The 576,716-nt window shown below is 41.0% G+C and overlaps 7 protein-coding genes, 1 long non-coding RNA gene and 1 pseudogene across 12 annotated transcripts; 5 read left to right on the forward strand and 4 right to left on the reverse strand.

Moving 5' to 3' along the window:
* The first annotated feature begins 37,654 nt into the window (after positions 1-37,654).
* TEK (TEK receptor tyrosine kinase) lies at positions 37,655-130,137 on the forward strand. Its single transcript, XM_028115236.2, has 23 exons — positions 37,655-37,788; positions 77,583-77,894; positions 86,805-86,915; positions 88,183-88,335; positions 91,070-91,201; positions 91,783-91,923; positions 92,484-92,612; positions 95,355-95,506; positions 97,126-97,270; positions 102,329-102,490; positions 103,857-103,991; positions 108,446-108,733; positions 110,701-111,000; positions 112,830-112,981; positions 114,642-114,852; positions 117,237-117,347; positions 119,404-119,594; positions 120,145-120,258; positions 124,431-124,501; positions 125,504-125,544; positions 126,457-126,553; positions 128,242-128,341; positions 129,143-130,137. Exons 1-23 carry the CDS (start codon positions 37,737-37,739, stop codon positions 129,215-129,217), a joined length of 3,375 nt encoding a protein of 1,124 aa, XP_027971037.2. The 5' UTR covers positions 37,655-37,736; the 3' UTR covers positions 129,218-130,137.
* On the reverse strand, positions 127,859-171,470 carry LOC114218236 (RNA exonuclease 1 homolog). The gene is given in 20 exon segments (XM_088018792.1): positions 127,859-128,391; positions 130,134-131,866; positions 133,373-133,493; positions 136,101-136,239; positions 140,108-140,192; positions 140,195-140,219; positions 141,680-141,787; positions 141,970-142,052; positions 144,792-144,905; positions 146,388-146,537; positions 147,729-147,791; positions 151,053-151,149; positions 163,000-163,152; positions 164,290-164,408; positions 165,042-165,249; positions 167,276-167,365; positions 167,793-167,912; positions 167,914-168,507; positions 168,509-168,957; positions 171,290-171,470. Coding segments are annotated over 19 exon segments (2,982 nt in total). The 3' UTR covers positions 127,859-128,391; positions 130,134-131,783.
* On the forward strand, positions 156,675-157,451 carry LOC114218193 (large ribosomal subunit protein eL8 pseudogene; annotated as a pseudogene).
* Positions 171,471-173,253: 1,783 nt separating the features above from the next.
* Positions 173,254-195,227, reverse strand: EQTN (equatorin). Its single transcript, XM_088018809.1, has 9 exons — positions 195,105-195,227; positions 185,762-185,906; positions 185,418-185,528; positions 181,933-182,019; positions 179,885-179,974; positions 178,246-178,296; positions 176,926-176,988; positions 174,008-174,161; positions 173,254-173,536 (listed from the first exon to the last, which is right to left on the reverse strand). The coding sequence occupies exons 1-9, from the start codon at positions 195,225-195,227 to the stop codon at positions 173,254-173,256; spliced, it is 1,107 nt and encodes a 368-aa protein (XP_087874935.1).
* A 7,071-nt stretch (positions 195,228-202,298) lies between these two features.
* Positions 202,299-389,286, reverse strand: MOB3B (MOB kinase activator 3B). Of its 2 annotated transcripts, none has more exons than XM_028115263.2 (4): positions 389,086-389,286; positions 323,914-324,536; positions 236,795-236,997; positions 202,299-203,761 (listed from the first exon to the last, which is right to left on the reverse strand). In XM_028115263.2, exons 2-4 carry the CDS (start codon positions 324,329-324,331, stop codon positions 203,732-203,734), a joined length of 651 nt encoding a protein of 216 aa, XP_027971064.1. In that variant the 5' UTR covers positions 324,332-324,536; positions 389,086-389,286; the 3' UTR covers positions 202,299-203,731. The 2 variants fall into 2 exon arrangements, with proteins under 2 accessions (XP_027971064.1, XP_087875071.1); XM_088018945.1 differs by lacking the exon at positions 389,086-389,286 and adding an exon at positions 352,460-352,539.
* Positions 383,493-384,243, forward strand: IFNK (interferon kappa). The gene has a single exon (XM_028115264.2). It carries the CDS (start codon positions 383,617-383,619, stop codon positions 384,241-384,243), a length of 627 nt encoding a protein of 208 aa, XP_027971065.1. The 5' UTR covers positions 383,493-383,616.
* LOC148162418 (uncharacterized) lies at positions 388,490-389,482 on the forward strand. The gene is given in 5 exon segments (XM_088019088.1): positions 388,490-388,871; positions 388,874-389,043; positions 389,045-389,109; positions 389,111-389,215; positions 389,251-389,482. Coding segments are annotated over 5 exon segments (954 nt in total).
* An 18,155-nt stretch (positions 389,483-407,637) lies between these two features.
* C9orf72 (C9orf72-SMCR8 complex subunit) lies at positions 407,638-432,684 on the reverse strand. Of its 4 annotated transcripts, none has more exons than XM_028115179.2 (12): positions 432,622-432,672; positions 430,438-430,633; positions 427,004-427,491; positions 425,812-425,871; positions 421,465-421,560; positions 420,639-420,703; positions 418,434-418,506; positions 416,205-416,321; positions 413,660-413,895; positions 410,898-410,955; positions 409,533-409,642; positions 407,638-409,420 (listed from the first exon to the last, which is right to left on the reverse strand). In XM_028115179.2, exons 3-12 carry the CDS (start codon positions 427,445-427,447, stop codon positions 409,234-409,236), a joined length of 1,446 nt encoding a protein of 481 aa, XP_027970980.1. In that variant the 5' UTR covers positions 427,448-427,491; positions 430,438-430,633; positions 432,622-432,672; the 3' UTR covers positions 407,638-409,233. The 4 variants fall into 4 exon arrangements, with proteins under 4 accessions (XP_027970980.1, XP_027970981.1, XP_027970979.1 ...); XM_028115180.2 differs by lacking the exon at positions 432,622-432,672 and adding an exon at positions 431,378-432,566; XM_028115178.2 differs by lacking the exon at positions 432,622-432,672 and adding an exon at positions 431,304-432,566.
* Positions 432,685-432,985: 301 nt separating this feature from the next.
* On the forward strand, positions 432,986-448,275 carry LOC114218142 (uncharacterized). Its single transcript, XR_003611130.2, has 3 exons — positions 432,986-433,144; positions 435,111-435,261; positions 446,096-448,275. It is a non-coding gene; the product is annotated as an uncharacterized LOC114218142 (long non-coding RNA).
* Positions 448,276-576,716: the final 128,441 nt, after the last annotated feature.

Below are 576,716 nucleotides of genomic sequence, written 5' to 3' on the forward strand. Positions count from 1 at the left end.
CACAAACATATTGGTTTCTTTAAAAAGTGGGGGGCTTTATTGAGATATAATTTACATATTATAAATTACCCATACATGTTGCTTTCTTGAAGTAAATATCACCATAAACTCTTCAACTTTAGTATGTGTGAGATTATGTAGACGGGTGAGCATTTTGTTTAACTCCAGATTACTAATATGGCTGAAGATCCTGGACAGTGATACATTCATTAAAGTGGCATTCTAAAAATGTGTTCCTCAAATCTTGAGTTCTTCAGTTTATTAATAGGTGTTATGCTACCAAAGGATTCATGGTCGAAGTTTGGAAAACATGGTTTGTAACAAAGGTAAATTGTTTTCTTCTTGACTGCCAAGAGCCCTTAATATGCTAATATACAATAAGATCAAGAAGAGTATATAGTATTTAAGGGTTTGGGTGTTTTTTTTTTTCCCCCAAGTGGTGGGATTATGGTTGTTTTAATCTTCCTTGGACTTTTTGGTCTAAAAACTTTGGTTCAAAATTATCTATCATGTACATATAATATTTAGAAATGTAACAAAAGTTCAAATAAAGTTCTATATACAGTTAGTACTTCTAACCTGTGGAAAAGAAGTATGGTAGTAAGACAACTCTGCAGTTATTGAACTAGATCTGACCCAATCTTCACCCAGAAAGAAAGTAGGAGGAAGAATGACTTATCTAATAAACATACGTGTTTGCATTATAAGAATGAGAAGCTTGGCAGAAAAAAAAATTTTCTTAAAAAAAAAAAGCAAGGTTTCCAACCTCTGTTTTAAATTACTCATATATGATATTTGCAGAACATAATTGAGCAGGATTTCTTTAAACTAAAACCTGTGTTATCTGAGGGAAATTCTCACTAATGTCTCTTCCTTCCTCTCAGAGCTTTTCAACAAATCCAACAAGAATATTTCTTTGCTAGGATAGAGCTGGAGGCTACTATCTGCATGAACCGGCTCTTCCTCAGTCAGTCACATTGCTCAGTGAGTTCCATTCCTGTTAAAACAACACCTTGTAAGTCATATGGAAAGAAGCTGCAGACTGAACAAACATGCTGAGTAATTTTACTAATGAAAATCAACATGGGAAAGTTAGCAAGTCTTTGTTTTTCCCATCCTTATCCTTCATCAATAAATAAACATGAGTTCTTGAATCTCATTTTCACTAACTGGGGAGTCCTTGATTTTGACCACATTCTGATGGAATAATGCCATTCACACTAGAGATAAAAGACCAGTTAGTAGAAGCTCCCATGGTTCTTGCTATCTCCCTGCCAGGAAATTAGAACATTTAGACTTAAAGTAAGAAGAAACCAAGATGGACTACTAGAGCATTATTGTCATCTATTTTAATAGTAATATATCTTTCATTTTCATTTACCTTTCCAGATAAAAGTAGTTTATGCCTTTAAATTGCAGATTCACAGTTTGAGAACTGATATTGAACATCTTTAAAAAGACAATTTTTAAAATTAAGTTCTGTGCCCAAAATGGGGCTCAAACTCATGACCTCAAGATCAAGATTCACATTTTCCACCAACTGAGCCAGCCAGGTGTGCCTAAAAAGACAATTTTTAATGCAAAGGTAGAAAATTTAGGAAAGACAGGTAACAAAATGAAGAAAATAAATTATTTGTCATGTCCCTAGTCTCTCTAGATGTTCATCTATATATCTGTAACATATTTCTTATTTATGTACTTACGTATTTTTAATTAAGATCATATTCTTAAATTTACTTTTGCTGTTTATCATTTTGCATATATTTGTCCATGATATTATATATTCTTGTACAGCATGTTAAATTGATGCATATTATTCTATTATACAGATATTTTCTAAAAACGAATCCCTCATTCAATGCGGTTTATGGTGTAGGAATTAAGCATAAGTTTTGGATTAGGTAACTGAGTTGGACAATCATGACTCCCTTACTAACTTGTTATATGACCTTGGGAAGTTAGTCTCTGAATTTTAGTTTCTTCATCTGTAAAATAAAACAGTAGGGCTTAATCATAAGATTGGGTCAAAGAGTATGCAGAATTCAAGGCTTTTGACACAAATGGCTTTCAGAAAGGTAACATGATATTAGCAGTGTGCAAGAGTGCTTGTTTCCCTGCCCTCTCACCAACGCAAGTGTTATTCAGGTTGACAATGCACTAACTCATTTGTTTTAGTTTTTTTTTTTAAATAAACATAATTGCCTCCATTATTATAATTAGAAACTTTATTGTGTTTTAATTAATATGCAGGATATGTTTCATACTAAAAAATAAATCTATTAATAAAAATAAATAGAATTTTAAAAATATTCATTATAGCTTTGTAATAATGAAGGTTTAATGCTTGATGCTTATTTTTAAAAGTTAGTAGATTATACTTTGCTGCCTCAATATCTTCTCTCATAATATATCATAATGAATTATTGCTCTGAAAAGCTGACTGTATAACCTTAAGTGGAATAGGAAGAATCTGTGTAGAAATAATCTGCCTGATAATAATCAGGGGTGTTCTGTGATCATTTTCTCTGTCTTCCTCTGTCACAGCAATTACACATAAGGACAAGCTGTGTTAGAGAAGGGACAATAATATCCATAAGAGAGTTCAGTGTACAAGAGTTTGGAGGAAGCATGAGTCCTTAAGAATTCAATGGTCTAGGGCGCCTGGGTGGCTCAGTTGGTTAAGCCACTGCCTTCGGCTCAGGTCATGATCCCGGAGTCCCGGGATCGAGTCCCGCATCGGGCTCCCCCTTCTCTGTGGGGAGCCTGCTTCTCCCTCTGCCTCTGCCTGCCACTCCCCCTGCTTGTGCTCACTCTGTCTCTCTCTCTCTCTCTCTATGTCAAATAAATAAATAAAATATTTAAAAAAAAAAAGAATTCAATGGTCTGCTACCTAAAAGAGGCTTAGGCACACAAGGTAAGTCTCTCACAAGGGAAATACAAAAACTAAAATGAGGGGCGCCTGGGTGGCTCAGTCGTTAAGCGTCTGCCTTCGGCTCAGGTCATGATCCCGGGGTCCTGGGATTGAGCCCCGTATTGGGCTCCCTGCTCCACGGGAGGCCTGCTTCTCCCTCTCCCTCTCCCCCTGCTTGTGTTCCCTCTCTCTCTCTCTCTGTGTGTTTCTGTCAGATAAATAAATAAAATCTTAAAAAAAAAAAACTAAAATGAGATTTTCAAAATTAACTTTTGTTTTATTTCCAAATCTTTCTGTAAAACAGTATTCTTACCCTGATAACAACATGGTGATACCATGGATGAAAGGCAGACTTAATCAGTTAAAATTATATTTGGCACAAGGTCAAGAAAGAACTATTTCTAACCAAATTGAAATATTATCTCATTTTCTGTGTTTTCATTTTCAACAGATAAATTTACCCTATTAGAGGAAGCCCAGACTGACATGAAAGTGAAAATATTTGATATAGTCCATAAGTTCAACCTAGATTTTTATCAAAGGAAACTATAGTTCATTTTTAAAAAGCCTCTATCTTTAATTTGCTTCTTGTTAAAGTGAACTTTACTGGAGATGGGGAGGGCTGCCTTAGAGATTGACCAGCCCCACCCCATCCCCCTGCCAAGGACAAAGCAGGGACCTGTGTCTCAGGATTAGGGGAAATGGTTAAGAAGGAGAGGAAAAGAAAATTGCTTTTCCAGCTTCTCTAACTTCCCATGTAGCCTACAGAGAAAAGCAAGCATCCCTTGGGAGGAAATAACAAAAGTGTTAAACAGTAGATGGATGGATGAAACCTGCATCCCTGCAGTGTACTAGAGCTCTTGCCTTTATAATGTCCCTTGCTTGTAGTTACCAGAAGGCCAAATGGACGTTTACTACCAATTGGCCCTACCCTCCTGGGGGCCTCTACCTTTGAAGATGTTTCTTGGCTCAGTTCCTTTTCCTGCCAGAAATAACAAAGTCAGTAAAGCGAGTCTGGTAAAGCTGTAAAAGTCTGGTTGCCTTGTTTCGTTTTCCAAGGGCACACTTGAGGTATCTGGTTGGACCATAAGAGGTATTCATAAGAGACCTTAAGAGACAGCTAATTGGAAGTAGTGTCAGGTAATAAGAGATAAGTAAGGCTCTTCTTGTAAAACCACCCACAACTACATTATCTCCAAGGTGCCCCATCTCAGCCAAAAAAGAAAGTCCCCCACAAAATACACATTCAAAGGTTCTCTTTTCATTAAGCGTAGATTGGATTTCCTTACCAAACACTCTGATTTGTCAGACTTTTGATTCTTAAAATACTTTAAGACCCTCCTGTGTACTGCCATCCCCCTCCCTCAACAATAACCTCAACAAGCATGGCACGTATTGATGCCATATTTGCTTAATTATCTTCTCAGTAAGAATTAGGGTATGATCTGATGAAAAGAATTTTTAAAAGAATTTATTGGTTTGATTGTCCATACCAAGTAATGCTTTGACATTGTATGATCACACCCTCAGAAATTTTAATATAAACAAAAAGGACATTTCCAAATGATGATGAGAGGAAACTTAGTACTAAACACCCCAGTAAGGAAAGTCCCTGGGATTTCAGCTACCACATGGGTTAGACCCTTTGCCATGTCTTATAATAATCTGACTTTATTTCTATTTCTTTCATTGTGATGAAAGCATCCACGACACAAATATGATTAGACATTTCTTTAAGCCTTCTTCCTTGAAAGAGCTTTGTAAATCTAATTACTGCAAAGATTTCCCTCACCTACTTGAAAAGATCCATTCCTTCATAATACTCAAGCTAGTCACATAGTTCCCATGGCTCTTTCCTTCACCACCTTACTCCTCTGCTGGTACATAATTACTGAAATAACTGAAAGGGCATGGGACATTTGAGTTTGAAGAAGTTCTTCCTATGTAGCTCACCAGCTGAAGGCCTTTGGGCAACTCATTCCAGTCTCCCTGAGCCTATTTGCAGGGTTATTATAAGATTCCTATGCAATTAAGGTGTGTGAAATTGCTTTAATGTATAAAGTGCCATGTAAATAAGGTAGTAGTTACTATATTTCTTTAACTTTTCCCCATCCCCACTGCCTGCATACAAACATCTTCATCAGTATCCATTCTTCCCTATCAGAAGCATACGTGTTCCATCTCAGAAGCAAATGTCCTAGGAGCATAGTTTCTAAGTCATTCTAAAAGAAGGTCCCTCTCTGTGCAAGGCTAACTCCTCCCCTGGTGCTTATCATATCCACAGCAGATTACTTAATGAATCTTTCTTAATCTTCTATCATCCCCTTTCTCCTGTGGCTTTAGCCATTCCTCCATTGATTTTATCCTCTCAGTATAGAAACATATCATCTTCTTCCCATTACTTTCACATTTGTTGTCTGTAAAAGACTGATCTACTTCACACCCCGGTCTCTTCCAAACACTGCTCTCTCTATTGCACTAGAACTGCTTTGTTAACATAACCAATGATACCTTAATTACCAAAATTAATGGACTCCTTTGAGTTGTATTCTAGTAAAATTTCTGTGTAGGTTTTAAAATTATTAACCACTCCTTCCTTAAAACTTTCTCTTCTTTGCATTTTATGACCTCACTTTCACATAATTCCTCTACCTTTTTGTCCACTGTTCAGTCTTGCCTAGGCATCTTTTCTTTTCTGCTTCTACAAGAGGTTTAGAGAATATTAGCTTGCCAAATTAAATAAATTTTTTCCCCTTGGCTACTGGAATCGTCTCAAAGATCCCTATGGTAAGCTAATTTCATACTGTGATAGTGAGTTTGTGGTTGGGATAACTATATAATGAAAACTGGATCATGACTGCTTATTTTCCATATACTTAGAAAATGTCACTAGATGTGGGTAATTTTTAATAACAGCTAACATGAATTCAGTTTAAGTTTCATCTAAAGGTATGAAAAGCTACAGTAGCAGAAATATAAACAATAAAAACCCCATTATTAAACATTTCCCAAATGCTAGTTGGTGTAATTATCAAGTACCAGGGTTACCTGAGCATTTTGTCTTCATCTGGTACTGCTAGACCACAAGTATTTTCTCCTTCCCTCTTTAAGGCAGGTTAGTAAGAATTCTTTATTTCTACTAAACTATGAGGTTTTTCATCACACTGTGGGCTCCCTGTGGACAGGGATGATGTCTTAGTCATCTGTGTCCTCTCTGCCAAGCAGACCACTTGACATATAAGTTCACAGTGAATGCTTATTGAATTGAATTAGTTTGGGTGGGATAGACTAAACCAAATTAAAATGGCATGGGAGATGCTTTGGAAAGCAGTTTGGAAGTTCCTTAAAATTTAAACATAGATTACCATATGACTTAAAAATTCCACTTGTTATTATATACCAGGGAGATGAAACATTCAACCAAAACTTGAACATGGACGTTCATAGCAGCATTATTCATAATAGTCTAAAAGTAGAAATAGTCCAAATGTCCAAATGATGAATGGCTAAATAAAATGTATGTGTACACACACACACACACACACACACACACACACTGGAACATTATTCAGCCATAAAAAGGAGTGAAATACTAATATATGCTGAAAAATGATGAGCCTTGAAAACATGCTGAGTGAAAGAAGCCAATCATAAAAGGCTACAAAATTTTGTATGATTCTATTTTTATGAAATATCCAGAATAGACAAATTAATAGAGACAGAAAGTAGATTAGTGGTTGCCTAGAAATGGGAAGAGTTGAGGGAGTTATAATAAAGGTGCAATATTTATTTGGGGGAGATGAAAATGTTCTAAAATTAACTGAAGTGATGTTTGTACAACTCTGAATATTTAAAAAAATTAATCATACAATATAATGATATGTGAATTACATCTCACTTTAAAAAAGAACACCAAGAGGGCACCTGGGTGGCTCAGTTGGTTAAGCATCTGACTTCAGCTCAGGTCATCATCTTGGGGTTATGGGATCGAGCCCTGCATTGGGCTCCCTGCTCTGCAAGGAGTCGGCTTGTCTCTCTCTGCCTCTGCCCCTCCCCTCACTTGTGTTTGCTTGCTTGCGCGCGCTCTCCCAAATAAATAAATAAATAAATCTTTAAAAATAAATAACACTAAGAAGAGTTAAGGAAACTACATATAAATCATAAATCTAGACTTCAGTTAATGTGGAAGAGACTTTTCATAAAAATTACTAATTTTTTTAAAGATTTTATTTATTTGACAGAGAAAGAGCACAAGCAGGGGGAGTGGCAGGCAGAGGGAGAGGGAGAAGCAGGCTCCCCGCTGAGCAGGGAGCCCGATGCAGGGGCTCAATCCCAGGACCCTGGGATCATGACCTGAGCCAAAGGCAGACACTTAACGACTGAGCCACCCAGGTGCCCCAAAATTACTCATTTTTTTAAAAAGGAAAGGATGTGGGAGTTGTATATAGTTACTCGAGAGCCCTTTGAACATTCTCTTGGATTCTGCTCAGAAACAGAAATGTCTAAAACTCTATTTTTCTTCCCTAGCATCACTACTATAATCCAAAGGGACCTTTCTGAAGTTTATTCAAAGATAGACCAGGTTTCTGTTCCTCTGAGGATGGATGGATAGATAGATACAGGGAGAGCTGATTACACTTGTTGGAGGGAAAAAAAAAAAAAGTACAAAACTTGCCCTCCTGTAAATAAAGTTCAGAAAAGAGTTCTTTTTTGTGGAGTATTGAGATGGTGAGAATTTTGATAGCTTTTCTCTCATAATACTTTTGACATTTACAGCAATTGATTCAGTTTTCCCTTGTCTTTTACTGTGGTTGAGGCAGCCTCTGTTGAAATCCATCATTTAAGCTCCCATTTGCTCCCTAGCTGCTTTTTGAGGGTCAATGATTTGTTATTTCTAAGCAGGATTTTTTTTTTCTTCCAATGGCCAGACTGTTTCTTCCCTAAGAATGTATACAAAGAAAAGTAAGTATGAAGAAGGCCCTGTAATTGTCTGGGTACAGAGTTAGAGCCCCTGTACAGCTCGTACATTTTAACATCATGTCAGTCATTTTATGTCTGTGGAGGTGCATTTGGAAAACGGGGGACCTATCTGTATACTTCTTGAGAGAGAGCTAGGGATTAAATAATGCTTTAAAAATATTTTAAATTAAAGATACTTTAATACATATATATACTATAAGTCATTCACACATGTCTATTCAGGGATAATCTTGTAGAAGGAAATACTGCCCTGCTGATTTAGAACAGTGCTGTCCAATAGAAATACAATATGAAGTATGAATGTGACCCAGATATGTAAATTTTTTAATTTTCTAGTACCCACATTTAAAAAAGGAAAAACAGGTGAAATTCATTTTAATATACTTAATATATTCAAAATACCATGTCAGCATGTAATTAGCAAAACAATTATTGAGATATTTTATGCTTTTTTTCTGTTCTAAATCTTTGAGTTTTTACACTTAATAGCTCAATTTGGACTGGCCACATTTCAAGTTCTCAATAGCAACATATTGAAAGTGGCTACCAATTGGACAACATAGATTTAGAATTTAGAACTTTTTATTCTGATTATAGCAAGGGGATGAGCCATGGGAGGAAGCCAAATGGCAGTTTTGTTAAATAGAGTAAAATTGTTTCATAAGAAAAAAAACACCTTTTCCTATGTGAGATTATAATCTAAAGTAGGACTTTCTGCATTCTTTTTGATTAGTCTTAAGTTACTTTTATAGACCTATTTAATTTGAAAAGTAATCTTAATTGGTCCAATGAAGAAAAAAATATATGTGGTGGTTAGAGATATTTTAGATACTTTCTTCTGAATGGGACCGCTGAAAGAATCTGACTGGTCAGATCTTCTTAATTTCAGGAATCGAAAATATCAGAGGATTTGTGAATTGTGCTTACATTTAATAACTCCAATATTCAAAAACATTGTATAGCCTATATTATATATATTAATTAGTAATATATATTTATTAATATAATATACTTAGTAATATATATTATATATGATATATATTAATTAGTGATATATATTACTATAATATTTTGTATCATTTTATATGATGCCATTATCAATAATATTTTCTTCATTTATCTGTGTATCTAAAGAGTAAACTTTAATTGCCTGATCTGAAAAGCTTTGAATTACAGAGCTGCTCTAAGAAAGCCTCTAAACTGAGACCTCCTTTAGAAGAAAATCAGTACAGGAGAGAGTTTTTCTAGTCTCTCCTCCTATGCCCCCACATCCCTTGTCAAAGATAGCATATTGACAAGTCTGTTTGACTAAGTATACCCTTTTATTTAAAATAATACTACATCGGGGCGCACCTGGGGAGCTCAGTCTGTTGAGCATCCACCTCTTGATCTCAGCTCGGGTCTTGATTTCAGGGTCCTGAGTGCAAGCCCCACATTGGGCCCCATGCTGGGTGTGGGCCCTACTTAAAAAGATAATACTAAAATAAAATAAAATAAAACACATTGGGAACTAATAGAAGTTTAGATGCAGCTACAGACAGTTCTCAACAGGGATTTATTTTAACCTGAATTTTGACACTTAGTGAATTATCAAATATTGTTATGCAACAATGTTTAAAGTAGGCTGGGTCACACAAATAAACTTAAATTGCATTCTGCTACTCGAGCTCTGCATGAAACTCTCCCTGTCCCTTTTCAGCCACACTCCCTCTCCCCAGGCCTTCCTCTCTACCTCACAGATCTCTGGCACTAGTATCTGCAGAGGAAGGAGTGGGGATGAAGGCAAGTGGATTAAAACAATGGGGAAGGGAAGAAGACAGAGTAGGCAAAGTACCTTGTGACCTTAAAATAACGAGCTGTGTTTTCCTGTGTGTCTGGTAAACTGTCTCTAAAGACAATTCCAAAAAAGAAGCTATAAAAAATGTTTAGAATAAAGACAACATCCTTGGGCTAAGAGCCTGCCCTACCAAGTTTGCTACTATGAAGCTCATCATACTTTTGAATATAACTGAAAAGCAGGAAGGTGAGGAATGGGGTTGAGGTGAGGTTAGTCTTGCTATAATCTTTTGAAAGAATTGAAAAGTAATGCTCCCCCTGTTCCTATCTGTTAGAAAAAATAATCAGGACTTCTTGGTTGAGGTAGAAATAACTTTCCAGTTTTGTTGATTCAGGGTGAAACTCTGCCTTGTGCCTCTAAATTTCTCAGATTTTTCACATTGAAGCAACAAATAATGAATGAGCAAAGAGTGAAAATTTCAATGCAATAAGATTTCTAAATAACTGTGGTGCATAGAATATTGCCTCCCAAAGATGTTCACAACCTAAATCCCACAACCTGTGAATATGTACCTTATATGGCAAAAGAGACATTATAATTGTGATTAAATTAAGATCTTGAGATGGGAACATTATTCTGGATTAGCTAGGTGTGCCCAATGTAATCACAAACATCCCTTTAAAAAGGAAGCAAGAGGGTCAAAGCCACGGAGATAAAATGTGAGGAATAGAAGCAAAAGTTAGAATTATGTAATTTGAAGATGGAAGAAGGGCTATGAGCCATGAAATGCAGGCAGCTTCTAAAAGCTGAGAAAAGAAAGGGAACAATCTTCCCTAGAGCCTTTAGAAAGACTTTAACCTCAGATCTCTCAGACTTGTGATTTACAAAACTGTAAAGATAATAAATTTGTGTTGCTTTAGGTCACCAAGTTTGTGTATTTTATTACAGCAGCAATATGTACAACATAAGCCTCAACCCTTTGCAATTAATTTTTATCAACTATAGTTTCTGTCCTTGCATTTATTTATCATAATTTCACTGCCAATAACAGGAACTACTAATGGTGTGAAGTCCATCATGGTGAAAGCAAATCATACCTGTACATATAAAGGCGACCATACCAGCAAGTAATAATAATGGATAATAATAATAAATGGATAATTTCCATTTATCAAATTCCTTCAACTAATATATATTGAATAAAAAAGTGATGAAGACCAACAAAATTCCTGCCCAGAAGGAGCCTACATTCTAATGCAGGAGACAGACAATAATCAAATTATGCTATTTCATATGATGATAACTTTTCTTTGTAAATGCAAATACTGGCTGATTTTGAAAAAGTAAACCAAGTGTCTCTTTGTAAACCCAGCTGCCAGGTTCATGAATCCTTGACTACTATAAGATGTTTTTCCTCGGGCATTCAAGTAAAGCCTCAAGGAGTTCCTCAAGACCTGGCCTCCCATGTGTTTCATACCAGTTTTCTCAAATTTTATGGGATAATCACTTTCTAAAGAAGACATAAATGAGTATTACAGCCTCTGTCCCGATAATCCACCTCTAGACTTAATGCCATGTTCTGGCCAACATCCCAGAATAACCCAGGACTGTTGAGTGTCAAGTTGGCTCCAGAATCTTTATGTAGGAGTGGTTTGGGGATGGTGATTTCATTGCAAGTGTGGTTAGGAGACCTGTATTAAAACTCTGTTTGAATAGAAAGCACACCATTTATTTGGGGAATAGTGATGTTGGTTAGGGGGTGAAATTCAAAGGCTTCCCCTAAGCCATGTGTTGCTACTGCCACTGTGAGACAGGTAACTAGAGAGATAAAGAAGATCTAGTCACTGCCACGGGCAACTTGGGAGGTCTGAATCAAATGACAAGATTGAAGTCAAAGGAATCAAAATCAAGAAGCATGGTTAACTAGAAATGTGGTAGGCACCAACTAAGTTCTGTTAATGTTCTGCTTTTGCGTTACTTGGGAGTAGAGTACCTCCTAACAAGATATGGAAATACAGTATTCCTACCTTTATGCCTGATGTCATTAACCAGTAATTGTTAATTGACTGTAAGTGACATTTAGTGGAACTGCACAGGGAGTTTCATACTATCCATGTTTTTGCCCAATAAGATAAAACGCCAAGCAGGTAGTAAGTCTACATGCAAAAACAGATTGAAGAGACAGCCTTCATTCTTCTCTTTCCCTTACACCTTATATTTGATTCACCATCACCCAATTAATCTATTTTTTCCCATTTCTTTTATTATAATCCTAGTTCAAGCCACCATTGCATTTTTTCTTAGACCTTAACTGATCTCTTGCCTCTCTACAATCCATTCTTTAAGAGCAGCCATGGTAATATTTTTATTTTATTGAAAGATATCATAAGTTGAGTAAATACAAAGAATTTGACCACAAATATCAGTATACTCACCACTCAGAATTAACAAGTTAATATGTTGTCATTACAGATATGAATGGTGTTCAAAATATGATAGAAATAGATATCACAAGAATGGTGATGTCTTTTTCGTTCCTTTCGTCAGTTCCATAATCCAGAACTAATCACCCCCTTAAATTTGGTGTTTATCTTTCAGGCTGTTTTTACGTTTTTATTCCATGTAAGTGTTTATAAACAAAAATATAGAATTGTTTTGTATTCTTAAAAATTTTACATAAAAGTGGGTGCCTGGGTGGCTCAGTTGGTTAAGCGACTGCCTTCAGCTCAGGTCATGATCCTGGAGTCCCAGGATCAAGTCCCTCATCGGCCTCCCTGCTCAGCACGGAGTCTGCTTCTCCTTCTGACCCTCTTCCCTCTCGTGCTCTCTGTCTCTCATTCTCTCTCTCTCAAATAAATAAATAAAATCTTTAAAAAAAAAATTTTACATAAAAGTATTATTCTGGACCTTTTTTTTCCCATAGACATTACTTTATTGAAAGCTATCTCTATTGATTCTTACAGATCTTGTTCATTTTAATTGCTGTGTATTTTATTCTACTCTATGAATAAACTACAATTGACTTTTTTTCAGTTTTCCTACTGATTCACATTTACGTTGCTCTGTAATTTTCTCTATTACAATGCCCCAGGGAACATCCTAGTATGTGACTCTTTGTATGAACGTATATGACTTTCATTAGCTGGATGTAGAATTGCTAGATCATAAGGTATGCACATTTTCAATTAGTTCTTCCCAAAGTGGTCATGCTGATCTCCTGAACTTGGTATTTTTAAACTTGAATTTTTTTTAATTGTTGTGTTAATGGAATTTCCATGATGACTAGTGAGGTTAAGTATCTTTTGTTATACCTATTGGACATCAATTTTTCTTCTATGAATTACCTGTTTATATCTGTTTCCTATTACTGTTTTGGATCCTAATAATTTTTGTTTTATATATACCTTATCTTTCACTTTAATCAAAGTGGTATTTTAAAAACGCAAATTAGATCATAATCCTCCCCAGCTTAAAATCTCCAGTGACTTCTCACTGCTAAATACTTTGCAAGTCAGTTTTTCATGATGTTGGGGATCATGGTCTTGGGGATCTTCTGACCACCCAATCTAGCCCTGTCCCCCTCTATTTACTTTCTCTTTTTTGCACTTATATTTCTAACTCTTCCTGGTATGTTCTTAAGTGTTCGATTAATGTTGCCTCCACCCTCTAGCCTAGAAATTGAGCTCCATAACAGAAGAGACTTGGTCTTTTTTACTATAGTATCCAGCAGTGCCTTGAGCAATGTTAGTAGGCACTTGTTTTTGTTAACAAAAATGAAACGACCTTACTATATAATCCTGTGTTGTTTTTAGTATGTATCGGTATATAATAGAATGTGGACCCATTCATTCTCAATAATGCCTGGAATAATGCTTGGTATGTAGGTACCTGGTAGGTACTCAACAGATATTTTTAAATAAATTAGTGATTATTTTTATCATTGCCATAAAATCCTGTATTGAGAAACTTATGCTTAGTGTTGGATGGTCAAAAAAAAAATGTTGGATAGTCAACAAAACTAGATAAGCAGCACTCATCATAGAATTTTTCTTGATGGTCTTTTCTTTCTAGCTACACTACATAGCAAAGAAGCCCTTTTCAAGAGAAGAAAGGGTTACAATACAGAGGAAATCTGGTTTCAGAACAATGGGGAACTAATATAGAATACTTAAGAGAATGGTTCCTGGAGTCAGACAAATATGAGTTTTAATCCTGCCTGCCACTTGCTGGCTGGGTAACCCTGGACTATCTGCCTTCTCTAATTCTCAGTTCTAGCAACCACAAAGTAAGGAATATAGTGTCTCCCTCATAGCATATGTACGAAGTTAACTAATAAGGTAAAGCATCTGCACAGTGCCTGCCACCAAAGTGTTCAATAAATGGTAGCAGTTAATATCATCAAATGGAAGTTATTATACATTCCCAGATAATCTGTAATGGAAATAGAGAGATTTTAAATTTTAATGGCATTTTAAGATTACAATATGGTTATAATGTACTAAGGAATACTTTTTCATTATGAGAACAAATTGCCTCAGGTGATTTACTTCCTAGCTTTAGTTCTGGTTTCCATTGATGAATTATTACAGATTTGTGCAGATTTCAAGTATTATTGCCCAAGCCTTTTATTTATTAAATATTCATTTCTTTATTAATAAATATATGTATAAAATTTTAGATAATACATAAATATGAACACATACATCTTTAGTAATGACTATTTTTTAAAATATCATCTCCTCTCTTTCCCCACTTCAGCCCCTTTTGTACCCCATTTTCATGGTAGCCCATGTTAACAGCCTAATACGTATCCATCCATTTTTTTTCTCTTGATTTATATAATTCTATGCAGACCTATTCATAATATATATTTATATACATATGAAAATACAGGGTTATTTTGCTCATTAACTTAAAAAGTGGGACCATATTCTCAAATGTGTCACCCAGTAACACCCAGAGGAAATACCTTCAGTTCGTTTGCGTATAACAGGAATTCATACTTCAATAGCAGCGCAATAATCCATAATTTAGACATAACATTATCTAGCATCTCTCCCGTTATTGAGCATTCATTTTTTTTCATTTTTTGGCACTACAAATTATGCTACAGTAAACATCCTTTTTTCAGTATGTGTGCTGCCGAAGCGAGCACTACATTAAACATCCTTATATGCCTTTATCTACTGACGTGTTTATTTTTGGGGCTAGATTCCCAGGAGTAGGAATGGCAGGTTGAAGGAAATGTGCATTTTACATTTTAATAGGTATTGATAAATCTTTCCCACTAGAAGCAAGAAATGTAAAAACATTTTTTGTCACTTTTACCAAAAATGCCACTTCTACGGAACGGTTATGTAGTAATAAATGTGAAACCTTTAAAAAAAAAAAAGAACAATACACTTCTGGTAAGGAAGTTTAAAACAAAGATGCATTCCACTGGGATATGTCCTCCTTTTTAATTACTGTAATTGGGAAGTGGAGTTGAGTAGGAGATGGGGGCAGGAGGCAGGAGACTTTAAAAAGAAAAAAAAAAAGGATACTGAGATAGAAATCTTTCCAAGTTTACTTTCATCAATAGGTGACTTTCCCCTCCATAAGTGTGCTGTTCTAAAACAGGATGTCTGAGCATCCTGGCAATTGGCTTCTTATTTTGGCTACATGTTTTGTGGTGTGCAGCATACTGATTTTTACCACTTAAACATTTTTCACCAATTTTCTGTAGTAAGGAGTGGAGAAAGGGGAGAGAGTTACAAGAACAAAGGCTGCCTTGTGAAAGAAAAGTACAGACATGTTATCAAGTCCTTCAGCAAGTGCAAGTGAAGTCTTAGCAGAGTTAGTTGCTCAGTTCACTAAGTTTACAGTGCATCTTTGTAGGGAGCAGCATAAAATACATGATTTACAAATTGGAATGAAAAAAAATCTTCATAAAACAAAGTTATCAGGCCATTCCTATTAATAGAATACTAATAGAGGCTAGTATGCATTCTAAATGTTTCTCCATTAGTAATTTCTGTTAGGAAATATGAGTTTTGTACATGGTAGATGTATAATAAGAAAGGTTGGCATACTTAATTTGCACATTTACTTTAAAAATATGATAGATGAAAATTGGCTAGAAGGAAACTTCAAAATGGTAAAAAAAAAAAAAAAAAAACACTTTTAAGACCTTTCTCAGGCAGACCAACAGGAAAAGAGCTTGATTAATTCATGGCCAAGTGAAAAAGACAATATGAAGATGACATTTGAAACAAAGATGATATAAGATTTTACATTACTTCAAGAATACATCAAACCCTTCTACAAATATGTTTGAGTAAACAAGAAAATATCGAGAAACTTAGGTGATGAGAATGTTTCCTTAATGTTTCATTTTCTTGCTCCTTGCATCACAATTATTGTGCTTCAGATGAAAGCATTCTGGAAAATATATGTATGTATGTATATTTTTTAACAGAAATTTGTCATCTTTTTAAAAGATGAAATGCTCAATTTTATTATTTTTTAAAAATATAACTTTAATCTAAATTAAGTGGGTAATATATTCCAAAAAGAGATATTCTTCCTCAATTCCTAGGAAAAGAAGCAGGATATATAACACTCTTTTACAGTAACATTGGAATTGTTTTTCTTCATCAGCTGTAGGTTTGGACAAGCTCTAGGCCTGGTGTTTATCAGGCTTTCAAGAACTGAAGAGAAGGGGGTGAAGGTACAGACCAGGCATATCTCCCAGTGTGGGAGTGACTAAGTACTGTATCTCTTCTTTTAAGTCTGAATCTTCAAAGAGAGTAATGATTAGAGGGCAGTTTAAACTATCAAGCCAAAGAAATGCACACACCTAATACCTACCTGTCAAAGAGGTGATTCACAACTTGGTTGCATAACTGGAGGAAAAAAAGAAACTTTTGGAATTAGAATAAGCATACATAAATACAAACACTTGTACAAGATCTGCTGAAACTCCAAGTGGCTCTTCCCATAATTCGGAGAATGCCCTGAAAATCCAAAGCTTATCTAGCAGCAACTCAAATTCAACACAAACCAGACAGTCATCTTTCTCCCTAGCCTCTCTTCTGCTATGGATTTCTTTTCTACATGACTGAGCCTCTTAACTATGTTCTATTTATATTTTGTATTCTGTTATTCTATATGCATTTTTAGAGAAATAACAAGAGGAAAACCCTGCTGAATTTACTCTTTAATAAATACTATGTAATATAACTTTTCCAGACTTAAGTTCCTTGTTTGTAAATGAGGAATCAAACTAATTAGGTAGAAAGCTTACAGACTCGAAAACCAGACATGTCTGTTCATACCCCAACTCTGCCACTTACCATGTATGCTGTCCTGGAAAATTTTAACAACTCATCTGCATCAAAGTCTCCTTGCTCTTACATTCTTTGGCTTAATGATTTATCTGATGTTTCCATATTTCCATATCATACTAAAGAAAATTAAATATTAGCTATAAGAGAGCCATGAAATTAGTGGATGTAGACCGCAGAATTTGTATACATTGCAGTGAAAAATATTACAGTTGGAGGCTCCCAGGAAGTACTTCAGTCCACTTGACTACACAACCATGTTCTTTCCGGCCTGAGTGACTGCCTCCAGCTGCCTCCGTCTGAGCTGTCCTGCTCCTGCCGCCCGTTTACCTGTATTCTAGCCACGCTTCAAAGCCCAACTCAACTCATATTCTCTAACTGAAGCATCCATTTCAGAAACATCCTTCTGAAAATTTCAGTAAAAGTTGAACAGTAATTGAACTTTCTAATTAAATAGTACTTAGGCTTATTATGCATTTCCACCCTTAGCAAAATGTAATATACTGTTTTACATGCATGACCTGCTTAAATTATTCTTTTATTTTCTTTAAATGCTCATCAAAAATTTACCACATACTCTATGATCTGGGACTTTATGTAGTGTTTATAAAATGGAAATGAAAATTCTTATCTGTCAAGGTTGTAGAAGATTAAATAAGATAAGATTAATGAAAGGGCCTGGCCTGTGTTATGGCATAAATGTCTGTTTCTCCTTCTTTTGTAAACAGGTGTTTTCTGGAAATTAAAAAAAAATTAATTCTCAAAAATAAATGATACCCTTTTGAGAAAGCAGGTTTCTTTCTTTGTCACAAGAAACATTATAACTAGACCTGTCATCTTTATTAGAGTATTTCAGTATCTACTTGGAGATGTCACTTGAAAAATTTTCTTTTTTTTTTTAAGATTTTTATTTATTTGAGAGAGAGAGAATGAGAGAGAGAGAGCATGAGAGGGGGGAGGGTCAGAGGGAGAAGCAGACTCCCCGCCGAGCAGGGAGCTCGATGCGGGACTCGATCCCGGGACTCCAGGATCATGACCCGAGCGGAAGGCAGTAGATCGAACAACTGAGCCACCCAGGCGTAATTTTCTAACTCTGCTAACATTAACAGAATTCCATGATCAAGTGTTTAGAATACTGGGATTAAAAAAAAAAGGGGGGGGCGATTCCTTCTTTTTCCTCACCCTTGGAGGGTTGTTTCATACATTTGTAATATAGATAGACTCTTGTTTTGTTACATTCTGTACTACACTCTTTGGCCTTCTAAATAATTTTTTAAAATTTGAATGCATTAAGGTTCACTCTTTGTGCGGTAAAGTTCCATGCGTCTGACAAATGCACAATGTCATATGTCTACCATTACAGTATCATACAGAATACTTCCACTGCTTCTAAAAATCCACTGTGTTCCATCCAATCAATACTACCTCCAAACTCCTGGAAACCATTGATCTTTTGACTCTATAGTTTGCCTTTTCCAGAATGTTATAGGAATCATACAATATCTAGCCTCTTAATGCTGGTTTTTAAAATTCAGAAATATGCATTTAAGTGTTTTTTATCACCAAATAGTATTCCATCGTATGCATATATCTGAATATTTTTTAAATAGCATCCTATTCTTGCTTCATGATACAATATCTTCTATGTTTCTATAATTAATATTCGTCCTTTAAAAAAATTTTTTTAAGATTTTTATTTATTTATTTGACAGAGAGAAAGAGAGAGACAGCAAGAGAGGGAACACAAGCAGGGGGAGAGAGAGAGGGAGAAGCAGGCTCCCGGCCGAGCAGGGAGCCCGATGTGGGGCTCGATCCCATGACCCCAGGATCATGACCTGAGCCAAAGGCAGACTCCCAACGACTGAGCCACCCAGGTGCCCCTTGTCCTTTTAAAATTTTGACATGTCTTCTTCCTTAGTAATCTCTGTTTTCTCCAAGTTGCTTTTCTTCTGGCTGTTTTTGTAGGCCTCTGGTAAAACCAGGCTTTCCTCAGATACCTGGCTGTCTTGGCTGTTTGTTTAAGAACAGGGGAACAATGGGGCGCCTGGGTGGCTCAGTCGTTAAGCGGCTGCCTTCATCTCAGGTCATGATCCCAGGATCCTGGGATCGAGCCCCACATCGGGCTCCCTGCTCCGCGGGAAGCCTGCTTCTCCCTCTCCCACTCCCCCTGCTTGTGTTCCTGCTCTCGCTATGTCTCTCTCTGTCAAATAAATAAATAAAATCTTTAAAAAAAAAAAAAAAGAACAGGGGACCAAGAAGCTAACTGGAAGCTCTGAGCATGAGGTCAGTACGTTGAGTATGAGCTTCTCTGTAGCAAAACTAATGGATCTGCTGATCCTTTTGCCAGTTTTCTGCAAGCAAAAGTGGGGAGAAAGCCCAAGGTTTAAATTCAGTTCAGAACTTTAGCCTATTTCTACTGCCTATAACTGTATGGTCTAAAGAACCTCTCTTTTATACCTCCTTCAGAGAAAAGGACTCCCCACCCCCTGCTCCAGTCTTTTATGTGTAGAAAAACTATGGTTGCTCCACTGTGTGCAGTACAAGAATATGCCTTGAGGGTCTAACTGTTGCATTTTTATTGGAATAGTTTTATTGAGATACAGTCCACAAACCATACAATTCACTCTTTAAAGTACATAATTCAACTATTCACAGAGTTGTGCAACTCACACCACATTGATTTTAGAACATTCTCATCACCTTGCAAGGAAGCCCTGAGTCCCTAGCAGTCACCTGGCCCACCATTCCTCGCATCCTCCACTGCCCCCAACCCTAGCCCTAAACAACACTAATCTGCTTTATGTGTCTATGGATTTGCCTAGTTGGGACATTTCATATAAATCATTCACTTCTTTTTTTTTTTTGCCAAATAATAGCTCATCATGTGGATATACCATATTTTATTTATTCACTTGTCAGTTAATGGTTTTGGGTTGTTTCTACTTTTTGGCTCTTATAAATAATGCTTCTATGAACAATTGTGTACAAGTTTCTCTATGGACATGTTTTTATTTCTCCTGGGTATATAGCTAGGAGGGGAATTGCTGGTAACTCTTTTTTTAACCTTTTGAGGAACTGTTGGTATGTTTTCCAAAGTAGCTCAACCATTTATATTACCACCAACAATGTATGAGTGCTCCAATTCTCCACATCCCAGACAACACTTGTCATTATCTGACTTTTTTATTACACCACTCTAGTGTATATGAAGTGGTATCTCATTTTGTCTAAATGATTTTAAAACATACTTTCAACTACCTTAAGTTTAATTCCCTTTGTCCCCACTTCTAGAAGTATAAGTGGCCACTAATTTATCATTTTTTAGAGGTTCTATAGTGTATGTTGCTTTCTCTACCAATCATTTACCAGTAGCATTTTGGTGCTTGCTATATCAGGTAACTCTGGCCCATCAGTTTTCTAGCTTCTAAAGTTTTGTGGTTTCTGTCTTCCCTATTTTCTTTGTCTGGTTGCTTTATATCCTTAAATAATTCATTTGCTTTATTTTAATGGTTTTGAGAAGGAAAGGTAGTCATGCATATGATTAATTCACCATCTCTAAACTGGAAGTTTATTTTCAATTCTATTTGCATGTTGGAGTTTTTTTGTTTATTTTAAGGAGAATAAAGTTTAACAAAATGTTTCTTCTTTCTAAAAGAGGCAATCAAGGCATAAGCCACATTAGAATAAAATATTACTTTTGGGAATAATTCAAGTAAACACACTTGAATTATTTGTCATGGCTCTTTTCTCTTGTGATCATTTAAAAAATATATGAATTATATGAATACAAATAATAACTCATATTAATTTTTTTCATCTTTTAATCACTGAGATACATTAAACTTCATACAAATGGTGGTTATCAACTTCCTTTTTAAACTTTTAACAATATTAATAGTAATATTTTGTACATACTGTATCCCAGGCACTGTGCTAAGCATTGTTCATATATTATCTCATATAATTTTTCTAACAACTTTGTGAGGCAAGAACTTTCAGACTGCTAGTATAGAGAAGGAAGCTGTGGCTTTCATATCTACTGTAACATGCTAGGAAATGGTGGGCTTAGGCATTTGCTTTTCTGATTCTGAGCCCTGTTCTGTTTTTTTTTAATTTTTTTAAATGTTTTTATTGTTATGTTAATCACCATACATCATTAGTTTTTGATGTAGTGTTCCATGAGTCATTGTTTGTGCATAACACCCAGTGCTCCACACAGAATGTGCCCTCTTTAATACCCATCACCAGGCTAACCCATCCCCCCACCCCCCTCCCCTCTAGAACCCTCAGTTTGTTTTTCAGAGTCCATCGTCTTTCATGGTTCATCTCCCCCTCCGACTTACTCCCCTTCATCCTTCCCCTCCTGCTATCTTCTTCTTTTTCTTTTTTTTAACATATGTTGCATTATTTGTTTCAGAAGTACAGATCTGTGATTCAACAGTCTTGCACTATTCACAACGCTCACCATAGCACATACCTACCCAATGTCTATCACCCAGCCACCCCATCCCTCCCACCCCCCACCACTCCAGCAACACTCAGTTTGTTTCCTGAGATTAAGAATTCCTCGTATCAGTGAGGTCATATGATACATGTCTTTCTCTGATTGACTTATTTCACTCAGCATAACACCCTCCAGTTCCATCCACGTCGTTGCAAATGGCAAGATTTCATTCCTTTTGATGGCTGCATAATATTCCATTGTGTATATATACCACCTCTTCTTTATCCATTCATCTGTCGATGGACATCTTGGCTCTTTCCACAGTTTGGCTATTGTGGACATTGCTGCTATAAACATCGGGGTGCACGTACCCCTTTGGATCCCTACATTTGTATCTTTGTGGTAAATACCTAGTAGTGCAATTGCTGGATCATATGGTAACTCTATTTTCAACTGTTTGAGGAACCTCCATACTGTTTTCTAGAGTGGTTGCACCAGCTTGCATTCCCACCAACAGTGTAGGAGGGTTGCCCTTTCTCCGCATCCCCGCCAACATCTGTCGTTTCCTGACTTGTTAATTTTAGCCATTCAGACTGGTGTGAGGTGGTATCTCATTGAGGTTTTGATTTGGATTTCCCTGATGCCGAGCGATGTTGAGCACTTTTTCATGTGTCTGTTGGCCATTTGGATGTCTTCTTTGGAAAAATGTCTGTTCATGTCTTCTGCCCATTTCCTGATTGGATTATTTGTTCTTTGGGTGTTGAGTTTGATAAGTTCTTTATAGATTTTGGATACTAGCCCTTTATCTGATATGTCATTTGCAAATATTTTCTCCCATTCTGTCAGTTGTCTTTTGGTTTTGTGGACTGTTTCTTGTGCTGTGCAAAAGCTTTTTATCTTGATGAAATCCCAATAGTTCATTTTTGCCCTTGCTTCCCTTGCCTTTGGCGATGTTTCTAGGAAGAAGTTGCTGTGGCTGAGGTCGAAGAGGTTGCTACCTGTGTTCTCCTTTAGGATTTTGATGGACTCCTGTCTCATGTTTAGGTCTTTCAACCATTTGGAGTCTATTTTTGTGTGTGGTGTAAGGAAATGGTCCAGTTTCATTCTTTTGCATGTGGCTGTCCAATTTTCCCAACACCATTTGTTGAAGAGACTGTCTTTTTTCCATTGGACATTCTTTCCTGCTTTGTCAAAGATAAGTTGACCATAGAGTTGAGGGTCCATTTCTGGGCTCTCGATTCTGTTCCATTGATCTCTGTGTCTGTTTTTGTGCCAGTACCATACTGTCTTGATGATGACAGCTTTGTAATAGAGCTGGAAGTCCGGAATTGTGATGCCGCCAGCTTTGCTTTTCTTTTTCAATATTCCTCTGGCTATTCGGGGTCTCTTCTGGTTCCATACAAATTTTAGGATTATTTGTTCCATTTCTTTGGAAAAAGTGGATGGTATTTTGATGGGGATTGCATTGAATGTGTAGATTGTTCTAGGTAGCATTGACATCTTCACAATGTTTGTTCTTCCAATCCATGAGCAATGGAACGTTTTTCCATTTCTTTGTGTCTTCTTCAATTTCTTTCATGAGTATTTTATAGTTTTCTGAGTACAGATCCTTTGCCTCTTTGGTTGAATTTATTCCTAGGTATCTTATGGTTTTGGGTGCAGTTGTAAATGGGATCAACTCCTTGATTTGTCTCTCTTCTGTCTTGTTGTTGGTGTATAGGAATGCCACTGATTTCTGTGCATTGATTTTATATCCTGCTACTTTACTGAATTCCTGTATGAGTTCTAGCAGTTTGGGGGTGGAGTCTTTTGGGTTTTCCACATACAGTATCATATCATCTGCAAAGAGTGAGAGTTTGACTTCTTCTCTGCCAATCTGGATGCCTTTGATGAGGCCTGTTCTCTTAACAATATACTGTATTGTACTGGGGAAGACCTTTGCTTATTCAATTTATAAGCAGCCCAGACTGGTTAAATCTGCCATAGCATAAACTGTGTATCTATGTGTTTAAACACTGTGCTTGGGTCTGTAGGTGTTACTAATATGTATCTACATTTTAAATCAAACACATGTAATTGATTAAATAAATTCTTCCTGCTTATGGATTTTTTGACCTTTAATCCAGGTTAAAGTACAGATAATTATAATCAATTAACATTAACTTAATATGTGGTGCTGGAATGCCAGTTTTTGAAGTCAATTTAAATATGGGCTTTCCCATTTTAAACAATTTGTAGCGCCTGGGTGGCTTAGTCAGTTAAGCATCAGCCTCCACTTCAGGTCATGATCCCAGGGTCCTGGAATCAAGTCCCACACTGGGCTCTTTGCTCATCAGGGAGTCTGCTTCTACCCCTGCTCGCCCACCCCCCCCCCCAGCTCATTCACTTGTGCTCTCTTTCTCTCTCTCTTTCTCACAAAAATAAATAAATAAAATCTTTTTTTAAAAAATTTTGTAGCACAAAGAGACTCCATGTTCCTGCCTTAAAGAGTATTTTGCCAAATGCAGGAGAAAAATAAAAACAAAACAAAACCTTACTTTAAAAAAAATTAGTTTCTATTTTGAGTTGTTTTGTTAAATTCCTCATTACGATTGTTTTTTTGTTTGTTTTAGTATCTCATAAGAAGGATTGATTGCTATCTGAGTGGTTGGGTATGGCTGAAGAGATGATGTACAATCTAACATTCTTTCCAGGTTAATTTGCTTTCTCTATCTCTTCCCCACTTCACTGAAGCAACTAACTGAAAGAGTTTTCAAGATAATGGGAAAACTTATTACAAAGGCCCCAAGGGTCGGGGGGGGAATGTCTTATGGGGCTATGTGTTTAGAATGTTCCAGGAATAGTGAGGAGACCATTGTGCCTAAGTGCAGAGGGCAAGGGGAAGGCAGCTCCTGATAAAGTTGGAGAGGTTTGCAGGATGGCTCCTGTAGGCACTGCAGGCCAAGCCAAGAGTTCACAATACAGAGCTGATGAGTAGCCATGAGTCACAAAGGGCAGGGGCCTTCCATGTGGCCTGGTGTAAGAGAGTACCTCATGACCCCCTACTGTTTTACCTTCAAGAAATCAAAAGGGAGAAATTTGGGGCTGAGTTTCTAGAATTTTTGCAGGCAGTTTTAGAAGTCAAAGAATTACTGTTGAGTTATTTTATAGTGAGATGCCTGACTGGCCTGGCCAAGATACCTTCAATTTCATCTATGGACACATACATGTGGAACTATAAATCTTATGTGCAAGAAAAAAAAATCTTATGTGCCAAAAAGAGCCTCTATTCAGAGAGCTTTTTCTGGACATTTAATCCGTCAGAGCTAATGGCACTGAATTGAGCAAACTCATGCTCATGTAGGAACTAGTTAAACTGCTTTTATTTGGTTTTCCAAAATACTAAAGTTCTCCAAACTGGAATGTCTCCTAAATAGTATTTAAAGGTTTTGTATTTCATGTTTCAACTCTATAACCTTTATAGAAATAGCTGCTGGAAATACATATGACAAGATTCCTGCTCTCAGGGAGCCCACACTCTATCTACTATGAGAGAAAGATGGGCACACCATTTTTCTAACATAAAGCATTGTAGATTCCCCAGTGGAGACCTGATTCAATTTTTGCTATGGTTGTCATAGGTGGATGTTGATACTTTTTATCTGTGAAATGTATGGGTTGTATTTGATGATGATGATGATGATGATGTTGATCCCTATCATAATTATCAGGCATTATGCTGGATGCTTTATACAAATTACATGTTTTCAAAGTAGATGTCTTCCTCCCCCTTCCTTCATTTAGCAGATGAGGAAACTAGGCTTCAGAACTGAATTAGCCCAAGGTAAAATAGCTAGTGAGTGGGGTCCCTGTGATACCCCCATCAGTGATTTTGGAGCTCTGTACTTCTTGCTCTTCTACAGACCAACTCCTTAAAGACTAGTTTCTATGATGTATTTCTGGAATGAATCAGAGGCAATTTGATAACCACTTTATCACCAACCCTCTAAGGACATTTGCACTGATTTTGTTTTGAATGATCAAATTGTTCTCTAAAATGTGGGACCTTCTGTATTCACTTACCAAAACTTCACTGAGTGTCTGTGAGTGAAGCATTGTGCCAATGGAGCTACAAGGATGACTACACCATTGCCCTTGACTCTGAAGAACTCGAAGTCCAGAAAGGACACAGGGAGTTATGATGCAGAGTCACAAATACTCTTAGGGTAATTTAAAAAAGCCCTCTTCCTGCTTCTCAAGTCCTGTCTCTCACACTGCTCTACCCACTCTTCCTTCCTCCCCTTGCCCTCTACTCCTTATGGTAGTAGCTTCTCTGGGGTCCCTCACTTTGCACGCCATCTGAGTGACCTTGTTCATCCCCAAAGCAATGCGCAGATTCTTCTCTTGAACTTCAAACTAAGCATCTATCCAGACTTGGTTATCCAATATCCAACCCAAGCCTAGTATAGATACTAGAATTTTACGCTGAATTTTCGGTATTTCCCCACAAACGGCCTTGATGGACCTTTCACAGTGAGTATTACCATGTACCTATTGTTATACAAAACAGCAACCCTGGACTTACCCCTAGTCTCCTCCCTCCATGTCAACCCCTAACAGTCATTAAGTTAATATTTCTGTCACTTTAACACCTGTCATTTTCTCCACCTCTGATGTAGTAGAGCCTTAGCTCAGACTTTAACGATCTCTAAATGCCACATTGCAATATTCATCTGAGTTTTCCTAGCTGAAATCTCTACAAATTTAACATGTCCATTGCTTCCAGAGTGATCTTCCCAAAATGGATATTTGGTCATGACATCCCTTGACTTAAAACCTTTTATTTCCCATTGTTACAGACCTCAGTAGTGTATACCAAATCTGAACCCAGTTTGATCAAAGCACCTTGTCTCTTGCCAAGCCCTTTCTCACCCTTATTTCTGCTTCTTCAACCAATCACATTTCCCCTAACATGGTATATTATTTCACACCACTGTGTTTTGGCTCAGACTACTGGTCCATTTGTTGAAATGCCTATCCTACCTCCCTCCTGTCCTTGTCATGGTTCACCTGGTAAACAGCTCTGCTTTCAGTACCCTGCTGGAGATTCCCTTAAGTTATATGACCTTTTCTAGGGTGGAGGAATGAATAAATAACCACAAAGAAGAGAGAATAAGCCCGCTATGACAAATTTCAAAAATTACCACAATATCAAAGTAGACTTTAGAACAGGAAATATCAGAAATGAAGAATTAATATTATTTAAAGATGAGTCAATTTACAAAGATACATAATAATTCTAAATATGAATAAACCTAACAAATAACCTTCAAAATACAAGAAGAAAAATTGATAGAATTGAAAGGATAAATACAAATCCATAATTATAGTTGGAAAACTTAATACTCTGCCTTCAGAAACTGATATAACTGGTAGAAAAGAAACAAGTAGGGATATAGAAGACCTAAATAACACTATACTCCAACTGGACCTAACTAATTTTTGGAACACTCAGCCACTGACAGAATGTATATTCTTTTCAAGTACATGTGGAAAATTCACCAGGATACACCTTATTCTGGGCCATAAAACAAACCTAAATGAATTTAAAAGAACTGAAATCATACAAAGCATGTTCTCTGATCATAACAGAATTAAACTATAAATCATTTAAAGAAAGATACCTGTAAAATCCCCTAAATATTTGGGAAGTAAACAACTCATGGATTATAAGGGAAACTAGAAAATATTTTGAACTAAATGAAAATGAAAATTCAACTTATAAAAGTTGTAGGGTACAGCTAAAGCAGTGCTTAGAGGGAAACTTATAGCATAACAGGATTATATCAAAAGAGAAAGGTTTCAATTTAGTGATACAAATTTCTACTTTAAAAAACTAGAATTTAAAGAGCAAATTAAATCCAAAGTAAGCAGAAGGATACAAAGGAACTAGAATAACTAAAACAATTTTGAAATAGAAGAACAAAGTTGGAGGACTTATACTACCTGATATCAAGATTTACTATAAAGCTCTAGGAACCAAGACAGCATAGTATTCACAAAAGAATAGAACAGAGATTAATAACATAGAATGGAGAGTCTAGAAATATATCAATTCATTTGTGGCCAATTGCTTTTTGGCAAAAGTGCAAAGCAAATTCAATGGAGAAAAGATGGTTTTTTCAACAAATGGTGCTGGAATGGTTGGGCATTCACATGCAAGAAAATAGACCTCAACTTTTACCTGACATCTTACACAAAAATTAAAATTAAAATGGATTAGTGAACAAAATAAAAAAATTATAAGACTTTTAGAAGAAAACATAGAAAATAATCTTTGTAACCTTATGTTTGGCACAGAAGAAATATTTGTAAAAGAAGATACAAGAATACAGATACAGAAGCAATGTTTATAAAAGAAAAAGGTGGGGCACCTGGGCACCTGAGACTGGGTGGCTCAGTCATCTAGGCATCTTGACTGGCTCAGGTCATGATCTCAGGGTCTTGGGATCGAGCCCTGCATCAGGCAAACTGCTCAGCAGGGAGTCTGCTTGTCTCTCTCCCTCTTCTTCTGTCCCTCCCCTTGCTTGTGCTCTCTCAAATAAATAAATAAATAAATAAATATCTTAAAAAGATAAATTGCATTTTTTCCAAATTAAAAGTTTTACCTCTGAAAAACACAATGTTAAGAGAATAGAAAGACAAGCCACGGATTAGCAGAAGGTATTTACAAATCACATATTTGACAGGAGTATATAAGACTCCCAAGACTCCTGGAGCACCTGGGTGGCACAGTCAGTTAAGTGTCTGACTCTTGGTTTTGGCTCAGGCCTCAGGTCTGATCTCAGGGTCCTGAGATCCAGCCCCCTGTTGATTCAGACTCTGGCTCAGGAAGGAGTCTGCTTGGGTTTCTCTCTTCTTCTCCCTCTGCCCCTTCCCCCCGTACTCCCCTTCACCCCCACCTCTAAAATAAATAAGTAAATCTTTTAAAAAAGACTCCCAAGACTCCCAAAAAGAAAAGCAACAACTGAATTAAAAAACAGGCAATTTGAACATTTTACTAAAGAAGATAATAGCAAATAAACACGTGAAAAGATGTTCAACATTGTTAGTTATTAAGGAAATTCTAATTAAAATCACAATGAGTTATCTCTATACACCTATTGGTGTATAGCTAGAAAACAAAATTTTTAAAACCTCACATAACCAAGTGCTAGGGCACTTAGGCATATAGGGCATATAGGGCAATTAGAACTCTTAAATGTTGGTAATGGGAATGCAAAATGTTATAACCACAACAGAAAAAGTTCAGCAGTTCCTTATAAAATTAAGTATATAATCCTTAGAATCCACTAATCCCAGTCTCCAGTATTTACCTGAGAAATGAAAAACACATGTTTATAAAAAATACATGTATGCAAATAATATACAGCTTAAGTTATATAGGTGAATAAAGTTATAGGGACATTCCAAATAGTGAATAGATAAATAAACTCTGGTATGTCCATACAATGGCATACTATTCAGGAACAAAAAGGAACAAACTCCTCATATATGCAAATGCATGAATGAATCAGATAAATTATGCCAAATGAAAGAAGCAAGATTCAAAAAACTATATATGATTCCTTTATATGACATTCTGGAAACATCAAAATAATAGAGACAAAACAAGTCTGTGATTGCCTGGGGCTGTTGGTTAGATGAGGGGACTTACTGCAGTGGAGTCCAAGGGAACCTTTGGGGTGATGGAAATTGGGGTGATTGGAGTAGTGATTATACAAAGGCATGCATTTGTCAAAACTCCTAGGACTATGCACTTAAAAATGGATGAATTTTCACTTCACACCCATTAAGATGGCCACCATCTAAGATAATAAGTGTTGACAAGGATGTGGATAAATTGAAACCCTTGTGCATTATTGGTGGGACTGTAAGATGCTGCAGCTGCTATGGAAAACAATATAGAGGTTCCTCAAAATATTAAAAATAGAACTACTGGGGCCCCTGGGTGCCTCAGTTGGTTAAGTGACTGACTTGATTCCGGCTCAAGTCATGATCTCAGAATGGTGAGATGAGCCTCACGTGGGGTTCCACGTGAGTCTGCTTGAAATTCTCTATCTCTCCCTCTACCCCTCCCCCTGCTCATGTGTGCTCTCTCTTTAAAAATAAAGAAAATCTTTAAAAAAATAGAAATATCATATTATCCAGTAATCCCACTTCTGGGTATGTAAATCCAGAAGAGTTGAAAGCAGGATCTCAAAGAGATATTTGTATACCCATGTTCATTGCAGCATTATTCACAATAGCCAACAGGTAGAAGCAACCCAAATGCCCATAAACTGATGAATGTATGTAGAAAATGTAATGTGAAATATTATTCAGCCTTTAAAAAGAATGAAATCCTGTTATATGCCACAACATGGACAAACCTTGGACACTATTTTTTTTTTTAAGATTTATTTATTTATTTATTTGAGAGAGAGAGAATGAGATAGAGAGAGAGAGCATGAGATGGGGGAGGGTCAGAAGGAGAAGCAGACTCCCTGCTGAGCAGGGAGCCCGATGTGGGACTCGATCCTGGGACTCCAGGATCATGACCTGAGCCAAAGGCAGTTGCTTAACCAACTGAGCCACCCAGGCGCCCAAACCTTGAACATTATGATAAGTGAAATAAGCCAGTCACAAAAAGGCAAATAATTTATGATTCTATTTATATGAGATATCTAAAGTAGCTAAACTCATAGAAACAGAAAGTAGAAGTATGGCTGCCAGAAGCTGAGGAGAGGGGTAGGCAGGGAATTGCTTTTCAGTGAGTATAGAATTTCAGTTTTGCAAGATGAAAAAAATCCTAGAGATCTGTTGAATGACAACGTAAGCACAGTTAACACTACTGAAATGTACATGTAATAATGGTTAAAATTTAAATTTTATGTTTTTTATACAATTTTTTTAAAAGGGGAGTAAATCTTACTGCATATAAATTAATATCTCAGCAAATGTAACTTTTTCTTTGGAGACTGAAAAATTTCTGCACTTTACAGACAAAGCAACGACAATCAACTAGCCCAAAACGAACCTCCGAATCCCGTCTCATTGCAGGGCATTCTCCCCTCTCTTGCTGGCTTTAGGATCTCTCCACCATCTCACTGCTTCAGGATCCTGAAGGTCTCCCACAGGAAGGCAGGTCAGGCAGGACGCCCCTGGTATAAGCCTTCTGTACAAGGAAAGCAGGAGAAACATGGTCTGGAGAATTGGTCTGCTTGGGGCAGGAACACGCGGGAATGATGGCAAACAGGAGGAACTCTGTGGGAGATGCTTCTGCACAACTGACAAGACGAAGGTGTCAGTTCTGCCACTTGTGCGCTGGCCATTCTCCAGGCTGCAGCATCTTCTCCATCAAGTTGAAGCAGACTGGTGCTTTGTTCTCATTCCCCACAACGGCGAAGGAGCTGAGAAGGTCCAAGTGGCCCAGGTAGGAGCAGGAGTTGCGGAGCTGGTTTACCAGCCCCTCCCGCTGGTGTGGCCCCTGCTGGAGCCCTTGGATGCAAGTGTTGCTGCTGGCTTTGGAGAGTCTTGAAGCTTTCCCTCTGCTCCTGGGTCAGAGGCCACAGACAAAGAAGGAGCGGCTCTAGATTTTCACGCGGGAGAGGGGCCATGGCACAGAACCCAACAAACTTAACCTTTTTAAAAAAATGACCAAAAGTCTTCGTTTGAAAAATTCTTGTTCTTTGCATTATAACTTTATAACTCTTCATACCAAAAGGTGAAGTCTATGTTTCCACCTTTTGGATCTAGTCTTAGCTGGGTGACTGGTTTGGCGAGTAAAATGTGGCAGGAGTAATGATGTGCCTAGACCTTGTGAAAAGATCCATTGAGCCATATTAAAAATGTTAAGAGTTTATTTGAGCAAAAATTGATTTGAATCAGGCAACACCAGATCAGAAATGGTTAGGGACACTTCCACGCACAGGAGTATAGGGGAGCTGCCGAGGGAGAGGCTTTTATAGAGAAAAGGAGGAAACAAAGTAAGAAAATTGTTGATTTGAGGTAGCTTAAGACCTAGTTGGCTATGACTGGTTGTCCTTAGGGAGGGTTTTGATTTCATAACCTTGAGGTGTTTACAGGCTTAGATTTTGGTTTACTTACATAGGCCTATACAGCTTTAGAGCCATCTCAGTCTAATGGGCTCCTTGTTTAATTAATTTAACGGCTTCAAGAAAACTTGCATCCCTGACTAGAGACAAATGAAGGAGGCCAGGTGAGATCAGAACTGTCCAGGCGAGCCTGAACTGCCTGTCGACCCACAAAATCATGAGCTATGTAAGTATTTGTTGTTTTAAGCCACCAAGTCATGGGGTGGTTTATTAGATACCATTAACAACCAACTGAAAGAAGTTTTTACAGTTGAATTGACATATGAATTGTATTTTAAAGGATGAATAGAAGTTTCTTTTTCTTTTTATTATTTTTGTCTTTTTTGGTAGGTTTTTTTTGGGGGGGGGGTCATGAAAAATACCCCCAGTCTATCCTGTCTGTGGCATATTGGTCTCATAGTGGTTGCAGGAGATCCTTGTTACTCTTTCCCTAAGCCATTGAGAAAATAACACAGGATCACCTGGAATGAACTACAGAGTCCCTGCAACCTCGGGGGATGAAGCAAAGACTCCTAAAAATTTTACTGCCAGTACCACCCTTTGGTATTTAACCACACAATGCCTGATTTTGTTATTTAACTTTTCCTGTTTTGATGCATTGTTGTCATGCTAGGATGGTGTCATTGTGAGGTTCAAAAGCAGAAACTACATCTTCTATATCTGTGTCTCTTCCTACAGCATCAAGCATAGTCCTTGTCCTTTAGATGCTAAAAGAAAAAAAAAGATTTAGAGTAAATAAGGTTCGTGGAGGGTCAGGTATTTTCCATATTTTCTGTAGCCATCAGCTCTGCTCTAGACCAGAGTGGGTGTTGCCACTTTAATTGTGGTGTCCTGGCAGAGGGCCAGGACTTAATTGTTGATGACCCTTCCTTTTCTGCTAGCCACTGTTAAGTACAACGGCTTCACAAAAAAGTTCATGAAAGTCCTTAAGAAGCCAGACGTGATGGCACTGGAGGTTCAGTGACCACAACCCTACAAAAGGCAGGATGATGGCAAGGCTACCCTGTGGGAAGCCAACACCAAAATCTGTTTACTTGCCTCCTGGATGCTGAGCTTCACTTGGATTCTCTTTCATATTTGCCAATGTGTGTTTTAAGGTACATCCTATTGCCCTGAATCAACTGTCTCAAGGATTTCCCCCAGTCTTCTTCATTTGTACATATGTGCTCATTATTTTTTAAAATGTTGAAATTATAGAAAGTTATAAAGAAGAAAATAAATATTATCAGTTTTCCAACAACCCAGAAACAATAGTATTTAACGGTTGGCATATATTTATCATATATATTGGAGCCTCTGTGTGTGTGTGTGTGTGTGTGTGTGTGTGTGTGTGTGTAGGTGTATAAATTTCACTGTTCAAACTTTTATCTCAGTCAACAATATACAATACATATCTTTACATCTTTCATTGTCAGTATGCTTCCACCACATTTTGACATTTGTCTATTTCATTGTATACCATGATTTATATAAATAATCCATTTTTATTGGCTCTTTAGATTGTTTCCACCTTTTGATTATTGTCAATAATGCTTCTATAATGCCTTCATACATACATTTTGGGGCATATCTTTGATTTTTGCTTGGGACATATCATAAAAGTGGATTTTCTCAACTAAAGGATATGCATCTATGGTTTTTGCTACATATCTGTGATGCTGACCTCTAGACATGTGAAACCAGTTCAGAGTAACATTGTATACTCTCCACACCTCTTCACATTTTTTATTGTCCCTTGATAATTTTGTTAATCTGTCTCAAAGATTTGTAATGTTTTCTATAGATTTTTTTTCGTATATTAGGTGCAAAAACCAGAGAATAGAAAAGAACAAATTAGCCAAATGCCTTGTTTGCTTATTTTGTTTGCTCGTTGCTGGTTTGGTTTTCTTTTTTGTTCTGCTATAAGTATGTCTGGAAAAATAAAATTAAACTGAGTAAGCTTGACTCATGAGGAAGCTCCCTTTCATTTCCCTGGAGCAAGGCAGTGGAGTACTCACAGGTCCTGATATTAGCAATTACTATTTTGGAAGCACAATAAGAAGTGACTACATTCCTCAGTGTTATCAAGCTTTTTCCATTATCTCTCAAAAGTTTCATTTCACATACTTTCTTAAGGTCTGGGTATACCCTATTGGTGTTTATGATATTTTTTATATTTCTCTTTATCTACTTTTTAGCATGTTGTAGTCTAAAGATGAACTATGCAAAAAAAAAAAAGTCATGTATTAAACTTGCAAAATTGGAAGCCAGAAGACCAAGATTCTAATACTCCCTCTGCTACCCACAGCTGAGCACAGTACTTAGACTCTGTGGGACCTCATTTCTGCATTGCAAATAGTTCTATATAACAGCCCAGGGGAGGTAGTGGTGGCCATGAATGGGAAAGAATCTGTAGAGTCTTTACTAAATATTACTTGTGCCAGTTTCTGTGTATATATTGCTAAATAGGCATTTTCCCCCCTCATTTTATTTTTTTCTTTTTTTTCTTATGTAGGCTCTGTACCCAGTATGGAGCCCAACATGGGGCTTGAACTCACAACCCTGAGATCAAGACCTGAGCTGAGATCAAGAGTCAGATGCTTAACTGACTGAGCCACCCAGGTACCTCCTGCCCTCATTTTAAAGAGGAATCTGAGGTTCAGAGATGTGAATTGCCCAGGTCATACAGTGAGTCGATTATAGCTATAACACGGAACTAGGTTTGCCTAACTCCAAAGCCTTTTCTAGATATGAGTATATGAGTAATAATGAAAGTGTTTTCGTTTATTAGCTCATGAAGTACTTTTATTTAAGACCTACTATGTGCCAAACACTGTGCTCAGGTCTGAGAATTCAGCGAATAAGTTAGATATCTTCTGCCTTATGAAGATTACAGTCAACTTGGGGTGGGGGGAAGAGGCATTAAAAAGATAAGGACACAAATGTATGATTACCAGTTGTGACCAGCACCACAAACAAAAGGACATAGTGTTGTGAGAGAAGAACAGGGGAGACCAGTCTGGATTGAGGAATCAGGGAAGACATTTCTGAGCGGGAGAAGGTAACAAGGAGTTAGTCAGGCAAGGATGGGAAGATGATTTCAACCTTTCCAGGTGGACCGAGCTGCTAAGGGTGGAGAGCTAATCCAATTGGCCCCCAACAAGGCTCTTCAGGGGATGGAGATGCCCAGATGATGGCCACAGCCAGCTTTCTAGAGAAGTGTTGAGGCATGTCCAAGTATGTGGTATTTCCTTAATACGTTATGTACTGGGGAGAGTCCTGTCCAGACGTGGAAATGGCCTCTCCCTTCCCTTGGAAATTCTGGCATGCCATCCAGTTTTGCAACTTCCCGGGATGTTGCCAGTCAGCTCTGCTGACCTGTTGGCCCCACAGCACCTGGTGAATCTTGTATTATTGTTCCTTGATTGGTTCTTCATGTTCTAATATCCACAGGGCAGAAAGTTAGAGCCGAGCATGTTTGGCCACTTTTGTCCCAGTAATCTTCACTTTACACTGGGAATTTACATGCTAAAGATTCGGACATCCCAGAGAAAAGTTGCTCAGCCTTTTGACTAGTGATGTGATCATAGGCTCAGGAAATCTAGCAGTATTTATTCAATGGGATCAATACTTTGGATGGCATTGGAGAGGACTACATGGAAGAGGAGGTCAAACTACATAGCTCTTTTGGATAATGGAGCAGCATTGCCTTTTCCGAGAGGAGCAGCATTTCTGGGTTACAGAGTGAAAAACCAAACTGAGTCACCTATTCTGGGTAAGGGAAAGAGAGAGGACTTAACAATTCTCAGTAAGGGTAGATCTTTCTGGATAATGGGGGAAAGATGAAACTGATGTGCTTTTCTGAATAACAGAGGGAGGCAACCCAGAAAAGGAAGCGAGGTAGTAGCATCTTTGGCCCACAAGAACTAGCCAACAGGAGGGCATGTGAGCAAAGACTTCCTTGTGTGGCCATCAAGCACAAACAGAGGAAGGTGTGTTTGAGGAGGCAGGGGTCCTGGAGTTTGTTTATTTCCAAGGCTTTCCATTGCTGCTGCGTATGGCCTGGGGCCAGTGGACCTCACAAAGCCTCAGCCGCCATGTTCTTAAAATAGAGCATGTTTGTGCCCTCTCGGTTCCACAGTGACCAAGAGACAAAGCTAGCATCTTCTCTCAACTGCCCAGATGCGAGGACCTAGAAACCCACTTGGAGATGCTGTGAGGGGACAGTTTAGTCATTTAGACTATGAGCTGTTACAACTGGAGGGAAATTAGTCACATCCAGTATAAATCCTTCATTTTACAGTTGAGGAAACTGAGGCCTGAAGGTGGGAAATGACTCGTCCAAGTCCTCACAGGAAGAACAGAGCTGGGACTAGAGCCCAGAATCCCCAACTCCCAGCCTGGTTCTTTACAACACTAAAAGCTGTTTCATAAGATGAGAGAATGGCTTTCTGGAGGAATCGCTTGGGACAGAAATCAGAGACTGAATGGAAAGACTCAAGGAAATGAATACATTAACATTTAATGAAAGCCTTCTATGAATTAGGCACTGTGCCAGCCTCATTTAATCCTCTCAAAAATCCCCAGGTTGGAGATATTTTTTTAAGATTTTATTTATTTATTTGACAGAGAGAGACACAGCGAGAGAGGGAACACAAGCAGGGGGAATGGGAGAGGGAGAAGCAGGCTTCCCACAGAGCAAGGAGTCTGATGACGGGGCTCGGTCCCAGGACCCTGGGATCATGACCTGAGCCACCCAGGTGCTCCCCATGTTGGAGATATTATTGCCGTTTTACAGCTGTTGAAACTGAGACTCAGATTAAGTAAACATGTGGCTGAGTATTTGAACCCAGATCTGCTTGAAAACAGCCTGCGCTTTTCTACCCGAGCAGACTGGAAACATCCATTGGTTCTCAAGATCATCACTGATGCGATAAAACCTGGGGCAGAAATGAGGCAAGGCTAGCAAGCATCTGCCTTTTCCTATGGTGAGCAGGCAAAGGAGGAGCAGATAGCTCTTTCCTCAGTCACGAAGGCAGGGTGATGAACAAGAGCATTGACACTCTGTTCTGAAGTCAGAGTTTGTGTTATGGAGAAATAATCTTCTGGATCAGTTTAGGCTTTCTGATCTCATTTTAGGTATGGTTACTCCAATGGCTATTTTCCTTTTGGCCTATGTACTATCTCTGCTCTTATGAATGCTATTTTTATCCCAGTTGAATCACTTATATTACCTTTTGACACAGGTTATTTTGTAAAGTTTTGTATATAATTTGCTTCTGAAACACCACTGGCCAATAACCATGGAATTCCTTTCATCACTAAAATCCTAGGCTAAGTGCTTTAAGACATGAGATCACCTTCAGATGAATTGTTAATAAAAATTAAAGCTATAGCCAGTGGCATGGGTATTTTGGGCTCTTGGCCAGCAAATAAACCATCTGCGTGAAAGAAAACAGGCTGACCATTTTGGACTCTGGTCTCCGTGGCTGCATTGTGCATTGACCTCACCGGTAATTACCCAAATTAATTGCCTTTGGGTTGTGTTCTCTCATCATGGAAACCTTCCTTTCCCGATTCAAACCATGTGGGTTAAAATGAGAAAACAAAAGCAAAAACTCCTCCCCGCCCCATACCCGAAAGCCCCTCTGTCAGGGATCCCAGGTGGACCCGGGGAGGCGGGGGGGTGGTGTTGCTGTTGGAGGCCGAGAAGGGCTGGTCATCACCGCATACCATCCATAGGTGGAGGTCTGTTATTCTGTTTCCCCCCTATGAGAGGATACCTATTGTTCCTGAAAACGCTGACCAGGACCCACACTTCCAACAAAAATTCCTCTACCCCTACAACAGCAGAAGCAACAGCAATAGAGAAGTGTTTTGATGAATTGCAAGATGGATAGGGCTTGCAGTGGCCCCAGCCCTGCTGATACCAAATGCCTTTAAGATACAGCCTTTCCCATCCTAATCTACAAAGGAAACAGGAAAAAGGAACTTAAAACTCCCTGCGCTCAGACAGAAATGAGACTGTTACAGCCCGCTTCTATGCTGTTCCTTCTTGCCTCTGACTTGTAAACAAGACCTAGTAGAACATGCGAATGGAAAGTCACAAACCTCTGTGTGTTTGAAAGGATCCTTGGGACCTCATGCACATCTGCGGAAACTGGATGGAGAGATTTGGGGAAGCATGGACTCTTTAGCCGGCTTAGTTCTCTATGGAGTCAGCTTGCTCCTTTCTGGTAAGGTTTGGCTTTGTTTTTTTAATTTAGTTTTTTTTTTTTTAACAGAGTTGGTGATTCTGGACTCTCTCACTAGCTGTTAGTGCGGGTTAACAAGGGGCAGCTGTGGCATATAGGCACCGTTTCTCTATGACTTTCCATTTAATCTATGTGGGGATTAAAATGCAATGTCTTTATGGCACTGAACTGATTTTTCTAGAGTTTCACTCCTGCATAATTGTCACCTGTGTTTCCAGACTCTATGAGCACTGATCAGGTCACTTTGTAGAGATTCACTTACTATGATACATTATTTTACTGCTCTTCATTTGGGATTGTTTCCTTATTTAAAAAAAATAAGAAACCCCGTTTTACCTGCTTCAAAAAAAGTTTTTCATAATTTTTTTAAAAATGAAAGTCATGCAGAGAATTATGGGGCCCACTTAATGGCAATGTGCAGATTGTCATTTTTAAATGAGAACAAAAATGCTTTTCTATAAGGATTTCATATCCACATCCTATTTTAATTGAAACAGTCAAAGGCTAGGCTTTTTGTTTTTTTTCTTTTTTCCTTAGAGCTGCGGTCAGGGCTATATAATTTTTGTTAGTTTTTTAAAAATTTTTGTCATGTAGTAATTTATAGTCTTTATTGGCCCAATGGGCTGAAAGTTGGGGCAGTTACCCTGATCCGTAGGCACAGGACAGTATCGAAAGCTGTTGTAGAGCTAAGGAATGGTGGGCTTGGATGTTTTTAGATCTCGTATGTCTGTTGCTCAGGTTCTCCAGATAGTGGCATTCCTCTTATGTTCACTCACCCTGTGGGACACTGGCTGAGAGTGTTACTAAAACCTGAAGTGCAGATCACAACTCTAATTGCCAGCATGCTCTCCCTTTTAGTTTGAAAACATTCTAATTATTGTAACGAAAATAGAATTGATAGTGGAAATCAAATTGGGAAAATGTGCTGAATTCAATGGTGCAGTCTATAATATGTTAGTAGAAATTGACCCGAACATACATAAGTATGTGTTACATTATTTTCATCTTTTTCTGTATGTTTGAAATATTATATTATTCAAAAAATTAATCCAACAAGATAAGAGAATTGCATGTAATTTGTCTATAGCTTTTCAGTTTGTTTTCAACACCCAATTATATTGAGGATTTAATAATATTTTTAAGACTAAGAATGTATAATATAAATTGCTGAAATGGTTTCAATGTTTTGTACAAATTACTTATATTAACATAGAAATGTTGATTTCTCCAGTAATAGGCACTTTTAAAACAAATAATTATCATGATTGCATAATTACTTTGCTTTATTTTCTGTGTGACATATTTATCAGTAACATGAAATCTGGAACTATTCTACACCAGGGATTATAGTCATCAAAGCCCAGGGGGCTACAGTTGCTCTGAGATACTTTATAAATTAAATCACCTGTGTGCACACATGCAAACACACAGTTTTAATTCAGTTTTTTTTTTTCCCTCAAAGTGACTATGTCATGGCACTTTGCAGGATAGGCTTAGACATAAAATCAGGCAAAAAAAAATTATGTGGCTGAAATAGTTGCTCTGTGTTTAGACCTTAGTTCCCTGGAAAAAAAGCCCTGACTTCAACAGGGAGAGGCCCAAGGAGAGGGATTTCATGCTCCTATTGAAAGGAAGGGTGACACTAGCAAGGTTGGTTTCTGGGGTAGGTCTGTTGTATTGGAATCCTAACTTACTTTCCCAGTATAGCTCTTCATGGACATGGATACACAACACTTGGGAATTGCAACAAGAATCCAGCATGATCATGTCTACAAGTATAGGAGCCCATTCTTTACACCAAACTCCACTGGTAGACTACAGTAATGGAGCAAGGGACTTATGGCTTATGCGTTTCTCTCTCTATTCCAGTGGGTTCTTTCTGATTCCTTTTTTCTCTGAACGTATAAGACTGAAACAATATGTCACATTTGCCTCAATAAAAGTGGCTCTGGGTGGCAGATACTGACCCATAAGGAGTTGGAAAACGTATGTAATTTTCAGAAGACTTCCCTAGATTCTGGTACATTCCCCTCCCAATTGAGGGGAATGGCCAAATTACAAACAAGTTCTAATAAACATACTAGCTTTTCCCTACTCTCCCACCCTCACCAAACCAGGCTGTTCTATCTAAAGAATTGTATATGCAGAAATACAAAATAAAACAAATTATTATTTGTGCTTTATCATAGTATGTCCTATATGATCAACACTGACCCAGTGGGAAGTCTCTAGTAGTGTGCTTTCATATCTCTTTCCTGTTTCATTTGACATTTTAAATAACAACCATTATCTCTAATAGTGGATATCTTGTCTGGAAAGACAGTGGAAATTCGGTTCCAAGGTCAGGAAAGTGGTCCCAGATGGAACCTTCTCATTAGGGCTGGTCTTGGAAGGCTGTATCGGGTGTGAGTAATCAAGGGTGGAGGTCCAGAAGGTGGGACCAGAGACACACCTGGGAATTATTCTCACAGGGAGGAGTTTTGCTTTCTCCACAGATGCTCCCTACTAAGCATTGTCTTTGTTAGAAATGTCAGCATTTCCTTTTCAGCTCTATGCTGGGAGAGCTTCCTGCTAGAGTTCTAGTTCTTTTAAGACATCCCTCGAGGAGGGAAGGACTCATCCAAGTCCATTTCAGAAGACTGTGCTATGTCTTCTGGGAGATTCATTGGGTGGGCTCCAAATTTTTCTGACATTATAAATTTGTCTAAAAAGATATGTGTGTGACTGTATAACCTGCTTATTCCCTGTAGATGGCTTATTGGTGAGAGCACAGAGTCTGGCTTCAGATGATTTCTCTAAGGTGGATAAATGGACCAAACCCAAAAGATAGCATTTCAAAATAGATGAATGTGAAGTTATAAGTTTGGTTTCAAAAAATGTATGTATGTTCAGTGTAAGAGAGTCTTGATTTGTTGAAAGTTCTAAGGAATAACACCTACATTTTGGTGATACACACAATTCATAGGTGTCAACATGTGCTCTGCTTACTAAAATGTAATATATAAGCTGCAACAGTTCACTTTTGTAGAAATATAAGGTCCACATTAGAAATGGTAGTCACTTTACTGCTCAGAGAATATCCATTAAACACTGAAGACAGTGAGAAATTTGACAGCAAACACAGTGGGCAAGCAGGAAGGTAAGTACTTTAAGAAAAATATTTAGCCAGGAGAAAAGAGATGAAATTTTTAAGGGTTTCCATAGAGAAAACACCATAGATGGACATTGTATTTTGCCAGATCTAGGATACAGGGATGAAGGTAGTTTGGCTTGATTGATGGAAACCTTCTAAATATTGGATCATCATCCCCATGAAGAGTGAGCTCCCACACTGGAGAGTGTTGAGGCATAGATTGGGTGATCATCTAGCAGGATCACTGAAGAATGTGGAGCGTGATGGTTACTCCACTTCCCTTTTATATCCCTTTCATTTTACTGTCTGTGCCTCCTCCCTGATCACTCAGGTGGAGAAGAATTCAGAAAAAGCATCAACATCTTTGCCCAGTGAAACCACACTGGGTGTGTTTCCTGAATTTTAACTCAATCAACATGCCTTAAGAGAAAAAAAACATAGGTATACATGTGCTATGATGACTTTTCTGAAGCCACTGCTTGAGGGGACTGAGGTGGAGCTAATCAAGAATGCAGGAGAAAGAGTAAAGAGTATGGATTGTGAAATCACAGACCTGGGGTGAAGCTCAAATTAGATGACCATGGGAAAGTTACTTGATTTCTCGAAGCCATTCTTTCCTCATCTTTTATGGATGAGAGGACCCATTTCCCAAAGTCCTTATGAGCATCATGTGAGGCAAGTAGAGAGCTTAGCCAGTAAGAACGTCCTTAATAAATGAAGCTAGTATAATAATAAAAAAAAGAAGTGTTTCTATGAGGACCTCTGTGCTAGTTCAAGACTGGTCTAATATTTTCCAGCAGGTAGGGGAGTCACTGCTCATAGAAGCACTCTCCTTCTAAAAGACCTCAACATAATCTAATTCCATAAATTTTATGTTTGTATCTCTCCATGTGGGCTATTATCCAGTGCTTCCCCTCACCTCCCCATTCATCCTTGCTCTAGGCTCTTTGCATTCAATCAGGCCCATCTCTACAATCTATGCACTCTTTCCTCTTGGCTCTTGTTCATTCTCTTCCATCCATTTGGAAAGGACACTCTCCATGCCTACGCTGCAAACACAGTTCAACTCAACCTGCCTAGGCCAACTTTGCTTCATGATCTTCCCCTAATCCGGAGTTCCCTTACTATATAGGCTGTGTCTTTGTGATTTGGGCACATAGATTTAGCTGCATTAGCCTTTAACACTTTTGACAACAGATACTACTTCTTTTTTATTCTCGATAGTTCATGCATTTGATGTTCAATAATCTTTATTGGATAGAGTTTAATATGGCCTAATAAGAAATTATTAACATGCCCTAGCAGGCCTGAAAGAAAGAGGGAATGTTGTAGAAAGGATTTTAGTCACATTGAAATAATAATAATAATAATGACAAAAATAACAAATAATGTGACAACAGTAAGCAATTTCATATAAACTGCAAGAGGTATTTGCTCAAATCTTATGTTAAATATGTGAATAAGGTCAAAAGAAAATTCCCTTATTCCCTTAGGTGTGAAACATAAAAATACTTATATAAATACATATTTATATAAAAACATAAAAATAGTTCATGAAAATGGGTCTAACCTGGCCTTTACCCAATATTAGATATTGTACTATTGTTGAATATCACCCAAAAGATATATAGGCTTTTTATTCAATAGACTTTTGAGTTATTGCCTGCTTTTTGTTGATTCATTTATTCATTCCTTTAGTCAACTATCATTTTAGTCAGTGAAGACATATTGAGGATTTACTTTAAGCCAAGTACTGTACTGGATACCAGGAACGCAAAAAAGGACGAGTCATTTTTTTCTCCCTTGCTAAATTCACACTATAGTAGGAAAGAGGACTAGAGGCCGATGAGTTATATGATGTTGTGATAAATGATACCATAGGGATACATACAAAATCAAGCTTTTCAAGAGCTACAAAAACTATTAGTGGCTCCAATAGTAAGAAATGAAACTTTGAAATCTAAATTAAATGTCTAAAAACATAGAATGTCAATTTCATTAGTTACTGAATATAGCATGAATAAAATGAATAATATTTGACAACAATCTGTAGGTTAGATTTTCCTCACTTTGCAAGAATTCCTAAATAGATGTGGATATTGCCAATTATTGCCAATTGTAGTTATAAATGGCTCACAGCCAAATGATTTGAAAACTAAGACTATAAAAAGGAAAAGGGAAGAAAGTACTTCCCATTAGAGGGAGCAGGGAGTGTGGAATAACAGGGCAAGTTCGAGGAAGTCAAATAAGGCTGGAATGTACGGTGGATATGGAGAATTAAGGTTGGGGTCAGAAAGGGAAGGACCTTGTAGACCATTTTAAGTAACTTGTACCTCATTCTGTACATGTTGAAATTTAGTATGGTGTTTGTCCTATCATAGGTGATTTATATCTTGGAAAATTCACTGTGACAATAGTATGGAAGATGGGTTGACCTGGCAGGGAGTGTAGGCACAGACTAATAATGAATGTGTCTTTTCAAAACTCCAGGAAGGAAGGCCTGGATGGACAGGGGGGTTGAGAGTGTTCAGGAGGTGAAACTGTAAGTATTGGTAATGGGTTACATATGGGAGATTGAGTGACAGCAGGGTGACTAAGTATTGCTCCATGGTTCTGGTTTGGGTAATGGTGGTGCCATTCATGGTGCTGGGAAATGTGGCAGAAGGAACTGGTTGGAGATGAGCTGAGATGGTGCCAATCATTATTTTGTACATGTTCATGTTGAGGTTCCATGTAAAGGGCTCTCTGGGTCTGAGCTTAGATGAAGGAGATTGGGCAAGGGCTTGAGACATAAGCATCCTTGGTTTATGGGAAGTGAAGCCATGGCCATGGATGTGTATGAAAATTAAGTGAAGGGACAAAAAAGAAGTAGCCAAGGGTTCTATGAAGAAGCAGTCACGGGAATTGGTAGAAGAAGCAAATCCAATCAGATTTTTCTGGAATTCTAGAGAATTGGTGTGGTGGTAGCTAAGGAAGAAGAGCGTTTTCAGAGGAGGAGAGTAGGATGGGGCAGCAGAGCGACAGCCTCTGCGCTTGACATGGGGGCACCAGATTACAGGTGTGTTGTTTTACAGAACACCAGCAGGACTCATTACATTATGGACCAGAACTGGAAGGGATGTCGGAGCATCAGTTGGCATGACTCCCAGCCTTCAGGAAAGGGAATGTCTAAAGATGCCTCCCTTATTTCTGGAATTTTGAACTGATAACCCAATGCCCACCAGTCTGGCCAGACTATTCCTTAACTCCTAGCACACGTGCAGAATATTTTTTAGCTTGAGCCATGCCTGCTTTCCTCTGCATCCTATCCCTCCACTACCGCCTCTTGTCCCTTCAAGAATTTGACCATCCTTCTCTCCGTGTTTCTTTCCCAAGGCTACAGGGGCAGGTGTGGGAACATGGGTCTGCCAGATGGACAGAGTCCTGACTCTTTTCAACACATCCGCTGATTAGAGGGGGTGCGTTCCTTCTGTCCGGTGGTTCCCTGTTAGACATGGTATGGATGTAACAAGGGAGCCGGTCCGGCAGCCAGATGACAGACATTGTGGGTGGCGGCTGTTAGCTTTCTGCTGGCCACTGCCCTTGCTCGGGGCTTGACCAGTGAGGTATATGTGGAGGTCACACCCATCTCAGCAGATCTGTCAGCTTTCCCGCTTTTGTTAGAGGGTGATATCATGCTTCCTGGGGGGAGTGCTGGAAGACAATGCTCGGCCACTTTTCTCCAGATACAATAGGCGGAGTCAGGAAGGCAGTATTGACATTGCTGGGGCTGGGGAGGCACTCACGGCTCTGCGGCCGTCAGATGGTGAACCAGCTTAACCTTGGCACACAGGGCCTGGGTTGTGCAAGGCGTCTGGCTGCGGAGCCAAAGGGGACTCCGCCCTGGGGAGAGGACTGCTTTAGACATCTGGGAATCTGGGATGGGCTTCAAATTCCGATCCCTCTGTCAAAAACAACCACAAAACAATAATAGTACCAGATAACAAAAATTACTACCATAGATTGAATGTCTGTGTGCCAAGTACTTAATAGGGTTTTTAATAACTCACAACAACCTGCACAATAGATAATACTATTTTTTATTTTTTTTAAAGATTTTATTTATTTAAGAGAGAGAAAATGAGAGAGAGCACGAGAGGGAAGAGGGTCAGAGGGAGAAGCAGACTCCCTGCTGAGCAGGGAGCCTGACGTGGGACTCGATCCCAGGACCCCAGGATCATGACCTGAGCCAAAGGCAGTCGCTTAACCAACTGAGCCACGCAGGCGCCCGATAATACTATTTTTTAAATAGATGGTAAAACTGAGGCTCGAAAAGCAACTTGCCCAAGGTTGAAAATTAATAGACATCCATTATTTTGGACTGCCTAGCATCCCTATTTTTCTTTTTTTTTTTCTTTTTTTTCCTTTTCAGTTAGCCACTGTATAGTACATCATTAGTTTTTGATGTAGTGTTCAATGATCCATTAATTGCTTATAACACCCAGTGCTCATCACAACATGTGCCTTCCTTAATATCCATCACCCTATTACACCATCCCCCCACCCCCCTTCCCTTCTGTAACCCTCAGTTTGTTTCCCAGGGTCCATAGACTCTCATGATTCATCTCCTCCTCTGATCTCTCCCGCTGCAGATTTCCCTCCCTTCCCCTATGGTCCTCATTGCTATTCCTTATGTTCCACATATGAGTGAAGCCATATGATAATTGTCTTTCTCTGCTTGACTTATTTCACTTAGCATAATTCCTTCCAGTTCCGTCCATGTCGATGCAAATGGTGGGTATTCATCCTTTCTGATGGCTGAGTAATATTCCATTGTATATATGAACCACATCTTCTTTATCCATTCATCTGTTGAAGGGCATCTCGGCTCCTTTCACAGTTTGGCTATGGTGGACATTGCTGCTATGAACATTGGGGTAGCATCCCTATTTTTCAAGAGCTGTCATTATTTCCCTCCATGTGACCCGGATGGGACTGCCAATCACTGATTGCAGAGTGTACCACTCATCTGACCACCACAGCAGTTGGTTCAGATGGAGGATGCATGACCCAATAGGGCCAGTTAGACTTTTTCTCTGGGAATTCGTGAGCATGAGATTCTTTCTCCAGTGAGGATGCTGAACACCCAGAGCTACCAGCTTCCTTGTACAGTTGAAAGAAGCTGGTCTTGGGCAGGAGAGATGAGTTCATTCGCACAGAGAGAACAGAACCATGACTGGAGCTCTGTGATTTTTAGAGTGGTGAGTCCAGTGGTTTTGTTTTTATTTTTTTTAAAGATTTTATTTATTGACACAGAGAGAGAGATAGCGAAAGCGGGTACATAAGCAGGGAGAGTGGGAAAGGGAGAAGCAGGCCCCCACAAAGCAGGGAGCCCGACGCAAGGCTCGATCCTAGGACTCTAGGATCATTACAGGAGCCGAAGGCAGACGCTTAACGACTGAGCCACCCAGGCGCCCCAAGTCCGGTGGTTTTAGATCAGAGACCCACCCCTGTACCTTCCAGTTATGGGAGACAGTCACCTTCATTTTCTTCCACTATTTTGAATTTGTTTCTGTGTCTTGAAAGTGAATAGTCCTGAGTGACCCCATGGTTTCAGTAGAAAGTGATAGAGACAAGAGTTAAACTGAGATGACCAGACCCCAAATTCTGAGTCTTTTAAACTCTTCGCTGTACAGTCTTCTAATTGTTTCATGGTCACCTCAGGCTGGTTCCTGGAAAATGAGGCTGATGACAATACTTCTTCATGTGGTTTTGGGAAAGATTTGAAAAGAAATATTACTTAAGATACTTAGTACAGTGTTGGTACATGATAAGCACTCCAAAAAATCAGATGCTCTTAAATGTTTGCTTATAAATGAAGCTAGAGATTCTTACATTGCTTTATGCCAGTCTTTTCAAAGCACATCTCCCTGCATGAGGGCAGGCCTCATTTTTGACTAAGATCATTATTGGATTTTTGGACTCATCTAAATTAAGAGTGAGTGTGTGCGTGTGTAGCTCTTCTCCCATTTCACCACTGTCTTCGCTCCAATTACTCCTGCTCTTACTCTTAATTCCTCTTTGTGTCTAGTACCCTCACATCTAGAAAGCACTTTCTCATCTTCCGGGGTTGCTTTAAATGTCCACCTATTTTACTACTCATTGCTGCCTCTTGAGAATCAGAGGGCAGGGTGATAGGAGCTGTCGGTTATAATCAACGCCTTTTCAGGAGCCCGTCTTTGCTTACTTCACCAGACTCTTGGAATTCTCAGTCCCTCATGCTATATTGGAGGTGTATTTCAGCCATACCAGACTCTTTGTGGTTTCTAAAGATACACTTTCAAGCCTCCGTGCCTTTGTGTATGCTCTTTCTTTTGCCCAGAATGCCCTCTTCGCATTCCCTTCTTCATCTGACTTACTCATGCTTCAAGGTTTATCTCCGGTGTCATGTCTTCAAAGAAGTCTTCTTTAACCTTCTTGCATGGGTTTGGGCCTGCCTTTGCCTGAGAGTCCATCAGAAATGTGGCCTGAGGCAAAGGCACATGTGTAGGTAGATTATTTGGGAAGTGACCTGAGGGAGCAGTGAGGGACTAGGGGAATAGAAATGTACTAGACTATGTTATCATGCTGGCCACTGCTATGGACGCCGGACCCTGCAGACATCCTGAGGAGCCTTATATAAGACATACAGGCACCCTTATGCCTGCCTCTGTCATGGTACTTAGAACATTAAATCACGATTAACAGTTTCATTGTTGCTTTTGTCTACAAGGCTGGGAGCTGTGTTTGGCCTTTCAATATTCTCAGCACCAGACATAGTATACTGGCTGGCAGAGAAACACTTTAATAAATGGTTTTGCAGGGCGCCTGGGTGGCTCAGATGGTTAAGCGTCTGCCTTCGGCTCAGGTCATGATCCCAGGGTCCTGGGATCGAGTCCCACATCAGGCTCCCTGCTCCTTGGGAGCCTGCTTCTCCCTCTGCTTCCCTCTCTCTCTCTCTCTCTCTCTCTCCCTCCCTCTCCCCCCCCCACTCTGTCTCTCATGAATAAATAAATAAATAAAATCTTTAAAAAAAAATAAAAATAAATAAATGGTTTTGCATTGGGTTAAGTGTTCCAGCCATTGCTTCCCTAAGTGTAGTGTATATATTACTGCTGGCCTGAAAAAATGATTTGATGCGGTTCTTGGAAGCATATTTTAGAATTATCTATTTATTTTTATATGTAAGTATAAATAGATGCATGTATATGTATAGCAATCATATAATTTCTTGAATATTCTTAATACGAAGCTAAGAAAACATGAGTTAAAGAGAATGGTTAATAGAATAATTGTACAAGCAGCATGTACAGTCAGCAAGAATCATGACTATGATACATAACTTATACAGTTTGGGAGACACTGCTCTAACTGAATGAGTTAGCTAATCCTTTTTAGAACTCGGTGTGTCCAAGTAAAAAATAGAAAAGTAACTTGGTGTATAATTAATACTATCCTAGTGAGATGAACAAAGTGAAAGGGTCTATGGTGATCAACCTGTCTCAAAGGACTATCTAGGACTCTAATCTTTTCCCAGTAAACCTGGAAAATGGACATTTGTTAATAAATCACAGACACCTAGTTTACCCCCTTGGGCATACTGGGCATCCATCAAAATAGGCCCAGCAGTCAGCCAACAAGCCAGTAGGCATCGTCAACCAGGGGAGGAATGGGTAGGTCAGTTATTTCCACTCATTCAAGCTAGCTTTTTCTGAGCCCTTTCCATGTCCTGGGAATCTGCTAGGCATTGCAGTTAGAAAGATGGTTAAGAGAGGCACATGACCTCCACTGCCCTGTGGTCTGCTGGGTGAAAAGCTCTGCTTTATTGGAGGCCGACATTGGGAGCATGGAAAATGGGGGGGGGATGGTCTCCTCAAGAAGGTGACATTTGAGAAGGATGAATAGGATTATGCTTTGTGGAAAATCAGGAGTGGTAGTGAGGAGTAGAGAATTCCAGGCAGAGAAAAAAGCATGAAAATGGGGAATAGAATGTTTGAAGAAACATTGGCGCAGTGGTCCTACCAAGTGGTCTACCAAGTCCAGGAGAATCCTAGAATCCCTTATTTTTATTTTTTGAGTATCATATGGAGCTAACATTTGGTACCTTAAGAAATACTGATTTGATTCAACTTTCCCATTTTACAGATGCCAACACTGAGGCTCAGCACTTTGCTCAAACCCACTCAGCTCATTAGAGGCTAAGTTTCTTCCTTTAAACAGAGAATGTGGAAGGCAATAGAAATTAGAGCTTAAATGCATGTACTGTAGAGTCGAACTACCTATGCAGTTTAAGTTAGAGCCCCCACTTAAAAATTCTTTTGTCTTTTAAATGCTCAGTGGACCCAGCTGTAAGGCCCCTGGCAGGGTTGGCTTGCTTTGCGCCACCCGGCCCTCCCTGCCCCCTTCCCCTGTGTAACTCACACCCAGAGTCAGCAGTGCTTTTCACACAAATAGTCTGCCAAGAGGTGTGGAACTGGAGCCAGAAACACACAACAGCTGCAGAAGCTCAGCCACATCTAGAGGCTTGCAGTAATCTCCAGCAGGCCTGGACACAGCCCTGACCACTGAGTGACTCTAGAGTACATAAGCCATCAGCAAAGTGTGATTCCAACATAAGTAATACATGCATTCTGCCAGATGCTTCTGGAATCAAACAAACAAACAAAACAGTGTTGTTGCCAGCCAGGGAGAAAAAAAAATCACCATTAATTGCATCACTGTCTTCCCATTAAGGCTGGGGAGAGCCGAACTTCTGTTAGAGAACCTCTTTTCCTCTCCTAGAGATCATTTTCTGATGGAACTCATGGCTTATCACACCTGCCAAGCCCACATTTTCACCCTACCCAGGTGGTTATGAGCACAGACTATGGGGCAGATGGATCTGGGCTGGAGCCCTGCTCAATGGGACAGCTGTGTGACCTTGGACAAGTCTTTTCTCCTTTCTGCAGAATGGAGACCATGACACCCTCTCTAAAGAGTAGTGAGGATTACATGATATAAGTAGATTAAATGCTTAGCAAGTGTAGGTTCATAAAAAAAAAACTCAATAAACATCAGCTATCATTATTATTTCTTATGTTTTCCTATGTTCCTAAGAGCACCCTTTTGCTAAGAACCTGTGTAAATGTTACTCTATTCCATTCCATCCCATTTCAACATCTCATTCCTTCCCAGCCTATTCTATTCTATGAACATTTCTTGAGCTCCTTCTCTGTGCCCCACCCTGGGTCAGCAGATGTAAAAATAAATAAAATGAAGTCTCTACTGCTAAGAAGGCTGCTGGTGGGGTGTGACTTGCAGATGGACTTGCGGTAGATTCTCACTATTCATGGTGAGTTAGATTCAGGCAAGAGTTAGATTCAGGTAAGTTGCAACATTTTTTTAAAAAAGATTTTATTTATTTATTTGACAGAGAGACACAGTGAGAGGGAACACAAGCAGGGGGGTGGGAGAGGGAGAAGCAGGCTTCCCACGGAGCAGGGAGTCTAATGCGGGGCTCCATCCCAGGAGCCTGGGACCATGACCTGAGCTGAAGGCAGACGCTTAACGACTGAGCCACCCAGGCGCCCCAAGTCGCAAGATTTTTGTCAACCAACGGATACACCTAGTTTTTTGTGTGTTTCTATTTAAAGGCAAATCATTTAGTGCATATGGCTGATTGATTAGCATGGAAGTCATGGCCAACAGCACTAAGGACTGCCTCAACAGAGCTTCCCTAACACACGGATTTTCTCCTGGGGCACATCACCGCTTTCTCATGCTTCGGAACGCTGGACAGCACTTCGACACTAAACTTGGGGCCATTTCATTTTTTCAATCTTTTGGGTTTGTCTTAAAAAATTTTTTTTGAGGGGCGCCTGGATGGCTCAGTCATTGGGTGTCTGCCTTTGGCTCGGGTCATGATCCCAGGGTCCTGGGATCGAGCCCCACGTTGGGCTGGCTCCCCACTCTGCGGGAGGCCTGCTTCTCCCTCTCCCACTCGCCCTGCTTGTGTTTCCTCTCTCACTGTCTCTCTCTGTCAAGTAAGTAAAATCTTAAAAAAAAAAAAATTTTTTTTTTTTTGAGTACAATTGGCACACAATGTTACATTAGTTTCAGGTGTAGGACATAGTGATGTGACATACTAATACATTATGTTGTGTTCATCACAAGTACAACTGCCATCCATCCTATTACATCACTATTCTAATATCATTGACTGTATTATGATGTGCTTTTGATTTGTTTGGGGTCATTTTTTAAAAGAGATTTTATTTATTTGTGAGAGAGAGAGCACAGGCAGGGGGAGGGGCAGAGGGAGACGCAGGCTCCCGGCTGAGCAGGGAGCCTGACATGGGACACTATCCCAGGACCCCAGGATCATGACCTGAGCTGAAGGCAGATGCTTGAGCCACCCAGGATCCCCTAGGGGTCATTTTAAATGGTGAAATAACCAATTAAAACCACAAAAAATGTGAAAAAATAGCACTAAATATACCGTAAGGAGGATACTGATTTACAGTTGGCAACATGTGCATCTGAGGACTCGGCATTTTCCTGCTCTGCCATGCGTTCTCATGACTGGGAAGCCACCACGGGGATTGATTTTGAAGTTATAAATAAACTGTAGGCACATTGACAGGTACAGAATCAACAAATAAGGAGGATAGACTGTTGATACAATTGACTAAACTCAGGTGGTAATAAAGTATCCATAGATGTAGAGGACAAGCACAGGAGAGAGAGAAATGGGTTCCTTCTGGGACGGTCCGCTCCACTGATGGGAATGGGGCTTTCAGAAAGGCATTTCTGATGAGCAGACATGGAAACATGGTGGGATAACAGTACGGCTACCAGGTTGTGGCTCCAGGGTGGAGGGCTTTCTGCCTCCAGCACTGTACCGTGCAGTCTGACTTGACAGGATGTCCTTCAGCAGTCCTCTTTTCGCCCACATTCATCTAGAGGCAAGACCCAGCACTCTGAGACACCAAACACACATGAAACAATCTGACTCCATAGTGTTAGTAAGACTTTTCAGTGGGTGGAAGGGAAAGATGCTTTGTATTGTACAGTGTGCAGAGCGTACTAAGTTCACAAGTAGACATCTCTCTCTTTCTCTGGCAAAGTTCATCTCCAGCTCCCAGTCTCCTGATTTCTCCTCCCTTCCTCCACTGTACCGTTCCAGGCCATTCCATTTTCAGTCCCGCTTGCACATACCACTCAGCAAATGAAAGGCCAGCTAGTTATCCAGCCCCCTCTCCTCTGGAATCTTAGCAGGAGCCCTGTATTGTGACTCCAGCATGGCTTTGGGGAATTTTTACTCTATGCTTCATTCTCCACGTATCCAAATATTCACTCCGTAAAATATTTTCTGCATATTTTGGCATAAGCAATAAAGATGTACGAGGTCCCAGATGAGTTACCACTCCCTATTACTGCCACTTACCCCTGATATTTTCTCATCTTGGACACATGACCCATGGTTGCTACAGTTTTGTTTTGGTTTTTTTTAAAGATTTTATTTATTTATTTGACAGAGAGACACAGCAAGAGAGGGAACACAAGCAGGGGGAGTGGGAGTCCCACAGAGCAGGGAGCCTGATGCGGGACTCGATCCCAGCACTCTGGAATCTTGACCTGAGCAGAAGGCAGACGCTTAACAACCGAGCCACCCAGGCACCCCAGTCGCTACAGTTTTTCAAGAGCCTAGTCCGGGCCCTAGCCACATTAGATATTTAATAAATGAATAGATTTCCACTAAACTGATAATTTGGGGAAAGGAGACATTTTTGTAATGTTTTCCTCCTCAAAAGTGATAGGTAATTTTACTTATTGTCATTTTCTTACACCTTTCACAGCAAGGTTTTGTAATTCTCAACACATTAAGTTCTGAACATTTCTTCCTAATAATTCTCATCAAAATTTCCAATGATACTATTTTTGAAACTTAAAATGTGAATTTTATCTCAAGGAATAAGCAGAAGGAGCAGCTGAGAAAATTCTGGGGAAAAAATAATTTTGGGGAATAACTCTATTGGATCTTAAGGCAGAGTACAATACTTATAGTAACAGTGGAGTACAGTACGAGAGTCTGGAGACACAGATTAACAGACTAAAAAAGCCAGAACCAGACATAAGTTTGTATAAAATTTTATTATCTGTAAAGGATACAAATCAGTGGGGAAAGGAATAACAGTCCTGGGAAAATTAGTTTTCTGTTTAGAAAAAAGAACTGTTTTAAAAAATCCATCTGTTACCACACACCAAAATAAATTCCAAATGGGCTAAAGAGTAAATGTAAGAAATCAAGCCATCAAAAGAAGATGGAAGTGGATATTTACTGACATTTCATATGGAGAAAGACTTCTTAAGTTTAAAAACAGTGGAAGAAGCCACAAAAATAAAAATCAATACACTTAGCTATATAAATATTTAAACTCTTAATTTAACAATAAGCAAAATTAAAAGGCAAAGAAAAAATGACAAAAATACTTGAAACAAATATGGCATATAAGAGACTAAAGTATTTTCATAAAAGAAGCTCATTGAAATCAATAGAAAAAATCAAAAACATCAACAGAAAAAGAGGAACAAATAATTCACGGAGGAGGAAATATAAATGGCTAATAGGCTTGTGAAAAAGTTCACTCTCTAAATTAAAGTAAAATCAAAGGGCATCTGGGTGGCTCAGTCGGTTAAGCATCTGCCTTCGGCTCAGGTCATGATCCCTGGGTCCTGGGAATGAGCCCCGCATCAGGCTCCTTGCTCAGCGGGAAGTCTACTTCTTCCTCTCCCTCTACCTGCAGCTCCCTCTGCCTGCAGCTCCCCCTGCTTGTGTTCTCTTTCTCTCTCTCCCTCCCTCCCTCTGTGTCAAATAAAATCTTAAAAAAATAAAGTAAAATCAAAATAAGATACTATTTTTCTATATCAAACTGGCAAAGATTAAAAACCAAGTGGGAATATTCAAGACTACATGGCGGGGGTTGGTGAGATGAGTATGTTTTCATACACTGTAGCTCTTTAGATAGAAACTTAGCAATGTAAAGCAAATTGTTAGAAAATTTAAAATGTTGTAAGATTAAGTAAAAATTTAGGATATGAAAGTGTTCTGTTTTAACCTAGGAAAGAACTGTATATGTTGGTTTCTGCAGTTCCTTTTTGTATGTTCTCTGGGGGAAAAATAAAGGATATACATCAAAATGTATTCCCTGCTCTGCGGGAAGTCTGCTTCCCCCTCTCCCACTCCCCTGCTGTGTTCCTGCTCTTGCTGTCTCTCTCTCTCTGTCAAAGAAAGAAATAAAATCTTACCAAAAAAATGTTGACAAAAATAATTCATGTTCCTTTTGAAAAATTTGGATATGCAGAAAAACATTTTAATATATAAAACAATTGTATACTCTTTTAATATACAAATATATTAAATACATTTTAATATATAAATAATATAAAATAACATAAATATATAAATAACATATTTACAAAGAGATCAAGAGAGAATTGTTAAGAGACAGACTGAGAGGCAGACAGAGAAATACAGATTTGATTATTTGGTTTTAAACATCTGTTAATTATTGTCTTAAAGCATAAACCCAGTTTTGCAGGCTCCCTTTTATGATGGGAACTGAGAGAGGGTAAAAAGGGGACTCAACCACAGAATCATTGACCATAAACCAGAAGGGCCATACAAAGTGAAGGAACAGAGCTAAGCCAGGTCGTCGTCTTCTTCTTTTTTTAAGATTTTTATTTATTTATTTGAGAAAGGAAGAGAGAGGACCATTGGGGAGAGGGAGAATCTCCTCAGCAGAGAGCCTGATGCAGGGCTCTATCCCAGGACCCTGAGATCATGATCTGAGCCGAAGACAAATGCTTAATGGATTGAGCCACCCAGGAGCTCTTAAGCCAGGTCTTTGGATGCTGCCGTATTATAATCAACCAAGCCCTGGAACAAATACTTTCCTCTTACCCCTGGACTGCCTCTCATCATTTAGGCTTAACCCTGAGGGATGAAGTGAGAATTCAGAGAAGTGTGAAGGATGAAGGTAAATATCAGAAATGGAGTTGGGATGTCATATACACATTATTTGTTCATAAAGAAGAGGTATTGCTATTAATGAAGAAGAGGGTCATGGCTTGTTTTAGGGTCACAAAAGACTTGAGAATGTCAAGAACACCTGGTGTCAAAGGGCATCTTTCAAAATGCTGTGTCCTTCTGGCTCTGTGTCTTTTGCTTTCCATGTCACTATCTCCTTTGTAAACCGGAGGGGCCACAGTCAGCTGAGTTGGAGTAAGGTGAGGACGGTAGCCCCCAGTGCCCTCTGCAATCTTGCCCCTTTGCCGCCTTTGTTATTACAATGGCCCTGTGATGTGGCCAAACCCAAAAGCCGGTGTCCTCAGCTTACTGCTGTCCCTTAGTATTTGTATCCAAACTAATTACCAGAGCATGTCTGATCTTTCTACAGATCTCCCATTAGTGGCTCTCATATTTGGTTTATGGGGCTCTGGGGTTGCCAGGAGCACCTGTGTGGCTGGCACAGATGGCCAAGGCGAGCCGATGCCTGTTGGTCTCGGGCCCTACTTTACCAACTTCAATCAGGGTAACTATACTTTTATGTAGTTAACATCATCTTCTATATAATATTTCACTTGGTAAAAGGATGCCTTTGCTTAAACAAAAGCGGGTGGGCGAACTGCTGATATAAGTTACAAGATACGCTTGGGCAAAGATAGCCCTGAGCTGGGCTTAGTAGACATGTATCCCACATGAGGACTTATTGGCTCAGCCAGTACTGGCTAGAAGTACAGGTTTTGAAACTGAAATATGAAAGCTGATCAGTGTCTTCCATTTACTGGAAACTAGAAACCAGGTCATCACGTCTGTCTGTAAAGGCTAATAAAGTGTTGATTGAAGGTTTGAGAGATTCTTCTAGGAGTAAAGGGCATGTATTTTAAGCCATGAACTTGATAACACTGATTTTTGTTAGTGTTCGGGGAAAGCTTGTTTGTAAAACAGAGTTTTGGGTGGATGAACTGTTACTGTATTGATAATCATATTTCATATACTTGAATTGGGAGTTAACATCATCTCATATACTCTGTGAGATCTGCCAACAGCCCTGAAGTTGAATAGGTCCTTGGGAAATCTATTGAATATGTACAGGCATTCCCTTTTAAATTGACGTTTGAGTGTTGATCCTTTCACACATTAAAATTTGGAAATAAGTCACACAGACCTCAGCAGTCAAGTTTTAATTTCAAGCACACAAAATAGAGCCAAATTGTTATCTTCCTTTGAATACATTTTACATCATACAATCTAAGAACTAAAGTCAATTTGATCTAGTTTTTAACTCCTTTAGGAACCACCCTTAGGAGTATGAGAAATTCTGTTTGAAATCTAGGGCTCTGGCTGATGAGTCATATTTTAAAATTCAGAATCCAGGGATTTTGAACTTACATTCCTAAAGCAGATGGTAAGTCTTGTTTTCCAGTGGTGACCTTAGACTATAAATGTTTGTCATTCTTAGATAGAGTCAGATTTCGTCATTAAAGAAACCACAGATTAAAACTTCATGGCCCCTACTAGAAGTTAAGTCCATTTGAAGATCTAACCCATTAAGAGAATGGAGGCTTGAGCAACAGCCCAGAAAGCCAGGCTGTAGAAGGACCGAATTTTCAGAAGCTGATAGGCTGAGGGAGGCTCATTTCTTGCCTCTGTTTGTGCTGCTTCTCTGGGCTGTTACTACATGGAAAAAAAAACACCGAAAGGGTGTGAAATAAATTTTAAAAAGGATCTTTGTCCTAGTGCACCGTTATTGTGCTGGATGGTATTTGACAGCTCACTCTCTGGACCCTGTTTTCTCTGGCTGTAAGATAAAAATGCTACTATAAACTTGAGCTTTTCCCTGTGATTGGCTCTGCAGGCAGGATCGCTCCTCAGGAGGGTGGAGTTGTGCCTATTTTACAGGGGAGTGGACCCTATTTTCTCTTCATTGGTCTCACAGCTTTAGGGAATCCTGAGTCCCCATCATCATCATCATCATCACCATCATCGCTGTTTATTGACTATTGCACTATTGTCACACACTCTTAACACATCATTCATAGAATTTACAAAAATTGTTTCATATGGGGATACCTGGGTGGCTCAGTCGGTTAAAGCATCTGCCTTTGGCTCAGGTCATGATCCCAGGGTCCTGGGATCGAGTCCCGCATCGGGCCCCTTGCTCAGTGGGGAATCTGTTTTTCCCTCTGCCCGCCGCTCCCCCTGCTTGTGCTCTCTCTCTGACAAATAAATAAAATCTTTTAAAAAAATTGTTTCATATGATATAGGTCTATACATTTAGCCATCCTCGGCAAAATGCTAAGAGGTTGGGATCATCCCCTCCATTTTACAGATGACCAAGCGGAGGCACAGAAGGCTCAGTCACTTGTGGATGGCTCTGTGTTACATGAGTAATATACGGCAGATCTGGGATTCAAACACAGGCTGGCTTGATTCCCTAGCTTCTGACCACATACTGCATGGCTCTGCTTCTCAGCAAGGCTTACCTCCCTGGCTGTTCACTGTGGTGGGATCTACTTTGAGATAGGCTTAGCCCTGTGCAGGGCACCTGGAGGCTGAAGTAGACACACCACAGTGAGAGGCATGACTGTAAATCCAAAGCTTGGCGTGCAGAGCACAGCCATTTGCTTTCCTTCCAATGAATTTATTTAAAAATGTTTATCTTTTTATTGTGTGTACAGTACCACCATCCAGAGATAGCCACTGTTAACATTTTCCAGATAAGATTGAATTTTATATCCCTCCCTGTGGAATTCACATGTCTCCTACCAGGTTTCCCCTGTGAATTCCCAGGGCACTTACATTCTCATGGTTCCCTCCTACACGAAGTTTGTCTTCAGTTGTAGTTTAATTTATGCACCCCTCCCTTCCTTGCTCCATCCTGCTGCTATAGTCTCTGTTCAACTTGGTGTCAGGCTAGACATGCCGCTCAGCCTTTTATCTCAATTAAAAATAAGAAAGGCAAGAATGAAGGGGGGGGAAACCGGAGGGGGAGACGAACCATGAGAGACGATGGACTCTGAAAAACAAACTGAGGGTTCTAGAGGGGAGGGAGGTGGGGGGACGGGTTAGCCTGGTGATGGGTATTAAAGAGGGCACGTTCTGCATGGAGCACTGGGTGTTATATGCAAACAATGAATCATGGAACACTACATCAAAAACTAATGATGTAATGTATGGGGATTAACATAACATAATAAAAAAATAAATAAAATCTTTAAAAAAATAAAATAGTAAAATAAATATTTTTAAAAGATAAAAAAATAAAGGCGACAATTTTTCAACACATAGACACACAGGTACTGATAGATGCAATCATAAACGAAGAGACACACAGACAGATAATGCATTTGTGAGTATAACGTACCTGACAAGTTGAAACAGAGGTGGGGTTTGCCCCATCCCAGACATGGGCAACGCAACCACACCTACTTCCTGAAGTCCTTCTGCTGCCCATTGTATTGCTTGTACCTTCTCTTTTTTTCTCCTCTTTCCTTTTGTGCCACCCATTGGGATTATCTTAAATTTATGAATTAATTTAGGAAGACTTACCTTTCCACTTCAGAACACAGAACACTTCTCCGTGTCTTTAGAGCTTTTTTATCTTTTGGTAAAATTTTATAGAAACTTTCATAAAGGTCCCACACGTTTCATGTTGGGCTATTAATACAACTGTGATGAGCAACACCATTCTTCCTGCTTGTAGTCCATAGAAGTACTTACAGAAAATGAATCCTTTAATAAGTGCTGAAGTGATTTGCTCATATCTGATTTGGGGTTTTTGCTTTTTCATAAGTGAGATGAGGAGTAATTTTTGTTAGCTATTTATTTGAGATTGGATAACAGGATTATACTACCTTAAAAGAATTGGTAGATTTCTATTTTTTAAAACATGTTTTTGTATTACATAAACTCATCAGCAAAATCAGTTAGCCCTGTGAATTTTTGATGAGCTAATTCAGGCGTTGTATTTTTGGAGTTTAACTTTAGGAATTTATATTTCCTAATAAAATCACTGAATATATTTTTTTCAAATCTATCAGTTGAGAATTATACGTGGGATTTTCTTGTGATTTAAAGCATCTTTTCACAAGCTATTTTACCTTGTGTTTTATTGACAATTTTAGTTTCTAAATAGATTTCAGAGACTTGCTATTGTGAGTTCTACCCACACCATAAACCAGCTCTTGGAATTCTCATTTTTCTATTTTTAAGTTTATTAATATCTGTATTTAGCTTTATTTTTCCTTTCTCCCTGCCTTTCTTAAATTTTTTAAAAATTTTATTATCTATTTAGAGAGAGAGAGAGAGAGTGTGCAAGTAGGGGGAGGGGCAAAGGGAGAGGAGAATCTTAAGCAGGCACATGCTCAGCAAGGAGCCAACGTGGGGTTGGATCCTGAGATCAGGGACCTGAGGTCCCTGAGATCATGACCTGAGCTAAAATCAAGAGTCGGACACTCAACCAACTGAGCCACCCAGGAGCCCCTCTCCCTGCCTTTCTTAAGTCTTATTAGCTCTTTTACACATGTTTCCTCAGTAGAGTTCTTGGTTTATTTATATTCATTAGTAAGCAAAGTATTTAAAGCTATACATTTGTCTCTGAAAGCAGTTTTGGACTCATTGTGTGGTTTTGAAAGTAAGATGATTATCTTTTATTTTCTAGAAATCTTGTCTTTTTAGTTATGGTCTTTTCTGATAATTATTTACAAGACTGCTTTATGATTTTTAAGAGTTGGGTTGTCTTTTCTTGTTCATTGATTGTTAAACTTGATTTATAATGCTGTGTATGGGATCATTAGGTTGTGTTTGGGGAATATTGCATGGGTGGTTTGTCTTTGTTGGACTTCACTGAGTCGAGTGTGTGTGTGTGTGTGTGTGTGTGTGTGTGTGCGTGCGCGCGCGCACGCGCTGCATGAGTTATAACAGGGCTACTATTCCACTGTTTTGTACTGGTTCATCTGTACTGATTGTTACAAGAGTGAAATAATTCTGTGCCGTCTGATAAATGCTGCTTGCTCCTCCTGAATGCGCCCCGTCCTGCCACTTTGTGCTGCCTAGTCCCTCTAGACTTCCCAACCATCCAGCGACTAAAAGGTAATATCTGGCCTATCAGAGTCTTTCAGAACCTTTTCTGGCACTCAGATCAATGTGCATTTTAATCTGCTTGGCCCTGGTTGTTAAATATTTTGAATATTATCTCTGAGCCGAACCAAATTTAAATTGCAACTAGATATGCTTGGTCTAAACAACATACAAACAGTGCAGATAATTTCACGTGCCCTCCCTCTTCCACTGAGCTTGGTCTTTGTTCGACTCCTTCCCATGCTCTGGTTGTGAGCCCTCTCTGTGGAGGTACATGGTTTTTGTGCCACCTGGTTCCTAAATACCAGCCAGCTCCTTATCTGGTTCTCAGCCAAAGCTGCAGTGATCTGTTCAGGTGCTGGAAGAAAACCTACATGTTACATTTGTGGATTAATGACACACTTCCACATTATCTTTTATGGATGAGTTAAAGGATGGTCAAGAGTAATTTTGTCTATATACAGTTTTACCTTACACACTGATCTTACTAAATGTGTTGCTCTGATGGGTGTACTCAATTTTGGTAAATACTGTTTGGATGATTGGGGAAAAAAACAAGCTGAATTCCTTGTTTTAAGATATAGAATTATATATACCTGAAAGATACATATATATGTGTTTGTGTATGTTTGTGTGTGTGTGTATATATATATATAATTTATAATAATTTATAAATATACATAAATAATTTATAATAATTAAATAATTTATAATTGTATGTTTGATTTTTAGTCTACTGCATCAGTCAAAATTTGAGAGAGATGTGATGCTGTCTCCCAAAACTACTGTACTTTACTCATATTCTTTTTGCTTTTACCTGTTTTTTCTTTATATATTTGCTTCTATATGATTTAGAGCACAACAATTCATAACCACTATGCTTTCATTGTGGACTTCATTTTCCATCAACATAATATAGACTTAGTTCCATTTCCATTTCATGCCTTCTATCTTGAATTCCCCTTTGTCTGAAACTAATATTATGATCTCTGGTTTCTTTTTTCTTTATTTTTTATCCTTTTTTCTTGTCATTTCTTGATAAATTCTTTGCCCATCTCTTTGTTTTTAAGATTGTGTGAGTTCAAGTGAGTCTCTTATAAGCATTATCTAGGAAGATTTAATTTTTTCTGAGAGTATTTGTCGATAGGTGATTGTAAACACTTATCTTTAAATCATAATATGTTTAATCTTAACTTCTGACATCCTGTTTTATGTTTCTGTTTTTTATACTTCCCTGGTGTTTCCTTTTAGGGTTTTTTTTCTGTCCTTTGCTTATTTGACTTGTATTTTGTTTACATTTATCTTCTCTAGTCATTTTTTGATATATACATCCTGTTTTTTAATTTTATTAGTGGTTACTCTTGAGTTTGTCAAAAACATTCTTTAACCTATACTTCCCTATTTATAATAGTAAATAGTGAAACCACATCTTGAATATCCACATATCAATGAGGAACACAGCACATTTAAACTTTGTCCCATCCTTCATTCTCCCTTCTCAATCTTTGCTTACTTAATAAGGAATTTGAGATCTAAGTTACACATTTTTAATTTTAAGAGGTACTTTTGACACTAAAAATATTTCAATAATAAAAGCAAATACATTTCTCAGTCCAATTTTATTGACCTTTGTGGTTATTAGATGCTGATAATAGGCTGATACTGTAGCTACAATTCATTTTTTTCTTGTCTTTAGTGAAAAGTTAAGAGAAGCTACACCAAAGGCACTAGTCAGATGACACTTTAAATCTGAGATCCTCAGCTCAAGTGTATATTGATAGATGAATGGATAAAGAAGAGGGGATACACACACACACACACACACACACACACACACACACACACACACAATGGAATGTTACTCAGTCATCAAAAAGAATGAAATCTTGCCATTTGCAATGCTGTGGATGGAGCTAGAGTATATTATGCTAAGCAAAATAAGTCAGAGAAATGGTATATAATTCTGCAGTATTTGAAGTGAGAAAGAATGAAGGCATGAAAAGGAGTTGAATGTGAGAGACAGAGCTGAGCTAGAATGCTCAGAATACAATGATTGGCTCTAAACAGTGAGGGAAAGAGAGTTGTCAACAATAACACGGAGTTTTCAGGCATCTGTGTTAGGAAAGCTGGAGGCTTAAGAGACTGTATGAGAGGGAAGGTTAAGGCAAGAGAAGATGCCGAGTTCATTATAGTCTAGTACATTTGAGATGCCTATTGAGGGGCCTGTAGGCATTTTTATAACCTGTGTTTGTAGCTGGGAAGAGGTTAGAAATGGAGACCCAGATTTGGAACAAGTGATAACTGAAGCCTTGGGAGTTGGTGAGATCACTGTGAACACGGAAATGGGGTCTTCTGTAGCACTGGTCAGGCCGTAATCTCGGGGCTAAGGCCACAGCCACTTGCTGAGTTTTGGCAAGGAGGGTGAATGGGAAATGAGATCCAAGGGAAATCTGCTATTTTAGATGCACAGTGTTACACATAGAGTACTCCCGTACCTCTGGTGGGATGACCCGGTACTAAGATATATGGCTACTGAAACAATGCACACAGAGAACCTCCTGTGCCAAGCTTTCCGTCAGGGAAAAGGAAGAGTTGCGGATGTTTTACATTTAAGATCCCATGTAGTCATCACGGGTTGCTTGGCTCATCTAAATCACTTTCGTCACCAGTGGTATACGGAGATATAAATGACAGATACAGTTGTTGAGAGAATTATGTAAAACAATGCACTTAAAGTTCTGAATGATAGTAGGTACTTGCTAAGTGGTAGCTATTGTATTACTAGCAATTTTAGTAATTGTTCCTGTGTAATTGATACAATGCTATTGAAACACCAAACTGGCAAATACTTGATAATACTGATTTGCAAATGGTGCTGCTTAAACAAATGGCTCTAGGGAGGTGCCTGAGGGACTGCTTCAAGGTTGGGGGAGTAGGGACAATGCTGGGCTCTGATTTTCCTGCCAAGGCACAGGAAGCACAGTTTTATCTGTTTTAGTTATCAGGCATCAGCACAAAACTGTGTTTACATAAAGGACTCAACTGAAAAATGAGAGTGGTTTGAAATGAGCACAGACCTGAAGGCACAAGGGAAAGGAACCATTATTGAACCCAGATGGAGCAGTGGCAACATAGGACAGTCCACCAGAGCCGTGACTTCTGTGGATGGCTCAGCACCAGGGGAGCTGGGAGAACAGACGCCCTAGCTACATACTCCTTCCACCCTCCAGTCTCCTTCTGGGGCTTCCTACTAGCGGAACCCAATCGAACACAGGGGGCCTCCATGGAACCAGCGCTGGCTGGGTGGAGGAGGTAGGAGAGGGGCTGGTGGGCACACCTTGTCAAAATAGAACTGGGGAACAGCCTGGCCCTAGCAGGAGAGACTCTCACACTATGACTTCACATTTGTGCACTAAAGTTGACTTAAAAATGGACCCAGCCTATCTATGCCCAGAGTATCTGACTTGAACATTTAATGAGATCGCTTCTCTGGCTTTCCTGCTTTTGGACTGCTTTCCCTCAAGTGACTGCCCAGACAGGCTCTGTCTCCTTGCTGCCAGAACAATCTAAGTATATCCCACATGGTCTAATTGGGAAGATAAAGGAATTGTTCTCCTAAACCATTAACAGTGATTAACTGCCCAGCAGCTGGAGGATCTGTAGGATCACAGCCTCTCACACGGCCATACCTATTAGGTACCACATCTGTGCACCTGCCCTGTGGCACCTGGGAGTCTTCCCAGGGTATGCGAGAGCATTAGCCAAGCCTTGTGGGCTAAGCAAGAGTTAGCCAGTTGAACGTGGACATAAAAGCACTGGAGGGGGCATTACAGGCAAGGAGTGTGGCTCATGCAAAGAGATTCCAAAGATGAGTCCTTAGGAAGAGCCGACATGTTTGAAATGATGTCATTGTCACTGGAATAAATGTGGGGCTTGGCAAGGGCCCCCGGGGATTACACTAACTCGGACACCCAGGGCTTCTCAGGAACCCTCTCTTAGGGAGACACACAGCCTAGTACCTCTTGAGACATTCAGGCCTGCAGTGTGATAGGGAAAAACCTGCCAAAGTTTAGTTGGTATTCCACCTGGCAAATGTGTCCCTAATTTGGAAGTACAAAGGATTTTTTTTTTTAAGGAAGGGGAGGGAATGTGACCAGATACGCTGCTTTGCTTCCAGAAATCGGTGACTTCCTTCACAGAAATAATTCATGTAAGGCCCAGAAGACAACAGATTCCAGAATTGTCATAAAGGAATTTCTAAACTAAACAATACAAGGGCAGAGGGCCCCGAGCCCTCTTCTACTATGAGTTAGGATCATGACCCCATTGGTTAGCCAGAGTGTTCTATGCTTCTAGAAGGCAGAGTTACTGTCCTGTTTAAGAGTAAAGAGTAGCAAAGTATAGGAGCTATACTTTCAAGAGGCGGTGCACAGACTCACTTTTAAAGACAATGAAGAAAATGTCAGAGTGGGTGCTCCGGCCCAGGGACAAACACAGTGGGGGGTGGGTTAGGTGAGTGGTTTCCCTGAGGCAAAGCAAAGGCTCATGGAGCGACTGCTTATGTTATCTTCACGTTGCCCCCCCCCCCCCCCCCCCCCCCGCCCCGGCAACGCTGTCCCCATGTCAGCAAGCTGGTTGTGAGACTGCTTTCCTAGAATCACTTGCATGTGCTGAGAATTGGTTTCCTGTTAAGGTCAGTCCCGTAAGAAAGGGGACAAGAATCAAAGTACTTTTGAAGGAAACAAAGGGAATCTTCATTAGCTCAGGATCAGCCTGTTTCCTGCTCCTGCGGGTTTGAAGTGTGTGGGAGGGTAGGCACACAGCAGGACACAAAGCCCTTAGCAGTTCTTCCTTCTGTGGGTGCTTGAGTTCCAAGATGACTTAAAAAAAAAAACAAAACCCAACCTTCCCCTAAGGCTAACGCACACCATGATTGGATAGAGATTCACGTGATCAAACTGGCTTTGTGCCAGGCTGACACAACTAGTCCTTGACCCAGAAGTCAGTGATTTAGATGTCATTCTCCCACTTTACAGTTGAGTAAAATGAGACAAAATTTCAAGACCAAAGCTTTTAGCTACTCTACCATTCTGTTGATGGTGCTGGCAATTAGTAATTCACAAAAAAAGTCACCTATGTTTAAGAAGTATTACTTTCAATTACTGTGGAATTCTTCCCATTCATCTTAAGCATACTGAGAATACACGCAGTCTGTCAAACATAGTGCTTGGTGCTGGAGAGTTGAGGATGAACAAAGTGGTTCTTTTCTTCAGGGAGCTCACTGTCTAAGGATGGAAACAGACATGTCAGTTATTAATTAGAACACTGCCATTAGATTATTTGTGTATACTTTTCTGTAAATAAAAATATTTATTTTAAAACTACGAAAGAAATATGACACTAAGTATGTGAAGCAATAAGTGAACGTCTTCCATCTTCCTCACCCCAACCTTGATTTCTAAGCCTGACAATTTCATTATCCAAAGGTACCACTGTTATTAAATCGGTGTATGGCTTCTAGGCTTTTCTCTATATTTGGCAAAGATGAGATCATGTATAATTGTTCTGTGTCTTTATTTTATTTTTTATTTTATTTTTTACATCTTGTTTTCTTAATGTATCAGGGACATAAATCCATGCAAGCTTCTAATATTCCATTGTATGTAAGAACCATCATTTATTTAGCTATGCTCCTATTCATGAATTTCGTGGTGTTTCCAATTTGTAGCCATAAGCTGTGATGAATATCCTTGCCATGTCTTTGCATATTTTTACCAGTAATTATGGAAGATACATTTTTATAGTAATTAAAAAAATTAATATACAACATAATTGACTTTGTGTGTGTGTACAGCCCTATGAGTTTTAATGTTTTAGAGACTGCCACCACGATCAGAATACAGAACCATTCCATCACCCCAGAAGTCTTATTGGACTGACCCTTTGTAGTCAAATCTCTCCCACTCCTAATCCCAGGCAACCACTCATCAGCTCTTCATCCTTAAAAGGCTTTCCTTTTCCAGAATGTCATACAGTATGTAGCCTTCTGATGCTGCCTTATTTTACTCGGCATGATACCATGTTGTTGCAAGTACCAACAGTTTGTTCCTTTCTGTTTTTGAGTAGTATTCCATTGTGTGGATGTTGATGCATTCATCTACTGAAGGTCATTTGGATATTTCCAGTTTTGAGTGATTATAAATAAGTAGAGCTGCTATAAACATTCATTGCATAAACAAAAATTTTCATTTCTCTAGGGTAAATACCAGGAGTAGCCTTGCTGGGTGATATGATAAATATAAGTTTGACTTTATAAAAAAAATGTTGAAGCATTTTCACACAATTTCCCATTCATTTTACATTATGACCAACAACAAATGAGAGGTACAGTTGCTGTGCATTCTAGCTAGCACTTAGTATTATCAGGGTTTTTTGATTGACAGTTTTGTTTTTAGCTGTTCCAATAGATGCATAGTAGTATCTCATTGTAGTTTTAATGAGCATTTCCCTAATGGCTAATGAAATGGGACATCTTTCTGTATGCATTTTTGCCATCCATAAGCCTTCTTTGGTGAAATGTCTCAAGTCTTTTGCCCATTACAAAAAATGAATTGTTTTCTTATTGTTGAGTTTTGAGAGCGTTTTTATTTATTTATTTATTTATTTATTTATTTATTTATTTGAGAGAGAGAATGAGAGAGAGAGAGAGCATGAGAAAGGGGAGGGTCAGAGGGAAAAGCAGACTCCCCGCCGAGCAGGGAGGCCGATGCGGGACTCGATCCCGGGACTCCAGGATCATGACCTGAGCCGAAGGCAGTTGCTTAACCAACTGAACCACCCAGGCGCCCTTGAGAGCGTTTTTTAATACCTTCTGGATATGAGTGGTTTGTCAGATATGTGACTTGCAAATATCCTCTGCCAGTCTGTAGTTTGTCTTCTTCACACTGTTGTTTGTAGACCAAAGTTTTAAATGTTGATAAAATCTAATTTGTTCATTTTTTTCCTTTATGGATCCACTTGGTGTCATAGCTAACAACTCACAGCCTAACCACAACATCATGAAGATTTTTCTTCCATATCGCCAACTTTTTATATTTTAACATTTTACAGGATTCATTTTCAGTTAATTTTTAAGGTTTGAGATTTTTGTTCAGGGCTCAGTTATTTTTGCATATGGATGTCCAATTGTTCCAACACTATTTCTTGAAAAGACCAACCTGTTACTGAATTGTGAAACATTTTTTATGTGAAATGGTGTAATATGAGTTTAGTTTAATTGTTAATGGGTCTTGAAGCCAGTCTGCTTAAGTTTGAATCTCAGTTCTACCACTAATTACCTGTGTGACCATGACCAAGTACTTAACCTCCCTTTGCCTTAGTCTCCTTTTCTGTAAAACAGAGAGTTGCAGTGCCTACTCCATAAGATTGCTATGATGATGATTATGTGTAATACACTTGAAGCAGCACCTGACATGTAGTAAGTGATGAATTAGGGTTAGCTTATATGTAACTTTACAATTACTGTAGGTATCGCAAGCATGTCCTATTAAGTGCATTTCCAAGAAAGTATTGCAACCATTTCTTCTTCAACCTACTAGTTGGCTATTTGTGTTTCTAAATGTGTGAATTAACACTAATTTATTTATATATTATATGTATTAACACTTTAAGTTTTATATATAACATATATATATGTACATACATATATATAAGTTTTTCCATTAGAGAGTTGGAACTTAAAGTTTTGGGGAAGGGAAGGAGCTGGAGATTGAATCAGCCAATGGCCAATAACTAAGTTATGAGTCAATGAGTGAAGCCTCCATAAAAACCCAAAAGGACTGGTTCAGAGAGCTTCCAGGTTGGTGAGCCCAGAGCCGGGGATTCAGGGACAGTGGTACTCCTGGTGAGGGCACGGAAGCTCCCAGACCTCTCTCCATACCTTGCCCTCAGTACCTCTTCATCTGGCTTTTGATTTGTATCCTTTATAATATCATTTAATGAACTGGTAAACCTGTTTCTCTGAGTTCTTTGAGCCCCTCTAGCAAATTAAAAGAAGCCACTCTAACAAACCTCCTAAGGAGGAGGTCCCGGGAACCTCTGCTTTATAGCTGGTCAGTCAGAAGTACAAGGAACACCCTGTCCTTGCAGCTGGCATTGAAGTCCAAGGAAGAAGGTTTGGGAACCTCCAATCTGTAGCCCAGTAGAGAAGCACAGATAACAGCCTGGACTTGTGACTGGTGTCTGAAACAGGGTGGGGGTGGGCAGTGGGCAGTCTTACAAGACTGAGTGAGCCCTTACTCTGTGGAATCTGATGCCATCTCTGGGTACGTAATGTCAGAATTGGGTGGAATTCTCAGACACCTTGCTGGTGTCTAAGAATTGCTTGGTGTGGGATGTTGGGGAGCTCCCACATTGGAATTGGGTCCAGGAACCCAAAAAGAGTTGGTGTCAGTAGACCTATAAAATAGAATATAAATACCTTTCTTCACTATTATTATAAGAATTCCGGTGTACAGTGTTTGTGAAGCACCCAGCACAGTACCCATTAAGTAGTGTATGATAAAGAGTGCTAGCTTTTGTCCTTAGAGGGTATAATCTGAGGCCTGCTGGCAAGGCTACCCCTCTTCCTTTGTCACTCTCCTCATAGCAACTATCATGATCCTAAACTTTTTCCATTACTTTTGTTTGTTCTTCTTCTTTTTGTTTGTTCTCAGTGTGTGGTCACTTTAGGCTATTCTTGATTATTCTCTTTTTTGTGCAAGCAAACCAATCCAGTTGGCTTCTCTATCAGTAACTGGAGATCAGGGCACAGAGGAGTTAAAGAGTTTTGTTTAATTCTGTCTAGGAGGATATAGATATTAGGTTGTAGAAGTAGACATGCACACCTTTGGGCAGCCTAAGGGTGGAGGGGAACTTGGCAGGTGATTGAATCAGGAGAAGAGCCCAGAAAGAATAGGTGGCCTGGCACCAAATGTGGATTCCTCTCACACCTGATACATTTCCTGGTGCAAATGAATGTGGTCCAATTAGGGAACAGTCTTCTCTCAGGATGAAGTGGACAGGAAAGATTGTAAGGCAGCATTGCAAGGCTTGGGGAAATTTGCCAGGTGGGCGGACTTCATTTCTGGGTGTTCCCAATCTCTCTGTCCTGTACCCTTTCCGGATTTTTGGCTGCCTCTCCTCAAGGTCTTTCCTCCCTTGCCTCAGCTTCTACCAAGCTCCAGGATTCTCCAGGTACCATCCTGCCAGATCTGTAAACATTCCAAATTCCCTCACATTAAATATCTGTCCATTTACACTCCTACCCCTGGTGACAGCAAGGGCCCTGGAGAGAAATCAGCATTTGGGGACTGGCTTTACCATTGCCTTTCATGTGATCACTGATCAGTCTCTTGTCTATAGGCCTCAATTTACCTTTTATACATTGTGAGGCTTACACCAGGCAGTCTCTCAAGTCCCCTTCAGTTTAAACAAGGCTTGATGTGATGGTACCATGCTACCTCCACCCCCACCATATGGAGCAGAGCTTGCAAGTAAGCGTACATGTGTGCTTGATACTCAGTGAAGTCTCACAGTGTGGACGTCCTGCCTATTCCCTGGAAATAAAAAGTTTCCTGCTAACTGACTTATGCTAATTCTAACTAGAACATGTGTTACTTATCCTGGATGGAAAATTTCTGGTGTTCTAAGGTGGGGAGAGGGTGCCATTTCCTCCAGGAGACAGAAAAGGACCCTATTTGGCTGGGAGGCAGGGATGGGAAACAGGCATGCCCTTTGGGCAAACTGGCTTGGCACAACTCCTGGTGAGAACAGTTTGTTAGAGAGGCAAGGCCTAGTCACATCAAGGATGTCCTTGTCTAACTCCAAACTCCCAGTTATACAATAAAAAAGTTAGCAACTTCCTTTAGTTATTTCTAGTCTTGTACGTTTTGGTATCTTCTTGTTAATGGCCCAATACCTTCTTGGAAGGAACCTTGAGGATAACGTTATTGCTCAGAGACTTAACTACATACATAAAAGGATCATGGAGAACAAAAAGAGATTAAAGTGTTGGAAGCATGCCCGGGAACTGGATTTCTTCAGAGGAGGCAAGAAAGGAGAGAAGATACTAAAAATACTTTAACCTAGACACATAGAAATGGCTCTAGTAGTTCTTAGGATCCAATAAGAAGAAACTAATGACAACTTTAGGATAGATTTAAGAAAGAACATTCTAGAAGTGAGTCCTATTAAATACTTAATCATTCTTAAAATCCAGCTTCATAGTTAGCCTTTTGGGGAAAACTGTTCTGTCTTTTCATATCCCTTTTGCTTTACCTGAGTAAGTCCATTTCTCCTTCAGGCCAAATATCACTTCCTGAGGGAGCTTTACCTGACCCACAAACCCTTCCCGCACTCCAGCCAAGTCTGATTAAGTTCACCATTATGCTATCCCATAGTAACTTGTCATTCTTTCTCATAGTATTTATCATGGTTCCAGGGTTACATTTATTTATGTATTAGTTTCTCACATCTGTCTTTCCCATTTGCCTGTAAGCTACATGAGGGTTGAGATCATCAGCTTTATTCATTGTTGTGTCTCCAAGATGGAGTACAGTCCCTGGTACAAGGGAGGTACTCAGGAAATTTGTTTAGTAGATGGATGGACATATAAATGACTTCATGAGAGGTTTTTAAACTATAGATAATTTTCCTTTTCTGGGCAGTAAATTAAAAAAAATAACTATTCCGCCAAATATCCTGGATAGTTTGGGGGTTGTCTTGGCTTCTTTGGCTTTTTGCCAATTCCCTCATTCCAGAAATGCTTTGGCTAAGATAGTGTTCATTGACATTTTAAATATTTGGAAGTTTAAGATACCTACTGCTGTTACAAAGGCGAGACATCCAAGAACACCTTGGAAAGAAAGGTTTTAAATGTGGTCAATATCAAATTTCCAAGAAATCATTCATACAGTTGTTCTGAAGACATCTTACTCTAAACACATATCAATGAAACTTTACCAATACTACAATTCTAAGGAGAGAAGAAGCATAAAGAAATGGGCTCAGTATGCAATAATTTAACCTGCTTTTTCTACTTAGCCTGCCAGTGCTTTGAAGACCGGGGAGCTGGGTTAATCACAACTTCACTATTTGCTGCAGTCCCGAACTTGAATGTGGGAAGAGAGGGACAGCAGGCTAATGAGAATAAGCATGTTGTGTTGCATTGGAATGTATTTTCATTGATAATCACATTTAACCTTTCAGTTTTTTCATCTGTAAAAAGAAAAGTAGTTAAAAGTGATGATCTTTGAGGTTTTATATGTTTTTATTAAGCAAAATAATTTTTTTGCCAAATGAAAGCTTACATGAAGTATAAATATAAAAAAAAACAGATAGAAGTTGAGTGGCTCCTTGAGAGCACGTATGTGTGATAATTTCACCCCTACAGTCTTGGAAACTTCTGGAACAACATTTTTGAAAACGAGAAATAACTCCTTGAAATACAGTTTGAAAAATGGCTCAATCTCTAATTTCTAAATCAATTAAGTTCTACTATATGGGTGTTGATTTAGGCCCACAATCCTTTCTATAAAAATTTTTAAAAATATTTTTATTAAAAAAAATTTAACTACAGTGTAGTTAACATTCAGTGTTATATTAGTTTCAGGTGTACAATATAATGATTCAGCAATTCCATATATTACTCTGTGCTCATCGAGATAAGTGTATTCTTGGGGCACCTGGGTGGCTCAGTCCTTTAAGCGTCTGACTCTTGATCTCAGCTCAGGTCATGATCTCAGCGTGGTGAGATTCAGCCCCATGTTGAGCTCTGCCCTCAGCGAAGAGTCTGCTTCACATTCTCTCTTTTCCTCTCCCTCCACCCCTCCCACTGCTCCTGCGCGCTCTCACTCTCTCAAATAAATAAATAAATCTTAAAAAAAAATTTAAGCGTATTCTTAATCCCCTTTATCCTATTTCCCCCATCCTGCCACCCGCCTCCCCTCTGGTGACCCTCTGTTTGTTTCCTACAGTGAAGAAACAGTTTTTTTGGGAAACAGTTTTTTGGTCTGTCTCTTTTGTTCCCCTCTATTCATTTGTTTTGTTTCTTAAATTCCACATATGAGTGCAATCATATGGTATTTGTCTTTCTCTGACTGACTCATTTCACTTAGTCTCATACTCTCTAGCTCCACCCATGTTGTGAATGGCAATTCAGTCTTTCTTATGGCTGAGTACTATGTTATTATGTATGTGTATGCTTCCATACACATACACTGCTTCCATAATTGGGCTATTGTAAATAATGCCGTTATAAACATCAGGAGCATATATCCCTTTGATTTCGTGTTTTTGTATTCTTAGCATAAATACCCAGTAGTGCAATTACTGAATCATAGGGTAGTTCTTGTTTAAATTTTTTGAGGAACCTCCGTACTGTTTTTCACAGTGGCTGCACCAGTTTGCATTCCTACCAAAGGTGTGCAAGAGTTCCTTTTCTCCACATTCTTACCAACACTTGTTGTTTCTTGAGTTTTTGATTTGTAGCCATTCTGACAGGCATGAGTTGGTATCTCATTGTGGTTTTGATTTGCATTTCCCTGACGATGAGTGATGTTGCGCATCTTTCCATGTGTCTGTTGTCTGTCTGTATGTCTTCTTAGGAGAAAGGTCTGTTCATGTCTTCTGCCCATTTTTAAATTGGATTATTATTATTATTGGCATTGAGTTGTATAAGTTCTTTATATATATTTGGATACTAACCCTTTACTGGATATGTCGTTTGCAAATATCTTTTCCCATTCAGTAGGTTGTCTTTTAGTTTGTTGGTTATTTCCTTTGTTGTGCAGAGCTTTTTATTTTAATACAGTCCCAATAGTTTATCTTTGCTTTTGTTTCCCTTGCCTCAGGAGACATATCTAAAAAGATGCTGTTATCGCTAATATCAGAAAATTACTGCCTATGCTCTCTTCTTGGATTTTTATGGTTTGTCTCACATTTAGGTCCTTAATGCATTTTGAATTTCTTTTTGTGTACAGTGTAAGAAAGTGGTTCAGTTTCATTCATGAATGTAGCTGTTTAGTTTTTCCAACACCATTTGTTGAAGAGATTGTTTTTTTCCCATTGCATATTCATACTTCCTTTGTTGAAGATTAATTGACCATATACTTGTGAGTTTATTTCTGGCCTTTCTGTTCTGTTCCATTGATCTATGTGTCTATTTTTCTATGGCTATTTTTGTTTGTTTCAAGTTTTTATTTAAATTCTAGTTAGTTAACATATAGGGTAATATTGGTTTCAGGAGTAGAATTTAGTGATTGATCACTTACATATAACATCCAGTGCTCATCACAAGTGCACTCCTTAATCCCCATCACCCATTTAAGCCCATCCTCCATTTAGCCCATCCCCCACCCACCACCCTCCATCAACCCTCAGTTTGTTCTCTAGCATTAAGAGTCTCTTATGGTTTGCTTCCCTCTTTTCCCCCCTTCCTCTATGTTCATCTGTTTTGTTTCTTAAATTCCACATATGAGTGAAATCATGTGGTATTTGTCTTTCTCTGAGTAACTTATTTCACTTAGCATAATACACTCTAGCTCCATCCACATCTATGACTATTTTTAGAGAAAAGTATTTCTTTGTCTTAGTTAATGAGTCATTATTCAGAGCAACATTGAATACAAGAAAATCTAAGTGCAAAAACAATAAACATTTTGAGTGTACCACAATGCAATTTAATAAGCAAAAGTTACTGTGAAAGATTAGATGATGTGCTGTATAGCCCACAAATGACAGAGTGAGCAAAGTAACATTTTAGGATATTATGCTTCAACTGTGTTGGACAATCATTTGTTAACTTGGCAGATGCCATGTCATGATGGAAAGCATTTCCTTACAAATAAGACACATTTTAGGCAAATATTGAAAAGTGTGTGCAAGGTCTTTGATAAAGAAAAATAATATCAATCCCCAAAGCATAAAAGATGTATGAAATTCAATATGCGTCTTACTTACTCATTTGGCAAACGGAGCCATGATGCTGGGCATGTCAAGAACTAAGCACTGGATTTGACCAGAGCCCTTCAGACCATGCTTGAGGTGAAACAACTGCACGCCTGTCCCCAGCGGGACTTGGGGAAGACAGCGCTATAATGTAGGAAAAGGTGTTGGGCACAGGGGCTGATACGGTGTGAGCCCAGATAGGGTCTGTCTTTGGCAATTTTTCTGAGGCACACGTCCCCAGTAGCAGATTCCTCTGTGGCACCTGCTATGCACCTGCAGTCACACCTTTCGCAGTGTCAGTGGCTGAACACTTTCAAGAAGCCACAGGCCACAGCTGTACCTATTGTGTTAGGCTCCTTTACACTCTTTGAGAAGCCAAGTGTGGCTACCCTTCTTCTCCCTGTTGGCAAAGGTTTGTTTGTTTGTATTTAACCCATGTGTTTTTCCCCAGCATTGTGGAATTGTATCATGTTTCCTATTAGTCCAAAGAAGAGAGAAAGAGAAAAATGTATTACTTGGAAGCAATCCAAAGAGATTTGGATGTAAGGACAAATGATGAGAGATGCATATATTCCTCTGGTTCTTGATTCCCTTCCTAATGCATCTTTTTAAGGGAAGAGCGATAACATTTAGTTTTTACATTTAATTTTTATGTGTAGGTATTATTCAAATGGTTCAAAAGCCAGCATATATAAGTATACGGTGGAAAACCTCCCTCATCATGTCCCCCAGCTACCCTGCTCTCCCCTAATGGGTCACTCTCATTCTCTTTCATGTCTCACCTTCCAGAATTTCTTTAGGCATATATGGGCAAGTACAAATACATACTCTCATTTCAGGAAAACTAAGTAGATGATTTTTAAGATCCATCCCAGGATCTGATAGGTATTTCTTCTCCTCTCCAAAGCTCACATATAAAATCCTTCTGATACTTCACTGTAAATGGCATTACAAAGGACAGACAACTCACTGGTGGGAGAGGGCTTCCTGTAAGTGGCTTGCTGAATAAGGGGAGGAAAGCGTAGTCCAGTCTGGACCCTCGGAAGTACACGATTTCCCTTTCTGTCACAGAGAATAAAGGGAGAGAACTGGGAGGAACAAAAGGAAAAAGAAACCAGATCCATACCTAGAAACAATGTACAGATGAAGTGTGGCTGTCTTTTCAAATCAGCTGCATTTTCTATTATTTCCTAAAGTCATTAAACAAACCAGAGCCAGTGCCAGAGCAAGTTCAGTGAGTTCAGAGCAGATCCCTTGGTTTTGGCAAGTCACTCACCTGGTCCTAGAAATGAGGCTGGATTGACCCGGAGCTGAAAGAATTACGGCGTTTCCTTCCTCTGATGACTCTCTCTGGGAACATGCCTGGAATGAGTGAATGTGGGAGACAAGGTGCTGTTCACTCCGAGGCACAGCTGGACCCACATATGGAGGCGAGCTGGGCTCCAGTGTTATTTTTGGAGGCCCTAGTTCCACTGCTAGTTTTCCTCACTTACCCTCTCTTACAACATTTTTCTTATCCCAACCCCTGTCTCTTCTCTGGAGATTGTGAAGTTACCATTGAGGCTTGGAGCCAGATAGATGCTTCAGGGTCAGATAAACCCATTGAAGGCAAGGTTTTCTCCCTCAATCCCATGTATTGAGTTAACATTACAAGAAAAAAAAATAGCTCACATTCCCATTTACATTAAGACTTGACTTTGACATTCTTCTTAATTAATCAGATAAAAATGTAACTCCTAATAGTGTCATTCTCAAAACATCACTGTATACATCCAACACTGGTAGTTGCCATTTAAAAAAATTGTATGAGGACTTCATGGCAGGCATAATGCTTAACATAAACAGAGGCTCAAAAAAGATCTGGTAAATGAATACCAGTCAATCCTAAATACTTAGCAACCATTGATCATCTTTCTGTGGCATTTTATAAAAACCATAACATTTGCTTTTTTTTCTTTAAACACAGTAATTCTCAAAACAGCCTTTTAAATATGGGCAAGGAAGTCAGTTTAGATTCAGAAGAACACTTTCACTTTTAACCTCATTATTCTGGAAGTGGGAATGGTGAACTTGAATCAAGCAGATCTGGAATAAAATTTGCCCATCTGTCCATCACCCACCCACCCACCCATCCAACAAATATTTATTAAGTCCTTCATATGTGGAGACTAGGCAGGGTATTCCTCTGTATGTCAGTATGAGCAAAAGAGCTTCAATCCTTGTCTTCATGGAACTTGCCATCCATTGTGCTTGACCTGTCCATTGTATGTAGACTTGGGGATCAACCATCACCTGAGCCAGAGAACATCCTCCATCCCTAGTATTCCACACTTGACAGGAGCAGAGAATAGGCACAGATTTCATTTGTTCATCTTAGAAACTTTGGAAATCAGGAGAGAGGGGAGGGAGGTAAGAGAGGGGGAGAACGTGAAAAGAAGGGATATTCTTTTCTAGAATGCGCTTCATCATTTATGGGATGACTTTTAAAGGCCAGGTAGAATTTCGTTTTTACATTTGGGGAGGGTTGAGGTTTGGGACTAGGTGTTCAGGAAACAGAATAAAGAGAACCGAAATAATGGTCATTGTTGACCCCATATATAGCTGACACAGTGCTTAGGAAGTTAGGTACTTTATCTCATTTAATCTTTACAAGAATCCTGCAAGATGGGTCTTGTTAGCCTCATTTTTTTTAAAGGAGGCTTTGTTTTTTTAAAAGATTTTATTGATTTATTTAAAAGAGAGTGAGCGAGAGAGAGAGAGCAGGAGAAGGAGAGGGAGAGGGAGAAGCAGATTCTTCTGCTGAGCAGGGAACAAGGCACAGGGCTGGATCCCAGGACCCCAGGATCATGAACTGAGCTGAAGGCAGACACTTAACAACTGAGCCACCCAGGCACCCTTGTTAGCCTCATTTTAAGATGAGGCAAATGAAGCTCAGAAGGAAATGTGGACTTCAGTCCCTCTCTAGTGGAATTCTTTGATAACAATGAGAGTGTATAAAGTTAGCATACAGTGTATATAGTTGATATATTTCTTGAGACTACTTTACTGTGGCAGTAAAGTAGTTGATATATTTCTTGAGACTATATAGTTGATATATTTCTTGAGACTACTTTACTGTGGCAGTACCACATTATCATTAATTTTTAATAATTAGAATTATTTTCATTAATAATGACAATAATGCTATTGTGAATTTAACTCAACAAGCATTTGCTGAACACCTAACTAATGTCACAGACACTATAGTGCATAGAGATAGAATGCACAGCTTTGCTTTGGGGAATGGAAAATAACTGAGAGTCCACAGCAGCTACGGTGTGCAGTGGGGCAGGAGGGGTTAGTAGGGTCTAGGTGATGCCATGGTAAAGAGTTTTGGATCTTGTCCTATGGAACAGTAGCATTTTAGGAAGACGGCTCCCAAACTATTTTTAGCCAGGACTTGGTAAGCACCCATTTATCCTGTGGAGCCATGTTAATAACCTTCCTCATAGACGACACATCTTCTTTCTTTTTTAGGAACAGTGGACAGTGCCATGGACCTGATCCTGATCAATTCCCTACCTCTCGTTTCTGACGCGGAAACATCCCTCACCTGCATCGCCTCTGGATGGCGCCCCCATGAGCCCATCACTATAGGAAGGGACTTTGAAGCCTTAATGAACCAGCACCAGGATCCCCTGGAAGTTACTCAAGATGTGACCAGAGAATGGGCTAAAAAAGTCGTTTGGAAGAGAGAAAAGGCTAGCAAAATCAACGGTGCATATTTCTGTGAAGGGCGCGTTCGAGGAGAAGCAATAAGGATCCGGACCATGAAGATGCGGCAGCAAGGTAACATGCCCCTTAGTCGGGGCCGTGAGGTTGGCTGAGACTCACACACAGCTCTTGTGTTGGCAGCCACTCAGTCGGAGACTGGGCCTGGGCTGTGTGAGTGTGGGACTTGGAGACCTTGTCTTCTGCTTGTGTCTAGTACACACATGGTGTTCAGGAGAGAAGAGCCCAACCAGTCCACCTCACTCACATTCAGCCCCTTCGCTAGACATTGTGCCTAGTTCATGAGATGAAATGAAATGTATGACATATTGTACTAAGAGCTCCGTGGCCTTTAGGGAGATATGAATGTGTTACATGTATGTAATATGGAAATCACAGCGATGAAGACAAGAGTCCGTGCCAAAATATTAGCTGTTTTGAGCTTTCTCATTGATTTTTCATTTGATTCTTTGTTTTGCTTGCCCCTGAGTATTCTTAACAGAAGTTACTGTTTTCAGGGGACAATGTGGTAGAAATAAAAAACTTAAAAGGGAAACACCTATCAATAACTTAAGTGGTTACTTAGTGTATCGGTTATCTGTGGCCAAAGAGTTATGCCTTTCTGCTGACGTTTCCACATTCTGAATGAAGATAACCTGAGATTTGTGCGCCATTGGCTCCTGTGTACCACGCATCCGCGAACCACAGGGGCACACAGCAGTGAGCATTCATAGTTTGTGAGTATAAGTCAGCTGAGCTGACTGGGGGGCCCTGCCATTCCGGACTGGGCTTTCTCCCACATGGATGTTGGCCGACCGTAGGCGTACTCTGCCGGCCTCGGCTGTGCCAGCCTGGCTCTGTTCCCTGCGTCTGTTTTCCTTTCACAGCCTAGCCTAGGCATATTCTCACGGAGATGGCAGAAGTGCAAGAGGCCAAGTGGAAACACACAAGGCTTCCTGAAAGCTGGCCTCAGGATTGCACGCTCTCACTCCTGTCTCATTTTATTGTCCAAGAAAGTCAGAGAGCTGAGCCTAAAGTGGAAGCGGATGGGCATCCCACAATTAAATGGCAAAGAGACAGGGAGGGATGAAGAATCGGGGCCCTTGTTGCAGGCTACCATTCTCGGAAAGAGACCACGGTTTCATTTTAGAACTTGAGTGGCCACACTTAGCTCACAGAGCACTGGAACTTTGAAGGGAGATGTTGAGGGGCTTCTGCAAAGCGGCATATTATTCTTTGCTACCGCCTCACAAGGCAGTGATGGGATGGAACTTTTCTCCCAAAATATAAGTGACTCTAAGCTAGATCTTTAGGCGAGGCCACCAAACTGATGACAGTTGGAGAAGGCAATGTTGTGCATATTATTTAATGGTTCTATTTTGCCCTCAGGCTCCCAGGCCTGGACAGGCAGGTAGATTCCTGGTATCTTGATGCTGCTTACTGGGAGGAAGGCACAGAATTCCAGCAGAGATGACCCCTCCTTGTTCTGACTGGAATGATCTGGCCACTCACACATCAGCCCTTTTTTCTGGGCTGGTCATCCCTATAGCGAAGGAGTCCTTTCCAGATCCATGCCATCATAACCAGAGGGACTGTGGCCTGAGAATGTGTCATTTCATGAGATAATGACATTGTGAACTCGTCAGGGTTTGATTTTTCATTGCTAAACTGATCCACATAAATAACACACCTCTACACATGTCTCTGATTGACAGTTTTTTAGATAGGAGTCTGCATTTTTTTAGACCAGTGTTTCTCAAAGTTAAATGTGCTTATAGATCCCCCGTGGGTCTTGGTAAAATGCAGACTCTGATTCAGTAGGTCCTTGAGGAGAGTTCTGAGATTGTGCATTTCTCACAAGGTCCCAGGTGATAAGGTGCCTCTGGGCTGTGGACCACATTAGAGTCAGCCCCTCGCTGGGGTCCACCTGAAAAGATTTCTTTGAATTTGCTAATGTTGGTAATTAAAAGATTTGAAGGCAGCAAGCTCATTTTAAAGTCAAAAGTGATAAAACCACTCTTCATTACAAATGAAGGAAAAGGTTTTCTTAGCAAAACTGTACTGGTCACCTTTAAATGACACTAGGGTGAGTGGGAAAAGTGCACAACAGACGTTCCCAGGAATGCTGCTCTCCGGTGAGGGAAGAGAGCTTGAACAAAGGGATGTGAGGTGTGCCAAAGCTATCATGGCTAAAAAGTCAGCCCTATTATTTTTCACACATGTCATTCAGGATTTGACTCGTATAAAGAGTTATGCCTTTCTGCTGATGTTTCCACATTCTGAATGAGGATAACCTGAGATTTGTGCCCCATTGGCTTCATAGGCATGAAATGTGAGGTGCCACTGTGCCCTTTTCAGGCTGGCCTGGTTCTGTCCTTGACAGTGTGGAAATAAGAACCTGTAGAGTATATTAAACTAGAATTTTGGGAGTCGAGGACCAACAGTAATAACGGCTCCAAACTGAAAGTCTAGGCCAGCGCAGGTAACAGAGAGCTTAAATTCAGTTAAATGAGGTAAAGGCAGGCTTGCTAGTGAGAAAGCGTGGAGAGAAGATGGCTTTTAGACTCCTGTTCACCTGAGTTTTAATTCTGTCTCCACCATTTACCAGCTCTGGGGCCCTGGGCAAGTTCCTTAACATCCGTTGGTCTCATTTTTCATCATCTGTGAAATGAGTATAACAGTGCCTTCAAAATCATCTTAAGTTTTAAATAAGATGGTATATACCAAAACCAGTTCCCATAGTGAATTTACATGAAAATTTGATGGATACAGTAGATGTTTTGCTAAAAGCTGGCGTGAAATGAGATATTGCAGAGTAAGTTACAGAGTAACAATAGCGGTTCGTAAATGGTGGGAATGGGGATTTGATGCCAAGTGACCTGACTGCAGAGCCTGTGTGGATGACCATTACCATACGCTTGGCACATCCCTCCCACTTACTGTTAACCACCCTCCCCCATTCTGAGCGCTTGGTTTATAAAGTAGAGCATCTCCAATGGAAAGCCTGCAGAGCCACCCAGGCACAGTGTAGAGACATGGGTTTGAGCCTCGCTCTGAACTGAATCATAGGATGCAGGGCAAACTACTTGATTGAAATCATTTTTCTTGGGGCGCCTGGCTGGCTCAGTCGTTAAGCGTCTGCCTTCGGCTCAGGTCATGATCCCAGGGTCCTGGGATCGAGTCCCGCATCGGGCTCCGTGCTCAGCGGGGAACCTGCTTCTCCCTCTCCCGCTCCCCCTGCTTGTGTTCCCTCTCTCGCTGTGTCTCTCTCTGCCAAACAAATAAATAAAATCTTAAGAAAAAAAGAAATCATTTTTCTCATTTGAAAAAAATAGCGGAGGTAGGGATTTTACCCCAGACGTTTGAGAATCAAATGAGACCACCAATATATCTGGCTCATAGTAAGTCTTCAATAATCATCATAGTGCCTTGGAATAAGCAATCATTTAGTAAGACTATTTTTCTATTCATTTGTGAAAAAAAGCAATACCATCCGTTAACATAATTGTGGAAATTTATACAGAATAGAACAAGAGGTAGTGCTTTCTCTCCTGCATTTTAATAACAACGTCTCAGGCTGTTGAACTGATTCCGTTTCTTTCGCTGACTATCCGGTAGCTGAAATACAGTGGGAGGAAAGTGATATCCTTTATGGTGAATCAGGAAAACCTCCACAACGATGTCTTCGTGACACTATTAATTCCCTAGCAAAACACTATGGATATCAGAGGTGCCTACCCAGGGACATAGCAGGATAAGATAAACAGTGATGTATCCCTGCTTGCTGCTGACTCGTGCATCTGGGGAGGAAGTGGAAAATCCATTTGAGATGTGCCAAAGCACGCTTACCTTGGCTCGCACACTCCAAATGGCCAAACTGTTTTTATCAATGGCATCATGCAAAAAAAGAAAAAAAAATCAAAAGCAATTTGTTCCAACCTCACTGGTGATTTCATTTGGCGGTAGGGAGGTATAAATGAAGTTTGAAACCTTTTCACATCTAAACGGCTGTCTCAGAGTGTCCATCAGGAAACATAGGTTATTTTCTTCCTAGTTTCATTTGAGAAAGAGCTTTACTTTAAGGACATCAAACCTTGCAAAGAGGGTTTGTGAAGTTGTTAGGGAGGAGCCATTTATATCTAAATAACACAAAGGAGGGCGCCTGGGTGGCTCAGTTGGTTAGGCGACTGCCTTCGGCTCAGGTCATGATCCTGGAGTCCCGGGATCGAGTCCCACATCGGGCTCCCTGCTGAGCAGGGAGTCTGCTTCTCCCTCTGACCCTCTTCCCTCTTGTGCTCTCTCTCATTCTCTCTCTCTCTCAAATAAATAAATAAAAAATCTTTAAAAATAAATGAATAACACAAAGGAATGTGTTAAAAGCATAAAGAGGAAAACTTGAGATCTGACTCATCCATATATTCTTTCATTCCTCAAGTACTCTTAGGCCTCTTTTTGTGTCACACATGGGAGCTGCAGTGACGGCAACATTTCCTGAATACTTACGTGCCTGACATTCCCCTAGCCATTTTATATAGGTTACTGTATAATTTAGTCTTTACCAAATGTCTCTCTGGTGAGGGCTGTTAGGACTGGTTTTAATAGATGAGGCTTATACCTATTGCAACTTAGGTGCATTCACACACCTGGTTTCCATTGTTGGACCTGGAAGGGTTCACGCAGGCTGATCCCAGAAGCCAGGCCCTAACCAACACCCTGTGCTGCCTTTCAAAACAGACATGAACTTGTGTCTTGGTGGTTCAGTCTAGCAGGGGCGCTATGCTGTGCAGGGCCTGGCGTGGGGACATGCAAGGGCATTTGGAGAACAGCCTTGGGGCGCTTATCCTGGATCCCAGGGGATGTGTAAGGTTTCTGGAGAAAGGGACATCTACATGGAGACTGAGGATGAGTGGGACTTGGTGAGACATATGGGAAAGGAAGGAGCAGAGGAGAAGGAAGTTCGTGACTTGAGTGGGAGTGATCCCGTGGTCCATTTGCAGAACTGAATATAGTTCAGAATGGCTGCCGTTGAGAGCTGAGGCACGGGGCCTGGAGGGAGATGGGTCTGGAGAGCTAGTGTTGTTGAGCAAGTGTGGGCATCTTGAGTTTGTGTCTCAGCTTTCACACGGATTCACAGTCAGGAGGCCTCGGGTAAGGGATCACCCTTAACTCCATCTGCCACATGGGTAGATAGTGGATAGCACACTCGTGAGACTGTACAAAATAATAATGGACATAAAACTACATCATTACGCTTAGTCTTTGTCATTAAAGGAGACACCCAAAATTGAACTCAATTATTTTACATCGATGAGAAATATCTTTGTTTATAACTGTTACTACCATCTCTTCTCTTCACCAGCCCTTAAAGAATAAATGAATCATGTCCTTAGTTAAGTTCTGTCGATGAATTAGCCCATCCAAATGACCTTGAACAAGTCACCTTCAGATTCAGGCCCTAGCAATCTCATTTATAAACGAGGTACTAGGACTTTAAAGCCTTTTGAGTGCTAACATTATATAACCTCTGAAAGGCTTCCAAAGCCAAGTAACCTAGCACAAATCCTGACCCTCCCATGAACTTGCTGTGTGACTTTGGACAAGTTACTTTACCTCTCTGTATCTTAATTTCCTCATTTGTAAAATTAGGATAATTGTAGGATCTATCTGATAGAGACATTGTGAAAATTAAATCTGTTTAAAGTGCTTAGAAAAAGTAGTGCCTGATAGTAGGCACTATTGAAAGGTGCTTATTGTTTTCATCATCCAGTCAAGTCACATGACATTAATCTATGTGTACTGTGTCCAAGTGGGGCTCCTTTGTCATCAAAGCACAGCATGAAGGTTGTAGACCCCTTTATTAATACTCAGCAGAGAACAGTCAACCTAGAGCCCCTAATACAGGAGGTGGCAGACTGGATAGCAGTGGACTCTGCTGTGACCATGTTTCCACCTAAGAAAAAAGGGAGCTTATGGGACGCCTGGGTGGCTCAGTCTATTAAACGTCTGCCTTCAGCCTAGGTCATGATCCCAGGGTCCTGGGATCGAGTCCCATATCGGGCTCCTTGCTCAGCGGGGACCCTGCTTCTCCCTCTCCCCCTGCTGCTCCCCCTGGTTGTGCTTTCTCTCTCTCTCTCTCTCTCTCTGACAAATAAATAAATAAAATCTTAAGAAAAAAAAAGAAAGAAAGAAAACAGGGAACTTAAAAGCCACCAAATCTGAAAAAATAAAGAGCCACAGAGTGGGGGAAAAAGAAAAGCCCCACTGGAGTCAGAGTCAAGCCTAGTGGGGAATGTCAGTTCCTTTTCAGGATACAAAGCTGAGTGAGAAGTTCCATGGTCAGATCTTCACACAAAGGGGCAGAAAACCAAAACAAACCACAGAGAAAGGAACAACCGTATAAAATGGTCAAAAAGATTCTCACAGGAGCCCAGGATCATGCCACAGAGAGCAGGAGCTGAACGCGTTAGTTTTGCTCGAGGAAGCCCCTTGTCACTGCGAGCAGGAGCCCCATTAGGTCTCCCTGCTGCTCGTGCGTGCCTTCCCTGCATGCTTGATCCATCTTAGAACTGTGAGAAAGCTGCCGCGGTTCTCCATATTACAAATGTCAGCTCAGCAGTGTTGCCATTTGTTGTTATTTGGAAAGGATACTGACCTCTTCTAAGTACCTGGGGGCTTGGAATATATCATTTCATATTCCCAACAACCTTTCAAAGTGAATACTTTTACTTCTAAATTGGAGACGAAGAAGCTGAGATGTTCAGAGGTTAAGTAACTCATTCAGAGAGGTCCAGTAAGTGGTGGGGAGTGGCTTCAAGCCCAGGACTGTCTTCTTTGAGTGCTCACACTGCCCTTGGATCTATCCCATTTTCTCTCTAGATGTGCCACATGTCACCAAACACATTGATGGGGCTGTCCTGGCAGGGCACCATGTGTTCTCTGTGCAGGCACAGAGAACAGGCAGAAGAACCTAAAGCTGAGTACTTCTGAATGTAGTTCAAGGCATCTTCTGCCCCCAGGGTAGCCCTCTAAGCCCATGGTGTGCACGTACCTAATCAGCCTCTCTCAAGCCACCAGTCTGAGAGCCACAGAGGAGCCAGGAAGGAAGGCTGATTCACCCCGTGGTCTGCAGCAGGCTTGCTTGCTCTTAGGCTGAAACGCCATAGGGATCCAAACCTTAGGGCACAGGGTGCTTTGCTACTGATTTCTAATTTAGGTGCTTCTGGTCAGAGAACTTGTTCTACAGGATATTGATTCTATGTTATTTATAGAGATGTGCTTTGTGGCTTAATAAAGGAGGCAATATTCTTGAACACATGTTCTTATAACTGGGTACAGGGATCCGTGAATAGCCAACAGATCTTTATTGCATTACTCAGGTTTTCTTTATTTGTCCTTAGTTATTTTTGGTCCGTGATGCATCAATTTCTGCAAGTTTCCACAATGCTTGTGGATTTGTCAGTTTCTTCCTTTAATTGGGTCAGTTTCTGTTTCGTGGGTTTTGAAGCTGTTGTTAGATGCATATATAAGTTCATGATTACTAGATCTTCCATTTTTTATATCATCATGTAAAGACCATCTTTATCCCTAAAATTTTGTTTTGGCTTTGGAATAAATTATTTTTTCTGACATAAATATTACAATACAAGCTTCTTTCAGTTAGTGAGTCTGGCATACATTTTTCTCTCCCTCAGTCTTATGTGTTACTATGTTTAATGTGTAGGTCGTGAAAAAGGGCACATATATATGTATATATATACATATATATGTGTGTGTGTATTTTTTAAAAATTCGTTCTAGGATTCTCTGGCTTTTGACATACATTTGGCAGAATCTATCTTTTCTGTATGCTGTGATTTTTATTTGGGCTTTTTTCTCTCCTTATGTCTCTCCTGCCCTCCATGTTTAGGAAAATCATATATTCTGATTCTCTTCTTTTAGTGGTGATCCTTAAATTTTAAAAATTGGCTTAACCTGTATGTCAATTATATCTCAATAAGGCTGAAATTTTTAAAAATTGGCTTACCTCAATAAAGCCTAAAGTTAATCCTCTCTTATTCTTGTAATTGTGGCTCTCTGTAGATTATGGTGTAAATTAAGGGAATTCAATTGTGGCTGGAAGAATGCTAGAAGATTTTATTCATACATCTTGTCCAACAAACCAAAGGACTCTGGCAATGTTGTGTTCCAAGACTGACACAAAGAAAGATGTTTCCAAAAGGGTTTTATAAAGCCAAATATACAATAGCTTCCCTAGGGTCTTCCCAGTACTGCCCAGTTTGATTTTTATGTCAGTATGTGTGTATGTCTATATATTTAATTATATATTTATATTATATAATGTATATTTATATATATAATTCAGAGGAAGATACTGGATCTCCTCTTTGCCTTATTGTCCAATAGTCCAATATTTACACCATTGGTAAAAAGTCCAGCATTGTGCTGATTCCATTCGAGAAATGCTTGTAGCATTCCAAAGCAATTAGAATTAGTTGGATCAATACAACCCAAAAGGACCATGACCCAAAAGGGAAGAGCCATTTGGCAAATATCTAACCATTTCTATTATTTTCCACTGTGAGAAAACTTGGTAGGGATTGGAGAAGGGTGTTTGATTCATTGTTACTATAGTTTATAGCTAATATCAGGTCTTAGTTTGATATCAGATATTAATCAACATAAAGTCCTTATCTCCCCAACTAGTTGTATGGAAAAAAATGTGTATATGTATAGTGTGTGTATATATATATATATATATATATATATATTTATTTACCTTTTTACGGAGAGAATGACTATTCCTTTCATCACATTTTTCAAAACCTTAACGAAGTTTAAAACCCATTAGCTGCCATTATTTTTCCTGTTACAAATCAGCTGACTTCTGGCAAGTGCCAGCCCCCATCTTCTGAAGTTCAAAGTTCAGTTGCTCCTGGAGAAAATGTGTGACCTCATTTTCTTATTTGTTTTCTTTCTCTCTTTTAAAAGCTTCCTTCCTACCAGCTACTTTAACCATGACTGTGGACAGGGGAGATAATGTGAACATATCTTTCAAAAAGGTGTTGACTAAAGAAGAAGATGCAGTGATTTACAAAAATGGTGAGTATGTGTTTCGTTTCCTGCCAGCACCATGGTGTGAGACATGAGATCGCACGAAACATATTGGGTCATTATCCTGGTATAGTCTTGGGGGCAGATGTTGGAAGCAAAGCTGTTATAATGCAAACCAGTAGAATCTTATTAAAGAAGCTCTATTAGGCAATGTGGTCGGTTGCTTAATCAAGTGAAATAGAGATTTATATACATATATGAATGTACGTACATTCTATATTTATGAATATATAATATGAAATTGTGAATGTACAATAAACTCCCATGATGTGATAAGTGAGGTCCCAAATTCAGCCATGTGAAATGAGGGTTGCTTGATTGCAAGGTTAAGGAAATTACCAGATGGAGCCTGGGAAGCCAGCTGGTGGTAGGTCTGGGAGTCCAAATGTGTCTTACACATCTGTCCAGTTCCCATTGGGGAAGATATATGCTACAGTGAGCGCTGTGAATTGTGTAAGACTGTTGAATCACAGATCTGTACTTCTGAAACAAATAACGCAACATATTTTAAGAAAAAAGAAAAAGAAGAAGATAGCAGGAGAGGAAGAATGAAGGGGAGTAAGTCAGAGGGGGGGACGAACCAGGAGAGATGATGGACTCTGAAAAACAAACTGAGGTTTCTGGAGGGGAGGAGGGTGGGGGATGGGTTAGCCTGGTGAGGGGTATTGAGGAGGGCACATTCTGCATGAAGCACTGGGTGTTATGAACAAACAATGAATCATGGAACAGTACACCAAAACAAATTATGTAATATATGGTGATTAACATAACAATAAAAAATCTAAAAAAAAAAAAGAATGAGCAAATCTGTCCAGTTCCACCTGTGGTTTGGCACCACCTGGTGGCAGTCACCTCATCCAGCTGAAATATTGATGGGGCCTCTTCTGGGTTCTGTGGGTGGTTAGGACTTCCATATTGGACTAGTGATTCTAGGTATCTCCTGGTTAATAGATTAGTGGCAGGGATGCCTTTGCCTGTTCATCTCTTCCTGCAGAAGATAAGCACTTTAGCCTTACCTCTATGTTCATACCTTTGCTGGTAGATTGTGTAGACTAGCCTATCTGCTCTAGCACCGTAACTTTTTCAATTTGGGGGAGAGCATTGCATGGCTCAGCCTTTTCATTCTTCTACATCCAATATGCTAGAGCACATTTTCTGTATCCAGTCAGGGAGAGCTGATGAAGTGGAGAGACCAGATAGGGAAACAGGAGTGTCTGCGTGTGACCCACTGTTCTCCACTCTTCTCCCTTATAAGGTTCCTTCATCCACTCAGTGCCCCGGCACGAAGTACCTGATATTTTAGAAGTGCATCTGCCTCACGCTCAGCCCCAGGATGCTGGAGTGTACTCAGCCAGGTACATAGGAGGAAACCTCTTCACCTCGGCCTTCACCAGACTGATAGTCCGGAGTAAGTGACTGAGAGGCCAAAATCTGTGATGATTTGTTTGTTAGGATTTTTAGCTGCAAATAACAGAAACTGACTCTGGCTACTTAAGCAAAAACCGGGGATTGGTTGGAAGTATACTAAGGACTCTAGAAAATTGGTGGAACAGCTGACAGAAAAGATAGGCCCCAGGGAAGATCTGGGGCTCAGCATGGATGGGGGTGGATGGACTTTCTCTGTAGGAGGCTACTCTTACCCTAACTGTGCTTCAGCAATGTTTCTTTTACTTACTAAATTTGAATTCCCAGGACAAAGAATCAGATTGGCCTAATATATGTCAGATGTCTCCTGGCCTAGACCAGTGAGCCATAGTCAAGTGTGGAGCTGCATACCACAGTGCTCTCTAGGACTTCACACTTGAATAGCAGCTTCCTTCCCATTAAAAGGGGGCATACAGTGAACTGGGCAGTCTCCCTTAAAGGTATCTGATACATGGGGATAAGTTGGGCCTTCTGGATTGGTCTAATATTTAGTTAAACATTAAGTCTCCTGTGAGGCGCTTGGGTGGCTCCGTCAGTTAAGCCCCTGACTGCTGATTTCAGCTCAGGTCATGATCTCAGGGTCATCAGATCAAGCCCCTCGTTGGGCTTTGCACTCAGCACGGAGCCCACTTAAGATTCTTCCCCCCCCCGACCCCCGCTCTTCCCTAACCCCTCGTGCTCTCTCTCAAATAAATAAATAAATAAATAACATCTAACATTCACTAGTTAGAACTAGTATAAACACTCTGCCCCCCCCTTACAACTATCAAAGTGGGGAGTAACTATCAACCATTAGTTTTTATAAGAAATTGATTTATAGAAAGAAAAACCTGCCTTGGCTTTTCCTCGCTATACCAAGTGTTCATGATATTAAACAACTCAGGTCTAAGTATTTGGGCTGTTCTGTCATTCTTCTAATGATTGGAATCTCTAACTCATGAACAGTTATTCTTTTTCTTTGCATTATATTCATTCGTTTGTTCATTCAACAAATATATATTGAACATAACTCTGTGCCCAGCTTTGTGTTGGTATGAAAATACAAGGATAAGAAGTTTCTTAAACAACCAATGAGTTTATAGGATTTCTCTCCGTATTCACGAATATTTGGTTTCCTAAAATATAAAAACTCAGGGCTTTTGATGAAAATCGCAGAAGCCTGATCACATCTTGTTGCTTATCAACAAACTCTTTTCCTAGCTTCTCTATCCCCAGGAGGTCACTCCAGTTTTCCCCTCAAGCTTTATTCTTTTGTCTTTCCCAGGCTGAGGGGAGAAGCTGGGAAAGGTCTATAGATAAGTAGAGAGCTAGAGACAGTTTAATGTAACAGGACGCCCATTTTCTTCTCCATGAACTGCCATCATTAGTTTTCAACACGTGCAAATAACCTGTGGTCTGGCTCTTAAGAAATCACTAATTGTGCAGAAGTATTTTTCCCTTTATATATTAAGGCATGTAAATATTAACTTTTAGACATTTTGTAGCTTTATCTATTAAATGGAAGTCTGTAAGAAAGGGTCTGTGTAGACAGTCTTCCTGATTATTTTAGAGAAAATACTGATAACCAGGGGTTCTTGCCAAAGAAATTATAAAGTTACATCAGCTGTAGGCACAGGTCCAAGCTTACCACCGTGAGACTAACATTCAGGGACAAAGACATTAGTTCCTTTCAGATGTGAAATTTAAATCCCTGACCACAAAAGGTCATGCCAACCCCCTTGCGTTTTTTCCTTATATCAGAAGGTGTTTTTGGACCCAAAAAAACATCTAAAATCACAAAATGTTAGAAAGGAGTATCTAGGAAATAAGAATCTAGAAGCCTTTTACCATTCTTGTACTTTAGGTCTTAGTTATATTCTTTCACCTCCTGTATGTTTTTTACCTGAAAACAGGTGGATGCTACTAGCTTCTGAGCTGAATCTTGTCTCTACAGACTGCAGACCAGAGGTTCTCACACTCTGGCATGCATCACAATTATCTGGAGGACTTGGTAAGCATAGATTGCTAGGCCACCTCCGATTCAGATGCAGTTTGAGATTGGAGATTTGCATCTCTAGCAGATTCCCAGGTAATGGAGAAGCTATTGGTCAGGGATCACACTTGGAAAACCATTGTTCTAGCTCTGATTGTACCTGCAGCTCTGGAAAAATGCCAGGCTCTCCTTCCCTGCCTCCCCTTTGCTTGGAACACACTCTGCAGCCTATCTTCTTTGTTGATTATGTGGTCATGCAGAGTCCTCTCTCACATACCACCTCCTCCGGGAAAGCCTTCGTTTATACCCTCTTCTATCCCCAAGACGGGATTAGGTACTCCTTGTCTTTTTTTTTTTTTTTTTAAGATTTTATTTATTTATTTGAGAGAGAGAGACAGAGATAGCGACAGAGAGCACAAGCAAGGTGGAGAGGGAAAAGCAGGCTCCCCGCCAAGCAGGGAGTCCGATGCGGGGCTCGATCCCAGGACCGTGGAAACATGACCCAAGTGGAAGGCAGATGCCTAACTGACTGAGCCACCCAGGTGCCCCTCCTTGTCTTTGTTTCTATCGTTATTACCTGTTTCCATGTCTGTTTCCCACAGAAGGCTGTTAGCTTTTAAGAGATTGTATTTTGTTTCTCTTCATTTACTAGTGTCCGCTAAAATGACTGCCATGTTGTAGGTGCTCAGTAAAGGTTTGGGGAGTGAGTGTGCTCTACTCACCAGAACCTTGTTTTCCTTAAAAGGATGTGAAGCTCAGAAGTGGGGACCTGAATGTAACCGTGTCTGCACTGAGTGTAAGAACAATGGTGTCTGCCACGAAGATACAGGAGAATGCATTTGCCCACCTGGGTTCATGGGGAAGACCTGTGAGAAGGGTAAGTCAAGAGTGCTTGATGAGTAAGTTGTGGATGAAGCGGGGGGGGGGGGCGGAAATTGGAGGGGGAGACAAACCATGAGAGACTATGGACACCGAGAAACAAACTGGGGGTTTCGGAGGGGCGGGGGGTGGGGGGGAGGGGTTAGCCTGGTGATGGGTATTAAAGAGGGCATGTTCTGCATGGGGCACTGGGTGTTATACACAAACAATGAATCATGGAACACTACGTCAAAAACTAATGATGTACTGTATGGTGACTAGCATGACATAATAAAATAAAATTTAAAAAAATAAAAAGCCATCATTGCTGGATGTAGAATTTTAACTCTGTACACCACTGGGAACAGAAACTAAATGGCCCGTGTTAGGTCCTGTGGGACCTTGGTGTGAACTGGAAAAAGGTACCCTTTCCTAAAGGTTCTTTATTGCCAATCACTGTAAGGCTGTCCATACCACAGCTGAGATTGTATTATTTTCCATCTTCACTAGTCTAGGGGAGACCCGTAAAAGAAGATGCATACATTTCAAGGGGTTGAATATTTGACGCTGAATCATCTTTTTCTCCCCCCACCCCCAAAGCTTGTGAGCTGCACACATTTGGCAGAACCTGTAAAGAAAGGTGTAGTGGAGCAGAGGGATGCAAGTCCTATGTGTTCTGTCTCCCAGACCCCTATGGGTGCTCCTGTGCCACAGGTTGGCAGGGTCTGCAATGCAATGAAGGTATGTGCCAATCACACCCTTGAACAAAAAACGTTCTAGCAGGTATACCAAGGAGATCCAGCTTGCTGGAGATAATAGCGTGGGAGGTACCTGGACTGTTGACTCAGCTGTCCAGGGCTGAGCTACAGCGTTTTGAATCACAGATGTTTTCATCCCAAGTTAACGATGCTTTCATAATTAAGACTCTGGACCTTATAGAGAGTGCTTCTCAAGCACATCATCTGGGGTTCTTATTAAAACACAGACTCTGATTCCATAGGTGGTGGACTGGCTCCTGAAGCCTGCGTTTCCCAAAACTCCCAGATGGTGCTCACGCTGCTGGTTTTGAGACCACACTTTGAGTTGGAAGGCCATAGAGATTTGTTTTTTGTTTTCAGTGGGCTGTAGATAGCAGAGCTCTGAGGTCCGATCCAGACAGGATTTGGGATTTGAAAATAGAGGAAGATCTTTTCTTCTGTGGGCCTTATGGAGGCAGTACTAACTTCACCTCCTAGCCACCCACAGCCTTAGTTTTCTCCCTTCGTCTCTGTTAACAATGGTTCTGGTGTCTTGGTTCACAGCTTGCCAGCCGGGTTATTACGGGCCAGACTGTAAGCTTAGTTGCAGGTGCACCCATGGGGAGCTGTGTGATCGGTTCCAAGGATGTCTCTGCTCTCCAGAACGCCAAGGGCTCCAGTGTGAGAATGAAGGTAAAGCAAGGTAACACTGTAGTTAGGGCCACGTTTAGCATGTCTGAACTGAGCTTTGCTGGTTGTAATTCTTGCCCCAGCAGCCCAAATTCCTCAAACCCCTTCTGTTTCCATCCAGAAGTTGGGAAGAATATATCCCAAGTCCTAAAGGACAACATTCTTATTTTTTACTACAGGCCCTCCTACTGGCCTTCATGTCTCCTTCCACTGGGAATAAACCATGTGCTCTTTGTGGCACAGAGAGTGACACTGGCTAGCTGGGGGCTCTGCCTACCTCATCTGCTCCCTTCCCCAGGAACGATCTTTTCCCAGGATACATACAACAGGGAAGAACTACTTTGGAGGGATATGGACAAAGGATATTTTTGAAAAGAAAGATTAAAAAAAAAGAAGCAAAAAGAGAAAAGATGAAGCCTCAAAACGAAATTTTAAGTAATTCTAGTTCAGAAATTACTGTAGAGCCAGGGGTCCACAAACTCTGACCCACAGATCAAATCCAGTCTGCTATTTTTTTTAACAGCTTTATTGAGATACCATTTTTATACCATGAAGTTCATTCCTTTTAAATGTACAATAGAATGATTTTTAGTATATTTACAGTGTCGTGCAACCATTACCGCAATCTAATTTTAGAATGTTTCTGCCATACCAAAAAAAAGCTTGTACCTATTAGTCATAACTCCCATTCTCCTCTCCTCCCACCCCTGGCAACCATGAATTTACTTTTTATCTCTATAGGTTAACTTATTCTTGACACTTCATAAACTGTGAATGGGATCACACATGATGTCTTTTGTGGCTGGCTTCTTTCACTGACCATACAGTTTTTGAGGTTTAACTGTATTGTAGCATTTATCCTTTTTATTTCCCTACTGTCTGTTGTTAATTTGATTGGCACGTAGCCACACTAATTTATTTAGAATTTATAATCTATGGCTGCTTGCACATGACATCAGGGTTGAGTAGTTAGTTACCAGAGAACTTTCAGCCTGCAAAGCTGAAAATATTTTCTGTCTAGTCCTTTACATAAAAAGTTTGCTCATTCCTGCCCTAGAATATACTTTTTAAAATTAAAAGAAACACATTTTTACATATTTTCAAAATGTAAAAATAATGAACATATATTACTTTTCCAATCCTACAAATCTAAATGTTACAGAAAGGAATCTACACTCAGCAGCAAGACCAAGACCTTTACGGCTTTTTCTCTGTTCATTTTTAAAATCGAACAAATATGGGAGGAAAATACCAACAATTGTTTTCTCAAAGGCTTTGGCTTAGTTTTACGTATTCACTTTCTTCCCCCAGTGTTCGGAGTTTTGGCCGCAGGGCAGGAACCTGGGAGGGTCTAGGAAGGGAAGGAAAGGCCTTGGGGCTGCTGGAGGATTGGGTTGAAAATAGGCAGTTAGCAAACTGAAGGATTTGAATTTTCAATTTCATGCCTGCTTTTCTTTTCTGAGCCTGAAGTTGCAAAAGGGGTGAGCACCTCAGACCTAGATCCAGGCCCCTGGCTTTCAGAGAGCAGCCCCGCACCACCCCCCCACCCCCCCACCCCCGCCCGCTTCTGCTCCATCTCCACCTGTGCACCCACCTTCACCTCCGGGGGACTGCAGGAAATGCAAGGCGACAGTGCAGGAAAGACTTAACTGCCTTCAAAGTGTCAAAGCCCTTTTTAAAGTTCCTACGCAAATAATTTCTTAAGCCAAAAAATCTGGTAGATTCTAATCACTGTCCCTTCAAGTCTACAGACAGGTCAAGGAATTACCCTTGTAGTTCTTAGACCTCTTCCCTTCCTGCTCCATACCCTTTACTCATTGTGTTCTAGGCCCGGGAAATAGGACATCAATATAAAATATGAATGTTGTGTTTACCGTGGCCCCGCCTACCCTCACCGCCCCCCCCCCCAAGTGTCCAACAGCTTGTAAGTCCCTGCTGCTCTTGGGGGGCATTTCCAATAACCCCAGTCTTCACTAAGTGCTGGACTGTTTTCTACTGTGTCTCACATGTAGTTACAAAGGGATGAGGTTCTCTAAGACCCTACAATTCAGAATAAAATTGTTATATTTCAGGATTATTCATTCTCTACAATGTAGGTATTAGGCAAGGAGTCCTGATACCCTTGTTGATATCAGAGACGTCTTTCAGTATTGGCGGCAACACTTGTGATTGGGCTGTTGCCTAGAAGCAGTTTGGGGGAGTAGTTCTATTCCACTTCACTTCTTGCATGTAAGTGTGAATGTTTTTCATCACTTGCTACTTGCAGATTCAATGCGCTGTGTCTTGTATACCAAAATGGAGGATCATGTTGGTCAGCAATATTGTGGGATTGTTTGCGGAGTCCAAGAGGACCTAGTTTTTGTTTTTGCTTTTGTTTTTGTTAACATTCTCTTAAAACGTAAAAAGGAGCTGAAAAGTAAGGCCAGGGAAGATGTGGTCATGATGATCATTTTAATATAAGACTGTCCATCCCAGATCCACTGAGGGGAGCACAGCATTAAGGCAGAGTGAGGACTCTGGATTCATACAGATCTGAGCTTGATTCTGGACTTTGAGCCTCAGTGTCCTCATCTGTAAAATGGGGACCACAGTAGCGTTCCCCCACAAATTTATTATGTGATGATAAAACAATATAATACTTGCAAGTTTCTTACCTGGGATGTGACTTGCCAAATGGTAGCTGCTTTTATTACTGTCACTGCTGTGTCAAAGATTAGATTTCACAGAGCTGTTTTTCTCATGCAGGCACGCCAAGGATGATCCCAAAGATAGAGGATTTGCCGGATCACATAGAAGTAAACAGTGGTAAATTTAACCCCATCTGCAAAGCGTCTGGCTGGCCACTACCTGCCAATGAAGAAATGACTCTCGTGAAGCCAGATGGGACAGTGCTCCATGTAAGAGTTATTCTTAATCTGGCTCCTGACACCACTAGATGCTTTCAATGGGTAATCCCCTTGCTACAGGCTGGATCCAACCCCGGGGCTTGCATCCTCCGAAGCCAGAGTGTTGTTATCTTGGGCCAAATGCCGTGTCCCTGGGGAGGTAGAGCGGAGTCACTGCAGCCTGGCCAGTACCACAGGGCAAGGTTGGAAAGAGACCACCACAGTGGAATTGAGGAAGCTGAGTGCCACCGATCGCACTCATCCTGCAGAACTTTCCAACTGTGTGTGTTGAGAGGTATACGTCAGTCTATGCAGGCTCTGCTCCTCACAGTATATCCCCATGTTCTAACTTCTCATATCGGGAAGAATGAGGTGGTCTTGTGGCCACCACCAAAGGGTGTGGCAAGGTGTGGCACCATGAATCAGCAGGAGATTCTCATGTTACCTACCACGTGCTATCAAGAAATGGAACTCTGATGACTGGTCTACTTCTCTTGTGTTCTTTGGAACAAAAATTAGAGTATAAAAGAGGGGAGTTCAGCCTAATTTGGTTGATTCTATATAGATCTGCTCTCACACTTCCCATTCAGAAACCATAAACCATGGAATCCCCTAGATCTGAATACATTCCTTGGGCCCCCGACCTCTTCACTCTGCCCTTGTTGCTGGTGCTCAGCACTGATTAGGTTGTTGTCCAAGCAGTTCTTCTTTGCTGGAAAGGACTAAGCAACTTTTCAATATGTTCCCCTTCTCTCTCCCAACAGTCTCAAATGCAGCACAGATAGTTCCCCAAAATTCTCTGTGTCACCAGAGATCCTCAGGAAGTTGATGTATTTTCTTATCTAAGCATTTTGAAATGGTTATCTTTTTTTTTTTTTCCTCTCAAAGATGACTGAAAATCAACCTGACAAGAGGGTAGATGCCAGTGGTCTCCTGGGAGCGGGATATGTAGAATGTGCCATTACTGGTTTCTACACATCAGATGTTCCTGATTCCACTCAACTCATTAGGTAGTGAAGCCAACTGACAGCTTTTTAAAATCTTGTTGGCCTTTTCCTGAGTTAATGGAAGTAACAGCTACCATCTAGTGAGGGTCAACCGTGCTGTATTCATGCTGCTTAATATTCCCTGTCCTCTTTCTATAGAAGTGGAAATTGGCTGGCTGAATTTGAGTAAGGGATTGGTCAAGAGTGGCAGAGTAGGGATGTGAATTGAGGTCCATGTGTCTTCAGAGCCCTGATTTTTCCCACGATACTCCACTCGATAGCTCCTCAATTATTTTGGGAAGCCATTTTGTCCTCTCACCCAGCCATCTCTGTACTAAACAGGGAAGGGACAAATGTTTACCAGAGCAGTTTAAAGGAATTAGATTCCTAGCCTGTAAGTGTTTACCCCACACTCCCAAACACACAAACACAACAGCAGGATCTGAGAGGGCATTAATCCAATATAAACTTTCAGGGCTACTACAATAGCTTTGGAAATAAGCCAGTGATTATACTAGTGTTGCATTTGGCTTCTTAATCTCTCCTAGAAAACTTCTTATCAAACAATGAGATGGGGTCAGTGTTATGGACCTTTCGTGTGTTTATGCCTCCCTAGAAGCTTTTATTTGTATTTGACCCTTCCAGCCAAAAGACTTCAACCTTACGAGTCATCTGTCAGTGGCCACATTCACTATCCACCGCATCCTCCCCCCTGACTCAGGAGTCTGGGTCTGCAGTGTGAACACTGTGGCTGGGATGGTGGAAAAGCCTTTCAACATTTCTGTTAAAGGTAAGCTCCATTTTGTAGAGGAAGAGCTTGCATCCTCGATGCACTGTGTTTATGTATCATTGGGTGCTGCTCCCAGATAGAAATGTTATCTGAACACTAAAATGACTTTTTGGATATTTTCTAGGATACTACACCTTAAATTTTTTTTTTTTATATATGCATGAAAATGGAAAGGAGGGATTAAGTAGATGACCTTTGGAGTCATATAGCCTGGGCTTTGGTTTTTGTCCCTAATAGCTAGAAACCTTGTGTATAGCCCTGAGCAAATGAGTTTAATCTCTCTGAGCCTTTCCTTATTTGACAATGAAGTTTAGTTCATCTACCTCTCAGGGTTACTGTGAAGATTTGTTAAATATGCAAAACACCTGGAATTGTGTCTGGCACAACATGTCTAGTAGTGTTTTAGTACATGAAAAGTTTGACTTCATCATTGTTGTGACTTCCTATTCATTATTGTACAAAATAAGTTGGAAAATACTTTGAGAATTACTCACTTATTTTGAAGCCCAGGCTATGCTATATAATGAACATGAATAATTTTTTTTTCACATATTCAGCATTGTAAGTATTCTTCCTGCTATGAATTAGTATTTCAAAATGCACATTAATCTAAGTAGGTGGCTATACATTTGTGGCTTGATGGGGAGAAGGAACATGGAGGTAAATCTGAGTTAGCTTGGCTGGTACACATAGATACCACAAGGAATGTTAAATTTGGAAGTTTCTTATGAGCCCATTTAGACAAAAACAGCTAACAGCTCTTGGACATATTTTGTAGAAAGGCACTGGGCTAAGTACCTCACATACTTCCTCTTATTTAATTATTATAAGAACTGTATGCAACAGATACTGTTATCACCACTTTACCAGTCAGAAAACAGGTTCAGAGGGTTTAGTTAACTTGTATAAGGGAGCACATCTGTTAAGGAGTAAATCTTAGTTTTGAACCTGGGTCTCCTGGCTCCAAATACTGCACCATTTGTCTAGACCATTTCATTTTCTGAGTCTCCTGTGTTAAAGTTTAGGAAGCAAGATAACCAATACAGACTTGTATTTTACACATATTGTTACTTGATGAGGAATCTTTGGGCTATCTGAGAGGTGATTTCCATAAATGAAGTAAGGCAAATGTCCAGAACATAATCTTTTTTAAGAGACCAATAACATTAGCCTAAATACAGCCTTGTAGACTGGGATTCTCTACCCTGAGCATCCACATAAACTGCCACAGAATCTTTAGTATTTTTTGGAATTACTGGAAAAAACCCTGATCTGTTTTATTCAGTAGAACATTCACATGATGAAAACAATTTCTTATATCTTGCATGTTCTTGAAAGGAAGGAAATGATGTGCAGACAAGACAAATTACCGTATTTTTAAGCTTCTTGGAATGTTTGCTGCCCATGGAAAATAAATAAGTCAAAAATAAACCATGTTGCTAAGATTCAGAAGAGTCAGTGGTTCTAATTTTTATTTTTTAGTGGAAGACACAGTACACAACATCAACGCATAGAAGCATCTGTAATACTAAGTAATTGATACCTCTTCATGTCATATTTACTGATAGATATAAAATCAAAATCGCCATTAGGTAAATTAACCAATATCTTTAATCATAGTATTAAAAAAAAAAAAGATGCAAGACTTTACTACCAGAATACAAGTTGGTACAACCCCCCTTTGGAAAACTGAAAATATATGCTAAAGTTAAGCATACACATACCTATGACCTGGCAATTCTCTTAAGTATAAGCTCAAAAGAAATGAGTGTATAAGTTCAAAAAGATATCTTCAATGTTCAGAGCAGTTTTATTCATAATAGCCCCAAACTAAAATTAACCCAATTATCCATCCACATTATAAGGGATACATAAATTGTGTATTCATACCTAATGGGTTGCTAGGGCTGCCATACAAATTTCCACAGACGAGGTGGCTTAAACAACAGAAATTTATTTTCTCATGTTCTGGAGGCTAGGTAAGTGATCAAAGTGTCAGCAGAGTTGATTTCTCCTGAGGCCTCACTCCTTGGCTCATAAATGGCTGTCTTTTCCCCGTACTTTCACACGATTTTCCCATTGTGTGTGTGTCCTAATTTAATCTTCTTATAAGGACAATAGTTGCCTTGGATTAGGAACCACCCTAATGACCTCATTTTGACTTCATTACCTTCTTAAAGACCCTCTCTCCAAATAGAGTTACCTTCTGAGGTACAGGGGATTAAGACTTCCACATAAGAATTTTGGGGTAACACAGTTCAGCCTGTAACATCATACAGTCAATATTAAAGAGCAATAAGAGAGAATTCCTGCAATAGTATGGATATCGTAGACATAATAGCACACGAAAATACATGCTTTATGATTCCATCTATACAAAGTTAGAGATCAGGCAAAACTAAATGATAGTGACAAAAGCCAGGATAATATTTCCCCATTGACAGAGAAGGGGCACAAGGGTGCTTTCCAGGGGGCTGGAAACGTTCCCTGTCTCAATCTGGGTAATGGTTACATGGGTTTGTGCACAGGTAAAGTCCCTCAAGCTAAATGCACTTAAGATTTTTGCACTTTATAGTATGTATATCTCAATACAAATTACTAAAAGATAACAAATAAAATGATAAATTACTAAGAGGAAGCTTTTGGAGCAGTTTGTTTCATGCTTACAAAAGTATCATTTTTACAAGATCCTGGCATTAATAGCTACAATAAAATAAGTATTTGCTGGTTTAAGCAAACAGGTGGTCTTATTTGATCATACAAGGGAAGCATGACTTAACAAATGAATTTACTCACAGAAGTGCACTCTTCTCAGGAACTGCCCTAAAGTAAAAACACTGGCAGAATCTGAAAGATTCTATGTTATGTAGCATACATCCTTGGGGAGAAAAAAAAAACAGGTATGCATTTTTAAGAAGGATGGGCTGATGGAGCTATAGAACTCACTAGAAATTCAATTGACCAACACTTATACAGCACCTGTAAACCTACATGGTCTTTTACCTAATGGAATTTAGAGTCCATTGCAGTGTTTTACCACATTTTGATCATTATCACCTCACCAAGGAAACCCTTTAGAAATTTATTCCCAAACTCTCCTCCCCTCACCATAAAATGTTAATATCATGAATGTACTGCTTATCTGTTTATGTACTGTGGCTCTTTGGAAGGCCATTGTAATATCGGAGGCTTTTTCAATCCTGCAAGAATTAATTTTAACCTACATGGGGGTGTTATGTTATCCTATTAAGAATACATGGTCTTTGACATGGGGAGATTATTCTGGATTATCTGGGTGGACCCACTCTAATCAGATGAGTCCTTAAAAGCAGAGAATTTTACTTACCTATCATCAGAAAGCGATCACAGTGGAAGAAGGGTTCAAGATACACGATGTTGTTGACTTTAAAGATGGAGGAAGGGGCCACAAGCCAAGGAATGCAGGTGGTTTCTAGATGTTGGAAAGAACAAGGAAACAGAGTCTCCCTTTGAGCTCCCTTACAGCCCTACTAACACCTTGATCTTAGCCCAGTGAGACCCATGTCTGACTTCTGACCTCTGGAACTGTAAGAATAAATTTGTGTTGCTCTAAGCCAAAAAAAGAAAGGAAGGAAGAAAGCAAGGAAAGAAAGGAAAGAAAGGAAAAGATAGAGAGAACATGCATGGTCTAGAGGAAGAACAATATTAAATGTTCACACAAAATCTCTAAGACTAATAAATTCTGAAAATTGCAATGGAGGAAAAGATTAAGTTCTTTGAAGCCTAACTGGGGGGTATAGCCTCTGTGAAGAAATCACATCAGAGCTGATTGCTGAATGATCAGTTAAGAGGTAACAGAGAATGGTGGGAGATCTGGTGCATTGCTTTCAGGAGAACAACATTTACAAAGAACCTGAAACAGAAAGGAGCTTGTTGCATTGTTGGAGAAATTAAAAGTTCAGGGGCTGGGTGATGGGCATTAAGGAGGCACGTGATGTGATGAGCACTGCAACTGATGAATCATTGAACACTACATCCGAAAGTAATGATGTACTCTATGTTGGCTTATTGAATTTAAAATTAAAAAAAATAAATACACAATAAAATAAAAAGAAAGGTCAGTGGCACTGGAGGTTATTGGGTGAGGGGAAGAGGAGGCAGGGGCTCAATCGTGCAAGGCCTGACAGGTCATGTTATGAATTTTAGATTTTATTCTAAACATGATGGGAATCCATGGTAAGGTCTTGAGCAGAGGAGTGATCGTATTTTAAGAAGTACTTTGTGGATAGTGGGTTAGAGGGGCAAGAACAAAGCCAGGAGATCACAGTGCAGGCGACTGCATTGAATCTGAACAGAGAACTGAGTGATACTGGAGACGGGTAGTTCTCGAGCCCTGACACCTCAACCACCAGCCAGTGCCACGTCCTTGACTTCCTCATGAGAAAGAATTCAAGGAGTCAGAGTATAGCAGAAGTTTTATTGCAAAGCCAAAGTACACACTGAAAGGGGATGGGCAGAGTGCAGGTACACTCAGATACAGGATCTGAGCTGCCCTGGGTAGACGTAGGGGAGTTCTGCTGTTTATAGGTGGTCATAACGAGTGGGTGATATAGTCATGAAAGGTTCTGGGAATAGGCGGGAACTTCTAAAAACTCTGAATATCATTACGCATGCTTTGTGGCAGCTACTAAGCACAGGCACAGTCCAATTTTTCTCTTACAAATACTCCATGATCAAGATGGATGAGGAGTACTCTAGCACCCCCAGTAGAGGAGTCATTCTTTGTCATTTGCAGGCTAACTGGGTCTGTGTGCGTGGGCGCCATGGGCTTGAGCAACAACGGGAAGCTTATGGCCCTGAGAAACCACAGAGCTATCACAGGGTTTACTCAGTTGTCACAGTCTGTCAGGTGTCAGACTCCGTTCCCTGTCTTTTGTTCCATCTGCTGTTAACCAGTGTTTCCCTATGTACCTGCCTCTAGAGGGTTTTGTTGGAAATGTAAGGTTACCCCTCCTCTATCCTCACCAAAGTACGATAATCAAACTCGAGACTAATCTGATTGTTGAAAATTTTGTTTAGTTCTTCCAAAGCCCCTGAATGCCCCAAACGTGATCGACACTGGACATAATTTTGCTGTCATCAACATCAGCTCTGAGCCTTACTTTGGGGATGGACCAATCAAATCCAAGAAGCTTCTATACAAACCTGTTAATCATTATGAAGCTTGGCGGCATATTCAAGGTAAGGTTTGAACAGGAAGACTCCAGCTAAAGAAGTGGCACCAGGAGAAAAAAAATTCCTCACATATAGAAATAGAGAAATCCTCTCTCCCACTCTCATTCCTCTGCCCCAGGGTAGTAGTGGCTGTAGCCAAGGATTCCATTTCAGAGTTAATTACCTACCAATTCTTTAGTCTCACTATGCCCGTGATTTCCTAAAAAGGACCCTCTATGCATTGTTATGTAGATAATTGAGGAAGTTACAAAAAGGAGAACAAAAGGAGGTTTTAGTTTAGTATTAATCCAGCTGACCTGGATATGTGGAATTAAGTCATGGCACTGTTACCGAGCCCTTCACATTCTATTGTAGACTCAGCCAAAATTCAGAATCCTAGTGACATAAGGCTGATATGCTAAGTTGCTGTTGACAATATCAAAGGCTAGGTTTTATTAAAAAGCAGCTTTTTTTTCATACGGTGGTAATAATCCATCGTCACTTTCTGCAAGCGGACATCCACAAAATGTTCTTTTTTTTTTTTTTTTAAAGATTTTATTTATTTGAGAGAGAGAGAATGAGAGAGAGAGCACATGAGAGGGGGGAGGGTCAGAGGGAGAAGCAGACTCCCCGCCGAGCAGGGAGCCCGATGCGGGACTCCAGGATCATGACCTGAGCCGAAGGCAGTCGCTCAACCGACTGAGCCACCCAGGCGCCCCACAAAATGTTCTAAGAACTCTTGAACACAGCCCAGTTTTTTTTCTTACCAGCTGCAAATTTATCATATGGTAAGGCGGTACTTTTGCAATACCTGCGGAGAACAGAGCCTGGCTAAAGCAAATAGCTAAGGAGAAAAGATGCATATACTATTTGTTTAGGAGATCTATTTTCAATGACTTCAGAGCCCTCCATTTGTAAATGGTATGACTATTACAAATGTGCTCTCTGGTCTTTGTAAGCAAACCCTCAAAGAATCTCTTCTGTTGATAGCCTGATTGCAATCACTATGTATTTAAAAACGGTGGCAATTAAATTACATTATTTTAATTGAGATTCCCCACCCCCCCTTAAATCTAATTGTTATTCCATATGGTTGAAGATTTGTGTGGTTTTACTCTACAAATGAAAAGACAAAAGCCCTAGAGCAGGCGTGATTAAGTGGCTCAGAGAGACTTGCATTAGTTTGTACATAGTAACCTGGAAACTTCCTTAAAAAAGCCTCATTTTCCTTGTGTTAGGAATGGTGAGGCCCTGAAGGGGGGGATTGCCTGTTTCCCTTAGACATTGTATTTTTGAAAAACCAAACACTAGTTCACATCACAATAACAGCATTCCACTTTAAACAATGTACAAGAATGCCAACTTAAGTTTCCTGGACTTTCCCTCTTTGCAGTGACAAGTGAGATTGTTACACTCAGCTATTTGGAACCTCGCACAGAATACGAGCTCTGCGTGCAGCTGGTCCGGCGTGGAGAGGGTGGGGAAGGGCATCCGGGACCCGTGAGACGGTTCACAACTGCTTCTATCGGTCAGTGGAAGCAAACAGCATTTCTTCCTGCACTGGGTGGGAGGGGGGAGGACGGGGAAAAAGGAAGGAAGACCAGGAAGGGTGGTGGTGGGCGAGTGGGTGGGTGGGGATGCAGGGGGAAGGAGTTTGCTTTTGAATGGGTGGGAAAGTGACAGGAAGGTGGGCAGCTTGGAGCCAAATAGTTCTTTTCTTTGGGCTGCACTCCTGGTCTATGTCCCTGGGGGAGGGTGTCTGCGGCAGTACGGGGACAGAGGAGGAAGCAGATGAGCCTTCAGGAAGTCAGGGCCATCCCTTAGGAGTTGGGATTTACTTAGCAGCAACTGCTTGGCTCCTGAGTTTTACCAACAGCTTCCTGTTTCCATCTTAAGGGCCTAAGCCAGACTCTTGGCACATACATACTTCAGAAATCCCAGTTTATTTATTTTTGAAACTAATTTCTCATTTTCCAAAGTAATTCGTGCACAGAGTTAAAACATCAAATAGGATGAGAAGCTTTTATCTGAAGAACAGCAGACCCCTGTTCCACCTCCCCACCCCCCAAGCTGCCTCCTATAGGCAGCCCGATTTACCTCCTTAAACTACTTCTTTTTTTTTTTTAAGATTAGATTTACCTCCTTAAGCTACTTCTTTCTTTTTTTTTAAGATTATTTATTTATTTGTCAGAGAGAGCACGCACTCCTGCACAAGCAGGGGGAGTGGCAGAGAAAGAGAGAGGAGCAGGCTCCCCACTGAGCAGGGAGCCCAACGCGGGGCTCAATCCCAGGACCCTGGGATCATGACCTGAGCTGAAGGCAGATGCTTAACCAACTGAGCCACCCAGGCGTCCCCCTTAAGCTACTTCTTATTGGATATATGCCTCCATGTTTCTAAATCAGTGGTTCTCAAACATTAGTATTCATAAGAATTACCTGGAGAGCTCGTTAAAACAGATTTCTGCCCCCCACCCCGAGTTTCTAATTCAGTAGGTTTGGGGTCAGGGTTGGGCTCATGATTTTGCAGCTCTAAGAAGCTGGCAAGTTGTACTTGATGTTGTTGATCCTTGATCCATACATTCTAAGTAATATATGTAGCGATATTTGATTGATCAATGTTAGTATCGATTGCCCTTCTATTGTGTTAATTGAGGGTCCCTTGAATTTGTGAAGTTTCCTTGACACTAACCTAGGCTCCAGCTTTCTGCTACCCAGGTACCCCTCTCTGAAACAAGGGAGTGATCCCTTGTAAAGTTTGCTTTTCTAGTGTTCACTGTGTCTTATCATTTGTTACTGTCTGTGGTCAGCCCTGTATAGTTTGAAGTTCACATATATTTCATTCATATAACCTTAAAGGGTAAGAATTATCTTCCCCATTTTATAGATTGACAAGTAGCATCTCAGAGTGGTTCATACATTGATCTTCAGAGTTCACATCCTTTTATTTCTCCAATTATTATTATTATTATTTTACCTAGGATCCCAAAGATACCATTCCTTTATCCGAATTGGTAAATTTTCCTGTTTTTAGTCTACTTCATAAAGGCAGAAGGATCCAGAATGAGTGTGCTCTCCTGCAGGGGAGTTGCATCCCTAACAGAGACTCCCCCCTTCATTCCCCCCCACCTCCAAATTTCCATCTCACCAGCAGCATCCTTTAAGAACCAAATGGAACTCAAGAGCTACTCTGGTCCTTGGAGAAGCAGTGTACAAATAAGGGATGGTTTCCTGGGACCTCACCAGGTAGCAAATACAAAAAATAACACCAGAAACTCTATATAAGTTAGAAGACGAAGAGATCAAAGGGGCCTCTGCTCTGTGGTCAGGTTGCTGCTAAAAGGCAAATGGTAGTTAATTCTCTCTCTGGCCAGTGTTGATGAATCCAAGGCGAAGGTCATAATCTGACTCAGATGGAAAGTATTTATGGAACAGATCATAAAACACTTCACAGACCCACACGATACTGTCTTCAGTACTCAGAGTATGTTCCAGCCAGGATGTATTTAGAAGTCTCTCGGAATATTTCAAAGTAGTTCTCAGGGGTAGGTAGGGAGGGAATTTTTTTTTTTTTTAAATTTTATTTATTTTGACAGAGAGACACAGAGAGAGAGGGAACACAAGCAGGGGGAGTGGGAGAGGGAGAAGCAGGCTCCCCGCTGAGCAGAGAGCCCGATGTGGGGCTTGATCCCAGGACCCTGGGACCATGACCTGAGCTGAATGTAGATGCTTAACGACTAAGCCATCCAGGCGCCCCGGTGGGAGGGAATTCTTGAAGGTTCTTCTTTTCCCATCATTTGAATTTTGCTGATGTTTGTTTTTTAATTCATCTGGCAGTTGCACTATTTATAAGTATGTTGATTTAATGGTGAAGACCAGGAGGCCAGGAGCGGAGGGAAGAGATTCCACTCTGAACACAGGCAGAAAGAGGGCAGGTAGGGAGGGGTGAAGGGTAAGTCATGTTCCTGAAGGAAAGGAAAAGGGAAATGACCATTTATCGAGTGACTCTTCTGTACCAGGCCTAGGCTTAGGAGATTTGCATCTGTGCTCCAAAACATCAACTCTGTTCTGCTTTGTCATTAGAAGTTTGCCTGCCTCCTCTGGGCGCCTTCTTTTGGAACTTAAACTTCAGAGATAAGCAAAAGGAGTTATCATCACCTCTTTCAACTTGTAAAGGTTATAGAGAATAATAGTTATTTAGAGTAATACATGTATTAATATTAAATAGTTAAAATAATGATTTTATTTACAAAGGCTACAGAGACTAATTATTTCTTTAGCATAATGCCAAGCAAATTGTGAGACCTGATCGCTGGTTCTCCCTAGGGTAACACGGGTCAGAACTGGCCGGTGGGAGTCACTGGCTTGGTGTATGGAAACAGACCCTTTCTCTCACTTCTGACCGAAAAGAGCAGTTTTCCAACCTTTTCTCCCTCTTCCCCTCTCTCCCCGCCCTCACCTTCCTCCTCCTTCAATTACTGCCCCCTTTAGATACCTGTGTCCTTAGGACAAAATGTCTCTTTTGTCCTAATGTCTCCCCTGCCATGAATTTTAATACCATAGATATATTTATAAACTGTGGCCCTACATAAGCAATTGTAATATCTAAAATGTTCCCGTATCCCACGAACCAGTTTTTGCCCCCTTTAGGGGCAATAGTGTCCCCACTGAGAATGCATGAGTTAGAGGATCCCTATTCTATGTTTTGAAATATATGTTTTGAAATATCTGGAAGTGAAAAGTCAATTTACAATTATAACTGAAAATACAGAGTCCTTCTGTGCCCATTGACGCAAGATAAGACAGGAAGGGAGAAGGGAGGGAGGAAGGAATGAAGGAAGGAGGGAGAGTAGGTTATGTAAGAGTCCCTGACTCCTTCTATTTTCACATCCATTATCTCATGTGCTTCTCTTGAGTCTGAAAGATAATTATTTCCATTTTGTGTTACATGTGAACTTGGAGAGCTTATGAATTTTCTCAAGGCCTCAAAACTAGGCAGGCTCCTATCTCTTTCATTTCAAAACCCATGTTGTTTGCATTCAGGTGCCTGTCTGGTAGCCCAGGTTCTTGGCCAGGGCAGGGGTGGTCATAGCCAGCACCTTGCTGGGATCAGAGCAGGGCGAGCCCAGGCCCTGCCACCACAGCCGTTCCAGGGCTTGAAATTCTTGCTACAGGGAAGTAACCCTGAAATTGCGTTAAAATATATTGCTCAGAATTGTAACTAAAACACTGGATAGTTACCAACCCCTCCTATCCCACAACCTTGGAAAATCCACTGTTTTATCAGTTTCCTCCCTACCCTTCAGCAATTGTAGCCATGACTTTTACCAAATTGCAACTAGAGTTTTTTCTCATGCATTAGAAATATTTTTTTTGGCCTCCCATACTACTCCCAAAGATCTATTTTAATCCATTGGATGGTTATATCATAATTTATTAAAGCACTTTCCTATTTTGAGCATTTAGGTTTCTTCTGATTGTTTGCTATTATTAAATAATGCCATAATGAATGTCTTCATGCACTTTGGTTTTTCTCTGCCTCTGGATTATTTCTTCAGCATAAATCCCTGGTGCAGTCAGGGCCAAAGCAGACGTTCATTTCTAGGGCTCTTGAAAAATACTTCCAAGTTGTTCTCTAAAGGAGTTCCTCTACTATAGTTACTCAAACTACAAATTAGAATTGTTATAAATATTTGCAATTTTGATAGAAAAAAAAGTATGACATGGCTGTTAGCTTGTGTTTCTTTGATGGTCTGTGAAGTTGTCTATTATTCTAGAAGCCAAGGTTCTTCTGTAAAGCTGCCCTTTGGGGCTGTTGTGCTTCACCCGATGCAAAAATCATGATCTAGGGGCACCTGGCTGGTACAGTTGGTAGAGCATGTGACTCTTGACCTTGGGATTGTGAGTTCAAGCCCCACAGTGGGTATAGAGCTTACTTAAAAATATCTTTAAAAAAAAAAACATGATCTTTCTGATTTCTCCCAGGTCTGCCTCCTCCAGGAGGTCTCATTCTCCTACCAAAAAGTCAGACCACTCTAAATTTGACCTGGCAACCAATATTTCCAAGCTCAGAAGATGATTTCTATGTTGAAGTGGAGAGAAGGTCTGTGCAAATGAATAGTGACCAGCAGAATATCAAAGTTCCAGGCAACCTGACTTCAGTGCTACTTAACAATTTACACCCCAGGGAGCAGTACATAGTCCGAGCCAGAGTCAACACCAAGGCCCAGGGGGAATGGAGTGAAGATCTCATCGCTTGGACGCTTAGCGACAGTAAGTAACTCACATGGCCCCAACCTTGCCTGAATGACATTTGACTACTGCTGCTTGGACTTAGCTGCCATCAAGTCAAGACTGCTAGACATCATAAAAGGCGGTTAAGGATGGAAGCTAATTAGTGCCCCCACCCCAACACACCAAACCATTTAAATAACCATTTAATATGTAAGAAAGGCAGGACTGTGCTAAAATTTACCTTTCCTTGGTATGCAGTTATTTATTAAGTAAATTAATAACATGAATAAGGTTTTCTGGGGTATGTTTAATTTGTTATAGGACAGTTTTCAAGATTGTTCTGTTTCTTCAGCCCCCCAGATGCTGACTAATTAGATAGGTCTTTCCTAATCTTAAAAGCTAAATGACTCTGCTTGAAAATCTTCATAGTAGATAATTCTTAGGGTTATAAAATATATTTGAGAGCAATAAAACCTTTTTTCTTTCAGAATATTCTGCAACTCAGGCTTTTCTCTATTTCAGATTGGTCATTTAAAATTAGTTGGAACTTCTTGGGTTTCTTGGTAGTATTGAAAGTTTTTCATCATTAAGCAAAGAGTTCTGTTTAGATTCACTGCATTAGAACTGTGTCTGTGTATTTTGGAGTCCTTGGAAAGATAAAATATGTCTTGGCCACACTGACTACTGCTTAGGTTAGGATCACGGGGTCCCTTGCCAACACCCGATGTCTCAGGCTCTCTTCTGCAGCTACCTCTCCACTTGCTCAATACCAGGTGTAGAAAATGGCTCCGTGTTCCTTCAGCCACTCTCTTGTATCAGTGACATGTGGAAGTCTCACCTGCTATGTCAGCGTTCAGGGATTCTTCATCACTTTTTAAAAATTCTATGAAATTTAAAAATTACAGAATAGTGCAGAGAACAATACAACAAACACCCACATTCCTACTACCCAGAATTAACAACTGTTAATATTTTGTCATATTTGTTTTCAGCCCTTTTGTTGATTTGTGGAAGTAAAAACACAATACAGATCACAAGCCCCTTGGACCGTCATCCCTACTCTCATTCTATGGCTGGCTCCCCAGAGACAACCCCATTATGAGTTTGCTGTGTATCCTTCCATTCAAGGTTGAATTGGCTCAGTGTGTTAGATTCATCCACAAGTGCACATATGCATACATACCATTCTTGCTTTTTGGAATAAACACTATGATTCCTATCTTACCCATGTTCATTGTTTAGTTCTGACATACACTTTTTTAACTTCTGCATAATATTCTGTTATGACTATATCATCTTATTTATCCATTCCCTTTGAGGTGGACATTTTTTTTTTAACTATCCCAAACAAAATGACATTTGATTTTTTTTTTTAACTATCCCAAACAAAAATGCAATGACCATCCTTATGCAATGTCTCCAGGTGCGTAGGTGTGAGAGCTTTCCTAGGGAATATGTCCAGAAGTAGAACTGATAGGCAATGTTTCTCGTTCAATGTGTACGATGTTCAGGAGTATGTGAGAGTACCATTTTCCCTATATCAATCTCTGTACATATATCCTTTCCCTATATCTATATCACTTGATGTTGGACACCTTTTTATTTTTCATAATCTCAAAGGTAAAAAATTGTACCCCATTGTTATTTCAATTTTCATTTTCTTGATAACTAGCGATATTGAGTATCTTTTCTTGAACAGTGGGATTTCTGCTTTTTGATGAATTTGTTGGTACACTTTGCCCAATTTCTACTGGTTGTAACAATTTGATGTCTTAATTTAATGCAAGGGTGAGAAAATATGTGATAATATATGTGTTGTCATTTTCCTGTCTTGTGCCATTTTGTCAAGTATGCATGGAGTCCACTTCCAATTGATTGGAATCACAACCCAAGAAAACACCTATTTGCCATTCTTGGTTTATGAGCTGACAGTAAGTATCCCTTAAAAGCATAATAATCTAAGAGATGGTAGTGTAACTTAAGTGAATTTTTTTTTTAATTTCTAGTTCTCCCTCCTCAACCAGAAAATATCAAGATTTCTAACATCACAGACTCCTCAGCCATGATCTCTTGGACAATCTTGGATGGCTATTCTATTTCTTCTATTATCATCCGTTACAAGGTTCAGGGCAAGAACGAAGACCAGCACATTGATGTGAAGATAAAGAATACCACCATTACCCAGTATCAGCTCAAGGGCCTAGAGCCTGAAACAGCTTACCAGGTGGACATTTTTGCAGAGAACAACATAGGGTCAAGCAACCCAACCATTTCTCATGAACTGATGACCCTTTCTAAATCTCAAGGTTGGTAGAGTGGACAGGTATTTACTTAGGATTATTTCTGGAGAGTATCAGAAAAGCCCCACTATCTTAATTAAGATATTTACCTCATGTGTATGTCATGTGACATAATTCATTTGTCTACATAAGCTTCACCATCTCAAATAGGTTCTTAAAATGAAAATGCCCCTGAGAGGGATACCATGTTGATCCATTTTCTTTTGTTAAGTCTTAGACTAAATTAGCCCATTTAGTCTGCACTCCCCATTAAGCAATGGAAGCTCTGAGGAATGTGAATTCGATTCCATGGAAAAAGAATGTAGAACCTGCTTAGTGAAGGCAGGCCTATGAGGGTGCTTCAGTGGGAGGCTCCAAGAACCAACTCCATTCTTTCTCAAATGAACTCCTCTTTTAGCTTGGATGACACCATGCAATTCTAAATTGTTGTTTTTGTTTTTCCCATTTTTTTTGTTTTGTTTTGTTTTTTGTTTATTTGTTTGTTTTTTACTTTTTGGATCCAAGTTATGATGTCTCCATGTCCACCACTAACCCCCACTCCAGTGAGAGTAAGCTTTTTGAGATAGATGTAGGTCCCTCAGAGTGCCAAGCACACGATGCCCAGTGTTTGTGACTGATAATACCAGTCAAATGTAGTTAAGTGAACAAGGGACCAGGATGGGTGGGACTGCAGCTCCTGGAGCACCTTCCCTTTGAAGTCTGTCTGCAGTGGCACCTGCCAGCCCTCTGCAATGTGTGACATTAGATGGAAAGTTTTGCAGATTTATAATCTGGGCTAGAGTTTATTTTTACAGAAAATCTTATAGTAGTAAAAACTTCTTGGCTTTCAAGGGCTACCTAGGGCTTAAGAAATAAAATGAAACATGCTATATTTTCAGGGCTGATTCTTTGGAATATTTTTGAAATGTCCAAGGAATGATGAGTCTGCCAATTATAGAGAGTTGGAGTTTTCAGTTGACACCCTTAATAAATACATTATTTTTACAATTATTTGTGTTTTGGTAAAATGTATACAGGCCCTAAATCCAAGCTATACATAAAAACAAATAGAAAAATTAAAAACAAGGCATAACAAAACAACAAAATCCTCACCATTCTGTTCCAGATGTGTCTTTATGTACCCATGCTTAGAGACAGAAAGAAGAAAAGAGAGATAATCACAAAACAATTCTTATAAGAAGATGGGGTCATGCTCTAAGTACTGTTTTTCATAAAAATATATTGCATTTAGTTTTGAGTTTAAATTAGGGAAAGAAATGGATTAGACCATAATCTTTAATAGTTCATTTTGACTTGAGCCCTAAATTTAATGGTTTTCCTCTTCTGTCTTTCCCTCCTTCCCCTCCTCCTTTACTTCATTCTGTCAATGGTATTCTCAGGTTTTCTCCATCAGCTTTTTAAACAAGAAAAAAAAAATCTTATAGACTCTAAGCTCAGCATCTTAGAACTTGAGAACTTTCCTAGGTGGGGAAATTGTGCAGGGCGGTTTAGCCACTTTCCCAAAGTCCTATATCTAGTTAGTCATTCTCCCTGCTACTTGATAATGTGTTGCTGCTTTGGCCTCTACTTGGAAGTAAAAGTGGGACAAATGGTAACAACTAATAATTAGCACTTTTCCTTTTTTTTTTTTTTTTAGGTCTTATAACAACCCTGTGAGTCAGACTCCTCTCCACTGAGTTTCAGAACATATAAATGAGGAGCTCAAGGTCCCGTAGCAATTAGGTGGCAGAGCCAGGGCTGCCATTACATATCCATTGTACTTCAATGTCACCCATAGATGGTCTTGGCTTATCTCTCCTAAACTAACCCTGCTGCTTCTCCTGTGTTCTGCGCAGCACCAGCGGACCTTGGAGGTGGGAAGATGCTGCTTATAGCCATCCTTGGCTCGGCGGGAATGACCTGCCTGACGGTGCTGTTGGCCTTCCTGATCATGTTGCAATTGAAGAGGGCAAATGTCCAAAGGAGAATGGCCCAAGCTTTCCAAAACGTGGTAGTGCCTCATCTTTCTACTAGCTAATAAGTACAAGTCTGCATGTATGCAGAATCTTCGCTTTAAAGATGTGGACCAGGAAGGGTGCCTGGGTGGCTCAGTTGGTTGAGCATCGACTCTTGATTTCAGCTCAGGTCCTAATCTCAGGGTCGTGAGTTCAAGCCCCACTTTGGGCTCCACTCTGGATGTGGAGCCTACTTAAAAAAAAAAAAAGATGTGGACCAGGAAATTTACTTGTAAGACAAATATTTCCTTTAGGCAGGTCTCATCTTCTCTTTGATTTCCATTATGAAATGGGAGATAAACCGCATGACTATGTAATTTGTTGTCCAAACTGGAATGATTTTGAGAGTGGAAAGGTTGCTCTTAATAATTATTTAGGAAGCCAGGGCTAAAACAGAACTATTGCCCTGCCAAAATGAGATGTATGGTCATCCTAGTGATGAGTCACCAGGGAGACCAATCTTGCAACATGAATTGAATGCTTTCAGTAAGGAAGGACATGAGCATAACCAGACCTCAGTGTGATGGGTAATGATGTATTGTGCTAGACAAGTTTTCCCCACATTTCCTATTTCTAGTTCCTATTTTATACTTCTAATTTCTCCCACAGTCTTATTATCCCTCATATATATTATATATGTAATATATATGAATTTCAGATACATGTGTGTCTCTCCATTCCTTTGTACCCATCAGTCTGCAGTCATAGTTCATAATACCTGGCACTGCCTTATTCTTTCATCTAGAAATTTTGACTAGTAACCAAGGTTTACAAAATCATACCTGACCAATATACACCCTGTTTGAGTTCTTTGGTGTGCTATAGACTGAACGTTTATCTAGTTTGTGGTTCCAAGCTCTGTAAGATAAATTTGTACCCAATTTATCAATTCCATGTATAAAACATTGAGTACAATTACACATTCCAGAGGAGGTGCAGCTTCATGTCCACAAATCCCTGAGATTCCCCTCCTTGGAGGACAAGGGGAGCTTTGTTATCTGACTCTATATCAGAGCTGACTCAACTCAGGCTGTCGTTGGAGAGGAAAGACCAGCAAGGGGGCTGGGTGTACTGGAGCTTTGTCATGATATGTCAGCACCCTCTCAAACTCAGGAGAAAAGGTGATGCTATGTTGGGTTTGACTATAAGCCTCTGTCATCCTGGGGCCAGAGTCTGCTGCAGAGTGGGCTTGAAAGGTTCTAAGGTTTAGGATAAGTCAGAGTAAGAGTCAAGAATAGGCCAAGACAATGCAAGGAGAGCTCTTAGTGAGGCACTGCCTGTTACTGCCCCAGACAGGATCTCTGAGTTCTTTTCCAAATCAGAACTGAATACCTGCTCATTCCACAGCTCAGTAGAAACTCAAGTGTGACTAACTTGGGGATGTGCCATCCTGTGGCATACCTGCTGTTGTTCTCCTATGCCTTGCACTCTGCAGACATTGCTAATCAATTGCAGCATGCCTTCCACCTGAGGCCTGGAATTAGTTCATGCAGCCCTATAGACAGCCTGTTAGATGAAACCTATTTCCATCTGCATTCTAGAATTAGACAGACAATTTGTTTTACCTGGTATGGGATACAAGCCAGGAGTATTTATGCACATTAGAATTATGAAAAATCCTGACACAAAACCATGAAAAAATTATTTCTCCAGAGGGAAGAACCAGCTGTGCAGTTCAACTCAGGAACTCTGGCCCTGAACAGGAAGGCCAAAAACAACCCGGATCCTACAATTTATCCAGTGCTTGACTGGAATGACATCAAATTTCAAGATGTGATCGGGGAGGGTAATTTTGGCCAGGTTCTTAAGGCACGCATCAAGAAGGATGGGTTACGGATGGATGCTGCCATCAAGAGGATGAAAGGTCAGTGCTTGACCAGATCAAGTCAGCATTTCACTAGGGTGGGGAGAAAACTTGACTTCCTGTCGAATCTTTCCGCTATGGTCTTACATTATTTAAACAAAAAATTGGCATGATGTCAAATACAGCTGTTCTCTGCAATGGCAGGTGATAGTTCCTTTGAGGTCAGCCAGTGATAGGGTCGGGACATACATATGAAGGCATGAGCTGTTTAAATGCCAATGTCTTGACTCACTGGGATGTGAGAATATAGATTCTCTGTCATACACTTCTAACTTTAGGGTAGCGCTGTTGTTTCTCTTGATGCAGTTGGTTCTCAATATTGAGTGTGTATCAGAATCACCTGGAAGCCTTGTTAAAAACAGACTGTTGGGGTCCACCCTGGTTTCTGATTCAGCAAGTCTGGGGCAGGGCCAGAGGATTTGCATTTCTAATTAGTTCACAGGTGATGCTGACGCTGAGGGTTTGGGGACCACACTTTGCAAACCACTGTCTTCATGGATTATCTGCATCAAATCTCCTGGAGACATTGTTAGAAATGCATCTGCTTGGCCTCTCCCTTTGTCGGGTCCAGTGTACGTGAATTTCTGGGGGGACACGTGAGAATCTGTGTTCTTACCAAGTGTGCTCTGTGATTCTTCTGTATGCTCAAGTTTGAAAACTACCGATCTAAGGTCAGAAGATCTAAATCTTTTCCAGTTGTGTTCATCTCAGAACTGCTTGGTGCCTACCCACTTACCAAGTTGGCTAATAAACATCATCTGAGAAAGCAGAGTGACTAGCTCACTGGCGGTCCTGGCTGTGTTCTCTTTTGTGTGAAGGAGAAGTTTATGTGTGGCTTGACTATGAAGCTGCAGTGTTGCTTGTATAGCATGAGGGCTTGAAAAGCCATGTGTTAGAGCAGGAAATTTCATTAACTCCTGTTGTTGGTTAGCTTCACAATGCAGGCTCTGTAAGGTTGCTGATAGGTTTTCCTTTTTGACGGCAATATTGAGCCTAAAGTTGGAATTAACCCTAAATCTAATTAAATCATTGCTGCTTATTGCAGTGTTAACAGAAAAGAAATAAAATAAAACAAATAAAATAGTGTCTGTGTTTAGAGATAGTAGTATGCTTCAAACACACACACACACACACGAACACACACAATTTTGCTTAATATCCATAAGTCTCTTTTCTGTTTTGCTACATTAGTCACGAGGAATTTGGGGGAACAGTAAGGATAGTATGAGGGAACAGGGTATAGAATCTTGTAAAACCAGGACTTTTAAAATCTGACCTGAGCCTGATTGTCTCATGCCCATGTGAAGAGGTGAAATAGCTTAAATGGGGCATCAGGGCAGAAACTGTCTATAGGGAGAGTGATGCATTCAAAGGAGGACCATTACTGAAGTAGGAGGACAACCTCCTTAAAAAGAACTTCATTTTAAAAATGCTCCCAAGGCATTGACCCTCGGGCTTCCTGTGGTATGAATAGGGTATCTGACCTGGGATTGCCTACTAGCTAGTTTTATGGGTGCCCTTAACCCTTATGAAACATTTCTCTAATTTCCAAGCACATTCAGGCATGCCCAGGGCCACCAGCACCCAACTGTCCCCCTCTCCCACCTTTCCTACACAATGTTATTTTTCAAAAAACAGTAAGAGTGCTCTGTCAGTGATCAAGGCTGATCAGTTTGTGCATCAACCAGAGAGAGCCTTCCCTTCAGCCTGGTTGGTACCTGATGGGTCTTCCTCTGCTCCAAGTGCTAATGGAGAGACAGGATGAAAAGAACAGAAACAAACACAATTCAGTTTCCTGACCACCAAGCACTTCCATAAAAATGCTGTTGGATTTGAGTTTCTATTTTAGCAGGACTGGTTTGTGGAAAAGCAAGTTAAAATTATTGTAAGAAAGCAAGTTGTGTGCATTTCTTGTGTTGTTGCACTGAAACTTTGGTTCTCTTGCTCAGCATATTTATTGCTGGACAGCGGCTTCAGCTAGAATAGGTAGAGTCTCTATCAAGTCATTTCACGGGGTATTTGAGAGCTTAAACAAGGAAAAGTTTAAAGCAGTGGTTCTCAACCAGGGATGGTTTTGCCCCTTGGGCGGACATTCAGCAGCATCTGGATCCATTTTGGTTGGGCTGCTGGTACCTAGCAGGAGAAGCCAGAGATGCTGCCGTACATTCTGCTGTGCACAGGACAGCTCCCAACAACAAAGAAGCGTCAGCCCAAAGTGTCATCAGTTCAAGTCCTCTTCCTAGAGTAATCTCTGACTTCTATACAGTTTTCCAGAACTGACTGTGACTCAGTGCCCTGAAGGTCCTCCAAAGGGAGCAGGAGAGCACAGTTGTTTCTAAAGAGGCCTAACAGAGAGGGATCACAACTCTTGACTTTCTTCCCAGAATACGCCTCCAAAGATGACCACAGGGACTTCGCTGGGGAACTGGAGGTTCTCTGTAAACTTGGCCACCACCCAAACATCATCAATCTCTTGGGAGCGTGTGAACATCGTGGTAAGATGCTCTTTTCCTATCATTCCTGCCAGATTTTTTTTTTTTTTGAAACAGGGACATTCCATGTTAAAATCAGTAAAGATAATAATCTTAAGAATGTTACCTATTTTTTTTAAGTTGCAGTTTCAATCCGAATGTCTAGTCCCATTTATAAATTGTGCTGAGGTTTGGCATCTTTTTCAAGGTAGGTCTCGAGGTTGGATCTTTTGCCCTCTGATGTGGTTCATCATTACTGCTCAAAGGTACCCATGGTTGCTGCACACTCCCATCCTTGCTGATCCAGAGGTTTCCTCAGCTACTATTGCTTAGGTAGATTGGGGGAGCCTTCAGCATCAGGAAGAGAGAACTGCATTGGCTCTTCTTAATTGCTTATCTTTTTCCCTCCAAAGTCAAGACACTGATAGTCTGAATGTTAAATCCATGAATGCCAACAATCAACTGAGATGTGGAAGCATTGGTGATGATTAGGGTAAAATAAGAACAATAATAAGCTTATATCAGATTGAACTTTATTTTTTTTCTAAAACCATTACTGGTACAATTACGGTGGAGCTTTACAACTATCCTATGTTGCACATACTCTTAAAGTTCAAGTTATATTATTAATTCAGATATTATTGAGTACTTCTATGAGTTCACTTCTCCAGGCTACCTGGGTTTATTGTTCTGCAGCAATGCTTACACTTAATTTCTCATGGAAAAGTTCACTCCCACAAAAAAAGCTCCACACAGCAATTATTTACAAACTTGACAACCTCTTGTTGACTTTGTAGCACAAACAGCAACAATAGAAAAGAGACTACTTCCTTTTCCTCAGTTTATCAAACTAAAAATACTGGGGCTTCAAACAATATATCATTCTGTGATCCAATAAGGGTGTAATTCTGAAAGCCAGATTATGTCCCTTAGGTTAAATAATGAAGTAATAACATTTATTTTTGAGCTATTTCCTGAAAAGAGTAATCAGCATGGGACAGCAGTAAATGAAAGTTAACAACAACAATAAAAAAGTAACCACCACCAACAGAAAAATATGTCTTTTAAATTTTTACTGTCACCACCTTAGCATGTAATTGGTTCGCTCTTAAAATTTATAGTTCAGTAAGGAAGTGAGAAAACACTGAGATGTATCTTGCCTTACAGTGCAACACGGTACAGTGCTAGATTTTTTTTTTTTTTGCCAGAATTTCAATGTCTCAGAATGCCATTGAAGTTCAAAATAATTTGACATTTTAAATTCAAAAAATGATATACCAAAAAAATTTAACTTTAAAAGACCGTAAAAGCACTCTACTTTTCATTGACTCTAGAAATCAATGTTTTTATGAAAGTAATTTTATTTAAAAAAAACAATTTGGAATAAAACCAAGACAATGGACCATAATGTTTTTGAGGAACCCATTGTTTCATTTGTCTTTCTAAAAGTTTGTGCTTTCTGTTTTCTCTAAGGAAAATGCAATCTCTGACATTAGACTCTGCTGACCGGCAAGCTAATCAGCAATACGGTGACTTAGTAGAGTTTTCAGGGAGGAGTAGAAGCAGGAGAGAGAAAGTTACCTGGTGTGGGTCCTTCTGCCATGGATACTCAGTCTTTTTTTTTTTTTTTTTTTTTTTTAAATAACCTCAGGAAAAGCTGGAGACAGACTGGAAGAACATGCCTAGCTCATATTAGTTCTCAGTCAATATTGAATAAAAATAAAAGGTGATGGAGACCAGCTGTCCTAGATCATCTGGAGGCAAACACGTTGATTTCATTCTACTCTTATTACTGAGTAGCTGAAAGCATTCAGGAAGGCTCCATGTTAGTCCACAGGTGCTGGGAGGGAGGGCAGTGGGAAAGAGGAGACCCTGGGTTCAAGCATGGGGCCCTTTAAGCATGGCAGGAGCATGGAACTTCTCTCCCTCCTGTCGCCAGCCTTCCCAAGGTTGGTACTGCTAGACATGTTGCTTTTAGACACCGAGCTTTATGAGCAGTTCCCAGGACCATGGTACATCTCAGAAATTTCACAGCTGTTGAGGGCTACTGACAAGGTGGTGTCTCTCCCTTTCCCCACAGGCTACCTGTACTTGGCCATCGAATACGCCCCCCATGGAAACCTCCTGGACTTCCTGCGCAAGAGCCGAGTACTGGAGACCGATCCGGCCTTCGCCATCGCCAACAGCACCGCCTCCACGCTGTCCTCCCAGCAGCTCCTCCATTTCGCAGCCGACGTGGCCCGGGGTATGGACTACTTGAGCCAAAAACAGGTTTGTTGTGAGGACCTTGCTGTGGCCATTTTTCCTTTGAAATTCTTTCCAGAATCAGAGTTGAGTTAAATCTACACATTTTTCAAGTCCTCCTACCCTGTAATTCCTCTTAGTATCTCCCTAATCTTCATCTCTTTGTTACCGTTCTATTCATATAGAAGTTAAGGCCAAACACCAACAATCCCTGTATTTAGTGAATCTCAGCATATGTATTTGGTGAGGTGCCTCAACCCATCTTAGCTGCATCTGGGTCCCAATGATGCGTAATAGCTGATGACTTACATGGCAACAGGAAGATTTAGTGACCCGGGCTTCTTTTTTTTTTTCTTTTCTTTCTATTTTTTTTTTTTTTTTCCTGAAATGCTTCTCCCAAGACATGGCGGGTCATTTGGCAGAATCCACTGAAAATTCTGGAGAGGAACTTTAAGGGACTTAGATTCATTCCTTTCTTCTCTATTTCCCAAAGTTCTTGCCCCAGTGGCTTTGTGACAGAAGAATGAAGTGAACAAGCAAAAGTGATGAAAATACATGATGTTTTTTAAAATTTCAGTTTATCCACAGGGATCTGGCTGCCAGGAACATTTTAGTTGGTGAAAACTATGTAGCCAAAATAGCAGATTTTGGATTGTCCCGAGGTCAAGAAGTATATGTGAAAAAGACGATGGTAAGTTCAGAGCGCAGACACTGAGAACATCCTCCCCAGGGCCCCTCCCTCTCCCGATGGCCCTTCTCTTGGAATACCACTGTTCTTTGGTGACTTAGGGACCTGACTCTTTACCCCAGGAGATAGTACCCAGGCCCAGCAAACATCCTTTCAGAGTTTTGATTCCTAAAATGACTGAGGGCTCCACATTTACCAGTGAAAAGCCACCATCACATGTGGCCAAGGGATGCTACATGCAAGCCTCATGTTGCAGGTGCTCTGGTCTGCATCCAGTTCGGACCCCTAAGTGTCTGACCCAGAAACCTCTGAGGAGCTCCTTCAATCCCCCTTCATGCACAGCAAGCATAGGAGGGGCAAAAAAAGACATTTAACATACTTTCCAAATATAAAGGAAATAAATTAATGAGGTTCCTAAATCACAAGGAGGCCCTGGAGAGAAATTTGTAACTTCTGAAGCCCACGGAAGAGTTCTTTCTTCACCAAAAGTTTTCCACTGTCTCTCCAAGCCCACATCAAAGCCACCTTCACCTGATGATACCTCCTCTCCCAAACAGTGATATTTAATCTTCAAGTACAAGATCCCAGGAGAACGTCACTACAGTTGGAGGGAAGCTGGACTCATTCTGCTTTTGTTGCCCAGCGGAAATCATAAAGCCCCAGAAATGCCCCTTCCAGGGATTTGAGAGCCCTGCTGACAACATGGCGCCACCCTCTGCTTTCCCTGCGTGGGTGGGCAACTGCAGAGCCTTGGGGCTGACAATTCCTGTGGTAGTCTTATGTGTTTGGTGGCTCTACCCCAGTGGCATGGCTCCCCTTTCCTGGGTCTGACGGATGTTGCTCAGGCTCAGGTTTCCTGGGACTACTGCAGTTTTCACATGGTCCCTTTATGTTTGTGGGTAACAAAGTGCCTCAGCCAGGCTCAGGCTTCTGTGTTTATCCTCTTATTCAGGGTTTGTTTTTCTTTTTTTCCAATATACTTATTTTAGTTACTGACAAGATAACACAAATAATATTCAAGAATGTTTTGAAAACCAAATGACCCCATAGTTCACCCCCTTGACACATTCTATTTTTCCTTTACTTATTGCCTTCCACAAACATACATATTTTTATATATTTCCTATGCCAGTGAACATAACCATTTTGGATCTTTCCAGTCCCTTTTTGGATAAGGGGTTGAAGTGGGGCCCCTTTGGCCCTTAGAGACCATCACACACATCCAGTGGGGCCCCAGATACTTATCCATGTCAATGCTTTCAGATGCTGTAGGCGTCTCTTCAAGGGCCAGCTTCCACGCAGTAGTTTTTTTCATTTGTTTTTATCAGCTTTTCTGAATTTGCCTGACCCAAAGCAGGCAATGTTTCTCTGCAGAGGGGCTGGGCTTGTCTTAAAGAAGCAGGACCCACCACTCACCTATTTACTCCCACTCTCCCTGTTTATCCTGGGCCATCTGAGGCTTGCGCTCTCCTTCACAGAGACCCTTTCCTTCTCTCTGGCATTTAGGGGCTGGGGTGCTCTGGGTGACAGGGTGGAGGCACTGACACAGTTTAGCCCCACAACCTACACATTTTATTTGGATGCTGTCCTCAGATCCCCAAGGAAAATGCTAGTTTGCTTGGCATTTCATAAGGGGCAGGGATTTCGGCAGTCTTGGAGAGTTTGGGGAAAATGCTTAGAGGGGCAGAGCACTTAGACGGGTCAGAACTTAATTCCTTCTGCTAGCAGCTGGGTGAAGTGTTCTGTGGCAGCACAGAGGGTCTGGGAGGAAAGGCAAAGGGCCAGCCAAGGTGGAGGAAAGGTGAGGGAATGGAGAGAAGCAAGCTCCCTGCAAGAAGGGTGCAGTGAGGCCAGGTACCACCAGAGGGCAGAGCGGCTACCTTCTCTGGCCTCCTGTTTAAACCAGCCATTTTTTACTCTCTTTGCACTTCAGAATCATCTGGGACGCTTTCAAAAAGTACCAATGCTGAGTCCTACAGCTGAGATACTATGATTCAGTCATTTTGGGGTGGGGCTCCTACATCAGTTTCTGTTTGTTTTTTAAGCCCCCCAGGTGATGCTAATATTGGAAGTGTTGCAAACTAACATACTGATTTGGGGCTTTATTATCATGACAGATCCAGCCCCTCATCATTGATTTATTTATGACTAGAGTGTTTCATGCTTGTGCTAGGTTTTGGGGTAACATAAATTGAGACAGTTTCCACTTTTAAAGAGCTCGGACACACAATGTACAATTGTTAACAGTTGGTGAGTGCTGAGGGCCAGGAGAGCACAGAGGAGGAATGCACACTGAACTGAGCCTGTGGGCAGTCCTGAGGGCTCCCTGGAGGAGGCCAACTCCTGGGTTTTACAAATGCTACATAGATATTGGAGATACAGGAATGAATTGGATGACCTGGAGGGTACAGTATATATAAAGACCTAGAGGCAAACATTTGGGGGTCAAGTAATTCAGTGTGTCTGGAGTGTAATGCAGAAAAGAGGGAGGGTTAAAATTCAAGGTGGGAGGATGCAGGGGTTATAGGTCTTCTTGAAGATTCTTGAATTCCAGCAAAAAAATTCTGGATTCAGTTAAGGACTTGAGATCTTGGAACAATAAGGAACATTGAAGAACTTTAAGAAAAGGAACCACGTGGCTGGACTTGCCATTTCGAGTGATCAGTCTGGCTATGGTGAGGAGGACTGATCCTGAGGGAGTGAAGCTCTGGAGCAGGCAGATCAGTTAAGAGGTGACCCTCAGGTAAGAGGCGATGGTGGCCTGAACTTCGGTGGGAGAGCAAGGGGGGCAGGTGGAAGTGGACAGACCAAAAAGACGTCGAATGAGAAAAATAAAAAAGCGAACATGGAACTTCGTAGTTGGGAGGCGTGAGGTCAGAAGCTAGCGGGGACATAAAAGCGAGGACAAGGCAGAAAGTGTCGATGACTCTGCATTCCTGTGGAGGAGAGGCAGCAGCCAGGGTAACAGGTGGGCGGTTGGAAGGGGTGGGCATGGAGTGGAGGGAGGCAAATGTTGAGGACACACTGAAGAAGCAGGTTTGAGAAGAGAGAGTTTTATGACTGAACCGTAAAGTGCCAATCAGACTTAAAATCAGAAAGAGCTTCAGAATATCACTACTTCACAAAGACCTAGGAGCCAAGGGCATGTTCAGGAGCAGTTCTGGGGTCCAGGGCAGGGCTGGTCTCAGGATGGGTGGCCTGGGAGAATGCCTGCTCCTGTTTCAGGGGGGCTGAGAAGATCCCCCCCATAGTCCTGATGTTGCCCCACCTCTTGGTTAAGGTGGGCTGAAACACCACTGTCGGAGCTTGGACAAATCCCTGGGAGGGAGGCAGCCATCTCTCAGGAGGGCCCATGTGATTCCTGGGGTGGGTCGTTAGGGAGGGAGCCCCAAATCACCGTGAAACTAAGACTAAAACATAGAAGTCAAACTTCCCAGTGTCCAGTCCACATTCCTTTTTCCCAGGTTGGACTTAAAGAAATGGGGACAACCCGGACGGAGTCAGGGCCAGGCCCCCAAAGGATGAGTGAGTGTCTCTCATGCCATCTCCAAACCCATTGTGAACTGCATCAACGGGAAGTGATTTCCCCCTCCACTGATGTGTACGCACACAGTTCCCTTTGGGCTGAGCTCTCCTCCCCCCCCCCGAGTCACCTGATGACACCTACACATCTTACAGGACCCAGCTCCGAGGTCCCCTTGTCTGAAAGCCTTCCCCATCTCCTCCAACCGCAGGTGGTCACCTGACATGGCCTGAGCCTCTCCCACATTACAGTTTAATTCTTGGTTTTTCTGCCTCCCTCCCCTTTCAAACCTCTGAGGGCCTCTGAGAACCACAAAGTGAATAAATGAAATGCCTACCAAGAAGAAGGCCCACAGCCATCCACATGCACACACACCCACACTTACTACACTTGTTATTTTTCTTTATATAAAACTGCTGTAGGGCCTCCTTGAAGCAAGCAGGGCTTATCCTTTGCATGTCTTTGATTCTGAAAACACTCTTGTGCGTGGCACGTACACGAACAGCAGTTCCTGAGTCCGCCATACCTTGTGTCTGGGGAACTGCAAGTGGAGCTCCCCGTGGGCTCGGGTGAAGCAGAGCTCCAGGCAAGCTGCGTGCCCCGGGCAGCGTCCCTGTCTTGCCTAAGTGGCCTCTCACTTTGCTCTCTCCAGGGAAGGCTCCCGGTGCGCTGGATGGCAATCGAGTCACTAAATTACAGTGTGTATACAACCAACAGTGACGTGTGAGTAAGCCTTTTATTTTGAGGGATTCCCCCTAAGCATTTGACAGAGGTCTTAAAGAGAAGCATGACTACGATGTCCCTCTGTGGAATAAAGCTAGTCAGTAAGCCCAGGAAATAAATTCATAGTCTACAAAAGGAAGCCTCAGAGCAGACTGTTTCCAAGGCCATTGGTAGCAGGCTGTGGGTTTCCTTCCACCGGTCAAGAAGAAGTGGTGGATTCTCTGTAGAGAGGCAAGGGGCATATGGGGCTTCCTATGGCTCCGTGACCCAGACCGACCTCAGCATACAGGACCCAGAGCGTGGAGGGAGCCCGGACTAGCTGCTGGGGGTCCGAGGTGGCACCGACAGAAGGCAGGCCAGAGCAAGAGTGCGTCTCAGCTGGCAGCCTGCAGGGACAAAGCGTCAGGCTGCCGGTGGAAGGGAGGGTTGCGAGTGAGACCTAGGCTATGTGGCTCACACCTTTACTGACGGGGGAAAACGGAGGCCTTGAGGGTTGAGGTGACTTGTCCAGGGAGTTTAGCTTCTGCCTGGGGAAGGGCAGGGGGCTGGCGAGTAGTCAGATCCTCACTGCATGCAACGTGCCTTTTGTATGTTCTCTCACATCCTCTCTGCATAGCTTAGAGGCAGCAGCTGGTGTTCCCACTTTCAGAACACACTAAGAGGCCTCAAGAGGTTCAGTAACTTGTCCCAGGTCACACGAGTACCAAGGTGGCAGAGCTGGGTTTTAACCCTAATCTCTCAGCTTAGAGTTGCACCTGCTGTCCCCAGCGCCGTCCCATGTTCTCCGCCTAAAGCGAGCGGGGGCTCTAATGCTGTTTCCCTGGTAGAATCCTTCATTGGCCCAAGAGAAGGTAAACACATGCCACGCCAGGGCCCTGTCCTAGGGAGCACCCACATTTGACATTTCCTTTTCTGGCAAAGCGTCCGTCACCCTGACTTTTGAGGCAGAAAATTGGTCAACTTGTTTGCTGATTACTGGTTTCCCTGTCGTGTCCCCTGCAGATGGTCCTACGGAGTGCTACTGTGGGAGATCGTTAGCTTAGGTGAGTATCCATGTTTATCTAGCAGGTGAGACTTCAGGCGACGGGAGTGGGCCCCTCCTGTGCTCCCTCACTGTGTCATTCCACAGCCATTTTTATGTTTTGATGTGGCACCACCAGATGGGACTGGGAAATAGAACTTGATAGGTTTCTGTGTCCGAGTGTGTGTGTTCCCATGTTTCTTTTTTGAGAGCCCTGTATCTAATGTCATGCTTCATAGTAACAACCTGGTAGCTGGGAGATTCATTAGAGGTTGTCTCTGAGCAGGGATGTCATAGAACTATTGCAAGTTTGCCTCTACAACTTGAAGATGGTATGTTACACAGCCATGAAAAGTCATTTCTGAAGGCCATTTAATAGCATGTGGAAACATGCATGTCAAAATCCAGAAATTTCCTTATGCTAGAATCCCAGTTTTATAAATACTACCCATGAAAAACCTGGAAGGAGTACACAGAAGTGTAATACAAACTATTGCTTGCTTTCTTAACTGTTTTGTATTTTCCAAGTTTTCTATAGTAAGCATGTTTTATAATTAAAATTGGGCAGTAACTATTATAGATCAAATAGGAAGTGGATAACCTAACTGCAGACTCCCAAGTAGGAAAAGGTACATCTCACTGGTACACTAGATGAGCTGCGCAGGCTGACTTTGGGGAAGAGAAATAGCACAGTGAGTAAGGAGCCCCGTGCTGGATCTTTCCACCGAGGGGATGGCCACCCTGCAGTGTGGTTGGAGGCCTACGTGCAGCGGGGCTGTGCGGTGGGTTTGCTCAGACAGGAAGATCACACTGGGTGGGCACCCTCCCTTGACCCTCCCTTTCTCCCAGTCTCTCGGCTTGAGAGGCTTGGGGCAGGAGACACTGAGTTCCACACTAGCAGGGGCTTAGGGCAACGTGGTTGTCTGTCTTCCAGGTGGCACCCCCTACTGCGGGATGACATGTGCAGAACTGTACGAGAAGCTGCCCCAGGGCTACAGACTGGAGAAGCCCCTCAACTGTGACGACGAGGTGTAAGTCAGGCCACACCCTAGGGCTGTTTCATCTTGACCTTCCCCTCGTGTTCCTGGGACAGACAGACTCTAGTGAAGGAGTTATCTCATTCACACACACATCGCCCTCCCAAATAGCCAAAATAAAGGAAGGTTGGGGGGGGGGGCTCCTTAAACTAAGACCATTTTGCAGTGGGCAGGGAGTTAAGAGCTTTATCCGCATAGAAATCCAGCAGGAATTGAAGGTGATGAGATCCGGAAGGTGGACATGAGGAAAGGCAACAAATGGAGAAAACATCTGAAATTCATGAATAAATGTATGAAACCTTGAGGCTCACTTTGGGGATAGAGATTTCAGAGCTGTGACATGAGGAAGATGGATCTTTTTTAAATCACAGAATCTTGATTCTTCAAGGATAATTTTCCAGCACTAAGAATTAATCCCCAGGGAAGGATGATCAGCTTTCGTGAAACCACTCTTCCCAGAACTACCTACAGTCGCTGCTGCCTGACGGGCATGATATGAAAGAGCAAGGCTCTAGGTTCAGCCAAAGATTTATTGTCCACACGGAGTCACTTCTAAGAAAGCATGGTATTAATTAGGTCACGGGTACAAGAGGCAGGAACCTAGACCCTGCTACGTTGGTAGCCTTTGGGGCACATAAGTTTCCCAATGTGAAATTTTGAGCCCTACCCCAGGACCCTGCTTCTATAGGTCTAGGGTGGATCCCAGGAATATGCATTTTATTTTTTTAAAGATTTTGAGAGAGAATGAGATAGAGCATGAGAGGGGGGTGGGTCAGAGGGAGAAGCAGACTCTCTGCTGAGCAGGGACCCCCCCCCCCCCCGATGCAGGACTTGATCCCGGGACTCTAGGATCATGACCTGAGCCGAAGGCAGTTGCCTAACCAACTGAGCCACCCAGGTGCCCTAAAAAGGTTTTATTTATTTGACAGAGAGAGAGAGTATAAGCACCAGGAGTGGCAGGCAGAGGGAGAAGCAGGCTCCCTGTGAGCTTCCTGTGGAGCTCCATCCCAGGACCCTGAGATCATGACCTGAGCCGAAGGCAGTTGCTTAACCAACTGAGCCACCCAGGTGCCCCAGGAATATGCATTTTAATGCAAGTGGTTCTGACCACATTTGGGGGAGTACTGCCTTAGACCAGTGCTTCCCCCACTATGTTCCTGGGATATGCAAGATGCAAATAGATGATACAAGGTGGAAGGAGCTCTGTGGTCACTTAGAGGGGACAAGTTCCAGGTTAAGTCAGGTCACACAGGTTTTTTGTTTGTACTCTGCTAATCCCTAAGAAGGAGATACAATAGGTGGATCTTGCAAATTTATTAGAGCATGGAACCCTTTTTAAAAAAAAACAAATTACTAACATTTTGAGAGATGGAGTATTCCCAGGGAGATGCTGCCCTAGACACATGAGTCAGCTCTTTCCAGATCATCAGAAGAGCTGAGACCAAGATCCCGCAGGAACGGTACTGGGGGTACAGACTAGTTTTACTGACAGAAGAAAGGGGGATGTGTGTGTGGGGGGAGGCCAGAGAGAAACTCGGTGCTCTACTTTTGTGCTGTTAAGCGCAGATGCCCATGTGTGAAATGGCTACATTCCCTTCTCTCGTTTCTGTACCCCACACCGGGCCATGCCCAGGACTGAAGCCGAGTCACAGAGTTCACGGCTTAACTCTTTGTTTTCAAAGGTATGACCTCATGAGACAGTGCTGGCGGGAGAAGCCTTATGAGAGGCCCTCATTTGCCCAGATCCTGGTGTCCTTAAACAGGATGTTAGAAGAACGCAAGGTGAGCATGGAGTTCGGAGCAGGCTCTTGAGTCACGATTCGTCATGCACCCTGTATGGTTAAAAAAAAAAAAAACTGATACAATTCAACAAGCTGTTCTGGGCATAGCCCGAGGCAAGAGAGGGACGTAAAAGACATGGCCCCCAACTTTGAGGATGTTACAATGTCCGAGTTAATAAGATTTCTATAAAAGAGTCACACATGGTACAACAGAGAGAATTAGCCTCTGAGCTAGAAGGACCCTCCTCAGTAATCAAGCCTGACTCTCAAATTTTACAGAAGAAATCTACACAAAGAGGTGAGAGTGACGTGTCCAAGGACACACAGCCGATAGATGGTATAGCCTGGTCTGCAGGTTCCTAGGGGGAGGGTCAGGAATTCCTTAAAAAGGTCTAGCAGGTAGTTGGCCTTACAGATTTGAGGTTGAAAAGACAAATTTAGGTTAGGGAAATAGATGGAAAGTCACCACTGGAGGGGTAATTAAACCAGAGACGTGGGTGAGATCACACAGAGGGAAATGGGGACTGAGAAGTGATCGTGACCAGTCTGGGACATTTCCGGAGAGGGAAGAAAGAATGGCCTAGAGACTGAGTAAGAGGATGAAGTCTTAGGTGTAGAAGGCAAGGGATGCATTTCAGGAAGAAAGCTCTCAAATGCAAGATGGGGACTGAGGACAGAAAAACGTCCCCCAGGTACCTAGTATTTGAATTGAAATAAGTTAAGCAAATTAGGGTCTATTCCTGCCCCTGGCAGTGGCAGGACGGAGGGAGCCCGTGTCTCTGAACTGCTCTTGCTCTCGTAGACCTATGTGAATACTACACTTTATGAGAAGTTTGCCTACGCTGGGATCGACTGCTCTGCTGAAGAAGCAGCCTAGAAGAACCCACATCCATCTGTACATAATGTTGCCCCTTCCCTGGCATGTCAGACCCTTGATGCCAAGAAAGCCAGCAAGACTCTGCCAAGAGAGGTGACGCAGAATATAAAAATGTATATATATTGCTGTATGTCTGGGACGTGACCACAGAAACCCCTGTGTGTGAATCTATAGGACACTTTGACTCTACTAGGACTGTATATACTGTTTTGAGTAAGAATGTGCTGAACTCAGAATGCCTGTTTATGGTTTCATATGCAATAATATATTTTTCTAAAAATATGGATTTTACAGGAAGGTGTGTGAGTACAATTACTATGATGCCTAACTCATTATCACCCTGGATATTTTTGATATTTACCTTCACAGTGAATGCTATAAAATGTTTTGCTGTATAGAACAAAGATGTTGTTAATAAACCTCACACCCACCCTGACAGCACCGGTGAGGAAAGTGGGGGAACTACGTTAGATTATCGGGACATAGGTGAACATCTGAAAGGGATTCTTCTATCCATCCCTAAACTTTCTCCCCCACCTGTAGAAGCCATTTCAATTTCACTTGGTCATTGGATACCTCCGTCATGTGTTTCCAGAGCCCATGAGTCAATCCATCTAGAAGGGGACTTAACTCTCTTTCCATAGAAGTCTAAGGATCTTTAGAAAAGTACAAGCTTGATAAATTAATGGGATTTAGTTTTAGTTTCTCTGGTGACACTGATTTGTGTATTTTAAGAAATCGAGTAGGAACCCTGGGATTCTATTTGGGAGACATGTGACATTTGTACCAATAGGACATCCCTTCACATACTACACATTGTAAAGTTTCCATGCTGATCAGTTGTGAGTTTACAGTTTATAACATAGGCACATGTTGCCCTGAGATCGTACAGTAAGTGAATAAATGTCTTGCCTACCTGTTTTTCGTCTGGGAATGTTTCTCCTAGGTCTTTCCAGATGTCTTTCAAGTTACCGTCCTCCAGCTCCGTCGGTAAGATGCCCGTAGCGCAGTGGGTGTGGTACTCTACCAGACATGCTCGTTCCAGCTCGCAGGACTGGAAACATAGAGAAGTGTTCTGTCTAGTCCACTTTCTGTGCCTCCAGTAGTGTTCCAGTGTCAACTGAGGGCTTAGAACTGGAATCTCTCTTAAATGGGACAGTGTGAAATCAGTCAACATACAGCATAAAGTTCCCTATTCCTGCCCCTTAATCCACCTCACATATTCAGAAGTGATAGCAGGGCCCTTTGTTCACAGCAGCATATTCAGGTAGACACAGCACAAGCAAGACTGCTAGCATACCCTGAATCAACAGCTGGAAACCCAATGAAGAGCCCTTGAACACAGGCCCAGATACCTGTAATAGCTCCCTTGGCTTTTTACCCACATGCTGTAGACATACTCCTGACCGTGCTTAGTTTCAAAGTACATGGAACTGAACAAAGATGACCTGAAAATGCCAAGAATACCTTCAAATTTTGCATATGACTTTGGAACAGACGTTGGGTTTTTTCCCTATAAGAGTCTGACCTTCTTAATTATATATTACTTAAATCCATAATGATCTAAATTTGAATTATTTTACTTCACCTCAAGTACATGACAAGAGACCTGGCTGAGAAGTACGTGCGACAGCAAGAAAAAGATGTTCGGGGATCATTAAGTTACTTGTAAGTGACAATATGAAGGCAGACAAACTGATGTACGTTTGAGGGCATATCCGCACAAGCAACTGTCAGAAGGTGACTGGTGTACTTCCGGCCCAGAGGCCCTCCTATTGATTACACTGACTCACCTGTTCTACTGGCAGTAAAACCTTTGTAATTTTGTAGCATGTCAGCAACAATATTGAAGAGTCATACTTAAGGGTAATCAAACAGAATAAAGTCATGTAGTTTCCACATTTTGAGAAAGCAAGAAAGATGGCGCTAACTCCTCAAAAGAATGAGACAATTCAGGTATTGGGAATGCAGGTTAGGGTGTTTAGAAGATCCAGAGGCTACTGCCTTAAAAAAAATGAGTTGTTATGAATTAAAATCCAGTCACAGTACACCAGTTAGAATAAAAACACATTACACAATAGCCAAATGACCAAAATCTTTATGTTAACAGAGTGCACTAAAAAGTTTACATTTACTTTGTGAGGAAAATCTATTTATATAGGAGACCTAAAAAAAATTCTGTTAGGTCAAGATGGTTTTCGGCAGTTGGAGAGAAAAAGAAATGTACGTAACTGGAGACATGATCCTGATGGAGGACACGGGCCCACTGCTTCAACTGTAAACCGAGATCCATTGTCACAAGCGATCCATGAGGAAGAGTCGAAAATTCAAACCAACTTAATCCTCCCAACTAACCACCCCCTACCCCACTCACAACTTCTGAAATAAACTGTGGAAACTTAACCTTGAACATGTAATAAATAAACCTCAGCAGCACTTTTCTTTCTCCTCTTTGAAGAAAAAGGTCAAGAAACTTCCTACCATCATAGACCCAACTCTACTATCAGCAGGAGAGACGTCACCGAAACAACACTGCAGGGATTTTAGATCTGCTCAGGCAAAGTGATTACTTCTTCCCTTTCAGGTCTTCTTTTACCTTCCAGAGAACCAGTTCCATGCAGGCGGCAGCACTTTCACTTGAACTGTGACCTCCAAACGGTACAGAATATAAAACAACGTGTTAGACCTACAATGACTTCATCCGTGATACTACCCACGGCGGTTCACAAAACGAAGCCTTGAGTTCATGTGTCTAAAAAATTAACACTGGGCACTTACCAAAATATGATTCTGATTGCTTTGTAGAGATTATACATAAGTCTAGATTAGCAAACATCTCCCTTTTCCTATGTAGCCTGTCCTCACATTGTCACCTTCTCCATATACCTCTTTTGCACAGAACAACAAAGCAGCAGGTATTAGTAAAAGATCTGGCAAAAAGCCAAAAATAGAGAGTGCTAGAAAAAGTACAGGTCTCTACACCAAGAATGGCCTTAGATACAAGTGCATGAAATTTACCCAAAATATAAAGCCTACAGTTCTGGTGAGAATAATAAATGATGTCTGAGATTAAATGAGAAAAATCACATGATCAGCATGTCTAAAATGGTATGGTATTTTTCATTTGTGTTATTCTGGAAAAAATGGGGTATTAGATGTTTGTATAAGCTGTTTTTTGTGAAGTGAAATATTTTCCTAAGGTTCAAGATGGTTTTCAACAGAACACATTACATTTTATAATAGAATTTTGTAGGAATTTTTTTGAGATGTATTTTTAGCAAAACAGATGAAGACCCACCGAGACAGCAGCAGTGTCTAACAGACAAAGAGTGAAAGAATAAAGACCATACGGTACAGTTGGTATTTTGATCAGAGGGCCTTCCCATATCTTAGGTATCTTTAGAAACACAGCACTGTAACATAAATTTTAACATACACAGAATTGATTTTCTTAGACTTCTATGTTGTGCAAAAGAGGAGCCCACACGGGCACACATGAACGTAGAGAGTAACTCACCTCCATTCCAAGGCGGACACTGCTCAACTGTGCATAGGGCAATGCCACTAATGGGGTGGCTGGTAGCTATTCTTGCTGTACCTGATTAACTTGTTTAATTTGGGTGTGTTTCATCAGAAAAAACAGATGTTCTGAGAGCAAGATACACACAACCAGTATAAATCAAGTGCACATATGATGAATCTATGGAATTTGAACTATTCTTTTTCTAACACAACACACACAATTTACTCTGGGTGAGATGACCCAAACCCAGTGAATTCTGGAATCTCATTTGATGCAAAGCTCGTATGAAAAGGGGTACCCAGCTAAATTTAGACTGGAATTAGTTCTCCACACCCACAGAAGTTTTATACATGAACTCAAAGGCCAGGCAATTTGCCGAACAAACATCTGGCCACCATTCTCTATAATGGTTATTCTGATGCCTGTGGAAGATCCAGGATGACACCAGGCAGAGGGCATTTCAGTGCTTTTTACATAACGAGATGCTTTAGGGTTCTCCACCCTAGGAGAGAATCCATACAGAAAAACCTACCTTAAGCCCTTCAGGGAGCAGATCTTCTACCATGAATCCCATGGTTTACTCAAGTCAGACTTAGGATCCTGATATTAATCAGGAGCAAACAGGCTCTTACCATTGTCCTGAATGATCCTCTGCAGGTGGTCAGCCACTAGACTCTTGAGGGATCTTTTGTGAGGCAAGCCTAGCCAATGAGGAAACAGAACTGTCGTGTCCACAACTGAAGTATGAATTAGCTGTCAAATGAAAGAGAAAATCCTCTCAGAAGCTCTCCCCAAAGAATAACAAAACCGATCACAGCAACAATCATTGTAGAGGGAGAACTATACTCCATGGGCAAGGAATGTGACGCAGCTAAGACGTTATCAGTCACTAAGCCCTCCACATGGATTAATCATTACAACTTGCAGACTAACCTAATGAGGTAGATATTTTATTGTCCCTTTTATGATACTGGCCCTTTTTGCAGCCAAGGGAACTGCAGCTCTGAGAGATGAAGAACGGAGTTAGGAGAGTACCTGGAAATCAAATCTAAGCAGTCTGACTTGTGAATCCACTTTCCTCCTGTGAGCACCACCAGGGGGCAGCATGTGCAGACAGGTTCCAACCAAGACTGGGGTAGATGCAGAGCCACACTCCCACCTTGGGACTCCGCTGAGCGGGGTACACCTCAACTTAGCACATGTCCTACCACATATGAGTGGTTTACTTGTGTGTGTCTGGGGAGGGGGCATGGACAAGGACCCTGTCGCATCTATGTCCAAATTTCCTGTGCTTATACATGAAAGATGATGCATAAACTTCCACTGAAGTTTCATACAGCAGAAATTAAGAGAGATAAAAAGAAGAGCAGTCAGATAACTGAGAGCCTAGAAAGTTAGGTACCAGTTTGCATTCTTGAGGAGGGGAGCTGTATTTTGAAAGGAGGATGGAAGAAGATTAGCTTCAAGAGTAATTTAAAGACTCATTGAAAAATGAGGAGTTGGAAAGTTAACATTTAGCCCCAGTATGCCATGTTTAGAAGCACTTTAAATTCTCCTTTAATGTGTCAACTACCAACCAGACACCAGCTCCTGGCTGCAGGGTACTGAGTAAATCAAAGAAGACACTGGTAGAAATAGAGAAAAATAGGAAAATCCAGGAGTTGTCTGGACAGAAGAAACAGACTGATTACAATGATGAATTGTGATGGTTTAGGATTTTCTGGTCTAGGAGACAAGTGGAATAGAATGGTTCCTGAAAAAAGGAGAGACAGAGTCATGGTGAGAAGTTCAGTTTGAGACATGAGGTCTCTGAGGCGACAGAAGGACATCCCTGGAAGAACTTTCTCAAAGAAAACTTAGGTCTGTCCCCACCTCTCTTTTCGCAAAGTTTGGTAGGTCTGGGTAGAAGCACATGCCAGGCTTATCTGTCACAGGCAAACACAACACTGCTATTGGAAACAAATCTATACTTTGAATAGCAGGTGCTTTACAGAAAACAAGGCTGACATTCACCTATGAAATTTAAATGGCTTTATTTGTATTCTTGTACTAAAGAAGAACTGGCCCTTCTCTGCATGAAGGTAAGTCCTCGGGGTGGCTAAAGCAAAGAAACAGTTCCAGAGCTGTGCTGTCCAAGTGGTAAGCCACCAGCCGCATGTGGCTGTTTAAATTTAATATAAAAAAATGAAAGAGAAGGGGCGCCTGGGTGGCTTAGATGGTTAAGTGTCTGCTTTCGGCTCAGGTCATGATCCCAGGGTCATGGAATCAAGCCCCACATCGGGCTCCTGGCTTAGCGAGGAGCCTGCTTCTCCCTCTGCCTCTCTCTCTGCTCATGCTTTCTCTCTCTGTATCTCTGTGTCTCGAATGAATAAATAAAATCTTTAAAAAAAATGAATCATTTTCTCAGTCACATTAGACATATTGTAAATGTTCAATAACAAATGTGGGGCGCCTGGGTGGCTCAGATGGTTAAGCGTCTGCCTTCAGCTCAGGTCATGATCCCAGGACCCTGGGATCGAGTCCCGCATTGGTCTCCCTGCTCCTTGGGAGCCTGCTTCTCCCTCTGCCTCTCTCTCTCTCTTTGTCTCTCATGAATAAATAAATAAAAAATCTTTAAAAAAAAATAACAAATGTGGCTAGTGCCTACCATGGTGTATAGTGAAAATATAGAAAGTTCTATCGGATACTCGTGTTCTAGAATGGAGGTGGTCAACAAACTCTTAAAAATGCCAAGCTGTAAATATTTTGGGCTTGCAGACCACACAGTCTCTGCCGTAACTATTTAACAATGCTGTTGTAGCATGGAAGCAGCCACAGAAAATACAGAAGTGAATGGGGGCAGTGGGTCTAACAAAAATATTTGCAAAAATACGTGGCCAGCACCGGCCACAGTGTTCTGACTCCTGTTCTAGAGCAAGGAACAGATAATTTTAACCTGAAGTATATTAAGGGGTAGATTTTCAAGTCTATCATGCCAAGAAAAATGAACATGACATCTGCTTTTGAGCCTACCTGTAAGACCTACCTGACTTAATATGAAAAAGTATCTCCAAGTAGGTGAATAAAATAACCTGTTAGATAAACTTAGTCTTACCCATTTGAATATTAAAGACAATGTCAAACAATGATTTTGGTTTTATCCTATCTAATGGATTTTCTTTTTGATCTGGAAGAGCCAAATGACTTTAGCTGTCTTATACTGCTTTTGGTTTATGATGGTTGGACTTTATTATCAATATGGACAGCAATTCTTTTCTTCTTAGTTAACAGGGCAAATCAACAATCAATGATAATGCAATAATAAGGACTACCACCTTAACACATACTGTTTTGTGAAAGTACAAGGCTGTAATTCTTTACCTTAAGAGCATAGAGACTATGTTCAAAGCTATGTCCAATTAGTACAGTGTCAGCACTGAACAGGTTCAACAGGATGGCTTGGACATCACGGATTGATGTTTTGGTGTTCTTCAGGTCATCTTCGACCACACCAGAAAACCTGCCCCAGTCAGACACACAAGGCAAGAAGGTAACTCACTGGATTTCATCCGTTAGAGTTAGAACACATCACTGACCCAGTGTGACAAACACTCTCGGAACAAAACAAAGTCTTACTTACGACCATCAGCTATCCTTTACTAGCTTAATTTGTAAAATGTAATGTGGATTAATTAATGTAAATCTGGGAGCGGGGAGACATGAGGAGTTCACAGAGTTCCTTTGAACTCTCTTTGTATAGTCTGAGTTTTATCTCCCATTAAAGTAAGCCTAAAATAGCCACAAATCAAGGAGGTAAAAGACCTGTACACTGAAAATTAAGACACTGATGAAAGAAATTGAAGGGGACATCAGTAAATGCAAAGATATTCCATGCTTATGGATTGGAAAAACACTATTAATATTACCGTATCACCCAAAGAAGTGTACACATCCAATGCAATCCGTATCAAAATTCCAATGGCATTTTTCACAGAAATAGAACAACTGTAAAATTTGTATGGAACCACAAAAGATCCTGAATAGCTAAAGCAATCTTGAAAAAGAACAACAAAGTTGGAGGCGTCACATTTCCTGATTTCAAACAATATTACAAAGCTATGGTAGTCAAAACAGTATGGTACAGGCATACAGACAATGCAGAGATCAATGGAACAGAATAGAGAGCCCAGAAATAAACCCATGCATATATGGTCAATTAATCTAGGACAAAGAAGGAATGAATACACAATGGAGAAAGGATAGTCTCTTCAATAAGTGATGTTGGAAAAACTGGACAGCCACATGCAAAAGAATGAAAGTGGACTACTTATACCATACTCAAAAATTAACTCAAAAAGAATTAAAGACTTGAATCTAAGACCAGAAACCACAAAACTCCTAGAACAGGCAAAACGCTCCTCGACATTGGTTTTAATCTTTTTTTTTTTTTTTTTGGATCTGACTCCAAAGGCAATGGCAACAAAAGCAAAAATAAACAAATGGGACTACCTTAAACTAAAAAGCTTCTGCACCGTTAAAGATACCATCAACAAAATAACTCATGGAATGGGAGAAGGTATTTGCAAATCATTTATCCAATGAGAGGTTAATATTCAAAGTATATAAAGAACTCCTACAACTCAACAAAAAAATCCCAAACAATCTGATTAAAAAATGGGCAGAGGATCTAAATAGACATTTTTGCAAAGATACAGAGATGGCCAACAGGCACATGAAAAGATGCTCGATATTGCTCGATATCACTCATCATCAGGGAAATGCAAATCAAAACCACAATGAGATACCACCTCACACCTGTTATATGGCTACTGTCAACAAAATAAGAAATAACAAGTGTTGGCGAGGATGCAGAGCAAAGGGAACCTTCGTGCACTGTTGGTGGTAATATAAATTGATGTAGCCAACATACTGCCAGTATACAGTATATATGGTACATAACCATATACTATGAAAAACATGGAGCTTCCTCAAACAATTAAAAACAGAACTACCATATGATCCACTAATTATACTTCTGGGTATTTATCTGAAGAATATGAAGGCACTAATTTGAAAAGACATATGTACTCCAGTGTCAGTTATTTTCAATAGCCAAGATATGGAAATAACCTAAGTATTCATTGATGGATGAATGGATAAGAAGATGCAGCATAATATCTACAAAGAAATACCACTTAGCTCTAAGAAAGAAATCTTGCCATTTGTGACAACGTGGATGAACCTTGAGGGTATTAGGCTAAGTGAAATAAATCAGAGAAAGACAAACACCTTATGATTTCACTTATATGTGGAATCTAAAAAACAAAATAAATGAACAAACAAAATAAAACTCACAGATACAGAGATCAGAATGGTGGTTTCCAGAGGGGAAGGCAGTTGGGGGTAGGAAAAAATGGGTTAAAGAGACCAAGAGGTACAAATTTCCACTGGTAAGTCAAGTGGATGTAATGTACAGCATGGGGACTCTAATCATTAATACTGTACTGTAAATTTGAAAGTTATTTAAAAAGGAAATCTTAAAAGTTCTCACAAGAAAAAGGTTTTTAAACTTTGTACGGTGACAGATGGTAACTAGTCTTACTGTGATCATTTCACATGCAAATGACAAATCATTATATTGTACACCTGAAACTGACAATGTATGTCAATTATACTTGAATAGTTAAAAAAAAAAAGATACCTGGCTCCATCATCAAGCTTAGGGAATTTGATAAATAGTTAATCAACTATTTGGATTAAGAGGAAATTATCATGGAGTACTTGGGCTTACTTTCATTTTTAAAAAATTCAGTGCACTGAATGCATTTGAAGTTTTTTTGAGACTCAAAATTGTTTATAATGCAAGCCCTTCAGTTATCATTTTGTCACTATGAATATCAATAATTACCAAATATTTCCAAAAAGCAGTTAGGAAAGATTCCATTAAAACCATGAAAGAATAAGTACCACTAGTCCAGTAATGTTAAGTATGTTACAGTTCTGTTTGTCAATATACCCCAATAAAGCTGGAAAAAAACCCAATAAAATACGGTTATTCAAATGTGGCAAAAATGAGTAGGAAAAAAAATCCAAATAGGTCAGGAGAAAGATTAGTATACAAAATGTATTTTCTGATAATAGCAACCTTTACTGATTTTTATGCATATAACCATTTTTATGAACTGTGAGGGAATTTAGGTTTAAAAATGCTTATCAGAATTCTCTATAAATATTCTCAATATTTATCATCAAAATAACTTTTAATTTACACGACCACTTTGTTTTACTGTGTTCCAAAATTATGGACATATACACATTATATATGATACATATACTCTATATACAATATTACATAAGGTATTATATATACTACACTGTATTATGTATACTATGTACATTATATATACTATATATGTGTATGTGTATATACAAGTCATATTTATATGTGTAAACAAATCATATATATACACACACATATATAAATGAGTAATTTTAAGTACTTTTGGAGAATATGTTAAAGAAAATTGAACAGTAAATACAATAACATCAATAACAAACACTTCTTATTCTAAAGTGAAAATTTAGATCCTTGCCATTTTATATTTGAGGAAATATATAAATAGGTCATGTTATATGGCTTATAAGCCTTTAGGAAACCCAAATTCAATCGATCAGTGATATCACTGGTGTTTCATACAAGGTTATTAAATTAATAACCTTGTATGAATATACATACATATAATAATATAAAATTAAAGGCACATCTATATTGTACCATTTCAAAGTTAGCACTGAGTTTGGGTCAGAAATATGTCATATTTTAATAATAATGATTCACAGAATAGAATCTGCACTGAACCATTACTTTGCATGCCATATCAAAGCCATGTATACTCAGGAACATGTCTACAAGATTGCAGAAATTTTTATCTAATGGGTATTTTTACCTAATGGAAATGGCTAATATGGTATTTTCAAAAGGAACTGATTAATGGTGGAATAATCTATTCAATATTTTTACCTTTCTAGCCTCCTACCTACCACTCCAACATGTCAACACCATGAGGGCTGAAGCCTTGTCTCTTATTTAGAGAGACAGGTAATGCTAGGATAACACATACCTTTAATGTACACTGTAGTTAGATTCAGTTCCCATAGTTTTGACCTGGGGTCTAACACAGTGTAACCTGAGGTCTAACACAGTGTCTGTCTGCATAATTTTAACAAGGTACTCAATAAAATATGAATGTTTTTGAACAAATGAATGAACTAAAGGAAAATAGTATAACTCATGCTGTAATATTGACTCAATAAAAGTACTAAGCTAAAACTCACCTAAACTACATGTTGAATATACTACATTCTCAAAAGCCAACCCTTTTATATACCTGGTGTTATAGTCAATGACTTCTTCATCTGGTTTCACAAATGTATCATAGACCACCTGGAGGCTGGGATCAACCACGGTCACTTAAGTTCCAAACCTTTGGCTGTATAGCACTATAAAGGGGGGGGGGGAACATATTAAACTTACATAGTATATCGAGTAAACATTTTAACATCTTAGATATCCTAAAGGAATATTTCTAACTAGAATATATAATTTAATCATATTATTTGGATTTGCTAACAAAAGCCAGTCAGTGGATCTGACGGTCTTGTAAAAGATGTTCCAAGCTTTAAATTTTTTTTAATGTTAGTAGTATTTCTGCTAATATAATCATTCCATTTTCCTGGCTTAGTCTTTACAATTATTTTTATTAGACATTAGTGCTATCCAGTAGAACATTCCATGATGATAAAATGTTTTATTTCTATGCTGTCTAGTATGGCAGCCACTAGCCACTAGTATGAGGGGTGCCTGGGTGGCTCAGTCAGTTAAGCATCTGACTCTTGATTTTGGCTCAGGTCAGGATGTCAGGGTTGTGAGATTGAGCCCTGCATTGGGCTCTGCACTGGGCATGGAGCCTGCTTGAGGTTCTCCCTCCCCCTCTTCTTCTGCCTCTCCCCCGCTTGCATGTGTACATGCTCTCTCTCTCTCTCTCAAAAAAAAGTGAAATATGGCTAGTGTGACTGAGGAACTGTTACCTATTGGATAATGCGGTTATAGATTTTGTTGAATTACAAAAGAAAATCCTTACAATACATAAACATGTCACTGTAGAGGACAACATGGAAAGGATACTTGATTTCAAAGCCTGAAGCAGCCTTGTTTCCAGTTAAAGACCTAAGCTTCAAACTGAACAACGCCCTTCTCTATTTATCATTATTAAATTCCACTAAGCTGCTCTCCAAATATACTATAGGGAATAAAAATCTTAGGTTTCGGCAGAGACAACTGTTCACATGATGTTTGACATGTCCAATGTACTTTCTCCTATTTTAGTATATCTGATTCTCACAGTAACCGTGGAGTGATTAACCCCATACTTTACAGATTAGAGCATCCAGGAGACTTGCTTGGGGGGTGACCGTGGGTAAGGGGTGGGGCTTCCCAGGTCATAGGATTCCAAGTTCTCTTTGTTCCCTGCTTTTTCATATTGATTCTCATATGAAGAAAAATCCCTAAAAATATTTTACTGTCTCTATAAACAAGAGGTTTTGAAAAATTTATTCAAGTTTTTATGTTGATTCGGGGGTAACGGTACTATTTGTAACATTTTCCACCCATGTAAGTTCAGCAATTTGAGGAGTAGAACCAACGTTGGTGATACATAAAAAAAATTAAATAAAAAGAGGACCAAGGACCAATTCCTGGCTCTATCCTTTACTAGGTATGGGAATTCCTCCAAGTCACCTCTCTTCAGCTTCAGTTGCTTCTGAAAGTATGTGAACTACACTGCAGAGCTTTGTGGGATGGGGATAAAGTCCAGTGAAGTGCTGTCAAACAATGGAGAGTGTGCCACAATAATTCGCTTGTAATTACTCCAAGAAGGGTGGAAGAGAAAACACTGACATACCACCTCACAATTCACAGCAAATACACCGGGATTACCATCGGCGGGTGGGCACTTGACGAAAGTCTTCATGAAGCCCTCTATGTTTTCTTTCCAGCCATGAACGTGAAGCTGAAATAAATGTTGCCAAATAAATTACTGTTTATTTCTGCAGAAGCAATTACACTCATAAAAATTTTCTCAATTAAAAATTAGCTAATGAATTCTTTCAAATGCTTCTTGGTCTCTGGAGGCAACACCTCTGGCCCTGACATGAGCAGTGGTCTGACCGTAGGGTCATGGAGGGTCATGACAAGCCCTACCTTGGCAACCTGACAGCCGGCAGACCCAAGGACACCTTCACAACAGCTGTACCGTCTCTCTAAGCCACCGAGGACTGCAAACAAACAAAAAATACAAATCAAAACAGGCAAATTCTATAAAGCAGAAGTGGCTCACTCCCAGAGCACGTGTCTTACCTTACCCTCAAAGATCTTTAAGGACACTGCCGGGCACATGATCTCATGTTACCACTCCACATAGTCCTAGTTTTGGATATTACATAATGAACAGGAAAAATCAACTCCTGGAAGCAGAGTTCTTATGGCTCACACTTTGAAGGTGAATTACAGTTACCAATGTCCTGAACACCTTCAGTCCCCTTCCTTCCTCTTTCCCTGATTTTGCCCTGGTCCCTCAGCAATCCTCTGGCATTTTTTTTTTTAAGATTTTATTTATTTATTTATTTAGAGAGACAACGGGCACATGACAGTGGGGGGAGGGGCATAGGGAGAGGGAGAAAGAATCTCAAGCTGACTCCACACTGAGTGGGAGGTCCACAAGGGGCTTGATCCCAGAACCCTGAGATCATGACCAGAGTCAAAATCTTTTCAACCTTCCCTACTCCTTGACCTTTTTTCTCTACTGGAGCCCTCTGGTTGAGGGGTTCCAACTACCACCTTCTCCCTTCCTGTGTCTGAGCTGTTGATCTGACCCAAGAAACCACCCAGTTATGGAGGCTGAGACCACAACACAGATGGCACCTCCAGCCTTGGCTGGACCTACCAAATCCTGATGCCCTCTCCTTCTGCCATCTTTGACCAGGCACTTTGCACATTTCACAGCAATAATCCCAAGCCTTCATAACTCTTTTCTTATCCCACTCCCATATTCCAGCTCATCTGTTCCCTTATTCACCTTAGCCCTTCTTCCCTCTGGCCAAGGTAACGTTCTCTCAACTGTTTCCTATTAAATCCTTCTGCCTCCAGTGGTTTCTGCACCAGTTTTCCTTTAAATGTGGTTAAGACCGATTTTCCTGAAGCACACATTCATTCTATCACTTTCCTCAAGTTGTTCCCTTGTACGTTACTGATCAAATGCCAATTTCTCAGGCTGGCACTGAAGGCTCGTGCTTAACCAGCCTTACGTTACTCATCCAATCTTGACATCCCACAGCTTTATCTTACTTTGTCCTGTGATGAGAAAGGGAGACAGAGAACCGGTATTAACGCAGCATCTGTCAGAAGCCAGGACTTTGACATGTCACCTCACAGAACTGTCACCTAAAGCTCGTTCTATGAAGGTGGAAACAAAAGCTCAGGGAGCTGACGTAGCTTGCCCAAGGTCTCAGATAAAGTAGGTGGCAAAAAAGCCCCAAATCCCGGGTCTGCTGGCTCCGGAGTCCTTGCTCTGTTCATTACGCTGTATTGTCTGGTTAGCGCAACCGGCCTGCCTGCTACACTTACCCTTCCTTCAGCGTCTTCCCTCTTTGTTCTCCTCCTTTTGGAATTCACAGTCCCTCCTCCCTATGAAACTAAGCCTTCCATGCTCTAAACACTCAGGCCAAACCTGCCTGATTTACTTTATTCTGTATCCACGTATCTTTTCTGTCATTCAATCAAGCCCATTGTTCTTTTCTATTTCCTTTTCCTTGCGTTATCTTCTTCATAGCATTTAGTACAATCTCATTCATATTCATGCCCATCTCTACATGAATAATTCCTGTGTCCATGCACCCACCCAAAGATTTATGGATGGTCCATATGCATTAGGTACCATGTTAAGTGCTGGGGAGACAATGAGGCGAGAAAACAAGGACGGATGGTGGTCCCTCCCAAAGTTTACAGTCTTTTGGAGATGGCAGATAAGTGACTAGATCATTATAAAATGTGGTTAAGTGCTCAGAAAGGAAGAGGCAGTGTGCAGGGATGGAAGAGAGCAGGCCTCGTTCAGACGGTGAGGCTGAGAAAGGACCTCGTGGATGGACAAGTTAAGCAGAGGCCCAGAGGATGAGGAGGGTCGAGCCACGGCAAAAGCAGAGAGAACAACAGGCAAGGAGGCTCTGGACAGGGGGCCAGAAGGGAACTGTGAAGGGAACAAGGGACAGGGTGGAAGATGGGGGCACAGGCCGAATCAGGCAGGGTCAGCAAAGTAACCGAAGGCTTTTCATCAAAGCAGGGCAGAGACAGGACTAGATGTAAAAAAGTTATTCTGGGGGCTTGGGAGTGAAAAATAGATTTGGGGGGTTGGTGGAAGCAGGGAGACTGAGCAGGACGACGGTGCAACAACTGGGGACAGAGATGGGGGTGGCCTGGACCTGGGCAGGGGCAGGAGAGGTGGAGACAGCACAGGCTCAGGCTATATTCCTGAGGGAGAGCCAATGAGACATGTGCACTGCTGAGACGAAAACGTGCACAACAGGGAGACTAATGATGGCACCCAGGTTTTCGGTTTGTGTAGGCAAAACACCCAGCTGAGTGGACTGTAGCCAACTACCACGTTGCAGGGAAGATGGGGACTGGCGGGGGAAGGAATCAAGAGTTCATCTTCACTCAGTGCCGGGGCGGGGTGGCAAAGAAACTATTCTAACCCTGGCAGGCGCAAAGCAGGTGAAGTCCGGGGAGAGCTGACCGCCTGGAGGTCCTTCTGCACAACTGTCACAGCCTGGGCGTTCCTGAGCCTGCAGGCCGCAAGGGTAGGAAGCGGTGGTCAGAGGTTCAAACTTCAGGGGTTACAGTCTCTCTTTCCGGGACGGCATTTAATACATACAGCGAAGGGAATACTTTATTCCACTTTTCTCTCAACAACTTGGGCACTGGCTGATCAACTAAGTGCAAGAGAGCTACCAAATACTTGCCTTTATGACTCAGCACGGGGCCCAAGTGGTAGTTACATTCTTCTACTCTGCTGTGTTTGCCTGTGGGCGTCACACCACGTATCTTCCCACAACGACAACATATCTTCCTGGAAGCTAAAACAAAGTAGGAAGTGAAATTATTCATGAATCTATGGAGAGAAAAGAAAAATGGATCGAAGTGCAGGGAATGAAGTGCTTGTGCATTCTTGATCATGCATGGATCACACACCCAGGGCTGACCATGAAGTCACAGGAGAAGTCACAGGGCTCATCAGAGGAATACTTGCGGGTGGCCTGCTCACGGCCCCAGGGCCCCCTCCTCAAACAGGCATCCCCTGTCTGTCCCCAGAGTCAGCCTAACACCAGATAATTGTGGCATTAGCACCACAGTCTGACTGTACCCAACTTGATTATCTGTTAGTACACAGTAGCTCCTGAAATAAGCAAGTCTTATTATTTTATCCCTTTTAGACATACAGTGACCTGTATATATTAAGTCGCTGAGCGTATATCTGAGCTTTTCACTAGACCCATTTATGAATAATATTCCTCAAACTGGCTCCGATGATGAAAGCAACTCTTATCTGAATGTCTACTGTGAGCTTCTGAGGCTCGCACTGTGCCAAGCATTTAACATGCATTCCCGGGATAGAGTCTCACAACAAGCTGATGGGGTAACTACTATTATCCAGAACTGGGAAAACCAAAGCTGGGAGAGGTTAAATGACTTATCCACATCCAACCAGCATCCAAACCCAGATCTGCCTTCCTCCTTCGGAGCCCATGTTCTTAACTGGGGTAAGGGTTTAGGAAAAACAAACAAACAAAAAAGGTATCACAAATGGTGAAGATAATCCTGAGAAAAATTCTAAAGATACCAAAGATAAATATTTTGTAGTCACTGAAAAATATTCCTGCAACTGCATTGCAAACTTGAATGGACCTAAGATTTGACAGTTGTGGTGTTAAGTATCCTGTATTTTCTTTTTTTGGCGGGGGAGGTAACCATACCTAGCATTTAGAGAAAACGTGTAATAATAATACCAACTGTAAATCTTCTTTTTTAAAAAGATTTTATTTATTTAACAGAGAGAGAGACAGCAAGAGAGGGAACACAAACAGGGAGAGTGGGAGAGGGAGAAGCAGGCTTCCCGCGGAGCAAGGAGCCTAATGCGGGGCTCGATCCCAGGACCCTGGGATCATGACCTGAGCCGAAGGCAGATGCTTAACGACTGAGCCACCCAGGCGCCCCCTCAATTGTAAATCTTTTGATAAGAATTCCTAATGAAAGGATACAAAGTATTCAAAACATGACACTGCATATATGTATGAATAGTTAGGAGTAAGGACTCTAGAATCAGAGTCCTTGGGTTCAAATCCTGGCTCTACCATTTATTTTCAGAGGGATCTTTGACAAGTCATTTGACCTGTGAATGGACGTAATGCTCATACTTACCTGAAATGATTAAGATTTAATAAAATAAATTATGAAAATAAGATATACTACTTAGATACTTGAAGTGGAAAGGGAAATAATCCTTTCAGTGTTCCAACCTTAGTAAGTAGCGAGGATCATTTTCGGTCCCACATACTTACTGTCATTTACAAGTGCTTTTGTCATGCCTGAGGTGAAAAGAATACTTCCTGGTTTGTCAGGGTTGGGCTGGGGATAGTTATTTTCATGTAACTGTTCTTCAGTTAGAAGGTAGTCTTTCAGATGTCTGTAGAGAATAATTCCTGTGAGTACTAAGAAAAAAAAAGGACTGTTCAATAAAATTTAAATAGCATGTTTTAAATAAGGAGTGGTAAGGTTAGAGTCTACTAACCCTTCCAGACATGAAAAGCCAGGATGCTGATTAACATTCGGTAAGAGAGTAGCCTAAAAGAATCCGAGTCTCCATATCCTCTGACCAAAATAAATACATACACACACACACACACACACACACACACACACACACATATATAGACATCATCTGATGTCCTATACTTTGGATAAGAGAAGGGAAAGTAAGAATCAGATCAGTAATAGCTAGTGCATATGCCAAACTATCCTAATGACTTTGATTTAAACTTTATATTAACCCAGAAGGGCAAACATATTGACCTCATTTTTATAGACGAGGCTCTAGAGAAATGAGGACACATGACCAAGGGTACACAGCACAGCTGATATACAAACTCAGATCCTCTGGTTCCAAATCATGCTTATTGATTCTTAATAGTCACAGAGATAAGAAGAGTGCAAAAGTTTACAAGCAGCAAACATGGTGTCTTTCACACAGGCAAAATCCATGAGTTCAAGGATCTCTTCCCAACATCACTAACCCTTAAATCCCCTCATACTAATGGATTCTTAAAATTTCTCCTATTATTTAAAACTGGCAGAATTTGCTAGACCACCTTTGGCAGACCCTTTTGTAAAAGGAAGAATTCTCCTGTGTGAGAAGTATTAGGAGATTCTAGAAGACCCTACTTTGTTTCAGACAAGTACTTGGAGGACAAGTACTACCACTGGTTTTATTGAAAACACAACCAAATTCAAGTAACACCTTTTCTCTAGCTTCTTGCTCCTGGAAGTTTGTTATAAATTCAGACTTTGAGGCTGTTCCCAGACCCGTTGAAGCAGAATCTGTATTTTAACAAGATTCCCAGGCAATTATATGCAAGTTAAGTTTGAGAAGCACGACTCTTGCTGGCTGGATATATGTTAACTCTCACCCTCTCAAAAAAAAAAAAAAAGAGGTTGAGAATTCAAATGCTGCCTAAGTAGAGCCCATTTTTTTCATGTATTTATACTAATTTTTTAAAAGGATATCAAGTATGCACGGTCTGCAGGTGATCCTTCATAAACAACAGTTTAATAATTGCATTATGCTGCAATTAGTTCTCCTTTAAGGTGATAACAGACAAGGGTCTGTCATCATTACACCTAGCTTACCACTTTTCTTCTCATTTTCAATCCAGTTGTTTTGTTGCTGTTACTGCTTCCAGACACATCTAGAACATACAAGAACTTTTCTCCTGAGACCATGAATTATTATTGTCTGCTTCATAAAAAAATACAGAACACACAAAAAAGGTGTATAGCATAGTCAAGACTTTATTTTTACCTTAAAACAAGCACCCAACAAGTGAGACCAAATACCTTCATAACCAATTCCAACTTGAGAAAAAAGTTAAATTTACTGAACTACTAAAAAGGTCAGGGCTTGGGCGCCTGGGTGGCTCGGATGGTTGCCTTTGGCTCAGGTCATGATCCCAGGGTCCAGGGATTGAGTCCCACATCGGGCCTCCCTGCTCCTTGGGAGCCTGCTTCTCCCTCTGCTTCTCTCTCTCTCCCTCTGTCATGAATAAAAAAATCTTTTAAAAAAAAAAAAAGTCAAGGCTTCATAGTTTCCAAAGCTAATATATTTTGTATATTGGCTAGAGTATGTCTAAATGTGAGTCAATGAGTTTTCATCATATTGACTACAACTCTAACAATTTGCAAATCATTTCTATTTCCATTGCAAATATACAAAATATGTACTTAGACCTCTATGTTCAATTTCTGTGTGCTACATTTAATATGAAAAGAAGGGGGGAAGTTAAAATACTATAAAAATACTAACCTAAGCGACCTTGTATATTTTTTTAAATTTTTTAAAAAAATTTTTAAATTTTATTTTATTAAGTTTTTTAATTCCAGTATAGTTAGCATACAGTATTATATCAGTTTCAGGTGATTAAACACTTGCATACATCACCCTGTGCTCATCACAGGTGTACTCCTTAGTCCCCATCATCTATTTCCCTCATTCCCCCACCCACCACCTCTCTGGTAACCATCAGTTTTCCTCTCTATAGTTAAGAGTCTGTTCTTTGGTTTGTCTCTTTTTTTCCGTAGTTCATTTGTTTTGTTTCTTAAATTCCACATACAAGTGAAATCATATGGTGTCTATTTTTGACTTACTTTGCTTAGCATAATATACTCTAGATCCTTCCTTGTTGTTGCAAACAGCCAAGATTTCATCCTTTTATATGGCTGAGTAATATTCCATTGTGTGTATATATGTATGCGTACATATATGTGTGTATATAAAATATAGTGTATGTATATATCTTCTTTATCCATTCATTTATCGACACTTAGACTGCTTCCATTATTCGGCTATTATAAATAATACTGCATTAAACATATATGTGCATATATTCTTTTGAATTAGTGTTTTCTTACTCTTTGGGTAAATACCCAGTAGTGTGATTACTGGGTCATAGGGTAATTCTATTTTTAATTTTTTTAAGGAACCTCCATACTATTTTCCACAGTGGCTGCACCAGTTTGCATTCCCACCAACAGTGCACGAGGGCTCCTTTTCCTCCACATCCTCAACAACACTTGCTGTTTCTTGTGTTTTTGATTTTAGCCCTTCTGACAGGTGTGAGGTGATATCTCATTTGATTTATATTTCCCTGATGATGAGTGATGTTGAGCATCTTTTCACGTGTCTTTTGGCTATCTGTATGTCTTCTTTCAAGAAATGTCTGTTCATGACACCTTGTATATTTTAATGCACGTTTAAGTCTACTTCAAGTGCGGTATGTTTTTTAAATGCCATAAAGAAATTATAAAGTTTTTATATTCTTGAAATTAGAACAGCCTTTGTAAGCATAACACAAAACCCAGAAACCAAAAAGGAAAATACCTTCTATATTATTAAAAACTTAATAAGGCTGAAGTATAAGCAGCAAACTGAGGAAAACATCTGCAGCGCATTTAAAGGAGATATGCAAAAAGTTGTTGCAGATGATGGGCCAATAACAAAAGGGGGCAGAAGGATGCAAAAAGGAATTTCAAAAGAGAGAGGAAAAGGAAGGTCTTCATAGTAATAAAAAAAGACTAAAAGAACTTCATTTCTGGCCTATTCTTTCACACTCTGAAAGAGGATAAATGATTAACTTTTGCAAGGTGTGAAGACAAATACATATACTCCTACCTTATTAGTGGGGGATGTAAAGGGCAAACATTTTCTGGAGGCAGCAATATTTACCAATTTTAAACATGCAGACCCTTTCTGCTAGCTACTCTGTGCAAGGAATTTATGCTAAGGCTATATCTGCTCTAGTATGAGGAAATGTCAGAGTTCACACTCCATTAATCACAGAACTTATGGTAGAAAAAACATGTAATCAACTTAATACTCAGATCATTTGTTTCATCTGTATTACACATTCCACACAATGGAATATCAGTACTATAGGTTCTATACAATCGACTATCAAGTAGTCATTAAAAAGCATGATACAGATCTAGATGTTAACACAGATTCTAGGTTGACTAGAGACTTCTATGATACCTTATTCAGTGAAAAAAGTCAGACCATACATAAAATGACTGTATTCATTTAAATCATTAAAATATATATTTCTGTATTCATTATATAAGGGTCTATATAGGAGATTTCGAAGAAGGTTGGCTGTGTTTTGGGTTTTTTTTTTTTTTTTTTTTAAGAGACAGAGCATGCGTGAGAGTAGGGGAGGGGCAGAAGGAGAGGGAGAGAGAGCATCTTAAGCAGGCTCCACACCTAGCATGGACCCCAAAATGGGGCTCAATCTCACCACCTGAGATCATAACCTGAGCTGAGATCATAACCTGAGCCGAAATCAAGAATTGGATGCTTAAACAACTGGCCAACCATGTGCTCCTAGCTGGTTGTTTTTTTTTTAATGCTTTTCTGTATTATTTGAATTCATGCTATGTATTCTCAGTGAGGGTGGTACTGCCCCTGAGCAAACAAAATTGGCTCTTGTGGAATAAAAAAAAAAAACCATAGCTATTAAAATGGTATGTGGCTCTCCAAAACTCAACCTTACCCAACAAAATATTATCCCTTAATACTTAATCTTACTGGGGATTGGGGGTGGGGGTGGTAGAAAAAACAATGTCTAAAAAGAGGCCTGAGGGGGAACAATAATGAAAAAAAAACCAAACTAAGAAATACTCTTCCATGTGGAATGAGTTACTTTTATAATAAAAATCAAGTTTAAATATCTTTGTGATAACCACTCTTGAGGAGGCTATATTCCTTTGTCTAATTTCAAATCTAATTTGTTATTTTCAATCAAATATCCCACTTGCACATTCTACTCAAGAGAGTATTTTAAAAATACATTGCACTGGATATCTAAAAACAACCCTGCTAATGAAAACACACGTTCAGTGTCAGGTATTCATCACAAGTTTTTATCTTACCACTTGATTAATTAAGAAGAAATTACCTTGATGTCTCAGCTTCTTAAGAGTATTTATTGCTATGTTCACATACATATTTCTACTGCCACAGTGTTCATAAATGGCCTTTTCTTCTATTTTAGCCTAGAACATGAAGTGAATAATAAAAAATATCAAATCTAAAGTCTATGGATAATAAATGTCATTTATGATATAATGGAATAAATATGGCAAACATTTAACTCAAGGGATGGGGGCAAATGGCACAAATAAAAACGCATTTTTGGGCTTATGGTTTTTGAGAGAAAAGAAAAAAATAAACTTATCCCATATATCAAATCCAAGAACTAGATACTGATTGTCACAAACTAAAACCACAGTCTAGAGTGCACAGTGCAAAAAGCCTACAGTGTATATAAATTCATTTGATTCTCAAAGGGAGCCCCTAATGTATCAAAGGCATATACCATTATTCTCATAAAAAGGTGAGGAAACTAGGCTCAAATTGCTAAAAACTTTGCTTAAGATCATACAGCAAAGGGAAGACAGGATCCTCTTTTCATTACCTTTATTTTGTACGTTACTTCTCTAAAACTATAATTATTATTTTTATACCAGGACTCATTAACACAGGTCAGTAAAAGAAAAAAATGATTTATGACAGAAACAAGTAAAAGGAATAAAATAATAATAAATAGTGTATTCTATTAATACTTTATTGAGCACCGAGTATGTGCAAGTTTGGTATCAGCTCATTAACTATTTTCTCGATCTTCATTGTGATTCTGTGAGCATGGGTGTCATCACCACTGATATATGAGGCTCAAGAAAAAGTAAATATCTTATTGTTGCAGAGCTAGTAACTGAATCCTGGTGTGCCCAAACACAAAAGAAAGACTCTTCTCACTACACTAAACCTCATAGAGAGAGAGCCATGGGTAGGGTTGGGGGGTGAGTTGGCGAGGATAGAAAAGAAAAGGTAACATTTCTGTGTAAGAGACTCCTTTTTTGTTTGTCTTTGCTTTTCCATTATTCTTTAACCAATATAGAATCCTAGAAGAGACAGACTTCCGGAATGGCAGAACAAGAACCTTCATGAACTCACCGTCCCATTAAAATAATAAGAATACTGGCAAAACAACCCAAAGTGACCATTTCAAAACTCTGAAAATTAACCAAAGTCACAGAACAAACTGAAAATGATCTAAGAGAAGCTCCTGAACCTCGGTAAGACAGTGGGGTCTATACCATCTTAGCTTCAGGCTTTTCCCACCCCCTACTCCCCACCCCCCAGCTTACTGGCATAGCGGTAAAAAGTTGGCAGCCTGGTAGCCAACAGAGGACAGATTTCTCTTATAGCTACACAATCAGCATCATCCCCAGAGCACAGTCAATATTTTGTCTGAAGGAACAGATCCCTGGAAAGTCTCTATTCCCAAGGTGTTGCTGGTATTTGACCTGACTCAAAACTCAGCTCATGGGGGGAAAACCCCTATTCCCAGGGTGCTACTAAAACAATTAGCAATTGGGTGGCAATATGGCAGCTACCTAAGATTATGATTCCCCTTTGCCATTGGGCAAAGGGGAACTTGGTCAGGAATTTTTTTAAAATCGTGGAGACCTATATGACCATAAAGAACTTTGAAGAGCTCTAACATATTCCTGGGGTTTAAAAGGTGGCCCAGGAAAGACCTGAGAAAAGAGAAGGCCTTATAAGGCTGTTCTTGAGGCCCTGGCACAAGCAGGAAGTAAAAGTTAAGGCTATCGACAAACTGCCCTAAGTTTTAGGGCATGTCTTTTCACACAGAGCCCCTTGGCAAAGGGAGGAAGACATACAGACAAGGCACTGAAGAAAATTTTCTAACCAATCATTGGCTGACCAGTAGGTTATGCTGACAGAGGGTGACCCCACTGAAGCCAGCCTTAAAAAATAAAAGCAAGAACTTAAAAAACAATGCTACTAGAGAACTTAGTGGCCATATACTGAAAGGAATACAGAACCTACAGAATTAGTCCAGGCGCCTGGGTGGCTCAGTTGGTTAAGCGACTGCCTTCGGCTCAGGTCATGATCCTGGAGTCCCAGGATCGAGTCCCGCATCGGGCTCCCTGCTCAGCAGGGAGTCTGCTTCTCCCTCTGACCCTCTTCCTTCTCGTGCTTTCTATCTCTCATTCTCTCTCTCTCTCAAATAAATAAATAAATAAATAAATAAATAAATAATTAGTCCAGTAAAGTCACTAAATAAGTAGGTAGCAACAAGGAAAACACAAAAATCTAGCAACAATAACAAAATATATCTGACACCAGGGTTATCACAATGTTCTATTTAACCATACAGTTTTCAACAAAAAAATTATGAGTCATGTAAAGAAAAAAGTATACCTCATATAGAAAAAAAAAAAAAGACAAGAGAAAATGTCACTGAGGAAGTCCAGATTTTGGACGTAGTAGGTAATAGGCAGACTCTGTAAATATGTTTTAAAAATGAAGGAAACCATGTTTAAAGAATGAAAGAAAATGGTGTCTAACCACACAGAGAACAGGAATAAAGAGAAATTTAAAAAATAAAAAAAAATTAGAAGTTCTGTAGTTAAAAAGTGTAAAAATTGATATGAACAATTCACTGTCAGGGCTCAACAGGTACACTAGATCGTTATTTGAATCCACATGAGAAGTAAAGAATATTGGCAAATATAACTTTATAGGAAAATATAAAAGAATAAATGTGTTTATAATCCTTTTCTACTTTAACAATAGAATAGAGCAATAATTATAAAATTGTGTCAATAAGCTTATAATATATAATGTTGCAAACTGTATGGTAATAATGTATAAAGGAGGGGGTAGGAAACACACTGGGAATTTTTGTATATTATTGAAATGAAGGTAGTTTTAATCTGAACTAGATTGTTATAAATTAAGATGGTAACTGTAATCCTCAGGGCAAAAACTAAGACAGTAACTAAAAATACATAGCCAAAGAAATGACATGGACATTTAAATGGTACACTGGTCTACTTAACACAAAGCATTAATTATAGAGAAAATAAAAAGACACAAGACATACAGAAAACAAATAGCAAAACAGATTATGTAAATCCTCTTGCTGGCCATTAGTTATTAAATGTAAATTGATTAAATACTCTAATTAAAAGACAGAGACTAGAAGAATTGGGAAAAATACACTTAACTGAATACTGTCTATAAGATAGACACTTTAGATTTTTTTTTTTTTAAGTAAACTCTACACCCAACAAGGGGCTCGGACTCATGACCCTGAGATCAAGAGTTGCATGCTTTACCAACTGAGCCATCCAGGCACCCCAAGATAGACTCTTTAGATTCAAAGAACAAACTGGTTGGAAGTAAAAGAAAAAAGAAGTACTTTATAAGTAGTAAAAGATATTTGGAGTGGCTATACTAATATCAAAGTAGATTAAAAAAATTTTTTTTAATTTAAATTTTAGTTAGTGAACATACAGTGCAATATTGGTTTCTGGAGTAGAATTCAATGATTCATCCCTTACATACAACACCCATTGCTCATCACAAAAAGCTCCCTCTTTAATACCCATCTAGCCCATTCTCCACCCACTGCCCTCCATCAACCCTCAGTTTGTTCTCTATCATTAAGTCTCTTATAGTTTGTTTCCCTCTCTCCTTTTTTCTTTTCCCCCTTCAAATATGTTCATCTGTTTTCTTAAATTCCACATGAGTAAGATAATATGGTATTTGTCTTTCTCTGACTGACTTATTTTACTTAGCATAATATATTCTAGCTCCACTCACATCATGGCAAATGGCAAGATTTCATTTTTTTTTTTGATGGCTGAGTAATATCCCATTGTGTATATATACCACATCTTTATCCATACATCAGCTGATGGACTTTTGGGCTCTCTCCATAGTTTGGTTATTGTTGATAATGCTACTATAAACATCAGAGTGCATGTACTCCTTTGAATCTGTATTTTTGTATTCTTTGGGTAAATACCTAGTAGTTCAATTTCTGGATGGTATGGTAGTTCTATTTTAAACTTTTTGAGGAACCTCCATACTATTCTCCAGAGTGGCTGCACCAGTTTGCATTCCCACAACAGTGCAAGAGGGTTTCCCTGTCTCTGCATCCTCACCAACACCTGCTGTTTCTTGTGTTGTTAATTTTAGCCATTCTGACAGATGTGAGGTAGTATCTCATCATGGTTTTGATTTGTATTTCCCTGATGATGAGTGATGTTGAACATCTTTTCATGTGTCTGTTGGCCATCTGGGTGTCTCTTTGGAAAGTGTCTATTCATGTCTTCAGCCCATTTCTTAACTGGATTACTTGTTTTTTGGGGTGTTGAGTTTGATAAGTTCTTTCTATACTTTGGATACCAACCCTTTATCAGATAGGTCATTTGCAAGTATCTTCTCAGCCCATTCTGTAGGCTGAGCTCTTTTAGTTTTGCGGATTGTTTCCTTTGCTGTGCAAAACCTTTTTATCTTTTTTTTTTTTAAAGATTTATTTATTTATTTGAGAGAGCGAGAATGAGAGAGAGAGTACACGAGAGGGGTGAGGGCCAGAGGGAGAAGCAGGCTCCTCGCCGAGCAGGGAGCCCGATGTGGGACTCGGCAGGGAGCCCGATGTGGGACTCAATCCCGGGACTCCGGGATCATGACCTGAGCCGAAGGCAGTTGCTTAACCAACTGAACCACCCAGGCGCCCAAACCTTTTTATCTTGATGAAGTCCCAATAGTTCATTTTTTGCTTTTGTTTCCCTTGCCTGAGGAGACATATCTAGTAAAAAGTTGCTACAGTCAAGGTCAAAAGAGTTTCTGCCTGTGTTCTCCTCCAGGACTTTGATGGTTTCCTGTCTTGCATTTGGATCTTTCATTTGTTTTGAATTTACTTTTGTGTATGGTATAAGAAAGTGGTCCAGTTTCATTCTTCTGCATGTTGCTGTCCAGTTTTCCCAAAACTGCTTGTTTAAGAAAGTATCTTTCTGCCATTGGATATTCTTTCCTGCTTTGTTGAAGATTAGTTAACCATACAGTTATGGGTCCGTTTCTGGGTTCTTTATTCTGTTCCACTGATCTATGTATCTGTTTTTGTGCCAGTACCATACTGTCTTGATCACTACTGTAATGTAGCTTGAAATCCAGAATCGTGATGCCTCCAGTGTTGTTTTTCTTTTTCAGAATTGCTTTGGCTATTCAAGGTTTTTTTTTCTGGTTCCATACACATTTTAGGATTCCTTGTTCTGGCTCTGTGAAAAATGCTGTTGTATTTTGATAGGGATTGCATTATATGCGTAGATTGCTTTGGGTACTATAGACATTTTAACAATGTTTGTTCCTCCAATCCATGAGCATGGAATGCTTTTCCATTTTTTTGTGTCCTCTTCAATTTCTTTTATAAGTGTTCTATAGTTTTTGGCATACAGATATTTAACCTCTTTAGTTAGGTTTATTCCCAGGTATCTTGAGACAAAATAATTTTTAAATAAAAGCTGTTACTAGAGACAAGAGAGTCATTCCATCAGGGAGACATAGTAATTATAAACAAATATGCCTCTAATAACAGAGCACCAAAATATAGAAAGCAAAAGTGGACAGAACTCAAGTGAGAAATAACAATTCAACATTAAGAATGGAGATCTCAAGTTTCTCTCTCCTCCAGCCACCCAAGATGCCAAAAGGGAAGAAGGCGGCCCTGGCCCCTGCTATTGTGAAGAAGCAGGAGGCCAAGATGGTGGTCAGTGCCTGTTTGAGAAAAGGCCCAAGAACTCTGGCATCAGACAGGAGATCCAGCCCAAAAGGGACCTCACCCACTTGTCAAGTGGCCCTACTACATTCAGCTGCAGTGGCAAAGGGCTACTCTGTATAAATGTTTAAAAGTGTCTCCTGCGATTAATCAGTTCACGCAGGCCTTGGACCACCAAACAGCTACTCAACTGCTTAAGCTGGCCCATAGACCAGAGACAAAGCAAGAGAAGCAGCAGAAATTGTTGGCCCAGGCTGAGAAGAATGCTCCCAGCAAAGGGAATGTCCCCACTAAGAGGCCTCCTATCCTTCCAGCTGGAGTTAATACTGTCACCACGTTGGTAGAAGACAAGAAGGATCAGCTCATAGTGATCCCACATGATGTGGGTCCAATTGAGCTGGGTGTCTTCCTGACTGTCCTGTGTTGTAAGATGGGGATTCTCTACTGCACTAACAAGGGCAAGGCCAGGCTGGGGCATCTGGTCCACAGGAAGACCTGAACCATTGTTGCCTTCACATAGGTTAACTTGGAAGACAAAGGAGCTCTAGCTAAGCTGGTGGAAGCCATCAGAACAAATTACAGTGACAAATATGATGAGATCTACCACTCTGGGGAGGCAACATTGTGGGTCCAAAGTTGGTGGCTCACAACGCCAAGTTGGAAAAGGCAAAGGCTAAAGAACTGGCCACCAAACTGGGTTAAGTGCACACTGTTGAATTATCTGTACATAAAATAAAAAGTTCTTTTTCAGCCAGTGTCAAGGAAAAAAAAAAAAGAGAGAGAGACACTTCAATACTCTATTTCAATAATGGAAACAAGTCAGATGGTGAAGAAAATAGAATATTTCAACAACACTATGAATCAACTACCCCTAGTGGACATCTATAGAACACTCCATGCAACAACAGAATATATATTCTTCTCAAGCACACATGGAACATTTTCCAGAATTGATCTTGTGTTGGGCATAAAAAAAATCCTCAATAAATTTAAAAGGATTTAAATCATACAAAGTGTGTTCTCTGACCACAATGGTATTATATTACCAGCCAACAATAGGAAATTTGGGAAATTCACAAATATATGGTAATTAAATTATATGACAGGGCAAAGAAGAAATCACAATGTAGAGTTAAAAACTGAGATGCATATAAATGGAAACACAACATAGCAAACCTGTTGGGATACAGCTAAAGCAGTGATTAGAGAACAATTACTATTGCAAATGGCTTTACTAAAAAGATCTCAAATAAATAACCTTGCCTTCCATCTTAAACTATAATTTTAATAGCAAACCAAACCCAAAGAAAGTAGTAGGAAGGAAATAATAAAGAGTGGAAATAAATGAAATAAAGAATTTCCTAAAAGAGAGAGAACTAACAAAACCAAAAGTTGATTCTTTGAAAAGATCAACAAAATTGACAAAACTTTGGCTAGGCTGACCAAGAAAAAAAAGAAAGAAAGCTCAGATTACTAAAATCAATAATGAGAGAGGAGGCATCAGTACAGAACTTACAAAAATAAAAAGAATTATAATACTATGAACAACTATATACCAACATATTAGAAAATTTAGATGAAATGGGAAATTCTAGAAAAAATAAAACCTCCTGAAATTGACTCAAGTATACACCAAGAGATGAATTATTAAAAAGAAATTCCTACAAGCCCAGACCTCACTGATGAATTCTCCCAAATATTTAAAGAATTTTTTAAGAAGGAATTAATAGCAACCATTCATAAAATCTTCCAAAAAATAAAAGAGGGAACACTTTCCATCTCATTCTATGAGGCCATTATAACCCTGAGACCCAAAAAAAGAAAGTTACCACAAAGAAAACTATAATGTCCATCAATAGAGGAAGAAAATGTGGTATCACATGTAATAAAATATTATTCAGCTTTCAAAAAGAATGAAATTCTGATATGTGCTACAACATGAGTCAACTTTGAAAACATTATACTAAGCCAACAAAGCCAGACACAAAAGGACAAATACTGCATGAGTCCACTTAGATGAGGTACCTGGAGTAAGCAAATTCACAGAGACAGAAAGTAAAACAGAAGTTACCTGGAGCTGGGGGCAGAGAATGACAAGTTATTCTTTAATAGATACAGAGTTTATGTTTGGGATAAAGAAAAAACTCTGGAAATAGTGATGATGGTTAAACAACACTGTGAATGTACCTAACACCACTGAATTGTGCACCTAAAATGGTTAAAATGGGAAATCTTACGTCACGCATATTTTATCACAATAAAAACAACAGTAATATTTTAAAAAGAAAATTACAGACTGGTGTCTGTTAGATCTGATTAATATTGACATGAAAATCCTCAATAAAATTCTAGCACACTGAATCCAGCAACATAAAAAAGGATTATACACCATGACCAAGGGGGTTTATCCAAGAAATGCATTAGTTTAAGATAAAAACAACACACACACACACACACACCCAAAACCAAAACCAAAAACCAACCCACAACAATATAATATACTACATTAATCGAATACAGGACAAAAACTGTATGACATCTCAAGAGATAAGAAAAATGTATTTAAGAAAACTCAACATGGGGGCGCCTGGGTGGCTCAGTTGGTTAAGCGACTGCCTTCAGCTCAGGTCATGATCCTAGAGTCCCGGGATCAAGTCCCACATCGGGCTTCCTGCTCAGCGGGGAGTCTGCTTCTCCCTCTGACCCTCTTCCCTCTCGTGTTCTCTATCTCTCATTCTCTCTCTCTCAAATAAATAAAATCTTAAAAAAAAAAAAAAGAAAACTCAACATGATAAGACACTTAACCTAGGAATAGAAGGGAATTTTCTCAACCTGATAAAGGACATGTAAAAATAAAACATCCCACAGTTACTACTGTACTTAATGGACAAAGACTGAAAGCTTTCCCTTTAAGGAAAAGGAACAAGACAAGGATGCCCCCTCTTACCACCTCTCCTCAATATTCTACTGGAAATATGTGCTAGGGAAATTAGGTAAGAAAATGAAATAAAATGTATCCAGATAGGAAAGGAAGAAGACTATCTCTATTTGCAGATGATATGATCTTGTATAAAGAAAATCCCAAGGAATTCACTAAAAAATAATACGATAAACAGGTACTGCAAACTTTCAAGATACAAGATAAAAATTATCAATTGTTATTTTTATATGCCAGCTATGAACAATCTGAAAATAAAATTATAAAAATAATTCCATTTATAATAGTACTAAAAAGACTGTAACACCTAAGAATAAATTTAACAAAAAAGTTCAAGACTTGTCTGAAAACTATAAAACACTGTTGGAAGGAATTAAAAGACCTAAATGGGAAGACATTCCATGTTCATGGTTCACAAGACTTAATATTGTTAAATGGCAATCCTTCACAAACTGATCTGCAGATTCAAGGCAATCAAAATTGTAACTCAGTATTTTTATAGAAAATATAAGCTGAACCTAAAAGCTATACGTAAATGTCAGGGACCAAAACAGTTTGAAAAATTTAACAAATTTGGAGGCGTCATGGTTCCAACTTCAATACTTACTACAAAACTACAGTAATGAAGATTGTGTGGTACCGGCACAGGGTAGAAATAAGACCAATGGAATAGAATCTGAGTCCAGAATTTATGGCCATTTATATTTAATATTTATGATCAACTGATTTTTGACAAAGATGACAAGAAGATAAAGGGGGGAAGAATAGTCTTTTCAACTATGTGCTATGACAACTGAATATCTGTTGCAAAAATCATCTAAAAAATGGATCATATACCTAAATGTAATAACTAAAACTGTAAAACTCTGAGAAAAAAAATAGGAATAAATCTTTGTGATTTTGGTTTCTTAGATAGGATACCAAAAGCACAAGGAACAAAGAAAAACAAATGAATTGGAATACATCAATATAAAGAACTTTTTTACTGCAAATAATACCATCAAAAATTGAGAATACAATGCAAAGAAAAAATATTTCCAAATGGTGTATCTAAGAGACTTGCATCCAGAATATATAAAGATCTCTTAAAACTCAATAAAAAGACAAACAATTCAAAATATGTGCAAAGGAGCTCAACAGAAATATCCAAGAAGATATCTAAATGGCCAATAAGCACATGAAAATATGTTCAATATCATTAGTCATTAGGGAAATGCAAATCGAAATCACAATCAGATACCATTTCATGCCCACTAAAATCAGGCTACACAAAAAGACAGATAATAACAAGCACTGGTGAGGATGTGGAGAAACTGGAATCCTTCACATTGCTGATGGGCATATACAACACTGCAGCACTCTAGAAAATAGCTTGGCAGTTCCTCTAGAAGTTAAATATGGAATTGACATATGACTCAATAATTCCACTCCTAGATCTATCAAGAGAAATGTAGTCATTTGTCCATGCAAAATCTTATAATGTCCATTTACATACAAATGTTCATTATTAATAGCCAATAAGAGGAAATAACCCAAATGTCCATCTACTGATGGATGGATAGGTATATACATAAAACAGTATTATTCAGCAAGAAGAAATTAAGTAATGATAACATGCTACAAAACGGATGACCCTTGAAAACAATATGCTAAGTGAAAACATTAAGCTGGTCACAACAGAACCCCATATTATATGACTCCTTCCTCTAGAAATGTTCAGAATAGCAAATTATAGACAAAGTAAATGAGTGGCTGCCTAGAGCTAGGAGATATGGAGGGCTGGGGAAGTGACAGCTAAATGGCACAGGGGATCTTTCTGGGGTGGTGGAAATGTTTTAAAATTGCTTGTAGTGGTTGTACAAGTGCCTGACTTGACAAGTATATTAAAAGTCACTGGAATGTGCACATTAATTGGGTGAATTAATAGGGTATGTGAATTATATCTCAACAGAGCTGCTAATAAAAAGAATTCTCGAGTTCTTCCTCACTCTTAATACAAGAGCCTGTTAAGATGACAACTTCACTTACATCCCAAATATCTCTAGCACCTGGCAGCTCCCTGCTTTGTGAAGCAGCAATTTTATGGGCAGCCTATCAGTTATAAAGGTCTTCCTCCTAAGTGATGTGAAATCGGGCTCTTGTTGCATTCACTCATGGTCCATTTTATAACCTCCTAGAGCTGGGGCACCTGGGTGGCTCAGTCAGTTAGGCAACTGCCTTTGGTCAGGTCATGATCTCAGGGTCATTGTATTGAGCCCTGCGTCAGGCTCCCTGCTCAGCAGGGAGTCTATTTCTCCCTCTGCCTCTGCCCCTCTCCATCCCCCCGCTCATGCTCTCTCTATCTTTAAAAAAAAATTCAAAATACAACCTCCCAGAGCAATGGGAATTAGCCTCAATCAGAAGCCTGATGGCACCAAGTCCAATTCTAGTGCTCAGACATGTGTTTGTCTAATAGTATTTAAAAGAGATTTTAACAGAACAGTGCTTGAAAGATTAGAATTCCGTAAATATTGGGCTTGAATTGCCAAACTGCAATAATCAGATGGAGCTAAGTAGTGTCTCTCCCCTTCAGACTGCACTCATTCTGTGTAGTGAGCCATAGTTCCCTGACTCATTACTCACACAGTCCACACTGGTTTTTGAAGATGCACATGGGGACAGGAACTATAGTTCTTGCTACTGATTTGAAAGGTTTCATTTTGGAAAAAAGGTTTTGAGTAGGATTTGCAAACACAAATGCCTCCAAGAGACCGGGCCTGGCCCTTAAATAGGAGTAAATAGATGTATATAATAGGGAGTAGTGGGGACTGTGGTTCACTCAACAGTATATGCGCTATATAAAGGAGGGGAGACACTACTCAGATTAATATACTATTGGCCTTGATAAGAAAAGTATGGGACTAGGCCAGTTTTTATCACTAGAGTCACCAGGATACTCTTCACAACTTAAAAAAAGGGGCGCCTGGGTGGCTCAGTTGGTTAAGCGACTGCCTTTGGCTTGGGTCGTGATCCTGGAGTCCTGGGATCGAGTCCCACATCGGGCTCCCTGCTCAGCAGGGAGCCTGCTTCTCCCTCTGACCCTCTTCCCTCTCGTGCTATCTCTCATTCTCTCTCAAATAAATAAATAAAATCTTTAAAAAAAGAAGACCAGTAAAGTCCTCCAGGAACTGGTCCCACAGCCTGGTTTTGAAAAAGAAGTGAAAAGAAAATTAATGAAGTTGTTTGCTAATTGTGCCCCGTGAGTTTTTTTATTCAATGTAATAGTCACAAAGTATGTGTATCTTCAGATATACTTTACTATTCAGTACTGACCTTCTTAAGAGCCTCATCCTCTGTTTTATAAACTCGCAAATACTTCTCAACAAAGAGGCTGACATAGCATTGTCTTACTTCCTCAGGGACTTTGGAAGAGGCTTCTGGTGTGACCAAAGCCCGCTTCCGATGAGCCACCTTGTATTTCGGCATCTTGTTAAATACAGAATTGTTGGTGGGAGAAAAGAAAAACATGTATTTGGTTTAACATTCTTACTATATGTATGAAAGAAGTAAAACTCTCTCAGGTAAGTTCTATAGCAGTTAGATTAAAAAATAATTTCAAGTTTCAAATTCATTAAAAATAGAATGATACAAGGCATAAAATGGCCTGCACTCACAAAAGTCTGCCATGAGACTGTGGAGTCAGGGCTGCACCCTGTGTGTACCCCACTGTAGCTGACCTGAGCACTCAATTCCTCTCTCGACTTCCCACACCTGGAATCTTCGAGCTCTGATGTGGTCCTCCACTCAGCAAATAGGAATGTTTGTCACTTACCCATTCTTAAAACCAATACAGGCCCCAATGTCAGTTACCATTTCACAAAGAAAAATGCTCAGACTTAAATAAAATTTATGAAGGATTTGTGCCTACTCAATATTAACATGATGCCAGCTATCAAAAATTTTAGCATGCCTTTTGAAGAACTTATAAAGACGATGAGAGCTCTAAAATCAGTTAATCTGCCTGACTTTGGGAAGGGGGAAGCCAATGTTACACTTCTCTGGAGTTGTTGATGTTTCTCTGGAGGGAGAAAGCCTTAAAATTGACAGGTAGTTTTCTGCTGAAGAATACTTTAGTAAACAGAAAAAAAAAGTAATTTCCACAAATAGGAGAAAAATAACTAAAGAGGGAAGGTTATACTACCGTATCACTGATAGCATTATTTACTGAAGGTCTGCCTGCTTCCCCCACCCCTTCATATACATACACATGGACATCCCTCACTGGATGTTTCTTGAAAGGTATATTCCAATGTGAAACTTTCCTTTGAAAAAACTGTAGGAGTCTTAAATTCGTCCAAGCCACAGAGGTTTTACATCTAAAAATATGCCTAATATTTCTAAGAACAGGATCAACAAAATAGCTGAATGTGACACGCAGACACAAATCCCATCATAAAATGAAAATAACTGGAAGCTGAAACTTCTCTCTGGGGTCTGGCATTTATCTGAAGAAGGGATCTCCAGAAAAAAATAATAGAAGCACTCTCCTAGGGGCTCTATGTATATACAGGAAAGCTGGTTATTAGAAATAAAATTCTGGTCTTCAGACTTAGTTTATAATACCTTTATAGGAAAAGTAGCAATATTTTTCATAGGAATGTGTGATCTGCTTGGCTTTGCAGTTGGCTTTTCCCTTGATAGAACCACATCCAGATGAAGGCTGTTTGATGTAAGTGAATTTTCTAAGAAGTTTTAATGAACAAGGGAAAAAAAAAGGTAAGTTTTAATGGCATTAGCCTCAGATGATTAGAGTTTATTTTAATGATCAATTCAAGGTTTCATAATACTTCCTTTACAGACTATTCTTTTCTTGAAACAAAATGTAAACACAAAAAAAATCCCAATAGATAATCCCAATAGAATCTAGAACAAATTTAGACAATTTATAAAGCTATTCACTCCACATAGACATGCTTGCAAAATATTACCTCTATGACTTAGCACTCAGGGATAAATAGCATAAACAATTTAATTATCATGCTAATCATATTATTTCACATAAAGTTCCGTGTCAGCGACTCAACTATAATCGGTAATATGTGGACTTCATAGGAAAGGTTTTTTAAAATAAGGTAAAATTCCGGGGCGCCTGGGTGGCTCAGTCGTTAAGGATCTGCCTTCAGCTCAGGTCATGATTCTAGGTCCTGGGATGGAGCCCCACATCGGGCTCCCTGTTCAGCGGGAAGCCTGCTTCTCCCTCTCCCACTCCCATTGCTTGTATTCCCTCTCTTGCTGTGTCTCTCTCTGTCAAATAAATAAAATCTTTAAAAAAAAAAAAATAAGGTAAAATTCCATTTAACTGATTTTTCTCATACCTTCTGAGGCTTTCCTATGGGTCTGAGAGATCGGACACACAAATATCATTTTCTTTTGTTCTGAAGGGGCAGCAAGAAAAGCCTGCCCACTCTTTATGTCAGCCATTATCTGCACTGCCTCTTGTTGGGCCCGAAGGATTGCAGGGTGACTAATTAGTGGGGGAACGGTCTCCCTCAATGGGCTAATGATCTCTTTACTGGTTGGAACCTAGAAAGCATCAACAGAAAACACAGAGAAATGATTTTAAAATTTGAGAAGACTCATCATTTCACTTTCCCTTTCTGCACAGAGGCTTTTGAAATGGACTACATTTATAATACCCCATGTAATACAACACACATGTAAATGGAGTATTCCCAGAAATAAACTGAGAAGAAAATTGAACCTTTTAAGCATATAATACAAGAAAATTTTCTTGAAATAAGAGAACACATTAATTCTCCTATGAAAATGACACTTAACTTTGTATGCAGGCAAAAATGTGAATAAAACAGCGAAGAGGAAGACCTATCCTACCAAAGGTCCTGGAATTGAAGGAAGGAGTTCTTTAGGTCACCAGGCAAAAGTATCAGTGACGCATAAAGGGAGAAACAGCAGGCTAGCCTCAGACTTTTCTACAGCAACATCCAGTACGAGAGAAAACAACGCCAGAAAGGATGTTCAGCTTGATTAGTAACAAAAGAAATGTCATACAAAACAAGGAAATAAAATTTCACCCAGACTGACAGTTTTTTTTTTTAAATAACACCCATTTTTGGTGATTTGGAGAACAGGAACCCTGAAACCCCTATAGGACTGTACCTCGTTACAACTCTTCTGGAAGGTAATATGGCAACATACTTTTAAAATGTTAAAACTCTATCTTCCTTTGTCCTGTTATTTCCATTTCTGAGAATTTAAGCAGGAAAAAAAATTTTAAGGGGGAAAAGTGAAAATATTAGCTTCCAAAAATTTTTTCCTAAGAGAAGGGGAAAGAAACTACTTAAGTAGGTACCTATATATCTGACTCCATACTCCGTATCTCCATTCCACAGATAAAGAAAATGAAGCTCAGAGAAATTAAATAACTTGCCCAAGGACATCTAACTATTCTGCAAAGAACCAGAATCCAGGTTCTTATTTGGGACTTGGAAGCACAAACTCTATTTATGCCAAGCAGAAGTCCAAGTAATACAGAGAATACAGTAATACAGAGAATAGAGCCGAGAAATAGGGTTGGTTAAATGGCACTTTTTAACCCAAAAGTGATAAAGGAATACTTCTCACAGCACTGCCTCCTTAACTTCCTTACATGGAATGTCAAAGAACTTCAGCACATACAATGTTACAAGAGGTTTAAAGGACTTTGAAAATCTACAGTTCGTTCCCCTTATTCACAGCACTTGCTGTTCTACGGAGTCCCACTAACAACGAATCGGGAAATACTGAACCATGGCTCCTAGGGCAAACACAGAGTTAGGTTCAAGAGAGTCTCCTGTCCCATTCCAGTCAATAACCTAACCTTGTTTTATGTGTGTTTCTGTTTAAAGACTCTTTACTTAGTATATATTGCTGACTCATGAACATTGAACTCCTGGTCAACAGCACTGTAACTCATGCCTACACAGAGCTTATCCAACTCATCGCCATTGTGAGGCACATCACAGGCTTCTCGATCTCAGGAACACTAGACAACCCTATACTTGGGGGCCACTTGAACCAGCAAAATCACCAACAAACACCACAAAAATGCAAAGAACGTGGCACTAAATAGATTGAGAAAAGGACATATGTTAGCAGTAGGACAGCTGAAACAAGAAGGTGGTATTACCTTGTTCAACCTTAGCTGGGAATGTGCATGTGAGGCAAATTTTTTTTTTTTTTTTTTTGGCCATTATGCTGGCTGACAAAAGACCACATAAACACAAGTCTTGATTTTAAGGTTACAAATTAACTTCAATAGGTGAATTCGCAAATACAGAATCTGGAAATAATGAGGATCGACCATAGCAATTTATAGTTAAAAAGCTATGCATTAACAACATACCTGCTTTTAATGAAAATGTTATATAATGGGGAGAAAATGAAGGATGCAGAAAATGCTTACAAGTAGGAATCAACTTATTGAGTGTCCACTTGTGCCCCCAGGTGGATAACAAGACAGTAAGTAATGGAACATACTTAAAGCTCAAAATGACAAGGCATGCACTTTATAAAATAATGTGCCCCACAAGGGAGGAACTAAATAACTCACATCAAACTTGGCAACGTGTGCAATTCTCTTTTTTGGTCCAGAAATGTTTTGATAATACAACACCTCAAATTCCATTTGCTTTCCTGAAGCCTAGTGGGAAAAAGATAAGAATTATCCAATTTCAGCAGAATAAAGGCAAATCTAGCATTTTTCCTGAAAAGCCACAGGAATTCAAGCTACAAATACGGGGCAACTTATTAAGAAATAATTCACAAAAAAATAATTTGAATCACTTGACATGCATAAACTACTATAGAAGACTTCTCTAAGTTGGGAAATCAACTATAAATTGCTGTTTGTACTACTATGGCCTCTGGAATCTGTCAAGTCTACAAAACACTATATCCAGCCAATTATCAAGGTTTTTCCCTTGTCATTCCAATATATTACTGATCACAAGTATTAGAATATATATCATATAAATGTTATATAATTAATATTTCTAGAGTTCAGAATAGAGTATGTATTTAAGGGAAACTCCTTTAAATTTAGGAAAAGGATTAAAAAAAAAACTGACCTGTTTAGTAGTCTCTCTACAAGCTTTACTTTCTGTGAACTCAGTGAAAATTCGAAGACATTCCTTCATAGTGTCATCTGAATCAGAGGGAGTGTCCTCTTCAGTATGCTCCTTATCAAAAATCAAATTCAACTAATTTGCTGTCTTCAAAAGTAGTGAACTCCTGACTATTGTCTTGTCTTTTCAGCACTTTGTCTTCTGCACACTCATCTGAGTAAGAGATTTGGGGCTGGGTTGAATACCAACATTCATTTTCCTCATTTTGAGCAACATAAATTGTTTTTACGTATTTTTTGCTCCGTGGATAACTCTCATTACAAATTCTGTTCTGTATTTCTTTGTCACTGAGAGGTGCACAAGGTATGCTTTCTTCTGAAACACGGACATAGTTTTTCTCACCACCAAAGCTTCCCGTCTTAGAAATGTGGTTTTTAACACCATACAAGTTTATGTTACTTTTAATATCTAGTGAGCCTTGCATGAGCCATTTTGGTGGTACTAATTTGTTACCATCATCTATTTGTGTGGTTAGTTGGGTTTTCTCTAGTTTTTCCACTTCTGTGCCACTAATTTGAAGATTTCTCTCCTCTGAGGACATTATATGTAACCTTTTGTCCATATTCTGATATTTGAAACCTCTCAAAGGTTTAGACTTTTTAGAAATAGGCATGACTGGAGGTACATCCATTACAAGGTCATCTTCATCAGATTCTTGGAAGATTTATCGTAATTCTTATTGGTGAAACATAAGGTCTTTGGCTCTCCTGGGACTTGTGGCAATTTTCCCCCACAGATTTTTTCAAGTGGCAGAGGTGCTGTCTATCATTCTCATCCTGCCTGGCTTTCGATGTGCCAAGCAGCCCTGCAGAATAATTGAGCAAGGGATCATATTCAAGATCTGTTACTGGACATTTGTGGTCCAGCACATACTTTCTAGGCTGACTCTCTTTGTTCTTTGATGGTTCATTCCACTTTTCCTTTGGAAGAAGGCTATTATATTCAAGAAAATCTTGCCTCAAATTTGTGTCACTCGAGGCAATGTGGCTTCGTGGTAGTTCTTCAAGCGTTAAAGTAAACTTGGAGAGCCTCTTTTGCTTTTCTTCAACCTCAGTCTTGACAGATTCAATTTCTTTGTTGAGCCTCTCCAGTTCTTCCATAGTTGTGCCTAGTTTTGTCAATGGAAGATGAGTTCTATCTTTAAAAATCACCTCAGGTGAAATGCAGACTCCAGAATATCCTGGACAGGTAGTTTACTATCAATAGGACATTAACTCCTCCAAACCCAGCCATTAGCACACAAGTGGTTCTTAGAATCAGAATGAGAAGTCAAGGACTAGCTCTCTGTAAGTTTTTCAAATGTCAAGCCCATCTCCATGACTGATTAAATAACATCCGTGCCTCATTACTAGAGTGATCATATATCAGTGGGGCAGGCCAGGTTTACACAAAATTATTAAACTGTGTCAAATGTGATACAGTTTGGATATACCCCATTCACCTTATTATTTACCACCCAGTGACAATTTGAAGAGTTCAAATAGCTGAATGCGACTTACACAGAACTGCACATAGTTTCATACACCAATACATCTTGGTTACAAGAAAAAGTTAATTAAAGCACCAGTCTCTCCTAAATTCAATGGGCCTCAAAATTCTCATTGAGGTCCCTGGTAATTTACCGATTGCCTCAAACATAAAACACCCCCTCCCCAACATACATTATAAAAGAAATCTTAAAAAAAAAAATTCAGTCAATAGAACAAAACTCCAGAGCAGTTTTGGATTCACGCTCCTGAGGAAAAACCAGGACAGTAACAAGAGAGAAGCCTTGCAGTAATGACTGTTCACAGCACCTGGCCGCTCCTTCCTGACTTTTAACTAAAGAAATCACAAGTTTCTTCCCTCTTTTCAAGATACACTTTCCTCTGTCATTTATGGGATAATTTACACACCTCTCTCTTAAGAGATTTCAGATTTCAGATGGGTCCCAATTTTTGAAACTCTGAATTTTTTAGATAAGCCCCATGTTTTGGTAACACACACATGCTTCTTCTTAACACAATGAGCACTGTCTTGGCTCAACAGCCTTTCGTTTTCTATTAAGAAATTAACTCTGCTGAAATCTAAAACAATGTGTTACAGAAGTGTGTGGCATTTGAGTGGAGGAGGGAGGGAGAAGGCAAAAGGCAAGCACAAGAATGAGAATTATCCTAGGATCCAAACAAACGCCTGGATCAAATTTCCCTTTAAATACACTTGGGCAGGCGACTAACCTCTGGATAACCAGCCAGAATTGCATTTTAGCATAAGCTGGGTTTTATTTGGTTGCCTTGATTCCGGAAAGGCTGTTTAGGCACTGCTTTGGTGGCGCTATTGAAAAAAAATAGGGAGATTATACTTTCTCTCCATGTCACCAGTTAAAAAAAACCTTTTTTCTCATCAGAAGCTACATTTAGGGAGCTGATTTTGAAGTTTGAAGGCACACGTTAACAATCTTCGCTCAGGTTAGAAGTGACTGAGAGGAGTTCCTCTGGATTGTAAATACTTTCTGCTCCAAAGGCGGTGCTACCCTATCTCCTTTCACCAGAGCATACAAAACCCCTATAGTAACTCCACAATGGGGATGGGTGGCAAGGAGGGAGGAGAAGACCACACAAGTCCATCTCACAGCCAGCAAACCTGTGCACGCCTTTCTAGGATCCCGCGCTCCAAGAGCTGGCATCTGCCAGCTCACAGCAAGGAGACCGCTTGCTCAGCGCCCGGCTCGCCGATCCTCTGACCACGTGACTTTGGTCCCGCCCCGCGCGCAGCTGCGGGCGGAGCCACTCACGTAGAGGGGGGCGGGTGCGCACAGCGCTTGGTTACTGTGGCGGAGGTGCTCCCTTCTCCCGACCCCGGGAAGAGAGGTTCTTAAGACAGCCAGCCCACTCCATCTTCCCAAACATTACTGCCCCACCTCCCCCAGGTTCCGGGAATCTTGCGACCACCCAAAAGGCCTGAGAAAAACGCTCCCAGTTAGAACCCCCATAGCACCCTTTCTGTTTGGCAGATCTCAGGACATACTTAACACGGGAGAAAGCATAAAGGTTGGCACTTAAGGCTCCTGATCCTGGGGGTGTGATGGGGGGAGATTTAGTCTTGGGGACTCTGGGACAACTTGGTTCCTCAACCACCCCCCCCCCACCATAACTTGACTGCACGTTACATGGTATCTGCCAGCTATCTCCACTGATGAGAAGACAATTTCTAAAAATATGGTTAACATCTCTTTGGGCCAGTTTAGCCATAGTAATGCTATAGTGATTAACTTTCTCACTCTATAATACTTTTTTAAGTACTGGAGAGAAGTTGGGTGATTGAAATGTGACTTACACCTATTTCTGATCAAGGAAATTCTCGACACCTCTCAAGGGTGGGTGGAGAAAACAGGTGGGAATGGTTGGTAGTCAATCCCTCCTCAAGCCCACCTGACGTTCTTTCCACGAGCTCTTTCTCACCCGTGGATTCAACAAGGCTCCTCCGCACCTCGAGTACTCCCAAGCAGCTGCAACCACCTGCCTCACTCCGTTCCCACCGCTTGTCCTGGTGTCTGAACTGGCAAAACAAACGCTGGCACAGACCCCCGGTGCCGTCAAAAGGGCACGGAAAATGGCAAAAGTAACCCGCAGAGGGTAGCATGGGCCACTGCTCAAGATCACCCCCACTGGCTCAGGAACTCTGCCCACTACCAGCTAGATCTGAGGTGAGCTGCCGGGTCACTTCTTTTCCCTCAAGGGTCAGTCTTATATAGTCCATAGCTACTCAAAGGCGGAGCTTCCGAGCTTTTGCAACCAATGGTGAGACTGGGGCTGGAGTCAGGGCGGAAATCAGAGACGGAGCAAATGACTCTGAGAATGGTTGGTAGGGGACCTGGCAGGTGAGTGTAGAGAGTCCGTCTGTCCTCCGTGGGGAAGGTTTATAGAGACCTAAGCTAGAAGTAGGGAAAGCAATTTCCCAAGAGCTAAAAGGACCCTTAAGGAATCTCCTGCCCTATGTGAGGCCTACCTTGCTCCTGACAACCTCCTTTGACTTTTGTTATATTTGACTAGTAACCTTCATGGATCACAGAGAGAACCTTGCTTTGGAAGCACATCTTAGCTTTGCCCCTCTCCAGCAGGTGATCTTAGGCAGAGTATCTGATTTACCTGATTTTTCATTTCTTGATCTGTGAAAGAAACGTGCCTTTCAGTGTGATGTGATGTACCAAACCGCCTAGCATAAAGTAGGTGAGGATTTACGAAGGCGATAAAACCTATGTTCTCTACCCCCACCCCCAGCTCCACACATATCCACAAACGATCTGACGCATATTCCCAAAATCCTTCCAGTTGAAACTAATTCCTCAAAGGGAAACAATATTCATATTCCATTGGTCTTTGAAACTGAAATACTCCTGGGATGGATGGCCTCATAAGTGACTGATAACTCGATGACTTTTAAACAAGAATGCTAGGAGTCTTGTAGGGATCTGAAAGGGCACCTGCACCCCAGTGTTTATAGCAGTAATGTCCACAATAGCCAAATGATGGCAAGAGCTCAGATGTCTATTGACAGATGAATAAAGAAGATGTATGTACACACACACAATGGAATATTACTTAGCCATCAAAAAAAATGAAATCACTTGCAAGGGTATTATGCTAAGCAAATACATCAAAGACAATTATATGATTTCATTCATATGTGGAATTAAAAAAACAAAACATGGAATCATAGGGGAAGGGAGAGAAAAATAAAATAAGACAAAATCAGAGAGGGAGACAAACCATAAGAGACTTAACTATAAGAAAAAAACAGGGTTGCTGAAGGGATGGTGGGTGGAGGGATGGGGAAGTGGGTGATGGGCATTAAGGAGGGCATGTGATGTAATGAGCCCTGGGTATTATGTGCAACTGATGAATCACTGAACTGTACCTCTATGATACACTATATGTTAATTAATTGAATATAAGTAAAATACAAATTTAAAAAGTAAAAATTAAAAGAAAAGAATGCTAGGAGTCTCTAGTACTAATTTAGTTTCATTTCTTCATAGGGCATAACTATTTCGCCAGTAAAACACAAAGAAGTGTGTTCTTTTTGCTTTGGTGAGGGGGTGTAGGTAGTGGTGATTACCCTGAAAGTCCCCAAAATGCCCCCCCATAAGATAGATATCTAAATGTCCTCATTTTAATGTTAACCGGCCTACAGTGAATAATTTTCATAAGTCACTGTCCAGGATTATTTTTACTGGATGAGTTTTCCACACCTTAAATTATTTTCTTGTATTTTTTCCATGATAGAATTTTTATGGCTGAGATAATTTTATTGAATATGTCCTCCTTTTCAGGCACCGGAAAATTTAAGTTTCTCAGCAGTTTCCAAATCATGACCTTAATGGAGTCACAAAGAAACTTCTTTTCTGACAAAAACTTAAAGTCATCTATTCATCAGTGGGTGTTTCTTCGCTTGGTTCCTCACTCTGAATTAAATCTGACTCCTCATTCCCACCTGTATCATCTGAGGCTATGGAAACAATGTCCGTCATTCTAGATTTTGACTGTGTGTCTGTTTTTCTCACTTCTGAAGAAGTGGTGCCCCAAAACGTGCTGCTCTCAGCACTCTTAGAAAAAGATGTGTCTGATATGCCTTCTGATGGATGAAAATAAGACAGAGTCGCCAGCTCTGGGTTGACGGTGTATTCAGTCTGATGTCTACTTTTATAACTGAAAAAGAAAACATGTATCAAGAATTGTTTTTAATTACATACATTTGCAGCTCAACTCAATTTAGAAAAGCATCACAAAAATTAAAATAACATATTAATTCTGTCCAATTACTTGGTACAACACCATATAAATAAATGAAAAATGTTAGACCCTAAGCAGATGTGCTGTTTAGAACAGAGTTCATAGCCCTTTTGATCCAAGGCTAGCAAAAAAGAATGCATACCTAGATTCTCTATATCCTTTCCAATTGATGAGTGTTACTTTTATCTCTAGATGACTATTTAATATGCTAGGGAAAAATTCTCCCTGAGAGACAGCCCCATGCTCCTTTCTGAATAGGAGAAATGGAGCCCAGCGCGAGATCTTAAAGATTTGGGAGCCACACTGCCTAAACAATCTACCAAAGAAAGGAGGGGGAGAGCTTCACATCATGCATTTTCCAAAGACTCCGGAGGTTTGCGGACTTACTTAAGTGTCTTCACTTTGTACAGCATGGCACTACAGACTGCCAAGAGGATAACAAAAAGGAAGAGGGTCATCAACGAGATGCCCAGCATTAATTTTAACTTGATTTCCTGTAGCTTGATCAGGGTGTCTTCATTTGTAGCATTCAAATCAGAGTCTGAGAAGAAACAAAGAAAATGCAATGGAAAAGAGTAACTGTTTCCAGCATGTTTTCCTGGATGAGTAAAGAGAGCTAAGCAATGAAGAGAAGCCTTCAGCATCCAGGGTATTCACTGTGCACCCTCATTTGTCTCATGCAATGCAAGGAAGACTATAGGCTACTCCCTGGGACTAAGTACTCTTTGCTTGTTTTGTTGAACTACCACAATAGTCCTGGAGGAGCTGTTCTTAGCTCCATTTCACAGGATCACAGAAGTTTATAAATTCGCCCATGGCACATAGCGAGGAAGTGGCAAAATCTGGTTTCAAAATCAGGTTACCAGATGCTCAAATGTGTCTACAGCAATCTTCCTGCCTGACTAATAAAGACCATTTCAAGACTCTGAAGAGATGACTATTAAAAATGTGACGAACTTACATACCAGGGCCTCATCTTTCAGAAGAGAAAGATACCCTTTTACTGTTGGGACCTGCATTGATTTTTCTCTGATGCTAAAAGGATGGTGTACCAGATGATTTCTCCATGAAGTTTAAGAACTGCATCTGTTATTTTGTTACTGAGATCACCCTAGTGTATTTGATGTTAAAAAAGAAATGAGAATCTACTTCTTTCTAAAGTTAGATAATAAAAATCATGTCCAGATCCAGAGATGTCGAAGGTCTTTTTACTAAATCTATTAATGAAAATACATCTTTACTGCCACATTTTACATTTTCCTGAATTTCTTTCTGGCTTAATAGACATTTACTTAATGGTGACTTGAAATGACCATGTTCATATTTCTCTCTTCCCCCAACTTTCTCCCACCCAAAAGTTCCAAAGGTTTTCATTATTTTCTAGGTCATGGTGTTTTGGTGGTAAGCAGTGGCGAGCTCACATATGTGTATTCCCTGATTCTGTAATTGTCAAAGTGCGATCTTAGACCATGAAGAGTGAAATGTATACAGCTATCAGTGACTGTTATCTTGACTTTGAGGCAGATTCTCTGGGGAATAATCAAACAAATTATGTTAAGAGGGTCTGTGCTCCTGAATTGCTCTGCTACTCCTTAAAAGGATTTTTGTAAAGAGATGTGCTTATAGTACATTTTGTTTTTCAAGGTGATGGTCAAAACTAGAGAAGGGTTTGGAATTCCCCACCACTAGAAATCATGAGAAAGCTAATTACAAGCTTGGACAGGTTTCTAAGCCTCAGTTCCCTCCCTCATCTGTAAAATGGAGATAATCCCAACTTCATGGAGTTGCTGTGAGGACTGACATAATAATGTATATAAAGGACCTGGCATGTAATATGTGCTCCATACATGATAAAAAATTAATCATGTTCAATTTAATTACTTGGAAAGACAAAATACTTCTAAAGTAACACAGTATTAGTCATTCCTATATATAATTTTTCTAAACAAAGACTCACTCGATTTTCTTAAAACCCTGCAAGGCAAATGGCTGTATTTGTCAAATAATCCAATGCAGAACAGAGATGTCAGGCCTTAGATGTATCACCAGATGCTATTTTTTTTTCCCAATAGTTTATTTTTAGGACAGAGGTTTGGGGTAAATTAATATATTGCCTTGTCGTGAAATTTTCTGTTGAAATCAGGAGTTCTTTTACTCATATAAATATAACTAATCCATGAATGAAAATTGCAATAAAACCTGCATTCAGCAGCAGGAATTCTCTCATTCATTGCTGGTGGGAATACAAAATGGTATAGCTACTTTAGAAGTCAGTTTGGTAATTTCTTACAAAGCTAAACATAGTTTTACCACACAATCCAGCAATCACAATTCTTGATATTTACCCAGAAGAGTTGAAAACTTATGTCCATACAAAGACCTACACATGAATATTTATAGCAGCTTTATTCATTATTGCCAAAAATTGGAAGTAATCAAGATGTGCTTCAGTAGGTAAATGGATAAATCGGTATATCCACACAAGGAAATGTTATTCAGTGATAAAAAGAAATGAGCCATCAAGCCACAAAAATACATGGAGGAATCTTAAATGCATAGCAAAAGAAGCCAGGGTGAAAGTCTACATACTTTATATTTCCAACTATATAACATTCTTTAAAAGACGAAACTATCATGATGGTGGAAAGATCAGTGGTTGCCAGGGATTAGGGACAAAGGGGTGGATAGGTGGAGCACAGGGGATTTTTAGGGCAGTGAAATTACTCTATGATTGTGATGGTGGACACATGACATTATGTATTTGTCAAAACACACAGACCTGTGCAACACAAGGAGTGGACCCTAATGTAAACTATGGACTTTAGTTAATACTAACATATGGATACTGGCTCCTACATGTAAAACCCGTACCAAACCAACGCAAGATGAGAATGATAGGAGAAACTGAGTTGGGGAGATATAGGAGAACTCTCTGTACTTTCTGCTCATTTTTTTCTGTAAGCCTAAAACTGCTCTGAAAATAGAGTCTATCAATTAAAAACACTGCGTTATAGATACGATTCACTTGCCTACTCCTGTTTGGTTTATCTGTTTTAGGAATAGAAGTCACAAAACCAGAAAATGAAAACATCCCTCTGCATATGTGGCAACTGGAGAATAATGTTTAGGGACAATCGCTTTTTAAAACAGCAAATGTCCTCTCTGAAATGACGTTAGCCACCACGCTACCCTTTTATATACATTCCACATTACTAGGGAAAACAGTATCGTCACGCTGTGAAGTCACACATTGAAATGTGTGCCAGCACTTATGCATCCATTTAACTGAAGTATTTTGTTCTTACTTGGAATTGGGCGAAATAATTGATCTTTTTCTTCAATCTCCTCAGCTGTTGTTGCATTTAAAGCTGTTAAGACAATAAATTGGGGTTATGGTAAACAAAATTCACTTACAGAAATTACTGTGTGTGTGTCTTTAATATAGAGAGTTTATTCTCATTATTCATGACAGTTATGCTCCGTAAAGTCACCGCGCAGGAACACTGACTTCGTGAATACTGAATTGTTGCTCCTGGGGGAAATGCAAGCTTAGGTTCTTGAGAACCTCTGGTCACAATGTTTTCATCAACCAATCAATACATAACTTGCTTGATGTGTGTTTCTATTTAAAGATACTTTATTTAATGTATATTGCTGCTTCATTAACATTGAATTCATGATTAATGGCATTATCGCTCAAGCCTAAACAAAGTTTATCTGACACATATTTTTCTCCATAAGGTATATCACTGCCTTCTCGTGCTCAGGAACACTAACCAGCACCTTAATACTACACTCGGGGGCCATTTTAATTAGCAAAATCACTGACTGAAAGCACAAAAATGCAAAACACATAGCACTAAATAGACAACAAAAAGGACGCTAATTACAGTCTAAGAGCTGCAGAAGAAAGGCAGAGTGTTGCCTCGTTCTACCTCCACTCGAACATGAGTGTCAGGCAATTAAAATTTTTTGCTGCTCTGTGCATGTCTGCAAATGACCATGAAAGTGATTTGGGAGGTTACAAATATATTTTAAATGTAGGTAAATTCAGAAATACAAACCCTGCAAATAATGGGAATCAACTGGACATGGTATATATTTTGTGTTTACAAGCGTGCATATATGTGTGCTACATGAATTACATTTATACATGTGTGCATCTACATATACATTTATGTGCATATATAAGACATGCACATTACATCTACACATGTATGCTTATATGTTTACGATATATGCATTACTTTATACATGCATATATTTTGATATATACTTTGCATTTATTCACGTATCTCCATGTGCTTACATGCATACTGCTCCAAACACAAAAAGGGACTACACTGAGTAAGAGCCTTATTTAAAATTTTTAATCATAAATAAATTGAATGACAAGATTGCAACATTTATAGGAGAGTAAACTTTCGGGGGAGAGAACAGGAAAGCGTGCAACACAATCAGTTTTGTGGGTTTGTTTTGCATTTGCTATTACACGTGATAACGGCAGCAGAATGTTGATTTATTAATTCTTAATATTAGAAGTATTTATACTGATCTTGGCTTTCTTACATAAGACTTTAGAAAACCAAAACATTTTCCCAGCTACCTAACTACTATGAGTTTACCTTTAGCTAACATTGTCCAAAATGCAGGCTCATTTGGACCCTTGGTTGGTTCTGTTTAAAAAACAAAATAGAACAGGATAACTAAGTAAGGTAAGTTCACTTTAGTAAATTTGTGATAGAGAATTTATTCACTTGTTAGTTTAGTCATATAACAGTTATACCTTGAGCTTCTACCATGTGCCAGACGCTGTGGTTGGCATTAAAGTTCAGAAATGAAGAAGACGCAGCCCTTATGCTGACGGAACACACTCTCAGTTTGGGAGGCAGACAAGAATCACTATTAATTATGATGCAGGATAACGGAGGGGAGGGCGGCAGGGGCAATAGAAACGCACAAGTGGTATGCACAGAGAGCCCTAACTCTAGTTGCAAAGGCCAGAAACCCTTCGAAAGGGAGATGATGCTCCAGTATAGGCTTAGAGGACTAGAAATTGCTTGCCAGGCAAACAAGGCAAGAGTGAAATCATTCCACTGAGTCATGAGCAGATTTGGTGAGTTCTGAGAACCTCAGGTAGACTGGAGTGAAGATAATGGATGGAGAATGTGACCAGAAATGAAACTTGAACATTTCTCAATGGTCAGATTATTTCAGATTTAAATGCCTGGTTAAGAAATTGGAACATAAAAAAAATACATAAATAAATTTAAAAAAAGAAATTAGAACATGACCCAGGCCTAGCAGTAAATTACTAGATATTTTAGAAAGGAATACCACCAGCATGTTGAGATCTCTATTTTTAAATATATCAAAAAAAAAGTGACTAAGATTTTTATTTGTTTTAGCAGTGTTAAAGATGCAAACTAATTCACAGTAACCATATGAGAAACATACTTGGATGCTTCATGTAATGACAGGTCCATTGTCTTCAATTAGACCACTCATTCAAGGCCTTAGAGGAGAGCCATCCTGGGTTGTTATGGTTATACAAATATTTTAGAAGGAACAATATTCTTTGCAGGAAAGTAAAATGATGATTTTGATTTTGAAACCTGTCATTACAAACCCCCGGTTATTTTAAATTAAAACTGAGTCACTAAAAATTGACTCTAATTAGAGATAAATTTATTCCTCAAGCAGATAGAAATTTTTACATTATTATTTAAAAATAACATTAAAATGTATTAAAATACACTTATATATCTCATATAAATATAAATGTAAGACATTTTATTAAAATAAATTTTATTTTAAAAAGAGCTCACGGGGCGCCTGGGTGGCTCAGTTGGTTAAGCAACTGCCTTCGGCTTGGGTCATGATCCTGGAGTCCCGGGGTCGAGTCCCACATCGGGCTCCCTGCTCAGCAGGGAGTCTGCTTCTCCCTCTGACCCTCTTCCCTCTCATGCTCTCTATCTCTCATTCTCTCTCTCTCAAATAAATAAATAAAATCTTTAAAAAAATAAAAATAAAAAATAAAAATAAATAAAAATAAAAAGAGCTCACATCCTATCCCCATCAGATAAATCTAAAAATTGACTCAGATTTTCACTGTTTAAAAGATTTTAGAGTGACTTCAAATTGTAGCTGTATAAATTCTTTAAGCATGCTATTACTTTATGAAACACCCAGAGTAGTGAAACATAAATTAAATCATATAGTGATATGCTGCAAGTATGACTACAGTTCAGAAATTTTTAATACTTTGATTTTTTTTCCCATAGGGTTCTGTAGAATTTTCTTCACTACTGCTTTTTCCAGTATGAGATATAGTTGTTTCATTGATGAGTTTATCTGCAAAAAGGGATAACAGATTATCAGCATATAGAAAGATTGAGAGCATCTGTGATTAGGCATTTTTTAAGCTAAATAATGGAACAAAGAAAAAGAAAAAAGAGAAAGATGTTGACATTTTCCTGAGATATTATAAAGGAAGGGAAAGAAGAAGGCATTGAAGAATGAAGTTTTGGGATAATGGGTTGCCTGAGAGGGGATTAATACCCCTATAATTTGTAAAAGAGAGGAAAAGCTGGGATGGGGGTGTTGGGGGTGGTTGTGGTGGTGGTTATAAGCTTTCTTTAGAGGTAAAAGAGATGTATTGGATGAGAACACTGGCTTCAGATGTTTCCCTGAACAGGACTTGAAGTGATCCTATCAGCCCCGGATAGCTTGGCTGCCAGTCAGGGTTAGAACACAGAAGAGGAAGGCGCATCAGTATCCTTGTAAGTCGGAAACATTTGCGTGTTAACTAGTCAAAACAGAGTTTTGGGTACAATGATTTGGGGCTACAAATCAAGGGTTTTCAGGCCTGATTTAGTATATATCTCAGTCTATAATGTGTCCATCTTCTGGAGGAACGTCAGTAAGAGTGTATTTGGAGTGTGACTGGGGGACATTTTCCACACACACCACCCCCCCTTGTTGGCCATTTCAGTTAATTTTGTTTAATATGGGAGTCAATGAAGTTCCGCACGAAGTACAGGCAATCTCTCTATAGAAGAAGTTCTACAGAGAGGCAGAATGGATTCAGACTGAGCCTACCAACAGCACCATGACAGGTGCCTTGTTGGCAAGAAAGCTATGGAAAAGAGCCTGTTATCAGAGTTGACATGATTCAGGCAGGACTCCAACAAAATTGGTAAGTAATCCTTCAACCCTGCTATGCATCCCTCATACTTGGAGAAAAGTGTGTGGATTTTCCCATCACAGTTCTGGGGACTAAAAGAATTGTTAGTCAAAATTATTCTGGAGAATTCCACCTCCTTGAGGGGCTTGCTCCTCTAGAACGTCCCTACCATGTTAGTATATCTCCTTCTGCCAGAGCCTGCATTTAAAAGGGCAACAATTTCTTATCCCAATCCAGCTTTCTTTGACAATACTTTGAGGACCTGAATTTTGGGAATAGAAATTAGGGTTTTAGAATTTCTTCCATTGGTCCTATGGTCCTCAATAATCCATCTCCTAAGGGAATTCGAGCTCCTCAGTCTGTTGGAGACCTGGCTCTCTGTTTCTTGTCCCAAACAACTCAAGATGATGTTTGCTGTGTACAAGCAAAATTCCCATGAGTGATTCGTTTAATGAACATATGCCCTTGAAATGTCCCTCACTTCTGTCCCAAGGTTTAGAATTACTCAAAATGTTCCATTATTGTCAAATAACTTTATTAATAATTAGGTATTACTGAGTCTGGCTTTTCCCAATATTGAAGCTGCTAGAGCCAGAAACATTCTCTCTTCCCTGTTTACTTGTATCCTCTTTTCTTTGTCTTCTGTTTTATGCTCATGGGTTTCACAGAGATGAGCTGTTGATATTTCGTGGTGAAAGATATGGATATGTCCTTCAGAGAATTTTAATGGCCTCCGAAGTCACATGATGGCAACAGTTTTACCTAGCAAATTAACTACACTTGGTAGAAAGATGCAACAAGGAAATAAGAACATTTGAAGTTGAAGGTATAAGTAGAAAGGAATAAAAATGTGGGTTTAAGACAGACGTACAATTTCCTAGAACCCTAAATCTACTCATTATTTTTCTTTCCATGAAAACCAAAAATATGAGGCTAAGGTATGTAAGAACCTCCTTGACTTCTGACTTTATCAGTGCAAGGGACATGGAGTCTCCTTATTTAGGAACTAAGATTCCCTGACCCTTGCTCCACTAAGACATTTTTCCTACGTGATACTTTCTATTGCTGTTTGGGAATCTTGCTTTAACAGCTTTTCATATTTGCAATGGTCACTTTCAGTACTTACAGTTTCTTAGAGCAAATTGCAAATCAGTTGTTGCTTTCACAGATATTTCAGACTGGCTGCCATTTGCATTTTGCGTTGTGAACACATCTGGAAATACAAGATCAAATGTTTTCAGCAACTAAGTTACTTCTTGTTCCTTTAAATTTTTCCTCACCTGATTTTTTTTTCTTAAAACATAAGCACTGACTAATTCCGAGAAAAGAACAATAAAGATTTGGGACATTCTTCAGCTATAAATTAAGGAAATGGGGCAAGGTTTAAAAATAAAATTCATGGGGCACCTGGGTGGCTCAGTCAGTTAAGCTTGCCTTTGGCTCAAGTCATGATCCCAGGGTCCTGGGATGAAGCCCCACATTGGGCTCCCTGCTCAGCGGGGAGCCTGCTTTTCCCTCTCCCTCTGCTGCTCCCCCTGCTTGTGCTCTCTCTCTCTCTCAAATAAATAAATAAAATCTTAAAAAAATAATAAATAAATAAAGTAAAAATAAAATTCATGGAGAAAAAGCCAAATTGGTATCCTTATGCTAAATAACATTCTGAGGGTGCCTGGGTGGCTCAGTTGTTACGCATCTGCCTTCAGCTCAGGTCATGATCCCAGGGTCCTGGGAAGGAGCCCCACAGGCTCCCTGCTCAGCGGGAAGCCTGCTTCTCCCGCTCTCACTCCCCCTGCTTGTGTTCTTGCTCTCACTGTGTCTCTCTCGGTCAAATAAATAATAAATAAATAAATAAATAAATAAATAACATTCCAAGAAGAAATTATTGAGGGTTGGTTGTAATTCAAAACTAATGGATATATCCACCCAACCAGAGTCAAAGTAAATTGGATCAAGATGGCACACTGACATATTGACATATGAATATATACATGTCTCCTCTTTCCAAAATCTCGTGAAATGACAGAAAATTTTATACATACATGACTGCATATGTGTGTTTAATACATACATATATATTCAATCATCTTCCCATGCAGGCACGTGCACACACACACAGTGTCATTAATGTATCATGTTTTTTGAGGAATTTCTGAACTAGATCTATGGGGAAATATAACAAAAGGAAACCAAAGCCCAACATGCATGTTATGAGTTACAAAACTATAAAAATTAAAACACTTTGGTATTTTTACAAGGAAGAACAGATCAAAGAAACAATAAAAAGGTTGCAACTGACACAATTTCAAATGAGAATTTAGATTATATTAAATGGGTTTCACATGAGTAGGGAATTGGTGTTAGACATTTGGCGAACCTCCTTGAAAAATATAAAGTTTTGTGCCTAATTTATTTCATATGTAAAGATAACAATATAAGATCTAAGAGTTAAAAATAAAAATATGAAATTATTTTAAAAAATAGGAAAACAATTTAATTTGAATTTAAATTGAATAAGAACTATCTAACCAAAATATAAAGTGCAGAAATTATTAAAAAATCAATCAACAATTGATTTTAGAAAATTACAATTTTTCTCTGTGATTAAGATACCAAAACATTTATTTTTTAATTTTTAATTTTTTTCCAAAACAGGTTTAAAAGTAAGCAACAGTCTGGGAAAAAAATACTTGTTAACTTTTAACCAACTGAGCCACCCAGGCGCCCCACTTGTTAACTTTTACTATAGGAAAAAGATTAATATACTAAACATAGAAAGAGCTCCTACAAATAAATGAAAATACACCCTGATAGAAAAAGGGGCTATGGATAGGAATAGGCAAATCACAGAAGTAGAAATAAAAATACCCAATAAATATAGAGAAAAATACTCACCTTCATAAGTAATCAGAATGCAAATGAAAACATTAATGGAAATTTCTCACTTATATTCACAAAATATGATTAACAATATTCATTGTAGGTGAGATTGTGGGGCATTCTTAGAGGATGTAAATTGGTAGATACTTTTGGGAGGGCAATTTGCTGGTATCAATATTTTTGAAGATTTACTTTTTATTAAGCAATGCCCATTACCTGGTATCTATCCAAAGAGAGATACACCCAACTGTATATGAAAAGAATGTAAAAGGGAAAAACTGCACATCATCTAATTCTTTAAAAAATAGTGGATAAATTATGGGACATGATTTATGGAATACTAGGTATCCACTAAAAATAATGAGGCAGATGTGAAAAGAGCTCCGGAGTTGTTAAATGAGAAAAGTAAGTCATAACACAATTTCTTAGGAAGATCCCACTTATGTTTTGTATATATTGTGTGTGTAAGAAAGATTTTTTTTCTTTAATCAAAGTAGTCATCAGGCTCTTGGTTTATTTACCCTCTGGATATTTTAAAACAGAGGTACATCCTGAAAGGGAAATGACTGCACCATTTGCACACCATAGGCAGAAGGCTGGTGGTGATAGTGGTGATAGATTAGGTAACACTCCTGACCCTGGCTTTGGTAGTATGAAATCTGGCAATTGACCTAAGAATCAGGTGTTTCTTTTCACCTACAAAGGAAGGACATTGATTCACCAAAGAGAAAAGAGAAATACAACTTATGCATTATTATTATCAAAGTACTTGAGTGTATATATATCTTGATTGTATTCCTATTTTTCCTTTGATGAATGTTAATAAGGATCCCAAGATAACTAGATTTAATCTTAATTTGCTTTTATTTTAACAAGAGTTTCTTACGAGTGGTGGGCCTTATAAGGACACAGAAAGAAAGCCCATATGAGTAATGATGAATAAACTAAAGTGTGATGGACCCTTCAAACATCTTAAAGTCATCTTGTTAATGGGTTGCGTTTCGTGTCCCGCCCCCAAGAAAAGACATGTTTAAGTCGTAATCCCCAGAATCTCAGAATGCACCCTAGTTTCGAAATAGGGTCATTGAAGATATAATTAGTCAAGATGGAGTCACACTGGAGTGTGGTGGGCTCCTAATCGGATATGAATGGTGTCCTTATAAGAAGAGGGAGATGGACACAGAGGCACAGCAGGAATGCCATGTGAGGATGGAGACAGAGACTAGAATTGTGCTACCAGCCAAGGAATGCCTGGCGCTACAAGAGGCTGGAGGAAGCAAGGAATGATCCTCCCTAGAGGCTTTGTAGAGAGCATGGCATGATCAAAACTTTGATTTTGGATTTCTGACTTCCAGAACTGTGAGAGAATAGATTTCTGTTGCTTTGAGCCACTAAGTTTGTGGTACTTTGTTTCTACAGCCCTAGGAAACTGATACCCACCTCCAAATAAATTTTGGTTAACTCACCATAGAATTAGATCAATTGCAAATCACCATAATGCCATGATGAACTCTGTTATTTATAGGAAATTACCAAAAGAACCTTGTTAAAACGTCATAGCATCTCATGAAAAAAAGCTGTAGAAAATAAGAATTTCATTTAACACACTGAAACATTTATAAGATACATGAGAATTTAAGAAGTAGGAAATAAATTATAGAGTTTTTTAAATGTTAAATCAAACCAGTATAACCAGCTTTTGTATATGTGCTACTATGAACTTTAAAGACTTACATTGTTTTATATCTTTATAAGAATTGCCATTTTTCTCATTAGTAGGGGTATTCTCCTTAATTTCCGGTTCCTGTTTATATTCTTTTGGAGAGCCAGACAGCCACATCTTATCTGCAAAGTTAATAAGAAATATGTTGAGTTCTTTTACTACTTTCTTTTTTTTCAATTGCATTTTTCTACAAAGGATTTGAGGCAGAGATTTAAAATGTAAATTATGCCGTATTTCCAATAATAAACTTTGTATCATTCTATAGAAAACTGTCACATACCAGTTTTCTAGGAAAATGGGTCATCTTTCTTATCTGCTCTTTCTGTAAAACCTTTAAATGTTTACTCACCACCACTACGATAGGAAGTTGTATTGGGGTACTGTAAGGAAAAAACCCCAGATACAAAAATAAACAATATAAAATTCATAGGGAAAATGATTAATTTATCCAGTAATCTTCTGCTCCTCTTCAGAGTTTCCTTTCTGTTGCCCAGCTGATCCTGTAACTAGCTAGGACATTATGATGTCACTGCCAAATGGAGGTCAGAATGCTGGGGATGAATTTCCAAAAGTTTTGTGACTCAATCTGACATCTATTTTATCTTTGATACTATGACGGTTTTTAAAAATTAACCATTATAAGATTTTCTTTGAAAATTAGGAAATATATTTTCATGAAATAATGTGAATTAATTAGTCATCAGATTTTAAAGAACCACTGATATTGTTGATAGCAAAATGAGAAGTTTTTTGTTTTCAAAGCATTACAATATTGTATGTTCTTTTGAGTAACTGCAAGAAAGCATCTGTTAAAAACTAATCAGAGATACCTAGATTCAAATGCCCTTCAAGTTCTGGTTCATGAGCTATCTTAACTATATAATCCCTTAAGAAAAGTGTTTTGAAACTCATCTTTTCCCTGCTGATGAGTGATGTTGAGCATCTTGTGTCTGTTAGCTATTTGTATGTCTTCTTTGAGAAAAATGTCTATTCATCTCTTCTGTCCATTTCTTAAATGGATTATTTATTTTTTGGGTGCTGAGTTTGATAAGTTCTTTATAGATTTTAGATACTAATCCCTTATCAGATAGGTCATTTGCAAATATCTTCTTCTAATCCATAGGTTGCCTTTTAGTTTTGTTGATTATTTCCTCTGCTGTGCAGAAGCTTTTTATTTTGATGAAGTCTCAATAGTTAATTTTTCTTTTGTTTTCCTTGCGTCAGGAGACATATCCAGTAAAAGGTTGCTATGGCCAAGGTCAAAGAGGTTACTGCCTGTGTTCTTCTCTAGGATTTTGATGGTTTCCTGTCTTACATTTGGTCTTTAATACATTTTGAATCTATTTTTGTGTATGGTATAAGAAAGTGGTCCAGTTTCACTCTTTTGCTGTCCAGTTTTCCCAACACTGCTTGATTGAAGAGACTGTCTTTTTTCCATTAGATAGTCTTTCCTGCTTTGTCAAAGATTAATTGACCATACAGTTATGGGCTCATTTCTGGGTTTCCTATTCTGTTCCACTGATCTATGTGTCTGTTTTTGTGCCAGTACCATACTGTCTTAATCACTACAGCTTTGTAATATAGCTTGAAGTCCGAAATTGTGATGCCTTCAGCTTTGCTTTTCTTTTTCAATGTTACTTTGTTTTTTCCAGGTCTTTTGTAGTTCTATACAAACTTTAGGATTGTTTGTTCTAGCTCTGTGAAAAATGCTATTGGTATTTTGATAGGGATTGCATTGAATGTGTAGATTGCTTTGGGTAGTATAGATATTCTAACAATATTTATTCTTTTAATCCATGAGCATGGAATGTTTTTCCATTTCTTTACATCATCTTCAATTTCTTTCATCAATGTTTATTAGTTTTCGGAGTACAGGTCTTTAATCTCTTGGTTAGGTTTATTTCTAAGTAGCTTATGGTTTTTGGTGCAGTTGTAAATGGGAATAAGATTAAGATTCATTAAAATACTCAAGTATCTTAACGAATGGCTTCAGATAATCAAACCATGTATACAGTGTGATGACCCACAGCATCTGCCTTGCAGTGAAAAATGCCAGGTTCATGGAGATTACCCTTTGGCAGTGGTCTTCCCCCTGTGTTGTTTTGATCTGTTTGCAGTTTTATACCTATGTCCCAAATGCTTATTACCAATACAACTGTTTAATAACTATATAAAAAGTTATATTATCTGAGAATATATTAGGAAATAAATCTTTACTTTTCACAGAAAACTTCAAAGAAAATGGATTAACATAAGATTATTTTGCTATGTTTTCACTATATACAACAAATGTAAGTTTTGTACAATAAATATTTCCTAGGTTAAAAAAAAGTGTCCTTCAAAAACTAATGATGTAATGTATGGTGATTAACAGAACAATAAAAAAAAGAGTCCCTTTAATATTTTTTGCAGGGTTGGTTTAGTGGTCATGAGCACCTTTAGTGTTTGTTTGTCTGGGAAACTATCTCTCTATTCTGAATAATAACCTTGCTGGATAGAGTATTTTTGGCTGTAGATTTTTCCCACTCAGCTTGTTGAATATATCATGCCACTCTCTTCTGGCTTTCAGAGTTTCTGTTGAGAGATCTGTAGCCAGCCTTATGGGTTTTCCCTTGTAAGTTAGGGACTTCTTTTGTCTTGCTGTTTTTAGGATTTTTTTTTTTCTTTATTGCTGTATTTTGCAAATTTAATTACAATATATCTTGATGTTGACCTGCTTTTGTCAGTTTTGATGGGGGTTCTTTGTGCCTCCTGGATCTGGATGTCTGTTTCCTTCCCCAGATTTGGGCAATTTTTAGCTATTATTTCCTCAAATAAATTTTATGCCCCCCTCTTCTTCTTCTGAGACTCCTATGATACAAATGTTATTACCTTTGATGGAGTCATCGAGTTCCCTAAGTCTATTCTCGTCTTGCATAACTCTTCATCCTTTTGTTCAGCTTCATTATTTTCTATTGGTTTGTCTTCTAGTCACTAATTTGTTTCCCTGCTTCTTCCATCCTTGTATTCATTGCATCAAGTCTGTTTTGAATCTTTGTTATTGCATTTTTCATTTCTTTTGTTTTTTTTAAGATTTATTTGACAGAGAGAGACACAGCGAGAGAGGGAACACAAGCAGGGGGAGTGGGAGAGGGAGAAGCAGGTTTCCCGCGGAGCAGAGAGCCTGATGTGGGGCTCCATCCCAGGACCCTGGGATCATGACCTGAGCCGAAGCCAGACGCTTAATGACTGAGCCATCCAAGCACCCCTGCATTTTTTTCATTTCTGACTGATTGTTTTTTAACTCTTTTTTCTCTGTGGTAAGGACCTCCCTGAATTCTTCCATTCTTTTCCTAAGCCCAGAGAGCATCCTTATGATCGTGGCTCTAAATTCTCCATCAGACATATTACTTATATTGGGTTTTGATTCGATCTCTGGCCATGACCTTATCTTGTTCTTTCATTTGGGATTAATTCTTTCATCTGGGATAAATTCCTCCATCTTGGCATTTTTTCGAAGTCTCTGACCTCTAGAAAAGCCTGCTACGCTTTCTGGTCCTGACAGTAATGGCCTTATGAGGAAGGGGTCATATAGTGTCCAAGGCCTGGCACTTACAGGAGTGTCTCCGGTGTGTGCCATGCGCACTCTGCTGCTGTGTTTTGGCTGCTCTGTCCTTCAGGCCAGGCATCTGCCGAGGGTCCCCTTGCCTACTGTGGGCAGTGTTTGGACCTTGGTCAGAGTGTGGGGAGTTTTAACCAGGTGTGCTCTAGTCTGCTTGTTAAATGAGACCTGAAGCTACTTTCACTAGAACTGAAGCCTTGCAGAACTCTCTGTTCAGTAAATGAGGTGTGTACAGGGATTTCTGCTGGTCTTCTGGGGAAGGGGCCTGCTGCCCTGGGACTGAGACACACCTGCTGGAGAAAAGCAGTCCCAGCAGAGCACAGGGGAGTGGCATTTGGTGTAAGGAGCTTAGGCAGCCGGTGTGAGTGCTGTGCTATTTACCTCAGGTGGCTCCACCCCTATGCTGAGGGTGGCAGAGGGAAATGGCGCCCTTGGTTTTTTGTCCCAGGAGATGTGACTCTGCCAACACCATCTCTCACAAATGTGCTCCAACAAAAGCGAACAGTCTCCCCCCATGCACCTTAGGTGATCCTCAGATCGTGCCGTCTGTCCCAGGGTTGCTTGCCTGCCTTTACTCCAGGATTGGGCAGCACCCTCAGGGCTCTATCCCAGCCAAGCCCACTGACCTTTCTAACACCAGTCTTCAAGCCCCGCTAATTGCAAAGTCTCAGGAAAATCAGCCCCTCTTGTTTTCCCAGCCACTGGCTTTAGGGAAGTATTTTCCTTGTGTGATCCCCTATCTGCTTCACTCTCTCTCAACCAGGGCTCCCGCCCCTCCATCGTACCTGCCATCTGTTTCTCCCCCAAACCACATCTCTGCACCTCCTACTTTCTGTGACGTGGCCTCTTCTCTCCCTCTATTGTGGAGTTTGTTCTGTCCGTCCTCAGGTCCATTTCTTGGGTAGTCAGAATGATTCGATAGTTATCTAGCTGTGTTCCAGGGATAAGGTGAGCCTAGGGGTCTCCTTCTATGCCAACAACTAAGCTCCCCTCCTCTAGGTTGCTATTTTAAAACTTCCGCTTAACCCAAGTCATAAGGAGATTGCTAATTAATGGCTCTCCAATCATCTGGGAAAACAGAGTGGATGCATTAGAACAGAGCGACCGGAATGTTGAGGTTGCTAAGAGAAAAGTGGAAGAATAGATTTACAGTGGGGTCTGGGAGTTTCACTTTTTTTTTTTTTTTTTCTTTTGAGAGAGAGAGAGCAATTGTGGCTGGTGGGGAGAGGAACAGAAGCTCCACGTTCCGCACAGAGCCCGACTCAGGGCTCTATCTCACCACCCCATGATCATGACCTGAGCTGAAATCAAGAGTCAGACGCTTAACCTCTTAACCGATGGAGCCACCCAGGTGCCCTGTGTTTAACATTTCAAAGCTGGAAGAGGGCAATATGATAATGAGGTCCAAGGACATGGTTTCAGATTGCTAAATTAGATTGGGGGGAAGAGCGTTGGCATAGGGATGTCAAGTCAACTGAGCAGCCAAGTTGTTGGATGCACTGTCTGTGTGGCCAAGGAAGATCCCTATGAGAAGAATGAGAGGAACAGGGAGAAACTGGTGCCAAAGTCTTCAGTGAATTAGGGCGGCTTTGGAGGATGACTGAAAATGATGAGTGTGGAGGGGGCGGTAAATGTAGGGCTGAATGGTATAAACCTTGAAGGACAGATGGTATTTGAGAGCAGGAGTTAAGATCTTGAAGGAGCAAGAATGCCAACTCCACCTCAAGGCCCCGATAGATGCTGGGATACATGAGGTAGAGCAGAAGGGCTTCTCTTCTAGAAGGCTGCCATGAAGAGCCAGACCCCAGTTAGGACTCGTACTCATACTAGATTGAGATGTGGCATTTATGACTTAACATTATAATATAAGCATCGTCATGAACTTAACATCTCTATGACATCCAGTTTAGTGAATATTCATAACTGGCTTTGGTCATTTGCCCTATTGTTTGTTATTTGGGTTGTTTCCAATTTTCCTTATCATAAACAATGAAGTAATGAGCCTATTTATGACTCAGTTTTTTTCAGCACTTATGAATGTTTCATTCAGATAGTTTCCTAAAAAGGGACTTTCTACCTTAAAGCATATGAACATTTTCCCAGCTCTTGATGCTCATGGTTCCATACTCATCTTGGATTTTCTTTGCTCCAGCCCTGGCACCAAGCATTTCTCCAAGAATTCCTGGTTCCTTTAAGTAGAAATTAGTATTCCCATGTCAAGATCTGGGCACTAGATGTGTTCGTTGAACCGGCATGTCACTGTCATCAGGCCCTCTCGGCGGACAAACACAGAGAATATATCGAGGGCCTGAGTGTCTGTGTATGCAATATAAGTGTACATAAGCGCACACACAGATGCTATTTCTCATCTGTAGGAGTGGTCACAGGAGTCCTGGAGAGTCTGCCTGCCCTCCAGGGGACGTCCTCTTCCAGGTGCAAGCAGGATCACGTGGAGAGTGACCAGGTATGGAAGGGCTGGGCTGCTCAAGCATATCAGGTGCCTCTACTCTAGGCCTTCAGGACTCCCCGGGGAAAACCAACAGCACCGCCCCCAAATGAACTATTTCAAACAGCGGCATTACAACCCAGTTGCCTCAGTCAGTGCTCTGCTGAAGGCGTAGGTTACATACGCACGCTGGGGGAACGTAGCAGAGTGATGTTTATTCATAGATCTATCTACTTTATTCTTTGGGCATTGATATGTCCTTTCTTCTATGAAACAAGGTGATGATAGATGGTAGCATTCCTAAATCACCCTCTATTGTTTAATTTTAAACTTTCTAGTCCACAAAATAAAAAAAAGAAATCTAGGAGGATTGTTGGCCATCCTTTCTAACCTGTGAGAAGCCTGCCTTGGGCCTCACCAAAGAGAGAAGTCTGTTCTGGTGGGAGTGGGCTGCCTCTGAAGGATTCTAGGGGGCACAAGAGAGGGGACATGATCCGGTCTGGAATTTGGGACGGGCACTCCGCAGGCTTCAGTTTGTGAAAAGTGAATGGTGAGAGAAGATCCTAGAGACAGGGAGAGCCCTCTCCTCACTTCTGTAGAGTGATGGGCATGAGCAAGGAGAGCCTGAAGAAATGCAAAGGTCAAAGACAATGGACATGCAGGAAAAGGGACCTCTTTAGCTTTGAGGCTCACTTTCTAAAAAGAGTTTGAGCACATCTTTTCCCTAAACTGCTGGAGCTTATTTGCTATTTTGTTTTTTCCCATAATTTCATTAAAATAAAGAGTTTGCCCTTCAGGACAATCTAAGAATGGTAAAAAAAAGAGTACAGTTTTTTTCCCCTAAAAAATCTTTTCTTCTGCTGCTAGCCAGACGAGTCTATTTTGGCGAGCCTTCCATTGGTAATAGCTGCTTTCTCCATTCTGTATTCATGTATCAACTGTATCTGAACTCTAGTAATAATCAGGTGTCTTCTTTGAAACTTCAGTGTCTCCTATCTGGCCCTAATGTACACCACACCTTAGTAGCTACCTGACATGACTAGAGTAAGAATGAATGGTGAAGATTCATACAGAAGGGAAAAATCATTCTTCCCAAAGGGCTTCTAAACCAAGGGTTGAGAAAAAAACAGACAGATGCATGTAGCCAAAGCGAGAGAGCTGAGGCTTTCGTGCTCCTGCCCCTGTGAAATCCATCTGATGATAGCATCTGTGAGGAGGTTGCGATGCTAAATGAGGACCTACTAAGAGTGTTCAGCCACAGTTAGGATGCAAATGTCTACTGAATCAGCTGGAACTCTCCCCTTTGTCTTTTACTGTATTCCTATTGCCAAATTTGAGGAGACAATCTTTACTTCCCTGTCCTTGGTATATATCAGTCTTTCCTGGAAGACTAAGTCTGGTCAGGAACAAATGGTCTTGTGGGACTATTGGCAGGTGTGCGCTTGGCATCAAAGGGGCAAGAGCTCTCCTGTACCCCTGACTGGTCTTGTCGAGCTGGTGGACACTGAGCTTCCCCAGTTAGTCCTTCTTCCCCAGATGGATGTGGGGCTCGATTCCAGGACCCTGGAATCATGACCTGAGCCAAAGGCAGGCTCTTAACCGACCACGCCCCCCAGGCACCCCCAGACTCACACTTCCTACGCTGGGAAAGAAACATTCAGCTCACCTGGTGTCACTTCCTCATCACAGCTTCCCAAGGGTCCTCTGGGCTTTTCCAGGTCTGCTTATTGCGTGATCCTCAGGTGAAAGCAGCTTTGTCACCAGGATAGCGAGTGAGCAACCTAAAAGGAGGAATGGAGGGGCCTATAACATAATGATTAACAGTGGGGGCTCTGGAGACCAGACTGCCTGGGTTCAAATCCCAGCACCACCTCTGGCCAGCTGCATGACCTTGAAGAAGAGATTTACTCCGCAACCTCAGTTTCCTCGTCTGTAAAATGGGAGTAACAACAATGGTATCCACTTCACAGGATGGTGGTGAGGAATAATTCAGATATTCCAACTCAAACGCCTGGCATGATGCCTAGCACCGGATGAGGGTTAGGACTGTCCCTGTGTGAGCTCATCACTGCTGCCCTGCATGCAGCCGCCCTCCGTCTCACTTCTGGAACGATTGTCACCAATAGCTCCCTGACGAATGGTTGTGAGAGAATGAGGTGGAGAATATACATCAAGTACCAAGAACTGGGCATGGCACAAAGTAGATTAATTCCTAGCCCTTCTCCCCCCAACATGCCTTCCTAATTCCCCTGAAAACTCTCAGCACACCCAGTTCTTTACAACACAGGGCCTCGGGAATCGATGAGCAGCAGAAGAGGTTCAGGCAAAAACCATCTCATTTCTTTTCCCTTCTTCTTTGCAGTCGGGGAGGGCTTTAGTATTTTCCTCTCACATTTCTCTATCCAAGTAGCACAGAGTCTCTTTGCAGTCCCTTAGGAGGGATAATGCAAATTCCAATGAACTGTCATGAGCCCAGGGCAGCACAATCTTTTTTTCTGAATGCAAACAGACCACACGGCAAAAGACCGGCTTATGGCTCTTAGGGACTTTGTGGACTTGCAGTTTTTTATTTCTTTTATTTCAAACCCATAGGCTCACAGTGTTGCGGCAAATTCACTGTCCAGAGAATGCTCTGCCAGTTTGTAATAACAAAACTGTACCTGATGTTATCTGCGCAACCTCAGGAATCTCGTGCCAAGGTCAGAAGTGTGAAATGGGGCTCACCTTTTGAATGACTTTTCTTTAACTTCCATGGTTCAATAGTTGGTGAATCTAATGATTTACTATTTAAAAACAAAAACCAAAAAACACCTCCCCCACTGCCCCTCTGTTGACAAATGCTGCCTCCTTCTATATTCTGTAGTTGAATCATTTTGTGAACAATGTCCATGAAGCCCTAGGAATGGGAACGTACAAGTCATTCATTTCCTCACAGTATATTTATTTCATTCAGCCTTAAAACACGGGCTGGGATTACTTCCTGACATAGTAAAGATCTCCCAGTGGAACCAGGAACTAAAGAACATTTACAGTCTGCATAACTCCTGATGACCTCAAAGGAGTGAGGTGGAATGGAATGGATGCTGCTTTTCAAATGTAATGTGATTCCTATTCATTTCTCAATTAGTCCATGGAATATGTGCATTAAGAAATCTCACAGCCATGTAGTGCTCTCTAGCCTCTTGGTTACATATTTCTTAATTGTTCACATAACCATATATTTTACATTAGAGCTGAAGAATTAATGCCATTTAATTTCTTTAGTAGAGAAAGAAAATCAGCAAAAATTAACTGTGATAGTTCTGCAAACTTCTTTTATTTTTTAAATTAATTTTTTATTTTTTTATTTAATTTTATAATTTTTTAATTAAAAAATTTTTTTTTCAGTTCTGCAAACTTCTTATGGTCAAAGCTAAGATCTGCTTTGGGTGTTTATTAATTTTTAAAAGTCTGCTAGTTTTCCCCTAAGGATGAGTGAAATGTATGCTTTTTTTTTCCATCTCATAGCAGGGAGCAAAACCTAGAAATTTCTTAGGTACTGTTTTAATTGATCATTGAACACCTTGCTCCCATTGTGATTCCTCCTGGACTCATAGATGGTCTTCCTATCTCCTGCCCACTCACAGACCCCATCCTGGCCTCTGGTCTTACCCTCACACCACTCAACACTTTGTGGACTAGCCATTCTGACCTTCTTGGTGTCTCCCTGTTAGATCCATTGTCCCACTTCATGTCAGACTCTGGGTCCACTTTGTGTTTGTGAATGCTGCACATCTTGTGAATAGAAATACTTGATGATCTCAGTTGGACTGGTCATAGAAGCACTAATGCAGTCACACTGACAAATGACCAAAAAGAAACTGAAAGCTGAATTGCTCCACCACACAGAGCATGTGTCCATAGAGGTGAAGATAATCTGAAGAAGACCTCAATGCCTAGAGGGTGAAGGTGTCTCCTGTGGCTAAGAGTGAGGGCTCTGGAGCACACCTGAGGGGGGATTAAATCCTAGCTCCATCACCTTACTTGTAACTTTGGGCAAATTACTTGGGTAACCTTGATTGTAGAGATAAATATGGATAGCCAACCTCACAGGGCATTGAGTAAGATTATCCATGTAAAATGCTTAGAGTATACTTAGTCTATAGTATACACTTAATAAATGTACACTTTCTGGTGTATCATCAACTTAATATTATTATATATTGCTTTTAATTTATTTCTCTTTGATAGCGGACCTTAAATTAGACACCTATCTGCCATGTAATTCCATTCATTCATTCATTCATTCACTTATCAAAGGTATATTAAGTATCTACTGTGTGCCAGACACTCTCTTCTAGGTGACAGAGATAGAGATCCCTGACGTGAAATTTATATTCTAGTGGGGTGGGGGACAGACAAGAAACAATAATAAACCTAATAAATACCATATAATATAAATTATATAATGTATATATATTTATATATTGTGTATATATATATGATTTATATAAACACTACAGGAGAAGGAATATTTGAGCAGAGAAACGGAGCTCAGGAATCCTGGGGAGCCTGGGGGGCAGGTGTGATCGGCAGGGGCCTCAATGAGAAGGTGATGCTCCGGCTAGAACTTGAAGGGGGAGAAGGAATTGGCCGTGAGCCTATGTGGGGGAAGAGCATCCAGCCAGGGGAACACCCGGACAGACGCCATGAGTGTGAGTGTGCCCAGCATGTGCAAGTCCAGGTGGGAGGCCCGGGGTGCAGGAGTGGAGGGAGAAAGGGGGAGCTGAAGCTTTTAAGCAGAGTGCAAAGGGGGGCATTGTAGGGTTTTGAGCAGAGAAGGGGCTAGGTTCTCATCCACCGACAGGGCAGGGGTAGGCAGGCCAGTTCTTTACTTCCAGCCAATGTGAACTTTTCCCACTAGACTTGATCCGGTCTAAAAGGCCTCCACATCTTTACCAAGATTTTGTCTTAACCACAGACTCACATGGGTCAAGTATCTCTGTTGTACCCTTATGTGATTAGACTTCTGATAAGACAAACCCTAGGTAAAATAATTAACTTTTAGATAAATCAACAAGTCACAGTTCATGAATTTTCTGAATGCTGCTGCCTCTTGTGGTTCCGTCCACATGCAGTTTTTAGCAATATCATATACATCATCGTAGAGACCTATATACGCAGTCAGAGCATAGTGACTTGTAACATTGTTTCTGAGTTAATAAACAGAGGATTCTGTTGATACCTTTCCCCCTGTGTTCTACATAGTTCTTGAAAATGCTTAGACTCTCTTTGCTGATCTGATACTATGTGAGATCATGTCTCAATTGTATGATAGGATTTCCTCTGGAGCAGATATTCAGCTTCATCTAGTGCACAATCATAGTTACAAACTCAATCAAGGCTTATTTAGATTGAACCGGATTTCCTCATTTAGTTTTCAATCTATTAAGTACTGGGAATTTGTGCTTGGTTTTGTGTTCATGAAAACTCAGATGAGGAATGCTGCATTAAAACAATGAGAAGTTTCTATTAACACACTGTCTTCTGCTGTAATCTACTTCACAAAGAAAAAGTAGAAAAATAGGATAAAAGATATAATTGTTATAAATGACACTACTACTGCTTTTCAGTGACTTTTTATCATTTTGGTCAATGTAGCATTGAAGTTTGCCTGGAAGCAGAGTTGAAGTTTAAGAATTTAAGATAATTGAAAGATTGGATAGATGTAGTGATCAGCTTAATGTCCACGGGAGTATCAATTTTTGCTGCTATTGGGTGGAGGGACTGAAGGCATCGGATCTGAATTTATTATCTTCTAAAACAATTTACTATTTATTATGAGGAATACAATGTAGGCTACTAGAAAGAACAACGTAATATAGCAGGTAGTCAATATGTATAGGGATCAACTTGAAAATTAAAGGCGTCTCTAGACACCGTGTAGCATGGGCTGCCACCTGAAATGCCTTTAGGGGAGTGGCAGGAAATGGGAAGGAGTGAGGGAAACCTACCAGCCTCAGAGGACAATGGTAACTGACAGCCACGTGTCTGGGACGCAGTAGGGAGTGATGAGGACATTGGTAAATTGGAGAGAACATGCTCCATCTAAATGGGTCCGCCACTTCTCAGCCAATTCCTGCCACATGAAAACAAAAGCCGCTGTTGCCAGATCTTCTGATTTTGGAAGAGGAGCCAGAAATTCTGATTTTTAGGCATCAGATTTCTCAATTTTTAAATGTTGGCAGCTAGTTAAAAAGAAGAAAAACAAACTGTCAGTCTAACAAAACGTGCCTGCAGGCCACATTCCGTCCATAGTCTGCCTCTCTGTCACATCTCTGTGTACATTTCAGACGGTGGAATCGAGAAGTAGAGGGACCCTTTATATTTGTGCTGGGGTTCCAGAAGCCTCATTCCTCACCGCCCTCTGTCTAGAAATCACCTCATCACAAATAGCTTTTGTCAGAGAGAGTATTCGATTGTTGCTATTAGCAACAGTGGCTGTTATTGGAATCACAATTACTCTAAAGTGGCTAGAAATGTACTAATAACATATAAATATATAGAATGTATATATTTGTTTTCCAGATATGTTAATACTTTCATATTATTTGGCAAAAATAATTATAAGTCATATAGGAACAAATCTATAAGCAGTTGAAGTTCAGAAATCTGAGGCACAAAACAATTAAACATACTACTCAGGGTCTCACAAGGAAGGCAGTGGCAAACCTGAGGTTAAAACTCAGGTTGATTTACTCTGATTGATGAGCTATTTCTCTAGTCAAGATTTATTATATTTACACGCAAGGTTGTAATCAAATTTAGTATTAAATCCTACTGCAAGAAAAAATATGCACCACATTCATGTGTGAAGCGGCTAAACTATATGCATGACGTACCCTCCTGGGAAAATCTGAAAAGTGTAAAGGAATTTGTTAGAATACAAATATACACATGTGTGTTCTCAAACACGTTTTGAATTATTTTTTTGTAGAATTAACCGTTTTCTTTTCATTTACCTGCTCCAAGACCACTGCAAGATGAAAAACATAACTGTGAAAGAAATTAATTGAGCACACACAAAAAAGACAGAACAGGTGATGGTTATGTGTCTTTTATTTGTGACATTTGAATTCCTAAGCTCACATGAACTGATTTCATAAATATCCTTTCATTTCCTCTTGCTTTTCTAATTGATGTAATTGTATTAGTTTGTTCTTATAGTCAAACCTTTAATTTAATCACAGATGGAACTAAAATATAGTAAACATTTTTTTCTGATGCAATTAGAAAAGATACAGGAAAATCTTAAAATTAGAACACTAAAAACTAGTATCACAGCTTAAATGTCAGATTAGAAATGGACTCTCCCCTCTAAAAGTTACAAAAATCCTTATTTATTCATCAAAAAATTCCTACCCAGAATTAATAACTTCCCAGAGGAAACAACCTGTTAAAAGTGTTTGGCTGTTGACATACTTTTTAAAGCAGGGGGGAAGAACCTTCTATTTCCAAAACACTTTGTTTGGCTAATTCTAGGAGAGAATCAACTATTTTAAGGACCAAAATGATCCAAACACAAATGACAACAGTATTATCCAAAAGACACATCTGACTCCTTCTTGTGATTTTTGCCTCTATACACATTTCTTGAAGACATGGCTCTACTTGTCCCATATTTCTTTGACTCACAGTGTGATACCCATGGGGTGTGGAAGTGATGGAAGGTCAGAGACCAGAGGGAATGATGTGCTTCTATCAATGACCAGATGACGACTTGGCCTACATCACCACAAAAAGATGAGAGGTGCTCCATCCAAGTCTCTTAACACTTTGCCAATTAAAGAAGGGATTAAAACAAAACAGCATGATCTGATGAGGCCTATTAAAGGTAGAAATGAAGGCAACTCAGGAAGAGAAACCAAAATGCTTGAATATAATATAGATATGGATTTAATGTGGACAAATGGAAAAGAAAATTTATAAAGCAAGTCAGGACTTACCAAAGCCACAATAAAGTTTGGAGAAAGCGTGCGGTAATTTCTTACACATTCACTGTTGGTTACATCCGTAATGCACAGTGACATGGAAAGCCTGGGGAAGGGTTCAAATGGAGGTGCAGAAATGTTAGCAACGGGGCAACAAGTCTTCCAAGAGAATTCTGCCCTCGGGAGAGCGGAAGGGAAAGGAGGCTGAAGGCCATTTGCTAACAGTCTTCAAATACTTAACAGACATGCAAACAAGGCTCTCATTTATTATGCTTCTTCTTATCCTAGATGATCCCTGGGTCTCTCTTAATGTGAGACACTAGGAAAGGTGTGCTGAAACCCAAAGATTTGGCTCAGGTTAAATGGGAGGATTTCAGATGTTGTGAAGTGTTCAGTGAGGTATACCAAAGGATGTTGTGGAATGTCTATGCCTGAGGTCTTCAAGAGGAGAATGGGGTTTTCACTGGGAATGTCACTGATTTGGTTTGGGAGGGTAGAAGGAATGGATTAAGAAATCTCTCGAAGTTGCTTCCACTCATCCTAGTCCTCAGAAATGATAAAACACCCCAGGAAGAGAGAATTAACACCTAAGAAGCAGAATCTGACTCTAGTTGAGTATTTCTCAACCTTCTTTTTTTTCTATTATCATCCTCCTAAGGAGCCCTTTAAGATATTTTATTCTTAATCATCCTCCTGAAATTTTAATACCACATAGAAACTTTATACCTACTATGGCCCTTTAAAGGGCCACAACCCACTGTAATATCTAAGATTCCTCCCCCAACCAAAAAAAAAAAAAAAACCCCACAATTTTTGCACCCTTGAACAATCAACTTCAATGAGAATACATGCTCTCTAAAATAAACCATGGGTCTGAACAGGAAGTCATTAAGGATGGGAGCAAAAAAAAAAAATTATACATATTTCAACTCTGGCTACAGGGACCATACAAATTCTCATTAGCCAGCATACTAATGTAGTGCCCCCTTCCTCCTTCCCCTTCCTTCTGTTAAATGGGAAGTTATGAATCCTTTATCATTGCTATATCATTTAACTGCAATGGTAATAATCTTTTGGAGACCCTGCACCTCTTTGAGAGTATTAAGAAAAGAACACACACTTGCATAGCCTCAAACTCTATATGTGTGCATGCTGAATTTCAGAGCTTCCTAATGAATTATTTACCTTTATAATGAATGGATCAGGCCGACAACACCTGAACCCACTGGTCAAGCTTCCTATCATGAAAAGAGACAACTAGACATTATATGCTTTCTGATAAATGCAATAGGAAGGAAACATCACTTATGTAGTATTTTTCCTTAAAAAATATGTTTAACTGAGTCTAATAAAGAGGAAACAATCAGAAAAAAAAAATCCAGATTGTGGAACATTCTATAGAAAACGAAGCCTGAAATCCTTAATAACGTCAGTGTCATCACACACACACACACACACACACACCCACCCACCCATCACCACCACCACCACACCAAACACATACCTAACAGGAGAACTCTAGCCCATTTATAACTAAAGAGAATGACAGCAAATGCCATGTGTGATTCCTAATTGGATCCTGGATAAACAACCACAACAAAAAGCTATAAACATTTTGGGGGCAATTGAGAAAGTATTTTAAAGTTTTATGATGTCTGCAACGTATTTTGAAATGGTTCAGCAATAAGAATGTATATTTACAGAGAAAGAGAGAAAATATATGGGAAAAGTCAACAATTAAAAAAATGTTAACAATTGATGCATGTAAGTGAAGGGGACGTGGATGTTCACTGTAATCTTTTCTTTTTGAAATTTCCACTTTGAAATGTCTTGAAATAAAAAAGATAGTGGATACATGTATTACCCAACTTAAAAAAAAAATAGTGGGAAATGAAGGAGGAAACAGGAGGTGAGGCTCAGACCCAGAGAGCTGGAGGTGCCTGAGCCATTGCCAAAGAGCTGAGATTGCCCCTCTTTGCAATGAGAGGTACTTAGGATGTCGTCAGGTCAAAGAGATAAAAATTACCTGTAATAATAAAAAAAATTACCTGTAATATTACAGGTAATAATAATTACCTGTAAAATTTCTTTAGAATTTGCCAAACAAAGTTCTGCGGAATAGGAATACTCTAATTAAAAAATAATAGTTTGCCGGCACTGATCCTAGAAGAGTTGATGAATGCAATTAGAAATATAACCAGGAGGAAATTGTGCCAAGAAGCTTAAAAAATATTTGGTCTTTTAAATTGAATGGGAATTTCATATGCACAGTCAACAGAAAAGAACCTTAAAAAGAATTAATAACAAATGTCTTCAGAGTCCAGCATCCTGCTTGATTAGGCATCACTGACATGCAGGAACGTGGTCAACTTAATGCAAAAATCCTGTGGTTTTTCCATGGCGTCAGAATTTCAGAGTTCCTCCCAGGGCCTGGGCTCCACGCTGTCATCTCTCTGTCCCTCTGCTTGACATCCCCATGCAGTACTTACTGCGTATTGCATAGGTTGGGAAGAGGGGGTCTTATTTCTTTTTCTCTGGATCCTTAGGACAGTCAGATATTCTTTCAGCCCAAAATGATGCTGAGAAGAATCTTTGCCTATCTTTTTCTCTCAGAGTTACTTAGGAAGCCAAAAAAGGGGAGAGGGTATGTTTGTTGGTGACCAGAGCACAACACGGTGGAAAGAGGTAGCAGCATTTGGATTCCATGAGACGACTTGGACAAGACGGGAAGCAAAGGTGGCTTTACCGGGTCAGGGCAGGATGCCACAGCGCCCAGCCAGTCAGCCCTTTCTTTGGACAAAGAAAGATTTCACGTTCTCTAGGCTCTTGTGGCAGCCACGGATGGCTTTAACGCATTAAATATAATGAAACGAGATCAGGGTTGTTTAGTTATTCTTTAATCGTTGTTACATTAAAATACACTAATACATTCTTATCTACTTCCCTCCACCAATTGCTACTTTGTCAAATTCAAAGGATCACTGGGAGTATCATCACCCCTTCGTTACAGGCTCTCGGGACCACCACCAGGTTTGTGGATGAAGCAGAGAAGGCAACGTTTCTGCAACTAAGACTCACTTCGGTTTCAAAAGGCAGGTAGCACAGGCTGTGCTATTTTGTTGACTGGAATGGGAAAACCGGGAAGGAATGGAAGAAGAAAGTTAGCTCCAGTTCCACTGTTACCTTGGCAACGGTGGCACAATCATAGGGGCAGAAATTAATTTGTGCCATAGCACAATCCGGCTGGGGTGGGGGGGGCAGGGCGTGTAAAGGAAGAGAGAAAACAGGGGCTGGACGAAGGCGCTCAGAGGGCCAGCTGGGAAGGCTACGAGCCAATGAGCCAGCTGGCTGAGTTATGTGCACCAAATAACCAATTGCACTTCTGTTTTTTTTTTTTTTTCCACTGAAATTTTAGTATTATGTGGAGACAGCCACAACTCCCTCCCCTTTGGTCAAGAAAAACGTTGTACTAATCTGGCTCAGGGGTTCGGCTGATCATTCTTGGTCGTTTACAGTTTCTTTTTCTTCCTCTCTTCTGGGAAACAGGAAGAAAATATCTTGAATAGAAGAGACAAGAAATGGTGTGGTTGTAAAAAAACAAACAAACAAACAAACCACATTCTGTTTGGAGTTAACTGGTAACTCGTCAGCTTTCTGCTCGCGACCGGTCTCCTCCCTGTAGTTAAGGTTTGTTTGGGGTCATGGAGTGGTCCCTGAAAAAAACCTGCCTCTCAGGGAAAAACGTGTTGAGGCTGCGGGGTGGGTCTCAGATCTCTTGTGGTTACACCGCCCTGCGTGAAGTTAAACCACAGAATCAGATCAGGGCGAGAGGTCTGAAAGGAAGGCTTGTTATAGAAAAGCTCGCTGCTCATCTAGAGTTCCAAAATTCACCCAGTACTTAGAAAACACGTGACAGAAAAGTCGGCCAGTTGACAAGACAGAAGTGGAAAAGTACGAGTGTCTCAGTCTCAAAACCTGAATTCCAGTAAAGCTTAGGCGGCAGGTCACAGGCAGAGCTGCGACATGCATGGAAGTGCAGAGGCTTCCTCGGGGTGACTCAGAGCCAGAAGGGGCCAGGGGGCAGTCCTTCTTGTACGCTGTGGTCGGACAGGTCCACAGGTCGTGGCTAGCAGCACTCAGAGGGTTAAGAGCACACGGGGTGAGTGGGGAACGTCTCTCAGGAATCACCGTTGTCTCCACCTCTCCTGCTCCTGGAAGTAGGTGTGCCACGTCAGCCAGGGAGGTCTCCCTGCTCAGCACTCCAGGAGCAAAGAGCTTTCCTCTGTCTTCCAAAGATAAGGTGGGGCGTCAGTGACACATCCTGCTCGTCATCTCTTTCTGGAAAGCAGGGAGAGAAGGATGGTTAGGAGTAACTAGAAGCAATGACTTGCTGAAGGATTCTAAAAATACCCTCAGAACCTCTGGAGCCTTTGACCAAGGAATTGCAAGCACGGTCCATGGATAAGGCTCAGCATGCAAATGTGTTCCATTTGGTCTGCAGGTCTGTTTGTTTTTTTTGTTTTTGTTTTTGTTTTGATCAAGCAATGTTAAAAACAACAACAACAACATCCACCCCAAAACACTTGGCTAACTTGCCGAAACTCCAGGTTGTCTGCTTTTTTGGAAAAATCGCAAGAGTTGGAGCCACTGGACAGCCGGAGTTGAAGAACAGCTGTCCTCTTCAGATGGAGAATGTGCTCTCCAGTTGGCCCCAGCCCCCATTACTCCCAGTTGTCTCCCCAACAGGAGCCAACTATCACTTACTGATTGATATGGTCATTGGATTTAGACTGCTATTTTTCTTATAGATGAGAATAGTTTCTTTTTATCTACGTTTCAAAGATGGAAAAATGAAGGACAGCCTAAGTGGGTATAAGGCAAAGGAAGTGGGAAGGAGGACTTTTCTGAATGGGCATGAAGAATATACCAATGTGTCTGACATGCTCCCACCTGGCCTTTCCCTCAACTCCATCACCTGCCTGGCTCCTGTGAGCATTTGCAGATCCCAAATGTACCATCTTTTCTCTTTCTCCGGACTGCTGCAGAGGTGAGACCCTTGCCTGTGGCCTGCTCCTCCCATATCCTGCCCTCCTGAACTTAACTAATTGCCATTCCTTTTCCCAGCTCAGGCAAGATGACTTGCAAGGTGCCTGGAAGGCCTTCTGCCGCTCCTGCCCCCACCACTGTGGAGTTTGCCACTTCTTCCACCAGTGCTGGCCTGGAGTCCTGCTTACAGTGAGCTGGTTTGTACGTCTGCATGTGTGTGTGTGTGCGTGCACGCATGGACCGAGGGCATGTCTGCAGGCCCTACTGGATGGACGGCTACCGCATGTCAAGAAAAGAAACACTCATGGGCTCACCATATGTGCACTCATCTGTCTCCCCCGCCCCAACACAGTGCCCGGCACAGGACGCCCACTCCACTTTCAGCTCCAAGAACGGCCTGGAGAGCAGGCTGGAAGGAGCCCTGTGCCATGCAGCATCTGGGAGGACACGCTTAACAGCACTCGATGTAGATGAATGAGCTGCTTTCAAGTCCCACCTCCTGCGGAGCTGATGGTAGCTGCCCCCTCTCTCACATGCTCACCCCGGATCACCCCAGCCTAGAGAACAGAAAACATCGGAGTAAAAGGAGTTTGAGAACAGGAGCGCCCAGGTGCTTGGAGACTCTATTAGAAAACCATACCAAGGCGTTGGTTAAAGAAATGACAGAATATACACGGCATATTCTAGGCACTTTTGCATCCTTATGATATTATTAAGCACAGGCAATCACATACAGGTACATATAGTGAAACACGAACTGACCACTTCCTTCTGCTTGTGACTTGTCCTATGTACCAGGTACCTGGGAGATAAGGTTGCTGTTTGTAAGGAGCTACACTCCATCAGAGAGAAAGAAATGTAGATCACACACTAAAAGACAAGGACACAAATGCAAATATTTGGAGGAAGGGAGACCATGAGGCATGGTAGCTCCAAATTCTGGCCACAGTTAGAGCCCAGTTCTGCCCTCACTACCTATCTGTGTGACCGCCTTGAGTCTTTGGGTCTTAGCAGACATGCCTTTTCTTTAGGGATCCCCTCCCTAAACTCTGACATAGGGCATATCCCTCTTTCCTGCCTTTCACAGGACCCTTCTTCACAACTAGAATAGCCTATTATTTCTTTCATTCCTGCCTCCCAGATTCCTCCCATGTCAGATCCTATAATATCCACAAAGGAAGGGGCTGTGTCTGCTCTATTCCTAGTGCCTGGCAACTGATATTCAATAGATGTTTGTTTAATGAAGCAATGAACGGGCCCTCAGTCTCCTCATCTGTAAAATGGAACTGTGAGATGACCTGAGAAGGTGACCGGGAAGGTTAAAAGTATTAAGATATGCCTGGACTTAATACACATTAATTCCTCCTCCTCAAAAGCAAACACATGGCAATAATCATTTCATGCCAGAGCAAGAAAGGGCTTGAAAAGACTTCCCTGATAATGTATCCACTTAGACGGACCCCAAAATTTAAAGGAGGACCCTGATGATGAGGCGGGGAGAAGGGGACTAGATAGCCGGGGTGGGGGGGAAGAGTGGCCGAGGTGGAGCCCTCCGTGGTCTGGTGTTGCTGTGGCTGGAGTAGAGAGGCCAGGCCGGGAGGGCATGGGGGTAGGGAGACAGGTAAATGCACAACTGCCCAAATATGGACCCATGCAACCGGTGTGAGGACTGGAAAGACATGATGACAATCTTAAAATGAATCTGCTGTCCCTTTGATAAGCTTCCAAAAGTTCTTGTGCTTTTGGTTAACCTTTGATGACAAAGATGGGGAAAGTAAGGTGGGAAAGCAAATGTGCACGTGTGTGATCTGAGTTAGCAAGAGAGACAACTGGCAGGGGGGAGATCACAGGCTGAACACAATTTGGCCTTATAACTAATTCTGTCACTATTTGCAGTGGGTTAATACTTTTGGAAAGAAAGGAACTAGCATTTGTGAAGCACCTATGAGGTGCCAGGTGCTTGGTGGGGGCAGGCAGAGGTGTTACGTCATCACATCTGTAAAACTCTATGAGAAGGAACTGTGACCCCATCTGACAGCAGAGGAATCCAGGCTTCAGAGCAGAAGGGATTTGCTCGAGGAGAACAGGGAAGCTGCAGAGCCAGACCAGTAATAGTTACTTCTACCCAACAAAGCGCAGCTCTCCCTTAGTCCCAGGGTCCCTCAAAGCTCTGCAGATATTACATCCCATAACTTTTACACTAACCCTGTGAAACGAGACTGGTTGTGCTTACTGAAACAGGCTCAGAGACAGACAGTGTCTTCTAAAAGTCACACTGTTGAGTAGCAGGGGTGGGACTTAAACTCAGGTCTAACTGAAGGCAAAGGTCAGCTCTTTCCACTTACACCATGTGATTTGTGGTTTAAAAGCCTCTGAGACATTCTTAGGAAGATACACTCTGATGATACTAATTGACATATATTCATTATAAACGGTTGCAGTCATTCCTGGATTTTCAAAATATCGAAGGTATTTTTTCATTACCCAGATGGATGGCACTTGGAATTACAGGTGCCCTGGGTAAATACTAAAACCACTAGAAATATGGAAGAGTTAAACACACACACACACACACACACACACACACACACGGGAATACTTTGATAGAGGACATGGTACTTATCTAAAGTCACTGAGTTAGTCTGTGAAAAGCCAGGACTGGTGGTTTCCTCACTGCAAATACTTTCTTGCCTCCAAATGAAAGAGAAAAACTGTTTACGGGGAGCAGACCAGGAATTCCCAGATCCTTCCCTGAGGAAGAACAACTCAGAGCCACCCTTCAAAGCTGTATTCTAGCACTTTCCCACTGGGTGGTGCAAATGAGCTGGTTAAGAAATAACTGGCCAAACCAAAAAACTGGCCAATATTGGCTTCCAAAGCATTTGTCATCATCAAAGCCCTCCCAAAGGCACCTAGCAGAACCAAACACATTCCTTCCTATTGCGGAGAGGGGCCTGAACAACATCTACTCACGTTGTTCTTTAAGAATGAATTTGCTGGGGCGCCTGGGTGGCTCAGTCGGTTAAGCGACTGCCTTTGGCTCTGGTCATGATCCCAGGGTCCTGGAACGGAGTCCAGCATCGGACTCCCTGCTCCATAGGGAGCCTGCTTCTCCCTCTCCCTCTGCCTGCCACTCCCCCTGCTTGTACTCTCTCTCTGTCAAATAAATAAATAATCTTAAAAAAAAAAAGAATGAATTTGCCATTGTAGGAGTTATCTAAATGCATCGTGCATTAAGGCTGACTGCTAAAGAACTCCAAAAGGTGCTCGAAAAGCTTCTGCAGAGGTGATGAGAATTTTCTGAGAAAGGTTCATAGGCACTGTATTTGGCTTGTCTAGGAAGATGTTTTTAAGCACCTGCATTTAAAAGAAAATCCATCCTCAGGAAAGAGTAAAGCTGGGTTTTGGTTGGCTCGCTCAGTATTCTTTGTTTTAATGTAAGGAAGTAATTGATTTTGTAAAGTCCCTGGTTCCCCACTGTCAACAGAACACATTCCATACTCCAGGGTCTGGCAAACAAAGCTGTTCATAACAGACTCATGCCCTCTGCTCACCTCCTGTTGAACCCCCACCCACCCACTCACACACCACACCCACCAGGCAAACTGGACTCTTTCCCTGTTTCTAACAGGACACGGTCTATCAAAGTTTCTAGTAGTTTTTCTAGCTGTTTCTTCTATCTGGGAAATGCTTTCTGCTCTTCTGTGCCTGGCAAATATTGACATCCTTCAAGATCCAACTGTCAGCTCCCAGAAAGGGTTCATTAGCAAACTGCTTGGTTTCCCCCGTTGCACACACATATCATATCACTTTCTACCAGCAGTGGAATTCATCATTTCATTTTTGCCTGAATATGAGAAGACCCTTACAACTTTGTTGTATATTAGTGTATGACAAGAAATATTTTGGTCAAGTCACTGAATAGTACATATGATTTGATCTAATTATTTGGGGAAAAAATACAAACAAAATATGAGTCCACTGTGATGAGTTTATCTCTGGGTGAATGAAATGATGTATGTATTCTCTTCCTGGCATTTGCCCTTGGCATATCCTCTTGAATTCTGAGATATTTTTAATACACATGTAATTTTTTTTCTAAGAAAATAAGTTCCAGTAATTTAAAAAACAACAAAAATAGAAGTAGACCAAACCTCCAAATTGAAATCATATTTAGTTTTAAAAATAAAGTTAAAATGGGGGCGCCTGGGTGGCTCAGTTGGTTAAGCAACTGCCTTCGGCTCAGGTCATGATCCTGGAGTCCCGGGATCGAGTCCCGCATCGGGCTCCCTGCTCGGCGAGGGGCCTGCTTCTCCCTCTGACCCTCCCCGCTCTCATGTACTCGCTCTCTCTCATTCTCACTCTCTCAAAATAAATAAATAAATCTTAAAAAAAATAAAAAAAATAAAGTTAAAATGACTTTTGGCTACTTTTCTGTAGAATGGGGTGGTGGTTGAAATCAGCATATCTGTATAAGATATTCAAGCTCTTCTGTTCTAATCTCAACACTTTCAAACTGGAATAGAGATATCTCTTAGCCATTGCAACAAGTGTTTGATATCTGTAGGATAAACCTGCATGAACTCTAAAAGTCTAAACTTATTCTTTTCATTTATTTTTTATTATTATGTTATATTAATCACCATACATTACATCATCAGTTTTTGATGTAGTGTTCCATGATTCATTGTTTGCGTGTAACACCCAGTGCTCCATGCAGAACGTGCCCTCTTTAATACCCATCACCAGGTTAACCCATCCCCCCACCCGCCTCCCCTCTAGAACCCTCAGTTTGTTTTTCAGAGTCCATCGTCTCTCATGGTTGGTCTCCCCCTCTGATTTCCCCCCCTTCACTCTTCCCCTCCTGCTATCTTCTTTTTTTTTTCAACATATAATGTATTATTTGTTTCAGAGGTACAGATCTGTGATTCGACAGTCTCGCACAATTCACAGCACTGTTTATCACCCAGCCACATCCCTCCCACCCCCACCTCCAGCAACCCTCAGATTGTTTCCTGAGATTAAGAAATTCCTCATATCAGTGAGGTCATATGATACATGTCTTTCTCTGATTGACTTATTTCGCTCAGCATAACACCCTCCAGTTTCATCCACGTCATTGCAAATAGCAAGATTTCATTCCTTTTGATGGCTGCATAATATTCCATTGTGTATATATACCACATGTTCTTTATCCATTCATCTGTTGATGGACATCTTGGCTCTTTCCACAGTTTGGCTATTGTGGACATTGCTGCTATAAACATCGGGGTGCACGTACCCCTTTGGATACCTACATTTGTATCTTCGGGGTAAATACCCAGTAGTGCAATGGCTGGATCATATGGCAGCTCTATTTTCAACTTTTTGAGGAACCTCCATACTGTTTTCCAGAGTGGCTGCACCAGCTTGCATTCCCACCAACAGTGTAGGAGGGTTCCCCTTTCTCTGCATCCTCACCAACATCTGTGTTTTCCTGACTTGTTAATTTTAGCCATTCTGACTGGTGTGAGGTGGTATCTCTGAGGTTTTGATTTGTATTTGCCGGATGCTGAGTGATGTTTTTTCATGTGTCTGTTAGTCATTTGGATGTCTTCTTTGCAGAAACGTCTGTTCACGTCTTCTGCCCATTTCTTGATTGGATTATTTGTTCTTTGGGTGTTGAGTTTGGTAAGTTCTTTATAGATTTTGGATACTAGCCCTTTATCTGATATGTCATTTGCAAATATCTTCTCCCATTCTGTCAGCTGTCTTTTGGTTTTGTTGACTGTTTCCTTTGCTGTACAAAAGCTTTTTATCTTGATGAGGTCCCAATAGTTCATTTTTGCCCTTGCTTCCCTTGCCTTTGGTGATGTTTCTAGGAAGAAGTTGCTGTGGCTGAGGTCGAAGAGGTTGCTGCCTGTATTCTCCTTTAGGATGTTGATGGACTCCTGTCTCACATTTATGTCTTTCAACCATTTTGAGTCTATTTTTGTGTGTGGTATAAGGAAATGGTCCAGTTTCATTCTTCTGCATGTGGCTGTCCAATTTTCCCAACACCATTTGTTGAAGAAATTGTCTTTTTTCCATTGGACATTCTTTCCTGCTTTGTCGAAGATTAGTTGACCATAGAGTTGAGGGTCCATTTCTGGGATCTCTATTCTGTTCCATTGATCTATGTGTCTGTTTTTGTGCCAGTACCATACTGTCTTGATGATGACAGCTTGGAAATAGAGCTTGAAGTCCGGAATTGTGATGCCACCAGCTTTACTTTTCTTTTTCGACATTCCTCTATTTGGGGTCTTTTCTGGTTCCATACAAATTCTAGGAATATTTGTTCCATTTCTTTGAAAAAAGTGGATGGTATTTTGATGGGGATTTCATTGAACGTGTAGATTGCTCTAGGTAGCATTGACATCTTCACAATATTTGTTCTTCTAATCCATGAGCATGGAACGTTTTTCCATTTCTTTGTGTCTTCCTCAATTTCTTTCATGAGTATTTTATAGTTTTCTGAGTACAGATTCTTTGCCTCTTTGGTTAGATTTATTCCTAGGTATCTTATGGTTTTGGGTGCAATTGTAAATGGGATCGACTCCTTAATTTCTCTTTCTTCTGTCCTGTTGGTGTATAGGAATTCCACTGATTTCTGTGCATTGATTTGATATCCTACCACTTTACTGAATTCCCGAATGAGTTCTAGCAGTTTTGGGGTGGAGTCTTTTGGGTTTTCCACATAAAGTATCATATCACCTGCACAGAGTGAGAGTTTGACTTCTTCTTTGCTGATTTGGATGCCTTTGATTTCTTTTTGTTGTCTGATTGCTGTGGCTAGGACTTCTAATACTATGTTGAATAGCAGTGGTGATGGTGGACATCCCTGCTGCGTTCTAAAAGTCTAAACTTATTCTTATCTGTCAGTTTACCCATTTTTAGAACTGGTAGTGGAGGACAGGGAATAGGTGGACACAAAGAAAAGTAAAATGACTTATTCTAGGTCACACAAGTAATTTCTGACCCAGCCGTGACGACCAGAGTCCAACTGACTCTTAGCTTACTGTATATCCCATCACACACTTTAACGATCTATTTTTCACATAAAATAAAGGGAAAACATTGACGAATACTAGGTGTCAGTCATCATGCTAGCACGGCAATTTTACTAAGTTAACCTCAGAAGCCAGAAAACAAGCTCTAAAAATGGTGGCATGATCACAGAATCACAGCCTACTGTTGAAGCTGGGAGGACACTTGGGTATTGTCTAGTCTAAGACCTTCACCTCAGAGACTGAAAACCCAGATCATGAGAGAGGTGACTAGCCTGAGGTGGCGCAAATAATTAGCCGCAGAGCTATCACCCCTGGCCTGTAGGCTCTGGACACTTGGTGTGGATCTCAGAGAGGCAATCTGTGCAAACAAGGATGTCTCAGAGTTGGCTCAGTGCGCTTCAGGTAAAATCCAGCCTGTGTTACTGGCTTTCCCTAACCGATACTCCTTCAACAGCTCTGTACAGTTTTCAAACTAAGTCCCCAACCCTAGAGTTCAATGCTCTTCTTGATCTGGACCCCCCAACCTCTCTGCCACCCTGTCACTCCCCAGCTCTCCTTCTCTCCTGCTGAACCCACGGCATCCAGAAACCTCTTGTGTATCTGCTTTTGTTCATTCCTCTTTTCCCAGAACACCTTTCTCCCAACTCCAGCATCCTTCAAGGCTCTTGTGCAGTGTGCCCTCTTCTCAGACACCTTCTCCCACATCCTTCCTTACCCCACCCCAAAGAGTCTTCGGTGCTCCTCTTCTGGTTTCCTGTGGTGGCCACCGCACCCTTCACCATTGTTCTGTGACAGTTTATTCCTTCCCTGGCTCCAGCACAGGGCTGCCACTGAAGAGATGAACCACATCTTGGGTCTGTTTGGACCCTGGTGCACTAGCCCTGACACATAGCAGGTGCTGGAAAAATGTTTGTTAATTAGACTAAAATCCAATGAAGAAAAAAAAATGATTAGGTCTACAAACCCAGTGAAATGAGTGGTGGAGTGAAAAATGTGTTGAGTACCTACCATGGTAGAGGCACTTATGTTTATTTTGTGGACTTCTTTTCAAAACTCTGTGAAGTAGGCATTGCTTTTTCTATTATACGGATGAGGAAAAGGAGGCTCAGAGAATTGATGTAACTTGCCCATGTTCACATAGTGAACAAGCGGGAGAATCAGGATTTGCACCCGGGTGGACTCAAGAACAAAAATAAGCCAACAAACTAAAAACACACTGTTTCCATTACTCTGCTGGGGTGAGAAATAAAAGCAGCGAGGCCTTTTGTTTTTCTAGCGTTTTAACGTATATTAGGGCAAGAGGTGCTATAACAACAGCATCCTGAAGCCTATGGTTTTAAATTCCCCAACTCTGCTAATTCTGAGAAACAAGAAGGAGAAAGAGGAGGAAGAAATGTTGAAAATAAAGAAATAACTGAGGAAGAAGAGGAGCACAAAGAGATGAAAGGAAGGTGGGTGTAGAAGCTCCAAAGTGTGGTAAGGAGAGCACACTGGGCTAAAAACTTTCTGGAATGACCTTTATGTATCCCCCCCACAACCCCGGCCCGCCCTCCGTTGGCCACCATTAAAAACCCAATGTCTTAAAACGGGGTGGTTTGAAGTACACAACCTAGTGTCAGATTTGGCCCTAAGAGGGCAGTAAATTGCCTTCAGTTAAGAGCGCTCGGGCACGCGCGCACCCACTCACCCACCCACACCCACACACCCACACACACACACACCCACACACACACTTGCGGGCGCGCGCGCAAGCACACTGGTGCACACACACATGCATACACACACACGCGCGCCCACGGACGCACCTACCCTCTCCAGTAACGGAGTTTCATCGGCACATTTAAAAGGCAATATGTTAAGGTAATAGTTGCTGAAAGAGCACCAAAGAAGAATGGCGAGTCCACGGGGTGAAGCATCTCTGGCGCTCCGTACTGATTATTGCTCGCTGGCCCACCGCCCACCGCCCAACAGCCCGGCCTCAGCCCCCCAGGGCTCCGCCCCGGGCTGGCGCGTAGCTGCGCCCGGCCTCTCATCAGCCCCCAGTCTCCTCTCCGACAGACTTGGTAACGTGGGTTTGAATGCAGCATGAAGTACAAGGACAGTATTTCTGGGTGGACTGGAGGGTGAGGATACAGGGAACATATCGGGAAGAATTTCCTTCCCAACAGCGAGGCTGGGCCTTCTGCGGGTGTTGGCCTGATCAGAAAGCAAGCTTTCTGCTGGGCCTTTCATCCTACAAGTGCCATTTTTTTAGACTTGAAAACCTTGTTGTATCCACATTATCCATTTGTTTCTTCTGTTATTGGCTATTTTTTTCTTCCCCTATGAAGTGGGTGCTTTGAGAATGTTAATCATCTTGAAAATTCTATTTCTCTCAGGAGTCTTGCCCCTTTCCCTCCTCCGTTCCAAACAACTGTGCTGGTGGTGTCTGCGCCAAGATCTCACCAGAACCACCACAATCCCCCTGCCCCTCCAGGGTCCTCAGCTCCTACCAACACCCATTTCCCACAGGTCATGTTGCTACACTGGAGGTCAAGCAGATTATTTGCAATTTCCTTATCTCCAGATCTAACCCTCTGGTAGCAAAAGCAAGTCCCTTTGGGACTGGCAGTTTTCCTGGAGGAACAGGGAGAGTGAGTACCAAAGTCAGCTAGACTGCGTGGGTCAGCCTGAGGTCATTTCTGACTGTAGACAGGGACGAGGACTCAGTGAGGTTTCTTCAGGCACCGTGATGCTATGAGGAAGAATTCCAGGAATGGGCAGGTGTGGCTCTTGGGGCTGTCGATGCACAAGAGGAAGGCGTACTGTGCTAAGGCATTAGAATGTAAGAATCAACATCAGCTGTTGTCTCCGAATCATCCAGTTTGAAGGACTCAGAATCACCTGTGATATGACAGTGTCCTATGATTCCAGTGTGCAGCACACGCTCTAATCCCCGCAGGTATCATCAGCACCGCTGATGCACCGTTGATCTCCAACCAGGTAAAGTCCCAGCAAGTTAAAGAGACTGCACATATCTCAAATCTACCTCCTCCTTCTCTCCTGCCTTGCACACACCTTGCTTCTGGCTGTTTCTGTATCTTTGTACACTTGTTTTTTCTGCACGGAGAGCCCCATGCCCTTCTTCTGCCCAGAACACTCTTGTTGACTCTTTCGTGCTCTGCTTACCAGTCTGTGAGGGTTATACGCTGCCTCAATGGGAGACAGAGTGATTCAGAGAAAGGGACCAGGACTCAGGGAAAGGAAAGAGAGAAAGGATCTGGGAGGCTCTAAAGCTGGTTGCTGAGAATGTGGTCTGGCAGCTAGCTCTCCCTCAGACGGGGGTGCAGTGCAGCTCTGCTCTGAAGGGCAGTGTCAAGGGGGAGCCCAGGAAAAACAGCAGGCTGCTTGCTGAAGGGACATCCCCGGACCAAGAGAGAAGAAAAACAAACAAGCAAATGCAAAATACCCCAATCTATTCTGCCGCCCATCCACTGTGGGAAAGCTGGACTGTTGACAGTGCAAACTGTATACAGGGGGGCAGGGGATGGCAGCTCCTACCTGCCCTCGGGGCACAGGGAGGCTGCGGTGTCTCAGGACCACAGCTCTTGAGCCCACCTTAGAGAATCTCTGTGACACCCTCCCCCTGACCTCTCCTGCTCCAAGCACTTGTTTCATCCAGGGCCTTTGAAGCAGGTGGATGCAGCTTCTCTCCAGGGTCCTGTAGGCAGGGAGCTTGTGTTCAGGAGGGCAGCTTCTGACCAGGGAGTAAAGAGCAGGTGCCTTGCACTACGATCAAGCATTGGGCCTAAACATTTTCTTAAAACTCTTTTTCTTAACATAGTTGTGTCTCTTTAATGGGAACTGGGAGAAAGAATTCCAGTGGGAGACTGACACCAGGCACCTTAAATTATTTTTGGAACAAGTCTTCATACATAATAACTAACTTGAATGAATGAATGAATGAATTAGTGTCAGGTCACAAAAGATGGAGTGAACAAGATGGGGCAATGGTGTTAAGAGCCTCAATGAGTCAATAATATTGTGTTCCTAACAGAGTAGTATCTATCACTTCCTGCACCTTTTCTATGCCGCACGCTGTGTTCAATGTTGGCTGGACACTCATTATTTCATTCAGTCCTTACAGCAGTCTTAGTGGTATTCTCCTAGTCTTACAGATGAGGGAACTGAGGTCAAGTACTTTGGTCAAAGTCACATTGCTAGTAATGAGGGTAGCCAAGGTGGAAACTTGAAAACCTATCTTCCTAACCAGTTACACTACATCACAAGGCCTTGTGCTGAACACATCTTCCTGCATACCTGCAAGTACTTTGAGCTGAGTCTATTTGAGTCAGGGGGCACACAAAGCCAGCACTGACCATGGAACAGGGACGTGGCCTTTGGAACCATTCATGGGAGGCCCACATTCAGGGCCCTGCTAGCATCCCAAAGTCTGAATTCTTGTCAGGGTGGGCAGGCAGGGCTACAGAATTTTAAAAAGAATTCTCCCAGTTCAAAGTATACATGGGATCCAACCAGCACACAGGGATTAAAAATGTTCTTTCTGCTTTCTTTTAGGAATGTGGGTGGCAAATAAGCCAAAAGAAATAAAAATAGAAAGAGGGCCAGACCTCCCTAAACAGGAAAGAACAATATTTATTTGAATAATTCTGTTCCTAAACAGCAGTCCACATTACCAACATGGAGGGCATTCCCAAATGGAGGGATGTGTGTGTGTGTGTGCGTGTGCACATATATGCACGCCTCCAAGTACATGTATACATATGTATGGATAAACACACAGACCTGCCACCCACAGAGAATATTTATTCATATGATACAAGAATCAAACTGCTCTTCTTTTCCCAAATCCTGCAAGCATTAAAAATAAGTCACTTTATGTAAACATACTCAGTCTCTTGATTTATACTGATTCTCATAAAGGCAGAGATGCACATTTTTGAAACTCTCTCATTTAACCACAGGAGATGGGTTATGGACACACTCCATATGGGGAGACAGGCTGCCTTAGCAGGCATCATGAAAGCAAGCACATGAATCAAAATGTTTCATCATCACTGCATTTTTCCAGATCTCCTCACCAAAGCCTTGCAGGGCCCCTTTTTGCTCCTCCATGCATTTGAACATCTTGACTTATTCTGGAGATGGAGCGACCATGTCCTCCCCATGCCATCCTTCTTGCTGGCACACCACGAGCTCCTGACCATGACAGTGTGTGCGTGCATCCAGCCTGACTCCTGCTCAAAGTGATGCCCCCTATAACCCAATAAGGCACAGTCCTGGCCTCTCTGGCTGGCAGTTGCCCCTCCCTCCTCCTTCCCCTCCCTGCCAGCCCACGTCCTCCACAGCCTGGCTTGAGGACCACACTGCTATAAAGGGTCTGACCCCCTCCCTCCCACACCCTGCATGTGTGAGCACAGCTGGACTGATTCCTGGCAGATGCTCCTTGTGCCCCTGGTTTTGGGATGAGCGAAGGGTGGCTGAATGCACCCACTCCCTCAGAGGGCTGTGACAGACTTCAAAATGGCCCAGTGGCCACCTATCAGGTTGCAGCTCTTTGAAGACTGGATGTGGGAGGTGGACAGGGTAAGGAATTCCCTTATTTGCTTCTGTCACTTGGCCTTTTCATGGGGGGAGCGGGGGGAGAGGAGGCACTGGCTGGTGAGGCCCTTCCAGTCTAGGTTAGGCTGCTACAGGCACAGACTCACTAGTTCTGAGGGAAGCTTAGTGGGCCCAACTCTTAAGGACATTCAAGAAACCCTGAAGAAACAGGATTTGTCATTTTGGGTGTGCCCTGAACTTTCAGGGCATGGGGCCCTGGAGAAAGAATTTACCTCCCCCAGGAAAACAAAGAATTCATAGAAGTCACTCAGCTGAGCTGACTTAACCACAGGACAGAGCTTGCCATCACTTAATAAGACATCTATTGTGCGTCTGATGAAAACACAGGGAGATTTTCTTCCTCAGGGAGCCTATAATTTAGGAAGCTTGTAGCGTCTTAGCAGTCCCATTCCTTTGGAAGGAACAAAATATTAGGTTAATGAAATAAATGGACATGAAACAAACCAAATCTTCATTTTAGCAAAATAAGATTGCTTGCTAGGAGTTAGACGAGCACCAGCTGAAACACGGGCTCAAACTCCTGAGAGCTTTAGGGGCTGATCTTGGTGTCTCGACTGCTGTCCCACTTTGTCACTGACTCTCATCTCTATGGGGAGGCCACTATGCTTCCCCCAAAGAGAAACTGAAGCTTGCAGAGGTTGGTGGCCTGCCCATGGTTAATACCTGGCAGAGCGAGTATTTGCCTGACATCTGTCATTTGGATCTCCTCAATGGGCCTCAGAATCCCATTTTTTTCCTTTACATCAGGGAACTGGAAACCACAGCGCACAGGTCAGATCCAGTCCACACCTGTTTTGTATGGCCCATAAACTAAGGATAGTTTTTATATGTTTAAGTAGTTGAAGAAAAAAAGAAGAAGAACATTCCATGACACAGGAACATTCTATGAAGCTCGAATTTCAACGTCCATCAGTAAAGTTGTACTGGGATGACAGAGTCACGCCCATTCATGGCTGCATTGTTTCTAGCTGCTTTCCCGCTCCAAAGGCAGAGGTGAGCAGTTGTGACAGAGACCATTTAAGGCCCAAAGCTAAAATGTTTGGTGTCTGGAGCTTTTCAGAAACAGTTTGCTGCACCCTGATCTGCACCCTGAGGATACCATGGCCTATAGAGTGTGACTCTATAGGATTAAGGCCCATGGGATTATAAATGGGTCCCCAAGCTAGCAGGCTTGTAAAGTTGACCTAGCCATAAACAGTCCGACGTTTCTCCTGCTGTGGGCGAGCAGTGACGCTCCATCAGGAAGAAAACACAGGTAGTAAAGCAAGAATAAACTCTGCACGTGCCTACAGCCTCTTAGAACGGAACTGGTATGGCTTTCGGAGTATGGGAGGAGATAAGCTCCTTTCTTTTTGTAGTCTCCAACTCCCAATTAATGAACCATGAAAACAACATGGATTTTACCTAAAGGGAACGTGCTTCAGAGAGCTAAAGCAATTTTTACGTGGGAGGGCTCCTTCCTCACTCATCTGGCTGATACTTCAGGATGAAGCTGCAATTTTATATGTTTTAGCAACAGAGGTGGTTATCGTTCTACTGTCGGCACATGGTGTTTTGCTCTCAAGATAAGAGGGAAATTGTCTAATGTATTGAAGGTGGGGAGCAGTTCTGCCTCAGTTGAAGAGAAATAAAAGCAGATGCCCCTTTTCTTGGCATACTTTTTGTTCCCTTTCCTGGTCTCAGTTGCACACCCTAAAGACCTGGCTCGTATGTGAAAATAAAAGAAGATAAAATAAAAACTATACCTATCAAGATGAAGAGAGTTCTGGAAATGGATGGTGGTGTGGGTTGCACAACAATGTGAGTGTACTTCCTGCCACGAAACTGCATACTTAAAATAGTTAAGATGGCAAATTTTACATTATGTGTATTTTACCACAATTTAAAACAAAACAACAAAAATCCCATAGCTATCAATTTTGGAAAAAAGCATTTCAAAAGCTTCAAGGAAGAAGATTTTTATATACAATCCCATTAGCAAAGTGGAAAAAAAATCCACAGAGAAGGGGTTTTGAAAGATTTGAAGATTTATTGGAAAAAATGAGCATTGGTGTGTAGTTTCACTTACACTTGTGCATGTGCTTTCAAGAACACTCAGTCCACTCATTAAATCCCCTCTATCATTGCTGTCGGTATTGGAAACAAAAAATGTTTAGAAGAATTCTTCCATCTGGAATCATCTATTCATACAAAATGCCAAGCACCCTTGCACCAGCAACAGAAACCAAAATAAAGAGTAACTGTCTGAGAACCTCTTAGGACTCTTAACATCTTACAGCAGTGACACCAAGGGGAAAACCACATCCGTGAGTACCTAGTAAGATTTCTCTGCAGTAGATGCACAAAGACTGCTGTCACCGTCTAAGAAAGGACGAGTTCCAAATAAAGCGAAAACCACATCAGAAACCTTATATTAAAAATGGAATTTAGATATGAACGGGAGTGCAAACTTTCATGAAAAGTCTGCCTCTTCAATCATGAGGCCATACAACTAAAACCAACCTAGGTGGGATGTGGTCAAATATCTTATTTGACTCCTGTCCATTTGCCGGTGTTTTTCAAAGAGTAGGAAGATAAAATCCCTCGAGTGTGCGCTGCTAGCGCTCGGTACCTTCTGCCAGCTGCCCAGAGCAGGGCTGGTGCGCGGCGGGGTTCCCGAAGGCTCTACTGTTGAGAGTGAATGTATATGATAACAACAGCTGATTTATGGCCCGGGCCTGGCAGCGACGGGGTCAACAATCTAAATGCTAACTGACGATGACACTGGTCGTGTCTGGTGAAGCCAGAGACAAAGGAACAGATGTGCTCTGTGTCTCCTGGTGCCTGAGACACCACAGTCGCTGTGGACCAGCCATGGCGATGGGGCAAGGAGCAGCATGGTGTGAAGCTGACGCCAACGCAACCCAATGACCACTGTCGCGTCGGCTTCATCCGAACTGGGTCCACCCCCCCCCAACGCGCATGCGCACACACACGGCGATGCTGCATTTCGTAAGCTTCGAAATTCTGGGCTTTCAAGATAGAGGAAAATTCTACAAACAACACTTAACGTGCAGGCACTGTAGACGTGTTGCCAGATTGTAATGGGCCAGACCCGGTCCTGCCCACCACAGGCTCCATATAAGGCAAGAGTGCAAAATGATGGCTCTTGGGCAAATTGCACTCCTAGAAAGAATGGGTTAGGCCTGTAGGTTTTAAAAAATGAAGTGAAATGAAATAAATAAAATAAAGTGTAAGAACTGCTCTAATCAGTCGCCACCATTTAAAATTCTGAAGAGTTCCCCTAAAATGTTGGAGTTCCAGTTTCTTTTGATTTGGAAACTCTGGCTCCCAACTCCCCCATTGAAACCATTATCTAGAGTTGCATGGAGGTGGCTCCCAGAGCTTCCTATTTCTTACTACCTGCTTGCTAACTCACATCTGCTACCTGCCTGGCCTCTGTAGGCTTTGGGTTTGGGTCATCTGATCTACAGACATTACATTTCTTGAGGCAGGCAACATGCCTTTTTAGTTGCCCTAGCACTTAGCACCAGCTCTTTACACACTATCATGTTGTTTGAGTCACTAAACAGAGCACATTCCATGTGTTCAGAGAGCTGACGTGATCTAACCAGGGCCTCACTGCCAGATGCTGTTCTGTCCAAGGGTTAGAACCTTAGGAAATCTCCTAGCTGCTACAGATCATCAGAAATCATTTGACTTAGTGTGCCCCTGAGCAAAAATCTGCCCCAGCAGAGGCCACGTCTGGGTTTTGGGGTCAGACTGCCTGTGTTCAAATCCTGACTCCACAGGGCTGTGTGACATTGGACAAATTACTTCACCACCTTGTCTGATTTTCCTCTTCTCTAAAATGGAGATTAAAACAATATTTATCTCATAGAATTATGTGCAGGTTAAATGAGGTAACACATAAACCCATTTCCCACAGTACCTGGTCCACAGCTTTATTAAAAAAATTTCCCTATCCTCAGATTACTATATTCTCAGAAGCTGAACATATCAAATTTTAAAAGTATGTCATTATTACAGGCCATTTAAAGTTCTTCCTATGCTGAAATACTTTAATAAGACATAGACATAAATCTCTACTATAAATCTGTTTCAAAAAATTTACTATTATAAATAAATGAAGGAAAAAAAAAGACAGTGAGCAATCTATGTCATTCTGGATCTACAATGTGGCAGAACTGGAAGGATATCAGAATCTTCCCTAATCCAGTGGATTTACAACTTATTTTAGTAGCAGAAACCATTTCTTCTAATGCAATTTGATACAAAAGCCACTAATGAAAAAATACGGCAGATCTGGTTGAAGAGGAGGTGAGGGCCCAGCCCCCATGGGGTGCTGTTGCTAAGGATGACCAATTTGGGCTAAGCTCCCTCATTTTTTTTTGCCAGTGGGAAAACTAAGACTGTTGGTATCTCCACACGGATAGGAGGGCTCACGTTAAGGACCAAGACTAACCTGTCACTGTATCCCCAGAGCCTAGCCATGTGCCTGGAACACAGGGCCCTGGCAGCTCTGAGGTTTGTGTGATGGGGACTCTGATACATGTGAGGGGCCATGCTGAAGTGGTGGGAATGGGCTTCTAGGGTGTGGTGATGATTGCTGCCAGCAAAGTAATACCATCATGGTTTAGACAGGGTATAGGGTGTAGGGTTGATTCTGGGGGGAAGGGACAGGGTGGAGAGAACTGAGCTTGAACTTAAGCAAATAAAAGTAGTGGGGCTAGATGCCATCTACAAGATCAAGATGAGGGGGCCACTCTTCAGCCTAGGCATCCTGTTGGACTCCAATTCAGCCCAGTAATTGGGGAATAGATGGTATTAGTTTCAAAGTGTGATGCCTGGACCGCTTACATCAACATTACCTGGATGCTTATTAAAAATGCAGATTCATGAGTCCCATCCCAGAACTACTGAGTCAAAAATTCCGGTGGTAGAACCCATGCATTTATCCTCCCCAAGCTCCCCAGATGTTGTGTGGGAAAAGTCTGGGAAGCACCATACTCGATCTCACTGGGGCTCACCAATGGTGTCTCATGAGGGCCATCTAGAGAGCTGTCCTTTGCTTGGAGATTCTGATTTAATAGGCCTGGGACTGGACTGAGGGCTGAGATGCTTTCTGAAATCTCCCCAGGTGATATGCGGCGGAATGGTTTACAACCATTCATAACTGATTGCCAGAGGGAAGGGAGAGCCACCCCTCTCTGTGACATGAATTATTCCTGTTATTATATAACCAATGAAAATGCAGATATCCTAATTGGGCCTTAGGGATAAGTCACTACTTGCCCTTTCAGTTTGTCTTGTTAACCACCCAGGCAGCTGGGAGACAAGAGTTTTCAGCAAAGACCTATCAAATCATTGTTCTTGTGAATACTGAGGTTGTTGTAAAAATGTATTGAATGCATTTACCAAGCATACTTTAAAAATAAAGTTTATTGAGGTATATTTGGTCTTACAAAATGCTTCTACTTAAATGTACAATTTGATGAACTTTGATAGGGATACGCTCCCAGGTAACCACCACGTTAAGATATGGAACATTTCCATCACCTCTGGAAATTCCTTCCTGCCCCTTTGCAATCAATCCCCTATCCCCCACCCTACACCCCGCCCCCGCAACCACCCATCTGCTTTCTGACACTGTTCATTAGTTTATACTGCTCTAGAATTCGATATAAACGGGATCAAACAGTCTGTACTTTTCATGCCTGGTTTCTTTTGCTCAGCACAATGTTTTTAAGGTTTCTCTCTACCATGAATTATATTATTTGTTGTTTCTTCTCTGTTTCAAAGGGAAGCACAGGGATTTGGGGCACTACTTCAGGAGAAAGGGCAAGTTTCAGGAGTGACAGAGGGCAGATTACTGAGACAACGGGCTCGGCTGTCTTCCTCAAGGAGATTGGCTAGGAAGGGGAGGACGGGGCCACCGTTCTGAGGTAATGGTCATGGGAGTTTTCACGGAGGCAGGTGATTTCTGGAGGAATGAGCGCTCTGGGGGAGGCAGCAGACCTGAGCAGCAGGATGTGGGAAATGAAAGAAGAAAGGGAAATGGACAGGCCAAAGGCAAAATCACCCGTTAAAAAAATTGGTCTCTGTAGTGATTTAAAAAAATATATACTAGAAAAGTCTTTGATATTTCTTTCTTTGAGAAATAGAGATTAATTCCCTCTCCTAAGTATGGGCTGGACTGAGTGACTCACTTCTAAGGAACAGAAAATGGTGGAAGGGGTGACTTATCACCTCTGATACTGGTCCTTAACAATATGGTGGCTTCCATCTTGGTTGCCCTCTTTGCTTCAGGGAGCAGTTAGCACGGACCCGGCGTGGTGTAGAGTGAGGGAGGTCTCTTAGAGGAAGGGACAATGAAGCTGCAACTTGCAGGCTGAGCAGGACTCAGGAGGACATGGAGGCTAGGGGCTCACAGGGATCTCTGGGCTGGCAGTGAGAGGACACAGCCCATTCAAGGAACTCTAGGAAGTTCTCTTTGGAGTTGTCTGCGTTTCTCCTTCTTCATCCAGACCTACCTGTATGCCTTTATTTTTATTTATTGGTCCAGGTATATTCAGATTCACAATGTAAATAGGAATCTGTTAGCACTAACAGCATGGCACTAATATTGATTCATATTATGTTCTACTACACTATGGCCTAACTGGCTTTGTTGGTAGCCGATACCTCTGAACTTTATGCATCAAATTATTTCACAGGAAGAGGTGTTCCTAAGACCACACAAGTCCCTAGGATAGGGTTTGCCCATGCTCTTATCCTCATGCTTTTATGTGGTACAACAGGTGGGTGGTGAGAGAAGACATACTGTTATATTTCAATAAATGAAACCTTCCTGCATTCAAATCCCAAAACTCATTTGATATCTTTTGGAGCCAAAGAATCTAGTCTTCTCTGGCTGGGAAATTTGAATTAGTCTAGACCACACATAGCAGCCAAAATCTGGCAGTCTTATCTATGGGCATCAAGCCAGACTGACTATTCCCATTTTCATATAAATGCTCACAGGGATGAATTAAATCCTACTGTGACTGACATTCGGCAGCAATTTCCAATTCAGCAGACACAGTAAAGTGTAATTATGATTTGGTGCCCCAGAGACCAACAGCACTCCTGAGGTACTGAGCTGCTCTCTGACATGGACAGTCTGACATTGGACGTAGGGAGGAACAGTGAACATATGATTTTGAATTTTCTCTGTTTTTCATCTGTAAACCAGGAGAGAAGTGGCCTAACCAGGAGACATGTGGCTTTTGAGCACTTGAAATATGGCTAGGAAGATGAAGAAACTAATTTTTATTTTAATTAATTTTTTAAAGATTTTATTTATTTATTTGACAGAGAGATAGAGAGCACAAGTAGGCAGAGAGGCAGGCAGAGGGAGAGGGAGAAGTAGACTCCCCACTGAGCAGGGAGCCCGATGCAAGACTCGATCCCAGGACCCTGGGATCATGACCTGAGCCGAAGGCAGATGCTTAACCGACTGAGCCACCCAGATGCCCCTATTTTAATTAATTTAACTTGAAGCAGTCACAAGTAGTTAGTGGCTACTGTACTGGATGGTGCAGCTCTAAGTAATGGATCGAAGGGTATGATTCTTTAAAATCATGAGTTTCTTAAAGAATGGAGATGTATCTTACCTACTGTCACTCTAGCACTCAGCACAGTGTCTGCGATACAGGTTTTTAAAAAAGGCTTATTAGTAGACTCAGCAGACAGACGAGAACTGAGCTCATTTTAGAGAAGGTAGATTATATAAGACTGCATAGTTAGTATTTCCCAAAGGGTATTTCAAAGCTTTAGATACACAAAAAGCTCTGTAGAGAAAGGATTCCCTGATCAAATAAATCTGCACGTTGTATGCTTTTCTTGGAGGGTGAGGATGCACGTTAGGGTATTAAAGACACCAGAATAGCTTTATTGACTCACTGTTTCCCCAAATTATTTGAATATGTAACTCCCCTTTCACATAACACCTTTTGACATCCCTTAGAACTAGCACTTTGGGAGATGCTGCAGTAATGACAGGGTAGGAGGGAAACTTCCAATGAATTCCTTGAAAGCAGGGACCCTGATTTTCCGCACATGTTCAGCATGTAATAAATGTTTACCCTGAATGGTCTAGAAATGACTCTCTTCTGTTAAAAATCAGAGGCAGTTGAAAACCATCCCCATTCAATGCTACCTAGAGCAATCTACACATTTAATGCAATCCCTATCAAAATACCATCAACTTTTTTCAAAGAAATGGAACAGATAATCCTAAAATTTGTATGGAACCAGAAAAGACCCCGAATAGCCAGAGGAGCGTTGAAAAAGGAAAGCAAAGCTGGCAGCATCACAATTCCGGACTTCAAGTTCTATTACAAAGCTGTAATCATCAAGACAGTATGCTACTGGCACAAAAACAGACACATAGATCAATGGAACAGAACAGAGAGCCCAGAAATGGACCCTCAACTCTATGGTCAACTAATCTTTGACAAAGCAGGAAAGAACGTCCAATGGAAAAAAGACAGTTTCTTCAACAAATGGTATTGGGAAAATTGGACAGCCACATGGAGAAAAATGATACTGGACCATTTCCTCATACCACAAAAATTGACTCAAAATGGATATAAGACCTAAATGTAAGATAGGAGTCCATCAAAATCATTAAGGAGAACACAGGCGACAACCTCTTTGACCTCACCCACAGCAACTTCTTCCCAGAAACATCACCAAAGGCAAGGGAAGCAAGGGCAAAAATAAACTATTGGGACCCCATCAAGATAAAAAGCTTTTGTAGAGCAAAGGAAACAGTCAACAAAACCAAAAGACAGCTGACAGAATGGGAGAAGATATTTGCAAATGACATATCAGATAGAGGGCTAGTATCCAAAACCTATAAAGAACTTATCAAACTCAACACCCAAAGAACAAATAATCCAATCAAGAAACGGGCAGAAGACGTGAACAGACGTTTCTGCAAAGAAGACATCCAAATGACCAACAGACACGTGAAAAAACATCACTCGGCATCCGGCAAATACAAATCAAAATCTCAGAGATACCACCTCACACCAGTCAGAATGGCTAAAATTAACAAGTCAGGAAAAGACAGATGTTGGTGAGGATGCAGAGAAAGGGGAACCCTCCTACACTGTTGGTGGGACTGCAAGCTGGTGCAGCCACTCTGGAAAACAGTATGGAGGTTCCTCAAAAAGTTGAAAATAGAGCTACCCTACGACCCAGCCATTGCACTACTGGGTATTTACCCCAAAGATACAAATGTAGGGATCCAAAGGGGCACGTGCACCCCAATGTTTATAGCAGCAATGTCCACAATAGCCAAACTATGGAAAGAGCCTAGATGTCTATCAACAGATGAATGGATAGAGAACATGTGGTATATATATACAATGGAATATTATACAGCCATCAAAAAAATGAAATCTTGCCATTTGCAATGACGTGGATGGAACTAGAGGGTATTATGCTAAGTGAAATAAGTCAATCAGAGAAAGACAATTATCACATGATCTCACTGATATGTGGAATTTGAGAAACAAGGCAGAGGATCATAGGGGAAGGGAGAGAAAAATGAAACAAGAAGAAAACAGAGAGGGAGACAAACCATAAGAGACTCTTAATCCCAGGAAACAAAGTAGGTTGCTGGAGTGGAGTTGGGGTGGGAGGGATGGGGTAGCTGGGTGATGGATATTGGGGAGGGTATGTGCTATGGTGAGGACTGTGAATTGTGTATGATGAATCACAGACCTGTACCCCTGAAACAAATAATAAATTATATGTTAATTAAAAAAAAAAAAAACATTCCCACTCAGCCAAGGTGAAGAGAGAAGGCAGAGTGTGACTTGTAAGTGTAGGCATTCTTAGGTTGCCGTAGAGGGCATACCTACAGAAGTGGAAAATAATCTGACATGTAAGCATTACACAGAAGTATGTAATGGCAAACTGGAACAGAAATAATGAGTTATGAAATATACATATATATATACATATATACTAATCTCTATGCACAAAAAAGAGCTCAAACTCACGACCCCAAGATCAAGAGTCACGTGCTCTACTGAGCCAGCAAGGAGCCCCAGGAAATACACTAATAGTGTTTTTAAAACTGTGTACTTTAAAAATTAGACCAAAGGGACACCTGGGTGGCTCAGCCGGTTGAGCATCTGCCTTCGGCTCAGCTCATGATCCCAGGGTCCTGGGATTGAGTCCTGCCATCAGGCTCCCTGCTCAGCGGTGAGCCTGCTTCTCCCTCTGCCTGCCACTCCCCCTGCTTGTGCTCTCTGACAAATAAATAAAATCTAAAAAAAAAAAAAAAAAGTCAAGCCACAACTGGGAATTCATTGTGATTAGAATATCAACCTCCATATAAAGGAATCAATCCAGAGATACAAGGTGGTTTAAAACAGGATGCGGCATGGGTTCCTGGGGATGGAAGAAGAGAATGGTCCTGTCTGAGGAAAAAAAAAAAAAAAGATAATACAAGAATCTGATTGAGACCAGGACACTGTTCGTTACTTAGTTACTTCCTTAGTTACGTCTGCTTTTGGGCTTTGCTAATACCCTAGCAAGAAGGGATTGGAATTAACTCTAGATCCACGTGATAATTTCAGCTGAAAATTATTTGTAGTTATTATACATACACATATGCTTTGGTTTAATAAAGTGTATACAGATCATTCCATGGTCGAGAATAATCTTCTTTTCAATGAATCCCTTTTGTTCTCTTTTAAAACTTGGAAGTTAAAAAAGCTCAATCTTTTCAGATCGAATTGAGTAGAGGAATCCGGGCGGGAAAAACTCCAACCAAAACCTTTCGTCAAGGTCACGGAATCCTTTGCTGTGAGGTGCCTGTCCCCTCAGGGCTGGATATGTTACATGTATATAATCTGCAGACTTCATCATGTGCTTTGGAATCACTGAGATCTGCTCCCCTTAAAACTGAGGCTTCAAAATGAAACATGCATACATATTGTAAAGATAACATCACCTCAGTGTCTACAAAGATGTTTAACTCCCTATTCCAGGAGGAATCACTCCATATCCAGGGAAAGTCCACACTAATTGTGTAATCCACCTTCAACTACAGTCACCAAGCAGTCTGCACCCCCACCAGCTTGCTCCTTCGAGCATTTCTGTCACAGCAGCTCTGCAAAGAGAGAGCAGAGCAAAGAGTACGCTCAGAGCCGTTGGTCCTGGGCACACAGGTCACTGTGAGCAGCTTCGGTCTTTGGTCAGGCCTTTGAAATCCTAAGATCTGATTTTCCTGATTATTATAAAAGTGATACATGTTTGTGATAGAAAGCCTGAAAAACCCCTAAAAGTACAAATATATATATATATATAAAGAAGCATTACCCATTAATTCCACCAAGAGAGAATGGCTCTTGACACTTCTTGCCACATTTCCTTTCTCAACTATGGTTAGATGATTCTAGTGGACATACTAACAGATAGATACATGGTTAGAGTGATTTTCCAATACATTTTTGAATCTTGTTTCTATTTACTCAATATTATCTGCTGACAATTTTCACATGGACATCATCTTCCACTGTAATTGAGCACATTTTAGGCCGTGAAATAAACCAGACCACATCTGATCCCGAACCCAACCAAAACCAAAACCAAAAACGAAAACAAAAGAAACCCAAAAAACTAAAACCAGTCCTTCTCCCAGAAACTGGAAGCAAAAGCTCTCTGGACATCAGGAAATGACAAAGACATGTGGCTGATTTTGCCACATTCCCAGTAACTCAGCACAAGGCAGTTCATTGAAAATAACCCCACATTTCTTTGCTATTTTCTAAATTGACACTTTAGAGCAGGTCTGCCAAGGCTCTTAATGCTGGCACTCTCACTCAGCTGTGGGCATTTGGGTTGCCCTGAGCAACCACTCCCAGCTGATGCCACCCTGGAGACAGACAGACAGACAGACAGACAGACACACACACACACACACACACACACACACACACACACACACACACACACACACACACACACACACGCCATCTAAACTGACAAAGTCCCAGGAAAGCAAACTCCAGCTAGGGTCTGTGCTGGTGTACCCCATCTGCTGGCATGCGGGGCTTTAACTCATGGAGGCCTCACTAAGCAAGAAGCCACCTTGGACCAAAGATGACAAGGCTGGGGACATGCCACGTCAGAGATCATCATCTCAGCACTCAAGCTAGGGGGGACTCCTGATATGGGCTCTTTGACATACAGGAAAACTGAGGCCCACAGACATTACATGCCTTGCTCAGGGCTGGATGACCACTGTGGTGACATAACAGCGGGAGCATCACTGTAGCTAAGGCTGAACTGCGAGACTCACAGGCTGAAGCCCTCTCATCTTCAATGCCTGTGCCCACGTCCGAGACTTTGGGCTGCAAGTCCAGGAAACTGACTGACAAGAAGCATCCCAGAGGACTTTGCACAGATGATTTTTACCAGAAAGGCTTGTACGCCCCCAGTGGCTCTTTTGGGAGCAGCTCTGGCTCATGGGAGAGTCTCTGCTTCTTTTCACGGCCCTGATCCAATCTTGCCATTACAGGCCAACCTTGGCTACCGCACTCACCCGAGCATCTCCAAGGGGAGTGCAAGCAAGACCTGGCCACCTCTTAAGGGAACAGAAGGTCAGCATATGCTTGGGCCTAGATGAGTGTGGTGAGGACTTTATGGAACAAGGCTTTCCAACTCTTTGGTCTCCAAAGTACGCTGGTCCTATGGTATCCGTTGTCAGAGGGGTGGTTTTGGAGCCAAAGCCTAAGCTCATTAGGTGTATGAACCTCAATCGTTAGCCAACTGGGGGAGGAGTGGGAGCTTTGGTGCGACAGAATGGCAGTAATGGCAGGGAAGGATGGAGACGAATGTGGTTTAGATATGGAGAAACTGCCAACCACACTTGTTTGAAGTAAAGGTAACATGCTTGGACATGCTAAGAACTCCGTGATGGGTGTTGGACCATGGAGGAGGACCAAGGAGAATGAAGAGAGTTTCTTTTCTTTCTGTGAGGCCCTCCCCTATGAGGAGTTTCATCTCCTTCTCATCTCCCTCTTTCCATCTTCTCTCTCCCGTCCCCATGCAGCCAGGGTGGGTGTGGCAGGGGCCCAGGTGGAGACATGGAGGGAAACCTCAAAATCTAGGGACATATCACAAAGATGAAGTCTTGCCCCAAGTTTGCTCCATGGATCATGATCTTTATAAGATGTCAATGGATAACCAAAGAAAAGAAGATTTCAGGGGGCCGAATGTGGTTAAATTGGGTGGGCTACACAAAACTGAACCAGTTTCTTCATTTCATTGACTTCTCAAAGTCTCTAATCTGCAAGTATACACTGTGGGTCTTCAGGGCTGGAGATGATGTAGCATTTTATAAATTCTCTTGACCAAGGGAAGGAAGTCTGTTTTCACTGAGCATTACTCAGGACCAACTTTTTTTTTTTTTTTTTGAGTATAGTTGACAGATAATGTCACATTAGTTTCAGGTGTACAACAGTGATTGTCAAGCTTATATGTTATGCTTTGCTCACTCACCTTCCGCACCATACAGCGCTATTATAATACCATTGACTATATTCCCTATGCTGTGCCTTTTATTCCCATGACTTATTCATTCCAGGACTGACATTTTGAGGCATACTCTTCACCAATACTGATGCTTAAGATTTTTCTTCTTTGCTTTACTTCCCCACCTCACTGAGCTAGCTTCCCACCCTAGAGAAGAAGAGATGAAGGGCTAAAAATAGTAATTCTCACATCTGAGAGTAATTGTCATGTAGCATCTTGCCCCTCAGAATGTGGTCTGGGAACCAGCCGCATTGACATCACCTGAGATCAACTTTGCATGCGCAATCCCATTCCAGGTGTACTGAATTGGAATCTACAGTTTGGCAACATGACCAGGTGATTCATACGCACATTATAGTCTGAGATGAAGATGGAGGGTGCTTGGTAGTAGGCAGTAACCTCAATAATTCTGATCTGGCATATCTGTGGTGAGGCCCAGGGAAGCACATTTTAAAATATCACCTCCAGAAGATTCTGATGCAGCTGTGTGTGGACCCCTATTAAGAAACACTGATTTGATCGAAGAGCTTCTACGGCCCAAGTGACCTGCTTATAAGGTAAAAGGGCAGCACTGTGATAACATTTGGTTTCCCAGTGGCACTTCTGCGAGGTAGGTCTACCAATCACCTTCATCGTTAGAAATAAGGAAATGACATCCTGGAGACAGGAGAAGGCCCTGGACCAAGGTCACCCAGGGGTCAGCAGGTGCATGAGGGCAAGCAAGCCCCCTCCTGCCTTTCCTCCCTACCTCCCCCAGCCTTTCTCCTCCTCCCTCATCAGCTCTTTATTCAGCAGCGACTGCACTGCTAACAGCTCTCTCTGAGTCTGCTTTTGTGTTTAGTGAAAGGCCAACAAAACACTGCTGGTTATTTGTGCTTGCTAATGATAATTCTGATTAGCTCAATTCTGTCAGCTGACTCCCAGGCTGCCAGGGGCCCAAAGCAGCCTGTTTATTCAATCAGGGCCTGGCCCATTTTCTAATTACTACCATCATTTGGGCTCGTTTCCTCCAACTGTGAATTTGCTTGAGTTCAACTCATCTTCAGCTGTTGCATTTACATGAGAAATGGCTCATCTGTCACGTCTCTGTCTGTGCTCCAGTCCCCCCCTCCCTGTTGGAGACCAGATGGAATGAGTTCCCAGGCTGCTGCTGACCAGCAGGTCCCAGTGGGAGCCATAAGGCAAGCCCTCATCACTGGGTTGGCCAGAGTGACCTCTTCCCAGCTTCTGAATTCCAAATTGTATTCCCACTCTGAGGCCTGAAAGGGTGACCCACTGTCCCAGTTTGCCAGGGACCGAGAATTTTCCCAGGACATGAGCCTTTTAGTGCCAAATCAGGGGGGGTTAGTCACCTGGACATGGTAGTAAGAGAGCGTTTAACACCCCCCAGGTGATCTAGTTGGAATCTAAAACAGAACTGCCTGGAAGCTGGGGTCCCATTTTTCTGTCAGGCCTAAGACTGATGATGCGTCCCTTCACAGCTCTGTGCCTAATTTTGCTTTTAATTTCTACTGCTAATCCAATAGGATGAAGCTTTATTTCCAACAGTGAATAAATGGAAGCCTGCTGGCATGTTCTAAGATGAGGTGGCTCCAAGGGAGGAATGACTGGTGTGTTATCCCTTCGAATGGAGGCACATCATCCCCAAAGTACTCTTCCTAATTCAAAACACATTAAACATTTAGAATATACTTGGCAACTTGGGCATGCAAGCCTATATCCTGTAAACTCCCAGCCCTCAAAGAGCTGACCATCCCATGAGAGACACCAATACAAATACAATAAACTCTATCTGTTACAAGGCTACCTAGGGGATCACTAAGATGGCAAGAGGTCACGGGAGCTGGGAAGGGAGAATTGGGGTACCTCTGCTTCCTATATGCCAGCTACTTAATATTCATTATCTCATTTAACAGCCAACATTTCTTAAGCACTTACCATGTGACTAATCCATTTAATTTTTATAACAATTCAAGTATTATACCCATTCTATGAATGAGGAAAATGAGGTTTGGAAAAACCAACCATCTTGCTCAAGACTGCAAGTTAGTAAATGAAGAGTTTCAACCCAGAGAGCCTGAGTCTTCTTTTGAAGCATGAAGACTGAATCTCCTACCCTGGTGGTGTGCTGGATTCTCCACACCACCAGGGTGCTAGACACTCAGTCGACATCAGACACTCAGTCGACATCAGAGGGTAGGCGCTGGGAACCGAGGCGGGCGGCTGTGTGTGGAGGAAGCGTGGCAGAGAGAAACAGAAGGTGGCGTGTCTGCGTTCTAAACTCCAAGGCATGATAGCAGGAATGTCCCACTGGAGGTGTGGGAACTTGGGGAATGCTGACATTCTAAAAGAAACTGGCAAGTCACATGCTGCCCTTCTGGCCCTTTGCTGCCTCCAATTCTAAAGAATGAATGCTACAATGTGAAGCCAAATGCCTGACTTCTTTATCATCCTTCCAGGGCAGAAGATGAGTGTGTCATGATTTTACATTTTTTAGACTGCATGTAAATTCTTTTTTTTTTTTTTTATTTGAGAGAGAGACAGAGACAGAGACAGAGGTACAGATAGAGAGCAAGAACGGGGAGGAGAAGGAGAAGCAGACTTCCTGCTAAGCAGGGAGCCTGACGTGGGGCTCGATCCCAAGACCCTGACACCATGACCTGGACTGAAGGCAGACACTTAACTGACTGAGCCACGCAGGCGCCCCTGCATCTGTAAATTCTTGAAAGCAACTTTCTTATGCCTTGGAACATCTGAATAACTTATGTTGCATATATACAGAATTTGATATATGCAAATCAAAGAAAAATGTGTTGATTTGACATACTATGGCTGGTTTTAATATGTTCATTGTTACAGTCAACTTAGAAGTTAGGTATTCTGGGGTGCCTGGGTGGTTCAGGCGGTTAAGTGTCTTGACTCTTGGTTTCAGCTCAGGTCATGATCTCAGGGTCCTGAGATGGAGCCCCACGTCAGGATCTGTGCTCAGCATGGAGTCTCCCTCTGCTCCTCCCCCCTACACTTGCTCTCTCTCTCTCTAAAATAAATAAATCTTAAAAAAGAAGTTAGGTATAGTAGTACTATCAACTACTGAAAGTGCTCATTTCAGTAATAATAATCCACAAATCCAGTATTTTTAATGGACACTGGACTATGCTAAGTATCTAGAGCCTGATATTATATAATTATTGTCCTCAGAAACATCCTCAATCTCTTTGTTACTTCATAGGTTTGGCTTCATAGGTTTGTAAAATGAACACATAATTTCAGACAATTCAGCATGGAAAACATGTTAATATGTAAAAGCATTAAAATTAATCACCCTGCAATTACAATTAAGAAAACAGAAAGGTAGGAAGGATACTGTTTCAAGCCAGACTTAAAGAAATAAAAGGTTCTAGGGGAAAAACTGATACCCTTCTTGCTCACTTCCACTGTTAGTAATTATTGATTAATCCAGTCAGTTTCTCCCCATGCCTCCAAAGAGCCTTTCATCTGGAGTCCTGGGCTGTTCGGGGCCTTTCTGTGACTCTAGTCTTCCAGCCAGCTCCTGGCACTGCTAGGCGTTAGAATCCATGGGGCTCTTCTTGAGTGACAGAAAATAACTGGGAGTGTTTTGATGGCAAAGAAAGGCCTTCTCTACTGGCTTATGCTCAGCTTTGTCTTACAATGGCCTTTATTAAAGCTTCTGGATGTAAAGAAGAAATTGACTTTCAGCTCTATCCATCCGATGTTTCTGCTCCTTTAGCTCGGTGAAACCGAAACAGCGCTTAGGAGAGCCTCTTCCTTCGGGTGGACCCTTGGGGAAGGTAATTCCCCTCATGGTTTCTCCACCCTCTTCATTTCCATGGCCCCTAGTCACTCTTTCCTTTGTCCCTGACATTTTCTAAAATTAGCTTTATCAACTCTTTCCAGTCTTTGAACTCCCTTGAGCTGTTTGCACAACCTTTTCTTCTTGTAGTGACTGTTAACCCACACCTGCCTTTAAACAGGACAGAGTAGGAGAAATCAACTGGGAAGTATTTCAGCTTCTATCCACACTGTTTGTCCAACTGAATTCAGAGACAACTTGGTTCCTGCCCCCCAATAACTTTCTAGAAAGCTGTTGTGAAAGAAAATGAAGAAAACAAGCACTTCCTTAACCAGTGAGATAACTTATTTGCGCCCAGAAAGTCTTGCTTTGTTCCAGAACGCTTAGTGATGCAAACAATTTTTTTTTGCCATGTACTCTCACATAGCACAATAACAGATTTCAAGTTGAGAAACTCTAATGGTAATATATAAATTTCTTTGCCAAGTACAGGTACTGTACCATATTAAACATGTCTTTTCCCTTTTTTTGTATTTTGATTCTTTTTTTTTAAGCATTTGGAGTCAAGCCCTTAGATCTTTTAACCGAATTTCCAATCTTTTTTTTAAAGATATTATTTATTTGTCAGACAGAGAGAGAGGCAGGCAGAGAGAAAAGCAGGCTTCCCACTAAGCAAGAGGGCAGATATGGGGCTTGATCCTGGGACCCTGAGATCATGACCGGAGCCAAAGGCTGACGCTTAACCGACTGAGCCACCCAGGTGTCCCTGTATTTTGATTCTTTAACATCATGACCTTGCTGACCCTGGAGGGACTGCCCCTCCCAGGGCTAGCCAATTCCTAGATGTAGTAAACAACTCACCTCCAAGTGGGGAGTATTAACTCCCCAGTTAATACAAACTAGTCAATCCAGAGCTCACAACTCCAACCACCTCCCCTACGCCTCTCACCCCTAGGGCTACTATTGCCCCCACCATCACCCTAGGTCCAGGTACCACACAATTAAGACAGCCCCTAATCCCCAGAGCTTCTTGAAATGATTCAAATTAGTCAATTCAATTCTAATCCTGCTTAGTTTGACTCACCTGTTCCTTCCCAGAGAAACTACAATAAAGGCTCTTGCCCACATTTTCCCTTCTCCCTCTGCCTCTGACCAGCTCTGGTGGCTCCCCGCGTGCCCCCCTCCCTCTCCATGACATGGTGTGCCCCCTTCTCTTTGGATCTATGAGTATAATAATCATCTTTTCAATGGCAATTGTTTTCCTGATCTGTTGGCCTCACCATATATAAATAACAATAAAACCTAGATTTAAAAAAAACACATACATAAAGAGAAAGGAAGACAGACTAGCAAAAGACCACAGCCTGGCCTCTGCTTTCCTCATTATTCAAATGGACGTGGATGAAAGTTAGTTGCCCTGTCAGCTGTATTTAGCAAAACTGCCACTTTTAGTGTTCCAAGAAAAAAGCATGATTTTAGTATAAAGTACTGTATTATACTGGTTAAGAAAGTACTCGGTAGAGCCGACTAGAAACAGCTGTGATGAGGACATCCACATTAAGCCACTACATGTTACAAAAGATGCTGGGAGTTTTAAGGTTCCTTGGCTTCTAGAGCACAGATTGAGTCCAACTGTAAAAAGACCTTATGAAGCAAATACAAGGAGCCCCCATTCGCCTAAACAATCACGGTAAAGTTTTTTTAAATCAAATATTCTGGATTTTAATATATCCCATTAAAATTGCATCACGGCAGATTTAGTACGAAAAGCAAAGTCCCTGAGATACTGTACTCTCATCTGGGGCTTCCTTCTGTCTCTAGCTCTGGAGTCAAAGCTACTCCAAGGCAGTTTTGCTTGACTTTGCACGCCCAGCAGCGGACACACAGTGGGTGCTAAATATATGTTTCCCGAGTGAAAGAATGTTTCTCATTATCTTTAAACAGATGGTGTAAGAGATCAAAGATGCTCATTTAAGGGATTATGTAAATCAGTGGCTGGTTTTGGAGCTGAGAATGAAAGCTAATCCCTCTGGCCCAAACCATTAAGATCCCACTACATTCTGCCACCGCTCGGAGAGAAATGTAAGACCCTATGTGGTGACAGCAGTGGACATCCTGGCGTCTTCTGACCCTTACACCCACCTCTACCTCCTGGCTAATGGCCCTGCACGAGTGAGCCCTTTGCGTGGGCCTGACAGTGTGCTGTGACCAATGGCTGAGCTCCTGGGGGCCGCGTGGGTGGCAGCCCTGCTCGGCGACACTCACCAAAGGCTCTAGCTCCTTGCGGTCGATGAGGTTCATCTCTGTGACGAAGTAATAGAAGTGCTTGTAGCACGTGTTGACATGGGCCTCCGCACCCATCACAATGACCCGGTCAAAGTGGTGGATGTAGACGTGGACGAAGACGCGGAAAAGGCGGCACAGGATCTTCTTGCAGATCTGAAGGAAGTTCTTTGGGAAGGGAACACCTAAAGAAGTAAAAAAAAGAAGACAGAGAACAAAGCCGTGATGGGAAAGCTCCGGAAGCCCGAGAACGCATGTGCAAGGGTGGAGAACCGTCCTGCACGCCAGCCTCCAGGCCAGCCTGCAGATGCCTGGCTCTGCGTGGGCAGCTGCATCAGACACGCCTAAAAAAAGTGGCTAATGATGCTGTTACGTTTAAATACCAACAATGACCAGGAAGAGACCAAAAAAATTAATGAAGAGGGCCAGGTTTGTTTCTTTGATTATATATATACATATATATATATATTCATATGTATTTGGTTTTATTTACATATAAATATTTGCTTTTATTTATATATAAATATTAAATATTGATTTTTACATAGAAATGTGTGTTCTCCCTTCTTGCTCCCCACCACCCCCTTTATAGAGCACAAGTAGTTTCATTTTCCTCTTACATCTAATCTAAGAGAACTAGAGGGAGACAGGTGTTCCCTGACAGAGTAACAGGGGGCTGCGGGCACTGTAGCAAATCGGAAAGCACCTTCTCCTCAAAGGGAGTAGTGGTGGCAAAACTCCAGCCAACGGTGGCCCGACGGGGACAGAGGCCCAGGGCTCTTAGAACTTCTGATTTTTCAAGATAATTCAGGAATCTGGAGTTCTATGTGAGCTTGCTACATTTTTTTAAACATGAGCAATGAATCTAAAGTTTTACAAAATACCAGTGGTCAAAACAAGACATCTTTCTAGCTTAATGTGGCCTACAGGATGCCCGTGTGCAAATTCTGATCCAAATTCCTCCAGAGCTTCACTGTTTCTGGGGTGGGCAAATGCAACAACCTCCACAGACAGTGGACATTACACTTATCCCCACTTCATCTCCTCGAGGAAGGTAAGAGTGAGTTATGGGGCCAGAGGAGGCACCTTAAGTGATAACATGTTGTAAGTTAAACAGACTTTGAATTCCTGCTCTGCAGCTTTTCCAGCTGTATGACCATGGCCAAGAGATTTAACCTCTGGGAACTTCAGTTCTTCCATATGTAAATAAAAATTCCAACAGTTGGGAGGATTAGACACAGATAAAAATTCCAGTGGTTGTGAGGATTAGAAGTGGTGCCCAGGCAACTGTGGTTTCTCATCTATAAAAGAAGAGTCATAATAAGGCCTTCTTTGCATGAGTAGGAAGGTGTTAACATGAGTAAAATCCCTCGACAGTGCCTCGAACAGAGGAAGAGCTCACCAAATGAGAAGGATCCTCCTCTCTGCACTGTAAGGTCTACAGCATTTAGCTGTTGTTATAAGGAATATATTACCTTTATCAAGAGAAGGTAGACATGGCTACCAGCCTTTCAACAGAATTGCACTGTGTGCTTAGGGTGGGCTCCTGGTCTCTGTCCATCCCTCCGCAGGGTCCCAGTGGCAGCTGTCTGGTGAGATACTCTGTAATGGGATCACCTGGGACCCCCAGGGCACAATGAGAGAGACAGAACATGACGGGCACCTGGCAGGCGCAAGGTCTGCCTCCCTGGGGCCTGGCACCGATACCAGCTTTTCTTTGAACACAAAGTGGGACCTATCAAATGAACCCAGGGAGAGACTCGGGCACAGCGTGGCAGCTGTCTGAGCAACAGATGCTGGGATTTGGGGATGGAGGTGAGGTAAAGCTGGGGAGTGGGCAGCCCCTCGCAGAGATTATAGGTGGTTTTCTATGCTGAGGAGGGGCCAGCAAAAAGCTGCCAGGCTGGGGAAGGGTCTGGAGTCTTCAGAGAAGCCCAAGTACCAGAGGTGATGGAATCCCCTGTGTTCCCATCAGAAGGGGAGCCCCATAACCCACACAGTGACAACACCAAGGGTTGACATGTTTCCTTTACAACCTATCTGCAAAGTGGGCTTTACTACTCATATGTCACAGATGACTAACACTGAAACTCTGAAGCACAGATTAACTTGCCCCAGGCTATTTAGCCAAAAAGGGGCAGGGCTGGGAAGTGGACCAAGTCAGCCTGGTTCTCAACACCAAAAGATCTGGTTATATTTGAAGTATAACACTCTTACTCTGCCAAAGATAGAGGCACAGCTCGATGGCTTAAGTGTAACGAGGCATCCAAAGGTTACTCTTGGTGGTACAGAAATAGAATTTAAAAAAGAAAAGTGGTGGGAAGTGAGAGAAGTCTGAAAAAAGTCTACGTCCTTGGCAGTCAAAGATTCAAGGTGATTAGAGGTCAGCTACTACACTCCACTGCCTTCAAGGAGATATGTGTTTCATGCCTTAGGAAACTGGGACTAATAGAAAAAGCCAACATTTACTGAGCACTTACTATGTTCCAGGGACTAAGCCAAGAGCTTTACGTGGATTAGCTGATTGAATTCTGACAAGGCTTGAAGGCAGGTACTATTATTGTTTCCATTGCAAAGACGGGAAAACAGACTTGGGAAAATTAAGTAGCTGCCCAAGGTCACCCAGCTGGCAAATAGTAGGGGAGGGGCCTGGAGGCAGGTCTGTCCAACTCCAAAGCCCAGGACCACCTTGAAAACCTGAGATGCTGCTCTGGGGCTCTGCACACACCCCCAGCTCTGTGGCCCTTCCTTTATGTGTGGTCTGAGCCCCCGTGGTGGGTTTACCTTTCACTCCCCCTGCCTGCAACTCACCAGCTGTCAGGGAACATGGGGAGTCTCAGCTGTACCACTTCACCTGCTTGATCAGCCCCACACCCCACATGCGGACTGCAGGTAAGGCAGTCTCGGGCACATTGAGGATGCTCATGGCAATTGCTAGGTTCCTCCAGATGGTCCCCCATTTGCATCTTTCCCCCATCCCTGTTCTGCTCAGCTCTGAACTCTTGGCTCTCCCTTCCATCCCGTACCTGGTCTCTGGCCGTGCCTTTGTCCTAGAACTTGGCTTGCCTCTTGTCTCTCCCTTTTGGGCCATGGCTAGAAATGATCATTAGAGTAGTGGAGAGGAGTGGCTTTGAGATTCTGGAAGACCTAGTTTTAAAGTCCTAGTCCTACAATTTATTTGCTGTACAGGCAGATTACTTCATCACTCTTCTGCATTGTAAAATAGATAAAAACCTTGGCTTTGCAGTGTCCTTATACGAGTATCTGTACTGAAACAGGTCCTTAGTGGGAACTCAGACTAAATTCTACTTTTGTTATTTCTCACCTGAACTACTCCGTTAGATAAAACCCAGGCTCGGCATCTCTTGACTCTAGTTGCAAAGTTGGATCAGACTCTTCCACCATTCCCTCTCTTACATGTAATTCATTCTTCAAAAGTGAACATTGCAAATGGTTCGAGTTAGGATGTGCTCAGCATGCACCAGTCACCTCAGGCCAACTCTGGAAGCTGAGAAGTCCTGGGCTGGGAGTTCTAGGGAGCCCAGGAACATCCTGAGAGTTGTCTGAGGAGTTTCCACATGACACAAAATGAAACCTAGTAACGTTCTGGCCAATCCTTTTGGGACCCCTGATGGCACACGAATAACAACCAGAAATGCCCACACTTCCCAGGAACCCCAGCGGGCTCTCGGCTGAACCAGAGAGAAAATCCCAGCTCACAGAGCATGGGGTTGAGAATAAGAAAGCTTGGGGTGCCTGGGTGGCTCTATCGGTTGAGTGTCTGCCTTCGGCTTAGGTCATGATCTCAGGGTCCTGGGATCGAGCCCCATGTCCAGCTTCCTGCTCAGAGGGGAGTCTGCTTCTCCCTCTCCCTCTGCCTGCAGCTCCCCCTACTTGTGCTCTCTCTCTCTCAAATAAATAAATAAAATCTTAAAAAAAGAAAAAAAGAATAAGAAAGCTACATAGCAGTTGGGAAATTCATTCAATATCATCTATGGGTTCAGGGGCCATTTCTATGTATTTTAGCTCTTTTCTCCCCTTCTCTTCTGCCTTCTAGGTGTTCAGATTTGTGTGTGTGTCCATGTGTATATATGTGTGCATGTGTGTATATGTATCTGCATATATGTGTGCATGTGTGTTTTATGTGTATGCATATGTGCATGTGCACACATGTGTGTATGTGTTTGTGTGTATATGTATGTGTATATGTGTGTATGTATATTATGTATATATATGTGTGTGTATATGCATGTGATATGTGTGTTTGTGTGTATATGTATGTGTATATATGTGTGTATGTATATTATGTGTATATATGTGTGTATGTATATTATGTGTATATATGTGTGTGTGTATATGCATGTGTATAGGTGTGCGTGTATATGTGGGTTTGTGTGTATGTATGTGTGTACATATGTGTGTATATGTATGTGTATGTATATGTGTGTACATATGTGTGTTTGTGTATATATGTGTGTTTGTATGTGTATGTGTGTGCATATCTGTATGCATGTTTGTATGTGTATGTGTATGTGTGTGTTGTGTGTGTATGAATGTGTGTACATGTATGCATATGTCTATGTGGCATGTGTGTCTGTGTATGTGTTTTAAATAAACCTTCAGAAGGTGGGAAGTAGAAGAGATCACTCCTTTGGTGGTAAAGAACTGGATGTCCACCCCTTTGGTGGACTCTGGAATTATCTCGCCCTGTGTAACTGGCTTCATGGCAGCAAGATAAGGCAAGACTCGGCCCTGCTGATCCACTCCCTTCCTTGACAGTCCTCAGAGGGACCAGCTCATGAAACTGGATTAGTCTGAGGGTTTTTGTCTCCGTAGTGCTGCTAAGAAGTATCCAATATTCATTAAATAGCCAAAGGAAAGGGAGCCCTGAGTGATGCATGATTTGCAGTGTGTCCCAGAACACTCTGAGCAGCGGTATTATAGTCGCAGTTTTATTTTTTTGTTTTAAGATTTATTTATTTAGAGAGGGAGTGTGCGTGAGCAAGTGGGGGGAGGGGCAGAGAGAGAAATCCTCTAGCAGACTCCCTGCTGGGCATGGAGCCCAATGCAGGGCTCCATCTCAGGACCCTGAGATCCTCACCTGAGCTGAAATCAAGAGTCGGACACCTAATGGACTAAGCCACCCAGGTGCGCTTGGCAGTTTTTTTTTTTTTAAAGTAACTGAGGCTTAGCTGAGTTAAAGTATTTGCCCCTAGCCCCACAGCGAAAGGGAAGTAATGGTTTGGCTCTAAAACTCAGGTTTTTTCTTCTGCATCCTGTTACTATGGGCTCCATGGTGGTAGGGAACAGATCAGCATTTTATGACCTGCACTTAGCCCAGGACCTGGCTTATAGAAGGAGCTTGAAAAATGTGTGTTTGCTGGCTTTAAATGGCTACAGTCCAGCAGAAGGAAGAATGACAGGCTAATGAATCATCACAAATGGATGCTGGGTTTGTTACGATGATGGCCTGCACCTCAGGGAACCATACGCTGGCCGGATCTGGGCAAAGCGCAGTCTGCGTGGACACGCGGCCCCACTGACCCAGCTCAGGACCACATCTAATGTCCTGTCCCCCTCTGCTTCTCTGTGTTTGTGAGATATTATGGACCCTCCACTTCAGTATTTTTAAATGTTATAAAACTCACTAATTTGGGAAAGCCTTGGCTAAAAAAAAAGAGGGTCAGGAGATCAAATGTATTTGCAAAAATTCTGCTTTCATAGAGGTTTACAGTGTATCTCTGCATAGGAAAGGACCTGAGAATTCCTGTAGCAAAAAGTCCTATTTTACTCTGAACCCCTCTTTTCCCCCCTCATAGTATCTATTGGTTTAAAACACAGAGCCTGTAACAAAAGCCTGGCTTTTGTTTCTCTCTCACTCTACCCCTACTCACAATGCAGTCATGTGCAAATGTCAGAACCTCTAAGCCTCAATCCCCCCCCCCCCCCCCGAAAGAAAGGAGGTTGATGTCATCTGTAGCTCCTGAGGTTGTTATAAGGATTAAATAAATGTATAAAAGGCTTTTTTGCCTAATGCCTTGTGGACAGTAAGCACTCTCTTGTGAACTGTTACTTTTAGTATCCCATGGACCCAGTGTTCTTCAGAAAATACTTTGGGATTAAATTCCTCCTGCATATTTACTTTTCAGGAGGGCAGTTTGGGTACTAACACATCAATTCTGAATTTACAAAGAACTCAGAGTGGCTATGTTATTTTCTACAAGGTTCTCATACTTACACCTTGTCTAATTGTAAGTTCCCTGAACAAAGGGATTGTTTTGTATTTTGAGTCTGCCTTTAAAAGTACCTGGCACAGGGCTAGGTGGGGAACAGTCATCCATCAAAATTGAATCATAAAAGAGCAGTGATCTTATTTAGTCAAGATGTGAGTCTATCATCTCCTCTTTGGGGGAGGGAAAAAGCCTAGAGCAGAAATGATAGCCTTTTGCCAGGATCTTGATATGGTCCTGGCATGGGAGGCTGCACACTGCTTTTGGTGAAAAGGAAGGAGAGCCCTGTGATAAGAACATTTTGATCTTACCTACGGGGTGGGAAGAAAAAACCTGAAACTCCTCTTTTCTTATCATTAAAACCTCCCTTCTTTGCCTTTCAGTGTTTTTTTTTTTTTCAGGTGGTGATCGTTAATTTTCAGTTACCGTGCTCAATTAGAAAGTTAATGGCAGACAATATTAACCAGTAGCTCTAACTGAAGTAGACTGCACGTCTGAAGTGTCTGGAGTTAAACTTTGACTAGTCTTATTATAATTGAGACAAACCATGGGACCATAATCCCAGACAGATGTGCACTGATTGATACAGAAAACAACCTTTGATCAGAAGGTCTTCAAGTGATTTGCAATCACTAATTGAGTCTCAGCGCACCCCGAGCCACATCCCATGACTCTCAGATTCAAGCTAGAAAATTTCATACTTTAAGAAGTTGCTCCAAAATGAGAAGATGTGTTCAGAAGAGTGTTCCCCAAAGAGGTGACAGACACACGCACACACACCTTTGGATCTGGATGGTCTTGGGTCATGTGATGGAGCTTGGTCTCTGCAAATGGGTCAGTAATGAAATGCAGTTCGTGAACCTAAAACAGGGCCAGGCTGAGCTCAGATGCCAGTGAGCTGAGGCAAAATGCCTGGGCAAAGGTCAGAATCCCAAACCAATCACTCATGGGTGGTTCTGGCAGGAATTTGCCTAACAATTAGATTCAAAGCAAGGCTAGAGTTTGCTGGATGATCAGGCCAAGGAGGAAGCTAAGCCAGAGAGTTGGGATGAAGGCAGAGGGTGAGGTGAGCCTGCAGGGCCCGAACTCTCCTGAAGGCCTGACAGGCAGTGCCCAGCTCTGCCTCCGCTGTTCAGGAAGACATGGTGCTCGGCAGGGAATCAGCATCTGACAGGGCCCTGCAGAGTTTATGAATGTGCCTAACCACAACCTTCTGATCTTCAAGCCACATTCAGTACCAGAGCTAAATCGAGCATGGAATATAATAATTTCTCTGGGGCCCCATGTGGATTTGCCTTTTATCTCTGACTTAGTAAATCTCCTTTCTCCCAAACAAAATTTAATAAAAAATTCCAGTAATTTCTGAGCTTCAATCCATTTTCTTTCTTCCTTCCTCCTCTTCCCTCCCTTGCACTAGGCAGATGCCCCATTCAATCCTTCCTTTGCGGACACCCCTAAAAGAAAATAAGCTGTCTAAGTGGCTTACGTTTCCTTTTTTACCCTGTTATGGGAGCTGCAAAGGGAAAGAGTCCCTCAGAGAATGCAGAAATGCTTGGGATGATGGGCCCACAGACTGGAGACAAAGGTCCCAAACTCAAACAAGAGCCGCGGCGTAGTTTCTGTGTTCGCTGCAACACATTCCTGTTCTCATCATCTTCTCTCTTTTCTGTTGAAGAGAAGGCCCAATGTCTGGTGCATGATCACACCGGGTCAGACCCGGACCACGGAGGTGGAGAGAGTAAGGGCTAGGAGGTGGTCTCCAGCGACACCAGACAACTGCCCTCAAACATCCCGGGTCCCACAAGTAGTTGGCAGGTGTTCCAGCCTGTCCTTTACCTAGTTAATGCCTCTACTTTCTTAAGAGCTCCACCCAGGTTGTCTGACATCCGCTATCTGCTCCTGAAACTTTCTGAGCACAGAGCCCAGATGGTAATTCCACACAGCTCTGTGGGAATCAGGGCCTGACTTAGGGCCAGCCCCTCTCCTAAACTGTACCCTCCCTGACGGTCCTCATGGCTGACCCTTAGTGCCTACCACAGAGCCTGGAGCAGGCTGGGTGTGTGACCAATGCTTGCCACGTGCTGGATGGAGGGCTGGGCTCTTAGGCCACATGCTGACCCTGAAATCAAAGCTCGGAAAGGCAAGGGGACTGACTGGCCTGGGATTTACAGCGAGTTTGCGATGGAAAGGGACCTGCATTCCCTTTCTCTGATTCCAGAGCCTGTGCTCTTTTCACTCTTGCTAGAATACTCGACAGGCTGTTCTCACGGCTCCTTCCATCTCTCTTCAATCCTACTGGCAGAGCTGGGGAAGCAAAACTTGCTAAAAGACGAAGGTGGAAAAGGGAGGTTTGGCTCTCACTTCCCCAAACGCATGTGTCATCCAGGGTTAAGGAGAGCGGTTAAGCGTCTGGCCCTGGTGTCCATCATACTTGGGTTCACACTCTAGCTGTGGACCGTCCGAGTTGCTTGTTCTGGAGGAAGTGTGCTAACTTCTAAGAGGCTCGTTTCCTGATCCGAGAAATGGGGATAATGATACCAAGGCCTCTGTGAGATGGTGATTTTAAACACAAGCACAGTACCAGGAGGCACCCAGGAGGCACTCAGTTAAGTAACAGCCAACGTTACTGTGGTTAGGAAGTTTGGGCTCTTCCTCATCGAAGCCCAGGGTGGGGAGAAGGGCAAATGAAACTGGAAAGAGCAAGTTACCTTTTCTTCAAAAGGGCAAACTCTTCTGAAAAGTGGATTTGGGGAAACATCCTGAGAGTTGTCCGAGGAGTTTCCACATGACACAAAATGAAACCTAGTAACGTTCTGGCCAATCCTTTTGGGACCCCTGATGGCACACGAATAACAACCAGAAATGCCCACACTTCTCCTTAAAACAGTCGCTCCTGTCTGAGGGCATCTGTGTCGTCCTTTATGCCTTTGGAGTCCGGTAACTGAGGAGAGCACCTATGAAACTCCCAGTACAAGTCATAAATTCACTCATTCTCAATAGTTCATGAATAAAAACAACATCCCACACACATGGGAAAAGAAAACAGACCTCCTCTGGCAGCGTGGCTGAGAACATACCATTTCCAAAACACTTGCAAAACAAAATGCAATTGGATCACGAGGAAAACAATGAAGAAAAAACTCCTAACACAGATCTGTTTCTTAAAAATACACATCTTCCTCCTCTTTGCTGACTCTGCTGCTCATCCCATCCACATTCTCCTGCCTCCTGCAAAATGCATATACATATACATATACATATATATGCCTCATGCTTTCGCTGATGAAAAGTCAGCTGCAGAGGACTGATTCCTCTAAGCAGATGTTCTGTGTTATCTCAGTGCGTTCCTCAAGAAAGTGTCTGTTCGTCATGCCAAGGAAAACAATCCCGTGTAGCAAGACTTTGTTCCTCTGCCTAAAAAAAAAAAAAAAAAAAGCCCCCAAACAAGCTGACAGCTGCAAATGGTTAGAAATAAAGTGGCTACTACTCTGTTCTCCACCTCCCTCTGCCCTTCGCCAGAGCCCGCTGTGTTGCCCTCTGACCTATAATCACAGTGGTGGGGCTGAAGGAAGAGAGACGAGCATGGGATTATCCGTTCTAAACAGACTGTTAATTCTTTCAGACGTGCCATTTGCCGGGCAGAGGAAGTGCTGTTTCAGCCACCCAAAGGAGCAGCTGTAAATACAATGTGTCTGACTGTCTCACTTCCCTCTGCTCCCCAGTGTCACTTCTCTGGGGCTGGAGGCTGTTCCTCATCTGCCCCTCCGTCTGCAGGATGTCTGCCCTCACCCTCTGCCGCCGTGGCACGGAGGAGGAAGGACTGAGAAAGACCCAGCAAAACCCGAAGAAGATACTCATTCACTCTGGATCGGCAATAAGAGCCATAAAAAAAAACAAAAACAAAAACAAACCGTAGCTAGTTCAGACATGCTGAGTTTGCTGAAAAGCACATGGGCCAAATGAGATGGGAGTGAGCCGAGAACAAGATGTTAATGAACTTCGTTAGTGCTGGAGGCAGACTGAAGTGCCTGCCCTTGGATCAGAGCCCCAGTCAGAATCTGAAAATGACTCAACCCCCTTGTCATGGATGATACGTTATGGGTGTCTTCACAAGTAAAACTTTTCTCTAGTCACCGGCAGAATCTTTCTCCCATTATGGGAAGGGCAGTTAATACCAAATCTTGTTGGAATAGTTTCTAGCCTATAATTTTCTCTCCATCCCCACTGCCACTTCCCTAGCTCAAGCCACCATCATCTCCTGCCTGGTGCTGGAGTTTCCCCCCAGCTCTACTCTTGGATTTTTCCAGTCTCCACCTGGCAGGCAGATGATCTTCCTAATACGCAAATGATCTTCCTAATATGCAAATCTAGCCAGCACATCCATCTTTCTGCATTAAACTCTAAAGCAGCTTCCCACTGCTTTAAGGTAAAATCAGAGCTATTTAACACAGCAGGCAAGACTCACTATGGCTTCAACCATGTGCATCTCTCCATCATCATCTCTGAAACCTCCTAATTTATATATGATACTCCAGCCCTCTGAAGCTAAGATCCTCTTGGGCTCACTTCTGGGAGATGCCACATACTGAAGAGTTGGCAGCTGGAAACCCTCTTCCTCAGCTTCCCCTTTTTGTCTGGCTAACTCCCATTTGTTATTCAAGGCTCAACTACGTTTTCACTTCCTCTAGGATATCCTCCTTGGATATCCATGTGTTAGGCACATCATGACACCCTATACATCTCCCATGACAATACTTATTACATTGTATTGTAATTGTCCATTTTTTGATCTCCCACTAGAATGAAAATTTTGTCATATCAGGGAATGTCCTTTTACCTTTCTTGTTCACAGTTATCCCTGGCATCAAATGCATACCAGAACATGGTGGTCTCAATGAGTATCTGTAGAGTGAATACACAAACAAATGACCATATCAAGTGGGGGTGGTGAAGACTTTGCCTGCTTGGGCTGCCCTTGCTTTTCCCATCCCCAAGCAGTGGCCCTGAGTCACAGCCTGAAAACTCTCGTTCTGAGGAAAGTTTCCCCAGGGAATTGCTATAGGCCCATGTTTAACCTTGTCATGCCCAAAGCTATAAGGCTGTAGTGAAAGTTAATACTTTGGGGCGCCTGGGTGGCTAAGGCAGTTAAGCGTCTGCCTTCAACTCAGGTCATGATCTCAGGGTGCCGGGATTGAGCTGAGTCAGGCTCCCTGCTGACTGGGGCGTCTGCTTCTCCCTCTTCCTCTGCCTCTTCCCTGGCTTGTGTGTGCTCTCGCTCTCTCTCTCAAATAAAATAAAATCTTAAAAAAAAAAAAGAAAGTTGATACTTTTATCTCTTCATACTTGGCAGATCTCAGAGAGAAATTAATTTTCTTAACAGGTTTTCACTCATACTGTGAAAGAAGCACCTCCTCAAATCATATTGTCTGTTTGTATTGAAGTGCCTATTTTCATCTAAATAGAAAGGTGTCAGGTAGCTTTCCACCTCAGCACAGTTGGAAATAAGCTAGGAATGACTCACAAATACTCCTGAGATACATGATGGGGGCAGGCAGGGGAGAGGAAAAAGACAGCAAAGTAATGGATCCTTTTTGGAAAGGGCGGCAGATCCAGACAGAATGATGACTGGAACCAATTTGAGGGGTGCTTTTTTGAAGAGCCAAAAGGGAGCAGGGACCAGGAGGAAATTAATCTGAGGCAGGGGTGTAAATGCTGGAGGTATCTTCTCCAGACAGAAAGAATCTAAGAAAAGGAAACTTGCCAAGGAAGTTCAGGGCAGACTCTGCATGCAAAGACCCATGGAGCCTGAAGCTGAGGGAAAAATGGCAGGTGGATGCAAATGACTCATCACACCTGAGCTGGAGGGGTTAGTTAAGGCAGGGACTGAGCAAGAAATGGTGAGTCATTGTATCTGCATGTAAGATCCAATGAGGGTAGAGGTGCCTGGGTGGCTCAGTGGGTTAAGTGTCTGACTTCAGCTCAGGTCATGATCTCGGAGTCCCCCATTGGGCTTTGGGCTCCACACTCAGCAGGAAGTCTGCTTGTCCCTTTCCCTCTCCCCCGACTAGTGCTTTCTCTCTCTCTCAAATAAATAAATAAATAAATAAATAAAATCTTAAAAAAAAAAAAAAAAGACCCAATGAGGGTAACATAGTGACACAGGGATGAAACACAGCTCTAGTATTTGATCTCTGGGATGCAAATTCAGCTAAATTCACAGACTAAGCTGTGCATCTGTAAATTACCTACTTGAATACAATCTGAACCAGGAATCACAAAATCAAATGCCTTCACGGGTCAGAAAGAAGAGTCAAGTCGTCTGGGTGTAATACAGTAGGGAGTGGTGTGTACTGTGACAACCTGAGAGCACTTTCTGCAGGACAGGTAAAGAGCCCCTCTGCCTGGGCTGATCGTTGTTGAGCAGGAAATTGGGTCCAGGATGGCCAGACCTTCTAGTAGTCTAGATTCCAGTCTGAAATCTGTTCAGTTAAATGTTGATGATGAATTAAAAAACACTGGGCGCCTGGGTGGCTCAGATGGTTAAGCATCTGCCTTCAGCTCAGGTCATGATCCCAGGGTCCTGGGATCGAGCCCCACATCGGGCTCCCTGCTCCTTGGGAGCCTGCTTCTCCCTCTGCCTCTCTCTCTGTCTCTCATAAATAAATAAAAATAAAAATAAAAAATCTTAAAAAAAACATTAAAAACGTTCAACATTTTATTTATTAATGTAATTTAGCTTCACATAGTTAACTCAGCTTGGAAAAGCTGACTTTCTATAAGATGACAGCTTAATTTTTAAAAGTTTACATTAAAAAGTTTTAAATGCCCTCATAGCTAACGAGTACACACAACACCCAGATCTTAGTTTCTATTACCATTCTTCAGTAAAAGGAATCAGGGCTTCTGGGAGAAATGGCTGATTCTAGGGTTGGGGCAGGGAATATAAAAGATGGCCTGGCATTCCTTGTAATGCCAGAAAGAAAGGATGTCCTTCAATAAAATCACAATCTTGCAGGGTGGGGGGGCATCCAAGGGACACTGGAGGCAACCTAAAAGAGGTCCTGAACCACCAAAGCTGGAACTGGAGCAACAAAATAAATGGAAGAATACTGGATGATAACTCAAAGTATAAAATAAATACCCATTAAGTCCAGACTGATATAAACAAATGAATGAATAAATAAATGGAAAATGGACAAATGTTGCATGCAGTGGAATTCCAAATAATTTATGTAGACACTTCCCCCAGCAAGAGGTAGAACCCCCTCTCCCACTGTTAACTGGGGGGGTATGCGAGGTGACTTTCTTCCAAAGAGTGAGTACAGTATGGAAAAGGAGGTAGAAAGAACAACTTCATGGAGAAAACTGGCAAGCACTACAGTGGCCAGGTGATCGAGGTTAACGCCAGCAATGGTAAGTCACTGGCATGGTGTACATCTTTGATATGATGTGATGCAAATGTCACTTGACTCCTGTAGTCTTCCTCTCAAGAACACATAACCCCTGTCTAACCAAGAGAAAAACATCAGGCAAGCACAAACTGAGGGACATTCTACAAAATATTTGACAAATACTGCCCAAAATTGTCAAAGTCATCAAAAACAAGAAAAGTTTGAGAAAGCATCATAGCGCAGAGGAGCATGAAGAGATATGATGGCTAAATGTAATGTGGTGTCCTGGATGGAATCCAGGAACAAAAAAGGGGCATTAGGGAAAGTCTCATAACATCTGAATACTGTGTGTTTCGTTGACAGTTGGTACTGATGTGGGTTCCTTAGTTGTGACACGTGTATTATAGACATAAATATAAACGTAATGCAAGACGTTACCAACATGAGGAGCTGTAGGAGGGATAAATGGGTACTCTCTGTATGATCTTTGAAAGTTTTGGGTAAATCTAAAACGCTTCTAGGGGTGCCTGGGTGGCTCAGTCGGTTAAAACGCTTCTAACTAAAAATTTTACTTATATAAAAAATACCACTCTGTGGGCCAAAAATATTTGCTTGGGCCCAGGGACCATGAGTTTTTACCCTTTGGTTCATGCACTGACATTTCTATATTTACTGATGAAACTCTGATCAGAATTGGCTACATAATTTGCAGAGCCCCTTGTTCAAAAATTATTAAGAATTTCAAGATAGTGATAGCAGAGTGTTAAACCAAGCCCAGGGCTCTCCTGAGGGCAGGTTCCATGAGACTGTACATGACCCAGCGGTCTCTGATACACCACATGGTCTCAACAGAGCTGTCCAGTTAGTAGTCAGATAAAACTCCCACATACACTCTTTATTTGTTCACTAACCAATTTACATAACTAACAAACATTTATTTATTTGGGGATGTGCTATAGAGATTCAGCAATGAGCCAGAGTTAAATTCGACTGATAAATCTTAAGGTCACCTTATAGCTACTTGAATCTGGGAATTGACCTCCCCCCAGGCAGACAGCCCTAAGGTTCATCCCCTCATCCTCTTGATTTTCTCCTTTTCTCCCATCTCAACTTCAATTCTACTTACTACAATGGGACTTCTGAAGAGAGTGGATTTTAAAAATTCTAATATTAAATATGAAAAGCATTGAAAAGTTTCAATGACTTTGGCCCCTAAGAGAAACTTACATTTCTTGAGCACCTAAAGGCACCAGGTATTAACATATGGTTAATAGCATTGATTATTCTAAACAAATCAACAAACCCATGAGTTGTTTCCCCCACTTTGCAGATGAGAAAATGGGAAGCTAAGAGAGGTTGAGTCACTTGCCCAAGAGACAAATGATAGGTGGTAGAGCTGGAATTTCAATCCAGATCCATCCCACTCCAAAGCACACACATTTCTCAAATGAGACACCCTCTACCCCTCCAAAACAAAGGCAGTTCCATTAAAATTATATTTTAAATTAACTTCATCTTCCAGAAAATACCTCTTAACAGTTAGTTTTAAAAACCGTCAACTGAAATAAATTACCCTGAGGCCATTAGCCAGTTTCAAGGTCCTTAAGAAAAGACGACTTTTGAGGAGAAGAGTCTGAGAGTTCAGGAAATTTGTCTTTTGGCATTTGGTGGAGGTGGGTGGGAAAGGCAGGAAAAAGACAAAGGGACTCATGCAGTTGCCTCTTTAGGATTTGAGATTCTAAAGCAGAGGTAGAGAAACTGATGCTGCAGGCCAACACCAGCCAGCAGGCATGTTTTCTTTGGACTACACAGTATTTTTGAAATGCTGCCAACATTTAGAAATTGGGAACTATAATACAAAGATCAAGAATTCTGGCTTCTCTCGGAAAAACTCAGAAGACCTGGCATAACCGAACTGAAATTCCCTCGTGGCAGTAAGCTAAGTGCCGTCTGCTTCCTGTAACTGGGAGGTGCTATATTCACCTGCGCAACCCCATTCATTTCATTTATTTATTGTCCCAGCCTGGACCCTTTAAAGAAAACATAGCATGTGGTTGCAAATTTCACTGCAGTAAATGGTAGGCACTTCCGGCTGGGTGCCCTTCCTTGGGACAGGTCTTCTGCCCTTCAGGGAGAAGGGACTCTTTCCACCAAGGGGCCACCTCAGAATGGTGCCCACTGGCTCTGACTTGGGCCACCAGTCCCAGCTCTTGTGGAAGCAGGTGGCTTTGTTTTTTATGGCCAGGTGAGGCTATATCTATTGGCTATATAGGAAAATGATTACCCTAGTGACACTGTCCCTGAGTACATAATATTTTCAGATTCCTTCTTACCGAGCCTCTCTGTAGTGAAACTGCCCTCTTTCTAGTGCCCCATTTGACACATATGGCAGAGGGCGCCATGTGCTAGTTTTTTGAAGGCAACTCCAGGAGGAGCATCAACAGATAGACTCCTAGGTTAATGAAGGCAATGGGCTAGGTGTTTTGCAACACAGGAGTTGCCTCCTCTGTCTTTTCTTTGTTAACATTGATCGGTGGTCCTCAAATTATAGACTTGATTTTCCCACACCTGCATATTTGCATGGTATACATAGACGTTGCTAAACCCCCTTCTTGGCACATTTGGTCTATTCTACATTAACGAACTACAGCGATGCTTTGGTGATGTCACACAGAAGCACTGTCAGCCAGCTTACTCACTGAAGAGGACGAAGTCCTACCCCCACCCCAACCCCATGCTGGAGTCCCATGGCCCCTTGCCCAGCACTCCCTCTCCTAAGTTCTGAATTTCCTGGGCCAAAACACATTAGCACCCTTTGAAATGGTTAGCAATTTTAAATGTTTCCTAGTTTTGTGAAAAAACTTCTGACTTATAACCCTATATTTTATTTATCAGACAGGTATTTGGGAATATATATTTATAAAAGTAGGTCACTGCCTAGATTCTTTTGATCTAATCATAAAAGTAATAATGTTTAAAATTAGAAAATGCTGTCAAGTATAAATATAATTATCACTGATAATCCCACCAAGGAATAACCACTGATAATATTTTGGTGTGTTACCTTTCAGTCTTTTTTCTTTGCATATCTATATGTATGTCTATGTATGTATGTATGTATGTATGTATGCATATGGTATATTTTTTAAAAATAAGATTAAAATATAATACATTGTATCCTTTTTACACTTAACATTTTATCATGAGTACACATTAAATATTCTTTGAGCAATGAATTGTCACAGATTTAACAATTATGAGGACAAAATAATGCTTGGGTGACTCTCCTTGAGTATATCTTCAGCAATTAGTCTCTGACAATTTTCCCTGGTTGGATTCTTAGGAATGGGTTGAATCCCATAGTTTGTATATATTTTTAGTTTACATATATATATTTTGAAAGATTTTATTTATTTATTTGAGAGAGAGTGAGAGAGCACAAGCAGGGGGAGTGGCAGAAGGAGAGGGAGAAGCAGGTTCCACCTGAGCAAGGAGCCGGATGCAGGGCTAGATCGCAGGACCCCAGGATCATGACCTGAGCCAAAGGCAGAAACTTAACTGACTGAGCCACCCAGGCGCCCCTCCCATAATTTATATTAATAGTTCATGCACATTTTGCACTTTAGAGTAGATCCACTTGTTTTATAGAGAATATTAACTTTTCTGTAAATCTTGAAATAAAATTAATGGGCTCTATTTATCCTGCAGTATTGGCATTCCCTGGCACACCAGTGAATTCCTTGGCGGTGTGAACAGCTCAGCTGGAGAAACCCTGACGTAGGACTGAAGAACTAGGGCTGTAGACAGTAATTAATAGTCTTTCTTTGAGTATAGCAGTGGTTCTCTCTACCCTGGCTACACATTAGAATTATTAGAATTATCTGAGAAGCATATTACAAAAAAAAAAAAAAAAAGGTAATGTCCTACACTAGAGCAACTGAATCTGAAATTCTCCAGATGATTCTAATGTGTAGAGCTGGTCTAAAGCAGTGGTTCTCAAAGTGTAGTCTTTGGACCAGCAGTACCTGTGATATCTAGGAACTTAGAAATGCAAATTCCTAGACCCCAATCCACAGGCACTGAATCTCTTTGGGACTAGGGCCCAGCAATCAGTGCATTTTAAGATGCACTCCAGATAATTATGATCCACGTTAAAGTTTAAAGACCACTGGCCTAGAGTATTCCTTGTGCATATTCCTTAACCCAGCAGGAAAGCTTATTAAAGAGTCACAGAATCTGGTGTCAGACAGAGTTCAAGTCTCTTGTCTGCCACTGACTAGCCACACGATCTTGGGCAAGGGAATTAGCCCCTCTAAGGCTCAGTTTCACCATGAAGGACATGGGGATAATTTTACACCTACCTCACTGGGCTATATTGTGAGGATTAAGTGGAAAAAAAAATAATGAAAGGTATTTTGCAAAATAGGTAGAGCTCGATAAATATTTGCTCTTACCATTACCCATCAGAAATACCATTATTAGTGGTCAGGAGGCCGGGAAGGAAGCTTTGGAGGTGGAGGAAGCCAAGTGATCTGGTGGCTGGAACATCCAAAACAGATGTTTGTTCCCTGACTCTTCTCTACTACAGGCTTGGATTTAGATTGCACCTGCCGTTGGCATGAAGAGATGAGTCTCCCAGGATGAGACAATAAAGCATTCTCTCAGGCACTGTCTTCAAACTGTGGAAGTATTGAAAATACATGGCTAGAGACACAGGCTTGGTCATGGGGATGTGAGAACTGTCAGGGGCGGGAGGAAGTGGAGAAGGAGCAGGACGCCTTTATTACTCACCCAATATTCTCAAACAGGGGCCGTAAGAAGCACCTGGAGGGCTCATTAAAACACAGATTGCCGGGGGCGGGGGGAGGAACGCCTGGGTGGCTCAGTTGCTTAAACATCTGCCTTTGGCCCAGGTCATGATCTCGGGGTCCTGGGATCAAGCCCCATGTTAAGCTCCCCGCTCAGTGGGGAGTCTGCTTCTCTGCCCCTCCCCTGTACCCCTCCCCCTGCTTGGGCACACTCTCTTTCTCTCTCAAGTAAATAGATAAAATCTTTAAAAAAAATAAAACACAGACTGCTGGGCTGCACCCCAGCGTTTCTGTGTGTTTGGGGTGGGGTCTGGGTTTTGCACTTCTGTCAAATTTCCAGGTGTTGTTCACGTTGCTGGTCAGACCATACTTCTCATGCTAAATTGAAACTGAAAGGCAACACTGAACTGTGATCTATAAAAGTTTAAGAAAGGAAGAAATGTTCTCCAAGACATTTGCATTTCTTCTCTAAAATCCAAATGCCTTTTGATGTGCTATTTAGATTGGCCTCTGAACAGGACTGGCCAACTTGACAGACGTGCTGATGGTCACGTTTTCATTTGAACCCCAGGTCCTGTGCAGGGTAATGGAGAGGTGGAGTGATGGGCGGTTGCAGCCCTTAGGCTGCTCCCACAGGCGTCAGTGGTGGGGTGGGATACCGATCATTTCCAGTTGCACCTCCTCCTCCCAAGAAGCCAACCCATACCGATCACTTAGTACGTACTCAGCGTTTGTATACACAATGTCATCTAATTCCTCCCACAATCCTATGACGTGGGTATTACTTGTATTCCAATGTTACAGATGAAGAAGCTGAGCTCAAAGAGGTTAAACAAGTGTTCTGAAGACCTGTGGCTAGTAATAAGGATCTTCAGAAATTAGACCTCAAAATCTTTGTTTTTCTCTTTCTGACCCACACAGTGGGTAGAGGGGTCCCAGGCTTGTAGACTGAAAAAACATGTGCATGGCTGAGACAAGGAAGGCATTGTTGGCATATGGTCACCCTGTATCTGAGCCGGGGTGGGGCAGAGATAGTGGGATGGACTCTGCATCTGGGTGTAGGTAAAAGGGGCATGGCCCATATTCCTGTTCACCAGCAAGCTCTGGTCCCACCATCTGGACCAACTGTACAGGACGGAGAGCTGATCTCACCCCATCCAGTTCCCTGATAATCACCCTCAAGGATGTGGCAAGGATGATGACATCCATCCCCAGTCCTGGCCCCAGCCCCAAAGGGACGCAGTCAGGGTTTAGACCCAGAAGCATCAGAACTGGAGGTCAGCCAGGCTGAATGACCATGGGGATGGGGATTTCTGTGGCAGTCTGTTCATGCCTCTGGCTCACTCTTTGGCTTTCAGGTCCAACCACCCAACACCTGCCAGTTCTGCTTTGTTCCCTGACCCAGAACCACACCTGGGCAGCGGGGGAGGGGGCACTATATGTATCTTTGGGTATAATATAACTGGGCAAAGGCAGAGCCTGGACATGTGACTTAAGTGATTAGCAAAATTGAGGTCTTATCACACAGGGAGGCTAAAAGAAGACTGGAAAGATAAGGGTTCAAATACTGAAAGGCTGTCATTTGGAAGACAGAGAGGGAAAAGGAAACAGCAAGCCATTACCCAGGGCCACAAAGCTGATAGGCCCTGGAGTGGAATTCAAGCCCATTTCTTTCTGACTTCAAGTCTGTTCTCTTTCAACTACTCTCTTCCGCCTCCTTAAGGCCAGAGGCAGTCCCTTCCTTGTTTAGGTCAATGCAAAGACAAACTTTTGCCAGAAGTGTCTGAAAGTGGGATGCACTGCTTCAGGTGATGGTGAGCTTCCCACGCAGGGAGGTGTTCAAATAGAGGCCACGTGCTAGTGTTGTTGGCGAGGGAATCCAGGCAAGAGAATATGGTTTCCGGCATTGGCTACGCGTGACCATCACCTCCATTTGTTAATAGGACAAATTCCCAGCCCCACTTCGGATCTGCCCTAAGAATAGGTAATTTTTCAAAGCACATCCAGGGATTCTAAAGAAGCCTTTGGGAACTGTTAGGGTCTCCTTCACCTCTGAGATCCTGACTGTAGAGATTCTGGTGTAAGAGGCCAGTTGTGGGGTGTCGGTGCTGATGTTAACAGTGGCAACAACACTAGTTAACTGCTGAGCGTTCACTCTGGGCCAGGACCTGTGCATGACATCACTGAGTCCTCACAACCACCCCACTGGGCAGCCACCACTGTCATCCCCATTTCACAGATGAGGAATCGGGCAGAGACAGATTAACTTCCCTGCCCAAAGTCACACCGCAAGGAGTTGGAGGAGCCAGGCTGTGAGTCCACGCGGGCTGGCTCTAGATCTTTACTCCTAACCATAGGAGAAGGCACCAAATGTGACCGTCTCCAAAGCCATCCGGCCCAGGGCAGGTTCTGAATGAAACCTACCAGCAGTTAATCGCTCAAGTATCAAAAACTGCAGGGTACAGGAAACATCAGGAGTGAAACAGACTCAGACCTTGAAATGACCATAAGAACAAAGTTGCAAAGCTCTTGAGGTATAAAGTCTAGACCTTTCTTTAGTCTAAATGTATTACATTGGGTTTTTTTAAAATTTAAACTTTTCAACACAGAACAAAGGGCATCCAAGTAATTCCTACTGCTGTTCCTTCACTTGAAAACAAAACAAAACTTGCTCCTTAAAAGTGGTTTTATTGTCATGGAACGTTCAAACACAATGGCATAAATATATTGACACAATGGTTAAAACATAACCCCAGTGAAACTCCTCATGTGTTAATTCAACAGAACCTGCCCATGCCTCTCTGGGAAGAGCTGGGTTACCCCCTGCTTACAGGGTGTGTTCAGATCCTTGCCCCTCCCCGCTCCATGGGTCAAGGGGCCCCCACCAGGAGTGAAGCTTTAGTGCAGAGACTTTCTCAACCAAATATGTTCTTCTTTCCTCTTTTGGGCCAATCCCAAGGTTCAGGAGAGCAGAGTGCAGAAAGAGATGGGAACTCAACCAGGACTTTCCAGGCAAATGCCCTGTGAAACGAATCCGCTCATTAAAGTTGATTCTGGTGCAGATTGTAGGAGGACAGGAGCTGGGTCCTCCGGCTGCCACTCCCTCTCGCCTCTGGCATTGTCAATCACCCTTATTCTTGCTTCCAGCCCAGGGCTCTTAAACTATTCCTGCTATTTAATAATCCTCTCTCTCTCAAAGTTGCTAATCCCTTGCGAGATTAGTTAAAACTCCCAAGAGAGAGTTGGAACGGCCTGAATGGGATCGAGCAGTCAGAGATGTCTGGGCTTTCTCTCCCGCTGCCTAGGGAAAGTTTAATTGAAGCTGGGGGGTGGGAAGAGGTGTAGCCAATGTCACCCCGAAATTATCTGGGGAATACCAGTTCACACCACCTCTCACCAGACTAAGATGTGGGTGACCTTCGGAGGAACTTGATTAAGCTCTGTAGGGTTTCAGGCTCCTCAGCTGACAAACAGGAGGTGTGGTTGAGATCAGCCTGTCTCGAGCTCTTCGCCACTGGCACTGAGGTATTCCCAAGTTGGAGGGAACAAGGGATCTCTTCTTCCACCTACCTAACCCTTTTGATATTCACGTTCTGTGCAGAATTTCACTTGACAAAATTAAAGTTTGAAAATTCCTGGCTTGGGTGATTTCTAAGGTTCCTTCCAGACCTAACATTCTCTAGTTCTGTGATGCAATCGTCCACAGAAACAGGCAGCTGTCTCCTCTGGGTGTTGCCACCTCAACCCATGCTGATCCGGAAATTGTTGAAGGGTTCACACCTCTTCCCTGGAGTCCTCAGGGCTACAAATCTGTCTCTGCCAAATGACTGAGGAGCTGCCTCCATCTTCTGCACATCCTCAGATCAGACGGGACCTTCAGTGTCCCTGGAATTCTGCCAAAGGCTTATGCAAACCAAGCCAGCTGCAGATGGCAGGGGTCTGGGAGGAACGGCCACCTCAGGCATCACACCCAGGCTGGGCCCCTCATGGCACTGCCTGGTTTGTGATGGAATTAAAGACTGCTTCCTTTCAGGTGTTGCTCTGGGATTTCCACGTCCGTGAGAAGGTACTATTAAATTGGCAAGGGGTAGGCATAACCTGATAGGAGCGGGTGTTCTCAGTCTGGAGCCTTGGCGTCCGAAAGCACGGGATTCATAATTCTGACTTCCCTTCATTCTAGCTTATTTCATTCTGCCCTTTCACAGGTCAAACAGGTGATGAAGTGACATCATGTGTGTTGATAGCGCAGCACGGGGCCTGACACTGTAAATGTTATTATCTTTTCTTGCTGCCACTTTACACTAAGTAAACACCTGGATTGTCTTAAAATGTGATGAGTCATAAAAGGAGCCAAAAAAGTGATGGGGCTCAAAGTTACCCAGCTGTGTGGATACCCACTGCTTTAGGTATCAAATCCATTCTCCGTCTACAAGGGCTTCTCTGCCTGAATTCCCAGGTTCCCCATAACACACCAAGCAGATCCAAGTGTTCCTAGTTATTCTCATGCTCTGACTCATTCTTTACACCTAGAAACTGTAAAGTATGTGCACTGTTCAGAAGATCAAGGCCAACCGTCCCCCAACTCCTCCACCCCCCCTCCCAACTCCTCCGCCCCCACTCTCGTGGCTTAGTGCAGAGAAAACCACCTAATAAATCATGCTGATTCACACAAATAGCTCCTTAGCTCCTACCTGGGCTGAGAAAAGACAAGACCAGGAATTCTATGGACCTTGCCTTCCCAGGACATAATAAAAACCTGGTAAGTGTGGACCGTTAGACATGTGGTTCTCTAGCGTACTGTGAGTGATGAAGGATGCTCAGGGGCCACTCAGGATGTTACTCCCTACGGAACAGAACTGGCAGAAACAGGGTGCTTACTGCACTTCTCCCAGGGATGTGAAATTAGCTCTTTCCCTCCCCCATCCTGTTGAAAGCCCCACAGCAATATCATGAACCTCCAACACTTCTATGACCTTTATGTGTAAAACGTATAAACCATTAAATAAGGAAAACCTCATTAAGCAAGAAGGTACTAGGGGAGGGGAGAACAAATTGATTCAGAAGAGAGAACAGATGTGGAGGGAGAAGAAGGTGTTCACCAATATATACCTACCACAGGCCAGGCACTATTCAGGTTCTAAGAAAGGTAGGAAGGTGAAGCAGCGAAAGCATGGATGTGGGACCCAGCCTGCCCGCATTCACATCCTGGCACATGGTCACTTGGACAAGTTAATATAGTCTCTCTGCGTCTTGAAGGTAATAACAAAGCCTTACTCACAGCACTCCCTAAGGATGACACAAATTCCTATGGGTTGGTGCTCTCACAACACAACCTGGTGCAGAGGAAGTGCTAAAGAACCTGCTGTTATCCATAAGGTTCTTCATTTAATCTCTCCAAGTCATTCTGATCTTTGCAAGGCAGGCAAGGTCCAAGTTTTATAGCTGAAGAAACCTGGACACGATTTATCTAGGGTCACATGGGCAGTAAGTGGAAGTTTGGTAATTCAGACTCCGCCTCAAATGATTCCAAGTCAATTAGATAAGTAAACACTGATTCATGAAGGTTCCATGAGAGAGGGCCAAATAACTTGTCAAAGGAGCTGACAGACTACGTTGTGGGGTAGCTCCTGAAGCAAGTCTAGAAGGGCCAGCAGGCTTTTTATATGTGGAGGTGGCTTAGAAGGGTACCTATCTGTGGAAACATATTATTTTCCTTTTGAATCAGGATAGAGCAACTCTGTGAACCCAGTGAGCCTGTGCCTTTAAAGAGTGTCTGGGAAATACATACATACATACATTTTCTGCTAAGGTGCTAGCAGACTGCATTCTCAATTTGTTATTTATACTGTACTCTACCCAGAACCTAGTGGGCATCTAATAAATGGTTGTGATCACCCTTAATGACTATTCTATGTTGGCATGAGGTTAAATTGCATTATCTAGCATTCCTCAAAGTTTGCTGTCATATGGCTAGATGTTCCTTAAAAAAAAATTAAAAGATATCAAAGTTAAGTAAAATGTTGTTTACTGTCGCTCTTTCCAGGAAATTTCCTGGTGTATATATAAGCATCATCAAGGTTCTGAGAAATTCTACAGCAAAGAAACCTGCCTCCTTTTAACGCTGTATTTCCTAAGCCTACCTGGCCACAGAACACTTTTCTATGTAATAGAAACTTCAGGAAATGTTGAAATGACCCGATTAAATTTTGACTTCCCTGCAAGCAAGGGATAATTAACCCCATTTTTGAGGTAAGAAAATAGAAACCCATCCAGTAGGTGGGAGCAGCCACCGCTAGACACCCAAGTCTCTGCCTCCAAAATAAGAACTCTCGCATTTCCAAAACACTGAGCTATAAAAGCTACCATCACAGGCACTATGTCTTTTGCTTTTCATTTTAAAATTTATAGGTGAAACTAAATGTTAGTAGAATTAAGTGACTTGGCCAAACTCACAGAGCTCCTTAGGAGTGCACAAGGGATAAAGCCTAAATTCACTAACTTTTAAAAATCTATGAATGGAGAAACAAGCTACCATGGTTTGTCATGACTGGTCCGAGGGCACACCTGCCTGAGCTAAGACCCAGCCCAACAGCTGACCTCTCCTGGCATTTAGGGTGAGCCGCAGGAATGCAACTGAGGAGATACTGTTATTTCAGAGCTCAAAAGCTCAATCTCAGCCCATTCACATTGGCAATGAGCTGCCACACCCCTCCCTGGACTGATGAAAACAAAAATCTGGCCACTTGGCGATTATAACCACTCTCATTAAAATGACTGTTCAGCAGCAACTCCTATTCTTCCAGAGGAAACAAGGAAACAATAGTGGGGGCGGATGTGCAGTAGGATCGGGACATGCCCGCAGCGGTGCTCTCTCCATCAGGACCTTCCTCTGACAGTTGTCTGGCATAGCTGAGTGTCGGACAGAAGCATCCCCCAGGCTTGCCAAGTGCCTCCCAGCTCAGCCCACCCACTGTTCTGCCAGTTAAGTAGTAGCATCTGATACAGAGGGGAGTCATCCTGGCCACATGGCACCAGCCCGGACCTGGGAAGGTGAGCCTGTTCTCAGCCAGCAGCCCACCCCCACCCCTCTGCCAGGAACCCAGATCATGTCTCACCAATTACAAAGGTTGCTCAGGGAGTCCCTGTAGAAGGGAACTGAGATGAGCATCTGGAGACCATTAAGGCATGGAGATAGGGATCTTACCCTAGAAATCAGCATCAAGCCCAAACTGTAATTCCCGCGGCATAGCCCACCATAGGGCAGGAAACAGGACTACCAGAAGAGAAGGGAGAAAAAGGAGAATCTATAGAGTATGTTTTCCTGAAGACGTTTTTTAGCTGAGTTTGCTCCATGGGGTTTAACATACTCCCCTGGATGCTTACACTCACAGAACATTTTTTAAAGCAAAGCAGGACATACAAAAGAACAGCGACTATGTTTCCCAATTCATATCAACTCAGTAAGAAATGTATTCAGCACTCCCAGAGCATCAGACCCTGTGCTAGGCACTGTGAGACGTTCACAACAGAGTGACAAGAAGATAAAGGAGGTAAAACAGGACCAACCAGTGGTTTTGAAACTGTATTGTGCAGGTGTTAAAATGGTGCCTAAGGGGCTGCAATGGGGTGTGGGGTGGTGACAGGCTGAGAGCGTGGGGTTCTCTCCAGCTCACTGCCCTCTCTCTCATCCACTCTCCCCACCAACCTCCGCAGCTCCACCAAGACCTGCTCTCTAGGTCTCTTTGCAGGGGGAGCTGTTGGGAGACTTAATCTTGATATCTTGAAATCCCTCAGGAATATTTGAAGGTCCTTTCTGCAGGACTGGTCCGGGAACAGAACTCTTACTGAGCATGCAAACACAGAGGCCAATATTGATTGCCCTAATGCGTTCTGGCAAAGGAAACACACTTGGAGCGAACTGTTTGCCGAGAGCTTTACAGCGTGCCCCAGTGCTGGGCAGGCCTGGCACGGCCTCAAGCACCAACTTGCTCCCTCTGACAGTTGGCTGTGGCAGCTGCTGAGATAGGCCCCAGAGCACCCTGAGGTTTGGATGCTTCTGGTGCCAACCACGATTGTGAAGGATGCCTCCAGGCCTCATGCACAGGAATGAAGACATTTCTCAAACACTTTCCCCACGGACATGTTTGGGGAGGCTTTCAACCTCGTAAGCTCTGGACACCTAGATTGCTGCACAGAGATGTGCAAGAAGCCAGGGACAGTCCATCCTGGAACCGTGTCTCCTTAGGCATATGCTGTTCACAGGCAGGAGGCAGCAGGAGAAGATGGTGGGTGCCCCGGATTGTCTGCAAAGTTCAAGTCCTGGTCCCCCCACTGCTTTACTTGTGACCTGGAGCAGGCAAGTGACTCCTCTCTTTAAGTTTGTATTTTCTCATCTGTGAATCGGGGCAGTATGGTTCCTATCTCACAGGCTGGAGGGGTTAAATTAGCCACATGAAGTGGTGAGCATCTTAGGTAGGTACCCTATATATCTCAGTCATTTTTAGTATTTTAACATTATCATTGACACATCTGAGAGGAACAACTCCATAAAGCCCAAGGAAATGTCCTGTTACAGCAATAACCCATTTGATGGTCTGGATCTGGAAGGAAGGCTAGTCAAAAACAAAAAACAAAAACCACACAAAACCCACCAAAAAACACACAACAAACAAACAAAACAACAAAAACCACCACCAACAACAAAACAAAAACAAAAAAACCTAAAGCAGATTGAAGGAACTGCTATGTTGATGGCAATTCTCTATCTTTTCAAGAACAGCATGAAGAAATTTTTTTTTAAGATGCAAAACGCATAAGTGCAAGAAACCTCTCCTTGGAGAAATTCACCAGATGGAAGCTCTTTTCGAAGGAATTTCAAAATCTATAAATGTAGCACAAACAGGGTCAGGTGTAACCCTGTATCGGTTGTCATCACATTCTTGACGTCCCTTAAGGCCCAGTCAGCCCGAGTTCCAGTGATATTTTATTAGCTACAGGAATTGCATTTCAGAACATGTTTTGAAGGAAAATGTCATGAGCTTATCTTTCCAGGGGCCAAGGCAGCAATCAAAGAATCAGCTCATGACTCATGTTATATCCCTCATCCAAGCACATTTCCCACTGCAATCTCCTGGCTGATGGAGGGGTTTGGGGAAAGGTGTGAGCGTTCATCCCTCCTAAATCACGTGAACTCAGCACACCTTTAATTTCACAGCTGTCTGCCGCTGCCACGGCAATGGAAATTTTGTTTGTACTGGCTTTTCCATGCAATCTGGAAATAGCAAAATGTGGCAGAAATTGCAAATTTGGGGTACCAAAAATAATGTTACAAACCCATGAAAATTAATACATATGACTTAACGACATCTGTGGGCTTAATGTATGTTTGCTAAGAAAATGAAACTTAGGTGCCTCCTTTAAACAGAATGAAAGGAGAGAAATGCATGAATAAATGAATGATTGTTTACTTAAAATATGTGTCGTCAATGCAAATCACAATTTTTTTTTTAATTTTTATTTATTTGACAGAGAGAGATCACAAGTAGGGAGGCCGGCAGAGGGAGGAGCAGACTTCCCGCTGAGCAGGGAGACCCACGCGGGGCTCCATCCCAGGACCCTGAGATCATGACCTGAACCGAAGGCAGACGTTTAACCGACTGAGCCACCCAGGCGCCCTGCAAATCACAATTTCTAAGATACTTTCAATTATGGGAATTTGCTACTGAAGAGACTTGAGGATTAAAGGTGCTACATCTTAGCAGGCAGTTCATTTTTTCCTCCTTTGAAAACACAGTGAAGTTAGGAGGATGGAAGTGGGGGGAGGGGCAGATTGCCTGGTTCTGAACCCAGCTGTTACTTAACTGTGTGACCTTAGGTAAGTCTCTACAGCTCCGTTTCCCCATCCGTCAAATGGGGATGATAACACTACCAAAGTCATGGTGTTGCTGTAAGGATTAAGTGAGTTAATATTTTTTAAATATTTAAGCCTGTATTATGGCACATTTCTGTATAAATATTAGCAGCTGCTATTATTATTACTATTACCACCATTATCATCATCATGCTCATCATTCTCCTATTCTTCCTCCTACGGGCTGCCCTAAAGTTCCTTGTATCAGCAACCTTAACAGGAACATTTTAAGGCCAGAGATGTCCTCTCCAGAAAATCATTATAGCATCTCCTTAATCACTGGCCTGTGTTAACATTTCAGACTGATTAAAAGTCACCTTGAAAGGGAGTTCTGAGAGGCTGGGATAGAAAGCAGGAATATTAAATGAGGAGTAGTTTGTCTTGTGGCAAGGGGTACCGTGCAGGGTTAATAAGTTAGGCTATTTTGCTCCCCTGGGGGACATTTGGCAATGGTTGCAGACATTTTGGGTTGTTACAATTAGGAGGGGGAGGGGCTACCGGCATCTGGTAGGTAGATGCTGCTAAACATTTTACAAGGCTCAGGACGGTGGCCCCTGCCTGCTCCCAGCAAAGAATCATCCCACCAAATGTCAGCAGTGCCAAAGGTTAGAAGCCCCATGTTAGGATAGACCTTGGAAAGAAAAGCAGTCTGGCCTCATAGGAGCTTCCACTTTAAGATGGATATAGTGTTAACCGCCAGCTACCCAAGAGCTAATCTAGTTTCCAAAGGTGCCTGGCCTACTTGAAAACAACTTTTGGGGATGCCACTCCCAGAGAAGCAATAGTAATTTATTACCAAGCATGCCCGATTCCCAGAGAGAGAAGACTAAAGAGCTGGTCCCCAAGCACCCATATAGTTTTCCTTTTAGCCCTGAGGAGGTTACTGCCTTCAATATTTCCAATTAATGCCCTGAAGCTTCTGTACATGCTAGTGCTGAGCCTGCAGATGGTGCTTCAAATTTAACATGTCTGAAACATGCCCAACAAATTCCTTTCCTCTTCTTCCTGAACGTGCCCATCTCCCCTACCTCAGTAAATGCCTTGACCATCTTCCCTGCTTCTCAAGCCCCAAACCCAGGCAACGTCCTCCCCTTCTCTTCCCCTCATACTCACATTCAATCCTCAGGCAGGTCCTATTGCTGCCACCAACTAAACAAACCTTGAATGCTTCCTCTTTTTTCCACTGCCACTGCCCTTGCCTGACCACTGTCCATAACTTCTTAAATTGCCCCCCCATTGTTAATCTTGATAATCTCCAATTAATTCTCCACACAATGACCTAAGTCATTATTTAAAAAATAATAATTAAAGGCTATGGCTCTTGACATCCTTTGCTGGATTCTCACTAATGCTTCAAATAAAATTCAAACCCTTTACTATGGCCTGAAAAAGTTTTCTATCAGGGGGTCTCAAAGAGTGGCCCCAGACCCAAAGCATCCGTGTATGCGAATTCCCAGGCCCCACCCCAGACCTACTGGATCTCCAGGTGTGAGGCCCGTCAATCTGGGTGTTAACAAGCTCCCGGGGTGATGGTGATGCACGCTGGTTCAAGAATCAGTGCTTTGTGTGATCTGGCTCTCCTCTTTTCCGATTCCATGCCAGTCAAAGGGGCTTCTTTGCAATTCCCTGACCATGCCAAAGTCTTTTCTACTATTTCAGGTCCTTACATAGTCTGCTCCTGCTGCCTGGAATTTCCCACCTCTCTTCTCATCCCCCTTCTCAGATGCTTCCTCTGACCACTGTCATGTAGATTTCTTTTTTTTTTTTTAAAGATTTTTTTTTTTATTTATTTATTTGAGAGAGAGAGAGAACGAGAGATAGAAAGCAGGAGAGGGAAGGGGGTCAGAGGGAGAAGCAGACTCCCTGCTGAGCAGGAAGCCCGATGTGGGACTCGATCCTGGGACTCCAGGATCATGACCCGAGCCGAAGGCAGTCGCTCAACCAACTGAGCCACCCAGGCGCCCTGTCATGTAGATTTCTGCCTCCACCTTAAATTCTCTGATAGTTTTCTTCCTAGCGCTCTCTATCACTAACTGTTTTCTCTCTTTTTGTTCTGGCTTACTTGTTATTCTCTGGCTCCTCCACTAGTCTGTAACCTCCATGAGCCCAGGGCCATATCTTGTTTGTTACTGTATGTGCAATGAATACTACAGTGCTCGGGACATAGTAGATGATCACTCCAGAGGGCTTGAGGGTATTATCACCCTACGGTAGAGCACAGGGAGATCCAATGTGTGGCACCAGCCCCCACCCCACCATTTGAACGAGGCAGACATAGCCATTTGACCTCCACAGTCCTTCCCCCTTACACCTGGCTATGGCTTCAGACTTTGTCATGACACTTCACTCCAAGCATCCACAAAACAAAACAAAACAAACAGACAAAAAAAATTAAAGTTGTTACTTGCAGTGGACGTGGAAGAAACACGTTCATCAATTTTCTAAATAGTATTTCAGTAATTTAATTGTTAATATTATTTATGTGCCTGACATTGTGCTAATATTTCACAAGCCTTATCTTATTTATAAACCCTATGTAGAATATCTAATAATCCTGCCCACTTACAGGTGACAAAACTGAGTTGCAACATAATGCCACCTGCCCACGTTCCCACGGTAAGTGGCCAAGAGGGGATCTAAACCCAGGGTGGCCTAGTTGTGGCGCCTGAGTTCGTTGCTGAATCTTTTCACTACAGTGAGAATAAGAGGTGGTATGCAGGTCCTCAGTGAGAAGCAATAGCAGAGCACCTTGCCCAGGTGGAGATGCCAGAGGGAATCCTGGAGGAGTTTTGAGGCAAGTCAAAAACACAAAAAAGCAAAGAAGCAGGGAAGCAGAGGCATGAACCCTTTACTCACACCTACTTCTTTCTTTTTTTAATATTTTATTTTATTATTATTTTTTTTTTTAGAGGGAGAGAGAGAGGAGAGGGGAGGGGCAGAGACAGAGAATCTTGTGCAGGCTTCACATCCAGCACGGGGCCCCACTCAGGGCTCCATCTCATGACTCTGAGACCATGATCTGAGCTGAAATCAAGAGTCAGATGCTTAACCGACTGAGCTACCAGGCACCCCCACGCCTACTTCTTTCTTAAGAGAGGTCTCATTTGGGAAGAGGGGAGCTTTGGTAAAATGACGTGTAGCTAAGCAGTATTCTATTTAGAGGTTATACTGCTGGCTGCTCTCATCTTGGGCACTTCTTCAGTGATGATCTTCTTTGTGGATATTGGCAGCATAGCTGATCTCTGTGAAGTTTACTGGTATAAATGAATGCTGGAGTGTAGTGGCAGGGCTGAAAAGATCTCCAGAGAAAGGCCTTTCAAGTTGTACTTAGGCCCCAGCTAATCTGATTCATGTCTCCTGGGCCAGTAATCCCCATATGCGATGAGTTAGGTTATTGTTGGAAGTGTACTGTTCATGTGAAAAATGTGATGGCAGAAAATGTTTGGAAACCATAAATTATTAAAGTATTTTAATAAAAGTATTTATACTAAATATCCTCTCTGACTGTGATCCAAAAGAAGAAAAAGAAGTGTTTCTCAGTTGCTTTGCACTAAAGGGAAATCTGCACGGAGGTGGGAATTATAGCCCAGCCTTCACTTCCACGGCAACTGACTGATGTCACATACAGGATGGAGACCTTCCCGATGGGGTCAGGATTCAGCTGGGAGGTACTCCATCTTGAATCAAGTGTAAAACTGATTTGAAATTTAGGAAATATTTTTTAAGATTAATTTTACTTAAATTGATTTTGGAAGGAAGTGCTTAAAGCAAATCAGAAGGTTGTTTTCTAATATTTTAACCAGAAATGGATGTAGAAATCTCACATAATTCACAAAATTGAGCTTGACATGATGCCATGCCTCCATGGAAAGAACAAAGAATTCTCAATGTGGAGAAGAGATCATCTCATGTGAGATCCAAGGCCTTTATATATGAGAGTTTCTGGAAGTATCATTCCCAGATGAGCAGCAGCAGCATCCCCTCAAAAGGGTCTTAAAAAGCCAGATTTGGGGTCCTGCCCAGAACTACTGAATCAGTCTCTGAGGGCAGGGCTCTGGAATCTGAAGTTTTAGTGTTTCCCAGAGAATTTCTAATTGAAACCATTTTTTTGGTAGAATCTGAACAAAGCAACAAGGAAATGTGCCTTTATCCAATCTAGAAGCAGATAATTCTTGAGCATCATTACAGCTTAACAAAAAATTTAGACCATAATCACATACTAGGCCCGTAGGTTACGAAGAGTATCAGACAGTGCAAACAGGGGCATTTAAGACATTTGCATGTGTTCTGAGGGAAGCAAAACAGTGTCATATAGTAATACTAGATTTCTGGGTTTCAAAATTCAGCACAATTTAAAAAACCGGGCAAAAGGATCAACATAATTTGTCTCCTTTACTTTGCCAACAAGGGCAAATAAAAATGCCTCTCTGGTTCTATCATTTCATAAAAAGAAATGGCCTTTTTTTTTTAAGAAGTGACTTTTTTTTGGTAAAGATTTTATTTATTTCTTTGGCAGAGAGATAGAGAGAAAGCACAAACAGGCAGAGTGGCAGGCAGAGGGAGAGGGAGAAGCAGGCTCCCTGCCGAGCAGGGAGCCGGACGTGGGGCTCGATCCCAGGACCCCAGGATCATGACCTGAGCCAAAGGCAGCCACCCAACTGACTGAGCCACCCAGGCGCCCCAAGAAGTGACATTTTTAACACCAAAAAAGAAATAAGCAGAAAAGAATCTCAGAATAAAAAACAGTCCTCTACACAGAATACACTGGAAAATAAGTACAAATCATTTGATCTGATGTCTGTATTTTTCTCCTTCTCATTTTGTCACAGGGAGCACTGACTCCCAGCACTGATGCCTGGGAACCTTTCACGTAGAGGAGAGACCAGGGTTTTGTAAAATCAAAAGTCAGTTCCACGCTTTGCCCCTTGCTAGCTGTATGCTTTCAGCATCACTTGCACGACTGATTCATCTCAGCTTCTTCATCTATAAAATAAAGGTAATCATCATGGTAACCATTAATGGCCTAACATGGATTGATGAACTGTGACACAGAACGGACTCGAAAGATGTCCTTTTTCCCGGTTTTCCCTTCTTAGGCTTTACAATCTACTAATCTCCTAAGAATCTTGTTGGATGTGAGCTGAAGACTTGCTTCCAACAAAAAGGAGGAAAAGGGGCTGCTTAATTAATGGTCCCCCAGCCTTTTTTTTTTTTTAAGCTTCTTTTCTCTTTCTCTAGATTCTGATGGAGTTTTGCATGAGGCAGATCCTTGGTATCTGCCTGTTGCCAACTCTCTGAAATGGAGGTTCCCTGCCTAGTTTGTCATAAAACAAGGAGTATAAGTAAGTTCCTGCCACACATGTTTAAAATGCTGTCTAGGTTCTTTTTTGCTTTTTGTTATACCTATATATGAGTAACTTGTTTTCTGAAAGTAAGAGTAGGCCAGGTGATTATTTGTAAAGGGTGAAGAGGCTTGGGGGCAGGGGGAAGGAGGGGAGGGGAGCTGCTGTATTGCACAGCTCCAGGATACCACGCACATAGCAGTCTATGTGAATGGGGTCCCGTTGCTAATCATGTCCCAACAAGTCATACAAAATGATGGACCTGGGTGGAGGGAGGTATACAGATATATACTGTTCCATGAACAGAGCCTATGCATGGGCTTCCAAAGAACTTAATAAGATAATTTCATATCTAACACTTTTTGAGTCTTATGTCAAGCATTTTGCTAAGCACTTTCTCTGCATCATCATATTTTCTCCCTCACAATAACCCTACAATTATTATCCCCACTTTCTATACGAGGAAACCAAGAATTAAGTGGTCACTTACTCAAGATCACCCAGCTGGTCAATGGCAGGGGCAGCATTTGAACCTAGGCTGTGGTAACCTACAGCCTAAACTCAATACCCGTTGGCTAAAGTAGAAGAAAGTAGAGAATAGAGATCTTGTTTAACACTTATAAACTTTAAAGGAGGGTTGTCTTCTCTTCTTTCATTCCTCTTAAAAAGGCAGTTGACCAGCTCTGGCTTATGTTTTACCTCTGTAAAGGCAGAAAACAAAATATTTCGGAATAACTCATTCCTCAATTCCTAGAGCAATGATATTTCTGTTTTCCCGGGGGTAGGAGGCTCTCATATTTGAGGCTCTCACCAAATAAGCTGGTTGTTATATTTCCTAAAGGGATGACCTCCCTTTCTTCAAGCAGTAATCACTCATGCCCTGCTGAACTGGACAGAAAGTGGTAGCCAAATATCCTGTCGTCAAGCCTCCTCCAAGGCAACTCTGATGAGTGGTTATTTTGGAAGTGGCTCTAATCTGTCACGTTATGCAGCTTTGCTAAGACTCACTTTATTAGCTACCACCAAGAGCTAATAAAACATGTCAGGAAGTCTCTGTAAGCTGTAAAAACATTTCCAAAGGTCACTGCCGACACTCTGGACTTCAATGACTTTTTAAAGGAAAAGAAAACAGAGGCAGAGGCCCAGAGTTTCAAAAGACAGAACTACCAAAAGCAGTGGCCCCAAATGGGTGGTAAAGGGCGGCAACACAATATTACACCAGCCATTGAATAAACTCTGTCCAGAGGATGTCTAGAAGAAAAGGTCCAAAAGCCACAGAAGGGTGGTGCGAACAGTGGCAAGGAAGAAAAGCAGGACATACCATACTGTCATATGAGGATACTTCATTTTTCTTGATTATTTAAGTTTGGTGTTGGGGGGGGTCTAATAGTCACACTTACAACAGACTCCTTTATAAACAATGGTATAGGTGACAGAGAAGGGATTGATTTTCAATAACCTACAGCACATGAGGCATTTTTTCTTAATACATCACTTTTTTTCCATTTTAAAAGTAAGCACACTTTTTAATAAATAGTAGTAAAACATAAAAAAGGAGAAGCAATCCTGTCACCTTAAAAGCAGGGAACAGAGTTTCAGGTTTTGTGTTTCAGGAGTTGTACTTTATCACGTGGGATGTCTCATGACAAATGACTAGAGCCCGTGGTTCTACTAGCTTGAAACATAATCATTCAGATTTCCATTCACCACTGATCAACAGGTCCAGGCCCAGAAGACGCAATAACATTTTTATCCTGGTTTAGGGTAAAAATTTTAGACTTGAAATCTGAACTTGTAGGGGGAAAAGGTGATCCATGGAGTAAATCAGGATGGTACCTTGTAAAAGCTCAGCTGATAAACTGGTATGCTCCAGACCAAGAGAGGCAAGTTATGTCCTGCTTTGGAGCAGTCCCCAGCCAGCTCTAGTGCAGACAGCACATGGCTGTCCTAAAATTTAAGGGCAGGCTGCAGCAGGGAGTGAGCGGGATTCCATCCCTATGCATTACAATGCTCAGTGAACTAATCACTAACTGGAGATCCTGTAGGGTTGAGCTGAGTCAAATAAATCCCTTTCTTCTTACTGTTTTCTTTTTCCTCTTCTATTTGCTAAGACAGGCAACATAGAGCAGTAACGAGAGCCCTAGACCCTGGAGCTGAACAGAGCAGGGCTGAGTCCCTGCTCTGCCCTGCCTGCTTTCTAACTCCAAGCTAGTTCTCTTGCTCTCTTCTGCAGCATCTCACCAATGAAGATAACAAGAGAACTAGCCCCAGAGAACACTTGGAGGATTAAATCACCTTATAAAGCTCTCAGCAAAAAGCTTCGCACCTAGTGAGCATTCAGTAAGTGAGGAATTCACAACACTGTGTTGCTGGACTGAGAACTCTTTGAGGACAGGGTCATGTCTCCTCCTTCAGATCCCCAGCCAGAGGTGCCTGGGTACCACCCCACGGGGTGGGGGTAGGGGTCTCTATGTATGCCCAAGAATAAATCAGTTTGGTTTGATTTATTTCACTTTCCTTCCCTGGTACATTCTCCCTATTTGTTTTTTCCTCCTTCTCCAAAATAGTAAGCCACATTTTTTTCTTGCTTCAAAAGATGTATCATCGACAGTGGGTTAAGGCTATCCAATTCTCTTCTTACTTTTTTACTTGTTTAGGAATATTTATCTTTCTTGTATTATTTTTGATAGTCAGCTTTCCTTTCCCCCTTCCTCTTTCATCTCTTTCCTCCCTGGGAGAACTGCTTTCCCTTCCATTACTGGGGTTCTGGTAAGTTTGCCAGTCTGTTATCCTCCCTACCCAAACCTACCCACACCAATTCATATATACCCAGAATCCTCACTTGACTCAGAGACCTACTCTGTAATAAACCCCTTTTCCCACCCAGGTTAGTCAGAGTCAGTTTCTGTTGCTTGCAACCAAAGGGCCCTAATTGATCCCTACCTATTTTTTTTTCTTCCTTTCTAGTCATGTTTCCTTCCTACTGCATGGGTCGTTTCCCATATGTCTCCTTGACTATCTACCACCAATCTCCTTCCTCACTGAACATGGCAGGAGTTATTCCATTCTGTGAATAAAGATGAGCCACCCCTCTACTTACAGGTCAGCCTTCCTCTTAACTAGCACAGTGACTTCCATGAAATTCAGTTACCTTCAAGGCAACCTGATATTTTGCTGAACAAAATGTTAATGTCAGCATCCTAAGTGCCCTAAATGGTCAGCATCCTAAGTGCCCTAAGACTTGGCTATCATAGGCTTAAAATGGTAATGCGTGAGGAGAAGTAGCTACCATCTGCTTTAACTCTATTTGTGTGACTGTGGGGACAAAGGAAGAGACTTTTAATGACTTGTGCAAGGCCAAACGGCCAGACAGAGGTCAGATTGGAATGCAGTCTCCTGATACTGGGTAAGGTGTTTTCACCATCTCACTGGGCTGCTTACAAGGAAATACTATTTTGGACCCAATCCAAACAAATTTACTTTGTGAAGTAGAAAAGCCTCTGTCATAGACTGGTAACATCTATAAGACAGTCTCATAATAAAGAGATGTAAGAATTGTTTAAAGTAAAAAGAGGTCAGGGAAGAAAGAAATACATGAAGAAGGGAGAGGGGTGTTAAGGAGAAACGCCGGATATCACTTCATAGGGAGGTGCAGGGATCCTCCAAAACGAAATCGTTCCAAGGCTGTCGCTAGCCAACACATACTGAACGTAACACATATTGAACATAACACATATTGCACATAAAAATGTGCAGTGAACTGTTTTAAATTTGAAGTTTCCCCACACACAAAAAATAAGCATTGGATAACTGACCCAAAGCAATGAACCCATAAAAGAGTTATTTTAAATTCATATAAAAATATTTAATTTTCTTTTATCCCCAAGGAACAAAAAATCATAGTTTCTTAAAACCCCCTGAATGACTGAGTGAAGGCAATGGGAAAGGAGATATACAGGCTTTGGGAATGCATTGCATAATTCATGTATAGTTCTCCAAAACTTTTTGTTAGATAACACTATATAAATATCAGATCCCCAAGTATGAACACCAAAGGCATACGGCAATGATATGTACCTTTAAAATTCTCTGATCTAAAAATCTGCTTTATAGCAGATATTTTCTAGACAGAGATGTTGGTCGTCATAGCACCTGGCATATTACATTAGCTTTAAAAATGAATGAAATTAGATCTGCACACTTGACTTTAACCACATAATTAAACGTGTTTGTAAGGCAGGGGCAATTGACAAAAGGTGGGCAGATACAATTTTCTCATTTTTTTTTTTTTAACAGAGAACTTTTAGATTGAGGGCATTGAGGAACAGTACTTAACTGTTAAACACACAAAGCAGGGTGGTCAAATATATGGCTTACATGTCACCGTGCTCCCACCACGTTTCCAAAGCAGACATGGCTGATTCCCCACAGCGCTCTTTTCAACTTAGGCCAGTCTCAGAATCTTCTCAACTCAATACAACAAACAGCCATAACCAACAGGTAAACACAAAGAAACCCAATTACATTCCTCAATTAAATGATCCTGGTACTCATGCTGCTTATCCAATGACTAGAATTTCCATGATTCTACTAGTTAGCAAGTTCATTAATTATGTGGTTCTCCATAATGAAGAACAGTTCTTGGTTACAAGTAGGTCTAAAAATGTGCAAAATGCATGGGTCATCCATTTTCCCTGGCTCTCAAGAATATATAGATGGGTGCTGAGGATCCCTGTACATTTCAAAGATCTACTCTAGCACTTTCCTTAACATCTCACTCAACTCCACCTCTGTAACTGAAGTAAAAATACCATCAAGTAAGAGACAGTAGTATTTTTTTCACATTTTCCATCTCAAAAAATGGATTTCTTTTCCTCTATTGAAGACATAGGCCCTGACCTCTTCAATTTCATATCCTCCCCCAAAGTAAAAATAAAACCCATAGGCAGGCCTAGGATGAGACTTATGACTATGAGTCTTAGAGAAGTGCCGCCCGACACCATCACTGCAAAAAAGGTCAAATTGATAATATAGTTGATCCTTGAAACACAAGTTTGAACTACACGAGTGCACTAACATGTGGATTGTTTTAGATAAAGACAGTATAGTACTGTAAATGTATTTTCTCTTATGATTTTTTTAAATAACATTTGCTTTTCTCTAGCTTACTTTATTGCAAGAATACAGTATATAATACACATATAAAGTATGCGTTAATTGGCTGTTTATGTTATCAGTAAGGCTTCTGGTCAACACTAGTAGTTAAGTTTTCGGGGAGTCAAAACTTACATGAGAATTTTCTACTGTGTGTGGTGGGGAGGGGTAAGGACAGCGCCCCTCACCCTCACAATGTTCAAGGGTCAAAACTGTATTAACAATCTCATTTAATTCAAGGCTTTTCTTCTATTGAACCACAGCCTTTTTACAGCTAATACTTACATTAGAAAGAATAACCAAATAAATGCAAGTCATTAGGGTCTCCAATGATTATTATATAAAGCAATACACTACAAGGGAATACATCAATAATGCCTCAGTATTTTGAAGTTACTACTTCTGATTACTTCCTCTTCTCGCTCTGATGAGTGTAAGTCTGTGAAATTTGACTATGTATCTTTCCTTATTACAATATTCTTTTTAAAAAGTTTATAAAACACTCAGGTAATAATTAATGATAATAATAATGATAATAACTGAATTCCCTCCTGAGAACTGCTTTTTTGATTAGGTATTTTGTAATTTATAATTATAGTAATTTTTCATGTGCAAAATAAGTGCTTCAAAAATACTTGATAGTTCATGAAATTAACTTGCTCTTTTAGAGCAGATGAACTGTCTTCCCAACAAGTGCACATTAGACCAGAGTTTCTCTACCTGAACACCATTCACATTTGGGCTGGATACTTCTAAGTGAGAGGTTGTCCTATGCATTGTAGGGTATTTAGGAGTATTCACCTGATAGATGCCAGGAGCACCCTCCCACATGTGACAACTAAAAAATGTCTCTACACATTGCCAAATGTCTAGAATCCCTGGGGTACAGAATCACTTCCTGGTTGAAAACTCCTACTTCAGGTCACTCATCTAGTGCTCACTGACCTCTTCCCTCTTCTGATAAATGATGCAAAGATAAATTTTATAGCATACATCCTCCCTATTCAAAAGGTCACCCTTCCAAGCTATCTCAGTAGAAATTAAATCAATTTTGCCTTTAATCACATAGCATCCCTGGGAGGAGCTCATGTGTTATCTTCAATCCACTGTTGAGAAACAGAATCCAATGCCACAGAGTAGAAGAAAGATACAGTGTGTCTCCTGAAATATATCACCTTCTCATCCCTGCTCCCAACCTGGGCGGAGAGATCATCAACTCACCTCTTGTCTTCTTCCCTCAGGGAGATCAACTTTGCACTGGAGGGTTTCAGAGCTCAGAGCAAGAACTAACTAACAGAAAATATCTCCTAGGTAACTCTGGGCAAGTTATGGCATCTCTTAAGAGTCTCAGTTTTCCTATTCATGAAAACCAAGATAATTTCCACTTCAAGTTGTTGCTTGGAATTGAAGAAAATAGTATATACATAAAATATTTAGCACAGAGTCTAGGATACAGAAGATGTGCACAATGAGTATTGTGGGTCTTTCAGTCCCTCTACATGGGGAATCTCAAACCAGGGCCACCGCACAGTCTAATTTGGAAGTCGTGACAGAGACCAGAAGAGCCATGTGGAAAAGCAAGCACATCAGAGAGGCAGAAAACATCTTTGAAACAGAAATATTCACTGTGTAATACTGCCAAGTCTCTCTACAAATACATAGTTACATACAATTAAATACCCTGATGCCTTTTTAAAGTGGTGTATGATCTGAATTGCCAAAAAGAGACACCTGTGACTGGTGTGACAAACTGTGCAGACAGTACATAAAATTTCCCTTGCTTCTACCCCACCATCCACATGCCCTGCTGCCAGTAGGTTGAACCATGTGCAACTGCTGATATTCAACTATTTTTCACCTGCAAAATGGTAATTTCTTGGGGGTCAATCTATCCTTTGGAAGAAAACAGACTCTTTCAAATATCCGAAAGTTTCTCAAGTAGAGGTCAAATAAATTATTCTTAGTTATAGGTGGAAAATTCTGAAGAAGTCAAGCCCATGTGAGATGTGCTCTCATTATGTGTGAAAATTCTGTTTTTTCCCATCTTTTTTTCATAAACTCAAGATGCAAATTTACAGTGCTCCCAAGAGGCTCTAGCAAAAGAGGCAGGTAGGTGCTTGATCCTAAATCCCAGCAGAGCTCTGAATTAATAATCACAGGGAGAAGGAATAACTCATCTGAAACTGCTAATAGGCTATTATTAACTAAAAGAGAGGCATATGTATGCCACATGGGGGCAGGACAAGGGACAAGGACCAGGTAGCACAAAATGGCAGATGGAAATGCAGTGAGGCTATTATATTATAGGTTTGGGCATCCCCCTCCCCCACCCCCAGCTCATCCTGCCTGTTTGCCCTCCTAGGGAGCAGAAAGGACTAGGGAGTGGGAGGTAGAGCTCCGGGGACTTGGCTGAGAGAGACAAGCCACTGGACGGCTGTTTTATTTTTTTTTTAATTTTTAAAAAATTTGTTTTATTTATTCATTTGAGAGAGAGAGAGCACAGGCAGCAGGGAGAGGCAGAGGGAGAAGCACGCTCCCCACTGAGCTGGGAGCCCGATGCCCTGGCCACTCTCCCATTAACACAAATCTTGGAAAATGGTCTTGCACACCTCTCTGAACCCTTCCACTGGTCATAAGGACAGAGTGATCAAAACTCCCAGATCTGTCTTGTCATCCTAATTCTCTTCCCAAGCCTCAGCCTCCCCTCTGACTACCAACAGATCCCCACCTTGATCTCTTATTAGATCTGAAATTGAATATGCTCCCTAAACGAAATCACATCCTCCTGTCCCTTCCTATTCATGAATCGTCTCTCTCAGTGCTGTCACTATTCCCTCCATCTCTAAAAAGGAAACCCTTCCAATCAGGCTCATGGCTCTTTGTCATTCTCCTTCCACATATTTAAATAATTTTGCTTCAGAAGTGTGTCTCAGGCCCAACTTCTCCTATGGGGCCTGCAGCCAGGGCCCTGGATCAGGTACTTGCTTCTCCTGTGGACTTACCACTGCCGACTGCTTGCCTTCCCTGCTCCTCATCTTCCCTCATACCAGTCTCTCCTCCAAATTGCCTCCACAGCCCTCATCCTGAAAAACTAGCTTGAAAACCCTTCCACTGGTTGGACATTGCCCACAGTGCATTTCCTTGGCATTTAACTAAATGAGAACAATACATATAAATGGATTATTTTGGCCCTGGTAGAGAATAAAGAATAACACTTACTGTAATTATGAATTGCATTGTTAATTACATATTCAGCTCTTCAAAATCTGGCTCCAACCTCACCTTATTCCTGCCATTCACCCAAAACACCCACTTTTTCAACTGCACTGACTTTCTCCTGGTTCCATGAACTCCACAGGCCATTTTATTTTATTATTTTTTTTAAGATTTTATTTATTTATTTTACAGAGAGAGACACAGCGAGAGAGGGAACACAAGCAAGTGGAGTGGGAGAGGGAGAAACAGGCTTCCTGTGGAGCAGGGAGCCTGATGCAGGGCTCCATCCCAGGACTCTGGGAGCATGACCTGAGCCAAAGGCAGACGTGTAACGACTGAGCCACACAGGTGCCCCTCCCCCCCAGGCCATTTTATAACTCGCTGCCTTTGCTCATTCTGTTCCCTTTGCCTGGAGTACCTGCCTCCCTCCTTCTCTCCCCAACTGCCAGGCAAACAGTTACTCACCTTTCAAGTCTCTGCTCAAAAATCACCTCCTCAGTGAAACCTTCTCCAATGTACTCAGGTGAAAATAGTAATTTCCTTTTCAGGGACCATTTTTCTATTTCTGCTATTGTAGCTCCCATATTTTATGGTGACTTACTTGTTTGCTGTTCTCTTCATGTTACACTGTGAACACCTCCAGAATAGGTACTATGTCACTCACTTTCATCTACCCAGTACCTAGCACAGAGCCTGAGTTAGAGAAGGCCCAGGGAATGGTGGGTGAAAGGGATGGCCAGTGGCCTGAGCGTAACAATGATTCTAGTGTTACATTAAACATACACAGATAATTACTTACATAGGGCAGTTTTTCTTATATGCTTTCCTTTCTTTTAGCCTTTCTTTAAGGAGACAATAAAATATCTAGCTTAGCCTTCTGTGGAGAGGGCAGAAGTATCTGAGACCCAGAAGCAGGACACCAAGGGGTTCCTCTGTTCCCTTTAGTTGTGCACAAATTGCTTCACGTGCTTTGAGAACTTGTGTTTTGAACTATCCATTGCAAAGAACAGAAGCCCTAAAGAAGCAATATAAATAGGTGAGGGAGTTGCTGTGTTAAGACATGGCACCCAAGAGCAGCCAATGAAGCAAGGCGATGTAGCTGCGTGAGGGAACCCAAGGGTGGGGACCGGTGCTCGTCTTCTCTCACCGGCCATGGAATCTCATATCTCTCCACCTGGAGCTAGTCTCCTGTGAGACTTCACTCTCTCTTCGTTTGACAATGCATGTGAGCCCCAAATGGCAGCCTCAGCCTGGCCCCCATGACTTTTCAACTCAAGAGCTCTGACTAACAATTTTCCTCTGGGCCTTAGTACTGTTCAATCAGTTCAACAAGGAGGCCTTTAGGCTGAGGTGGCTCTAATTCCTTTGAAGCCTATGCAAGCAAACCAAGTCCTAAGCCTGAAATGCCGCAAGGTTAAGAAATCAAAACCTAAGGACAACCCATCACACATAGCCAACTAAGCTTTCCCAAATACAGCAAATGCTTAAGCTATAACCAATCAAATAATGTCCTTGCTTTGCTTCCACCTTTTCTCTATTAAAATCTTTCCCCTAGCTCCTGCCAGTGGAGAGCTTCTAACTACTTCCAATTTGGTGCTGGGCCTGATCCAAATGGAGTTTTACTCAAATAAACTCTTAAAAAAAATCCTAATACGCCTCAGTTTACCTTTAACAGTAAAAAGATCATAAGAGAGGAGCTCTAGTTGGCCCAGCTCCCCTTTTAGGTAGCACACAAGTCACATGGCACAGGTCAACCTATTGGTCCACCCTGGTCACCCGTGTCAAGGAGGGGTGGGATCACTTGAACAGATGCCTTCTCATCTGGGGCTGTGAGCAAGGACTGGTGATGGGAGAAGCATCACAGACAACATAGTCACTTCCAAAGGTATACCTCCCCTTCTAATCCCCCCACACCCGAACACCTGCCAAGAAATTTGCCCTACCCCTTTCCACCTCACCAAATAAAGTTCCTGGCAACTTTGCTAGCCTGCCAACATCAATGCCATTGGACAGGGCACATGTAGATTCCAAAAAGTTAAATCCTCTTAATATAGTAAATGAGGAGTTAAAACCATTAACTCCTCATTAAAGGACCATCAATGCAAGGAAAGCAAAAGAAAAACACACAGGTAAGCCAAAAGCTGGAAACATACGGTGAATTTTGCAATCTATCTCCTATCTGATAGGAGATTTTGAAACACGGCAACCACAATCCCAGAGGCTAAACTTCATTTCATCCATTATTCCACATAACAGGTGAGCCCTCTGCTCCTGTCCACTGGCCTGGCACACAATGCGCAGATGTTTCTGGACCACAGAGAATAGCACACAGAAGCTGGAGTCAGACAGAGTTCTGCCAACTAGTATTTGTGACCAAGAGAATTTCGTCCAACCTGTCTTTATATCATTTCCCATCTATAAAATGGAAATAATAAAAGCTACTTTGCAGGGTTCTTGTGGATGTTAATCGTGATATTTATAAAGCACATCCTCCCATGCCTGCCATATAGGGAGCAATCGATAATCAGCATTAGGTTGTATCATATGAAGTTGACCTCTGGGTAGGTCAAATAATATTATATGCTCCCCTTGTCAGAGAAATTATCACTTTTTATGATTATCTTATATTTATATGTTTCCATCATTAAACTATGAGCTCCCTGAGGCTCTGGACTCTGCCTATCCTGCTTCCCACACAAGGCCTGGCACAGCACTTGGCAGACAGTGGGTGTTTCATCTATATTTTTTGAGTGAATGAATGTTGACAATGGTGGTAATGGTGGCTACCTCTTCTGGAACAATACGGTCCTTGATTCCACTGCCTGGCATACAGTAGGGACACCATTATATCTATTGAAGGAATGAATGAGTGAACAAGTAAATGCATTTCAGGCTTATACCTACAAATTCCCAAGAGACTATCAAGTCAATAAAAACTGCTATGAAGCTGGCTGTTGGTCAGTGTCATCACAAAACATATAGTGGCTTGCTTTCATTTTCACATTTCCAGCAGGCTCTTTGGTATTATGGGAACACTCTCAGCATTCACATGGCCCCATGGGCCTCCCAGGAAAACGAGAAAGGCAAAGTGCTGAACTGCAGCCTGACAAGCCAGGAAAGGTTCGGATTGTTGTGTGCAGCTTCCAGAAGCCTGTTGGCTTTAGTCTGCCCAGAAACAGCCAGCAGCTTGCAATTGTACCATAAGCCTCTGGATGGAAGAAGATCCTCCCAAGACACCGTGTGTGGCTCATGCTACTTAATGCAGCTTTTGTCCAAAGGACCTGTTTAATTGATTCCCTGCATCTCTGATCAAATGTTCGATCTTCCCTAGAGAAAACAGCTTAGAAGGGAGAAGAGTTCCATGGAGGAGGGTGGGGGGAGAAGAAGAAGATCTGGTACCTTGCCATGGTGACCACCAGAACAGGAGAAGGGCTGGATTGATCAAGAAGAAAGAAAGAAAACGCTTCAGCAAAAAAGGAAGACTTGGGGAAGCTAGGTGGTACAACAGATTAAGCCTCCAACTTTTGGTTTCAGCTCAGGTAATGATATCAGGGTCGTGAGGTCAAACCCCACATCAGGCTCCATGCTCAGTGTGGAGTTTGCTTGAGATTCTCTCTGCCCCTCCCACTCATGTGCTCTCTCATTCTTTCTCTAAAATAAATCTTCAAAAGAAAAAGGAAGACTTCACTCAGCCATAGATTTATCTTTAAAACTTTTAATAATGGCCAGTTTATGTCTCTGGATTTTAAAATGAAGTCACTGTTAGAGAAGAGGAATGTTCTTTCTGGTTTTGACAACAAATAAAGGAGAAACAAAGTATAAAAGGTAGAATGTAAATTACATTTAAAAGAAAACCAGTCATTTTCAATTATTTAACCTTCAGGAAACCACAAATATGCAACCATGGGGAGAGGGAAGAAGAAAAGAATGGCTGAAGTTCAAGAGACAAACACACCAATTTTATCCCCAAAGACATCCCATACCGCTTACTGCCTGGCCCCCTCTTTGTGTTATCTGCCAGGTCTGGGAAAGGCGGAAGTGCCCTGCACTTCACCATGTGATTTCAAAAAAGCGCTCAGAGCAGAACATCAGGGAACCATTCCCAGGCAAGGCTGAGGATTGCTGCCATTTCTCACAACGATTCAGGAGCTGGTCTGTTCAACTCAACCTACTGTTTACAGAAGTGTTACCACAGGATTATAATTATAGGTTCTGTTTAGCTATAAAGAGGGTCTGAATCCTCCATCAAAGGATGAGGAAACAACTCACTCAGAGGTGTGGAGTGAATCTTTCACACTCACTGTTGGATGGAATTCCAGTGGTCTGCATGGATTCAGGCCAACGCATGAGCCCTTGAGGTATGGGGAGCTCTGAGCTCATGGTGGGCAAGAAAGCCCCTGCTTTACTCTGCCTTTCCCACTTCCTGGAGAAGTGCTGGAGGTGGGGGAAGCAAGAAAGTCCTATGCTCCCACCAGGCCAGCTCCCACCCAGGTCGACTTCCCTCTGCTCTTAACACTGGTCATTCTCATTTCTCCTGTAAAGCATGAAACCTGAAGCGCCCAGATGCGTGGAGGGGTGCTGTCCTGGCAATGGGAATATGGGGCAAGGTTTCAGGGGCTATCTCTGGCATGGACTCTGAGAAACAAACTGAGGGTTCTAGAGGGGAGGGGGGGATGGGTTAGCCTGGTGATGGGTATTAAAGAGGGCATGGATTGAATGGAGCACTGGGTGTTATATGCAAACAATGAATCACGGAACACTACATCAAAAACTAACGCTGTGAAAAAAAAAAAAAAAGACAATGGGATCCTTGGAATGCCCATTTGCTCCCAATACTGCTTCCGTTCAACTTCTTTGGTCTTTTCTCTCAATTTTGGCCCTGATCCTAAAACTTGGACTTCACATTCTTTGACAACCCATCACATCATTGGCTCTCAACACCTAAGCTCTGGTCCTGCCTACCTCAGGTGGTACCTTCACAGGGTCCTCCCAGGCCTCTTCATTTCTAGAGGCTCTTTCTGTGCACTGAGCCTTGTACCTGGAGCACCTCGTACCTGGAGCTCACCAGAGCCTCAGGGTATCCTGCTGATCTCTGGCCAGGACTTACACAGCAGACTGGAGTCTGATCCTCTGAAAGAATGTGGTATGCACAGAGAGGATCTGTTTACCTTCTACCCCACAAAAGCTGTACAGATTAATATATTGGTGACTCAGCCGCTGGAATAATGCATGTACTACTTCTGAAATGTCCCAGCAGGCTCTGTCGAGTTGATAAAACAGGCAAACCACACTGGGGGTAAAAGTAAAAATTACCCTCCTCCTAAGAGAAATCCGCTTGACACAAGCCAGCATCCATTTACTGGACACATAACAGACCAGACTGGGACTTAGTGTCCAGCCTGCCCGAATTCCCAAGAATCTCCATTTCTGCACCCAGGTGGGAGATGCACTTTCTATCAACACCTGAGCAAGAGAGGAAATCCTTGGCTTTGTCCTCCTTTAGTCTACTTTCTCCTGGACCTTGGGCATTAACATTCCATTAACATTTGGTTACCTGGAGCTTCATTTTCCCAGTGCATTATTACGTATCTTAAAGGAATGTGGTAGTTGTAGCTACAAAACCCACCATCAATCACTGGTCATTAATCTCCATTGACTGTTCCTCCTGCTGGGACCTCTTCTAGTTTAAGTTTCTGCTGGCTGGGCCCACTCAGAGCCTGCCTCCTGGTTCTCCTGCCTCTGCCTCTGGTCCCCCAGTATCCTTGCCAGGGAGGGCATTTGCTCCGGGGAGCTCTGAGCTTTATGGATTTTGCAGCACTTCCCCTTTCTTCCTGTTACAAAGCTCTGGCTTAGCATGAAAGCCACCTGGCAGAGGACACTATCTTTTTTCCCAAATCATGGTTGAGGAAATGGAGACAAGTTATCAACTTAAGCCAGGCCACATAGCTAGTAAGAGCTGGAGCTAGAATTCATCCATTCAGCAGATAGTATTAGGTTCTTATTATGTGCCAGTTACTGTCTTAGGGATTGGGAATTCCATGTTAGTAAACAAAACAGCCTAAAATTCCTTCCCTCATGGAGCTGATTTCCTCCTGAGGTTTAAACTCAAAGCTGTTTGACCTCAGAAGTGGAGTCCAAGAATGGTTAAATTATGGGACACCAGAGGGAGTCACAACCACCCAGAAAGACCTGCTTTCATATGTTTGATCATAACCACAATGAGATACCACTTCACACCCATTAGGATGGCTCGCATCAAAGAACATAAAATAACTGGTGCTGGCAAGTTGTGAAGGAACTGGAACCCTTGCATGCTGTTGGTGGGAATGTAAAAGGATGCCAATCACTGTGGATGAGAGTTGGGCAGTTCCTTAGCAAATTAAACACGGAATTATCATATGACCCTGCAATTCCATTTCTAGGTATCTACCCAAAGGAATTGAAAGCAGGGACGTGAACAGATATTTGTACACAAGTGTTCATGGCAGCGTTAATTTGCAGTAGCCAAAAGGCGGAAATAACCCAAATGCCCATCTGCAGATGAATGGATAAACAAAATGTGGTCTATACATACCAGGGAATATTATTCAGCTTTAAACATTATTTAGAATGAGATTCTGATACTGGCTACAACATAGATAGAACTTGAAAACATTACGCCAGTGAAATAAGCCAGCTACAATAGAATTATTCAATGGAAATTGTATAGTTTTATTTATATGAGGTACCTAAAATAGGCAAACTCATAGAGGCACAAAATAGAAGTTATCAGGGGCTGGGGGGAAAGGAAGGAGGGGTAGTTGTTGTTAATGGGTACACAGTTTATGTTTGGGGTGATTAAAAGTTCTGGAGATGGACAGTGGTGATGGGTGAATAATACTGTGAAAGCACAACATAGTGAATTCACTGAATTCAACACTTAAAAATAGTGAAAATGGTAAATTTTATGTTATGTGTACTTTACCACAATACAAGATATAGTTTGATTTTTTTTTTTTTTAAGTTTGATCATAAAGGAAATCAACCCAAGGACAAGAAGCCAGCAGATAATTACTGAGGGCTCTCAGGGTCTGGAGCTCATGCCTAATCCTTCTGTCATTTGATTTCAAAGTGAAAAAACAAAGTGAACAGTATGAAATCTGTGCCTGGGAAAGAAAGTGTGGGGTTGTAAGGAAGGATACTATTGCAGTAGAGGAATCCAGCTCTCTCCTGGTGCCAGAGAAGGTTCAAAATTTCTAGGAAGGAGCATCTAGATGGTGAATGCTGCCCTCTAATTTTCCATCAAAGGGCTTGCAGATCTGTACCAACCTTTTGGGATTATAGTGTGGGGATCAGAAGCCAGTGTGAGGCCTCGAATGGGCAAGGCAACGGAGGAGCAAGACAGCCTGATATCATCAGAGCAAACACTCTGCCTATTTTTAGACTTTTAAATTGTCTGTGTGTATTTCCTTGTTGATCTTTCTCAGGATTTGGCAGAGCTTGAAAATTTGAAGCAGGCCAATTCTACTAAATGAACAACAAAAGGGGTTTTGATTAACACATGAGGCATGACAAATGTAAATAAGTAAGTAAAGAAATACCAGGGAGTGATGAAATGGCAAAGTGCAGGGGAGGCTTTAGGGCAGTGAAACCATTCCGTAGGTTATAGTGGGTTCATGATATTATGCATTTGTCAAGACCCACAGCATCTTCACTCCAGTTTGTTGCTTTCTTGAGAATAGTTGATTTTTGTTGCTGTTATAATGCCTACATAACGTGTTCTGGTCCTTGGAAACAAAACAGCTCATAGTTGAGTGAGTAATACAGGAACAATAACATAATATTGTAGTCATCTTGCTTCAAGGAATTTAATTAGATAGCCAAATAACGGCTTTGCTGATTACCTTGGTAGGGCTTTTGTCTTACGCTCTGAGCATCATTACGAATGTCTGACATTGAAGCACATTCAGTAGAGCACTTGTTAACTTAATCCTCCTGCATAATGCACTTGTGAAAAATTAAGCTTGTTAGATGTTTGAAGATTATGATCCATGTGCTAGGGCTCATTGAGTTATTTGTAAAATACATATTTAGTTCAAGTTGATACACGGTGAGTTTTTTGGACTATCAGTATCCAAGCCCCTACTCTACTGAAAGTATAATCTTGGCTCTCTCCCTTTAAGTCAGAGGAGATGTAGAATTTAGGATGCTTTGAGACATTACATTGTAAAATAGCTTGTTTTATGTTCCTAAAGCTATCTTGTTCTGTGTTGAAGCTATTAATTGTCTCAATGTAAGTTTTAAATAAACATATTTCTTTAGAGAAAAAAAAAAAAACCCACAGCACCTTAACACAAAGTGACCCCTAACGTAAACTATGGACTTCAGTTAATAATAATGTATCAATTTTGGTCCTTCAATTGTAACAAGTGTGCGCAGGATAAACTATGAGGGGAAAAGGGACATATGAGAAGTCTGCATTATTTGCTTAATTTCCTGTAAGCCTAAAACTGCTCTAAAAAAATAAAGTCTATTAATTTAGAAAAAAAAGAGGATGCTTATTGGCCCCAATTCATTTATTACTGGTGCTGTTTTTATGTAGTCTCACAAAGTAAAATGAAACAATTCAGGTAGTATGTGGCAGGATAATATGGGGCAAAAGTTATAATAAAAAAGTCAGCTTTGCCTTGACATCTGCCCTTATGATAAAAAAATAAAATAAAATAAAAACAAAGAGTAGCAGCATACCTATACATGTCTAACACAGTGGCTGTAGAGGTAACTCAAAATTCCAGGGGGCAGAGGGGTGCAGTCGGTTAAGTGTCCAACTCTTGGTTTCAGCTCAGGTCGTGATCTCAGGGTCATGAGATCGAGACCCATGTTGGGCTCTGAGCTCAGTGCAGAGTTTGCTCCAGATTCTCTCTCTCGCTCCCTCCCCCGCCCAAATAAATAAATAAATAAATCTTTAAAAAAAATTCCAGGGGCACCTGGGTGGTTCAGTCATTAAGCATCTGCCTTCGGCTCAGGTCATGATCTCAGGGTCCTGGGATGGAGCCCCACATCGGGCTCCCTGCTCGGCAGGAAGCCTGCTTCTCCCCTTCCTCCCCACGTGTGCTCTCTCTTACTGTCTCTATCTCCCTCTCTCAAATAAATAAATAAAATCTTTTAAAAATTTTTAAAAAAATTCCAGGGGGCGCAGACAGGCTGCTTAGCGGTTACTTTCCTTACCTGGAGATTCTTTTCCAGAGCAACATCTGAAAAACTCCTAGATGATTTCTAATAAGGGAGGTGGTAGGGTTCCATGATGAAGCCCTCATCCTTTCAGATACAGAGGGGTTACAACTGGGGCGCCTGGCTGGCTCAGTCAAGCATATGCTTCCAGCTTGGGTCATGATCCCAGGATCCTGGGATCCAGCCCCTCATCGGGCTCTCTGCTCAGTGGGGAGTCTCCTTCTCCCTCTCCCACTCCCCCTGCTTGTGTTCCCTCTCTCGCTCTGTCAAATAAATAAATAAAATCTTAAAAAAGGGAGGGGCTACAATCATACAACAACCCACTCTTTTTTTTAAAAAAAGATTTTATTTACTTATTTGACAGAGAGAGACAGCAAGAGAAGGAACACAAGCAGGGGGAGTGGGAGAGGGAGAAGCAGGCTTCCCGCTGAGCAGGGAGCCCGATGTGGGGCTCGATCCCAGGACCCTGGGATCATGACCTGAGCCGAAGGCAGACGCTAAACAACTGAGCCACCCAGGTGCACCAACTACCCACTCTTTTTTTTTTTTTTAAGATTTTATTTGTTTATTTGAGAGAGAGAGAATGAGAGAGAGAGAGCATGAGAGGGAAGAGGGTCAGAGGGAGAAGGAGACTCCCCGCTGAGCAGGGAGCCCGATGTGGGACTCGATCCCAGGACTCCAGGATCATGACCTGAGCCGAAGGCAGTTGCTTAACCAACTGAGCCACCCAGGCGCCCCCAACTACCCACTCTTAACATGTATTCTTTTTCTATACTTCAGTGCCATGAGGAAACATTCAGCACTAAACACCAGAAGCCTGTTTTCTTTTTGTCTCTGTAGTTGTTAGGGAGTTTTTTCTTTTTCCTCCCTTCCCTTTCTTGCCTTCTTTTCTTCAAAATTAAAGTACCAAGTTTGACTTTCCCCACCAAAGCAAGTCTTCTGGATTTACAGCTGTAAATCAAAAAGAAGCCAACATTCTTATTTCTATCATAGGAAGATGATGACAATCAGTGCTGAGGGTTTATGCAGCATGGTCTCAGGGAAGGACCTGAGTGAGGGTTACAGCTTTAGACCAGTTAGCTTAGCTTATTACAGTCAGTCACTAAGTCATCAGTTCATACCTGTCTGTGTCTCAGTTTAATTCTGATAACTCATGCAACATCCCATTGCTGTATACAACCCACGGCAGCCCTATCTATTGAGATATCACCCCCCTCCCAGGGCTATAGCTAATTGGATGATGACTGGACAAAGCTGGACCATCCACTCAGATGGATTCTCCTTTGAAAGGCTTCCTTTAAAGAGTTAGCTTCAGCCATGTGTAGGGCAGGAGAGCACAGAGCCATTTAACCAAGTAGGAAGAGCACAAAACCACCCAACCTTGGTAGAGCCTAGAATAGCAGTCCATAGTGGGGTAAGAAGGAAGTCACAGAACAGGAGTAGAATCCTGCCGTATTTCCCTCGCTCCATTCCCCTGAGGCAAACTGTCCAATGATAAATCTTAGCACCACAAGGAAGTAGGGAGCAGAGGTAGGAGAAAGGAGTCTTCCTTTTGGAATCTTATTATTAACTTGGATTGGATTCATTCTCATTACTGAATTGGAGCTTTAATGTGATTTAAAGTGATGAAGAATTGTTACTACCTAAGAGTGACTAGAAGGACCTGAAAGAATTTTTCTAGGAACAAAGGGAGGACCACCACACTGAAGGCATTTTTTTAAACAGACAGTAGGAGGCAAAGCATAAAGTTACATTCTGGTTGCAACACCAGATATACCCAGTAGTGGACCAGTTATGTACATGGCTAGGTTTGTTTCAAAAACTTCCTCTCGGCTATTTTGAAGAGAATGGATTGGAGAGGGGGCAAGAATAAAGTACAGAAAGTTAAAATTGGGGGTGCTGTGGTAATGGAAAAGAAAGAAATGGAGAAGTCTGACATGCATTAGAGGGTACAAGCAATAGTATTTAAGGCTAGACTGAAAATGTAGGTAAGGAAGAAGGATGCAAGGATTTTTCTAGGTTTCTGGCTTAAGCAATTGAGTAGGAGATCATGGCCGAATTGTGAGCTGGAGAGCCCTGTGGGAGTAGCAGGTTTGGCACATGGAGGGGCCCTGGGGTAGAGGGGAGAGTAATAAATCCAAGCCTTAGCAAGTTCCTGAGGCTATTTTAAAACAGTCTTCCAAAGAGCTCTGGTTTCTTTGAGGTATCTCAATGAACAGAAGGCAAATGCTGGAATCTGAGATGTATTTTGAAAACTGACATATGCATTGGCTGGAGTCAAGCTTTCATTTAGCTTGGGAGCAACAAAGTATCCCATGACATCTCCACACTATGCCTAGCCCTATAAATCTGGAGTGGGTTCTGATGGAGAAATACATATGATCTCTCTCATTGCTGCTTCCCAAGGGAAGGTCTTGCTTTTCAAAGCACCGCCTATTTGCCTACTCTTGTCAACAGATGCCAACTTCTACAGGTACCATTAAATGGCTTCAGAAGACCTTGGAGCATGATGTGAATAACCCCATCCTTGGCAAGAGGCAGCAAAACTGCACATTCATTTCCCAGTGTTCAGAGTAGAAACATCTGTATAAAGCCACAAGGCCTTGGTGGACTCAAGCAGCTGCAGACCCTTGGGGCTCATTCATCTTGACACCAGATTGTTACAGATGTTTGCAGCTGCTGAGAGCCTGTTCCGAAACTCATGGCCTCCATTCAACTAGGGTTGGGCAGCAGGATGACCCTGAGGATTCCCCCCATAAGGCAAGACCCACCTCCTGCCTCAGCAAAGCTAATATGGGGATTAGGTTTAAAATGTCAGAGTCTTGAAAGAAAGGCAGTTTTTCTTGGCTCCTGCTATTGAGGTTATACTCCCTATGGCCCTGGATTTGGTGATAAAGAACCGGTTACACATGGTGTAATTTTCAAAGTGCTGCCTCAACTACTGAAATCAGCAACATAAACATGAAATGACTCGGTCACAAGTTCTTTCCTCCCAGTAAGTCAAACGTATATAGGCCTTCCAAGCAGCTGTTTGTAAGAATTGCTGTTCAGATCTTCAACATTTTTAACCAAAGTGAGGAAGAAATCCTTCAAGAGAGCTTAGCCAAATTGTATGGTTTTAAAGTCTGTTGGAATGAAGGAATTTTTATAAGATGGCTTTATGTGTGCGCACCATGTGTAAAGACAAAATACCATTTTTTTCTCAAATATAAGCTAAAAGCGAAATTTTACTATTTGTGTTCAGAAAAGTCATTAAAAATTATGACTCAACGCCAATTTCCTAGGTTTGAAAATCGTCCTAAGGTTATGTTGATGTTAGGAGAAGTGAGGTGAATGGTATAGGGGAAATCCATGTACTATTTTCTGCAACTTATCTCTAAGTCTAAAATTATTTCAAATTAGAAAATAAAAATTAAAAAAAAAAAGGAACAGGGTTCTATGGTCTCTGGGTTTTCCCATCTATGACTTCTCTCCCCAAAAGCATTATTTCCCATTGATGAAAAAACTTAGCTGATCAATTCTGGATGGGATCATGATAACAATCAACGAGGTGGGTGCTTATATTTTATATCAGTCTAAGCTTTGCAGTAATTGAGCCAACAGGATAGGAATGCAGCAGCTAACTCTGTGAGAAAGATCCTCATTCTTCACTTTCAAATGGAAAAGGTCCTGGCTGATTCAAATGGATTTGGCTCTAGATCTGAAAAACACTGTGTCATCCAGGGATGACCAAACAGATGTCTGTCTACTTTCCTCAAGTGCTGCCTCACTGAGGAAAACACAATTTCATCACATCTGGTTCTATACTGCAACATTAGTGGATTCTATGGCTCATCTAGATTTTAATGTGGGGTTTCATGCACCTACTTCTTTAGCTAACTCATGCAGACAATAGGATTAGATATGCTTTTCATATGCTGTCACCTCTGAGTCATCTGTATTCAAACTCTGACGATATTTGGACTTACAAATATGTGTTTATCCTCTTATTTTATGACAAAAAGGTATTTTGGTTAATACATTATTCTGGTTGATACAAGTATTGTGTAGCATATATTAGTGTTATTGAATTCTGAATAATTAGAATTTAATAAACTATGCTTGCGGGAGACAAAATTAAGTACTCCTTTGAAGGACAAGATTTTACTAAAGGTATGGTTTAACATCAGCTGGAAAGAGCAATCCAGTAAGTAGCATACCGAAAAAACAATTCTTCTTGAATTTGAACATGAGCAAATTTCATGAAATGGCAAGAGTAGAGGGACCTCAGAGAACATCTGGTCTAGTTATGTTTTGGGATTTTAGGAAGTTTAAAATGACTGGTGCTTAATTTGGGGTTGGGGTGGGGTGCTAGCCTACTTCGGCAATCTGATAAAGCTATAGTGATCCTACCTAGAGAATGCATTTTTAACTACTTTAGATATAATTTGAAGGGTTTGATGGAACCCCTGGAGGTTTCTTTTCTTTTTTTTATAAAACAAAACAGAAGAAAGCCACCACCATAGATCTGTAAATGTGATTACAGTTGCTTGAAGAGACAAGGGAAAAACTAAAGAAAGATATACGCTAAACTGTTATCTTTAGTTACATCTGGAGTTTGGAACTGTGGGTGGGTTAGGGGGTGAAAGACTCTTGATTCTATTGTGACTTGGGACACTCAGTATTGCTTAAATTATTAGTGCCAGGATGCATTAAGACAAAAGTCTGAAATAAATGAGAAAGGGAGAGAGGAAGAGAGGGTGAAGGAGAGAGAGACAGAGACCCCTTCTTTAAGTGAAATGATTAAGTTAGGTGTGGGCAACATGATTGCAGCTCCTCTGCTCAGAGCCCCCTGTCCCTGGCTCCAGGAAACAGTAGTTGTCTTCTCTGGGATTTTTTTTTTTAAGATTTTATTTATTTATTTGACACAGAGAGAGACAGCTAGAGAGGGAACACAAGCAGGGGGAGTGGGAGAGGGAGAAGCAGGCTTCCCGCCGAGCAGGGAGCCCAATGCGGGGCTCGATCCCGGGACCCTGGGATCATGACCTGAGCCGAAGGCGGACGCTTAACCGACTGAGCCACCCAGATGCCCCTTCTCTGGGATTTTTAGGAACACAGGCTAAGCCTCTAAACTCCTGCTCAGTGTCCCCAGGGGAGAAGAAAGAAGCCAGTACTTTACACTAGAATAGTGAAGGGATGGTGAAGGGAGTCGATGTTGACTGAGCTCCTGCCAAGCACTTTACATATAGGATCTCTTATGATTCTTGTCCACAACCCCCTGGGGTGAGAAAATAGGAAGGGCAACAATATACATCACCGACCCAGAGCCTGACAACAATAATAATTTTATCTGTACTGTGAGCCTTTAGCATATGGGCAGGATACCTTGCACCCAACTCTTCTTCAGCGGGAAGAGAGGTACTCTCACCCCCATTTTACAGATGAGGGGTGGAGGTTTGCAGTCAAAGAGCTACCTGAGAGTAGCAGACATCAACTCAAAATCTTTTTTTTTTTTTAACTCAAATCTTTTTGCTCACATGAAGTACTCTCAAACCACCAGGTTCTCTAGCACAGCAGCTAGAATGGTTTTCTTAGAAGTCGAGGTAGATTACTTCATGTCTCTGCTCAAAACCCTTCACTGGCTCTCCATTTCCCTCAGAATAAAATCCAAAAACCTGACTGTGGCCTTACAGAATGTGACTACCTTCAATCGTCCCCATTTTCCCACTGCTGCCACATTGGCCAGCTTGCTGTTCCTCGAACATTCCAAACATGGTCCCTCCTCAGGGCCTTGGTATTTGCTCTTTTCCCTGTCTAAAGCGAGCTTTCCCCAGATGTCCAGGGACTCCATCCCTCATGCCATTCAGGTGTTGCCCCGGTGTCACTTTCTCAGAGTAGCTTTTCTGTCCTTGTGGTATGAAACAGCACTCCATCACCCTCCAGTTACTGTTCTTCGCTTATCACCCCCTCACATCTCATACATGTGATTATAGTCTGCTTCCCACTGCCACTCAAATAGAAGCTCAATGAGAGTGAGGACTGGGTCTTTGTTATTCTCTGCTGTATACCCCATAAAAGTCAAAACAGTGCCTGGAACTTGATAGGGGCTCAACACATATTTGCTGAGTGAGTGAACGAGTAAATGCAGGAGTAAGTGAAGGAATGTTGCCTCCCTTCAGGGTACTAAGTTCCAAAAGGAAAATAATGAGGACTAAATATTCAGTTCAGCTTACAAATCTAGGGCTGGGGCACCTGGCGGGCTCAGTCGGTTAAGCGTCCGACTCTTGATTTCGGCTCAGGTCATGATCTCAGGGTGCTGGGATGGAGCCCTGCGTCGGCTCTGTGCTCAGCAGGGACTCCACATGAGAGTCTCTCCCTCTCCCTCTGCCCCTCCCCACTTCTCTCTCTCTCTCTCTCTCTCTCTAAAATAAATAAATAAATCTTTAAAACAAAAACAAAAAACAAAGTCTAGGGCTCATCATGCTTTCTAAAGAGATGGCTGGCTGAGCCATTTACACTTGAGCTTTCATTTCCCAGCATTTCCTGAGTTCATTCATTTAATCTTCCGTGCATTAAAATAAATCAAGCACTGGCCATCTCATGCATAAATTAAATTCAGCCCGACTTTATTACCTACTTTCAGAGGAGACTTTCACAACAGAGGCATTTGGTGATTGTGAAATATGCTGAACACCTATCTTGGTGTCATTTCTTTAATTCTGCTGATGTAGTCTGACCTAGGTTAACATCAGCCCCCCTGAAGAAATGAAAGCTATTAGTGGAATGTAACCAAAGTGTCATATTTAATAAAGACAGCTGAAGACAGATTTTATCGTTCTGTTTTCACGCCTTTGCAATATGTAGTTTTATGCCTTGCCAAAAATTTCAGGGGAGTGATGTACTTCATAAGCTTTTTGTATGAAGATCCTTGTGAGATCAGCTTCTAATGAATATTAATGGCTTTGAAAAGCTCATATCTGGACGAGATAATTCAAGGACTGGTTGAAGCATGTATACCACCAATTCTACTTTGCCTGTAAATTGCAGTTACAGAAACAATTTGTCAGGAAACACTGTATTGTGATTTTTAAAAATTATTAAATGTACTTATAAAATGTTAAAAGATATGCGTTGAAAATCAGTTTTCTATGTCCTGAGTTTGTAGAAAGACAAAAGATGGAGTTGTATAGATGTCAGGTATTGATAGGGTCAGGAAAAAAACACTGTCAATTGTCACCTGCAGAGAAGTAGTATAAGTCATCCTCACAATACTAAAGAAGCATGAAATCTAAAAATACTAGAGTTGAGGTTTTGCTTCTGTTCTGCGTAGAGAACCAGAGAGCATGACCTCGGGAGTCAGGATGCCTGCATACCATGCCATCCAACAAACATCACTGGGGCTGATTGTGTTTCAGGCACTGACCATGCCTGTGACTTGGGGTCATTTTACTACGTTGGGCTTCAGTTTTCTCATCTGTAAATCAGGCATAAATCCTGCCCTGCGGACTTACATCACAGTTAGGAAAAATCAAGGGTGAAGAATAAATGACTAAGCATTACAACTCTTCTGGCTATTATTATTGCAAATAAATGCAAAAATTTCACCTGTTTTGTAGACATCTTTGGCCCCACACATAAGACAGTAAAAGTAATAACTATTGTTAAAAAACTTGTCCATGATTACATCATTGCATGTCCCAAGCAAGCAACTACTGGTGTAACTGTTGTTCTAAGACACCCTCGCCCCTACGTAGACCCTGATCATTGGACAATGTATGAAGTATTCAGTAGGAGTTTTTAAAGAGAAAAGACAATAAAGTTGGATTTATTATTATCTGGTTTCTGTTCCTCTCTTTAGAAAGCACAATGCTTGCACCATCACATGTGTAATAACTTGTTTAGTATCTGTCCTTACCACAAGACTAGAAGATACATGAATTGTTCATCTGTTCAAACACAGTGCCTTCACATGGTAGACACTAAATACCCTCAAGTAAGTATTTGTTTAATGAATAAGAGTCTAAGTCAGACTTGATGCTTGTAACAGAAAAGTATCAAATACTTATCCAGAACTTATTCTATGCCAGGTACTTTCTAAGTGATTTTGCATATATTAACTCATTCAATCCTCAAACCACCGTAGTAAATAGGTGCCAGTACGCTCACTTTACAAGTGAAAAAACAAGGACACAGGGAGGTTGAGCAACTTTCTGAAGGTTATGTAGCTAGTAAATGGTAGAACTAGGGCACGGATCTGGAAGGTTGGCTCTAGAGTCCGTACCCTTTAATCCCTGCCCTAAGGCGGGGTGGATATCTATGTACTGTGTACATGTCCATTGCCCAGCTTCCTGACAGATAATCATCACTCAATTGACTTAGCCTCTTGACATCCCCCAGGCTTGTGTATATGCTGTTAGATAACAAGGAAAATGGGAAAAGGACATCTGCAGATGTTTCTATGGCTTCTTAAAGACACTAAGACTAAAGATAATGCACTTAGAAGAAAAAAGATTTGGCTGCTTTAGAGGCTCATCCCAAATAGTCACGACCAAGTGAAGCCAGGTCCAAGGCCTACTGGCCAGGGAAAGAGAGCTAATGTGGGTGAAGCTCAAACTGAAGGTCCAAAGAAATACTGAGGAACAGGGTAGGTTGCCTCATTTCAAATCAGGATGACTTTTTGCTATCCTTCTCCCATTTTGCTTCATTTCTCCTATATTCTTAGGTAAATCAAACCCCACAACTGTGGGGAAGATCAACTCTGAACGATTCCTGTCACTGTCAAACCCAGTGAAGGAACCCCAGGGGCTGGTCACAAACTACACAGGCACCACTAGGCTTCTCAGTTAACAGGACTGCTGCTCGGAAGCCTGGCAGCTCTGCAGAACCTGAGAGCGGAAGACCACTGTAAAGAGACTCTACAAAAGGAAATTCTGATGACAGGCTAACAGAAAAGTGTGATGTGTGCTGGCCACCAAGCAAGTAATATATCAGACTGGAAAGCCAATCTGTGAATTGACACATACATATCAAATTCCTACCACCTGCCATAGATTGGGGCTCCAGGGTTATAACTGGTACATCAATGGCAGCCATCCTCGTGCCCCTAAGAACCAGAGTTCTAGACCTTCCTAGACCTTCCTAGACCTCCCAGGCCTGCTTCCACCCCCTTCTCAAGGCAGCTTCACTTAGGCCCTGGGCTTCTGTAAGATATGCCTATAATCCTTGAAATAAATTTCTTGCCCACCCCCCCAATTTATTGTTTGTTCACTTAAACGACTTTTATAGTTAGCTTTGGTCAAAGAAAAACCCTATTCAAAGTCATTGGAGACAGATTTAGTGGTAGAATTTAGGACTTTTCGGAATTTAGAATAGCAACATCCTGGTACAGATACTGCTTATTACATAAAACACCCCCAGCAGGGCCAAGGGCAATACCTTGGAATCAAACACATTGATATCTTTGTGGCAAAACCTAAGAATGCTCATATAAAGTTAAATAAGAATATAAGTAACCTCATGCCAGATGAAAACACTTGTAGCTTTTAGACCTTTTCTGGACTCTGGGATGGCTGAAGTCCAAAACAGTGGGCCTTACAAAACTGGATGTGCTTGGGGTGGGGGGATGGAAGACAGAGTTTGGGGGACCCATCAGAAAGCCTGAGGGCCCTTCCAACAGTCCTCTCCTCACTTCATTCCTCTTTTTCCTAGGACCCCCCCCCCCAAGGTATTTCCAAACTTAATGTAAACATACATTTTACCACGCATTCATCAATCAAATCACAAACAGCTCAAAATGTGAAGCTAGAAAAGTCACAGAATTAAGTAAGGAAGACTGGTAACTGGCTTGTCCATTAGACAATACAGTGCTGATTCACGGAGCAGAAGAAGGGCAATCTGCTCCTCTATGAAAAAAAAAATAGAGCACCTGGGTGGCTCAGTCAGTTAAGGGTCTGCCTTTGGCTCAGGTCATGATCTCAGGGTGCTGGGATCAAGCCCCGCATCAGGCTCCCTGCTCAGCGGGGAGTCTGCTTCTCCCTCTACCCACCCCCCCCCCGCCCCCACCCGGCTTGTGCTCTTTCTCTCTCTCGCAAAAATAAATAAAATCTTTAAAAAACAAAAAAAGAAAAAAAATAGTCCAATATTTACTCAATGCTTCCCATAGCAAATGGTGCTAAGCCTTCAAATATAAGGTCTCATTCTTGTCTCTCTGTAAATTTTAGGGGGTAGGTGCTATTATTATCCCCATCTTATCTATGAGGACACAAAGACTTAGTAAGGTTAAGTAACTTGTCAGTAAGTGGCAACAGTGGGATTCCAGCCTCTACTGTGTTGATACCAGAGGGCACACTCTTGATCTGTTTAACTTGGTATAAATAAAGTCATCCACACTGAGTGGTACTCAAACCCAATTTTCTCAGTTATAAGCATCACTTAGGAAGGAAAGAAGGGCGATAGGTTTTGTGGTTGTTTTGTTTTCCTTCTTGCTAGGCATGAAAAGGAGAGGACGGTGCTTGTGTTGAGAGGTGGGGAGCAGTCCTGGAGAGCACAGCTTTTTAAGCCCTTACTGGTTGAGATACCACATATATTGGCCAAGCTCACGCACAAAGAGGTCCAGGCAGGTGCCCAGGCTGCTGTGAAGCGAATCTCTCATTCGGGCACTAATTGCACTCCTGTGGGGATTTGTGAAGCTGACTTGAGAATGTCAGTGCCATCACCTGTCACGGAGCTCTAGTTCATGTCTAGGCAGCAGCTACTGCTGCTTCAAAAGAAGTCCAGGCTCAGATGAATTCTGATCTCAGGGTCCTACGTGACACTCTCGCCCTCCACCACCTCAGAATTCAAGGGGAAAATGAGCTGCTCCAGGTTCCCCAGGACTCATTTTCCCAGCTTGCATGATTTCCTCTTCTGCAGCCTCCTACTGCCCAGACAGGGAGGCCTGGCTTCAATCAGAATCATCTCCCCACCCCCACGAGTGCTTTGAAAGCAAGCGCTCAGAGTTCATTACAAGCACATAGAGGTGGAAGAGAATGGAATGGGCAAGGACACTTGATTTTTCTTGCAGAACCCCATGCCTGTGTAGGCAAGATGGAATTTGCAAGCACACACTGGATTACCCTAGGTGCCAAATTCAGCAGAGGGCAGCCAAGTTTGCTAAGAGCAAAGGCAGAATGAGTGCTATATGCATGCCCCCCTAAAAGCAGATGTAGACATTCCAGGGCAGGGGGTGCAGAAAGCCTCCAAGGCTTGACTTCTTACCCATCTGCAGTGGAGTTCGGGGCCTGATGCAGCCCTAAGACATGGCTGCTTCCATTTTTTTCCCCTACCCCAGATCTAGTGCTAAGCCTCCTTGCTACAATCCATACAGATTATGTTCCACAAAAGGAGAAATTTCAGTAACTGATACGGCACCAACGGGCAAGCATCCCCAAAAGAGTATCTGGTTATCTCCCAGGGAAAAGGAAATGCCAGGGAGCGTGAACCACTTTACCTGCCAGACCATTCCCATGTGGCCAACATCAAACATTCCTTTGGAGTGACCAGTCCGAAAAGAAATGTCTGCACAGACAAGCATAATTTTTTCATAGCCAGCTACCTCTATGCCCCAGTTACTCTATTGGTGACTTAATGTCAACCCAAGTGGTCATGCCTTTATAGTAACTAGGTGTGTAAAAGCTGCCACCGAAATCTCAGATTCCTAACTAACTTGCGATGTGGATTTAATCCAGTTTGTTGGCTCTTCTCTTCTCCCACGCTCAAGTTCAAATGCATAAAAGGAATGAACAGAAGAGTAAAGATTCTGTTCATATTTTTTGCCTCGTCTTTGATTTAGCTGGAATCTACATTTCAAAGTGGGCTGGCAAATGAATGCCACTGGTTCAGTCTACCTGTCCAAACTTATTTCCCATCATATCCTTCAGGAATGCTTACAAGGTTGCCCTACCCACTCCTCTGCTTCTTCGTTTCCCTCCTGGGTAGGCTCTCCTATGGGCTCTCCAACCCAGCCCACCTGGCCCCACCTGGCCTATTAGTCGGTTATCATACCTGTGGGCTTGGCTCCCTAATCTGAGCTGAGTCTACTGTTTCTGGCTCCACTGAGTGGTGTCCCAAACTACCTCCTCCATCTCCAGCTTGGTCCAGTATAGTAGCTCCCAGGGCACAATCCCTCTTCTAATAGCAGCCACTGCAAACTGAATGTTTGGTCTATATCATTATTATGGGCTCTTCATGCATTCAGTAGCTATTTTCTGAGGGGCTGGCATGGAGTAGGCACTGTGAAAGGGAATATGATGGTGAAAAAAATAATGTCCTTGTGATCAAGAAGCTCACCGTCTCATAAGTCTATGCTTCTCACACTCTGACGTGCATATGGGCTACCTGGGGATGTTGTTAAAACAAAGATTCTATTCCAGCAATCTGTTCCTGGGTTGGGTCCGAGATTCTGCATATTTTACAATTTCCCATGCAATCCCATTGTAAATCATACTTGGAGTACAAGGTAGTAAGAAAATGGATGGGCAGGTAGACGGAATGCCCACATGAGCACCTCTAACTTGGTCAGCAATATCACAGCCAAGACCCAGAGGTTGAGTAAGAGTTGGCCAGAAAAAGATGGGTTTGGTCCGTGTGGAAGAATGAGTGGTGCCAGAGGCAAAGGGTAAAATAAAGTAAAAATGTTGAATTTCTATCACTGAAGTCCCAAAGCCTGAACAGAAGGAAGTGTTTCAAGATAATGTATTGATGACTCACTGGTGGGGGAGATGGCAATCCATCAAAGGTGACAGCATTAGGATGAATCTAAAATGTCTAGATGGTAGGTGCGACGGCTCCCCACTCTGCTGAAGATTCCCATGCTCCAAGACTGGCACAAATGCAGCAACTCAAGGGGACCACGTGGGCTGGGAATCTCAGTGATAACCAGTGTAGATAAAGGACTGGCTGAGCTGCCTTTGACACGAGGTCAAGTCCTAGAAGCTTTGCCAAACTCTAAAGAGGGAGAGAAAGCCTCAGCAATGTCCGGGGCTGGGTTTCCCACCACCTGGTAGAAAAAAGACTGTTCTCAGATATAAGTTAAATTAAGGAAAATAAACATGACATTCCATTCTCAGTCAGGTTTGTGTTCTTGATTCATACATACTTCAGAAGCTTAAAGAATCCAAATGGGTTAATCTGGTGGTGACACCCAAAGGGAAACACTCTGGCCTTAGATCCACACTATGGACACCAGGGCACCAAGGGAAAGAACCAGAGCAACAGTCTGAGTGCTTCTCACCAACTCTGGGAACATTGTTGTTATACTCATTTCAAAGAACGGGTCTTGGTTGAGTTTAGGACTTCAGAATAATGTTGTAAGATGGACCACTTGGAAAGCCCAATTAGGTACAGCAGTCAACCCACCCCCACAATGCACAGCCCCACAATGAAGTGTGTGATGTTTGGAAATACCCCCATGGGAGGAGATGGTATATGCAGAATGCGTAATGGTGTCTCACAGCAGACATCAGCTGAGACCTGATCTCCGAAGTCACAGGAAAGGAGAATGGTGGGCGGGGGGGTCTCTCCTAAAAATATTCTAATCCCATTCAGAGCAATTTCTCATAGACCAAGAAACAGGTAAGAGAAAAATATATCTTAAAACTATTCAAATAAGCAAAGGAAATTTCTTGGGAGCTAGAACATGACTCATTTTCTCAGTTTGCTGTGGCAGTTTGTTAGCAGCAAGAAGAGGCTGGACAAGGGACCAGAGAGTCAGGAACCCAAGTAAAGGAGTGCGCAGCTGGATGCTGCGGCTGATGCATGGGTAGGAAGATTGAGCCAGCTTACTGATGGTGGAAGGGTATCCAGTTTCAAGGTGATGTTCAAGGTCATGAGTCTAAAGTTTCATAAGCATGAGTTTCAAGGTTACCATTCAAGGAATAAGCACAATCACCAGGTAAAAGCATATATGACCTCCCTAAAGGTTACTGTGAAAGCAGGTATCAGGGAGAAGTAAGAATGTGTTAAGGCTTGGGGTGCCTGGGTGGCTCAGGCAGTTAAGTGTCTGACCCTTGATCTCAGCTCAGGTCTTGAACTCAGGGTTGTGAGTTCAAGTCCCACATCGGGGACCATGATGGGCATAGAGCCTATTAAAAAAAAAAAAAAAAAAAGGAATGTGTTAAGGCTTAAAGCGTCTAAGATAGTGCCTGAGACAGAAAGATCAGTGTTTACAGCCCAGAAGTGAATGCAACAAAGCTCTCTGGGGCCCCTTTGCTGCAACAGAGTTCCCCGACGGGCCCCACGAATGGCAACTGCTTTGTAGGAGCTTCCCAGGGTATTTCCTTAATCTACACTGCCTGATCAACTTTTCTGAATAAATAAGGAGACATTGCTACTCCCTGACCAGGTACTTTCGCCATCCACCTCTTCGGCCAGACACACCTTCTTGGGGTAAATGGGGAAGGCTGGAGAAGTTGCTGAGACCATGAGGGGCTGGCCCCTGAGCCTCCAACCTCTTCCTCCCTTTTTAAGCAGGCAGGCTCTCTCGGTCTGTGACTCCCTCCTGACTCCCAACAAGAAGAAAGGCAGACCCTCAAGGAAAACTGTGACAAATGCTTATGAAGCAATGGTTTGCAAACTGTGTTCCTTGAAGCTTTAGGGTTCCATTTCATGAGCGAGGCAGGTACTTCACCTTAAGTGGGGGGGGGGTCTCTCAGCCTTTCATCTACCACAGTAGCCAATGCAGATCCAATTTTACTCATTTTGTTTCCAGTTCTATACCATTGTTTGTTTGAAAAACATACAGAAAGGTTTAAAACCAGGAAAATGGTGTGTCTGTACCAAAAACATCATATCGTATTTTTTATAGTTAAAACAACTTGAGAGTTGAAGCCAAAAGCAGAGTGTGGCCAGGTGGGATTCAAAGGAGACAGGAAATTCCTGAGAGAGGTCATCATAAAACACAAAAGCTCATTGGGCCAATTATTAAGTGAGGGTTTCTGTGGTAGTTGTTTTTAAGTATTTTCTGTGAAAGTAGGCACAACAATGCCTGCTTCTTACCACCATGTTAACCTTCTGAACCCTCCCTTTCAGAACATTAACCACATGGATTCTGTTCCACATTTTGTGAAGCTGCCATCCTGCCTGCCAGAAAAAAATTTCCCAGTCAAGGATCAGATTTCACCTGAGATTCTTAAGCCCCAAGAATTTGGCCACTGCTAATTTAGCCATTCCTTAAACAGGTTCCTCCACTTGTAAATCACTGGGATTTTGTGCATTGCTAGAAAAACTGACTTCTGCAATTGGGGGAAAGTTCAACTTTTTCTTTCTTTCTTTTTTTAAGAGAGAAAGTTCCATTTTTAAAAATGGGTTTCCACCCCTGAAAGAACATTCTCTGTATTCCCAAAGGAGGAGATGCACATCACCCTACAATTAAAAAATAAACAAACAAATCCCATGAATCTCAACCAAAGAATCAAAAGTTAAACAAACAACAGTATTTTCCTCACTTCACTAGAGATGTGTGGTTTTACTTTGGTTGTTAAATCTAACTCCCGATCTGCTTTCCAACAGGCCTAGGGACTCAAAAACCACATCTGAAAGGAGATCCAAGAAAGAAAATGGAGACAGGGTATCTTCTTGGCTGCTCCTTCCTCATTCTTCACAGAATTCAGAGGGCACCAAACCTCATCAAGATGAGAGCCTCAAGCACTTTCTAGAAAGACAAGACTTCCCTTGGGAGGGAGAGTTTGACCTCGAGTGGCAACAGGAGCTAACTACTACGGAGAGAACACGAGAACTTGGATGTAAATCTTCCCTGCAAAGCAGAGTACAGCAGGGATGAGTGACAGCCACACAACTCCTGAGTCTCCACTCCCCTTCACCTTCTTTGGCTTCCCTTTCTAATCTGCCTTTAAAGTGGGGGGTCAGGGCGCCTAGGTGGCTCAGGTCATGATCCTGGGGTCCCTGGATAGAGTCCCACATCAGGCTCCCTGCTCGGCAGGGAGTCTGCTTCTCCCTCTGACCCTCCCCCCTCTCATGTGCTCTCTCTCTCAAATAAATAAATAAAATCTTTAAAAAAAAATAAAGTGGGGGGTCAGGGTGATGGGGGAGGTGTGAAGCTGGGAATCTGGTCATTCTCAAATGCAGAACTCCTGAGGCAGCCCCAAGGGAAGAAGAGAAAGAACATTTTTTTTTTTTTCCAAATGACACCAAGCGGCCTTAAGTAAATTTATTTGTTCAGAAAAGGTCGGTAAAGTCGTGCTTTTCCCATTAAAAACTGTACACAACGCATCAACACGAGGCATAAACACAGCTCCATGTACTAAGAGATAAATAAATATGCTAAAAATTCCCCCGAACTCTCCAGAGTACAAGGCTGATATATCACACAGAATAGATGAGTTAAAAGTTTTTGGACATCACAGTGCAGGGCAGTTTAGAGCAGAGCTAAAAAAACTTTTTAGGGCTGGAATGAACTGAGCACCAGCCTGGAAAAAAAAGGTAACATTAGAAAACAGGCCAACATCCATTAGGTAACGCACTTCACAAAAGCAAAAGACATCAGGCAAACAGCTACCATTTTCAGAAAAATAACGCAGCGACTTGCGATGCTAAGAGAGAAACTAATTACAAAGAGGAAGGCAACCTATTATTAAAATGGCCACAGAAAGTAGATGCACGGTTTCACTCCCAGACATTTCTAGAAAACTTATTTTGATCACCCAGCCAGATAGGAGCTTTCCTTCTTTTACTATTCTGGCCATTCTGTAAGAGTTCTTTTCTTTTCCCTTTCTTTCTTTTCTTTTTCTTTCTTTTCCTTCCTTCCTTCCTTCTTTCCTTCCTTCCTTCCTTCTTTCCTTCTTTCCTTCCTTCCTTTCTAGAAACTCAATTTCCTTCCCTGGGTAGTTGGAATAGTAATAACTCCATCATAGGATTATTGCCATGTGAGGTATTAGAATAATCGGTACACTAAAAAGTTCTCTTTTGTGTTGTCATATTGGTAAAGCTTTTATGTTTTAATCTTTCTTCACTTTGAGACGGTAAGCTCAAGGAGTGGGAGCACTTTTTGCTCTTCTTTCTGTGCCATGCAATGCATTACCCCTTGCCCAGTACCTGGCAGATGTGCATTCGCTAAGTCTCTCTTGGTCTGAACTGAATCTCAAGCAGGGTTGCATACTCCTGACACTTGTCATGCCTGTAGCATGGGTTCTGTCATTGACGATCCTTTTCCATAACAGATCGTTAGCACTTGAGAGGACCCTGGAAGTCTTCTAGTTTGATACCTTCCTATCCAAAAACAGTGTTGGGAAAAATGCACAGTTCCCAGCCTGTAAATTAGGGTGGGTTCAACTCTAAGCTATGCATTAACTAGTTAGTGCCCCTAGAGGGTATTCTTTCTCTGCCCCCTTGATTCTACGCCTTCTTATGCAGGGAAAGGGGGTATCAAAGTAAGGTGTCAGGATGAGGTGAGGTAGGAAGAGGAGAAAAAAAGCTCTTTTCCAACTTCAGCTAAAAACACAAAAATATTTCCCAATTACACTGAATACTTGGATTCATCCGGGAACAAGAGAATGATGCTAAAATAATCAGTCCAGGGACATCCTCTTCTCTTCAGAAATATTCTCTTTCCTTTAAGAAAAATCAACATTTTCCTCTGAGGAAAATTTTTTTTAAATGAGGTTTGCTGATTTTCAACTAGGAATCCTCCCCCAAATTTTAAATCAGAATTGCTCCAGTCCCTAGAGCTCCTCTCTTTTTCAGCTCCAAACAAATTTCCACCCACATCTGTCCCATGCCATAGCTCTTACCTTCGCCCACCTTGAGCAGGAAGATGATTTGAGACTAAGAGGCTCCCGTGAATGAAGCCACAAGGAGATGAAATTGCTGTCAGATGCTCGGTGGAAACGGGGGTACAAACCTCACTTACTGTCACACAAATCAGAGACACAAAAAGTCTCCGAGATAAACCAATCTCATGTCTTCTGCCTTAAAAAGACAGGTGTTTCTCTCACTTTTTCAACCTGCCAAGGATACCAAAAATGAGCCTTCAAAGCCCCATCTCCACCCTTCCAGTTAATCAAGTCTGAAAAATTCCTGCAAGTAAAACAACAGAGGGAGGTTGTGCTGTGAATCGTCAAGGACTTTAGAGTCCCTGTGATTTATAGGTGAGAATGAAGCCTTTCCGTGCACGGGGAAGGTGCACAGGATTCGTAATTTACGGTTTAGGAATTGCAGGCTATGGCAGTAAACCTGCTCAGCTACTCAATCACCCGTTAGAGGGTGACCTCTAACGGAGCCTACAAGCAGCCTTTTCTCTGCGGGTCAGGGTTCCTGGCTTACCCAAGGGCCTTTGCACTGAACAAAAGAGAAAACCACTTGAGTGAGCATAGCGAATGCGGGCAATTTGGTGGAAGGGAATGAGGGCAGCAGGGGCAGTGCAGCATCACGAGGGGAGAAATGGAAGTCAAGACACATAGTGTTCATTCACCCTCTCTGGAGACGCAAGGCGGCTTCCTGTCTCTTAACTTCTCCCTCTGCAGGCAGACGTTCTCTGCTTTGGAACTGGGAAGCGGAGCCAGCTAGGCTCTGTTCGGCACTGATGTTGATCAGAATCTCTTTAGGAGAATGGGGGGCTGCTTTAAAAATGTGCTCGCCTCTCCTGGACTGCTGCCTGTCCCTCTCCCTTTATGGACCTGTGAAGTGGGTCTTTTCTGTGCTCATCTTAAACCTCTCAACATGCGACCCTTCGCAGCCCTACTAGCCTCTGCTCTGGTAACACCACTCTCCTGGTTTTCCTTACTCTGAGTTCTCCAACTCCTTTACCAACATACCCCTGACTCTGCCGCCCCACTAACCATGGGGTCCCTACAGCTCTATCCTAGGCCTTTTCTCTTTATACTTTAAACTCCCTCCTTGAGTGAAGCCACTCCTATGGCTTCAATGCCCTTTGCATGGCCCACCTGATTTCCGAGTCCCAGACCCGTATAGCCACTAGCCCGGTGCATATTCTCACTTGGATGTCTCAGAGCACCTCAAAATCAACTCATCCAAACTTCCAGCCCCCCAGACTCCTCCTCTGAGATTCTCAATCTCACTAAGTGGCTCTACTCAAGATGCTCAAGCCAGAAACCTAGGAGTTACCCTTTACTCCTGTTCCCTGCTCTATCCCCGTACATTCCATCACTGATTCTCCGCGCTAAATCTCTCCAATCCACCAAATTCTCTCCACACTTGAGTTAAGGTCGCACCATCTCTTAAATCTGCATCACTGCAGTGGCTCCCAGCTGGTCTCCGTGCATCCATCTTCGCCCCTCCCCGATTTGTGGCCAGGGCAATCCTTTTAACGTTCAAGTCTTACATTGGCTTCTCTGCCATCAGAGGCTTGCTGTGACCGCAGAATAAAGCCCGGAGTTCTCAGGACCTCTGTGTTCTCGTGCATGGCCTCCAAGGCCCCACTACCCCCTGGCACCCCCCCCCACCCCCGCCGCGTGTCACTCCTGCCTCACTCACTATGCAGCACTCACAACTGCCTCCTCTTATCCCTCAGAGATTCCACACTCTTCCCGGCTGGGAGCCTCCACATGGCTCTCTCCTTCCGCCCAGACCGCCTTCCTCCCCCGCCTTCTGGCCCTTGCTGAATCCCACTCGCCATACGTGTGTCACCTTAAAAATCACTTCTGAGCTCCCCCCCTTACAGACTTTGTGTGTGTGTTGTGTGTGTATTTGTGTGTGCGTTTGTGTTTCGTATATTTGGCACACTGTATTTTCTTCTGCTAAACTTCCCAGGTTTGTAATGATTTATTTCATTTGTTCATTTGTCAGCTTACACAGAGCACCTGCTCGTGCCAAGCACTGCTCTAGGCACCGGGGCGGCAGCATCAATGCGCGGGATTCCTGTGCTCACAGTGCTTCCATCCTTTGTAAAGTCTCACTCACTATTTGATTTTAAGTTCCGGGAGGAGAAGGTCATGCTTGTTTGGTTTACCATTGTTATTGCAGGGCTCAGCACACCAGCACCTCTCTGGTGCGTGTGAAATATTCGGTAAATATTTGCTCACTGTCTGACTGGCCTCCCGAAGTTACAGGGCACGCAGTGAGTAAATACGTGTTGAATTAGACACCTTCTTTCAGGCAATCATGTGCATTGAACAAGGTAATTTTTCAGATTCATGATGATGATTTTCATTTATTATTTGATTTTTAGTAAGGAACCACTGGTTCTCTTATCCCTCTTAACTAATATAAATCAGTAAGATAATTTCAGAATGAAAACAGTATTAAGAAAATTGGACAGGATGGTCTACTAGAGACAAACAGAAAGGATCTATGTCATATTATGTCGAATGTTTAGAGAAGTGCTCTCCAAGGAGGGGAAATCTGAGCTGAGACCTGAATGACAAGGAGCCAGTTACACAAAACTCCAGGCGGAGGGTTCTGGACCTGAGAAACAGAAAGTGCGGTGGCTTGGAGGTGGGGAGGAAGAACTAGCAGGGGTGGGGGTGGGGCTGCGAAGCTCCAAGAACACCTGGAGTCCGGTGGGCAGGGCAAATGACGCAAGAGGAGGTCCGAGTAGCTAAGGGCCTGCTTGTGAAGGATGCCGCAGACCAAGGGACGGATTTAGGACTTTTTTCTGGTTGTAGTGGGAAGATACTGGAGCTTTTTAAGCAGAGAATGAACATGATCTGGTTTGTGATTTTCGTTTTTTAAGATTTTATTTACTTGACAGAGACAAAGCAAGAAACGGAACACAAGCAGGGGGAGTGGGAGAGGGAGAGGGAGAAGCAGGCTTCCCCCCCAAGCAGGGAGCCCGATGCGGGGCTCGATCCCAGGACCCTGGGACCATGACCTGAGCCGATGGCAGACACTTAATGACTGAGCCACCCAGGCGCCCCTGATTTGTGATTTTTAATAAAATATCTTTCTGCTATGTGAAAAATGAACTAAAGAGTTGTGCCGCCCTGGGTAGTAAGATCTCCTAGAATACCAAAGACTACTACAGGAAAAAAATAAAAGGTTATTCATTAACCTTACTCCTTTTTGGTGAGTTTCAAGCCCTTGCTGAGAGCAAGGGGATAACTGTCCTATTTTATTGGACATGAGCCAGTTAAGAGGCAATGGCTCTTATCAAATTTGTTTACTTATTTATATGAGATCTATTTATCTACTAATCATTGATGACTCTGATCCATTTGATGGGGGAAAAACAGTAGTCATTTCTGATAAAAAAAAAAAAATCTCCCTTCAGCTACTACAATGTGCATAACACTGTCACCAGAGGCCTTCCTTCTGAAATGCACTGATGTATCCCACATTTGTCAAACTCATTATTTATGAGCAGTGAGCTATGCAATAGAGTGAGAATCATCCTTAGGGAAACATCTGCCTGTCTTAGATCTGAAACTGCTTATTCTCCAAGGAAAAAAGACTTCAGTTTTTTTTTTTTTAAATGTCATTTAAAACAATGTATTGAAGTATTTTTAGTCTGAAGCCTTCTTCTTAAGGCATGGGATAATGACTCTGCTGAATCCTACTGAAAACAAAAACACCTCTAGAAGCTATGGGAGAACAGAAATCACGTTGCTATTTCTTAAATTAAGGAGATGGACTGCTGGACAAGATGAACGGAGCATCTTGATAAGGCCCTCCCATGAAATATGTCCGATGCATTTTTCCTTTTCTTATTTCATTGCAGTACCATTAAGACATTGTGATGCAAGCCGATCTACCTGTTGGAAGCCACATCCTGTCTGTGGAGACAGCAGTAGCAGTAACTGCATAGATAGTTGAGAGCACTGAGAATTCTTGTGAGGAAGGGGCTGTACCACCCGTTACAGTCACTCAGCCTTTTACCACACTTCCGTTTGGGCAGAGGCACAGAGCATTAACCTTAGAAAAAGCCTGAGCAGTAAAGTCAGGGCACTACCACCTAGAGGGGAGCTTGATTCAGAGCCCCGTTCCTGCCCAGCCTGGGAGCCCTCACTTGCTCCCTGCTCAAAGCACGGTGCCCAGCCTGAGGTTGTGGCTGGCTTCTGAGCTTCTGCTAAGTTGGTGGGAGGAGGCCCTCTTAAGTGGCAGGAGGTTTAGGACCTGTGACAGACCCATGAGGATGAGGCAGGTGCTTGGGGCAAATTCACTAGGAGGCAACCAATGGAGCCCCAGCAGATGGCAGAGTGCTATGGCAAGAGGATGAGGAACTGGGCTGGCCGGTGGTCAGCATGGAAGGGACTGGCATCGAGTAGTGTAGACCCTGTTATCAGTCTGGACACCAGAAGTGACTCCAATATGGGCACAACTGGGCAGAGAAGGTGGGATGCCGTCTTAAGTGACTGGGGTACCAGATAGAGTTCCAGGTAAGAATTCCCTTCCTGGTCTTGGAATGTGGGACGTGGGGTTGGCCTATAAATAAGATTAGGAGAGACTAGCCTGTCACTAAAACCTGGGAAGAAAGTCAGAGCCTCTGGTGGGTTAAATGCTCCAACTATGGGAACAGAGGGCTCTCAGGGGTGTGGAGGAGACCCTGAGAGGTAGCCACAAGGACCAGGCAGACCGGTCTTTGTATCCCACTGATCAATACAGTACTTGGAATGTGGAGGGGCTTAATAAGTAGCTGCTAAATTAATAACCCTGAACCTAGTTCTGAAACCTATCCTTACAGATCTATTTAGTGGGTAACTTAAAAGGTTCACTTTGATAATATCCCCTTTCAAACTGTCTTGGAAAAGGCTACTCTATTATATCTGAAAAACTTGAGCCCTGCTCTTGGTTGTCTTTCTCCCGAGCTGACAGAGTGCCCCATGGACCTCTCTCAGAGGCCAGGTGCTGGAGAGCATGGCGGGGAGGCTGGGGAGCCGCGGGGGGTGAACCATACACCTGTGCCATCTGAAACAGCAGTGTGTCCAGTCAGCCCCATGAGTCATCATAGACTGACAAAGGCAGCCAGATTCCAGGGCTTGTTCTAACACTCAATATGTTTTCGGGCTAAAAAAATTTCACGGGCCCACTGTCTGAGGGGTGACTGAGAAACCACGGTTGAGAAAGTCCACCTCTGCAGGAAGTCCGGAAACCTGCCTCTGACCCCGCCTGTCAGGGGGCTTGCAGCCTCTAGGGTTTTTATTTCTGGGAGCCTCAATCACAAACTGGGATGTGCAACTTCTCCTATGGGAGAAAGACCCAACACCTACTTTGCAGAGATACAGTATCGGCAATATCATTAGGAATCATGGTAGTTAATATTTATCGCACATTTTCTACGTGCAAAACCTATGTGTTATCCTAAGACCTCATAGCAACCTCATGACCTAGGTCTTCTAGCATTACAGCAGAGGAAATAGGGTTAACCAACCAAGGAGCAAAAAAGGGGAGGCATAGGGAGGCAAAGGGATTGTACATATGGTCCTGAAAATTGAAGACTGTACTGTATTGGTCTGCCCAGTGATTCGGCGTGAAACCACAGGGCGCTGAAAGTAGCAAGCTGGCATACCCTCATATTCTTTTTTTTTCCTCTTCTTCTTCCTAACCAGTGAGACTTCCAATCTTTACACACACACACACACACAATCAACCCTCACCACACACATGAAAATCACTGAACCACCTGTCTCACCTTATTAATTAATGGGAGGTTTGTCCCATTGACATCAATGTCCCAAATTGCAGGTGACTGTGTCAAAACCCCAGCATTCAAGCATTCAAGGCCATGACTTGAAATACCTTATTTTATCCATGGAGGATTTCTTCTGCAAAGGCCCCATGCCCTGGTATCACAGAGAAGTCAAACGTTTTGCATCTTTGAATTATCCTTTCATTTGTTTCCTCTCTCAGTCTTTGAACATCTTTATGTCTGTGAGTTTACATGAAGGCATGCACACACAGGCCGAGAATGTGCATGTCCCAGTGAAAAAACACGATGGAGTCAAACAGAGCTGCTACAGGCCTCCACAGGCTGTGGGACCCCGTGCCTCTCTGAGACAGTCTCCTTATTTGGAAAACAGGCAAAACACACCTCTCAAAAAGGCTATTCCAAGTAAGTGGACTTTGTAAAGCACCTAACCTATTGTAGATGCTCCGTAAATGGTGCGTATCATTATTACAGCAACTGCATAAAATCAAAGCTAGATAATGACATAATCCACTTAGAAAGGCAGATATGAGATGTACCTCTGACAAAGCAGTAAAACACATTTTATTTGGCATAAGATATTTTTCTAAAGATTTATTTATTTTAGAGAGAGAGAGCATGTGTGAACATGAGTGGGAGGGGCAGAAGGAGAGGGAGAGAGAATCTCAAGTAGATTCCTCACTGAGTGTGGAGCCCAATGTGGGGCTCGCTCTCATGACTCTGAGATCACGACCTGAGCTGAAACCAAGAGTCAGACGCTTAACCGACTGTACCACCCAGGCGCCCCTGGCGTAAGATATTTTAAAAACCCCACTTAAAAACTATTCTATCCATAGAATCTGTCTCATCTCTGTCCATTTGCAGTTTGGAAGCACTATGGTCATGCCTATCTAAAGCTGACTAACGGCTGTCTCCAGCACAGTGTCCTTTGTCATGGGGCTCAGTTAATGCTGAATTTAATTATCTATGCTGATGGAAAGAACAGGTCACACATACTCCAAAAGAGCAAATACTTCCTAGATCATTCATCCAATTTCTTTCCCATAATAGCTTACAAGTATTACTTAGGTATCCACTAATGTTGGTACTCTGTAAGAATATGTACCAGTTGATGGTGAGAAGAAATTCAGGACCATGATTCTGATTCAGACAGAACACTCTCTGATTCAGACAGAACACTCTCTGATTCAGACAGAACACTATCCTGAACTTGAACACCTGTTGCATAATATTTGCAAGGTGAATAACTGGTGGTGGTCAACCAGTCCTCATTGTATGGCACAGTAATTATTTCACAGCAATTCCATTCAAATTTTAGAATGCTGCCTAGATGAACATCAAGAACCACCAATTAAGTGTCTAGTTTGAAGTTGCTCTTTAGGTCGGTATGAACACAGTGCTAAAGAAATCAGAGGGTTTGTTTTTTTCAAGAGAGTATTAGCATCTTTCTTTTGGTGGTCCTACAAAAGTCTGTGAGAGAGAGCCTACATAACTATGAACACAGGGGGAGAAAGGCCATCAGCACTGCTGGGTAAACATCACAACGTTTATGTCCCACTGATCAATGGGACCCTAAGAACAGTGTTGTCTAGCTGGTTTATACTATCATGATGTCACCAATGTCAACACTGCCACAAGGGACAGCAAACCCTCAATGAAATTTTAATTTGTGTTCATTCAACCAAAATGTCAAGTGCCCAGTAGGTGCAAAGGACTGGCCTCCCCATTGCTCTATCTGTATCAGTGGTTTTCAAAGTACTGTATGGAACCCTGGGGGTTCTTTCATGGGGGTCCTGTCGGGTACACAAAGTCATCACATTTCAACTATTTATCTGTGACCCTGGACTTGAATGTAAAACAACATATCACAATACATCAAAATGCAGAAGCAGATAGGGAGAGTCCAATTGTCTTCTAAAGAGACATTAAAGAGATTTACAAAAAATAAATAAATAAATAACAATGCCACTCTTCTTACTCTATTTTTTTGTTTTGGGAAACCATTACTTCTCATGGAAAACGTTATATATGTTAATACGTGGTAAGTTTATTATTTTTTCAATGAATAAATATTTGTAAACTTTCCTACTTGTAATTTCTAATATGGTAATACTGATAGATACAACCCATGTAAACAAAAGGCCTTTGGAATTTTCGATAATTTTTAAGAGTATGAAAGTGTTTTGAGACCAAAAAGAAAGGGGGGGGGAGAAAAGAAAAAAAAATTGAGAACCACTGTTCTACATCTATCTCAAATCTTACAGTATCCCAGATCCCTGTTCCAACTTTAGTTGTCTTCCCAGGACTTATCACTGCCTAAAATTATATCATACATTTATTTGTTATTTTTCTGTATTTTCCACAAGTCAGTCACTTGCCTATTTGTTCTCAGATCCATTCCCCACCCTTTGCAATACAGGTTCCCCAGGCTTCTGTGCCAAAGACAAGGGGGAGCACTGGAAGGAGAACAGAGCAGGGAACAGATGCCCAAGCACTTTTCATCGCCCTCTCTCCTTTGGACTCATCTTCTTGGCTCCAGGGCTTGTGGACCAGGTCTTTGCTCTGTGCTCCCAGCTCCGGCTGAGCAGCCCTGTATCCCAGGACCTGTAATCCCCTACCCTCCCTTTGTCCAATCCTAGGGTCATGGTGGCTCACACCTTTTGTTATTACTTGCTCACTACACCATCCCAGTTTGACTTTCCAGCTCTGCCCATACTTTGGGCAGAGAGTCATCTCAGGTTCCTCATTTAAAATAGGGATAATAATAATAATAATGGTCAACCAAAGCTTCTGTGAGGATTAGAAAAAAATATCCAGAAAGAACAAAGCACGGTGTTTGGCCCAGAATAGGTAATACATGTTCGTTAATATGACTACTACTGTATTTTAAACTTTGGAATTTTACTGCCCTACAGAAAAAATGGAATCTACTGCTTTCAGCTGGTGTTCAAGTTTTGATTCTTAACTGGGATTCTAATGGATGTGGAAATTATTTTTTTTCCAAGATCATTACTATAATTATGAAATGGTCAATAACTTTTCTCAATTTTTATTTCAGTTGGAAAAGGAGCGTGCAGAGAATGCTGCAGGAGAAATTCTCCTCTGTAATCAGGCATTAGAAGCTGCAGTAAATCACAAGTCTCCCCTTTTTATACCACTGCATAAAGGAAATAAAGCTCATATTCAATCAGCACTTAACTCTCTGCCGGGAACTCATGAAGAGCTTCATGTGCAGTATGACACTCAATTCTCATAACCTTACAAAGCAGATATCATCATTACTACCCCCATTTTCCAGATGAGGAAATGGGCTCAGAGAGGTTCAGGGCTTGCCAAGTCACAGAGCCCATAAAGTGAGGAACAGATTTGAACCTGGACTGATGATGAGCCACTCGTCCTACACTACTTTTGGAAAACAGAAATAAAATCATCAGAACACATCCCATGTGTTTTGACAGTTCCTGCCCACAGATAGTTTCCTAGGGACCTTGGTATATGTCATTAACATATTTGCTCACATTTCTCTTCAAAGACATGGGAAGACAGATGCCCTCAGCTATAGGCTTTTTCTTCCCTACTTTGGGACAGCAAAATATAGATGGTTTATATTTGATGAGGGGCCATAACAGGTAAATCCCTAATATTCAGCAACCTCCTTCCCTCTGCTTCTTATAGGATACACGGTAGGACTTCCTGGCTGGGCCCAGCAACCAAGGTGATGTTGAAGGAAGTCAACCACAAGTAATTCTTGGTCGTCCCCAGATGCTGAGGCTTCACTGTGCTGCCTTGCCAAGCGTCAGCGCTCCCTCACTTCAGCCTGTCATTGCTGGCACCTTCCCGGATGACAGGACTCCGGGGTAAGCAACAAAACAAACACTCGGCAGTTGGCTGCAGAGTCTCCCTTAATCACTGCTCTCCACTCTTGGGATCCTGGGCTGAGTGATACAGAAACACCGAAAACCTATCGCTTCTTTTGAAGAATGAGTTCTCCGTTTCCTGTGAGAACACTAACAATTCATTTTGTCTCTCCATGAAGACAAACACTTTCACTTCCAGAGGCATGCCCTGAGAATCAATGAGACACACCATTAAAGAGGTAGTCACATAATAAAAGGATTCTTTGACAAGCTTTCTTTAAATATTGAACTTTCTCTGAGAAATGAAAATGTGAGCCAAGTAACAAAAAATTCCACACCTTCCTACTTTGGGGAATACATTAGTTCTCCAGGTGGCCACTTAGTGCAAAGTGTTCTGCCAAGCACTGCATCCTGTGGCGGAAACAAGAAGGTGGAATCGGCTTGGTGCGGCCCACACAGGATACGCATGTAAAGCATCTTCTGAAGTCCTACTGTGGACCTGCTCCTGGCCCCAGCAGTCAAGGCCAAGCCGGGTTAATCTTATCCCATGCAAGTTTCCCCTTTCTTCCACTGGCTCCAAGAGATGTAGCAAAAGAGGAAGGGAGCATGGATGATCAACTACACAGTCAGATGCTTGATATAATTCGTGGATTTTTATCCGAGGTTCTTTCCCTCTTCACCTCAATTCACCTGACACGTCTACTTCCTCACACTGATACCACGTGATGCTGAGGGAAGCAACGTTTAAAGCATATCCAACACTGAGCTAAGTGTTTGAAATGTAGCATGTTATTTAATACCCTCAACAATCCTATGAAGTAGCTACTGATACACGCATTTTATAGATGAAGAAACAAACTTAGAGAGACTGAAGATTTGCTAGTAAAAGTTGATCACTGGGATTCAAAGTCATGTCTGGCAGACACTAATGCTTTTGTTCCTTTTTACCGCCACCCCACCACCCAGCCGCTCCAAACTGGCTCATTTTCCCAGAGCATCCATTTTACTAGAAGAAGACTTAATGGAAAAGCTGATTATGTGAAGGAAAACATGGATAGAATTAGACTATGAATTTAGCATGAGTTATTAAAGCTAAAATGACAGAAAGGTCCTGTCTGCAGAGACCTTACAGACAACACATGTCCCTAAACCTACAGGTATTTTAAAGGAAATGAATCACTCTCTACACATGGAGATCTAGGGCAGGCCAATAATTGGATCTCCCTTCAAAATGACATTATTTAAGTATCTATATCCTATCTATAGGGAGGCAGAGCCCTGGTCAGGAGGGCAGAGAGGGAAGGCCTCTGGTATCAGGGCTCTGCAGATGAGCCCTGCTTAGATAAATAAACCTGTGCTCTCTGTAGAAGTCAGTTGGGAATTCCAGTACATGCTTAGGGGTCTCATCCTCACTCCAAATGGCGTGTACCACTGTTCCTTCCAACTCCATACTCTGTTCTGGGCAAGAGTTCTAGTTAAGTCACTTTTGTCCATCCCGTTGCACTTCCAGATATATTTCCACATCCCCTACAGGATGGCTCTGAGCTGGCCTGCTTCTCCAGCAGCATTGACCTCCATAGTGTAGCCTTCCCTGGCTAAGGAAGGACGCCATTTCTACACTCACTAACCAAGTTAAAGCAGCAGATGCCCCACCCCCGCCGCATTTCAGCTTTTGTTTTTCATCTCTGTTTTCCACTGAATATCACATATCCCTTTTCCCTTCCCAACTGATGCTGAGAAGTAACAACTTGTCACCTGAGATCTGGCTCATTAAAATTGCATAGCACAGGTAATGGAGAACTCAGTGCAGGTTGGGACAGTAGGTAATTAGCCTTCCCTTACAGGGCAGTCTCTAGGTCCTCTGAGCTCCCTGTATCTACTTCCCTTCTTCTCTGCTTCTTATCACAAGGAGGCACTCACCATTTTTCAGAGGCATCTCTTGGGATTTGTTGAGTGGGGGTGGTTATTTAACACTGTCCTCATTAACAGAGCCACCAAGTCACTGCAGTATTGGGTTAACAAGGCAGGGAATTGTGACCATCCAAAATAGACCATCAATTCTCCAGTAGCCAGTGGGGGTGTGGAAGAGTGGATTCAACTGTGTCTGCAAGTTTTCCATGAATATACAACTGAACAAACGTGGGGTCCCAGGCACCCCAGAGGAAGAAAGTTCTTAAAAAGAGCAGAACCGGGGCACTTGGGTAGCTCAGTTGGTTAAGCGTCCAACTCTTGATTTCAGCTCAGGTCATGATCTCAGGGTCCTAGGAGCAAGCCCCACCTCAGACTCCACACTCAGGGAAGAGTCTGCTTGTTCCTCTCCCTCTCTTCCTCCCCCTGCTCACACACACTCTCTCTCTCAAATAAATAAATAAGATCTTAAAAAAAAAAAAAAAGCAGAACCTTGCAGTTCCCATCAGTAATGACCCACTATAATTTCTATCAGACGCAGGACCCTATCTATTTTCACATTCCTCACTGTGACTGTTGGGTTTGTCTTAGGACTTTTCCCAGAGAGGATTTAACATCTGTAACAAGCAAGGGTAAATCAAGGATGGTATTGGTTCTGGGATAAGAATGTCACAGACCCGAGATGTTGGAGTAGTTGTGACCATGGCTACGGAGTTGGGCCACCTTGGGTCTGAATCCTAGCCCTGCCTGTGAGACCCTGGCCAAGTTACTTAATCTTTCTCATCTGTGAAACTGAAATCACACTATGTGCCTTAGAGGATTGTTTTACATTTTAAATGACATAATATAGGTAAAGTATTTAGGGTAGTACCTGTCCAAAAGATGGCAGCTTTATTATTAGGCCCTCCCAACTAGTAAATTCTTAGAAAGCCAAACAATCTCTTAGATCCCAAAGGCAAATCATGTTTCCAGGGCCTTGGGAAAACTTGCTAGCTCACAAGGCTATCTTGGGAGCTCCATTCCTGGCACTAAGCTACCTGAGAACCCTTTCCCCATCCTCTTAAGAGATCAAATTGAGGTAACCTTGCCCAACACTGATTTTACTGAGTAGCTTGTCCCAGATGTGACCAGTAGGCTGTCTCCCCTCTTCCCCACTGACCTGTACCCACCCTCTGCTGAGGTTAGCTGGTTTAACACTGGACATGGGCAGGTTCAGTACTCAATCTTCTGAAAACCAAGTGAGAAGACCCAACCAAATGGCTTTTCCCCTATAGTTAGGTGTTCATCCCCAAAACTCTAGCTCCTTAAAAAACATTGAAATTTCCCAAAGTCTTTGAGAGATGACAACCTGTAGAGAGATTACAACTCCATGAAAGAGCAATTCAGCGATGAAAACTGCTAACTTTTAAAAATCTTGTTGAGTCTTTTATAATGCATTTTATTGTTCTAGGGATACTGTTCAGAAACTGCCCAGTGGTCTCCATGAATTTGGGTTGGTAGTTATGCAGAAATGTATGCAGAGAGAGAAAAGCAATGAACACATTTGTTTCTCAGCACCACTTAGAGGTGATTATGGCTCTGGCTGGTTGTTTCTACTCACACTGCCTCCTTTAATCCTTACAAAAGTCCTGTGAGATCGAATTACAGTTGTCAGTTTACAAACAGAAACGTGTAAGCTCAGCAATTATGTGTTTACCAACGTCACAGAACACCTCGCGAGGGCAGAGCTCCTTGAATTAATTCAAGTCTCTGCAAGTCCAGGGCCAATTCTACCACATGGTAAATACATTTTGCTGATGTACGTTCTGTCTTACCAGTGTTATACAGATTTATATCAAAACTAAAAAATGAGGGGGACCTACAATAAAAAAAAAAAAGTTAAAGTTTAAAGCCTAATTATAAACCCACTTCCCTGACACCCTCATGTCTGAAAAGTTCTCCCCACGGACATTTTTATAGTCTCATGTTTCCTGCCACAATATTTTGAGAGAGGATGAAACTCAGCTGTAGCCTAATGCCAAAGGGATGCAACTATTTCCACAATGCACTTGACCACTGAACAAACTACTCATTGTAGAAAACCGTACAGAGCAACCAGACATTCTGGACATTCTGGAAGCTGCTCAAAGACATGAGCTCTGCTTTGCTCTCTCAGTGCCTAAAATAGGCCCTGCTTCTGAGCAGGTGCTTGACAAGCAGTCATTGAATGAATGAATGAACGAACGAACGGTAGTAATAGGTCATTAGAGGCTCACAAGTGTTTTCATGAGGCTAAGTCATCCCTTCCCCAATCTTGGAATGTAACATGGAAATAGTTACAGTGCCTGGACACACACTCCAGGCATTTCGGAGGTGATTTTTTAAACAGAAGTAAATAAAAACAAACAAACAAACAAACAAATCACTTCCTTAAAAGTTACAACAAAATCATGTTTTGTAAAATTTTCTCCATCCTAGACAACCTCCTAGAACCACTGATTGAGAAATCTTTAGCCATGTGAAGGAAAATCTGCAAAATAATGATTCATGCTCTGAATGGTAGGGGGGGGACAAAGGCATGGATTTTTCACTACTCTTGAACCCAAACTCTGACTTCTGAATGACTTATTAGCCGTACAACCTTGGGAAAGTCCCTGAGCTTGTTTAAATGTCAGCATCCTCACTGGTAAAATGGAATATTTAATTAATTTAGTTATTGCAAGAATTAAGAAAGATTAACAGCTTGCACTTAGCAAGGTCAAGAGAAGTGAGTCCCTTCCCTTGCCTTTCTCGCTTTCCTTCCCCGCCCTCTCCTTCCCTGACACCCATCTATTCTAAAACCATAAAGGTAGGTGAGATCATGTAATTAATTTTTAAATGTTCTTATTCCTCCTGTTCAGAGACTTTTTAAAAACATGAGTTGGAGGAGCTCTAAGTTTTCCACTCATTTTTTCCTTAGTGTTAGAACTAAGACATTACGTCCTATTATATAACAGAAAAACAGAGAAGCTGAGGGCTAGAACATAAAAGTTATTGTTAACTAGACAGGCAACAGAATAAAGAAGATGTAGCTATTTTTCTGCTGTTATCTCTAAAAGTGGTTGAAGAGATACAATGGAAGAGGAGGAGGCCTCTGCTTCTGAAGTTACTGCTGTCTTAGAAGCTTTCACAGGGACATCTGTTGACTTTTTCACAAGGGAGGTTAAGGGGATCAACGGGGAGTGGAGGAGACTATGGTTCACGAGGGAGCCACATCTGTTTGGTATGCTCCCAACTGAGAACGCTCAACTTCAAAATAGTACGGGTATCCTAGTTAAACTAGGATCCAGGAACAGATGAAAGCTTTTCTTTCCCCCCATGTTTCAATGGCAGAGATCAATAGCTGTTTATATGCTTTAATACCTAAGTGAGGGTGAAGCCTTCACATCTGTCAGTATTTTCTGGTCCTATTTCCTTGGATCACAGTGGGGAGGAGGTGAAGTCTGAACCCCTCCCAATTCCCAGGCAAGAACACAGAAATATGCCTGGGATCCAAAGCCATAATGCTAAGCAGAACTCCCCATTTCTCATCCATCCGGGGTCTGCTGTTTGCAGAGAATTCTTCTTTTACTTTATCCTGACAGACATCTTGATCATTTCCATGATAATGACTCACGGCAGAACAAAGATCAAAAAGATGAAAAGTAGGCTGGAATCAGGGGGAGGAAGAAGAGGAGGAAATGAATTCTAACAGAGAAAGTGGCTCCTAAAGATGTTTTTTTTCAAAAGATAGCAACAATTTAATCCAAGGGCAAATGACAGAGGTGAGCAGGATGCTGATGAAGACCTTTAGGGTAATGGTGGATGGCAGTGGTTTTTACTGACCCCTAACATTTCACGTTGGAAAAATTAAACTCTATGAAGACAAGGTGCAGGATATACTGAGGATGGTGATAAAGGGATTCAGAGGTTCCGTTTAACTTTTGATCACCAGCACTACAGACATGTTCGGACTTTATAAAGATTATTTTTTCCTCCATCCTTCCATCCATCGATCTGTCTATCCATCCATCCATTCAATAACTTGTAAGGCACCAAGACTGGACTTAGTACTGAAATATTTAAATGAATAAAAGACATTCCATAACCTTAAGGGGCTTACATTCTAATGGGTGAAAGCCTTCACAGAGGACATGGTATAAAGGATGCAGGAAAATTCACTAGTTAGAGAAGATGGGGGATTCCAAAAGGAGAAAACCAGACGGATAAAACCAGAGAGGTAAGATACAGACTGTTTTTGGGGGGGAATGAAAAGCATTCTGGGCAGTTAAAGTAAACAGAGGAGTGGCAGGTGCTTAGTACAGGGCAGATTCTTAGGTCTCATCTAAGAGATTTTGATTTAGTTGGGGGAAGGTCAAAGAATTTGCATTTTGAAAAGAAGGCCCACATAAACAAACAAATGCTTGACAACTCTAACTTATATAGATTAACATTTCCCCAAAGATGCTAATGGTGCTTCATCTAAAAAGAAAAAAAAAAGATACAGGTTCAAATTAGGAAATACTACATATTAAAGTATTCCTTTCTCCGAGACTTATAATACACATTAGAATATTAAAAGTCCTGCAGTAAAGGAATTGTTGTCATTCAGCAGTTCCCAACTTATTTTTCATGGACAAAAAAAAAAGCACAGTGCACCTATTAAGATCTCTCAGAACTATGTACTATGGAACAAAGGTTGGGCAGAGCTGAAACAGGATTCTGACCAGGTGATTATGTTCTGCAAGTCCACTGAATGGCTAAGGAAATGTCTGGAAAAAGACAGCAAAGTCAGTGACTCTGGGGGATATGGCGGCATCCACTGATTTCCTCCAAATAAAGTCTAAAACCATCTATGATGTCCTAGTTTCCAAGCCGACTGCCAGAAGCTTCCTTACTCTCAAGTAACACACCATGGCTCTGCGATGTTATTTCTGGTCACCAACTCTATGTGGTAACCACAGCTGCCAGAGACAGCAGCAGTGCCCAGAGTTCAAAGCACCAAGGAGCAGAAACAGAAGGGGAAAGACAAAGAGGACGTATCCTTGCCCACATTTATTTATCTTTATTGCTATCACATGTTCTGCACAGAGCATTGGAAGTTGGCAAAATTCCTCCTAGCAACAAAAGAAGCCTCTGACAGTCAATGAAAGTACAAAAAGATATGAACCGAAGAACTTCCCATCCCCCTGCGGTGCCTGTTATATGGCTGGGGGAGTTCTGGAACCCTGCCTTCTTCCTCCTGTGCTGGTGAGCCAAGGGAGTTTGCCGGAGCGCACACACCACCTCCTTCCTTAGCAAGGAACAGCACAGAGCAAGAGCAGGACAGAGCTGGACAAGCAAGGCAGCAGAGTGGTTCTGAGCAAATTGGTTTGCGTGCTGAATATTTCAAGACGTACATGCAATGTATACACTTTTCTCCCCCCTGGTATTAGCTTAATTACTTCCATACCCCGCCCCCCACCCACCTCAACTTCCCATATGCCACATGGAGACACACACATCCCATCTAGAGGGGATTTCAACAATGTGTTCCAAATGCTTCTTTTATATCCCAAACCAGAGCTTTTTAATACTACTGTCCAAGAGCACAAGTATTTTCTCTATCATTCCACAAATAATTCCTGAGTGCCTACAAAGGTTCCAGGGCACCGTGTTAGATACTGGAAACACAAGAGTGGAAGTAGGAGAGTGCTCATTCCTATTGAATCTCAGGCCTAAAAAAACAAAACCAAACCAAACCTGAATTTTAAATTCAGCCTGTCAGTGCATGGAAAATCCAATTATCAGCAGCATAAAGAAATATAAAAGGGAGATAAGGTTTAGTCCTTCCCCTTGAAGAGTTTTATGGCTCAGAGCGCCAAGCAAATGAAAGCATTTGCATTTCAAGTGTCCCTAGTGGGTCCAGCAGCTTACACAAGAGTCCACAGTTAACAGTACAGCCTGGAACTAATAACAAATGATCAGGAGTGGGCAGAACAGAATGCCAGGACCTCTATTTCCCCAGAATGCCAATCCCTGTTTGATTGATCCCCAAACAAGCCCATGGATTCTCACACTGGGATTCCCTAACCTGAGAGATGAATACCAATAAATGCACTAGAGTTAATGTAACTTTAACTAATTAGCCAAAAAGTGAAAATTCTACCAGGATAACTGCGTGGGTCTGGGGCCTAGTCCTAAGGAAGCCAGCAAGATCAAATCTAACATCTCACCAAGGCAATGTTCCCTAACATGTGGTATGTGTACCACTGAGGCCCACAAAATAATTGTAAGTAGTTCACAAATGGTTTTTTGGTGTTTTTGGTGGGTTTTTTTGTTTTGTGTTTTTAAATTTCAAGGAGGTTCTTAGATGTGGAAAAAGACACTGCTGGTATGGTGGAATTTAGGGAAATATCGATAGGTGTTCCCCAGCATTTAAAGACAGTCCTAGAAGAAGCCTCTGCAAACTTTCTGAACTTGGGTGGGATGCAGCAAAATAAGCAAGAAGCTGGTCACGGACTTACCCACACAGGTTGGAAATATGTCCTCATTGTTGATCTGGACCTCGATCCAATCCATAAGAAGGTTCATGTACTGAGGAGCTGGGAGGGCAGTTGGCTTCTTGTATTTGAGGTCATCCTGCCACCGATACTCATATTTGGGGCCCCCCGACATCACGGGGCAGGTCTGCTCGGTGCAGAACTCACAGATGGTGCCATAGATGAGGTTGATCCGATTGAAGAAGTCCACCACGTGCACCGCCACCCAGTCGTTCTGGTCCTCCCCACTGGGCAGCTGCACAGCAGCCTTCAGATCCACGCCTGAATTGAGGGATGCCTGAGCCCGTTTGTGGAGCTCAAATCTCTGCGTGCCAGGTTCAAATTTCCTCTTGGGCCGGAAGGTCTTGTCCTTGTTGAACACCTGCTTCAAGGCTATGGACATGGTCTTCTCCTTCTCTTCCTTTTTTTTGCAGGAAGCAAAAAGGCACCTAGAACTTCTCAGGGAGAGGTCACAACCCAGCAGCGCTTTCCACTGCCAGCCCTCTGGCCCCAGGCTTGCGGTACGCAGCTTTTAATCTCTTTTAGGCGGCCCCTTCCACCTTCCTCTTGAATAGTCTCCAAGAGAACCTCATGTTTCTTTCTAAAGGCTGAAGAGAAAAGGGTCTTATTAGTACCCAGTTTGCATGTAAGAACGACAAACGCTTAGATCTGATTTCCACCTCGCTTCTGTCAGTACCTACTTCTACCCAGGCATAAGGATATTGAGGACACGCCAAACCCCCAAGCATCTGTAATGGTGATTCAAACCACACAAATAACTCTTTTTTCTTCATGGCCTTGGTCAAATCTCTGGCAACTCTTCCCTGTGTGGATGTAGGCTAATGGACTCTCCAAGAGGTTAACATGAACATGTTAGTCAAGGGCCCATCCCCATCCCACATAGGCCCCTTTATAGAGCACTCCCCACTGCCTTTATTGAGTAAGCATGGAATCACTACCCCATGCTCTTAAATATAACTGGTTGGAGCAGGGGTGGCTATCACACCCTGCTGGCTAATAAGAATATCTCTCCTCGGAATTTGGGATCAGGGCCCAGCCTTTGTCAGGCATTGTTCCTGAGAAACAATGAAAACTGGGCCCGGTTGAGCCCTCCTTGGACCACATGCAGTGCAGTTAAGAAAGCTGCTCTCAGAGAGGGGAGGGAGGAGAGAAGAATGAGGAAGGAAGGAGAGTAAGGGGGGGGGAGAGGAGGAGAGGGGAGAGAAGGAAAATGTCACTGACAGAGAACCAGATACAAGGGCACAAGCGGCTATAGGAAGAAGACAAGAGAAAAAGAGAAACAGTGAGGACAGTGGTTTCTTAAGTTCCTGTTAATCTTCTAGGAATTGGTTCCAGTTATTCTTTTAACATTTTATTTATTTATTTGACAGAGAGAGACAGCGAGAGAGGGAACACAAGCAGGGGGAGTGGGAGAGGGAGCAGGCCCCCCACTGAGCAGGGAGCCCCATGCCGGGCTCGATCCCAGGACCCTGGCATCAGGACCTGAGCCGAAGGCAGATGCTTAACAACTGAGCCACCCAGGCGCCCCTGGTTCCAGTTATTTCTGAAGCCCTTGGGATCCATAGGTTTTCCCTGAATTAATCAAATAAATTCCTGGGTGGCTCAGTCGCCTGGGTGGCTCAGTGGGTTAAGCATCTGCCTTTGGCTCAGGTCATGATCCCAAGGTTCTGCTCAGCAGGCAGCCTGCTTCTTCCTCTCCCTCTGCCCCTGCTTGTTCACGCTCACTCTCTCTAGTGCGTTCTCTCTCAAATAAACAAATAAAATCTTTAAAAAAATAAATAAATCTCTTGTTTTACTTCAGCTAACTTGAGAGGGTTTTGTTTCTTTCCAAGAATCCTTAACTATGACAGCATTTATCACCCCTATAATATTTCATCCTTTACACCTTTGATATCATACCCTAGAGTTCTGAGGCAGGGGTGTACAACAAAACTTTCTGTGATAATGCAAATGTTCTATATCTTTGTTGTCCAGTATGATACCAACTAGCTATATGTGGCTGGTGTGACTTAAGAACTGAATTTTTCATCTTATTGAACTTTAACAAATTGAAATTCAAATAGCCACATGCAGCTAGTGGCTACCATTTTGGAAAGTGTAGCTTTGGTCTTCAGTACTCTCTTCTTTATTACCTCATTTGGCCCTTACAAAATCCTGGTGTGGTTTATAGTAGATTTGTAGTAGTTACCACTATCCCTGGGTGTCTAAGAGATAAATTTACTTGCCTAAACAACATCCCATAGCTAATATGGGCATAGTTAGGATTGAAACCGAGTTTCTTGACTCCTAGTGAATACTCTTTCCACATCACCTTAAATTTTAAGAAGTGATGCCCTTCCACCTATCTTTCCTGCTGGTTCCTGAAGCCCCTTTACCCAGACCTTCCATCCACAAATTCCCTAAAGACCACAAGTATAGATTGGCTGGAGGTAACAATTGTGTCCTGTGGCTTGGAAACAGAGAGGAGATAACTGATCCACTTATGGATCAAGCCCTAGCAAAATGGGCCAACAGCTGCAGCTAGATTCAGAAGAGCCCATCATGGAATCTGCTACAGTGAACTTGGAGCATGATCCCACTGTAATGCACTTGCCCTGTTTAGATGGGGTTTTGCTATTCCACACTCAAACGTGGCTTGGTGATGCATTCAACCTTAGGTCATTCAGGTAAAAACATAAAAACAAAAACACCTGAGACATGCGTACTCCCTCTCACAAGCTGCTCTTTGCTCAGAACTGCTGATCATTCAGGTGCAAGCCTCCTCTGGCCACCCCCTGCAGCCCCTGTCTGCTCACTTCCTCCTTATCTCACTCTCTTCCTGTTAGCTTTCCACTGAAATGCCACATTGACGAGGTGGGTTTTTTCTCCTCCTCACATGGCGTTCAGCACAAACACTCCCCACAAAGAGATCCATGTGGAAAAGCAGGTCCCGTGGCACTCTCTGCCTGAGGACGTCTGTGAAATCACACTCCAGGGTGCTTCAAACTATCACCACGAAGGACATCACCACGCAAACTCTGCAAACCCCTGGCAATCTCTCCCTGAAAAGAATACCTTCCCAAAGGCTTAGTCAGCCTGGAAAGAGGTTTGAGAAAACAGAGGGCCCTAAAAGTGCTTTTCCAAAATAAAAATATGAGCTAGAGGTTGGGAAGATAGAGAAAGGATGGTGAGGTTGGGTTTTTTTTTCCTTTTAAAATAGACAATAGTGGGGCCCCTGGGTGGCTCAGTCAGCGAAGCATCAGACTCTTGGTTTCGCCTCAGGTCATGGTCTCGGGGGTTGTGAGATCGAGTCCACCCTGGCTCTACACTCAGCACAGAGTCTGATCAAATTTCTGGCTCTCTCTCCTCCTCTGCCCCTCCCCGCCCCACGTGTGTGTGCTCTCAAATAAATAAATAAATAAATAAATCTTAAAAAACAAAACAAAACAAAACATCAGGATGCCTGGGTGACTCAGTTCGTTAAGCGTCTGCCTTCAGCTCAGGTTATGATCCCGGGGTCCTGGGATCGAGCCCCGCATCGGGCTCCCTGCTCAGCGGGAAGCATGCTTCTCCCTCTCCCACTCCCCCTGCTTGGGCTCTCTCTCTCTCTCAAATAAATAAATAAATCTAAAAAAAAAAACCCACAAAAACAATGGTCCCTCTGTATCACAAATGCTTAATTGCTGACCACCCAACAGCTGCCCCTTCATGTCTCCAGCAAATAAGACTTGGCTGTTCTGTTATTCTGATAATGAGGGTACCATCAGTTACCATGGTCCTCAGAACAATGTTCTTTCATTGCCTTACATGAGCCTCAGTATCACTTGTTTGGCTGTTTCCCTGGGGCCTGGAGTATCTGCTTGCATGGACACCAATGTGAAACCTTCCCCCATACGATGGCAGGCTCCTATGCACACCCCCCAAAAGATCCTCTAGCACCTCTCATGACACAGAATAATCATAGCAACTCCTTGTCACAAAGCCCTGCAGTGGCTGGTACTCACAAACATTTCAGTAAATATTAAAACCCCATATGAAGTTTAGAGATGTTTTCTTCCAGAGATACTTTGAGATAATGAACTTGAAGATATCAGTCTCTTGAACAGGCTGGGCATTTAATCAAAACTTTAACCAGCTTTAAAGTCACCCTTTCTTTTTGCCTCAACGTAAAAGGCTTACTGGAGGGGGGAAAAAGTCATCTTTGGAGGATTTATTTCTCAGTCACGACCCTTAATGTGCCACTACTGGCTACCATTTATTAAACTCTACTATACACCAGATCCTTTACGTATATTATTAACATTTTAATCCTTACTACAGTCTTGCATGGTGGATGTTTTTATGACCACTTAGCACAAAAAGAAACGGAGGCTCAACTAGATTAAATAATTTGGTAGAAATCGCAAAATTAGTAGATGGTAAGGCTGAATTTTGAACCCAGAACTCTTTGGCACTGAAACATATGTGATTTTTTTTCTTACTAAAGCTGCTTGAAAGCCTCATGAACATTTTTATGTTTTCAAAGCTCCTTCACATGTAGGTTTCAAAGCTCCTCAGAACAAGACTATAAAGGAAGCTAGAACAGGTGGTATTTTATCTCCATTTTACAGATAAGGAAACAGAAACTCTGATCTGTTATTGAGAATGCATTAACCATTCTGACATGCTCAAACCTGAGGATGTCTCTTCTGCTCAAACTTTTTCACCTAGAATAAAGTTCTCTGGAAATGGGATAGATTGGTGGGTGGGCTCCCATGTTTAAAGACATTGGCAATCCAGGATGGATAATAACAATTTCATCATACCACTGAATGGCTGAACCAAAAGGCATCTGTGTCTTTATTTGAGTGTCAAATGCTGTATTGGGGCAGATACCCAGAAGACTTTTGAAATGAAAAAGGGAACAAGAAATCCATCTGGCCTTACTGACCAACTCCGAGCCCCTTTAAGACCCCTGCCCATAATTTGTACAGTAGGTTTATTAAATGGTTAGAGCAGTGCTTCTCAGATGTTAAGGTGGGATCTTGTTAAAATGCAGGTTCAGATCCAGTAGGTCTGGGGTGATGCCTAAGCATGTGCATTTCTAACAAGCTCCCTGGTGATGCCAAATCTACTGTCCTTGGATGACACTGTAGGTTACTAAGAGAGCTTGTTAGAAATGCAGCCGCTCAGGCCTCACTCCAGACCTAGCAGATCTAAGTCTGCACTTTAACAAAATCTCAGAAGTATACGTTTAAGAAGCACAGAGTTGGAGGGCTGCCTGACTGGCTGGGTAAAGGGATGACAAAATAAACTTCCATTGTTGTTCTGTCGACAGTTTGCTTCATAAACACAGTCTTCAGTGTGTGAGTGTGTGCGTGTGTGTGTGTGTGTGTGTGTGTGTGTGTGTGTGTTTAAGAAGAATGAGGGGAAACTCACTGTTTCGAATACAAATGCCTTGACAGATGGTGACAATGACCAGGTCTATTGATCTGGATTGATTTGGAGAGCACAGTGCCCAGAACCCAGGAGGTATCCAGTGAATAACTTTCTATAAATGCCAGACAGAATGTGGGTGCTACTAATTGTGCTGCAGCCTCATGCGGAAAGCTTCTTTGGCTAATGAAAATGGAACACTAGCAACAACATAGTTGTTATTCTCTGTCCTTGTCCAGCCTCCAGAAAGGAAAGAACAAGTCATAAGTTTTGCCCCCTGGGCAGGAGCTATAATCCAATTTTATGTTATGAATAGCATTCCGTACAATGCTGGTTCTCAATAAATCTCTGAAGCCAATTGCTCATTCAATCAGTGGACATTTACTAAAGACCTTTTATGTGCCAGACTCGAGGCTAGGCACCACGGACACAGAGCTGATGAAAACTTGGTGTCTGCCTTTGAAAAGTCCACAATGTGCTGTTTAGTTTGAGGTTAGTGTATTGGCTTTTGCTTTTTAAGCTACAAAGTTAAATGCACCAACATGGATAGTGATGTGATTTCTTCACAGGATTACTCCAGTTAGGAATGAAAGGGACAATAAAAAATGAAGTCTTATGGAAAGAGAAAAATGGAAACCCAAATAAACAGCATAAAACTGATAGGAGCTCCATGTGTTCTCCATATTTTCTGCTTAATAGATCAATTACAGCAATAAAACATGTGCACTATAAAAATATGCAGAGAGAATTCTGCTGGGCTGCAAGGGAATGTTGACGAGGTAACTAGGCAACCCTGGCAGGGAAAGTTCTTATTTTTCTTTTCCTATTGATGTCTTCTGCCTTATTAGTTGAAAATTCAAAGTCTCCTTTCCAGGATGAAGAAGAATTGAAGCAATTCTCCCATTCACCCTTGAGAGACCCATCTTCTCTAGCTGTGACCACCTCTAAAGAGATGTTGGTAGTTCAGGAGGGTGGGTAGGACAGAGAGAGAGAAACCAAAGCTGATATTACTTGGGGGGAAAGAAGTTCAATATCTCATCTATGGGGTGGAGGACTCCTGGCAGGATCAGCCAACAGGGCAATTCACCCCCAGGAAGCTAAGGGAAATGCCCCAGAAGTGCCCCACCATGTGGGATGTTCCATGTCATTTTCAGTGCTGGGGTCCCTGGAGCTAGGATGGTGCCTGGCACAGAGCCAACTTCACTGAACGTTTGCTGAGTGAATGAACAGAGGACAGTAAATAAAGGACTCTTTGCATCAAAGTGAAACCACAAAAGTGAAAACAAACTGAACCTCCTGTAATTTAGTTATCTGAGGACTCCCACCTGCAGCTGTAAGCTCACTGCCAACTCACTGAGGTCCAATATTACCAGCTGAGGTGCTGCTCTGAAGGACCCCCTCCTCAAAGATGAAGATATCTGTCCCACCTCTCTCTCAAATGGACTGCTCCTTTCCCATGTGTTACCTAAAATTCCAGCTCTTCAGAACTGAAGAATGACAAGTCTGATCTCTCATCTTCCCACCAATTTTCTCTTTATAGCTAGAACAGTACATGGAACTCTTCTCTGATACCCCAGAAGCCGAATAAAAGCAGGTTAGGTTTTTATTTTAGAGGAATGTGTGTGTGCATGCATAAAATGAATATCACCTGACTTTCCCAGACTCCAAGAAAGGACAGTGCCTAAAAATGTGATTCCATCAACCTTTTTTACTGTTACACTCCTGCCTACTCATTAAGTGCTATCTTTGCTCACAAGACAACCCCAAATTAGAGAGATTCCTGTCTGAGGGGCGGCTTTCTTTCTTTTTTTTTTCCCCCAACTAATCTACCTCCCCAACTTTGGGTCGCCATATCATGTCATTTTAGATTAGTTGGGAGAAACACGGCTGCCTCATTTTCATCTTCAAAGACAAGCGTGATTTCCGAGCTTCTGAATGCCCATGTTATTTCTGAACCAGAAGAAGTCAGGATAAACAGGTGCAGCCCTACAGAGCCCTGCCGCATGGCTCTCACACCCCGTCATTTTCTGGCTCTTCAAACATCCATTCCAGTTAACGCTCTCCCTGGTTCACTCATTTATTCATTCAGTCACCAGTGTAGATATGCTGGCATTAAAAATGGGAGTAAACATTCTAAAGATGAAAACATCGCATGCAATGCTGTCATACTGCAGAGATAGCAACAGCAGTGATGGATGGATGCACAGGTGCTTACATTAGAGACCTGTACTGAGCCACCATTTCACAAACGTAGGATCTTCACCATTTGGAAGAGTGAGAACCAGCGAGAAGGGTAGAAGGACAGGAGCGGGTGGGATTTACTGGTGTGGTTTAATTCACCACATACGTTGTGCTGAAGAAAAGGCAGCCTTTTTAAAAAAATGTTTTCTCAAAGAGAGTAATATTCTCCTAAATATAGGTCTTCTGGAGGCTGGTAGGGATTGGCTCAGATTCTCAGTAATAAGGAAGACGGCAAATCTTTGATCCCACTTTGGACAGGGTGTATTCGATCTTGCTACTGTTTTAAAAATAAATAGTGAAGGTAAAATTATAAGATAAATGCTCAGTTGACCCACGGAATATTTATGAAAGATATCCTAATTATTTTATTAAATTTTTAAAGGGGAAAATGAACTTCTCCAAGTCAGTAACCACTTGCTCTATTATTTCCAAATCTTTGGACTAGCTAGAAAATATTTTTATGGTTAAAAAAAAAGACATAGGATTTGAGAACCCAATAGGTAAGGCATGTAAAAACAGGGGGATAGAATGACAGAGCTAATAGAATAGCTGAATTTAAAAACTGAGGCAGACTTTTTTAATTTTTAAAAATTAATAACTTAATTTTTAACATATAGTATAATACTAAACTGTATTTTCAGATTTTTACTCAGATTTTTTACTCATTTTCTGTCAGTTTCAGAAAGTTGTGCCTTTTAAGTAAGTCTTCCATTATATCTGTTTGTTAAATTTACTGACATCAAGTTTTGTAATATTCCCTTATTATTCTTTTAATGTCTCTAAGATTTGCAGCGATAACCCTACTTTGAATTCAAATATTGCTAATTTGTATTATGCTTCTGCTATGGACTGAATGTGTGCCCCCAAAATTCATATGTAAAACTCTAACCCCCAGTGTGATGGTATTAGGAGGTGGGGCCTTTGGGAGGCAATTGAGATCAGATGAGATCATGCGGGTGGAGCCCAATGGAGGAATCAGTACCCTTTATATGAAGAGGAAGAAACACCAGAGCTTATCTCTACTACCTGAGGACAAGGGAAAAGACAGCCCTCTACAAGCCAAGAAGAGGGCTCTTACCAGAACTTAACCATGCTGGCATGGATTTCCAGCCTCCAGAACTGTGAAAAATAAATGTCTGTTGTCTAACCCAAAAAAACAAAAAATTAAGGCAAGTAAAAAATGTATTTTTACTTTTTAAAGCACAGGTGTATACCAGCTGGTGTGATGTCACTCAGAACCTCTATTGGATACTGGGATAAAGGTCACTGTCAATTACCATTTCCTTCTTTCTCTTTGAGACAGAGTATGACAATTCTTTCTTGGGAAAGTCCTGCTTTAAAGGAAAAATGCTCAAATTCAAGGAAGTTGGTTCCTATAACTGTCAACAGACTTATTTACTCTTAGCCAGTCTAAGTGAATTTGAGTCTCAGGATCTGGAAAATTTTTATCCCTGGCGCTATGGGAACTTGGGTATGACATCTGGAACCACTGCAAGAGATCTGTGAAGGGGGAGCAGAGAGAACAAAATGGGCTAGAATACTGGAAATTGGAAATTACAGTTCTAATTTTCAAAAGAATACTATTTTAAGCTTCGAGAGATGGGTAAAATTGACAATAATAGCAGGCAAGATTTAGAGCAATATAACCCAGTAGCTAAGAGTGCAGCATCTACAGGGTTGCTGTGATAATTCAAGAGGGTATATGTAAAATGTTTGGAACACAACAGGCACTCAGTAATCTGGTCTGCTATCATCATTATCACCCTTTGAGTCATATTATGATGCAAGTTTTTTAACAGAGAGTCAGATTCTTGAGAGGCCAAACAGCCACTGAAATCTTAGAATCCTTAAAATTCTATTCAACCTGATTATGTAACAGTAATAAAAACTAACATTTACTTATTTTGCAATCTATTTTAATTTTTATAACAACCCCATGAGTTAGGTATTATTATTATCCCCCACATTTTGCACTTAGAGAAACTTGAGACATAGCAAGATTAAAACTTTGTCCCAAGTTGTAGAATACGTAAGTAGCCAAGCTGATTCCAAAACTCTAACCTTAATTAAGACTCCCTCTTTAGACTGTTGGATTGTTCACAACAAAAAATAAACAAAACAAAAACAGAGGAACTTCTAGGGCCTATCTAAGGAGGTTAGGGAAAGGGATGGGAGAAACAAAGACTTAGCCCTATGTACCTGGTCATGTGCCACTCCCAAAGACATGTATTTCTTGAACCGTGGTTTAAGAGAAGATCTGGATCCAGATCTGGCCATGATTCTAACTGGCTGTGTCTTTGGACCAGACACCTTTGATGGGCCTCAGTTTTGTCTTTAAAGATAATGGTGCTTATCTCTCAAGATTATGAAAATTAAAGAGATACTGCCTATGAAAGCACTCCATCAACGGAAAACCATTATGCAGTTATTGACATGGGGACAAAGGGAGCTACAATTTTGACAGAACATGAAGAAATTACATGAGTAACGTAAAATGATTCCATTCAACGCAAATATGTGTTTATGAGTAAGAAATAGGGTGAGGGAAGGAGGACAATGGGAGCCCTGCATAAAGAGGAAAGAAAGAAATCAAATGCTTCCTTCTTGCTTAATTTGGATAGACTTCTAATTCTCAGGCAAAAAGAAATAGTAATCTAAGTGATCTGATGATGAGTCAATATTCCCCAACATTTATAACGTACTTAGGTTAATATTGTAAGAGAGTTCTAGTATTTTTGCATATAATAAAATCTAGTGCAATATTAGTTCATGAATGTGGATATGTCAGGGCAAATTGTGTCCCTCACGCCCTCTCACTAATCCTTCAAACACTTTTTAGAATGGAGTATAAAAGTTTCTCATTTAAAACTTCACAATGCTTTACATTACCATAACACATTAGATTATAACTCAGCTGTGACCTCTGCTAGAGTGATCCTGCTCGAAGAGTCAAACTGCACCCCCAGAAACTCTCAAGAGAGAAAAGACAACCATCTACCTGGGAGCTTTTCAATTTGCCTAGGTGAAAACAGATGGATGAACAGGATAAGGCAGAGATAAAACTGAGACAAATAATAATGATACCATCCTCTCTACACTCCTGAACATTCCACAGCAACTGAAAAAGAGGTTTGAAATAAAATCGAATCAAACAAGGATTGTGAAGGATATGGCCACCTGGAGGACTGTGCCAGACTTTACCTCTAGAGTCAGAAAGATACGGTCCTAAGTCCAAACTCTGCTTCTTAACTAGTTACCCTCCTCAATTAAACACTATCTCTTTGTGCTTCAATTTTTTCTTTGGATAAATGAGAGCACTAATACCAATATCATAGTGTGTTCAGGGTTAAGCGAGATAATGTAGGAAAAGCTGGGCAAATGTCAATTATTATACTTATTAACCCAGATTTCTCACATTATTAGGTTTCTGGTGGCTTCACGAGCAATAGGGATCCCAACCATAACCTGGTCTCTTCTTTATATACCTGGTCTCTTCTTTAACTTCTTGTAAGACCTGAGCACCTGACCCTAAAATGTATAAAATCTTGGAACATTTTGGAGGAGAGTTCTGTTTCCCCACTTCTGGATTTTTTTAAAGATTTATTTATTTGAGAAAGAAAGAGACAGAGAGGTGGGGGGAGGGGAGGAGGGAGAGAGAGTCTTAAGCAGACTCTGCACTGAGCTTGGGGCTCAATCTCACGACCCTGAGATCATGACCTGAGTCAAAACCAAGAGTTGGGGGCGCCTGGGTGCCTCAGCCGTTAAGTGTCTGCCTTCGGCTCAGGTCACGGTCCCAGGGTCCTGAGATCGAGCCCCACGTTGGGCTTCCTGCTCAGCGAGGAGCCTGCTTCTCCCTCTCCCACTCCCCCTGCTTGTGTTCCCTCTCTCACTGTGTCTCTCTCTGTCAAATAAATAAAACCTTTAAAAAAAAAAAACAAAAAACCAAGAGTTGGATGCTCAACCGACTGCACCACCCAGGTGCACCCCCCATTTCTGGATTTTATAAGGAAGAATTTTTCCTAAGTAAACAACTGGCCTTTCTCTTTTTACTAATGTTGCCCTAGGGGAAGTGATGGAGTAATTAGCTTAACTGGTAAATTTGAGAAAATTCAACTGGGTGTGCTCAACTGGCACAGCCTTACCTCTTGGGAGCTGCCTGCCTTCAAGGAGTGTGCTATTTGCTCCTTCCCCAATTACCTGAATGGAGGAAGCCTGTTCTCTTCAGCACAACATGGGAAAAGGTAGGTAAGTCTGGGGTTTAGATTTAAACCCCTGGGCTCATTTGGTTAATAGACCCAGAGCTTTGTCTTCCAGTTGGCTTCCGTAAGCAATAAAGCTGATGTCTGTTTTTGTTGTTGTTTCAATTAAATTCTTCTGCCACCATGTAGAGAAGAGTGGTATTTGTTTATTGGGAGCCCTCTTGGAGACCCCAACATTACATTGTGTAGCCTGGTCTGCAAAGGTAGCTGTTTTTCGGTAGAGACTCATTGTGATATCAATTCAAGGAGAGCCCCATACAGGATATCACTTAAAATTTATCTGTAGAAAGTCTGTGCCTACATATAAGGCATGCACAGTCTTCTCAAAAGTTTTCTCAGACAAGAGAGAGGACCCAGTCACAGGGAGCATCTGTCCCAGTTACTGCCCAGCTGCAGGCACAGAGAGTGAGAAGGTTCAGAAGAGAGTCCCTCCCACCCCCCAGTCAGTGAGGTGTTTCCAAACCTTCCCCAACAGTCCATGAGCACTAGGCTTCACAGTTCCATGCTGTATGTGGCTACTGTTCAGGAGCATATCACCAATGTCCTCCATAGGGAATCTAAAAACTTCTACCCAGATAAAGCCTCTTTTTTGCCAAATACATTTTCTCAAACTTCTCTCCGGGTTAACTTTAACCTCTGGTATAAAGTAAGGGGAGAGAGGTGGAGGAAGAAGGCAGGCAGAAGGAAGGGAGGCTAATTATCCCTGTCCTGTGACGTCTGCATCTTGTACACACACACCCTGTGACCTCACACTATGCTGTATTTCTGAGCTCGTGTGTCTGGCCCCTCTGTCAGCTTGTGAGGGCCAAATCATACCCTAGACTTGACTGCAGTGCTAGTACCTAAGGCAGCACCCAGCACAAATAGGAACTCATTAGTTTTCTGGTTAAACTATGTATCTAAATTATTGCTAATCAAATACTACACAGATAAACAGTTCCTTCTCCAGCTGAGAGGGCCATACTCCCGGAATCATGATGAGACATAATCAACAAAAGAAACCTTTTCAGAAAACAGAGATGCTTCACACAAAGGTCAACAGTAGCCACTGGACATGTGGTTTCCCAGGCCAATCTGAACAGCTCACGCGTTTTCATTTTCCAGCATTCATTAAAATATCAGCTCCTTTGTTAGTATGCCCAGCCTTAAAAGAATGTTAAAAAAAACTCAGAGCAGATCTTTGTCAAGATCTTTGCATGGTGCTACAAAAGTCTCTATCTGGGTGCTTTGTTTAAAAAAAAAAAAAGGTTTAAAATATATGCCTCAAAGGAAAAATAATGCAGAAGAGGTCAATCAGCTTGGGCAATTTTTTTTTTACTGTAAGAAGAAAATGTATCCTATCACCTTCTTTAGCGCAAACTCTGCTTTTGTGACTTTGGTGTCTAACCCCAAGCTTCTGCTTCTGCTGCATCCATCCCTGTCCTCTCTGTATCCAACCCTTCACACTGGGATGTAGCCTCAGGCATTGTGGTCCCTACCCTGTGTCCCTTAATCATCCTGCACAGTGCCAAGAAATTCTTTTTCCTCAAGAATGATCCTGCTAACCACCCTATGTGTATGTTGGGAGGCCTATGAGCAAGATTACTGCTGACGGGATTTTATAGCAGGAAGAACCCTCAAAAATCACTTAATTCAATTCAACCTCTTAATGTATTAAATACAAAACCAGAAACAGACATGTCTATTGCTCAAAAAGTGGCGTGAGGCCCACAATTAGGACAGGCTGAGGCTGAAAGGAAAGTCTCAAACCCAGTGCCAATGTTCTTTGCACAAAGCCATGAGTCTCTTCAATGGTTAAGCAAACCTGACACCTAAGTGGCCTTCAAAGGGCCCCCAACTTAACTATCTCTTTTGATACTTCAACACAAACCATATATATGTATATATATATATTTTTTTAAATCCCCCTGGTGGTTTTTAAGGCTTTTATTTTTTTAAGCAACACAGTCCTTTCTCTCGAATAAAGCCATACATGGTACCCAATTATAGAAAAGTAAGTAAAAATTCTCTCTTCTGTGGTTGAAACAGGGAGAAGGACCCTCACTCTTAGTCTACCCTCTCCGACCAGCCACAGAAACCTCTCTGAGGACCTTCAGGCTTGGCTCTATCAATTAGACAACACACCAGACCCCTAATGCCCACTGCACTGTCAGTGACTGAATCTCTGCCCTGGCCTCTCCTTGGCTGGCCTGCCTGCCATCATCCTTCAGCCTTCAAGGCCTGGCCAGCTGCCACCAACTCCTGACCATACTATTAGGAAGTGACCCTGTATCCCTCTCGCTACAATGCTCTGAATTTTTAACCCCTCTTCTGTACCAAAACAGTCAGAATCATTCATTATTCTCATGCTCCCTGCCTTCCAACCCCCCTGTAGTCAGGGCCCACCTGCCCATCTGGCAGCCCCTGTGGTTCCATCAAACCAGACTTCAAACACAAGCTGCCACTCAGGTGAAGGTTCAGCCTACCTCTTCGCCTTCCCTCCTGACCCTTCCCTAATCTGGCTTGGTTTCACTCATTCTTATTAAGCTCACTGGAACCCTTGCTTCTCAACAAATATTTATGGGTTTCACTTGCTCTGCTTGAATTGACACTCTTCCCCAGCACTACCTCCCATTTGTTCCTTTCATTACCCATCCCCCACCTTGAGCTCTGGGAACTCTGGTAGAGGTTGAGTAGCTGCTGAAGAAAAAAATTCGACACCTACTCACCCAGCACCCTCTGCCCACTGACTATCAAGTTCCCCCCAGGATCTACTAGGGACCCTCAGAAATGATAGAAAACCAAACTTACCTGGGTGTTTACTTAAAATGCAGACCCCAAGGTCCCACCCCTCACCTTCAGATGCACTGACTCTGATGCATCCCAACATTTAAGAACTCCCTAAGGCAGGGAGGCCTAGCCTATCCAGGAGTCCCTGGGCCAATACTCATTTACTGAGGGGAATGGGCAGGACAGAAATGTGGCCATCTGGAACGCTGAAGGTCCAGCAGTAAGGATGACAGAAGAAGTCCTTAGGAAGAATGAGGGCTGACCTGAATCACACTGGGGATTAGGAGTGTGGCCCTTCCCCTGACTGGCCAACCAGCTACATCACTCATGGGGCGCCTGGTGCTGTTAACCACCCCCTGCATCCCCAGCCTGTTGGCCACTGTATTATACAGGCTGGTGGTTAAGTAAATGAGTCGGAGATCAGCCGGCCTGGGTTTGACTCCCACAGCTATCATTTTCAGAACTGTGGACTCCTGAGCTTATGCAACCTCACCAAACTTCAGTTTCCTCTTCTATAAAAGGGAGATAAAATGATCTCTCACATAGTATTCCTAAGAGAGTTAAAATGACTCTATCCACATACAGAATTTGAGAGAGCACCAGGCACAAGGTAAGTTTGTAATAAGCACTGGCTTTTAATTCTTTAACAATGCTTTCTTGAATGCACTCATTATTGTGTGTCTTGCCCCTTCTGGACAGGGAATTCTGCAGGCTTTCTGCTTTCCCTCTCTTAGAAAAACACTCCTAGTAGATTACGCCTGGCAGGATGTGACAGTGATGGAATAAGACAGTGGGTGAAGAGAGGTATGGCATCCTGGAGGTACTCAGTAATCGTCCATGATTATTGAAAAGGCTGCCCCACCTTGGCCATGCCCTGGTAGCCAGGAACAGCAGGAGCTTTCCCTCATCAGAGCTAATGTTCGGCACCTCCCTGCAGCCACTAGGCAGAGGAGACTTGCAGGAGGGCAGGAGCCTGACTTAGCAGGCTTCTCCAGGGACCACAAGGAGCTGGCCAGAAAACTTATGTTGATTAGACATTTATGCTTCTTATTTTATGATGGGAATTTGAACTCTCTCACAGCAGTGCCAGAAAAACTCATCCTGAGTCAATGGGTGCTTTTTTAATACCAAATATCTTAATTCTGATTTTCTTATGTAACCACAGTGTGCAGACGTGCCAAAAATGTTAAAAATAGAAGACAAACAAAAATCCAAGAGAAAAATCTAGCTTCTAAATCAAACTTGCATGGAAACAGTTACTGCACCAAAGTGGGATGGGGGTTATTTTTTCCTTTCATTTAGGGAAGTGGGTTTTTTTTTTCCTGTTTTATTCTTTGGGTAGTTTTATTTATTTTCCCCACACTATTCTTTAATGACAAGTGAGGGTGACCCACTCTCCTTAAAAACAATAAAAGCTACAGGGGGAAAAAAAAAAAAGGCCTATAAAGCTTCCAAAGGCGTGGGGGACTTTTGCCCAGAGAAGCAAACGAGTCAAACGGTCGAAAACAACCATGGCTGCAGGCCCTGGGCTGAGCCAAACCCCTGTGGTGAGGACTTGCTTTATTTCTGGTCCAAACAGAATCCAGGAAGCCACATCCACTGACTTCTTTTTCATTTAAGATTCTGAATTCATCAATACATCTTGTTGAGACAGGCTCCATTAGAGATTTCCTCTTTGCTCTAAGAAAGAGGAGGAAAAACAGAAACACAGTGAGTATTCCTAGGAAAACAGCATCAGCCCAGCAAGAGATCAAAACAGGTGCTTGCTACTATCTCCTACTCTCTTTCCCTGAAACTGCATTTTATTCTTTAGAAGAAAAAGAAAAAAGGCAGCTCCCTGAGCTTATATAGTGTTTGATTTTATATAAGTGCCAGATGACTCAAATTCCTTTTGGAAGAAGGTGGTCTAAGAATCTATAAAAACTCTAATAAGCATAACCACAAACATTTCTTCCACCAACTTTAGTCAATTAAAAAAAAAAAATCAAAAGCTTAATATAGTTGAAGACTGAAAAATAACAGAGTTCCACAAAGACAAGGCTGTCATGTTAAAAAAAAAAAGATGAAAAAAATCTCAGTCACTTTTTAGCACATCTCAAATGCAGATCTTTATATAACTGATCAAGATACAACCATTTACAAATATTTATATTTCAGATCACAAGATGGTTCTTCCCCCACTCCAGAGATTGTGAGTGATTGCAGAGTGAGCTGATCCTCATTTGGTCTCCCCTAATTTGCCCTAACCCAGCACAGCTTCTAGAAAAAGACAAAACCCAACAGACCAAGGGGGTGGAGCCAAGGAGCCCTGATTTATTTCATCTTTGAAAGGCCACTGCACTTGCATTCTCTTTTCAGCAGGGAATGCAGTCCTTACCACTGGGCTCGCTGTCCTGTATAAAATACACGTTCTTCTCATCTAGTGGAGTAATCTTGTGAAACGTGAGCACGACCTTGCACAAGCGTCAAGGGGAGGGCAGAAGGGGAAGGCGGGGTCATGCTGGGAAACGGAGTCACTTCACCTTCGTAAGCCTTCCTCGCTCGCTCCCTCGCTCAGCACCAGGCGCACAGGAGGGCCCAGACAGGAAGGAGGCAGGGCCTTGACCTTCAAGATTTTCAGGAAGCAAAGGTTTCCACACTGGCATCACAAGCAGAGATGGAGTTGCTGCCGTGAGAGTGAGGTCCCTAAACTGATCCACGTCAGAGGGAACCCCGTGGCTTCTGGGGGCAACACGGGGACCAGAAGGAGAAAGTGGGGGCAGAGTGCAGGGGGATTCCAGACCCTTCTCCACCCAAAGGGCTAGCCACAAACTAGGAAATGAGATGATGGCCCCATCAAGATGATTCCTCAACATCATCAGAGTTCCTGCACTTTCTCCAGCTCTGCCCCAACCCCATTTTGTTCAAAAGAGGAAGGTATCTTGGCATTCATTTGGGAAGATGCCAACATAGCCTGAGCTTTCCACCTGGGCACCTGACCTGATTGCAGCCAAGGACACTTGGAACACCAACTGTTTCATTTTTATAATAGTCTGGTTTTAGGATGTATTTGATTTTATAAATTGTGTGGGAGGGAGACAAAGTAATTCTGATGATGATCTGCATTTCCTCTGACCATATCCTAGTAAACGTAAGAGGGTCCTTGTAAGTAAAGGTGCTTTCTAATAAAGAAATAAATGTACATCTCATTATTCCATGGCCTACTGGAAACTTCTGAGGAGTGAGGATTTAGAATAAATGATTCAAGTGGAGTTTCCCTACACCTCATCAGCCCAACCTACCTCGCTCTGCTTTTACTTTTTCATCCCTCTCACCAAGCTGGCTGAAAAAAACCTCACCCAAGCCAGGAAACAAGTGAAGGCAATGACTTTTTTTTTTTAATGGCACAACCCAGGTCAGCATACCCTATTTGTTGCCATGATGACGGGGATGGCGTATGCCTGCTGGTTAGAACACTCCTATCCTTTCTGTTATGAGACACACAGTTATTTCCTGTTCTGAGAAATTTTGGAGGGGCAAGAAAAGGAAGACAGGAAGGGAAGAGATGTTTATGAAAAAGCTGCCAAAGGCTCTTTGAGGATCTACAATCTCTCTTTCGTGGGCAATAGCAAATAGTCCTATCAAAATGAACCTTGAAATCTGGAGTGAAGCTTTTGAAAATAAATCTCATGTTCTACTTGAATTTTTAAAATATGCATAATGTTTCCCTCAGCAAATCATCCATAACAATCTATCAAAAGACAAATATAGTGGATTATTATGGCAAGCAGATTTTTTTTTAAAGATTTTATTTATTTCAGACAAAGAGAGAAAGAAAAGGAGAGAGCATGAGTAGAGAAGTTCTCTGCAGAGGGAGAAGCAGACTCCCCGCTGAGCAGGGAGCTTGACATAGATCTCAATCCCAGGACCCTGGGGATCATGACCTGAGCCGAAGGCAGATGCTTAACTGAATGAGCCACCCAGGCGCCTCTGGCAAGGAGATTTTTAAGAGGGCCCCTAACGATCTCTGCCTCCTGGTATCTATGTCCCTTGAATAATCCTTTCCATCTGAGTGAGGGCTGGGCCTAGTGACTTAGTTCTACAGAATAAGATTTAGCAAGAGAGATGGGGGGCACTTCTGAGTTTGGGTTATAAAAGACTGACTTCTATCTTGCTTGCATATTCTTTCACTCTCTCTTGCTTGCTCACTCTGATGAAGCCATGTTGTGAGCTCTTCTTTGGGGAAGTCCACATGGCAATGAATTGAAGGTGTCTTCCAGTCAACAGTCAGTGGAGAATGAAGGCCCTCAGGCCAATAGTCTACCAGCAACTGATTCCTGCCAACAACCACTGAGTAAGCTCAGAAGGAGATCCTTCCACATTCCACCCTTCAGATGACCGCATCCCCAGACTACACCCTGGTTACAACCTTGTGAGAGATCCTGAATTAGAGAACCCATCTAAGCTGTGCCTTGATTCCTGACCCAGAGAAACTGTGAGATAATACATGTTGTTTTTAAGCCACCAAATTTTGGGGTATTTTGTTATGCAGCAAGAGTAAATAATGTGGCTTTTAATCATCAGTATTTGTAATTGCATGTGAAAGGGGAAAACAATCCAAAAGTCATCCAGAGGGAGCTAGTTCAATCAAGAGTGGCATATCCATACAAGAAACATTAGGCAGCCCTCAAAATATAACGAGGCCGAAATTTCTACATTGAAATGGGAAGATTAGTCCACAAAAATTAAAAAGCAAGTTGCAAAACAATGTGAGACTTCTAAAACATGTCAGCTCTCCGAACTTTCACTTCATCAAATTTGAACTCCAGGCAAGCTCCTTACCCACTGTTCCCATCTCAGAAAATAGCAACTGTAGTTATCTAGTTGCTGTAGGCAAACAAACAAAAGCAAAAGACAAAATATACACAAAGAGTGAGATAAAGAAGAGAGATTGTTCTGACTCTCCTCTTTTGCTCATCCAGTCCATCACTAAATTATAGAGTTTGCCTTCAAATTGCCACCACATCCCACACTTCTCACCACCCCTACAGTTACTCCTCCCATCCACACCACCATCCACTTTTTCTTGGACAGAAGCATCGGACCTGATTCAGTGCCCTGCCATATTTCACAAATGCAAATGATATGAGGCCACTCCTCTCTCTAAACTCTGTAGTCTTCCCACTACAGTCGGAATAAAACTAAGTCTGATGGTTCGCAAAGACATAACCTACAGCTCTGGTCTCTGGATACTTTTCCTTCCTCTACAATTCTTTCTCTCACTTACCTGCTCTATCCCCATTGGCCTCCTTGATGTTTCTATAACACACCTAGTTCACTCTCATTTCAGGGCTGTATTAGGTTGCTCGGGCTACCAGAACAAAGTACCACAGACTGAATGGCTGAAATAGCATAAATGTATTGTCTCATGGTTTTGGAGGCTAGAAGTGTAAAATCAGGGTGTTAGCAGGTACTCCTTTTGAAGGACCTAAGCAACGATCTACTCTAGGCCTCTCTCCTTGCTTCTGGTGGTTTGCTGGCAATCTTTGGTGTTCTTGGGCCTGCAGACCTATCACCCCAGTCTCTGACTTTATCCTAACATAGTGTTCTTGCTCTGTGTGTGTGTGTGTGTGTGTGTATGTGTGTGTCTAAACTTCCCCTTTTTAAGAGGACCCCAGTCTTAATGGATTAGGGGTCCATCGTACCCCAATATGACCTCATCGTAAGTGACTATAACTGAAATGACCTTATTTCCAAATTAGGCCACATTCTGAGGGCTTAGGACTTCTATAGATGAATTTGGGAGAGACACAATTCAACTCATCACAAGACCCTTTGCAATCACTGTTCCCTCTTTCTGGAAAGCTCTCTACCCACAGTGGTTGCCATAAGGATGTGCCCCACATAAGGAGCATAACTGGCCAGGAGTTACAGCTGCTATGCTCTGAAATTCATCTGTGCATTTGTGCCAAAGTCATGCTTCCCACAAGTGACTCCTAGTCAGTGACTGAGCATGGCAAGGATACCAAGGCAAGCCTGTTCCTGGGAGATGAAAATTCACCTGACAGGTATCATTGGCTCAAGAACTCTCCAACAGTCTTACCAAACACTCTAGAGTGCTTCCACTCCACCTTTCTCCCTCCCCTCTCTTCTTTACCCGGGATTAGACTTCTGTCACAATCTGAGGACACTCCCAGGCTCCCACCAGCTCCCTCCCCATTTTCTTCCCTTTTTTTTTTTTAAAGATTTTATTTATTTATTTGACAGAGAGATCCACAGTGAGAGAGGGAACACAAGCAGGGGGAGTGGGAGAGGGAGAAGCAGGCTCCCTGCTGAGCAGGGAGTCTGATGTGGGACTCGATCCCAGGACCCTGGGACCATGACCTGAGCCGAAGGCAGACACTTAATGACTGAGCCACCCAGGTGCCCCTCCCTCCCCATTTTCACTTGCAGCTGGGGCAGAGCACTCAAAAGGGCCCTGCACTTTGTTGAATGCTCTGTTGTAGCTGACTTGAAATTCTTAACATGTTATTTATGAAGAAGGGGACCCATGTTTCATTTTGTACTGAACACTGTTTGGTTCACAGCCTGTTGCCTTAATAAATCTCTTGCACAGCTAACCCATGACTTGGTTCTGTTTCTTGGGGGACCCAGGTGGATACCCCAGATATCAGCATGACTCTTTACCACCTCATCTGGTCAGATGTCATCTCCTCAGAGAGGCTTCCTTTGCCAACCTAAGTAAAGCACACTTGACCCCACCCAGTCTCTTTTTCCCATTATCCTGCTTTAGTTTTCTTCATAGCTCCATCTGATTTTACTGTACCTTTTTATTTATTGTTTGTTTTGTCTTTCCCTTGAGAAAGTAAACTAGAAAGGGACAAAGACTTTTTGTTTATCATTGTGCCCCAGTACCTATAACAAAGCCAGGTACATGATAGGTAGTCAATAATTAGTTGGTGAATAAATTAATTTATAAAAAAAAAATAAATGTCATACTGAACTCACCCAGCTCCTTCTTCAGTTCTAAACATATATAAAATATAACCCAATGTGAACCTCTTGAGAATGTACTTCACAGACCTAGACAATATAACTGTTTTTGTTTTTATTTAAAAGACAGGCTAGAAATGAGAACAGAATCCAAAGCCAAAGCAATAAGCATGACAGCAAATGCTGCAGTCACCCAGAGGTGAGTTGAATCTGGATACAGCTGCTTAGGAGCCTAGAGCTGAGATTTTAATGCCCAGTTAAGGACAGGTTTTGTGGCCCTGGGCCTGTGCAAGGTAGGAGGAAATACCTGAAAATAGGGCTAGAAAAAACTACCACTGCTCCCCAGTAGCTCAGGGAAGAAGCAAGTAAGTCTGTATTCTGCCCCTGTCTCCTGGTGAAAAAAAATATATAATTAAAAAACAAGACAGCAAGTCTGTGGCATGCACAACTGTGTGGCCTAAATTTACATTGTTTATATTGTGCAAGAATCCAGATCTACTAAATCACCATAAAAATGTTCCTCGGACCAGAGAAATCTCTGTAGAAGTAAACTCAAATTGCTCTGTAGAAATATTTTCATAACTCAGGACTCACAGGACTCCCTCAGATTAAACAATTCCTGTTGAACAAATGCGACAAAGAAACAAACCAGTCAGAGGGAGAGGCCACAGGCACAATAACCAGAAGAATTAGCACTCCAAGAGCTGATGGTAATAGAATAACCTGATGGGTCTATAAACTAATTATGTTTAAAGTATTTTTTAAATAAAAGAAGGAATTAAAACTACCAGGAAAAAACCAACCTCTATGAAAAAAGAAAGGTCAGATTTTGGAAAAAAAAAAAAAAGAAGTGAATAGAATTCTAAATACTAAAAATGCAATGTTAAGTTGCATATTAGAGACAGCTGAAAAGAGAATTAGTATCATGGAAGATGGGCCTGAAGAAATTAATCATAAAGTAGCAGAGATAGAAAAATATGAAAGAGAGGTTGTAAGACATGGAAAGCAGATTGAGAAAATAAAATATACATTTAATTGGAGTTCCAGGAGGAAGGAGCAGGAGATTGCGAGAGAAGCAATATTGAAATAATAATGGCTAAAAATTTAACAGAATTAAAGTAATGTCTATGCTATTCATTTGAAACATCACAAGTCCCAAGCAGGATTCAAAAGAAACACAAACACACACACACACACACACACACACACACACACACACACACACACACACTAGACACACTGTAGTAAAATGCAGAATACTGGAGCCAAACAGAAAGCTGTGAAAGCAACCACAGAGAAAAAGATAGGTTACCAACCTAATAGTGGCAATCAGATCAGCAGCAGACTTTTAATCAGTGACAGAAGTGCCAGAAGATAATGTAATAATACATTCAAAGTGGTAGGAGAAAATCACTGTCAAACTAATACTCTATCCCTAACTAAATTATTGCTCAAATATGGGGCTGAAATAAAGACATATTCATACAAAAAAGGAAGAGAATATCCAATTCATAGACACTCCCTAAAAAAATTAAACAATAACAATGTATTTCAATATGAAGTAAAATAAACTGAGAAAAAAAACCAATGATGAGCAAAGAAGTTAATACATATGGTAGTAAACTTATAAACATCCCTACTGTTTAATTTTTCTTTTTTTTAGATTAAGGAGTAGAGGAGTTATAAACAACTTGGAACTAAAATATTAGGTACAATAACATGGAAGGAGAATTACATTAAAGTATTCTAAGGTCCTTGTGTTGTTTGATATGAGGATAGTGATTCTGAATAATTTTTTAAAAATTTAAAGCTAAGCATGCATATTATAATTTTAGGGAAAATGAGGATGGGGATGAGGGAGAAAATAAGGAATGTATAACTTCCAAAGTAGTAAAGAAGAGACAAAGAGAAAAAAGAATACCCAAATGAGATCTTTACAGACAAATAAAACCAGAAAGAACGTGCCATTAGCAGATATTCATTAAAGGAAACTACAAGAATGTAGTCCAGGTAAAAGACAACTGATCATAGATGTAATACATGTAAGTGGAGATAGAAGAAGAAATTGGGAAGATATGAGAAGATGTAAGATAGACGATCCCATGATATAAGAATTAAAAGGACAGAAAATGGTAAATATAGAGGCAAGTCAATACAAACATTGACTTTTTAAAAAATAAAGGAAACAATGCCTTGTGGGCTTAAAAAATACACAGATTTTTTTCAGCATGGGAATTGGTGGGTCATACATGGGAAGGGTTTTATTCAGAGGAAGGTAAAGATATTGAGCACTTTAGAATCTGGCAAGGTAAAGATACCTGCTAGGTTAAACACTAAAAGAGTAAAAAGACATAACTTTTGGTACAGAAAAAAAAGTAGAGTGAGACAACAAACCTAATAAACCCAGAAGAAGACAAAAAAGGAGAGAAGAAACATAGAAACTGTGGGACAAATAAAAAGCACAAAAGACTTTGTCAAACATGAATTAAAATATATGAGTAATGGTAACAAAAGTAAATCTACCAAATGCTCCAGCTAAAAGATGGTAACAAGTTCAAATGCCTCCTGGGGCAGGTTAGATGACATAAATGAGTAAACAGCAGGTATAGGAAAGCAAAGCTCAAATGAAACGGTAACTGATGACTTCTCGGGGTCAGGGAAACAATAGGGTGCAGTGGGGTCTGGGGTAAACTGGTGAGCATATCTGTCTAAAGAAGGCAGCTCTCACAGATTGTTGCCATGTGCAAATACAAATCCAGTGTCCTGTAGATCAACCTCCCAACAAAGATGGAAATTCAGTTTTGTGGCAAATCTGATTTTTAAACATAGGCTACTAATCTTTTTAAAAGCATACTGAAAAGCAAAAGGGTAAGAAAATGCTATCCATCCACTGGATGGAAGGAAAAAAGATAAACAGGCAAAAAGCATGGTGAATAAAATGCAAAAACAGAAACAGAAAATAAAAGAAAAAAACGGGCGCCTGGGTGGCTCAGTTGGTTAAGCGACTGCCTTCGGCTCAGGTCATGATCCTGGAGTCCCGGGATCGAGTCCCACATCGGGCTCCCTGCTCAGCAGGGAGTCTGCTTCTCCCTCTGACCCTCTTCCCTCTTGTGCTGTCTATCTCTCATTCTCTCTCTCAAATAAATAAATAAAATCTAAAAAAAAGAAAAAAGAAAAAAAGAAAAAAAGAACAACCCTTGCAAACCCGTGAACATGAATGGAAGTGATGGCTTATACTCAAACGCCACCGTGATCCCCACCCTGTAATTTCCACCCTGTTCAACCTTATCATTTGGCTGAAGAGACGTAACATTAAAGGATGGGAAAAACACTGAATAATCCACACATAAAGTACATGGAGCCCAGTGGTCACTCAAAACTCAAAATAATGTTTGGATGTTTGTTCCATCAGTTCTGCTTATAGCAAGTCTCCTTCCGGGCTTCATGGATACCTAGGCTTCTCTAGCTGTTAATAAAAAACAGTGATGTTAAAAAATGCCTGAAAGGGGGCGCCCGGGTGGCTCAGTCGTTAAGCGTCTGCCTTCGGCTCAGGTCATGATCCCAGGGTCCTGGGATTGAGCCCTTCATCGGGCTCCCCGCTCTGCGGGAAGCCTGCTTCTCCCTCTCCCACTCCCCTTGCTTGTGTTCCCTCTCTCGCTGTTTCTCTCTGTGTCAGATAAATACATAAAATCTTAAATAAAAAAAAAAATGCCTGAAAGGACAGAGAGGAGGAAGCCGAGAAAGGAAAAAAAGAACCAGCAATATTCACCTTCTGTTACTCTGAGTCTATTATTTGAGCCAGGTCCTGGAATGCCAGTTTTTCCCATGGTCTATGACGGGGAGGTCCCACGTATTCAAGCATGGCTTCGAAGGCCTTTCAGCCCAGGTCCCTCTGAGCCCCTGCCTTTACACCTTCACCCAGGCCAGTGCCCCTGTCAGGATGCCTTCACCTCCCCCTCCACATTTCAGACCAAATCCACTCCCAAGGGAAGTATTCTCTGAAGGTTGCTTGAGGTTCCAGACACAATCCCTGTATGAGGAATGTACCACATCACTATTTTTAAACTTAGCTGGGCTCTGCAAAAACATGTGTAATGAGACAAAGAAAATTGGGCTCATGATAATTCCAGAAGGCATGAGGGGTAAGTGGGTTGGCCTCATGGGGCTGCTGCAGGCCAAGGATGCAACCATGATGGGGACTGGACTCCTTTTTTTTTTTCCTAGAGGGTCTTGCCCTGTGAACAGGCCTCTTGCCAAAGCTGTCTTATCCATTGCAAAGCAGAGCTCCAGTGCCTATGGTCTAATCTCCTTACAGGGTGTACATAACGATTTGAAGCCTTAAAAGAGATTACTGTCTCCAGAATACAAAGAGAAAAACACAAAAATTAACATATATATAATGTTTATATCTTTAATTATTAAATCTAGTATTCAAAGATATTTTATTCTATGTGAAAACAATTGGTAGGTTAAATTTCTCCCTTTTTAAGAACACGTGACTGAATGACTCCTTAGAAATCAGAGCCAATCAAACTTGAATGAGTAACTTAAGAGTCAATTTCAAAAAGCAACTTGTAAAAATGCTTTTCATTTCTTGCAGCAAAAGTTACATTTAATGTGGGGTGTGGGTGCATGTGGATATGTTCGGTATGCGTGTGGGCAGAAGGAAGTCATGAAGACCGGGACCTGTGTTCAGCTGGAGGGGACAGAGACAGTTGGTGGAACCTGACATGGTGCAGGGGGACACAGCAGAGGGCTGGTCCCTCCTCTGCTCCCCACCTCTCAAGAAATCATTAATAAAACGAAAGACCCGGGAAAATGTTGATTTCCACTGGATTTGTTGTAGATATGGCAAGAGGCTAATACTTGGAGTCCAGGTTGGATTCTGAGTGGAAATGAGACCGCACGATTCAGGAGCAGGGGTAGAGAACAAAAGCTGGGCCAGAGCAGGGATGAGGGGGGCAGAGAAGCAAAAGAGTAGCCAGAGCAGGGGTGAGGGGCCATGTTGAACTTGCAGTGCCAGGAACTGGGGTTTGGACTAAGTTCTACCTAAGTCTTTGAGGGGCAGGGATGCCCCAAGTGAGAGATGTTACCTGCATTTCATAACATAGGCTTTTCTAAAAATGCACAACTTGTCAGGATTGTCTGGGGCTAAGGATGGGTGAAAATAGAAGTGATCAAAGTCCTTCATAAGGGCTTCCTTCAGACAAAAACATTAGTTAAGGAGATGAGGGGGAAGGGCTAGTCAAGAGCTCTTCAGAAGACCTTGATCCTCCCAGGGTTTCCTCAAAAGTCTGCTGCCTATCAGGTAGGTGGAGGTGAGAAGGTAGTCTCTGTGCTTCTAGTTATAATGGACCAATATTAAAACAACAAAAGAAACAAAACAGAAACCTGGGAGGGACAGGAAACCATAGGAAGTGCACATTTCTCCCTGCACAAAGCTGATGGGTGGGAAGCCGTAAGCAGAGAGCAGACTAAAGTACATTATTCTGAGCTTGTTTCTACTTTAAATAAAAAAGTAGTTAACCTACTCTAGCTTACTTTTTTATTACAAAGTTAGTCTCCAATCTGGAAGTCACTCTAACCCGTCCACATTAAAGGGTTACCGTGAAGTCTCCACAGGCAGTGGTCCCAGGATGGTTCCCTTCTATTTGCTCCAGATGTTATTCCTGCTGCACTGCAGGTGTGCCCACCTCCAGAGCCCTGCACCTGCCCCATGGACTCAAAGGTTGCACATATTAACTCCTCTGACTCCACCTGCCCATCTCTCATCTCTTTTTCTCTCTTTCACACACACACACACACACACACACACACACACACACACACACACACACACACCCTCAGGAATCCACACAATCCTGGGCTTTTCTGTAGGGGCTCATATCCAGGCATCAGGCTCAGCAGGGTACGAGCGAGCAAATACATCCACACAACCAGGTCCAGGTCCCCACCTTGGATAAGCGAGCCTTGGACTCTGACACATTCAGTGACAGTGACCATGATACCTCAGTTAATGGAAACTCTGACAACACATCAACTACCCTGGAAAACTGGCCTTGCCACTATTTTTAAACAGACCACTCATCTGAGGTCTAAACCAGAGCTTCCCATTGCCAGGTGGACAGTTTCAACAGGATGTCTCACTGGCATCCAACCTAAATACTGATAAAATATTAATAACAATAAGGGTCATAGCAAATACTCCTATATATCACTTACTCTATACTATTAACTATTGCTAACCATGTAAGTACAAACTTGCTGAGCTGATACTCAAGACTCTTTACAATAAGAGGGTAAAAAAAAACCCCACATTTAATTTATTCAATGAGTATTTCTTGAGTGCCAGCTACATCAGGCTGGGTTTGCTCTAGTGAACAGACATGATTCTTAACTTAATGGAGCTTAGAGTCTGGTGAGGGAGAAGCCATTAAACACACACACACACACACAGCACAGAGTTACAAATGGTCTGTATGCTAAGAATAACAAGAGCAAATGTTGTAAGTGTAGACAAGGGGTAAGGGCTAGTTTGGATGGTGGGCCTGGGGTTCTGGTTCAGATTCAGTGCCCCAAGCATCATGGAGGCGATGAATAGAAATAATTTCTGGTATCTTGGGCAGTCATGTCCCAAATGAACAGAAGCCTAACTGGATCGAGCAAAATGGATGCTGGTCCTGTGGCATCTACGAGTCAGGGTTTCTTATTTGATTATAACTTTTACCTGGCACCCAAGGCCCCACATTCTGACTACAGCCTAATTTTCCAGGTTTATGTTAGTCTTGCTCTTCTAGAGGTGAGGAGCAGAAAGCCACCCAGGCTAGTGTAGGGGGAGGAGTGGTGCTTTTAAGAATGTGAAGGCAGTGGGGTACCTGGGTGGCTCAGTCCGTTGAGCGTCCGACTCTCGCTTTTGGCTCAGGTCATGGTCTCAGGGTCCTGGGATTGAGCCCTGCGTCAGGTTCCACACTCAGCGTGGAATTTGCTCAAGATGCTCTTTCTCTAAAATAAATAAAGTCTTAAAAAAAAAAAGGACGTAAAAGCAATAAGGAAAACATGAGTTTTGTGTGGATCTAAATGGGAGATAAAGTAGGATTTGGCCTTATGTAAACTGGAATGACAGCCAAGGTAGCTAAGAGTCCTTAGTGTTGGGAGACAATTCTCCACGGTGTTTCTACAAGTCTTATACCAGACTATCTTTTCTGGGACGTTTGCCTTAGCAAACAGCCTAGGAGACTAGAGATAGTATCCCTCTCCAGATCACAGGGCACATTTGTTTCCTGATTAGCATAGTAAAGACAGGGAAAATCCCCAACCCAAAGATCTGTTTGCATTATCTAGGGTAATAAATATAACGGCACTGTTTCTGGAAAGGAGGATTGGCAGGTCCCCCTATAAAACTGGGGGTTTCCTAAGCTCAGTGTGGCTCACTGTGAAACAGAACCCTGTGTGCTCAGTACCCACCTGGGCCCATGTCCACATCTACCCATGGGACTCGGAGAGGAGGGGAGAACTGATGTGAACATAAAGCTCATACTGCTTGTCGTGCCATGAGTAATCAACTCTCTAGATGCATTTGGGCTCATTGGTCTGGTCCATCAATCAATTACCTTCCCACTCTAAGCTGATCACTTGACCTGTAGGAGCAGGGGTCTGGTGATCGTCACTCTTGAGTCTGCTGTTAAAATGACTCAACTATTTCCACAGGTTCTCCACGTATATCTTTCTCACTCTGATGCTCTGTATCTTTTTCTCTGCCTTTCAGTTTGGTTTCTGCCTTCTCTTAGGTTGGTTCACTCATGACCTCTTCTGTGCAGGCTCTAGCTTTTTTTTACTACTCTGTGTTCATCTCTACTTCCAGATGAGAGAAATGACCTATTGAGCCAACTTGTCTCAGACTGGACAGAGATTTCCAAGCCAGGTCAGTCCATAGGCCTGTCAATACACACAGTGGCTTCCTTTGAGTTTGGTGCAGATTATTCACCTGCTGTCTCCCAGCCTCACACTGGCCCTCCTATACTTTGCTCGATATTGCCCCTGGGGCTGGAAGTCTGCAAATGCTTTTCCCAACCTTCCTTACCAACTGGTTTCCTATCCTATTGTGGGAGGGATGGGAGGCAGAAGATGGAGAGTATCCAGTGGAATAAAGACAAAATCTTCCTGCGTTTAGCTCAACAGTGTGGCAGCTGCTGGAGCAGCAGAGTCAGGTGATTTAGAAATCTAACCTCCGCAGATAGCATGGTACACTACAGACGTAACTTTTTACAGAGATTCAAGACTGGTGTCATGTCTGTCGAGGGTTCACAATGCACCCACTGAGTAGCCCTGACTTAATCACACGGGACACTCCTTTGCATACCCAGCAGAACACCATGACATGTGTTTGGCTCACAGGGGGAAATGTGGCTTACGGGACACACATTTCAAGGCTGCCAGTGACGGCTTATCTCGTGCTAGGGCCAAGAGTGCTAGTAGAGAGCTATAACCATCCCATGGCAGGGGCTCAAAATTGTTCCTACTTATTCTGGAAGGATGGGTAATTTGTACAGACTACAATGGTGAGACATGATGTTTCAAATGATCATGGCTGGTGCAGATTTTAGATAACTTCGGTTCCCATCCTCATTTTGGAAAACTTGGATGTTGCCACTGGGTTTTCTTTCCAGCCATTTGGGGCTCATTTTTCAGCTTTTCTCTGCTGTTTCATACTCACACGTATCTTTTTGCCCTAGCACAGCCTTTTGTTGACAGTATTCCCTTTTACTTCTCTTTCACTTGTGGTTTTCTCCCCTTGTCATTTAAGAATTCTCAGCTATGCACAGAAATCCAACCGAAGCCTTTTGTGTGGGGGATTCCCAGGCAGTTCTGAAAGCAGTAGATGCCTCTGCAAAGGCTTCTGTCAGACCTTAAACCTATACCCAACAGCTGCTAATCCTGGGCTCTCATGCTTAAAGGCAGTAAAATGGACTTAAGTCAAAAACAAGTGTGGTGGGGTTAACTCATCTTGAACTCAAGCCACTTTTGCCTTGAAACTTACCCCAAAACACTAAGCTCATTGCTCTTATCATGGGAAGAGAGGAAGACTATATTGCTGGCATAGAATTCTGCTTACATTGGAGGTGGTGAGGCGTGGATTTCCCTAATCAGCAGATAAATGCAAACTCTGTCTATATGGGTGGGGTGGGGGTTGGAAGGTGGCATGCAGGGTCCCAGAGCTGCAAGTGAAAACACAAATTTCCCTAGCTGGGAATAGGCCCCTGGAAAGGGAACCGCCACACCTGATAAGAAAAGAATCTATTTCCTTTTTGTCCAGGAAGGCATTTAGTCTGCTACCATACAAGTAATGTCCACCTATCAAAGAATACACTATATTCTCTACACTCTCAACACAGATGCATCTATAAAACAGTCACATAGGTATTAAAAAGACCTGAAAATCTGTTTTATGTTGCTTATGGATTCAGTCATATATAGTAGGAAAAAAATGCAAGGGATCAATGCTTACCAACTGCAAGACAGTTGTTACCTCTGGAGATGGAAGGAGTAGGAAAGAATGGGTGTATAGCTCTAGGTGTATCTGTAATGTTTTATTTCTTTAATAAAAAAGAGATCTAAAGCTTATGCAACAAACTATTTACCTCTGCAAGATCTAGGTAGTGTGTATTTCTGTTTGTGGTATAAATAAAACATGAGAAATGGGGACTAAACAGTGGGATTCCCCAAGTTATGCTCTTCCCTTTAAGTCTTGGAAGGTGAGGTCAGTAGACAAATGTATTAGAGAACAAAATCAAAAACAGACACACAACTGTTTCAAAAATTCTTTGGGAGTAATATCACCCATCCTCCATACTGAGTTGAGTAGCCCTGACTTAATCACACGGGACTTAATCACACGAGTGATCTTTCTAAAGCACAAATCTGATCAAGGCCCATGCTCAGAGTCCTCAAGGGCTCTCCATTGCCTTCATAACATATCCGAAGTGCTTCACCACAGCCTAGAGGACCCACCCTGACCTGGACTCAATGCCACCACACTCACTCCTTTGAACTCAATACCCAATTCAGAATATACCTCTTAGGTGCTCCAAGAGCACCATTCTCTGACTGCTAGGCCTTTGAGCATGCTGCACCCTGTCTGCCTTGAGCTCTGTCCTCCTCTGACCCTCCCTGACCCCTGTTCTTGGCTCCCTCCTACTCATCTTTCAGATCCAAGATTAGACCCCTCTCTGGGAAGCTATACTTGTCCCTGAGTTAGGGATCCTCTCTCTGTATCCCCCATATCATAACTCTTATCACAATGGATAAGATGAACATCTGCCAACCACCTGGTTGTTTCCGCCCCCCGCCCCCCCCCCAAGAGAGGGAGCTCCCTGTCAGGAGGGACTGTATTTTGCTGTCCTCTGGATGCCTAGCACATGGTGTAAAGCCTGGCACCCAGAACCTTCGTAAATATTTGTTCATGAGTGGGAGAGTGGATAGTTAGTGGATAAATGAATGAATCTAGAAATGGGACTAACCAACTCTCCTAGTCACTTCTAGTCCAATGTCAAGGGATCCAAAAATCGGTTTATTTTCTGACAAACATAAAAAACTTAGTGAAAATTTTCAGCCAGTTTTTGATTTCTTAAAATCATCACTTTTTAGTTAATTAATCAAATCTAGCAGACCAGGTTAAAAACCATCACAGGATTATTCAAAGCAAGGATTATTCAAACCTGGTAAAGATTCGGGCAAAGAATACAGTAACATTTTATGAATTTATTATCATAATCAGCTCCCAATGATTATTGATTCTTTAAAGTATAATAAGACATTAGGACTGATAGCATACCAAGAAAGATCAAAAGAGGTAATTTGCCTCTTTTGCCCACCATTGTGAAATGGCAATCTGGCCAAACATTTCACTACACTGACACATTTCCCCTCTGCACTGTACACACAAGATATCACCTAGCTGGGTGTCTGCAGACCTGGTCCCCTTGTTTAAGGTCTTTGTCTAAATGTTGAATTCCATGGTGCTGCTTTAATACCATATGGTCCAACCCCCTTACTCCAGATGAGGAAAATGAGGCCCATGCCTGCAATGAACAAACTAGGTAAAGAAGACCTACTCTCCATCAGTAGATCCTGGGGAGAGAAAGATGAATGAGAGACAGCCCCTGCCCTGAGGTGCTCATGGTTTAGCAAGGGAGGTTTAGCCCTACATACACACATAGATACACAAATCACAATGACATATTAAAAGATTACCATTAAAAAATGAGTGTTTGTAGAATTATGAGTTTGCTCATAATGGAAAAAGCCACTAACAGTATTTAAGAGAGGGGCTCAAGAAAAGCTTCTCAGAGGAGATGAGATTTGAACTTGGTCATTTAAAGAAAAGTAGGAGTTTGCCTGGTGGGAGACAAGGAAGGGCATTCAGGGTAGAAGAAACAGTGTATGCAAAGGCATGTGGTGGGAAAGAGCTTGATCAGGCTAGTATAACTTGGGGGATGGCAGTAAGGAATGGGACAGGAAGTCTAAAGAGATTACATGATTTGCCCAAAGGTCCCACAGGGCAATAGCTCCAGGGCCCACTTAACCAGGTTTTTTGACTCTCCGTCCAGTACTCTTTTCACTAGAACTCAATGCCTTTATTTCCAATGAAACGTAACCATGTGAAAGTAGAATCATTTTTTTATAAATGCCTTCAGATGCTGGGAGCACAATGGGAACTTCAAGGGGAGGTCACTTGGAAGCAAAAAAAGGAAATTAGTAGGTGAATTGACAGGTATGTACTCATTGCTATTTTGTTCATTGTTTTCTGGCTGTTTTATAGTTTTTCTCTGTTCTTTTCTTCTCTTGCTCTCTTTCCTTGTGGTCTGATGAGTTTCTTTAGTGTTATGTTCAGTTAGATTCTTTTCCTACTATCTCTTGTGCATCTACTATAGGATTTTGCTTTGTGGTTACCATGAGGCTTACACAGACAGCCTACATACATGTATATATATACTCTATTCACTCTGAATAGCTAGCAACTTAAGTTTGAAAACATTCTAAAACTATTTTTATACTTCCCATGTGATGTTTTTGATGTCACATTTTTAATTTTGTGTATCCCTTAACTGATTATTGTAGTTACCATTATTTTTACTACTTTTGTCTTTTAACCTTCATACTAGCTTTATAAGTGATTAATCCACGACATTCCCTATATATTTACCCTTACCCGTGAGATTTATGCTTTCATATGTTTTCCTGTTACTAATTAATGCTCTTTCTTTTTAGCTTAAAGAAGTCCTTCAACATTTCTTGAAAGGTCAGTTTAGTGGTGATGAACTCCTTTAGCTTTTGGTTGTCTAAAAAACTCAATCTCTCCTTCAATTCTGAGTGATATCCTTGCTGGGCAGAGTATTCTTGATTAGAAATTTTTTCCTTTCAGTACTTTGAATATGTCATGTTACTCCCTTCTGGCCTGCAAAGTTTCTGCTCAGAAGTCAGCAGATAATCTTATGGGGTTTCCCTTGTACATAACAAGTTGTTTTTCTCTTGCTGCTTTCAAGATTCTCTCTATAACTCTTTAATTATAGTGTGTCTTGGTGTGGATCTTTTTGGGTTTATCTTATTTGGAACTCTCTGTGCTCCCTGGACCTGGATTTATGTTTCCTTCCTCAGGTTAGGAAGTTTTTAGTCATTATTTTTCCAAGTAAGTTTTCTGCCCTTTTCTCTCTCTTCTCCTCTGGAATCCCTATAATGGGAATATTACCCTTGATGGTGTCCCACGGGTCCCTTAAGCTAAAAAATCTTCAATTTTTTAAAATTCTTTTTTCTTTGGTAGGCTCTGTCCGGGTAAGTTCTACTGCCCTGTCTTCTGGATCACTGATCTGGAAGGTAGATTATAATAACTACAACAACAACCAGAACCAAAAGATTATTTATCAAAGCCCCAAATAGCACATCATATAGCCATTTTTTTTTAGATTTGTATTTATTTGAGAGAGAGAATGAGATAGAGAGAGAGCATGAGAGGGGGGAGCATCAGAGGGAGAAGCAGACTCCCCGCTGAGCAGGGAGCCCGACGTGGGGCTTGATCCCAGGACTCCAGGATCATGACATGAGCCGAAGGCAGTCGCTTAACCAACTGAGCCACCCAGGCGCCCTTTATAGCCATTTTTTTTTAAATTTAGAAAATAAAGTATACCAGGACAAAGGAAAATCAAAATAAAAGTAATAATAATTGCAAAAACGTGTTCCTAGTACTTTACACTTCTAAAATCTTTTATATATTATTTCATCACAAGAATAATTAATTATATAGAATGAAAAATATTAATATGTATTCCATGACTAAAAAGAACAAGATATATTATTTTTTAATATTTACTTTTTTTTTAGAGAGCAAGAGAGAGCATGAGTGGGAGGGGTGGAGCAAGGGAGAGAGAGAATCTCAAGCCAACTCCACGCTGAGTGTGGACCCCAGTGCAGGGCTTAATCTCATGACCCTGAGATCATGACCTGAGCTAAAACCAAGAGTCAGATGCTTAACTGACTGCACCACCCAGGCCCCCCAAGATATAGTATTTATAACTGTTCATTTGAGGTTATCACTGAGTCAAAATACAAAATAGATGCCTTCATGCAGAGCGATTTGGCGCCAATTCCACATTAACCAGAAGGTTAGAAAAACAGAAAACAGAAGTATATTTATGCTATTTATTAAGGTAGATAATCTTTTCCTTTCAAGTGGTAGGGTCTTTGAAGTTGTGTAAGAGAGCAAAGGAATAGGCATAGAGAAATGAGGGCAGCATACTTTCATTTTTTTAGTTTTTGTTATTCTTTTTTTTTAAGCGGCCATCAATGTAATATAGACTGCTATGTGCAGAAGATGTTACATACAAACCTAATGGTAACCAAAAATCAAAAACCAGTAATAGATATGCAAAGAATAAAGAGAAAGATATATCATTAAGAAAAGCGAACAAACCATGAGAGCAAGAAAATAAAGGATCAGAGAAAATCTACAGAAACAACAACAAAACAAATAACAAAATGGCAATAAATACATATCTATCAATAATTACTTTGAATGTAAATTGACTAAACACGCCAATAAAAAGACATAAGGTGCCAGAGTGGTTAAAAAAAAGCAAAAAGCAAAAAACAAAAACCAAGATCTATCTATATGCTGCCTATAAAAGACTCATTTCAGACTTAAAGTCAACTGCAGATTGAAAGTGAGGGGATGGAGAAACATTTATCATGCAAATGGATGTCAAAAGAAAGCCAGGGTAGCAATAGTTATATGGGACAAAATAGACTTTAAAACAAAGACTGTAACAAGAGACAAAGAAGGGCACTATGTCATAATAAAGGGGACAATCTATAAATATTTAGGCACCCAATATGGAGGCACCCAAATCATAAAATAATTAATAACAAACATAAAGGAAATAATTGATAGTAATATAGTAATAGTAAGGGAACCCCACTTACATTGATGGACAGTCATCCAAACAGAAAATCAACAAGGAAACAGTGGCTTTGAATGACACACTGGATCAGATGGATTTAACAGACATATTCAGAACATTCCATCCTAAAACCTGAGCAGGAAACACATTCTTTTCAAGCACACATAAAACATTCTCCAGAAGAGATCATATATTAGGCCACAAAACAAGTCTCAACAAATTAAAAAAAATCAGTCATACCATGTATCTTTTCTGACCACAATTGCTATGAAACTAGAAATCAACCACAAGAAAAAATCTGAAAAGACCAAAAATACGTGGAGGTTAAATAACATGTTACTAAACAATGACTGGATCAACCAAGATATCAAGGAAGAAATCAAAAATTACATGGAAACCAATGAAAATGAAAACACAATGATCCAAAACCTTTGGGATATAGCAAAAGTGATCCTAAGAGAGAAGTTTATAGCAATACAGGCCTACCTCAAGAAGCAAGACAAATCTCAAATAAACAAAAGAGCTAGAAAAAGAACAATAAACAAAACCTAAAACCAGCAAAAAGAAGGAAATGATAAAGATTAGAGCAGAAAGAAATGATATAGAAACTGAAAAAACAAATCAGAACAGATCAATGAAACCAGGAGTTGGTTCTTTGTAAAGATCAGCAAAACTGATAAACCTCTAGCCAGACTCATTAAAAAAAAGAGAGAGCAGACCCAAATAAATAAAATCACTAAGAAAGAGAAGAAATAAAAACCAACAACCACAGAAATACAAACAATTATAGCAGATTATTATGAAAACCTATATGCCAACAAAATGGACAACCTAGAAGAAATGGATAAATTGTAGAAACATATAATCTACTAAAACTAAAGCAGGAAGAAATTAAAAAATTTGAATAGATTAATTACCAGCAGTGAAACTGAGTCAGTAATCAAAAAACTCCCAACAAACAAAAGCCCAGGACCTACTTTGCAGAGGGTTTTTATCATGAATGGAGTTGAACTTTGTCAAACGCTTTTTCTGCATCTGTTTAAATGATCATAATATTGTTAAAATGTCTATACTACCCAAAGAAATCTTCAGATTTAATGTAATCCCTATCAAAATACCAACAGCATTTTTCACAGAACTAGAACAAACAATCCTAAAATTTGTATGGAACCATAAAAGACCTCGAATAGCCAAAGCAATCTTCAAAAAGAACAAAACTGAGGGTGCCTGGGTGGCTCAGCTGATTAAGTGTCTGCCTTTGGCTCAGGTCATGATCTCAGGGTCCTGGGATCCAGTTCTGTGTCCGTCTGTCTCTCTGCTCGGTGGAGAGTCTGCTTCTCCCTCTCTCCCTGACCCTCCTTCCCGCTTGTGCTCTCTCTCTCACTCTATTATCTGTCTCAAATAAATAAAATATTTTTTTAAAGATTTTATTTATTTGACAGAGAGAAACACAGCAAGAGAGGGAACACAAGCAGGGGGAGTGGGAGAGGGAGAAGCAGGCTTCCTGCACCCTGGGATCATGACCTGAGCCGAAGGCAGATGCTCAACAACTAAGCCACCCAGGCGTCCCCAATAAATAAAATCTTAAAAAAAAAAAAAGAACAAAACTGAAGGTATCACAATTCCAGATTTCAAATTATATTACAAAGCAGTAGTAATTAAAACAGTATAGTACTGGCATAAATTAAAAATAGAGACAAGATAGAATAGAGTAGAAAACCCAGAAATAAGCCCAAAAGTATATGGTATATGGACATTTCTCCAAAACAAACATACAAATGACCAACAGACACATGAAAAGATGCTCAACATCACTCATCATCAAGGAAATGCAAATCAAAACTACAAGAAGGTATCGCCTCACACCTGTCAGAATGGCCAAAATCAGTAACACAAGAAACAAGTGTTTGGGAATGCAAACTGGTGCAGCCACTCTGGAAAACAGTATGGAGGTTCCTCAGAATATGAAAAATGGAACTACCTCATGATCCAGTAATCACACTACTGGGTATTTACCCCCAAAACACAAAAACACTAACTCAAAGGGATACATGCACCCTATGTTTACTGCAGCATTATTTATAACAACCAAACTATGGAAGTAGCCCATGGGTCCATCAATAGATGAATGGATAAAGAATAATATTCACACACTGGAATATTATTCAGCCATAAAAAATAATGAAATCTTGCCATTTGCAACAACATGGATAGAGCTAGAGAGTATGATGTTAAACGAAATAAGTCAGTCAGAGAAAGACAAATACCATATGATCTCACTCATACGTGGAATTTAAGAAATAAAACAAATGAACTTAGAAAAAAAGAGAGAGACACACACACATCAAGAAACAGACTCTTAACTACAGAGAACAAATTGATTGTTACCAGAGAGCAGGTGGGTGGAGGGATGGATGAAATAGGTGATAGGGATTTAACAGTACACTTATCACAATGAAAAAATAAATAAAATAATAATAATAATAGAAATGAGTGCAGCATACTTTTAGAACATTGTAGGTGCTGCAATAATTTTGCCAGAATAAGGCATATTTTCTGCCCAGAAAGAGTCACTATCACTCAATTTAGTTTTGGAGAATAGAGAAAAAGATGTATATCAGGATAAACCACTCTTTTTCAATAATATAGATCAGAAAGATAATTTCTTACAGATTACTATAGGCATTTTCACATTTTAAAAGCACCTTTTATTTTGCATCACTACCTCTACAGGCATAGCTCCTTAAACTTCAGTCTGACATAGCTAAACTGAAATAGTCTCATTTTCCCCTGCTCCAATTGAGAATCCTTGTAGTGAAGAAAAATAAATTTTGCAAGTGAGATTGGAGAGCAGAGAGAGGGATGTCCATGACATATTAAAAGCCAATAGCGGAGTATTTTCTGTAAAACTGAAAACCCTGCATATGCACATGAGTGTGAGGAAGGAGAAAGGTGTGGAACGATGCAAGCCCATCTGTGGAGAAAGTGGGAGGAAGAAGTGGGAAGGAAAATTAAAGGAGAGATTATTAACTTGTCTTCATATAACCTCATAATGTTCACACTTATTACAATGATTGTAAAATGTTACACTTTTCCTTTCATTGAATAGAAAAAAACTTGAAAAGAAAAGCAGATGCCACGAATTAAAAAAAATCTTTTAAAAGTTGATCCAAAAAGCATTCCCTGAGTAAAATACATCCCATAGCAAAGAAACAGTCTTCTTAAGGCCCAGGTTTCTGATAGGTCATCTGCCAGCCAACTATTCCCCAAATGATCCCCCAAGGTGGGGTCTACCTGAAGATTTGCAGAGAAGTAATTCATCTAACATCTAAAACTGTAAATAAGCAGACCAGTGGGATTCGACCACTGACCAAAACTGCCTTCAGGACCTGGCAGCTGCCCAGGGCTTCATGCTAGCAAGTTTAGAGCAATTATTAATTATATTTGGGGCAGAAAATAAGTAACTCCACTTTTAGAGCTGGTTGGGCTTGGTGGACTAAATTTCCATCATGAAACTGACAGATAAAAGGGAACAGTGTAAAGCAAGTGTTCAGGGATAGGTCTCCAGCACTGGGGAGTCTGTGCAGGTACTGCAGGGACAGGAGCAAGGCTTCGGAAGCAAGCAGTCCTGGGTTTATACTCTGGCTCAGCTATTACTTGCTGCCTGGCCTTGGACACATCCCTTAAACTCTGTAAGCTTCTGTTTTCCAATGTACGAAATGGGAATAAGTATTCTTTTCTTGAGGTTACACAGAGAAATGAGTTATACAGGGAAATGAGTAAAATCATGTATTTGAGTCATTGAGGAGCCACACTGCCAAGCAATAGACACATCAAAAGGGAGCTATTATTACTCAATTATTCCAACACTCATTGATGAAGAGTGCACGCTCTCTGCTCACCCTTGCAAGAGCATATATTGGTAATGGTACCTCTCTGATTTACAGAGGGGGAGTTCTAATCACATCACAAAATTTGAATCTTGTTAAAATGCAAATCAGGATTCAACAGGTCTGCATGGGGTCTGAGATGGCTGCGTTTCTAACAAACTGCCTGTGAGACAGAAGGTGCCATAACTGGAGCAGACAGGCTCTAGAAAAAACCCGAAATTAAAATAAGATGAATGAAGCTGAGGGAGACAGAGCAGACTTTGAGGCAGGGCTAGCTGTTCCATCCCTGTGCCTGCACACATCAGTCGCACTTGGCTGGTAGCACTCACCACACTATTAGAATTCTCTCTGTGCCACTGAGCTGTGGTCTCCTTGAGGGCAAGAAGCTCAACCAGCCCAACCTTAACAGCTCCGGGTGTCTGCCGCACTCAACTTAAGACACTCAATTCAGGTACGTGTTAATATGTGAATGAAGGAACGGATACATGAATGTGGTGAATGAATAAAATTCAGGGGAATTGCTATTGGTTGATGTATAAAAATCTAAATGGGTTTGAACTTCATTTTTATTAATTACTGGACCAGCTTCATATATTATTAGTGTTGTTGGTGTTAAGTACTTTATTGAGCTTGATATTCAAGCAAAAGAACCATCAGGAAAGGGCGCCTGGGTGGCACAGTTGGTTAAGCGACTGCCTTCGGCTCAGGTCATGATCCCAGGGTCCTGGGATTGAGTCCCACATCGGGCTCCCCCTGCTCTGTGGGGAGCCTGCTTCTCCCTCTGCCTCTGCCTGCCACTCCCCCTGCTTGTGCTCTCTCTGTCAAATAAATAAATAAAATCTTAAAAAAAAAAAAACCATCAGGAAAGATTAATCTTGGACATTCAGTCTAAACATAAAACATTTCAGAGTTCCCTTTACTGTAACACAAAAACAAAGATCCAGAACTTTCTTTTTTCATGGAAGGTCTCCTGTCCTTAGGAGACCAGTAGCTACAGTTCCCAGGACCTCAGTGGGACATGTCTTACAAAACAATCATGCTGGCAACATATTATAATAATTAGTACAGATTCTCTTCTAAGGCATGTAACAGCTTTATCCCTCTATACTACTCCAATTTATAGATTTCCTAAGTGATTAAGAATCACTAAAGACAAACAAAAAACCTTCATTGCTTTTATGACAAAATATAGTGAATTTTCCAACTGGGGTTTCACGCTGGCATCAGGTTGTACAATCAAGTCATGTAATCTTTACATGGTTAGTCTTACTGCATGGACAAGAGGAGGTTACATTTGCCAAGCTGCCTACTAGAATCACCACCAGTTTTACTGCTAGGAATTAGGGACCTTGTTAAATTCAGAGGGACCACTGAAAATTTAAGTTTCATTAGACAACAGCAGGAAGCATCTGTCCATATTTGACCTATTTATGCAACATGATTCTTTTGACCAGAGCCTTAAGTTCTAATTCAGTTGGTCAGGTCAGGGCTTGTGTTCCTATAGCTCTTTTGCTGCAAATCGGGACACTGCATAGAAACAGTACAATATCTACTTCTAAACCTCTCCAGATATGTTTAAAATTTTAGCTCTGTAGCCTAAATATTTAAAAATAGGGTGTGGTTACTGTGCTTCATCTTCTCAAGAGAATAATGACTCCAATAAATACGGTGCATTACATTTATAAGAGAGGAACTGTAATTGGATGTGCTTTAAAATTTAGCTCTGACTTAAGTCACCCCAGGTAGTTACAACATATTAGTGTTTGTCAGTAAAGGAATTTACCTGTTCTGAACTGCATCCTTCTCAGCAAAGTGGCCTACAAAACACACTCTCCCTGGGCTTCTGGAGAACTTTAAAATCATTCTTTAATTAACATTGTCAGCACCCCTATGGCCTCATTATGCTGTCATTATTAAGTATTTTATTTTCTTAGTCCCAAGAGTTCTCAAAGCAAATAAATGTTCCCCAGCTGACTTTTATGTTTTCTTACAGAAGAGCTGGTCTTCCATTCATGATATAAAACAAATGTTAATTAGGATGATGGTTAAGATGGCCTAGGCTTTTTCCAAACATTTTCCTATAAACCAAGAAACTTAAATGGTTGTCTTTTTCACAGAGTAAAAATATCTGGGTTAAAAAAAAAATCTAGGTAAAAGCAGCTAAAGAATATTGAGAGCAGCTTCCCAAAAAGACATCCTCAGAAAAGTTCCCTATTTAGAGCTCCCATAAAATGCCATTGGGAGGTTTATTCAGTTCCTTCAACCTTCCTAGGGGTCACCATAAAGCCCAATTATACCTTTTGACCTATAAATTACCTCTGGGAATTTTTCCAAAGGAAAAATCATAGATGTGCACAAAGCTTGGATGTGAAAAACCTATCTTACTAAAAATAGATCAATCATGGAGTACCCATAAATGTAATTCTACAGAGATATTTTAAAAGCTTTAATACAATAACTAAAGATATGGAAATATTTATGACTTAGTATTACACTTCAACAAGTAGACGATAAAAGAGCATGTCTAAAATTATCTCAATTTCCTAAAAAAGTATACATACATGTTTTACTGAAAAGAAACTCAAAAGTTAACAATAATTAGATGGTAGAATAGGGTAATTTTAAATTTTGAATTTTTGTAGTTTTATTTTCTATACTAAATATGTATTCCTTGGGTAATTAGAATATAAAATGTTTTCCTCATTTTTTTCTCTTATGACATGAATATAGCATTCATACATGTGGAACTAAATAATCACCAGATTAGTAGGAAATAAACAAAAATAAATAAAGACCAGTGAACATAAACTTAACTTACTATGTAAATTTGGCATTAACTTGTTATATTTAAATAAATTCCTCCCAGGAGACTCTACCAACCATCTCCAGTTTCTACTAGCTGATCTTTTTTCTGAAACAGTTCAATGATTCTTAGAAATCCAAATGAAAATCCCAGACAGACAAGGAAATAAAATGTGCAAAGGAAGTTAGCCTTGGCCGTGTGCAGAGAGGTAGAAACCATGAATATGAATGGATGGAGGTTTAGGACAACGGGATAATGAAAGAGGGAAATACTATTCAGATGACAGCTGCCAGCTCAGTCCCCCGACTGTCACTCCCCTGCTGCCCGCCCCCCCCTCTTACTCCCCTCCCCTGCCTTTATTCCCAGCCCAGGAACGTTGTTGAGCTTGTAGCCTTCGTGGAGTTCTCACACTCCAAAAGCACAGAGGATAAAAGGCCACTGTGTTGAAAGCTTGTGCCTCACAGAGTAACAACAGTGCTAAAAGTGCTTAAGAATACGTTGTTACTTTTCATATCAATCACAGCCTTGGCCAAGCTACTCTCCAATCTACTGGGAGGTACAGGGTGAGCATTGTTTAATTGGCTTTGGGAATCTTATGAGCTGTGCTAGACCATTAATTAGAGGAGTTGCTAGAGTAAGCGTGTGGTATGTGTATGTTGGGAGGGGAGGGCTGGTTATGCCACAGTCTTTTGCAAATGCATCTTTGGACAAACCCGTAGAAAAAAGTTAGAACTAACTTCTTAGGAAATAACAGTTCAAGGCAGCAGTACCGTAACTCTTCCTGCAGGTATCTAATCTCTTTGAATACAAATACCACTTAATGATGCCTAAATTATTTATTCTCAATGCCAGAATTTTCCTATCTAGGCCAAGGGAGAAAACTGATTTGTAGAATCAGGGTCTCATACTCAAGTGTGTTGAGCTGTCAGGCAGAGAGGAAGAGACAAATATTGCTGGGGCACACGTACCATTTAAGGGGGGCAGTTACTCAGCACTGGCAGCTGTTGCTTATGTGGGGATAAAACCTAGCAATGCTGGATTTTCTGATTTTTATTCTCTCTCTCTCTCTTTTTTTTTTAATTTATTTATTTATCTTAGAGAGCACGCAGGAACAGGAGGGGCAGGGGGAGAGAGACAGAAATTCAAGCAGACTCGCCCTGAGTGCAGAGCCCCTCAGGGTGAGGGTTCCGGGGCTTGATCTCAAGACTCTGAGATCACGACCTGAGCAGAAAACAAGAATCAGTAGCTTAATCGACTGAGCCACACAGGCGTCCCTGATTTTTCAAGAGTAACTGGCAATCTTAATTTTTATGTGAAGTCTCCATGTTTCTAGAGGTTGACAACTAAAAAGAAAAATCGGTGCTTTCTATGAACAAATAAAACATCTGAGGGCCAAAATAGACTACCAGGATGTAACCCTCTGATTCAAAGAATAAGATCTTAAACAGGATTTTTAAAGTGCATGTTACTAAATTTATCTGTATATGCATCAATTACCATCCAGAAAATGGACTAGAAAAGAATCATGAATTTAAATTTTAAACTGACCAATTTACCCTAATCAAGTTCCTAAATTCATTTGGGGTGTGTTTTCCTCCTTTTATTAAAATATGAGTAATGTACTAGAGTTTTACAATTTAAAGATTTTATTGGAAAAAAATAAAGATTTTACTTGAGGATTTAAACAGGCAAATGCACTTATTTTTACAACTCAGAGCTACTGCTAATAATTTATTTCTTTTGTGTGTGAAAAGGCTAAGGAACAAAGCAAAATCACATCTAAGCCAGGGGATGAGGCTGGAATCCAAGAACCCTGTCTCCTTATGATTCAACAATCAAATAAAAACCTTCTCTAAAGTATGACTAAGAAAGCAAGCCTATTAACACGTTAGGCTTATAAAGCAAGTAATCATGTAAACGAATCACTATTCTAATAGTTCCAGCAAGATGAACTCAGGGTCCTCATTTAAAGCACATGGGAAGGAAATGTGTCAGGTTAAGACATCTTTATCTAATAACTGGAATATTAATCACATTTAATCCAATGTACATTTTCAGAGGAATAATTCCACCATTCACTGTCCAACTTTAATAAACAGTTGTCTAGGACACTTTAATATTTACTAATTTGCTTTCCACCCATGCCATTTCTCGTTAGAATGGCAACATCCAGTTTGTGAGGGAAATGAGTCATATTACGCCACTATCCTACCTTCCAAGGGACAAGTTAAAGCAGGAAATGAATGGCTTTGTGTGTGTGTGTGTTTGTCGGTACAGGAAAACAGTGCATTCTAACACCGAAGGATTTCAACTTGGGGGCATAATTTTTTTTTAGATATTGTTTACAACTTCAGGGCTGTCTCATATCAGACAGAATTATAATTTTACCATTCAGTTTCATTTTGAACTGATTCACAATATACAGGTATCTCTAAATGTTTGTGAATTTTTCACCTAAAAATCAACCTTTTAATTAGTCTTATACAGAAAATCTCAACTTAGATTTCTGTCTTTTACACCTAACAACTGCATCTTGTTCTTAAATGCTGTGGCATTCTTGACTAGACCTCAGAACTATGAAAAACTTCCAAATAATAATTTAAAAAATCCCCATTAAAGTGAGATGACGAGAAACCAGAAATCCAGAACTGAGGTGCCAAAGTCACTTTAATTGAGTCTGTTTCACCTTCTTTAGTTTCTTTCTATGTCTCAAGTTCCCAGTACTGGGAAAACTATGACTTTCTACCTATAAGGTATCTTGTGATAAACACAAAGTTCCTTTGCAGAGCTGCCTTATTATGCAATTTAAATTACAGAAAGCACAAACAGGTGTCCTTCCTGAACAGATGAAGAGAGTCTTCATTTAAAACTCCAATTACAGCAATACGATCTAAAAAAAAAAACTTTTTTAATGCTATTTATGAGAGGAGGACTCCATATTAAGGAAAGTAATATACTTCCAGCAAAGGAAAGTGTCAGAGAATTGGTATTTTGGGGCAGTCTTTGTTTTTTGCTTGACAAAAACAGACGTTGCTGGTCAAAAGGAAATTTTAAAATTACAGTTTACATTTTACCTCTAGATAGTCCCTGATGCTCTTTCAGGGAAAGCACACGCTCAACATAAAGAACAAGGACCCTGACCATTTGTCCTTCACTCTTCTGCCACCAGTTCAGCTCTCTTATTTTTTCCAAACACATGCAATCCCTCTCCCTACCAATTAGGTAGATCTTCGGTTTCTAGGCATCATTCACTAAGCATAGTGCTATAAGCTCTATTGTCATGGTTTCACTGCTATTGGATCAAATGAGATGAGAGAATTCTCCATTTGAACCCAAAACAACCTTTATATCAACTGGTCCAGACACATAGAACCTAGAACTAAATTGACAGAGTCATCGATCTGTGTCTCCTACACAATATCAACATCAGAGAATATTTACACATTCTAATTCCTCTATCTCTTCCTCATCCAAACCCTGGTTTTGGGATTTAGTTATTCTTCACTATTCCCCTAAAGTCTAGAGACTAGAGGGGTGCCTGGGTGGCTCAGTCGTTAAGCATCTGCCTTCAGCTCAGGTCATGATCCCAGGGTCCTGGGATAGAGCCCGCATCAGGATTCCTGCTCAGCAGGAAGTCTGCTTCTCCCTCTCCCTCTGCTGCTCCCCCTGCTTGTGCTCTCTCATTCAGGTGCTCAGTCATTAAGCGTCTGCCTTCGGCTCAGGTCATGATCCCAGGGTCCTGTGATTGAGTCCTGCATCGGGCTCCCTCCTCCGCGGGAAGCCTGCTTCTCCCTCTCCCACTCTCCCTGCTTGTGTTCCTGCTCTCGCTATGTCTCTCTCTGTCAAATAAATAAATAAAATCTTTAAAAAAAAAAATCTTTAAAAAAAAAGTCTAAAATGGGTGGCAGGGCTGTGTTCCTTCTGGAACACTGGGTCCACCCTAATACTCTAGGATGATGGCCTCAGTACCTTTAAGCTAACCACATATGCAAAGTCCCTTTTGACATGTAAGGTAACATATTCACAGGTTCTAGGGATTTGAATGTGGACATCTTTTGAGGGTCATTATTTTCCCTACCATACCCCATCAGGTTCTTCCAAATGACTGTGCTCTCCTAGATAGTGACCCCCATTTGGCTGCTGGAAAAGCAAAACACCTGTGTCTATATCTGGATTCCCCTGGGAAGAGCAAGAACAAAGAAATGATTTAGTCTGGTGTTTCTGATCCTGAATCAGCTTTGCCCAAGTGTCTGCTCAAGCCTCTAATGTACATTCTACACCAAAAATTATCACTTTCCAGTAAGTTTGTGGAGTACAGAATTCAACTTTCCCTCCTTGGACGCTCAGAACTCATGCTGGCATTTCAAAGGTCTGGAGGAGTCCCCCAGGAAAGAAACTTACTTTTCACATAACATTTCATGGAACACTTAGGGAATAATGCACTACATTGTCCTCCAACTCTGGTCAATGCCACGGAAATAGCTCTGCAAGGCATCTCCACACCTCTCCAGCTCCTCTTAAGAGCCTAATGCTTGAAGCCATGCCTCCTGCCATAAGAGAGTAGTCCTTCTCTTGCACCAGCCGTCAGGTGAACTTTGGCAAACCCAGAACCTTCTTACTGACTCACACAAAGTATGTGAAGTGACCTATTGTTCAGGTGTCTCAGTTCTGCCTGGAGACTCATTTCCTGGAGAGCTAGGTGGGTTCCCCCACCCCCTTATTCTTCTCTTCTCCCTCTCCTTGACTCTGGCTCTTAAAACTCAAGGGGGAAAATGAGCAGGAAATGGTGTGTCACCAAATATACTTACGGGTTTTGCTTCCCTCCCTTACTTGTCAGATCAACTACTTAGGCAGATTGCCACATGAAAACTAAAACAGTTTCTTCTTTCAGCAAATGGTTGCTATTGTCAAAACAAAGAAGAGTATGTTCACTGCCTCACTGCTGGTGTGTTCCGGGCTGTGACCCTGGCACTCCACTGCATGGATGTTTGATTCACTGTAGTCTTTCCCAGAAATCACTGGAAGCTTGGGAGATAGCACAGAATCTCAGAAGAATACTTAGAGATCACTCACTGGACTTTCTTCTTGCATCCTGGCATCTTCCTTCAGTAACCCTAATTAAGAGGCTCTTCATTTATGTTTCATACATTTTATGACCATCAACTACGTACTCACCTGAAAAAAATCCTTTACACTAGAGTCCTGACAGACCAGGCAATGTGCCTCTTCTGTATGCCTGAAATGCCTTCTCTCTACCTACATCTTCCATAATAATAATAGTAAAGATTTATAGAATGTTTACCACAGGGTAGGCGCTATACCAGCCCTTTTAATTATGTCATCTTATTTCATCTTGACCACAATCCCATGAGGTAATATTGCTACTTTAAAGACAAACAAAGCACAAAACCATTACTGAGTTTTTACTGTATTTACTGGTATTATTTACTGAGGGTTTTCCATATTTCAGACACTAACGTGGGCTAAGCACTTTACATTTTTATCATCAAGTCTATGAGGAGGTGTTAAGGTTCCTCTTTCACAGATAAAGAAACTGAGGCTTCCATGAGGTAAGACATGCCCCCACGGTCACACAGCTAGTAAGAGGTAGAACTGGGATCCAAAGCTACGAGTATCTTCTATTTATCCTTCACTGACTCCTCCCTGTTGTCTTTCCAGCCAGAGGGGTCCTCTGTGTATCTGCGAATTCACAGAGCATTTATTCATCATCCCAGTCTTGTTACTTGTCATATTCTGCACAGAGCTTAATTTCTCCTCACTGGGTATCTCTTAATCCACTTTGCATTCCTTAACATGCCACTCGGAACACAGGCTCTATAAATATAAACTGGTTTAGAGTAAGTCAGCTTACAGCAACCAAGACTGGCAAAATAAACAAAACAAACAAACTGTTTTTTGATGAAGAGTTTCCAGGTCTCGGTTGATTTCTTCATTGTTTCAGGAAGCAGCTACACAATGGCATTCAGTACAGGGGATGACACTGAATGGTCTGTCCCCTGGTGCTTGTTTGAGCAGCCACCACAGCTGTTCGGCCGAGTCCCCTCGGATCTGCTGGTGAGACCAAGACTGAAAGAATCTGTGAGTCAGAGTAAGCTCCAGCTTCTGGAAAGTGTCTGACACACAGTAGGCACTCAACAAATATCTTTTGAATAATGACCAGTTACAAAGTCACGTGGTACAGATTCAGCATTTAGAAATGATCATCTCCTTTCACCTCTGAAATGATTCTTAGATACCATTCATCTAGAACATGATATACTCAAGACACTTATTTTCACCTAAATAATAAGATTACCTTCAATAATAAAAATAAAAAATAACTAAGAAAAACTGTAAAATGAAATCCTGCAGATTCTTTTGGTGATAAAGTGAAATGCTATATGCCAACTTAGTAACACTGTGCTCGATGCATGGCTGATGCCCAGCAATGATCCTGAAGGACCTTCTTCTACATGTTGGTCCCCATGGGGCAATAAGTGCTATGGGTTCTGTTTTCTAAAGAAAGTTAATGACAGTCTCTTTCTACCAAAATATATTTCTTGTAAGGAAAACATGCTTTTTTTAAAAGCCACCAAATTAATAATTTCTCTTATTTGTATAATTTTGAAAAAAAAAACAATTTTTTATCTCAATAGTACTTCTGCTACTGCTCTTCAGTAGAAAAGAAAATAACCCCATTAGAAAGCTGCTTATGGATTTTAGAAAATCTGAGTGTCTACAAAGCATTCCATTGTACCAGCCCAACCCCTAAGCCAACTCATACCAGTGCCAACACATTTCAATTGCTAGACTCTTTCTCCTGCTAGATCAAGTGCATGGCAGAGATGGGCTAGCTGTTTATCACACTATTCCCTCTCCGTCCTGGGCACATAGCTGGACTATATTGCCTGGCATCCCTTGCACTTAGCTGTGACTATGACTATGTGACTAAGTTCCCACCAACGAGATATGGCTGGAGGGCCTGTGTGCCCCTCCAAGCCCGGCTCATATAATGATCCCATGCACACCCCTCCAGCTCTCGCCATTCTGCCCCAGCTTGAAGAAGATAAGCCCTGAAACCTTGAAAGCCTCATGGAAGATGGCAGAGCCTCAAGATAGAAGGTTTCTGTGTCCCTGACCGCTGCTTGGAAAAAAGCCAACCACAGCCCAAGTACCTCTGTTCTAAACTTTACATAAGTAAGAAATGCTTCTATCATGTTTGATCCATTCTACTGTCTTGGATGTGTTTGTTAAAGTAGCTAGCTAGCATCAGGAGGTCCTGAGATTTTTGCAAAATTATGAAATACTGACAGATTATTTATAAAATAGTAAATCTAATCATTGTATGCCAAATCAGACACTAGCTTATAAAATAACAAAGTAACCTAGAACTAAGATATCATTGTAGACTAGGTTCTACTCTAGATAAACCACTGAAGGTGCCAAAAGTTTAAGAAAAATGTTGTTGAAAACCTTGAAATATAGAATATTCTTTTAATTGATTTAATTTTTCTGTGACACCAGAAAAGCCCGCTATCGCTTGATTTCAGTGATAAGAACATCCTGATCCAGCCTCATAAGCACCAGTGTTTAAAAGGAGGACAGTTTGTGCCAGAGCATTCATGCAAATAGACATATCTGAGACTTTTAAAAAAAATTGGTGAGAATTGGAGTGGTGAGGTATAGGCTCTCATCTATATTTAGTAAAAGAGAGATTAGGATCACTTTAACTTCAGAATTATATGATTATATTTGAACACTGATAGTAATCCATAATTTAAACTGATCATAAAAACACATTATTTTATTTAAATGTTAAATGTATAGGAATATGTATTTGTCCTGTGTACACATAGGAAATATACCAGGAGACACTCTCAGAAATTTAAGTCTCAAGCAAAACCTGAGAAATTTAAGCCTCAACCACAACCAAGGTCCAATTAAGTAAATTATTTATTTTGTTGTCCAAAGTATAAGGGACCTAACCAAGTTTAAGGCCATCAAGTTAAAGATGTAATGCCAAATAAGATTACTTACTGGTTCTCAAAAAACTGTCTGGTTAATGCAGTAAAGACCTTATAAGTAGATAGATAATCAATGGCACTTCTGGAAAACTGCCTTTGGTGATCACAGCTGTTGACCTGGGCCCAAATGCATCCCAAATAACTTACTAAAAACATCTCTCCCATCAGTCTTCTCTCCATCTCCACTGCTCCTACTTTTATCTACACGACCACAGCTCTTACCTGGCACACCGAAATATCTACTCTCAACCTGGGTTCCTTGCTTCCACTCTTGCCCCTTTTCCACATGGTTCCCCCCAAGGGGTGCCCAAAGCAATCTCTCTAAAGCACAAGTCATATCACACCACTCTCTAGCTTAAAATCCTTTCATATGTCTTCACGGGTCTTAGGATAGAATTGGAACTCTCGCCCACCCCATCTCAACCTATCCTAGTACCAGTCTCCCCATTCCCTTCACTCCAACCCAACTAATCTCCTTTGAGTTCCTTGAATATCTCCAGTTCTTTTCCATCAAGGCTTTTGAACTTCCGGTTCTCTCTGCCTGAAATGCTCTCCCTCCAGCTCTTTACATGGCTGATTCTTCTTCATCCTTCAAGTCTCAGCTTAGTGATCACCTCCCCCAATTACCCTCCTGCCCTGTTTATTTCCTTCCTAGCACTTTTAATACCCTATAATTTTATTCTCTATTGTCTGGAAATCTAGACACCCTATGAGAACATGAACTTTTCTTTTTTCTATTACATTGTTTCAGGCATCATATCCTCAGAGATGGGTGGATGAATGGATGGACAATATAGGCAATAGATAATTTCAACATTCTTTGTCCCATGGACCATCCATGAGAAACTGTATTATCACATTTGTCAGTAAGTGTCACTGTCCTGTCCTGCAGGCATGGTTATAAAGCAATCTCAATTTCTGCTCCTTTAACTGTGTCTCCCCTGGGAACATAAAGACGTTTTAGTTCTGGGGCCATCCATTCGGCCCTTTCTACACAGTAAGTCTTACTATTAAATGAAAAATACCCAAGTTTGCAAAACTGATGATCCCAAACGGATATGTCCTAATATTTCATTATCCACGGTCTCACACAAGGCTATCCCGGCTTTGAATTTTAGCTATCCAACTTCTGAAGAAGCTCTTTCAGGAGAAACAAAAGTCACCTCAATGCAGAGTAAAACTACAAGCCACTTCCTGGATTCCCATATCTAGGAGTATCACGCTTAGAGGAAAGGAGCAAATCAAACTGACGACTATATGGAAATCCAGTACACACTTCACTTTGATTTATGGCACTGGGTCAATCTGACAGAATAGCTTGTTTTCCCAGTTCTGACTAACTGGAGGAGAGTTGTGCCTACAAATAGGTTTCCCAGACGTTCCTCTGTACATATAACAGGAAATGCAGAATTGGCTCTGGGCAGGGGCTCTGGAAATGTCAGGGCAGTCTCTCCACACTGAATGTCCCTGAGAATGCCAACATTCTCAAGTGACCACACTTTTCCCCACTTTGAGCCATGGTGAAGACATGCTATCCCAATCCAGCTGAACTGAAGAACTCCATTCTGTAACTCAACATGAGAAAACTCAGTAAGCCCCCGCAGAATGCCTGCCAGGGAACTGCACATGAGCAATGTGACATCTGCCTACACAGAGGGAGGTTACAAGAATCACCCCAGCAAGGCATGTGGTGGTAGTCACTCCTGTAAGGCAGTTGCTGGGGTCTTTACCCAGGAAATTCCATAGTGCTCTCTTCTTGAAGGCCCAGAGGAGAAATGCCTCCCAGGACTCAGTACCAAGAAAAGCTTTGTTTCTACTAAGGATTTTGCTTTGCTGATGGTTTGTTTTATCTTTTGGACACTGTGATTACTTTAACAGATCACATTTCCTCTTTGCTTCTAGAAAGCCCAGGGATGGATTTGCAACCCTCTTCAATGACACTGGACATTATGACATGCATTCTTATGTTCCAACTGTACCACTGATTTCATCTTGTTTTCTTACACATGTTTTTCCTCAACTCTGATTTCTTTAAATACTTTGTATTCTCTTGTATATATTTTACAAGCTGCTTCAAATCCTTTTGGGAATGAAATAGGCTATTAATGCATAGATACACACAGTGGATTTTATGCCAAACCTGTTACAACCCTAGATCCTGTAAAAACACAATATGGCCTCAGACCTGGGCTTGAATCCTGATTCTGTAGGTTTCTAGCTATGTGATCTCGGGCAGGTCCCTTAATAGTTCCAAGCTTCCATTTCCTCCTCGTTAAATTAAGGGTAATATGGACGCCTGAGGGCGCCTGGGTGGCTCAGATGGTTGAGCATCTGCCTTCAGCTCAGGTCATGGTCCCGGGGTCCTGGGATCGAGTCCCATGTTGGGCTCCCTGCTCCTTGGGAGCCTGCTTCTCCCTCTGCCTCTCTCTCTCTCTTTCATGAATAAATAAATAAAATCTTTAAAAAAAAATATGGACGCCTGAGTGGCTCAGTTGGTTAAGCGTCTGCCTTCGGCTTGGGTCGTGATCCCAGGGTCCTGGAATCGAGTCCCGAATCAGGCTCCTTGCTCAGCAAGAAGCCTGCTTCTCCCTCTGCCACTCCCCCTGCTTGTGCTCACTCTCTGACAAATAAATAAATCTTAAAAATAAATTAATTAATTAAGGATAATAACATCTGCATTGTACTATGGGTATGAGAAATAATGATAATTTATATGAACAGTCGCTACTTAGTAACTGCAAAATAAATAGTGTCTTCTCTTATTAATAACAACTACGCAGACTGCTACCAAAAAATACATAAAGGCAATGTCTGGAAGACACAGGGACACAGACACATGGAGGATGTCATGTGACTATGCAGGCGAGACTGGAGTGATGTACCTAACAAGCCAAGGACCACCAAGAATTATCAGCAATCACTAGAAGCTAGAAGAGGCAGAAGAAGATTCTTCCCTAGGTTTGGAGAGAAAACGCCATGATGACACTTTGATTTTGGACTTCCAGACTCCAGAACTGTGAGAGAATAAATTTCTTATTTTACGCCAGGCTGTTTGTGGAAATTTATTATGGCAGTCATAGGAAACCAATACATCCCCCAACTTCTATAGCCCCAAATAGTAGAAGTGAGGTAATCAAAACCAGGTTTCAATCTAGCTGACATCTGCCAAGGTCTCACAGATATTTACCTGACTTAAATGAATTAATTCCCCTCTCTGACCTTCAAACAGCTCATCTATAACATGGGATTAGGTCTAGATCAATGACGGCAAATACAGTGTAATTGGGAATGGCTGCCTACGAGTGCTGTGTTGAGAAGGATTATGCGGAGTCATCTGGACAAAGAGGCAGAGACAGTCAAAATACTCCATCTTCATGTTCTTCACGCCTCTGTCACCGTCCTTGTCAGTTTCCTCTTCCACTACCCCCTCTTTAAACACGGGTGATGCTTAGGGTTCTGATACTCGCTCACACGTCTCTTCCTACCTTACATGTTCTCCTTAGACAAACCAACTGATTCTTATGGTCTTAAAGGATCACCTATAGTTTCTGCTAATAATTTCAAATCTCTCTCTCCCATCTAGATCAGTCTCCTGTCCTCATTTAGTCCCACACATCCAACTGCTGGATGAACATCTCCACTTGGCTATCCCAACAGCCAACTCCAAATAACTCACCTATAACAAAACCCACCAGTTGCTCCCCAAAGCCTGCTCCTCTCATATGCTGCCTCTACGTTGGTGGCACAACCATATACCTAGTTAGAAAACTGGGCTTTTCACTTTTCTGGTTCCAATTCCTCAGCCTCCCACTTCAAATCACTTATCAAGATCTGCCCATCTTACCTCCTAGATAATTCCCTTCCATACCTACTATCATTGTCCTAATTCAAACTTCCATCAGTTCTTGCCTTTCAAGATTCAGCTCAGGACCCACTGCCTCCAGGAACCTCTGCAAGGACAGGGACTACATCTGGCTTTTCTGCCACTGTATTCTTAGAATCTGTCATTGTGTCTAACACTATAGGCAACAGATGATAACGATGACAACAACGATGATGGTGTGTATCATTTATTGATCACTTACTATGTACCAGGCACCATTCTCAGCAATTTATATCTCCACAACCACCTAATGGGGTTCTCATTATCCTTATTTACAGATGAAGTATAGAAAGTTTAAGGGACTTGCTCAAAGCTATACAGTTCTACCAAGAGGTTGCTGAACTGATCCGAAATTCAATTTAAATTAAGATAAAGTCATAAGGTAAAATAGTGACACATACACCTATTTGTTCAATAAATATTTATTGAACATATACTATGTGTTAAGCACTGAAGATATAAGTAAATGAATACATAAACACATTAATTTCAGACATGGGGAAATCTCTCCGAAAACTCATTCCAAGCCACTTCTCCAGGCCTGAACTGACCCAGGAATCCGGGAAACCAGTCATTATCTATAGAATTCTAAATAACTTTGAGAAATACTAGGGGTGGCAGACTTAATTCAGAGTTTCCTCCTTTGCTATTCACCCCTCTGACCCCAATAGTCTATCTCTAAGTGTCCTTCCAACCCCACATTCTATTATTTAGATTCTGTTCTTCACAGGCTACCAAGGGGCAAGGGTCTTGGCAAGAAGAGATCCTTTCCCACAACCCCTGGCTCCAGTAGATTATTCCTGGACACTACCCCCAAACCCAAGCATTGCTTGGACCCTAAAGAAATCCTAAAAATTGGAGCATGTGAGTCTTCCGTCAGTCTAAGAAAAGTCCACTTAAATTTTCCCATAATGCCTTTCTTTGTTATTTATAAATGTCAGGAAACCTATGACTGCATGCAAGCTGACTGTAATTAAAGTAAGACCCTGTCCTCTCTGCAATGGCAACTACTTTTTAAAATATTTATCCAAGATAGGGGTGCCTAGGTGGCTCAATCAGTTAATCATCTGATTTTGGATTTCGGCTCAGGTCATGTTCTCAAGGTCCTGGGGTCAAGCCCCATGTCAAGCCCCATGTCCAGGCCCATGTTGAGCCCATTGAGCCCTGCATTAGGCTCCGTGCTCAGGAGGAATTTTGCTTGAGTATTCTTTGTCTCCCCCTCCCTCTGCTTGCTCATTCTCTCTCTCTCTTTCAAAAAAGTAAATAAATAAATCTTTTAAATAAATAAATAAATATTTACCCCAGACAAGAGGACATGTCTGGGAAGAAACAGCAAGAGTGGAGTGAGTGACAGATGATCAACACATTACGCTCACCTTGGTTTGAAACTTGCTTTTCATGGAGAGCAATAAATCCTACCAGAGAATACTAAATGCTCCGGAGCTGAATCACAGCAATCCTGTCTAGACTGAAATGTCTCATCTCCATTTTGTCAAACACATTGTGTCTTGCCTATTATTGTGCAACTTGTAATCCATATGGACTTTACACAGTTCTATCAACAACAGAGCAGCCCCTGACCACATATAAATGATCTCAAGACATGCTAGAGACATAAGGGCAGATATCACGGAAATATCATTAGCTATGGCAACATACTAATGACAGATGGAGCAGTTTTAACAAATTTTGTGATAAAAACATTTCCTTACACTGTCATTCTTTTCAGTTTTTTTGATATTTTGAGATATACTCACATGGCATGGCTTTTGCAGAACAGAGGCAAGACCTATGACTGATCATCCAGTAATGCTTCAGATCAGAGCAATTTGTACATATGTGTGTGTACACATGTGCATGCATCCATATAAGATTTTTAGTATGACTGGTGCCCCTTGGGAGTGTGGTGTGCACAGTTTTTAGGGAAATGCACACAAGTAAATCCAGCACAAAGTTATGCAACTGAATGCACCTGTGCATGAGGTGAGCAGCTAGCAGAGGAATAGTTTCCTGTAAAGGGCTTCCTGAGTTCTACTCTAAGAGGTCAACGGGAGTTTGTATGGTGGATAGGATTATCAGGTGAAATAATGGGACACCCAGTTAAATTTGAATTTGGGGTACATGATGAGTGATTTTTTAGTACAGGTACTTCCCAAATATTGCATGGGTGTTCCGTATTTTTACTTGCAAAATGAGACATAGATAAGAATTTTTAAAAAGCTGGGGCGCCTGTGTGGCTCAGTCGTTAAGTGTCTGCCTTTGGCTCAGGTCATGATCTCAGGGTTTTGGCATCGAGCACCGCATCAGGCTCCCTGCTCCGCAGGAAGCCTGCTTCTCCCTCTCCCACTTCCCCTGTTTGTGTTCCCTCTCTCACTGTGTCTCTCTCTGTCAAATAAATAAACAAAATCTTTTTTTAAAAAAAGAATTTTTAAAAAGCTAACAGTGGAAGATATGCTTGTCAGTCATCTCTCCTTCTTTGTCATGAATCTTGTCACCATCAGCATCAATTAACATTTACAGCACATGGGGATGAGGTCCATGCTGTAGGGAAGACCTATGAATTACTCCTGCTATCTAACACACTCAGAATGTGCCTGCTTCTTCAATAATGGACTCCCGGAGATCATGGACTATACCTTATTCCTCCATCCTCAAGACCTACCCAGTGATTGGTATGTGGTACTAGCTAAAAATACAGTTTTGAGGGATGCCTGGGTGGCTCAGTTGGTTAAGCATCTGCCTTCGGCTCAGGTCTTAATCCCAGGGTCCTGGGACGGAGTCCCATATCGGGCTCTTTGCTCAAAGGGGAGCCTGCTTCTCTCTCTCCCTGCTTCTCCCTCTGCTGCAACTCTCCCTGCTTGTGCTCTCCCTCTCTCTCTGACAAATAAATAAAAAATAAAAATCTTTAAAATAAATAAAAATAAAAAATAAAAATGCAGTTTTGAATAAATGAGGATGTGATACGGAATGACTATAAAGGGAGGAAATTTGGGGTGAGCAGGATAAAATGACAAAACTGTACATGGCAGAAAATAGAGGGACCTTCAAGATGGTTGACAACAGCCAAATCTGCAGCCACCTCCAACACCTATGAGCAGAACCTCGTAGCACAGTAATTCAAGTGAACAAACTATGAGTTTGGTTAGTAAGGCTGAACTGTCTCAAATAAGTGCAAAGTAGTCTAATCATTCTAAGTGGGTAGGGGAGGGAGAAGTATACAAAGCTGGGAAATCAATACTTAAAACAATTATGCACTTTAAAAAGCCATAATGAAGGGGGACAAAGCATTTAAAAGCCCCCAAGAGGGACAAGCAGTTCTGCCTAGGACAAGGTAACAAGTTTTAGATGGAAGAAGTTATATGAGCTATATAAGCAGGTATGGCCTTCAGAGATGCTTTGCACTTTATAGACTCTGTGTGTATGTTTAATAATATATGTATATATATATAAACATATATATTTTTATTGAAAAGTTAAAAAAATGGTACACTGAACTCCCACATACTCTATGTTATTCTATGGAATGAGAACTGAGTCTTGGGGTAAATTCACATTTCCTTTGAAAGTATCCCAGAATGGAAATGTTTAAGCAAATAAAGCAGTACATATTGGTCACACTGCAAACGCATATTTTTCTACTCAGAGAAAATATTTGTAGCATGTGCACTTCTAGATTTTTTTCTGCACATATATGCACATGTAGGTATTTCACAAATATGCTATCAGACTCTATATACTATCCATGTAAGCTTGGTTTTAAACTACAAAGTGAATTTAAACAAGTGACCAAATATATTCCCACAACATAATATTTAATACTTACAAAGAAATTTTCTACTGATGAATTAGTTAACCACCTATCTACTACTGAACATTTAAGTTGTTTTCCATTTTTTTTCTGTGATAAACTTCCTGACAGCTAAGTCTTTAAAGATGTCAATCATTATTTCTTGGGGATAAATTCCTAGAGGAAGAACTATTGAGTCAAAGACCATGTACATTTTTAAGACTTTTGATACATATCATCATTTTGCTCTCTAGAAAGGTTTTGTCAATTTATAATGTTATAATTATAAAATATTAAAGGGCTCATTTTCCAAATGATTTTTCGTTAGTCACCTCATAAAATCATAAAATCTGCAAAATCAGAATTTAGAGAGCACATACATAGAGTAATATAGGTAGTAAGTACTTCTATGATAGGTATCAGAGGCATGTGTAATGTTAGGCAGCCATGGAAAGCGCTAGTTTAGGTTTAACTAAAGGAAAGGATAGTTGGAGAATATCAACATTTTCTAATGACAACAGAAAACCAAGCCAGCTTATAGTAAGTGCCATGTTCAATTGACCAACTCTGTTTTTCATCTTCTTTGAAACACAGAAAAGTAAAATAAAGAGAAAATATCCAAATAGAGAAGCTTAATTTAACAAGATCAGAGAAAACTAAGCTATGTTATATTCTGGTGGTCTTGCAATCAAATAATTAAAGTCATGTGGCCAATGTCTATGATTAATTCAATGAGAGAAGATGTTCGGCTATATAGCCAGATACCAAAAAAATTAAAAAATAATAATAATGATAATTTCTTTAATGGATAGCTCTCTTATGTAAGTGTTGAATAAGTGGTACAGTCAGAACTTTCAGTTCTTTCTGAAATACTCTGTTATCAATCTTGTTATGACAATCCTATAGTACTGGGATGGGTCATCCAGACAACTAAGGTAATGCAATGGTAATGCTTTGCTCACTTTAAAGAAAAAGATTAGCATTTCCAAAGTCAGCGTAGTCACCCAAAGTCAAAACAAACCTCAGAGGCAAAGGAAAGGGGCTGAAACCCTGAGAAACATAAAATGAGGAATGAGAAAACTCCTCCCCACTGAAGATTATTCAGGTGTATAAAGGCACACAAAGGAGTACTTAAGACCTAAAACATCACTGTCAACCTTGAGTCTGGTGGATTTTTTAGCTTGGGGAAAAGAAAATGAGCACTAAGCCTGACGTGTTTCGGATGTGTGTGTGGCCTGCATGCCTTGTGGGTCTTCTTATCACTGGCATCCTCTCCCTGGACTGTAACTTGCTGCATTTTCACCTGAGGAAAGTCACCTGGCAAAATCTGAGACTTCTGAGCAATACGAGCAGTTCATTTCCTGTAGAGTGCCTACAAGAAACCACAGCTTTTGAGTTGCCCCAAGAGATCCTATCACACACCCAGCCTGTGAAAAGGTACATCAAGGAGGCCTTCTATGAAATGTCCATACAGGCCTTCAACATCTTCAGTCAGCACACCTTCAAAACCACTTGGGAAAAGGACTATCTGAAACAAATCCAAATCGGACTCTATCAGCAACTGCAGTACTTGGAACAATGCTTGGAGGAAGAGGAGAAAGAAAAGGAAGACTCCAAAGAGATGGAACAGAACGGAATGAACTGGTCAGGAGCTATGGTATCCCAGCTGAGCAATCTAGAACTGAGGAGATACTTCAATAGGATAGACAACTTCCTGAAAGAAAAGAAATACAGTCACTGTGCCTGGGAAATCATCCGAGTGGAAATTAGAAGATGTTTCTACTACTTTCAGAAATTTGCAGTACTACTCAGGAAGAAATAAGGTATATTTTTAGAATTAAAATTCCTTTTCTCTCCAACATCTCCTTCTCCTTCATCTTCTTTTTAAGAATTATTGGGCTATCCTATAAGCCTGCCCACTGTCGGAGTGGCAGTGATTTAGGTAATGTTTACTGTCTCTAAAGTTGGCCTTGAGACATCAGCTACATCCACATTTTTAAGAGGTGATGCCAATCGTCCTCCGGGTACCAACAGTCTTGTTAGAAAGTTCTGAAGATAGTTTTAAAGGAGTAAGATCCTCTCCATGTTCTACTCTTTTCTTCCTCTTTCCCTTTTGCTATTTTGTACTTGTTTTGCTCTACGGCCTTTGAACTTCACCAAGCCAATGGTAGAGGATATGAATGAGAGAATGTTGCAAAATGAAACACCTCAGTGATTTAACTGTCATGCTGCCAAAGCTGTTTATTCTATGAAAGTTGAACATGTTAAAGGAGATTACACAAGCTTTCATAGAGTTAAAACCCTCCCTTTCTCCCCCAACTCAAAAAAAAAAAAAAAGTGAAATTTCTGTCCTATTTGCTTCTCATTTTGTTTGAAATACAGTTTGTAGGATGGAATTTTATTTTTTTAAGAGAATGAAGATACTCAATGATATCAGATGGTTGAATTAGATGGCCATTAAGTTCTCACTCAAACCTTTGAGAGCCAATGATTCTAATGTAGAAAACACAGTTTATTCCTATTGCATACTATTTGATTTCCACATCCAACGGCATGGAAAATGCTGCAGAAAAATATATCTTTCACTGTTTTTCCATATTTTTTATTATTATTTTTTTCCTTTTCAAAGATTTTATTTATTCATTTGAGACACAGAGATACAGAGAGAGAGAGAGAGAGATCATGAGCAGGGGGAGAAGCAGAGGGAGAGGGAGAAGCAGAGAGAGAGGGAGAAGCAGGCTTCCCGCTGAGCCAGGAGCCCGACTGCAGGGCTTGATCCCAGGACCCTGGGATCACGACCCCAGCCGAAGGCAGACACTTAACGATCTGAGCCACCCAGGTGCCCCTTTTCCGTATTTTTTAAATGCCTGAGATGAAGTACCTGCAGTCATATCTCACATTGATTTTCACATTGGATTTTCCCAAATAGAAGACCACTTTCTGTCTGTTAAGTAAACTAGTTATAATAATACATGAAACTTTAATATAGTTTATCTTTTTGGAAATTATTTGTATCCAGATTACCTAGATTATTTACTTAAATTTTCTTGTGTGATCCTTCATCTGTATTAATCCATCATCCAGCTGAAATTATTTTTTTTCTTCCTCTCTCTCCTTCTCCCCATTTCAGAATCCTGTACCTTCAAGCAAGAACTAACATAGAGATTTGTGGCTACACAAATGCAAATGCACAAATGTACCTGCTTCCACCCTTGGGAAACCTCTCCTGCTATACTATTTCAAAACCTAGCTCCTGAACTGTTTAGATTCAAAGTTCATTCAAGTACAGGACTCAAATGGTAAAGCCAGAGAGTCTTATAAAACTGAGGCAAATTTCCGGCAAAAATTAAAAGTTGTGGATTATGGTATCCTGGTTATCAGTGGAAGGAAAGCAAATAAAATGAGTTAGTAAAATACATTTAGTAAAAACAGCTCATCAAGAGTTGTTCTAAATGAGAAAAAAAAAAAAAGGCACCATGAACTGTAAAGATGTTGGGGCATGCAAGCTACTAAGCAGAAAGTATACAATTGGTATTTTCCAAGAATTTCTCTAATAATGCTTTTGCATAGTCTCCCTAATAACTCTACTGAGATCACGTCAGTTCTTTCCGTAATTTATGGTTGCAGTCTTGCCAAATGTTTGCTATGCTAGAGGGAAGAGAATTGGCACTTCGAGTCAATAAAGATTGTCCGATTACAAGGGCAGGGTCAGAAGTCAGAACAGCGTGCTTTTATGAAGAGCACCTCTAGTCAGAAAAAGGAGAACATTCCCACTGGAAAAAAAAATAGGTTAAGGACATAAACTGGCATCATCATAAAGGAAGAAATACTAAAAGACAACAGGAAAAATGTTTAATCTCATTTGTGGCTAAAGAAATACAAAAGAAGACAAGAGCATACCTCCTATCCATCTGGCAGAAATGAAAGAGTGGTTATAATATAGAATGTGAGTGGGGTGCGGGATATAGGAAAAAAAATCCTCTTGTATATTGTTAGACAGCAGGTAAAGTGGCATAACTTTCCTAGAGGATGATATGGCAATCTTAAATATCCTAAAAAAATGCATTAACTCCTTCAACCTAGCTATACTAAGCTCCAGAAATTTATCCAAGGAAATCACTGGATAAGAGCATTCACTGGAGGCTTATTTATAATACCCCCCCTTCCTTTTGTCTTCATTTTTACCTCTTTGTATTTTCTATTTTTTTCTACGATGATTCCGGGGAGGGGAGGTTAATTCTAAAATTAAAGAAACTGTATAAGCTCATCTTCCACTACAATTACCCTGTTTTCCGTACAGGGGGTAGACTGGGACAAACACTGCCCTTTCACTTGGTTAATGATGCCTTTGGGCACCTCTTGAGCAACCCAGGTCTGCCTTGTTGCTTCTCTCCTGCTGCTAAATTTCAAAGGAATCCTTCCTTAACCATCATTTTCATAATGAGACGTTTGTAAAGTGCCTTCCAGTGCTTCAAAGATTTTGCTTTTTTTCTTTTGTTGGTGCCACTGGTAATAATCCAGAAATCGCCAAAGTGCTCTGTGTCCACCTTCCTTAGTGGTCTTTGTTTTTCTATTTATTGAATGGAAGTCAAATTTCTGTTAAGTCAGGTAAAGGGAAAACTCCTAGAACTGTGCAGAGCTCCCACTTAATATGCTTGAGTGGACACCTAGGTCACAAGCATTCCGATGGAAGCTTGCTTCCTCCCTCCCCAAGCTTGGGGAAGGGATCAAAAGGTAGACGGTAAAAAGAGTGTTTAACTGTACTTCCTTGGAATAGGGACAATTGGGCCTCCATCAGAAAAAGCTGGTTAACACCACTATAGTAAAGCTGAGCATGTAGAGGTTCTAACAGGTGCACAGGCTTGGCCTCCCCTCACAGGCAAGACGACTGTCAGGGCACCTGACGGGAACCCTGCCTTCTCAGAGTAGCTACTTTGCTTTTGCCCTACCTCTTTTTTTTTTTTTTTTTTTTTAATCCACGCTAAGAAGCAGCACGATGTGTAAGCATCTACCTTGTGAGGGAACGCACAGAAACAGAGTCACCTGTAATCTAACAGGCGCACCCCCAGGGGAACTCATAGGCAGTCCTAAGCCACCGGTTCGCAAGTACTTGTTGGCGGGAACTCTGCCTCCGCGGCGTCTACGCGGTATCCTCCGATTTGCTTTTTCTAAATGCTGACAGGGGACCCAGGATTTAAACTTGGAGCCCTACCCCAAGTCAAAATTGCACGTTCAATCTGGAGGGAGCCACCTAACCACTACTTCTAGGCAAAGTCTTGAGGCTTCTTGGGTTACTTTCTTCTCCACTCTCGCCTGTTCTCCAGCCCTTGGAAACTCGCAGACCCCAGAACCTCGGCTTTCTGCCTACCAAAAGTGCCCTGATCCCGTCCCCGCGGCCCTGGAAGCGGCCCAGCCACAGGCCTTCGGGCGGAGATTTAAATCCACTGGAGCCACCCAAGGACACCCCGGCGGAGGGCGGAAGGTCGCTTCCCCTCTCGGGAGAGCAGCACTTCTCTCCGGCTGCGCCCTTCGCCGCGCGTCTGGGATCAGATCTGAGAAACGCGCCCCGGGCCCCAGGCAGTCGAGGAGGCGGGGAAGCAGCAACTTTCCCTCCGCCCTCTAACCGCAGGGCCTGGGTGCGGCGGCCGCGCCGAGGTCGCGCTCCTCGCCTTCCCCCGTGGGGATCCCGGGCGGGAGCCGGCCGTGTGGCTGGCGGGGGGGGCGGGGGGAGTGCGGGGAGGACCCCGGGGCGTCCTTCTCTCCGCGAGCCCCGCCAGATGTTGCAAAGGCAAACAATAGGGGAGACGCGGAGAAACAAAAGGCCATTCGTCACGATCTCCACGGGCTCTGTGGCGTGGTCCCTGCGGGGAGGACATCTGGGAGGCGGTCAGGAAGGTGGGTGAAGGGGGAGCCTGAGGGGCTTGGGGGTCTCGGTACTCACGTGCCAGGCACCAGAGGTCGGCCCTTTTCCATTCCGAGAGGCGTCCCAAGGCAGGGAGGACAATCAAAGGAAAGTTGAGGGGTTTTCACCTTCCTCGGCGCAGGGGAAGGGAGGGGCTGGATTCCAGATGTTTGACAGTTGTTGGCCCAAGGGGTCAGCAGGGTTTTGTCCGTCCTTCACCCACGCGCTCCCTCCCCGAAGCTCCGACGGTGCCCGGGGCGAGCGGGCCGGCGCAGCGGGCTTCCCCCAGCGGAGCCCGCGTCGAGCCTCCGCACACGCCCTGAGCGCGGTGCTCCGGCCCAGGCGCACTTTCGCAAAAGTTTGTCTTCCCGCCACCCGCAGCCCGACCCGCACGCGGCAGTCACCCGCGATTCGGGACGGCTCCGGGGCGCACTTGTGCCTCGCGGGGAGATGCATTTTACTGACAGAGCTTTCACAGTCAAGGCCCCGGAGCACGGGCTGGGGACTGGACTCTCGTTCCCGCCCCAGAAGGGCGCGCGAGGAGCCGGCCTGAGCCGAGGCGCGGGCAGGGGTCTGACGCGGATCCCAGCGCCGGAGCCGTCGCCCGCCCCCCACCCCACGCCACGCCACGCCACCCCACCCCACTCCCCGCTAAGCCCGCCCCCAGGTGCGCCCCGCACCCTGGCCCGCCCGGGCGCCACTGGGGGCGAGCAGTTGCCGGGCGGCGCCACTTCGCCTCGCCCCGCGCGGGCTCTCACTCACCGTGGGCTTTTACCTTCAGCCCGCGGCCCTGTCGGCTCCTGCGCCGGGTCAGCCGGAGCCGGCGCCAGAGGAGGAAGGTGAGCCGGAGGCCGGACGCGCGACGCTTGCGGATCCACGCGGCGGGCGCGGGGCGAGCGGCGAGGGGCTAGCACGCGCGGTCTCCAGGAGCGCGGCGCGAGCGAGCGAGAGCGGGGCTCGAGCTCCAGCCGCCGCCGCTCCGAAGTAGCCCCCACACGCGCCCAGCGCGCGGCTATCTCGCGGGGCGCCGAGCGGGGACCCCTGGCGGCCGCCCGCGGGATGGCAGCTCCGTGGGGAAGAGAAGTCAGGTCGCCTGGAGACTCTTCTTGCCTCCTGCAGAGGTGGGGAATGGGCGGTCTACGCGGGCTCCGCGCCCTGAGGAAAAGACCAGGACCCTCTCACTAGGGCTGAGAGGGAGATACCGCGTCCGCAAGGACGCGTTCTGGGTCCACACACAGCCAGGGCACCTAGAAAGGGGGAAATCACCTTCTCCAAGATTTTCTGACTTGTTGAAAAAGACTATGTTGGAAAATACTGACAGAGGGGAGCATGAATCATTGGAAAATACTGAGATTCTGGCGGATTTACTAGAACAACCTGGGAGTAGTGGAATGAGCATAGCCTTGGAACCCCAGGCACACCCTGCGACTTTCTACTGTGTGATTCTGGTCTATGACCTCTAAACCATTATTTTCCTCTGTAAATTGGGAGAGTATTATCTACCTTGCTGGATGGTTTTCAGGGTAAACTAAACATAGAAAGTATTCTTAATAGTAGGAGTCACTAGATGTAAGCTTCCTAAGGAAAATAATGTCTTCCACATCTTTTTATTCCTCTATAGCACCTTAACACATATCGATTGAAGAGTACCAAATGACTAAGGATTGCATTTTACAATTCTGACTACACACTTTAAAGAGGTATGGATAGGCTGCCTGGGTGGCTCAGTTGGTTACGCGATTGCCTTCGGCTCAAGTCATGATCCTGGAGTCCTGGGATCGAGTCCCGCATCGGCCTCCCTGCTCAGCAGGGAGTCTGCTTCTTCCTCTGACTGACCCTCTTCCCTCTCGTGCTCTCTATCTCTCATTCTCTCTCTCTCTCAAATAAATAAATAAAATCTTTTAAAAAAATAAAGAGCTATGGATATATATTTTTTCCCAAAGATTTTATTTATTTATTTATTTGAGAAAGCACGTGTGTACAAGCAGGGGCGGAGGTGGATGGGTGGGAAGGGCAGAGGGAGAGGGAGAAGCGGACTCCCTGCTGAGCAGGGAGCCCAACGAAGGGCTTGATCCTGAGGCAGACGCTCAACCCACTGAGCCACCCAGACACCGGGAAGTATGGAAATATATTAGGTAGAAATTAAGATACCTGAGGGGTTAACATCCTCCGCCCAAAAGTGGTTTCCACCACTACTAAATGAGAACCTCTAAAACCACACACGTCTTCTGAAATATCAAGTCATTTCTGATATTGTAAGAAATATTTAATAAATAGCCCTAATAGTCATGGTCTAATGATATCAACACTGGATTAAATGATTTCATTTAATGCAAAGATAGTGGAGATTGCGAATATGAAACTCAAACATGAGGGGGGGAAATAGATACAAATACACAGCCATTTAGCAATGATTCTCTACATTATTGAGTAGTGCAATTTCATTTCCAAACTGCCTCAAACCCTAGTCACTGCCTTTAAAGCTTCTTTTATCCTTTTGGCCTCATGGCAATCAGAACACTGGTCATCATCCAGAACAATCAGGATGGAAGTATCTCTGAATTACCCCAGTTTACCTTTAATGGTCCTTCCCTTTAACTCTCTAGTCCCTAATTGGGAAGTCTGTTGTCTGCCTAACAGTTTCCATGGCAGGATCTTTTCTGTCCTGTCAAGAGAGGAAAAACAAGGTTTCTTGGCTCAGAAACTGAAGCAGAACTTCGAGATCCAACTTCTGCCCTTGGAGATAGGACTCACTCTCCAGGCTACAGATGAGCAGAGCATGTACGGGTGAAGAGGGCATTCAATTCTAATCAATAAACAGTAATGGAACCGTCTATGCCTCTCTCCTTGCATTTCAGCTTTGCCTGTGGGAAGAGAGGACTTTCATCCCACTTCCAGCCCCTTAGTGGCTTCTTCCCTGGGGAGGAATGGTATATCTTGTGATTGGGAGGGAGCCATCAATATTTCCTGGATAATTTCTATCAGGGAGTGGGGTCAGTGTGGCGAATAGTGCCCCAGCTCTTGCCCACTCTCTGGCCCAGCTTCTCTGCCTGTGACCTCGTGGGCTGGAGAAGGATGGCTCCACCTTAATGTGCTCTGAAGGGCCAGCATTTAGATTCAAGCCCTCCTTGGTCCTCCTGTGTCTTTGTCTGGTCGGGCTACTTAGCAGGGGCTTCCCCACAACAGAAAGGTATTTCTCACAGTTCTGGAGGCTGAGAAGTCCAAGATCAAGTTGCCAGCAGGTTCAGTGTTTGGGGAGGGCTTGCTTTCTCATAGGCAGCTTTTCACTGTTTCCTCACAAGACAGAAGCAGGCAGGGAGGTTTCTCAGGCCTCTTTTATAAAGACACTAATGCCGTTCATAAGGCATCGGCCCTCATGACTGATCACCTCCCAGAAGCTCCACCTCCCAAAACCATCACACTGAGGTATAGGATTCAACAGATGAATTTGGGGAGGACACAAACATTCCATCTGTAGCGCCCTGGGCTACACCTCATTCTCCAGTCCAGCTTTTATCAGAGCTCTGCATAGGTGTTATATAGCAAACTGGCTCCATCACGAACTGAACAAGCTACTGTTTCCCACTGGCTATTATTCCTTATGTGTATGGTTCTTGGCTTGCAGGGAAAAGCAATCTGAAGGGAAAGACTAGGGGAAGGGAGGGATTTGGGTACCAAGGGTCCACCCAACCTACACCCATCCTCTCCCTCAAACTTGCTCCACTGCTTTCTTCCCCATCTTGGTGAATGGCCTCTCCAACCTTTCATTGGCTTAAAGCCCCAAATCACAGGATCATCTTTGACTTTTCTCCTTTACTGTTCCACTTCTAATCTATCAGCAAATCTCATTGGTTTTACCTTCGAAAGATATCCAAATGCTGATAGACGTCTTTCCACCACCTCAGTCCAAGCCACAAATACCTGTAGCTAGTATTACTGCAATAACCTTCTATCTGGCCCCCCTGCTTCCACCTTGCCCCCCCATATATGCTATTCTCAATAAAGCAGCCAATGTGATTCCAGTAAAAGTGGTATAATATTTTGTCAACTTGCAACTCCAAATCCTCCTTGGGCTCCTCTTTCAACTCTGCTTAAATTTATGATCACCTTCCCCTTCTAACACTCCCTATCCATATTCCCTGCTCCAATTTTCTCAGAATTTATTGTCATCTGATATATAATATATAGATATTGCCATCTGATATACAATATATATATTATCATCTGATATGCTATATATATAGTATATTTCTCCATAGAATTTATTGCCATTTGATACAGTGTGTATATATACACACACACAATATTCCTGTATTCGTTTTCTGTTTTCTACCTATGTTAGTTTTCTATGGCTGCTGTAACAAAGTACCACATTGTTGGAGTTAGAAAAGTTGTTTCAGGTACAGAAAACCTGTAAAGATACAGGAAGGTAGAAAAATGCTAGATGTGTCCTGGAAACCAAGATTAATCTAGTGGGTATGGGGACTCTGTGCAGTTAGATGATAAGGGCTGGGATCCTGGATGCTAGGCTAGAGATCAAAGGAAATGTAATGATTTTCATTAAGTTATTAATGGAGAAAGTTTACCTGAAGGAGCTGCCAAAGCAATGTCTGAAGCTGTAACTCAAAAGGCAGTAAGTAGAAGACAAAAGTGAACTTCTTGCTGACAAAATGTTTTGAGAGGCTGCTCTGTTTGCCACATTATAAAATGGCAATCATGGATCTGTCATTCTAGGTCCAGAGCACAGCCTCATATATCATAGACCCAAGAGGTTCTAAAGTGAGCAAAAATAGATAATGAAAGCGACTAGGTTATTCCTGACCTTTGGACAAGTATAATTTTTGCCATTTCCATTTCCTAGGTGAAATAACTAAGGCTGGAAGAATTGACTTGCCCCAGATTACACAACTAATAAGACTGGGACATTGATTTTAGGTCTCATGACCATTGCTGCTGTGTGTCCCCATACAGCAGTGGAAAAGGCCCCAAGGGTGTGCCTGTCCAAGATAAAGTCAGATTTCAAGCTGTTTCAGATAAATCTCTCCAGGTAGTTATGGAATAAGCCTAAGGAAATAGGATGGAGGCACTCATGATTCTCACTTCCAAGCTCTTCCAGGGAAAAGAGAGAAGACAGGATCATCTGAAAGATGCATTTTGGGGCGCCTGAGTGGCTTGGTAGGTTAAGTGTCTGCCTTCAGCTCAGGTCATGACCCCAGGGTCCTGGGATCGAGTCCCGAGTCAGGCTCCCTGCTCAGTGGGAGAGCCTGCTTCTCCTTCTCCCTCTGTCTCCCAGCTCGTGCTGTTGTTCTCACTCTCTCTTTAGCTCGAATAAATAAATAAAATCTTTTTTTAAAAAATGAAAGATGCATTTTAGGGAGACAAGGTGGCATAGTAATTAACAGAATGGGCTTCAGAGTCTGAAAGACCCATGTTAACTGTGTCTATTACCTCATTTCATAAATGGGGTAAATAATACAGGTAAATAATATAAAATGGGGTAAATATAAAATAATATAAGGTAAATAAATAATCGGTCAAGGGATGCATGTAATGTGCTTAGCACAGTGCTTGTCACATGGTATGTGCTCCAGAAACTCCATCTCTTTTTCTTTCCAGCACATAGTTCTCACATCACCCTCACAGAGCTCCTCCCTCAGGAGAGCAAGAGACCCTCGCCCTCAGCACGTGTGACGTTCCACACTCAATCTAGAAGCCTTACTGTCCCTTGGGATGCCATCTCCTAGAATCGGGAACAAAAAGAATATTTCTGGGTAGTTTGGTATAGTATTAATAACATTTACATTCTTTACCCAAGTCAGTGCAAATTACTTTCTACCATTTTCAGTTCATGCTTTATGCATTTCCTGTAAGAAGAAAGCCATGCTCGTCTTCAGTGGTGTATGAGAAAAATCCCAGAAAGATTCTGTTGCCAAACCACCTCATTACAGCTTCCACTGAGAGGGCACCGTGAGAGCAAAAGGATATCATAAGAGCGTCACCATAGTAACATCATAAACATTGCGATAGAATAAAGTGGAGAAAACATGTTTGCGCAGTCATTGACAAACATAGACTCACAATCATGTTGCTCTGGAGAGCAGTGCTCACTCAAATTAGATTTGTGAGAGGCTATTCCTATTAGTTTTGGTAGTCTGATTACCCATTGGCATTGTGTGCTAACCATAACTATTACAGGCAGCTTACTAACAAAGAGCAGACATTCCCAGAGTCCTTCTTTTCATACCACGCAATGAGAGTTAACTAACTGTCTACTTAACAAATCTTGAACATTAAGGCACACTTCCTCCTTACTTACTTTGATTTTGCTTTCAAAACCCTGACTGATCATAATCCTGGAGAGATTGTCTCAATGTTGTATGGAGCATCTCTGGGTCCTGGAAATGAATGTGCATGTGTCCCCCAGGCACTGAAATAATGGCAATTTAAACAAAAGAGATGTGTGTGTGTGTGTGTGTGTGTACAAAAGCTATGTATAATATGTAAATATATATGGTATATATAAAGATAGTTATATAAATCTTTTATACATATAAAGTATGTATAAAAAGTAAAACTTTTTAAGCAACTTCAAGCCATGACAAGAACCCATGTGTTAAAGCATGTTTCCTGCTAGCATAATTCTTACTGTTTATAATGACTATTATAGATGTCTATAATCATTTCCTCTGAAATCCACATTCTATCAATCCCATTTTGTGGAAGTGGAACTGAATCATGTAACAGTCACAGGGTTTGAGGGCTGGGAAAACCTTGACACAGTTCAAAATTGTCCCAGTGCAGCTAAACAAGATGGTATGCTTTAGAATCGTTATGGACAATTGCCTGCCTTCCATTCTGTAGGAGCAGAGTGAATGTTCTTTCCCAAGTTATTTTTTTAATTAGTTTTATTTAAATGAGATTGTGATCTTTCTTCCTGCTCTTTGGAGCTATCTCTTTGTATTTTTCATAGTGGTCCAGTGTCCCTTCAGATCTCCCTACCAGACAGTATTTTTTCAGGTTTTGTTTGTTTTTTAAATCATTTGAATCTTGAATAAGTGACTCTTCTCCAGAGAGAAGCACAGTGTTTTTGTTCTGGGCCTGACACATACCAGGTATAGTACACTTGTGGTCTGCCTCAGACTCTGAATAATGGAGAAGAATTGTCCTCTAGGAATTGTCCTAAAATAGGTCAGTAGATATGAGCTAAGGAGAGTTAGTTGCCAGGAGAATCGGACTCTAAGGTAGTCTCATGTAAAGACAGCATAGATCCCCCCAAATCAATTTAAGAGTGAGTCTTTCTAATAGGGGGAATCAGACCACTGTGTGCTCAATGGGCTTGAGAAGTTGTGTTCTCAAAGTGATGCATACAGAAGACAGGTGCAAGGGAAGACAGAAGAGGCTGGTGTGTCACGGATGCTTCCAACTTGATTGTGCCCCCTCCCCTCCAAACAGGAAAATAAGGAGGCTCTCACATGGACTTTCTCTTGAAGGGGAAAAAAAACACAGCTTTACCGTCTTTGTGATCAGTGTTCACGACCATGGCCAATAAGTCAATCCTTAACTCCCAACTGCCATGTTTGGCAAAACAAAAAAAAAAGTCTTTTGTGCCTTCTCAACTATCCTTGAATATCTGTGGAAAGAAATGAAAGAAGTAAGCTGTTCTCTTGTCTGACTGAAGAGGGCTGTTAATGAACAAGGAGCGTCTCCAAACCACCGCCTTGCCCTCCTGGCGTAAAAAATAAACAAGATTCTCCTTTTCACAACCTAATTAAGGCAAGACACAAAAATGAGGGGATCTCTTGTCCTGACCTACTTTAGCTTCCAGCTGTTTTACCTACTCAGGACCCCATTTCCTCAAGATTCCAATTAGATTGGATACACTGCTCAATATTAATTTCCTCCTAAGATGCTGCTTCACCATTTGGAAAGCCCCTTGGGTTGAATAATTATTGAATTTCTAAATGGCCTCCGGCCAGTTTCAGATACAATAGTGTTTCATGTCTAGTAATATGAAAGACTTGCCTTGGTTATTGAACAGCCCTGATGATGCTTTTCTGAGGAAAAACACCTCTCCAAAAGGTTTTTAGAAAAGTTTCAGTTACAATTTTTCCCAAGTCATATTGCCTAATGCTCAGCAGAGTCTCTGCAGAGATGAATGGATACTTTCCTTCCTTCCTTTTATTCATTCTTTCTTTTTACCCTCCCTCTCTCCCTCCCTCTTCCCTTCCTCCTTTCTTTCTCTTCCCTTTTGTGACTTTGTACCCAAGAGGATTTAGGTACACTCATTAAGGTAACTCATTAAGATTTCTACTCAATGTCCTAGAAGAACAATTCTCCTTTTCTATAAAGTTGCATTACACTTTCATTCCTTTTCCTTGTCTGTTTGCTTTCCTGTGTTCTTGAAGTTGCTGTTCATTGCTGCTCAAACTGTAGTCAGCCTCAAAAACCAAAAGGAAAGCACAAGTGAAGAGTTGCAAGGACCCTCACGCCCTTTGCCTTGGTGGCTAGGATAGCCCTATGGCACTTACTGGAGATGGAGGGCAGAGGACTCATATTTATCAGGCACCTGTAATGTGCTAGGAACTGTGCTGGGCATTTTGACATGTTAGCTCACCAAATACTTACAATGACCGTGGATGGTAGATATGAACACCTTCATTTTAGACATTAGGAAACTTGTCCAGGACTCACACGGGCTGCCTATGGTATTCTCAGTCCCAACTTGGTATCACCTTGTATCCATCAGCTCTGCAAGAACTGAGATTAGTGTTTAGGGATGGGATTTGGTATAGAAAACATCTCTGGTGCCCCCGGTTCTAGTGCCCTCACGGTGGCTGGTTTCCCAGATCTCAAGCACACATCAAGTGTCTTTTCACTGTCTGCCTCAAGATTCTCCACAGCTGCGGGAGCTTGCCCAGCCCTGGAGTGAGCACAGTAGCTATGCTACAGGGAGGCTAGGTCAAACCCCTACGGTCAACCAACAGGGAATGAGAGCCAGTGAACAGATGCTCCAGCCTCTTATCCTTGAGATGGGCAATTATGGGAGGCATTCTTTACATGACTTAGAGATCCCAGCCTGAAGGGGCCAGTGGACCATTCATCCTTAGATTGGCTTTTCCTCCTTCTTGTCCTAGGCATCCTGCTCTCACTCCTGCTTCCTGGACTTACCTCCCAAATAAATTAGCTGCACTCAAGTCCTTATCTCAGTCTCTGTTTTGGGGGGAATCCAAAGCAATATTTGGGTTCCTGTTAGACTGGAAAGGAAGACCACCTTCTGTGCTGACCAATACAGGAGAAGGTTATTGTCGTGAGTCCTATAGGAAAGTAAGCCAGACTAAACCAGAGAGAGACCCTGAAGCAGAGAACACAATTCCAAGCCTGGAACTCTAAAAAATTTTCCCTTAAGTAGGACTCTGAGAAAATATATGCGAAGTATTCATTAAACATGCCTGGAAGGAAATGCATCAAGACATGAATTGTTTTTCTCTTGTGAGTAAATCTTCAATGGAAGTTCCCCTGCTCTGCCTCAGTTCTCTTATTTATGTCTTACCTGCCCCCTGGGGAATCTCAATTCCTGTCACTGGAGGTAAAGACCATTTTTTCCTGCTCCTCAAACTGGGTAGAATAATACACTTAGCCATCATTCTCTACCTGGAAGGCAGCACAGCATGTTATCTCAGAATAAGCTGTGGGTAATAGAGGCAGGTCAAGTTCCAATCAGCTGGCTGGCTGACTTAGTGTATCAGTCAGGTTTTGCTATCAAAACAATCCTGCAAGTTCAGTGGCTTAGAACTGCAAAGATTAATGTCTTGCTCATGCAACACACTCATCTTGGGTTGATGGGGGTGGGAGAGGGGGCTCTGCTCCCTTCTGTATCCCCCACTGAAGGGCCAAGGCTGTGGAGCACCCACTTTCCAGAATGTTAATAGTCACCGTGGCAGAGTGAAAGAAGGCAAAGCTCGTACAGGCTCTCCAACCTTCTGTCTGGAAACAGTGCACTTTGCTTGCTCAAATTTCATTGGTTAAAGAGAGTTGTGTGGTCATGCTTGGGTTCCACCGAAAGAGAAAGTACAACTTAACTTCCAGGTGAGAAAAGAGAGAAAGGAAAGCAGAATATTTGTGAAAAATGTCTATCAGGTTTGGACAATCACTTAACCTATGCTTCAGTGTTCTCCTCATGTACACGAGGATGTGCACTTCATGAGGTCATTGTGAGGGTTAAATGCAAAATTGCTCATAAAGTACCTGGCACATAGCCATGACTCAATACATGCTGCTAATTTGACCATGAATCTTGGTACACCTGAAATATGATGTTCAGGTTTATCCCAGTATTTCCCACATCTCTGTGGTTAAATAATAGCAAATTTTTCTTAATGCTTTTCCATAAGTTACATTTTCTAGTTTTTAAAAATGATCCCTGTGCCTTTTGTCTGAATTTCTCGAAGTTCTGTCCATTCTAAGATATGGATTCTAGCACAGTGCTCCCCACATAGAAAGGACCAGATTGCCACCATGCAATGAGAAAATACTTTGTTTTGAAGGAGAGCTAACAAATATAAAATGAGAATCACTGTATTTATTATTTATAACAAGTTATTATTCTTGTGCAGATAAACTCAGCATAAGTTCATTGGAACAGTATGGGTCTCTTCAGAAAGAACATATTATTATTATGCTCGAAAGACTATGGCTGGGCGTGGAGTTATAATAACTTCATGGTCTGGGTTTCTTTGGCCAAGCATGTTATTACAGTTTCAGTGGGTCCATTATCCTGTCAACAGAACACTAGTAAAACTCGCAGGGGCTGCCTCTGATTTCACGAGAGTGAACAGATTCTGGTTTTCCCTGGAGAAGGCAGGGGCTTGGTAGGATCCGAGCAAGGGCCCGAGGCATAAGCTATAGCCCCCTGTCCCTCAACACTTTAGCTTTGGGCTGGAAAGCCAGCATTTTGAGGTCGTGAGACTTTCTCATTGTCCTTGGGCTGGGTCACCGCACACCCCCCTCATCTTGTTCTCACATGATGGTCATGGACTCCAGGTTTTATAAGGTGTTCTTTATTTTGACAGAATTTGGGCCAGAAACTTTCTGTTCAATGAGTGGCTCAGCGCATGTGGACCCTGGGGTTGTTTACGTTTTCAGGACCTGCTATTGAGAAACTCTAAAGAAGTTTATTTTACAGAGCTGGTTTGCTTTTGCCAGAATGAACTCATTTGCTCAAGTTATTTTTAAAATGTGCTCTTTCTTAGCTTCTTAGAGAAGCTTTAGTCTCTTGATTGTGTAGGTCTGGGTCAGAAAAAAACTGCCGATCAATTGACAGAAGCCCGAGAAAATGTCTAGTCAAAGTGGATCAAAGAAGGTTCTCTGCTTGAACAGAACAGCCTCTACACCCTGAAAGCTGGGTTAAAATACTGTGTGGGGCTGGTCCAGGGGCTGAAATGCTCGATGCTTCCAGAACCAAGTAGGCCATGCAAATGAGTCTCAAACTGCTCCTACAGGTGTGTGTGGGAGGGGACACCACAAATGTATATTCCTCCAGGAGAACAGCCACTGCAGTCAACTGGAAACACCACATAGTCCAGCAGCAGAGAGGCTACCAGAGACCATTCGTAGAGGCACAAATCCTCTACCTCATCCGAGTCAAATGGACTGACTCATCAAACTAACTTGCAAACTTTTTATTTCACAATTGGTTTTTTAAAAACAACTCTTTTTTTAAAAAAAAATAAAGATTTTATTTATTTACTTATTTGAGAGAGAGCGTGCGTGCACAAGCAGGGGGAGGGGCAGAGGGATAGGGAGAGAGAATCTCAAGCAGACTCCTCGCTGAGCTCAGAGCCCAATGGTGGGGCTCGATCTCATGACCCTGAGCTCACAACCTGAGCTAAAATCAAGAGTCAGACACTTAACTGACTGCACCACCCAGGCACCCCTAAAAACTCTTAAAGGGACATATATTCTTACCTTTCAGGGTAATTAGAAAGCCCTTTGTGAATCTGATGAAGGCTGTGGACCCACTCCCCAGAAAAATGCACATACATGCAAACTTGCTTAAGATGTTGGTAGTTTCATTGGGATAGCATCCAAGAGCTGCCAAGGGAGTCCATATGTCCCCTTGCTTCAGAATTTGAGTGAACTTTAAACCTGAGATTAATGGTATGTGAATAGTGTACATTCTTTTGGAACTTACCAGGTTCCTGTTTCATGGCAGGCACTGTGTTGGAAGCTGGGGATGCAAGGTGGTGGAAGACAAGGACCCACTTTGTGAAGCTCAGTCTAATGGGAGACAAACAAATCCATAATAATGATGCATAATAATGAGCTAAGTGCCATGCTAGAACTCCAAGCAGAGAAACTTACAAGAGTCCTGAGCATAAGGTAATCAAGTCAACATAATATTTAATAAGCATAGTGTGTGCCAGGCAATTGGGAAAGAGCTAGTGCAGACACGATCCTTGCCTCATCCATAGGTGAATCCAGACTGGCAAGTAAAGTTCATTCAGGGGAAGGGGTGCATATGCCAGGCAGTGGGAGCAATGCACGCTCCAGCCAAGGATGGGAGCAAGGTGAGTTGGGGAACTACATATAGCTTGTCTGGGGACGAAAAGAGGATGAGGAGTGAGGCAAAGGGAGGAGAGGTTCACTGGGTCAGATCCCAAAGGCCCTGTGCTTCATGGGGTATGGGCCTTATATTGTGTCCAAGGTTATCACTGAGGGTTTTTTTAAGCAAGTGAGTGAGATCAAGGAAGAGATTCTATTAGAAAGATCACTCTGCCTGCTGTGGAGAAATGGATCGATCTGGGGTGGAGATGTGGGAGGGGGAGGGTAGGGTCTGCGGAAAAAGACCAGAAGGGGGGAAGCTGATGAGTTAATGTGAACGAGAAAGGAGAGGTCCTGGTAGTGACCGCGGCGATGGAGTGGACAGAGTGGAAGAACAGCATGCGGCTTCTGGATGGTACCTCACGTGCAGTCTTTCATGCCCTAGAATGACCTTCTCAGGCAATGCTCTCTGTTCTGTGTGAGGAGGTAGTGCTAGGTTCTCGCTAATAAAACAATCTTGCTACTAAAGTCGTATCTCCTGGAATCTCGGCTGTGAGGTGCGGTGTAATGATCAGATATGGGAACTCTACATTCAATTGCTTAATGATGAGGATAATGACGGTGACAATGATAACACATTGTTAACACACTGATAACACAACTTAATTTTATTGATCACTTATTCTGTGCCTGTTGCCCTTTCAAGCATGCTGCGTGTTATTAACCCACTCATTCTTCAAACAACTGAGAGTGAACATCTGTTCCAGTTTGCATCTTAGGACCTCCCTAGTCCAGCCTGGAAGCTTCCTATATAATTCCATTCACGTGAAACTCTACAACAGCAAGACTAATCTATTGTGACAGCATATCAGTGGCTACCCTGGACCTAATCTATTCTCATGCCTACTGAATAGATGAGGATATTGAAGCAGGACAGAGGGGTTAAATACCTTGTCCAAGGTCAAATAGCCATGAAGTGGGAAAACAGGTATTTGAGCCTTGGAAGTCTTGGCTCCAGGATCCATATACCTATCAACTCTACTCTGCCTACAGTGACAGAAATCTGGTCTTTCTCCATAAAATACAGTATAAGCATTAAAATAGACTTTTTTGATTTGTCCCGAACATTCTAAACAATCACAATAAAAAGTTTTTCACATCACTCATGTCTCCAGAAACATATTAGGAGACGTACATGAAGCAAAATGCTGGGCGTGAATGTTTTTGCAGATTCAGGCTCCAAAGAACAGAAAGGCAGAAAAAATAAACAATGGTGTTTTTAAACAATGAATGTTGTTTTCCCCTAACCATAAGGGAGTTTTAAAACTTGACAAATCCATTCAGCTTTCAAAGCATTCCACATTCCCCACCCACAAGCAAATGCCAGAAGGTGCCAATTTGAGCCAACTCTGAGCTCAGGAATGATTTTCTAAATAATGGATCAGATTTCTTGAATGTCCACACTCCACAAATGGATACTTTCTATTGTCCTAATTGGTCTGATGAAAACTACTCAGCCATTTATCAAGCTATTAATTTAAAAAGAACATTTCAGCAAGAGATGAGATAGTGAGGCAGAAATGTAGAAACAGCAAATGATAGGTTATTACTACTTTGTAAAGATTGAAAATCACTGCCTTAGGTCTTTGAAATTTCAGAGCTATGTTGTGCATAGGCTCAATTTTAATGAAGGACTTTCTGGGGAAAAATGTTTCTGATTATATAAAGAAAGCAATTTCCTTAATTTATAGGGACTGATTCTCTTTGGAGAGGACAAAGAAAATCATATTTCATATGCTCATTACATTTATTTAACTAACATTTTTTGGGAAGCATGCCCTGTGCCTTGATACCATGCTATGCACTGAGATACAAAAATGAAAAAGATAAAGATCTTGTTCTCTAGCCTAGTCATGAAGACAGAGAAGCAAAGGAATAGTGTGATAGATCCAACAAAAGAAGAATACATTAGCAAGTGAGAAGTGAGGTTAGAGTTGAAGAGAAACTGTGTTGCAAAGATTTTGGATTTAATTTTTAAGTGATGCAGAGTTGTTAAACAGAAGTGTTCATGAGATTGTGCAAGGATCATGCTGTTATCATTGTGAAGAATGGTTGTAGTAATGGGTTGTTATCAATGTGAAGAGAATCCAAGGCAGGTTGAGTTCTGCTTTTTTTTTTTTTTTTTTAGTTTATTGGATTTTGATAAATGTTTACACCTACTTAACCATCACCCCAGTCAAGATAATGAACATTTTTATCACTCCCAAGAGTTCCTTTGAGCCCTTTGCTGTAAAATATCATCCATTCATGGTCCAAGGCAGCCACTGATAAGCTGTCACAATAGGTTAGTTTTGCCTGTTTAGTTTCACATGAATGGAATGATGTAGTAAGTACTTTCAGGCTGGGACTAGGAAGGTCCTAAGATGCAAAATGGAACAGACATTCACTCTCAGTTTCATGCTAGTGTTGACCCCGCAATGTACCCTGTATGTTTCTTTTGCTCAGTGTACTGTTTTTGAGATTTTGATATGTATTTCAGTAGTTTGTTCCTTTTTTTTTTTAAGATTTTGTTTATTTGTGTTTAAGAGAGAGCATGCACAAGCAGGGGGAACGGCAGAGGGAGAAGCAAGCTCCCTGCAGAGCAGGGAACCCGATGCCGGACTTGATCCCAGGACCCCAGGATCATGACCTGAGCCGAAGGCAGACGTTTAACCGACTGAGCCACCAGGGATCTCACTAGTTCATTCCTTTTTATTCCTGTGTACTTATTGTTATATATTATAATTTGTTTATCCATTCTTTCATTGATGGGACATTTGGACTCCTTCCATTTTGGTACTTTTATGAATAAAGCTTCTATGAACAGTTGTGTGCAAGTAGTTCTGTGGACATGTTTTCCTTTCTCTTGGGGAAATATTTAGGAGTGGAATTGCTGGATCATATGGCAAGTATGTACTGAACTTGATAAGACTGCCAAAGTGGTTTTAATACTTTATACTCTTATCAGCAATGTATGAGAATTCCAGTTGCTCCACAGCCTCACCAATACTTATCAACCTTTATTTTAACTAGCCATTCTTAGCTGTGCAGTGATATCCACTGCAGTTCTAATTGTCATTCCCTGATGATTAATATTGGGCATGATTTTATGTGATGATTGGTTATTAATGCATTTGTGTGAAATATGTTAAAATCTTTTGCCCATTAAAAACATTGGGTTGTCTTCTGGGTTGTCATCTTAATAAGTAGGCGCTCTTCTTATATTTTGGATACAAGATCTAGGTCAGATCTATGCATTGTAGATATCTTCTCCAACATAGCTTGTCTGAGTTCCACTATTCATAAAAACCATTCCACAACGATACCTCCCTTTCTGCTTTCCAATCCACTTCCCCTTGTCCTCCAAACACATACGATTTAGAAATCATCTAATCCTATACAAGTGCTAGTTTCCAAATAGTAATTCCACTGTGATCAGAAAATATACTTTGTATGACTTGAATCCTCTTAATTTACTGAGACTTGTTTAATGGCCCAGAATATGGTCTATCTTTGTATGTGTTCCCTGTGCTTTTGAAAAGAATGTGTGAATCTACTGTGGAGTACTGCTGTGTTCTATAAATGTCACACCAAATTGGTTGACAGTCTTGTTCAAGTCTTTTATATCCTTGCTGATTTGGATATAGATTTTTTTCTTCTGAAGTCCTTCATTAAAATTGAGCTTATGCACAATCTAGCTCTAATATTTGTCTTTTTGTTCCATGAAGCATTGAGAGAGGGATCTTCAGATCTCCAACTATAATTGTAGATTGGATTACTTCTCCTTACGGTTCTTGCTTTGTGTATTTTGTGTGTGTGTTTTTTTAAGATTTTTATTTATTTATTTATTTGACAGAAGGAGACAGCGAGAGAGGGAACACAAGCAGGGGGAGTGGGAGAGGGAGAAGCAGTCTTCCCGCGGAGCAGGGAGTCCGATGCAGGGCTCCATCCCAGGACCCTGGGATCACGACCTGAGCCGAAGGCAGATGCCTAAAGACTGAGCCACCCAGGCGCCCCTTGCCTTGTGTATTTTGAAACTGTTACTAGGTAAACAAACACTTAGGGTTGTTCTGTCCTCTTGCTGAACTGACCTCTTTAGCGTTACAAAATAATCTTTATCTCTGGTAATATTTTTTGCTCGGAAATCTGCTTTTCTGTTCTTAACATAGTCACTCCTGCTCTCATTTTATTAGTGTTAGTATGGTGTATCTTCTCCATCCTTTTCATCTGTTTGTCCTTTATTTTTAAGATGTGTCTTGTTGGTAGCATATAGTTGGGTCTTGTTTTTTTATCCAATAGGACACTTTATACTTTTTGATTTAGAATATTTACACTTAAATCCCTTTAAAAGATAATTAAGTAAAAATCATAACAACAAAGTATGGAGTTTACAGCATATGTAGAAGTAAAATGTGAGGCCACAATAGCCCAAAAGTGAGAAGGAGAAATGGAAGTATACTATTATAAAGTTCTTCAACTTTTTGTCAAGTAGTAGATCACTTGAATGTAGACTGAGAAGGTAAAGACGTATATATAATATAGATCTTTATATACATCCGTGTGTGTGTGTGTGTGTGTGTGTAGTGTACTAAACAAGCAATCACTGGAAAACAGAGTGACAATAAGTCAAGAGATAAAATGGAATCATAAAAATACTCAAAACAGAAAAAGAAAAAAAAAACCGCTAAAGAACAAATAGAAAATGACTAGCAAGATGATAGACTTAACCTAAACCATATCAATAATCACATTAAATGTAAAATGTTCTAAAATACCCTGGTTAAAAGGTGGTGATTTTCAGATTGGATAAAAAAGCAGGTATGAAGCTCTGGTCAGGTAGTGGTGTAAGCACCTTAAACAGTCTCATTAAATCCTCTTACAACAATCATGAGGTATCATCATGCACTCATTTCAAATATTTAAAACATGAGCCTCAGGTTAAGTAACTTCTCCAAGGGACCCAGCAGGAGATCACACTTGGGTGCTGCAGAGGACTAGTAGGCCGATAGTACTTTCTTCCTTCCCTTCCCTTCATTTCGACAACACTGAGTACCTACAACATGGAGGAACTGTACTAGGTGCTGTGCTGCATGGCAACTACTATACTTCCTGGGATGAAATCCAGTGTCACTAGCTGAGTGACCATGGGCTGCACATTATATTTCTTTAAGCTTTAGTTTCCTCATTTGTAAAGTGGAAATAATAATACTGGCCTCATAGTGTTGCGATGTTGGATTGAGAAAGTCCAGTGGGCTATGTATTAATTGGGGGTACTTTAGGCTACACTCTGCCGATCATAGGAGAAACGTCAATTCAAAACCGAAAGTGTTACATAAGAGTAACAATCACTACCCTCCTATTTAACCTGCATTACGGAAACAGACCACAGCCATCATTATCTCACTTTTACTTTATAGCATTATATGAAGTTTTGGTTTCTTCTGTAAGAATCTTAGCATGTGATGAATCAGTCTTCTTTTGAAGAAACCTTTCAACTCAACTATTATATTTATGAATTACATTTTTTTTTACCTGGAGTAAAAATGGCTATCTTTTTTTCTTTTTAAAAAAGGTTTTATTTATTTGACAGAGAGAGACACAGCGAGAGAGGGAACACAAGCAGGGGGAGTGGGAAAGGGAGAAGCAGGCTTCCCGTGGAGCAGGGAGCCTGATGTGGGGCTCGTTCCCAGGACCCTGGGACCATGACCTGAGCTGAAGGCAGACACTTAACGACTGAGCCACGCAGGTGCCCCCAAAATGGCAATCTTTTTTTTTTTTTTTTAAATTCTACGCCATCTTATATTAATATTGCTGTACTAGTTTTTTTTTTAAAGATTTTATTTATTTATTTGAGAGAGAGAGAATGAGAGATAGAGAGCATGAGAGGGAAGAGGGTCAGAGGGAGAAGCAGACTCCCTGCTGAGCAGGGAGCCCGATGCGGGACTCGATCCCGGGACTCCAGGATCATGACCTGAGCCGAAGGCAGTCGCTTAACCAACTGAGCCACCCAGGCGCCCCAAAATGGCAATCTTATTTGTTTTCCAGATTATGAGGTTTAGATTCCCTGCACTTTCATTTTGGACACCTATACTGGATACCTGAAAGAAATAACTTCAGCTCAGGTTATAGTAATATTTTATAACAGAAATTCAAAAAAATTACCCAAGCAATAGCTTACATTTGAAATATTAGTATATAAATTTAAAAATCAAATTGCAATCCTGTGAGTTAAGCATTAAGTTAAAAAAATAGTAAAAGCTCGCGCGCCCTGCGTGGCGAGGCGTGGCGCGCTGCGTTGGGACGAGGGTCTGGTGCGGAGAGCTCCTCCTCCCAGGAAACGGGGCGTGGCTGGAAAGGGGGCTGCCCCCTCGCCCATCACGCAACGCACGTTCGTGGGGAACCTGGTGCTAAACCATTTGTAGACGACCTGCTTCTGGGTTGGGGTTTCCTACGTAGCAGAGCAGCTCCCTCGCTGCGATCTATTGAAAGTCAGCCCTTGACACAAGGGTTTGTAAAAAAAAAAAAAATAATACAAAATGAAAGAAAAAATAAAGAAAAAAAAATAAAATAAATAAAAAAATAATAAAAGCAACCAGCATTATAAAGAAAAGATTCCGGGCATTATAAAGAAACTTCTAATACATTTTCTTTCAAAAAAAAAAAGTAAAAAAAGTTTAGATATAACATAGACTATCAGTCTTTCATTATTATAACACTGCTTTTCTGAACAAATAATTGCTGAGACAAAATTTCAGATATTTTATTCAAAATTCTCCATCCAAGAGAAAAGATATATAACAATGTTTACACATGCTTTAATAACTTATTTCACTGTACAACTTGCATTCTTTATCACAGTACAATAAACCAGCAAAAGAAGATAATCAGTCCGTACTCTTTAATAACCTCACATAGAAAGCACTGAGTAAGGGGTACAACAAAGTACTACCTGTAAATTCTTTCATGACTGAGCCAGAGCGCCAGTCATCCAGTACCATTTGTGTCTATAAATCAAGTTGTCTATACCTTTCTGATCAGTGATGTGAAAGGCAATTAGGACCTTTCTGAAAAGAACATGTTGGTTTTGGTTCAATTTGGTGAGCAACAGCAGAGGGACTCTGTCACTTTTATCCCTTTCTTATAAATATTTTTCCCTTTTGTGTAACTTCCACAGTTTTAAATAAAAATATTTTAGCTGCTTGTATATACTATTATGTCAAAACTGTTCTAGCACAGAATTATATTAATCACTTATTTTATAGCTAGCAAAATGGTCCAAACACATTAAGGAAACAAAAGAAATTGATCACTTAGTTTTCCCAAAGTAGCACCTAGTAAAATAGCACATCAGTAAAGTTTCTCCTGCTTTCCTCACAAGATGCAGGCAGAGACCTGCCAGCAACTTCAAAAATATGGGCAGAAATAGAAGAAGGAAAAGGACAAGATACTATTCTCTGTTCCTGAAAAAAGATCTTACTAGTTAGTATATTCTCTATTGCATTTTATAATCTTGGGAGTCACAACTGCCAAATCAGGGTGAGAATCTATAAGAGGAAAACAAGATAAAAATGACTGACTAGTGTAATCTGAACTTCTTCCAAGTCATTATATTTTTCAAGAAAAAAAAAGGCACAGGAGGTACACATTTCAATTTGGCTCAAAAATAATAAAAATTAATTTAAATAGTTGGCAATAACTACTAAAACATAAAATCCAATTTCCTCTATTTTCTTTGACAGAGCTCAACACAAAATACACAAACAAACAAATACCCTGACCGTGTTTCACCGTTGGGACTACATGTATTGCATGACATTTTTACACAAACTGAACTCTAAGGACTACTAAGTCTATGAAGTATGATCTGATAATTAATTTGAATTAAGCATCTGCTTGATCAATATATTCTTTCTAAAACTTAACCTATGTTCAAGGAACACCAAGAGATGAAAAGTCAACTAGTATTTATCTGTGAAAACTCAGATTTCACTTTGATACATGTAAACCATGAATTGTAAGCTACAAAAACAGTAGTTGTGGTCAAGTTTATATTCTATTATTGTATCTTTAAAATAGAGAGCAGTAACATTTACTATAACTGTAAACCTAAGTTTGTATCCCAAGATAGCACATCTAGGAAAAGATGCATTCATTGTAACGATGCACTTGACATCCCCTTACAGACTTGTGACAAATGTAGTGTAACTAACTTTAACTGCACTGCCAAGTAGGACTCTAGGGCATGACCTGAGGGAATGATGTCTCCTGCACCACCGAGCTACTTTAGCAGCAATCATGATTGTGACAAAATATACTTCAGAAGTTATACATTTAAAAAGTCATTAGAACATCTCGTTCTTGTACACTAGTATAGAAAGGTCTTCCAAAGATAAACGAGTGTAGGCCTGGTTTAATTTTCTCGGCTAGAGCCATTATTATGTTAAGGTCGCCCTCTGCTGTTAAATCAAGGTCTATCTTCAGGTTCCGTAGAGACTTAAAGGGCTTTTTCCCCTTCTGCCTATAAATAATGAAGAAAAAAAATTTTTATATATAAAAATATAGAAAACGTCCAAAAGGAACAAAACAAAACACAATGCACAAAGGTTTTTATTCCATGTGGTTTTACTTACGTATCATCTTCTATATATTTTATTAGCGTCAAGGCTTTTCTGTGAAGGACGAGTAGAAACTGTGCAAGGAAAGTACTCCTGAGAGATAAACCAGGTTTCAAATGAAAGACCTACAGGAAAAGGAAGTATTTTAATAAATAATCTGCTCCAATTCTTCTTATACAGCATGTTTCCATCACAGAGTTGACAATGTCTGGCAGATAACACATATTAGAGCAGTTCTCCATAACCATTCGCCTGGATGTCCCTAATAGACAGGAAGTAGAGTCTAATGCAATCACGTTTTTCTTAAGTCTTCTATTTTATCTTCGAAAATGAACTCAAATTTTGCATTCTATCTCAGAATACATCCCTATTTACTTTATTATTAACAATCATGATGTAGGGGCGCCTGGGTGGCTCAGTTGGTTAAGTGGCTGCCTTCGGCTCGGGTCATGGTCCCAAGGTCCTGGGATGGAGCCCCATGTCGGACTCCCTGCTCAGCAGGGAGTCGGCTTCTCCCTCTGCCCCTCCCCCTGCTTGCGTGTGCTCTCCCTCTCTCTCAAATAAAATATATAAAAAAAAGAATCATGATGTAATTTACTTCCATTTGTATTATTTAACTTTTTCTGCCCACATCTCCAAATAAAACTGAAGCTCCCAGAAGTCGAGCCATGCTTACAGACTATGGATTTGAGATATTCTTCTCTCTCTACTGTTGGGGGTAAGGGTACATGTGTAGTGGTAAAATGATTTTATTCAGCTCGAGAAGCATGGAATTAATTGCATGACTATGAATTATCCTTGAACTATGCAGTATGTCACAGACTACACAGACCTGGATCTAAAATTTTGAGTTAATCTAAGGACCTCATTATTTCAAAGTTACCTCTATGATACTGTTTCCTGGCTTGGTCCCCAGAATGATACTATGACAAAGCTGTTATATTAAGAAATAAGTCCCCTATAATCTATAATTTTCTTCAAATGTTAAGTAGGTATTTTTCAAAAGAATGAGACAATAAAGATGTTATTATTTCAGAAGTATACTAAGTTTTAAAGACATTTTGGCTCAATTAAGGCAAATAAAAAATATTCTCCTTTCCCCAAAAGAGTGATAGGTTAGTGGCTGGAATTAAAACATTAATTATTTGACTGACATATCACATCTTTCATTGTTAATATATAGGCTACACCCATTAACAATTCAAAAGAAACACTATGAAGACACTTTAGAAAGATCTGAAACATTACAAAAAGATAATGATTTAAAAAAATAACAACTTAATTCTATGATGCTACATATATAGCACAGGCAATGTAGTATACACTAAAAAGAAAACATATCATATCATTCATTTTGACAATCTCAGGTTTAACATTTACCTGATCCAGGAAGGCTTTTACTAGAGTGTCTCTGTGTAAGACATCTTGAAAAATATTCCTATGAAGAAAACAGTCCAAACATTGAAATGGCTACTTTCCAAAATCCCTCACTCTAGCCAATAAATTAAATTCTTAGAAATGGAATATTATATATAAACATACTTAAAAAATTATATATATAAATATATTTGGAGATATAAAAATATTTATTTTAACTCAAGGATACATTTTTGTATTACTGGAGTTTGTCAAGCCACTATGTAATTATTTTTCTCTTAAAAATATAGACAGCCCCAAGAAGGGCATGTAAGTCCCTATCAATCTATTTTTGTACCCTCGCCTTATAAAAAAATGTTGAAAGGCTTAGAGAATTAATAAATACAATTGCCAATTCCTGCCATCTCAAAAAAAAAAAAACAAACAGCAAGAAAAATAAACACATACCACCACCACCAAAACCCAGAACAAAATAAAAGGTTAACTTTATGTTATAGTAACTTGTAATAAGCTGTTCAGGAAGAAAAAGGTAAAAGGGTAAATGCTAAGGAAAATTCAAGTGGGATTAAGAAACATCTTGACCACTGAGCTGCATCAACAAACTTATCACCAAGCAAGTAACATGAACGAACTACTTAGGAAAGGGTTACCTACCTAGGCAATGATCAGAGTAAGAAGTTAAGACACAATACACACTAGAGATAATGTATCTCTAACACAGCATAAGGTAAGCAATTTTTCACTGAAAATGGTAGGGATCATCACTGAACTGACAAGAAAGGCAAACAAAGAGGGGTGTGTGCATAGAGAAATAGGAAAGTACTTAAAATTTCCTACTTCAGGAGATGGGTGTACCAAATTGCAGAAGAAGGAAGGAAACTGAGAAAGAAAAAAAAAAAGTCAGCCCTGCATGATTACTAGCCGGCAGCACCCCTTTTCAAACTGATTGTCTTTGTCATAGGTGAATCAGATGAAGCAAAGTGTTAAAAAAGGATATTTCCAGTCACTCATTTTCCATGTAATGGCAGTGAGTGAAATTATTTTTAGAAGTTAAAATTAAAAATATCTTAAAAATAAATAATACTGCTTAAAGAAAACTAAAAAGTAAATATATCTGTAATATGTAAAAGTTAATATACAATCTAATGGTAGAATATTATTTTTGGACAATTTCATGTTCAGAAAATTTACTTGGGAGTTGTAAATAAATTTTAAAAATTCATGATGTCATTTTTTAAATCATCAGTAAAATAAGACTAGCTGACTAATCAAAGTCTGTCAAATCAGTGAAGCGATCAAAACATAACTGGCTAAAATGAGTAAGAAATGTTCAAAGCATACACATACCTCCTCTAAAAAAATAAAAATAAAATTACTGGATGATAAATCCATTCTAAAGTTCACTAAATTTCCCCAAAAAGAGCGCTGAAGTAACCAAAAAAAGGGGAGAAAATACTAAATACTTCAGGAAAGAAGAAAATGCTTGAAAGCACAGATTAGTTTTGTGAATTCCTACACATGAACCACAATTACCAATACTTAAAAAATTAGTCACCTGGAATTCCCGTTTTGACGAATTCATTTTCTAAACAAATTTCCTTAAAACTTTCTATGGAACGCACAAAAACAGTGGACAGCTGGAAAAAGATGGGTCCTAATGATGCCATCTTTCTGGACTTGGAGACACATGAGGCTGGGGATCCCTTGGACATGGGGTTCTTTTTCTACGCTTTCGGTCAGTAACTTCTGTGTGACTATTGGTGCTCCACATGTCCCCTGGCTCAGCTCCAAATGTTTCTTAGAATTACAGGACAGGGCCGCTTGCTCCAATTTTACTGCTGCTTTATACCCTCAAACATGGATTATCACAGTTAACATTTATTGAGCACATTATATGGGCTGGGCACTCTAAATTGATTAAAGAGAACCATCAGACTATACTGCATTTCTTCTCCTGACTTAGAACTTAAGTATTTTCTTGGGGTTTTATAATTCGGGTTTATAATTTTTCCCCCTCTAACTGGGTCAACTTTCAACATTTTATCATTACTTTTTCTCTTTTTAATTTACTGATCATACTTTATGAATAAAAAAATGAAATGTTTTTCATTTCACTGCATATAAAATGCAAATAAAAGAATGCTCTATACATGCATTTTCACAGTTCTGTTGTATTTTATATTTACATATCAAGAAAAAAAGAATTACTTCTTTGGTTCTTTGGTTTAGTTAATAAGCCTTTTGATGACTCTTATACACTAGACTGTAGGCCCAACCTTATTAGCACCTATTATCATGCGTAGGGCCTCAATGTATATTTGTTAAGTAAATACTTGAATATTTACTTTTAGGGACTAATCTAACTTACCTATGCAAAACACAATTATATTAAGAAAAATAGACATTTAAGAAAAAAAAATAAGGCAGGGGCGCCTGGGTAGCTCAGTCCTTAGGAGTCTGCCTCTGGCTCAGGTCATGATCCCGGGGTCCTGGGATTGAGCCCCGCATCGTGCTCCCTGCTCGGCGGGAAGTCTGTTTCTCCCTCTCCCACTCCCCCTGCTTGTGTTCCCTCTCTCACTGTGTCTCTCTCTGTCAAATATATAAATAAAATTTTTTTTTAAAAAAAGGGCATGATTAACCAAATTATTTCTTCAAGCATAATTCTCTTAGTAATATTTCCTTCCTTTCAAACATAGGCTTGTTTTGTTTTTACTCATAAAAGATATAATTTCATAATACTGTTTAACAATAATATCATTACATACAAATCTGGAGTGAAGCTTTCATCTGTACAGATGATAGTATCCTGAGCCATGTCTTCTTCTGAAGTGGCTCTCCAGAATGCTGTCAGCTCAGATCTCATGTACCTACGCTGATTATAAATATGTTCATGACACGGTGGCATCTGCTTGACAGTATTGACGTCCACATCTATGTGTGTAGTGGGATAGGGAGCATACATGACTTGCCGGAACGGGAGCACAAAGCTTCCAGTTGAATCCTGTCATAATGAAAAGAAAATTTATCGTCTTATATGCCAAAAGATACGAAGAATTATTTTTTAATTAGAAAAACTGGCTTTCACAAATCCATCTCTAGGAGTTTATCCTAGGAAATTAGTCATGATTGTGTACAAAGTCTTAGTGATGTGTGCACTACAGCACTGGTTTAAATAGTAAAATGCTAGAAAACAAGCTAGGCAGCCAAAAAGATAAGTGATTAAATAAAAATGGTTTTTTGTTTAGCTGCTAAAAATTAATTTGCTGAAGTTTATGTGCTTATATAGAAAGATGTTCATAATATATTGTGGAAAATGGAGGTTAAAATATGTGGAGGGGGCAGGGAGTTATGTCAAAGACACATACAGAAGAATAAAAAAGAGGACCAAGATATATAATATCTTGGTCTTATTAACCAAATATTAACAGTGGTTATTCACTGGATTATGAGACTATGGGGAACTTTTTATTTTCTTTTAGATTACTTACATGTTCTTTTAAATCTCAATGAATATGTATTTTTATAAGTAAAAAATGTATGTCTTTCCAGGTATTGTCAATTGGGTAGTTAAATGCCATGTAAGAATTATTTACTGTGTACGAAGCATTGTGGTATAGGTTATGAACACAATTACAGAGGCTATTTTCAATTTTTTACCCTTATAATGCTGTAATAACACCTTTATAAGTAAATCTTTCTTCTTATATAATTGTTTCCCTAGGATGGATTTCCAGAAGTAGAGATAGTAGGTTAAGTCTTTGAACATTTTTAAGGCTCCTGACATATAATGGTAAAGTATTTTCTGAAAGGCTTAACAATTTATACGTGTATGGAAAAGTGTTAACAAATATTTTTTCATTATAGTTTCAAGTTTTCTTCTATGTATCTGGTGTAGGTCCTTTTCAGGGATAAAAATTACATAATTAAGTAAGAGGGTGCTGAGGAAATAAAAGTACTAAGTACTTTATTATGTCTTTGATAAAAAGAAATTCTAATTTTCATATTTGTGCAGTTCAAATTGGAAATGAGTTTCCCTTAAGTAGTTTCTGTATTTAAATATTATTCTGAGCTCAGAGCATGCACATTATTGAAAATGCAAAAGCTGAATATAATTTTTATTTGCAACAGTTTTTAATATATTTTCTTTCATTTTGCTATGCCTAGATCCTTAAGATAGCATTCACTGTGAGAAAATCACATAACCATTAGGAAATCTACTTTTTCACATCTTTGACTATAATTGAAATATCAATGATAGGTTCAGTAAAGTATCTTCCCTGTAATTACTGAAAATAATTGCTAATTTACATTTATCTGCTTTGCTCCTTGAAAAGCGGACTCAATCAGAGAAAGACAAATACCATATGATTTCACCCATATGTGGAGTTTAAGAAACAAAATAAACAACCCCCCAAAAAATCCAGACAAACCTAAAAACAGACTCTTAACCACAGAGAACAAACTGATGGTTACTAGAGAGGCGGTGGTGGGAGGGATGTGTAAGACAGGGAGTGAGGATCAAAGGGTACACTAATCGTGATGAGCACTGAGTAATGTAGAGAACTGTTAGATCACACCTGAAACTAATATAACACTGTCTGTTAACTATACTAGAATTAAAAAAAAAGCAGACTCAAGTAAATAAAAAATGTAAAATAATTTAAAAATACACATATGTGAATATGTATATATATGAATTGTTCAAATTCTATATACACTTTTTGAAGACAGGAAGCAGTTTAAAATTTTCTTTCAATAAATGAATACAGCACATGAACAAAAAATGCTAATGAAAATTCAAATTCTTGGGGCACCTGGGTGGCTTAGTCATTAAGCGTCTGCCTTTGGCTTAGATCATGATCCCAGGGTCCTGGGTTCGAGCCCCACATCGGGCTCCCTGCTCCACGGGAGGCCTGCTTCTCCCTCTCCCACTCTCCCTGCTTGTGTTCCCTCTCTCGCTATGTCTTTGTCAAATAAATAAAAATAAAATCTTAAAAAAAAAATATTCAAATTCTTTTCAGTTAAAAAGAAAGGTACCCATTTTAGATACGCAACTTGAATAAATAATCCTGAGGTCAGACAAGCAGCTATAGGAAACCAAAGAGAAACACACAAAGAGACTCTATGAATGTCTCACTGATACTAAGTATAAATCTGTAAGACATATACTCTAAGCCGAGACTTGTGTATAGGTCAGCTCCTTGGCATCTACCATGATGTCCTACATGCTAACACTCAAAATACATTTATAAAGAGTGTCAAAAATGATTTTAAAAAGTTGCTTTCACTTGTGACAAATGGAAACTATACCTTTAGCAGGCCTTGTACAAAGAGCCCCGACTCGTATTTAAATGATGATTCTGCGTCACATAATCTGGAACATTTTCTCTCTGCTGGAGTCAGAAAAAGGCATAACGTTCTCACTATCTGTAAAAGAAAATATTTTAGCATTAAAATAAATTAAAGGCCACTGGTTGGCTTATGAAAGAAATTTGAATAGAAACTTCAACCACTATTGTCAATAAAGTACATCCTGAGAAGAAAGTATTCCTTAGTCACCTTCAGGAGTCCATGGGACATCACAGTTGTTGCTTAAAATAGGAATTGTGTGGTCAAGTAAGTCTGGGAAATGCTGGTAAACGTACTGTATAATATTTCAAAACTTTCAATGTTTGAATATATATTGTGACCAGGTGATTGATATGATATGCATACTTTATTCAACATATTTGAACACGGAATCCTTATTTCACTAAGAGCTCATGACTTAATTATTGATTGTATCTCCACCCAGCAGCAACTATTTTTCAAATAAGCAAACAATTCTGGACAAGAAAACTAAACGCAGTTAAATTAGGCAGAATTATGGCCTCTGTTGAATAGTGAAATTCCATTGTAACGAATATTAGGAATGTCCAAATCCTTCAATAGAATGAGAATTAATTCTATCAAATTTGAGGGGCGCCTGGGTGGCTCAATCGTTAAGCATCTGCCTTCGGCTCAGGTCATGGTCCCAGGGTCCTGGGATCGAGCCCCGCATCGGGCTCCCTGCTCCTCGGGAAGCCTGCTTCTCCCTCTCCCACTCCCCCTGCTTGTGTTCCCTCTCTCGCTGTGTCTCTCTCTGTCAAATAAATAAATAAAATCTTAAAAAAAAAAATTCTATCAAATTTGACTTAAAATAAGCAAGCTATTGGTTGGGGCTTAGAAATCTATGATTCTAACAGGATTTGATTTATAGCTCTATCAGGAAAATAAAAAGCCAAGTAAGTATGTTCAGACAGTTTTCACTTTAAAGTAGTAGGCTTTCAATATAGAGTGATGGCAACCTTTTTCACACTAAAAAAATAAAAGAGAAGCAATTATGCCAGAAGAGGATGTGGGATGAAAAAAGTGTTTTAAATAAAACAGAGAGCCCCAACCACAAAGCCTTCTTCTTCCAAAAAGCTACTGGGCAGTCCTTCTGTGAAATCTGAAGGTTCTGGGTGACACAGATGGAAACCTACCTTCTTGGGGTAACAAATATAACAATAAATTGCTAGACCAATATAATAAGAGGTACATTAACCTCTCATAAATGGATGTATGAAAAATATAATTTTGGTAAATGGTCAGGCAAGCATACAGGGTAGAGAAAAAAATACAAATATATTTGTCAAGGAAATAATCATTCCTAACATAGTTCCTGTGTAAAACAAAAAGAAAAATCAGGTTTACTTAATTTGATAGGTATGTGCAATTTATCTCTTTCTAATTAACAGTGAAGAAAAGTGCAAAATCCCTTAGTTTCTGCCTAATGCTTGGAAAGATAACTTCATTAAGTCTTTATTAACTCATGTAGCACTGAAGGAAGTGGTCACAAATGTTACTGAATAAAACATAACTTCCACTGACCACTCAATAGCAACAGGTCCCCCAAAAAAATAGATTCAGGAGGAAAAGCAAGATGAGAAATCAAGATGAAAAACCAGATAACATTTCTTTGGAATTAGTATCAAAAGTACACGGTTATTGGGGCGCCTGGATGGCTGCGTCGGTTAAGTGTCTGCCTTTGGCTCAGGTCAGGTCCTGGGATCCAGCCCCGCCTCTGGCTCTCTGCTCAGCGGGGAGTCTACTTCTCTCTCCCTCTGCCCCTCCCCCTGCTTGTGCTCTCCCTCACTCACTCTGTCAAATGAAAAAATAAAATCTTAAAAAAAAGTACATGGTTATTGCCCTATTTATTAAAAGTGACATCAGAAAACAGAAGACAAATAATTTTTAAAAATACCTTATTTTAAGAAATTCTCAAAACCATTTATACAATACTGAGAACTGTATAATATTTATGAATTATCAAAATGAAACGGATTAATGATTTCCTATTTAAGCAGTTTACTTCAACTTATTTTTGTCACAGGGTGTTACACAGTAATTTGGCCAGATTCTATTACCTCCTTATAATATTAGATTGTCTTGACTGCAAGCTGACTTTTAAATTAGAATCCATGATATGTTAGCAGCATTAAGAAGTCAGATTATTGGCTGGATTATAAAATAAATTACCTTATTTACTTTTTCTGCACTGCTACCTACTACGACAGAACAGCCACAGGTTTGCAAGTGTGAGCTGATGGCACTGCAAGGTGAAGAAAAAAGATGAAAAACACTGCCAGTAAAACAATGTCACAAACTAAAACAAAACAAAAGAAGGGCAAGTGAACTTCAAACAACTTAGACTAGCTTTACACGATGAACGCCAAAGCTATGAGAAAAATGCCATCCCTTGTTTCCTATAGTACTTTACATTTTCCTCAGGCCTTTCACAGAGATTCTCCCATTTGAACTTAAAACTCAGTTAGTAAAATATTACCAGTTTATAATGAAAGAATCTGAGGTGTAGAGAGGTTAAGTGACTTATTTAAAATCAAATGGGATTAAAAATAATGGTATGAATGGCTTACAGTGAGCAGATTCAGCACTAAAGTGCTTTTGAATCAAGCTGTTAAGGCTTCTAGGTTAAAAACACTCACGCCTCTGAGATTCTCTGAGGAAAAGACTATGGACATAAAAAGCAAGTATTTTATCCTTTCACTTCTCATTGAAAAAAACAAAATTTCATAATAATCTGCAATCGTAAAGAAACACTAAGGGAAAAAATGAGTTTATACATGCAGAGAGAGCACTTAGTATAGGGACTGACTTGTAGGCATCTGATAAATTTTGGCTGTTATTACATTTTCCTTTGAAGAAACAGAAATAGAAAATGTCAGCTATTATGTGCTTGTATGTTCCAGGCACTGTTTTATGTACTTAATATGATTTATCTCACTCAATTCTTACAACAAATCATATGAAGTAGGCACTATTATTATTCCTGTTTTACAGATGAGGAAACGGGGGCACAGAGACTTCAGGTATCTTGCCCAGGTTTACACAGCAATAACCCAGGAAGTCTGGTTTTAGAGCCCACACTCTTTTAAGTACTAAAATCTGCTGAAAGATGGAAAGGATCAACAAAAATACAAATAATTTTCTTTTCTAGGTCTAAAAAACTTAAGTCCATCCAAATGAAACTTAATTTGTAAGGGTTCGGTGATATTGTGATTTTAAGAAATATATATATTTCGTCTTAATCCACAGCTCCTGGCTCAGTTCCCAAAACACTTGGAATTTCCTAAGTGTAGGAAATGATAGAGATGCTTTTTGTTATGTTAATGTGATTTTTTTTGGGGGAAAGCATCTAAGGATGGGGGCTGATTACCAATGGAGCCAACCACGTGATAAGGGTTAGAACTTTCAGTCCCTCCCCGACCTCTGGGGAGGGGCGAGGGGCTGGAGGTTATCCAGTGGCCAATGATTTAATCAATCATGCCCATGTAATGAAGCCTCCATAAAAACCCAAAAGGAGTTTGGAGAGCTTCTGGGTTAGTGAACATTTGGAGATTTGGGGAGAGTGGTATGCTTGGAGACAGTATGGAAGTTATTCACCCTTTCCCCAGACCTTGTCCTATGCATCTTTTCCATCTGGATGTTCATCTGTATCTTAGGTTCTATCCTTTATAATAATCAAGTAAATAAAATGTTTCTTTGAGTTCTGTGAGCCGCTCTAGCAAGTTAATGGAACCATCAATTTGGAACCCAAGAAGGGGGCTGTAGGAACCTGATTTATAGCCAATTGGTAAGAAGTCCAGGTAACAACCTGGACTTGTTACTGGTGTCTGAAGTCCAAGGACGGGGTGGCTGTGACGTCCAATCTGTTGCCAGTCAGTTAGACTGGTGTCCAGGGGTAGGGAAGACGCAGTCTTGTGGGACTGAACCCTTAATTTATGGAATCTGACACTCTCCAGGCAGTGTCAGAACTGAATTAAACTGTAGGACATCCACTTGATATCTAGAGCATTGTTTGTTGGCGGGGGAAGCCCCCACCAACACTGGAAATGGGTCTAAGAACCCCCTTCAGTTCTTTGTTTCAGCTTTAATGAGAAGTAAAATAAGAAACCAGAACCTAACAAGAGACCAAGATTTCCTGCCTGGGCACTATGGATACTCGACTTCTTTAAATATTAAAAAGAGTAACATCAAATATATCACAGACATGTAATAAATGAAAAAAATAACACAAAGCTAAGTAATAGTTTAAATATGCAATACTGTTCCTAGAATAATTTGGATTCTCTTATCGTTTTCATCCTTCCAAATCGTATCATAGGTGAGCCTAAGATTTCTATCTGCTTTATCCATCTTTTTAAAAAGAAACAAAATCCTTACTTGAGAAGAAAGCCTTCATGACAACTGTCACCAATATCATCATCATTGAGGACTGTGTCAGTTATCTAAAACACACCACAAACAAACAAACAAACAAAAAAACCAAAGTTATTCTGGCTGTAATATAGCATTGAAATAACACTCTTAAATACACAAGTTTTCTGAAGTCTAGGTTCAATACGACACATTGTCCTCATTTCTAAGCATCAAGAATCCCAATAAAACAACCTCTGGGTACTTCTATAAACTTTCAGAACAAATGTGAAAACCAGTCAGGCAAGTTAAGCAACAATCTTGACAAGAACAACTTCCTCTTCTGGGCTATCAGAATCAGGAGACAAATCTTAATGACAAAGAAAGAAACAAGAATAGTTTCCTAAAGATTTCTCTACATATGCAGAGTATGTAATTCAAAATGCCAACAAGTGATAAAGAAAACTAGATTAGTGAATGTAAATAAACTTGTGCAAACCACCACTTACTGTATACTGCTTTGTTACAAAAAGTATCGCATTCAATACTGATTGCTTCTATAAGGTCTGGAATTCTCCTACTTTTAAGAAATACAAAAGTGGTGAAATAAACTAAATAAATGTAATTCTGCCATACCTATCAATGACCAAAAAAAGCCTCTGTTTGGCTATAAAACTCAGGGTTTTATGTGTGTTTGCTAAAGTGGCTAATACTTCATATGAATAGTATATATGACAAAAAATGGATACTACTAAAATTACAATACTAGTAATATATCTACTACTAATGTAACTCAAGGGAAGTGATAAGACGGTATCCTTCTTCCTATTTAATAATACAAGTAAGAACTTACATCTATTTCTTCAGGAACGCTGTGTGATTTCATAGATGAAAGCAGTTCCATTACAGGAATTACTTCGCCAGTAAGCATTGGAATAATACTCTGACCCTGTACAAAAAAGCAAAATGAAGTGAAGAAAATCACACAATGAAGGTATCTCTGGCTTTTTGAAAGTTTGAGTTACACCACTTTGCTTTTGTGAAAGACCTACATTAGTACCTGTTTTCAGTAACCAAAAAAAATCTGAAGAGGATTTCTGCTTCTACAAAAAAAAAAAGGTGAAAAGCTAAAACAGTGTCGGGCACTTGTTTTGAAGGAGCCATTATGAGAGGTGGCGCATAGTGCAAGAGTGGCCTGGCCAAGCTTCCCCCGAATCCCACTCAGCATCTCAGCACTGAGATGCCTTAGCTTTGGACTTTGTGAGCATCTGTGCTTTAGCTCAATTTATTTTGTCCATCCATCAGTAGGATGTGTTCTAAGGTATCAGAGATGCCTAAGAAGGATTATTTTTTGGGTCTGGGAATGCTCAAAAACTTTTCCATATACGAACCATGAGAGACTATGGACTCTGAGAAACAAACTGAGGGTTCTAGAGGGGAGGGGGGTGGGGGGATGGGTTAGCCTGGTGATGGGTATTAAGGAGGGCACGTTCTGCATGGAGCACTGGGTGTTATATGCAAACAACGAATCATGGAACACTACATCAAATAAATGAATAAATAGAAAAAACAAACAAACAGAGTCATTAGAGACATCTTTGTACTTCAAGAATGACTATTTTTCTTTGTGAATTTAGCTTTTCAGTACTCTAGTTTCAGATCTCTAGGAACAATTTGTGAAAATAAAAAACTGCCCCACATCTTTAAAGGTTTCCTTTTTATTCCAGTCATACTTGGGGGAGGCAATTGATGTTACACTCCATAAAATAACATAAAAAACAGTAAGTGCCCACTAGAATGTCACTTGGCTTTAATAAATCAAGATGCAATGTACATTAAATATATGAATAAATTTAATGTTTTTTTATTGTAGCATTAGTTAATTAAATACACTGACCAACAACAAAAAACTTTTCCATATAAATTAATGGTAACTGATTCTTTATGGCCATTTCAGTGTATAAAAGATTTTACAGGAACGCTCCGTTTTTGGATAGCAGGGAAAACTTGTATAGGATAAATGGGGCAATAAAAAAATAAGAGCTGAAAGCAAATGATGACATCCTTTGATAGAAATACCTGATAACTTGTTAAAACACAGCCCCAAACATGTCTACTACTCCAAAACGTTTCTAAAGGATGTACAAACTATTTAAAACTAATTTTCATTCTTCCAGGAATGATTTTCTTTAGTTAGAGTGGAATCATTGACTTATGATTTACCAGTCCATGCAATAATTATCATGCCAAATTCAGAAAGGATTTCCTTTGATATTTATTTGAGATATGAAAAACTCTTGTTAAAGGTCACTGATGCATTTTATATTTAAAAATGAGGAAAACCAACCATAAAAAGACTTAGAAGTAGTCAGCAAATAACTGAGTAGTAAAGCTTGAGTCAATATTCAACCTGTACCTTCACAATAAGGTTTAGTACCCAAATGCAAATCAAAATCATCACATATATTTTAAGAATCAATAAACAGACATCATTGACATTTGTAGTTTCTAGAATGAAACTGAAAAGTCAATATAGAACATCACAAATGTAGAGTGTCTCAAAGATGGGTGATCTCTCATTTATTCATTACCATCACCCCTGCCCCCACATTTTTGAACCATCCTGAATATGTAAACTTTTATTTTTTTATTTTAAAAGATTTTATTTATTTATTTGACAGAGAAAGAGAGAGTTCACAAGTAGGGGGAGAGGCAGAGGAAGAGGGAGAAGCAGACTTCCCACTGAGCAGGGAGCCCGATGTGGGGCTCAATCCCAGGACCCTGAGATCATGACCTGAGCGGAAGGCAGACGCTTAATGACTGAGCCACCCAGGTGCCCCCTGAATATGTAAACTTTTAGAGAGATGAAATTGTCACATATCTGTTAATTTTTAGCTAAATGTGTTTTTAAAATCACATATCAAGAATAATAACAGTTTTTTTCTTCACTCATCTTTCATGAAACTATTTTATTAAACATGGGTCTTTAAATCTCAGTCATTCCTGGAGTCATTTTTTGAGTGACTATAGCCAGTTTTTTAGAAACTTGGGAATTTAAATATGATGCTGTCTGTGGAAATTTTATGCTAAGTCATAAGCCTCCTTGTATCATATAGAAGGTCTTATTATTTTAAAAAATTCATCCTGTAGTAACCTCCAAACATAACCACTCACTGTTTCTGCTTTTTAAAAGAATTTTTAAAATGCTTGTTTACAATTACAATCAACACATGCAATTCAACAAGAAAAATGACTTAGCTATATAGCTGTTTCCTTGTAAAGTGATTTTATCAGATGATAGCTATAAGCATCCAAAACTTGCCCTGAATGAAGTCAGTGACTGATTCCAGACTTATGTGTCATCCCCAAATAGTATTTATTTGTTCAAAATAAGGTCATTTTAAGCACGTGATGTGAGATATGCAAGGATTCAATTATCAGGCAGCTTCTTTGCAGAAAGGATAACTGTAGAAAAATATCTTCCCTTAGGTTTAGGCATATATATAGTGCCATACACTGTATCTCAGATATTTATTGTAGTGGAATGCATATCCTCATCAAAGCTTAACACGAGAAATCGTACAAGCCTGAACACAGAAGAAACTGGAAAGAAAATCCCTCAAGTATCTTTTCCTCCTGTGACTTCTCTAACTTGAACTTCTTAACAAGAGAACGTTTCCCCTTTAAAAACATCCAGTTTGGGGCGCCTGGGTGGCTCAGTTGGTTAAGTGACTGCCTTCGGCTCAGGTCATGATCCTGGAGTCCCGGGATTGAGTCCCACATCGGGCTCCCTGCTCAGCAGGGAGTCTGCTTCTCCCTCTGACCTTCTTCCGTCTCGTGCTCTCTATCTCTCATTCTCTCTCTCAAATAAATAAATAAAATCTTTAAAAAAAAAAAATCCAGTTTGTCTAAATATACAGAAGGAAGAGGGTAACATTTTCAAGAGCCCTTAAAACAGAAATAAATTAAAAGTTAATAGTGGGAAATTTTTTAAATACAGGTTTCTGGTTTGGAAAAAAAAATCCCAGGAAGAGCAGAATTTTATTGGGTCTTAAATTTCTTTATCTTGAGGTAACTCTACTAACTACTCCATAACTAGTAGGTACATCTAGAGGTTGGTCAAAGTCTCCCTAGTGCTCGCACTCTGCCCATTGACCACCAAGTAAAGGCAAAGCTTCTCTGGGTAAAGAGAAACATTTTCTTGTAAGTGTTAGACCTTTCCCCAGGATTACCTCCTCTGGCCTGGAGAGTTATTTGCAAAAATACAGATATAATAACAATTTTGTAAAGGAGATCATTTTATAGGGTTTTCTATTTTCCTGGTTTAAGTCCTGTATATTCACAAAAATTTAGAAAAGTTATTGTTTAAAGTACTATTTTGTCTTAGTCACGCTAAAGGAGAACCAGAGTAAAGACAACCCAGTCATCCTTAGACTAGAGTTCAACACAAGGAACATTGAGTGGCCAAAGGTAATGGGAGTAAAAGCAAAGAACCCTTTCTCCCTTGGAGACTCCCCTTCAGAACATCTCTGCCCTGCACTGAAATGGTTTATATTTAACTTCCACAAGGGAAACCATAACCATGCAATCATGCATCTCAAATGCTGGTGCCTGTGCCCTAGGCAGATTCAAAGCCGTGGGATAACCATGGCATGTTTCCCTAGAGACTTCATATAATCAGATATGTGAGGAATATCACTGGCAAATTCGAACATTAAATAGATAGGAAATAAAATATAAATTGCATGAGTGTTAAAAATACAGCATGAGACTTCACAAAACTATTATGCTTAGAACTAAGCCTGTATCCCCAGATATCTTAGAGGAGTATACTCACTTCTCTCCTGTTATAACTGCTTCTGGGGAAATGTTTAAGCAGCAATGCCTTAAAGAAAATCTCATATGAAACTTAAAATTTTTACTATGAACAAGTTATTCAAAACTTAGTCCGTGCAAAGAGAAAAAAAAAGGTAGCAAAATTGCTATTTTTCTTCACTTATTTAACTCTGCAGGTCTAAGATATGAAAATTTTCATCCAGTTTATTCCATATATTTCCATAAAGGCTCTGTTCATTTTCATACTCACTCTGTCAAAATAGTACGGTACGGCTTCAAGGCCTTAAGAAAAGTAGCCTTCAGCCTTATACAGATGCATGTCATGAACTTGGTTGTGTTTGATAGTATGCAGTCTGTATCTTACCTGATCTTCCATTCTTTCTGTGCCTTCTAAGATTATTTTCTGCACATTTTCTTGCCTTTCCTGAGCAAGAGAAAATTCATGAAAATTAACAAAACATTCTGATATTTATTTTTCACAATACAGTTAAATGGCAGACATGCTGTTGTGTAATTCAGTTCATGGGAAAAATACTTTCCACATTAGGGCAGAAAAAAAAGGGAGGGGACAGGAAATTAATCCAACAAATCCATTCTCTTATAAACAATACAAAATAAAATAAAAACACCCTTTTCTGTGCAGATAAAAAAAAAGATAACTTACTAGAAAACAGTCAATGTAACATCTGCATAGTTTCACAAAGGAAACTAATGGTTTGTACTTTTCAAATTAAGTAAGATCAAGTTATATGTATCTGGGGCTTCCTGATTTTTAAATGATTTTCATGAACATTTAAAATAAGAAAACATAGTATGCAAACAGTAAAACACTCTTCTTTTCAAAGATACTATTACTTCTTACTAGGGGTAAAAGCCTTATAAAATTAAGAACGCTTTAACAGACTTCCATATTAGTATCAAAACTGTAAAGCAGAAAGGAGAGTTAAATTTGTTCTTCAGGTCTGCCAAAAGTATATGAAAACATAAATATCACTAAATATTAAATTACAGGATTTAGGGGATGACAGTAATTTCCTCTGGCTGGATCCGCAAAATTAAAAGGAACATCTAGAAACCATTTGGTGCAACCTCCTCATTTTACAAATTTCAGAACTTGGCAAAGAAGTAAAAGAGACCAAAGGCTACAAGGCTTATGAAACACTTGTTTTGAACTGCTTGTACCTACACACAGTATTAAGTAAAAAACAGGGTCATACAATGCAAAAAGAGAAAAGGTTTTACAGTTAAAGGTTCCTAAGACAAACCTAAACTCTAAAGCTTACTACGATGTTCTCAATTCCTCTAAGCTTTAGCTTTTACTTGTAACATAGAACTATGGTTTCCAAAAAAAAAAGAACTATCATTTCCTACCTTCAAGGGTTATTATGAAGATCACTGACATCAGACCACTAGAACTATCTAATAGGGCAGATGCAAATAATAGCTACTGTTTGAAGTTAACTGCATATCATTTCTAAGTATTAGTTATGAATATATCAGAAGATAAACTTTCAGTGGCCAGGTTAGCATGATTAATAAGCTCAAAAACCACTCACCTTGTGCATCCATATCCTTCCTTTCCTGATAATGTGTGTTAATCTATCAACACACACTCTGTGAAGTGGGAGGTAGAAGCTAAGTTCTGTCTGTGGAAGTATAATTGATAGGCCATATGTGCTCCTATCTCCATTCCAGTTTCCATCAAAGATTAATGAAACAATAATTACTCCTTTTTCGGACAAGACAAAAAACTTCACATCTATAGCCCCACTCTCTGCATTTCGGAGGATTTCTCCATTTAAGGTGTGGTTGGCAAGAAAAGTTATTTCTCCATCACTGAGAAGTAGCTGTTCTGTCTTTGGAGCCCAAATGTGTCTGACTCTAGGACCAAGAATATTGTCCCAGTAAGCAAAGGTAGCTGCTAATAAAGGCGATTCACCACTTAGAGCAATCTCTGTCTTGGCAACAGCTGGAGATGGCGGTGGACAGAGATTCGACATCACTGCATCCCAACTACCACATTATCCAAATGCTCCAGGGATATCTAAACAATAACATACAAAACCAATGATTAGGTTCAGCAATTTTAAAGTCATACATCAGAAATTCAAATGACTTAGGCTATGTGGTTTTCTCTTCAGTCAAAAGATTTAGAAGCATGTCTCCTACTAGGATAGACATTTGACAAGCATGGCAGGTGCACATCAAATGCTTGCTAATACGATGATAACCTTATGATGCATAATAACTTGTCACCTATATTCAGGGAATACACTTAGAAATTCAAAATAATAATGACCTAAAAAAGGGTCTTTGAACATTAATATGAAATATCGTATGCTAAAGCTCATAAAATAGACCCTCACTGTTCCCAAATATCCAATCTACGTGCAATTCTAATGATTGGATATTTGGTTCCTAAACCACAACAACAAAGAAGAGCAAATTGGAAAAGGGAGGGCTCAGCTAGAGACCACCACACTTGTCGTGGGTTGAACAGTGTCCTGCCCAACCCCCAAATATATATTCAAGTCCTAACCCTTTGTATTTATGAATGTGACCTTATTTGAAAATAGGTATATTCAGGGCATCTGGGTGGCTGAGTTGGTTAAGCGTCTGCCTTCGGCTCAGGTCATAATCCCAAGGTCCTGGGATCGAGTCCCACATCTGGCTCCCGGCTGGGTGGAGAACCTACTTCTCCCTCTGCCTGCCACTTCCCCTGCTTGTGCTCTCCCTCTCTCTCTGTCATATAAATTAAATAAAATCTTTAAAAAAAATAGGTATATTCGAATTAAGATGGGGTCATACTGGATTAGGGTGGATCCTAATCCAATGATTGGTGTCTTTAAGAGAGAAAGATTTAGAAACATGGAAAAAGAGAAACAGGGCTATGTAAAGACAGAGGTAGGAATTAGAGCAACATGATTACAAGCCAAGGAAGCCAAAGATTGCTGGTAACTATTGTGAGTTAAGAGGCAAGGAAGATTCTTCCCTATAGCCTTCAAAGGAGCATGTCCCTATGGACACCTTATTCTAGCTTCCAAAACTGTGAAAGAATAAATTTTTGTTGTTTTACATCACCCAGTTTGCGGTACTTTGTGATAGCAGTCCTAGGAAACTAGTAAAGACACCTGTCAGTACAGGGCGCCTGGGGAGTTCAGTTGGTTAAGCGTCTGCCTTCAGCTCACGTCATGATCCCAGGGTCCTGGGATCAAGCCCTGCATCAGGCTCCCTGCTCAGTGGGGAGCCTGCTTCTCCATCTGCCCCTCCCCACTCTCATGCTCTCTTTCTCTAATAAATAAAATCTTTAAAAAAAAAAGACACCCGTCAGTAGAAATACCCTAAAGCTGTTAAAAGGGAAAAAAAAAGAAAAAGAAAAACAGAAGAGAAAGAAAGAAAAGAAAGAAAGACAAAAGATCGCAAAAACACAATTAAGCTGGAAACATAACAAAAAAACGAGTGAACAGTACCTTTATTCTCAACAAGCTCTCTGGGTTTCATGGCACTAAAGCCCAATACTGGTGTTTAAAATAAAGTTGAAACATCAAGATGAAGATAAATATATTTAATATGCTACTTAAATTTAAGAAAGCAGTGTAGCAGTACAATGAGTTCATTACCAAGAGTTCTATACTAAAAGGCTAAACTAAAAAAGGTTCGGTTATTTAGAACATGTAAAGAACAAAGTGACTGGATAGATACTGGTCAAGCCTTTCACTCTGCTGGGAAAATAGACACAGAGAGAAAAGCTAACTGCCCAAGGTCAGAGTTAGGCAAGAATCAAGGTCTCCTATATATCTTAACCCACTGAAATCTAACACTCTAAAGGTATATACTCTCTGTGATAGTGTAAAATGAATCACTCTTGCCTAATATTAAAACAGAGGGGTGCCTGGCTGGCTTAGTCAGTGAAGCATGCGAATCTTGATCTTGGGGTTGGGGGTTCGAGCCCCACATTGGGTGTAGAGATTACTTAAAAATAAAATCTTTAAAAAAAATTGAATATGTGTATTGAAAGACCTAAAGTGAAAAGAACCATAACAATTACATTTAAGCAAGTCTAAAACTGTGGAATCTACTCATCATAATGATAAAGGACAGCAATTAATAGGTGAATTATGATATACCTATTTTTGCCTATAGGATTGCTTTGGGAGGCAACTTTTGATCTATAACTACAATTCATTTACTTAAAGAATTTTACCTATATCTTGTCAAGAGAGTTCAGAGACTGCTGAAAAGAAGTGGCTTCTATTTTTAGAGTATTAGATGAACATTTTTATCATGCATGTCAAGAATAGGTATACAGAACTTGGCAAACACTTTATAGTATGCACGTGTTGAAATGATTTAACATAAAGGCAGTTAATGTATGTATTTTTAGTTCAGTAATTCATTTAGGGAATATTTAATTTTTAATGTGTTATACCAACTTAACAGTCTTAAAAGACTATAGTGGACATAAACTGTCTAGCTTATTTAAAATATCCACTGTTTTGCATAAAATTTAAACAGTTTACAATGATAGAATACAGGAATGTAATCTGAATTCAAACTGTAACGATGCTTTTGTCATCATTAATAACAAACTGAAGGCCAAGGAGATGAGTTAACACACAGCCACAAAATTATATTGTAACATTTTCCTTTTGTTCCTCCTTTTTGGATAAAATGGTGAATAATCATAAGAACAATATTTTAACTCAAACATTTCATCATGCTGAAAATGAAAGCATTTCCTAAAACCGAACCGAGCCCCAGAGCAAAATCTGGTTGGATTATGAGAAAATTTCTACCTGACTGTGAAAATTAAACTATTACAGACCATTAATTTCATTTATACTCATTGCTGTTATCATTAGAAAGAAAACAAAAGACAAGAATCATGTTGAATTGTTTGGCTTAAAATCCTGCCAAAATTAATAATTTTGAGAAATGAAATGTTACAGAGAAGTATAATTAAGAGAGCTGTAAAAATAATTTTACTAACACTTAAAAGTCATCATCTTTGGTGAGGAAACTCCATATACATAAATGTGGCTGAAAAAAATCAGGTCAAAACCAACAGTTGTTTATCTATATAACTACATGTAGTTGGCTACTCCAGAAGGTTATCAAAGATTAGCCTTAAGAGTCTTTTGAGGGAAGCCAGGATCCAAATTGGGTGACACGGTGGCTTTCCACTCCTGTAAACAAAGAATAGGGTTCATGAGGATGTACCCAATATACTTTCTGAAAATAATCCAACATATGCATACATAAAGATCATATTAATTACCATCTCTTAAAACTGTTAGCAGAGTAGTAGGTTCTAAGCTTTGCTTTTTCTTAAACCTTTGCTAAAAACCAGCCATCTCTTCTCCCGCTGGTATTTAGAAAGTTGATTGGTCCACTGCTGTTGTAAATCAGAATTCTACCATCATAAGGCTCACACTTCTTATAACCATGCTTTCTGTTTATTTTCTCCCAGCCCTAAAAGCAGCAGGGTCGTAAGCCAGCCCCCTTTTCAGAAACTGACGCTGCCCAGGCCAGCTTTAATGACAGTGAACTGTTAACACCTCACTGTTTGGGACACTTCCTAAATTTTTATCAGGCAAGATTCGCAAATGAAATTTATATCATGGTCAGGCTATCTCTCACAGATCCAAGTTTCTCACATAATAGGAGGCTAACCCACTCTACTCTTTAGAACTACTTAATTAACATGGAGCCCAAGGGCAGGCTTGAAAGATAGGCGTCCTCATTGTTTTTTGTTTTTACTTTTTTCTCCGAAAGCAAATTTTGGACTGCTAACAGAGCTAAATAAAGAGACTATTTTATCAATGTTATAAAGAGAGAAAAAAAAATCTTTAGCACCTATGTAACTTTCCTGAAGCAGGTTAGTGCTGGCTTTGTGCACAATAAGCAATGTGGTCCAGAATTTCTCTCACTTTTGTTTTGGATGTATAAAGAGTAGTCAATCATGAGGCGATTTCCAACTAATTCGGGGCTTTTCCAGTAGCACGGTTTGGCTGAGGTAGTGGCCAGAGGTATCTGTGTCACATAACACCATCATATTTCAAGTGTTCTGACTCCATATTATTAATCTTCCATATATTCTCGCTTCTGTAAGGTTCCCATTATGTTAAAAGTTTTCTAAAGTCCGATAAAAGATGGTATCAAACAGTATTTTTCAAATTAAAAGTACAAATTAAATGTAAAGCCAGAGATGTTGTGTTCCCTTGCTTTTCTTTCCTTCTTTTTTTTATTATGTTAATCACCATACATTACATCATTAGTTTTTGATGTTCCCCTTGCTTTTCATCACAGGTGAGGGATGGGAACAGTTTGTATTGGAATTTATCCGCTGGCCACAACCACTGTTACTTTTCTAGGGCCTAGCATCTCCACTGTTTCTGAAAGGGTCGTCTCTCTTGAGCAAGTGCATGACTTCCCTATGTCTCCTGAATATAGTAGCCTGGTGGAGTAGGGGGTGACTCAGATGCCGTGTAGTCGTATTAGACATGTAATCAGTGCCCTTCCTTCTGCAGCAGATACTATCAGTCAAGTGATGCTCAAGTCATAATGGTCACTTCCTTTAAGTAAGTCTGTGTAACCTCGGAGCTGTGAAGCAAGCAAGTCATGACCCACACAGTGGGAGCACAACCCAGTCTAGAATTGCTCCTCAAATTCAGAGGGAATCAACAATCTCTAGAAACTTGTATTCAAATTGTGTAGCCAGGTGGTATCTCCCCCGTGCCATCCCACCCCGCTTTATCTCCTCTCCGACCCGGACTTGGGGTTCACGCACACCACCCGCCCTCCGGCCTTGCCCAGAGCCAGGCCTCTCTGTGCTCGAGGTGCTTTCCCTCGAACCCGCGGCGCAGGTGGTCCGACGGGTCCGTCTGGATCTCACACCGGGACCCCGGGAAGCGGCCGGCTCGTGGACTGCGGGCGGGAAAGAGGGCCAGAGGCCCGGATCCCCAGCCCCTGGTCTCCGTGCCGCCGCCGCCGGGAAGCCGGGGGCCCGGATGGAGGCAACTCTACTAAGTCACCAGCTGGAAAACCCGATGCCGGGTTTCCTTCAGGGAGGACAAGCCGAGCCCTGGGGAGAGCTGCTGCCACCGCCGCCGCCCTCGCGCGGTCCCTGTACCCCAAACCCAAACAGTCGCCGGCCCGCCGGCTTCTCACTCACCCTCCTCGCCACCGCCTGCAACTCAGCCACCGCGGGCGCAGGGACCGCAACCGCAGCCCCGCCACCGCCCCGCCCCACCCCTGGCCCCGCCCCCGATCCGGGCCCCTCGCGCGCGTCCCGACCCCGAACCCATTCACGCTGCGGTTGTTTCCCGTCTGGTGCTCTTCTTCTGGGTAAATTTTACCCAATCTTTCGCCCATCACCTTCAACGAATACTATCAGTGAGGGGAGAAAGGGTGAGGAAAACAAAAGCACACACCTCCTAAGCACACACCTCCTGCTCTCTCTGGACCCCGCCCCCCGAAGGGAAGCAACCGGGCAGCAGGAATGGTTGACGCGTCAAGCGCCATCTTTCACGTGGGCGGAAGAAGTTGCTGTTTAGTTTTCGTTTCCTCGTGGGACGCCGTAGGTTCGTTTTGGAGTTTTCGAGTTGCGATTACGTGAACGCGCGAGGCCTGTGGAAGGGGGCGGGCCAAGCTTGCTCCATCCCTTTGTTCCATGACGTGCTTCGTGAAAATGTTGAGTAAGGTGTTAGCCGAGATAGTGTTGTTTTTAGTGGGGAAGGCTGCCCGCCGCGAGCAAGCCCAGCTAGTATTTGTGAATGGTTTTGTTTGTGCTTGGCAGGTAGTGGGCGCTCAACAAGTGTGTGTTGAATTAATGGATTTGTTTTTTCCTTATGACACAATTAAGTGGGCTGTGACTCCACCCCAAGTCTGGTTAGGTAATTTCCTTTTTCAACAATACGTACGTAGTCACCACAAGTTTGTCTTCACGTGTAAACATTTTCGTAAGCTTGATTTTCACACTTCCAAATGTCATGTTTGCTAGTTGCACAGTGTGGGTGGACGAATTGGGGTTTTTAAGCCTTTGATAACGCACCATTGTATATGATGTGCTGTATGATTTACTTCTAAAAACCGAGTTAATTAGTCTTTTGGTCTGCAAGTGTATATATTCATGCTACAGATGAATGGCACTTAACATTTTTCATCTTTAAAAATCATACAGCACATCTTTATCATTCACTGAGGAAGAAAAGGAAGAATAAATACACAAATGACTCCCTCAAACCTCTTCCCTCTGCAGAATTAGACCCCTTACCCAGTCAGCGCTGTATATGCTTATAGCACCAAATAACTACCATTTATCTAGTGCCTATTTTGTGTCTGGTACTGTGCTCCTTAGTCTAGGTAAAGAGTTGTGTTGAATTCTCCTAACATATCTAGGGTATAGATGTCATCCAGTTTTGTGCAGTTTCAGAGCCCGCTGAGACCTGAGGACGTCAGGCTGGTACTAAGTTGATGACAGCTCTTCTCAGGTAACAAACCCAGTTTAGAGTAAAATTGAGACTCGGGTTAAGTGCTTGGGAAAGGAATATAGTGCCCAAAACAGTTTTTCGTACTTCGAAATTTTGCCTGTATTCAAAATAGTATCCCTAGTCTCCAACAGGTTTGGGCTTTTGTGTGATATCAACTTCAGAACAACTGTGCTTTCTAAATTCTGCATGACCATTAGAAATAAGATATATAATTAAAGCGGCTCTGTACATGTGATGTTTTGTGGCTAGTGGATGTGAATTTTTTCCCCCACATATAATCAATTATTTAGGCATTGTGTAGCAGTAGCTTCTATGTCTTTCAGTGGATCACAGCAAAAAAATCAATAGGGAAAAAGTAATTATGACTTAGTACTGTGATCCATAGTACTTATATGGTATAACATTTTACATTTGAAGGTGTGAAATAGGACAGATAGCCCTTCTTCAGGGAACCAAAGAGAAAATGATACTAAATACATAGTAACGTGATCTACATTAGCAGCACCAAAGGATGGCTTGGGAGGCCTTTAACCCTTACCTCCTCTAAACTCGGTTTATCAGCCCAAATAAACCACCCCAAATAACTTGCCATCTAGTGAAAATGAAATTGTGCTATTGAAATATTTCTTCAAGTAAGATTCCTAGTCCTCTATTTCCAACCAGAATCCCCAGACTATCTTTAGAAATTTTTGAGCTATCCACCTATCCACATATTAATGAACAATCATACAAAAAGTGTCTACAACCAGGGGAGCAGTGAATAGTTAAAGAGGTTGGGCTATGGAATCAGAGCTAGTGTAAGTATTGTCTTCGCCTTTAATTAATTGTGAGACTTCAGGCAGCATGTGACTTATTTTGCCTCAGATTCCTTAGCTACAAAGTGGCAAGCAGAATAATTTCTCATGGGGTTGTTGTGAGGCTGAGCGGAGATCAAGTAAGCTAAGGATTTAGAATAGCACGTTCAAGAAATGGTGGCTCTAATCTCAATTTTAGTAACCATGCAAGGATAACAGAAAAAATAAGAAACATCAGATAAATCTCTTAAACTGTGTACATATTTATAATTCTAATAAATAGAAACCAGAACCCAGGGAACATTATTGATACATAACAGATGTCGGTTATTGTCAGGAAGCCTTCTCCCCACCCACTCTTTATTAATGTATTTCAGAAATGTCTTCTGTGCTGCTTCGGAGCTGGAGTTGAGGACTTCTTGATTACCTCCCATTTACCAGGATTACAGCAAATTATATTTAACTGTGACTGGCATGCGAACTATCTGACATCGGACATGGATGAGGAATACTGCTATATAAACCACAGTGAGTTTAATTTCTTTTAAGTAATGAGATTTATGTGGTTGCCTTAATCATTGGAGACTTATCAGTATGCACTTTATGGTACATTACCTTTTGGCTGGAATATGAATGAGCCAACACCCAACTGAGGTGAGGTACTTGTAGCAGGAACTTTGGTTATTGGATATATTAAGTTGGTTCTTTGAGCCAGTGTGATATAAATGGTTTAGAAAGCCCTAGTGGGTTCTTGTCTCTTCTAATGATGCACAGCGTAGGCAGCACTCCTGTGAGGGAACATTGCGATCTCATGTATATTTTCACGTCCTTCTGGGACTCACCATTCTTTAAACAATAAGCTTCTCAGTGAGAGGAATCACATCCTCCACCAGGTATTAACCTCTGTTTCTTCCTCCCTGCTGGCGCTCTGTACCCCACAAGCAATAGTTGTGAATGATCTAAGGCCAAAGATAAAGAATCCCCAGGGAGAAGAAATTCCTAGCCAATTGCAGCATCATAAGACGTACACCAAGAAAGAGAACAACAAGTAGGAAGACAGGCCTACCAATTTCTTAAATCTTAGACAAATCCTTAGCCAGTTTCTTACAGAGGAAGGCTTGTCATAATTTGATGGAAAGTTAAGTTTGTTAAGTTTGTTAAGTTTGTCATAATTTGATGGAATTTAGATGCAATGGGTAGTGCAGAGTGATAGTTTTGGTGCTGTCCTGCTAGAATGCGAGAGTGGCAGGGGACCAAGTAGCATTCAACCACAGTAACTCCTATAGCCACACACTTCCCAGGCCTGTTTCACAAGGTCTCCCTGAGCCGGTCTGGCTGTGGTTCCCCCCCACCCCCCAGGCAGCTCTCAGCATTTTCTCGTTTATACTTGTACTTGACTACACTTACTAGTGTGTTGCTTTTAAAAGTGGTTTCTCTAGTTATTTCGTGTGACTTCTGCCTCTACCCAGGGTGCTGTGCTTACAATTTCATCTTCTAGCTCCTTTGTTTTCGGCACATATCCGGTGATTAGTACATGCCAGCTGGCTGATTGAAACTTTATTCCAACTTCTTAGAATTGTTATCCTTTGGCCAGGCCCCTATCTTGTGAGGGCTTCTTTTGAAAACAGCTTTTGACTTTATGAGTCAGAACCACTGTGTTTAAGGTTCAGGGTCACTTTGATTTAAAGTGGATGAGGAGCTCCTGTCTTTTTGTCATCAGTGTCATCTTTCCTACTCCCTCCCTCCACACTATTTCTTTAACCCAAAAAAGAAATAGAAAACCGTAACTGTCCTTGGGGCAATCTCAGGTCACCTAGTTTTAAAATGTTTGACATCTGTTTTTTTTTGTTTGTTTTTATTGAAATACAGTTGACATACAATGTTAAATTAGTTTTAGGAGTATAATATAGTGATTCAACGTTCCGTATAGTACTTGTTACTGACCACGATAAGTGTAGTCACCATCTGTCACCACACAGTTATTACAGTATTATTGACTGTATTCCTATGCTGACCTTCTCAAATAAGTCTCTGTGACTTATTTGTTTTATAGCAGGAAATTTGTACCTCTTAATATGACATCTGTGGGGTTTTGACATCTACCCTTTTTCTTCTTCAAAATTATCTTGACAAAACTGACCCTTTCTTTTCCATGTGACTATAAGGACTGACTGGCCTCTACTACAAATAAGCTCTGTGAGATTTTCATTGGAGTTGCATTCAATTTATAGGCCAATTTATTGTCTTTCCATTTATAAGGATGGCATATTTCTCTACTTCAACTTCTCATATATTTTTTAATTAGGTTTTATAATTTTTAAAAGTGATTTTATTTATGTATTTGACACAGAGAGAGAAAGAGGGAGAGAGCAAGCATAAGCAGGGGGAACAGCAGGCAGGGGAAAAGCAGGCTCCCCACTGAACAGGGAGCCCCACATGGGGCTTGATACCAGAACCCTGGGATCATGACCTGGGCCAAAGGCAGACGCCTAACCGACCGAGCCACCCAGGTGCCCCTCAGGCTTTATAATTTTTGTGTAAAAGACACTTCACATATTTTTTGAGATTTTTCCCAAGTTATATTTTAATTGTGTTGCTATTACAAATTGTTTCTTCTGAAAATGACATTTTAAATTATTTGTTGCTAGTGTTTAGTATCACTGGTTTTCTATGTTCATCTTGTGTTTGGCAGCCTTGCTAACAGTTCTCACTGGTTGTAAATAATTAAAAACAACAAAACAAAGAAATAAGCTCAAAACAAGGTACTAATCATTCCACTCTCATGTACAACTTTCAGAAGCTGCCTATTTCCCAGAGTGTGCAGGGTCCTTAGCATGACTAACAGCTCTCCACAATCTGGCTCGAGCTGAATTTTCAGGGCCTCATTCTTACTGCCCTTTCCACAATTTCTTGCAGATCTATGAGTGTTTACTGCTTTGTGACCACTCACCTAGTTCTCTTGGCCTGGAATGCCCTTACCCCTCCAATTCTGTGTGAGGGAATCTCATTAACTGCAGCCACATGCTGCCTCCTCCAGGCAATCTCCTTGGATTTCCCTGGTTGGAATCAATGTGACATTCTGTTGTATACCCTTAACCTCCACCCCTCCGCTGTAAAAATCAAACTCTTTGTATTTACATTTTACAAGTTTAGGGTAAATAACCATGTAATAATGAAATTAGAATCTATTTGTACACTTAACCACAATGAGCACTGAGTAATGCATGGAATTGTTGAATCACTATATTGTACACCTGAAGCTATCATAACACTATGTTAACTACACTGGGATTAAAATAAAAAACTTAACAATAAAGAAATTAGAAACTGTTAGAGATGGTGGCAACAACATGATGTACTGTTTAAAGGGATCAGCTTTAGGGCTCAGGGGTGGCTCAGTCGTTGAGCGTCTGCCTTCGGCTCAGGTCATGATCCTGTGGTCCTGGGATCGGGTCCCGCATTGGGCTTCCTTCTCCGCGGGAAGTCTGCTTCTCCCTCTCCCACTCCCCCTGCTTGTGCTCCTGCTCTCGCTGTCTCTGTCTCTGTCAAATAAATAAATAAAATCTTAAAAAAAAAATTAAAGGGATCAGCTTTGGAGTCAGGCCAACCTTAGATTTGAATCCTGGCTCAGCTACTTTGTATCCTTGGGCAAGTTACTTACCATCTTTGAGCTTCAGTTTCCTCCTCTAGAAAATGGGATTGCTTTGAGGATTAAATGATAATGCACATAAAATGTTTACTCTGATACCTGCCCCATGGTAATTGCTCATTAAGGGTAGCACTATTAGCACATGGTAGATGCTCAATTGATGTTTGTTGAATAAGGATAATCCTAATGCCTGGTTTACAGATGAAGAAGAGATTGAGAGGGCAAGAACAGAGACGCTTTCTCAAGGTCATACCTTTAGTTTGGGGCAGATCTGTAACTAACACCTTTGTGTGCTAGCAACCAGGTGAGAACTCTCTCCCTTTTATCAACATAAAGTAAATAGAGTCTTTGTCCTTTTAATCTAAAAAGCTTCCTGAGGACCTCATTTTACTCACCTGTGTGCCCCTTACCTCTAGGCATAGTGCCTTGCTTATGTTAGAGTCTGAGTAAATGTTGAGTGCAATTTAAGAAAGTTCCCATCAGAATCAAGAATAAATTAAGAAAATTCTTTCAGTGGGTACATAGATTTGACTTTGCAGAAATTTACTAAGCTCCAAATGTGGCACATGATCAAGAGAGATCCTGATAAGGAAAAGCTTAATTTGAATATTATGTTTGTAGGTGACAAAAATAACAGGCCACTGAAGCATCAAGATTTCTAGGTAGAGTAAACATTTCATATACTTCCAAAGAAAGAGGATAAGAAATTCAGACACATTATTTTTAACCTGCAATTTTACACATGGCATTAATTATGAGCTTACATTTGATATGAAAGATAAAAAGTATTGCCTTTATAGAAGTAATGGAATTTGATGAGTTGTTAATCATGAAGGTTAATTAGTTCTTTGTGAGAGCAAGCAACTGAGTCACAGGTAGTCTGTTTTCAAAAATATAAGGAGGGATGGATTATCATGTCATTGTTTTTCATCTGAAAATATGTAGAGAGATAGTCATCTTTTTAGTAGCTTGTTTGGGAAATTACAGGATGTCTTTTTTTCCATAGTTAAGATTTTGCACTTTTTCATATAAATTATAAAGTTACAGACATGCATAAATAATTTAGTATAGAACAATAAACTAGATGGATAGATGAGAGATAAGTTATTACTATCAAATCATAGTATTAGTTCTCTCAAAATTTATTTTCCTCTTCAGAAATGACTCATTATTTGCTTGCCCGTATTCCATGTGCAGGGATGTAAAAGAGAAGTAGTGCTGGAACATTGCTGATCACATCTCAAAGATCTCACTTGCTTTTACCAAGTCGTGTTTTAAGAAAGAATGAAAATACTGCATGGGAAATGACATAAAGATCTCATTCTAAAGCACTTTTTCCACTAATGAACTATACCTTATAAGCCAGGAGATGTGTATATTTCTTTTCCGAACATGGGGAAAAAAGAAAAGAAAAACAAGTGGTCCCTTTGATGAATAACAAATACCTAATACCCTTCAGGTGTTGCTACACCAAGATCCATTTATCTCCCACATTTCTTAACTGTGTTTGTAAACTGCTTGTGTATTCAAGTTGAATTAAAAGAAAGAAAAATCCAAATGAAGAAAAAAGAAAGAACAAAGTAAAGTTGAAGTCCTGATCATTTTCATGCCTACATATTGTCATGGTGGGAAAAAAACATGGTAAAAAGTTGAGTTCAAATTCGTACTTGCTCTAGGGCAGCTTGTGTACTGTCCCGCTCGGTCTGCCAAGTGCTTGTTAAAATTAATTATCATTCAGCAGCTTTCTCTCTCTACATAGAACTCCCAGAAAATATGCTTGGAGTGGAGAAATGCAAATTGGTTTATGAGATAATTTTATACTCTAGGGACAGATTTTTTTTTTCATTTCACATTACTTCCTGTTGGAAAAGGTTCATTATTATTTATATAGCAGAACAAGCCCCAAAGCCAATCCATTTCCAACCTCATTGTCACTTTCTGCATTCCAAACATCACTAAATTCCCAAATGAGTAGGCTAATTCTTTCCTCAGAGAGCCATACAACTTGCTCGGGGTATTACTAACTTAGGTGACAGCACTTTATTCAAAGTGAGTCTTATTCTCCAGGAATGTGTTCAAAGACCTCATTTCTCTGTGGCCATAATAAGTCTGGTGGGAGAGAAGTAGGCCTGTTTCTTGATTATCCCTTCTGAATTGTTTCTTTGAGCACCTTGGACCTATAATAATGGGAGCTACTGAAATACTTCAGAGTGCATGCTTAGAAGACAGTCATTCTACTTATTTTGCATTTAAGATGCACTTCTGAAAACATTATTTTTCAAGTGAATTTGGTCAACTAGATGACTAAATAGTACATTCAGGGTAATATGTTATAATATTCCTATTTTGCAATTAATCAAAATATTGTTACCTTATTAACTTCAATGCAAACCTGATCAGGGCTTTTTTAGAACCAAACAGCAGCAACAACAACACATTATTTACTCCCCTCCCCCACCCCACCCCCATACCCTGACTCCACACTAATGTAAGGAGGGTGATTCTTTTGGAGTGGCTAGTTTAACTTCTGTGAGATGAGTTTGTCTTGTCTGCAGGGTTCCGAGGCTAGCAGTAGAACCAGTGGGTTGAAGATAGGTTGTCCATCTCAACATAAGAACTTCCTGGAAGAGTTGTATCAAGATGACAGTGGTAGAGAGTACCCCTCCTGGGAGCATTCAGGGGCGAGCTAAGCTGTGCCAAAGTGGCCATTCAGGTAATAAATGGACAGTACAATCCTGAGAGTTGACAAATGACTCCTTCAAGTTTGTGTTCCCTCTTTTAATTGTGGCAGCTGGAAGAGCATTTACAAAGTGAAACCGCTTTGTAAGTGTAGGACAGGAACAGAAACTTACAATTCCTCTCTTGATTCTGGCCAACCTATGCAGAGAAAATGTCTGTGAAAGCTGTCAGAGAGAAAAGTTTCCTGGGATGATGTAAAATTTTAAATTGGAAAGGAATAAAATGAAGAAGTGAGACTTTTTAAATTTTGAGTTTCAATCCAACTCTTAATTCTGTGTACTAATTCTGTTTTGAGGAAGGACTAAGATGACCAGGAAGAACTAATTTTGCAGTGTTCTTCACTTTTTGAAAGTTGAGTAGAAATGATGGGGCGTGTGCTTCTTATCTCCTCACACACCCCATCCCCACTTCTGAAAAATCAGAATCAGGACGGTTCTGAAAACTTTTTCTACAGAAGAACTTCTGTGAAAAAAACTTAATTTATATGATACCCAAGACACATTTCAAGTTCTGCTTTCTCTGAAGCCTTTCTGGACCAGTTTGGCCAATGGGGTTTCCCTGGTCTGATCTAGAACATTTTTCCTTTGGTATTTAGTTAGCACTGTTCTGCACTGTTGATAGTTATCTTTTTATCCGTATGTATTTTGTCTCACCTAAGATCATATTCATGGTCGGCCCTGAGGGAAAGCAGAATCAGAGATGGGACCTTACTCCAATATAACTTATAAAGCATGAATTCTCTTCCTCCCCCACCTCCTACCAGCGAGTGCAACGCATCATGTCTAGCACATAGATGCTTATAAATATTCATTGTAGCTAGTTTGAAAGTGTTACTGTAGTGCTGAACACCAGGCTTTCTACATAGCAGGTAATCAATCAATAAATCAAAGTTAATTTTATGAATAGATAATGCATTCACATGTTAAAAAATCCAAATGATATTAAAATTAATACACTGGCAAGTCTAGCTCCATCCACTATATTCCTCCTGCCCTTTGTAGGAAACCACTTTCTTCTATTTTTTGTGTCTATCTGGTATCTCTTTATGAAAATTCAGGAAAATACAAATATGTATCCATATTACCTTCCTTTCTTAGATAAGATTCTCATACTCTGTGGCCAGTTTTGTACTTTTTTCATTCAACCATCTGTTCTTCTTTGTCAGCGTGTAGAGGTCTTCCTAGTTCTTTTGTAAGAGCTGCAGAACATTCCATTCTGTGGCTGAACTATAGTTATATAACCAGTCACCTTTAGATGGACATGTGAATTGCTTCCCGGTTGATGCTATTACAAGCAATTTTGTAATGAATAACACGTGATTTTCTGAGTGCACAGGTATACCCTTAGATAAATTCCCAGAAGCAGGATTGCTAGGATAAATCCAATTATAGTTTTTAAATATATCCCCAAATTTCCCTCCATAGGTGTTATATTATTTTACTCCCCCAGTAGTGAATGAAGAGCCCATATTTCCCACAAATTTGCCAACCAGATGTTTAATCAAACTTGGATGTTTGAAGATGTGCTAGGTGAAATATTGTAACTTAGTGTGGTATATTGTTGCATTGCTTTTATTGCGATCACAATTGAAATCTTTTTATATGTTTCAGGATCATTTGTATTTCCTCCCCCCCCCCCGTTTTATACTTTGCCCATTTTTTCTATTGGATTTTTGGTGTTTTTTTTTTTTTAATTTCTAGCAACTTACTGCATCCTGTAGAGATTAGCCCTTTGTCTATAGAATTAGTTGTAATTAACTTCCTAGTATTTTATTTGGTTTTTGATTTTGACACGTTTTTTTTCTTAGTCTTATTTTTGTGTAGCTGTATTGGTTGATATTTTTTTGTTTGTTTTATGACACCTAAATTGTGAGTCATAGTTGGAAAGGCCTTCCCTCTCTAAGTTTATAAAAAAATTCTCCAATTTCTTATAGTTCTTTCATGTTTTGTTTTAAATGTTTGATCCATGTGGAGTTTATCCTGGTGTATAGTGTGAATTGGGGATCCAACTTCCATCTTTTTTTTCCTAGAAAGTCATCCAGTAGTTCTTTGTTTTTTGTTTGTTTTTGTTTTTAAACGATTTTATTTATTCATCTGACAGAGAGAGTCACAGCAAGAGGGGGAACACAGCAGGGAGAGTGGGAGAGGGAGAAGCAGGTTTCCTGCCGAGCAGGGAGCCCGATGTGGGGCTCGATTCCAGGACCCTGGGATCACGACCCGAGCTGAAGGCAGATGCTCTAATGACTGAGCCACCCAGGTGCCCCCAGTAGTTATTCTTTGAAGGGGAGCCAGTTTTGCTACCCCAAAATATGCCACTTTGGCATATGGATTATCTTGAGCTGAAGTCAGTCAAGACCCAGCAGACCTAAGAAAAACTTTGACCTCTTCCTCAGCTATCTAAAAGAACTTAAGGGGGGCCTGGCCCAGAAAGAGAGTTATTACCAGAGTGAGATTTTTATCTGAATAACCTATCTGTATGGCAGGGCAAACATCTAATTACCAAACATCTCTTCTTACTGTTCTGTGAATTACCCTTCTCCCTTTTGAAGTCTCAGGCCCCTATCTGATCTCTCAGCTCAGGATAGCATATAAGCCTCAACTGCCCGATTTGCCCTTGAGTCTCATATCTTTGTGGCTCCTATACATACAAAATGAAATTTCTTTTTGTTCTGTTAATCTGTCTTATGTCAATTTAATTATTAGATCAGCCAAAGAACTTAGAGGGAAGAAGGGAAAATTTTTCTATCCCTATACCGTAAATATGGATTAATTGTAAATGGCCATGACCACGTTAATAGCCAACCCAGTAGATTGATTTGGTTAATCTAGAGAACAACCGATCACATCAGCAAGAACAGGAACAAACCAATGAACAAACACAAAAGTAACAAAAACCAAATTAATAGATTCTTTGAGTTTATCCTTAACCTTTATTTGATTTTCATGAAGTGGTTTAAAAAGAGTTCTGTTACACCTTGGTCATAACTATGTTATGCCTGGCACTGTGCTAGGTGCTTCGAGTGTGTTACCTCTCATCTGGTCAGTCCAAGTCAGGTGGGTTTTATTAACCTCGTTAGACCTGTGACTAATTGAGCCTCAGAGAAGTGAAGCAATTTGCTCAGGGCCCATTACTAAAGAGTGTTGGAGTAGAGTTTTGATCCAGGCATAAGGTTATAAAGTCAAAGGTCTTTATATTTTCAGAAGACAGTGAACTCCATTTTTGAGATATATGTAAGGGAAATAAGGACACCTGATAAGAAAATGATGTATTTGTTGGACACATGCAAAACCACAATCTGCCTTGCTTCTGCTTAGCAATGCCATTGCATTCAATTAGAAACCAAAAATGACTATATACAGAGTGCACTGTAGTGCCTTGTAAAAATTGCTTTCCTAATGCAGAAAAGTAAAGAGCAAAGACATTTAAGCTTGTCACATATCATTCTGGCTTTCTGCTGATTTTTAGGTAAGATTACTTGACTATGAAGCCTTCATTAAAAACTGAAGATCTAGTCTATACAAAAGTGAAATAATCTTTCCATCACCAGGAGTGGGTAATCCAAGTCACACATTGACTGTGTTGAGGATGAATATGAAAAGTAAAATAATGTTTATGACCAGATAACTTGCTAGTTTCTTGACACAAAAAGGGCCCACATACTCAGCTTTGTGTCTCAGTTTTTGTGTTTTATTAGATTTTTTGATAGTTGAATTGTTCATGTATTTTTATAATGCATACAGCTATGTTTTAACATAAACCTAAAATAAAAATGCATATTTTCAAAATTATCTGTTAATCCCTGCAGTCTCCAGGGCCTGTCTATTATGCTCTGGTATGCCAGGTATTGGGGCATCTGTGGCTGTGAACACAGAGGCAGGAAGATCCCGGGGCTAGGTATCAAATCTATGATAAGCTGTCCATGACTGTGTTGCCCAGGCCAGGAGGTGAAGCCACAACTGGGAAGACTAAGGTCTTAGCCAGGCTGAATGGGAGGGGCATCCAGTGAGCAATCTGACCAAGGAGCCAAGGGAACACAAATAGGACCTCAAGTGTGAGGTTACAGACACTGCTCACCAAGAAGCAGGCAGATTATTTCAGTTTTGTTTTAGAAGTTAAATCTGAGAACGGTTCACTTTAGCAGAGTCTAGTCTATAGGTGTGAAGACAGTCACTTCTTCTCAAAGTTGCCTTTTGTGTTTGTGTGCCTTTAAAATGTACGTTAATAGTATTTTGCAACTTGCTGTTCTCCGTGCAACATTGTATTTTTGAGATATATCAGGTTAACACTACATATTGCTAGGGGGTAGATAAAAAGTAAAAGTAGAAGAATAATGCATGGCCCAGATGCACACCAACTTTGGGAGGCGGAGGGGCTAGGGGTACAGAGAGCAGGAGAAGAGCTTTAAGTAGGTGGTTGTATTATTCTCTGTGCTTTTCCAGGTATTTGGAATATTTTATATCTTTCTTAATTTTTATTTTTTATTGTGGTAAAATATCCATAACAAAATTTACCTTTGTTAAGTGTATATAACAGTATCATTAAGTCTGTTCACATTGCTGTGCAGCCAATCTCCAGGATCTTTTCATCTTGTAAAACTGCAGTTCTGTACCCAATAAACCACAACTTCCCACTTCCTCTTCTTCCCAGCTCTGGCAACCACCATTCAACTTTCTGTTTCTATTAATTTCATTACTCTAGATACCACTTAAAGTATTTGTCTTTTTATGACTGGCTTATTTTACTTAGCCTCATGTCTCTAAGGTTCATGTATGTTGTAGCATGTGCAATTTCTTTCCTTTGGAAGATCGAATAGTACTCCATTGTATGTATAAACCACATTTTGTGTATCCATTCATCCATTGATGGACACTTGTGTTGTTTCCACCTTAGAGCTACTGTGAATAATGCTGCTATTAACATGGCTGTACAAATATCTCCTTGAGACCCTGCTTTCTTTCTTTTTTTTTTCCAAAGATTTTATTTATTTATTTGAGAGAGAGAATGAGAGATAGCACGAGAGAGAAGAGGGTCAGAGGGAGAAGAAGGCTCCCTGCCGAGCAGGGAGCCCGATGCGGGACTCGATCCCGGGACTCCAGGATCATGACCTGAGCTGAAGGCAGTCGCCCAACCAGCTGAGCCACCCAGGCGCCCGAGACCCTGCTTTGAACTCCCCTGGGTATATACCAGAAGTGGAATGGCTGGATCATATGGTAATTCTGTTTCCATTTTTTTTTTTGAGGAACTGCCAAACTATTTTCTACGATGACTGCCTGCCTCGTGTACGTTCTGACAAACAGTAGACAAACGTTCCAAATTCTCTGTATTTTTGCCAATGCTTGTTATTTTCTGTTTTTTTTTGGGGGGGTTGTTTTATTTTTCTGGGGGGATAGTAGCTATTCTGATGGATGTGAGGTGATATCTTATTGTTTGCCTTTGCATTTCCCTGCTGATTATGTATCTTTTTGAAAGATTCTATGTTGTGGACGCAGGTAAGGGAGATGAGTGGGACTGGTAGTAGTGTTGAGGAGGGGTTGGGAAAGGCATGGGCCCAGTCAAACAGGGAGAGAGGAGAGAAGAAGGCTGAACCCTTCCAGGTACCCAGCAGATGCAGAGGTTTCTGTGAGTGATAGGGACCTGAGTGAGCTGAGTGAGCAAAGAAATGGGGCAGTGACTGGAGGTGTGCCTGAGATAAATGAGATAAGAATGATGCAGATACAGGAAAGGCAAAGGAAGCACCATAATTCCTGGTAATTAGTTATATTTTCAGTAAAACTGAGTTGAAAGACATTAGTTGGTAATTGCCAGGAATGGTTAGGCTCCTTTCACCAGTCAGAAATTAGTTATCATCTACTTTAAGGTATTTGAATTTACCAGACTTCTAGAATGATTCATTCAGTGAAATAGTTTAGACATAAAAAAAGTTCAAGTGTCTATCTTGTCTGTCAGAGGGGTCTGTGTATGAGGAGAGCAGGGGCAATGACTTGTCTCTGGTGTACTCTGTCTCTTGTGTTCCCCTGGGGAGATATTCTACCACTTGCCACCCAGAGAAAAAATAAATGCCTACAATTTACCAAAGGATGAGTATTTTTCATCCAGTAGGGAATTGCATGCTTCCTGATGAGCAGTGTCTCCAAGGGCATATCTGGGGGTTGTATTAGTTTCCTAGGGCTGCTATAACAAATTACCACAAACTGGATGACTTATAGTAATGGAACTTTATTTTCTCACAGTTCTGGAGGCCAGAAGCCCAAAGTCAAGGTGTTGGCAGGGCTGTACTCGCTCCAAAGGCTCTAGGGGACAATCCTTTCTTGCCTCTTCCAGCTTTGGATGGCTATTGGCATTCCTTTGCTTCCTTGGCTCCTGGCCACATTACTCCAACCTCTGCCCCTCCAATCTCACACTGCCTTCTCTGTTTCTGTCTTTAGGACATTTGTCAAAGAATTTAGGGTCCACTTGCATAATACAGGATAACCTCATTTCAAGATCCTTAATTTAATTACATCTGCAAAGACACTTTTCTCAAATACAGTGACATTCATAGCTTCTAGAGATTTGGACATGGATGTACCTTTTGCAGGGGCATTATTCAGCAAGAGTGCAAAAGCCTTCATGAGGAATACTAGCCCTTACCCTCTGACCTAAATCTACCCTGGGAGTGGGAAGAGATGTTGGGGCCTCCATGCTTTCATTTGCTAGTTAACAGGCACCACCCAGAGTCAGTGATGGAGCAAACAAAGTTGGCATGTCAGTTTAATGTCCCACACATATTGTTCATTAGAATTTCGGACAAGTGTTTTGAGTGCTTCCATTTTCGACTGGTTCCCAGGGACATAGTCCTCTTTTGCTTCATCCTTTTCTCATCTCTGTCCAAAGCTGCACCCATTCATGGAGTCCTCCCTGTTTGCTGGTGGGGGCAGGAGGAGGGTAGATTGAGTCTCAGTCCTCAGTAACCTGGATAACCTGAGATAGAGGAATCCAGCATCCATACCCTAAAACTATCCTGTTGGAACCGCTTACTGAAAGAGGTCATTTTCACTTGTGTGTGTCTCCTGAACAGGATAATTCCAGGACCAGATATGTGTGTTAGGACAGCAAGTCTACAATTTTACAGAAACTATTTCACTTCAGTAGAAACATCTTTATGCCAACACAAGATCGATATTTCTGATTTTCACGTTTAGTGTTATTCTTTGAGAATGACCAGAAATTGTTATTTATATAGAGATATATTCTATTCTGATAATGCTAGAGAACAGATAATGACTTGGGAGAACAAGATTAATGCTCCTAGGGTCAACATTTACTATGTATCAATGTAATATTAAAGCCCCTAGTGCAGTTTACCTGAAGGCAGAATAAATCCCCCCTCTTTTTTTCTGGGCAACAAATAATATATTATAAGAAATCCTGTATCTTTTACATTTATTCTGTAAACTTCTTCTTCATTCGAGGAGCATAGCACATATACAGAAGAATGCACAATTCATAGGTGCACAGCTCAGTGAATTATCACAAAGTAAACATACCTGTGTAATCACCAGCCAGGTCAGGAAAAAGTACATTGTCAGCTTCCCTGCCCCAGAAGGGACCTTGAGGCCCCTTCTCTATCACTGCCCCCTCCCTTCTCACCAAAGCCACTGTTTTGACTATTAACAAGATGAGTTTTGCCTGCATTGGAATTTTATGTTGCATATGTTCTTTAAGCTTTTTTTAATCAAAGCATCTGGAAACCATTCCTTTCATGACATCCCTTCTGAGAGGCAGAATAATTGTTTCTTTGTAGGTAAGTCTTTGTTGGGAAGATGAATAGCTAACCCCATAAATCATTATCATAAAAACTTATTTGTAATTTACATGAGAAGCCAGCACGAAGAGTAACATCATGACCTTGTGATCTAACACATGCGCGCAAATGGAATTATTAAAAATAAAGATAAATGAGCACTGGAATTTTCAATTTATGAATTATCTGGTTTTCTTTGCTCTGAACTTTCTCTCTTGATAGTAAGGTGACTCTAACCTTTGGGACACAGTAGCATTCTTTTGATGATTTTTCTTTTTTTTTCCTTTCTACCACTTGGTCCCTTGTTCAAATGCATTTTCCCGACAACGTGTTTCAGTGTTTAATGGTTTTAAAAAAGAAATGACTTCAAAGCCAATAATATATAGAGAGGCTTATATTTGGTGACACACTTCTAAAATTATGACTGTTCCTAATTCCCAATAAAACATGTGAGCATTGTATTAACCCAATTCCAAGGGGAAATCAGGTGGAAGATGCAATGAAGAAGGAAAAAAAAAAGACCACACTGAATGTACAGTCAGGTGCCAGGTACAATCTAATTTCAGAAATGTTGAAATGTGAGGGGGGGTGGATCTTAGAGTTCAGGAACCATACTCGTAACATTTGCTAATGATCTCCGTAGATGATATTGGCTAGGGGTGATTTGATATTGTTAGAGTTTTCTCTAAAAATAAAAAAGTGGAAAAAAATCAGGAAGTCACTCTGGAAATTTATATTTTTGTCCATCAGCTACTCCTGGAGGTCGGAACAGGTTACACTTTAGAGGTAATGGGGACATTTGTGCATCATGTCATTTCAGGAGTTCTACAGAAACTACGTGCCCTCAAAGCATTGGTCCCATGCTACCTTAAAAAACCAACTTTTGGGTCATTCTTTGAGTACTGTTTATATAAGATATCTGGAAAAGGAAACCAGCTCCTGGGGTTCCCCCCTTGCTTTCCTTAGTCCATCTGCATGCCTTAATTGTATACATTAGCCGATTGTCACTATTACAAGCACAGATCCTGACCTTACGGGAATAACATGCAAAGCAGACACCTCTCTATTTCCTGACTACGAACTCAGTTTACTGAGAATAGACAACTCCTACACAGGCCTATGAGTGTTTCATTAACATAGATGGAGTTTCCCAAAGAGTGTAGAAGAGGAAGCCCAATAGGCCAGTAAACTCCTTCTTCACCCTGTACATTGAGGTTTGAGTACTGCCTCTTTTGTGTGAGCTTTAAGGAGTGATCAGTAAAAATCACTATTTCAAGTTGTTTCACTTTGACTTACTAGTAAATGGATGTATTTAACACAGTGTCATTTGCCATATTCTTGTAAATATCTGAGATTACTTTCTTATATTTTTCTTTAAATCAGTGTTAGTTTTTGAAATGTAATTTATTTTAAAGGAAGATTTTATATCACTTCTGTAAATAGAAAACCACTATCACTTCTATAAATAAAAGGTAAATGTTAAATGAGTGCATACCTTAATTTTTTGAATTTTTTTAATTTTTGAGAGAGAGCGTGCAAGGGGGAGGTAGAGTAGGGGCAGAGGGAGAGGGAGAGGGAGAGAATCTCAAGCAGGACCCATTCCCAGTGTGGAGCCCAATGCAGGACTTGATCCCATGACCCTGAGACCACAACCCGAGCCGAAATCAAGAGTCGGATACCCAACCAACTGAGCTGCCCAGGTGCCTCAAATAAGTGCATACCATTAAAACCACCTCCCACTTGGGGAAATGACTTAGAAGAGTAAATCTGGGACTTGGAACCAGAGGGTCAGAGTTCTCATCTCTGCTCTGCTACTCTGGTTTGGGGAAAGTCGCTTCTTTGCATCCCAGTTTCCTCCACAGAAGGAAGGGGTGGTGGTGGGGGCAATGATAATAATGCCCACTGCAAAGGGTTATCATAGGGATTAGAAATGACACTTATGGGGTACCTGGGTGGCTGAGTCGGTTGAGCATCTGCCTTCGGCTCAGGTCATGATCTCAGGGTCCTGGGATCGAGTTCCACATCGGGCTCCCTGCTCGGCAGGAAGCCTGCTTCTCCCTCTCCCACTCCCCCTGCTTGTGTTCCCTCTCTCGCTGTCTCTCTCTCTCTGTCAAATAAATAAATAAAATCTTAAAAAAAGAAAAAAGAAATGACACTTATAATATCTGGCACAATTTAAGTGTAGGGACTCAGAAATTGACAATTATTTTTATAATTATATCCTTAGGGGTGCCTGGGTGGCTCAGTTGTTAAGTGTCTGCCTTTGGCTCAGGTCATGATCCCAGGGTCCTGGGAACAAGCCCCATGTCAGGCTCCCTGCTCAGTGGGAAGCCTGCTTCTCCCTCTCCCACTCCCCCTGCTTGTGTTCCCTCTCTCTCTGTGTCTCTCTGTCAAAAAAATAAATAAAATCTTTATAAAAATATTATAATTATATCCTTAGTATTAGTATATCAAAATTTATCTTTGCTCTCCTCTGAAGCTTTGCCTGCCTGCCTGCCTTTCTCCCAAGTGACATTGGATAAATCAAATTGCAAAGGAAAATGGTTGTTCCTTTCACTTTTAAGCCTAAAATCAAGCAAGTATGGCACACAGAGTTCACCTTACGTGCAAATGCCCATTCATCAGGAGTTGGTGCCCTGTTCCCTTTATCGACAAGGGTTGTGATAGCAGTGCTGTGATTGAGTAATGCTGGCTGTGGGCCCCGAACATGGGAGGCCACTGGGCTGGTACTGCTTATTGGACATTAACTCCTGCCTCCTCTCCAGCACGCCCTCTTAGCTTGCCTGAATCTGCCTCTTGCAAGGTGCCTCCAGTCCAGGGTGGATTTCTTCATCAAAAGAGCCCCTCAGAGTCACTTCAAGTAAATTATACTCATTAAGTCAGTTTTCCATCCTAAAATAGTCACCTCAAATGAAGGCCCTCTCAGGCTCTTCTGATCCTATCACCTCTTTCTCACTCCCGCAGAATAACTCACCTTCCAGTCCAACTGATTCTTGTGAGAGAGAAAAAGAGCTGTCAGTGCAATTGGGGCTGTTCTATCCCTTCCCTTGCTCTGTGATCTGTCTTAAAGGTTTAGCAGGTACAACCCTAAGGAGGCTGGGTGAAGGCAAAATGTGTGAGGCCTGTGCTCTGGTTGGCCTGTGCTCTGGTTGGTGCTGATGTCCCCACAGCAGCTTGCTGGATGCTCATTTACTCAGCTCTGCAAATAGTCTTGGCACAGGGAAGTGCTACCAATAGTGACATCGTGGAAAATCGTGGTGCATAAAAGACTTTATGATACTTCCCTTTTTTTCCCAGCTCACACTCTGGAGTGAATCAGTGAACAAATAATTAAAACAGGAGCAAAATTATTCTTCTGGAGTTTAAGGCTCTGTCCTACTAGGAAAAGAATACTGTGGAAGGAAACTTGATGAAAAATACTTAGGAGAACTTAACTTTTAAATGATGTTTTGATGCCAACGGATTCTAAAAGCCTGACATCAACATTTCTAATATTTGTCCATTACTGTTTAATATGGTAGGTTAAGTGTGGCTTCAGGGAGCTCAGAATTGTTCACTTCCAAGGAATGAGCAGGATGCTCATTATTTCTCTTATTACTTCTCCTTTAATATTTGTATTGCTCTTATCATCCGCAGACTGCTCCTTGGTAATTTTTATTACTAACAAACCCATAACCTGATGGGCTTCTCTGGAAATAGAGGGTATTGTGAAGTCACTCAGGATATAGATATGGTGCTGATGGGATCAATTAAAATGAATTGTAGCCCAGGGAAAGGTGCTTTGTGGAGCATCACAATGTGACAAAGATGAGTTTAAAAATAATCGCTTATTTTATGACCACATTTCACAATTGTGTTCACCCAGATATTTGTGACAGTCACATTCTGGACCAACATAGAGTGAGATAGAGGAAGAGTGGCAAACATTATGATTTAAAAAGAATTGATGTTTATTGATGGACACTTCATCATTTCCAAGGGCTTTCAAGAAAAGACAGCTTCTTTTATAGATAAAGAAAGGGGACTGTTAATTCAGATGGCATCATCTGAAAGTGTTTCTAAGCCTCTTACTTTACTTTCCATTCTCTTCTATCCCTCCCTATTAGAAATCATAGCATTTCTCTGTGATAGCACTTGAAAATGACACCCCCCCCCCCACACAAAAACAAAAAATAAACTTTGACTAAAGGGCAAGGTTTATTGGGTATGTGAGAATGTGCTGTTATTTCATGTTGAATTGGCTATTGTGGTATTAGTTTGTGATGTTATTTGGGAATCTGAATTTAATGATGTTGTAAGAACCTTCTAATATGATGAGAGGTTTAAATTACTCACTGCTAGAGTTTTCTTCTTTAATTTCCGCTTTTATCCAAAATTTCCCTTACTCAAACCCTTGTAAAGGTTGCCTTACTTCTGAGGTACTCCAAACCTCTGCCTGGCTTTAAAAACTCAACCTCTTTGTACTCCTTCTTCCTCCTCCTCCTCCATCCTCATCAGGTTGTTCTCTGTAATCCCCCCAAACTATATCTTCTCCTCCCTCAGTTCCCTTTCTTACCTTCTCTCTCCACTTTCATCCCATCAAAGCCCATTTCCCAGATTTGACATGCCTTTTATTCTCTCTTCCTCTCCAAGTTCAGCAAGACCTATTCAAGGTCCATTTCTTCCAGGGGACCCAGATTACTCCGTTCTCTACTAAGCTCCCATTCATCTGAAATACAGTTTTTTAAAAAAAGATTTTATTTATTTGAGAGAGAAAAAGAGCAAGCATGAGTGGAGGGGCAGAGGGAGGGGAGAAGCCGACTCCCCACTGAGCAGGGAGCCCGATGCAGGACTCGATCCCAGGGCCCTGGGATCATGACCTGTGCCAAAGGCGGGCGCTTAACCACCTGGGTTACCCAGGTGCCCCTGAAATACAGTTTTTAAAGCCATGTTCTCTGACAGAAATAAAATACAAAAGCATACATGTAATTTTATATTTTCTAGAAATAGGTAAAATGAATTTTAATGATTTAATTTGTTATTTCCAAAATATTTTCATTTCTACATATAGTTACTTTAAAATTATTCATGAGATATTTTTATTTTATTCTAGGCCTTAGAAATCTAGTTTATATTTTATACATACAAACCATCCCAATTTGGGCTAGCCACATTTCAAGTGCTCAGTGTGGCAAGTGACTACTGTATTAAACTGAGGATTTAGAGTCTGTAACACATTCTCCAGCTCTCAAACATGCACTTTTGTATTTCTTATCTTTTCACCTGGACCAAATTGCAAACAACTCCTTGAAGTTGGAGGCTGTGTTTCTACTTACTCCGTCTTCACACTTCATTCCTGAGTGTATAGTAAGCTGTTAATAATTGCCTGTTGATGGACTGGTAATGTTATTCTTATCTATGACCCCTGTTTAAGTAACTGTAATAATATTTACATAAGCATACTTACTCCCACTACAACTTCCTCATGCTTGGAATTTCCCTTCTTTTCCCCATACTTACATTATATCCAGTTACCATATTACTTCTGTTTTGTTAGATTTGAACCTTTTGGGGTATGTTGGGTGGGATTATAAGAAATAGACATACATTATTTGCAGTTCTGTTGCATAGAGAGCAGCGTTTTCGCAGAATACTCATCATTCATACAACTTGGACAAAATAGGATTTATAGCTGAAATCAATGGGATAATTGCTTCCATTGCTCTTTTTTACTTTCCTAAAAGAGACTGGACAAAGACTCACAGGAGTCTCCTGATCCCTGGACCCAACCGTGAAGCAGAGGCTCTCTGATTTGATTGCATAATGTCAAAGACACAGTTTTACAGGCTGAAACCTAATCACTGGGATAGAGATAGCTTGCAAAATTGCAGGGAGGGAAAGTTGCAGGGAAGGGAAGGAGACCCTGGAGAAAACGGGGACAGATGGGGGAGCTGAAGTAGAGGACAAGATGAGGGGGGTTCCAAACTATGGCAGGGGCGCCAGAATGGGGGAAGGCAGGAGGAGAATATAAACCCCAACTATTGCATAGTTTTATGAACAGTGTACTGATGTGTACTGTTTCTAGCCCTCTCATCAACTTAATTCAAGGCAAAGGTCTCAAGGATGGAATGTTGGAATTATAGGACTGTGCCCAGTAAACAAGAAGTCAAAATCCATGGTTTTTCTCATTACATAAAATTGTCATATTAAAGTTACAAATGTTACCTCCATAGAGTCTAATGTTTACTGCATCTTACAGTCTTTATTAAGAATCTGTCAATTTGTCCCTAAATAACCCATTTATTTAATTTTAAATTATTGTTTCTGTTTCTTATTGGTAATATCAGTCTCGGCTCCCTGTTGGCTTTCTCCCCATATGATAGCAAATATTTCTGCTCCTGAACAGAATTGCTTCACTTGGCTTAATTTTACATTTAAGAAATTTCCACATTTTAAATCTTTGGTATCTTCGCGTGTTAGTAGAATTTTGACAACACGGTCTTAATATCACAGCCAATTCAGCATCTGTTAACAAATCTACTACAAACTTTCATTGAATGTAGAATGTATTCTGTGCTAAAGTATTGTCCTTGGTGCTGAAAGGGATGGGGGTAGTCCTCATTTTCCTCTTGTTAAAGCTTTAGTCCAGGCTTCTCAAACTTGGCTGCTATATATCAGAATCACATGGGAAGCTTTATAAAAAGTATAGATTCCTGGACTCCATTTGAAAACCTACCCATTCAACATCTCTGTTGATGGCATCTCTGAAGCTGTAATTTTAGAAGGTTTGGGGTAATTTTGATGTTTGGTTTGTGTTGGGTAGCACTTAGGCCGTAGTCACCCCTTGAAATGAGTTAAAGTGGAATTAGCAAGCATTGGAATATGAAAAATGTAATAAATTCAGTAAGCATTTATTTAGTACTCTACTCTTCTACATGGTGGATGCAGGCAGGTTGTTCTAGTTAAGATAATTAATGCTAGACACTATAATCAGAACACTCACATCTCAATGGCTTGGTATAATAGAACTTTATGTTTTGCCCTCATAGAATCTGATGAGATGTTCTTGGTCTGGCTGTTCTCCTGGCGAACTCTTCTCAAAACAGTGAATCAGAAGTTCAGGCTCTTTTAACTTGGTACCCAACCATCCTTACCACATTCCTTCTCCATACTAACTGTTTAGAAGTACTCATAACACTTTTAATAAGGTGAAAGGAGGCAGGTAAATTAGATCTTCCTGAGTATCCAGGGAGGAAAAGAAATGTTCTGGTCAATACATGGTATTCATACATACATAGCCATTTCAAGGAGTAATGGTAATAGAGTCCATTTGATTTTGTATCACAAATTACATCATCAGTACCTCTAATAATAGGTACAAATTGGTTGCTTCCTATGGGGTATCCAAATGCTGCAGTGGCCATTCTACATTATAGATACTTTGAGGTCAAGTTCTCTTCTGATCTACCTTATATTGTCTTTGATAGAGAAAAATTTCTTAATATAAAAAAGACAAGCAGTATTGTTAGAGAAATCAGGGAGTCTGATTCTCTAAAATCTGACTAAGCCATGTAAAAAATAAAATCTCCAATCTTGAACTTGTGAATTTTGCAGTATCTTTGGGAGATAAGTCATCACTCATGCTTGAAATATTAAGAGTATACTATTGTATATAATAAAATACCAGTATAAAAGGTGGAATAGCTTAGGATCCAGGATTGCATAGAGAAGACAGAGATCTGTCTGGCTTGAAGAATCTTTGAAGATTTTATTGATTTTATGATGCCTGGTGACAATGCAGAAGCAAGCTAAACCTTAAATCTGTATAAAAGTAACTTATGCAGAGCTTTTCCAGATGATATCACACATTATGCTCCCCAATATTCTCAAAGATCCATCCTTTCTCATTACCATTACATTTCATCTCCTCTATCAGTGTCTTCAAGAATGTTTGGGGTGGGCGTTGGTAGGAATCTTTGTCTTTGTATTATATTCCATGATACACAGTCCTGCCAGTGTATTCATTTGGATTTGAATATCTACAACTATTCTAGTTTTCCAGGTGCCCTATGTTTTAAAACCAACATTGAATCTTGAGGCCCAACAATCAAAAAATACAAAGAAGGGAGAGGACAGGACTAGAGTGTTTTGCTTTATAGTCTGATGTCCTTGAATTGGGTATAAATGTTAGTTTTCTGTAAAGCTCCTTTAATGTTAATTTTCCTCAGATTTATATAATATTAATTCTCACAAATGAGCTCTCATTTTTATCCTTAATTATTCCTGTGAATTGTTATTTACTTTTGGACCAAAAATCTGGATCCTAGCTGCATTCTACTGAAGGCTTCTTGTGATTCCATTTGCTTCCAGCCATGAAGAAGTCTAGTAGGTTTGCCCCTCCCAAGGTCATCATTTTACAGATCTCCCAAGGTCATCATCGTTTTACAGGTCTTGACTGCTAATTGATTCCTTATTTGAACAGACACGAGGTAATTGGGTGTTTCAGTAAGGTTCTTTCCGTGAACTTTTTTCCATTAATACTCTTATCCAGCACCAGATGATCCCGACCTTTTAGTAGCACTTCCAGCATGCGTTGTACTTCTTCCATCAGTTGATCAAGGTTGGTCTCTGGTCACTGCATACCTGAGGACACTTGAGGGAAGACTGACCTTCTAGACATCATAGTAACAGGCCTTGCGTGAATTCACTTTTCTAGTGTGGTGATTGGTGTCTAAGTCTGAAGAGCTGGAACACACAATCCAGTCTTGCCCAACGCAAAGGAATGCAAAGTTCAGGGAAATTAGGTGATTTCACTAGTCATTTAGCTAGTTAAAAACAGGACCTGTAAAAGTTAGGTGAAGATGAAACCAAATGGTCTCTCAATTGCAAACTTTTTATTGGATTAACTTAAAATTGTTTCCTCTTATTAGGATTATGTGCTGAGTAATTTCCCTTCTGAATAATTACCTTTTTAAGTAATTACATTCCTGGGATGTATCCCTAGGAAATAACAGAGAAAACAATGATATGTACAGAATTGTTCACTGAGCCATTACTCAAAGTGGCAACAATTTTTAAATGACCCAGTGTCCAATAAGAGGCTAATGGTTAAATAATTGAGGATACACCCAAATGACAGATTGTAATGCAGTTGTGGAAAATGATAATTGATGACTTTTTAGCAACCGGAAATAAAGTCTATGATAGAATGTGAAATTAAAATACCGGGATATAAAGATGTGGGTTTTCCCACCAGTAAAAAGAAGGAACTGAGGGGAGCAATCAGAGGATGATGAGGTAAAGCATAAAATCTGTCATTTCCGTGAAGCCTGAAATATGGACAAATGAAAGGCAAGAGAGACAGGAAAAACTGCAGTATGACCTATTCATCAATTTTAATGCCCTCGCATGGTTGTAGACCCCATGAGGAAATAAAAAAAGCGATGGTTTTGAAATTGTTCCTCCATGGACACTTGTCTATACAAGGTTGCAATTTCATTGAGAGCTCTTTGTAAACTTGGGAGCATTTCAGTTATAAATATATTCAGATGATATTTGAAATTCCTCAACAAGGTGCAATTTATCTTTTAAAATAATAGCCCTTCCTCAGATGCACATGCTGTACATACCGTTACCAAGTATTTGAATTTTAACAGTTTTTAAGACTGCTTTCTGCCCTTGAATTGAGTTTTGGTTAAAACAGCCTGAATCTGTCTCCTCTCATAGCAAAGCAGAGGATGAGCATACACCAAGGATTCATTATTTTGCCACTAAACAAGTTGTAAAGGTAATATTTATTAAGCTTCTGGGAACATGTGTTAAGAACAAAACAAGTTGCTCAAAGATGTCTTGGTTTTGCAAGAAGCATACCTTGACTTTGGAAGTGGACTCTCAAGGTCGTGGCACAGAACCAAGAAGCCAAAGGAGGCTTGAGGAATCATATTTTCCATTACCTGCTCTCATGCAGGACGTCAGCTAACCTATCCTAGAAAAATAAGACACTGATTTTTAATGACATCCAGGAAGGCATATTGTAATCATATTGAAGAATGGCTTTGTGAGTGGACAATGAATATGTCTGCATATTACTGCATTTGAAAAAGCATTGCTTAAGCCGTTGAAAAACCTCAAGGATTAGTAAATGCCTGTGTTAGGCACTGGCTGTGAGGTGACAGTTTGTTTTTCAGGATTTCTGTGGTTTATGTGCCAGGAAGCAAACCAGACTCACGCCGCAAATTGTGCATACCGATACACACATGTGTGCTTATTATTTTTATTAATAAAAATTACAAAACTATAACTTTCTACACAGCACTCCATAATTAACCATAGTTTTGTTGTCAGATGTGCTAAATATCATCAGAACAGTTGTAACATTTTAGAAAATCCAGTAATCTCATTCATTTGTTTATTTAATAAATATTTATTGAGTCTCTGTTATGTGCAGAGTATCATCTTAGGTGCTCGAAAGCTTACACACACACACACACACAAGTCCTGCCCTCAGACAAACTTAGGGCTGAAAGGAGACACAGATAACACAAATCAAGGAAGTTCCTAGAGGATTGAAAGGAGAAGGCCCCTTTGCTGCTAAAGCTATTAAAGACCTTGAACTTGGCCTTGGAGGTCACATGATCCCCTGGTAAGTACATTCATTTTTTCAACAAATATTTATTCAATGACTGTGTGCCAGGCACTGTGTTGGTAATGAGTGTACAGTGGTGAAGACAAGATTTAATCCAGTTCTCTTCAGACTTGGAGTCTGACGGGGAGATAGGCATGAAACAAATAATCACCTAGTAGCAAAGCCAAATTAAAATCATCTCAGGAATGCTCAGCTGATTCTAAGAGTGAGAACTTCACCTACTGTTGCCAGTAGGGCAGAGCTGAATCAACCGTTCTCCATGAAGGTTGGTAAGGACTTAGGTCTTTGTGAAATAAATTTACTTGGGAAATGATACCTTAAGAAAACTTCATAAGCACTAGCTTTCTGCCAAAAGTTACTATTTAGGTTGTGCCATTGCAGAAAAGGCGGGGGGAACACTTCAAACTTCACCTTTGCTGTTATTATGCTTGGATCATTTTATTATTAGAACCTATCCTTTGTTTGACATTGTGGCTGGTTATTATATAACTAAGCCTGGAAAACATTCGACAGCTCTATTTCTCTAGTATATGATGCCATGTGTTATTGATCTCTTCCCATGAATACAAAGATGTGAAAGTCTGTCATTACCTATAGGGTCTCATTTAGCCCCATTATCTACAGCATCTCATTCTTACTATAGAATCACTTCCTACTACTGGATGCTGATTTATAGATGCACTGCAGTGAAATTGTATTTAAAAATAACAATCAAAGCCAGGAGCCTTACACTTGAATGCCTAACCTCTCTCAGCATACCTGAGGCTCTTCCTTTTCAAGATGCTTCATTAGAGTATATTTATTATTCTCAATTACACTGCTGTCAGCATTTATGTATTAGTTTTTGATCCAAGTAATTTGCAGCACAAGTTTACCTCATAAAGGAATTTGAGAATATTCCCTCTGTAAACTTACATAGTTAGCTCTGTATTGCCTGTATTTATGGGTGATGGTATAGTGGGAATAAGATTCAGAGATAATACACAGAAATTTAATTCTGAGTTGGTGATTCTCAAACTTTGCATGAACCCTGGAAACTGTTCATTAATATTGTGCAGTAGTGTGATGAAAGTGGAGCTTCTGTGGTTAAAACAAGGGCTGGAAGCTGGAAACTTCTTGTGTCTAGGCTGCAAGGGCCCTTCAAGGAATTTCAAGACTTCTCAGAACAGAGTTCTGAAGCTCAGGCCAGCAGCAGTCTACCTCAGGCCAGCAGTCCTCCCAGCATGGCATCATGGGTTCCTGTGGGTCGTGGGCTTCTTCCTGGTAGGCTGTGAACTGATCATTTTGTAAGAAAATAATACAGATTTCTGTAGATTTTAATTTTCCCTGCATGTCGTTAAAAGTGACTTCATTGTGATCTATTTGTATGTTATTATAGATACAAAGATTTCATACATCTTCATTATTTTTGCTTTTCTTTTTTAAAAATTTAATTAAATTAATTTTTTTTTAAAGCACTGAGTTCTTTCTCTATTGAAAAGTAGAAGCCCACATTATAGGTGGATCTTTGGTCTTTTAGTTTACCTCAGTGAGCCACAAGGAAAAAAAGCTTAGAGATCTTTTCCCATAAAAATACATTCAATTTCTACCTTGTCCAGTCTTGGCAACAGGTAGACAAATGAGCATGTTTTTATTCCAGTACATTTTATTTCCTCTGGCCATCTTCTGATGGAGGTGTGAAAAGCCAAAATGTGGATAGCTGGAAGGAAAAGTAGAAATAGGAAAAAGCCGCATTAATGGAACTAGCAATATGTGAAAGTGCTTCAAGGTGCTAAGAACACAGATAATGTGTAGCTCTTTACGTGCAAACTCAAAAGCAGCCGATGTCACTCCTCAGTCCCTGCCTCTCTCTGAGCCTCTGCAGTCCTACCCTTTCCATAGCCTAAGTGCCCTGGACCCCCATGTACAGGGTCAGCCCTACTCCATTTTAGAAAGCCATCCTGAATGCCACCAGGAGGGACGTAAGTGGCTGTCTCACATGCTGGCTTCTGCATTACATTAGTCTTCAATTTCTTATCCCATCTTGCCACTAATCTGAAATATGAGGCTTCTCTGTGCCTAGTTGACATAGGCCTTCTAGAACCCTGCTACTCAGAGTATGGTTAAGGGACCAATAGTATCAGCATCATCTGCAATCTTGTTGGGAAATGCAGAATCTTACATCCTGCCTCAGACCCGCTGAACCCAGACCTGTGTTTTGACAGGATTCCCGTGTGACTCATCTATTTACTGATGTTTGAGAAGTGCTGGTATAGAACCCAGTTCCTGCTCTTTCCACCCTAGTGACTTCCTGTAGCCTGGATCCCTTCTGTAGCGTACACCTCTCCCTGATGGCGGCTGCCAGCCCCCCTGCTCATCTGTCTTGTCAGTACTGCCTGCTCCCAGGTTGGCCGTCACTGTACTGGGCTTAGCTCTTTCAGTACTTTGTCATCTTGTCTCAGATGGCCCAAAGCTGGTGTTTCCTTGGTTTGCCTTCTGTTGTCTGCCTTGATCATTTTCAGGAACTATGTGTCTTTCAATACCTGTAGCTCTGCATCTGCTTGGCGCCTACCCACCCAGTCTACTGCTCCTGAATGTTAACCAACCCATACTCTCACCTAAGAAACATCTTTAAGCCAGTTTATTAACCAGAAGAATTCCTTTAAAATTATTTTTTTGAAAATCTCCAATGATTGATTATCATCTATAAAGGGCTAAACAGAGTTTCCTAATTCTTTTTTTAAAAATGTGTTTCTCAGGGAGCTATTGAAATGTATGTGTGTAGAGTTTGGCTTTAAGAATATTAAAGTAATAGGTGTGATTAAGTTGTACATAATTAGAGGGTAAAAAAACATTATAAAAAATTAAAATATCTATAGGTGAAAGATACCAAAACAAAGATAAAAAGACAAACATTTAGTCTAAGAGAAAATATTTGCCACATATATAAAAGACAAATGATTAATACCCTAAATAAATACAGAGCTCATATAAATGAAAAAGAAAAAGCTTACAGCATAAAACCAAAGGATGTGAACAGACAATTCACAGAAGAAAAGCCAGTGATCCATAAAATAAAAGAATGAATGTTCAACCTCACTAGAAATTGGGAAAATGCAAATTAAAACAACAATGTGATAGTATCTTTTATCCCTCAGATTGGCATTAATTAAAAGTATTGACTATAAGCAGAGAGGGTAAGGAAGCAGCAAAACAGACACTGTTCTGACACTGTTGATGTGAATGTAGACTGATACAGCGTTTTGGTAGATTATTAAATTGTAACTGTATTTATCAAAATAAATATATTAAAACCCTTCAGTCTTTTGCAGTTGCCCTTCTGGAAACCCATACTAAAGAAACATACATGTTGCACAAAGATGCATGTGTGTTAATTGAAGTATAGTTTTTAGTTATGAAAAATTAGGAAAAACCTAAATGCTTATCAGTAGGGAAAGAGTAAATAAAAATTATGGTCCATGCATATTTTGGAATACTCTATAATTTTATAAAAAATGAATTATATGTATATATATGTGTATATATAGAGAGAAAAGTGTACTAGAGGTTATAAATAAGTTTTTCTCTAGGCCTCATTATATATATATAGACATTACGTATTACATTATACATGATATACATTATACATATATGTGGGTTATATATTACCTATATATATTTCTCTCAGACGTGTAATTTGGTTGAAAAAGCAGGTCATAGAACAATGTCTATAGTGCAATTCCATTTATGCTAAAAAATCACATCTATCTATCTGTATATACATGCATATAGGTAAAAACTAGAAAGAGCTAGAAGAACATTTGTCAGACTAAAATGATAAATTATTCTCATAAGGAGCCTGGGAGTTGGGTAGCATAAGGATGAAGGGGAAATTTCATGGTTTATTAACTTTATGTTGTTTAAATCTTTATAGTGAGAATATATGCAGATATAACAATTGTGTAATAAGAAAAGCAATAAAGAGAGAAAAATACTTACACCAGACATGATAATAAGGGGCAAGATTATGGTATTGTCAAGGTAAAAATTGCCATGGAAAAACTGCAAGAGGATATAGACAGGTTCTTCCTTGAGGCACATTTTCCTCATCTGAGAGTTCCTCAGGGTGGGGAGATGGGAGAGAGGGTGAAATCATTTCTTTTCTAAGATTTTTCTACCTCAAAATTCCATGTCTTTACAGCTGCTTCCAGAGTGTTTTCCAAAGTGGTTGTGCCATTTTGTATTTCCACCAGCACTGTATGAGAATTTTGATTGCTTTTCATCTTTGTTAGCACTTGATTTGGTCAGGTTTTTTTTCTTCTTAAATTTAGCCTCATATGTGTATAGTGGTATTTTCTTGTGGTTTTATTATGCATTTTCTTAATGACTGTGCTGGTGAACATCTTCTTATGTACTTATTTACCATCTGAAATGGATCAGTGACCTAAAATCAAAACCCAAAACTAGAAAACTTCTAGAAGACAATGTATGAACTAATCTTTTTTTAAAGATTTATTTATTTATTTGAGAGAGACAGCACGCGCACACGAGCAGGAGGGGCAGAGGGAGAGGGAGAATCTCAAGCAGACTCTGCACTGAGCACAGAGCCGGACATGGGGCTCGATCTCTGGACATTAAGGTCACGACCTGAGCCAAAACCAAGAGTCGGATGCTTAACCAACTGCACCACCCAGGCGTCCCTGAGCTGATCTTTTTGATTACCCTGAACTAAGTAAAGGTTTCTTAGGACAAAAAACTCCTACAAACCCATGAAAGAAAAAGAATTGATAATTGGACTTCATAAGAATTACAAATTGCTCTTTGAAAGACACTATCAAGAAAATGAAAAGATAAATCAGACTGAGAGAAAATATTTGCAAAATATCTGATATTTGCATGTATTATAAAGGCTTTGTATCCAGAATATATGAAAAGGTTTTACAACTCAATAAAAAGGAAACAACTCAATAGCAAATGATCTAATGATTTCAACAGGCGCTTGAGCTGCTTCTTTCAATGATGACTAAAATAAAAGATGAACTATCCTTCTCTGGGCATTGATTGAGTTAATAGCTGGTGATTAGAAGCCTATCCAGATGTAGCTATTTTTGCTGTAATAAATGTCCTTTCATGATGATTCTTATCTGGAATTTGTAATAACAAGTGATTAACCTTTAAAATGGCTCATTTTTCACTACAAGTAAATAACTGATTTCATAAACACTTATATTTTAAGCATAACTAACTAGACACATCCTACACAAAGTGAGCTGACTCTTGTCTTACTCCTTGACAAGGAATTAGCAAACATTCTGTGGACAAGGATGATTAGATAAAAGTCTAAGCAAAGAGCTTAGCTTTCCACTTCCCCATGTTTAATAAGGTAGGAAATTTACAGTATAAACCCATCATTTCTCCCTTTGTTTTGGACCAGGGGACGGTACAGTCTAAAACAAAGTGGCAATAAAATAAACAAAATGGCATTACCATTCACTGGCCAAACACCTACATGGAACCAGGCAGAATGTTCTAGGGGAACTTTTGGCAGGTGATATTTCTTTTTTTTTTTTTTTTAAAGATTTTATTTATTTCTTTGACAGAGAGAGACACAGTGAGAGAAGGAACACAAGCAGGGAGAGTGGCAGAGGGAGAAGCAGGCTTCCTGCCGAGCAAGGAGCCCAATGTGTGGGGCTCGATCCCAGGACCCTGGGATCATGACCTGAGCCGAAGGCAGATGCTTAACGACTGAGCCACTCAGGCGCCCCGGCAGGTGGTATTTCTTAACCAACACAGAATCCACAGAATGGCATTGATAGGGTGTGGCTTCTCTTATCTCTTCGATTTGTTCCATGTCCCCTGTGTCCACCCTTCCAAAAGCAGAGTTATCCCCAACACCCTCTCTCTTGGATCCTCTCTCTTACCCTTGCCACCTCCTTTTTCAACTCTTTGCTCCCTCCTCTAGGTTTTGTCCTTCTTTGAGTCCAGTTCTGATGCCAGAGAGGTTGCGGAAGAGAGGGGAGGGAAGGGGTTATCTCTGTGGTCTGGTCTCAGGGTGAATTTGACCTACCCCTAATATATTCAGATTCCCAACAAGAGTGCAAATGGATACTCTGATGTAGTTTCTTTGTTTGGATTGAGAGTCCTCTTTTAGTTGAGAATGTGAAGTTGTTGGAATTTTGACTTTTTCATGCTATGGGTTTGATAAGAATAATTCTCTTGCCTATTTTTATAGTTTTGATCAGAAATCAAATCTCCATTATATAAGAATTTATAATGTCCCATTCATAAATTTTAAGTATGTCATGTTCAAGAGATGTCTGTTCACTCCCATTGTCTTCAGTTAAAAAGTTAAGCAGGCTGTCTCTTTAAAGATTTACAGTTATTTTTTATCCTCACCTTTCTTTTTTTGAACTTCATGTTCATATATTCTATTGCTTTTATAATCTTGATTTGTGCTCATTCTCAATGATATTGGTAGGTAGAATAATTGCACCCTAAAGATCTCCATGTCTAAACCTTGGATCCTTTTAATGGCAAAAGGGACTTTGCTAATGTGATTAAGGTTAAGGACTTCAGGACGCCTGGGTGGCTCAGTTGGTTAAGCGACTGCCTTTGGCTCAGGTCATGATCCTGGAGTCCTGGGATCGAGTCCCGCATCGGGCTCCCTGCTCGGCAGGGGGTCTGCTTCTCCCTCTGACCCTCTTCTCTCTCGTGCTATCTCTCATTCTCTCTCTCAAATAAATAAATAAAATCTTAAAAAAAAAAAAGGTTAAGGACTTCATGTGGGGAGATTATCTTGTATTATCCAGGTGGGTGCATTCTAATCATGAGTCCTTAAGGAGAATCTTGACCAGCGGCAGTCAGAAGGAAGGGTGAAGCCATAGAATAAGGTTTAAGAAGATGTGAAGTGAGGAATCAGCCTGCTATTCTGGCCTTGAAGGTGGAGGAAGGATGCCATGAGCCAAGGAACGTGGGTAGCCTCTAGAAGCTGCAAAAGGCAAGAAATGGATTCTCCCATAAAGCCAGAAAAGAATGCAGTTCTTGAATTTAGCCATGTTGGACTTCTGGCCTATGGAGGGGCAAGATAATAAATTTGTATTGTTTTAAATCACTGAGCTGTGATAATCTGTTACAGTAATAATAGAAAACTAATACTAAAGGATCAAACAATCAAATGCAATTACATTTAAAGTGTATGAAATTTAGACAACACTTTTATCTAAAAGTTAAATTAAACATAAAAATTTTAAGCGGGGGTGCCTGAGTGGAACAGTCTTAGTTTCGGCTCAGGTCTGATCTCAGGGTTCTGATACCCAGCCCCGTATCTGTCTCTGCACTCAGTGGGGAGTCTGCCAGAGTTTCTCTCTCCCTCTCCCTCTGCCCCTCCTCCTGCTCTTTCTCTCTCTAAAATAAATAAATAAACCTTTAAAAAAATTTTTTAAGGGGTGCCTGGGTGGCTCAGTCATTAAGCGGCTGCCTTTGGCTCAGGTCATGATCCCAGAGTCCTGGAATCGAGTCCCACATCGGGCTCCCGCTTAGCGGGAAGCCTACTTCTCCCTCTCCCACTCCCCCTGCTTGTGTTCCTGCTCTTGCTGTCTCTGTCTCTGTCAAATAAATCAATAAAATCTTTAAAAAAATTTTTTAAGCCAAAATCATTTTTCATGTAACTTTTCAAAAAAAACTGTTTATTAAATATTTGGTAATAAGTTTATCCAACATAATTAAAAGAAAACATACAATTTATAAGAAATGTAAACATTTAAAATAAAATTATTTAAATAAAGTTTTGAATTAGTTTAGTTTTTATGAATTTAATAAAATCTTAAGTATTTTCATGATGATGAAGTTTTTGGACTTTTCAGGTTCAGTGTCCATCTAATTGCCAATACTCTTCAATCACATTACATCTAAGGCTATATAAACACAAATTTATGAAATATTCAATATTGCAAAATGTTTTTTTTTTTTTTAAGACTTATTCGTTTGAGAGAGACAGAGCACGTGCATGCAGGGGTGGGGGTGAATAGGGAGGGCAGAAGGAGAGGGAGAATCCCAGGCAGACTCCCTGCTGAGCAGGGCTCAAGAGTCAGACACATGACCGACTGAGCCACCCAGGTGCCCCAGTATTGCAAAATGTTCTTAAACAACCATGTTTAATTTTCAAAAGCTGATCTAATTCATAAATACCTGCAGACTTATGAATTGCAACATGAAAAGAAGCAAGAAAACAGGTTCATGGTACTCCTGGGAAACTGTATTTCATTATGCAAAAATCTGCTGTATTCTTATTATCTGAGAGGAAGGATTTGACAAGTTAATTAGTTTGTCTTTTCTCTTATTTGAGTACTTCTGCCACTCAAACCCTCCCCAGGTAAGTCAGTGTTTGTCTTTGATTTCAACAGTGGTACAACCCACAAACCTTCGCAGAATTCAGGGGCATTTACCTTTTGTTTTGAAGTCATAGGATTAAGTAAGATACGTGAGAAGTATTTCTTGGAGCCCAAATGGTGAGTTGTGAAAGCAGATGTTTGTGGTTTTGGGTCCTGCTGTGCCAGTGCTGAATGTTGTGTCCCAAGTGCAGAGGCACCTGTGTGTTCTTTGGAGAATATGTGTAAGTCTGTGATATGCCAGGCCCTCTAAAGCCCACAGTACAGAGGGTGGCACCTCTTTCCTGGGCTTCAGGGCAGTATTGAAATATCACACACATCCATGAGATCTTTCAGAACATGAAGAGTAATCTCCAGCTTATTGTGCTAACAGAATGTTTCCTTCAGGGCTGAGTTGTATTACAAATGGTCCCTATTTGATCGATTGTCTTTGTACCAGAGGTGCCAGGCTCCAGAAAGAGTGAGGGCAAATGTTTAAGAAAACCCTTTCTCTCATACCAGTGAGTATGACTCACTTTACTGATCATCTCCAGTATTACATTACTTGGGCTTTGGCCCTGTTGGCTCCAAATCCTTAGAATTGAATTTTCTTTTCCCCCTGACTTGTATCACAGATTTATTCTTTTTTTCCCTCTCATATCTTTCCCCTGTCCACATGCTCCCCTGCAGCTGCACGTTGTGCATTTGCCACGGTCTCCCGCATCTCTGCTGCCTTTGCGGGCTCTCCGCTCCCTGGGTGTGCTTCCTTATTCTGTTGCACTTATTTTTGTTGAGGTGAGAAGGAAGGGAGTCTCAGGAAGACCCTGGAGATCTAAGTTTTCATTCTAGAGTTCTTTTCCAGGGATGCAATGAAAGTGGATGTTAAAGGTTTCTAGAGCAGAAGAGAAAGGAAAGGATTGTCCATATGCAAGAGTCCACCTGAGAGTTTTAGTGTGAATGAGCAAGCAAGGTGTGATCATGAACACTGCTCCTTGAAGACCAGTGAGCCTATTACCAATCACTCATTATAAAGTCATACTTTATTATCCAGAATTTATTTCAGCAGGACTTGGCATTATAAAAATAAAATATGAGGATTGTTCAAATAGTGTAGGATAGATAGCAGTGTGGCTACAGCTCAGCCATTAGCAAGCATCACTAATTTTAAATACCCTCCTGGTGCTACCTAAATTTGCATACTCTGGCCACAGGTCCCCTTTGCACAGTAAAAGGAATGTTTATGCCATGCAGAATGTTTCTAGGAAGATCAGTGTAAGTAAGCAAAGTAAACCCTTTCTCTAGGCTACCTCGGGGTTGTCTCTCTCCGAAGGGCACTGCAGAAACAAAGACATGCCTGCCTTGGAACTCGGGAGCTGGGCAGCAAGCTGACCTTTAACTTCTTACTGCCCACTCCGTGTAGGATTTAGGAAAGGCAGGCATGATACTATCTTCAAATATTTGAGCACCTTCTGTGGTGCTCCTAATAATTATATGTTCCCAAACAGTAACTGGAAATCTCACAAGATAAACAGTAACAGACTTTTTTTGTGTGTATGTGTAAGCTCCACGCCCAGTGTGGGGCCCAGTGCTGGCTTGAACTCAGGACCCTGAGATCAAGAGTCGGATGCTGGACGCTTAACCAGCTGAGCCACCCAGGTGCCCCAACGGGAACAGACTTTTTAAAAGAAAAAGGAACCAGTGAATGAAAACTGCCTCTTTTTTTAAATTTAACAAAGAAGTTTTATTTAACAACAACAAAAAATCAGAGTTCTGGAATTTCTCAGTTTTTTTTCCATTCCTTTTCCTGTCTTGCAGCCTTATTAATATAACCATAGCCTAAAATTCTGAGATTGTTTTGAAAAATGGCATCAAAGCATGTTAACCCGGGGTAAGTGACAGTGATCTGCAAGTGCAGGGTTTGCTAAGCCTGGGCTCTCTGGCTTTTCAGCAACTGAGGATATTTGATCTACATCTGTGGACTCAGCCCTGAGCGCTGTCCCCAGTTTTCTAAGGGTGATCCTTTTGAAGACACAGTTTTTTTTTTTTTTTTTTTTTTTAAGTAAGTCTAGAGCAATGGTCCTCAGCCCTAGCTACTGAACAACAGGTAAGGAGCTTCTACAAAATATTAGTGCCTAAGCTCACCCCCACACCGATTAAACCAGACTCTTTGGGGGGTCGGGCTGGGAATCTAAGACCCTGGATTCTTCTCATGTTCCACCAGGATTATATGCCACTCTTCTATTCTAGAGTAGTGGCTCTCAACTAGGGGTGATTTTTGCTTTCCAGGGGACATTTGGCAATGTGAGAGACCTTTTTGGTTGTCACACCTGGGGTGGTGCTGTTGGCATCTAGTGAGTAGAGACCTGGACTGACTGCTAACATCCTGTAATACATAGGACAGTCTCCACAGCAAAGAATTATGTGGCCCACAATGTCAGAAGTGTCAAGGTTTAGAAACTCCGATCTAGGCTGACACCAAGGCTCTCTGTCAAGTTACCCTCGAGCTGATGCTGTTGAGATTCTAGTAGCATATTCCAGAGGTGATAGCGGGATTCTTGTCCATTTCGCAAAGCCTGAGTTCCTACAATTCTCTATCCCAAACCTTAATGTTTATTAGAGGAATGAAAGATCTTCAAAAGGCTGACTGCCTTCTTGCTTGCCTGGACAGCTGAGGAGTTATTGTTCCCATATGCCCATTCCTGTGCTCTGCCTATCTTTTGGGACACAGATGTTACCATCGATCAGACTTCCCATTGCCAACTGTTTTCCTCTTTACAGTTTTTAATACTGGAGTTTTCATTCTAGTGTTTTGTTTTTCTTTCTGTGGTTACATGAGTAATTAATGGCAACCCCCACCCCCTCACAAAGCCCTTCAGTGGCTTTATTTATAGGTAGAGGGTCATCTAAGATTCAGGGAGGAATTGGCCAGCATTTTGAAGAAAATTCTTCTGCAACAGGATTATCAATAATGAAAATGCATGCTAGCCGGGAATTTTTAAGTAAGACAAGCATGTCATTGCCCTAGGAGACCTTTTCTGAGCAGACTGCTTTTAGAATCAGAATAAGTCTGACTGAGAAAGATTCAGCAAAGGGAAGAATGAATGAATAGCAGCTCCTCACAGGTACAGGGATAGAAGGGCAAGTGTGGACACAGAAAGACATAGAAACTTCAGTGTAACACCTTTTCCTGGGAGAGTCCAGCCATCTGGCATTCTGAAGACAGAGGGGAGAGCCATAAAAGCAGTGGGACTTGCTTTGAACTCCTTAGCCAGGCCCCAGAAAAGTCAAAATTTACCCTTTCTCAGTTCTGGGCCCCTGATGTGAAGTTGGGTTCCCAGATTTAGCAAATATAAATAAAGGGCCTCAATTTGAGTATCAGATAAAGAATAATATTTTTTAATATAAGTATGTCCCAAATATGGTATGGGATGTATTTATACTGAACAAAACATTCTTGCCTATCTGAAATTCAAATTTTTAAAAAAGATTTTATTTATTTATTTGACAGAGAGAGACACAGCGAGAGAGGGAACACAAGCAGGGGGAGTGGGAGAGGGAGAAGCAGGCTTCCCGCTGAGCAGGGAGCCCGATGTGGGGCTTGATCCCAGGACCCTGAGATCATGACCTGAGCCGAAGGCAGACGCTTAACGACTGAGCCACCCAGGTGCCCCTGAAATTCAAATTTAATTGGGCATCCTGTCTTTTATCTGGCAACTCTAACCTGGAGTTTCCTTCCAAGCAGAGAGCATGAGGAGTAGACCAGATAGGATAAGACGGAACCGCAGTACAGGACTTACTACCTACTACTGACTAACAAGGTTGGTAGAAGAAACAGTGGGTGAGGGGTACCCAGAGGCTCACTCATATGCACATACATAAAGTAATCCTTTTATGATTTTAATATCCTTTCTCCTGATGACCTCATTCTTCACAGTTCAAACTCCTCCCAAATTTCTATCCAGACAGCCCTCATTTTCTGACATGCAAAATTAACCAGACCTAGAATGGCCTTCTTTAATTACTGTTTACCTCATTTGCATGAATTTTGTCTTCCTTCATTATAAAGTCATTTCCATAAGATAAGGAACTACTACCAGTGTAACTATGAATGGAATACGTGCAGAAGAATTTTGACAAAGATTTTAGGGGCGCCTGGGTCACTCAGTCAGTTAAGTGTCCAAGTCTCGATTTTGGCTGAGGTCATGATCTCATGGTCATGGGATCGAGCCCTGCGTGGGGCTCCATGCTTAGCAGGGAGTATGCTTGAGATTCTCTCTCCTTCTCCCTATGCCCCGCACCCTGCTCACTCTTTCTCTCTAAAATAAATAAATCTTTAAGAAAAAGAGTTTTGACAAAGATTTCTAACTCTACTTATTAAGACTCCTTGTGTGTTCTTGGCTACTCTTTCTCTGGTAGTCAAAAGAATGCAGATAATTCTGTAGTCTTATTTTCTCTCTTTGTTTTTTCTTTCTCTTCCCATTGTGTTTGACTTGTCCTCAACTTTTGCATCCTTTTAATTTGTTAACTTTATGATGACTTTTCTCTTCCTGTTTCATGGATCTTTTTTTTATCCAAGGACTTTCTATTCAACAAATAATAGTTGATGGACACATAAAACAGGAGAGACAGACATGCTGCAAAATGCGTTAGTGTCAAGCAGGTGGCATTCTCTAGGATCAACAAAAGTAAAGTTTAATGGACTCTTAGAATTTAAGGGTGTTTGGTTTTGCTTAATTCATGTGACCCTAGTGATCCTACAAAAGTAGTAGTGTATTTTTCTGAAACAGGAACTTCAGCCACCAAGTACTGTGAGGCTTGTGGGCAAAAGCACGTAGCTAGAGAGTAAGCCTAGCTGACTGCTTAGCATCTGAATGTTGATAATACTATGTTCATTCATTCATCAGGTAGTATTCTAGTCCTGGAGATTCAGAAATTAATAGACCTTGCCCTCATCAAACAGACAGATAGTAAACAAATAAACAAAAAAATAAATAATTTAATCTTGGGTAGTGGTAAGTACCATAAAGAAAAATTAAGTGGGTTGAGGGATAAGTGTAGCATTAGGATGGGAAGGAGGGTGCATTTTTAGTATCATGGTCAGAGAAGAGTTTGCTAAGGAGGTGGTGTTTGATAGAAATCAGACTGATGGGAAGGAGTAAGCCATGTCACTATTTGGGGGAACCTAGACAGAAGGAACAGAAAATGCAACAGCTTGAGTTCAAGAAGCAGCAAGAGGCTGTAACTGAAAGGGAGTGATCATGGAGAGTGGTAGGAGGTGAGTCAGAGACATAAGTAAGGGCCAGATCACGATGGAGTTGGTAGTCCACAGAAAGGAGTGCCATGGGCAGCCATTGGATATTTTAAGCGGGGGTGAGACAGGGTTTGAATTAAAATTTAATACATCACTCTGGCTACTGTGTAGAGAGTTGACCGGTGGGAGGGAGAGTTGTAAAGCAACAGTGAAAAGGGAGACCAGTTAGGAGTATTGAAATAGAACAGGCAGAAGAAGATGTTAGCTTAGGTGATAATAGTGGAGGTGGCGATAGATGCTTGGACCATATGGCATATGAGGTGAATAGTGTCAGGAAATAAGAGGAATCAAAGATGATGGGCTTCTGACCCAAGCACCTGGGAAAATAGGGATGCCACTTGTTGATGGAGAAGACTAAATATGAACAGTTTTTGTTGTTGTCTTTGAAATATTTTTTGAAACAATCATAAATTTACAAAATACTTGGGAATATAATACAAGTAACTTTTTACCCCCCAAACTATCTGTAAGTTGTCTCACCACCTTTGAATATGTTAATACTCCATACTTTAGTATTCAGAGTATTTACTTACTATTCAACATATTTATACTCAAGGTATTTATTTAGTATTTAGTTTTAAATACTTTAATATTTAATAAATTTAATATTCCTACTAACAAGCATAGTCTCCTGTATAACTGTAAAACATCAAACTGAGGAAGATAACATTGATTTTCTTCTACCATCTGATTCTCAGATCATGTTCATGTGTTCCAGTTGTTTCACCAATGTCTAAAAATATCCAGTTCAGAGTCATGCATTGCGTTTGGTTGTCCTATTTCTCGTCTAGTCTGGAAGAATCCCTTTCATCAGCTTTAATGATTGTTTTAGTTTTCTGTGTTGCATAAAATATCACCAGAGACTCAGCAGCTTGAAGCAACATACATTTGTTATCTCAGTTTCTGAAAGTCAAGAGTCTAGATATGGCCAGGTTGGATTCTCCGCTTTAGGGTCACCAGGCTGTAATCCACATGTCACCCAGTGCTATTGTCACATTGGAGATTTGACTGGGAAAAGATCTGCTTCTTAACTCCCTCACATTGTTGGCAGAATTCATTTGCTTCCTGCTGTAGTCCCAAGGTGTCAGTTTATTGCTGGAGATCACCCTTAGCTCTTGTACTTCCTTGCCCTGTGGGTTTTTCCAATATGACCATTTACGCCATGGCAGTTTGCTGCTTCAAGGACAGTGAGGCTGTGTCTCTAGCACCTCTGTTAACAAGGTGGTCTTTTTTTTTTTTTAATTTTATTTATTTACTTGACAGAGAGAAACAGTGAGAGAGGGAACACAAGCAGGGGGAGTGGGAGAGGGAGAAGCAGGCTTCCCGCCAAGCAAGGAGCCTGATGGCGGGGCTCGATCCCAGGACTCTGGGATCATGACCTGAGCCAAAGGCTGACGCTTTAACGACTGAGCCACCTAGGTGCCCCTAGCAAGGTGGTCTTATACAATGGTCTTTAGTGCAATCCTGGAAGTGACATTGCATCACCTTTGTGATATCCTATGGGTTCTGCCCAAACTCAAGGGACAGGGATTATTGGTGTCCACCTTAAAGTCTGTCTGCCACAATGAGTTTGATACTTTTGAAGATAACTTTGTAGAAGTTCCTTAATTTGGGTTTGTCTGATATTTTCACAGACCATTACAGACATGATTTTGAATTGTTCTCATTGTATTGTATCTGGTGGCTCATCATTTCAATTTGCCCCATTATTTATGTTCACTTTGTTTATTTGAATTAAATGATACTGACTAGGGATTCTCCACAGTAAAGTTGATTTTTTCTTGTATAATTAGTAAGTGTTTTGTGGAGAGATACTTTGAGACTATATAAATATCCCATTCCTCATCATACTTTTAATCCATCACTCAATCATTTTTTCAGAATGGACTTATAATTTCCTATTTAATTCAATGGGTTATAATCCATTACTATAATTATTTACTTTTATTCTCAAATAATTCCAGATTTGTGTTTTGGAAGTCCCTTCAAAATGGCTTCTGTGTTCTTTTGACATACCTCTATCATTCTTTGAGCACTTCCTTTCAGGAGCAATAAATTATGCTGAAATCATCCATTACTCCATGGAGCCTTGGACAAGCCAAGATCTGGAGATGAGTTGTTCTCATTGGTATTGGGGTCTTGCTCTGAGGTTCTTTTAGTGGACAGAGTTAGGGAATATTTGTCTGTCTATCCTCATATTTACATTTATATTTCTTTTTTTTTTAAGATTTTATTCATTTATTTGTCACAGAGAGAGAGAGAGAGATCACAAGCAGGGGGAGCGGCAGGCAGAGGGAGAAGCAGGCTCCCAGCTGAGCAGGGAGCTCAATGCGGGGCTCGATCCCAGGACCTTGGGACCATGACCTGAGCCGAAGGCAGATGCTTAACCGACTGAACCACCCAGGTGCCCCAACATCTATGTTTCTATACCTGTATTTAAAATCATGAGTACACACCTATACCTCTAATTTCAATTCAGTACCATAAAATTTATTCTGTTTTTTTTCCCTTTCCGTATTTGTAATACCCTTCTCTGACAGTGGGAAACCTTGCTCCCATTAGTCTTATATATTATTTGATCAGTTGCTATGTGTGTGATACATCTCCCATTGCTGCTGCAGTAACCCATGAGGATACCCTTCTTACCACAACACTCTGACATCTGTCACTGGGCTACCATTATCTTCCAACACACCTCTCCTACCCCCAACCATGAGTGCCCTTGCCAACTTCGCCATGCTTCAACAATCCAGTCTGAGCCACACCACTATGCCAATCTTCCTCAATTTGCTGAAGGCTCTGACACCTCAAATCAGGAGTTTGTTTGCTTTTTAATTATCTTTTGTTCTTGTTAATTGTTGAAATTCTCTACCACAAAGTGACAGATACTCTGTGTGTGTGTGTGTGAAAATGGCCCCAGTTATATCAAATAGTAAGGATCAGCTGCATTTGTTTGTAGATTAATGCTGTATACAAGAGAAATCATGATAGACAACTACCCCATGACTCGAATGCATAGTGCATTCCATGGCTCAGTTTTGGTTCTTGATATCTTGATGCTGATCACTCTTTAAAATATCTAGAGAAGAGAACAAAAATCACAAAAGATAACAGTAGTCCCTTCCTTATAGTATCTGTCTTCCAGAAGGAAAGGATGCAGGAAACAATACACTGTCATAAAGTTTGGATTGAAATTCTTTGTGAAATGGTAATACACTTTTTATTAGAAAACACTAAAGCTCTTTAAGAAAATTAGTAATGGGGGATCTTCAAGTATCCAAAAGTGTGAGGATGGTGATACTTAATGGCAATGAATCCTGCAGAACTCCTTGTGGGTTATAAAGCCAATTTCTTCAAGAGACACTTGCTGCTGAATAACTTTTTACCAAATAGCCCAGGGGGAAAATAGGTTTGAGATTCAAGGTGCACGGTGTGTTGAAAAGTGCAAAAGAAAGTAAAAAAAAAAAAAAAAAAGGAAACAAGGCAAATTTTATTGTCATCCATTTTAGGATTTTGCTAATCTTTTGTAGTCAAGTTTCAAAGGCAGAAACCTAAGTCAGACTCTGCATTTGATAGGATTACAAAGCCAGGTGTCGAGACAGTTTTGGAAAGGTTTTTTTCAGTTGTTATGAGATCATGTTTCTATTTTTCTTCAGTATTTCGAACTTGCACGAAATATACTTTTGAAATCAGAATCCTTACCCCTTCTTATGAAAAACAAACAGACAAAAACAATTGCAGACCCTGAAAGACATTGGGGTATTAGTTTCAGGATGCATTTGGAATTATGCTCATGATACACCTCACATTGGGACAAGGTTGCAGGATCAGCCACAGCTGAGGATATGAAACTAGTTAGACCAGCAGTTCTTGAATCATGTGTCAGCATCACTTGGGAACTTAGAAATGCAAATTCTGTAGCCTCATTTCAGACTTCAGGGTGGGGGCCAGCAATCATGCTGTATCAAGTTTTGTCAGGTTGGAGAACCCCTGAGTTAGATTAAGCTACTCTTGGCAAATATTGGATTCAGTGAATTATTTCCCCCCCCCCCCCCCCCCCCTGCCCATTTGCTCTTCAGGCATGATTTCTCTAGCTTTTGGTACCATCAGGGTTACTAAGTTCGGAAAACAATTTTTTCTTGTGTATTGAAAAAAATACTTTTTACATTTTCTTCTGTTCTTAGACATGGCCTATATGGTACTTCACTCAAAGATTAGTGTGTAGGAACTACTCAGGTAAATACTAGTTCCTATCTCTTGTCCCTCAGATATTTGCCTGCTGCTCATTACTGAAACAGATGGAGATAAGATACTGGCATCCCTAAATCATCTAAAGATAAATTCACTGGGTAAATTGGTAATTATTCTTTATGCAAACTGTATTCTTAAATATAACATATTGACTATGATAATTCTAAGAGCAAAGTGAATTAAACATAACATATTCTTTACCTTCCTGTTAAACAAACTGATATATGTTTACATCAATAGAGTGAATAAAAAATAGGGATTAAAAATATATCTCATTTTTTCCTGACAGTTCTATGGTTTTCCCTTAAAAGGAAAAATTAAATGCCCAGTGTCCTCATCATCATTTCAAAATTTCCAAAACTTTTACTTCTCTCATGGGAAACACTTATGTGAGGGCTGTGGATATCTAAAGGGTATCCTTCATGGCTTCCATTGTTTTAGGGTCTGAATCCTCAGACCGCCATTTCAGCTAAATGTCAATAATATTGATTTGGCAGCATTCTGTTTGCTAAGGAAGGACCTCCAGGGTACAGGGATCTGCAGAATCCCACATTTTGCCTGTTTCAGAAAATTTGAATTGTACCAGTGTTTATCTCAGATTACCTAACAATGGGTCTTAGGCCCAGATTGGTACAAAAATCCTCTCATGATCTTGTTAAGAAATGCAGAATCTGTTCACCTCCCCAGATGATTGATTTAGTGTCTGAGGAGTGGAATCCAGAGGAAGATTGTGTATCGTCAACAAGCACCCAGCATTCTTTGCAGGTCTTTAGAGGACCGCACACACTGAAAAAAACAAACTAGGTCTCTCCCTTGATCACATGTCCATTTATAGAAGTGTTGGTATATCAGGGCTTGTCATTAGTGCAGATACCCTCATCCCTGCCATCATTCACACAACACCCCATGTGGTGGTGGAGGGGAGGAGTTAAGATGATTATGTGGATGGAGGGCACCTGTCCAGGGCCAGGTTCCTTAAACTGGTTCTGAAACACTGTGAAGGAAGAAGGTCAGGAACTTACTTTGTGAGATTCTCAGCACAATAAGCCCCAGGACATTCTTTACTTTTAAAAAAATGACTTGTTGGCTTTCAAAGTAGGGATAATTACACTTAGCACTGAGAGAAGCTCAGTCATAAACAATAAAACATGTTCTAAATTATATGTACACTTACAAAATGCTTACTAGTTTAAATTAGAGAAGAAAAATGGAAGTTATGCCTTTTTTTCTGTTTTCTCAAAGTCTCCCAGACTTTTATTCTTCTTGCTCAAAAACTATGTAATTAAGAATGATCAACCTTTTCCTTTATAAAGATGAAGATAGTAAATGTTTTCCTACTACAACCTTGACATAGGAATATAATGAATAACTAGATTCCATTAAATGATAACTAAGTGAATTTAGGTAGTTGAATGAAGAATCTATGTTAAAGTATGTTAAATAAAAAATAGTTTGAACATTTATATAAATAATGGTTTCACCTAAGGTCAGTTATGTCTCAGTAAATTGGGTTGGGTAAGGCCCAGCTTTATGGTAAAGTTTTTGTTTTAAAATGAACATTATTGCAGTGTAATTAATATGCAATAAAATGCACTTATTTTAAAAGTGTTCAGTTCAGTGACCTTTTGCAAATGTACACAAGCATGTGAATACCATCTTAATTAAGACTTTCCTGTTATCCCAAGGAATTACCTTGTGCCTCTTTGTAGTCAGCACCCCAACCACTGCCTTCCCTGGCCTCAGTCAAATACTGGGCTGCCTTCTGTTACTATAGTTTTAGTAGTTTTGCTTTTGCTAGAATTTCGTATAAGTTGAATCATATAGTATATACTCTTTTGTGTCTGGTTTCCTTCTTTCAGCATAATATTACTGATACTCCTTTGTTGTTGCATAAATCAGAACTTCATTCCTTTTCACTCCTGAGTAGTATCTGTTGTGTCGATATCCATGATTTGTTTTTGTATTCTGTTACTGTTGGACTTTGGGGCTGTTTCCATTTGGGGGATATTATGAAAAAAGCTTTCATGAACATTCTTGTTCAAGTCTTTGTATGAGCATGTGTTTTTATTTCTTTGGGATAAATATGTAGAAGTGGAATTGCTGGTTAAAGGTTTTTCTTTAAAATTTCTTTATTGTGGTGGGCGCCTGGGTGGCTCAGTTGGTTAGGTGACTGCCTTCGGCTCAGGTCATGATCCTGGAGTCCTGGGATCGAGTCCCACATCGGGCTCCCTGCTCAGCAGGGAGTCTGCTTCTCCCTCTGACCCTCTTCCCTCTCGTGCTCTCTAGCTCTCATTCTCTCTCTCTCTCGAATAAATAAATAAAATCTTTAAAAAAAATAAAAAAATAAAATTTCTTTGTTGTGGGGCGCCTGGGTGGCTCAGTCGGTTAAGTGTCTTCCTTCGGCTCAGATCATGATCCCAGGGTCCTGGGATCGAGTCCCACATCGGACTCCCTGCTCAGCTGGGAGTCGGGTTCTTCCCTCTCCCTGTGTCCTTCCCCCACTTGTGCTCTCTCTTTCACTCGCTTTCTCTCAAATAAATAAATAAATAAAATCTTAAAAAAATTTCTTTGTTGTATTTGTTTTATTTTGCTTGTTTATTTGGTGATTTGGTCTGTTTTAGCCTCAAACAAATACCTCCCCATTTGTAATTCAACCATTAGATCAAAGTTCTTCTGGTAGAAAGGAGCCATTGTCTCATTTTCTTTTTATCTCATTGATGTTTAAATTGTCAGACTCTGGCAGTAGTCCAAATCCACTGCAATTTCTTTTGTAGTGTTGCCTGTATTTCTGGAAACTGGAAACTTGTCCTAGTTCATAAAAGGATAAGAGGAAATACTCTCTCTGTTAAAGTTTAGAAAGACAAAAATTGGAGATAGCGGGACAATTAAGAGTCAAGATCATCAGCGTATGAATTGGGTGGAAAGACACCATTAGGCAAAAGGAGTAAGATGGATACAGAGGAAGGAGGCTGAAATCTTGAATAAATGCCAAAGTGTAAATGCTGAGTACAGAACAAGCTTCAAAATCATTCATCTTCAAGACTTTCCATCGTTTAAAATACAAACATGTAGGGGTGCCTGGGTGGCTCACTTGGTTAAGTATCTGCCTTCAGCTCAGGGTCCTGGGATCGAGCCCCACAGGGGGCTCTCTGCTCAGCCGGGAGCCTGCTTCTCCCTCTCCCACTCCCTGCTGCTCCCCCTGCTTGTGTGCTCTTTCGGTCAAATAAATAAATAAATAAAATCTTAAAAAAACAAAACAAACATGTATCCTTACCTCGGGGTTCTTTAGAAACTTTCAGAGGTAAAAACATATAGGTATATAGTACTTTTCTCATGAAAAGAAAGTACACATAGAGTGTTTTTTAATAGCACATTGTGTTGGGTGTTAGGTCAGAGAATCCTTTCATGATGCTCAGAAATTGTTCCCTTTTCTACAAATCCCCCTTTTTTTTTCTTTCCTTCTCTTAAATCCGGATATAGGCTAGTTGATCTGCTGTATCTTGAAAAAAATGTCCTTTAATATGGTGTTTTACTAAGAGTTTGTTTGCTTAAAAAGAACAGTTATTCAAATCAGTTCCAGTAAAAAAGGTATGGAGAAGGTAGGTTATATCACTTAACTGAGGCTAGGCAATGTGGCCAGGCTTCATGGGAGCTGGACCAGGAGATGGAAAGCCACTGGGAACTCAGGGGTTCTCTGTTTCTGATTCTGCCATTCTCTGTATCTTGCTCTGGCTTCATTTCTCCTTCTCCTTGTCTCTGTAGTATAGTATGTTCTTTCCACTCTGTCATTCCCTGCAAGTCTCCTTCATTCTCTTCTCTACTGGATAGTTTAACCTGCTGAGCCATAGCCCCTGCTTCTTATGAATAACATGGCTTTCCTTGACACCAACTCTGATCTCATCTCTCCGTGGCTTTCCAGCTTTTCTTGACCACAATTTGAATGGATGGGTGTTTAAATTCTCAAGAGTGATAGAATCTAATTGGTAACAGGCCAGTAGATTTACAGGCATAGGGACAGCTATCCATTTTTCATCAGTACTTGTGGCCAGGGTGGGGGCAGAGTCAGAGAGTTCTAATCTGGCCACCAAGTCCTTCCCCCTTTTTAAATTTATTTTTAAGATTTTATTTATTTGACAGCGAGAGAGACGAGAGAGGGAACACAGGCAGGGGGAGCGGGCAGAGGCAGAAGGAGAAGCAGGCTGCCCGCTGAGCAGGGATCCTGATGCTTGACTCGATCCCAGGACCCTGGGATCATGACCTGAGCCGAAGGCAGACGCTTAACCAACTGAGCCACCCAGGTGCCCCACCCTTTCCCTTTAAATAGCAGACATGAGTGGGGCGGCTTAAGGGAAATTTGGGCATAGCAGGCTCATTGAATGAGGTGTCCACTGTGAGTGGACTTGTTCTTACTGGAAGTGGTGGAAAACCTGTCCTATTAGGCAGCGATCATATAATGCTAAAGTCCAGTAAATGGGCAGACCAGCAGGCCACTGGACCAGAGCTGCCACACTAGGCAGTCATGATGAAGTTTTAGAATATATGTGAGGTTTGGTGGGGTGAGGTCCGGAGCCAACGACCAAGAGAGAAATCTTGAGACATCTTTGGTGCAAAATGGTGGTTTATTAAAGCACGGGGACGGGACCGTGGGCAGAAGGAGCTGCTGCCCTGTGGTCTTGCAGAGTGGCTGATTATAGACTCAGGAGTTGGGGAGGTGAGGACAAAGGGGATGTTCAGAAGGACTGTCATATGCTAAAGAAGATTCTCAGAATAATGGAGACCTGGTTATTGTCAAGCCAAGGCTGTTTTTCCCTCTAATGAGGCAATGACCTGAAGACAGTTGGGAGTTTTCTGGAGGAGTGTTACACTGACCACACATCCTTGTCAATGGGTTTTTTTAGGTTTAGAAGAAATTCAATTTTATTTACATTTCTTTCCGCCTCAGCCTCCCTTAATTTTATGGAGGGGAGGGTGATGTTGGGGCTTCAGGAACTGAGTTATGGGTCCCTGGAAGTTAGGCTATTGATAAGAAAGCTCCTTCCTCATAAATCACTAGGACATTTGTAAACTGAGGGAGACTCCTGTCCTGCAGGACTGTGATCTCTATCAGTTAACCATTTGTTTTTCCTTTAGGGCAGCCAGGCGTGCCTGAAGAATGTCACTTATATCCCAAGGGGTAGGAATGTAGGGTGCTAGCTTCTGCTTTGTCCTCAGCTAGCCTTCTGCTCCCTCATCAAACTTTAAACTTCTCAGTCATTTTGAAAGAAACATTCTTTCCTCATGTCTAATTAAAGTTGTCTAGATTGCCAATGGCCTGCTAACTGATTTGACTTAAAACAGCTACTATTAATGAGCACTGGATGAAACATAAAGAACAAAGAAGTGAGTCAATTTAAGGGATAGTGTCTCATGATGTGTAATAGTAATAAAGAAAATATCTGATTTTGGCTGGGTCTGTGGAGTTGCCCTCACCCTATCTAACGGTTTAGGATCCAAGCTGTGAAGCTGGAACCTGTATTTGGACTAGTGTAATGTTTCATAATACGTGAGTTTAATGGAAGCCAGTGATCAGCTTTGAGTTACTTGTCTTTAACTCATCAGGGTGTAAATGGGCTTCAAGGTAATTTTTAATCTATATGTAAATTAGCTATTTCTGTAACAGCCGTAGTATGAATTTGAGTGTGTGCAGAAAAGAGGGATTGGATGCAAGCAATATTTTGAAAATAATGTCAAGAAAGAGGCTGTACAAGTGATATATGACATTTCAATGAATTTGAATATAGGTTATATTAGGATGCTTTCAATGAAATTATTGTCATTGAAAATTTTCTGAGGCTGATAATACATGAAGTAATATGTAGAACAGAGAATGAAAATAAGGTTTTATTGTTGGTTGTTAAACTGTGTTAAAGGTCACACAGTTTTCCATTAGAGATCTTCCATTTGGCAGATTCTATATAAAAGTTGATTGAATTTTTACTGAATTCATTTTTTACTCAGATAGTAGAGTGACTTAAATTCAAACTCTTGTTTTCTGATACAAAATAATATGCTTACCTATTATTTAAATCTAGGTTTATAAGTAAATATGCTTTCTTATATTTATACCTGTAGTGTGACGTGCTAAAAATCACAGAAACCTCAGTTTTTCCTAATTTTAGTCAGAAGGAAAGCTGTATAAATATTTTATATCCTCAATCATCTAATCAATTCTTTTTAAAGGAACAGTGTAGCACAGGGAAATGTTCTGAAGGATATTAATAAAAATTACAAGCATTCAAAATTCATTCTGAAGTTCAGGGACTGTTAGTCTCCAAAAGCAGTTGTCAATTACAAGAAACAGACTAGCAAGCACAGAAGGATACAGACTGGGTTATTATGGCTACCATTTTCTAGTCTCTAATAGTTTAGTTAAAAGGAAGGTGGGAAATTGTATTGGTGGTCATGTCTATACCAAAATTAATTGGTAACTTCAAAACAAAACCTAGGCCTCACCACCTGAATTCTTTTAGTTAAAACTGGCTTTAATTCAGTATGCTTTGAATATATTTTGGGGGGGTAGTTAAATACATTTGCCAGTGATTTGAATCATTATCATTAGGCTTGATCTATATCTAAAATACCAAATCATTGTCATTAAGATCAATGTTAAATCCCCTTAGGAACAAAGAACTTCTGTACTTTACCAACTTATTATTTTGATTGTCCAGGGATGTTAAGCGCCCTGGTTCTTTAAATATTAACTCAAAGAATTTTTAAAATTCTGACTTTATTTATATTTATATAACCCCCTGGAGTTTAAACTACTGTGCTGGATAGTTCTCACTGTGAAGTGACTCTCATGCAATTGTATTCTTGCTGGGAAATGATTTTATTGCATAAGAAAATGAATGAGCAGGGACCAGTGAGCTGTGTCTGCTGATGGACTATAATTTGCCAACTGTGATGTCAAAGCAGATTTGAGATTTGTGACAACAGTTGGTGATTGCACTGCTCTGCAGTTCCGTGGCAGCAATGAACCATGCCAGGCATAATCTCATTCCACGTTTTGCACATGTAGGTTTAGCTTACATAGTTATATGTGGAAAGCTTTCATAGACACAGGGAATACTGGCTGGAATTACTGTTTTGGTACCGCATGTTTCATTACTGATGGCACTGAAATATATTTCTCCATTGTCTGGAAGGAACAGTTATACCTGGTTCTATCAAAGAACAGATAGAAAGGGAATGTTCACAATGTCTATATTAGAGGCTACATACTACCTGGCACAAATGATAGCTATTATTGTTACTAAACCCACCATCAAGGTTTTCTGATAGCATTGCCTTAAAAAATAAGACAGATGTGTTATCTGTTAACTTATACACTACTTTTAAGTAGCCTGTCTTTCAGAGCTCAAAACAGTTTGGTGTAAACCAAGTTGATCTGGCTGCCTTCCGAAGAAAGAGGTACTTCTGCATAGGGTTCTCCTCACACTCACAAAATTCGGAAGATAGCCTGGTGGTTTTGGCAGCCACATTCTTTGAGAGAGTATTTCTGAGCCAGGTGCCCCAGGAAAAAATGGTGCTGATGGTAGGCAGACTTTTGGCCCCAGTGAACTTTGCCCTCTGATGGCATGCTGTGGTTATGTGACATGGCAAAAGGGACTTTGTAGATGTAATTAAGATGGAGACTTTAACATAAAGAGGTTATCCTCAATTACCGAGGTGGGCTCAATCGAGTCACATGAGCCTTGAAAAGTAGCGAACGTTCTGGTGTCAGACAAAATCAGACAAATTTTAAGCATGACAGGGAGTCTATACTGCCATAGCTGGAGAGGACCACATGGAGTGTGAGAAAGAATGTGGGTGGCTGTTAGGGGCAATAATCGTCTCCCCCTACCCCGTACCCCAGGCTTATAGCAGCAAAGAAATGGGAACCTTAGTCCTACAACCACAAGGAACTGAAATCAGTCAACAATCTAAATGAACTTGGGTGCAGATTCTTTCCCAGCACCTTGAGCAAGGAATACAGCCCTACCAAGACTTTGATTTTGATATTGTGAGACCCTAAGGAGAGGACTCAGCCCAACCCACATAGACTTTTGATCTTTAGAGACTGTGAGAAGATATATTTGTACTGTTTTAAGCCACCAAGTTTGTCATAGTTTGTTAGAGCATCATCAGGAAACAAAGAGTATTCCATTTGTTAGACATCCCCAGATATAGTTCTGGTATTCCCACTGGTCAGATTCTGTCTACATCCCTGTCTTATATTCCTCACCATTTAAGTTAATCCTCTTATGACTATGACGTGTATACCATCCTACAACACATTATAACATCTATTAGCATCCTGTAACTTCTATGAGATATATGATTACTATAACATCCTGTGATAACCTATAACTTCTCTGATGTACACAAAATGCATCTACAAAGGTAGGATGCATGGCTGGGGAAGTTACTCATCTGATCTAAGTAACCTGTATCTCTGGGAATGACTGAATTATATCAATATGTTTTAAAAATATGCTATCTCCCTCCCACCTTCATACTTTCTGCTGACAGTCTCTTCCTGCTAAGCAATTGATTTTTGGTATCCTGCAATTTAGATTTAGTAGACTGAAATTTATCATATGAGACCATAATGTTAGGCTACTTTAAGGTTGTCATTAACAAACTCCAACACTACTTGCTCATAGAGAATTGCCTCTCTTTGGTCCACTTTAGCTCAGAGAGCAAATTAACTCATTTGTTTACTCAGAAATTTGCTTCTGGAGTTAGATGGGAAGGATATGAGTTTACAGCTGAGTTAACTACGGCTAGGAGAGCCCTTTCCATTAATTGCTGGCTATTGCAAGAAGCGTGTGATGTCCGTTATTTCTGTTTCCTTTGCCAATTTGTGAAAACACCCGGAGGTTTAATAAGTGAATGTGCCTTTGCATCCTGAAATAAATAAGCAGGGCAGCCAATTAAGAATACATGCACATAAATAAAAATTATTTTCCACATTTGTGCCTGCAAAAAAAAAAAAGACTTAGATGGCATTTGTAAAATTTTCCTCAAAGTGGTTAGTGTTGGGAGGTTCACTGGAATTAGGAAGGGCATTTCCTCATCTGTGGAGTTACAGAGCTGTGTGTGAATCCCAATTCCATCACTTACTAGTGTGTGATGTTGATTGAGTTACCTAGCCTCTCCACCCTCTTCACCATGGTGATAAGGACCTATCTCTTGAATCTGTAAAGTACGTGACACAGCTCTCCCAAATACCATTCATGGTGGTGCTTTCACCAAGAGAGTCTGTGGTCAACACCTTTTCTTTGATAGTTCTCCACACGTAGCACATTTTATGTGAAACATTAAGCTAATAGGAATGTCAGAGATGAGGACTGGATGTAATATGGAAGCTATCCTATGTAGGTTCTTGGAACAATTAATGTAGAAATGTCACTGATATTTGCCCCCTAGAGCCAAATTATTTTGAAAAGTATTTATGTATTTATTTATTTTAGAGGGAGAGACATGAGTATAGCGGGAGGAGAAGAAGGGGGATAGAGAGTATCCCAAGCCGGCTCTGCACCCGGCTCATCTCACGACCCTGAGATCACGACCTGAGCTGAAATCAAGAGTCAGATGCCCAACCGACTGAGCCACCCAGGCACTCTGAAAAGTCTTTAAATATAATTTTTAAAATGTTTTGTTTCTCAGGTACTATCTGTGGTATGTTAGTATCATGTCTTTCAAGTCAAATCTCAAACTTGAATCTGAAGTTATTTCTTGAGCATCTGAGAATAGAAATTGAACTTCCATATGCTGTGTTTATGATGGTAGTAGGGCATGTCAAGATAGGTCTGAACAGAAAAAAATTTAACATTTTCTGAGGATCTCAGAGAGAGAACTGTCTTTTTAAATAGAGTACTGATATTTTTCCTTTGCTAGAAACTTACATTGCAAAAAAAATTCTGTTTGTTAAAACCTACCTTCTTTTTCTGCTTAGATAGGTATCTGTCCTGCCAGAGGCAAGTTGGAAATTTGTTCTTTATCTCAGTAGAGGACATTATACTGATCACTTTAGGTAAAGAGTTTCATTGTCTTCTAAACAATAGTTTGTCAGATAAAAAAGCATACTATTTTCTTTTTAAAAATAACTTAAAATATGAATAATCTTAGGTGAGTTTGTTTTAGCTGGCAGAGAAGGCATGTTAAACTGTTTGCGACAAATAAAAGACATTTTTTATACAAGGTGGGGAAACTTACCATCTCAGAAGTATTGAATTTAGAGTCAAAAGTCATGAAAACCCAGAATTCACCCTAAGTCCCCTTTCTGTCTCATTCCAAACACTCAGTGTCATAAGCTCTGCACCTTCTTTCTCTTTCCCATCGGTTCAGTCCTATCGCCTCCCTCCCACCCCACACTTGTCGTCTTTCTTCACACCTCCATTTTCTCTTGCCCTAGACCTTGCCAAGTCTTCCAGTTGGTCTCCCTTTCTCCCTTTTCCCATCATTGCTCCTCGCCTGCCTCCCACCACAATTCATCTCTACAGGTGTGTTTTTTTTTTTTTTTTTTTTTTTGAGAGAGACCGCATGTGAGCAAGTGGCGGTGGGGGTAGGGGATGGGCAGAGGGAGAGAGAATCTTTTTTTTTTTCTTTTTTAAAGGTTTATATATTTTAAAGAGAGAGAGAGAGAGCAGAGGGAGAGAGAGTCCCAAGCAGACTCCATGCTAATTGTGGAACCCGACTCAGGGCTCTGTCTCATGACCCTGAGATCACAACCTGGGCCAAAATCAAGAGTCAGTCGCTTTGCCATGCCAGGGGCTCATGATCTGGCCTTTGGCCATTTCTATGTTTTTAACCCTACCATCAAACCCCCCACCAACTCCATGCCAGAAGTAGCTTGCTATTTTAAGCATCTACCAGGCTGTTTAATTCTCTGTATCTTTGCTCACCCTGCTTTGATGATCCCTTTCCATTCCCATTTTCCTTATAAACATTCATCTTCTAGACTGAGCTCAATGCTAACTCTCTGATTCTCTTTGCCTAAACCACATAAAACTGACTACTCCCCTCCTCAAGTCTTCTCTATATTTTGTAGAGACTTTTGGACATAGCGCCAGTCGTATTTTATTGCATTTATTCACACGGCCATTTCCCACTTCCAGACTTAATCTAAATGCGATTAAAGCTGTATCTTATCTACCCAGTAGCAATGTGCTTTGCATCTAGCATGCACTTGTCACATATCTGTGGAAAGAAGAAAAGAATGGAAAGACCCGGGATGGAGCCATATGCTTGCCAGGTCTATGAATTCAGATAAGACACATAACCTCTCTGACCTTAATTTTACTCACTTGTAAAATGACCATAACACTGTCAACTCTTTTCATTGCATTTATTTATTTTTAGATTTTATTTATTTATTTGAGAGAGAGAGTGCGAGCCCGGGGAGAAGCACAGGATAAGGGAGAGGTGGGGGGAAAGAATCTCAAGCAGACTCCACACAGAGCGAGGACCCCGAACTGGGCCGATCTCATGAGGCACCCCTCCATTGCATTTAGAAGAAAACCAATCGTACATAACCTCTAAGTGCCAGCCCTATATACCATCTGCTATTTGCTTTCCTCTGGGACTTCATTTCAGGTCTCTAGCCCCCTCTGCTCCCAATTTTCCAGAGGAATTTGCCTTCTGATAGTTCACAGAATGTGTCAAACTGTTTTCTCACCCTTCCTAGCCCCCTTGCACATATCACCTTTGCACTTGCTGATTCCTCTGAATGGGAGGCGCCACCCCAAACTTTACAGGGCTGCCTGTTTCTCATCAAACATCACCTTCTCAGAGAGGCCTTGACTAATCCCCTCTCTAAAGTAGGTCTCTCCATGTTATGCTTGGTTATATTTTTTATTTTCTAGTATTCTTTTAAAAATTTATTTATTTATTTATAAAGATTTTATTTATTTGAGAGAGAGGTAGAGGGAGAGGGAGAAGCAGACTTCCCACTGAGCAGGGAGCCTGACATGGGGCTCCATCCCAGGACCCTGAGATCATGACCTCAGCCGAAGGCAGGTGCTTAACTGACTAAGCCACCCAGGTGCCCCTCTTTTTTTTTTAAATAACTCCATAGTTTGTACTATAATATATAAAGTATACATTTGTACTAAATATATATTTAGTTTTCTGTTTTGTTTTATTTTTTGCTTGTATTCCCCACTGTAATGTCAACTCTAGCTGAGCGGGCAAAGAGAACATTGGCCCTATTTACTGTTTCATTCATAGAGCCTGACACATAGCAGGCACTTCATAAATATTTGTTGATGTTATGGAACTAATCTCTAAGGTTGATTTTGAAGACCAGGTACAGTATGTGATTGACATTTATAAACCAAATGCACGACACAAATGCGAAGCAACGTTATTATCATAACCGGGGCAGGCATAGAGAAACAGGGAAAGTGTGTGCCAACTTCCATTTTCTCAGGAAATGAACATACAGCTTGACAACAGGTAATTACTCATTTTCCCAGTGTGAAATCACAGTCTGACCAGTCCAGCAAGAGGGAACTTTTTCATGACAATGGGAGGTATTATTTCTTCACCTTGTCTGCGCTGACTAGAATCCTGGTGATAGAGAAGTTGTGTTTGTACTTTCAGTGAAGGAGGAAGGTGGTATGTGGGCTCTGGGACCTAGGGTCCAGCCAGAGGAAATATCTCCTCATATATGGCTCTTCCCTCTACTGATCTACTTTTAGCATGAAAAGACTTCAATCTGGGCAATTAATTAAAATAGGGTATATCTCAGACAGGTAAAACACCAGTGCAGGATTGGTATTGGATGACCAGAAGAGGAGAGATGTACCATGATTTTCTGCATGGTTTTTCCCAGCAACATACCTTTTGTTTATCTGATTTCCCCTCTCTGTAACCGTTTGCTTTTCTGTAGAATGGGGATAATAACATTTATTTGATAAGGCTGTTGTGAAAGATAAATATGTAAAGAGTTTGGAATAGTGTCTAGCATGTAGTAAGCTCTTAATAAATGCTATTTTTATTGTGAACAGCCCATCATTTCTTATAAACATGGATCAGGTTGACAGGACTCAGTTTTTCCCACCTAGGCAGAGTAGGAAGAATAAGGTAGATTCTCAGCACATCACCTAACAGCCAAACACACATTAGCCCCAGGATATGACCAGGACTCAGACTTTTCAGGGTGCTCCTGTTTATCAGATCAAAACCATCTTTCCCTGGTCCTTCTCCCTCATAGCTGTTATATCAGAAGCAGGAAGGTGATACATCTTTGGTTTACTTTCCCTAAGACTCAGAGGGTTCTAATAATAATTAACTCACTATTTTATATGACATAGAAATACAGTTTAATAAATCATAATATTCTTCTGATTAGACTGTGTTAATCAGTTTACAGTTATTTTTCATTTTTAATTTTAGACTTCAGAAAAGTTGCAAAAATAGTACAGATATTTCTTTTTTTTTTTAAAGATCTTATTTTTTTATTTGACAGAGAGAGATATAGCAAGAGAGGGAACACAAGTAGGGGAAGTGGGAGAGGGAGAAGCAGGCCTCCCACCGAGCAGGGAGCCTGATTCAGGGCTCGATCCCAGGACCCTGGGACCATGACCTAAGCCGAAGGCAGATGCTTAACGACTGAGTCCCCCAGGCACCCCAGTACAGATATTTCTTATAGGCTCTTCACCCAGCTTCCCTTAAGATTACTATCTCACATTATCAATGTATAGTGATCCAAACTGAGAAAATTACCTTGGCACAATACTATTAACCCAAGTACAGATTTTATTTTGATTTTCACAATTTTCCCACTCATGACCTTTTTCTGTTCTAGGATTGTGTCCAAGGTCCCACATTGCATATAGTTGTCGTGTCTCCTTAGTCTCCTCTACTCTGCAACTGTTTTTCTCTTTCCCTTGTCTTTCATGACACTTTTGGAGAGTTCTGGTCAGCTGTCATCTTGATTTGGTTTTATCTGGTGTTTTCCCACAACGAGATTGGGGTTATACATTATTGAGAAGAATAACACCATGATGAGCCCTTCTCAGTGTAAGATGTCCTATTATGGGTGGTGTGAACTTTGATTGCTTGCTTGGTTCAGGTGGTGGTGGCCAGGTGTCTCAACTGTTATTATTTTCCTCTTTGCAATCAGTTGATATCTTGGGGAGAGATACTTTGAGACTATGCAAATGACTTGTTTCTTCTCAAACTTTCATCCACTAGTTTTAGCATTCATCTGTGGATCTTGCCTGCAACAATTTCTGGTGTTTTAAGAGTGATTTTCTATTCCCTCATTTCCCCCCACATTTATTAATTGGAATTCATTTGAAGAAAGAGCTTTCTTTTCTCCATTTACTGATTTATTCAATTATTTACATCAGTATAGATGCATGTATATTAACTTGCTTTATTTTATGGGTTATAATGTGATGCTATCACTTTTTTGTTGCTCAAATTGTTCTACTTTTGGCCATTGTGAGCTCTTTCAGATTGGGTCCTGTGGCCTTTCCACATTCTCCCTTTTTTTTTAAGTTTTTTTTTTAAGTTTGTTTATTTATTAAAGATTTTATATATTTATTTGACAGAGAGAGACACAGCGAGAGAGGGAACACAAGCAGGGGGAGTGGGAGAGGGAGAAGCAGGCTTCCCGCTGAGCAGGGAGCCCATTGTGGGGCTCTATCCCAGGACCCTGGGACCATGACCTGAGCCGAAGACAGACGCTTAATTGACGAGCCATCCAGGCATCCCTATTTATTTATTTTTTATTTTTTATTTTTTATTTTATTTTATTTTTTTCGGTCAAGCAGGATTTATTTTCATTTTTAAGACAACCCTCCTGTAACAGGTAGGTTTACTCAATTCTCTTTAAAAAAATGGTGGCATTCTTTTAAAGTATTCTTTCCAAAGCCAGTTACATAAATGGAATATTGGATTCAACCTAAAATTGTGGTTCCTACTTAACACTGTTCTGCATAGGATCATGATTAAAGACTAGGATACTCTTCACACTTCCAAGCAAAATCCAATTTAAAAAGCTCTTTCTTTCCAAACCCCTAATAACAACAGCCATTTGAGAGTAAACCAGAGCATTACATCACCCCAATGAAGCTGCAGGTTTCATTACATGCACCAACCCTATTTATTTATTTTTTAAAGTAATCTCTACATCCAGCGTGGGCTTAAACTCAGGACCTCAAGATCAAGAGTTGCACACTCTTCCCACTGACCCAGCCAGGCGCTCCCCTCCTATTCTTTTTTTGAGTGCTTATACATTTTAGAATTTTAAGATGCTCCAGACTCATCTTGTGTTTTCCGTGCCTCAGGCTTGGAATCAACCACTTCTTCAAAGAAATCCTTCGGTTCTTTTTATTGGAGAATGGCTTTTAGAAACAAAGATCTGAGCAGTAGGTGGGCTCGTTGCTACAGGGGTGTCATTGTTCTTCCTTCTTTCCTTATCTGTAACTTCTTTCCTGAGCATGAGAAACTTGGTCCTTATTACCTATAGTATGTTTACTTATTTTGTTTAACTCTAGTAAAAGATCAGGGGGTTTCAGAATTGCTATCCCATATCCCCATGAGAAACAAATTTACTGAATACAGTATGAGTTCAAAATTTTTTAAAATTCATAATACATTCTGTGCTAAATTGTACTCACTATCCGCATGGTAATCATTATGATTTTGTCCAAGGAAGGACAACCTTTATAAAAAGTATTGTCATACGCAAACGAGAAGGTGCTTCACCTACTTCATTTCATTTCCTAAAAACTTCAGAAACTTATTTTTATGTGGTAAGTACTGTTTGGAAGTTAAGTTTGGAAACACTGTATTTAATGCGTAGTTTATAGTATATGTTCATGCTTTACTGTTTTGGGAAGTATATAGTTCTAAATAAAAAGTAAAAGATGCTACATAATTCCTTTAGTTTTTTTTTAAGTCAGGCATAATAACATTCTTTGCAGAATATGAAGATAGAAATCTGTTCTGGGGAGTCATGACAACTGTCCTTGAGATTCAGGGGCTCAGATGAACAGACTAGGTAAAGTAATATCTCTTACAGAATGACGTGTGAATAAGGCAATCCCCGTTTGTGGATGGCATGCACATGGGTGAATGAACGCACACATATGTATAGGCATACGTGTGTGCATGTGCACGTATGTGTGGGCACACATATAGTCCAGGCCAATGGCTCATTTTCCAAATCAGTTTCCTCATCCAATTATGTTCTTGATATGTGCTTTCTGTCTGAAACATCTGAACATTGTGAGGAAGGAACCTTGTGAATGGGTGTGTGTGAATGTGAACATTGAGAATTCCAAAATATTTTGCAGTTGTGTTCAAAAACAGCTTACCTGTTACCCAAGATAATATTATTTTACCTTATAGTCACATCTTAGATGATGATAGTAAGTGATATTTCCAGTTTGATCCTTTTAGTTATCACCCTTGGCTCTGAATAACTTTTGTCTATTTCAGATTTGTTTCTAAAGGATAAAAAATTTCCATCCCTTACAGAATGAAACTTTGAGGATGTTAAGAATATGTTCCAACGATGACAGTAACCCCAAAGAGGACTCCACCACCCCAGATGTCTCTTCTCCCCCAAGATGTGAAACAATTGCAACATTGTTTTTTTTTAAGATTTTATTTATTTATTTATTTGACACACAGAGAGAGAGAACACAAGTAGGCAGAGCAGTGGAGAGGGAGAAACAGGCTCCCCACTGAGCAGAGAGCATGATGCAGGGCTCAATCCCAGGGCCCTGAGATCATGACCTGAGCTGAAGGCAGTTGCTTAACCAAGTGAGCCACCCAGGCACCTAAAATTGCAGCATTGTTAACAGAACTAGTCATCAAAAGCTTAGAGTCACATCTTGAGTATTGAGGAAATCTCACTAAGGTGCAAAGTACTTAAGATCCTTGACAACATTTTGTGAGTTGATTAAAGATCCTGTGCTCTTGCTTCAGTTTCACATTTAGAGAAATGGGAGTCCTCAGAGGATAGAGGCATGTGCCTCTAAGAGCAAGCCAGTGACATACCATCCTGCATTGCCAGTGAGTCTGCCCCTCCTCCCCTACCTCCATCCCCCGTCGAGATTCCCTCCGAGACTTGATGGCAAGACCATAATAGAAGGTTGTGATTTGGTGGGATGCTTACTAGAGTGGAATCAGAAGACCTGGTTAGGAATCCAGGTGTTGATCAGATGCGGCAGAACCTTGAAAGCATTTGCACCATATTGAGTACCCACTGGCCCTCAAATGTTGATTCTGAATCTGAAATTGAGAAGTCAAAGCTTTGAAAGTCAAGGCTTACTCTATTTTATATGCCCTGTTTAATAATGGGATAAAAATATATGCTAGAAGAGGTCAGGCTTTTAATAATCCAAGATAGTGAATCTCTTAATTCTTAATAAAAAATATAAAAAGATGAAATAATCTAGCCTGTAATTATTTTGCCAAGTCATGAGGTATAAGCAGGTAATTTTAGAATGTTCTATAACTGTACTTTGAACCATAGATTTCATTAAAAGTCAGGGTAGTAATTTTTCAGGTCTCCCATGGCAGGATTTATTTTCTTAATATAGAAGTGTTCAGTTCATCATGAGAGCATTTTTGTATAGGTTAGACCTCTTCTCCATGCCCTCAGATTTCTTTCTGTCCATCTACTTATGCTTATCCACAGCATGTGTGCAGTGCATTTATGAGTGCATGTTCACTTACACACACACACACACACACACACACCTCAGTACATGCAAATTAAAGCCAAGTATGCATAATTGGTCACCTTTTGCCTTATAATTTGGATTTTGGGGGAAAAAATCCTCTCCTGTTTTTCTTCTTTCAAGAAAACTATGGAGAAATATATTAGCATCCTCACATTTATTGGCCTCATGCACTCCCATTCTTCCCTCACATGTAAACCTCATAATCTTGCCAAGGTTTTCTAATACTGGCATGTCAAATGCAGATTACAAACCCCCATGGGCTGGATTCACACTGGCCTCTTGGCTTTTTACAGAACCTTACATAGCCTTGTCACTAGCTTGATGTTAAAGCAAATAATACTAGCATCCTTCATGAGGTCTTTGCACTGAAAACCGAGGAAATTCGACCACAATAAACCTGCTGTGAATAAAATCAGGCACTGCTGTAATTATTAGGTCAGAGGCAGGTAAGCGCAATTATTTCTTTACTGAACAAAGACAGGAGGGGAGTAGCTGGCTCTACAATGAGGGCAAGGTGCACGAGGGCTGGGGATGCTCAATCTAGAAGCCCACATGCCTTCACCACCCACAATCCTACTTCCTATATATTTTTCCTCTCTATGCTATTCTTTTTCTTTGTTTTTAAAAGCAGTCCTAAATTGCTTAGCATTTTTTTTTCCCTCCTCACACTTCTTTCTGTGCTTACAGGCAAGGACAGTAAATTAAGCATATCTAAGGATTTAATGCTGAAAATCACCTTGGATAATTGGCTTAAGGGGTTGAAGCATGCTTTTCCCTCCGTCTCCTTGTCTTAATGCTGCTTCTCCACTGAGGGTACATCTGTCAATAATTGATGGAGCTTTCTTGGGTAAATGAGCTGTTGCTTGGGACATTATAAATCATATTTGGAATCAAGTTTGTTTTCAAGCTGCTTTTAAAGTCTCAGTGCTGTGCTAACTGAATAGAAAATGCTAAATGTTTTGAGGGAGTAGTACAAGCCCTCAAGTGTTAAAGGCATGAGCTGGATTTAAGAGAACAAATGGAATTTATACCCTCTGAGGAAACAGGAATACATCTATTTTATTAGAAAAGCGTGTAGCTGTGGCAAGGGACTTCCAGAAGGATCTGCCTGAGTACCTACTGCGTGCTGGGCACTGTGATCCATGATTCACTTAGGGTGCCTGAGTTAATCCTCAAAACAGACTCACATGGCAGGTATTATATGACTCTTCTAGAGATGAAGAAACAGAGGCTCAGAAAGGTTCATTATCGCCTCCATGTGTGCCGTGAGCAAGTGGTAGATTTGAAATTGGACTCAGTGGGACTGTGGAGTCCTCGCTCTTCTTACTCCACCAGAAGTTGGACATGCTCTGTGGCATGGTCTTCAGTCTTTGTTTGGTGGGGTCCTGGTGGTTTTCATGTGTTTGGTGTTGAGACAGGCCAATGGCCTCTATCACTAAACCCCTTGCAGGTCTCTTAATTCTGTTCCAGCCAGTGCGGCTTCACTTTTATTTGTTTTGTATAGAGGGCTTGAGCATGAAATGTTGATAGAAAGTTTCTGCTGGTAAAAGGAGTTTGAAAACCACAGCTGTGTGAGAACAGTAAAAAAATCTATCTTATAAAATAAAGACATTAGCATATGTAAGAACATGTCTGCTATGTAAAAAGTTGGAAAATATTTTGCTCCTTTCTCTGCCTCAAAATGCATTCCCAAACAACATTCTAGAATGGCCCTCCTCTAAGCACTGCTTCAGCATGAGAACTAAGCTCAGACTGAGTCCTGGGTTTTCATTTTTGCTCAGTCTTCAGTCTTATTTTCCTGTCTGTTTTCCGCATCTGTGGGCTGAAGACAATACCGCTCATTCTACCAACCTCAGAACCTGGTTGTGACGATCAAAGGTGACCAAAAATAAAAAGAACAATGGTTAGGATAGAAGGTATTGCTACTATTGCATTATTTTTGTTTTTTTTTTAAGTGATTTATCTGAATCTTTTAGTTAAGATTTTAAAGGCAAAATGTTAAGAGTTGAGGGTATTTTAGCATGAGACAGATGGTGATGTAAAAGGCATAAAACTATTTTAAAAGCTCATTCAGAACAATTATTTTAGAGATAATGGTTTATTAAGTTCTTAATATCTGCCTTTGAGTTTTAGTTATTCACAATATTGGCTGCTGTTAATTTTCTAACTTTCTAGTGAAAAGATATAATAATGAAACACTTTGCTTTTTTTCTCCTCCTAATTGTCAGGGCAAGTAAATGCTAAATTTGAAAGGATGGAATGGCTGATACGAGACCAGAATTATCATCTGACTCAAGCTGATTTGATATAAGGAGGAGTTGTTTCCTGAATGTCTGTCATTCTTCCTTCCCTTCCTCCTACTTTCCAGCAAACGCTTATTAGACACCAGCTGTGTGCACATGTGAATATAGTCTCTGCTCTAAAGGCGCTCAGTCCAACATCTAAATAAATACACACTTCACTGTGATCAGTCCCATGCCAGGTCTTCCCCTTACATGACACCGCTGCAAACAGCAATGGGAGCCCCGAGGGCGAGATGCTCAGTGTGCGTGGGGAGGTCCAATGAGGTCTCTTGGTGAGTGTTGAGCTACTAACAGCATGGATGATTTCATCTCCACATTTCTTGGCTTCTTTTTTTCTAGTTACTTCTATTTCAACCCTCGAACCCTGCCTATTCTCTTGGCCTTGTAACACACAAGGATTCTCCTCTGCTGAAATCCTGGGGACTTCCTATATTTTATGCTCTTTTTCTTAGTTATCTTAGCTGCATCTGTTTTTGACTTCACTAAGACCTGAGATCTGTAGACACCAGCTTCCCTGATTCTTCTTCTTCCCTTGTCCCCCTCGAAGACCCTCCTGCCCTCCCTCTTCTTCTGCTTTATCTCTTTCTCATTCCATCCCTCTGCCACCCCTCATTTTGCAAAATCAGAGACAAGAAGGTTAGATTAGTTATGGGAGACCTGATGAGAATGGAGAAAATTGAGAAGAAAACAGATTTGAGAAACCAATACTTTAATATTTTAATCGTGTTTTCCACTCTTCACTGAACCCTCTTCAGATTTTCTGTAACTTTCTCAAATTTGATTTTTAATTGTTTTGGCTCATAGAAGGAGGACGTAGTTTCTGAGTAGTACCTGTGGGGGCAAGGTCTTCTTTTTACAGACAAGAATGCAGTTGATCGTGCTGGGTTGTGCAATTAATGTCCGTTGGCACAACCAGACCTATTTCTTAAGGATTCCGTATTTGGAGGCATTCAGTCTCTGCCATTTTAAGACAGTAGCTCCAAAAGGCACTTTTCCCTGCAGCAGAGGCCAGATTTGCAGGGCACTTGAATGAAAAGCTTTGTTTGCTGTGCATTAAAAGGAGAATTAAATTACAGAGAAGGACTGAGGTGAAATTGCAGGAGCCTCCTCTCTGTCCAGCCTCATACCTAATCGTACCCACTTTTCCCTGCAGGGCTGCTTTTCTTTCTTGAATCCGAATGGTGGGCCCATGCTGTCATAGTAGGGCCCGGTCAGGAGGAACATGTCCAGAGGTCTCAAATAGGTCTGCTGCAGTCTGTCAATGGCCACAATCAAAAGCTCACAATCTTTGGAGCCAGACTGCCCTGGTTGAAATCCCAGTTCTATCACTGATTGTCCGTGAGCTTGGACAAGTGACTAATCTTTCTAAACCACTTAAAAAAAAATCTGTAAAATGGGGTACATAAATATGATTTTTGTCCTAGGTTGTGTGAGGATTAACTGAGATCATGATAGCTCTATCTAGTCCTTGATAAAGATAAGACCTGGCATTTGTTGTAGGATTGACAAATTCCTGTGGAAACCAGTAATTAGAGTTAGGACAGTGAATGAAGATAAACTTTTCCTGATTCACCTAAAATTAAGGGTTTGTCCAGGTGAATTTGTGTAACTGCTCTTAGTGTTTATCTTAGAATATTGCTAAATACTCATACTAGCTGACGTTGAGTCAGATACCGAAGTGACTGTTTTAACTTTAGGAGCTCATTTAATCCTCCTCACAATTCTGCTAGGTAGGTGAAAGTATCCCCATAGCAAAGATGAGACTATTGAGGCTTGGAAATGTTGGGTAATTTGTCTGAGGATTCATACCTAGGTCTGTCTGTGCTAAAGCCTGTATTCTGCTACCACACCATGGCTTTTGATCAGCCGGTTATTGTCACTAGGTAGCTTGTTTTTTCTGAAATTGTCTACCACTTCCAAACCAGACTTTGAAATGTCCCCCTTTTTACCGCATTGGGCATAGACTCAAAATTCTAGCTATTCATTTACTCACTCCTGTGTCTTCTGCATATTCAGGGATCATATCCTCCTGGCTCTTTGTTCATGGAAAGGGCCCTTTGCAGATCTAAACCTATCCTTTCTCTAAGGTTGGGCTCAGAACTTACCTTCTCTAAGAAACATCCATCCTGTGGTTAAGATGCATATTCAATCTAGTGTCATACTGATCTCCCCTTTTATGAATTCTTACCTGTGCATTTTAAAGAGTATAACATTGTATAGTACTTAGTCATTCTTACATGAAATAGTCATCATTGTTACCATCACATTTATTGAACACTTGCTTGGTGCTAAACTCTTGACAAGACTTATCTCAATCTCATGTGAACTCTACTAGTTAGGTTCATCTATAATCCTCATTTTATAGAGGAGGAAGTTGCAATTTTGAGAGGTTAAGTGACATGCCTAAAGTCACAAAGATGATGGAGCCAGGATTCAAATATTCTCCCCTTGGAGCCCAATCTCTTAGTCACTACATTTACCATCCACTTTAGTCCTTTGTTCTCAAATGCAATGTGAGGTCACCCTTAGAGTTAATCCTGTAGTACCAAGGCACTTGATGAAGGGAGTTTCACTGGTTGGTTCATTCAGTGGGTGTTTTGAGTGCATATACTGTGCTTGTCGTTGAGAATGGTAAAAACAAAGGCCAGTTCTGATCCTTACCTATCTTCACAGGGGTCTATCAAACCACTCAGGCCATAGAAAGTACTTCAATATCCATCTGGTCTATAGAATGAGGGACGAGAAGTTACTGACCTCTAATCAAAAACAGGTCACATATCAATGGGTGGGTGTCCAATACCTTGAACTGATGGTATTCGGTTCCACTACTCCATTTCGGGTGGTCAGTTGGATCCATTGATCACATTTACCTTAATTACTTTTGGGAGGAAGCTCTTCAGTTTCTTCCATGTCTGAAGAAAAATGCATGCAACTATTTTCTTGAAAAGATGAAGTTGTGCATGGAAGAGAAGATCAATAACAGTGACGGTAAGGAGACAAAGGAAATTGCAGTGTAACCTGGCTCTCTGCCAGTAAAATTAACACAATCCTAGCAACTGCCCCACTGTTCACCGTATGCTAGGCACTGCTCTAAACACCTTATATATAGTTTATTTAATCCTCACAACAACCCTATGTGGTGGGAATAGTATCTTAAGATTATCATAGATTTATAAATCATCTCAGGGAGATTAAAGAATTTGGCCATGAGTCACAGGACCATGAGTCATCACTTGGTCCGCCTGACACCCATGGCCAAATTCTAACCACTTTATTTTACTGTCTACCAGAGTCCCTTATGGTGGATAACTTCTTCTTACAGATCGTGGTGGGAGAGGACAGGAAAGGGAACAGAAAGAGAAAGGACCCACCTCACATTGGTTGAACTCTAAACATTGTGGAGGCACTTTATATAACTAAAACTCTGTAAGATCAGAATCATCTCTTCGTTTTACAGATGAAAAAACTGAGCTTTTGAGGTTAAGTGACTTTCTCCACGTCATTCTCTTGGCAAGTATAGAATTCAGCTTTGAATCAGCCCGTGCTCTCTCTGCCCCCTCTGAAGGATTTAAATAGAAGACCCTTTTTGTTCCATAATGTATCTGTGAGCTATGGCAACATCTACATTCTGTGGCATTTTCCTTTTCATAAACAGCTTGTGTTTTGGAACTCTATTTTTGTAGTCCTCCTTAAGAAATTATATTTGCTACAAAAAAGAATGAAAATTTGAGTGATATGGTAGAACAAAATGTCACTGACTAGGGCAAGGTTGAAAGATGGTGCTTTTCAGTGTTTTGTGTCCTATTCTTAACTCTTTTGTCAGCTAGTTACATGGAGAAGTGACAAAACCACTTTATCTTCCTGGGGTTTAGTTTCTACAGTGGAAGAGTTGGAGGAGATGGTTTCAGTGTCCTTTACAACCACAGAACTCTGTGATGGTTTGAAGGCCAAACTGTAGAGAGTTCGAGCTTTGGAAATACCCTTGAGAGGATCAGCTCTATCTCCCAATCCGTCCACACCTTTGCATATGTGATGCAGGCCCTTGGGTCTCTTGCCATAAGTCCTTGCCTTGCATCTTTTTACCACAGTCTCTTAGTTCGTCTTTAGATTTGCTGTCTTGTCCCAAGACCCAAAACAAATATCCTATTTGAAACATTCTCATATTATATAAGATGAAATAACCCCTTGAAAAAAATGTTGAACTATCACGAAGCTGTTTCTTAATTAATGACCTCTCGTGGGGAGATACAGAATGAATAATGGAATCTGTACCACCAGCTCCCACCTCAAACATTTTAGTAACGATATGACCACATCTAAAGCACAGATCTGACCAGGTCACTTCCCTGCTAAAAATCCTTTAATTGACTCCATCCATAGGATCATCTCTAAATTCTTCTCTCCCTCTCCTCTTTATTTTGTCCTTCCTGCCCAGCACTCCTGGGACACACTGTGCTGTTTCTCACCTCTGTGCCTGTGCCCTCTGTGTAGCATGCCTGGCCACCCAGCCAGTTCCTCTTCATCCATTAGGTCTCAGTTCTAGTGCCACTTCCCTTAGACTAGGTAAGTGCCCTGCCTTGGTCTCCAGGCAATACCATTGCCTCTGCTGATATTGAAAATACTTATCTGTTTCTCCCAACAAACTGGGAGCCTTTTAAAGAAACTTGGTTTGTATCTTATTCATCTTTGAATTCCTGGTACCATCATGGTCTTTGGCACACAGTAGGTATTCAATAAATGTTTACTAAGTAAATGAATATGTGGACCCCCTCAGTGGTAAAGAAATATCAGCTTGTAATTGCTAGGACATTCTTCTTTATATGCAGCTGAACTGTCCTCCTCTAATGGCCCAGATTTTGACCCCTGGAGTTATTCAGAACAATTCCCTTTCTTCCACCACAATACAACATTTTAAGTATTAGAATTTGGTTAAATCTTCTGTTCTTGGGTCTAAATATTCTTAGTTCCTCCATGTGCCTTCTTATGCTGGATTGTACACTCCCTCACTCTCCTGCCTGGTCTCTCTTGCTTATATTCCAGTTGCCCCTCTTACACTGATATGCCCAGATCAGAACTCAAGGTACCAGTAATTTTTTTTAAAGATTTTATTTATTTATCTGAGAGAGAATGAGAGAGAGAACATGAGAGGAGAGAGGGTCAGAGGCAGAAGCAGACTGCCCACTGAGCAGGGAGCCCGATGTGGGATTCGATTCTGGGACTCCAGGATCATGACCTGAGCCAAAGGCAGTAGCTTAACCAACTGAGCCACCCAGGCGCCCCAAGGTACCAGTAATTATTCCAAATAGCAACAACCCCAGGGGGATAATCCCCTCTTCTGCCCTGTTTATTAAACTTAAAAGTTACCTAAAAGTTGCATAAGGGAACAGTGACTTTAGTAATATAATACATATAATAAAATATACATGTAACAAAGTATATCAGTGTATTTAAAATATAATAAAAATATAACAAAAAAACCCCAAAAGCTCTTTGTACTTTATTTTAGGACTCTCTTACAATAACACTGCAGGGAAGGGGAGGGCTAGGTACAGCTGTTATTCTGTTACCCTTACAGATGAGAAAGCTCAGAGTGGAGAGAGGGTTATGTTACTTTTTGGAAGGCATAATAAGAAAGTGAATGGTGGAGACACGATTGGGTCCTGGACTGACTTGTTTAGAGCAAGTCCCATGTACTCAGCCAGTAACTATACACTGATACCCTATGAGCCCTCTGTGAGCTTCCTGCTACTAAGTGCAAAATGCACTTGTTTCTAAGGTATAGATAATACTTAATTTTTATCATGCTCTCAGGAATCCTTGTCCCCAAAGAGGTTAAGAATCCCTGTGTTAAAGGTAGACTGACTTTGAGCTTGTAGCCAATTTAAACACCAAATTCATTTTCTGGTATACTGCCCCTAAACATCTTCCCTTCACTAGTGTAACTGTGGTTTCCTGGATCTACCTTTGGCACAGTAGTACACTTATCCCTGCTGAATTTCATCTTGGTACTTCTGTCTGTTTCAAGGCCATTTCTCTTCATTATTGTACCTCTGTTCACATACTTGCTATTTCTTTAAATAATCTGTTGAGCATTCCTTCTTGATCATTATCTAACTCATTGCTGGTAATGAAGGCTGACCCAGGAGAGGGTAATTGCTATGAAAATGGTTTGCAAAGCCTGTGTCTCCTCTGCATTTATTTCTCTCTTGACGGTGCTCCTCAAGAGTGAGCCGTTGCTCTCAATCAGTGGCAGCCTTGCTGTGTCCCTGATTCAGGATTTCTGAGAATCCGCTATTCCGGTATCTTAGGTGAGACTTAGTTTCACAGTATGGCATTTACTCTCAGCCTTCTTTGGTACTCTAGCCTTCTCCAGGCTTTCCAGTTAATCAGGAGTCATTTTCTTCCTGTACGTCTTTTGAAGCACATCCCATCTCTTGCCTAACCCCCCAGTAGTTTCTGAGAACCCAGGCCCCTGTCTGCTCTTAGGTAGCAGGAGTAAGGTCAAACCCAATTTCTTTATTCCCAAGTTATCAGGTCATTTTAAAGAAAAACAGCACTCTGATATTAAGTGTGGGACAGCTTCAAGTCTTCCCTGTTTATGTTCCAACAAATCTGCAATATGGGATACATCTAAAGACATTAAAGGATCCTTTCAACAATACATATTTTTAATTTCAGAGGGAAAATTAGCAATGGCTTTAGATTTTTCTGCAAGCTTTAGTTAGTCTGACTCACCTTCTCTGTGATTGGTAATAATCTACTTCTTTGTGCTCTTTTTAATCTTTTAGGTTTCCTACCTATATTTTGTCATCTCTGGTTTTTCTCCTTTATAACAAGTGTTATTTTATTCTATAGTCATGATTTATACCTTTGATTTTACCCCGTTTTTCAAAGTGATCTTTTCCCATCAAAGGCTCCACCTGCTGATTGATTCTGATTCCCCCACTCAATCCCCCCCACCTTCTCTAATAGCATTTTGAACCATTTTTTTCCCAGTTTCATATGCATCCTGGTATGTTTTTGTCATTCCTTAGGAACTATGTAAGCATTGGCTCATGATTCCCTTCAACTTTTAATAGCTTTCAGTGTCAATCCCAACTTCACAAGCAAGGAAGTGCTGAAGGGACTCCATAGCAACCACCAATTTGTGTATCCTTTTCTAAGTTGGATGACACTTGGCACTTTGGCCTTTATGCTGGAGATTTATAAGGAAGATGTTTTAAATGTTACTGTTTTAAACCTTATTTTTCAAAGGTTTTCATTGTGGAGTGGAAAAAGAGAACCAGACTTGGGTTTGCGTTTCAGCCAGCTCACTTACTGGTGTTGTTACCTTGGGCACCTCACTTTACTTCTGCAGTCCTCAATAGCTTCCCATTTTAAATGGGGAAGCAACTCCTACCTGTCACTGTGTGGGACTGCTGCTAGGAATGATTGAGATGAACTTGTGAAACATGAAATTACGCAGCACTCTGTAAGATAGAAGGTACTATGCACGCAGACAAAGTAGAGCTAAGAATTACACTGGTCATTCTCAGTTCTTAATTCTTCTTTTTAATTTCTGGAATTGAAGGTTTTTGAATTCTATTTCTGCTCAGTTTCATATCCCATTTCCTTTCCTCCACCTCCCTGCCTGAGTACCCAGAAGCTGGCCCCCAATTTAAGTTGCAATCAGCATCTGGCTAGTGCCCAGACCAATCAGTACTTCAGCCCTGCCCAGGCATTTTGCTGGACAGAAGCCTCAATGTGGTGAATAGTATGATGTGGCTTGGATTCTTTACCTCTCCTTGCATCCCTTCTTTGTCCTGACTCCAGGTTTAGTCTTGTGACTTGCCCTAGCACATGGATTATTAGCAGATGTGATGGAGGCAGAACCTTGAAAACCGTGTTTGGGCCTGAGCTAGCTTTCTCACTCTTATGCCTTTGCTAACGCCCTGTGAACACACCCAGCTTAGACTGCTGGTCCCAGAAGGGAGAAAGGGACATGTGGACTATGGTGGAACATTCCATCTTCCCAGATGGCGCCAATCCATTTCAGCCAACAACCAGCTGGCCCCAGATATGTAAGCAACGCTTGCCTAGATCGGCAGAGCCACCTAGCTGACACCCAGCTGGACCCCAAGACTGTGAGCACAAACATTTGTTGTGGTATGGCTCTGAAGTTTTGTGGTTGTTTGTTAGACATTTTAATTCTAGCAATAGGAAATGGATACAGTAGATGTCATAACCCTCTGACTTTAAACCTGGCTTTAAGAACAGCAGTCTCAGAGCTTATGGTCCTGAAAGTATTGCAATAGGCAAAACTGAGGTTTCATAATCACGAGAGACCTAGGGAAGACTAAAATGTTATTCAATATATTTTTAAATGCAGAGATTCTTCAACATGAAAAGCCTCCTTTGATGGGTAACCCATCTCTTAAATCACCTTCAGTGTTTAAGGAGAAATGACTGTGGCATTAAGATTTGCTGAGGCAGAGCCTCATACAAGTGTTAAGCTACTCGGAAGGCATCACTTTTAAAAGCTTTATACAGAGCTTTTTATTCTGAAATTGAAGGTATTTTTCCTTCCTTTCATTTTCACCAAGTGCCGGCAGAATGTTTGTGTAACTGCTGGCCTCTTCACTAATTATCACACCACTTCAGGACACATTTTTCTAGACTTGTTCTCTGATCTATGTATTGATAAGTGAAATGTATTTGATTTCTCTGTCCAGCCTCCATAGATCCCCTCTTGTGCGAAGGGGAGAGTGATATGTGGCTGATGGTGGAAAGACAATATGTGAAGTATTAACTGCTATTCACCTAGCTCTATGGACTTTTAATCCCATGACCCTGCTCCCTTCCATGTGTCAGAAGATATGTGAGGCTGACATTCCACATGGAGGGTACAGTCAGGGAATACACACAACAATGGAGGTTGTCAAGAGGACAGAGAAACCGATGTCCATTTCCTCACTTTTAAAGTTAAAAGTCTCAAATCATCTTTCCATATTTTTCCTTGATCTCTCCTTTCTGTCACCCCTCCCTTACCAGATAAAGATGCTCCCAACTGAAGAGAGGGAAGAAAGTTGGAAACTAATAAAGATAGACACTGGTTTTAGGGCGAAGTCCCTATTTTGGGCCAAGTCCCAAATAATGAACCAAGAAATTAGGCTAAGAGACTCTAAGACCCCCAGGTAAGTGTTAGGGTCAAGGGAACCAGTGTTGTAGAAGACATTGCGACAGCGTGCTAGTATTTGGGCCCCACTCTTCTTCTGGGCATAGGGAGCATTGTACTGTCCCTCTCCCTTGAAGATAGGCATGACCTTGTGGCTTGCTTTGATGAACAAATTGTTAATGGAAGTGACACGGGTCATTTCCTTGTTGAAGCACCTAATTGCTGGTGTTAGAGGTTTCCAGCCTGCTTTTTTTTCTTGCTGGTCTACAAACCTGAGCCAAGATATGAAAGACAGAGGTCATGGAGAGTATTCTGGACTTGTGATGGATTTTATATGAGTTAGGAATGAAATTTTACTGATATTTTGGGTATAATTTATTCCTACAGCATAATCTATCCTGAGTAGGATGTCTTCTATTTCCCATCTGAGTGGCTGGAAAGGAGAGATATCACAAAGATTCTTATGCCACTCACCATGGGAGGGCTTGACGACAGATCCTAACTGTACCATGTCCCAGGGATGATGTGAAGCAGTAAACACTGACATTTCTCATGTCCCAAACAAGGATGCATATTTTATCAAGAGATAAATCTGGATGTCCAAAGGATTCTCAAGGTCATGACAAGGGGACTCAACTATAAGTAGTGGCATGGGTTAATCAGTCTGAAACCAGATGAGTGCAAGCCCATTTTGAAGTGTAGCAACACTAAGAACCAGATATTATGATGGCATATATCAGTTGTCAACTCTGGACAACCACAGAGATGTTTACTCAAGATACTGCATTACTATGCAAACACTTAAGATAGAATCAACCCTGTAGAGAAAGAAGAGGCAAATCCATAATTTGAGTATTATAATGAAATACCTAAGAAGTTACTGAGGTTGTCGAATTTACTTAGAAGTGACTAGATTCAATTTGATATCAGGAAGCATGAAGGGCTTGTGACAGAAATTATTTCAGAAAAAGTTCTGTATTTGCAGATCTGAGCTTGTGGCTATGAAAATCACACACACCTCCTATTTTTGTAAGAGGATGGAACCAAACAGAATTTTCAAAGAATGGGATTAATGATTTAATAGAAAAACATAAAACCACGTTATTTCACACCTTGGTTATTGTTTTTGGTGGTGAGGAATTATTGTATTCCCTCACCCAGTTAGAACCCTCCTGGGCCTCCTCCTGAGAACCTGGACTGGACCATTACCATTGGACACTGGGCTGTACCTACTCTCCTGCCTCTGTAAGATCAGCCTTTTGGCTGAGGCGCTTGAGCTCTGGCTTACCGTGTGGGTGGGTCTCTCAAGGTGGTGTCTGCCTTAGGGACAAAACTGTAGGCTACTTTGCCAAATGATCAGCCTGCACAATGACTCTCGGTGTTTAGTGGCCCATAACAGTGGGCACAAATGTTGGAGGTGTTGGATATTCTTTTGTTGGTTAGCAGTCCCTCACTGATGTAGAAACCTTGCCAAAAAAAAAACAAAAAACCACAACATTTAAAATCTATACATGAGATGAAGATACCACAAAGGTACAGAATAATGCCATCATTCAAGTACTCATTAGAAAAATAAAATTAAGTGGCAAATGGTTTAGAGTAACTGGTTTAAAATAGTCTTTCAAATGCCAAGAATGTGGCAAAAAAGAAAAATAGCATGCAGAGTGATGTAAGAATCTCAAAAGGAGTTGAAACATGAGCAAACTCTTTTGTAACCATATTAATACAGGGCTTTCATTAAACCTACTTAACTTCATGAGGAAGATTTATGTATGCTGATAGATGAGAAAACTGAGATGCAGACAATAACTCTTCAGTGTTATGTAACAGGAAAATAATACTGTTCTTTGTTTTTAACCATCAGGTCTAAGCTCTATTTTAGCACCTTTCTGTATAGATTTCATACCACCTTGTTTGGACTCCTTCCCCATTCTAATTGGTGCTCCTGATAGGTGATACTGCTTTAGACAAACTTAGGTGAATATTATCAAAGTTTTCACTTATTTTTTTCTTGGATGGACTGTGGTTTGGATCCTGAATTATGGGAACATCCCCATTTTTTAAAAAGATTTTATTTGAGAGAGAGAACGTGCCCATGAGTAAGGGGAGGAGCAAAGGGAGATGGAGAAGCAGACTCCCTGCTGAGCAGAGAGGCTGATGAGGAGCTCAATCCCAGAACCCTGAGAACATGACCTAGGCAGAAGGCAGACACTTAACCAACTGAGCCACCCAGGCGCCCAGGAACATCCTCGTTAAGGTTTGCTTAACTCAGTAGTTCTCAGCCTTGGCTGTACATTAGAACCACCTGGGAAGCTTTTTGACCTCCCTGGTACTTGGAATCCACATCCGTTATAATCTCTGCAGGGTGGACCCCAGACATTTAAAAAAGATCCTCGTGATTCTAATGTGTAGCCAGGGCTGAGAACCACTGGCTTAACTTTTTAACACAGTGAAAATCAGATTCTAACAGGAGAAAACAATTAACGCAGGTGCGAAGTCAACGTGCTAAGCAATCTGTGATATCAAAACAAGTAATCATCAGTAGGAGGTAGAGAAGAGAACTCTAATCAGTCATTAGGAAGGCCCACCGGGATCTCTACCTCAGGATGTTATTCCGGAACTTGAGAAATGAATGAGCTCTTAGTTTTTGGTATTGGCATTGAAATCTCTTATTATTTCAGATTTTTAAAAAGAGAAGAGGGAAAATAAATGAGGAAACTCTGTGGGGGCTGAAGCTTTGGAATTTTCGCAGGCTGTCATATTTGTGAAGTATGGTGTTTGATCAGGAATGGGATGTCTGCATAGTAATAGAACACAGTCAGACAGAAGCTTTATTTACAGGGCACATGTTCCGTGCTGGGGGACACAATGAAGACAATGCCAGCCTGAGAGGAGTTTACATTCTATCTGGAAAGACTGGACGTGTATCAGGAGTGATCTTTTTATTTTTTATATTTTAAAGATTTTATTTATTTACTTGAGAGAGCGAGAGTGAGCGTGAGAGCAAGAGCACACAGAGGGAGAGGGAGAGGGAAAGGGAGAAGCAGGCTTCCCGCAGAGCAGGGAAGGACCCCGGGATCATGACCTGAGCCAAAGGCAGACGCTTAACCAACTGAGCCACCCAGGTGCCCCTATCAGGAGTGATCTTACAATGTGGCTGAATCCACAAAATACATCTAAAACTTAACTCTTCATTTAAAGCTGTATCTTGTGTTTAAAAGGGTGCTACAGTGGGGGCGCCTGGGTGGCACAGTCAGTTAAGCGTCCGACTCTTCGTTTCGGCTCAGGTCATGATCTCAGGGTCGTGAGCCTCACGTCTGGCTCCCTCTGGCTCTGTGCTGAGCGTGGAGCTTGCTTAAGATTCTCTCTCCCTCTCCCTCTGCCCCTCCCCACTGCTCATGTGCACTCTCTCTAAAAAAAAAAGGTGCTACAATGAATCATGGTAAGACATCCCAAATGCTAAATGAGTGTTAACCTCAAATCATACCATACAGTTGTGAAAAAACAATGTAGCTTAGCCATCATCTTGTTTCCCTTATCTGTGCCTACACTGAGTACCAGTGCATGTCCATTTTAGCTTTGCAACGTGACTAAATTCATCCTCTTTGTATCTTCCATGCCTTCAGTTTAGGCATTTCTTTCCTGGCTTGTAGGAAGAGTCTAGTGTGTGCTTCTAGCTCTTTTGAATTCTAGTCAGTTTCAGGCTAGAGAAGCCACAAGATGGCTCTCCGGTGTCTGCAGGAAAAGATTCAAGATCCAAAGCATGACATTCAGCTGTACTACTCCAAGGATGATTCTCAGGCCAGCAGCATTGGCCTCATCTGGCAGCTTGTTAGAAAGGCAGAATCTTAGAAGCTACACTTCATACCTTACCTATTAAACTAGAACCTGTATTTTAACAAGATCCCTAGATTATTGGAGCATACAATAAAGTTTGGGAAGCACTTGTGTGTAATTACGATCTGTCTTCAGCCTTTTGTTTTTTCCTTTCTTCTTCTGGCCATTGCATGTTCCAGAAATATCAGACATACCTCAGAGGGACTGTCCTTCTCAACACGGTCCTCTTGGCAAATACCAGCTTGTTCTTTAAAGACCTCTCTCTGGAGCAATTTCCTTTGTGAAGTTTTCCCCGTCATTTCCTAGACAGTTAATCCTTCCTCCTCTGACAACTTGCATTATGTATAGAAAACTCTAGTGCTGAAATTGCTTCTTGACCTGTTGCTTTTGCTCACCAGCCCATAAGTGCCTGAAAGGCAGGACTTGTGTGTTTCTTATCTCAGTATGCCTGGTTTGTAGTACAGGGCAGGGCACATGGCAGTCAATTAGTATTTCACATTAGTTGTTTGGAATTTGGTCTGATAAAAGCCTTCACCTGCAGGTGTAATTCTGCTTCATCTTCAGTCATATATGAAGAAAAGAATTCTTAAGCTATTCTGGGCCTTATAAATTGTAGTATTCATTTTCTTCAATAAAAACCACTAGGTATCTGTATTTTTTCCTGTGTAATAGCTTTCCTCTTTATCCACAATGCCTTCATTTTGGCCCAGCCTTCTGATTCAGGCTTTTCAGTTTTATCTTGGTTTTAACTTAGAGTTGTAGCAGGGCTCTGATATCAACAGGAGATGGGCAGCAGCTGGTCCAGCGCCATCTGTCCTCACAGGCTTTGGGGCTGGCAGTCTTCTGCTCCTTCTTTGGGGAGTCTTTTTCCAAGCTGTTTATGGTTTCTTCTGCCTAGATACCCTCCCTCCTATTTTTTTCTAAGACACCCTGCCTGTTGTGTGAATTTTCTTTCCTTTAACTTCCTTCATAAACTATCCACGTTTTCCCAAGGACAGAGTTGCCAGGTTTATCATATAAAAACAAAGGCTGCTTGATTAAATTTGAATTTCAGACAAACAACAAATTATTTTCTATCATAAGTATATCCCATGAAAAATATGGAACCTATTTATATTAAAAAAATCTTTTGTCATTTATCTGAAATTCAAGTTTAACTGGGCATCTAGTGTTTTATCTGCAACTCTTACAAGGGCTTAATCTTTGAAAAATCTCACACCTTTTATCTTCTCTAAAGGGAGGAGGTAGGGGGCACCTGGGTGGCTCAGTTGGTTAAGTGTCCCACTTTTGATTTTGGCTCAGGTTGTGATCTCAGTGTCCTGAGGTCGAGCCCCATGTCGGGCTCTGCGCTCAGCGGGGAATCTGCTGGAGATTCTCTCTCTCCCTCTACTTCTCTACCCTCCAACTCGTCCTCTCTCTTTTTCTCTCTAAAAAATAAATAAATAAATAAAATAAAGTGAGAAGGTAGAACAGTTACCAGTTTTGAAGGAGAAAGAGAAAAATTCAAGGAGAAACAGTCACATATTAAGATTTCATGATATCATCCTGTCAAAATAACTATGTTTAATAAAGCGCTCATTTTCAAGCAAAAGAAAAATCTTCAGTGGCATGTAGAAAATTTGGTAATCTCTCATAGGTAATTTGTATTTTCAGGGAAGTTGGTTTCAGCAGAGTTGGGAGGGTACCAGTTAAGCGTGCAATTTGCAGAGTCAACACTTGCTCTCTAATCCTGAGGCCACCACTAACTGTGTGACATCAGGCAGCTCACTTCCTTTTCTGGACCACAGTTTTCCCCCTCTGCAAATGGAGATAATAATTGTATCTACAAAACAGGAATTTTTATGAGGATTAAATCATGTCTTGGCAGATGGTAAATACTCAATAAAAGGTTATTTGCCAGTATTCCTTCTACTACTAAATGGTTATCTCTAGTCAGTGTGCTAAGCATGTCTCCAGGAAGCAATTTTACATTTGATTATCAGAATGGTTGAGAGGACGGTGTGGTTGGGGCTGGATTTTAGATATATGGATGGTATGAACTTTGCCACAGGTGCCCCTAGCCCAATTGATTACCACTGACTTGAGATGTATGTGTAATACACAGTTGCACAGAGTAAGTCCTATTCTTCTGAGATCCAAGTGAATAGGACTCTTTTAACATGTATCCAGGGTCTTTATCAAAATGAAATGTTGCTTTTAAGTGGAAATGTTTTTGCTTTTTAGGAAGTATACTGAGAACAGCGTGGGAAAATAAAAGACCCCAAGGTTCTATCGTTGTGCTAACTGTATTTTCCAAATAAATGAAAAGACAGATGCTCTGACAAAGGAATGTTTTATGAATTTTAAATGCATACTAAAATGTAGTCTTTTGAACAGTTTTAAAATTAAATTAGCAAGTATCTTTTATTTAGAATTTTAGAAATTTAAATTCATAAGTAATCCTTGATAGTTATAGAAGAAAAGACAATGAAGATAAATACAATAGGAAAAGAGTCTGATTATATGGAGATAAGATAAGGCATGTGATGTTTTGATAAGTATATCTATGTAGTATATAAATAACTAGTAACCATTCATTCATATATATTCATATATATGTTCATACATAAATATGTGTTTATATTTAAATATAATAATACATATTATAGGCAATACATGTGATATAATATATGATATATAATGTAGTATTAAATATTATGTAATAAATCTATTAAATAAATATTTAAAAATATGTATATATTTAAATATGTATATATATTTTATTTAGATAACTAGTGAGTTATCTTATATAATTTTTTCCCCTGACTTTTTAAATAAGATTTAACTTGGTCTTGTAAGTTTACTTTTTATATATAAGGGGTATTAATACAAAAGAATATAATTATCCATGACAGTCTGAAGAAGTCTGAAATGTATAGCTATTATACAGGTGAATTTGATCATCATGTTCCAGATGATCTGCATAATATTTTAGCAAGTAACAAAACAACTACATTTTTCATAAGATGGTGTGCCAAGTGGCCCTAATTTTGTAATAAGAAAATATTAAGAGCAGTTACTGTTTCTGTTAAATGTTAATACCCTAACTCATTTATTTTATTCAGTTATTCGATTAGCCACTTAAGTATCATTGGGGACATTATAGGTTAACTATGTTTATAGTGGCTAACCAAATGGGCATGGTGTATGCCCTTGCAGAGCTCAAAAATCTAATGGGGATGGTAGATAATAAATAGGCAAACAAATTAATATGTAATCAAAAATTTTGATAAAAATAGTGTGCTTGGATTACAGATAATAATCTAGCCTAAGATTAGTGAACAGGGCAGGCTTAGACATAATACAGAGATAAGAAGTGTTGTATTTGTTGCTCAGTATTTTAAATCTCATCAGAAACAAGTGAGGAAAGTTTTATTAATATCCATTTTGCAGATGTAAATATGAAACTCAGAGAAGTTAGAAAAACATACCAAGTTAATTCTAGCTGTGGTGTGGGAGAGCATTTTGAAGTGTTTATTTTTGTTGTTTTTACTGCTTACCCACTAGAGCCCTTCCTGACCACTGGGGTTTGTGTAATGCCAGAGTAGCCTGGACTGATCCCTGGAGGTTAAAGTCACCAGATGTCCATAATTAGTAGTGACAGGCTCCCTTTAATCTTCCTTTCCCATATTCATTTATTTAGGACACAACTCTGAAATGCATTTTTAATAAGGTAGAGAACTGTTGGCTTTAGGACAAATTTTAGAATGTTTGGAGCAATGGATACATAAATACACTTTAGGATCTTTCACAAACATGAATTTGGGCAGCTAAACTTTTGGGAAGAAATGAAGAGCAGAGTTCAAAGGTGTCATCAGTGCTACTAAGCACCTTGGATACAGGGATTGCTATGTAGGGCAGACCCATGTGCTTGGACAACCAGGAGGGCCACAGATAGAATCAGGATCCAATAGAAATACTTCCACCCCCCAGCCCAACAGGAATCTAACTAAGGTATGCACCTGAATGAGTCCTCATATCCTATAGGTTTAGTGGGCTTCAGAGGACCCATGATCAGAACCAGAATCTTCCTCAGAAAACTGTCCTAGATTATCTATGTCTGTTTTAACACAGAAGTTTGAATAGGTGATGAGGGCTCAGTGTTTTGCTCTGTATTACAGCATAATCATAGTGTATTTATCTTAGGTAACTTCTAAAACAGGTATTTTTGATTTTCTACCATGATTATAAACAAACAAACAAAAAACCCTAATCAATAGTGTGTCTAATTGAATGGTATATCTTGTTGCATCCTGAGGAAACAGAGGAAGTAGGTATAAATGACCATTGGCTGAACACTCTCTGAATCTTGGAGGATATTTTTCCACCTGGAGAGGTCTTGGAAATGGTGGCTATGGATGTCATCAGAGGACTTTGCCCTCCTCTCTTGCTCTAGTTAGAGAGATTGAAAGGAACCATTAAGACTCCCTTTGGCCAGAATGCCTGCTCCTATGGAGAAGTCACCTCCGTAGTAGAGTGCCATCCTGCTGCCACTACTAAGGAAGGTCATGACTGTTTGTTAGCCATCAGGCCCCCTGCATTGGCATCTATGCAACTGGGACACTTTCATCTTAACACTGAAATGCTTAACTGAATCTTTAGGGCCTGAAAGTGTGTCTTAGAAACCTTCTGAACCTTCTTGATAGTTGAGGGCAGGGCCAGTGGGATTTTTTTTTTTTTTTTACTAGAATTGGCCTTGAAAACTGAAAGACCATTTATTGATACAGCCTGTAAGGTAACTTAAGATGAGCTGGTAGAATTCACTGTGTCACAGTGATTATGGACCTAGAGGAGTTGGGTGTTAAAAAAAAGTAGCAAATTCCATCCCAGGTCACCTTTAAATAGATATTATAAATCTTTAAATACAAGTTACTTTTCTTCTCAGTGGGAGGCTGGTGAAGATTGCTAAGGTGACTCCCATTTATAAGGAGCTGGCGTAAAAGATCCTGGCAGCTACTGTTCCTGGTAATCAGTTCCTTCTCTACTATCCTGAAATTACTTTCAAGGTAGTTCATAAACAGGTTTACAGTTATTTTATGGCTTGCTGTTTAATAGTACCTCCCCAGTCTGAATTTTGCTCAAGATATTTTACCTTACCAACAGGGCTTAATTTACTGACTCTATTAGACACAGATACCAAGTTAGAGAAAGCAGTGAGGTAGGTGTTTCCATCCTGCATAAAGTATATCTGCTGGGTTTTTAAGCTCAAGTCTGTTACCTTGCATTTGGCAAGAGCCAATTCTGTATTTTTCTGAGGAAGAATAAAATGTGATTTAATTCTAGTACCTAACCTAGTACCTGGTATATAGTAGGCACCCACTGAACATTTGTTTATTGACAATTTATTTAAAAATTTATTGGTTGGTTACTCTGACCGGACATCATGTCATACACATAAAGTTAGTCTAGTCGGTCCACCATATGTCTATGGATGAATGAATGACTCCATTCAAGGTCATTATTATCTGTGGAGAAGCTCCCTTTACACAAGCAGTGGTAGAACTAAGTGGAATCAGGTGAATGGATGTTGGATGGCTAACAACAAAGTTTAGTAAGAACACTCAGGAGGGACAGAAGTAATAGTGATCAACTTCATAGAGGTTATCTCTGTGTCCCTACAAAGTATGTTACCAACTTTAGAATGCTGTGCTTGAATGTAAATGACATCTGTCACCTCACTGTGACACCAGTGCTCAAGGAAACATTTAATATTGGAGCTATCCATGTTTATTTCCCCAACATCATGAAAGGTTGAAATGTTTTTATGTTTTGAATCACAGAAGTCCTTAGTCTTGAGTCTGAGTTTCAACTGGGCTGTCCCAGAGGCTCACAACAGAGATTGCTTTCTCCAAAGAAGAATGTGAGTTGTTAAAAGAGAGGAAGGAGGGGGAGAAGGTGGAAGAGGGAACAGAAAACCCTCTTTGTAATGACTTCTGGAATTCTCTAAATGGACAATAGTGATGGAGTGTTATGCAGGATTTGAAAAATGATATAAACAAACGTTATGTGAAAACAGTCATTTACATCTGATCTAATGGTAAATGAAAATATAAAATATATGTATATAAAATATATAAATATTTATAAATGATTTAGTATTTAGAAATAGTAATCATTTATAAATATTTATAAGATATATAAAATATGTATTACATATATATGAAATATGTGAAAAACAATAACAACTGTGGTAAAATGCATGCAACAAGCTTTGAGTAGTAACATCCTGGAGAGAAATACATAAAATCATTAATAACAATTACTGTAGGATGGAGAGACAATTACTTTTAAAAAACATTTCAACAGTGATCATATTTTAACTATGAAAACACAAACTCTATTTTTAAAAAAATAGAATTGACATTTCAGAGAGAATCCTTGCAAGGAACTGAATCCCCTTCAGGATTGCTCCAAGGAGGCAGGAGATTTATTTACTTAGCATTATACATTTTGTCATAGATTATGGAGAAATGCTTTAGCTCCTAATCATGCTGCACTGCTGCTTCCATTTGATATGTACTTATAATATCAAAGTGTTTTGTGAGAGTGTTCCGAAACAGTTCTAGTCTTAGCTGGTTCAAGGTCACACAGTTCAACCCTGGATCCGTATCCCATTGGAGGCAAGTTAAGTGTAGGCTCATGTGAATTGTGAAAAGATATCTATGGATAAACTTCTCCAACTAAACTATTCACTAGCATTAGAGAGCTTCAGGGATACAAGTTTACCTAAAGTCAAGTGTAAACAGATGTCATATTGGAATGGTGTATCACCTCTTGCCAGGATATGGCTGATTCTGCATTAGGATAAAGCAAACACAGTAGCACCGAAAATCTGTTTTCTGTGTCTTCCAAAAGGATATACCAGCCGTTAAAGTTTCTCATTAATAAGTTCAACTTAAGACACATAGTAGATATATAATGCAAGTTATTTGAATAATAATAGTGATGATGATGGCCAGACTAAGTTCTTGTGATAGAAACAGTATATTTATAAAACATTCTTTTTGTGCTTTCGGATCTAAATTAACCCTTTTAAAAAAAGATTTATTTATTTATTTTTGAGAGAGAGACAGAGACAGAGAGTGGAGGGATGGGCAGAGGGAGAGGGAGAGAGAATCCTCAAGCTGACTCCACTCCAAGCGTGGACCTGAGATCACGACCTGAACTGAAACCAAGAGTTGGATGCTTAACTGACTGAACCACCCAGGTGCCCCTAAATTAGCCCTTTTATATTGCATGGCACAAAACTCTAGAATCTCTATTTATTTCTTGCCAGGACAGATTCAGGGTTTCTTCTTTGAGTACAACTTTAACTCTTATTTTGGATCCCTGTGGGACACACTTACTTACACATGAGAGTCTTTATCGTGTTGGTGCCAACAAGCCTGAACTTGGTGCTCAACTCACAGTAAGACCCCAATAAAGGGGTCTTTGTTTTTTAAGACTTTATTTATTTATTTGACAGAGAGATAGAGAGCACAAGTAGGTAGAGCAGGCAGAGGGAGAGGGAGAAGCAGGCTCTCCCACTGAGCAGGGAGCCTGACGCGGGGCTCGATCCCAGGACTCTGGGATCATGACCTGAGCCGAAGGCAGACGCTCAACCAACTGAGCCACTCAGGCGCCCCGGGGTTTGTTAAATGAAACAGAAAAATCCCTGATTTCTTTCTTCCTGTCTTCATGGTAGCCGCATATGGGCCCCTCCATCAGGATTGTCTGAAGTCACTTGGTGGCTTTACCATGGGTAAGGGGACTGTTGGCCGATTTTAGGCTCCCTTCCTCTCAGGGGAGTGTAGATTTCACTTTTTGATTACCCTCTTCACTCCTCCCCTTTCGTCCACATTGGATTCTGTTTACTGCGTGGTCTTAGATGTGATGGTGTCGTGTGTCTCTGTGGTGCAAGCACCTGCCCTCCTTCTTTCCTTGGAGGTAACTTTGGAGTGCGTGTCAGCCCAGTTTCATTTTTGAAGCAACTCACATCTCAAATTCTGCCTTAAGTCACCTTAACCCAATTTAAAGCTTTCTTGTCCTCATAGCTTTTATAGATAAGCAGCATATGTCTTGCCTAACCATCAAATCTAATAAGAGCAGACAGTCTTGTCTCTCTGATGGTTCCTGTGTAATCATCCCCCATCCATGTGTCAGCCGACACAGAACCTTTTGTCAGGTTCGGAAAGTGAAATTCATGAGTTTAAAAATAGAGGACATCCTCTGTGGAGTTGCAGCCATACCAGAGTTAGACCTTCTTCAAACAGGGACCACACAAAAGCTGGCTGGCTGACGGCAGCAACACAGGATGAGCTGCGGACTTCTTCAGGGGCCGGTATCTAAGACCACCGGTCCATCTGGCACTGACACCAAGGTCTTGGCCACTGATGGGCATATTTCCTGGGCTGAACTTGCCCTTTGCCTGAACTCCTTAAATGCTGTACTTGTTGCTATTGCTTTAGACTCAAAAGAGTGTTATAGCTGCACTTTTTGTGCTTATTGCATTGGCCTCCTTTGGTTCAGATGCCACAGTGGTGTCCTGATAAGAGAAACATTAAGGATGAATAAGCAAAAATAAATAACAAATAAATAAAACAGGATAGAAGTCACAGCATAGCACAATTACCATTAGGTTATTAAGTCCAGAAAGAGGACTTTTTAAGTGTTAAAAATATACTATGTTAGAATGTTATGTCAGTTTGTAGCTGACTCTGAATTAGGATAAAGTGAAAACAATAGCAACTAAGCTCTGTTTCCTAGAATGTCCTCTGGAAGAACAGACCAGCAATTAAAACTTCTCATTAATAAGTTCAACTTGTAACACATAGTAGATTTATAATACAGGGTGGTTTGAATAATGATGGTGATAATAAAGGTACTTACAATGTTATAAGCTAAGTGTTTTACATATAACTCCTCCTTAAGGAGACCCCGAGGAAGGATTTACTATCCCCACTTTATAGACGATAAAACTGAAGCTCAGAGAAGTGACTTTTTTGAGGACACATGGCCATTAAGTGCAGACCCTTTATGTATCAGCTAGTATTTTATCAGGGAAGCAGAGTGACTTCTAATGGTGATGTGGACTAAATAACTTATTACAGGGATTAGTTCTTTGTTAATTGTGAAACTTGGTGAAGTCTGAGGGAGGCTTTTGCCTCTGCATCTCTAGCGATGGGCTTGAAGTCATTGTTGGTAAGTGAAGGGGATTTATTATAAGGATATAGAGCTATCTTATGGAGCTTGGGGCCCCAGCTAGTACTTGGAATCAGTAATGGGCAAGTCATTAGGAACCAATGTGCTGGTGCATTCTGTCTGTGTCTGTGTCTTTCTCCCTCTTTTCTTCCCTTATCTTTCCTTCTCTCTCTCAGCATGGACTTTTGTCTCTGTTTCTCTGTGAGCATCTGCTATACCTTCTCTTTCCAAAGGCTGACATTTTTTTCTCTTTTGTGCCTTCGGTGGAAGATCTACACTTCTATAGCTACCAAGTGTATAGATTTTATATCAAGTGCCCGACAGAGAATGACTTGGGGCCATGAACCCTAATGTAGATTGTAGGGATACAGAATCCCATTGACCCAACTTGGATCAACTGTGACTAGAGAGGAGTACAGTGAAGACAAGGAGGGTCATGGGTGGGCAGCCACTTCCAGAAGTATGTCACAGCTAGGATTGTTCTGGTACCACATAAAGAATGAGCTGCAGGAAGTGTTAATGGAAACACGGAAAACAATCAGAACACTATCGTATCTACTCATTTCTTTAATTTAGGTCAGTGCAACAGTGGTGGAGGTGGACAGAAGTGGTGAGATTTTGGGTACTTCTGAAAGCTGATTTGACTTGCTTCTGTAGCAGTCTCCTGAAACTGATAGGTGAGAGGGTTAAGATTTTACTTTTAAAGCCAATGTATTCATTTCCAATGAAGAGTTACATTGTATCTGGATAGTCATGGTTTTCAGATAATGGTAGAGTAGTTATAGAGATATAATCTGACTTCCACTTTCTGAATTCAAGAAAACTGAAGATCAGAGAGATCAAGGGATTATGAAATATCTCTTTTTAAATTTAATTATATTTTTAGCCATAATCTCTCATCCAAATTGCACAGATCTTTTAAGAATATATTTAGAAAAGGAACTCAGTGATCAGAACTACACTTGACAGATTGGGTTAATCTTCACTTTTTCAAGTGAATTGGGATTAAACTAAATTATTCTCACTGTAACTTAAAATAACTACTTTCTCTACCAAAAAGAACAAGTATTTAAGTTGACAATCTCATGGTTCTGATTCTGCAGATGTCTCTAGTTTGAACATACGGTGATTGTACTTACCACCTGTGCTGAAATTCTTGCAAACACTGGGGATTTGAGACCAAATGTCAGCTCCAAGTTTGATATTTATTGGCTTCAGTAACTCTTCCTCATAACCTTCTCTCAACCTTAAAATAGTTTAAGATTATTGTATTTGTCTGAGTGTTAGTAAGGAAAGTCATTACACTGTGGTGGAGAATGGTATTTGAGCAATTGTGATGACTTGTTTTGATTCTGGAATATTATACTTTTCTTTGTCATCTTGGGGCTTTCTAAGCCACTAGCTCCTCTCCTTAATATATTGTAATAAGCATTTTTTTGTATTTTGTTATTTACATTTTTTATAATTTCATCATCTTATGTGAGTTTAAAGTCATTTACAAAAAGGAAAAGAGTAAAAGATTCTCCTTAGGCTCCAACACATTTAACTTGTAGTACTGAAATACTTTTATGCTGTTATTTTATTGCATCTATTAATATTTATGTACAGTTAAATTCCCTTACAATATTTTCCAAGAGACCAAGCTTTAATAGTATAGGCAGAACAATGTGAAATGTATAATACAGTGGATGTGGAGGCAATTTACAATAGTTAACCTGCAGGTAAGACACTTCTTAGCATAATACATCAGAAAAAATATATCTCATCTTATTCCATAGACTTGAAACAGCCACCATAACAAGGCAGGTTTGAAAAAAAATGGTTACTATATAAGCTTTAAAGAGAAGGTGGAATAGAATTAATAGAATCAGGGCTGAAATGGAATACATTGATTTGATGTTTATGGACTCATTTTGGTCATATGTGAAAAATTTTTGTATCTGATCAAAGGGATATACATAGATACATTCCAATTCGTTGAGTTTTTTTTGGTTTCTCTTTCATAAATGTTGAACATGAGTTGTAGACATACTAAACAGTTTGTCCAAAGTGGTTTAGCAGTGAACCACTAAAAGAACTAGTATTATTTTATTTTTTAAAAAAGATTGTATTTATTTATTTATTTATTTGAGAGAGAGAGAGAGAGAGAGAGAGAGTGCACATGAGTGACGGGAAGGGGCAGAGAGAGAGAAGGAGAGAATCTCGAGAAGACTCCATGCTGAGCGTGGAGCCCCACGCAGGGCTCCATCTCACAACCCTGAGATCATGACCTGAGCTGAGATCAAGAGTTGGACGCTTAACTGACTGAGCCACCCAGGTGCCCCAAAAGGAACTAGTATTAAGAACAAAGTGTTATGTCCTAACCCTTAGCTTTGCCATTATGTATTTGTACCGCTGTAGGCCAAGTGACTTTGGCCCATGCTAGGTACTCAGTAAATACTTGTTGATTGATTGAAACACCGAGCCACAGTTTTCTCATCTCTAAAACTGGAATAATAAAACCTACCCAGAGAGTGGGGAAAACTTATGATCTACATGAAGATAGTTGGAAAAGTTTCACAAGAGGGCAAATGAGTCATTTAGGGATTTAGAATTTTGGTTCTAGAGCTCACTTGCCATGCTATTTTAAAGCAGAATGTACAACAGGAGAGGATGTGTCCACTCGTGGTTATTAGTCAATATGTGGTTGTAAAAGAAGATTATTGAAGGCATCAAGAAAGTTATGGAAAGGGAGAGAGGCCATGCAGAAAATGAAGGAAGAGCAGAGGGTGACATGAGCAAAGGCTGACAAGATGCAAGGCCACTGCCCTCTCTCTGCAGCGGGAGTCAGGGGGTAGCCTTGCCCTTTGCTTTTGAGTTTTGTGGTGCTCCGCTTTCGCGTCTGCTTTTAACCTGAACATTTTTCTAAGGCAAGCCATCATGTCATCCCAGTGAGGTTGTGGGTTCGCTGGTCGGTTAGAGTGCTGCCTTCATATCTCATTGTCGGCATATGGTCTATGGTGAATAACCCTTCCATTATTTGCACAGCTGTTGAGTAATATTACGTTAAAACATTACATGCACAATTATGTTCAATTATATAAAATGAATCTATTTTACCTAATGCTTATTCTCTAGGGTTTGTGCATCTTTAGTTACAGGAAGTTTAGTACAGAGTAGCAGATGGTACAACACAGTGTTTGTCAGCTAATAAATTTAAATGTCATGGCAGGCTACATTTTTTAGCATATATATCTATATATTTTAGTCAAATGCATCAGCTTGCTTTTGAAGTAGAGGAGCAACTGTACGAAACTTCATGCATTTGTATCTTTTCTCGGTGGGATGATGTGATTGTGGGGCAGGAGAGCAGGTGGCATTAAGCCATAGCATTTTCTTTGTACTTTGGCCTCTGTCTTCCCCAAGGACACCACCTGTCAGAGGCACTCTGTGACATTGCTGTCTGTCCTTTCTCTAAGACTGCTTTTCTAGTTCCCGGTTCTTGCCACGTGATAGTGATGCCGCTGTCACATCTCTCCTTCAGCCCCGGTTCCCTGCGCTGGCCCGGGCTGGCTGTAGGCTGCTCTTCTCGCACTGATTCTAGCAAACCCTTCAGTGGTGCACTGGTAGCCCTGCATATTCAATCGGCATCCTGTCACTTTTGCCATGTTCTTCCTGTTCCGTTGGCTCAGGCTTTGGTTGGGGGAGGCAGGTGTTTATCTTTGACATCCAGACTAGGGGATGGTAGAGATGGTCCTGCTTGCACTGAGACTGCAGAACGCCTTTCCTCCGGTCCATTCCCCCTGCATTCTGCCCTGAATGGAAGTACTTCTCACTTCCAGCCTGCTTTTCTGGGAACTCAGTATTCTTCTTACACTTTTCAGGTCACCCATCTGTTTTGAAACTGTCTGGCCAATGGGACTCAGACTTCATTTCTTTGAGACTCAGGGTTCACCTTTTACTTGGACCTTAAACTTCCAGGAGAACATCATGCTTTTGAAATCGTCTTGCTTTTGGCCTTCAGATTTGGCAAATCTCTCTTCATTTCTGACTACATGGACCGCAAGGTTTCCAAGCTCACAATGCCTTTGAAGTGCACCAGAGGATACCAGAGAAGCTCAGGTTTGCGCTGTAATCAATAATAATATGTCTGAACCCCAAGCTGTGCTAGGCAGTCTGCCTGCCTTGCAAGTCAAGCTCTGTTCTCTCTCCCATCCCTGAGACCCTCTCGGAGCATCTTCATTGTGGGAATCACGGCACATGAAGACATTTACTCCACCTGTCCCCACTCCTTTAAACTACATCTGTTCTGCTTTATGGGTTATAAACAAAGCTCCATGGGGGGGGTGGGGGAGGTGAGGGGAGGCAGGACAGTGGGATTAAGAGCCCACACTTTGGTGGCAGAGGTTAGTTCTCTAACTTCACTCAGGTTTTTCCTGTTTCCTAGCCTCGGTTTTCCCACTTAGAAAACATGGATAATAAATCTGCTTCAGAGAAATGTTGCAGAAAATAAATAAGCTAAATAATTTCAAGTACTTACCATAGTGCCTGACACAGAGTAAACAAAGAAATAAACAGTAGTTACTATTTCTTATAATGAGGTGAAATTAATTGGGAATCAGAATTTATTCTTCTGCTAAATCAATATATTAAGTTAATGATGCTAACCAACATTTACTGAGCATGTGTATGTGGCCCTACTCTTGTGATACCTTCATTCTTCTGTCGAATTTATATCTAGAATTTTTGCAGTTACCTCATGAGTTGACTTCAGTGGACTTCTGGTAAATGAACCCACTGTGTAGGTTGAGGGGAGTACTGATCCCAAGTTCAAATGGGACTCTGGCACTTCTTGCATGGTTTTAACAGCTCACTTGTCCTATGTTTGGTTTTCTTATTTGCTAATGGTGAAATTAATACCTTCCTTTCAGTGAGACGGTAAAATTGAAAATGTTTAATACATGGTAGGGAGAAATACTGCTTCGCCCACCCCACCCATTCCTTCCTCCATTCCTTCCTCCTTTACGTCCTCAGTTCCTTTTCTACGCAAACTGACTTCTAAATTTCTGAAGTTCCTCAAATAGTGCTGTAAGTTTTTAGACTGTAAGTGGAAATTCCATACACTTTCAGTTAAAGGGATCAATGTCTATATAACACAGGGAGGATTAAACCTCATGCTCAGGGGTGCCTGGGTGGCTCAGATGGTTAAGCGTCTGCCTTCAGCTCAGGTCATGATCCCAGGGTCCTGGGATCGAGCCCTGCATCGGGCTCCCTGCTCCGCGGGGAGTCTGCTTCTCCCCCTGCTCATGCTCTCTCTCTCTCTCTCTCTGTGTCTCAAATGAAGAAATAAAAAAAATCTTAAAAAAAAAACCCACAAAACCTCATGCTCAGAGAGAGCAGAGATTTGACCTTGACCTTTTGTCTTTGTCCAGTGAGTAGTGCTTGTGAGCTAAATGCTCAAGGTTGGTAGTAAATGCCCAAAGGGAGATTGCCTTTTTTTTTTTTAATTAAGCCTGCATTTGCATCTTCTTACTCTGCTCCCAAGTCCTAGCATATGCTTTTCTGTATGTTATTTTTAATATGGATAAATGAAAATAAAAAATAGATAACTATCAGGTTCTCTTTCTTTTTTCTTTTTTTAATCAGCCTGAGTAGCTGTAGTCCAGAGGTTTGAAGGTTAGGTGGTATGTTCTCCATGACGTAGAATCATCTAGAAGTCTACTTTGACTTTTGCCTCATCCTGAGTACTGCCTAAGGACTGACTTGTGTTTGGAGCTGACAAACATCTACGCGCACATCACCAAGCTTTTGATTTTGTGAGATTCCATCAGCTAGAATAGGGTGGTAGAATATTTGTGGTGAACCTCAGCTCAGGTGACCTTGATGTTTTCAGCCAGCTCTCCAGGGCTGTCAACTTCCTGGGACTTCTGGCATCTGGTAAGCATCGCTAGTTTATGGTTGCTTCAGCTGCACGTGAACCTACATGTATTAAATAGAAACCTCATATTCAAACTTAGCAGTTTTGCCCAAGGAAGGCAAGCCATTTCTTTTTCCTGGCTGGGGACTCGGGAGGATATTAATCTTTCTATTATTGTTCCTCTCAGACCTCTCTTGCTTTCTGTTTTTAATGAGAGTTTGAATAATACTTTCAGTCTCCTCCCCTGTTTCCTTTGGGAAAGATTCATTCCCCCCTCTCACCTCCCGGGATTAAGACTATGAATAAGTAGTGATGGGGGAGGCCTTGGGACTTGGAGCTAGGGAAGTTAGAAAGGGAGGAGCTGCATGTCAGTTCACTAGGAGCCTGGTGAGGTGATGGGGCTGACAGGGCAACTGGACAGGGGTGCTTGGTCTGGACCAAGAAGGAGAGGAATCTAACGCTAGTGGAAAGAAGCACTGGCAGCATGAGAAGTGAGTACAAGAGAGACCCAGACCCAGACAAGACTGCCTTCGGAGCGCGAGTCTCGGAGGTGCAGCCTGTGACAGGAGGGACTGGGTGCTGCCTTCCTGATGTTGCGTCATAGAGAGCAAGTGTAGAAATGGCCCATGGGGTGGATTGTTGAAAGGACATTACCTGGCGTCAGTAAGGACGGGAAGAGCACTGAGGGAAATTATTTGAAAATGCCTTGATATAGAGCTTAGGTTTGAATCTTTGGTTGCTATTGGGAGAAAGAAATAGTTCTCTTCCTCTGTTTTAAGAGTTCACAGACATCCTCCCAGCAATGTTCTTATAAATTGCAGTGGCAGGGGACAAGAATATCACCTGATTGGAAAAGGAGAGTACAAACTATTTTAAGAGCCATAAAAGGTTTATGCTTTGACACAGGGATTTCCCTCCGGGGAATTTCTCTTAAAGAAATAATCCGATAAAGGGACAAAGCTTTATGCGCTATGATATTCACTGCAGCATTGTCTATTTTGGAGAAAATCTGAGAATTGCCTAAAAGTCCAGTACGAGGAAAACATGAAATAAGCTCATCAAGTCAATGGACTGTCCTGAAACCCTTAGGAGTTATAATTGAGGACTTTGTAGCAATAGTGGAAAAAATATTTGTAACACAAAAAGAAATCTAATAGGGTATTTTTTTTAAAGATTTTATTTATTTATTTGACAGAGAGAGACACAGTGAGAGAGGGAACACAAGCAGGGGGAGTGGGAGAGGGAGAAGCAGGCTTCCCACCGAGCAGGGAGCCCGATGTGGGACTCGATCCCAGGACCCTGGGACCATGACCTGAGCCGAAGGCAGACGCCCAACGACTGAGACACCCAGGCGCCCCTCTAATAAGGTATTACAGCTGTGTCCAACTGTGTAGCATTTGTTATTCATGTAGAGGCCAGGATTAGAAAAACTAAAGTAGCAACTTTGTGAGTGTGATAGGAATGTAGGTGATTTTCTGTTTCCTGTTTTTAGTGTTTTTAATGGCTGTGCAACTAGAGAATTTGTTTTGTTTTGTTTTGTTTTGACCATGCTAAGGAGAAATAGGGGTTGGATTAGTGATTCTTGCTCCTTGATCTGGGCAAGCTAATTGAGATTTTGTTTAGTCTGTTCAGCAACTCCTGTTTTTTTTTTTTTTAAAGAGGCTGGAGCCAGTTATTGGGGGGATTTCCAGAGAGTTAGAAACAAAACCTCTTGGAGAGTGAAGCAAACATTTGTGTTTAAATGCAGTTGCAGCAAAAGGACACTGCATGTGGGTCAAGGAGCAATTTTCCAGAGGGAAAATTTGTTCTTGTTCTTGGAGATGTCAGTGAGAATACCACAGTCTGCTAGACGTCAGCTTTATCTGGGGACAGTATAATGGATAAGGTTGGAATGTTTGACCTTGAATGTCCTTGCGAATGCACTGAGACTGAAGGCTAACTCCGGTTGATGTAAGTGGAGATTCCTCTAGAGATTAACAAATCTAGTTATCCCAGTTAGTGGGGAGTCATGGTCAGATATATCTCTGAGCTGAAAGATTCCACCAGCTCAGGGACAAGAGCAGGTCTTAAAGGAACCTATCTAGGAAAGGCTGGTTCCCTGTCCGACCAGGCAATGTTATCCGCAGTAGAAGCAACTAGAAGGAAAGGAGGTGAGAGGAGGTGAGAGAAGATTTCCTGGAACAATGGTCACTTTCAGTGAAGGAAGTATAAGAGGGGATGGACAGAGTTGATCCATGTTTAGGTAGAAGGATTTGGTAAGCACCCAGACCCTTCTGTGGGTGTGGGGTGAACTGAAGCATGGCAGTGGTAGGGTGGGCTATTGCAATTATTGTATTTCCTGAGGACACAAAATATACTTGAGGCAACACAGAACCTATGAGAAGCCAGGGCCTGACATCTGCAAGCTCCTCCTCAGGGTCCCCCATATCAGAAGTCTTTACTTATACACAGCCTGCACACAGATGAATGTACCTTCATTTAAATGGATCCCTCCCCCTTTATGTGGTTCACTGTGTGTGCCCATTAGGGGAACAAAGAAGAGGGAGTAATTAGAGATCATCTATTTTAACAGTTTAACACCTTCACTTTTTAAAAGAAACTGAAGTTTAGTAAAAGAAAAACAAAACAAAACAAAAAAACGTTGTGCTGTGTTGGATTCCAAGAAAGTGAATCCTCAACTCCTAGCCTAGTGGCTGCTTGCCTCTGTCAGACTTTGGTGCCAGCCTGACAGCCACCAGTAGGAACTGGCATCTCTAGTGTTTTCTGATTAGAAATGTGGTTTCAGGAAGACTGGCTAGAGGTCTAATGTCCTGGGATATGATTCGACTAGAGTTTGGGACAGAATGAGATGTGGAGATCTGTATTATCTGAGATGAAGCACAGTACAAGTGTGGGAGGCAGTCGAGTGACCTGGGGAGAAGGGATGATAGAGGAATTGGGGGTGGTGAATGGGGATGAGGGTGTCATGGAATCAGGGCCCTACTGGGAGCATGAAGACTGAAATACTGCTGGCTGAGGTTTAGGGAAAGTGGAATTGGAAGTAATAAGCAAGCATCCCTATCAGTGGTGCAGCAAGATGTGGCCCAGGCGGTCTGGCTTATAATCCCGAAGACTCTCCCCTTTCATCTGAGCTCCTAGGGCTTGGGGTTCCTTTGGGACCTGAGGTGATGGACACTGGTCTTCAGAAATAGGGTTTGGCCTCCTTTGACTCCTTTAAGGAAGACTCCTCTTCTCTCTTTTCCTCCCCACTCCTCTTTCTTTTTTCTTTCTTCTTTTTCATTCTTAGCCGTGCCCCCATTTGTTCTTCTGGTAGATACAATCTCAGATGGGACCAGGACCAACTGTAGGCAGGAGGCCAGAGTGAGTGCAGGGGAGAGGAGGAGGCCTTCTGTGGGGAATGTGGGGCCAGGAAACATGGGCCATGCATGGCTGGATTTCCATACCCTGAGCTAGGCCATGGGATCACACCATGAAAAGGTGAACTGTAGGCTTGGTGAGAGCCTCAGAAAGCCTGGAGGAGTGAAAGGAAGCTAAAGGCCAGGCTTTGTTTGGTTAGGGTAGTACTGAGATGGCTGTTGGCACAGTGTGCAGCGGCAGGTTCTGGGAAGCTCATTTGGACAGCAGGAGAGAGAAAGCAGAATGTATTCATGAAAGGAGAACAGCTTCTGGTGCTTAGCACAAAGGGCCTCGTGTGCCTTGAGGAAGCGCTCAGACTTTGCTGGGGAGTCAGCGTGGCCCACTGTGGCATTAGCCTGCTGAGTGGGATGAGCAGCAGATTGGTATGCCTAGGACAGAGGCATAGGAAAGCTAGAAGCAGATGATGCTGGGAGGAGCCTTGGCAAAAAGCAGGTGGGAAATCTGAGGGCCTGACCCGAGGCCGAGAAAGAGTGGACAGAGAGGCAGGTGTGGTAAAGGGGAAGGGAGGTCTGTTCCCGGATGAAGGAAGGGAAACTTGGGGATCATTCTCCTCTGGGATGAAGATTTCCTCCAAAGTAATTTGTTCATAAGAAACCAAAAAGTGTTGAATGAATAAATGTTCTCCCTCTTCCAAACAAAAGTTCCAGACAATTGAGAAAACAGACAAGGAAGGAAAGCAGAAGCAACAGGAGAAGGAACTGTCACTTGTAAACAAAACCCGAGTCTTCAGTGACAAAGCCCCTCTGGGGTTACGACCACCTCTACTGAGATCTCAGGCCAGTGGTGTAGCACAAAGTCCCCTTCCCTTAATAAACCAGGCAAAATCTAAGATTAGGGTGCCTTTGAGATTTAATGAAGGTGAGTGGGAAACAAAAGGTAAATAAACATATAGTGATATGTAATCAGAGAGTCTGGTGTACAAGATATGCCTGCCTGCTGGGGACACAGAATCAATCACCTCAACTCCACGATGTCCAGATCTGAGAGGAGACCCAGAGGAAAAAAGTGGTTGGTCCTTCTGAAGACAACCTATGACCTCTCTTCTAGCACCCACCTCTTCCTCAGGGACTGACGTGCAGAATAACAATTTCCTACTAGGGTGATAGGTAGATAGGTAGGTAGGTAGATAGACAGAGAGATACAAGACACCTGCACCTACACCTGCTTGTGTTTCTTGGCTTTTTTGCATCTTGCCCCACATTCAGGGTAGGGGCGCAAAGTCTCAGGGAATGGGTCCCTTCAGGACAACCTAGCTGTGATGCTTCCCGCTGTCTCAGTGACTGCCATCAATTCCAGGAAACAATATCTGGCATTACTTCTGATATATGAGTGTTTAGCAGAAGCTTGTGGACTAGAAGTAAGTGGCTAAAGATGAGGAGTGGGAATTCCACTGAGACCATTGGTATAGGCTATGATATGACATCATCTTTGACTAGGACACATAGGGACCAAGGGCATATGGATATGGAATAGTTGAAGGTGGAACAATGAGGGTTGGTCCTCCTACTCTGCATCATGTCTGACCCCCAGTCCTCCAGGTGAGTGCAGCTGGGATCCTGACGGTAGACAGAGGGAGTCTATAACTTGCAAAGGAAACAGACCCATTCCTGGCAGGTACTGAGCTCTCTCAAGGCTGTAAATCTTAACACACCAAAGAAATGATGTTTATTCCCCCTTCTCACCAACAGGGGAACAGGAAGAACAGCTTTAAGTGCAGGTGGGTAGGACTCTGCTGGAAAGAAGAGACTGATAGCCAACCATAAAGAGCAATACAGGCCTTTGTTTTCCAGTCTCATCTGGACTTTGGACACTTGCATAGTACTGACAACAATAATAGCTCCCAGTAATGGCTCTTAATTTGTGCCATGCTTTTTCCATGTCGTATCTCATATAATTTTTCACACTAACCTGATAAGGAAGGCATTTTCATCTCAATTTCACACTTGATTCATCGGGACTAGAGAGGTTCTGTAAGTTGTTCAAGGTCACGCAGCTAGTAAGTGACAGAGTTACTCTGGGAACTCCAGTCAGTCTGAGTCCAGAGTCCGTGTTGTCTGCTCCAGTATACAGCCCTGCCTCTCTTAGCCATTTACGTCCCTGACTCTTTTGGCCACAAGGAGGAAAGCACAGTAGCAGCCCAGCGCCAGCAGAAGCCCCTCTGGGCACTGGGATGATTGCATACCCCACTTCTGGAGCATCATCTACAGACCTGGTCATCGTGTGTCTTCTTTGTTCTGAAACACCAGAGCATGTCCCCAGTACTGCAGCTGGGATAGAAGAGAGCTCACAAATTGTTCTTGGTAAGGAATGAGTGAATCAACCGGCAGGTGAATGCTGCCTTTGAGAACAGTCAACGAGGAATCGTGCAAACATTTGAAAGATTTTCCATGGAGAATAAGGTTTGTCTCTAGACATTAGAAATAGACTGGCATATGGGCAGATTTTGGTTTGCTGCAGAAAAATAATTTCTAAGAACTGGAGTTGTCAGTGGGGGAAATGGGCTGCCTCTGTTCCAACGCTTGTCAGGCATATTGGAAGGATGATTTCTCTATAGGTAAGAATTTGAGTAGATGGTCTCCAAGGTCCTCCTAATATTAATGGTCTAGTATCCAAAGTCTTGAAGGTGGATGTCATATTTTACGCCCCATCTAGCTAAGTGCTTTGCTAGAATTGTTGATTGAATAAATGAACGAAGCTGGCCCTTGGGGTTCTCTGCAGTAAACTGAAGTAGGTGTGTGGAGCACATTCTCCTCATTCTCTCCCCACATTCTGTGACCTCATTTTCAACAGACAAGACTGAAACTATTGCTCAGTATGGCCCTCCAGGCTGAGGTCTTCTCAGGCATTTATGCAGACTATAAGGAGAAGATCAAAGCGACGGGGCCAGGAATGTCTTGCAGCTCTGGTGGAGGCAATGCATTCCTATTCTGGGATGGAAAAGAGATGCACAGCCTCTGGGTGACACAGCTGGACTGGCCTGGAAGGAACAGGTGCATATAAAGCCGTGTGCATGACAGGAGTGATGGAGACTAGAGAGTGGGGTCAGAATCTTACTGTCCTTGGGGTAACACCTGAGGTTCTGGAAAGCTCCTTATGGAAATCCTCCTCCACTTTCCAGGGGCTCAAACTCTTTTATGGGGAAAAAGCCTTCATTGTACATTGTACATCAAGAGCTCAAAGCAAATGACTCTTGAACATTATCTAGGTTAGACTGAAGGTGAACCTCTCTGAGGTAGGTTGTGAAGGAGAGAAATGGGGAAATGGAATATTTTGTACCCCTCCACATATTGGATGAGGGAATATGTTCACTGCAGGATGGCAGGAGCAGTCAAAACTTCTGAGGACTAATTTTTCTTTCTCACAGTAGTGCCTCAGCTAGAAGGAGAGGGTAGGGATACTCCAATTTGAAAAAGGTCCCATAGGACTGACTAAAGAAGATGGAATTTTAAAAATGGTTCATGCTTCAGGATTTTCTCTGAAATTTTGGCCCTATAAGCTATGCCTGGGAGATTTTGGCCACCTCTCAAGGATCTCATAGGGTTCTTGAGAGCCCTGTACCCACAGAGCATCTTCGATGGTTTTAGCAGATAGTTCTTTCTGTTCTCTGCTCCTGCCTCTCCTTATCTGAACCACTCTGATCATCTGCCTTCTTCAAGGAGCACCTGCCAACCACTGACTGTGGTTCCTGGTCAGAAATTTTAATTTCCTTAGGAAATAGAAATGTCTTTTATTTATTTTAGCAGGGGGAGGGGCAAAGGGAGAGAGAGAGAGTCTTAAGCAGACTCCACGCTGACTGAGGAGCCTGATGCAGGGCTTGATCTCATGACCCTGAGATCATGACCTGAGCTGAAACCAAGAGTCAGACGCTTAACTGACTGTGCCACACCCAGGCTCCCCAACAAATATTTTTCCTAACAACGTTTTTGCTTTTTACATGGAGAGTCACAATTTTGATTTGCATAGATATGGAAACTCTATACATGATACAAAATATGGTTATGTACTTAACCAAGTGTTTTAAATAGTTGGAATTTTGATTTCCAAATTCAGCCATTTGGTTTCCAAATCCAAACCATTCACACCAAATCCTTGACACCATCCCCCTCAGGGTATTCACACAGTTAAGCATATTATTTCTGGCTAATGAACCTCTAAGGCTTAACCCGTGTTAAAGCCTTAGCTGCTCAGGTGGCAGAGGCCTTCTGTCCCCTCTCTCACCTGGCTGAGTCTGGACTGTCCTTCATATGATGCTTCCCCATGCTGGTTGGCTTTTTCCTTTATCACGAGTATCATCCCCTCCTTTTTCTGCTCTCCAAATTATTGTCATCCCTCACATTTCCATCTGCGGTCTCTCCCTGTTTCTGAGAAGCCTGCCTGGAGTTCTTATTGTCCCTTCCCTTCTGCTCCTTTTTCATCCCACAGCACTTACAGTTTCTACCACCTACTTCAGATTGGCTTTCTTCTTCCTTTCTGGTACACACTGAAAATCCTGATTAGTGTTCTTACCTCGGTGGAACAAGGGCACTTCTTACCTGGGGCTGTACTTAGTAGCCATGCCTGTGCTGTCTTCAAGGGGACAGAAATCAATTAGTCTAACTCCTGCCCACTCTTCGTCTCTTTTATTGATAGACATGTGGGAGGGGAGTGATTTATCTAATTGGTAAAACTGGGAAGAACAAACGGGTTGCAAGCAGCCCAGCTCCCTCTCCTCCTGCCCCCCGACCTTGCAAAAGCCTCGCTGCAGAGAATATTAATTCTCCACTTTTTCTCCAGGGAAAAGTCTTGAATTCTTTTGGGAGCGGTGTGCAAATCTGCTGAATTCTGTGTTTCATTTTCCAGCATATGTGGCTCTCTCACTAAATTACATCCTCCAATTTGACTTTTGTTGATAATAAAGGTAATATTTTGAGCTTCAATTTACCATTTTATGGCTTTATCTTTAAATTTACTTAATGCTCAAATTAGGAAACGGGGGGGGGGGTGTTATCTATTAGCGACCTTAACATCAGGAAGTGATGGCCTTAGCGTAGGTTTGTGGAGCCAGGAGGCATCCATCATTCAGACTGCTTGACGACACATTGTTCCACCGTGATGGCTCTGTCTCAGATCATTTTGAACGGGCTCAGCCTCAGGATACGACGACTCAAGAATGGACTGCCAGCTCCCAGATGGGGTCATCTGGTAAACAGAACTTTCGGCAACATTCATTTGGTGTTGCTCAAATATCTGGGCCAGAAGTGGCATCTTGGTTTTGGCACTGGGCACATTTAGCTCTTCTTTCTGATAAAAAGTGATCAAGAGGTTTTGCTGCTTGGAGAAGCTGCCCCTGAAACTGGAAATGGGCCCAGATCACTGGGGGATGCTGGCCTTTGAGTTCACCGTGGCCGAAGGTGCCAAAGTCTAGCCCATCCGAACACTGGACCCCTGTGGTCAAGGTAGAAGCTGAGAGACCCGGGAGCCTGGGTGGCTCAGTCGTTAAGCGCCTGCCTTCGGCTCAGGTCATTATCTCAGTTTAGGGTCTTGGGATCAAGCCCCACATCGGGCTCCCTGCTCTGCGGGAGGCCTGCTTCTCCTCACACTCCCCCTGCTTGTGTTCCCTCTCTCGCTGTCACTCTCTCTGTCAAATAAATAAAATCTTAAAAAAAATGAACCAGAGAGACCAGGATCAGGTTTCACATGATTAAGAATATAAATTTTAGGTTAAATATTCTCTCCATTAACAGCCTTACCTATTGTTATTTCCCCCAGCGTATGGGCTTATGAAACATAAAGAGAAGTCTGAGAGTCCTGTATCAGAGTGGAGATAATTGCCATTAGGTGGATAAGAGATTTAATGGGTTTGGAATTAGAGTCTGACAACAGCGTGACAGACAACTCTATGAAAAGTCTTCAGTTGTTCTCCGGAGATTGAGGTACTGGGTGAATCAGAGAGTACTACTGGCTAAAGGGAGAACAGTGAAGTTTCAGGAGCTCCAGTATCTCAGGCAAAGTATTAGGTTGAATGACCACAGGCCTGCAGACGACAAAGAAAACCTGGCATCCGGGTTTTGGGAGACTTTCAAGAAGACAGGTAGGTCTGTAACTTAGAGTGTCAGGCATGGCTCCTTGAAGAGATTGCACAGACAGACTGTCTGAGGGTCCCTCCCAGGGGATTGTGCCCAAGAAGTGAACTAAACTGATGCTCAGAGAAAGCTTTGCATTCAGGATGTCACTTTATAGCTCTGTGTGTCTCCCGAGCTCCAGGTGCGCATCCCCAGCCCTGTGTACCCATGCTAGAGTGACTGACTTGTCCCCAGTTTGCCTGGGGTTTTAGCACTCAAAATCAACTATCCTAGGAAACTTCTTGGTCCTGGGCAAGCCAAGATGAACGGTCACTCTATGGTGTGGCATATGAATGAGGGGTCACAAAGTGTTTATTGAGTGGATGAGGGCATATAAGGAAGTATCATGATACCACACGAGGATCACACAGAGGGAGAAGCACAGGCTTTAGCAGGAGATGGACCTGGGTTAGAATTCTCACCCTCACTTACTAACTCTGTGACCCTCAATAAATTATTGATCCTCCCAGACAGGTAATGTGTATAAAGCATCTGAGATAGTACTGTAATATCAGGTGCTCAGTAAATGGTAGCTCTTATATGATTTTGACATAAAAGTGATATTTGTGGGAAGGCTATGTACAGTTGCTCCTGATTCCAGAAGAGGTACACAGAAGCCTAAAAAGGTTTGTGAGACCAGAGACCCTTTTGAGGTTTTGGTGTCTACTGTAGTTTTATGATCTGAGCCTGGACTTGTATCCCTGGAGGTTAAAGTCACCACATTCAAGGGAAGGGGATCTTTCAGGTTTAGGGAGGGGGGCAGGATTTTGGAGGCCAGCTTAGAATTCTGCTACCACAGGCTATAGATTGAGGAAGACTTCCACGAGAGGTGATGCCTGAGCTGTGAGTTACTTGAGGATACATTATTCATGCTTCTTTTATTTAAATCTCTAATGCATAACACAGTGTCTAGTACATCATTAAGTTGTAAGTTTTTGTTATGGAGTTAAATATACATACAAAAAACCCACCATGAGCAGCTCTTAGAGATTTGATAAAGCATTTCGAGCTGTAGGAACTACCACAGGGTCAGGTTTAGGAGAAAGCGAGAGAGAGATTGTGACGCCTCTATGACAATTTGCTCTACATCACTGCCAATGGGTTCAGAGACTGTCACTTCCGGACCTGGTTACCGCTGCCCATAGTATCACTTTCTAAATCATCCTGGATACAATATTCCCAGCAATCTTTTGATGGAAGACCCCAGGATTTCTACTGCTGACCCAGATGACTATTTGTTGCATAGTCACTGGTTTATCTTGGCTCTCAGATGCTTCTTTATCCACTGATGTCCTGATATATCATGGATTATTACCCCAAGAATCAAGTGATACTGTTTTTATCATTTCTAGAGTCCTTGAAGGAGAATTGGGATTACAGTTATTGTTCTTTGAGCTTAAAATGAGCTTCAATCAAGAGGAGGAATGAAAATTGCTTAAGTCAGACCCCACAGCTAAAGGTAAAAAATGCCTAGATTCTTTGAAAACTTTAGTTTGAAAGCATTTCTAGTGTTCAGCTCAGCTAAAGGGAAGGGTGCTTTGTTACAGAATACAATGACAGCTCTGGAAAATAGCAGCCTCTATGGCTTGCTGACACTGGGAACATAGATGTAGGAGGGGGAATAGTTCTATGAAAATCTACCTTATTTGGAAAAGCCCTTGCTTTAAGTAAAATAAAAAAGGGCCCTGAGCTTTGTAAGTTTGGAAATGAATAGAAATAGATATTACTTGACAGACCTACCTAGTGTGTGCACGTGGGGGCCAGGATAAGAGGACTGCATTTTGCTGTTTTTTTTCCTCTACAGGGTTGAATATAGCTCGTTCTGATAAATTTTTAGTTTAACTGTTGATCCACTTTCTATTTTTTTCTGTGTCCTTTACTCCAAATTATCTTTTTTTTGCTCTTTTCCAGTAACTTGTAGAAATAATATTATAAATGTAGGATTTTATTAAAAATAGAAATGAACACACACACACACACCACTGCCATCATCACCATCATGGATATTTAGGAAACTCCCCAAATGCGGCATCCACACGCATGCACTAACGCACGCTCTCTTTGGAATTTCTGCTATGCCTCGAGCAGTTACCTGTTTTCCTGACCTCAGTTCTCAGGGGTTCGGGCTTCTTTGCATGCTGCCTTGGGCTCTTCTACGTGGGAACCTCATCTCCTTAATCCAGTTTCATTCCCAAACGCATGCAAGTGCTAATGAGTTTCACTAGACTTTGAGGGATGGTTTTGGTTGGTCTTACTGTATGGTGTAGCTTTCTGCCCTCACACTGAGTCCCTCTCTTCTGTCTTTTCTTGCCTTTGCCTACCTCCTGAGTTGCCTTAGAAGCTCCAAATTCCTCCTGTCATTAAGCTTTTTTCTTCTTCCTCTAAAGTCTCGGTGCCAGCTAACTCTTAGTTCTTAGTTTGAGTGGGGAGAGGTGGGGGCCACTTCCTACCCACGCACTTAAATTTTTTTTTAAGATTTATTTATTTGTTTTGGGGGGCGGAGCACCAGACATGCGCAATTGGGGGTGAGGCAGAGGGAGAGGAAGAGAGAATCTCCTCCAGCAGACTCCCGGCTGAGCATGGAGCCAGACAGGACACAAGGCTCGATCCTAGGACCCTGAGTTCATGACCTGAGCTGAAACCAACAGTCAGATACTTAACCAGCTGAACCACCGAGGCACCCCAAAGTTTGTTTTATTTTTAAATCTTTTTTCCTTAACATGCACTGTAGTGTTAGCTGTTAAGATTAAAACATTTTCTCCATGTTGATATGTACGATGATATGTATTATATGAATATGTATATATGTATATGTTCAGAATACATATATATATATGAGGAAAATCCCAATAGAAAAACAGAAAATACTCTCTCTCTCTCTCTCTCTCTCTCTCTCTCACACACACACACACACACACACACACACACACACACACGAAGGAAATACACCAAATTGTTAACAATGGGCATCTCTGAATAGTGGGTTTATGGGTGATTTTTGTTTGTCATCATCCTTTACTGCATGCTATTTTAACATTTATGCATGTATTATTTGCAACATAAAAAGCAATAAAAATCTAAAATGTAACAGAAAGAGTACAGTGAGATACCCATAAAGCCTGCTTGCTGTTCCATAGAGTGCACTGCCCCAGTAAGCAGGGGAGGTGAGAGACGGCGTTCTGTTCAATAAGAAGTCGAAACAGAAGGAGTCAATACTTGATTTATGTTTGTGCATATTTGGGTAACAAAATCAATTTGAGTCAGCACAAGTGGAAAGTGCAAGGAAATTCTTCTTTTTAAATTCTTACTCCAGCCTGAGAAATGCTGCTCTGGAAAAAGAAGACCAGGAAGGAGCTGTGACACGTGTCCCGTCCCCCAGATGGACCCAGAGCTGAGCTCTTCTAATGTCAATATCGATCATTTGCTGGCACACTGTGGGGGCAAGGGGGTATTGCTATTCAGAACATTGTTCTAGACATCACACAGCCACACACTGAACACCCCAAGTTCTGAGATGACGGCGTTCTGATGTAGTCCATTGTGACCTCGGGAGACCATTTCTCCTCTTCCAGTTCATGAAGACAGAAAACTGACCATTGATTTGACAAATGGAGGTCCTTGGTGATCTTGAAAGAACTGTTTCAATGCTGTGGTGGGGAAAATTCTTATTTCTAAGTGGTTATATATATCATCTGCAAGAAAGTAGTTGACTTACAGTCTCCTAGGAATAATAAGTCCCTTTAAAACTTTGAGAATGTGAAACATCTTTATCTTTATTTTTCTGGATATGAAAATCATATAATGTGGTCCACTGGAGAGGTGGATGGGGCAAAATAGCCTCTCTGTGGGTTTTGGGATGCACAGGATTTTTTTCCTCAGGGAAAGGCACATCATAACTTTCTTTCCTACAGCTGATATTCAGTGTTTATTTTTCTGTCACTGATGAAGGTGATGGTATTGATAAGTTGGCAAAATAAAATTGGACAGCTTATGTACATGCAGGCACCTTGCATTCCTAAATGTTAGTTTTCCCTCCCTATGGAACAGAGTTTTTCTAAACTTTGCCCTTGGGGTTAGATTCATGACCTTGCTGTCGTAGGTAGCACCAGCCAACTGGTCCAGTTGATCACTAAGCCATCCATAGTGTCATCTGCAATTCCTATTTTGAGTTGTTTTTGCCATGATGTTATATTTAGGCAGCTTTCCTGCAACTTAAGGGAAAGCAGGCTTTTCTGCGTCAGGTAAGATAATCACTTATTGGACTATTGTTTTTCCACTCTGATACAGAGGCAGAAGCTGACCATATGCCATGGTGTCAACTATGCAACTAGGTCCTTGATCAGCCAACATGACACATAACAGGTTGAACAGGAATGGCCACAGGGATCTGGAGAAGATGCCATTGAGAATTGACAATTTTGTATATTGTATATTTTGTATATTTTCAATTTTGACTTTCCCATTTCCCTCTCCATCTCGAAATTAGGCCTAAAGATAAATCATCTCATTAGGCAGGGGCTAAAAAAGGTTATTAAATATATGCCAGCATTTGACCTGCATGGGGGTGACAGAGTCCCAAAGTGAGCTAACCTCATTCTCTGATGCAAAAAAGCCATAACCCGAAGAGAACAGCGCTGCAAAAATCATGTAGGGAAAACCAGCAGGTGGCGCTGCTGCTCCGTGTGTCTCTTCTGAGGCACACACACGTGCGTAGAGAAGTTGCATTTCAAATGGCGAAGTGTTTTAATGATGCCCGTGCAAGGGTCTGCTAAAAAGAGTAACCCCTTGTTGTGTCAGTCAGAAGTAAGCTCATCTTGGAAGGGGCTTACCTCATTTGATCTTGGAAACTGAAGACTTAGCTCCGCCAAAAAGAACGGAAATCAGAGGGAGATTTGCAAAGAGCACAGCTTTTAATTCCCTCATGGAGAAATAAGGTTAGTGGTCTGGAGACAGCAAGCAAAAAACAGCACAACTAAAGACATTAGCCTTGGAGAGCCCTGAGGTTAATGTGGATGATAAGAGCTGCAAAACCCTACTACATGCTAATTTGGTTTGTTAACTTATTACATCCTTGAGAGAATATTTTTTTTCCTCCGGACTGGATGAAGAATTCCCTTGAGCAACAGAGGTTTTTGTATCAGGAGATTAAGTAGCACAGAAAATTACAGCCCTGAATTTGTGCTGTTTGAGTTAAGGTGGTGTCAGCATTCCTATTATAAGCCATTATTTTCAAGAGTGTGAGTTTGCCTGGGACATACTGATTCAGTCCAAGTATCACCTCAGCGCAGGACGTGTGTGGTGTTGTAGACTCTTGTAGACAGGCAGAATCACTACAGGGGAGATGGGTTATAGGAGTTGGCTTCCTCTCACTCTTAAACAAAAAATACAACAGAAGTAAGTTAAAAATCCACTGCAGAAACATGTAATGAGTTAGAAAAAATGTTGGAAGAAGAGTTGTAGTGCAAAGACTTAGTGCTCATGTGTGAAAACAGAATTGACAAAACGCACACTTATTAGCTTTTAATGATTACTTGGGCCAGTGGTCTATGAACTGAGATAGATCTCCTCGAGACTGTAATGGCCCTAAAGGGTGTCTGGGTAATAAATACATATTTTCAGAATTGGTTAGTACACGGCCAGGAGTGTTACTCGGGAAGGCCTGCTGGTTGGCTTATTTGATAACATAGCAATCATAAGGGATGGTTCAGACTCTATTCTCTATATTAGTTTACTCCCACGATGACGCCTACAATAACCCCTGTACAATAGGATTTATTATTCCCATTTTAGAGATAAAAAAAAAACTGAGGCTGTATGAGGTGAAGCAGCTTTCCTTGGGTATTCAGTTGGCAAGTGCCTGGGACTTAAACTCAGGATTATCTGGTCTGAGGCTCATAATCCTTCCACAGTAATACCTCATGTATCTGCTCCTTAGAAGATATTTCATTCCCTTCCCATTGATCATTGTTTTTGACAAGGGTGCCTAATCTCAGTTTCCTCGTCTATAGAATAAGGATAATATCATCAGCTTCTCAGAGTTGGTGTGGAAACCTCTCAGCACAGGGCCTAACACACAGAAAGCACACCACATCTGCTCCCCACTATTATATTATTATTATTATTAAAGATTTATTTATTTTAGAGAGAGAGTGTGTGCACGAGGAGGGGAGGGGCAGAGGGGAGAGAGAGAATCTCAAGCAGACTCTGTGCTGATTACAGAGGCCCAACACAGGGCTCGATCCCATGACCCCGAGATCATGACCTGAGCTGAAACCAAGAGTTGACGCTTGACCGACTGAGCCACCCAGGCGCCCCTGCTCCCCGCCATTATTGCTGTTACATTTGAGATGAAATGGAGAACAAGGCTATGGTAAACAGTGTGCTTTGTAACTAGACCTTTCAGCATTTAAGGGAATTATGCCACAGAAGTGTTAGTTTCCTCAATTTTCTCAGATTCATGAGGTGCAAGAGTAGAGTGCATACATTGATTTTCCAGCCAGTAAGTAGACAAAGCCCAAGAAGGAAAACAGGCATGGAAAATTGCATGTCGATACTCAGAGAAACAAGTTGATTGTAGTAATTGAGTGGAACCAAAAGAAGTCACATGTGTGATTATTGGCTGCCCTCAGGGTATCAGTATTGCACTTTGTCATGGTCTTTGCATAGACTGGGAGGGATAGGATCATGTAGATATACCTTCATCTCAAATCATTACGGTCCATTTAGTTAATTAATTTTATTATTTTCTTAATTTAAATTCAATTAGTCAACATGTAGTACATCATTAATTTCTGATGTAGTGTTCAGTGACTCATCAGTTGCATGTAACACCCAGTGCTCATCACATCATGTGCCCTCCTTAATGCCCATCACCCTGTTACCATCCCCCTATCCACCTCCCCTTCAGCAACCCTCAGTTTGTTTCCCAGAGTCCAGAGTTTCTCATGGTTTATCTCCCTCTCTGATTTCTTCCCATTCAGTTTTCCCTCCCTTCCCTTGTAGTCCTCTGCACTATTTCTTATGTTCCACATATGAGTGAAACTTTATGATAACTGTCTTTCTCTGATTGACTTATTTGACTCAGCATAATCCCCTCCAGTTTCATCCCTGTTGGTGTCAATGGTAGGTATTCATCCTTTCTGATGGCTGAGTAATATTCCATTGTGTTTATATGAACCACATCTTTATTCATTCATCTGTTGAAGGACATCTCGGCTCCTTCCACAGTTTGGCTATTGTGGACATTGCTGCTATGAACATTGGGGTGCAGGTGCCCCTTCATTTCACTACATCTGTATCTTTGGGGTAAATAAATACACAGTAGTGCAATTGCTAGTTTGTAGGGTAGCTCTATTTTTTAACTTCTTGAGGAATCTCCGTACTATTTTCCAGAGCGGCTGCACCAGCTTGCATTCCCAGCAATGTAAGAGGATTCCCCTTTCTCCACATCCTTGTCAACATTTGTTGTTTCCTGTCTTGTTAATTTTAGCCATTTTAACTGGTGTAAGGTAGTATCTCATTGTGGTATTGATTTGTATTTCCCTGATGCCAAGTGATGTGGAGCATTTTTTCATGTGTTTGTTGGCCATTTGTATGTCTTCTTTGGAGAAATGTCTGTTCAGGTCTTCTGCCTATTTCTTGACTGGATTACTTGTTTTTTGGGTGTTGAGTTTGATAAGTTCTTTATAGATCTTGGGTACCAGCCCTTTATCTGATATGTCATTTGGAAATATCTTCTCCCATTCTGTAGGTTGCTTTTTAGTTTTGTTGATGTTTTCCTTTGCTGTGTAGAAGCTTTTTTTCTTGGTGAAGTCCCAGTAGTTCATTTTTGCTTTTGTTTCCCTTGCCTTTAGAGACGTGTCTTGCAAGAGGTTGAAGAGGTTACTCCCTGTGTTCTCCTCTAGGATTCTGATGGATTCCTGTCTCACATTTTGAGTTTTTCTTTGTGTGTGGTGTAAGAAAATGGTCCGGTCTCATTCTTCTGCATGTGGCTGTCCAATTTTCCCAGCACCATTTATTGAAGAGACTGTCTTTTTTCCATTGGATTTTCTTTCCTGCTTTGTCGAAGATTCGTTGACCATAGAGTTGAGGGTCCATTTCTGGGTTCTCCATTCTGTTCCATTGATCTATGTGTCTATTTTTGTGCCAGTACCATACTGTCTTGCTGATTACAGCTTTGTAATATAGCTTGAAGTCAGGCATTCTGATGCCCCCAGCTTTGGTTTTCTTTTTCAACATTCCCCTGCCTATTCAGGGTCTTTTCTGGTTCCATACAAATTTTAGGATTGTTTGTTCCAGCTCTGCAAAAAATGTCGATGGTATTTTGATAGGGATGGCACTGAATGTGTAGATTGCTCTGGGTAGCATAGACATTTTAGCAATGTTTGTTTTTTCAATCCATGAGCATGGAATATTTTTCCATCTCTTTGTGTCTTCCTCAATTTCTTTCATAAGTGTTCTGTAGTTTTTAGAGTACAGACCCTTTACCTCTTTGGTTAGGTTTATTCCTAGGTATCTTATGGTTTTTGGTGCAATTGTAAATGGGATCAATTCCTTAATTTCTCTTTCTGCAGTCACATTGTTAGTGTATAGAAATGCAACTGATTTCTGTGCATTGATTTCATATCTTGCCATGTTGCTAAATTGCTGTATGAGTTCTAGCAATTTTGGGGTGGAGTCTTTTGGGTTTTCCACATAAAGTATCATGTCATCTGCCAGCAGTGAGAGTTTGACTTCTTCTTTGCCAGTTTGAATGCCTTTTATTTCTTTTTGTTGTCTGATTGCTGAGGCTAAGACTTCTAGTACTATGTTGAACAATAGTGCGAAAGTTGGCATCCCTGTCGTGTTCCTGACCTTAAGGGAAAAGCTCTCAGCTTTTCCCCATTAAGAATGATATCCACTGGGCGCCTGGGTGGCTCAGTTGGTTAAGCAACTGCCTTCAGCTCAGGTCATGATCCTGGAGTCCCGGGATCGAGTCCCGCATCGGGCTCCCTGCTCTGCGGGGAGTCTGCTTCTCCCTCTGACCCTCTTCCCTCTCGTGCTCTCTCTCTCTCATTCTCTCTCTCTCAAAAAAAAAAAAAAAAAAAAAAGAATGATATCCACTGTGGGCTTTTCATAGATGGCTTTTTATGATATTGAGGTATGTTCCCTCTATCCCTACGCTTTGAAGAGTTTTAATCGAGAAAAGATGCTGTACTTTGTCAAATGCTTTTTCTGCATCAATGAGAGGATCATGTGGTTCTTGTCTTTTCTTTTATTAATATGACCTATCACGTTGATTGATTTGCAAATGTTGAACCACCCTTGCATCCCAGGAATAAATCCCACTTGGCTGTGGTGAATAATCCTTTTAATGTACTGTTGGATCCTACTGGCTAGTATTTTGGTGAGAATTTTTGCATCCATGTTTATCAGGGATATTGGTCTGTAATTCTCCTTTATGGTGGGGTCTTTGGTTTTGGGATCAAGGTAATGCTGGCCTCATAGAATGAGTTTGGAAGTTTTCCTTCCACTTCTGTTTTTTGAAACAGCTTCAGTAGAATAGGTATTATTTCTTCTTTAAATGTTTGGTAGAATTCCCCTGGGAAGCTATCTGGCCCTGGACTCTTGTTTTTCAGGAGGTTTTTGATTACTGTTTCAATTTCCTTGCTGGTTATGGGTCTGTTTAGATTTTCTATTTCTTCCTTTTTCAGTTTTGGTAGTTTATAAGTTTCCAGGAATGCATCCATTTCTTCCAGATTGCCTCATTTGTTGGCATATAGTTGCTCATAGTATGTTCTTAAAATTGCATTTCCTTGGTGTTGGTCGTTATCTTTCCCCTTTCATTCATGATTTTATTAATTTGGGTCCTTTCTCTTTTCTTTTGGGTAAGTCTGGCCAGGGGTTTATCAGTCTTATTAATGCTTTTAAAGAACCAGTTTCTAGTTTCGTTGAACTGTTCTACTGTTCTTCTGGTTTCTATTTCATTGATTTCTGCTGTAATCTTTATTATTTCTCTTCTCCTGCTTGGCTTAGGCTTTATTTGCTGTTCTTTCTCCAGGTCCTTTAGGTGTAAGATTAGCTTGTATATTTGAGATTTTTCTAATTTTTTGATAGAGGCTTGTATTGCAATGTATTTCCCTCTTAGGACCACTTTTGCTGTATCCAAAAGGTTTTGAACAGATGTGTTTTCATTCTCATTAGTTTCCATGAATTTTTAAAATTCTTCTTTAATTTCCTGGTTGACCCATTCATTCTTTAGCAGGATGCTCTTTAATCTCCAAGTGTTTGAGTTCCTTTCAAATTTCCTCTTGTGATTGAGTTCAAGTTTCAAAGCACTGTGGTCTGAAAATATGCAGGGAATAATAATCTCAGTCTTTTGGTATCAGTTGAGACCTGATTTGTGACCCAGTATGTGATCTATTCTGGAGAAACGTTCCACGTGCATTCGAAAAGAATGAGTATTCTGTTGTTTTAGGATGGAATGTTCTGTATACATCTACGAAGTCCATCTGGTCCAGTGTGTCATTCAAAGCCCTTGTTTCTTTGTTGATCTTCTGCTTAGATGATCTGTCCATTGCTGTGAGTGGGTTGTTGAAGTCCCCTACTATTAATGTATTATTATCAATGTGTTTCTTTACTTTGGTTATTAATTGGTTTATATAATTGGCTGCTTCCATGTTGGGGGCATAAATATTTATAATTGTTAGATCTTCTTGTTGGATATTCCCTTTAAGTATGATATAGTGTCCATCTTCATCTCTTACTACAGTCTTTGGTTTAAAATCTAATTTGTCTGATATGAGGATTGCTACCCCAGCTTTTTTTTGAGGTCCATTAGTGTGGTATATTGTTCTCCACCCCCTCACTTTCAGTCTGGAGGCATCTTTAGGTCTAAAATGAGTCTCCTGTAGACAGCATATGGTTAGGTCTTGGTTTTTTATCCTATCTGATACCATGTGTGTTTTGATTGGAGCATTTAGCCCATTTACATTCAGAATAACTATTGAAAGATATGAATTTTGTGCCATTGTACTGCCCTTGTACTGCCATTGTAAAGTCCCTGTTTCTGTAGATTATCTCGGTTTCTTTCTGGTCGCTGTTACTCTTGGGGTCTCTCTTCGCTTACAGGATCTCCTTTAATGTTTCTTGCAGGGCTGGTTTGGTGGTCACATATTCTTTAAGTTTCTGTCTGTCCTGGAAGCTCTTTATTTCTCCTTCCATTCTGAATGACAGCCTTGCTGGATAAGGTATTCTTGGCTGCATGTTCTTTTCATTTAGTAACCTGAATATATAATGCCAGCCCTTTCTGGCCTGCCAAGTTTCTGTGGATAGGTCTGATGTTAATCTGATGTTCCTCCCTCTGTAGGTAAGGAACCCCCTGTCTTGAGCTGCTCTCAGGATTCTCTTTTTTTTTTTCCTCTAAAATTTGCAAGCTTCATTATTATATGTCGGGGTGTTGATCTATTGATTTTGGGAGGGGTCCTCTCTGTCTCTTGGACATGAATGCTTGTTTCTCTCCCCAGATTAGGGAATTTCTGAGCTATGATTTGCTCAAATATACCTTCTGGCCCTCTCTTTCTCTCTCTTCCCCTTCAGGCACACCAATAATTCTGTAATTGGTTTGTTTCAAGACATCATTAATTTCTCAAGCCTTTCTTCATGGGCTATTAGTTGTTTTTCTCTCTTTTCCTCAACTTCCTTCCTTTCCATCAGCCTGTCTTCTAGATCACTTACTCTCTCTTCTGCCTCATTCACCCTGGCTGTTAGAGCACCCGATTTAGACTTCATTTCAGTTATGGCATTATATTCGGCTTAATTAGATCTGATTTCTGCACTTAGAGATTCTCTACTGTCTTTTATGCTTTTTTTCAAGCCCAGCTATTAACTTTATAACTGCTATCCTGAATTCCATCCATATCCTGCCATTCCATTCCATCCATATCTTACTTATATCCATATCAATTAAATCTGCGGCAGAGAACATTACCTCTGGTTCTTTCTTTTGTGGTGAATTCCTCCTTCTAGTCATTTCACCCAGAGCAGAATGGGTGTTCGAGTGAGAGAGTCCAAAATATCAACCACAACCCAAGCAAAATACACACTAGACAAATCCAAAGATGTAGGAAGCCAAAAAAGAAAAGCAAACAATATCAAAGCAAAACAATGAAAAAGAAAAAGAGAAAGAAAAAAAGAAGGGAGGAGAGAGTAAAATATCTCAGGGTGGACAAAGCAGGGTGATGCACTTGTTCCCAAGTGTATTTTGGTCTATGTGTTAGAAGACACTAAATCCAAAAATTCCAAAGAAAACAAAACTATATATATATATATATATTCAAAAATAAAATTGAATGGAGTGGAAAAACACCAAAAATGAAGCATATATCTATAAAATGTAGATGTAAAAAAATAAAAGTTAAGAAATGACTTAAAAACATAGAATTGGTAAAATAAGAAACTAGTTGAAATGGCAAAAAAGAAAAAAAGAAATGGAAAATTTTAGACTGAAGGATAAAGAATCATGAGAAAAAACCTCAATCTCTATATACTGTTTTCCCCTGGCATTGGAGTTTTACAGTCTTGTGAGATCCGTAAAGTCATTTGCACCTGATCTTCCAGTTTGTCTTCTGGGGGAGGGGCCTGTTGTGCTGCTTCTCAGGTGTCTTTATCTGGGCAGAATTGCACCACCCCTTGCCAGGGGACTGGGCTTAGTGTAAGCTGGTCCTCTGTGTGGCTTTTGTTCCCTGGTGGCTTTCTGCACCTCTTTAGAGGATCCGAATAAAAATGGCCATGCCCCGATCTGGCCCCAGAGCTGAAAGATCATGGTCTCCCCTCTTCAACAAGCCCTCTGAGACTAACAGTCTTCACCTTTGTGTTTGCCAAACTCTGCAGACTCCTGCGGTGCGGGCCCATAGCAATCTTCCCAGGTTGGGGGATACACTGGGGGGAGACCGAGGGACCCACATCACTGCCCTTTGTGTGCCTTGGGGCTGGGAGCAGTCTCAGGCTCATGTGCATACCCATTCTGCTGATCCTGGGGGATGGCTGAGTGTCACCCTACTGTCCTTTCTGGACCACCACCCTAAGAGCTGTTGCCTGGTAGTGGGTGCACCCATTTGGCCCCTCCCAGGAGATGGCAGATAGTCAGCATGTTCCAGTCCTTTTCAGGGTGCTGAGGGGGAGAGCAGTCACCTGACCAGCCTGGTTTGTGGTTTATGGCTACCCGAGCTGAGAGTCCCCTCCTGGGCTCGCTGACTGTAGCCAGTTTCCCCGCTCCACTGCTTGGGCAGTCTACCAGCTCAGGCACCCTTGCTCCTTCTGTGACTCCTGGGATCCTGAGACCACACTGACCCACCTAGAATTCTGCCTATTTCATCCCCTGAGCCCATTTGAGGCAGGGATGTCTCTCAATGGAGCAGATTTCTAAGGGTTCCGATTTTGCCCTCCAGGGTTATATCACTTTCTGGTAGCCAGCTTATGGAGGCTCCCCTCACCTCCATTTCTCTTCTGATATCTCCCCACAGATTCACCTCTCCGCACCTCCTACCTTGCAAAAAGCAATCACTTTTCTTCTTGTAGAATTCCAGATGTATTTTCTTACATCTCAGGCTGAATTCATGGGTGTTCAGAATGGTTTGATAGATATCCAGCTAAATTCAAGGGACCAGATGAAACGTGGTCCCCTACTCTTCCACCATTTTGCCTTATAATAGTAGGGTCCATTTTAAATGGACCATTATACACAGGCAATGAAGTAGTTTCAGAGAAATAGAAAGGCTACCAAGAGTTTGACATAAGTCTGTGTATATAACTGTGGTTCAGTCTTCCACAAGGTCGACTGCCACTGCATCTCCTGGCTGTGGTGATGCAGGAAGTGCTTCTGTGGAGGTCATCAAGATGCTTTGGAGACAGAGAGTCTCCAACCAGGGGGATTAGGATTAGGTTGGCAGTCTGGAAGGAAGAAATCTTTGGTAGGGAAAGGAAGGGAGGGGCGCCTGGGTGGCTCGGTTGTTAAGCATCTGCCTTCGACTCAGGTCATGATCCCAGGGTCCTGGGATCGAGCCCCACATCGGGCTCCCTGCTCGGCGGGAAGCCTGCTTCTCTCTCTCCCACTCCCCCTGCTTGTGTTCCCTCTCTCACTCTGTCTCTCTCTGTCAAATAAATAAATAAAATCTTAAAAAAAAAAAAAGGAAGGGAAGTAGAAGAACAGAGAACAGGAGAGGGAAAGGGCACACAGAGTAAGAAAGAAATACAGAAGAGCAAGGAGAGGGATGTACACCCAAGAGTGGTGGGAGAGAATGAAAACTGGCCACAGGAGAACCCGCACAGGTCTTATGTTTTTGGCCAGTTGTGAAGGAGAATTTTCTGTATGATGGTTTTGAGCTCACATGGACTGTGTGTGTGCACACACACAGCCCATGAGCTTTAGAAAGGAGAAAGCTGCTTCTACATGCCTGACAGTGTGTGAAGGGCTTCTGCACTCATTAAACTAATCCTACTACAACACCTATTCTATTTTCCCATATTAAGCATGAGGAAAGGAAGCTCAGCCTTAGGTCACAGAGCTAGTAAGAAGCAGAGCAAAGGTTTAAGCCTACCCCTAAACTTGTGTTCTTTCTAACTAGGTCGATGATAGGTAACCTGAGTTTTCATTGTGTTGCAAGATGTCTGTAGCAGCACCTTTCTTGGTTATGACGATGAAAATGGACAAGATTGCCTATATATGTATAAAGACCCTGCAGCAGGGAATGGTGCCTAGTAAGTGCTCAAGAAATGTGAGTTTACCTTCTCTGCCTCATTAAGCAGTCAGAATGCAGGGAGCCAAATCCCTCCCAGTCTCTTACCAAGCTGGACTTGATTCAAATCCTTGTACTTTGGGGGAGAAAGTTTTTTTTTTCTTTTTAATAGGAGAAACACTTTAATTTTATGAAATAGCCTCCAAGAGACTTGGGGAGGTTGCTGAAAATCAAGTTCTGTTTCATTATAAACAAAAACAATAGAAGCTGCTGGACAAGGCAGGGTAATCAGTTACAGGTGACTGTCAGGAGTTGGATTAATGGGAAGAAGTCTAGAAGCACAGCAATATTGAAACACAGTGTGAATTGTGTTCCTTAATGGCTCTGGCCCTCTGGATATGGGCAGATGTGTAGGATATGGGCTTCCATTACACTACATAATTCCACCTCCTGAGGGATTTCAGTTCATCTCCAAGAGCTCATCTGCATACCACGCAGGTCGCCCCTGGTCGAAAGTGTGTCTCGGGAGCGGACGGTAGTAAGATTCGGAATAAGGAATCAACTCCTGTTTAATGCAAACGAAACACTGAAACTAAGTAGGGAACTGCAAATTAACACCATCTGGGTTAATAAGGCCGATGTTGACAGAGTTTAAAATTGCTTCCACAATTAGAGAACCCAAGAAAATCTATATGTTTGGGCCTCGGTGAGGACACACCAGATAGTGATGAAGATTCTCTGTTTTTCTAAAAAAAAAGAGAGAGAGAGCTTTACTTCACACATTTTAAAGGGAGGGGAGTGGTGTGACGTTATCTGAAGCAGGTGGCTACTTCCTTCAGCATGTCTGGAGGTAGCCTCTTCGTAGAGTAGCCTGGTAGCACCATGGCTTTCCCAGCACATTAGCACGGTCCTTGGCCTGGAGGAAGACAGCACCCCCCTGCCCCTCAGGCTCAGTGCTTTGCAGATCATAAATAACTGTTGTTCTGTGGTGATGAACCTGCGTTTTGCAGAGTCTTCTACTCTGAGGCACGGAAAAATCAAGTCAAGGCCGGTGAATGACAGAGTGTGCATCAGGATGTGCCTCCCTGCTCCGCCTCCAGGGAAGGTGCCCATAGGCTCTCAGTTTTGGACTCAGGCATAGTGGACCCTCTGTCCCTCTGTTCTCTTTTGACTAGTGACGCTTGCTTGGTAGCCATGGCTACATCTGAGGCTCCCGCCAGTGAGACACCACAGACGTGGCTGGGGCTGGCCCTGACCCCTCTCTCCCAACAGTCTCTCTTAACAAAGAGTTTATTTATATTGACTTACTTAACTTTTGAAAATAAACATCAAATCAGCACCTTCATAAGGAACTGGACCGCCCCCCTCAATCCCTGGTATGCTTTGGGTCTTTTCCTAATATTTTGTCTTCATTATGTGTCACATATTCCATTTGATTTTTAGATTTCTGTAATATGGTGGAAAAAAATAAAAATATAGTGGAATAAATAAAAAAAATAAAAATCTGTTTGTTGCTGCCTACTTAACTACTTTTGGACTCCAAAAATGTGGGAAAGCTTTTGTGGAGAGTAAGTGTGTTTTTATTATTTTCCTAAATTGAAATTACATGTTGATTACCCATGGGCCAACTCTGAATATGAGAAGCAAGGGGAAAAGAGTGAGTTACTGTGGTAAAAGCCGAGGTCCAGCCCCAACCCCTCATTCCAGGCTGGTCCTCATACCCCAGCTGCCCTTCGTGTTGGCCGCTAACAGCTCACAGACCCCCTTCCTGTCTTCCACGTTGCTGGCAAAGTTACTGCCCTTCGAGGCTCACGCCCCTCCCAACACACACCCCACAGCCCACAGCCAATGACGGATTAACCTGGGATGCAGAGGTGGGAAGTGCAGTTTTTGTTGCAGAGTTCCCGTGGGATGGGACTAAAACAAGACTCCAGAGGAGGCCTGGCTTTTGCTCGGCTGCTCTCTCTGCCCTACCCTGCGTCCCTCCTCCCTGTCTCTGGAGGGCACCCTCCATCAATGCCTTGTATGAGAATTCCTGCCTGAGGCTTCTTTGGGAAATCCAGCCTGATGAGGCGCTGTCTGCAAAGAGCTCCTGGGGACAGTTGGGATCCTGCTCAGGCTTCCTGATGGGACTGGGGGGATTCAGATTTGAAACGGAATATTCTAAAATCCTTGAACCCCTTCCTCCCCAGAATAATCCAATCCCAGGGATGGTAAATACGTTTTACCTCTCATCCCAATACTATTAGATTCGGATTCCCTACTTAGAGTACTGTGTTGGAAGTGATTCTGAAGTGACATGAGACGAATGATGTTAAGGTCTGTTGGTCAGGTTGTGGAAGAGGGTGGCACACACACCCTTCCTGTCCTTTTTTGCAAGCCTCAGCTTGGGCACCATCCTTTCAGGAAGCCTCCCCTGAACCCTGAGTTAAAATTAGATGCCCTTTCTCTGAGCTTCTGTAGCAACCTGTAGTTATCTATATTGTCATTGCATTCTTAATACTTATTGAGATATAACTGACATATGTATTTAACTTGTGCCATCTGATAGGTTTTTACATATGAACAAGCTGTAAAATCATCACCACAATTGTGATAATCAACATTTCCATCCCTTCCAAAAGTTTCTTATGCTCCTATGTGATCCCTCCTGACAGTCCCTTTCTGCCCCTCATCCATCCCCGGACACCCCAAACAATCAGTGATCTGCTTTCTGTCACCATAGACTAGTTTGAATTTTATTTTATTTATTATTTTATTAAATTTTTTTTGAGAGAGGGATGTGGGGAGGGGCAGAGGGAGAGGAGGAGAGAGAATCCCAGGCACACTCCACACCCAGTGTGGAGCCTGATGACATGGGGCTCAATCTCACAACTTTGAGATCATGACCTGAGCCAAAATCAAGAGTTGAACACTGGACTGACTGAGCCACCCAGGTGCCCCAGGCAAGTTTGACTTTTAGAGAGTTTATGTAAATTTATATAAATAGAATCACTCACTACATGTTCTTTTTGTTTGGTTTCTTTGACTCAGCACAATTATTTTGAGATTCATCAATATTGTGTATATTAATAGATTATTAGTTTTTATTGCTGAGTAGTATTGCATTGCATGGACATGTCACAATTTGTTTACCCACTCACCTGCTAATGAACATTTATATTGTTTCTAGTTTTTGGTTATTATAAGTAAAGCTGCTAGGAACACTCATGCACATGTGAGAGAATGAAAAGGCAAGCCATAGCGGTGAAAATAATTGCAAAGCATTTATCTGCAAAAGGGCTTTTATCCAGAAGATACAAAGAACCCTTAAAACAAAAATAGGAAGATGACCTGATAAAGAAATGGGGAAGAGATTTGAAAAGACATGTCACAAAATAAGATACAGAGATGATAAATAAGCACATAATATGCTCAGAATCACTGGTTATTAGGAAAAATTTAAATCAAAACAAGATATCACTACACAGCTATTAGAAAACAGCTTGGAAGTTTCTTAAAAAGTTATACATCTATATGATTCAGCTGTTTTTTTTTTATAGGTATTTACTCAAACTGAATTTTGATTTCTGATTATTTGGATGTTTCTTTCACTAGAGTGAGTGTAAACACCTTCAGAATTGGAACGCTTTTTAAAATCTTATCTTATTGTTTTATTTAATGTGTATATTCGTAGAATCAAGTAGCATGTGTGGAACCTGACAGTTGTATAGTAAGTTTAATGCTATGATTGAAAGGTGGGTAGTGGAAAATATTCCTGAATTTCAGTGTCACTGGAGGAGGATTATCATTTCCAAAAACAAAGGTGAGAACATAGAATTGCACCCTTCAGGCTCTGCCATATTTCCTTTGCATTTCTAGCAAGAGATTTTCTAGGGTCCCATACAGAGTGGCTACTACCCATTGCCTATCCATACACTTCCCAAATCACAGTGAATACCTGTAGGTTCTTGATCTGCCTGGTGGCACTTACCTACCTAGTTTCATAGTTTTTACATGTAGAAGCCTGTGAGTTATTTAAGGGTAGAATTCAGTTGATTTATTTTTGCTTCTCCTCATAGCTTCCTTTTAACAATTTGTACATCTATTTGCTCAACTAAATAAGGCGATTGCATGAATTAAATACAGATTGACATCCCAGGCATGTCTTTTATTGTCAGGAAATATGGGAGCTATAAAAGAAATAGACAATTATACTGTCTATATTCAATTTGTCAGAGTATTGGCACTATCTCTAAGACTGAGCTCTGAAAATTTTTAAGCAAAATCTAAAAGCTATTTTCCCCAGTGAAATATTATTTATGCACATTATAGAATGCATATAAAATATGTTAAATGCAGTGTTAGTGGAAAAGTAAATGTGGTGCAACACCTTTCTGGGGGACAATTTGGCAGTCTACCAAAATTTTAAATTTATCTCCTTTTTTTATCTAGTATCCTGATTTCTACAAGACCATCCTACAGAAAATGGTAAAACAGCCTACCGGGCTTTCTCCCATGCACTTTTTGGTTGTGATTATATAGGGAGTATGGTTTGGTATCCATTTTTTTTACTAACATGAGATTATTCTAAAATAATCATTTCCTTGTGTTGTTTCAAAGTCTTTTGCTTATTTTTTTAACATACAGTGTTTTATTAGTTTCAGGTATACAATATAGTGATTCAGCATTTCCATACATTGCCTGATGTTCATCACGACAAGTGCGCTTCTTAATCCCCATTCCCTATTTCACGCATCCCCCCACCCACCTCCCCTCTGGTAACCATCAGTTTGTTCTCTAGAGTTAAGAGTCTGTTTCTTGGTTTGCTTCTCTCTCTCTCCCTCTTTTCCCCTTTGTTCCTTTGTCTTGTTTCTTAAATTCCACATATGAGTGAAATCCTATGGTGTTTGTCTTTCTCTGACTTATTTCACTTACCATTATACTCTCTACCTCCATCCATGTTGTTGAAAATGGCAAGATTTCATTCTTTTATTTTATGGCCAAATAATATTCTAGTGTGTGTGTGTGTGTGTGTGTGTGTGTGTGTGTATACATATATATATATATCACCTCTTTATCCATTCATCAATCAGTGGACATTTAGGCTGCTTCCATAATTTGATGTTGTAAATAATGCTCCTATAAACATAGGGATGCATGTATCCCTTTGATTTAATGTTTTTGTGTTCTTTGAGTAAATACCCAGTAGTATGATTACTGGATCATAAGGTAGTTCTGTTTCTAACTTTTTGAGGAACCTCCATACTGTTTTCCAGAGTGGCTGAAACAGTTTGCATTCCCTCCAACAGTGGGTTCCCCTTTTTCCACATCCTTGCCAACACTGTTATTACTTGTGTTGTTGATTTTAGCCCTTCTGACATGTGTGAAATGATATATCATTGTAGCTTTGATTTGCATTTCCCTGATGATGAGTGATGCTGAGCATCTTTTCATGTATCTGTTGGCCATCTGGATGTCTTCTTTGGAGAAGTGTCCGTTCATGTCTTCTGCTCATTTTTTAAATGGATTATTTGTTTTTTGGGTTTTGATTGTATATGTTCTTTATATATTTTGGATACTAACCCTTTACCAGGTATGTTATTAGCAAATATCTTCTCCCATTCAGTAGGTTGTCTTTCAGTTTTGTTGATTGTTTCCTTTGCTGTGCAGAAGCTTTTTATTTTGATGTAGTCCCAATAGTTTATTTTTGCTTTTGTTTCCCTTGGCTCAGGAGACATCTAGAAAAAAACTGCTACTGCTGATATCAAATAAGTTACTGCCTGCCTTTTGCTCTAGGATTTTTATGGTTTCAGGTCTCATATTTAGGTCTTTAATCCATTTTGAATTTATTTTTTTGTTTGGTATAAGAAGGTGCTCCAGTTTCATTATTTTGTCTGTAGCTGTCTAGTTTTCTCAACATCGTTTGTTGAAGAGACTATTTTTCCCATTGCATATTCTTTACTGCTTTGTTGAAGATTAATTTGCCATATACCTGTGGGCTTATTTCTGGGTTTTCTATTGTGTTCCATTGATCTATGTGTCTATTTGTGTGCCAGTACCATCCTGTCTTTTTTTGTTGTTGTTGTTGTTGGATTTTTATTTTTATTTTTTATTGTTATGTTAATCACCATATATTACATCATTAGTTTTTGATGTAGTGTTCCATGATTCATTGTTTGTGCATAACACCCAGTGCTCCACGCAGAATGTGCCCTCTTTAATACCCATCACCAGGCTAACCCATCCCCCTACCCTCCTCCCCTCTAGAACCCTCAGTTTGTTTTTCAGAGTCCATCGTCTCTCATGGTTCGTCTCCCCCTCTGACTTACTCCCTTTCATTCTTCCCCTCCTGCTATCTTCTTCTTTTTCTTTTTTCTTAACATATGTTGCATTATTTGTTTCAGAAGTACAGATCTGTGATTCAACAGTCTTGCACAATTCACAGTGCTCACCATAGCACATACCCTCCCCAATGTCTATCACCCAGCCACCCCATCCCTCCCACCCCCCACCACTCCAGCAACACTCAGTTTGTTTCCTGAGATTAAGAATTCCTCATATCAGTAAGGTCATATGATACATGTCTTTCTCTGATTGACTTATTTCACTCAGCATAACACCCTCCAGTTCCATCCACGTCGTTGCAAATGGCAAGATCTCATTCCTTTTGATGGCTGCATAATATTCCATTGTGTATATATACCACCTCTTCTTTATCCATTCATCTGTTGATGGACATCTTGGCTCTTTCCACAGTTTGGCTATTGTGGACATTGCTGCTATAAACATTGGGGTGCACGTACCCCTTCGGATCCCTACATTTGTATCTTTGTGGTAAATACCCAGTAGTGCAATTGCTGGATCATAGGGTAGCTCTATTTTCAACTGTTTGAGGAACCTCCCTACTGTTTTCCAGAGTGGTTGCACCAGCTTGCATTCCCACCAACAGTGTAGGAGGGTTCCCCTTTCTCCACATCTCCGCCAACATCTGTCGTTTCCTGACTTGTTAATTTTAGCCATTCTGACGGGTGTGAGGTGGTATCTCATGGAGGTTTTGATTTGGATTTCCCTGATGCCGAACGATGTTGAGCACTTTTTCATGTGTCTGTTGGCCATTTGGATGTCTTCTTTGGAAAAATGTCTGTTCATGTCTTCTGCCCATTTCTTGATTGGATTATTTGTTCTTTGGGTGTTGAGTTTGATAAGTTCTTTATAGATTTTGGATACTAGCCCTTTATCTGATATGTCATTTGCAAATATTGTCTCCCATTCTGTCGGTTGCCCTTTGGTTTTGTGGACTGTTTCTTTTGCTGTGCAAAAGCTTTTTATCTTGATGAAATCCCAAGAGTTCATTTTTGCCCTGGCTTCCCTTGCCTTTGGCGATGTTTCTAGGAAGAAGTTGCTGCAGCTGAGGTCGAAGAGGTTGCTGCCTGTGTTCTCCTTTAGGATTTTGATGGACTCCTGTCTCACGTTTAGGTCTTTCAACCATTTGGAGTCTATTTTTGTGTGTGGTGTAAGGAAATGTCCAGTTTCATTTTTCTGCATGTGGCTGTCCAATGTTCCCAACACCATTTGTTGAAGAGACTGTCTTTTATCCATTGGACATTCTTTCCTGCTTTGTCGAAGATAAGTTGACCATAGAGTTGAGGGTCCATTTCTGGGCTCTCGATTCTGTTCCATTGATCTCTGTGTCTGTTTTTGTGCCAGTACCATACTGTCTTGATGATGACAGCTTTGTAATAGAGCTGGAAGTCCGGAATTGTGATGCCACCAGCTTTGCTTTTCTTTTTCAATATTCCTCTGGGTATTCGGGGTCTCTTCTGGTTCCATACAAATTTTAGGATTATTTGTTCCATTTCTTTGAAAAAAGTAGATGGTATTTTGATGGGGATTGCATTGAATGTGTAGATTGGTCTAGGTAGCATTGACATCTTCACAATGTTGGTTCTCCCAATCCATGAGCATGGAACGTTTTTCCATTTCTTTGTGTCTTCTTCAATTTCTTTCACGAGTATTTTATAGTTTTCTGAGTACAGATCCTTTGCCTCTTCGGTTAAATTTATTCCTAGGTATCTCATGGTTTTGGGTGCAATTGTGAATGGGATCGACTCCTTGATTTGTCTCTCTTCTGTCTTGTTGTTGGTGTATAGGAATGCCACTGATTTCTGTGCATTGATTTTATATCCTGCTACTTTACTGAATTCCTGTATGAGTTCTAGCAGTTTTGGGGTGGAGTCTTTTGGGGTTTCCTCATATAGTATCATATCATTTGCAAAGAGTGAGAGTTTGACTTCCTCTTTGCCGATTTGGATGCCTTTGATTTCTTTTTGTTGTCTGATTGCTGTGGCTAGGACTTCTAATACTATGTTGAATAGCAGTGGTGAGAGTGGACATCCCTGCCGCGTTCCTGACCTTAGGGGAAAAGCTCTCAGCTTTTCCCCATTGAAAATGATATTCGCTGTAGGTTTTTCGTAGATGGCTTTTATGATATTGAGGTATGTACCCTCTATCCCTATACTCTGAAGAGTTTTGATCAAGAAAGGATGCTGTACTTTGTCAAATGCTTTTTCTGCATCTATTGAGAGGATCCTATGATTCTTGTTCTTTCTTTTGTTAATGTATTGTATCACGTTGATTGATTTGCGGATGTTGAACCAGCCTTGCAGCCCGGGGATAAATCCCACTTGGTCATGGTGAATAATCCTTTTAATGTACTGTTGGATCCTATTGGCTAGTATTTTGGTGAGAATTTTTGCATCCATGTTCATCAAGGGTATTGGTCTGTAATTCTCGTTTTTGATGGGGTCCTTGTCTGGTTTTGGGATCAAGGTAATGCTGGCTTCATAAAATGAGTTTGGAAGTTTTCCTTCCATTTCTATTTTTTGGAAGAGTTTCAGGAGAATAGGTATTAAATCTTCTTTAAATGTCTGATAGAATTCCCCTGGGAAGCCATCTGGCCCTGGGCTTTTGTTTCTTGGGAGATTTTTGATGACTGATTCAATTTCCCAGTACCATACTGTCTTGACGATTACAGCTTTGTATTATAGTTTGAAGTCAGGCAACTGATGCCCCCAGCTTTGTTTTTCTTTTTCAACATTCCTCTGGCTATTCAGGGTCTTTTCTGGTTCCATACAAGTTTTAGGATTGTTTGTTCCAGCTCTGCAAAAAATGTCGATGGTATTTTGATAGGGATTGCATTGTATGTGTAGATTGCTTTGGGTAGGATAGACATTTTAACAATATTTATTCTTTAATCCATGAGCATGGAATGTCTTTCCATTTCTTTGTGTTCTTTTAAATTTCTCTCATCAATGTTTTATAGTTTTCAGAGTATAGGTTTTTTACACCTCTTTGGTCCTAGGTATTTTGCTATTTTTGATGCAGTTGTAAATGAGATTCTTTTCTTAATTTCTCTTTCTGATGCTTCAATATCAGTGTATATAGAAATGCAACAGATTTCTATACATTGATTTTGTATCCTGCAACTTTACTGAATTCGTGTATCAGCTTTAGCAGTTTTTTTGTGGACTCTTGGGTTTTCTGTATAGACTATCATGTGATCTGCAAATAGTGGAAGTTTTGCTTCTTTCTTACCGGTTTGGATGCTTTTATTTCTTTTTGTTGTCTGATTGCTGTGGCTATGACTTCCAGTACTATGTTGAATAAAAGTGGTGAGAGTGGACATCCTTGTCTTGTTCCTCACCTTAGGGGAAAAGCTCTCAATTTTTTCCAGTTAAGGATGATGTTAGCTGTGGGTTTTTTCATATATGGCTTTTATTATGTCAAGGTATGCTCCCTCAAAACCTCCTTTTTTGAGGGTTTTTATCATGAATGGATGCTATACTTTGTCAGTGCTTTTTCTGTGTCTATTGAAATGATCTTATTGTTCTTATCTTTTCTCTTATTGATGTGGTGTATCACATTAATTGATTTGTGAATATTGAAACATCCTTGCAACCCAAGAATAAATTCCACTTGATTGTGGTGAATGATTTTTTTAATGTATTGCTGGATTCGGTTTGGTGGTATTTTGTTGAGGATTTTTGCATTTGTGTTCATTAGGGATATTGGTCTGTAGTTCTCTTTTTTGGTAGTGTCTTTTTCTGGCTTTTGTATCAGGGTAATGCTGGCCTCATAGAATTTGGAAGTTTTCCTTCTTTTTCTATTTTTTTTTTTTTTTTGGAATAGTTTGAAAAGAGTAGGTCTTAACTCTTCTTTAAATGTTTGGTAGAACTTGCCTGTGAAGTCTTTGGTCCTGGACTTTTGTTTGTTGGGAAGTTTTTTGGTTTTCTTTTTGTTTTTGATTACTGATTCAATTTCTTTGCTGGTTATTGGTCTGTTCAAGCTTTCTGTATCTTCCTGCTTCAATTTTGGTAGTTTATATGTTTCTAGGAATTAGTCCATTTCTTCTAGGTTGTACAATTTGTTGGCATATAGTTTTTCATAATATTCTCTTATAATTGTTTGTATTTCTGTGGCATTGGTTGTTATTTCTCCTTTCTCATTTGAAATTTAATTTATTTGAGTCTTTTTTTTTCTTAATAAGTCTCACTAGAGGTTTATCAATTTTATTGATTTTTTTTGAAGAACCAGCTCCTCGTTTAAATGATCTGCTTAATTTTTTTTAAGTCTCTGTATCATTTATTTCTGCTGTAATCTTTATTATTTCCTTCACTTTGATGGTTTCAGGTTTTGTTTGTTGTTCTTTTTCTCCCTCCTTCTGGTGTAAGTTTAGGTTGTTTATTTCAGATTTTTCTTGCTTCTTGATGTAGGCTTGTATTGCTATATCCCTTTTAGAACTGTTTTTGGTGCATCCCAAAGGTTTTGGACTGTTCTGTTTTCATTTTCATTTGTTTCTATGTATTTTTTAATTTTTTATTTTCTGGTTGACCTATTTATTGTTTAGTAGTGTGTTACTTAAACTCCATGTATTTGTGGTCTTTTCAGGATTTTTTTTTTCTTGTGGTTGATTTCTAGTTTCATAGCTTGTGGTCAGAAAAGGTGCATGTTATGACCTCAATTATCTTGAATTTGTTGAGGCTTGTTTTGTGGGCTAATATGTGATTTATTCTGGACAATGTTCTGTGAGCACTTAAAACAATGTGTATTCTGCAGTTTTAGGATGGAATGTTCTGAATGTATCAATTCATCTGTTTCAGTGTAACATTCAAAGGAATTGTTTCTTTGTGATTTTCTGTTTACATGGTGTATCCATTGATGTAAGTGGGGTGTAAAAGTCCCCTTCCTTTGTGTTTGTTATTAACTATGAATACATATTTATGATTGTTATATCTTCTTTTGGGTTGTCCCCTTTATTATTATAAAATGTCCTTCTTTATCTCTTTTATAGTCTTTGTTTTAAAGTCTATTTTGTCTGGTGTTAGTATTGCTACTCTGGCTACTCTTTTGACATTCATTTGCATGATAGATGTTTCTCCATCCCTTCACTTTCAGTCTGCAGGTGTCTTCAGGTCTATAATGAGCCTTTTGTAGGCAGCATATAGATGGGCCTTGTTTTTTTTTGTTGTTGTTGTTGTTGTTCGTTTGTTTGTTTGTTTTTATCCATTCTGTCATCCTGTGTCTCTTGATTGGAGTGTTTAGTCCATTTATGCTGAAATAATTATTGATAGATATGTATTTCTTGTCATTTCATTATTTTGTGGTTGTTTCTGAAGATTTTCTCTGATCCTTTCTTGTTTTTCTCTCTTTCATGGTTTGCTGATTTTCTTTAGTGATTATATTTGAACTTCTTTTCTTTATTCTTTGCATATAACTAGTGGTTTTTGATATATGGTTACCATTAGGTTTCTATATAACCTCTTCTGCATATAGCAGTCTATATTAAGTTGATGGTTATTTAAATTTGAACCCATTCTTTACTCCTCTCCTCCTCACATTTTAGGTATATGTTGTCATATTTTACATCTTTTTATTTTGTGAATCCCTTGACTGATTTTACAGAAATATTTATTTGTACTGCTTTTGTGTTTCTTACCTTCATACTGTCACTTTTGGCCTCACCTTTCCAATCAAAGTGTCCCCTTTAATCTTCCCTGCAGGGCTCCTTTAGTGGGCCTGAACTTTAGGTTTTGTTTGCCTGGGAAACTCTTTATCTCTCCTTCTATTCTGAATGATAGCCTTGCTAGATAGAGTATTCTTGGCTGCACATTTTCCCCATTCAGCACTTTGAATCCATCATACCACTCCCTCCTGGCTTGGAAAGTTTCTGCTGAAAAATCCCCTGATAACCATATTGGATGTCAGTTGTATGTAACTGTCTTTTTTTTTTTTTTTTTTTCTTTTTTTTAAAATTTTTTATTGTTATGTTAATCACCATATATTACATCATTAGTTTTTGGTGCAGTGTTCCATGATTCATTGTTTGTTCATAACACCCAGTGCTCCATGCAGAACGTGCCCTCCTCAATACCCATCACCAGGCTAACCCATCCCCCTACCCCCCTCCCCTCTAGAACCCTCAGTTTGTTTTTCAGAGTCCATCATCTCTCATGGTTCGTCTCCCCCTCTGACATACTCCCCTTTTCTTCCTCTCCTGTTATCTTCTTCTTTTTCTTTTTTCTTAAAATATGTTGCGTTATTTGTTTCCGAAGTACAGATCTGTGATTCAACAGTCTTGCACAATTCACAGCGCTCACCATAGCACATACCCTCCCCAATATCTATCACCCAGCCACCCCATCCCTCCCACCCCCAACCACTCCAGTAACACTCAGTTTCTTTCCTGAGATTAAGAATTCCTCATATCAGTGAGGTCATGTGATACATGTCTTTCTCTGATTGACTTATTTCACTCAGCATAACACCCTCCAGTTCCATCCACGTCGTTGCAAATGGCAAGATCTCATTCCTTTTGATGGCTGCATAATATTCCATTGTGTATATATACCACCTCTTCTTTATCCATTCATCTGTCGATGGGCATCTTGGCTCTTTCCACAGTTTGGCTATGGTGGACATTGCTGCTATAAACATTGGGGTACACGTACCCCTTCGGGTCCCTACATTTGTATCTTTGTGGTAAATACCCAGTAGTGCAATTGCTGGATTGAACGGTAGCTCTAATTTCAACTGTTTGAGGAATCTCCATACTGTTTTCCAGAGGGGTTGCACCAGCTTGCATTCCCACCAACAGTGTAGGAGGGTTCCCCTTTCTCCACATCCCCGCCAACATCTGTCGTTCCCTGACTTGTTAATTTTAGCCATTCTGACGGGTGTGAGGTGGTATCTCATTGAGGTTTTGATTTGGATTTCCCTGATGCCAAGCGATGTTGAGCACTTTTTCATGTGCCTGTTGGCCATTTGGATGTCTTCTTTGGAGAAATGTCTGTTCATGTCTTCTGCCCATTTCTTGATTGGATTATTTGTTCTTTGGGTGTTGAGTTTGATAAGTTCTTTATAGATTTTGGATACTAGCCCTTTATCTGATATGTCATTTGCGAATATTTTCTCCCATTCTGTCGGTTGTCTTTTGGTTTTGTGGACTGTTTCTTTTGCTGTGCAGAAGCTTTTTATCTTGATGAAATCCCAATAGTTCATTTTTGCCCTGGCTTCCCGTGCCTTTGGCGATGTTTCTAGGAAGAAGTTGCTGCGGCTAAGGTCAAAAAGGTTGCTACCTGTGTTCTCCTTTAGGATTTGGATGGACTCCTGTCTCACGTTTAGGTCTTTCAACCATTTGGAGTCTATTTTTGTGTGTGGTGTAAGGAAATGGTCCAGTTTCATTCTTCTGCATGTGGCTGTCCAATTTTCCCAACACCATTTGTTGAAGAGACTGTCTTTTTGCCATTGGACATTCTTTCCTGCTTTGTCAAAAATAAGTTGACCATAGAGTTGAGGGTCCATTTCTGGGCTCTCAATTCTGTTCCATTGATCTATGTGTCTGTTTTTGTGCCAGTACCATACTGTCTTGATGATGACAGCTTTGTAATAGAGTTGGAAGTCCGGAATTGTGATGCCGCCAGCTTTGCTTTTCTTTTTCAGTATTCCTCTGGCTATTCTGGGTCTCTTCTGGTTCCATACAAATTTTAGGATTATTTGTTCCATTTCTTTGAAAAAAGTGGATGGTATTTTGATGGGGATTGCATTGAATGTGTAGATTGCTCTAGGTAGCATTGACATCTTCACAATGTTGATTCTCCCAATCCATGAGCATGGAACGTTTTTCCATTTCTTTGTGTCTTCTTCAATTTCTTTCCTGAGTATTTTATAGTTTTCTGAGTACAGATCCTTTGCCTCTTTGGTTAGATTTATTCCTAGGTATCTAATGGTTTTGGGTGCAATTGTAAATGGGGTAGACTCCTTGATTTGTCTCTCTTCTGTCTTGTTGTTGGTGTATAGGAATGCCACTGATTTCTGTGCATTGATTTTATATCCCGCTACTTTACTGAATTCCTGTATGAGTTCTAGCAGTTTTGGGGTGGAGTCTTTTGGGTTTTCCACATACAGTATCATATCATCTGCAAAGAGTGAGAGTTTGACTTCCTCTTTGCCGATTTGGATGCCTTTGATTTCTTTTTGTTGTCTGATTGCTGTGGCTAGGACTTCTAATACTATGTTGAATAGCAGTGGTGAGAGTGGACATCCCTGCCGCGTTCCTGACCTTAGGGGAAAAGCTCTCAGCCTTTCCCCATTGAGAATGATATTCGCTGTAGGTTTTTCATAGATGGCTTTTATGATATTGAGGTATGTACCCTCTATCCCTATACTCTGAAGAGTTTTGATCAAGAAAGGATGTTGTACTTTGTCAAATGCTTTTTCTGCATCTATTGAGAGGATCATATGATTCTTGTTCTTTCTTTTGTTAATGTATTGTATCACGTTGATTGATTTGCGGATGTTGAACCAGCCTTGCAGCCCAGGAATAAATCCCACTTGGTCGTGGTGAATAATCCTTTTAATGTACTGTTGGATCCTATTGGCTAGTATTTTGGTGAGAATTTTTGCATCCATGTTCATCAAGGATATTGGTCTGTAATTCTCTTTTTTGATGGGGTCTTTGTCTGGTTTTGGGATCAAGGTAATGCTGGCCTCATAAAATGAGTTTGGAAGTTTCCCTTCCATTTCTATTTTTTGGAACAGTTTCAGGAGAATAGGTATTAATTCTTCTTGAAATGTCTGATAGAATTCCCCTGGGAAGCCATCTGGCCCTGGGCTTTTGTTTCTTGGGAGATTTTTGATGACTGTTTCAATTTCCTTAGTGGTTATAGGTCTGTTCAGGTTTTCTATTTCTTCCTGGTTCAATTTTGGTAGTTGATACATCTCTAGGAATGCACCCATTTCTTCCAGGTTATCTAATTTGTTGGCATAGAGTTGCTCATAATATGTTCTTATAATTGTTTGTATTTCTTTGGTGTTGCTTGTGATCTCTCCTCTTTCATTCATGATTTTGTTGATTTGGGTCATTTCTCTTTTCTTTTTGATCAGTCTGGCCAGGGGTTTATCAATCTTGTTAATTCTTTCAAAGAACCAGCTCCTAGTTTCATTGATCTGTTCTACTGTTCTTTTGGTTTCTAGTTCATTGATTTCTGCTCTGATCTTTATGATTTCTCTTCTCCTGCTGGGTTTAGGCTTTCTTTGCTGTTCTTTCTCCAGCTCCTTTAGGTGTAGGGTTAGGTTGTGTATTTGAGACCTTTCTTGTTTCTTGAGAAAGGCTTGTATTGCTATATACTTTCCTCTCAGGACTGCCTTTGCTGTATCCCAAAGATTTTGAACACTTGTGTTTTCATTTTCATTGGTTTCCATGAATTTTTTTAATTCTTCTTTAATTTCTTGGTTGACCCATTCATTCTTTAGTAGGATGCTCTTTAGCCTCCATGTATTTGAGTTCTTTCCGACTTTTCTCTTGTGGTTGAGTTCTAGTTTCAAAGCATTGTGGTCTGAAAATATGCAGGGAATGATCCCAATCTTTTGGTACCGATTGAGACCTGATTTGTGACCTAGGATGTGATCAATTCTGGAGAATGTTCCATGGGCACTAGAGAAGAATGTGTATTCCGTTGCTTTGGGATGGAATGTTCTGAATATGTCTGTGAAGTCCATTTGGTCCAGTGTGTCATTTAAAGTCTTTATTTCCTTGTTGATCTTTTGCTTAGATGATCTGTCCATTTCAGTCAGGGGGGTGTTAAAGTCCCCCACTATTATTGTATTGTTGTCAATGTGTTTCTTTGCTTTTGTTATTAATTGCCTTATATAATTGGCTGCTCCCATGTTCGGGGCATAGATATTTACAATTGTTAGATCTTCTTGTTGGATAGACCCTTTAAGTAGGATATAGTGTCCTTCCTCATCTCTTATTACAGTCTTTGTTTTAAAATCTAGTTTGTCTGATATAAGGATTGCCACCCCAGCTTTCTTTTGGTGTCCATTAGCATGGTAAATGGTTTTCCACCCCCTCACTTTCAATCTGGGGGTATCTTTGGGTGTAAAATGAGTCTCTTGCAGACAGCATATTGATGGGTCTTGTTTTTTAATCCAATCTGATAGCCTGTGTCTTTTGATTGGGGCATTTAGCCCATTTACATTCAGGGTAACTATTGAAAGGTATGAATTTAGTGCCATTGTATTACCTGTAAGGTGACTGTTAACTGTCTGTTGTCTGTGTTCGTTTCTGCTCTTTGCTGTTTTTAGGTTCTCTCTTTGCTTAGAGGACCCCTCTCAATATTTCTTGGAGGGCTGGTTTCGTGTTTGCAAATTCCTTTAGTTTTTGTTTGTTCTGGAAGCTTTTTATCTCTCCTTCTATTTTCAATGATAGCCTAGCTGGATATAGTATTCTTGGCTGCATATTTTTCTCGTTTAGTGCTCTGAAGATATCTTGCCAGTCCTTTCTGGCCTGCCAGGTCTCTGTGGATAGGTCTGTTGCCAATCTAATGTTTCTACCATTGTAGGTTACAGATCTCTTCTCCCGAGCTGCTTTCAGGATTTTCTCTTTGTCTCTGAGACTCGTAAGTTTTACTATTAGATGTCGGGGTGTTGACCTATTTTTATTGATTTTGAGAGGGGTTCTCTGTGCCTCCTGGATTTTAATGCCTGTTTCCTTCCTCACATTAGGGACGTTCTCTGCTATAATTTGCTCCAATATACCTTCTGCCCCTCTCTCTCTCTCTTCTTCTTCTGGGATCCCAATTATTCTAATGTTGTTTCGTCTTATCGTATCACTTATCTCTCGAATTCTGCCCTCGTGATCCTGTAGTTGTTTCTCTCTCTTTTTCTCAGCCTCTTTATTTTCCATCATTTTGTCTTCTATATCGCTGATTCTCTCTTCTGCCTCATTTATCCTAGCATTTAGTGCCCCCATTTTTGGTTGCACCTCATCAATAGCCTTTTTGATTTCAATTTGGTTAGATTTTAGTTCTTTTATTTCTCCAGAAAGGGTTTCTCTAATAACTTCCACGCTTTTTTCAAGCCCAGCTAGTATCTTTAAAGTCATGATTCTGAACTCTAGGTCCGACATCGTACTAATGTCCGTATTGAGTAGGTCCCTGGCTGACGGTACTACCTCTTGTTCTTTTTGCTGAGGTGATTTCTTTCGTCTTGTCATTTTGTCCAGAGGAGAATAGATGAATGAGAGAACAAAAGGCTAACAGGTTTACAACGTCCCCAGCAAATATACTGTATACAAATCAGAAAAGACCTGAAACCAGGGGAAAAGAAAGGGAAAGAAAGAAAAAAGAAAGAGAAAAAGAAAAAAGAAAAAAAAGATAAAAACAAAAACAAAACAATTCAGAAAAGGCAGAATATGATCAAATATGATCAGGCTAGTGCATAGATCAGTGCCACACACTAGATTTTGGGCGTATTTTGGTCTGTTAGAAAAAAGTGCCTCCTAAAATTTTAAAGGAAGAAAGACATATGTACAAAATAAGGGTTGATACAATGAAGGGATGGAAGATGACTGTAAAGATGAAAATTATAAAAGATTTTATAAAAGGACTTGGTAAGATGTTTGAAAAAAGAAAGAAGATTTAAGGAAAAAAAAAAAAAGGAAAAAGGGAGAGAATGTGATCAGGCAGGAGACTAGAACAAAGCCATACACTAGTGGTTTAGGGTATATTTTGATCTGTTAGAAGAAACTGTACCTCAAAATTTTAAAGAGAGAACAACTTATATATATATGCCAAAAACAAGGATAACTACTATGAAGGGATAAAATATGACTCTAAAAATGAAAAAAAAAAAAATAAAAAATGTTTTTTTTTTTAAAAAAGGGATTTATAAGATGTTGGTTGAAAAAGGGAAAAAGAAAAATAAAAAAAAGTCAACAAAAATTAACTTTGATGAAATAATGAATGATGGTAAAAAAAAAAAAATAAAAAAAAGAAGCCATGAATCTATGTGCAGTATTCCCCTAGCGCTGGAGTTCTCCTATTCTCCTTGATCGATCAACTTGGTCTTGGCTTGCTGGCTGTTTGTGCTGATCTTCTGGGGGAGGGGCCTGTTGCTGTGGTTTCCAAATGTCTTTGCCGGAGGCGGAATTGCCCCGCCCTTGTCGGTCCGGGCTAAGGAAGCTGCTCCAGTTTGCTCTCAGGAGCTTTTGTTCCCTGCAAGCTCTCGGTACAGCTTTGGAGGCCCAGGGTGAAAATGGCGGCCTCCCAGTCTCCGCCCGGAGGAGCCGAGAACTCGGGGCCCCACTCCTCAGTGCGCCCCCAGAGAAAAGCAGTCACTCCCGTGTCCCCGGTCTCCGGCCGCACTCCGTGCTCACCCGGCCTGTGATCGAGCGTTGCTATCTCTGGCACCCGACCCCGCTCGGAGTCTCCAAACCCAGCAGATCCCTGCAGTGCGTTCCCGCACCGCTCCTCCCCGGGAAGGAAGGGGAGTCTCCCCGGATCTGCTGCTTGTTGGGTCCCTGCTGGGGGAGCCGTGCCCCGACTGGGCCGCAGATCACAGTTTGTGGCAACCCAGAGCTGAGAGCCCGCGACTCTGCTCCGTCTCTGCAGCCGGCTTCCCTGCTCTGATACCTGGGAGCTCTGCTGCACTCAGGCACCCCCGGTCTCTCTGTGACCCCAAGGGTCCTGAGACCACACTGTCCCGGGAGGATTCCACCCCCCGCTTAGCCACTGCAGCGACGTCCCTCCGCCGAGCCAACTTTTAAAAGGTCCGATTTTGTGCTCCGCGGCTCTAGCACTTGCCAGAAGCGGCCGGCGGAGGCCCCTCCCCCGCCGTCTATCCTCCCGAATATCGCCTCGGATTCACTTCTCCGCACGCCCTACCTTCCAGTAAGTGGTCGCTTCTCTGTTCAGAGAGTTGTTGCTACTCTCCTGTTCGATCTCCTGTTGAGTTCGTAGGTGTTCAGAATGGTTTGATCCCTATTCAGCTGAATTCCTGAGACCAGACAAAATCTAGGTCTCCTACTCCTCGGCCATCTTGCTCCGCCCCCTCTGTAACTGTCTTCTTTTGTATTGCTGCTTAAATTTTTTTGTCTTTAGCTCTGTATTTTTTTTCTTTTTTAGCTCTGTATTTTGCCAATTTAATTGCAATATGTCTTGGTATGGGTCTGCTTTTGTTAATTTTGTTGGGGGTTGTCTGTGCCTCCTGGATCTAGATATCTGTTTTCTCCACCAAATTAGGGAAGTTTTCAAATTATTTCTTCAAAAAATTTTGGCTCCTGGGCGCCTGGGTGGCTCAGTCGTTAAGCATCTGTCTTTGGCTCAGGTCATGATCCCAGGGTCCTGATTGAGCCCCACATCAGGCTCCCTGCTCAGCGGGAAGCCTGCTTCTCCCTCTGCCCCTTACCCTGCTTGTGTTCCTGCTCTCGCTGTCTCTGTCTCTGTCAAATAAATAAATAAAATCTTTAAAAAACATTTTTTTTTTTGCCTCCTTTTTTTCTCTTCTTTTTCTGGGACTCCTATGATATGAATGTTATTACCTTTGATGGAGTCACTGAGTTCCCTAAGTCTTTTTTTTTTTTTCCATAATTCTTTTTTCTCTTTTTTGTTCAGCTTAATTACTTTCCATTAATATGTCTTCTAGGTCATTAATTCGTTCCTCTACTTCTTCCATCCTGCTGTTCATTACATCAAGCATGTTTTTTATTTTGTTTATTGAGCCCTTTATCTCTGCTATGTTATTCCTTATCTCTGTTTAAGGGTCTCACTCATGTCTTCCACTCTTTTCTCAAGTCCAGTGAGTATCCTTATGATCGTGGCTTTAAATACTCCATCAAGCGTGTTACTTAGCTCTATGGCCATAGCCTTGTCCTGTTCTTTCATTTGGGCTGAATTTGTTTTCTCATTTTGTCTAAGTCTCTGTGCCTGTTTCTCTGTGTTAAGAAACTCAGCTCCATTTCCTGTCCTTGAGGGTAATGGCTTTATGAAGAAGAAGTCCTGTAGTGGCCGACAGTATAGTGTCTCCTTATTCCAAGGGCCTGACACTTCTGGGAGTGTCTCCAATGTGTGCTGTGTGTGCTCTGCTTTATCCTTCAGGTCAGTTGTCTGCAGAGGCTCTTTGCCTGTTGTGGTCCCTGGCCTGAACGTGGTGCATTTTAACTATGCCCTGGTCTGCTTATGAAATGAGGCCTGTGATTACTGCCACTGGAACTGAGGCTCCACAAAACTCCCAAGGTGAGAGGTGCAGAGTGAGTAGGGATTTGGGCTCATTTTCTGGGGGAGGAGGCCTGCTGCTGGTCCTGAAGCAAGGTAGACTGGGAAGGGTGATTCCACTGGAGCGTGGGGCAGGGCTTGGTGTAAGCAAGTTAGGTAGTGAGTGTTTGCACTGTGCTGGTTCCCACAGGTGGCCCTGTGTTTATGCTGTGGGGTCCTGGAGGGAAGTAGCGCCTTCCAGTTCCTTTGTTCCCAGAGGGGTCTCTCTGAGTCCTGCCTCTCTGGACACACTCTGAAATGAGCAAGGAATCTCCCCACTATGTGCCCCAGGTGCTCTTCTAATCGCTGTTTTCAGCTGTATGTCTGAGGGTTGTTTGCCGGCCTTTTCTCCAAGAGCAGCCCCCATACCCTCCAGGCTCTGTTCCAGCTAAGCTCACCGACCTTTAAACTCCAGGCTTTAAGCCCCGCTGGTTGCCAGAAGTCAGGAAATTCAGCCCCTCTAGCTTTCCAAGCCTGTTGCTATGGGGATTCCTCTTACCCATGTGCACTCCCCTGTGTCATGTGTACTCCCTCTGTGTGCTAGTCTATCTCTAGCCCTTTTCTGCAACTGCAGCTCCCTCCCCACCACAGCGGCGGGCCTTGACCCATTTCTCTCCCAAACCATGTCTCTGCATCTCCTACCTTTTTCAATGTGGCCTCTTCTCTACCTTTAGTTGTGGAGTTTGTTCTGCTAGTCTTCAGGTCAGTTTCTGGGGTATTCAGGATGATTTGAGAGTTACATAGTTGTATTCGTGGGACAAGGTGAGCCTAGGGTCCTCCTACCCACCATCTTCAACAACTGTCCTCTTTTGCTTATTTTTAATACCTGTATGAATGTCTATCATCAGATGGTACCACAATTCTCTTGTCAGTTATTTGATTTCTTTTGATGGGATGGGAATAGCTTATAAATACAGCATGACAGATTTTTTAGAATAAAGTATTTTTAAATATATCAGATTATTTTCTTATTTATGCATATCACTTAATTGTTCTTTAGAAAGGTTTCCAAAAAGGGTGTGGCATTAATTGTACCCTCAAAAATGCATGAGTGTTTTTAAGCAAATTTAATTGCTTTCAGAAATTCACTTGATTCTGAGTCAAGTACTTGATTGTATGAAAGGATAGGCTAGAATAGATGGTTATTTATTCAGTCTCTGACACCAACTAAAGATCATCTTTCTGCTATGTGCATTTATTTTCACTGTTTACTTATTAAATAAAGCAGAAGTTTAAATATATTAGAAAACTAATGATTCTTTGCCACAGTTGATATTCCACAGAAGTTATGAGCACTGATCAAGGATCAAAAGAAACTTACAATTCTGTGCTCTAATTTTTGCATCAAAGCTTTCATTTGGCACTCAGACATCCCTAATGATATGAAAGTATGACAAGCAATATCCTGATTAATTTATTTTCTCTGATTTAGACTTTCTCACTGTTCGCAACAAAGCTACCAGAATCTCCTGAAAAGTGGAATTAAAGGGATTTAATGTCCATCTTGCAAATAAACAAAGCCACCAAATTTCTAACCCAAGATTTGCTTTCATCCAGCTTGCTTTTCAGATCTATGAAGAGAGAGGTACAGCTCTAATAGGGATAGATGAGATGGCAATCATCAATATTGTATGGGTTTTGAACTGTGAATAGAAAAAAAAGAAATAGTAAGAAATGTAATAGAAGAAAGTGAATGTCAAGCTTTCATCTTTTGAACATGCTATTCTTATATTTGGGAAGGGATTCATATTTTCTTTGTTTTTACTGGAGAGATTGATATCTTTATATTTATATCTATCTATCCATCTTTCACAGTGCTAGTTATCAAATGATTGCCTCTTGGCTCCAAATCTTCTGCTCTTTGCTGTGCTTTGTGATTTGGGGCTAGACACCTTTTATAGACGCTTCACTTTGAGAGCTGGTGTAATGTTAGGTCTTGTCAGTAGAGGGGGCTAGAGAAACACTGCAGGCATAGCAAAAAAAAAAAGGCCTTCCTGGTGTGCTTTTCTCTTCCTCCTTCAGCTGCCCCCCAGGTGCCAGTGGTAAGTGGGTGGACCTGTGGCCTTTAATCTCCCTTGAGACTCTCCAGCACCTCAGTAGAAGAAGCCTTCCTATAGACCAACAACAATCTTATAAGCACACCAGTGAGCACTTTCATTAAACCAACCTTACCCCATGGCACCCCCATGAACTTCACCAGCACCCCAACATGTGACCTCCTGCAGATCAGCTCTAGCCTACAACATCCAGTGAAATTTCTCCTTTTTAGCAGGCTGTAGTTGGATCCTTTCATTGAGGTCTAAATCTCAGGGGTGAGTTGGTGCGCTTCCAAATTTTTAGTTCCTTCCTCGTGTACTCTCTTTCACCTGGGGTGTGACTGCCCCCCAGCACTTGCTCTCTGTCCTCTTCAGCTCATTTCATGATCACTTTTTACTAGGTAAGCATTTTGTGTATAAACATTTTCCTGCTGAGATTTCTGGTGTGTTTCAATGACAAATAGGTACTGAGCTCCTATTGTGTCAGACACTGGGCTCGGTAGTGGAGACACAGCAGTAAAGAATACAGACATGGTTCCTGTCCTCCAACACCCTGCGGTTTCCCTGTAATGAACAAGTACGGTGTTAGGTATGGTAGGGAAACTTCTTTCAGGATGAGAGTGGTGGGTAGGGTCAAAATGTTCTACTTATGAAGCGATACTTCAACCCAAACTAGAGATCAGTAGAAATTGGCCAGATTAAGAGGTTGGTGAAGCATGTTCCAGTAAAGGGAGCAGCTTGTCTAAGGACCAGCTTCAGAACGGAGTGGCAGGTTTGCAGTCAAATGCTCTGCCACTGAGCTATACCCTCTAGAGTGGCAGGTTTGCAGACCTGCAGCTTGGGAAGTGGTCTGCTGAGGGTCTGGGATGAGGGAGCAACACAGAAGCGGGGGCCAGATCTCAGAGGGCACTGACAACCACATTAGGGATTCTGGACTTTACGCAGCAGGCATGAGGATTGTTGAATCACTGGAAGGTTGTTAGTAAAGCAAGGACATTGTGTTCTCTTAATTTAGAGTGGTGGTTCTAAATCCTGGCTGCACATTTGAAACACATCGGGTACTTAAACAAGCCCTGGGCCTGACCCCCGACCAATTAAACAGTCTCGCCAGGGGTGAATACCAAAGTTCTCACGTTTTTCTTGGTGATTCTAGTATACAGGCAAGGCTGCAAACCACTGGTCGTGAGAAACAAGAAATTATACTATGGTATGACGAGAGGGTTAAATAAAGTCCATTTATTCAATGGTGAAAGTCTCCCAGACTAAAGATGATTTAAACTAATCCATAATACCGCTTCATTATGTCAAAGTCATTTAGAAATCCAAAGGCACCGATTTGGCGTTTTTGCTAATTAGGGAGTGGTTACAGGTGGCAAATATTTTTGATGTAAATTTCCTCAACTACTCACTCAAGGCAAGCATCATATTCTTGGGGAGTTAGGCAAAGATCTAAAACAGAAACATGCAACATGGAAACTTCTAGTGAGTTTTGCTTTAGTTAAAAAACAAAAGGCTTCAGGTAGCTAAACAGATATTTGCAAAGCAAGTGAATGAATGACCTCGTTGTAATTAGATTCCAACTAAACAAAAAGAAAGGGAGCATATCAGCCACCTTTTATCTTGACTAAAATTAATTAAACATTAGTTTCTCATCTGAGATTAACCTCAAGATAAACCACCTCTTAGAGCTGTGTTTGACTAATTTATGAAAATCTATATTTGGCATAAGGGTGAGGAGTACCGGTACCTTTGATTTCATTTTTTTCCTGGTGCTAAAAACCAAAGTCAGTTTCAAAAGAATCTTAAGCACTTTCTTTGGCTGCACACAGCTGTTTCTATTGCTTTCTGACATGCTGTGCTGACCTCCAAACCACACTGTTTACCTTACTTTAGAGACTGAATCAGATGCACCACCTCTGGAGACTATGCAGGTTAAAGAAAAAAATCATTAGGTTTTGCATTATAGAGGCATTACAGGGAATGAGCCTTGAAATCATAACGTAGCCACAGTAGAACAGCTAATTTCGCTCAAATGGGACATGGTTCTTGTATGCTGATTACGTGGCATGACAACTGATGCACAGATGGATTGCTGTCAAGAGAGAATAAATTAAATGATTATCAGGGGTATTCTAGTCAATCTGTAATGTGGCTGAAACATGAAAATTAATGTTGAAATTCCCATTCAATATTGAATCGACTTCTGAGGTATTTATTATCTATTCTACTTCTTTTGGTTCACTATTTTAGAAGGTGCTGCATTTTTCTCTAGCAGTTGGTTACAGGCTTGCAAATCTCCTTGAGTGTAAAACCCCTTGAGATTATAGTCCCAAACTCATTACAGAATGCTTTTCTGTTACTCCCATGCCTGGTGGGGGACTAGGCTCAAAGTTGAGCTTTGCAGTAAGTGCTTTTTCAATTACATTGGCAAAAGGATTGGATTGATCATTCCATAAAGAAAACATGTGACTGAATCTGTGGTATCATAAAATATTACAATATGCTATAAAATAAGACGCTACATTATTCCCTAGGGTTTCACTGTATTTTGTTTCCCATTCACTCAACTTCCTCATACATATTTCATAGCTAAATTACTGTGATATAGAAAGCTATGTATAGTGGTATCTGAATTAGAAAAATAAAGTAGCAATCCAATATGGCCGAAACATAATGTATGCTATTTGGGTGGTACCTGAAGTAAGAATCAAGAACAGTTCTAACTGGCACAAGCATGTAACTGGAGAACAGTATCTTAATGACTGAGAGAATGAGGAATGAGGAAAACTTCTAGTCACTCAAATCAAGTTCACTAAATCCCTCAGAGGGTTCTGCTGAGAATTACACCTATTTACATTATTACTGTCTATACTGAACTCCATCCCACTTCCAGGAATATAGTGCTTGGTCCTCATCAGTCTTCCCATCAGTTACATCTGATATTACTAGTCCCACTCAAGAAGGAGGTAGAGGAAAGAAAAGTGGGAGATGTAGTTTCTAGCTTTGGCTGAACCACTGAGTAACTGGGTGGCTTCGGGAAACTCGCTGGCCTTTTTGGAGGAGATACAGAGTTGGAGGGGATTCTGGAAGTCATCCATCCTGTCTTCGTAGCCAACATAAAGTGATCTCTGCTACAAAACCACTTGTGGATTCAGTTTCATTGTAGGCACTTCTCTCAAGAAAGAGAGGTTTATTATTTTGTATTATTATTTATTATTATGTTACAGCCAATTCAGTTCCAAAGATTTGAAGGATTTTAATTATATTGAGCTGAAATCTTCTAATATGTAACATCCATCTATTGGTGCTAGTCCTTTGAAAGACAAGGTTTGGCACATAGGAAACATGCTATAAATGTCAGTCATCATTATCATAACTGTCATAATCATCCCATATTACATTATCCCCTGGAAAAAAGAAATCCTTGAAAAGTCAGTATCACAGTAGAAAGAAACAATGTTTGGAGTTAGAAGATTCCAACATGAATCCTACCTTCAGTAATTAATCTGTATTAATTCTGATCCTCAACTTTCTTATTTCTCATATGAGAATTTCTATCTCATAAGAATGTTCTCTGTAAAATGCTACCGTTAACATCTTTCTTTCCTTTAGGTTTTGGTTTTGTTACCCATTTTTCGTTACACTCCTCTCATTCCTTACCACTCCCTCCTTCAACTTAAAAACCTATATGGTGCTGATTGGCAGCCTTGTGCAGCCTGTGCCCTTGTGTCATACCTGTGTCCCCTCTACTGGCCATTATGAAACACATTGATGTTTATGGCTATGACTGATTGTGAGCTCCTTGAGAGAAGACGTTACCTCACTGCTACTCTCCATCAGACAGAATTAGCTTACCCATATTGGAGGATTAATATGAAGATCTAATATTATATTGCATGTGAAAAATAATTTTGGAAAAATGCTGTGTCATGCAAAATTAAGTTTCAGTTGTTGCTATTGGTACCCCATTTAAGAAAAAGAACCAAGGAGCTAAAGAAAACGTGGTGAGGCAGCAAGGGGCAGAGACATGTTCTTTTCAACTGATCTGAGATGGCTTCATAAACTTTTGTGCCTCTGAACCTAATTTATGATCAACTTCTGATAACATGCAGGATATCGTTAGTTCTTTTCAAACTTATAGAATATTTCTAAGGGACCAGGTCTCTCCTCTAGAACCATGGAACTCTGGAATGTCGTCTCCTTAGATTCATTTACAGACTACGAATCTCCTTTAAGTCTCCATAAAAATTATCATTTTGGGGCACCTGGGTGGTGCAGTCGGCTCTTGGTTTCGGGTCA

This window comes from Eumetopias jubatus, unplaced genomic scaffold (assembly GCF_037043125.1).
Source record: "Eumetopias jubatus isolate StellerSeaLion01/CBP00866 unplaced genomic scaffold, mEumJub1_p1.0 scaffold_15, whole genome shotgun sequence".
In the NCBI taxonomy this organism is placed as follows: Eukaryota; Metazoa; Chordata; class Mammalia; order Carnivora; family Otariidae; genus Eumetopias; species Eumetopias jubatus.

What these genes read in the sequence shown, in the direction of transcription:
- MOB3B (XM_028115263.2), bottom strand. Translation starts at nt 324,331, where the DNA reads ATGTCCATAGCCTTGAAGCAGGTGTTCAACAAGGACAAGACCTTCCGG. An exon ending in CATATTTCCAACCTGTGTGG is followed by an intron (nt 236,998 to 323,913) that starts GTAAGTCCGTGA and finishes TTACTTCTTTAG; the next exon opens with GTGTTCCCTTCCCAAAGAAC. An exon ending in GCAAGGAGCTAGAGCCTTTG is followed by an intron (nt 203,762 to 236,794) that starts GTGAGTGTCGCC and finishes CCTGCTTTCCAG; the next exon opens with AAAGAGATGACGAGCAGGAT.
- C9orf72 (XM_028115181.2), bottom strand. Translation starts at nt 427,447, where the DNA reads ATGTCGAATCTCTGTCCACCGCCATCTCCAGCTGTTGCCAAGACAGAG. An exon ending in GAAAGCTTCACTCCAGATTT is followed by an intron (nt 410,956 to 413,659) that starts GTATGTAATGAT and finishes TTTTCTTCATAG; the next exon opens with GAATATTTTTCAAGATGTCT. An exon ending in AAATATATAGAAGATGATAC is followed by an intron (nt 409,421 to 409,532) that starts GTAAGTAAAACC and finishes CATTATTTATAG; the next exon opens with GCAGAAGGGGAAAAAGCCCT.
- IFNK (XM_028115264.2), top strand. Translation starts at nt 383,617, where the DNA reads ATGAGCACTAAGCCTGACGTGTTTCGGATGTGTGTGTGGCCTGCATGC.
- EQTN (XM_088018809.1), bottom strand. Translation starts at nt 195,227, where the DNA reads ATGTGCAGCATTCACAAACACAAAGTGGACCCAGAGTCTGACATGAAG. An exon ending in TTATAAAGATATAAAACAAT is followed by an intron (nt 182,020 to 185,417) that starts GTAAGTCTTTAA and finishes TTGTATTTCCAG; the next exon opens with ATGTGTTCACAACGCAAAAT. An exon ending in TTGGACAATGTTAGCTAAAG is followed by an intron (nt 176,989 to 178,245) that starts GTAAACTCATAG and finishes TTGTCTTAACAG; the next exon opens with CTTTAAATGCAACAACAGCT.
- TEK (XM_028115236.2), top strand. Translation starts at nt 37,737, where the DNA reads ATGGACTCTTTAGCCGGCTTAGTTCTCTATGGAGTCAGCTTGCTCCTT. An exon ending in TGCCATCAAGAGGATGAAAG is followed by an intron (nt 114,853 to 117,236) that starts GTCAGTGCTTGA and finishes CTTTCTTCCCAG; the next exon opens with AATACGCCTCCAAAGATGAC. An exon ending in ACTACTTGAGCCAAAAACAG is followed by an intron (nt 119,595 to 120,144) that starts GTTTGTTGTGAG and finishes TTAAAATTTCAG; the next exon opens with TTTATCCACAGGGATCTGGC.